This window comes from Hippopotamus amphibius, chromosome 3, assembly GCF_030028045.1.
Source record: "Hippopotamus amphibius kiboko isolate mHipAmp2 chromosome 3, mHipAmp2.hap2, whole genome shotgun sequence".
NCBI classification, from domain to species: Eukaryota; Metazoa; Chordata; class Mammalia; order Artiodactyla; family Hippopotamidae; genus Hippopotamus; species Hippopotamus amphibius.
In genome coordinates, this window is record NC_080188.1 from 38,580,569 (window position 1) to 39,157,284 (window position 576,716).

General features: G+C 34.2%; 1 protein-coding gene and 1 pseudogene across 5 annotated transcripts; both read right to left on the reverse strand.

Annotated features, from left to right (window-relative positions):
- Positions 1 to 649: 649 nt before the first annotated feature.
- LOC130848431 (elongation factor-like GTPase 1) lies at positions 650 to 58,123 on the reverse strand (annotated as a pseudogene).
- Positions 58,124 to 141,908: 83,785 nt separating this feature from the next.
- Positions 141,909 to 462,637, reverse strand: EPHA5 (EPH receptor A5). Of its 5 annotated transcripts, none has more exons than XM_057728861.1 (18): positions 462,457 to 462,637; positions 436,793 to 436,857; positions 400,085 to 400,748; positions 309,204 to 309,359; positions 304,922 to 305,257; positions 233,027 to 233,151; positions 226,442 to 226,601; positions 217,241 to 217,343; positions 192,016 to 192,081; positions 182,603 to 182,670; positions 181,225 to 181,350; positions 180,351 to 180,536; positions 167,706 to 167,767; positions 165,331 to 165,540; positions 162,946 to 163,095; positions 153,420 to 153,613; positions 149,802 to 149,957; positions 141,909 to 142,014 (listed from the first exon to the last, which is right to left on the reverse strand). In XM_057728861.1, exons 1-18 carry the CDS (start codon positions 462,635 to 462,637, stop codon positions 141,909 to 141,911), a joined length of 3,114 nt encoding a protein of 1,037 aa, XP_057584844.1. The 5 variants fall into 5 exon arrangements, with proteins under 5 accessions (XP_057584844.1, XP_057584843.1, XP_057584842.1 ...); XM_057728860.1 differs by having other exon boundaries at positions 217,241 to 217,346; XM_057728859.1 differs by having other exon boundaries at positions 180,339 to 180,536; positions 217,241 to 217,346.
- Positions 462,638 to 576,716: the final 114,079 nt, after the last annotated feature.

A 576,716-nucleotide genomic window follows, 5' to 3' on the forward strand; every position in this document is an offset into this window, starting at 1 on the left:
TTTGATTACCTCAAATGCAAATGATTTGGCACCTTAATTACAGCTGCAAAATCCTTTTACCTTCTGACATAATTTTATCACAGGTCTGAATCACATTCACAAGTCCTGCTTACATTCAACACAAGGGAATTATACAGGGGGAGCTGAGTGATAGATCTCCCTCAGAATTCTGCCTACCACAGTTAGCTGCCTACAGCCGGACATCTTGGTCCTTTCCTTTCTGTATATCTGGCAAGGTTGTACTCTATACAGAATTCTAGTCATTCAATATCCTGGTCAATAAGTGGTATTATCAGTCTTTTTGAATTTTATCTTTTCTTTTGAATGCATACTGTTACCCTATTATTGTTATAGATGTATTTCCCACCTGAAATGGTGTTCATAGTCTTCCAAGTAAAGGCAAGTAGATTTTTTTGCTCTTCCTGGAGTGTCAGCCGTGTCCAGAAAAGCATTATCCGTGTCCAGGATGATATCTAGAACAAATGTTGGAAATGGAAGCAATCTGTTCAGTCACTGTTGTGATGTCAAGCATTGTGGGAACAACTGTAGCCTCTTTTGGTTAAACCCTGCTGATCTACAATAAGGCTCCAAGTAGAATATCTACCAGTGGAAACTAGGTTTGGCCCATGAGCGGTATTGCAGATATCAGTTACTTATTTTGGCTGAGGGTTCTCTGGTTTTTCATGTGTTGCACAATCTTTTCCAGACAAAGACCTTTCTACTTTATCACCATGTTCATGTACTTCCAGGTCTGGTTCTCTGAATCAGCTTTTTCCCCAAAGTGCAAATACTTTTCCTCAGTGGTTGGCACCCAGGACATGTTGCTGGAAATGATTTCCCAATGGCTGAATACCAGTTGTGAGCTGGCCTCTTTCTGATTTCATCCGTGAAGAAAGCCCTTGGCCATGGGCAGCAGAGCCTTAATGGTAAATAAGTCTGTCTAATTTTTCCTTTTTCTAGAAGCTCTCAAACTTTTCTCTTTGATAAGACTTAATAAGCTAAGAACGTTACTTCTGGAAGTGATACCACATATATAAATGCCAGCAGGCACCGAGGTTTCACTTCTAGCACATTGCAACACTCTTCTTTCATGGTGGCAATTAGCTGTCCTGAGAGGAGTCCACAGCAATCAGGCAATAACGCTTCTCCTTTCTGAACAGTCCCCTTCTCAAAAGGCTCAGAGCAGCCATCTTGGTTTTCACCTTGACCAGATTAGGTTTCATCTCCCCCCTGTTCCTCCTTTAATAGACCACTTGGCTCTTGATTCTGCTTATCACTTTCTCCTTGTTGCTCCAAGTTACTTAAGTCCCATATTCTAAGACAAAACAGATGCCCATGAGAGGATCCTCACTCATGGGCCCAGAGGGGGATTGCTATTGGAAGATACAGTGCTATCATCCAGATCTCAGTATTTACTGACTTAGTTGGAAATTTGATCAGTTGGGCCTGGTCATACAAGTTCTGAAAAGCTTTGCTATTATGGACTAATAGGTTGGACCCAAATTTTCTTGGGATAAACAACCAGATTTGGTGAACAGTGGTCCTCCATTTTCTCCCTGTTAAATGATGCTATAGTTTTCCCTTGAATTCCCAGTTCCCTCATAGATCTTCTGATGGGTCATGAATGTTTCTGTCCTGATTCACTGAGGATATCAGTTGCTCCATAGAACAAACCAGATCACTATTTTCTTCCAGAATCTGACCGACTTCTTCACACTGAGCGTGACAAATTTACTGAAAGTTGTTTTGGTGATTAACACATGAGTCAACCTGGATTCCTTCATGGCTTTTGTTTCTTTTGTTTTGTGTATGGCTGTAATTTTTTGTTGATTGGCTATTTATTCATTTACCATATCAATTTTGAAGGTTTTATGATTCTTTCTCTGAATAGAATAGTGGGTTCAGGTACACTGATTTGAATCTTTATAAATTTTTCTTTTATGTTGTCAGGCACTGTTGAAGGTGGATTTCTCTGGCTGTAACTAAAATGTGCCCTCAGCTCAATTTCTTGAATTAAATTCCAAGGGGTCACTTGGTTTAACAGCTTCATTTCTTTGATGAGGTGGGGCATTTCTCTTGGGGGTCTTTATTCAACAGCAACCTTGACAATAAGGGTGGCTACAAAGTTGAATGGAATAAATGGTAGGCAGGATAACAAGCTACACAGTGTTGCATAAATCACCACAAAGTTTTATAGGGATCCTGTTCTTAGAGATGGCCCCTCTAGATTTTCCAGTTCCCAGTTGGATTCCAATCAGAAGATCTGTGTTCCTCAGAATACAAAATGGCATGTGAGGACTTGGGGAAGGACATCTGTTGGAGCTGAGAAACCTAATGGTACCTGTTGCAAAAGCTCAAGCTGACTGTCTTTGGTCCATCTTTATTTTCTTTTATTTCCTCTTCAAGCCATACGCGATAAAATATACTTGATTGTTTTCCTCTTAAAACACAGGTTTAGAGGTCATAATCTCCATCTGTGGCTCATTGCCTCTTGACTCTTTTCGTCTTGGACTTGTTTCACAGGCACTCCCATTTGGGATGGGCTAGAAATACGCCTGCCCCTGAACTGCTGCCAGCTTCTCCATGTGCCTTTGCCTCACAACCTCATGTCAGATTTCTTCTTGGGTGAGAGATCATAGCTTAGTGTGAGGGAAAGCCTTAGCACCAACCACAAATATGTTGGAAACAAAGATTATAACTGGAGGATTATCTTCACTTCTACGTCTCATAAAAGCTGCTTTCAGTGCCTGGGTTTCTTGTGTAAGAGAATCAAACATTTGTCCTCTTGTACGCAGTAATTTCTTCACTCTCTCAGCTATAATATCAAGGAAGCTACGATGTTTCTGACACACTATAGCAAGAACAGTTTGGGATATGGTGGCCACTGAAAGTAAATGGCATTTTTCTGACCTTTAGTATCCAAATGACTTGCCTTCTGGGCTCCAATATTTTATCCTAAAAAACTTACTATTTTTTAAATTTTTTCTTTGTTCTTTTTCAAGACAGCATCATATAAACTACATATATTTTCCAAGATCAACTTTATAAATAGAAATTTCTTTCCTTTTACCTGATCAGTCCTCCTAATTTTCTTATTCTTTATAGTCATGTAATAATCTCCTCATATGTTTTCAAAAGAACTTCCTTTTGATGCCATTCTTTTGACTAGATTTTGTCAAGGAGCTCAATTCCAAAGTCTCGCCCATCACTGGTAACCACATTTCTTTAATCTGGGAGAAGTAACGTGAGAATTGTCCATATCCTCTAAGACAGTGCTTCAGTCAGAGTCTTGCCTTCCTTGTTCAAAATTTGGATTCACTTACAAGTTAGTCTCTGTCTCTGCTCTTCCGTCTAGGACGTTAGAAGTAAAGAGTCCCTGTGAGTGCATTAATCTCTTCTAAAAGATGTCAGATGAGAATAGGCCTCTTGCAGGGTGAATTTCAGTTCCACCCTCAAGTAATCTTGCTTACTAATCGCTAAAACTAGATGAATATTTTTCATCCAGGCTTGTCACAGAACTTCTTATATCTGTAGACAGACTCTATCACATTTACCACAGTGATGTGCCCATCACAAATGCAACCAGCTGTTTATACTTCAGAGGCAAACTCCATATGTCCTGGAGAGTGTATTAGATTAACCAGGTACTCCTCATTATTCAGGTAGATGAGGGGCAGGTGTGGACTTCCCTCAAGCTGGTCAGCGACCTCCACCTGCATGTAAGCTTGGACAGCCTGACTCTTGCATAATGTAGTAAGATGGAAGTGGATTTCATAGTGATCCCTGCTCATTTTCTCTACAGTCCACGTACCTTTACCCTTCCTCAGATATGTCCTGATGATTATTGGCCCTTTGTTCTTCTACATGAATTTTAGAATCAGCATATCAAGTTCCTGCTTGCCAGGCAACTGCCATTACTAGATATAAGACAGGGCGACAGGAGCCAAAACACAGATATGCCTGATGTTGGCAGTATTTCTCTGGAGCTGAATCACCTTATCCAAACTATTGAATCCTGTGGCTGCTTTATTTACTGTGACGACCTCAGCCCCTAACTCAGCTCCAGCTCTCGGCACCCAGCACACCGCATGAGAATGACATATGAGGGCCTCCAGGAGTTTTGTTGTTTGTTTATTTTTGTCATTGTGAGACTGTGATTGACAGAACTTTCTGCTACCCAAACTTGCTTTCTTTCAAAGTCCTCAGGAAATGAATCAAATATCTCTGAGGCTTGCAGCTTATTGGGCTAACAGACTAAGTGGCTACTTGATACTCTCCCTGCCAAATGGCTCTTGGGATTTGAAACAGACCTCTGAGCAGTCTCTTTAAAGGAGGGAGGGCTAAGCTGACCTAACAGCCAGCCACTCACTCAGGGCTAGCAGAATTGTGGCCTGTCATCACAATTAGAAAGAAATAGTATCCACCCTTGTACAGGCCAGATAATTTTTTTTCCAAATATTCACAGGCAGAGTGGAGTATGTCCCTTAATGACCAACAACTGTCCTAAAAAATGAATGGAGACATAAAACTAAAAAGAAAAAAAGAAAAAAAAAGTGAACGGAGACATAAAACCATAGTACCATAAAGGTACAGTTTTGAGATGGGGCTTACTGGGAAAATCTTAGAAGCAGAGAAAAAATAGTGTCCAAAATCTCTTATCTTATCTCACGGCCTCCACTTGGCATAAATGGACTGCATGCACACTGGCCAACATTTGAGGAGCAAGGAAGACAGCCTTAGTAATGCTCTACTTAGTTACAAGTGCAGGGGAGCAGGTAAAATACATGGGACCATGTAAGAGTAGAAGCTTCTTGGTTTGGTAAGTGACTTTTTTAAAAGGGTGATAATATGAAACCCTTTGGCTAATATCAAACTCTTCTGCCATTGAGTTAACTCAGATCTACTGAGCTAAGTATGTTTCAAACAACCAGAGGGGGAAGGAAATGAGCTACCACCACCTTCCAAATCTGTCTTTCTTTAGTGATGTTTAAAAATCTATACATGAAAGTATTCTTCTTTATTACTTCCCAGAAGTGTTTTTATTTACATCTCCCATATATCCATCCTGCATTGCTTTTGTGTATACAGTATAAAATAGAAGTTGATATGTGTGGATGTATGTGTGTGTAAAATATACATATTTTCCCATACGGATATCTAATTAACACAAAACAACTTATTGAAAAGACTATATCTCCTGAGTACACTGACATTGCAGTGGCATATTTGTAAAGTAACAATATGTGTAGGTTTGCTTCTTGATTCTCTCTTGGTTTATTTAGCTGTTCTTCTGCCAATAACAGACTATTTTATTCAATGTTACTCTGTAATAACTCTTGATATTGTTGGAAGACAATTCTCCAGGTGTCTCTCAGATTCCTGCATGTTTTGCAAGCATACGAACTGATTACCATTGTTCTAGTTTAACTTTTCAAGGGTGTTGGTAAAGCGAAGTCTTAGAAGAGAAGAGATAGGACCTTTTTCCAGAGCAAAGAGAAACTAAGCTTATATTCTCTGAAGGTAGAGATAGTATCTATCTCTGGAGCAAAGAGCAAGAATGTTCACTGTCTAAAAGATTCAGGTTCTGTAAGTTTAGAATCTCTCCTATAATGTAATATTTTGCATATGCTGGTGTCATCTGGACCTCTTTGCAACCTCTTTTAGGAATTAAGGCTTAGAGAACTGAGACAAATATACTGTTGCTGTTCTGACTCAAGGATAGATGCTCATATGATTTTGTTATGTGAGTGATGCTGGCCTAAACTGGTAGCTTCCTTCCTTCAGTAGACTAGATCATAATGTGAGGCCAAAAGGCAAAGGTTAAGACTGCAAAAACATGCTGATTTTCAGAGAAGTGCATAGAAGCAAACCATAAAGAACCACCAAAATGAATAAGCAAGTGAGATATCATTCTGTCTACAAACACAATATTAATCCATGTTTTGAGTATATGATTACATGCTATGTCCAAAATATATAAATTCTATGGTGTCATTTTAAGTAAATTGAAGCAAGTCTATCACAGATTTCACATTTTTTTTCATTGATTCTTTTTTCTTAAATCAATGCAATGATTATCACAATAGTATTAAAGAATAATATCTAAGCATTTCATTTTTAAATCAAGAAGTAACTCTGGTACACTTTTATGGAATTATAAGGGATTAGATAAATGAGATTTAGATTTGTTAAACCTACCCAACATTAACACTATGAAGTTCTTTTTGATTAATTTCATTGTACTTCTTTTTCTATAATTAAAGGATGTCCTATCCATCTTATCTAGATAAAATATGCCCACAGATTCTAAAAGCTAAAGAACGCCAAGAATCAGTATTAAATTTAAAGACAAAGTGTTTCAAAGCAATTAATTAAAGTTGGCCGCACATCAGATAAAAGTACCACATAATAAATTCCTTAGAAACAGATGTAAAAAAATCTAAGAGTTAAAGTTTCAGACCTACTCTCCTATTGATTTGATTTGTAGGGAGACAAAGGGTTAGTAGTCCCCAACCCTGTCCCCACACACTGCTAAACCAAAGTGTTCTTGCATTTTTCATTTCATACCAGATCCTGACATCCTTTTGAATTTATTTTACATACTTGGGGAACATGAATACAACTTCATGCTTTCATCCTTTTATAAGACATTCATTATGTGCATTAACTGACAGCTGTGAAATTATCTGCCACTTGTCTTAAATAAAAGCAAGAAAATTCAAAATAGATGTGCATTCTGTACTTAGGCAAATTTCACAGAATCTTCTTTAATTCAAATTTCTTCAGACACTTCTTTTAATATAGGCTTTAAGTACAGTGAATATGTTCAGTCATTACTACATATTGAGTGTCTGATGGTTTTTGAAAGCTCAGGAGGCAGTCTACATTTTTCTCACTTGTTTTTAGTGTAACTAGGTTTGGCAGCTCTATGTGGGTTTTTGCATCTTAAAAATTTCCATCTCTATTGCATTTTATTGTATATTAATGCTGTTCTTTAAATTGTTTTAATATTCATTTTGCCATTTAAGGCAACGTTGTCCAAAAAGAAATGACTCGTGAGCACAACATTTTCAGCCATTGAAGCTGGTGCCACTTTTTAAAGATCCTTTTTGGTGACAAATATGAAAAAATAGCTAGTGGGAAAAGTATGTTTCCCTTAGAGAAGAGTGTCTGGGAAAATAGTAATGGTCATTTCTAGATATAAGCCTTTGTTCTGCTTTTCAGAAAGATGAAGAAGATCTGATCAGATGAGAAGACAAGGACAACAAAACTGTATAAAATGAGTAAGAGTGAAAAGCCCTTTCCTGGAAATTCAGCTGTGGAGACTCCCATCATCTTTTCACTATTATTTAGGTTTTATGGCAGTAAACTGCAGTAAACAAAGTAATAGCTGCTTTATGGAGTAAAAGATTATCCAACCCTTAGTTTCAATTGCTTGGGCAAAGCTTCCTTTGGAACATGTTCACATACTTTACAAAATTAATGTGTACTTTTGTATTTAAAATATAGATATTAGACAGAGTGATAGATGGATAGATACGTAATAGATGTTCTCTTAATAATTGAATCAGCATACAGCCATAATGGCACATTACTGCTTTTTAATTTGACTTCTTTTGTTTTGATTGGTAGCTTTATATTTACCAAAATAAAACTGCAGGTTACTAGGCAGTTATAATATTTAATACCTTGTGCTTCTAAGATTTTCTTTGGGATGTATAGGTCTGCCTTAGGTAATATGTCTGCTAAGATAAAAACTTAAATCACTACAGTATACTATTTCACATCAGGATTTACCTCAGTTTGTGTGTTTATGTTTGTTGACTAAGTGTGAGTAGTTATGTTATTCTTGTAGTTATTTTACTACGAGGATGATGATTATTACTACTGCTATTATCATTAATGAGAAGACATGGACAAATAACTTCAGCTACAAATATGAAAATGTAATCATATTAAGTGCAGCAAAGCAGAGGTATAATTCAGTGAGATGGTATAAGGGGATATAATACTTGTGGAGAAGTCGTGGATTGTTTTCAAGTGGAAGAATCTATTTAAATGACATACGAAAGATGATTAGGTGTTAATTAGGTTAAGTATTTGCAATTCCAATAAAAACTCTATCAGTATTATTCATGAGGTTTGACAAGCTGCTTCTATATTTTACTTGGAAAAACAAAGTATAAGAAGAGCCATGTTAAGTTTGAAAAATGATAGGAACAAATTGAAGAAGCTTGCCCCATCAGATATCAAAATATAATAATTAAAAATATGGTATTAACCAATGAAGATGTAATTAGAAGAGTAGAACTAAATAAAGAACACAGAAAGAAGCCTCTGCTTATTAGGAAATGAAGTATGATATAGGGGCCATTGCAGATCAATGTGAAAAGGTGGACTAGATATTAAATGCTTCCTGCACAATTATCTGTATGGGAAAAAATTAATCCATATCTGACATCATATATATTGAAAAACTTTAATTTTAATTTTAAATTTAGAAAGAAAATATAATATACTCTCTTCATAAAATTGGAAATTTCTTAAATAAGGCATATAAAACACAAACTTTAAAGAAAAATATTGATAAATTTGATTACATTATAATTTACAACAATTTATATTCATGAAAATACATCAGAAAGATAAAATACAGTCTTAGGTGAGGAGATATTTCCCATAATATATTTTTAAAAATTAAAAATTAAGGAGAAAAGGTAAACCCAATAGACTAACAAACAATATTAAGTCGAACAATTCATAGAAGAGACTAATAAACAAAATGGACTCAAATTTTCTACTGTCAGGAGAATGCAACTAAAAAACCTAGTAAGATAGAATTTCACAGTAAGTGGTAACAAAGATGCAGAGAAATGACATCTCTTTTATTCTGCTAAGGAAATATGAACTGGTACAATCATTTTAGTCAGCAGTATGATAATTCCTAGAAAAATCGGAGATGCACATACAATGAATGCTACCTAACCATATATATGCACACAAAAGAAATACACTAGCTTGTTCATACCAACATTTTTTTTATCGATCAAGAAAAGAAAGGGTAATGGAAAGAAAGGAGGGGAAAAGGGATGGAGGGAGGAAGGATGGAAAGAAAGAGGAAAATTTAAAACCCTAAATGTAATCTTTAGAAGAATGGATGAGCAAGTGATGCTGTATTCCTACATTAGATGTCAAACAACAATAAAAAGGGATAAACTAGTTCTGTATGTATAAATATGGATGAACTTTTCAAGTAATATTGGGTGTAAAAAAGTTAAAAAGTAAATTGCATATGAATATATACTGTGATATTCAATGGTATCTACTATGATCCCGTGTATATAAAGTTTTAAAGCATGTAAAACAGTGATTCATTGCTTAAGAGTACATATATATGTAGTACAAACTATTTGTTAAATGTGTGGAATTGATAAACCTTCAAATTAGAATACTGATTATCAGGAATTGAGAATGGGAGAGGAAGTATATATGCTTGGAGTGACAGGGATTCAACTCTACTGGCAATGTGTTATTTCTTATGTTGAGTGATGTAAACATGATTGTTGGTTATATTCCTTTTTTTTTTTTTTTTTTGTATGTCTAACAGGAGGTAAGGACTTTCCAGTTAGAGGAATTGGTGTACACATAGGCCCAGAGGAAGGAAGAGGCATGAGACTAAAAGAAAGCCAGTGCGCTCAGGTGGAGCCCATCAGGGCCAGAGTATTTGAGATGAGACCATACAAGTTAGGTAGGTAGGAAGATCATGCTGACAGAGTCTTGCTAGCTGTGCTAAGAGAGCTTTGCTCTCCAAGTTACGGGGAAATTTTGAAAGAATTTGAGTAGAAAAGTGATGTAATCATATTTTTTCTTGTAAAACAATATAGTCCCAATTTTATTGTTTAATAATGTTTTCCTTCTGTCTGATTTTATGGATATAATCTAAATTTAACCATAGATATTTGAGATAAAAATATAATCAAAATTTGTACTATCTTTTGCATAAGTAGGAGACCTACAGAAACATAGGACATGGTTGCTTTTTCACTAGGGATTTTACAGGACATTAGATTTTCCTAGAAGCTAATAGATTACACACACAAGACTATTCATGTCCCTGGCACAAAATCAGTGTACTGAATATTTTCCCATAAAGCTACACATGGAGCGAAATTATTGTCTCCCTGGTCTCATTTAAGTATTAGTGCTAATTTTGATTCCAGAATATTAGAAAGGGTAGTATTTGGATCAACTCTTAAAACAGGATTTTTCACACATGGTTAATTTTTGTAATTTAAATAAACACAACTTTTTAAATTAGATTGAATGCTTTTCAGGTTTTTTGTATCTTTTTTCATCAAATACAAACTTTTACGGTGTTCCACATAAATAAGTAGGTGCTAAAGATGTTGCACATTGACCAGAGTTCCTTATACTTAATAGAAATATGTCAGTCCTCAAGTCAGTGGTGCAATACTTTGAGGAAATGACACTGCCTCATTCGCTTCATAGAACAGGTTTCATAACTTCTGCTTTAGCTTCCTCTTCCGGGAAATAAATGTACTATAAGACTTCTTAATGACTAACAGATTCTTCCTATGGAGCTGAAGCTGCTGTGTTTTCTGCCTCATTCTTCTTCAGCAAGTGAACAACTCTGAGGAATACAACAAAACTTAACATTCATGATAACTTATCCCATCCATCATTAGAACTGTCACACTGCTGTAGTGCTGAGGTAATAGATCTTTGGTGCAAAGGCACCATCATGATACATTACTCAAAAGGTAGGTTCTTCTGAACAGTGGATTCAGCATAATAAGAATCTTGGCAATTGTTTGGAAACATAAGTTTTCAAAATGACATCTTATGCCAGACCCAATGCCACCTTCCACTCGATAAACAAACTACCTGTTACATAAAAGGAGTGAAACATGCTTTGGAATGCTACATACAAATATATCAATGAACAATTGTATGATTTTAGAAATTAAATTTAATAAATCTATGTATCTAATGAAATTTAAATTTAGAAGTAGATATTTTAAAGCTTGTAAGCTATCTTAAATTCTTTTATGTCTTTTTCTCCTACAGTAATTACTTACACATATACACAGTATCTCAGTGTAACTAAGTAATAGAGCAAAATAATTTTTAAAATATAATATTACAAAAAATCATACTGCAATGTTTTCAGTATATACTATTTACTTTTTTGTCTTTTGAATATCAGATCCATTGTATCGAATTCATTGTTTGATCTTATTAAAAATAAATATTGGATGCATTGGGAATGCACGGAAGGACGCAGTAATTCTCACAGAGAACCAGCTGAACACCAGCAGACGGCCTTGGACACCGGATGGGACTGCGGGGAGCTCGACATAGCCGGTAGGGAGGCATCTACGAGGGCTCAAAGAGGGTGAAGCGGTGGAGCTGTGGCAGACTGGAGGGAGTGAGAAACATTCGGAGGGTCCGCAGCGCAGCTCAGCGTTCCCAGACCAAGACATCGATCCGCAGCTGAACGGAGGGTCCAGGAGCGGGAGTGTGGGAGCAGGAGAGCTGGTTCAGTGTGGGAAACATTGTTGCCGGTAGGGTGACGGACCAAGAGGACAGGAGGGAGGAGGCCCGCGGAGAGGAGTGCCCGTTCCTGAGAGCTGCCCGGCCATGATGGCGGCTGGAGGCTGCAGGCTCACTGGCGGCTGGGAGGAGCCACGCACATAGCCTCTCTCTCTCTTTCTGGGCCTCTGCAACAGGCAGTGGAGAGATGCCCTGCGGGCCACCTAAGGCGCTCAGGGATAACAAGTACCCTCAGGCACTCGGGTGGGGCTAGATTAAAACCCCTTGCAACGCCAGCAGCAGGGAGGCTGCCGAGAGAAAAAAAAAAAAAAAAAGAAAAGAAAAAAGCCCAACTCTAAGACTTTCTGTTTACGCCTGAGCCACCGGCGCCCTCTGCAACAGGCACCTCCAAGCCTGACTGAGACATCAGTGCGCCACTGCTCACTCCCTCCCAGGAGAAGGAGCCACTGTTGTACCCTCTCCCTCCCCACACACCGACGCTTACAGACGAACAATAAAGGAACCTCTGCTGGTTACAGAATAACGCAAAAAAACCCAAGGACAAGCAACCCCAAAAGTTTGGACAACCATGAGGAAACAAAGAAACACCATGCAGGCAAAGGAGCGAGAAAAAAACCCACAAGACCAAATAAATGAGGAGGAAATAGGAAAAATGCCTGAAAAGGAATTTAGAGTAATGATAGTAAAAATGATACAAAATCTCGATAACAAAATAGAGAAAGTACAAGAAACAGTTCATAAGAACTCAGAAAAACAAACAGCAATGGATAACAAAATAACTGAAATTAAAAATACTCTAGATGCTATAACCAGCAGAATGACTGAGGCAGAAGAACGAATAAGTGAGTTGGAAGATAGAATGGGGGAAATAACTGCCACAAAGCAGGAAAAAGAAAAAATAATAAAAAGATTAGAAGACAGTCTCAGAGACCTCACTGATAACATTAAGCGTACCAACATTCGAATTATAGGCATCCCAGAAGAAGAAGAAAACAAGAAAGGGTCTGAGAACATATTTGAAGAGGTTATAGTGGGAAACTTCCCCAACATGGGAAAGGAAATAATTCACCAAGTCCAAGAAGCACAGAGAGTCCCATACAGAATAAACCCAAGGAGAAATACACCGAGACACATATTAATCAAACTAATGACAACTAAACACAAAGAAAAAATATTAAAAGCAGCAAGAGAAGAGCAACAAATAATATATAAGGGAAAACCCATCAGGATAACAGCTGACCTTTCCACAGAAACTCTGCAGGCCAGAAGGGAATGGCAGGATATACTGAAAGTCCTGAAAGAGAGAAACCTACAGCCAAGAATACTCTACCCAGCAAGAATCTCATTCAGATTTGAGGGAGAAATCAAAAGCTTTCCAGACAAGCAAAAGTGAAGAGAATTCAGCACCACCAAACCAGCCTTACAACAAGTGCTAAAGGAACTTCTCTAAGTAGGAAACACAAGAAAAGGAAAACACCTACAAATACAAACTCAAAACAATTAAGAAAATGGTAATTGGAACACACATGTCAATACTCACCTTAAATGTAAATGGATTAAATGCTCCAACCAAAAGACACAGACTGGCTGAATGGATACAAAAACAAGACCCTTCTATATGCTGCCTACAAGAAACCCACTTCAGACCAAGGGATACATATAGACTGAAAGTGAAGGGATGGAAAAAGATATTCCATGCAAATGGAAGTCAAAAGAAAGCTGGAGTAGCAATACTCATATCAGACAAATTAGACTTGAAAGTAAAGACTATTAAAAGAGACAAGGAAGGACACTACATAATGATCAAGGGATCCATCCAAGAAGAACATATCACAATGGTAAATATCTATGCCCCCAATATAGGAGCACCTCAATACATAAGGCAAATGCTAACAGCTATAAAAGGGGACATCGACAGGAACACAATAATAGTGGGAGACTTGAACACCCCACTTACATCAATGGACAGATCATCCAAACAGAAAATAAATAAAGACACACAAGCTTTAAATGACACATTAGACCATCTCGACTTCATTGATATTTATAGGACATTCCATCCAAAAACGACAGACTACACTTTCTTCTCAAGTGCACACGGAACATTTTCCAGGATAGATCACATCTTGGGTCACAAATCAAACCTCAGCAAATTCAAGAAAATTGAAATCATATCAAGCATCTTCTCAGACCACAACGCCATGAGACTAGATATCAATTACAGGAAAAAAACTGCAAAAAAGACAAACACATGGAGGCTAAACAATTCACTCCTAAACAACCAAGGAATCACTAAAGAAATCAAAGAGGAAATCAAAAAAAATCTAGAAACAAATGACAACAAAAACACAACAACCCAAAACCTATGGGATGCAGCAAAAGCAGTTCTAAGGGGGAAGTTTATAGCAATACAGTCCTACCTTAAGAAACAAGAAAATGATCGAATAAACAACCTAACCTTACACCTCAAACAACTAGAGAAAGAAGAACAAAGAAACCCCAAAGTGAGCAGAAGGAAAGAAATCATAAAGATCAGAGCAGAAATAAATGAAAAAGAAAGGAAAGAAACCATAAGAAAAATAAATGAAACTAAAAGCTGGTTCTTTGAGAAGATTAACAAAATGGATAAACCATTAGCCAGACTCATCAAGAAAAAAAGGGAGAAGATGCAAATCAACAGAATTAGAAATGAAAAAGGAGAAGTAACAACGGACACCTCAGAAATACAAAAGATCATGAGAGACTACTACAAGCAACTATATGCCAATAAATTGGATAACCTGGAAGAAATGGATACATTCTTAGAAAAATACAATCTTCCAAGACTGAACCAGGAAGAAATAGAAACCATGAACAGACCAATCACAAGTATGGAAATTGAGACAGTGATTAAAAATCTCCCAACACACAAAAGCCCAGGACCAGATGGGTTCACAGGCGAATTCTATCAAACATTTTGAGAAGAGTTAACACCTATCCTTCTCAAACTCTTCCAAAATATTGCAGAAGGCGGAGCACTCCCAAACTCATTCTACGAGGCTACCATCACCCTGATACCAAAACCAGGCAAAGATGTCACAAAAAAAGAAAACTATAGACCAATATCACTGATGAATATAGATGCAAAAATCCTCAACAAAATACTAGCTAACAGACTGCAACAGCGCATTAAAAAAATCATACACCATGATCAAATGGGGTTTATCCCTGGGATGCAAGGATTCTTCAATATACGCAAATCAATCAATGTGATACATCATATCAACAAATTGAAGGATAAAAACCATATGATCATTTCAATAGATGCAGAAAAAGCTTTTGACAAAGTTCAACATCCATTTATGATAAAAGCTCTCCAGAAAATGGGCATAGAAGGAAATTACCTCAACATAATAAAAGCCATATATGACAAACCAAAAGCCAACATTGTTCTCAATGGAGAAAAACTGGAAGAATTCCCTCTAAGAACAGGAACAAGACAAGGGTGTCCACTCTCACCACTATTATTCAACATAGTTTTGGAAGTTTTAGCCACAGCAATCAGAGAAGAAAAAGAAATAAAAGGAATCCAAATTGGAAAAGAAGAAGTAAAATTGTCACTCTTTGCAGATGACATGATATTATATATAGAAAACCCTAAAGACTCTACCAGAAAACTGCTAGCACTAATTGATGAGTTTAGTAAAGTAGCAGGATACAAAATTAATGCTCAGAAATCTCTTGCATTCCTATATACTAACAACGGAAGAGCAGAAAGAGTAATTAAGGAAACTCTCCCACTCACCATTGCAACCAAAAGAATAGAATACCTAGGAATAAACCTGCCTAAGGAGGCAAAAGATCTGTATGCAGAAAACTTTAAGACATTGCTGAAAGAAATCAAAGACGACACAAACAGATGGAGGGACATACCATGTTCCTGGATTGGAAGAATCAACATCGTGAAAATGTCTGTACTACCCAAAGCCATTTACAGATTCAATGCAATCCCAATCAAATTACCAATGGCATTTTTCACAGAACTAGAGCAAGAAATCTTACGATTTGTATGGAAACGCAAAAGACCCCGAATAGCCAAAGCAATCTTGAGAAGGAAAAATGGAGTTGGTGGAATCAGGCTTCCTGACTTCAAACTATACTACAAGGCCATAGTGATCAAGACAGTATGGTACTGGCACAAAAATAGAAAGGAAGATCAATGGAATAGAATAGAGAACTCAGAAGTAAGCCCAAACACATATGGGCACCTTATCTTTGACAAAGGAGGCAAGAATATACAATGGAAAAAAGACAGCCTCTTCCATAAGTGGTGCTGGGAGAACTGGGCAGCAACATGCAAAAGAATGAAATTAGAACACTTCCTAACACCATACACAAAAGTAAACTCCAAATGGATTAAAGACCTACATGTAAGGCCAGACACTATAAAACTCCTTGAGGAAAACATAGGCAGAACACTATATGACATCCATCAAAGCGCCATCCTTTTTGACCCACCTCCTAGAATCATGGAAATAAAATCAAGAATAAATGAATGGGACCTCATGAAACTTAAAAGCTTTTGCACAGCAAAAGAAACCATAAACAAGACTAAAAGGCAACCCTCAGAGTGGGAAAAAATACTTGCCAATGAAACAACGGACAAAGGATTAACCTCCAAAATATACAAGCAGCTCATGAAGCTTAATACCAAAAAAGCAAACAACCCAATCCACAAATGGGCAGAAGACCTAAATAGACATTTCTCCAAAGAAGACATACAGATGGCCAACAAACACATGAAAAGATGCTCCACATCACTAATCATCAGAGAAATGCAAGTCAAAGCCACAATGAGGTATCACCTCACACCAGTCAGAATGGCCATCATCACAAAGTCTGGAAACAACAAATGTTGGAGAGGGTGTGGAGAAAAAGGAACTCTCCTGCACTGTTGGTGGGACTGTAAATTGGTACAGCCACTATGGAAAACAATTTGGAGGTTCCTTAAAAAACTACAAATAGAACTACCATATGATCCAGTAATCCCACTACTGGGCATATACCCAAAGAAAACCATAATCCCAAAAGAAACTTGTACCATAATGTTTATTGCAGCACTATTTACAATAGCCAGGACATGGAAGCAACCTAAATGCCCATCAACAAATGAATGGATACAGAAGATGTGGCATATATATACAATGGAATATTACTCAGCTATAAAAAGGGATGAGATGGAGCTATATGTAATGAGGTGGATAGAACTACAGTCTGTCATACAGAGTGAAGTAAGTCAGAAAGAGAAGGACAAATATTGTATGCTAACTCACATATACGGAATCTAAAAATGGTGCTGTTGGACTCAGTGACAAGAACAAGGATGCAGATACAGAGAATGGACTGGAGAACTCGAGGTATGGGAGGGGGCGGGGGGTGAAGGGGAAACTGAGACGAAGCGAGAGAGTAACACAGACATATATAAACTACCAACTGTAAAATAGTCAGTGGGAAGTTGTTGTATAACAAAGGGAGTCCAACTCGAGGATGGAAGATGCCTTTGAGGACTGGGGCGGGGAGGGTGGGGGGGGCGTCAAGGAAGGGAGGGAAGATGGGGATATGTGTATAAAAACGGATGATTGAACCTGGTGTACCCCCCCCCAAAAATAAATAAATAAATAAATAAATAAATAAATAAATAAATAAATAAAATAAATAAATATTGATTCTTCTTGGAATTTTCATTGATTCTTCAATGTTATATATAGTTTATTTTACCAGACAGGTTACACTAAACAAACTGAAATCATCCACAGTATACATGAATGATTATCATTCTTACCCATAAATAAAGGTATTTTGGGAATATAGTCAATCTTTCTAGTAGGTGTTATGAATTTATTAAGAAATAGGTTCTACTGAAAATAAATTACCATTTTTCCTGTAAACTCAATATTCTTTTTACTATAAATGGATTTTTAATTAGGTCCAAGCTACTTCCTTTACCTTTATTTAATTATTAGCTATAAATTAAAGTTATTCCAATACCAAGAGTATTGGTTTTGTGTGTGTTCAATTGTGCTATCTCCTTCAGTATATCAGATTTATGTTGAACACTTTTATTAATAAAAGATTCAAAATATCAAAGACCGGTCAATACACATCACACTTGCATAAAGGATCAGAAAGCCCCATGATGGTAAAAATAATTATCCCAACAAATTCCCTGTGGCTAAATCACTGCCCAATGGCAAGGTAGTCTGGGACAGAAAACTAAGCATGCCCCTCAATATAAGAAACAACAGCTCTTCAAAAAATAGCACTTCCAAAGATATATTAAGGAAAAGAAGGAAAAGATCCAGAATGTTAGCCATATCTATCTATATTTAAATCTATATATGTATATATATGTCTAATTTATTCTCTCTCTCCCCTCTCTCAAATAACATCAGATTTCTTAAGGCCCTACCTAATTCTAATTTCTTTTATACTTTAACATTTGACATGTATTAATCTACCTGAGTGACTCATAACTTCCAAAAACACAGTAATTTAATAAATCTGTTTAAAAGGATGATAGATAACAAGGCTAAACAATCTTTTTCTTCCTTGAGGATTTTTAAATGCCCATTCTCCTTTTAAAAAGATAATAAATGATTATAAAAGTAAAAAAAGATTTTACTGTTAAATTTTAATAATTTCATCCAGAGAATTTTTTTTCTCTCAGATCAATGCTTTCCTTGTGTGTCTTTTAATAAATGGCATTGTATCCTTTGGACAATGTCCCAACATTTTATGTACTTATGTAATCACAGACTACAAAAATATTGGCTTTTATGTATGTCTATTTTTGCAAACTTCCCATAATCACAAACAGAACTTGGGTCTACTTGTTCTAATCATATAATACCACTAGTAATATACAAAATTTAAAAAGCAGTGTTAAGAAAAAACAAAGACTAAATATTAAAATGAAACAGATTTTAAGCCCTGAAAAGAGAAAACTCTACACAAGTGTAAACCTCATTCAAAATTTAACTACATCATTATCAAGTATCACAGATTGTGTAGAATAAATTCACACCTGATGTAGAAATTTGGTAGCACAAGAAAAAGTCTTCTGTGGGTCCTCATAAAATAATGAAAAATTCGCTCATAAATTTCTTACCAACATTTCTACAAAAACTGTAATATCGTTTTTAATTTTTTTCTTATACTTTTCCTCAATGAAACCTAATGAAGAACGATCTGGAAAATGGATATTTGTTAATATTCTCTGCTACTTTTCATATTTTCAGGCATCAAATATCCCTTTATTTCCTTCTTTTCACACATAGAAAATACTCTGAAATTCCTCAAAAGAAATAATCCAACTTCCTGTCCAGGCCCTCCAGCTCAGAGCCAAATTCTCTGGATAATGAATTTTATGCCATGTTTGGGTTTAGTTCCTTTTGGTCCACTGACCTATAAACACAAAAGATAAGTTATTTGCCCACACACTTCACACACACTTACACACTCACATGCATGCATGCGCACACCATGCAAAATGGTGGAAGAGTGATAATTAATGTTCCTTATTTAAAATGAGGGGAACAAAGGGAAGAAAACCCAGGAATTCATTTTATTCAAGTCAAAACCGCAGAGATATATCTATACATCTAGAGATAGATCTCATTTTCAAAATATTTCCTTGTCTCCACCCTAGAATAATGATGTGTGAAATCTTTACATGCTTTTCTTAATACATTAAAGATGTTTAAAAACAATAAAAAGACACTTTTTTTTCTGTTTGAAGAAAAATAAAATGTTTGGCAATATGTTTTTCTACCAATTTCTTCATATATATTATGTGGCAACCTATGATCTTTTTTCTTAACATTATGTCATGAATTTTCTTCCAAATCAGTGCAAATAGATCTGAATAATTTTTTAAACAGCTACAAAATACTTCCTACTATGTATGTGCTGTATGTATGGGCTAGGATTTACTCCATCATTCTCTTATTTATAGGTTTTCAGGGATTGTTTTTCTCAATTATTTCCTCACAACAATCACACATGCAAGCGTGCACGCACTCACACACTACGCATTTATTTTTGTGGGATATAATCTCAAAAGTAGCTTTTGAATCAAATTTTAATTATTTTATTTTACAAATTGTAAGATTTCAAACTTGGACTAGTGTACCACATCTTCAACAGCAATAGATATGATTCATTTTTATAATTTTTATCAATTTAACTGAAATTTTGCATTGTCTTTGAATTTCATTTCCCTGTTTCCTAGAGAGGCATTTCATAGGTTTGAAGGTTTTTATATTCACAGTTTACATTTCCATCATTTTCTTATTTTTGCATTTTTGCCCTTTTATTCTTTTATTTTATAGATATAAATTTATTTTCTTCCAGTTTGAGGTATAATTTTCATACAACCCTGAATTAGTTTAAGGTCTACAGCCTAATTATTTCACTTACATACATCATGAAATGATTGCCATTTAAATTTAGTGAACATCCATTAACTCATATAGATTCCAAATAAAAGGAAAAAAATATTTTTTTTCTTGTGGTGAGAACTCTTAGGATTTACTCTCAACCATTTTCTTACATAATATACACAAGTGTTAATTATATTAATCATGGTTTATATTACATTTCAAGTACTTATTTATCTTATAACTGGAAGTTTGTACCTTTCAACTGCCTTCAGCCAATTCTCTGTCCCCCACCCCCACATCCTATAGCCATAAATCTATCTTTTTTCTATAAGTTTCTGTGTTTGTCTGTTTTTTGACGTATAACTGACCTACAACATTATGTTAGTTCCTGGTGCACAAGGCAGTGATTTGATATTTCTAAATATTACAAAACGATCACCATGAAAATCTAGTTATCATTGTCACCATACAATGATATTCCGTTATTATTTGGTATATTCCCAAGCAGTATATTTCATCCCTCTGACAGTTATTTTGTAACTGAAGGTGTGTACCTGTTAATCTCCCTCACTGTTTCACTCATCCCTGCCCCCACCCCCACCCCGGCAACCAGCTTTTTGTTCTCTGTATCTATGGCTCTCTTTCTGTTTTGTTATGTTTGTTCATTTGTTTTGTTTTATAGATTCCACATATAAGTGAAACCGTATGATGTTTGTCTCTCTCTGTAGGACTTATTCACTTAACATGATACTCTCTCAGTCCATCCACATTGTCACAGATGGCAGGATTTCATTCTTTTTTATGACTGAGTAATATTACATTGTATACACACCACAATTTCTTTATCCATTCATCTGTCATTGGGCACTTAGGTTGCTTCCGTGTCTTGGCTATTGTGAAAAATGTCAAAATGAACATAGGAGTGCATGTATCCTATAATATTAGTATTTTTGTTTTCGTTGAAAAAATACTCAGAAATGGAATTGCTGGCTAGTATGATAGTTCTATTTTTAATTTTTTGAGGAGACTCCATGCTGTTTTCCATAGTGACTACACCAATTTACATTCCCACCAACAGTGCACAAGGGTAGCCTTTTCTCCACATCCTCTCCAACACTTTTTGATAATGGCCATTCTGACAGGTGTAAAGTTTTGATTGGCATTTTCCCTGATGATTAGTGATGTTGAGCATCTTTTTAGGTGTTTTTTGGCCATCTGTATGTCTTCTTTGGAAAAATGTCTATTTAGGTTCTCTGCCCATAATTGGGCTGTTTGATTTTTTGATGTTGAGTTGTCTGAGTTCTTTGTATATTTTTGGTATTAATCCCTTACCAAATATGCCATTTGCAAATATCCTCTCCCATTCAGCAGGTGGCCTTTTCATTTTGTTGATAATTTCTTTTGCTGTGCAAAAGCTTTTTAGTTTGATATAGTCCCATTTGTTTATTTTTGCTTTTGTTGCCCTTGCTTGAGGAGACAGATCCAAAAATATAAATGCTAAGACCAGTGTCAAAGAGATTATTGCCTATGTTTTCTTCAAGGAGTTTCAGGTCTTACATTTGTCTTTAATCTACAGCTTTTTGTTTGTTTGTTTTTCATTTTTTGTTTTTGTTTTTATTTTTATTTTTTTGTATATCATGTGAGAAAGTAGTCCAGTTTGATTCTTTTGTACGTAGCTATTCAGTTTTCCCTCCACTAGTTATTGAAGAGGCTGTCTTTTCCTCATTGTATATTTTTGCCACCTTTGTCATAGGTTAATTGACCATATGAATACATGTTCATTTTTGAGTTCTCTATTCTGTTTCATGGATCTATATGTCTATTTTTGTGCCAATACCATACTGTTTGATGACTGTGGTTTTGTAGTATAGTTTGAAATCAGGGAACCTGATAACTCTAGTTTTGTTCTTTCTCAAGACTGTTTTGGCTGTTAAGGATCTTTTGAATTTCCATACAAAGTTTAGAATTATTTTTCTAGTTCTGGAGAAATCTCATTGGTATTTTGGTAGGGATTGCCATGGATAGTATGGTCCTTTTAACAATATTAATTCTTCCAAATCATGAGCGCAATATATCCTTCCATTTGTGTATATTGCCTTCAAATTCTTTTAACAGTTTCTCATAGTTTCCTAAGTATAGGTCTTTTAGTGCTTAGATTTATTTCTAGGTATTTTATTGTTTTTGATGTCAATGTAAGTGGGATTGTTTTCTGTACTTCTCTTTGTTATAGTTTATTGTTAGTATAGAAATGTAGCATGTTTCTGTATATTAACTTTTTATCCTGTAATTTTATTGAATCCACGTATTAATTCTAACAGTTTTTTTGGTGGCATCTTTAAGAATTTCTGTATGTCATATTACGTCTGCTGTAAAAGTAACAATTTTACTTTTTCCTTTCCAATTGAGAGGGCTTTTATTTCTTTTTCTTGTCTGAAATATGTGGTTAGGACTTCCAATACTATGTTGGATAAAAGTGGCAAGAATAGATCCTTGTCTTGTTTTTGATCTTAGAGAAAATGCTTTCAGCTTTTCACCACTGAGCATGATGTTGGCTGTAGGTTTGTCATATATGGCCTTTATTATGTTGAGGAATGTTCCCTCTATATGCATTTTACTGAGAGTTTTTATCGTCAGTGGAGTTTAATTTTGTTGAAAACTTTTTCTACATCTATTTAGATGATCATGTGATTTTTATTCTTTGATTTAATGGATGTGATATATCACACAATGACTGATTTATGTGTATTGAACCATCCTTGCATCCCTGAGATAAACCCCACTTGTTTATTGTGTATGATCCTTTTAATGTATTGTTGAATTCTGTTTGCTAATATTTTGTTGACGATTTTGCATCTATGTTCATCAGGGATATTGGCCTATAATCTTTTTTTGTGGTGTCTTTGTCTGGTTTTGGTGTCAGTGTGATGCTGGCCTCATAGAATGAGTTCAATAGTGTTCCTTCCTGTGCAATAATTTGGAACAGTTTTAGAAGGATAAGCACTAACTCTTCTTTAAATGTTTGGTATAATTCACTTGTGAAGCATTGAGTTCTGAATTTCTGTTTGTTGGGATTTTTTTTTAATTCCTGATTCAGTTTTATGGCAGGTAACTTATCTCTTCATATTTTGTATTTCTCCCTTATTCAATCTTGGGAGATTGTACATTTCTAGGAAAATATCTATTTCTTCTAGGTTGTCTATTTTATTATTATGTAGTTGTTCTTTTAAATAATTTTTTTCCAAATTTTTGGGAGGTATACTGTGCTGCAAATATTGCTTTGAGACTATTTTTTTCTTTATGTCTTTTAAAAATAGAATCTTTTATCTTAATCAAAAAATGTATAATCAAATATATTTTCTTTTTAATTCTGGATTCTGAGTTTCCTTTCTAACTTTAAAAAATTTCCCCAGCCTAAAGCTTATGTATCTTCCTATTATTTCTAATATTCTATTATTTCAATTTCTATACTTATATTTTAAACCAGGCTTATAATCTATCTAGTGCTCATTTTGTAAATTTTGAGGTGCATATTCTAATTGTTTTCTATCAAAGTACAATAAAAAATTTCCGCAGCATTTATACAATAAAATGTGATTTTTCTCAATAAAAAGTTTATTGTAACCACATTTTAACACTCCTATATGAATATTCTGCGTATAGATTACTACACTTTTATGTTCATTTGCCTCTTCAGTTGCTAATTTTAAAAAATGTTGTGAGCATTATTATCTATAGTGGAAGTATTTTTTCTTCTCCTCATTTATTAGTTTTAAAATTATATGAGAAGTCTTGTTACAATCATTCTTTCAAATAAACCATAATTTTTTTCAGTTCCAAGAAAACAATCTAATTGAAATTTACATCAAAATTTCATTATTATCAAATACATTGAAATGCATGTGCATTTTTTGTATCTCCATTTAGTCAGTTTATGAATATTGTTGCATAAGGTAATTATTGGTTACCTTTTTCTGTGTTTTTATGGGGTTTTTCTTCAATTATTTTCAGTATCTCCTTCTATATACTAAGAAGTAGTTTTACATTAAGCAGTTAGAGATTCCACTTTTTGCATAATTTTGATAATAAAATTTCATTAATTTCCATATAATTTTAAATTTATTTTAAATTCTCTACTCTACTCTCTCTCTATATATATACACACACACTTATGTTTTAAATTCTGTGGAAGTGGAATTAAGAAATGAGATATTTTGTGTGGGGAAAGCAAAGTAATAAAATAACAATGGTTTTCATTGGTCAAAAAAAGACAGAAATCCAGTGCTTTTTCAAATGTGGGGGTTTAATGAAGACTCTAACTTAAATTTATCTTCATACCATTTCTTCCCAGTGGTGAACTGAGAATGTACCTAATAGAGATCTAAATTATTCTCAGATAATTCCTGGGATTCTGCTGCTCCCTTACCTGAAAGAAAGTGGAGGAGTAGCAGGAGGACAAAGAAGAAGAGAAAGAGGAGGAGGAGAATTCTTAATATAATTATCCAGCTCTCACATGGTAGAATATAAAAATCTGAATATTTTAGCCCAAAGTCATAATCACCCACTTCAGCTATAAAATTTAACAGGGAATATAGAAATAGAATCAATCAGAGAAATGCACCCATAACATCACTTATTTTGACAAGTGTTTCTTTCAAGGGAACCAATTAGTATAAATTAGCTTTAAAATAAACCTGTTACCAACTATATGTTTTGAATCATTATATAATTGTGAAAATAAGTCAATTTAATTTGAGAGTACTTGTGCCAAAAAAATAAATAAATTTAGTTCTAGAAAAATTAATCTATCAATCTCTATAAGTGTTTAGTTATCATGAAAGTATCTACTGTACTAACATCTGCCTATAAAATCATGACATTAGTTAGTGGCCTACAATTATGATTTTGTTCAGAGTAAGTGAGAGGCATACATCCAAATTGTGGAAGATAATTTCAAATCAAACAGAAAATGTTAGAATGAAATAAGCCAAATCATAACCTATTTTACACTAATCAAAATTTTTATTTAATTGGGATATTGTGCATTCTAAAAAATTATAAGCTCCATCTCAGTTATTTTTACCCTTTTGGAGATTGTAATTATTTTCATGGAACCCATACCTTTTTAATAATGGTTGATTGTCCTAAATATATGGCATTATTGATATATATATAGATATACATAGATATATAATATTAATTGTTGTAGCAACTTACCAATATCACTTGTGTTCATTGTAAATAGCTTGGGTTCAGAAGACAAAAGGAATGGATAATACTTTGCTATATTCATGGTGATAATGGATGACAAGTGATAGTTTTTAGGAATTTTACATATCATTATGAGTTGTACATCATTTTACTATCTTCTGAAAAATATTTCCAGTATTTTAACAGTAGAAAAGTCAACTTTCTTATCGTCATATCTTGGATACCAACACCCTGTTCCCTCATTATACTGTCAAATTATAGAACAATTCACTGAAGTAATTAAAAAACTTTGAGGTCAAATTTATTCAATATGAGCTTTAAGTTACACAACATAACACACAGTGAAAATTAGGTGCAGCTTTAGGACTAACACAAGTTGTTTTGGGTGAATCTGTTATTTTGAAAAATATAAATAATGTTTTACTTAATGTACTTAATTAAGATTTACAGTTAGAGGAGAACAATATTATAATGAAATGTCAAACAGTTAAATGATGTGTGCAATGGAATCAAGATGACTTGTGTTGTAATTTCCCTGATAAGCATATATTTGCTTAATGAATATTATGCGTTTCCAAGTTCTTCCATATATTGACTCAGTTAATTCTTACCACAGACTTATAAAGTAGCTACAATAGTATTAAGCTAATTTTGTAGATGAAGAAACTGAGACACCTAGTTTAAGTAACTTGTCCAAGGTTAAACAAATAGTAAACTCATTTGGAAAGAATTAAATTCAGGCATGTGGTTATGGAGACCATGCAGTCTATGCAAGAATTATTCTCATCATTATTGATTCAGAGTACAAATTTTAGGCTCTGATGGCATGTACCCTAGAAAGACAACTGTCATCTCAGAAAGAAAGAAATTAATTATGCTTAGAAAGAAATGGATAATTATTCTAATTCATTACAAAAGAAAGGGTTAGAGCTCGAAAGATAATAGTTCTTTCTGGAAACCTTTGTGATAAGAGAAACTTAAATATCATTGTGAATAGAAAAATGTACTGTGTAAATTACAATCACATTATGAGACACACACTTTCTACCCTGATGTGGAAAGTGATAATATGCATCTTTGGAGTAGGAGGAGAATTAATGAACTTAATCAACTGAGAAGAAACATGTATTAGTGTTTAATTGTGTAAGACCTTAATATTTAAAAGTCTTAATTGACTTCACTATTTTTATTCATTCATTCAACATATACATATGCAGCATTTATAATGTGTCAGATGCTATTCTAAGTATCATTGTTATAATGACGAAGCACAGATTTTTTTCCTCTCATGGTGTTTACATTATTTTGGTGTGTGAGGTATGGGAATAAACAAGTTAATACAAAATCACAAAATGAACTAGGTGATTCTGAGATAAGTCCTATGAAGAAATGAACTAAAGAGAAGAGGATTAATTTAGACTGGGTAGCCAGAGGCTTTATTGAGAAAGTGATATGTTATCAGAAACAGAAACGAGAAAATAAAAAAGATTCAGCCATGCAGAGTTTTGGGGCCAGAGGGTTTCAGGCAAAGAAAGCAAAGATTAAGAATCAGAAATGAGTTTGGAAAGCTTTAGACTCTGGCAGAAGATTGAATGGATGGAGAGAAAGGCAGAGAGAGAGATAGGCAATGAGTCAGAGAGGTTGAATAGAGCCAGGTAGTGTAAGGCCCTCTAGGTCAGGATGAGTTTATTTTCTGATTGTGATATAGACTCATTGAAGGGTTTGTGTAAGTGAGTAAAGCAGAGAATTTCCATTTTGAAACAATCACCAATTTTTTTTTGTAGAGAACAGATCTTAGAGCTGTGAGAACAGGATTATGGAGGCTAGTTAGTAGGCTATTGCAATAGCAAAGATAATTGTTTAAGTAGGATATCAGTATCCTATCGCTGCTATAAAAAAATTACCACAAATTGAGAAGCTTAAAACAATAGAAATTTATTATCACATAGTTCTTGAGGTCAGTATCCTGAAATAGGCATGACTGGGCTAAAATCAAAGTGTTAACAGAGTATTTTCCTCCTGGAGGCTCTAAGGAAAAGTCTCTTCCCTGCCTTTTCCAGTTTTAGGGGCCATCTACATTTTTTGGCTCATGGCCCTTGCCTCCATCTTCAGAGCCAGCAATGTCTTTCTCATACTGCCATCTTCCTTGGTTCTCCCTCCACTACCTCTCTCTTTCATGTATGAGGACCCTTGCAATGACAGTGAGCACACCCAGATAATCCAGAATAACCTCCCCCATCAAGATCTACTGACTAGCAATCTTAACTCGATCCACAACTTTAATTATTCTTTGCCACTCAACCTAATGTATTCGCAGATTCCAGGGATTAGGACATGGACATCTGTGGTAGTCTGTTGTTCTGCCTATCACTGATAGCAACATTATCAATGGTAAGAAGTGGTCAGACTCAGAATATAGTTTAACAATAGAACTAACAGGATTTATGGATGCACTGGGTGTGGAGCAGAAGGCAGAAAAGAATATGGGAAGATTTCTCAAATTTTTGGTCTGAGTGAATGGTGGTATTATTTTTTGAGAGTGGGCAGTTCATTATAAGAGGCTTTGTTTCAGGGGAGGGATTAAAGCTGGAGATATACAATTGGAGAATTCAGGCTTAAGTTTTTTTTTTTTTCTTAAATATGTTTCATTCAGCCTTCTACTTTGCATGCTGTAATACTAGTAAATGAATTACTCTTCACTCCTTTTCATTTACTTGATTTCATAATAGTTGCTTTATGTGTGTCTTCTTATGTAAATTTTAATTATTTGGTGCTAAACAAAAGAGTAATTCAATTTAGAAAAGAGACATTCATTGCCATCCATCACTCATGTGTTTTGACAGTGTAATAAGAAATCTCTTACTTGATTTGCTATCTCACTCTTTAATAATACAGAGCACTCAGCACAATCCTGCTAGAAGGCTTGCATTAAACCAAGGAACAGATATTACTCCTCTTACTTTTAAAGGAAAATCTTAATTTGCTCCATTAAAAAATGAATTTAATTTTAGTAAATGAAGACTGTAGATCTTCTAAGACTGAAATTGTCTGTAGAAAGAGGTCACTGGTCTGAGATTTTTTTGAATAGTTCACACAATATGTAAAGTCTAGTATTATAGACATTAACATTAGGTGAGCAATTTATATGTATATAAATTTTATCCTTAATTTGGTTGAAGAAGCACATGTAATAAAGTGGAAAGACATTTTATAACTTTTCAAAACATAGAGGAGATGAAAAGGCAGATATAGGTACAAATAAGCAGTTTCGTGTGTCCAAAATTCACCAACTGACTTGACAGAACAGATTGAATAGCAATAGGAGTAGGTGTAGTAGCTCCATAAAGGATAGTGGCACCAATCATGGACTCCCAGAGGGCTTGAGGGACCATGAATCTGGGTCTCTCAAGGATTGTGAATGGCAGTAGATTGGGAAAGGGGAACAAGCAGTATAATACCTTTGTAATTTAAGAAAATATTTTTTAATTGACTTAGTTATGCAGAGCCTTCAGTATGGAGGGTTGCTATGCTTACCTGTATGAAAATTTAACCACCAACATTGCCATGGATATTGGCCATGTCCATAGCTTTAAAGTCATTTGGCTCCTTTGATTAACACTTTTTTCTTAAAAGGCAATAATATTTTGTTTATATAGGCTTGGCTGTAAGTGATTTATCTTCATAAACTCAACTATTTTCAAAGTACATGCTATTAATTTTATTTAAATTTTTTTTCATTTTATAAGTAAAGTCAATTAAGAAAAATTAATGGTAACTCCAATTTGGACAGTTTTGTGAGGAAAATATACTTTAAATCAATTATCTCAGTAACAATCTATTTACTCCACCTAAGTCACTAGAGAAAGGGCAGTGTGTAAATTCTTAACAAACTCTGCCTTTATCACTTACATTTGACCACAAAACAGAATTTTTCTATTAAATATTAGCATACTTTACACACACATGTATACACACGCACACATAAACAGCTTTACTAACATTGTAAACATTTCTGGCTATCATTTACTAAGTGCATTAATCAGATTCTCAGTGACTCAGCAAGTACCAGTGTTATTTTGTCTCTCACACAGTTGTGCTGCTATGATACCTCTTCAGGTCAGCCCCCTTCAAGTGGTGACTTGGGGATCCTGGCTGCTTCCTTCCTGTGACTCTACTGTCTCACCAAAGAGCCTATATGGTCACCACAACAGAAGAGAGGCTGACGATGGAACAAGAACATTAGCTCTTTAATTCCTCAGCCTGGAAGTAATACTTCATTTCCTTGCATAAATTTAGTTCCTTTCACCTACTTGCAAAGGAGCTTGGGAAATATACTTTTCCTGTGGCTCAGAAAGAGAAAAATCAAGAGATGGTGCTCACATAACTCATTCTATGTCATACTGACTGCTATGCGAGACAATGTGCTAAGTGCTTTCCAAACATTATTTCATTTACTTTTTCCCCAAACACTAAGAGGTAGGCACATATTTATTTACACTCTTCAGGTAAAATAACAAGGCACAAAAATCCTCAGAAATCAGCTGCTCTTCTATTAAGTGGAGAAGCTTTTATTTAAATCTAAATCTATCTGAATTTTAATACTAAATTTTAATGTATGATTTAATGTTTCAGAATATAAACCTTATTTTTCAGAATATAAACCTTAACAAACAAGTGATATGACTTGTGTAGCTAACAACTCTGCCCTGTATACATTGGATTTTGAATACCTATTCCTTATTGGAAGCATTTTCTTTAATACACAAATTTTGATCTGATTACAAATTATAAACTTGATATCCTAACAGTTATTTTATAAACTTGAGCAACATTTGTGTAATTGTATGATTATTTAGGTTGCATAGATGAGCAATTGGTCAATTATGTTAAAGTTCAATTTTAATTATATAATAGGAATATTCCATTGTAGGAAAATTTGTTAAAAATATGCATTTAAAATATCTCAAAAAATGTAGAAGGGTTTTAAAATATTTTAATGGATCACAATAAAGAATCAAAATAATCTTGCAAGCTGACTACAGAAATATCAAATTATTCACCTTATACCAGAAAGACCAAATTAAAAACAGCAGCAACAAAACTCTATAAATTGCCCCAGTAGAACATAAACAAAATGTTTTAGTTGCTAGAGTTTCTATAGGCTTCTGTAGCTCCTAAACACTTGGTGTGATAGACTAAGTATTAAGGAAAGTGATGGACTCTGTAAAATGTTCAATCAAAAATGTGTCATAGAATCAATGAGTGATAATTCCACAAATAGTTAAATTTAGCAACTGATCTACAAGTTTGGCCTCTTACGTGGAATTTACTAAAAATATATTATTTTAATACCTAACTTTATATTAAGCATATATCCAAGAAAGAACTTTAATCATATCTTTCAAAAATATTGTATGCTAACTCATATATAAGGAATCTAAAAATGGTACTGATGAACTCAGTGGCAAGACAAGAATAAGGACACAGATGCAGAGAATGGACTGGAGAACTCGAGGTTTGGGGGGGTGGGGGGTGAAGGGGAAGCTGAGACGAAGTGAAAGAGTAGCATAGACATATATATACTACCAACCGTAAAATAGATAGCCAGTGGGAAGTTGCTGTATAACAAAGGGAGATCAACTTGATGATGGATGATGCCTTAGAGGACTGGGAAGGGGAGGGTGGGGGGGAGTTGAGGGAGGGAGGGAATACAGGGATATGTGTATAAATACAGATGATTGACCTTGGTGTGCCTCAGAAACTGGTAGAAGAGTGTAAAGCAATTATATTCCAATATAAAAATGCCAAAACAAGTTAGAAAACTTTTAAAAAACAATCATTGTGCTGTTGCTTATTAGGTTGGTTGATTAATGAAGAAAAATACATATTCTTCTGAACTTTTAAAAATTTTAACTAAAGTCAATTACTTGTATAATATATTTATTCATATTTATTTGTATATAAATATCTTTACCTAAATTCCTGAAATAACATAGTATACAAAATAGTTAATGGCTGAAGTTAAAATTTGACATAGATAACATTTAATGATTTAATTTTCAGTGTCATTTTAATAAAGCATACTTCTTGATCACAGGATAGAACAATATATTTTACAGTATGAAATTAATAAATGTAGTTGTTATTGATTAAATTAACAAAGATGATAGTGATGTTTCCATTAAAATAATTGTATTATGTAAATTCATAGTTAGGAATGCACGTAGAGAAGAATCAGCAACTTTTTAGATCATTTGGAAAAGTTGTTGGTAAAATGATTGTGTACTCATAGGTCAGGATTTGTTTTTATTATGATAGCCAGGGCTGCTGTGTGTAAAATTATGCTTTCTGGTCGCAAATGATTTTTCAAAGAATTTTTCAGTAACCCCAGCCTTCATGTTATATAGAGTTGGCTTTCTAGGAACTGAGGAGAAATCAAGCAAACCTCAGAAGAATCTCTAAATGTTAGCCTCAGCCTAGCCTCCTCCCACTGTAATGCCAGGAAACTTGAATAGAGCACTTTCTCTAACCTTTTTTAATACAGTACGCATTGCCAACTGTCTCAGGCACAGCACCTCTTAAAGCTCTTTCCATTATAAAAATATATCTTGTGTGAATTAAAGACATAGGGCCAGATTCTTATCCTTTGTAACTTCAAGGGAATACCTACCCATCAGACCTACTTATACTGTATTTCCCTAGAGTTAAGAGAATGAGGTGGCCTGTAGTAGTTTATTCTCTTGCCTTGGAGTGCTTTAACTTTTTCTGTGACCTCATAATTTGAAAATCTTATTGTCCCAATTTTCTCTTCTTCTAACATATTTCTGCTAAAGTCTGTGTCTTATTGCTTTATTTGCCTTATTTTTTATTCCTGACTTTTTGGCATTAAATTTTTTCTGAAATATTACTGATACTCTGAGATAAAGTGTTTTTTCCTATTTTGTCCATATGCTGAGATGATCAGGAGTAACAAATAAAAGAAAATGCTAGACTTTTTTTCTTCAGTAAACATAGATTGCTGATAGTTTTCTGTTTTTTTAGAGAAAGAAATTTAGTCAGAAATCTTCCCTTCTTTCCTACTACAAACACTTAGTCTTCAGATAAAAAATAATCTTTTATTTACTTAAAATAAATGTATATGTGAAGCACATAGTAGGAATTCTATTGTTATTCAATAGATAATTGAAATGAAAAGAAAAAATATGACCATGCATTGAAAAATGTGTCGATCTTGTCTATCTTTTTAACATATCTTTAAATTAGAGAATTATCATTAACTGATTGATCTATCCAATTGCCCTGTGTGTCAAAAATACTGTTATGACATATAAACAGATTCTTAATTTTTGTTTGCTTTTTAATTTGAATCTCTTGGCCTCAGAATGTGTCATTACCTTTATGCAGTCACTTCTTTTTATAGATCAATTAATAGGTTATTAACTCAATCTATTAAGTCACTTCTATGTGACTGGTGCTGGATTGTTCTAATCAATTGAGATGTATCAGTAAAACAGAAAAGATACTCCATGGAGCTTACATGAGAGAAGAGATGTGATTAAAACACACACACACACACACACACACACACACACACAAATGATAAAATAACATAAAAGGCACTAGTTAAGAAATACAATGGACAAACAACAACAACAACAAAATAAAGCAGAGTAAAAAGAAAAAGTGCAATTTTAAATAGGAAAAGCAGAATTAGATTTATTGGGAAACTGATACTTGAGTGGTGACTTAAATCAGTGAGGAAGTGATGTCGTATAGATATGTGGGGGGAAAAACATTCTAGGCAGAATAAAAAGCCAGTGTAAGTGTCCCAAGGGAGGAGCATTCTCAGCATGTATTAAATATGCGTACATCAAGGAAAAGAGTGTAGTGACAAAGAATAAACCAGATGGGAGAATTAGAATATAAAGTTGTTGAGAAAGGCAGGTAAAGATCACATTGGACCTTGGAGGCACTTTATGTACTTAGACATTTTATTTGAGTAAAATGAAGATCAATCATAGGGTTTTGAACAGTGAAATGACATGATCTAACTTAGCATGTCACTTTAAAAAATTCACTGTGGCTGTTGTTTTGAGAATAGACTATAAGATGCAAGGATTTCATCCATGTGGCCAGTTAGGATGATTACAGTAATCCCAGCAAGAGATAATGGTAACTTGGTACAGGGCTCTAGCAGTGAGGGTGGAGAGAGTGGTCAGATTCTGATAATGTTTTGAAGATAGAGACAACAAGATATGGTGTGAGATGTGTGAAAGAAAGAAGGTGTCAAAGATTCTACATTTTTTTAACTAAAAAAAATAGAATAGAATTGTCATTAACTGAGTTAAAAAAGGCAGTGAGGGACTTCCTAGGTGGCACAGTGGTTAAGAATCTGCCTGCCAATGCAGAGGACACGGGTTCAATCCCTGCTCCAGGAAGATGCCACATGCTGCAGAGCAACTATGCCCATGAGCCACAACTAATAAGCCTGCGCTCTAGAACCCGTAAGCCACAACTATTGAGCCCACGTGCCGCAACTACTGAAGCCCACATACCTAGAGCCCATGCTCCACAACAAGTGAAGCCTCTGCAATGAGGAACATGCACACCACAATGAAGCATAGCCCCCACTTGCTGCAACTATGAGAAAGCCTGTGTGCAGCAACGAAGACCCAACGCAGCCAAGAAAAAAAGAAAGAGAAGAAAAAGGCAGTAAGGTGGGCGATGGCTCAGAGGAAGTATAGAAATTAAATTTTTGATATACTGAGTTTGAAATATTTATTAGACATCACAGCAAAGAAGATAAGTAGGCATTTGCAAATACAAGTGGATATATGAAAGGGAAGCCTGAGGCAGGTTAGAAATGTGCACATTGTTTGTTTATTGATGGTATTTAAAGCCAGAGGTATAGATGATTTCACCAATGCAGTGTGTGCAGAGAGACAGAAGCTCTAAAAGTTGAGCTTTAGATTCTTCCTACATTAAAATATTAGGAGAAGAGGAGATACTAGCTAAAGTTCTAAGATGAGTGAGCAATGATACAGTAGGAAAACCAGGAGAGTATGTCATCATGGAAGCAAAGTGAAGAAAGTGTTACACAGAACAGAATGGGATGAACTTCATCAAATGCTGCTAACAGGTCAATTAAAAAAGAGATGAGAATTGACCACTAGGGACTTCCCTGGTGGCACAGTAGTTAAGAATCTGCCTGCCAATGCAGGGGACATGGTTTTGGGCCCTGGGCCAGGAAAATTCCACATGCCACTGAGCAACTAAGCCCGTGCTCCACAACTACTGAGCCTGCACTCTGCAGCCAGCAAGCCACAACTACTGAGCCTGTGTGCCACAATTACTGAAGCCCGTGCTCCACAGCAAGAGAAGCCACTGCAATGAGAAGCCCACGAACCGCAATGAAGAGTAGCCTTCACTCGCCACAACTAGAGAAAGCCCGTGTGAAGCAATGAAGACGCAATGAAGACAATAATTTAATTAATTAGTTAATTATTTTTAAAAAAGAGAATTGCCACTGGACTTAGCTATGTAGGGCCATCAGTGACTTTGTCCAGAACAGTTTAATGCAGAGATACAGACAATATCTTGATTGGAATGAGTTGAAATGTGTCCACCTAAAAGATGTTAATGTTCTAACCCTCAGGGTCTGTGAATGTGATTTTATTTGGAAATAAGAGTCTTTGCAGGTGATCAAATTAAGATGAGGTCAATAGGGTGGACCCTTTTACAATATGACTATGTTCTTACAAAAAGGGGAAATTTGGACACAGAGGTAGACATGCGTAGAGGGAAGATGAAGTCACAGGGAGAATCCCATCTACAAGTCAGGGAACACATGAAGTTACCAGAAGCTAGCAGCAAGTATGGAACAGATGCACCCTCACCACCCTCAGAAACAACCCGTTCTGCCACACCTTGATTTTGGAATTCTAGCCTCTAGAGCTGTGAGATAACAAATTTCCAGTGGTGGGCCACCCAGTTTATGGTACTTTGCTATGGCAGCTCCAGGAAGCTAATACAGAATTCATGTAAGAATGTTTGGGAGAAGAGAAACTGAAAACAGATTACAGTCCATATGTGATAACTATCGCTATGGTAACAGAAGATGGTACTCACATGGTCTCTATGCCCTTTAGTGCAAGCACATTCACTCAATTAATTCCCAAACAAGTGTTTTTTGAATGACCACTACATGCATTCAACTTTAATAAACACTACTGTGGAGATTGGGAATTACAGGACATGTTATCAGGCTTTCAGGAACCTATGAACTTTCCCTACATTTCCCTATTTACAACTCATTCTAAAAATAAGGCTCTGCTTGATGTCACTACCCCTACCCCTAGATCCCAGCTCTGACTCCATCTTCTGCCTCTCCTCCCCTCACTTATTCTGTTTCCACATTCCTAATCACCTCAGGCTTTTTGCCCTTGAAGCATTCTCTGCCTAGAATGTTCTCACTCCAGGTTCCATGGGACTTCCTCCCTCCCTTCCCTCAGGCCTTTACTCAAAGGGCATCTTCTCAGTGAGCCCTTTCCTGGCCTGAACTTTCCTAAAGTTATTACTGTCCTTCTCCTTCCCACCATGGAAATATAACTAGGTAGAAATAGCAGAAATAGAAACAAATCAGCAGTAGAAGACTCTTCGTACAAGACAGAACAAATGTACAGATAAAAGTGAAATATATAAATAGCACAGTGAGTAGCTAGATATAATAAATAAATTTTATATATACATACAAACCCAGATGTATAAATAGACAAATAGATGATAAATAATGTAATCAAAATCTTTATACTGAAATCAGAGATTAGACTCTTTTCAAATTCTTACAGTGCATTTATAAAGTTCTTCTATGAATTAGACCAGTGAATTCATCTCTGCCTGCCAGATTCCATGCACCAAAGACACTGTAGAGGAGTGCATACCAAGTACTGGGAATGAAACCAGGCAGGCAGCACCTTGGGAACCACAACTACAGCAGCTCCCTTGTTACTGCAGTTTGAGAAGAGAACAAGCACTGACCAGGCTGCTGTGTGTTTTTCCTGCAGCTCCGTATCCCCCAATCACCCACACAGGCAAATCAAGGGCCTCAGCAGTGGAAAGGAAGGCTTCATTAAAGTATTAAAAAATTTTTTTTAATAAAAAGACTATTAATTAGTGCTAAATGCCAGAAAGTAATTGTTTTTCATTTCCTATTTTTTGCTGCTCCAGACTTGAAGGTCTGAGTTAGACATGCTAACAAAACAGAAATTCTTAGAAATTTAGTTAATAACCACTGCCTTGTGATTTCAGGTGATTTCCCTTTAGCCAGCTTTGGTGGGACAACATTACTGACAGAATTCTACCTCTCCCTTCTTCCATAGTACCCTTCAGAAACCTGATCTATTGCCTTGATGACTTTCAAAAGGAAAATAAGCAGATTAGTAAAGAAACATTTTCATCAAGCCTGGGCATTTACAAATGTGCAACCCATACACCACCAGAGAGAGAAATTTGTCATAATTAGCATTGTCACTCATTGAACACAGGGCAAGTTGTGGAAAATTTGATTATCTGGAAGGAAAAAAAATCCTAAATTCCATTACCATATATAGCTTTTGTTGAAAACACTAAGCTTCCCTTAAAGCTGCTATTTATAGGCATAGTAGTGGCTCAGGAAATGATGAAATTGTTTTATTCCCACAATAGTATATAATTTGTATATAAAGATAATAGTTTTTAAGACCTTCATATATTTTTTGTACTGAAGACTTGATTCTTTCCATTACTAAAGAGACCATGTGATGAGCAGGCTGTACACATTTTAAGGCCATATTACTGAATGGTGGCCAGATTTTTTCCCCCTTAAGTCTTTCTGTGTGATTTTGGTCCTTTATCCCTTCATCAATTCTAGCCAGCATTTTCTCATCCTTCTCCCTAGGTATTAAGCTAACCAGAGAATAGGCATTTTAAACAAGGATCAAATTTAGATGGAACTAAAATCACATCTGCCACTATTATCTAATCCATAATGGTCTAGGTTAACCACAAAGAGAGTTGTGATTCAGCTTTTGGAATTTGTCCATTTAATTTTTTTGAAATAATATAGAAAGTTAATTGTTATTGTATTTATTGGCCTGATCATAAAATTTTGCTTGTCTATTAATGGTTTTTAGTGTATTTTGGTAAGGAAAGAATGCAATATTTTTTCTTTCCTAAGAATATGTACTGTTCACCTAAATTTGTATAGAGAAATATGGATAAGGTGAAGGAAACTGTTTGGATAATAATCTCCCATTGAGTGACAATTCTCAGGTAGAATTGAGCTTATGTCTGTGAGTTTTAAATCAATGAAACCAGTGAGCTTTTCTCATTTAAGGAAACACAACTGTTGTACTGAATTCATACTTTATAAAAATTCAAATTCTTATTATATCAAAAATGAGTATATGTTAGCTCCTTAAACACCATTTATGTGCCAGGCATTGTTTTAGGTACTAGAGATTAGAGAAGTACAATAGAATTCCTGTTCTCATAGGGCTTATATTCAAATGGCAGAAACAGAAAGCAAATATGCAAGAAAATAAATATATAAGAAATATTATTTAAAATTACTATGAAAAAGATTAAATAAGATTTGGCAGAGGGTGACTGGGGCGTGGTCATTCAGAGAACCGATTTGAGCTAGGCTGAGGGCAGAGGACCTAACAAAGAGAATTATATTTGAATTCACACCTCAATGATGGGAAAGAAGAAAGAAAATATCTATAAAAAGTGTACTTCAAACAAAGAGTAGCGGAAAAGTAAAACTACTTAATTAGTGTAAATTTACAGCAATTCAAGTCAGGACTCAAGCAATGACTGTAGCCTAATTGAAGTGGAACACTGAAGTGGAACACTGAAGTGGAACACTGAAACCACAAGCTGGAGACATTTATCTATTTAACTCTTAAATAAATATCACTAAATATCTGGCACGTATTTTTTTATGCCACAGGCATTAGACCTAGGCTTTAGACCTATAAGAGTCTATGGTTTCTAAGCGGAAAAAGATAAAGTATACCCTGAGGAGCTATAGAAGGAATGAAACCAACAGGCCCCAAAATAGAGTAAATATAGAACTGAGTTTAACAAAATTTATAATACCTAGGAAAGTTAAAAAATAAAAAAGGAAAAGAAAAGTAAATAAGAGCTAGGATTTAGAGCCAGGGAATGGATAAGATAGATGTGATATACATTTTCAAGAGTCAAGCAATTATAACAAAATTTGAGAGATTCCCTGGGGATCAAAAAGAGCTAAGCCTAGAGAATAATAACCTTTATCTTTGCAGATCCAATTCAGGTTGGAGGTTATTTTCCATCAAACAGTAAATAAAATATTATCATTTGGGATTTTGAAACTCCTTACTTTATGAGAAATCTGTATCACTAGTCTAGGTTTCTTGCTTTGAAAGAGATCAGGATAATTGCTGCACAATAAAGAAATAAAAATAATCAAGACAAAAGATTACATAAGTAGTAATGAAAACTGGAAATGAGAACTCAGCTAAGTAGACAAGTAGACTAAAAATACGAGTAGTTAAAATTGTTGCTTCCAATTTTGAAGCCCAAGGGGGAAAAGAAAGATTACAATATAGTCTGTTTCCTTTTTAATTCTTGTCAAAATTGTTAAATGGAGCATCTTGTCATGTGTTTTGGATATTCTTGTTTTCTCTTCTATGAAATGCCTATCCCTGATATTTGCTGTTTTCTGTTGGTGATTTGTCTTTTTCCTAAGGATTTTTAATAGTTTTGTGTGAGTTTTTAAAATATGTGCTAGTTAATTATCCTTTGTCAGTTAGATGTACTGCAAATTTTCTTCCTCTAGTTGGTTGCTTTGCTTTTCATTCTCATTATCTTGTCTTTTAAACTAACAGATATTCCTAATTTCCTTCTTATAAGGAATTTACCTTTATGGATTATTTTTTCCTTCTTATTTTGAAGCTATGTTATTAGGTGCAGATAAATTTAGACTCATGGTGGAATATTTATATGATTCATCTTATGATATTCTATTTTATATTGTTCTTCTTATAATGTGTTTTGATGACAACCAAGAACATAATATAAAAATACAACATGTGTTCACAGTTTCTTGAAAAAAAAAAAAAAACTAAGCATGCACTTACCTTATGACCCAACAGTCTAACCCCTGGGCATCTATCATAGAGAAATGAAAACTTATTCGCACACAAAAACCTATATGTGATTTTTCATAGCAACTTTTGTAATCATCCAAAACTGGAATCAGCCAAGATGTTCTACTATATGTGAGTGATTAAACAAACTGTGCTACATCCATACTATGGAATCCCACTCAGCAATAGAAAGGAACAAACTGTTGACACACACACAACAATTTGGATGAATCTCAAGAACACCATGCTGAGTGAAAAAGGCAATCTCAAAAGGCCACAGACTGTATGATTCCATTTATGTAACATTCTCAATATGACAAAAGTATAGAGACAGCAAATTAGTGATTGCCAACGGTTAGGGCTGGTGTGGATAGAACTATAAGGGAATAGCATGAGGGAAATCTTTGTGGTGATGGAACAGTTCTGTATCTTGATTGTGGTTCCTTCAATCAATCATTATTTCAAAATAAAAAGTACTTATTTTTTAAGGACTTTTATTGAGATATATTTGACATACAATAAACTGCATATATCTAAAAAAATAAATAAAATAAAATAAAAATACAACATGTGAAAGGTATTTTTTAAGCTAAAATGTCATACCTGATAACATTTGGCTTTCTAATTATCAGGCTTTATTCAAGAATAGTGCAAAGAGTATAAAGATTGCATGTCTTTCAGAAATTTTTCCTAAATTCCTTTCTTAGCTGGGCTTTTGATATGAATTTGAGAGAAATTACTTCATTTTCTTTAAAAAGGACCTCAATTGCTAACATTTTTAGGTGAAGGGTGAAGTTGCAAACAAAGCTACATAAACATTATATAAATGTATAATAAAATAGACATTCTTTTGTGAAAAGTTAAGAACCTAAGCAAAATCCCCAGTTATTGATTTTAGATTAGTCAGTTTTGTTTATATTTATTGTTAATGGCTTCTTTCTTTCTATATTTAAATCGGTAAACATCAGGAATTTATTTGGATGCATGATATAAGGTGGACTTTTAATATAAAGCATTTGGTATCTCCACTTATGACAAAATGATGATGAGCAAGGTATATCTTTATGCTCTTAAATCAGGTGTTTCTAATGCTAATCTATTTAACAGTCATAGATTGTACCAATTTCTGAGGTATCCAAACTTTGCCTTCTTTTAAAATTGTTCTTTCCTGTTGTTATTTTTCTGTTTTACGTGGTATATCAGTGTAAATTCAGCCACATCTTTTGTAGAGTTGTCTTATTTGAAAGCAGCTATTGGTCTTAGTTTTATGTAAGTGATTTTTTCCTTTGACATCATGGAAACTTTCTGTCACTGCTCTCTGAATACAGAAAGCAAAAGCTGGTATGGGCACTCTGAGAGAAAGGTCCAAGGATGATACAGAATACTAGGGAAATACATCTGAGCTCAATAAGGGAAACGATGGGCAGGTATCAAAGGAGACAGCCTTAAAAGGGTAACAAAAACAATGGCAGCCAAAAAATAATCAAAATGTGTCAAAAGTGAAGAAGACAGCTAACATACCATATAAACAAATGCAGCGGTAACTTCTATGGATCCTTTTTGGAAGTCAGAAAATGTAGCAGATTCTTTTCCAAGTCTTGGGTAGTCTTTCTAAAAGGACTTTGCATTGGATATTTTACAAAAGAAAATTGTGAAAAATATGCTAAATTGAACAAAGTTAAATAGATTACTCTATAGCAACATAGTTCAGTCTCTAAAATGCCAATACACTGTTGAAATCTCCAACAGGAGAAATATGAAATGTGGCTTTTCCTAAATGGAATACTTCTTTCTCATGTGACACCCATTAATCTCACACAACTTTGTTTCTGGAATTGTTTCATGGAATAAGGTTTGGGGAACTTTGCTTTAAAATATCAATTATCTTTCTGCTGGCTTTCTCTAGTATGTCAATGAGTTGCTGTTAGTAATTCCCAGAGTCCAGAGAGGTTTTCCATTCAGCTGTTTGTCATTCAGTTGGCTGAATAAAGAAATTGAGTTCTTTTTTGTGTGTATAAAGGCTTGCATGAATATCAGAGAGCAGTCTGAAATGTATCAAGAGACGAAATGAAAATAACCTCTTTCCTGATTTCTGATTCAGCATCCACTACACACAAAAGACTACCCTTTTCTTGTCTTTGAATGATAATAGTGATCTCTTTCCCGCCCTGGGCTTTTTAGTTTGCTGTAGCTTATACTATATGATTCACTTGTTTCATGCATTAATAACAAATATCTAATTTGTGTCATATTTAGACTACAATAGCAATTATTTTGGTGAAAGTTATATTGGTAATTTCAAGAGCCACAGTTTTATTCTATTGTTCCAAAACTTGATTTTTAACTGCACCTCCTATTTTCCATCTTTCTAATTCAATAGAATGTTTGTTGCATAATGGGTGAGCCCCAATTTGTTGAAATAGCTGCACATTGTTTTACATATTTGACTACTTCTACATTACAATATTTTTCTTATCAATATTGTAATTGATCAATATTGAAATGTGATTAATTTGTTTCATTGAGTTAGTAAAGCTGTTTAAAATTTATCCTTTAATTTAAGTCATCCTGCATCCATAAGTAACCATTTTCTCCCATGTGACATTTTACCAAATTTGTGCATATTTATATCTTCTCTATTTTGTGCTATTTTAAATGAATATATCCTGATGAACCAAAACAATAATGAAAAGTATTGATAACTGGATGTTCCTTGGATTTTTTTTTCTCCAGCTACTTAAAGATTTACATAAATCAATATTTTCTCTAGAATTCTAAACTGAAAATCTTTTATATTCAGAGTAAAAGGCATGCAGCCACTTCCACCTCTAATTGACACTTCTCCAATGAATGGGTTGATTCATTAATACATATGCTTTTCAGGAAGTATAATTGTATTTCAACCAAGTTCTTCTGAGATATTTCACAAAGTCCTTGTGAGAACACAAGTCTTTCTAAAACAGAACATATGTTCCATTTTATAGCCTGTCTCACTTTCTTGGTGATTGTGTAGATTTATTTCCTTCCAAGTTAGCTAAGATGTTTTCCAAATCGTTTCATAGATGTATAGAATGTTTCAATAGTTATATAGTAAAAGGTATTACAAATGTGTGTGTATATGGATGGATTATGTATGTTTAAAAGATCTTTTAAAAAATATGGTGTTCTCTGAAAGTGGGGCAGAATCTCATTTCAGATATTGGTTAGTATCCAAACACACTTGAAACAAGTATTTTTCTCACTTGAAGCCATAGCTTGAAATGGTAGAATACTGGAATTTAAAAGAACTGGTTCTCAGGGGTAGTAAGGGAGCATAAATAGTCAGTGAACAGGTCAAATCAATTAGCTTAAGAGCAATGAGCATCTTAAGTCAGAGATATACTTCATTTTGGATTACCCTTGTAACCTAGTTCAGTACTAAATGCTTATTGAGTAAATGATTAAATAAATGAATAGATGAATACATCAAGAATATGTATTTGAACTGTTCAGGTCCACTTATATGGGGATTTTTTTCCAGTAAATATACACCCTGCCCTCTGTATCTGAGGGTTCTGATTCCACAGACTGAACAAACCTCAGATCCTGTCCTATGCTTATGTCCCTGGTTGGTTGAACATGCAGATGTGGAATCCTAAGATATGGAGGGCTAACCATGGGACTTCAGCACCCACAGATTTTGGTATCTGTGGTGGGGCCAGGAACCAATCCCCCTCAGAAACTGAGGGGTGACTGACTGCATAGTGAGAGAGAGAGAAAGAACCTCACATCATTGAAGAGGACACGATCAAAAGTATCAACATGAAAAACAATCCAGATTTATCCACTTATTCAGAAATATTTATTAAAAAATAATACTGAAACTCTATCCCATGTATGACATGTATACAAATAGGTTTAGTGCATACCAAGTTGTACAAGATGAATATCTTTGTCCCTACTATATTTCAAATCTACTTTTATAGATCTCAAAAGAAACACACACACACACACTCCTATTTTCTTGTATGAAAATGTCTCTTCAAGAAGTATATATTGATAGGAAGTGTAAACATCAATTCTGTCCTTAGGATAAATAAGCTAATGATTTTGATAACTTCAAAATATAAAATGGTTAAAAACAATTTCCATCTCAACCAATGTTTATATGAAACCTATCAGGGTCCTTGTGATGCTTAAAAGTGTATGTGTAGCCAAGCATTATCCTGCCACTTAGGAAGTGAGCAAAATTTGTGATTACTGCTTCTCTCTGCAGAATATAAATCCAGACTAGACTCCCATTGACAGAACGTATCTAAAGCAACACAGGAGATTCATTAAATTCCCAAAACCCATCCCCCTGCCTCTTGACTTTCTCAAAAAATCTTTTTGGGAACTTCTGAGGTTAGTTTCTATTCAAGTTCACCTTAGAGATTTTGATACTTTTATCAGAATTACTGCTAGATATTGCATTGAAATTCCTTATGATTGATTTTTATCAGAAAATAATGCCATTTTCATGAATTTTATGAAATTTAGATAATATTTATTGCCTCTTAATAGTGTTTTCAATGGAAGTGCTGAAGGCACCATGACACCTTGGTTAAAGGGTTAATAGAAAAAAGGTCACATGATGACCAGTGTCTCTGACAGTCCTTAAAATTTTAACAGCAGTAACTGTCTAATGGTCAGGCTGATCTGTGACAGCTGCTATGATGAGAAAGGCCAGACTGTGGAAACAGATGTATAACTTCTCTCCATTGACCTTCAGGCATAATAGCTGCACATAGTCTTATTTGAAAACTTCTAATGGACAATTTAGATGTAATTTATATACTCAAGAGTGTTGGATTTTAAATGTTGATAGTTTCTATAAGGCAATAGCTGCATTTTCCTCAGCTTCCAAAATACAATTATTTCATACTTTAATAACAAAAGACTTCATGTAAGCATTAGGTACATGTATGTTTGTACACTTGTATTAATTTATCTTAACTATAAATAATAGAAGTGAAATTTCTGGGATAAATTAAAAAGTACATTTAACATTTTAATAAATGATTACATATTTCCCTCTTAATTGACAAACTTACAAGTTCACAAGAATATGCAAAAGGTATTTTTTCACATACCTTTGCCAAAAGGCAAACTTTTGAAATATTTTCCAAGATACTAGATGAAAAAAAAAATGCTATATGTTTTTAAATGTTTACCTAAAGATGAGTAAGAATTTTTTTCATACTTTACTGAGCTTTTATAATTATTTTTCTATTAACTACCTTTTAATGCCATTTGGATCATTTTGATTTGATTACTAATATTTTGTAACAGCTAAAAAACTAGAATCTGCTCAGCCTACCTTCTTTATATGAATGTTACCTGCTGAAGAGACAAAAAATAAAATCATCGATAAAAACACATACATACACATGCATACACAGAGAATTCTACCAACTTCTCTTGAGATGGAAACTAAGGAGGGCAGTGGTTTGAAATTCAAACCTTAGAAGTAAACTGCTTTCAAGAGAATAAACAGAATGCTTGTGCAGTATTAAGATATGCTGGTAGTTTTACTTATTTTTTTGTTAATGAACTCTGTCAGTAAGAGTTTTGGGTTTTGTTTGTTTGGGGGTTTTGTTTGTTTTTTCTTTTTCTGAGAAGTTCAAGTATTTTTTATTCAAAGTTGAAAAATATACACACAGCATTTTTGCAAAAATTCACTGGTATAAAACACCTCACAGCTGCTGAGAAAACAATAAAAAGTTGATTTTAAAACTCATTACTATAAATTATTCTTACAGTACTTTGCAAATTCAGAATTTCAAACTGCATCTTCTTTTTCTAAATTGCCTACAATACTCGAGGTTCCTGAAGCTAAGAGGATTAGGCATGGAAAGGTGTAGATAAACTTTTCACTCCAGCAGAACTGCACAGAATGTATAATTACTATAATCTAGGGATCTTAGTGTATACTGTACCCTGTTCTCTATCTACAAGTCTGAAAAATTAGAATATTTAATGAATATTCTATAAGACCAGTCAAGGGAAGTTAATATAATCTGTCTGTTGGCAAATAATGACGCATGATAAACATCTTTAAATGGACATTTGAAAAAACACTCATATGAACACACAAAAAACTATGGAACAGAATTTTGAGCATTAGAGTAAAACAACTGTATCTATGTTCTCAGTATATTCCCCTAGCAGTGTGAAAAGCAGTGAGAGAAGCACTATGGAAAAACCTCCTAGGAGAGTTATTACAGTAGCTCAGGCAAAAAAAATATGGCAAAGATTCTGAGGTATTAAATGTAAACATGGAAAAATGAGGGCATATTAAATGTTTCAAGATAGAGTTAAAAATATTTGGTATTTGAAGGGCTATTGAGTGATGGTACTTAGGGGAGAGGGAAATATCATTGAAGACATTCATGACCTTCTGGGATGAATTATTAGGTGGTTTTTGATACTGGAATGAGACAGGTTTTTGTGGAAAAGGAAAGTGACTTGTGTTGTTCTGAGGTCAGGGAGAAATTATGAAATCAATTTTGGACAAAATTTCGAGTTTCCTGTGAGACATCAAGGTGAGTATGTTAAGTCAAATTCTTGGAAATCAGAAGAGGTCTCTAAACTGGTGCTATACATTTCTGAATAATATTCATATTGATGTTATGAGACTAGATATGATCACTCAAGAAGACAGTGTAATGTAAGAATAAGAAGGGTCAAGGATTGAGCCCTTTAGAGAAATAATGAAATTTTGAATGCAGACAGAAAGAAAGATCCAAAAACAGACCTAGAAAAAGTTGGAAAATCATCTATGAAACAAGAGAAAAACCAGGAGATTGTGGTGCCACACAGGCCAAGTAAAGGGAATTTTCAAAGGACGGGATTGTCAACTGAAAAAAATAAAATGCTTCTGAAATTTAATTAGGATAACTGAAAGGATTCTTTTTATGGAACATTATGTAGTCATTCTTAAGTTAGTAAAAACACGACTCAAAATTCTTATCCCTATATGCCTCAAGGCGGTGGAATAATTTCTAATTAACTTTGATAACAATTATGCAGAAAAACATGTTTAAATATAGCTGTTTTGTTCTATAATTTCAAAAGCAATTGAAAATATTTTAGATATGCAAAGAAATTGAAAATATAGTATCCATATAATGTTGTTGAAAATCACTGCAATACTGGTGCAAGAATCAACAGAAAGGTCAATGGAAAAATTTACATAGACCTGAAACAGTTTCTAATATAGTTAAGATTTCAATATATGATTAAAAGAAGGAGTCAGTAATGAAAGAAAAATCACACATTCCTTAAAAAATATTGATGTAATGTTTGGCTCTCTGAAGAAAAGATCATTTTACCATGTTGCAAAATAAATTTCAGGAGGATTAAATATTTATTTGTAAAATTACCATAATTTGATTAAATAAATTTAAGTAATTATGAAAATTAAAATCATTACTAGAAATAGAATAAATTTCCCCACTTACTTCATAAAATTACTATTGTATTTGCAAGCTGGATAAAGAAAACTCAAGAAAATTATGTTTATATCACTTGGAGATAAATATTAGCTTAAAAATCACAACAGTGTATTTAAAAGTAATATTTCATGATCAAATACCTCATCTCAGAAATGCAAAGATCACTCAACATGTTATACATACATGGTCTAGGTCAATAGACTAAACAGAAAAAAACATATTATTACATCAATAGATATATATTAAAAAACTTCTGATAAAGTTAATTTCCTATTTAAGAAAAATACTTCTAGTGAACTAGGCAATGAGATGATTGGAGTAAACTCCAAATCAAAAATTATAAAGCAGAAAATTGGTGAATAGGACCATAGCAAAATTAAGAATCTTGATCTTTAATAAAGATTACAAAATACAAACAAAAAGAATATAAATTAGGTAAGATATTCTCAATGTTTGTAACTAACAGAGGGGTTAAAGGAACTTCTGAAAATTCACACAACATGGAGCTGGACAAGAAAAACCTCAAAGGACTACTGGGCAAAAATATGAACAGAAATCCACAGAGAGGGACAACCAAAATGTAAATAACCATATATAGAGATGGTCCATCTCATTAAAATAGAGAAATGCAAATAGAAGCAGCAATGGAATATAACTTTCCTCCCAGAAATTTGGCAAAAATAAAAAAACTGATAACATAAGCCAGGGCAGGTAAGTGGGCATTCAGGAATCTTCAAACACTAAAGGTGTAAATGCTAATTGATATATATACCCACTCTAGGGAGTAATTCACCAATATTTAGTCAAATTAGATAAACATGAACCCTTTGTTTCAGATTTCCTTGTCCTGGTTATATATGCCAAGGAACTTCCTACACAAATCTGTAGAGAAAAATCCAGTGATGTCATGCACACTGTTTGAGGTAGTGGAGTTTTGAAGGCAATCTGGGAGACCCTCTTGGGGAAATGGATAAGTAAATATGTTGGATGCAAGTTAAAGAATACTATAGAGAAGTTATATAAGATATATAAACTGTATATAATTTTATGTATATATATATTTCACAAGAATGCATAGAAATAAAAAAGAATATACATTTTAAAAATTAGAATGATTCCCTAAGTAGAACTGAAAAATGGAAAAGACTGAGAATATATTCATAAAGCCATGTTGCATAATGTTGCTATATTGTCAAGAACTCTGAAGTATTAAACTCAATTCTCTATACCTGAAATTTTCTCTCTCTTTATATAGCTTACTATGGTTTACAGCATTCTCTAAATATAAATTAATGAGAGAATTTCTAAAGAATATCTGTTATTTTTGATATATTTGACTGCATAAAGATTTCTAAACTACCAGAAAAAAACAGACAAATGACAAACTGAAAACAATCTTTGCAATAAATATAGCAGATGTAGATTTAACTGCATTGATATGTAAGTTTTTAAATATCAGTAAATAAATACAAAGTTTGTCTCAAATGTGTATGACATCAATAGCCTAGCCACATACAATAAATATAAATGCCAGTAAACAGATTAACAATATCCAATCTCATTCAAAGCCATGCAAATTAAAAAGCAGTATGGTATTTTTTTCACTCAGCAATGAAAAAATATAAAATTTCTATGATACTCAGTGCTTGCTAGAGGGTAGTAAAACAGAAGTTAACTAATAAACCGTCTGCAAGTTGTGGAATGGCTTATATCAAACATAAATGTTTAAAAGATCCCATGATGAGCGAAAATGAAGGAGATCAAGAGTTGTGGCGTGAAGTTTCATCAAATGGAAACCAGAAAAAAAGAAAACAAAAGAGTCCTCATCTCTCTGTAAATAAACAAAGAGCTTTGTTGAATAAACATTTTAAAATTGAAGAGTCTGAAGATTTCTAAAATGAGGAGTCTCCAGTTATTCCTCATGTCCGTTCACATGTTAACGGAGGAAGTTTTCGGGAGCTAAGTACTACAAAAAAAAAAAAAAAGGCTGATATGGAGAGCACAAAGCCTCTGCAAAAAAGCTTACAGATAAAGAGATGTCCAACCTGTAAAGGGCTCATATAATCAAATATTAAAAATTTGAGGAATACCTGATGAATTGGAGAAATGACAATACATGAATTTAAAATATAAGCATTAAAATAAAAATGAAACAAAACACCATTTCATTATTTTCCTAGTTATTTTCTTGTGTACTCATACCAAATATTAATAGTCATTATCTCTGAGTGGTAGGCTGATATGCAATTTTTATTTGAGTCTTTGCTAATTTCTTTAGCTTGAAAGTTTTCAACCGTGCAAATATATTTAGGAAAACGTTTTAAGAAAAGTCTGCTCTCAATAGCCCATGAAATGAAGAACACAGTCAAATTTGAGCACTGTTAGTTGACTTGTGTTTTAAATTTGGAGCATCCAGTTCCCATTGGTAGTGAAGAGAAGGTGGCCTGGGAAGGACCTATGGAACCCAGAAATTTGTGAAATGAAGATTGGTCTTGGGGAACAAAGGCAATATTTATGTTTATAAACCATCTGAGAACAGCTTTTTATATTAAAAAAAAAACTTGGAAAGCTGTTCTTTACAAAAAAAATTATCAATGTATTTCTTTTTAATTTGTGGTTTTAAAATGTTATAAAAGAGGACTATAGTATCTTGGGACATTAAAAGTAAGAGATGCAGTGAAGTTTGCTAATAAGACACAGGAGTAGTGAGTGACAGGCAATTTCAAAACCAGAATGATTACATCTTTTCACATAGTTCTCATAGCTTCACCACCAGGGAAACTGTCACATTTTCAGAGAAGCCCCTAATTTTTAAAGAGTTCCTGCCAGCTTCCTTCACTTTGTTTTATTTCACCTGACAAAACTAGTATTTACCTGATGTGTTAGGAACAGTTTCACAGTAGAAATTAAGAAAATGTAATGAACAGAGGTTGGTGACAAAACACTTTATTACCGATTTTTGGTCATGTCTTTTTCTTTGCATATTCAGCTTATAAACTTAGAATATTATTGGCCTTTATGAATTGAATAGGATCTCTAATAAAAATTATAATACTTAGTGATATCTCATAAACAAAATTCATTATATTTTCAATGAAACACATTCCTTAATTGTGAAAATCCCAAACCTGAATTCAGTACTTTAAATATCAAGTAGTAATATTTTCTTTTAAGTCATTGCCCTGCTTTCATCAAGTTAACTTCAAGCTCTTGTTACCTGTTATTTCACCTTCATTTCTCTCTTTCTCTCTCTACTCCTATGTATATAGGTATACATGTATATGTGTGTGTGTGTGTGTGTATATATATATATATCACAGTCTATATTTCCATAAGAACACTGCCAATAATCAGAAATAAGGAAAATGAGAATATATGGTAAATGGTTAGCTAAACTGAAACCATCAGCTGTGGAGGAGATATATACTGAAAGATACCTTATACTATATCATAATGGAAAACCTGAATTTAGTAAAAACCACAGAAATCATAATACATTTTATCCGAGTACTTTTTCAAACCAAATTGCATTTTGGAAGATCGCTCAGACAAAAAGCATACTATTTAACTGTGTTAGATGGGGATATCTCAACGTTTGTTGTAAAATGAGTTTGTGGGATATTACAGGTTAACTGCTACAGGCTAAAAATGTTTCATGGATGAAGATATCTGGAAATGCTTGTTTAAATAATTTGATCATTACTGACTGAAGAACTTGTCAGAATATTTTCAAGAACTGTGAAGTTTTGGGCGTTTTACCTTACTTGCAAGGTAGCAAGTTAGCCTGCTACAGTTTCATGGATGCTGGCAGAAGTCATAAGATTCCTGGGTCAGAGACAAATGACTTTGTTACTTCTGGCACAGCAGGCAGCATGAACATCAGCACATTTGCTTCAGTTCCCCTTGCCCTTATGTCCCTTACAGACAGTGAGAATGGGCCCAGAAAAAGCCAGCGCATGCAGTGGGTTGTATTACAACAGAGGAACCCTGAGTTTAGGAAACTCAAATTTATTATACTGGGCAGTGAGCATTCTTTTCTTTTCCTCCTATCTTCCAAGTCTTGAAAAGACAGTCCAGATTAAAAGACATCCTATGCCTCCTCCTGCAAAACATTCAGACAAGCCATATCCCATAGAGAATTGCTTCCTAAGAATCCTTTAAAATGCTTATTTGCACTGTGAATTTTAAGGATGTACTAGGATTTTCCAAATCCAATTTGAATATGAAAATTGTGCATCTGTGTGTGTGTAAAACCTCTCTTAATTAGAAAAGACATAGAAATCAAGAAAAAATTGAAATAAATCTTTTTCCATCTCATATGCTAGTTAAGATTTACAGTCAACTTGACATTCTCTTACTATTGCATTCTTAACTATTTTAAGGTATAACAGGAAATAGAACTCTTTTGTGAAGTGTAATTAAAATATTTACTTAAGTATAATGGCCTATGCTTGAATCCTAGCTCTAACACTTACTGTTTACATGTAGGGGGAAATGAAAGGAAAAAATTCTTAGAACTTCAGGGTTTTATCTGCAAAAATTTACCTTGTGAGTTCATTTATTTGATTAAATTAAAGAATGCATGTAAATAACAATGTTTTACCTCATATATAGATATTTTATATTATTATATTAAAGTATATTCTATAATATATGCACTGTATTGGTTTATAAAATATTAAAATTGTAAATAACTATAAAATAATTCTAAAATTACATTAATATAGAAGTGTAAAATAAGGGTCAAGTGAAAACTGACAGTGTGTACACAGAGGCACATGCACACGCACACATAAAACAACATCATTGGAAAATGACAAATACCAAAGACCAAGCAAATTTTAATTTCCAACAAACATCAAACACCAGATAAAAACATCAGAAATAAGGATGAAAAAAATAATTTAATTTTAAATATTTCACATTTATTTTTGTTATCTATTGAGGTGTGATCAGAAAGCAAAGTTGTTCATCATACTTACAGCCTGGAAGCAAAAATAGAGATATTAATATTCCTCTTGAAAGATGTAAGGATAACCTCTACAGAATGAAATTGATGACATTTCCTTCCAGATCTAAATAGTTGCATCATAAGCACAAAGCGCTGATCCTTTCTCCCTGTTAACTTATATTCTCAAGAGTGTATGAAAATAATGCCAACAGTCAAGTTTATATCTTTTTTATTTAGTAAGAATTAATATTGTAGTTCATAGGAGCCACAATCATGTTAAACATTAATTGTTTAAAAATGAGTTGAAATAATTTATAATTAGAAAAAATACTTTCCCTTTATTAAAATCTAAACAAACAGAACAAAACATTTCAACCAAATTCCTTTTAAGATACATGGGGCTTAGATTAAAACTGACTTTAATGGGATCACAAGGAGGGCATCCAAGAATAAAATTCAGACTTCATGTGCTTGTGTAGTTGTGTTGTATGAAATCATTTTACGGTAACTTTCTATTTGTGTATAGTAGTTAATACAAAATAAAAAAAGTTTTTTTCAATTTTTACTTATTCTAATAAATTGGCCAGGGTTAGATATATTTTAATGATGCTTTTAAAAAAAATTGGTATAGAAGTTGTGAACTGTTTAAACTACCAAAGAGCAAAAATACCTTGGCAGTGTTGCCTTTGCTAATGAACTTGGCATAAAGATTCTCCAGATGAGGTATTAAACTAAGGTGTTTTCAGTAAAGTCAAATATTCTTTCTTGCACTTTTTCCAGATGGCCTTCTGCAGGCCATCATTTTTCAGCTGTCCATGAAACAAATGCTAGGCCATCTATTTTGGGGGGGAATTACTTTGCCAGAATCATTAAACCCATGTTGAGGGTTAGCAATGTGAGAATTCCATAAAAAGTTTGAAGATATTAATAAAATATTTGACTAGGTAAAATGGCTTAAAATGGAGAGTATCTGTGAATACAGGAAAGCAATTTCTCAAACAAGGCTTATTTGCCTGATACATGGCATTTGTTTAGTTAGATGCAACCTCTGTTAATTTTCTACAGGGTCTTGAATATTTTTTAATAAAGAAAAATAACCATATAATTTTCTGTCAAAATTATCATGTATAGAGCACTTTTTGTGTACTTTGAAACCATATCATAACCAAAACAAGAATAATTAAATTATTTTCAAACATAAAACAGTGAGAAAAATCTGAAAAAAATGATTGCAGTTCTAAGGATGTGTGTATTTGGCTATTACAAAACAAAAAAGTTTTTTTACTAAATACGAATAATAGATCTATTACTCCTAAAAAGCAATTAATTTTTTAACAAGCACATGGCTTTTGTCTCTAGAGATAAGGTAGTCAGGTAGTTACACAATTGGAGACTAAGAATTTCTGAAACATGATGTGGTTTCTATTTTCTTAAATATCTTTTAGACTATGTAACTCTCTCATCTATCTCTTTGTGCTTGTGAGTACAGTATATGTTCAACTGCTGCATTCATCCTTTATTTCAACTTCATTTTCTTAGAAGCTGAGTTAATAAAAGGCTCTGAAATAATTATTTATGTTAAATATCATGAGAGTCTTAATTTTGGCTCTGTGCAGTTATTAAAAAAATTAATATGGCAATATTAATCTAGACATGGTTGTGTACCATATCCAAATATGTAAAATAAGTCAGGCTCTTTATTATGAAACCATTTCCTTAATCATCTCCATTTTCTAAATAACCTGGTTGAAGCGAAAAGCCAAGTATAGTTGAATACTCTTACACAAGAATAGTATCTGTGTTTTTCACCATCAGTTGATATTAACTATTACTAGTCAAAAGCAAAAATATGAGAATCTAGAACAAGGGCCTACCTGGTGTAAATAAATAGAGTACAAAAATTAGCTCTAGGCATAAACTATCAAATCAGAACATAAATCAAGTTGGTACAAATATACACATTGATTTGTGTAAAATGGAGACTATACGGTGCATAAGTTAGGACCCTGAAATTTCTCACATGTGACTATGTGTATTCTTCATTCATTCATTCATTCATTCATTTATTGAAAAAAAAATCCATTGGATAGGAACTATGTTAGGCATTAGTGATACAATGGTGAGCAAAACACTAAACAAACAAATAGGGTCCCTGTTTTTATGGAGATACTAGTAGAAAAATAGAGAAACAAACAAAAGTTCGACCAAAAAAGTAGATGGTTTTATTAAACCATAAGGCTGAAGAACTTGGTGATGTCTTCCTTGAAAAACTGACAAATAAGTTGAGATCTTAAAGATGACTAGGAGGAACCAGACAAAGGAAAAGGAAAGCAATCCATGAGGGAGGAAAATGTCCCTTCTCTGTAGTAGGAAGCATCATGGTGCATATGAGAAAGTGAAGAAGTCCATTGTGACCGAAATGGAAGTTGGAGACAGCAGTGGATACGAGGAAAGAAAGGTGGGTGAGGGGCTCACCGTGAAGCAGCTTGCACACTGTGTTAAGGATTTTGGTTTTCTGTCATAAAAGCAAGTAGAAAGTCATCAAAAGCTTTCATCAGGAACTCAAGTTGTGACATAATCATATCAATCATATTTTCTTCTGAAAAAGATACCTATAGTTACATTCCAGAGGCCATATTGGAGTGAGGAGATTGAGCAAATCAAAGTTTTGAACAAGTGAGAGAACTCCTGCAGCAATCCAGGTATGAACTATGTGGTTATGATAGATGTGGAGAAACAAAAAAATTTTAAACATATTTAGTGGGTAAAAAGAGAAGATTTGTAGATGGATTGAATAAGAGAATCATGGGATGGGGTGAGGGTTGACTTCTAAGTTTCTGGTTTTTACAGTTAACTGGATGGTGGTGCTAATCACTGAGATAGAAAACTCTGAGCTGGAATGGTTGGGTGGTAATGGGAGAAGATGATGAGTTTTATCCTGGAAGAACTGAATTTGAAGTATCTTTCAAATATCCAAGAGGAACGATCAGAGAGTTAGGCAGACACACAGGTGCAGTGTCCAGAGGTAGAGTCTTGATGCATATTTAAGTTTGGAAGTTATCTGCATATAGTTGATAATTAAAGCTATGAGTAAAATGATTAGATTCCCAGGAGAGAAAGTATGTGGAAAAATGGTGTAGGACTCATTTGAAGAACTCAGACATTGAGAGGAAGAAACAAACTGGGAAAAGAGATGAATGGATATGACCTAAGAGGTAGAAGAAAATCAACATAAGAGAGTATTGCAGGGACTTCCCTGGTGGTCCAGTGGTTAAGAATCTGCTTCCAATGCAGGGGACGCAGGTTTGATCCTTATTGGGGGGACTAAGATCCCACATGCCGCAGGGCAACTAGGCCCATGAGCCACAATCAGAGAGAAGCCTGCATGCTGCAACAAAAGATCCTTCATGTGCCAACTGAGACCTGATTCAGCCAAAAACAAATAAATAAATAAATATTAAAAAAAAAAAAAAAGTATTGCAGAAAGCGGGTAAGTTGGTGAATGTAGTCAGTGTTGTTTGGAGTTAGAATATAATAAGGCATAAGAAATATCCTTAGAATTTTATGATATAAAAGTCATAGTTAACTTAGTGATTCTGAAATAGTAGAGAAGTAGAGATGAAAATTAGATACACCAAAGTGGTAGACTGGATATGTTAATATAAACATTAGGTTCAGAGAATTAATGCATTTACTATATAATATGAAATAAAATGCAAAGTGGGAAATTTTTCCATCTCATCAGCCAAAAAAGGGTTCTTGGAATGTGTTTACTATTTAAAATGGACAATTCTTAAATTAAGTATTCTAGGCACATAGTTTTACATGGGAAACTGTAGAATGTTAATAAGAACCTTGGCACTGAAGTTATAACACATTGAGTCGAAGAGAAATTTCATGTGGCTAGAAGTATGCATCTTTTGTGAACCTCAGTATCTTCCTGAATAGCAGGTTTAATGGTAATAACTCAGGATTGTTTTGGAGATTCAGAAAGGAAAAGAGACAGAAAATATGTAGGATATAACCTATAAAATTGTATTGAATAAATTAGATTCATCTGATTGTGTGTAATAGTATCCTAAATGGCGTCTCTACCTCTGATCTTGCTACCCTCTATTCTGCCCTCTAACTGCCACCTGGTATTACCCCCACTATATCCTCCCCTCTGAACTTTTAGTGCTTAATAAAATGTCTATGTCTTACATATCTTTGTGTCTCCCTACAGTGCCCAAGGTAATACTTTTCACATAGTATAGGTCAAAGATGTGTTATTTAAATCTCAAAAAAAATTGTTTGTTGCATGTTCAGACATACCTACAGGGGTTCTACTTCACTACTGTTATGTCTTATTGTGTTTGCACAATAATTATTTTTTCCACTGGCATTTAGGAAGTGTAATTAATTAAAGTAAACAGTTACAAAGCAAAACAGTCAGTATTGACAGTTGCATTTTTAAAAGCCTTTTGAATCAGTGTCATCTCCACATTTATCGGAAGTCAAAATGCCGACAAACTGTTATTAAATAAATACACTTACGTGTTCTAACTCCTTTTAAAATACAATTGTATTTTCTCATCTTTTCTAGCTGCTTTGTTTTCTCTTACTGCCTCTACCTTGAATCAGTTAAGGATGGCCATGTTTCACTCAGTGCTAAAGGATATACACAGATTTAGCTTAATAAACACGAAGTTGAAACCTGACAGGAATCATCTGTGCCCCTCTCCAGATTGATGGGCCCTTTCCAGGAAGCTTTAATGTGCACACAAAATGTCAACTCTCTGAAATAATTTGCAGAAGATTAGTTCTGTGGTGATTCAATTTGATAAGAATGGGTATTAAGAACTACCTCAGTGGACTTATTTGTACCAGTCGGGCTTATTGGTCATTTCCATAAAGATCACTGAAGTGTAGATGATAAACTAGCAGGAGGAATAGCTCTCAAACCACCAGCCCCCAACCATCCTGACCTGCCAGCCTTCTGGTTGCTGAATGTTTTCAGTTTGCTTCATATATATCTCTGCTACATTTATGACCCAGGATTCAAATGTGCAGCTATCACTGCCGGCCTTTGGGCCTCGAATTACAGCACCTGACTTCCACTTGTCTTCATCATATTTTATTTGTTTTTAAATGAGAAACCTGTACTATTATTTGTCATCTTTAAATTTATAAGCTGGAGGGAAATGTCAAAGTGGAAAACGCTTTTGCCTGTGAATGGTGGAATCCTGGATAGTGTTTCTGTTTTGTTTCATTACTCTGTTAAATTTTCTTTACTTTTCAAATTCATTGGTCATCAGGAAAAAAGTATAAAGTGAAACATATTTAAAATGATGAATGAATACTAATATATCAGCCGAGCAGTTCATTTAAAATACCCAGAAACAGTAAAACCAGGAATTCTTTCTAACCTAGGAAAGATCCACTGTCATTTTAGTTGAGACTATGAGTGTCATCAAACTATCAAACTTAATATATGAGCTAAAGTATTAAGCAAGCAGACACATAAAGAAGGTTTACACATAAAGACGTAAAGAATATTTATCATAGTGTAGTAGCTTTTACGTAGAAGATTCAAGGATCAAAGAGTAGCTTTTCAAATACCACTTGATTATTTTGTGAAGTTTTTGTTAACTACTTGTTTTCACCTTCTAAATTCTTTGGAAAGAGGCTCACATTCATCCATTTTGCTCTCTTTCACCTCCTTATTTCTTCCCTTTGTGCTTAAAAAGACTATAGTTCATATTCTTAAGACATTTCCTTTTTTTGCAACATTATTCTCTTCCAATGTTTTCTTACTTAAACGTTAAGGAATACATTGAAATAGATTCTAAACTGAACTACAAAACGAGGCTGTTAATATGTCAGTATCCAGTACTTGCGAGAAAACACTAAAATAAGTTAGAATTGATTTTTAATACTAAACTGAAAAAGGGATATGATTAAATGTTTACACAAACCTGATGGGAATGAGTACTGTGGCGATGATCTTAGGTGAAAATACCACGTACGCGTATATGCACATACCTGTGCAGCTGAAAGCTGCCTAAGGGGAGGAAACCTGTTTTTAATCCATGTTTACTCATTATCTCCCTCCAGGTATACACAGTACAGTTAGTGCCCCAGTGTTTTGGGTTTCTCTACTAAATGTCTTACAAGAGGGGTCAAAATCCAGCCTCTTCCAATGGTATTTACACCACAGCCTTAATACTTCCCCTGACCCTCTGACCACCCTCACGCCTGCAGGGAAGAGCCGTTCTTGTTTCGTGCTGCACGGTCCGCCTCTGGGCACGGCTGCTGCTGCTGCCACTCCTGGTGCAATGCCATCTCTCTCTCAGTACCACCAGCACTTCAACTAGCTGCACGCATGCCCTTCCACAGCACTCCACACCTCAGCGTACTAGACACGTATCTGGTACATTGAAGCCAGAAGCTAATGATTATTTATCTTTTCTTTTATACGTTGATAAATGTGCTTTTACCTCTCACCCCAATTCTACCAAATTTTTGGTAAAACCACTGTTATAGATTTAAGTTACAGAGTATTTTTTCCCCTAGTAACTATGCATGAGTTCATGAGGTGGGCTGATGAAAGACTGGAGTGACAAACCACATAGCACTAAAATCATTTCCACTCTCCAAACCTAACTCTCTATGAAGTCAAGTTTGATCCCACCAAATTCATCTTTACTTAAAACATTAATAAAACACCTAATTTGTGCCAAACATTATTCTAAATATTTTATTAACATTAACCCATTTAATTCTTACTCCAAATCTAAGAATTAGGTACTCTTATTAGCCTCCTTTCACAGATAGGGAAACTGCGACAAAGAAAGGTTAACTTGTTCATAGTCACACAACTAATAAAAGAAAGATTAAAGCTTCAAATCTAGGAATGTGGGCTCCAACTCTGGTCTTAACTGCTCCATTTTGAAGCAGGCTGCCTCTTTCCTCACGGAAAGCAACTCAGTGTCTCATGTAAATTTACATCCAGTAAACCTGATCTACATTCCGGGTTAGTCTGAAACTGCAGCCCCTACAGAAACATCACGCCCTTGAATTGGCTCAGTCTTACAAAATTGACCACATATATTCATCAGTCCTTATCTTTTTGTTTCAAAACTTAGGCAATTGCTCAGATGCATATTATCATCTTTTTCCTTTTATTTCTGAATATTCCTCTTCTAATCATATTGTCTTGTTTTTGTACACTGCTAGGCAGGTAGCATAGAATTTAAGGATATAGATTTTGCAGTCAGACTATCTGAGTCCGAATCCAGACTGCCACTTTTTGTGTGACTGTAGGCAACTTACTTACCCTTTTTGTGACTCAGTTTTCCCATATGTAAAATACGGATAATAATAGAACTTACTTTGTAGGGTTGTTACGTTAAATTATTTTAAAGTGTGTAAAACACCTAAACTGTGCCTAGCATGTGGTAAGCATTATGTCAGTGTATACGCTGTATAAAATTTGTATAGTCTGCTACCATTTTTAATGTTGTTAGTTTGAACTTTGCTAATTATTGAACAATTATTATTCATACTTTTTTGTAATTCTAAAGGTGCACAGCTTATTCCCTAAGTCTCATAATTATAGTAAAACAATAACAACAACAAACTACTTATTAAACCCATTTACTCATACATTGTTGAGAAGAAACCAGTTAAAAGGTAAAGATTTAAAAATTGGAATGTAACACAATTTTTTCCGGGTTGCTGATAGCTCTAATTCTGTGTAATTCCACCCAGACTTTAGATGTCTTTCTAATTATATGGGAAGCACACCTGTTGAATTACACATATTTCTGAGAGTAAAATACCAATGAGATGTCGGAAATTTTGATGGACTTTTTTAACCTTTTGTCTAAGCACACGTAGACCAAGAGTCGAACATATTTAAATACTTCAAACAAAATAGTTCACGGCCCATATTTCCATGCACTTTAGCCACTTAACATGTAATAGGTTGACTTTTGAAACAACAGGCCAAATAATTTATATTTTTCATAGCATATGTAAACATTAGTATAGAACATTTAATTTCTCATGGAGACATTATTGAGTGGTATTTTAAAACTCTGATAAAGTAATACGATTTGATCACATTATTACTAATATGCTCACAAACTAAGGTCAAATGTAAGATGATTAGTCAATTTATATCTAATATTGTTATAATCCTGTGCTATTTAGAAATGTCAACTGAGCAGTAACTTAAAAAAATTGACACTCCATTTTCTTATCTTTCTTCTAAATGTCATACCAAAGAGCAAAATAGATGTGGGCCAGAGGGTATTTTGAGTTGTTTTCAGACTACAGTTTTCATATACTGAAGTCAGTATGTATTTTGGCCTCATTTATGTGATAACATATCACCTTATTTCAATGAAACCTAGAAAGGAAACAAGTTGAAACAGAGCATAAGAGAGAAAGATCTAAAGATGCTGACAGAGAAAGAGATGAGAGAGCTTAGTGCCTCCTGTTCTGGTTCCTAGGGCACTCAAACTCCTATGTCAATTCTCCAATGTACATTCAACTGGATAGACTGGTAGAAGCCATTGCCTTTTGGTATGTCCTTTATTTTTTCATATTATTCAACACTTTCAGATTCAGATTCTGGCTCTGGGAGCTCCTGATATACATTTACCAAATTTCCATGAGTAATGGAACTCCCTTTATTCATGCGACATGTATTTATTGAAATTTTGGTAACTGACAGTCTCTGTGCTGGGTTCTGAGATAGTCCCTGCTATAGAAATGCTTACAGATCATTGAGCAAAATATACAAGTTCACAGTCACAGTCCCTGTAAAACTTCATATCAGAAATATACACAAGATATGATGGAAGTTCATGGGAGTGGTTCCCAATTCAGAGGGGGGCACTTAGAAAAGGAATCTGGAGGGAGGAGAAACAACCCATCTGAGGTTTGGAGTATTGGCAAGAGTTGAGAATCTGAAGAGTGTAATATCAACAAACACATGCTTTGGAGTAATTGAATCTCAGTTTTACCAACAATAGGTTATGTAAACTTGGCAGGGAAACCATACATAATTGTGCAAGGTGTCCATTATACCATGTTCTCAGATCAAGGGAACAAGTCATGATAAAAACCAACCAAAGCTCTAGTGACTAACCCACAGGCCATGGAAAGACCTGGGACTGCTTAGAGAGGACGTATTTTCTAATTCATAGACACAGTAGGGGCTAAAGACAGATCTGATGTTGGTTTAGCGACTTAACATCATTAGCCCTCAGTTATCTAAAATGTAGGTTATAATAGTAACTATTAGATTACACAATGTTATGAGGATTATATGAAATAATTCCTATAATTTTCTTTGTAACCAGGAACAGCACAATAAATGGTATTGTCATCACTAGAAAAGATGATAAACATGGATAAAAGTGGTTTCCAATACCAATATCCTTCCACAACACGAAAAAGAAAAAAGATAAAATATTCTGAGATACGGGGCAATCGCAAGCATGAATTGTATCTGCACCCTGAATTTAGAATAAGTTATTTTACACTAGATGAACATTTTTCTTTACTTCTGTATTTCTTCTTTTTATCTTCTATCCACATTTTATTTCTTCTACTCACTTTCTATTTCTCCTCCTTTTCCCTTTACATCCAGTATATAACAACGACCTATCAGTCTTGTTCATGAATGTTGCTAGCAGCAACTAAAAAGCGTCGAAGCCCCAAAATATTCGCATGGCTAGCCACTGAACTTGTTTTATATACATGGCCTTGAATCTGCTAATGGATAAATGCATTAACTTTCATTTTAATTTTTCAAAACAAGGTAGAGAGAACGATATTTTAAATATCATACACTTTGCCTCTGCTGATTATGCTTCTTCTTCCTGAGCTACTCAGACCCATACCAGTGCCAAGGAAATGACTCTTTTTGATTAGAAAATAAATGGAAATTGAAGATCTGTCACAATGTATCCAGTAGAATTGCACAAAGCAAAATAATTGTTCAACTCTGGGATGAAAGGATGAGCTCCCTCTGTGATCATCACTTCCTAGGATTGAAGAGTTCATGGTTGTGTGGTTTGAAATTAAACTGAGTTCAAAAGTGTGAAAGAATTTTTTTTTTTTTTTGCTGTTTATCTCTCAGAGAGAAAAAAAACCTGAAAGTACCATACCAGTGGGATATTCGTATTACTATGCATCATAACTCACTAGTAATAGATTAAGTAAGCAAATAACAGCAGTTATTAACAATATCTCATATGTTACTCAGAAGTCCATAAAAATAAAGCAGAAATTGTCGTGATTTTAGTCTATATATTTTGATCTTCAGTTTTCTGTTTCATCATTATTATATACATGCTCTTGAGTGTATATGAATACTTCCTAACTATACTATTAGAGACCATGACAAATGGCTAGTTTGTATAGAATGTTAAATAAAAATAACAGGGAACTTGGAAACATCTTCATAGTAAATTAAATGGTGAGTGGGGAAAAAAACGTATATCTTTTAGGGAACTTCTAAAACTTTATTCTAAGATAGAAAACCAAAGTACTATTCATCAAAAACATAACATGTTGTGAAAGATTACATATATCTCCCGTAAGTTTCTGCAACAGAAAATACGAACTGGTAAAAAACATATATTAGCAGCATGGAAATTCAGGTAGTAAATTTCATCTTTTTATTTTACAACAGTGAAAATTTCTCGTCAAATTAAAAACTAAACTAGAAATTATCAAAAATAGAACACAAGTTGATTTTTGGCATATAACCTTATTACTCACCTTCAATCATTCAGTGTTTCAGTCATGATCTTTTAAGGCTATATTTCAAATCAGCATTTATCCAAAAATAATGGTCATGCCAATTATTTTACCTTTGTTTCTCAACTCCAATACTTTTTCTTTCCTTCCTGTATTTCCCTTACTAATTTATATAAGGATTATTGGTTAATTTTACATTGCTGCCTTTAGGTTGTATGATATTCAGGTGGAATTGTGACTGAACAAGAAGAGGAAGAATATGGATACTATAACTGGGATCAAGAGATGAAAATCATGATCTTTGGGAATTTACATCTACCCTTTTTTGGGGAAAGGGTGAAAGAGACTTAATTTGTACCAAGGAGAGTTACATTTTGTTAGATGGAAGCATATTGTTTGTATTTGTCATAACATATTTATAGGATGATGTATTTCAATGATGAGTAATCAAAAGAATGTACTGGTTATTTGCCAATTTTCTCTTGGCTCCAAATAGAAGATAATAGAAGAAGATTGGAATGAGAAGAAGAGAAGGATGTACTTCCAACTCTGCTTAATAGTATTGCCCAGCAGTAGCTGTTTCTTCCAACAGCTGCAGGTGATTCTCCTCCAGCTTGTTTTGGCACTTTTAGAATGAATCTCATCTTTCTTCCTTAGTAGGACTAGCCACACACAAATTACATTTTGTTCTCCAGGATCTAAGTTCTAGATCATTGGTGCCCTTGCTCATAGATTCTTGATCTGACAATCTAACCTCTTCCTTTTGTTCTCCCAGTCCTTTTTTTTTTTTTTGAAGTTGTTATCTCTGGGTTATTTCTGTGCTCTCTTTGTCCTCAGACGGCCTTCCAGCTGCTTTATAAAAAATTCTCTATATCAAATATCCTTTGTTGGGACTTCCCTGATGGTGCAATGGTTAGGAATCTGCCTGCCAATGCAGGGAACACAGCTTCGAGCCCTGTTCCAGGAAGATCCCACATGCTGCAGAGCAACTAAGCCCGTGTGCCACAACTACTTAGCCTGAGTGACACAACTACTAAAGTCTGTTTGCCTAGAGCCTGTGCTCACAACAAGAGAAGCAACCACAATGAGAAGTCCACACACCACAACAAAGAGTAGCCTCCGTTCTCCGCAACTAGAGAAACCCCGTGCACAGCAAGGAAGACCCAATGCAGACAAAAAAAATAATAATAAATTAAAAAATAAATTAAAAAAAAACTTTTGTTGAAATACCTGGTGTGGTTTCTGTTTTCCGGTTGGATCCAAATCAATAGAAATAGCAAAACCAATAGGATAAATTAGGAATTTGGGATTAACAGATACACACTACTATATATAAAATATATAAACAACAAAGACCTACTGTATGGCACAGGGAACTCTATTCAATATATATATTCTTTTTCAGATTCATTTCCATTATAGGTTATTGCATGATAATGGAATTACTTTGCTGTACACCTGAAATATTGTAAATCAACTATACTTCAATTTTAAAAAAATTAAAAAAATTTTAAAGTGGTATGTACATATTTATGTTAGCCCCATTACAATACAATTTGTTTTCCTACCCTTTATTTTTCTATCTGACTCTACTTTGATTCATACATTTGTACATTTAATTATGCAACTCACATTAAATCTTTTGGGGGGAATAATTTAATATATAAATACATACATGAATAGCATCCTCAGTATCTCAAAAGAACTAATGAAGTCAGTCCATTCATATCAAAAGAAGGTGGAGGTCATGCACAGGCTGTTATGCTCGTCACTAGTGAGAATACTCATTATGCCTCATTAAAATTGCAGCTCTTCTGGCCTTCTAGTGGTCAGATAAATAAACTCTTACCAGCTCCTGAAACTGAAATAGCTCTGTAACTGAATTCATTACCCTCTTCTTCCCTAAGTCACCCTTATCTTACACCATCCATAATGGGTTTTCTCTACTAAACAATATAACTCCATTATTCTCAAACAATTTTAATTGCTTAATTTGTTTTTCTGTTATCCACCCTTTTCTTCAAATACTGTACCCAATACCTCACCCTTGTGTATTTCTATTTTTATATCTGTTTGTATTTATTTTAATTTAACAAAGAACTATATGCAATCTCAGCACCTCATGCCTTAAATAATTTTTTAAATACCAATTTTCTTCTGTTTTAAAACTTTTACTGTTTTAAATTACAGTCTTAAAAAAAAAAGTCTTCCCATGGTTGCCCAATATGTATATACACTGCTACAAGATTAATTCTTTAAATTAAAAACAAAAAATGTCTTTTCTATTTTTAAACTTTTGATGTTTCAGTTTTATCTATTATTTAATACCTGACACTCTCAGCCCCCTTCTAAAGTTTTCCAAAATCAGACCTGGCTCTAAGAAGGCAACAATAACTGCTTTTCCTAAGCCAAACCTACTTCTCCAGCCTAACCTTTCTTATCTCTTAGTCCTCACTCCTAACAAAAAAGAATATGCTCCCCAGGTTTGGAGACTCTTTCTTCTCCCACTATCTATAATAAAGCAGCACATTTTCTCAAAGACAATCTAAATTCTCACTTTCTCTAGCATCCTTTATCAAAATTCATCAGTCACCATAATGATTCTATAGGATTTATTTTCTTTATTATGCATTTGATTAATTATATGTGGCTTTATCATTTTTCCATTTAACTTTATCTTCAGTTTCTCATCTCTCTATGTTGGTGGAAGGACCTAGATGGAATTTTTGGAAGTAATTATTTTTTACATTTACATATCCTCTCAGTGATTAGTAAAACATAAATTGTTCCTAGTAAATATTATTTGCAAGCACTGTACTTATATGTTTCTAATGTATTTACTCCTGACAACATTTGACAACAACGTAATTCATTTTGTTCAGGTATTCTTTAATTGTACTTATTTAGAATGGACAGTTGAATATTTGGAAATAATTTTTTTAAAAAATCAAAATTGTCCAATGAAAATTCATAGTAAGTGGTCTTCCAAATGTGCTTTTGGGAAAAAAATAATTACCATATGGTTCTAACAACAACAAAATCCAATTCCAGAAAATTTTGTGTGCCTAGCAGATTGCAGTTTTATCACAAATATGTTGGTTAGCTAATGAATTCATTTGAGTGTGATTAACTTCTGGATTGTAGCAAACCTGTTTATGTATGAAATTATGGTTTGGAATGATCATCACTCATTGGCTTGTGAATCAAACAATTTGGTTTGTACATGCAAAATTCAACATGCATACGGTATGAATGCCACTTGTAAAAATATAATTCATAGGAAATGGATAGTGTGAATTTATGGTGACTTTGTAAATTGGCTGACAACTTATTTTGTGACATATGCCCAGAAGGAATGCTTTATGTAGCCCATAAAAGAGGATTTTAAATCCTAAATCTTATTTTCTCCATAGATTGCAGTCTAAAGGAGATGAAATGATCTTGTTTGATTTCTTTACAATTAGCTGAAAGTATAAAGGCGAAGGAATGAAAGATTTCTCAAGAAAAATTCTTTATATTAATAATTTCAAATAACTGTGAAGAATCCTTTTGAAACAGTTTTTGATTAATCTATGTTTTTATATGTAGAATATTTGTAATGTCTGCATTACATGGCTTTTAGGAAGTAATATTGAAATTAAGAAAAATCTTTAGTGCATTGAAATCTGTGAATAATTAGGTAAGACAAGGAAGGCTTTGAACTAAATATTTACCGAGACTTTTTTCTTTTAGCAACAATTTTCTTTAGTTTCACCCATAAATACCATTTTGGTTAGTTAATTAGAAACGACATATTTGTAAAGACTTCAATATCTGGGAATATAAAAGAAAAACAATCCTGATGAGCCTCCTAGATAGCTTCCTCCACAAAAGGGTAAACAGCAGTATCAAGCAGTATCAGCAGTATTTCGTCTTGTGGAACTGGAAACCACAGCCACAGAAAGATAGAGAAAATGAAAAAGCAGAGGACTTTGTACCAGATGAAGGGACAGGATAAAACCCCAGAAAAACAACTAAATGAAGAGGAGATAGGCACCCTTACAGAAAATGAATTCAGAATAATGATGGTGAAGATGATCCAGGACTTTGAAAAAAGACTGGATGCAAAGATCGAAAAGTTTACCAAAGACCTAGAAGAATTAAAGAGCAAACAAACAGAGATATGCAACACAATAACTGAAATGAAAAATACACTAGAAGGAACCAATAGCAGGTTAACTGAGGCAGAAGGGCGAATAAGTGACCTGGAAGCAGAATGGTGAAAGTCACTGAAGCGGAAAAGAAGAAGGAAAAAAGAATGAAAGGAACTGAAGACAGCCTAAGATACCTCTGGGACAATGTTAAACGTGCCAACATTCGCATTATAGGGGTCCCAGAAGGAGACGAGAGAGAGAAAGGACCTGAGAAAATACTGGAAGAGATTATAGTTGAAAACTTCCCTAACATGGGAAAGGAAATAGCTCCCCAAGTCCAGGAAGCGCAGAGAGTCCCAGGCAGGATAAACCCAAGGAGAAACACGCCAAGACATATAGTAGTCAAATTGACAAAAATTAAAGACAGAGAAGTTATTAAAAGCAACAAGGGGAAAACGACAAATAACATACAAGGGAACTCCCACAAGGTTAACAGCTGATTTCTCAGCAGAAACTCTGCAAGCCAGAAGGGAGTGGCATGATATATTTCAAGTGATGAAAGGAAAGAACCTACAACCAAGAATACTCTACCCAGCAAGGATCTCATTCAAATTCGTTGGAGAAATCAAAAGCTTTACAGACAAGCAACAGCTAAGAGAATTCAGCACCATTAAACCAGCCCTACAACAAATGCTAAAGGAACTTCTCTAAGTGGGAAACATAAGAGAAGAAAAGGACCTATAAAAACAAAAACAAAACAATTAAGAAAATGGTACTAGAAACATACATATCAATAATGACCTTGAATGTAAATGGACTAAATGCACCAACCAAAAGACACAGACTGGCTGAATGGATACAAAAACAAGACCCATATATATGCTGTCTCCTAGAGACCCACTTCAGACCTAGGGACACATCCAGATGGAAAGTGAGGGGATGGAAAAAGGTATTCCATGCAAATGACAATCAAAAGAAAGCTGGAGTAGCAATAGTCATATCAGATAAAATAGACTTTAAAATAAAAAATGTTACAAGAGACAAGAAAGGACATCAAGGGATCCATCCAAGAAGGGGAGATAACAATTTTAACTATATATGCACCCAATATAGGAGCACCTAAATACATAAGGCAAGTGCTAACAACTATGAAAGAAGAAATGCAAGGCAGAAATAGAGACACAGATGTAGCGAACAAACACATGGACACCAAGTGGGGAAAGTGGGGAGGGTTGGGGGGGATGAAGTGGGAGATTGGGATACCAAATTGTACACGCTAAATATATGCTGTTAATTGTCTCTTAACTGTATCTCAATAAAAGTTCTAAAAAAAAGAAAAAAAATCCTAAAAAAATTCCCCTGACAGAACACATTTTAAAATATTTGACTTGATATTTAGCTTTTAAACTAATTATAATAAGTCAATAATAAACATAGTACAGAATTACTGAATTTTGTAACACAGGAACTATGCTTCACTTTAAAACTACATGTGTTGTCCACCAGCCACTATATAGTTTGAACATAATCTTTCTTCCCCTGTGCTCTGGTTTCTTTTCTATTACTATTGAAAGTGAAGTGATTCTATTGCAGTATCCAAGATACCACACATTTTTGTAAGAAAGATGTGACAAAGCAAAAGTACTTCAACCCATTTTCATATAAAAGAATGAAATAAATTCCAATGCTTTGTCCTTACCCCCTCCCCCTAAACCCTGCCAACCAGCAAGACCAGGAAGAGCTAGAGGTAAATAATTTGGCAAATGGTAATTGAGTGCTTATCATGTGCCAAAAAAACTCCTAAATTTTGAAATGGAAAAGTATAGGGAATGTCTACTTACATAGTAATAAATAATGTTGCCTCTTCTCTGTTGACATCTTTCCTGATATGTTCCCAATAGTGTTAACTACTAAAAAGGACTGCACTCCATACCTGGTGCTAAGTCAGAGAAGTGCACAATGACTATGGCAAAAATACATTGCCTGTTATCTTGGAGTGAGTTATAATATTTTTGAAATAATTTAATTTTAAATATTAAATATAATTAGTCTATCACTTCCATTTCTTATTCCGCTTATTGAGTACCATTTAAATTGGTGGATTCAGAATTTTGTTCTGACTTGGAAATTTTGGATAAAGGACATGTGAGCATACTCAGAAATAATACCAATATATGACAGGAAAAACAGAAAGAAGTTCATTCATCTGAAAGATTATGAGAAAGATTGTACCTTTAAAAAGAAGAATTTTTTTATTTCAATTTTTTGGAGCAATTTTATCTTCACAGAAAAATTAAGAGGAAGGTACAGAGATTTTCTATAGACCCCCATGCCCCCACATATGCATAGTTTCCCCCATTATAAACATCTCCCAACAGAGGGGTACATGTGTTAAAATTGATGAACCTACATTGACACATCTTTGTTACTCAGATGCATAGTGTACTTTAGGGTTCACTCTTAGCGTCATACAGTCTATGGGTCTGTACAAATATACAGCTACACATATCCATCATTATAGTACCATACCAAGTATTTTTACTGCCCTTCACTCCTCTGTGTCTCATCTATTTGTCCCTCCCACCTCCTCGCCCCAACCCTGGCAACCACTGCTCTTTTTATTGTCTCCATAGTTTTGCCTTTTCTAGAATGTCATATAGTTGGAATCATACAGTATGTAGCCTTTACATGTTGGCTTCTTTCACTTAGTAATATGCATTTAAGCTTCCTCCATCTCTTTTAGTATTTGTTATTTAATATGCAATATTCAAGGGAGGGCAACTTTTTCACTGAAAATTTGAAAAGAACAAAACAACAATCTACACAAGTATTCATAAATTCTGATGGTGCAAAGTTGATCATGGTGATGGGAAAATTATGCTAAACTTAATATTGTTCTTTGAGTCATAGGCTCTCCTTTGTTCTGGGTGTGTATAGGCATGCTCCATGAACAGGAGGGAATTCTCCAGCAGATTGCCTTCAGACTTCACCTGCACTATCAGCTCTTCTAGGTCTCCAGGCTTCTGGCCTTTGACTGGAGCTGCAACATCAGCTCTCCTGAGTCTGCAGTTTGGACTAGTCAGCCTCCATAATCACATGAGTAAATTCCTAAATATACACACATCCTATTAGTTTCATTCTCTGAACAACCCTAATGCACCTACCTTCTCATTAATACACATTCCAAACCTGAGGTCTATCTATCTATCTATCTATCTATCATCTATGTGTGTGTGCATATATGAATATGTGTGTGTGTGTGTGTGTGTGAGAGAGAGATAAGAGATGGAGCTAGAGATATTGATACAGATACAGCCAGGATTCTTTGAACAACCCTGCCTCTAGTGGTCTGGGGGATTTCAGGCCTATTCCGTGTGACAATGCTTTGTCATCTACGAATATTTGGAATTGGTAAGTTGTCACAAAGAAAACCTGATAGAACCAGGCTTAAGCCATTCCATTCCCTTGAGGCAATTTAAGTCAGTTATAACAAGGAAATGGAATGAAAGCACACAGTGTTCCTTTGTCTTTGTTTCCCACATTATGCCATGAGAAATTCTTTCATGCCTGCCATGTTGTGATATCTCTGATGGTGAATAGAGAAGCTAGTCCCTTAGTAATGCAAATGAGAATGGAAAAGTTGTAATTAGATGTCATCACAGTCAATCATTTTAGGCATAAAGGAGGGAGGGAGGTTATCTAAAGGGGGAGAAGCAGTGTGTCCAGATTGTGTCCATGGAAACACAACCTCTTTGTCTACCCTCCTCAAACATAGGGTTTGGAATCTAGGGTCACTAACCAAAAAGGTCAAGGAAATAGACTTCAACATTAGAGGACAAGGAAACAAGGGTCAGTTGTTGTATTTATTATCCCATGTTGGTTTTGGTAGGGGAAAAGAAAACACTTTGGTAAAAAATATTGCCTCTGACTGATCTGCCTCTCAGCTTTCCAATGTCTCAGAGTTACAGTTACAGCAAAAGAAACCAATTTTTAGTAGAAACCTTGACAAGTTAAAAGATGAATTCCCTAATATAGGCCAAAATTCTCTTAAAACAATCAGCTTATCCTAATTTTAAAAATAAAATTTATGACTTTAAGGGATTAAATAACTTACCCAAGGTCACCCAGCATCCCAGGGGCCATACGTTAATTTCTGGAGTCTGATTCCAAATCCCAGGCCTTCTGACTGGAGTATACTTATCATTCAACCACTCTCTGTTTCTCCTGCTGGAATGTAAGTGCCATGGGGTAGAGAGTGTTATGTGTTTTGCTCACTGCCACATTTCCAGCACCTAGGATAGTACTTGACACATAACAGGCACTCAGTAAAGATCTGTTAGGAGGATATATATTCAGTCCAATTTGAAATGGCTCACAAATATTTTTCATTGTGTGTGTACATATGTCTATACACATATACACATATATAAGAACATATATGAGAAATACTATTCAAGCTAATAAACAGAATATCCTCTGTATCTTTTTTTTTCAGCTCTTTATTGGAGTATAATTGCTTTTCACTGTTGTGCCATTTTCTGCTGTACAACAAAGTGAATCAGCTGTATTTATATGTATATCCCCATATCCCCTCCCTCCCCCGACTCCTTCCCACCCTCCCTATCCCATCCCTCTAAGTCATCACCAATCATTGAGCTGATCTCCTGTGTTATGCAGCAGCTTCCCACTAGCTAGCTATTTTACATTTGGTAGTGTATATATGTCAATGCTACTCTCTCACTTGGTCCCAGCCTCCGCTTTTCCGCCCTCTTCCGCCCCCACCCCCAAGTCCATTTTCTACATCTTCATCTTTATTCTTGCCCTGCCACTGGGTTCATCAATATCATTTTTTTAGATTCCATATATGTGTTAGCATACAGTATTTGTTCTCTTTCTGGTTGGTTTTCTAATCTATCTCATTCATATTTTTCACTGGTAAATTGATTAAGCAAGCAAGCAAAATTATTTGTTGTTTTAAACAAAATGATATATTTTGTAAAGTTCATGGTGAATTCAGGACTTGAATTTATCCTCTGATACCAGTCTTGGCCACAGGCCACTGAGCAGATCAAACCTGAAAAGAATGTCATTTACTTTGGTCAACATTTACTACTTAAGTACGTAAATATTTCAGGTGAGACTTTATTGATATTACAAAACTTGAGATAGCTTCTTCTTGGTGCTCCAAATGAAGTCAATAACCTGTAATAGTCACTGCTAGAAAGATAAAAATAAAATTAATTAATTAAAATAATGATAATTTGAAACCCTACAATATTTTTCTAATCCACTAGTAGAAATATTTTTCGGTAAGTAGATTCAGTTATAGAAGGCCTCTTTATTCCAATATTAAAGCATTTTGTCCCTGCAAAAGAACCACATTTTGGTTTAAGAACATTATTAAACTTTGGGTCTATGTTTAAATGTCAACTTTGAAATGTACTGCATTTCAAAAAAATCAATAAGTTTTCAATTTCCTTTTGGTAAATATATCTTTCATTGGAAGGTAAGAAACTCTCAGAGGATCTAATCTCTTGTGGTCACTAACATACTATTTCTTCTAATTTACGTAGAGTCTTATAAAAAGAACACTTCTGTTGGTCGCTGTCATTGTTTTGGATTTGTGTATGTGTGTTTCCAAATTCCTGAAAATCGAACAATTGCAGTCTGTTTTTATTTAATGTTTAGAGTATAAATCCATTGTCTATTTATTCATTTTTATTATTTATTTTACTTAGATCACACAAAATCTGATATTCTAAACCAAAATGATGTATCACCTACATTTATGAAAGTTTATTTTCTAATTATGTTATCATTTGGAAAAATATGACATTGTTTTCCTTTCTTTGTTTGTGTAGTATGTGGGGTGGGGTAAGGGGAGGCACCCAGGAAGATTTCTTTTTCTCTTTTCAGTTAAACAAACTGTTGCATGACTTCAGTCTTTTCCAAAAGCAAAGAAATGTCAGCCTATGGCTCAGGAGAGATAGAGTTCAGGGAACTGTTTCTTCTGATAAACCCGCAGTTGACTCTCATGGTCTATTTCGAAGAAATGGGTCAGATTGGTGAAATGTCATTTTTGTTATTTGTCTTTTGCAGTTTGTAATCTTGGAATGCTGCAAAAGTTTAACAGCCAAGAGCAGTGCTGGCATGATCATAAGGTCATTGGTACCTTAACACATGCCAGAAACAGGATGGTGGGTCTCAAAACACATATGTTCAGAAAAAAAGGTATCAGAAAATTCGTGTGCCAAGTTTTTAATGGCAATAATTATGTGAAATTATTCTACTAATCTAAATCGTGTTCATTTGATGCTGCACTTCTATAGTTCCTGAGATCATCTCAAAATATGGAGCAGCTGTTTAAATAGCAGAGGTTTGCTACGTATTAACTATACATTAAAAATTGTCAACAGTTGTTCTCACTGGAGAGCACTGAGTGCTACTAAGGATTTGGAAATCAAGCAGACTGCCCCAAACACAAACAGTCACCATTTTAACTATTTTATTTTCTGAGATATGGCCATAACATTTTATTAGGAACATTATTAAACTGCCTTATATTAATTTTTTGGAGCTTGTGATTCTCCAGCAAGTCTGTTTAACTACTACCACCACTGTCATCATGACTGATTATTCTATTTCCTGGGACTTTTCCAAGGTCTTTAGCCATCATGTATTCTTTAATCTTTACCATAACCCTATGAAGTAGGTACTATAATTATTCTCATTTTACAGGGGAGAAAATGGAAGCATAGAGCAGCTAAGTCCCTTGCTCAAGATCCAACAGCTAAGTGTAAAAGCAAGACTTGACCTTAGGAATTCTAGCTCTAGACTTGATCTCAAGAATTCTGGCTCCAGTGACAAACCGGGTTCTAATTATGAAAGTAAGTATACGTTAATTGAAAAGCGTATTAGTCTTTTTGGGCTGCCACAAAAAAATAACACAAACTTGATAGTTTAAACAACAGATAATTATTTTCTCACAGTTCTAGAGGCTGGAAGTCTAAGCTCAGGGAACCTTCATGATCTGATTGGTTTCTGGTGAGCCTCTCTTCTCAACTGGCAAATGGCACCTTCTCTTAGCATCCTCTCTGGGCACATAGAGAGAGGTCTCTCAAGTCTCTTCCTCTTCTTATAAGGACACTAGCTCTATCAGATTAAGGACCCATGCTTATAACTTTTTTAATCCTAATTACCTCCATAAAGGCCTTATCTCCAAATACCATCACCTTGAATTCAACATATGAATTTTGGAGGGACAAAATTTGCAGTTTAATCCATGACAAAAAGTATACAAACAATATTCAATATTCAATACTATCTAAAAATGGCTCTAGAAATCTAAATATTACTTTACTTTGTTTTGAATTATTTCCACCAGATTAAAAAGATCTTATGTCTCCATTAAGATAGAATCTAAAAAAAAAAAACAAAAACGAAAATCCCCCAAAAAAAAGCAAAATTAAAAAAAAAAAATCTTAACTGTGGTGACATTTCTAACCTGAAAAGAGGTCTATAGCCTTCTTGAATAGGCAATGCCTAGACTCTACTTTAAAATGTAAACAGTTCATGAACTAGGTTTTAAAGTATAAACATAAGAGTGGGTATGCAAGAAGGCAGAGGAAGGACTAAGAAGATGAGACATTTTCTAGTCTCATCCTTTTCAATATATTTCACTTATCAATAATTATACCTGATTATAAAAATTTTGGAGGTAAGATCTGCTGCCAGCTGAATAGGTTCTGATACAGAATAGCCACATTAGGAACTCCTTCTTCATTTTTGACATTGTAAGAAGTGAAAAATATGCACCATTGGAGAAAAGGTAAAACAAATTGTAATATTGGTTTCTCTAAGAATTCCAAAATGATGAAAAATATGGACCAAATGTGGCTTCAGCTGAAAGCCATGTACAGGAAATAGAATTTGAGATGGAATCTTTCTTCTCAAAGTGTGGTCCAGCATCAACCACCAGGGATGAGCAGCATCGACATCACCAGGATGCTGGAGGCTCAGTACCTCAGGCCCAACTCCAGGCCTTCTGAATCAGAATCTCAAGATCCTCTGGTGAACTGCATGAACATTACAGTATAAAAAGCACTAATATAAGGAATGTGTTCATATGGGATGAAAACGTTTGGTAGATAGGCACAATTCTTGGATTTGTATCTGATTATAATTACTATAATTTTTAGAGATAATATCAGAATTATGTAATGCTTATATTTATTTTTGTTAGGATGATCAAAGGGGATCATAAGGAAAATTGCTAAGAAAAGTTAAATGAACTATAAAAGGATGCATTATAATTATCTTTACATAGACTCATTGCTTTCATTTCAACTTGAAATTTTATTTTAAATAATTAATAATAGCACATCTAATTCAGAGACAAATTAATCAACAAGATGAAGTAAATATTGAGAAAATCTTAAAAAAAGATTCTTAGTCCATTAATTAATAATTCTAAAACTGTTCTACAAATGAAAGTGGACTAGTGTAGAAGTCAGAAAGAACAGATTGATATATGTATGGAGTATTTGATCAAAATTGATATAAAAGTGGATTGTGGTAAACTCTAAGTTCCTTGAAGGCAAGATTCTCCAGAATTTCTTTTTTTTTTTTTTAATTCCCATTGCTTTCCACAGTTCCTGGCTCATAAATGGTGAAAATAACATTTGACAAAATAATTAATACACTTTTGATAGAAAGTTTTCTAAAATGAAAATTTCAAAAATGAAGTTTTCTGGCTTTTTGAATAGAGATCTCCAAGTCACCTTGCTACCTTGTCATTTGGGATAAAGTGCTTTTCAGTTAAAGCAATGGGGTTTAGGCAGTGTATTAATTCCCTATTGCTGCTGTAGCAAATTACAAAAATTTGGTACCTTAAAAACAAATTTATTTTCTTATAGTTCTGGAGGTCAGGAGTCTGAAATGGGTTTCAAATGAGTGAAAAGCAAGGTGTTGGTGAGACTAAATTAATTTCTGGAGGCTTTAGGTAAGAATTTACTTTCTTATGTTTTCCTGATTTTAAGTGTGGCCTGCATTCCTTGGTTTGTAGTCCTTTTCCGTCTCCAAAGCCGGCAGCAGTTAGTGGAGTATTTTTCATACCATGTCACTATGACACTAACTCTTATGCCTCCCTCTTCCACACTTATCAATCCTTGTGACTACACTGGGCCTTCCCAGATAATCCATGATATTCTCCCCATTTTAAGGTCCACTGATTCATTAGCAACTCTAATTCCATCTGCTACCTTAATTCCCCGCGGCCAAGTAACATAACATATTCACAGACTTCAAGGTCTAGAACATAGACCTCTTTGGGAAGCCATTATTCTACCTACCACAGACAGAAATCACAATGGGAAAGGAAAGATAGTTGACCTTATGAGTAAAGCCTTTTGGACCAGTTTAATGTACTACTATTACTTTCTTTATACCTGAATGTATAGTAGGAATTGCTGAGTTTTATGCATAGATATCCCCATCTTGCACTTTTCAGAGGATGTTCTCCCAACTGGGGAATACTACATGTGGAGAAGTGCCAGTACCTTTGCAGTCCCACAACCCTAAAGAATATTTTGAACTACAAATCCTTGTGACTGATGATGGCATAACAAGAAATATATATTTGATCTTTGTCTCTGGGTCATGATGAAGAGCTCATAAGACCCTTGAGTGATGGGAGTGATAGCAGCATCTTTTGTTTCTGACACAGAACTCCTAAATCCCTTGGAATTTCCAGGGAGATAGGAGCCTCTTTTGTGCTAATGAGGTGACTCTTGGTGGGACCCTAGAAAATCCAAGATACGGGCTGGTCACCAGGAAAACTAAGTTTTGATTAGAAGCCTGGAAGTTTTAGCTCCACTCTCCCCAGCCTCTGAGGAGGAAAACAGGTCTGGAGATTAAATTAATAGTCTATTATGCCTATGTGATGAAATATTCATAAAAACTCTTAAATGTTAAAGTCAGAAAAGCTTTTGAGTTGGTGAATGCATCCATGTGCTAGGAGAGTGGCATACCCTAACTCCATGGGACAGAAGCTCCTGTGCTTAGGGCTCTTCTGGACTTCACCCTATGTGCCTCTTCATCTGGCTGTTCATCTGTATCCTTTATAATATGCTTTATAATAAACATATAGATTTAAGTGAAGTGCTTTGCCTAAATTCTGTGAGCCACTTTTAGCAAATTACCAAACCTGTTGGGGGGCGGGGAGGGTACGGAAATCCCCTAAATTTGTAGCTGGTCAGTCAGAAGTCCTAGAAGGTGGGAACTTGCATCTAGCATATGCAGTCTTGTAGGACTGGACCTTTAATCTGTAGGATCTGGTACTAATTCCAGGAAGTTAGTTTCAGAAATTAAATTGTAGGATAACCAGTTGGTGTCCAGAGACCTGGAAAATAGTTTGTTAGCATGAAGGAAAACCTCAAAAATTTGGGGCAGAAGGATTTTGAGTAAAAGTGGTTAGTGTTGGTTATTTCACCAAAAGAAACTGGGAAATGGAGGAATCCTCCACCGTGGAGTATTTGTAAGGCCTTGGGCTAGTTACCGCCCTGTTACAGCTGCCAGAAACATCTCCTTTGAAAAGTAGCTGTTATTTTGCTACCGGGCCCTGATAGAAACTGAACCATGAAAGTCTTACATACCCATTTTGAGGTATTTGGACAGTTGATCCACCTAATCTGGTCTAGACATCTATTAGACTCAGCAGAGGATGGGCCCATTTCATGTATCTTCCATGCAAAATATCTGCCAGAACCTCTGGATGTCTGCCCTACTCCCATTCCTGTAGCTGTTATTCAGTCATTCCAAGGATGAACAAACAACATCCAGTCAGTGACTGGACAGCAAGACAGGCTGTACTGATGGCCTTTAGGCAGCTTTTCCATAAGCATGCACTAAATGTAATTATCCTAACTGAATTGGGAACTCTAAGGTTTACCAGCCAGCCAGAGGCCATGTTGAAGGTGCCATCAACTTGCATTCCCTGAGTGACGTAGGTCAGATCTGCAGATCACGAAGAGCTGTCAACAATTTCCCTCCAGGAGTGTCACATACATTCCTAGAACTGTACTTTTTGAGGAAAGCCAGGAATTAACTTGCCTCTGAGAAACACAGTGATTGTAGCGTGGTGGTGGTTAAGGGAGATTTTCAATTATTTAAGGCAATACCACAGTCAATCGTGTGGTTCTCAAATGACTAGAAATATCTCAAAAATGAAACTATGCTTCACTACTTATTATATTTAGCAGAATGGTGGCCTTCAAAATGTATATCCACATCCTAATCCTCAGAACCTGTGAATGTTACTCTACTTGGAAAAAAGATGCAATTTAGATAAGACTCTTTGGATGATGAGTTTATGCTGGATTACAAGGTGGGCCTTAAATCCAGTGACAAGTGTCCTTATAAGACAAAGGCAGATGGGCACTTGACAGACAGAAGAATTAAAGGCAATGTGACCACAGAGGCGGAGATTACGATGATTTAGCCATAAGCAAAGTCAAGTCTGGAGCCACCAAAATTGGAAGAGGCAAGGAACAGATCTTCCCTAGAGCCTGCAGAGGAAGTGCTGCCTTGCCAACACATTGATTTTGGACTTCTGGACTCTAGAACTGTAAAAGAATACATTTCTGGTATTTCCAGTGACCAAATTTGTGGTAATTTGTTACAGGAGCCATAGAAAACTAATTCATTCAAAAAAGCTTCCCAGAGGGATAAATGGCTCATTCATTTTGTGTTTCTTAGAGACAGTTAACCCAAGGAGGGAGTCATTTAATTAGAAAAGATCATATGAAATTTGTACCTGGCTTTAATCAATGTGATCAATGACACAGCTCTGGCCTTTGGAGGCAGTCCGGTCACCCTCAAGTCACTGGTCAGGGTTGTTATGAATGATCGATTTGTTCTAACTTCCTCCCTATGAACCAAAGCAGTGTATATATACTTGCTAATATGTTCTGCTGCACCTAAAGTAATACCTTCTGCTAAAAGGAAAGTTCAATTCATAAACCTAAGGAGAAAGCCACTTGGCTTTCTAAGATAGACACTGATGGTTTGGCTTATGTGTTTGTTCTCCAGATTAGAGCCAGGACACTTGAGCATGAGGTTAAGGTCAATATGGCATGCTGGCCTCATTACACTGCTTGGAATCTTGTTGATAATAGTTTTAATGAAATACTAACAGGAGAAATTGAACAAATTCAGTGACAGTCTCTGTTGCTCAGATTCATCAGCTTGGCGAGAAAATGGTGTACCCCTAGGAAAATTCACTGGAAGCCAAGCTGTAGAAACAGGAAGTAGATATTGGTGGGAAACAATTCTCTGTGGGTTTCTTATGTCTCTGAACATCTCACAAGCAGAGGCACTGTCTTTTTCCTGACAATCTTTTCAAGAGTCTTTATAGAACAAATAGTCTTAGAAGATGGAGATAATATTTCTCCCCAGAATAGGGGGCAGGTTTATTTACTATCCAGGATAATAAAGATATAGTCTCCCTGGGAAAGGCCTTCTCCCACTATAAAATATTCAGGTTTCCTAAACTGTGGAGTCCTCTCCTGTAATGTACCTTCCTGCTTGTGCACGTATCATCTAGCCCTGTTTATATTGTGGCCTGGGGTCCGTAGCTCAGAAAACTGGAGCAAATGCTACTGTTATGAGTAATAAAGTCTTTTGTTCCTTATCCCAGAATCTCTTCTGCCACGAAACTGTGGCAGGCTAACTTGTCAGTTTGCAAGCAGAGTAAAACTTCAGACTTCAAACCCTTCATTGTTCTCACTATTCTACAACAAGCAAAAATAGATGAACTTAATTGTATAGGTATTATACTTCATTAAAAAATAATTAACAGAGTGAGTGTAAACTGTTTTCAATCTTTTTTGTTTTGCTTTTTTTTTAAAATATAAACGTGGTTCCATTTTTCATAAAATACAAATTACATCTGTTAGTTTATTTTGATTAATTTTAATATAATTAAGTTTAGTCCTATATTATGTATGTATATTATTTTATCTTCAATAAGTTTACTTTATTGTACACGGTACAGATACATTTTGTTAAATTCCATATAGGGTGTTATGGCAGAAGTATAGAATAGGGTGCTTGCTCTAGAATTACATACACAGAATACTATCACTGATGGATATATATATATGCGTGGGGGGTGGGAAGTAGAGGGAAGGTGTAAATCAGGGAAGGCTTCCTGACTGTCATGACAATCATTTTGGAAATTGTGACACCAGAACTTCTGGAAATCTATAGAATCAAATCAGCAGTCATTTTAAAGTATATAAAAATTATGAGAATATTAAAATAATTCATCATAAACTAGAATAATAAATATATTAGTTGAATCCAATCAGGAAGTATAGCTATAGGAAGTTTTAGTGTTAGATAGACTGCAACTCGAATTATGGGGGTATTGACTACAAAACTACTCTTTTTTGGACTGGGAGTCTCCTCTTGTTGTAAACATGGTAGATGAGGGTTCACTGTAGCAGTTTGGATGTGGGAAAACTGTACCAGGTATTTGTTGCTTCAGTTTTCAAAACCCTATTTAAATTTCTTGCAAATATGCAAATACTCTGAGATGCTATCTTCAAAATTTGCTTGACACTTGTCTTAGTTTTATGTTGCTTATGAAACATTATCACAAACTTAATGGCTTAATTAGTACACATTTATTATCTTATAATTCTGTAGGTTAGGACTCCCACACAGGTCTCACCAGGCTCAAGTCAAAGTATTAACAAGGTTTCATTTCCTTCTGAAGACTTTCAAGGAGAATCAGTTTCCTTGCTCATTTAGCTTGTTGGCAGAATTCTATTTTGGGAGATTTTCATTTTAGTTGTCTGCTGAGGTACATTCCCATCTCCTGGAGGCTACCCACAGTCTTTGGCTCCTGTCTCCCCTCCACTATCCTCAGAGTCAGCAGGAGTGAATTGAATCCTTCTCATGTCGCATCTCTCTGCCTTTCTTCTGTTGTCACATCTATCTCTGGCCAGACCAGGAAAGGTTCTTTCTTTTAAGGATTTGTGTGATTATATTAGGCTAGAGCAGAAAATCCAGGAAGTCCTCTCCATCTCCAGGTCCATATCTTAATCAATCTGCAAAGTCACTTTTGCCACATAAGCTAAATATTTATAGTTTCCAGAGATTGGGGTGTAGACCTCTTGGGGAGGGGTGTTATGATGCCTGACAGAGGGTGACATAATTTTTCCTTGGTGGGTTAGTATATTTTACCCACAGGAAGATTTAGAGTTTGGTGTAGAAATAACAAAATAAATTCAACACGTTAAAAACTGCTTTTATGTTAAGGAATATTCTGTGCATATTTAGTGTTATTCACATGTATAATGCTTCAGAGAACTTGGCTTAATTGAGTAACAGTTCTTCCCAAAGTACTTTATGATATTATAATATGTGTAATTATTATTATAAATTGAAATTTTACTCAGGTTATGCACTTTACTGGAACACTTAAAGGAACTTAATAGTAAAGATATTTATAAGTATAATTTATCAGATTCACAAGTATTATTTAAGTACTTGAGAAGATCTATTGGAGTACTTAATAAGAAAACCAAATGTATTAAATATGTAAATGCAGTTTAAAATTTTAGCAAATGTATCTGTTTATATATTAGAATGGATATTAATCAAAAGACCACTTAAAGTAATGGTTAAAATGTGCTAGTTTTATAAATAGAAGAGTAATATTTATAAGGTGGAAATAAACATTTAAGAAAAATGTGGAGTTTTGAGCTTAATAATTTGAATTAATAGAAGAAAATTTCATTTTAAATAAAAAGAAAAATGCCTCAGTATTATTTTTTGTGCATGGGATATACAAACACATACTACACTGTTAACAAGTTAACATATATACCGTATGTCTTAGATGGGTACTAAAAAACATGTATGAATTAGCCAATCATAGATAGGAAAGAGAAGGAAAGAGAATGGCCAAGCAGTAATTTAAGTGGCAGGAAAAGGGGAAGTTTGTTTCAAGTCAACAGAACAGACAACAGTGTTGATATATAAAGACATCAAAATATAAGAGCGTGGAGCATACTTTACCCTAAGCTACTGGGATTTCTTGTTGCTTAGCTCTTTCAAACAATTATAGTGAGAAATTGTAAACATGCATTCATTAAACTTAATTATACATTAATAATACATTAAACATGCATCAAACTGATACCTAGCAGGGCCCTGTGGGGCTTCTGGGCACAAAGCCTTTCTGTGTCCCCCATTTCTTTGATTATAGGAAGTAGGCTTCATTCAGCCTCCATGACCTTCCCTGAGTTCCAAAAGGCAGATTCAAGCAGCTGTGAATTATGGAACAGAGGGGATGCGAGACCAGAGAGAAACAAACTTTCAAGAGAAACAATAGTGCAGCCTTGGGGCAAGGTCCTTGTTCCCCATCAGCTGATTCACACAATATTGTTGAGCTGTTTTGCAGATACCAAAACCCTCACCAGATGGGAGAAGTTAACGGTTAGTGAAGGTATGTTGCCCACAAGCACATAGATCCCAGACCAGCTGGAACCCAAAGGTTGATGATGCTGACTCATACTTACCTCACCACCGACCAATCCAAAGAACGTCCATGAGCTGATCATGGCCTCTTTGAACCATTACTATAAAACTTCTCACTACCCTCTTCAAGTTGGGAAACACAGTTTTGAGGGCATTAGCCCACTATGGCCCCCTTTGCCTGGCAAAGCAATATAGCTACTCTTTTCTATTTCACCCAAAACTCTGTCTCTGAGATTTAATTCAGTGTCAGGGTACAGAGGCTGAATTCGGCTTCCAAACTTCAAATATATGCAAATACATTTATTCTAGACTTTCTTAGAGTATGGGGACCATGAACTATAATTCCATGTAATTTTTTTAAAATAAAATCATACCCAGAATTCATGATCTGCACTCTGCAATTTTCTTTTTGTTTAGAATGGAGTTGGAATGTAAAGACATTTGTAAAGCAATATGGGCTCAGATTTTCCCCTGTATTTTGTAGTTATCAATTTCACTTAATTTATTAATTCAGTTTCATTACATCTTTTCTAAAACATTCAACTTAGTTTTCAGGGAAATAATGGGTTTTTCCTCTTCATGATTCATTGGTTTACTCAATAGTTAATCAAACCATGAAAACAGTAACATCCATAACTGCATAAAAAGATTTAGAAACAAATATACTTCTGGTGGACTTTTCTGGTAGTGCAGTGGTTGAGAATCTGCCTGCCAACGCAGGGGACACAGGTTCAAGCCCTTGTCCAGGAAGATCCCACATGCGACAGGGCAACTAAGCCCATGCACCACAACTACTGAGCCTGTGCTCTAGAGCCTGCAAGCCACAACTATTGAGCCTGTGTGCCACAACTACTGAAGCCCGTGAAGCTAGAGCCCATGTTCCACAACCAGAGAAGCCACTGCAATGAGAAGCCTGAGCACCACAATGAAGAGTAGTCCCCGGTTGCTGCAACTAGAAAAAGCTTGTGAGGAGTAATGAAGACCCAATGCAGCTGAAAAACAAATAAATAAATAAAAATAAAATAAATTAAAAAAAAACAAATATACTTCTGGCAAGGTTCAAACTCACTAGATAGGAGAAGTATTGGTTTGTACTAGGAAGAACTGAAATAATAGTGGAGATCTATCAGTATGATTTACGGAGGGAATGAAGAACCTTAGTTAATCCAGAAAAAAGATGAAGTGGAAGTTTGTTATTTAAAAGAATAGAACTCTGTTTTTTTGGGGGGGATTGGCTTGTTTGTTTTTTAAATAAATTCAGCATGGAGTTTGGTAGGTGAAAAGTAATTCCAAAATTGATCAAGAATGAGATAAAAGCCTTATATGCCATCATAAATAGATTTGCCTAAAGGAAATTTCTTAACATTATTTTTCTTATCTTCTATCATCTGGAGTATCTAGCTCAGAGCTTTGTGCACAATATGTACTTAATAAACAGTTGCTGTATTGCATTTAAGTGAGGTACAGTCAAGAAAAGAGGACTTGAACAGAGGACAGATGCCTTTAAGAGACTTAAATTATACTAAGGAAATTTGAGGGCTTAGGAAAGTTAAAAAACAGCACGTGCTATTTGTTATAACTCACTAATTTGTGAACTATTTTTATCCTCTCAGACTCTCATGTTATTAAAATAACTTCTCAAGTGAAAGAAGAAATGGCGTGAAATCCATAAATTCCACAATCCCTAATGCAATTGAAAGAACAGATCCTCTTTAGGAAGTGAACTATCCAAATCCTATCCTCCTCTGTTGTCCTAATTTGATTAAATTCATAGCCCTAAAATTGCACTCAGTCTTTGGCTTACACTGGCACACTACCATATCCAGTTCTCATGCACTAAGTAAGGAGTGAAAAACCTATATGGTGTCTTTCAGAGTCAATGAGGCTGCAGGGGTGTAATGAAAGATATTCCCTAGAAGAACTGGTCCCTCAGGATATAGCTTTCTAAGCAGATATCTGTTTGCAAAAGTTTTCTTTTATATTAAGAGAAAACCTAAATCTTTGTAGCTTAATAACCTGCAGTGCTTTGCATCCCATTCATTTCACATGAAGTCTCACCATTGTACTAACATATATAATATAACCATCACAGTGGAGTTTAAATATGTGAATGTCATGGACAGATTGGAGGGACGAGGGAGGAGGGAACAAAGAGAAATGAGCAAAGTACAAATCTAAATGACTTCAGGCTAGGTGAGGTTTTTAATTTAGCTGAGGTTTTATCTCATTAGCAAGGTGTCTTTATGCCCTGAAGGTGTCTTCATTCTTTTTTTCATTAGAAACAAATTACTCAGCTGGCCCTCTTGTTATGCAGCTGCATCATGCAGTAGACAATCCATAGGTTTCTCACCGATTGTAGCCTGAAGACAGGAGGGTTGAAGGATGGCTCAGATGCACCATGGGTAGTGTCCCATACGGATTAGTGATTGTATGTCGAGGTATGTTGATCCCTCAGTGCACGGTGGAAGTTTTTCTCTTTTCATTTATAATTTTTCATTGAAATAATTTTAAAATATTAAATGTATAGTTCATTTCAAACATGACCTTGGAAGTAAATTACTGCTGATCGTTTAAAGCCATATTTATAGTCGGAAATCTGTCCCTGTGAATATCACTGTTTTGCAGAGTCATACAATAATGAATAGAATATTTGTGAGGGAATATTTGTTGTAAGAGAATAGCATATTTGCTCTGTTCATGCTCTACTAGTTTTGCTATTTTTAATTGTATATAAGGTTTCAGATATATATAACTAGCGCCACAATGTTTTAAATTTTTCTAGTATTAGAATAGGCAGAGAACTTTGCTTTCTGATATCACACAGATTCTTTGTATACAGCCCCACAGAATGTTGATCTCCAATTAAATGCCATAAAAGCTCTTGGCTGGGAGCATTGCAGATTGCCAAAAACTCCCCCCTGAACTTGCAGCTGGTTGTGCCACATGACACACAAAACATCCAATTCCACAGAACTTTAAAAAATGGTTTTATATCAGAGATTGCCCTCTATTTTCTTTCCAAATAATAGCATTTCTCAGACTCCACTTCTCCGTACATTCTAGGCATAATTTATATGCAAATAGCCTTCTTATTATAAACCTCGATCCTTCTCAGATGAAGCTTACAGAAGATTCTAAGTGGACTTTTGGCTTGCTGACAATAAACATATTTAGGAAAGAAAGACTGCAACTCACAAAAGCGTCCTTACAAAAGCTAAACTGATTTCAAGGCCTCTGAACTAATCAGATAGAATTAGCAGGGAGGATTGGAAGATGATGAGGGAGGAATGTGTTAAGTGTTAAGAATATCCTGGTGGTTTGCTTCCTCTCCTAGCCTGACAGCCTTGATCAGCTAATTAGGAAACCTTTACCCAAACTATTGTCAATTTGTTATTTAACCCCATGGGAAATTTTCACAGCTATAAGTCACTTGTGTGAGAACATTTAGTTTGAAAACAAAGAGAATCTCAAAAAGATAGGAGAAGATAAAGGGAGGACAGTCTTTACAAATTATCTTTTTTTGGTTATTTTATGCCATATTAACGATGATCTTCAGAATGAGAAGAGACATTCCTGTGCCGTGTGTCAACTTTTGATCATTTGACATATAATGTGAATCATATGGCTGATTAAATCCATCTCGTATGCTAAGCATGAAGCTTAATTATATCAAAATCGCCAAAGCCTCACTGGCTGTTTGGGTCTGACTGACAGGAACAGCATTTACTGTCAGATTCCATCTAAGCCTGGCCCTTTCACATCTTAGAGCTTTCATTTCTCAGACAGTGTGAATGTTAGACCGTCTCTTGGGATGGGATTTCTCAAATAATAATAGTGAAGCACTCTGTCTACTGATGTACTTATAGCTTGAAAGTGAACTACAATGGGTATACCAGCACAGGAATAAGAGCAGTAGCCTAACTGGAAGCTTGATCTTTGATTATTTCATTGAGAACCACAACTTTTAAGGTGGTGCTAATTCTCTAAATTTCAATTTTTTTTTAACTTCTAGTAAAAAAAAAGGACTTTCACAAAATCTAAATATTTAGAGAACTCCAGCATATTAAATAGTTACAGCAATAAAATATTAGATTCAAATATATTTAAATCTTGCAGATTTCCCTTAAATTTAAAAGGAAAATCTTTAGACAAAAACATTAAAAAGTTCTTTTTTAATCTTTCAAAATACTGAAGATGAATTTAAGATAACTTGAAGAATTCTAGGTTAGAATAATGAAAAGGAACAAAGTTAATTCATATTGCTTACTTATTACACACTAAGTGAAGGAAACCAGAATATGTCCCCAAAATATGCCTTTTTGCTGTAAAAATCATTTTTAGCTGAAGGCAGTCAAGGAGTAAACACAGAAAAAGCTCCCCCTTTTCTGCCTACAAGCAAGAAATAAATTTTCCCTTTACTGGAGACATCTCTCATCAGCCAGAGATGGCACCAGAGGAATCTGCAAACAAATCTTGTTAAACTACTCTTTTACGTAGGACTATGAGGACTACCTAGCCCTAATCCCACTATACCTAGCCCAAACCCCTTTGTCTTGTCAATTCTTTGCAAGTTTATTGTTTCTTTGTCTCAAAGGTATAAAAGCCTCCTCTAGTCACTTCCTAGGGTCTTCATTCTCTTGTGAAGGCTCCCATGTACATGTAAAAACTCAATAAAATGTGTATGCTTTTCTCCTGTTAATGTCTGTCAGTTTAATTTTCAGAACCAGCCAGGATCCCTTCAGAGAGCTGAAAGAAACCTTTTCCTCCCCTACACAGGCATTGTTCTAAGCACTTTATATGTATTAAATCATTTATTCCTCACAAGAACCAAGTGAAGTAAGTTTGTTACTATCTACATTATACAAATTAGAAAATAAAAGCTCAGGAATTTTAAATAACTTGCCCAAAGTCATAGGCAAGTAGGTGTTAGAAATTCATTTCAAGTTTTCAGGCTTTAAAACGCCTCCAAGGTGGTATAATAGACATTGTATGTAATTTTCATGATCATTCTTCCATGTGTTCGTTGTATTTCCAAAGCTCCTTGAACCCACTTACAAGCAATTTATGGAGTTCTTTCAATTACTGTTCTAAGCATGGAACATGTCAAAAAATAATTTTAGCAGACACTCTACTGTTGAACACCTTAGCCTTCATCCTACAGCCTGAGGCCATTAGTGGCTAAGGGATCTATTTTAGTAGCGCTTGGCATTTCCTTTAGCCTCTGCTTGCTTGGAATGAACTTCTGAATCTAGGTGAGTACTCATTTTCTGATTAGGCAAGTCTGATATTACCATATATCAAAAAATTGGTAGCCTGAGAAAACCTTAAAGAAATTTTTGCTAAAACATTCTTAATTCAGACTTTGAATTCACAGGTCTTTCTCAAATTAAAAAAAAATCCTTTTGTTATCAGTGTAAGAATTAGAAAGCAAAGAAGATATGCTGGCTAATTAACAGGTTTAAATGAATAAAGATGAACTTTAAACACATGAAGATTTAAAAAAATTTTTAATTACTAATTTAGGTCAGTTATTCTTTTCATTTTGTAACAAGGAAGAGCTAAATCCAATTCCGCATTGATTTGTTTCTTTGACTTTAACCTTTGCTTTTTGTTGCTTTTGTTATTATAATCCATAATGACCTGACTCAGGAAACCCTGCCCACCTATGAATGGCTGCAGAAAAGAAGAAATTAACACATCCCCTTTCAGAGGCTAGTCACTCCAGGAGATGTTTTGCAAGACTGATAGTCCTTTTTACTTTACTCCCCAGTGCCTCTCCCTCCCTATTCTGCCTTCTAACTTTACTCCCTCACCGCCTCTCCTTCTCTGATTCTATAAAAGAAACTGGCATCCAGACCCTGATAAGATGGATTTTGGACACACTAGTCTGCCGTCTTCTTGGTCTGGCAGCATAAAGTCGTATTCCTTGCCTCAACACCTCGTCTCCAATTCATTGGCCTGTCGTGCCTTAAGTAGAGCCAGCTTGGGCTCAGTAACAATTTGACAAGCAGTTGTTGAACCTATTATGTCAGGGTACCCTGTTGGGCTGCAAGGAACAGACTTGCAAGACCTGTCCTTACATAGCCTCAAGCCTGAAGAAAGAGCCTGAAGTCAGCAACAGAGACATGAATAGTTTAATGGATGGGGGTAGATCTTACATGTCTGAAGCAAGGCCCTGCAGTGACATCCCACCTTGTGCAGCAGACAGTGGGCAGGACAAGGTGGCAGTCTTTGCTCCCAGGGGAAGGAAGGGGAAAATTGCCAGTTATAAGAATAATTGACATTGGATTGGCTTATCAGTTACCAAGGAAACCAGCAGAGGGGCATACCCTCCACAGCCCCTTTGATAAGCAGAATGGAGAGTTCTGATCTAAAGCTAGAACAGCCATTAGCTGGGGCCTGGGGCAAGTATGTAGGAAGGTCAATCACATGAATAGGGTGTAGGTAAAGCAGGCACTGGTAGAGCAGGGGATGTACAGAGAGCAAGAGAACAACCATTTTGAGTGGCCCGACTATACAGTGCCCCCTCACCCAAATGGAGCTTTCATTCTAAAGGATGAAAGGGCTAATGAGCAAATAAAGAAGTAAATACAGAAATTGTCAAATGATTACAAGGACAAAAAAAAAAAGTCAAATCAGGAGACTAGAAGGGGTTGTTGGGAAAGGGAAGTTGGCTATTTTATCTAGAGTGGTTGGGGAATGATTCACTATACCTGTGGTGACCTAAATGGAAGGAAAACCGAAAAAAGAGGGGATATATGTATATGTATAGCCAATTCACTTTGCTGTACAGCAGAAACTAACACAATAATGTAAAGCAACTATACTCCAATAAAAATTAATTGAAAAAAAAAGTGACATAACCCAAACCCCAGAGAATATTCCCCGTGAGTAGAAGGGAGGTGACCTACTAGGCAGAGAGGAGACTAAGTACAAATTCCCTGAGGACAGATCATGTTTGAGGAGATCAGGGAGGTTCAAGGAAGTCAGCAGGGCTAAAGCAAGGATGAGTGAGAAGGCAGTGGATATAGATGGTTGTAGGAAACAAGCAGAGGGCCAATTCATGCAAGTTCTTGTAATAGCTTTGAAATTTACTCTCAGTGAGATTGGAAGGATAGGGAGTGACATGATATGAACAACATTCTGAAAAGACCAACCTTTATGTTGGGTGAAAAATAGACAAAAGGGGACAAGGTTGAGAAGAGAAAGACCAGTTAGGAATCTTTTAATTAAGGGAAACTAACTTTGAGAAAGGAATGGCATAAGTAGTAAAAAGTGGCTGGAGTCTGGGTATATTTTGAACATAGATTTCAAAGATTTCTATTAGTTTTATCAATAGAAAATACCAACAGAGTGAATACGTGGAGTGAGAGAAAGGGGTCAAGGATGACCCCAGGGGCTTGTCCTGAATGGGAAGAGTGACTTGCAATTAATTGAGATTAAGAAGAGTGTATGAGGAACAGATTTAGGGGATGAATTAAAAGCTCTGACTTGAACATATTTATATTTAAGGTGCCTATTAGGCTTCAAGTTTAGATATCTAATAATTGATTCAACAGCAAGCCTTCAGGCGAGGGCAAAGGTCTCAGCTGAAGGAATAAATTCATAATCACCTGCATATAGATCACCATTAAGATTATGAGGCTGGATGAAATTCCTAGGGGAAGACAAGAAGTCTGAGGAATGATCCCTAGGGCACTACAAAAGGGAGAGCTTCAAAAAACAAAATGAAAACAAACAAACAAAAAACACCCCACACAATTAAATAATTTAGTTAAAATCTGTGATAGGCCAGTAAAAAGAAAACTAAAAACAGAAACCGTGGATTTAGCGGTGAAGAGGCACTGTTGTTCTTAACAAGAGGTATTTTGGCATGGGGGGGCAGAAATGCCCAAATGAACTGGGTTCAAGAGGGAAAAAGATGAAAGAATTAAGAAAAAGTGAATAATGTAAAACTATCTTGATGTTTTACTGTAAAATAGAACAAAGAAAGTGATAATGAAACCAAGTTCCCCTGAAATCAAGTTCATCTGCTGAGTTTATGATTAACCTCTATCGAAAATGTTATTCCCTTTCTTGTCCATTACCTGTTCCTTTAAGATTGAGAAGTATCAAAGAAATGTGGGTGTTGAAATCAAGCAGGACCCTGTGGGGCCCTCCCAGTACAAAAGCCTTTCGGTGTCCCCTGTTTCTTTTTTTTTTTTTTTAAGAACTTTTATTGAGATACAATTAACATACAATAAACTGCATATATTTAGAGTGTACTATTTGGTATCCCAGTCTCCCAATTCATTCCCCTGTTTCTTGTTTGTAGGAAAAAGGCTTCATCCTCCTAGACCTTCCCTGAGTTCCAAAGGGCAGATTCAGGCAGTTACTAATTAGGGGAGGAGGTAATGTAGAAACAAAGGAGGAGCAGTCAAGAAACAATAGTGCAAAGATGAACTAGGTCCTGGTTCCTCCTTGAGGCATATACATAACCATCTGATGCATATCTCTGAGTTCTTCTACAGGAATGAAGGCCCCCCTGCAGGTGGAGAAAGATAACTTTAGGCTGAGCACAAGCACTGGACCCCAGAGAGATAAGAACCAGAAGGCTGCTGATTGAGACTCCTAGAATACCACCCTATTACCTCATCACCAACCAATTAGAAGAAAGTCACACAACCTGCAGCCTCCTCTGCGCCTCCCCCACCCCCACCAAATTTGCCTTTAAAATCTCTTCCCTGAAACCCACTGGGGAGTCCCAGTCTTTTGAGCACAGTCCACTTCTTGCTTGATTCTTGAAATAAACCTTTCTTTGCTCCAAACCAATGTTTTGGTTTGTTTGGCCTCACCATGCATCAGGTGCATGAACTTGGGTTCAACAAGAGTAACAGCCAGACTTGCTCAAGGAAAACTTCTGCTTTTTATGGAAGATTCTGTAACATATTTTTATGCTTTGGAGAATGATCCAGCCAATTTTGAAATAAATAAACGGTGCAAGAGAGAGCCAAGGCCAATCGTTGAAGTACTGTCTTTGAAAAGGAAAAGGGGCATGAAATTCATTTTGCAGGTTTGGGCTTTGAAAGGAGCGTGACCTGTGTCTATGATGGTTCTCAAAGCCATCAGGCCCACTATATCTGTTTGTATCAAGTATTTGGTAACTTGCCCTTTACTACGCAAAAGTTATATTCCTATGAAAGTTGAGGCCTTTACATTTAATTTCAAAAACATTAATATTATATCCTCATTATAATCAAAATGAGAAGTAAAATAATTGATAACAAAATAATAATTCTTCAGTTTAATTTCTAGAACATAATTGTACTGGAAAACCTGATGAAATAGTTAAATGGCTGCACTGACAAGGAGAATCTATGTTAATATAACAAGCACAGAGATGGACTGACACATGTTTTATGTTTAGATCCAATTACCTCAAATATAATGAGCTATGTTGTTTGGTTGACTTTTTCAAAAATGGTGAGCAGCTATTGGTAAATTTCTGAACAAATTAAGGTACAATTTTCCCTCAAAAATATGTGCTTAATGAAACTCACTATAAATTCAGTGTGCATTAAAGACAGGTAAATTTTTCTTTATGCTTACTTTCCAAGTAGAATTATGTTCTACACATGAGTAATTATAAAGAGATATTTACATACATGAATGCACAGCAAGACATTTAAAAGTCACAAGGCACATTGGAAAACATATTTTTGAGGGTATTATAATCATATTTGCTGCAGTTTTTGTAGGATTACTGGTCTCTGCCATCCAAAAGCTAGTATCACCCTCACCCCAATCATTTCATGAATGAAAATAAACCCAGAAATCTTTATGAGGCAGTGTGTGATTGAGGAGGAGAATCACTGATTTATAGTAACAAGAATAAAGGTAGAAGAAATGAGTAAAATGCAGGTTGCCTGGCTAAGGTGGAGGTGTGAGGCACGGTTAATTCTATTTATTAAATGTGAGAATGGGGGCGGATGTATTGGAGATAGAGAAGGGGAAAAATCTATGAGTAAGAGTGATAATATACTAAGGAAAACATAGTAAGATTTTTGGAAAGAGTTCTGGGCTCAAATACTGCTGGTGATCCCCAAATGATGATCAGGCGTCATGACTGTAACTTTTTCCTTGCCAAGCTAGCTGCACCAGTTGGACTTATCCAGACTTTGGTTTTTTCCCAAGTAAGAACTGATGGAGGGGGAGCATTGTAGATAATATAGCAACAAGGTGGAGTATAAAGTGGTTTATTTCTGTGGTATAACCTTAAATCTGAACTATTAGGATGGAGGGACATCCTAAAAGTGACCACAGATACCAAGCCTGCTAGCATACATGTCTGATAAACTTCCACTGCTTTATGAGGTAGCGGCATCCTCAAAGGAGAACCTACTTTTAGTTGATGTAAGATAGTTCAGAAGGAATATTTCAGAAGATGAGGGAATAGGGATTTTACTGAGATCAAGCTGTAGGGAAAAGCAGAGGAGAGTGACGTAAGGGACTGTAAGGGAGAATGACGTCAAATATCCTTTCTTCCCCAACCCTGAAGGGACAAGGGGAGGGACCCAGAGGGAACTGCATGAAAAGACGACTTGACAGAAGCTAAAATCTTTTGTTTAGAAAATGCCAACCCATAGAGACCCCATAGAGGGTGGAGCCTGAGGGATAAGTACACCAACTCATTCTTCCGCCTCAATCGATCATCTGTGATTGCCATTGGCTGGATCCAATCAGTAGCCAAATACAAGAAAAACTTTGATTGTAGCCCATGTTGGTCAGCACTCTGGAGCACAGAGCTGAGTGGAGAAATCTGGAGAGTGAATCTGATGGGGTGGGAGGTAGGGTCAGGTTACGGAAAGCACAGACCTCTAACTGGATGAGAGGCTAGGTTGTGAGGGATGACCCAAGAGTCCTGGGACTTTGTGTGGCTTTCAGGAAGAAGGGAAAGGGTAAGCTTAAATTAGCCCTAATGGTCTCCTTGGTAAGCTGTGATGGGGTAGCTGTGAGTACTGGAGTGGAGGGAGAATAGAGATAGAAGACACTTGAAGGATCATGTGGAGCTCTCTGGCCCACTCGTCAATTTGTTATGCTTTAGATAATACTTTACACATATTTAGCTTCACAAAATTTTTGATAAATTCCAAATGCAAAATTGCATTTAATACTTAACAAAGAACAACTTAATAATAAAAAGAAAATTTGGACCCAGCATTTTTTTGTGTGTGAGTTGGGCTGTGTTCCATGTACATCATGTGAATTAATTCTTTGATATCCTATATAAAGCTCTATGAAGTATGTAATGCTATTACTTCCATTTTCTAACTGAAGAAACTGATGCAAAAAGAAATTACATAACCTGCCATGCTTAAACAGGCAATTAATGATTGAGCCAGAATCCAAACCCACCTTGTATTCATTGTAACAAACCTAACAGAAATGCAAGAAAATATAATACAATCACATTAATTCTCAAATATGAGAGGGCCAATACTAGTAAAGAAAAAATTCTGAATTGAAAACCATTTTAAAATTAAAACATTAGTAATCTGAACCATTAATAGCTCTATTTAATTTAAAGGGTAAAATTCATTACAACTTTTTAACTCTACATGTAAAAGGAATAGAGTAAGGTGCTGATGTGTGCAACAACCAAAAGTGGATTCTCTGCATTTAAGTCCAAACTCTGCTGCTGAAGCCTTAGATAAGCTCTCTAAGTTTCTAAACTCTCATCTATGAAATGGAAAAACCATTATTGTCAAACACTTGGTATTGCTATGGAGGCAGAAAGGATATATGTGATGCTCTTAAGAGACTGTCTGGCCCATGCTCCAAACATGCTGAGAAAATGACGAGTCAGAAGTTCATATCTTCAAGGACTGTGGGGAAATCCTAATAATAATGTTAAAGAACAAAATTCAGTGAGTAAAAAGTAAAGGTCTATTTGGCTTTATTCAACAATTCATGAACTGGGCTGCATCCCATCTAGCAAACAGGAAGGTGTCTGAGGAGCTATACAAAATGGAACACTTTTATAGGCAGAAGGAGGCAGGGCAAGGAAGTTATTCTAGCAAAGAGTGGATTGTTTCAGGCAAGGTCACTTTCCTGTGGGGAAAGGCAGTGGTCAATCAGGCAGATTACTTCAGTAGTGCTGCTCAGGTAATTCCAGATTGACTTGTTAAAGGTAATGTTGCTATGAGAGGCTGGAACTGAAGTTAGGTTAGGTATTAACTCTTGGTTTACTGAAGTGGAGCTTAGCATAGGTGAATCCATTTGGGGCTTGTTGTTTTTTAAATAATAATAATACCATAAATATACTCATACATTAATAATTATTTACTAGACCAACCACTTTGAACATAGAATTACTGTTCAAGAAAAACAAGATTTTAATAGATTTGAAGCATATTGTTATCTGAATAATTGAGGTCTATGTTAGTGAAACTTGTGTAATCGCTTTAAGTTGTGAAATATAACTGAATTAAATCATGATCTTTTTTTGGGGGGGTGGAGTTATAAAATAATTGTCAAAGAAGATTATCATCACAGTGACTAGGAGAAGAAAACAATTTTTCATTTAAAAATTAGCTTAGCTCCACTTACTAAAATTTTAGATATATGTATATTTTTATATATATGTATATATATGTATATATGTATATTTCCCAAACCTAGAGCCTTAGCCAGAAAAAAGTAAAACAATATTCTGTAACAATAAAATTGCCAAGAAGTTGTTAAAGATTGAAGTTCTCAGAGAATGTTAATTTTATTAAAACTACTACTTAATAAAAAAATCACATGAAATTTTCAGTTTCTATATTTACTGAACTCTTTATTGTATGCTTCCAACTTATTCCTGACATATATGGACCATTTAACTCAATAATGTCACTTGGCATCACATGTTTATGACCCATCCGTTTTCAGTGACTTCTAGATCACAGGCTTTGTGCCCAGTGGGTCCTCTAACTTCATCTCTCCCGTGCTAAAGATTGGCAAGGCCTGAGCATCCCTGCTCCCTGATGTTTCAAGCACTTGATAACTTTTTATTTTAATTGCAATTTGAGTCTACTTCCAAATGTACAGAATGAATAATCAAAAGAACTCAAGGTACTAGGATAATGTCTTTTGTTCCAGGAGCCTCTCTTATTAACAGTTTGCCTATTGTATTAACATTTGATTTTGCATTGCCCTCTCAGTTCCCATTTTTATGTAGATAATGGCTGACCTCTGGCACCCCATGTGTTATTAAAAATGCACACTCGGAAGCACATGTATTTACTAATTAGAACGACTCAGAGGCTTTGTGGGAACAGTAAAGAACAGCAAAGAACAGCATTCAAGATGGTTAAGTTTTCCCACTTCTTGCTATTGCTTAACTTTAAAATGTTATTCTTTGTTCAATTGAACTCTATCCACTTTTTAAAATAATATTTTAAAAAACAGGAAGAAAGATACTTGGCAAGTAACTTAATGAAATGTTACTCAGTGAAGCTGAAAAATTCTGAGAGCTCAACAAATCTAGTATAAATTTGAAATTTGACATTTTGCTTCTAGGTTTATGTGTGGGAGAACTAAGACATTTTTGTTATTGTGTGCAAGGCTTAAATTTCATATTTTTCAATTACATCAATACAAGTTCATCTACAAAATAGATCTCAAAAAGTCATTCTTTAGAACATTCCAATTCCAATTAATTTTAAATAACTTTCTCCTTTAAAAAAAATTTTAAAATCTAGTTTACATTAACTTTGAGCCCCCCATAGAAAAATTATATTGTTAATCTATTTACTTTTGTACTTGAACAGTTTAAGTATTAACACATTGGAATTTCATTACTATTTGTAGACCATGGCTTGTGTTATTGAGAAAAAACATGTCTTAGGACATCTTATTATTGATGGTTTGGTAGAGTGAACTACTTTTAAAATTGATAATGTAATATTAATAACCATTATGAGTTTTTAAAATAGATGCTTTAAACATTTAGTTTTCTTTTTCTTTCATCTGATCAGATAAACAGAGCAAACATGGACAGATAGTTTCAGTTCATTTCAGGCACTCTTACATTTGGACATTTGTGTGTGTGTGTGTGTGTGTGTGTGTTTTAAAAATATAAAAATTACTTGTTTTCTAATAAAAATGCAACGTTCTCATGTTAAAAAAAAAAAAAACAGAAAACAGGGATCAAAAATTTTAAGCTGAAGTTGCCTACAAACTAATCACCCCAAAATAATTACTTTTAATAATTTGTTACATAATTTCCCAGACTTACTTCCTATATAGGTATGGATGTGGGATACCCTCTCCTCTCCCTCCACCCAAATGTGCTCAAATTTCATAAATATCTTAAATTTGGTTAAGTTAACATATGTTGAATATTTCATGGGTTAATAAAGAATTGTTATTGCCCTTATAATGGTTAACTAGCTTTATATTATGTTGAGGTATCATAATTTATTTAAACAAACCCTTTCCAATTGACATTTTAGTTAATGTTGCTATTTTGACATCATAAATAATACTGTGAAAAATATTTTTGTACATCTTTGTACATTTCCAATTATTTTTCTTTGCATAAATCACCAGAGGTGAAAGTGCTAGGTCAAAGTGTATGCACATTTTTAATTTTTATGCATATTGCCTTCTAGAAAGGTCGAAAAAATTTCCACACTGGTCAGTAGGATATGATGGTGATTATTTCCACATACCCTCATCAATTAAAGTGGGTTAAAATGTTAATCAGGAGAAATGGTATCTATTTAACTGGCCTGTTTGTTTTTTTTATTACTGATAATTGAAAGAATCTTTACATATATACAATGTAGCTTTACAAGACTTTAAAAAATAATGTTTATTTGCCATATATGTGGCAAATTTTCCCTAGTTATTTCCTTCTCAGTACTTTTTTAGAGTGATAGTTGTTATTGTTTGAGTGAAATCTTACATTTTTATGAAATACTAGTTAAATTAACTAAGTTTTGAAGTACAAATGAATGTGTTGACCATTACTTCCACAGGGTGAATTTTTTCTTATATTTATTGCTTTAGCTTATATTCAAAATTCAAGAGGTCTTTCTTCTCAAAACAATGTAGCCTTGTATTTTCAGACACTACTCTCTAAAGCCAAGGAGCATATGCTCATCTGTCTGTAAACCAATTGCAGTAAAAATTATGCAATTTAGCTTCTCCACTATTTGCTCCCTAGGGCAAGGAATCTCTTTTACCACTCCGACTGTCCTTGTTCTCATCTTCCATTCCCAAGATTTGTATATGTGTGCTGATTGGGTATAGGTAGCTCCAGCCCATGTATTTTCACAGATATATATTCAGTATTTGTTGTGACAGAACATTTTCTTGAGAAATACTGTGCCAATATCTACTGGGAAGTTATTGAGTCTTTGTTTCTAAGAATATTTATGATAGTCTGTCAAAATTTTTTCTTAAATAAAAGAAAATTGAAGCAATCATAATATTATTATTGTATGTATATCAAGCTTTAAATGATTTACATGGAATAACAGACAAGGCAAAAAAATCTTACTAAATGTAAATTTTAAAAGGAACTTTATCAAGAAGCAGGGATATTTTCCAAGAAAGTGAAATTACTGATTTTATATGAATAATGCTGAAGAAAGTATGAAATAAGAAAACCATATAGTTGTGATCAATAATATTCATGTAATTTAATTGGAATCACATAATACTTATATTTCTGATTTCTTTATTATGCAAATGAGAGAAGCTCTTTTGATTGAATCAGGCACAATAAAACCTGATACATACATACATACAGATTGTCAATCAAATGTGAGCACAGAATAAAAATTTTTTTAGACATTCCAAGACTCAAAACAATTATCTCGCATGTACTCTTCCTTAAAAACCTTGTAGCAAAAGTATTTCTGGGAATAAAGAAGTAAACCAGTTAAGAGAAAAACATGGAGTATGAAACAAAAGAACCAACAGGGGAAAATGGTAAAGGGAAGTCCTAAAATGATGGAAGTGATGTGAACCTAGAGAGCAGCCAGGTTGAATGGAATAGGAGGAAGGGGGATTACAAGAGGGACAAAATGGAAATTGACAGATTAGCCGATAGATTTCACCCTTTGAAAAACATATGTATCTGAGGGACCATGTGGAAAAAAGTACAGTAATGCAAAAATATGGATGATTAAGCTTTTTTTTTTACATTCTCCATGTATATATATATATATATATATATACACACACACACACACTTTTTTTTTTTGGAAGAGGCATTTTTTTTTATTGGAGTATAATTACTTTGCAATGTTGTGTTAGTTTCTGCTGTACAATGAAGTGAATCATCTCTATTGGATGGCTGAACATTTGAAGAAAATAAAACAAGCACTAACTTCTAGAAAATACAGATATATAAGAAAGGAAATCTAATTATGTATAGTACATTACTTGGTTCTTCAGTGAACATTTTTTACAGATAATAATAAGAAAACCCTAACTGCTGACTTAAGTTAAATGGCGTTGTAATTGTATCAGAAGGATGAGAAAGGGGAAAAGAGTATAGGTGTGGCCTATATAAGAGGTGCGTTCTCACCCATCATAACTGTTAAATAGAAAACTCTACAATTGGCAAAACAAAAATAGCAGTGGAACACAATAATGAGGAACTGAAATAGCAAAAGAAACATCTGGAAAGATGGACAATATTTGCCTATGAGGAGCAGAAGTTGCAAAGAAATGGGGCAGAGCATGACTCTTGCTCTTATGAAGCTTGCTGTAGTACATAGTTTTTAAAAATATATGTACATGCTTTATGCTGACAAAAATAATTAACTTAAAATAGTTTTGTCAAAGAAAAAATTTCAAACATTACCCCAATACATGAAATATCATAAGTTTGCTGTTGCTCAAACAAAGTTTATCCCTATCATTAAGTGGCAGTACCTCTTCTCAGAAAAAGATTACTTTAGAATTATTTTAAGGGTAAATGCAAGTATTTGTAAGAAAACATTCCACTGACATGAAAAATTGGTTAACATGTATTATTTTTATGTAGAACGTTAATATTTTCTTAACTTTTTTTTCTCTTAGCCTTTAAACTCCAGTTCTCATACTGGCAGTTTGTTAGTTCATTTTTCCTTCCCCCATTATTTTAATCTTAAGGCAGTTTTGAAGATAATGCAATTTTAATTCTCTAGAAAAACTAATTATGGAAAAGATGGCACGGCTGCAAAAAGATTTTGCACAGCACCCACATCACCAAAGCAGCTTTGTTTTCTTTGGCACCAGCAGCTACTATTATCCTTTTTTTTTTTTCCTTTTTAAACTGCATTTATCAATGTCAAGGTACTCTCGCTTGCTCTATTAAGCCTTATGATAAGACATTTAAGAATAACAATTCTTTACAATCCAAGGAAGCACATCAGTCAAGGAGTTGTGTTCAGAAAGGGAAAATGATGTAATAGGACTTTAAATCCATTACCTCTACTGTTGAAAAATTAAAAGTAGGTCATCTTATTTTCTCTCTATTTGTACTTTGTTTAAGTATGTTAATATATTAAGAAACAGCAGTTTTATCTTATGAGGTAACATTAAATCACATCTTGAAAAAATTGACGAAACAGACGAAATTAGTGACATCCTTTGTAAAAAGAAACAAACAAAAGAAACCAAAGTGGTTTTTCTTGTCTGTGAAATATATTACAGCTTTGCTGATGACAGTTGGAAATCAAAACATTCAAACTTTTAACATAGTAAAATAGCTGTGTTTGTGATGGTTTTTATAAAGTTTTCTAAACCAATAAGAGAAAAATTGAAAACTACTGAATATAATGCAAATTAAACATCATCTGAAAATAGGAGTCAGTGTGTTAAAAAAAAAATTAGGAGGTTGGTTAGATATAAAGGAGGTCATTTTAAATTTCTAATACTGTTACAGTATATACAGCACAGCTGAGGTAGGGTGATGGACAATATGACCTCTTGAAGCCCTTCACAATCTTAAGATTCCAAGACAGTTGAACAGACAGTTGAGCTGATGCAACAGCTGCATATAATGAGCCACTGGCTTTTATGATTACTGAACTTAATATTTTTCCTATATAAATAAGATTTATTGATTGATGCATCAAAGCGTAGAACTACAACTGCTTTAGACAAAACTAAATTATGCAATATTCACTGTAGAAAATGGAGTCCTCTAAATCTACTTATGTTGGCAATATTAAGCTCAATCTAATCATTAATCATTAATCTTACCAGCAATCACACCCAATACTAACTTTCTGATTGTCTCCAGGAATATTTAGGATTACTTTCTTTACAGACATCAAAGTACAAATTTCTCCCAATGTGAGTCTCAACTTTAACAATTTTAAAACAATTGTGACTTCAAGCATCACTTTGTTATTTTGAGCTAATGGAAATTAAATATTTTATTAAAAGAACATGTAGCTATTCAAGGATTTTTAAAATAAGTATAGATTCAATTCTGACTTCTGTGTGATTAATCAACTTGCATTTTGATTCTTGGTCCAAATGTTTACTAAATATTTTGATACATAATGACCTTACCAAACTTATCATAATTACTTTTGGATATAGCCTTTCTGTTCTCTATCCTGATTTTTAATACTACTCTAGAAACTATTCACCTATTCGTTAAGTACTTCAAGTGTCCTTGCCTTCAAAATTTCCATGTTATCTATTCTGCTGACCACCACTCTAATTATCTTATTAAAGAACAGCTCTGATTACTTCACCTGTGGTGGTAAGTTTTATGCATGGACATGACTGGGCCAAAAATCTGTGGCCCAGATAGTTGGTCAAACATTATTCTGGATGTTTCTGTAAAGGTTTGTTTTGTTTTGGATGATATTAACATTTAAATCACTGGACTTTGAATAAAGCAGATTATCCTCCATAATGTAGATGGGCCCCATCCTATTGTTTGAAGGACTTAATGGAATAGACAGGCCAGCAAAGAAATTCTTGCCAGTTGATGCATTTGGATTTGAACTTCAACTCTTTCCTGAGTCTCCAGGCTGCTGTGCAAGCTGCTCTGCCACTTGGGCCATTATAATGAAACCAATCTAATGGTTCTTGAAATGTTAGTGATAGTTAGGGATGCTGTTCAGTGATGCTCTCTAGGTGAAGCACAGTGCAGGCCCTTAGGATTTTGGAGCAAAGCCCTGCCGTCCTCCATGGATATCTACTGTTCTTTTGAGAAGCAGCTTTGACAAGCTACTGGGCCTTAGTGGAGACTGAACACTTAATCACAGGCCACAAAGTTATCATGTGATCTGAGCTGCCCATCAAGCACTGGGTATTATCTGACCCACCAAACCATGAAGTTGGGTGTGTAGAGCAGTACTCTATCATCAAATAGAAGTGGTATATATGATATCCAGCCTAAGAGGACTTGAGGGTACAAGAAAATTACATGAAGAAGTGGTTCAATAGCCCATGGTCTCCACTCCTGCTACTGACCTTCTCTCTCCCAGCCCACACCTCTGGCCTTGTGAGGAGTTCCTCATGATCAGTTGATTAAGGAAAAGAAGACTCATATCAGGTTTACAGATGGTTCTGCCAGTACTATCTGAAAATGGAGAGCTGCAGAACTACAGCTTCTTTCTAGGACAAAGTACAAATAAGATTGCTCAAGGGTGGATTAGTTATAGTTAATTTTATGTGTCAATTTGGCTGCCCACAGTGCCCAGATATTTGTATTTGGTCAAATATTATTCTGGATGTTTCTGTAAAGTTGTTTTTTGGTTGAGATTAACATTTAAATCATTTTATATATGTATAGATACACATACACACACACACATATACACAGGTGTGTATATATATATATATATAATATATACGTATATATAATACATGTATATGAAAGATATTTTGACATCATTATCTGAATATATTTTGTGCTTCTATCTTTCGTGCATTGCTAAAGGAAGATCCTCTAACTGAATTTTGCCCCTCCCCACTCCATCCTAGAATATAAAACACAAGTCTGTTTTTCAAGGGCAAACTAAAATGCTACAGACTTCTAGTTTTATGATAGAGTCTTAAAAAACTGTGTGCTTGAAACTGTACTTCTAGTTTAAACATGCAGCACCAAGCATCCCCAAGAAAGCCTACAGAAAACATCGAGGGGTTTTACTAACATGTAATTTAATTCAAAACAGAACTCAAAACAAGAAAGGGTACTGTCTGTGAATCAAAAGCAGGTTTAGAAAAAGAAGCAGACAAGCAACTGTAGTGTTTGCTACCCCTGAAAACCTCAGCTGTTATCCCCAACTGCCCCAAACTAGATGCGTTGCCACTGATGTTACAGCCCAGGAACCAACATAATCAGGCCTGGAAGCCTTACAAACACAGTCCAAGGAGAAGATGGGATAATTGTGGTGAAGAGCAGGACCCACAACTTGGAAGAAACAGACCTCAAAAAATAAACACAAAAAAATTAACAAAGATAAAAATGTAACTCAAGAAAATTATTAATAGAGAAATCAGATAATAGCTTCAAAATTAAAATGTGTGGGAGTCTCAAAAATAATGAAGGGACTTGCATTCGAGGGGTGGGGAAGCAAGAAGAGACTATGACAAATACATGTTATTTTTAAACCTAGGAAAAGAAAAATACTGCACAAAGAACAAATGAGGACACTGGAAGATCCATCTGAAGAATTATTCTATTTAAAAATAAATGTTACCACAATTAAATTATCCCACTTGGAAATTTTTAGGAAAAAAGATTGAGAGATGAAAAACAGCTTGAGAAGTTCTGGGATTCATTTAATATGAAATTTAGTCAAAATAAATAGAGAAAAGCAATGGTGAAAATAACAGCTGTTACTTTGTCAGAACTGCAGAAGAAAAGTAACCCTCAAATTCACAACTTAGAACCATGCTTATATTAGGTCTACAGAGATAGATGAGCCAGATTCCATCAAGCATCGTGCCTTTAGTTGGGGAGGGATGCATGTGAAAGTCAGACCTGCGTGGAATATTAATTCTGCATATTGTCATATACTAACAACCTCCTTCTCCAGGTTCTGTTCACACTTTTACTATGTGTATGTAAAATCTATACTCTAGATCCAACCCACTTTCCTTTGCTTATCTCATTATTATCCTCATGCTAAAAAATCTATTTCTTATAGAGTTCTCAATAATTGTTTGTATTCAATCAATAAATAACAAATGCATGAATAACTACCAGACAAGGAGTAAATATAGCACCTTGTGAGTCTATTAAAGGAAATAGAAGTCATTGTAGATATAAAGTAAATATATGGGCTGAAGAGAAGACTCAAGGGTTCCAAGAAACAGTAGAAATCCCACTGGTTCCTCTCACATCCTAAATTATACATACAGGTTCCACATTGAACCAATAATAATGTAACTAGATATAGACAATTGTAATAATGTAATTTGTCATGAACTATTGAAAATTACATTTATTCAGATGTTCCAAAATATTTCTAGGATATTATAGAAATAAATGAGTTTGTGCAGTTAGCATTAATCTCTTTTTTGTTCTCTATACTTATTTTATGTTTATGCAAAGCAACTAGCTTATCTAAATTTCATTACATAATACCAAGGTTGAAAGAGTCCTTCAAAGGATTTTAACCATGCATTCTTTTACACTTTTCAGGAAGTAGACTTGGATTATCCCTTTGTTAACTGTATTGCTTATGAAGGCAATGGTTATTTTGTGAATAACAGAAAAACCAGCAGTCAGGTAGTGCTACATAGTCTATCATGATAGACTTCCAAATTCTTGTACAGATAAGAGATGGGTGATATCAACCAGATGCATCTTTTTTTTCTCTCTTCTTATGTTTTTTTAAGGCTCTAAGAGTAGGAAAGCAGACATAGTTTATTCAAGGTAATATTTAGATTATCAATGGGGTAAATATTACACATGAACTTCTAATTGTCATGACATGCTATTCTAAGACTAAACATGAATACAAAAAACTGGAAGTCGTTTGAAATACTCTTTTATTCTTTCATGAATTCTTTCACATATTAAAGTTTCCTATGTCTATGGCATAGGGATATAAAGAGGAAGGAAATAACTCTCCTGTCTTTATGGCTACAGTGTGAATCAGATTTGAACATACAAGTGTACATTAATATGTATATTGGAGTTTCTAAGGGGGATCTCACAGAAATATAAATAAAATGTTATAGCAAGGAGAGTTTGAAGTTAGTCAGGCTTCACAGTGCATACACTTGATAGACGGTTCATCAGATGGAAAAAGAGGGGCAGAGGTGGATATTGCATTCCAGCCAGAAAAATGTGTATGTAAACAATGCAGAGGCAAGAAAGGTAATAGGAGTTCCAAAAATTGCAAACATTTACTATGTCTAGAGAACAAAATTTATATGAGATTGTGACATGTTTGGGCTGTGCCGAGGTCATTATAGGCCTTTGCCAGGGGGTGGATTTTATTTTAGAGACAGTGGAAACTATTACACATAGTCAAGCAGCAAGACCATCTAGTGTATCTTTTGTAAAATCAATATGGTTGCAGTATTGAGCCACAGCTTTCAATTATTTTTTGTTTGAGAATTTTTTTCATATTAGAATAGATTGTGATAATGTTGCAGTGTCAGCATTGAGAACTCATTTTGTGAAGGATGGGTTGAAGTCACGCAAGGCAGAAGGCATGAATCCATTTAAAGCAGTGATTCTCAAACTTTAACATGCATGTGGATCACCTGGGCATCTTGTTAAATGCAAATCATGATTATTTAGATGTGGGAAAGAGTCAGAGATTCTGCAGTTCTCACAATCCTTAGCAGAAAGTACTGAGCAAGAGTATATTGCTCTCTGTACAACCCAAGTTAAAAAGTCCAATCCCTGTTTGTAATCACTTTTCTCCAATTCTGGAGAGAATTTTTGGTATTTCTCAGGCTAAGAGCATAGTAAATATCCTGTACACTATAAAGAAAAAAGCCAAAGCCTGAATCCCATAGAATAGCATCTAACACTGCTACCAATTTTATGTAAATCTCAGAATTTTCAAGTAATTTGTGCCTGAACTTTTTTCAGAGTGATGACCCAGAATTCAAACACATTAAGTGTGCACTCCTGAGAGAAATTTTCAGTGGTTTTAGAATTCAAAATGCTTAGAATGTTTTTTTTAATCTGTATGCATTTTACTTTCACACCTGTATTGTATAGCTTTAATGAGAATTTCAGGATAATCTTTCTAAATCCCTAGTATCTTTCTTACTTTTATCTCTCAAGACGAGCCAAAAGGAACATCTAACTATTGCTATTTACATTGATATGTAAATTTGGTCATACATATTTTATAGAGACATGTAAATGACTCAGCTGAAGCAGATTCACCTGTTTCTCCCTTGGATCAATGTGTGTACCCCTCTTAGCAGCACAACAATTGCAGACACCTGCTTAGCATAAGCAGCTTATTAAAATGCAGTAAGAAGGAGAATGCCTTTGTGAGCAATTTTCTTATAGTATTAATAATCCTGATGGAAAAACAATACAACACAGATATGGACCTTTTCGATGGTGAACCACCTAGACTTTTTCAGTGTGAATTAATACAAAGGTCTTAATGGTTTCAGGGAGGTTAATGCCCAATGAAAGGGCTCACGTTACTAAAAGAGGCAAAAAGGGAAGTAGAATGAAAGATTTCTCTTTAACTTGAAAGGAAAATCCATGGAAAACAATATCAAATTCTCAGTTGGGAACTACTTGAATACTGCCAATGAATTATATAATTTTTGAAAAACTGAAATAAATCTTTATCTTTTTTATTGTAAGACTTTCAGATTATCTCATTGGATTCTAATCAGAAAAGAATTAGAACTAAATAAAAACTGATTTCTAAATGAAGTTAGATCTTACTTTCTGTACTGACAGTTTGTGACTTAAATTAGTGTTTTCAAAATTGAGGACAAGCATGATCATGGATTTTTATATATCCTTAAATAATGTTTGCTTAAGAAATGTAGTATTGATGTTTATTTTACATTAAAAATTAGTAACACTGACCACTAAAATTGAGTTTTGTTAGTTATATTTTAATTATAATATCAATTAGTAATGTACATTTCTGTTAGCATGTATATAAATAGAAGTAGAAGGAGGGATCATCAAAGAAAGTTCCAGTCCAGAAGTCTGCTTCAGTTTATAGCAAATTTAGTGTAGATCAGATGTTTTATTTTGATAACTGTATGTCTACTTGGGTATTAAAGTTCAGGAAACATCAGACTTGATTTCCTTGTCATCTTCCATAGTAAGTCTCTATAGGCTGCCTCCTTTGTGGAAATATTTGTATCAGAAAAAAAAAAATGTGAAAGGCTTTGAATTGAGTAAATGATTACTGGGTGTCTTCTCCATGGAATGCTAGGTGATGCTAGTGGACATTTGGGGTAATCTGGTTCTATGGGGGTGCATGCTTTTCATTGTCTTTACTGGTCTGTTATACAACTCTGTACAGATGGAAGTTAACTTGGAAGGTTCCTGGTGATGCAAGTCGTTCCTGTTCACACAGATGATAATTAATTACATCTGGTTGGGATGCAATTGATTTCCATCCCAACCCCCCAGGATGGAAGAGATAATTCCACATATCACCTTTTAATTTCTTTTTGATATTGAGCAGCTTTGCATATATTAGCAAATTTATTTTAGTATTCCCAATTTCCCATATTCATGTCTATTCTTAGAAATCTTTTGAACCAGTTTTAGCATCTTACTGTTTCCTTATCAATTACTGAGTAACATAAGATCTTTGACAAGTGGTTATTTTGTATTTATATGTCATGCTTTTACTTTATCACTTGATATAAAGATTGACCCTCTTATCCTTAGACATGGTTTGTCCTTCAGATATTTAGAACATGGAGGTCTGGATGGGAATACATTACACATTATTTCCTCCTTGTAAATTTTCAAGTTCATATGAGAATTTCACTCAAGTGAAGAAAATTATTTTCTTAGGAAAATTATTGAATTATTAAGTAAAATAGTTCTTAAGGTATATAGGAAAATCAACTTGGCAAATTGCAATGATCTCATTTTTTCACACCACCCACCAAAGCTACATCTATTCTTCTTATGATCAGAAAATTCTATGTCAACATTTACCTTTTAATCATATGCCAGTATTTTGTAATTTACCATGCCACATAATTTTTCACTTATTCTGTGTGATAATAACCCCCTCCAATTTTAAAATATGCTATATGTCTCTTCAGTTTTCTTTTCAATTAACAGAAATCATCATGTGCTTCATTGATATAAACGAAAGCATTTAGATAATTTAATACATGATTGAGGAAGCCTAGAATCAAAAACCAGACTAGATGCAGAGCTTTGCAACCCATGTGCCAGAAATGGGTTGTATTTTTCACGCTGATGTAATGATTCAGTAAAGAGGGAGAAACTTATGATTCAGACAAGAAAGGGAATAACTTTGATGCAAGGACCTTGACAAAGTAAAAAAGAATGGGCTCCAGGGTACGGAAAGGGGTGGGATTTGTATAGGAACTCAAATACCATATTTAATGATCCAAATAGAATAAAGAAAATATAGACTGGTTAATATGATAGCAGTTAGTCCTTAAACAATTGCATCTATTTTCTTTCTGCAGTATGAGGTAAGGGCATCCAGTGAGATTGAGGCCTTGTTACTTCAGTTTTAGAAATGAGATGATACTCACAAGCAAAGGAAATGCTATGGACAGGTGGAAATACATACAAAATGGAACAAAAGGCTGTCAAGTATGACTAAATAGCTAAAAACATGTATTAGAAGTGTGAAGAAAGAGGAAAGAACAGTGACCTAGAGTCAAATGGCAAGGGTCTTGAATGATATTTCTTGATTAGGAATTTATTTGTAGGTGATGAAGGATTGTTAAACTTTCTGACATCATGAGAACAATATTTAAGGATTTATTCAGTGGCTGAATGAAAGGCATTGGAAATAGAAGAGATTAGAGGCAACTACTTTGGTTAAGAAGCTTTTATAATAGTGCATGTTCCAGGCTATGAGAGCTGAATTAAAGTACTGTCAGTAAAAAAAAAGGGGTGGGGGAAGGAAAAAAAAAAATCACAGAAAATTGAGGGTGGTTTTTTAAGATCCTCTAAAGAAAGATAAAACCTCAGCATGGCAGTTTATTCAAAGAAAAATATACCACCTGGTAAATTATAATTCACAGTATACTAAATGAAAGATGTTTCTACACTTTCTTACTATAGGTCTATGGGTAGGATAGAATTTCACCAATCTTACCTTCATCATCTTATCACAATGTTTCCAATATATTCCATAAACATATGCTTAAATTATGAAGGGATATCTAGAAAAAAATAGATATTACACTTTGAGCAAGAATGAGTTTATTCTAAATATATGATAAATTAAACATGCATAATACAAAGGTAAAATCTGCTGCTCTGTATTCTACACAAATCACAAAACTTTATATTTTCTAGCTGGTAAGAACCTTAGCAACAATCATCTCTTATTTTGTATATAGGGAAAACGAAAAAAAGATATTAAAAGTTAAACTAAATAAACAAAAACAACTTGGCAAGGCTATTTATAGTGAGTGATAAAGTTGTCTTTGTTTTTGTCTTATAAAGTCTTCTTTGTTTATCACTTAGAGGATTCTGAGATTCACAGTTTAAAAAATATCACTTGAGTCAGGATTTGTGGTTTGCTCTCAAGGACTGATTTGCTGTACTGATGTATAAAAAACAAACAAAAAGTATTTCTCTTTAAATGTATAGATACTTCCCTGGAGTTATTTTATTAAAGCAGTTGTGATATGCCTTCTTATATACCTCAGTTCAAGTGTTCTAAGATCAATTCTCTGGAAAGATTTTGAAGTGTCCTTGCTTTTATATCCCTGAGGTCTCTTTTTACTGGCCTTGTGACAGTCCTGTAAGAGGCCACATTTGCGAGAGGATGTGTGAGGCATATATGTGACTGCCACTTACTCACCAGACAGAAATTTGAAGACATTCAAAATAGAATCTATAAGTGGAGAATTAACTAACCAGGTTTATTTGAGAATCGTGTTTATAACTAGCTTAAACATTTAAGATTTAGGCTCAGTAAGGTGTGTGGTATTCACATTATTCATTTCTTGTAAGAGTGTGTTTCTAGGACTCTTTTTCATCTCTCAGGATGTGTCAGAAAAATAAAGTCATGTTAGAGATAGATATAAATAAGAATTAGACTATATCTTTGTAAGTATTTGAAGTAAAAAATATTGTGGAGAAGATCTATATAGACAACAAAAACAAAATGCCAATTAATTTATTTTATGCATTAACAAGAGTAATACCAAGAACCAAGTTTAAGAGATGGTGCTAGCAATGTCCAAGGGAACAGAAGGGTGGGGTTCAGTGGGTAGATTCTGCATGGAGGCTGGGGCACCTGTTCACTAGCTCCTGCCCTCCATTCCTTGAGGGGTGTCCCTGGGGGAATTAACTCTTCTTTTTACTATTACACATTGTTCCCTAGTTTGCTAAGTAAGAGCAAGGCCTTTAGAATATTTATTTCCATATGGGGATATGTGTATAAAAACAGATGATTGAACTTGGTGTATCCCCAAAAAATAATAAATAAATTTTAAAAAAAAGAATATTTATTTCCTTCTTCTTTTGTAAAAACTTAACAATGTGAATGGAGCAACAAGTTTCTCTTCCTTCAAGTGTATGCATGGTCAGACTTCTATTTCCCCAAATAATTAATATCCTTAGTCCTTTATATCTTTTACATTTATTTGAAAACCCTTTTCTTCACTTGCTCCAAAATGTTTTATGTTTTAGAGTAAGTTTTCAAAGTTGTGTGGTAGCTGGAGAAATTGCAACACAGTCTGACTCATTATGCTGCAAAGAGCATAGATCTACCCGTTATCAAGAAGAGAACTTTAACTTCCTTAGTTTCAATAATTCACCATTGTGAAAACTAAATATATTCCTTGGTACTACATTAAAAAATAATGAAGAAAAATGAGGATAGTTTTAAAAGCTTTTTTAATCTAGTTTCCATGCTTATTCTATTATTGCGTTCCAGTAAGTAGACTTGAATATCTCATCTTCTTTGGCTATGTTTTTTTTTTTTCTTTAATATGGAAACAGAAAAACAGATTTTATTATGGATTACCCTCCAGAGAATATTCCTTTTATTGAGTTTTCTGTTTTTGGTATTCTTAGACAAAAGGATGATAGCAATTAAGGAATGTGGGCTAATCTAACTAAAATATATATATTTTAAATCATATCAGCTCTGTATGTTTTACTCTTATCTATGATAGAAAATCTTAATATAATAGCTGAAGTACCAGGGCATTTTGACTGCGTCATTCTTGAGTTGTAACCATGAGTTTGATTGAAAAATTCACTTTTTAAAACATATGTGACGACATTAGGCCATATTATCCAGAAGCTGCCCAGAAATCATATGTTTCTGGACATCTTATTAAATTGTTATATGAGGTTGTACAAAGTTAAGAAGAAATAACATATTTTTGTCTTGCTCTATCAATTCTTAAAAGAAATCTGAGGGTACAGGGAAGACAATAGAAAGAATATTTACTATTGACCCAAATGCATGCATTGTCTTACTGGGGCCCCTGAAAGCCCAAAGTAACTACTCCATTAAATAAGAACAGACCTTAAGATCATCATGGCTAATACATCAAAGAAAATCTGGCAAATGTGCTCTTTGTTATTAAAAACAAACAAAAACAAGAGTTATAGCAAGAAACTGTGATAAAACAAAACTATTGGGCTAATATATACTTCTACAGAATATTTTGGAGAGATCGGTGTGTGGAGACAAACAAAGAAAGTTCCTGTGGTTAATACCTTTTGACCTTAGATTAACAATCTAGCACAAATGGGACTGCTACCTATGTTATTTGTAAATATGAATTGCAAAATACATACACTTCCTCTGAGTGATAGTCTTGTTAACATCCTATTTTTGGTCATTTTAACAATCTACTCATTCCTAGGTAAGTAAAAAATTAACTTCTTCTAGGAAGCTTACCTATGGAATGTTAAATATTAGTTGTGGTAAAATAAAAATTATAGGAATTTAAATTGATCCTACATGCTGTACTACCTAACGTAAATTGTGATTGCCTTTATGTTGGCATTTAGTTTTCGGGGCTGGGTAGCTCAGGTAAATTTGGGCCAAAAACTAGGCTAGTCATCTAGGATACAACAGAGTGCAAGCCTAAGATACAATATTGTGCTGTTACTAAGGTACAACTAGGATAGGCATCTAAGTTAAGATTCTATGCTCATGGAATAAGAATCTTGCAGGAAAGCTAGCTATTAACCTAATAAGATCACACTAATAAATAGATACTTTTAAACTCAGAAGAGTACTCAAATGCAACTTTTTTGAAATTGCAATGTACACATAAATCACCACGAAGTTCATTAAACATGCAAATTCGGTGTCAGTAGGGTCTAAGTGGAGCCCAAGATTCATTTTTATCAAAGTTTTCAATGATGCTGGTGCTTCTAGTTCATGGACAATATATGAGTATCATTTTAGTCAACGTTCTAGTCAGAGATTCAAAATTAACGGGATAGATAGATAGATGATAGATACATAGATACATAGATCATAGACAGACGTTAGAATTTATGAAATTGGTTCATGCACTTTTGGGGGCTCTCAAGTCTGAAATTAATAGGTTAGACTGAAAATTCCAGAAGAAGTCAATGTTACAGTCTGGAGTCCAAAGGCAGTCTGGAGGGAGAATTTCTTCCTCTTTAGAGGATCTTTTCTCTTATGTCCTTCAACTGATTGGATGAGACCCATTCAGACTACAGAGGCTTTACTTAAAGTCTACTGATTTAAATGTTAATCACATCTAAAAAATAACTTCACAGCAGCATCTACATTTGTGCTTGACCAAACAAACAGGTACCACATGGCTAAATGGACACATAAAATTAACCATCATACATATGAAGGCTCTAAAGCAGAAATGGGCAAACTGTGGCCTTTAGGCCAAATTTGGAAAGCCTCTGGTCTCCTTCTGTGTATCTGACAAACCAAGTACAGTTTTTACATTTTTAAAATGGTTGAAAGGGACTTTCCTTTTGGCACAGTGGTTGATAATCCACCTGCCAAGGCAGGGGGACACGGGAAAATCCCATATGCCAAGGAGCAACTGAGCCCATGTGCCACAACTACTGAGCCTGCGCTCTAGAGCCTGCAAGGCACAACCAGAGAAGCCACCACAACGAGAAGCCTGCACACCGCAACAAAGAGTAACCCTCACTTGCTGCAACTAGAGAAAGCCTGCACACAGCAACAAAAACCTAACACAGCCAAAAATTAAAATTAAAATTAAAAAAATAATAAATAAATAAAATGGTTGAAAAAAACAAAGAATAGTATTTCATGCCACATGAAATAATGTGAAACTCAAATTTCAGTGTAGCTAAAGTTATATTCAAACACAGCCATATGCATTCATTTACATATTGCAAACACAGAGTTGACCAGTTGTGATAGAGATGGTATGAGAGACAAAACATAAAAGATATCTTATCTTTTGCAGAAAAAAATTGTTGACTCCTACCATAAAGAACATGGTTTTATGTGAGTAGATTTGAGATGAGAATACAGAGGAGAGACACTAATGCAGAAGAGTAGTTCTCAAGCTTTAGTGTGTGTTAGATAATTTGGATCACTTGTTAAAATACAGATTTCTGGCCTCCACTCTGAGTTTGTCATGCAGCATGTCTGGGATGGGACCCCAGAATTTATCTGATGAGTTCTAAGTTGATGCTGCTGCTGCTGCTGTTTGGAGACCATACTTTGAAATCGCTGAGATCTAGAATAGAGTTAAGAAATTTCAACAATTCTTAGCTGGATAGAAGAGAAAGAATCTGTAAAGAGTCAGAAAAATAACTGAAATAATTAGGAGAAAACCAACATCATACGAAAGTTACTCTTTCAAGACGGAGGAAGTATTCCAATGTGTTAATGGTGCTAAACAACCAATAAACTGATGACTAAATATAGCCTTTGGATTTAAGGAAAAGACATCTCTGCTGGTCCCTGTTAGTGAGGTTTGCCCTGGTGTACTCCTGGTATATCATGGGAATACAGCATCTCTATATCTTATTACTGGAAGTTGAATGCAAGAAAGTTTAAATTAATAAATGATACATACTAAATTATAATTATGTCATTCGGTAACTTTGCTATATTTGAGTTGGATATATGTTATTCCATTACATGACAAAGTAAGTATATGATATTGGAAGAGGTAAAACAACTTATTTGATAAATGTTAGTTACTATTATAAACAGTGAGAGCTTTGTAAAATTGGGCCAAAATAAACAGAACTTATGTTAAATCTGACCTAAACTTTTGGTGTTTTCTACCATTAACATATGGCATTTCAATTATCTTTGAAAAAAATAGACAAAAAACCAAGTAACGAAATTTTTATAGAGCCATATTTAAAGCTTAAATAAAAATGGTGTGCTTCTGAGATCCTCATAAATGGATTACTCCCAAGAAAATAATTTATTGAATTGTTATTCTTTCCCTAATGGTGTGTTTGAAAGAAAAAAATATATATATATTTTCAACTATCCAAGAGAAAAGGTAGGTTTCCCTTTTCAGATCTTGGTTCCTTTGATTTCTTTAGCCATGTAAAATAAATTGAAAGTCCCATTATAAGAATACATGGTCAACTTTGCTTTGTGAATACATTTTGTTTATAAAATATGAAAGAGATGGCAGTCTTTATTGAAACATAAAATTGTCATAGTTTTACTGAAATGTTTAACAATTTTTACCTCTTTCAACACTATCTCAAAGTGACAAAATTCCCTAAATCACAACCTAAACTTTATCCCTTGAATGCACTAGAAGTCATATCTGGAAAAACATCTTGTATGTGGTTTTATTTCTTTTCTGCTTGGAAATTTCCCATGAGTTTAGAGATTGAAAGGCCAGACAAACATGCAAGTCCACTGGAAAAGTATGCCACTGAAGTGAAAGACCACCTCTCCCCAAAGATTATGAATATCTTTTATATATGTATATATATATATAAAATATATTTCTCTATGTGGTTGCTTGGATAGATAGCTGTGTGTACCAAGAATTGTTAAATTCTTACAAACCATGCCTGGATTCTATTGGAATCATTTGCTATTTGGTCAACTAAAAAGAATCATTGAAGATAGGGCACCAGAGTAAATTTTACTTTTTCAAATTTTTAATGAGTTTTCCTTCTTCAAATTTAAAAACCATAAAGATCTTAAAAATAAGAATAACATTAACTTCTTAGGCATGAATATAATTATGATCTATGAGTAATAATATAAACTTTGCCATTTGGGAAGTTTTTTTTTTTCCCCACCATTAAGACAGTATATTAAATTGAGTAATTATTGCATAACTTTATAGTATCTGTGAAAGTTTTGAAGAAATATTTGATTCTATGTGATATAATTAAAATGCCCAAAATGTTTTCTAAAAAAAGAGAAAAATCACAAGGAAAACTAAAGGAAAATAAATGGGAGGATACAAAAGACAGCAGCTGTGAGCCTGTCTCTCCCTCCTGCTCCAGCTCATTTGTATAATCATTCAGTTCTTTAGCGAAACTTAACCAAGTAAAGGGAGATGTTATAGGAAGAAAAAAGTCTCCATTTAAGAAAATAAAATAATTTGGGGATAAAAAGTAAAATAAGAGCAAGCAGAATTGGACCGTATAAGCAGTGGATAAAAAGATGGTTTGGGAACCAGACCAATGAGATTCAGATACCAGCCCAACACTATGTGATCTTGGGCAAATTATTTAACTTCTTTGTGCTTTTTTTCATAAATACTGTAACTGATGTATGAAGCTGATTCAAACAGCTGTTATGAAATTAATATAAGCACCTAATAATCACCACAATATATTTTATTTTTATTATTATTACTCTCTAGTGATTTAAAAAGCAGAATTAATAATAAAAAATGACTGTCTATCATATGTCCATCTTAAGCATATCTTAGTTTGTATCAGTAACTCTAAAACTTACAATAATAATGGCATTTCCTTAGAAAGTTTTATAATTAGAATTAGAATAATATCAATATTTGGCTGTCTGGAAGAAACCCCTCCAAACACTCCTACCTGAAATTCATTTGTTTCCCGTTGAAACAAAAAAAGTATAAATAGATGTAACTACAAGCTATAGAAATCGATTATAGTTTAAATATCCAAAGTCCTAAACAATTTATTCAATTCTACACCCAAAAATTGAGCTGCATATGCTGTAAGGAAGAGATAACTGTATTTGTCATTGAGCCATGCAGACAAATTTCCTAGTACTAAGTCCTTTGCCTTTCCTCTGCTCTTTATATCTCATCCTCACTTAATTTCTCTGACTTGCATTTCATGTTATTATCACCCAACATCTTGGTTTCTTCCATGTATAACAGGAAGAAACAAGAACTATTTTGAAAACGTAATTATAAGAAAGCTTTTCATTATAGCAACATTACCATTCCAGATTTATATTATAAAATTTGTTATAAATGTTATAAGGTAAACTCTGTGTGTAGGGAGAGGAAGATGTAAGGAATTCGCTAATTTTTGTTTTCAGTTTGGGCCCTTGGTATATTATGGCAATATAAAATTGACTAGAATTGTATTCTTTAAAAAAATGTAAAACTTAGACTACTTCTATTTTTTAAAATATAAAGACATCACTTAAATAGTTATTTACCTTTTACTACAAATAGTGTTTCTTTCCAAAAATATTTCTTTCTTTATAAAAGTACAGAATGATGAAAAACACTATGTTCTTGGGTTTGTATTATTAAGGTCAAGTTTTCTATCAATAAAGGAATAGTTTCTAGGCTAGCAAAGTCAGGTTTAACAAACTTCGTATAAGCAATTATTTTCCAGCGGAAAATAAAAGCCAGAAGATATTTTATTATTAAAAAGTGTTTCCTAGATGAAATACACTTACAGCATAGCAAATTTTCCAAAGTAATATATAAAGGACAACAACTTTCAAATAATAAAACAATTTCAAGGCAAAGGCAATAACCTTCTGATAAAATATTAACCATGTTGTAATACTGAACACATTCAAACTATTAACAGTTCTGAACTACTATAAAAAGTAATCAGATAGAAAAACAAGAAAAATATAGTATAGTACACAAAATTTTATCAGACAATTATCTGTGCTCCAAGTATGCTAGTTTTAATATTTAAGTGATTGCAACTTGAACAATGCCTTTAGTTTTTTGCTGATTTTTACAAATACTATTATTTAACCCAATATATTTTTATGGTTACTTGTTTTTAACAACACCAATTAAAAAACCCCACAAACATCATGCTATTAAATAAATCCTTTTCCAGTCAATATTACCTGTTAATAATTACTTGGTAGGGAATAGCATTCTTGTAGAAGAGAAAAAGGAGACAAGAGGGAGAAAGGGAGAGAAAGAAACAAGGTGCAGAGCAGAGGGGTGAAGTGAAAGAGAAATGGAAGAGAAGATACAAACAGCTAAAACTGAGAGAAAAAGAAAATGAAGAAACGATGTGAATGTTAAATATTCTGTTGCAAACCCAAGGACCTACAGAATAAATTATTAAAAGGTATTGCTTCATTTGACTATTCACTGACAGCCAAAATGACAGATTTTCCTGGATTTTAGTCAGGTCTACAGGAGCATTAGAGAGTGGGGGACATGATTATTTGGGTAGATGAAGGTCAGAAAAATAAAGTTGTTTCAGATCTCTGTATTCTGTAAATATCTGTCTCTCCTTTTTTTATCCTCCCATTCTCTTTCTTCCTATAGTGGACATGTGAATGCACTCTTAATTTCAAACTTCTGACTGAATTTCTGGAAACCCTTATTTCTAATAGGAAAATTCTGTTTCATTTGCTCATAGACATAAACATCCAAAAGAACACAGATCAATTTTTATTGCTGCGCTAATCATGTACTTGAAGTATTGAGTAATGGAGAGAGCATTTATCTCAGTACATCAGTGGATGTTTATGAAACAGACTCTAGCCTTTTGTCCATTATCATTTCTGCTACTATAAAAGTATTTAAAAGTATGTTGAGAGCATTTATCAGATTAAGGTGAAGTTTTTTACACCCACCACCTCATTCAGTTTTTTCTTATTTCTTGCAAATAATTTCATCATCATCATAGTGATAGTTTACGGGAAATGACGTGACTTTCCCCAAACAAGAAATTCACTTCTCCAGAAGCATTTATTTTCCTCAGACAAAATAAATGCTCTAAAGAAGATGACTGTGTAAACTATACTGACTTATTTCCCTGTGTTTATCCTAATGACTATCCTTACCTCTTAAACTGGTTGAGTCCAGGACCTTGTATTAAGCCATTCATTGAACAAGTTTTTATAGAGCAGCTGGTTTTTCCTTTAGGCACAGTGTTCTGTAACTGAGGCACAATGTTAAGCACAAACATCATTTGGTGCCCTCTGGACTCTGCAGTTCAGCCAGATAGGTAGATATTTAAGTACATGATTACAGTAAAGTTTGGCAAATGTGGTAAATACTGTCATTCCTCTTACCGAATTGCCCCCTCATTCTTTAACAAAAATTCAATGTTTCCTCTTTGTATATAGTTCAAGACTATCTAAATCATCCTTCTCCTTCCCAAATGATGTCTTATTAATCAATGTGTTCTCTCGTTGAACACGTGTGTCAGGTATTTACGTAGATATTGAGATAATAGCAATAAACAAAGCAGATACAACCTTTGTTCCCTAGTAGTTGAAACAGACAATAGACACAAAAATACACACAAACATGAATTGGAGTGGTAATGAATTCTGTGACAGTAAATAAAGTAGGGTAAAAAATAAATAGTCAAATAGTCATGTGGAGTTGGGGGAGGGAATGTTTGAGCAGAAACCTGAGGAGAATCCTGGAAACACCTGTGGGGGAGAGTAGTCCAAGCCAAGAGAGCAGAAAGCCATGAAAGGAACTTGGGATATGTGAGATACTGCAGTAAGCTCAGGCCAATGTGACTAGGATTCAGTGAAGGAGATTCAAAGCCGCACACAAATTTAGGAGATAGAAACAGAGAATCATTTAAAATACACTCTAATGAGAGTTCTGTCACACATTTAAAAGTTGGGTTTTGAAACAGGGAACTATTGTAGAGTTTGAGCAGTAGGCTAACATGATACAATTTTATTTTTTAAAAGACTATTATGATCACTTTAAGAGTTTACTTAGGGGAATAAGAACAGAAGCAAGAAAATCAGTTAGCTGGTATATGTATCTTATGTAGTAGAAATGGAGGTGATGAAAAATGGTCAAATTTGGAATGTATTTTGTATGTGGAGAAAGAAGAGAGAAAAGAAACAGGATTTGGAGCTCAGGGATGAAAAGTTCTGTGTTAAACCTTTCAAAATTATGATGCCCTTTAGACATCCGAATGGAGATATCAGAAAGACGGTTGAGTACATATGCCTGGAATTAAGAGTGTAGTTCTGAAGGCAAGTGTTTTGGAGATGGCATTGGTGATACAGAAATTATTTACAGTGATGAACCAGAGTATGGATTGAGTGTAGGTTGGGCATGAATAAAGAAGAGTACAAAAGAAACCCTGCATATTTCAAGAACTATGAGTCTGCTCTAAAGGCTAAGGGAATAGTGTTTGAGGAAGATTTTGATATCTCAGAGGTTGAGTAACAGGAGGACTAAAACTGACCACTGTATTTGTCAATATGGAGGTCAATAAATACTATTAATGAACTTGGTAGAATTAGCATAATTGGAGTGGGTGAAAGAGAGTGTGTGAGTTGGGGAAATGGATCAGTTATTGCAGAAAACCACTTTAAATTTTTTTGCTACATAAAGATATAGAGACATGGAGCAATAATTGGAGAGCATTGAGGGATCAATGGTCATTTATGGAGGATATTACTGCATGTTTGTAACTGTATGAAAATGACATAATAGAGTGATAGCACTGATGATGTTGTAGAGACAAGAGCTATTTCTGGGGGGAAAAAATCCTTAAATAGGTAAGGGCAAGAGAGTGAGTAAACTGGACAAATGCAATAAGATTGCTAGGCAATGCTATGCGCCCACTTGAACTTTGTGATACTGAATGTAAAGTGCACTATTCCATCAACAGTGGCGTGATTTTCCCTGCTCATGTTCTACACATAATTAGGAGACATATGGTAAAATTTAGTGGGTTGCAGTTTGCCCATTGAGGAAGACGGAGTTGGGGCACACTTTTGAAGGATATCTATAAAGGTGATTACATGATTATAGTGATGGATTATGGCATCTAAGTTGGAAAAGGAAATTTTGAGATGGTGATTAGAAGTGAAAATGGGACCATTAAAGAATTGGAAGTTGGAAAGTTATGATAATGGGTAGGGTAAGTGAGCTGGAAATATATTAAAAATGGTGGTCAGAGAAAGGGGCTGATTTTGCTAACATTCTGGAGGTTATACTGTTGCATATAATAGGAGTAATGGTATGAGTCTGGGAGTTGGTAGTAGAGGTAAGGTGACGGGAAAGTCATTGACGATTATGAAAATAAAAAATTTAAAAGAAAACAGAATTGGGAAATCACTTGCTTGGGATAATCTGGTACCAAGGGTTTGTCAGGCTGAACTCTAGTCCAGGCTCTACTTCTAACCCTGGGCTCTGGACAGAGGCTGGTCTCAGGCTGAAGGAAGAACCTCCTTCTTAAATTGATCTGCCTGAAGGGAGTGCCTCTATTGAAGTTTATACACAGAGAAGAGGTCTTTTAATATAATTTGAACAAAAATACTCTGTGCTGCCGATCCCTGGTTTGAAATCACCAAAAGTGTAGTAAGGAGTAAGGGTATTACAATTGTCAAAGACTGACAGGAAGGCTTGCACAGGACCACAACTAAAAAGGGGAGTAGACAGTAAGCTCTGCTGGCATCGGCTACAAACAGATTGAGAGTTTAGCTTAAAGAGATGGGGAAAAGCAATGGTCTGTAAGAGCTATGAGAAGCAAAGATGCCTCTCTGCTTACAGGTCCTATGGGTATAAAATCATCTACCATTTGATAGGGCTGCAAGGTAAGCCATGCCCTGAAGTAACAGCATATTTCAATTAGATTAAGGAGATGAAGAAAAAGTTTCAGAGAACAGTTTTGTGGCTTTACCAGTTAATGTGTGTTGTTTCCTAGTTACTTCAATTCTTTGTGCTTCAGTTTTTCATCTGTAATGTAAGAATGATATAAATTGTCAAATTACTGTGGGGGTTTCGAAAGATAATATACACAAAGCACATAAAAGTTTTCCTAACAGATAGCAAACACAAATATGATTTTTCTTTTTTTAGAAAATAGGAATTTTTTGGATAAAGAAGATGTGACACATATATACAATGGAATATTACTCAGCCATAAAAAGGAATGAAATTGAGTTATTTGTAGTGAGGTGGATGGACCTAGAGTCTGTCATACAGAGTGAAGTAAGCCAGAAAAACAAATATCGTGTGCTAACTCATATATACGGAATCTAAAAAAATGGTATTGATGAACCCAGTGACAGGGCAAGAATAAAGATGCAGATGTAGAGAACCGACTTGAGGACACAGGGTGAGAGGCAAAGGGGAAGCTGGGACGAAGTGAGAGAGTAGCATTGACATATACACATTACCAAATGTAAAATAGATAGCTAGTGGGAAGCTGTTGCATAACACAGGGAGATCAACTCGATGATGAGTGATGACCTAAAGGGGTGGGGTAGGGAGGGTGGGAAGAAGTCAAGAGAGGGAGGGGATATGGGGACATATGTATAAATACAGCTGATTCACTTTGTTGTACAACAAAAACTGGCACAACAGTGTAAAGCAATTATATTCCAATAAAGAGCTTTAAAAAAAAAAGAAAATAGGGTTTTTTCATAATTGCACAACCATTCCTACCTAAATCATAAAATATTTGACAATATCCTTGATAAGAGTTATTCAGAATTTATATGAAGAGATAGCAGAAGACTGTGACTATGATGGAGTAATAACCATTCAGCAAGAATTCTCACCTTATTCAACATAAGGGATTTCATGCTGAAGAGAACCCCTAAAATGAAATGAAATTTGAAAATTAATTATTAAGGTTTTATAAGGGGAACATAGACTTTTCCTATATAGGAGAATTAGATGTTATAAATGTGCTTATTCTTATCGATTACAATTTATTCATACATAATTCTTATTAAAACACAGAGCTGTTTTTTCTTAACATCAATAGCTGACTCTAAAGTTAACTAGATGAATAAATAGACATGGATAACTGATAAGAAATTTTGAGTGGTCGGGAGGACTCCTACAATATATAATAAAGCTATAATCATTAAAACTGAAAGCAAATTAATAAAACAGAATAGGTAGTGTGTTAGTTTGCTTGAGCTTCCATAACAAGGTACTGCAGACAGGCTGGGTTAAACCACAGAAACTTATTTTCTCACAGTTCTGGAGACTAGAAGTCCAAGATCGTGACATTGGCAGGGTTGGTTTCTTCTCAGGGCTTTCTTTCTGTCTTCATGTGGTCTTCCCTCTGTACCTGTTTGTGTCCTAATCTCTTTTTCTTATAATGAGATCAGTTATGTTGGATTAGGTCTAACCATATGACCTCATTTAACCTTAATGAGCTCTTTAAAGGTTCTATCTCCAAATACAGTCATATGTGAGTACTGGGAGCTTAGGACTTTATCATATGAATTTGGGAAGAGGAAGCAGATACAATTCAGCCCATAATAGAAACAGATTCTAGCTTATTAAAATGTTATAATACTGTGAAATTCAGGGCCAGGTTACTAAGTTTATTAAAAAATTGTTTCAGTTAGTCTTTCAGTTATCTATGATAAAAAGGATAAAACTATTTTCATTTATGAGACTTGTGGGAAATAGATTATTACAAAAACTGCACAATGCCTTAAAATAGAAAAGTACCAAATGATCATTGTTTTTGTCTGCTCCGCTTGTCATAACAAAATACCATAGACTGGGTGGCTTAACAGATATTAGTTTCTCATAGTTCTAGAGGCTAGGAAGTCCAAGATTAAGGTGCCAGCAGATTTGGTTTCTAGTGAGGACCCACTTCCTGCCTTGCAGATGACCACCTTCTCATTGTGTTCTCACATGGCAGACGGAGCAAGCTATGGTCTCTTCCTCTTTTTATAAGGGCACTAGCCCTATTGGTTTATGGCCCCACCTTTATGATATCTTTTAACTTTTATAACTTTCTCACAGGCCCCACCTCCAACTGAAGTCACATAGGGTTAGAGCTTCAACATATGAATTTTAGAGGGACACAAACATTCTATGAAAACCATGACGCTATCACTTTCTAATTACTGTCTTCCCCCTTTCCACCATTAAGAAAGAACAACTTTAGCCTGCCTGCCCAAGTTTGTGAAAGGGCTTCTGGACAGAGAACTGGAACCAAGGAACTAATTACCAGTAATATTTTATTGGAATCTGTGTCACCACACAGAGCTTTAAAAGAGCTAAAAGAGGGACTTCCCTGGCCATCGAGTGATTGAGATTCTATGCTTCCAATGCAGGGGACGTGGGTTCAATCCCTGGTCTGGGACCTAGGATCCTGTATGCCACATACTGTGGCAAAAAAAAAAAAAAAAAAGAGAGAGCTAAAAGAAAAGTGATGAATTATTCAATAGATTCCATTTGGAAAATTGGTATATAATATTTAGAAAAATAATCCCTTTAAATTTTCACTGTATACTTCTAAAACCTTCCAGATGGATTATAGAGTTAAATATTTTAAAATGAAACAAGAAAATTTTAAATGAAACAAGAAAATATAGATGAATGTGTATTTGTTTATGGATAAACAAGGCCTTTCTTAGTTTAAGAAAAATATGACTTATTCTTTATTAAATAGCTCTGAGAGTGTTGTTGTTTTTGTTATGTGTACATGAGAGAGAGAGAGAGCAGATGAGGGTGGGTTTGATGTGAGGTAGGGCATGGATAGCGATAGTCTTACCATGAGAACTCTTAGCTGGGGAGGTTCTTATGAGGGTAGATTACTGATCATTTTTCTATCCTTCAAGCGTAAAATCCCTCCTGCTTTACAAATGCGTAATTCAAATATAATATTCATTATCCAACAAATTTTTCAGCCACAACTCTTTAATTTTTGAACAAATTTGGAAGATTTTTACCTGATTCCATTTTCTTCTTACTCGTTTGTTTTTTGTCCTGACTTGACTGGTGTGGAATGGTGGCTTAGCAAAACCTGGCTTCTTCATTCCCTGGCCTTTCATTCCTGAAATTCTTGACTTTCAAAAATCGCTAAATCAAATAGGTCCACTTCTGATAATATTTATGTAGGGTGGCTTGGGGTATATATGGAGATTAGAGAGGATGCTAACTTCTCTATTTCACTATCACTTGGGAATGAAATCTGGGAGACTGGGAAGAATAGCAGATTATTTTAATGACCAATGTCACATATCCTGGACTGATCTCTTATTTAATCACAGGGTTGGACAGTTCCATCTTACTCTGGTGGTTTCTAGCAGTTTCTCTTCACTCTTCTGTAACAGAGGGGTGCTAGATGGGGAAGGGGAGAGGGCAGGAATCACTCCCTGATTTGTAGCATTTGCTGATTTCCCTGGTGTAAATATTCTCACCATGGGCAATTTCAAGCTCCAGCATGATGTACTGAATGCATTTCTGGGAAGAGACGTGTAGTAGCACTCCATTATATTAGTATTCCACCATACAGATAATAGACAAATAATCACAAGAGGGTAGATAATAGAAAATAATTAGGACAAGATGGATTTTGAGTATTACTTACTTCATTTTTCATATAATTTATTTAATTATAAATTTATGGAATTTAATTTTTAATGATGGCTGTGTTTTCAACAAGCTCTCACAATTCCTGGAAGATTTCTCACAGGACCATCTCTAAGGCCATGGCCTTCTTTAGAGCCATAACGGACTGCCTATTTGTACAACAGAGCAGCCTAAGAGAATGAAGGAGTTAACACCCCTGGAGGCAACCCTCAGTAAATATGGATGTGAGTTACTAAACAGGTACCCCAATACCTCATGCCTCAAACAATTTTTGACACTTCTCGGTGATTACAACCGAAACCTCAAAAATGCACCCACCCTGATGTTTAGTCCTCTTTTCCTGTCTTGCTTTCCCTGCTCACCAGCCCCTGATTTCTAGGAGTCTCATAAATAAATGACCTGCAACCATGACCTTCACCCAGGCTATGCTTTGGAGAAATCCCCCCAACCTAAGAAACTAAAACCAGAGCATTTCTCGTGAGCAACAATTCAGAATGAGATTCTGGAACTAGGTCACTGTAAGATAAAGTTATCTTAAACGTGAACTATTTATCTGCCTTACCTATGGGGATGTCTGAAAGTCTGATACTGACTCTAGGCCAAGATAAGGAGGAGATAGGCTAGCTAATTCATAATTACCTATTTAATGTTAGAAACTCTCCCAGCAGCCAGAGCTACCTTTTTTATGTTATTTAGGGATGTGTAGATTGATGACTTACATCTGGTGAAACCAATTAGCAGCTGGCTTGTATACATGTCCATTGAAGCATAAAAGACCCTCCTGGAAATGTTTTGCCCTAGCTCTCCTGAAACCAGGACTCATATATGTCTTGGTAGATCACAACGCAGAGTTAAAGAGTATCCTGTGTGACTGAAAAGGTTTTTGGAGAGCTGTGCCTAGAACTTTCTTGGGCCCCATATGCTTACCCCCATTTTATTTCTACTGCTCTGCACAAAAGCTTTCAGTTTCATTAAAGCCTTACATACGTATGATCTGTGGAGTTCAGCGAGTCCTTTCAATTATCTGACCCAGGTAACCATTACGGTCTCTCATCATTGGAATGTAACAAAGATCCCATTGCTAGTGGTAAATGGCCTGCTGCAACAGCATAATTAATAAGATTCTCATCTGAGCTGATTTGGGGTAAGGTACAGGCAAAGTGGGAACACTGGGTTATGCAGTCATTCTAGTATTTGATTGGTGTGATATACTACCGGGCAGTAGCAGAAACTGATGATAAGTGACTTCATGACTTAATAGAGCTTCCTGGTGTGATCAGTTCTGTTAATTTATTAGGTCCATTGGGTGTAGCAGCAATCTATCATACAATAGAAAAGGTGCATCTCAGATCAAGTACCAGCATATCCAGAGGACCTAAGTCAGTTTCATAAAGAGGTGGCACAGTGCCCCCATGTTAGCCCACTTGGGGTGCACTAATATCTCTCCGCTCACACTTCAGACTCAAGGAGTTGGAACCCCATGACTAGCTGGTAACAGAGGAGAATTGGGGGTCTGTTTCACAAATTGTTTAGCTTGCTGTGTTGGCGTTAGCTAAAATTGGACTACTACTGCATCAACTATAGCTGTACTACTACTATATTGTGAGATGTGAACTTGCCTGCATGCTTGGAAAGAGGGAGAAGTGGCCTGGTAGCAATATACATAGAGTCTAGTTAGTGGTGAATAACTTGGTAGGTCAGCTTAGGGGCCTAGAAGGGCAAATTGGAAAGTTAGAGGCAAGGACATCTAAAGAAGTGACATGCTGATTTGGTGGTATATAAGGATGAACACATAATGAGAGAGTTTTTGTGTTTTACACTAATACCCACCACAGAGCATCCAATGTAGAAGAGACACTCAAAACCCAGGTGCATATGATGACGTACCTGGTAGAATTCGGCTAGCTCTATCTGTGGCTTCTCCAGTGCTCATATGATGGGCTCATGAGTGGAGTAGTCATGGTAAAGGGCCCAACAGCACTGACCCCTTTACGAGGCCAGCTGAGCTGCTGCTTTCCTGGCAGTTAGTGCTTGATATCAGACCAACCACTTGGTAACAAACTAATGCCTTCAGACACATTTTCCCCTTTCACATCTACTCCAGATATCGGTTCATCTACCGCGATTACAGTGCCTCTGCCAGAGCCATTAGGGGAGTGTTGATAGTATGTCTGACTCCCTCACATTGAATGCCACATCACAGAACCTCAAACCAAGGATGCATTTTATAGTGAAGAATTTGTGACTGTGAGTGTATGATCACAGATCCACTGATCCCACCATATACCCATCACTCTGAAGTAGTCAGCCTGAAAGAACCGTAGAATGCCCTCACCTAAGGCACCAGTAGGAAATGAAACACTGCGAAGTTATGGTACTGTCTTCTAAGATGCAATATTTATGATCATTCAAGAACTAATGCATGCTGCTTTATCAATAATAACTAGAATATCAGGGTCCAGGAACCAGAGGTTGAAAGTAAGGTTTATCATCAGACTCAGCAACTGTTATGGGCTGAGTTGTTGCCATTTCTTCCACCCTCAGACTCATGTGTCAAAGTCCTAGAATGTGACTGTATTTGGAGATAAGGTCTTTAAAGAGGTAGGTAAGTTAAAAATGAGTCATTAGGGTGGGCCGAATCCAATATGAACCAATGTCCTTATAAGAAGAGGAGATTAGGACACACACGGAGGGATGACCGTGTGGAGACAAAGAGAAGAGAAGACGATCACCTACAAGCCAGGGAGAGAGGCCTCAGAAGAAACCACTATTGCAGACACCTTGATCTTGGACCTCTAGCCTCCAGAATCATGAAAACATAAATCTCTATTGCTTAAGTCACCCAGTCTACGGTACTTCGTTAAGGCAGCCTTAGCAAACTTATACAGCGACTGACTTACAGAATTTACACTTTCTGTTTGCTTCTTCGGCTCTGCTGTATAGAACGTGCTGGTTTGTGACTGGAAGGAAATGCCTCCTCTACTGAATCTGAGCTTTGATTACTGAACTCACAGACAAGTGAATTGTTATATTGACAGGCATAACTGACCCTCATTATCATGAGGAGCTGGGATTGTCCTTCCATAATGGGGACAAAGAGAAATATGTCAAATTTGAAGAAGTGACTAGGGATTTTCCCCAGGCTTCTGTCTTTTGCATAGGCAATTGTAGTGACTAGAGTGTGAAGAGACCAAGGCAATGAAGGACTCACACCACTCAGGGTTGACCATGGGTCCCCTAGTCAGGTAAGCAGACTTGACTGGCTGCAGAGCTGGTGGAGAGTGGGTGGTGGAGGAGGGTGAAAACGGGCTTCAGGTATAGTTGCAACAGTTTGTTTCTTCTGTTTTATATGTATTATATCCTTTTTAAGAGATTATGGTTTGTTGCTTCCAGTAACAGGGCTGGCTACATGATTTGTGGGGTCCAATGTTAAATGAAAATGTGAAGCTCCTTGTTCAAAAACAGGGGAAAAAATGCTGTTAGAGATACTAAAATATTGTTTAAAAAACTGTTTCCTTTCTTCCTTCTAGTTTCTTTCCTGACAAGTCAGGGTGTTTTCAATTTGCTATTAAATGTCATGTTCCCTCCAGTAAGGAGATCTCCCCAGGGAGAGTATAAATCTTCACAGGTGCCCAGGGTGTCTCTTCAACTCAGCATATGCACAAGTGGCCTTTAGGTTGTCAGGCTGGCCCTCTTTCAGTGGCAGGACCAACATACCATGCAGGGCAGGTTGAGAAGGTGGGTGGGGGAGTCCACTTCCCTTTTCCAGGTGCTCACAGCCCCAACCCATGATGGATGGGTGACCCTCAAGAGATTGCAACCTCCACGTTGGGAAGCACTAGATGTTTGGGTTACAAGTGGTCTGGAGGCTTGCGCCTGCCTAGCTGCCTGCCATGATGCTGCTGGCCGGGATCAGAACTGCAATGGTCAAGATCAACTCCAAGAGTCTATGGGACAGGCAGCCCAATACCAACCCTCCCTGCATCTGTGCCCAGGCTGTGCTGTGGGGGTCAAATGGGGATGTAGAATGTAGGCCTCCCCCTCACTGATGTGACCTTGTTGCTATGGGAAAGGGAGGGCCGGCAGCAGTGGTCTATGGCCAGAGTGGGTCTGGGAAGCTAGGCAGTTGTGGTGCCACTGAAAATGGAGCAGGGAGCATAGCATCCTCCCCAGGAGAATATTGAGAGTTTGGGGAATGCAGGAGCCGAGGATACAAGTACGCTCCTCCCCACTAACCCACCCTCACACACATACACACACACACACTTTATTGTTCCATCAGATTTCACTTACAAAAGAGAAGAAGCATTAATATGAAGCCTGAGTATATCTGAGCAGTGTAAGAGTTGGACTTCAGCAAACACTCATGGTGTCCTAGGTCACACTCCTCAGCGTGACTCTGATTTTATCTACAGCTGAAGTAAATAGTACTGATTTGTGGTAAAAAAACAAAAACAAAAACAAAAACAAAAAAACCCTACCCGGACTGTGTGTTGAATAGTTCTACTTTCCTGCTTCAGGAACTCACAAAGCCTGTGCACAAGTGCGGCATGAAAGCATATGGATGTCAAAGCACCTGAAGGAGACTTTCAATCCTTGTGGACAAATGAACAGCCTTTCCTCTAGAGACTCATTTTTAAGAGGCATTCTCAAAACTTCCCAGAGATCCTGGTGGAAATGGAGTCCTTGGTTTCTACAACATTATCATTTTGGCTTTTCCTCCTTTCCCCTTCCTCACTCTTGCTTTCCAGAGCCATCTCCCAAAGGAATCTCATATACCCAAGACATTGCCTCAGGCGCTCCTTTCAGGAAATGTATATTAAGATGGGGGTAGGGGATGAGCAGCTAGTACCACTACTGTACCCTTCAATCATTCTCCAGTGCTTTAGCAATAATTCCTAGTAATTCGATTATGTGAATTGCAGAGTCTTGAATGAAACTCTCAAGACATTGATGGGATTTCTAGAAGCTGGGGAAATTTCACAGCAGTGCTTTCCTCTCGTTCAAAAAGTGGAGATGATAACTCCTCTATTCCCCTGTCTTTTTTTGAAAATATATATTTTTCTCCTTTATTCTGGTGTTCTGAGAGAGTCTTAAGAATTACCTCTTTAATTCCAGAGGTACATAGGAAACAAACCAAGTGTGAGATGAAATCTTTGAGGTAACTGTGAAGTTTTAAACTTCTAAGCCCAGTATTCTTTTGCTAATATAGATTGATGTCCATGCCTTTTTGAGTCAGCACTTTGTCAATAAAAATTGTGTTGCTCTTTTCCAGGGGAATGGTTCTTTTCCAAATAGAGATTGTAACTGCACTGCATGGCATGCTGATGTTTGTTTGTGCAGACATGAGTGTTTTCATATTTGAACAGTCACTGAGACCAGAGCTAAGACCCAGGGGCCTCAGACAAGAAGTGAAAGCTTGGTCTCTGTTTTTGGTCTGAGAAATAACCAGGAAAAGAACTAGGCTAGATTTGTTGAAGCTCACCCTGATCCACAGGATAAAACATTCTACATTTATTCTAATCACGGGAAGTGGCCATTTAGCCACCTACGCCAGAAACTTTGACTCGGTCTTTTTTTTCCTAAACAAATGACATCAATCCATCCATGTGTCCTATTAATTCTACCTCTTTAATTAAAAAAAAAATTCCTTCCTTTCTATTAGCACCCCCCGCCCACTACTATGTCCTTGGTTTCAGCATTTCTCATCTACTTCACTTACTATAGCTCTACCCTAATTGGTTTTCTTGACTTCCTATTCTTGCCCTCTCTAAGTCATCCCCCACCACAGAATAACATGTGAGACTGTCAGTTCTCCAGATCAGTGTTGCTGAATAGAACTTTCTGCAGTGATGGGCATGTTCCATATCTACAGTATCTCTTAGGATGACTACCAGCCACATGTGAGCACTTGAAATATGGCTAGTGAGATTGAAGAATTATTTAATTTTTATTAGTTCAAATTTAAAATTAAATAGCCACATTTGGCTGGGGCCACCCTATTGGACAATACATCTCTAGCATGTAAACTCCATGAAGAGGCCTTTCCTTAGCCATCAGAGATTGAATATTCTTTCTTTCTTGTTCCTAAAACCCTATGTGCACATGATGCTTTACTCTTACTTAATTTCTTTACTGCTATGTCCTACCTGATAAGATGTAGCTTCTTGAGGTCATAGATCTTATCCTGGGAATTACAATAAAAATAACAGTAACCTCAATAGCAATAATTTGAGACATTACCACTTACCTCCTCTCCCTATGTTCCTGCTTTTGTCTCCCCAAAGATTCCACAAATAATTCAATTTTCTTGGAAAAGTCATTGAAAGAAGGCCCTTTGCTCTTATTCCTTGCTCTTCACAATTGGGGGAAGATTATGGAACCTATGGAACCTACATCATGTGTACTAACATAAGGATCATTTTGCCTCAAAACTTGATAAGAAAGAAACACATCTTGACCAGGCTTTGGGGCAACCTCCTAGAGGAGGGGTTAATGACTCAGACGCTGTACCTATGCTGCTCCAAGAACTATGCTGGGTGATAGGGATACAACAGTCAGCAAGAGAGACTTGATTTCTACTTTTATTGAGCTTATATTCCAGAGGGAAAGAAAAATAATAAACAAGCAATGAAATAAGCAATATGTTGCAAAAATCAATATATATTTGCAAGATTCTTCAAAAAAAGAGAGGGCATGGTGTGATACTTTTAGACAAGCTGAATAACCCAGCAGACATTTGCTCAGAGACCTTAAGAATAAGAATAATGAACCTTACAAAGTTCTGGAGGAGTATTCCTGGTGTAGGAAATAGCACATGCAATGATCCCGAAGTAGACTGTCACTTACAGATCTATGTGATAAGAACATAGAGAGTATGAGGTGAGTATTGTCCATATTTATTGCATATGAAGAGGCTGAGGAATAGATATATACACTAGCTTTCCCAGGGTCACACAGCTAGTAAGTGACAGAGCCAGATTCTCTGCTATAAGACCCCACAGCCCACCATCTGGATCTTGACTGTCTAACATAAAAGGTGCTTAAATGAATGAGAAGATGAATGAATAAGCTTTGGAAAAGGGATCTATATAGACCATTAAAGCTCATCTGAGCAGTCAAAATATCAATACTAGTCTAATAATAGGAATGTTACTTAAGGTAAAAGCCATGTAAATGATAGCTACTACAGTAATACAGGCATGTAATGCCAGCAGCTGGGGATAAACTTTGAGTTTGTGTTTAAGACAATAAATTGTGCTAAAAAATCCTATTGTGAAAGCAAGCCTATTAGATTTCACATCTATATAATTTCATAGTTAGATGACTCACTATTTTTTTAACGTTCTCTATGATAACACCATTGTTTTAGTTACATAGTAGAATTTGTCTAGTGCTTCGAATAGTATTTTATTTAGTTCATAAAAAAAGAAATCAGATGAAGTTATCTCTAGATTCCACTATATTATGAAGCTATTACCATCAATATATTTTATCCACTGGCCATGAGTTACAAGAAGTTAATCTCCTAAAAGTAATAACTCAGAACTACTCCCTAAGACTTAACCTTTGGAAAAATAAGTGAAAATGGTAGGAAAGTCCTATTATAGATTGTTTGCTTGCAAATACAAGATGTCACCAACTAGAGGATATTCAATGATTACTTTAAGTCATGATTTTAAATATTTTATGGTAGGTAGCCCTTTGAGAATTTAATGAAGATCACAAGTCCTTTCCTCCCAAAATTCCAAATTTTGCAATTTTCCCCAGTTCCCCAAGGCTATCATCCCTAGGCATTAAGTAATGTTAAAAAAGGTTAATAACACTTGTTTTAGGACCTTTGGTTCTGTGACATTTCTTCAGAAATATCTATGTAAAAATTCCCGTATCTATTTCCTTTATTTCATTTATTCTTTTTTTCTGAGTCTTATATATATGTACTTCTCTTTTTATACATTTCTCTTTTTTTCACATAACACATAACATTCTTAATTTAAAGTTTAGCAAAATGTGTGTGTGTGTGTGTGTGTGTGTGTCCAGGTGTGTGTGTACACACACACATGCATGTGAATGTTTTCTTGATTTTCAGTCACTTCCAGGTCCTGGCCTTTTTTCCTCAGTGCCTTAGGGTTGATGTATTGTGCTGATGTACTCATTTCTAATAAGACGCTCACTCCATCAACAATTGCTTGTTACATGTTTCTTTATTCTCAGAAAATCTCTGTTCCCCCAGTCTGCTGCCTTCCTTGGCTAAGAATAATTGAAGAATTCTATAACTTTCAATATCAAATGACATTCACCAGGGTAATAATTTTTGTTTTAATGTTTTATTCAGTAACCTCTTATTTTAGGGCCAAATCTTAAGTAACAGAAAATAATGAAATATAATACATATTTCAAAGAGAGTGAATTTGAGTAATTCATTTTTATATGTCTTAGAAACCACCCAACTCCATGCAGCTGCATCATAACTGTGCTATTGCATTGGTCTCCAGGAAAAGTAAGCATGAGTACAGATGGATCATTATTCAGCTACAATGCACTAGTACAGATACAACCCAGAGTGGATATCATCTTGTCATTGCTTCCCCACAGTAACATTGGTTGAGAAAATACAGCATTCTTAAGGTTAACTTGCGAAGTTGTCACACAGATGACAATTCACTCTTAGAATTACCATGTGGTAGTAGTAATAGTTGCTACCAGCTAAATGGGTTCCATGGTCACACCTTTGGGGACTCACTGAACTAAGTTTAGTTGAGGCTTTGTATTTCTAGAATGTTTTGTGAAACTCTAATAGAGGATAATGCAAGCAAAGTTTTCAAAACCTATTTGATCTTGACCTTTGGACCACTTTTTTTTTTTTTTTTAAGGACAAGGACCATTTATTTGTTGGAAACTTTTTTTCTATATTATGGACAATCAGGACCATGTGCTTTGACAGAACATGAAGGGGCAGCTCATGAATAAACAAGGGGAACATTCAGCAAATTTTGAGAAACACCTGTGCTTCACCATGAAAATTAGATCATAATTTCTTGCCCCTTCTTCAGCATTAACAAAGCAAAGGACTCAGAAGTCTGCAAAATACCTGCCCTGAAAACATACTCAGGCTGCACCTTTCTGAAACACTTTCTTCGTTATTAATACTCATTATAGTTGTATTTCATGAGTTCGTAGAAAAACAAAAAAAAGGATGATTGAAAAACTTCGTTGTTTGGTCTGACTTCCATACCTGATATGGTTAGAGCTGTTACTCCAAGGAACATGCAGTAAATCATTTTACTTTATCCTTATATCTGAGTGGAAACATTTCAAGGCTTATTCTTTCACGTGACTGTGACTAAATTTTTATTTTCTTTAAAAAATATTTTTTGAGCATAATTCAAGTCAATTTGTTTGCTGACATGGTTCAGAACACCTTCTCTATGAGCTATATCTATTTATTTGTACAAAAGGTCAATTTGATGCTTTCTGATTTTTTCTTTCGTAATCCAAAGTTACACTATTTTATAAAATTTTGGATAAAATGTGCTGTATAATGTTTATAATTGTTTGCTTAGTGGTGTAAGATTCCTTTTAAATTCCCATCATAAAAATGCATAAGATACGATATTAAGGAAGAGTGTCTCTTTAGTTCTGGGTGATATATTTAATTTTCTAATTTTCTAGGCTGTTATTTCCTACTCAGTGTTATCTTTGACTTTTTCTTATTTTTTCTACATTTGCTGGTGATGTATCTGAGAGACATATTTGATAGGAAACTAATACAATAAGTTTTAGATGGAGCTGAGGGTACAGAAAATTTAAAATGTAAATTTTAGATATCTACTTTGTTAACTATATATAAGGTAGTATCTTCTGGGAGTGTGGAATAAGACACACATTGTGTTGAAGGTAAGGAAGTCAGTTTGGGATATGCTGATTTTAAAATGCATACATTAAAGCCAATTGGAGAGCTTTAGTAAAAATTTATACACATGGAGCTATATTTTGGGAGAAAGATGGGCGCTGGAGATTCAGTGTGGAATGCCATTCCTATATATGTTAATATTGAAGACTTGTGAGTTGATGAAACTTTCAAGGGAAAGCATATAGCATGGGATGGGAAGAGTACCCACAATTTCAGTATTTAAAAGGAAGATAGAATAATAAAGGATAGTGGAAAAGATTGAAAATAAATGTCTCGAAATGTAGGCAAAGCAAGAAAGATTGAGTTCTTGGATGCCAAGAAAGGAGGGATATTTAAGGTGGACATAAAATTAAAAGCGCCTTCTTAATGTTGTTAACACATTAGTCAAGATGAAAATAGAGGGAATGAGGAAAGAAGATCAATAAAATATGCCAGCAGGCCCAAGGGCCACGGGGGGACATTTGAACATTTGATCTCTTCTAAAGACAGAAAAAAATAACACCTATACACTGTCCTGCTTTATCTATATAAACTCTATCTCAGAAGAAATAAATAGTTAATGAAGGGAAATTAGTCTTCATAAATGATGAAAATCACCACCTTGAAATTATAAATGAATAATTACTCGGCAATGATCAATTGCCGTTAACATAGCAGAAAGATATAGCTTGACTTTAAGTGTGTACTGATGCAACTACACAAAACTACCTATGATGTGTTCTTTAAAAAATCAAACTGAATCAGACTCACTTGAATCTACAAATCCAACTCCCAATTTACAGGAAATAAAGGGAACGTTTGGAATAATAATTTAAGGGAACTGTAAAAAAAGGTGTGATAAAACAGGGGAATACTGATTGGATGTTTGAAAATATTTTAAAAATTATGAAATTTTAGGTAGTGTAATGGTATTATGGTTATATTTTTAAAATAATCCCTGTATTTTGGAGATGCACCCTGAAATATTTATTTAAGAAATGATATAATATCTGGGCTTTTTTTTTATCTAGGAAAGGAGATAGTGGAGTTATGTACAAAACAAGATTGGCATTGAGTCAAAAATTGTTGAAGCTGGCTACAAGTACAAGTGAATTTATTAAAATTTTATCAAATTTTATATATTTGAAAATTTTTGATAATATTAAAATAAATATAAAATGAATGATTGCAGTGAAATCAAAGAGAGGTAGTCAGGTAATTCTTTTATATATTTTGATAGTGAAGAGGTGGTAGAGTAGGATATATAAAGATACATAATATTTACTGAGGAATTTCTATGTGGTGGACACTACTTTCACTCTCTATGTTGATATTCTTGGGCTACTATATTAGGCACATTATTTCCTGATTTAATAGATGAGGTACCTAAAGGCAGAGAGGTTAGATGGCTTGTCTGAGTTCACACAATTGTTAAGTGACAGATCAAGATGTGACATGCTGGCTCCCGCAACCACAGTGCTATGTATTCCCTCACACAATATAGAGGATGAGGTAAAGGGAGCCAGGGAGACTGACAGCTGAGAATGTTCAAGAGCAATGGATGGAACTGATTCCAAAGCATGTGGGAGAGCATCATCTGGAACTCAGGGGCAGAAGGGTTAACTTTAAAAGGGAGAAGGGATATATTAATAAGTTATGTGATCTGGATGAAAATCACTTAACCTTGCATAGGCTTCATTTCTATCTTTGTTCAAGAGAAAAACAGAATGTGTCTCACTTAAAGAACTCTTGTGAGGATTGAAGATTTCCAGAAACTTAGGGTCACTAAGAAACTTCAAAATGAAATTAATAATCCCAACATATTTGTTTTTTATAGCTAACTATTAAAAAATTAGAGGGATGATTTCAGAACTAATAACACTTGCTGTGAAAAAATTCATCTATACTTTCTCATTTTTGCCAGCTTCCTTCCAATTTATTATTTTTTACCTACTGAATTCAAGTAAAATACACTTGATATTTTATATAAAGCTCTGCTTAATTTGAATGGCTACTGTGGATTTTCAGAAACATCAACTCATTTTACTTTTGGTAATAATAATTTGGTAGTAAATCATTTGTAGACTTCAAAGTTTCATAGGGGAAGTTAGGCTATCATGGATGGAATTAAGTAATATACATTTATTACAATTTCCTAAGCTTGTAGGTGAGAAAACTATGACACATACTAGGAAAATACACTGAATTAGATTGTGCTGCTACTCACAAAGAATCACAAATAAGAGAAACTTTTTTTGACTCCCAAAGTTTGCTTATTCTGAAAGCTGAATATGTTTGAAATATAATCAGTCAGACCCTGGTTCCCACCCAAGGTTTATACTTTGCTTTGGGAAAGTGTGCACATCATTTTTTCTCTCTAACCTTTAGTTCCCACATCAGTTAAATTAGCAGGTTGGCTTAAATTAATCCATTACCTAGACAGCACATGTGGAATCAGAATACTGTGGTAGAAAGTACATGGGTTTGGTCTCAAATAAATGGGGGTTTCATCCTACTTTTGAAGAGAAGTCAGAACTTGTGCAATTTGTTAACAGCTTTGAATCATTGTTTCCTTATCAGTAAAACAGAGACAATAAAACGAATCTCAAAGGTAAGTGTAAAAAAATTCTAATACAAAATACTGTTCTTATTAAATGTTAATTAACTTTTTTACCACCACCCCATCACTCCTAGTTGGTCAAGTGTGCTTATAGGATTGGGGGAAAATTCCTTTTATCACAGGATCTTTACCTCTGTAGCAAAGCAAGGGTAAGAATAGTCTACTTGCTGAGCAAGAACTCATGAAAGTAAAGCCAACAGCAGATGATATCCCTTGTAATAGTGATATTTTGTACAAAGGGCTTATGGATAATTTCCATAGGCATGGTGATGTCATCTTTCATGAATGAAGTGCAAACAAAATACAAATTATGATTCATTTCCTCGAATACAGCAGATTGTTTGCTATGCTCTTTACAAAAGGAGACCAATATGATACAATACACAAAGAAGAGGGCACGTTTGTACTTAATAACACCCCCTCTTGTAAGAATGCAACTCCTCCACGCTCTGCCACAAGCAGATGCTTGTTGATGAGATAGTCATCAGAAGGTCTCTTTTTGCAAAGGGTACACACAGTTTCCTGTTTTTTTTTTTTTTTTAAGTAATGTTGGATAACACTGTCACAAACAAACTTCTAATTAGGTTTCACATAGTTATGCTCATGTCCGACAATCTCAGTGTCAAACTCTAGTTGCAAAAAATATTTTGAATGCAAAGATTCATGAATATGTCTTTGAAGAAAATGAATGCTGATTGCATTTTAAATATTTAGCATAAGAAATTCCAACATGTTTCTTAGGAGGAACTGAAATCATTATAAAAAAAACTGTAAGTTTAAAGTCTTTTGGGGGAGGGTTAAGCATGACAATTGGAATTAACTGTATTCAAATGTTTTTTTTATTTTATGAAAAAATATAAAATTTCATATCTTACACTACAAAAACATGTACACAAACCAAATGCACAGAGCTTCAAACGGGGAAAAAATACAGAAATGCAAATTTTTCCTTGAATTAAAGCTGAGGCAGGGACTTGAGATATCCCAAAGCCTAACACAGAATAAAATAACGCTTTAGAGCTGCTTCTGAGCTGCCTGAAACTAAAACATTCTAATAAACATATTAACAAATGACTGAGTCTAAGTTTTCTTCTCAGACTATTATAAATGAAATTTACACACTTTTAAATAATTAATTGTAAAACTATTAGCATCTAAAGATGCACAAACATGTTGACCACTGAAACTTCTACTGTTAAGATAGCCCAGCCTGAATAAGCCTGACATATTTTTCCACCTTCAATTTTTTTTCATGTACGTTTAGAAGAAACAACATTTGATTCTGATTATTATAGACTCTTTTTTTTAAAAAAAGAATTAGCGTCTTCTCCTAAGCGATAATTATGTGGTCATTCTGAACAAGAACATTCAATCATTTATGTGTAAAAGACTTTTTCATAAATCAACAAGAAATGAAAAGAAAGTTTTAAACTATTTCTTCTTTGATACATTACTATATAATTAACAGCAAAATAGAGAAAAATATTCAATGTAACCAGCTGTGCTACAGAGTTGAAAAAATGATGACTTATTCTAGTTATTAATTTCAGATAAAACTAGCACTTTGTTTATCCACCACCATCATCATCATCTTATTGTACCTACTTTTTATTTATTTTGAGGTTAAACATCTGGCAGGACATAAGCAAAGACAGTTTACTATCATACTTAGCTTTCCTTTTTCTTATTTTTAAAGGACAAAATGAGGAAAGGATCTTATTCTACTATGCAACATCATACATCTAGTAAATTTCTAACATCTGACTCAAATTGCATTCGCCATCCAATGCACAATTACAGCCAAAAAATGTCCCCCACAGGTAAATATCTCTGCTTGTGCTTCTGAGAGCCCACTTTAAAATGGGAGAAAGAATGATGTTAAAAAAAAAAATCTTTAACTTTCATATGGGGATTAAATAGCAGACATGCAAACACATTAAGTGCTTAACTGATATTAATTTTCCATTTTAAACTTGAGATAGGAAATTATTTCTTCACCATTGTGCACTGGTTAAAACTCTTACAAACTGAGTTAAAGATGTTCTGTATTGTTTTGGCAACTCTGAAACTAATAATGCTGACCACACTTGAGCTTAGATAGACTATTGGAATATAATTTTTATAGTAATCCTACAACTTTAGAACACTGACTTGGTGATTAAAATACAAGAAATAAAAGACCATGCACATTAATTTTTTTTAAATGGGAAAATCAAAATTTTTACATTTTTACATACAATTCATACATTTCAACAGCCAAGAAGAATAACCAATAATATGTCATTTTTACATGTGAGCAAATGGCAAGATTAGAAACCAAATTATGATTGATAAAAGTAGAATTAAGTGACTTCAACAGATATCAGTAAGTTGAAAATTACTCCCTGCTTGTACCTCGTTTTCAAAGTTAAATGCTGAGAAAGACTTAATGCTCTAAAGGTATTGCTACTGATGGTTAAAATAAAATTATGTTTAATTTGACAAATCTATCTTATGTACTAAAATCACTGAATCTATATTTTAATTTTGGTTGTCTGGTGGATGATAATATGAACCAAAAGGGTAAGAAATCACACAATCAAGATTTGTCAAACCTTGCCCTGGGTTACTGCCTCACTGCATTTCACAAAAGCTGCCTCTCTCCTTGTTCCACTTCTCACATTTATAGATGAGATTGGCACTTCCCAATTGGTGACATATCCAGTGGTGAGCAAATATTTTAGAAAGGAATTCTTTCTTCTATTTTGGGGGTGGGGGAGTACACCTTCTAAAATTATATTGACATTCCTTAGAAAAATCTCAACCGAAGTGAGATATGGATGAAAGCTATGTGTCTATTTAATTTTCATCTCAATTTACTTTCCAAAATATACATCAAGTTTGCAAAAGAAGCAAATAAATTTGAACAGAAGTAATTTATGATGTTCTTTTGTGAAAAAGAAAAAAATCTGCACTGTAACTTCAAATTCCAATCACTTAGGTATACTCCATCCTGACCTCCCAATCATCTTTGATCACATGAAGCTGGAAAACAACATATTCGATATATTTATTATGTATAAGTAACTGTGGCTAGTCCATAAGCTCTAAAATTTATGGTAGTTTCTCTTTTAAATCGATAAATTTATTCTTACTTTGAAGTTTCTCAATTGTTACTTTATCACTTAGATTTGTTGGTTTTACAAAATTCAATAAATGCAACACAATCTCCAATTATTTTGTACAAAAGTAATTAGTTTAGTTACTTTTTTGTTTCCTGAAATGAATAAATGCATCTTTCATAATGGTGATGCCTGATTACTTGTGATTTTACCAAGACAAAGTTTAATCCATCTCTCTCTATTTTCTCTGGAAATTTCACTTATAGAGTATACTTAAGCACAGTTTGCATGGACCTATGGTACAGTACAGACCCAGTAAAGAATTATAACTCTAATTGGACAGGACTCAATACATCATTTGAAGTTGCTTAAAACTTCCCCTTTTTCCCTATATTCTTTAGCAAAGAGCTACTTAAGTAAAAGGTGGGCAGGGTAGAAAGAAGTTACTTCCCAAAAGTTTATTCTTGTATATGCTAACATTTGAATGAAACAGGTGCTTGGGAAAGAGAAAGGGAGTACCAATGATATGCAGGTATATTCCCTATAGATGTCACTAATCCAGGATACTCCAATATACTACTGCCATTGACAATCAGAAGTAAGGTGTATTTTGTTTAAATGTTGTGCTCCTTGAACAATTACATGTCAGTCTATGATTTATAAAGCATAATAATACAAAAAACTTGGTTATTTCACCAAGGAGCTCAGTTTTGTTTGTTATAAGCGGTTCAAATGCTAGTCTTCACCAAGTGTGGTATATAGAATGTACAGAGGACATCTTTTATATTTCTTAATAAGGGCAATTAAATAACACTTTAGGTTGGCTTATGAAAATAAATTCATCTGTGTAACTGAATACAAGATGAAATTACCAAATGAATAAACTGCCATCAACGCATAAAACTGGTCAAGTCTTGCCATAGAGAAAATTCTAAAGAGAAAAAAATATATATGTATTTGTCATCATTCCATTGCTGCTTTAGTATCAAAATTTCTTAGAGCTGAGCCACAAGGGAAATGGTTACAAAGGATTAACACTTAGGGGTAATGCTTGGTGCTATGTGCTGGATTTAACAACATTAACAGAAGTCTGCACAGTTAAATCCTTCTACATCCTGCTGAAAATGTGCCCTTCGGTGTCAACTTTGCTTGACAAGATATTTTCTGGGACTCAGAAAGGTGAAATTTCTTACAGGGATGCAAGATTAATGGCTAGAAGAACTGCATTGTCACAGATATCACAAAGTGTTTTTTAAACGCCAAAGGGCATTTAGTCTTATAGATGTTTCCTGTTGGTGAATAAAGAGATTTAGTAGCTTTTGGATACATGAGAGGAAAAAAGATACAAGCTTGTGTTAAATTTTGTTTTACTGCTTCTGTATTTCTCCTATTCCTGTCACACTCTGGAACACTTGTTCCTGAATGTTGCTAAAATTAAAACACTATTAACAATGCAAGCAGAATGGTAATATACACATGTGCAAGCCACACACAGAAAGCTCCAACTTAAATTGATTCCTGGGTATATAGCAAATTATACAGTATATACACATTTATTACCTAGTAATTTCTAGAAGAGCAACTAAAAGTAAATTTTATAACACAGAAAAATAAATATACACCCTGTATTGTACTTGTCCTTGATCAAGCAACATGTTTATACACTAGTTTCTATAACTTAACGCTGTGTAACAGCATTTAAAATTACAAAAGAAGATATCTATTTAGAAATTATCTAACCATATTGCTCTTCAATACACTTATGTAGACAATTAAGACTTGAAGTAAACTTCAATAAATTGCAGCTTTTGTTAGCCCCCAAACGGCTATAAAACTTTTCCTTTCAAGTAGAGTCGTGGAAGTTTTGAAAGGGGCTGCCTTCATTCAGTCTATAAAGGTGCTATATATAGTTATATATTTCATGTATAAAATTTTGTAGAAGTAGTGAGAAGAATTTTGTTGTTGTAATATAAGAGAACGTTAACCTCATGTTCTTATTCCATGCAGGTTTTATTTGCTTGGAGATATTGAGAGGAAGATAAAGAGATTTTAGTAAAACACTGATCACAAATTCTGTGGCTGAAACAAATGCTCTCTTAAGGTTTAGAAATCACTGAGTTTTCCCTTTTCCCCCTTTTTTGTTAAAATAAATCTCAGGGCTTGTTTACAAAGTGCAGAATCATTCCCTTGATGAAGTGACAATAAACTGAAGTTACAATGGCACCATCCCGTTGACCAGCTGCACCTTCATTTCTTGAAGGCTGTTCATAATCTTCTTCTGGTGACCAACAAGAGTCACTCCAAGCCGTCGCAAATCCCTGCATGAAGAAAGCACACATTGGATGTATGTATTGATTCAATTTGTAGCACACCTCAATATTTCACGCTGGCAAAGAGGCAAATGTTTTGCAGAAACTAATTAGATTACAGTCCCAATTTAGACATACAGGGTCCAATTTTCAAAAGGAGGCTCTAAAATTGTACCCGAAAATCTGTTTGCAGTCAAAGAAACATTTAAAACAAGGAGTGCTATATATTTGCCCCCCTTTTTGGACATGATTATTTTGGTGGCACAGAGCAATGATAAAACCTATTTGTACATGCTTACCAATAAATATTTAAATTAAAGGGTACAATTTCATTGAATGGTTTTGAAAATGTGGACCTACAATATGAACAAGCACTTTTTTTTTTTGCTAAAAGAAGTACGCATAAAATATACTTTAAAAAATATCATAGCTAAGCAGTTGAAGACCAAACTTTTCAAATGACTCAGCACAATTATTTTATATAATGGATATCTTTATGGGATAATCATCACTACATTGCTCTTATAACACTTACAAATATTTTATTTTTCACTTGGAACCCAGAGTAGCAGAGCTTTCTTCCTTTATCAAATACATCTATGTTCTATTGGCATTTAGAGCATTCTGAAGATTACACGCTATCAAGAGGTGTTTTCAACCAAGATGCTTTCATATTGTTTCTTTTAAACAAGCGTATTATTCAAAGGGAAATTACAAATGTTTAGATTCCTGAACTACTAGCATATTACAGAGCTCAAGACCAGTCCTCATGGTTTTTAAATGTGAATTCATAGGATATTCAGGAATTCTATTTTCACAAAATATGCATCTGGCAAATATAATAATTCAGGTATGTTTGGCAAATAATAACATTAATTATAAAAAATGAGCATTAACGGTTCAAGATTTTTAAATGACAAGGGATGCTTGCTATGTTAGATTTAATTATTCTAACACATTGTGCTAAAAGTAGAATATTTTTGCATTCAGTAAGTGTATCTAATTTTGGATTGTCTTAGAATTCTTTAGAATTAGATACAATGACACTAGAATTATTATATGTAAAACTGGATAATTTTGGAAGCTCAAAGAAATCTCAATTATTAGAGGATAGAAATTGAATAAATGGGTACTTAAGCTCCATGTGTATTAGTACTGGAAATAATTAATAATAATATCTTGTGTCTTTTTCTGTTTATGTTTTCTTGATTACTTATGAGAGTTTTAGCAAATTGCAAATAGCTAAAAAAAAAAGCAATGATACTTATGGTGGAAACATATTTCCTAGAATGTAAATATTAAACATTAAATTTAGAAATTACTATAGCTATGGGACACAACAGTACAAAATAAAAATAATAATAATGAGGTACAGAAGACAATCATCAACAAAACTTAAAAACCAGTAAAATTTCAGGTTGAAATAAAATCACTATTGTTGGTTATGAATAGCCTATAAAATAGCTAATTACAGACTAACACAGGAATAAAAGAGACAGGTTTAATCTTGTCTCTTTCTCAACTAAATCAGAGTTTCTGAGCCTTGTTCCTGTTAACATTACAGGCTAGATAATTCTTCATTGTAGGGGCTACCTGTACTTTGTAGGACTTGTAGTAGCATCCCTGACCTCTTCCCACTAAATACCAGAAGCGCTGAATAGCCACTGGCTCTTTATTATGACAAGGAAAAATTCCTCCAGACATTGCAAAATGTCTCCTGAGTGGAAAAATCTCCCCTGGTTAAGAACCATGGCAATTAAAAAAAAAAAAAGTGACATTTAAGATGTCTTCTTCCTATCTGCTAGGAAAATATATAAGCAAAATGATATAGATTTTTGTTAATGTCCTTTTATGGATGAGGAAACAAGGTCTTAGGGAATTTAAATTGCTTGGCTAGATAACACAGCCAGTTCTAGCACAGCCGGGACTAAAACCAGGAATCTAACACCAAAGTCTATACTCTTAATTTCTCATTTCTCTGAGATATAATTTTGAGCAAAGAACTTTAAATTACATGCAATTATTTATTCATCTCTAAAATGAGAATTCTGTGTATATGATATCAAATACCAAAATTCTAAAAGAAAGATGATATCTAATGAAAGAAACCAGACACATACTTCTTTGACAGAAGCCATGGTAATACAATCCATACTTCATGGCAACTACAGTTATGGGCTAACTAATACTCTCATGATTCCATGTGTAACTTATGCATCATGAATTGCGAAGACAGGAGAATTCATGGGTGCTCACTACCAAACTTTGGACGTAAGTCGGGAGAAATAAAATTCCTTAACCTGAAAGCAACCCATCTCCACTAGAGAATGTAAATAATTAGTACTTGAAATAAAGTTTAAAACATATGTTTTATTATCTGCTTTATAGACATACTGGTGATTCTGACAAATTGAGATTTGAAAGTACTGATTTAATATATACATATTTAAACTGCAATATTCATATGGCCAACCCAATTATTAGGAATGAGTTTTTGAAAATAGCTATTATTGTTTATTCTGAAAGACCTGAAAAAATTTTACAAGTTTTTCTGCTCACACAGGATGGACTTTGCATATACAATACCAAAACCTTAACCTGAAGTGTGTGTGTATTGGGGGGTGGGGGGCAGTGCATGGGTGTGTGTGTGTATGTATTCCATATGCCAACTCTTGGTTGTTTTGTCTAACTTTTATTAAATCACTAGTTTGACTTATTTTTGTTTCCACTGTTTAACCTGTTATTATATGATATGTAGATATAATTTCATTCTCTGCAAATAACCACAAGAAAGACTCTGGTTCAGTGCTTTGGGAATTTAAATTTTTTGTGAGATGTATATCGTGCTAAAGAATGAATGTTTTAAGGAATTGTATTTGATTAAAACGGTTATAGAGTTTGTGTTTATAGGCAAACAAAAACTGTCCTAACATTTCATATATCTAGATTTTAAATTAAATCTGTTTAAATTTTCCCAAGCATAAAATTTTATTTAGGGTCATCTAATGGTCTGATTATCCCTTAAGATTCATATGGAGGGTCAGACCAATGAAATTCTCTCTCTCCGTCTCCCTCTCTCTTCCTCCATCTTACCTCCCACCTCTACCCCTCTTTCCATGGGATAAGTGGAATTATGAAAACATAGCATTTTTTACGTACTACCATAGATTGTGTGTCTTTAATGGAATGCTGTTGTTTTTAAAATCTGACCTGTCATTTCAAAAGCTGTCCAATTAATATGCAGAGATTTAGAAAGAAGCATGATTATAATGCATGCAATACACATTTACCTTTATACAATGTGATTTTCAGTGAAAAGGTGGGGAGAAAGGAGATTATTTATGCAATTAAACTTGTTCTCATCAGCAAAGTAGTTTCTTTAAAAATTCCATTTAATATTTTTCTAATAAAACTACAAATGAGAATTAAAAAGGAATTAGAAAAATGTTTCTAATAAAGGTTAAATAACTTTATTCCAATATTGGTAAGTACAATATTTTCTTTCATGAATTTTTTTCTCACACTTTTGTGATTTCCAACATTTCCATGTTACTCCTTAAAGTACATATTAGATGGTCAATTTAACAATAATAATGTGAGAGAAATCTGATAAAAATTGAAGTATTTTACAGTTCATGATGAAGGTGCTGCTCTATTTACAATGATTTTGGGAAAAAAACTTGAAAATGGTTTAAGATGTGTTATTTTACTCATTTCATTTTTCTATATAGGAATTTTTGTAGCAAGGCAAAAAAATTGTCTCCCCTTTACAAATATTACACTAATTTTATCATGACCACGTGTAATCTTAAGTAATACCCCAAGCCAATTCTAATGATGATAAACTATATTTCAGCATAGGCTTATGAATCTAAACATGATGAGAATAGTATTGTTACAGAAAAAATGGTCTGGATTTTGTCAACAAAGCATGATTTGTTTCAGAAAAGCTGCAAATATAATCAATTGCCATTGTTGTGATGACATTCCAATCTTTTTTTCAAATGTTATTCCATAATATTAAATAATGGAAAACTGATATTATGGTGCTAAAATGGCAGAATGAAAAGTAGAGAATAACAAGAGGTGTTTAGTTGATGTTGGAGCCAACTCTTGATTATTTAGGATGTAGTTCATCCACTTGTGGAGGAAACATTCCCTTACATTCTTCTCCCTTCTGCTTTACACACCTTTTAGCCATATCGTTGTTACTTAGCCCCACCAACACTGGCTGGATAGGAGAAGGGAGAAGAGAGGTTAATGAATACTCACTAAATTTCAGTGTTTATTCTTTCTGTCATAGTTTTATAATGCAGCTGTATGTTTGGACTTTTTTAGTTCACTTAGAAGAATCCTAATAATCATTATATACACCCTGTACAAGATAAGTATATATATATTTGGCAAGAGAGAACTTAATCATGACCGGGTAATGATTTTTTTTTAACGGATGAGACCTTGTGAGAGTTACACTAGACATTTTAGCTTACTTATGTAGAACACAGAGGACAGTAAGTACTCCTATGTGTATTTTAGGTGTATAATAAATTATGCATAATGACTTTATTGATAAGTTGTTTATTTGAATTAGTGTGCACAAATCTTGGCTCTAGATTTGTGACACTTTCATTTTAATATTTTAAGACCTCATTTTAATAAGTGATACTAATAGGAATCTCTTCAGCTTACACACCATTGATATAATATTTAAGTTCATTGGACTTTGCTCATTTTCTGAATAATCAAAAGTTGACAGTACTGGTCTGACAAGAAGTTTAGAAAACAGCTGTAATACTGTCCTTAATTCAAATCTTTGGATTCAATTTGCAACTCACCTCAAGCTCACAATTCCCCCTGTTGACCATAACTCACTGCACTTAAACACCATAGTACAGATTAGGTCATTACTGCTACAACAATTGTTCTAACACGAGTACTATACACAGAACAGCAAAGTCTAGGCACAGAGAACAGCAGATAGAAACATCTAAGGTTGAAAGCCACTTTCGTTGAACATATTTTAACTCTAAAATTTTGAAATATTTCATTTCTATTCCACATCAAGCCATGCATGTATATGCTGGCAAAAACAACAACAACAACAACAAAAAAACCCCAAAACAAAACCTATAAAAAAAAATTAAACCCTTATGAAGGAAATTTTCACCAAAGTATGTGGTTCTGAGAAACTGTAATTTTTTTACTTTTCCTTATTCTAAACCCACTGTGAGAACAAATTTGATGGCAAAATTATAACATATTTTTCTTATGTAAGTATATGGCAGTTTGATCTTTTGGTTTATATTAATTAATTTTAGGGTTTGCTTCTAAGCATTTATTACAGGTATGAATATTTCTTCCAGTTGTCAGTTTCTATTATACTCTGGCAATAATACTGGCACTAATATTTTATTTTATTATAGTATTATACAAGCTATGTGAAATTACTATTTAGATATGGGCAAAAACCATGTATAAGTAAATCATCATCTAAGTATTTAAGAGTTTGTCTTTGTCTTTACTGATATCCCAGTTCCTTTGGCATAGTCCTTAGTAATGACTGACTTTTTCTGGTGAAGGGCAAGCAAAATGCACAGATACTTATTTTCTTATATTCCTGACCAAACAAGTAACTGATTACCCACTCTTTTGTGAGTAATTTAACGTAATATTTTGATATATATGTTCTTACCAATAGGAAAAAAAATATGGTCAAAAACACAATAAACAAGAGGATGTATTTAAAAGGTGTTGGATTCTCCAGTAAATCAGCTTTACTGAAGTTAAGCTTGGCTGGCTCAGCTCCTAGTAAGGAATGTATTATTGTGTTCCCAGGAAACTGAAGCAATTGACACATGGAAACCAACATTCCCTGAACAGGAACATGTTGGTAAGTCTCTTAATTTCACCTTACTCTTGTGGTCAGAGTAAAAAAATTCAAACATAAAATATCTGAAAGGAGGCAATAGGCAACAAGCTATCAAAGTAAGAGAGAGAGAAGAAATTGAGCCAGGTAGAGAAGAATTGACCAGACAAAAATATTGGAAAATAGAATGAGTTGCAGACCATCATAAAATGATAGAAGAAGCTATTTGGGCTTGAAAGAAAACATATGAAATGAGAGAATTTGGAGATAGAAGGGAAAATAAGAAAGTATAGAGAAAGTAATTAAAAGACATAAGAAAAAGTGAAACCCACAATTCTAAAACATTCAACATATTTATAGTATTTGGGGGCCCCAAAGAAAGTAAAACAGAGGTAGTTAATGCAAAAGCCATTATTGGTGATTATAACTATTTTGTGAAGGGAGAAGGAAAAAAAGTAGTGGATATAAATATATACACATATATGTGCTATTTTAATAAAAAAAGAGACATCATTTAATGCAAATGATTTTATTATATATTTACAAGTAATCTGACATTGGGTAGAAGAAATACCTACAGTATCATTTTAATATAAAATGACAAATGACTTTAATAAATTAAAATGACCATTTTTACTGAAAAATTAAATAGCAATCATGTAAAAATAATTTTAAATTATCAGTAAAATTTTCTGTTTACTATTTTAAGTATAGCACAGATGAGTTTTTTGAGTGTCCAAAGAAATAATGGGCAAAGTATATATGTCATCAAGTAGATGGGAATTAGTGGTGATGGTGAGAATGATATCCAATAAATTAAGATAGCCAGCTGAGTGGTGATTTTAGGTTCTTTCAGTTATAGTTATAGAGAAGAGAAATGCTGAGAATGTGACATTAATTGGTGATAAATGATGGTACCCTGTTACCTTTTTTGTGGATGGGCAGTGAATTCAATGAACCAGAGAATGCCAGAATAGAAATGGTGAGAACCAAGCGCTCAGTGTTCATATTATGTAAAGTAATGGAAGAATGTCTGTGGTTTAGTGCTTTAGAAGGTTCTATCATGTTTCAAACCTTACAACAATATTTTAACCTTTGAATTTGTAGGTAATTTGAACTAAGTTATCATTATATTCACAGGTTAAAACATCATTCATGTTAATGTAATCTAGATGTAACCACCATAACAACAGTTAATTTTCACAAATAACAAATATTAGGCTAAAATAATTACACATACAGAGTATATAATAAAATACAAACAACTTACAGCCTTAAAGAATTCAATATTTAACTCTAGTGATTTTTGTTTAATAAGATTTGATAAATTTTATCTTAAACGTGCAAACAGAAAAGGGCACAATTGGTTCCACTGAGATTGTACCAAATAACAAATCAGAGGCAGGATCTAATATATCCTTGGATTGCAAGAATATAAGATGCACCGCTTGGAGAGTAGATGAGTTTCCTGCCTAGGACACTTTGTTTAAGCTGTTGTTACCTGGGTATTCATCAGAGCCAAAATTTGAGTATGTTTTATTGTTATGTTAGGGCTAGCCACACCAATTGTGCTTACAGTTTGTTTTGTTTTGTATTTACATTCATATAACATAGGTATCAATATAAAAACTTTGCCAAGAAAACATCTTTTCCACAACACAAAGTACCAGTATTTTGTCAAGGAGATGTTATTCCAATTATTCAAATACGCAAGTGCTATTTGTTTGAAGTAAAGAAGGAAAGATACTGGCCACAAGTAGCATTAACCATGCAGTTGTTAACAATACAGGCTAAAAATGAAGAGGCTTCTTTTAAAGCTGCCACACATGGACAAAGGTTAACTGATTTCCCTTGACCCCATCCAGATTGGTTTCTGAAAAATTTTTCTCACCCCAGCAATTATGTAAAAATTATCAGAAAAATTACTCACTCCAAGGTCACCTGAGCCACAGCGTCCATTGAACTGTATCCATTTTCCATGAAAATCTCTGTATATCGGCCCATTTTGATTGCTTCTAGCCATTCACCTACTGATCTGTAGGCCCCAGATCCCAGTGAGCCATGTTCTGCCAATAAGGTAGATACTCTAAAACACATGAAAAACAAATATTAAAAATAACATTTTAATTCTTTTGTAACAAACTGTATTGTAATATTAGATCAATGGATCTTTGAGTCTCTAAGTATATTTACAAGTGAAAAATATACAAATCCTAACAAGGAAGAATTCAAAATACAGAACACAAAATCAGTCTATTCAGATTTTTTCCATCCACTGTTAATGATGACTTATATTGGCTCCATAAGTAAATTTTCTCTAATACAAAACATTAGATAAAAATTCCATGTAGTAATTTAGATGTATTTACTTCCTACTGAGGTTTTGTTTGTTAAAATAATATAGAAAATGCTACCAAATAGAGATACGCAGGATAATTTGTGTAAAATCAATTGCTTCCAGACTTTGCTAGAGAAACTCATGCTTACTTAAACTAATTTCCCAGGAGACCAGAAGTTAGTTATCCTTTATCTTATGCTTTTACATATACAGGGGTGCTTGTTAATTCACCTAGGAATAGTGGAACTGGAAAGCAAAATGTATCCCCCAATACATATGAAAATTGAATAGAATTAATCAAACCATGTGATGCTTTTAACTATACTAAATTTATACACTTTGGCCAATAATATATGAGATGATGATGATAAGGAGGAGGAGGAGGATAATGATTTCTGGAAATGTATCCTAAGGAAATAATCAGCAAAAAGGCAAAAAGTACATGTGCACTTTTCCACTACTGAAAGTAAACATCAAAAGCAATTTAAAAGTCCATCAGTGAGCGTTTACTTAAGCGCATTTCAACCGTAAGATGTAAGACAAATGCCTTTCTTTCTACTCATGTTCTCTGTACTTTCTCACATCCCATTTACACTTCAACCTACTTTAGTGTAGTTTCTTCCAAACCAATTTTATAAAAATTGCTCTGGTTAAGGTGAGCAATGACCTTGATTTTGTCAAAATCTGTGAAGATTTTCCAATATGTAAGATGACTGACCTTTCAGAAACATTCAACAATCACCACTACCACCTGCCTCTTGAAATCTTACCTTATCTCAACCTTTTCTGAATCACTATTCTCTCTTTTGTGGCTACCATAACATTGTATGCTTTTCTTCAATCTCTCCTTTGCTTGCTTCTTTGTCTGACTAAAATTTGGAAGTAGCCAGGACATGTCTCTATATCTTGTCTACTCAGGCTATTACTTTAGGCAGTTTTACCCACTTTCATGCTTCAGATAGTATCTATTTTTCTCCAGTGTTCATCTCCTGGCTAAGTCTCTCATATTTTCATATGCTTACTTCATGCCTCCATAGTTCATGGGATTCTCATCCCAACATGTCCAAAGCCACAGTACTCATCTTCTCCACATCTAATTCTTCCTGAAGTGCTCTTCTTTATACTCTGTGATACAGGTCAGCTCCTTCCTTGTTTTCAGCTCCCTCACACCTTAATTCAAGACATCATCATGTCTTACCCGCACAAGCACTCTAGCTCATAGTTACTCTGCTAAATTCTACTCTCACACACCAAAACTAAAGTTTTCTTTTTCAGTGTTTTTATTTTGTTTCATCTCTCTCTCTCCCCCAATAATGTGTTGCTCAGTGTTGTATATTCAGCACCTAGCCCACAGCATGACACAGAGTAGACACATGGATATTTATTGGATGAATAAGTAGATATTTTGTAGTAATACATAGACATTAAACAGTAAAGTCAACGATTTGTTGAAGATAGAATGGAGAATAGAATCTTGAAGTTGGGATTATAGAAGAGTTGCAATTTTTGGTAATTGCAAAGTCTAGAATATGACTATAAAAAAAGAGTCCAAAGTGGGCTAGAGACCAAAATCATTGAAGAGAAAATTTCAAGGTATTGAGAGATAGCTAAATATCAGCTACATGGTTACTTGAATCACCTAGTTTTGTGACATGAGTAGGGATAAAGAGAAAGAGACAGTGAATCAGGAACTAACACCTTCTAGAACCAGGAATTGTAGATGACTGAATAAAGATAGGGTAGTGAGGATACAGTCCTCCCCAAGTATCTACGGGGATTAGTTCCAGGACCCTGCTCTCCACCCCATGGATACCCAAAATCCATGGACGCTCAAGTCCCTTATATAAAATGGTGTAGTGCAGTCGGCTCCCTGCATCCACACATACAGAGGACCAACTGTACTGTCTTAAGCTTAATTAGTTTAAATGAAACCTAGCAAGCTGAATTCTACAAAATGCATACAAGGAAATATGAAAATTCTTTGGATATTTTTAAACTGCTCTCAAGCTATAATGATGATGCTGATATAAATTAATACAATTTAGAACATAAAAATATCTTTTTATGATTTTCTTTCCTTATGTCCATTTGTGACAACGTAACATAATTCAAACAAGTAGATGACAGAAACACAATATTTCAGATGACAATAAACAAATTTAAAAGCAGTTATTTTGGGAACAACATAAGGAATGATCTCTAAAATGCATTCTCCAGTTGCTACCACAGGAAGTTAATGATGCCTGAACAGAGTTTGAAGCTTCATTCCTCATTTGTATTTAAAAATGACTTTTTGCCTAGTAAACAAATGTTATACCAGCAACATAGAACTTGTGTAACTTTATCAACAAATTGTTTCTCATTTAGTTCATACTATGGGCATCCAATTCAGTTACCAGCAGGATACCTTTTCTTGTAAAGATAGACAACTGCCTTAAATATAGTGAAAATAACACTCTGATAAATTTTCTAGGACAGAATCAAACTGATTTATTTCTTGAGAGGATAATTTTGTAATTTTTCAGGTAAAAGAAGTAAGAATGTTTTATATACTGTAATATAATTTAAATGCATTCACACGCATTCATAAAAGTTTAAAAAATGCTCATTTGCTCAGAAACATTTTTTTCCACAAGATTATTCATTTATTAGTTTTAAGTCCTGTTCATACTACACAGTAAATGATTATCCAAATATCTATACTCAACTGGATAAAAGAAAAGGGTCCCTAAAGGAGTTGTCAATGTTCATAAAATATGAAAGGTGGTGAAATCTATTCTAAAGAAATCAAAGAGTAATTGTTATATATCTCTGGTTTAAAATTATATCAGTGCTTAATTGGCTCTTTCCCATGATCTTATAATTTTATTTCCCCCCATGCAAGCCTATGTGGGGTCCAAAGCACCTGAAAGTACACACATTTGGAGATTTTTAAAAAATGCTACCTGAATCTGGCTATAGTTAACATTTATCTGCAGCTGGTAGATTACACTATTAGATTAGGTATAGGAGTGTTTAAGTATAATTTAATCATTTATATTTCATTCACTGTAAAAGAATAACATTATGCAAAGACCATATTCAAATAAATTAGTATAATATAGGTTCATAGGCTAGCATGGGTACACAAATAATTTCATTAACTTGATATCTGTGGCATCAATCTGAATTAGCAATATTCAGAAAAACCTCTCCGGTCTGGCCTTGTACCTGCTCGATGCATTAACCAGCGTCTTCAAGCTACTCGGGTTACGGATCAGCTTGTCCAACATATTGACGATTTCATCAAACTTGGGCCTGCTATTCCGGTCTTTCTGCCAGCAATCCAGCATTAATTGGTAGAGAGCAGCAGGACAGTCCATGGGGCTTGGCAGACGGTAGCCTTCCTCTACGGCTTTAATCACCTGTGTAAAGTGAAAGAGAACCGGTCCCCCAATACCACAAATTTAGTACAGAACAGCTTGAGAAATTTTCCACTGTTCAGCTTGTATCCTTTCTTACTCTTACTCTTGCAATTACAACCAGCATCACTGTCTCTAACATCCTTGATTATTCCATTTGCTGCAAAATGCAACAACGTAAAGAAATAATATGCTATCACACAATATGAAGAAGATAAGCTTTCCTCACATACGATAAAGAAAATAAGTGGCAATCATCTTTACCTAAAATCTTGATGAAGGGTGATTTGTAAAATTAATTGACATAAAAATAAAGAGTTCATGTTTTATTTATCCTCGCATTCTGGAATCAAATAGAGATTAACTTTTCTAGTGATTTGTCTGAAAACTTAATGTCTAATGAAAAATTATGTGTAGAACCACATTTTTTAAAGTAACAGAGCTGCAATTTTACTTCTAAAGAGAATTTTGGATGGCAAATGATGGATAAGTCAAAGCCTAATTAGCATAAATGTCTCATGCATCATTTAGTAATGTCAGGGTCTTGCTGTTTATTACCATCTACTGATTTCTGTCAGGTATTTGAATGACTGTTTAGTAGTGCAGGCATTAAAAACATCACTGATTTTAAATGCAACCACACATATGAGTATCAGTCTAATTGTGAGACTGTTTTATCAAAAACATTCTTAATGTTGCTGCTGCTATCAAAATGTCTTAACTCCAGAAGAGATTTGTTTATGCTACTGAGCATAATAATACAAGTTTTATTCAATTATTAAAATTCTAATATTTAAATGATACCAAAAACCAATAATAATAAGCATATTTCTCAAAATCCTATTTGAATAATTTCTTAATGATTAAACTTAATTATATTTTTCAACAAACACTTTAGCTTCGATCTGACAAATGGAAAAAAATATGATGATTAAAATAGAAATTTTTCAAAGACAATTTTGAAATATTGGAGAGAAACCAGTCTCTCAATGATAAAGGAAATGTCATCTGAACAAAAGCAGTGGCAGACGGAGAGACTTCAGAGACATTTATAACATACGGGTAGAGGGGAGAGTAGAGAAAGTATTTGAGCGAAAGCAAGTTCAAGCCTTTCACATTGGATGGTTGATACTGTTATTTTTAGCACATTTATTGGGGTGGGAAATATTGACAGGTATAATCTGGGGCTTGTTTTATTTGAGGTGAGGAGGGAACTGCAGATGGCAATTTGCAGGAATCTGGCTAGAGTACAGGAGATATTTGGGCTGATAAATGTGAGGGTCATCAACACTTGGTCACAGCTTGAAGTCGGGTGTAGTTTATATCTCTCTGGAAAGGGCACAAAATAAAGGTTCCTGAGAAGCACCAATAGTTAAGTTCGGGCAGAGAAATAAAAAAATATTCAAGGACTCTAAAAATAAATGGTCAGATAAATAACTGAATAACTATGAGCAAAATATCTGAGAGTCATCTACCGCTTTAGTTAACTCAAAAACAACACAAAAAGTTAAAAGGCAAACAATAGTAGAAAATATTATAAAAACTATAACATATGGTTAACATAACTACTGTATTAAAATCTCATGCATACTGAGAAATAAAATAATAAAACAATAAATAAATAAGAAATAGGTACTAATCAAAAATTTACAAAAGAAAAAAATGCTAAATCAATTTTGAGAAAGTATCACTAGAAATCAAATAAATGAATAGTAAAAATTAAAAATACCATTTGCACTCATATATTAATGGAAGTTCATTTATTTATTAATTTTCTTGTTATAAGACTCCCCATTGTTGATAAGGACAATGGTTATTTCCTTTAATAACATATATGTACCAAAATTAAATGTCTTAATATAGTTTATATCATGAAATATTTTACTATGCAGTGAAAACAGTCATTCTTATTTACTTAAAACTTGACATATTTTATAATGTGCTTTTCCCAAAAGCTGATACCAATTATGTCTATTTTTTTTTCTTTAGCACCTATTTTTTAAAAATATTGTCTTTCCCTCACTGAGCAGCTAGTCTTGTATGTGATTATGAAATGAATAATTAAACCAATTCCTTAGTTTTAAAGGAATCAACAAGATATTTGATCTGAGAAATTATTTCCAGAATATTACTTAACTTTATTTTCAGCTAAATTTTTATATATAAATATAATACTCTGTCTCTAAGTTAACTCAGAACTTGGCCCAGTAATTAGGTCATTGAATTTAATTCTAAATTCATCTTTAGAATTTATATTTAAAATAGATTTAGAGCTATAACTTTAGATTTCACATTTGGAAATTTTGAAGTGATTTTTTTGTTTCATTTTTATCTATTGTTCCTTTCATGGCTTGGTGGAGAAATGAATGGCGTTAGTACTTTGGTGGTTTGTGAGATGCTGAAAATCTACCAAAGTGTAATTTAGGCTGTTCATTTTACCATATAATTTATAATGTATGGCCAATGAATCATAATCTCAATTGACTTTGTTATTATGATTACATTTGTTAATCTAGGTGGTTGAGATGAATGAAAGAAAAGAGAAAAATAAAAAGACAACCGGAATTTTTACAGAAAATCTGGCACCATTTCAGATTTCTATATCTGAAGTATTATCATAAGCTATGCATTTTCTTGGCATTGACATGTAAATCAACAGTCTGAACACAATTTAAAGAATGCTGCCTCTCCTTCCACTATATCAAACCCAACACCGAGCACCTAATAAGGCACTATTTGCTTGGTGGTGACTCTATTGGGCCCTTTCCATTATGCAAGGATCAGTGGGTTCATCTTTCAGATACACATACCCATTCTGGTTTGCTTTTACCCACAGAGCCCCAGCTAGCATTGTTAAGACTGCAATGCTTGATTCACAAACATGGACGCCCACCCAGCATATCACCTAACTAGAATATCCACTTCATAGTGAAGGATGCGTGAGCTTATCACATTCTTAGTTATGTGCTCATAAATATTTAACGACTGGTTCTTCTTGTGGGGAAAACAGATTTATAACATTTTCTCACTTATCTGATATAAACACTTGCTCCACATCAGCTGGAAGCCACCAACATAATCTCATTCAGGTAGAAATGTTCTGAAAATTTACCAGCTGGTATGTGCTGGTTCCAGCAACCACTATACATAGTTCATCATCCAGAAGCAACTAGCCTCACATAATGCTGGAATGCCTCTTAAAGGCACAGCTGAAGCACCAATTTGGAGGCAACACTTTGATAGGAGTAAGTGTCATTATTCAGGGTGCAATTTATGTATTAAATCAGAAACTTCTATATTGTGCTTCATTCCCAGTAACTCTTGCCAGGTGACAAACAGTTATAGCTGTCACCAGACACTTTGCACTGCTTGTGCCCAGGTACAAGCACAAGAGAAGGGGAGTCACCATGATGGCCAAGGTTATTGATAGTGAATAGCAGGAGGCATCTGAGCTGTTTTCATACAGTTGAGGCAGGGAGAAATTTGCGTGGAATCCAGGTGATACTCTTAAGGGGCTCTCGTTGCTCCTTTATAACAACTGTGGCCAGAAAATGCTTACCCCCACAAATGAAGAATTGATTCAGTCTACCAGTTAATCCACCACCATGATCTGCCAGATTGTTGGTAATGGGAAGTCAGAATGGATAGTGAAGGAGGGAGAGGCTAAGGACAAGATGAGGTCCCGAGCTCAGCTGAAGCTACAGCGGCTACAGTTCAGTCCATAAGCGGCCTCTGCTGAATTTCCCTTCAGAAAGAAAAGCCCACAGGACCATGGAACAGATGCTTCCTGAACCTGTTTGGAAAAGTTGCTCTGTGCTTCAAAAGGAGTGGAGCATAGCAACCCTGAAAATCTGTCTGTCATATCTTTACCTGCAGGGATGATAATTGACCTACAGTCCTTAACCCTAAAACCTCTAAAATCCATCATCACATTTACACCAAGGCCATGCTTTACATAGGTTACTCCCAGCCAGTTACTGAATATGGTAGTGATAAGTAGGCACATTCCTATGAGACATCTATGACAGGCAAAGCTGAGTTGAGGACTCTTTGGTGGCCTTGGCAACCTCTCTCACAAGTGCACTTCAGTCTCAGATGTTTGCCTCCAATCATCCTTCCTTCGATGTCTACTCTACCTGGGGTCAGATTTGTATCACAGTCTGACATTTCTCCCAGCTTCCTCTCATCCTTCCATGTTTTTCCTCACAAGCAATTCCCTTTAATAATACTAATGTGTACGTAATTCCCTCTTGGCATAGGCTTCTTAGAGGATCTAAACTAGCCCAGGATCATTGATATCATAGGTACCAAGATACAAATTGTATATTATCTACATTCATTTTTAACACACATATGCAAAATAGAAATTATTATACACATTTTACAGGTGAAACACGTGACATTCCAGAAGGTTAACTATTGCCCATGTTCACATGAGTAGCCAGTGGCAGTGGAAAGATTCGCATTTAAGTCTCTCTGGCATGCAAATATGTGGTCTTTCTATCCTGGTGCTGTCACACTATTGAAATGAGAAATATTTACCTCTCAAGAAAATAATTTGTGATAGGTATGGATATTACCCACATGGAATCAGATTTCTTGCACCATAAGAAAAAATTAATATCCAGAATTAAAATGAGCTATTTTGGAGGTCGTGCATTGTTTATCACAGGAGGTGTGAAAGTGTAGGCTGGATAAGTGAGTGGCAAGAAATTTGTAGGGAAACTTTGAGCATCAGCTGTGTTTTGATGAATTAGGTTCTAGATAGAGTGTGAGAGCCTGTGTTGCTTGGTATTTACTCAAAATTTCGTAGATGAGTTCTTTAGTTACTATAAGATATGAAGCTCCCCCAAAGTGACTAGAGTTTAATAATATATTCCTGGAAATTATCTCAAATGCCATAGGAATAGTTCCAGATAGATCATTTTTTCCCCTAGGATTTCTTTCCTGTTTCCAATAGCTATTAAAAATGTATTGAGTATGCATTTTTTTTGTACATCAATCTTAGTTCAATAGAATTCCAGAGATTAAAGAGATCTTAGAAATCTTCTGTTCAAGTCCATTCCCTTTATAATCATTGAAATTGACCGAGAGTTACAGGATCAAAGATGATTCTATTCTTTCAATTTAAGATTTTTGTTTTAGTTGTTTTTAAATAGCAAGGTATAGGAATTTTAGACTGCAGTATTGATATTTCTTTATGTCTCACTTTTTCCAAAGAGGTAAGAATTTCCATGAGGTTATCTACTGGTCCCTGAACTAATTACTTGAATCCAAGGGTAGCATTATCCTTAGAAGACCAATATTATCTTAGATGAGCAATAATCATTTGTCCAGTAGAATCATTTTAGACATCAGTACACCGAGAAAAAGAATAATTTGCTCACTGTCAAATCTTGGTAATTTGCAGTATCTAGATGAGAACGTAAATTCCTCATACTTTAGTTAATTACATCATGCTGTGTGTTACCATAAATATTCTTTTTTTGTTTTCCCATGAACAATTCCATCAATATTATATACATATACACATATACACATCATTCTGTCCCATCAGAAACTGAAACAAAAAATTGTTAAGAAGAAGAGAGGCACACCTAGTACAAAGTGAGTTCATATCCTTTTGGAGTCAAAGTTTTTGCTGCCTTAAAGGTAAGATTTAGGCCAACAGAAATGGTACTAGAAACCTGAATGCCTAAAAAAATTTAAAACCATATTACTTAAAATATTTTGAGTTTTTAAAACATTTTGTAAATTATGTGCTTAATATACACTATGTATTCATACATTTCTGAATAAATACAAGAGAAAGGCATTGTCACTAAATATAAAAATGCAGTACAATGACATCATTTTATTTTGGTTTTTATTTTAAGTTCTGAAAAATGTTACATTTAAAATGTTTGCTATAAATAAAGAAGCGTCTACTGACTACAGGATATTATCTTAGCTTCCCAAGCTCGAATCAGAGTTCATGGTCTGATATTTGCCAAAAATCATCTCAGTCATTTTATTTTATTTTTATTATGTGTTGTTATGGCTTTTCTCTGTGATGACAGAGGCAAACCTAAATCAAAAGAAACCTACTGCAGCACTCTGTTCCCCTGATACAGTGGAAGGTCTCCTCTGAGAGATTTAGATTATTCTGCATGTCTTGGTAATGTAACATTTTCATGGTGGCAAAGCCTTTTTAAGAAGCAGACAGTATCTGGAATGTAGAGATGATGGGATACATCATTCAAAACTGCCAACCAATACTACTCTTTTGCTTTCTGAGAGTCTTTTTTTCAAAAGAAGTATTCAGTGATAGTGATTTTCAAATACAGTAGATCTTCTCGTGTTTCTTGGATACAAATTTTGATAGAAATTGAGGCATATCAAACTTAATCCCATATCTAGAAACTAAATGCCACTAACGATAGTAAACTTGCTGAGAAAATGCGAAGTATGTATAGGACCTTCTATTAAAGGCAGACATTTTAGAAAGATCTTTAATTGTATAATATTTTTCTGTAAACCTCATTTAGATTCTTGGAAAACCCAGCCAATGCCAAAATATGAGTTTTTATTTTTATTATGTCCTAAAAATATTATATTAGCACTTCCTTGTGTTTTTCTAAATAGTTTGAAATAAAATTATCTGAAAAAGTATAAGGCTCTCAAATGGCTGAGATCAGGAAAACTATCTGTTCCCAATCCTTCATACCTCTTTGTTTCTATGTCCTTTTCCATGTAATTTTACACCGTCCATTCACAATGAGCAGTGTGACTGGACTGATCCTCTGATGATGGGATTGGACAATGGAATGTTGCAGGCTGGGCTTATTCTCACCCTTCAGCCATGGGGCAAAGGAGCTCATATCTAGGCTAGCCTGCTGGTCTCTGAAAGAAGCTAAGGGCCTTGTGGAGCAGAGCCAAGCTTTACCAGCGTAGATCAGCCAGTCCCCAGCAGCATGAGCAAGCCCAGTCCAGATCAGCAGGAACACTCATGAGCATTCACCTAGCATTATGTTCTACTTTGAGCTATCGTTTTCTTTGTGACAGATACAGCTATATCAGGCATAGTTGCCAATAATGTGAATAATAATGTTACACATATTATGCACATAGTTGGGAAAGACTAATAATTCTGAGTGACAGAATCAGAATTCAAAATACCACAAGTGAGAAGGAGTTTTAACACTAGGCAAATAAGGGATAAATGTTTTCCTGGAGTGAAGGGAGCAGGCTTGCTGGTATTACAAAATAAAATACTTTCACAAAAACTAAAGGAAAAAAATGGCATTGAAATGAGCCTTGAGAGAAGTCAGAAGCCAAACCACACATCTCAAGTCAGCATTTGGCAGTTCTCTGGAGAGCAGCAAGTAGCAAATAGGTCTGGTCTTTGTCTAGACTAGATTAATCCATAGTAATCATTATATATTGAATTGAATATTTTATATTCAATTAGAAGACTGATCTAGGATCACTGGTTGGACATGAAAGGGAATGTGTAAACATCGATTCAACTGGAAACAGTGTGGAGGTTAGGTATTAAAATTTTGGAGAACAAGGTTGAAATTTCTGGTATAACTTTTATTATTTTTGTGATCTTAGGAAAGTCATTTAATCTCAACGCTCAGTTTATTAATTGCAAAACAGGAATAATATCTCTCTGATAGGTTGTTAAGTGTATAACAGGAGTTCAATACTTTGGCCATAGTCCTGCCCCTAAAATAATAAAGTTGAAGACAACAGATAACTTATGTTGTCTCAAATTTAGAGAAACATAGGTCAGCATCCCTCACTAAGTCAAATGAACAGGGCAAAAGAAAACTAGTTGTAGCAATTTTAGATGACTAAAAGAAAGGGAGACTCACTGCCTTGCAGTATGCTTGTTGAGAGGCAGGAATCCATCAGCCTAATTTACTATTGCTATCCGAGAAGAATGCTGTGAAATATTTCTTGGGAAAGCCAGAGGGTGACTTCTCATCTGGGGAAATGTGAAGAAGGCAGGCTGGCTGCGGCAGCCTGCAATAGTATCTAAAAGAGGGAAAATTGGTAGAACATCGAACAAAAATGTGCTTTCCGCAGGTGAAGCAGACATGTGTAAAGTACCATAAGAGGCTGTGAGGTGGGAAGCAGGCGGCAAGTGCGAGGAACGCTGGGACAACTCAGTTGGAGTACATTCTCCTCTCTAAGGACCTTGCAGAGAGGAAAGCAAAAATCTGACAATTCTTCCTTCGCAATCTTGCTACCTACGGTCAGGCTGGCCCTGTAGCTGTGGAAAACACTTTGAAATGGATGTAGGATTGACTCTGATTTAGACTGGACTTGGAGTTTTATATTTGAAAGTGAGTCAATTACTGGCATGGTACTGTTGATTCGCCAAAATGCAGCTGGGGAGCTGAAGTACCTGTCTAATAAACCCTGAAGGCATAGGAGAGGGAGATTTTACTGAGCATGGATAAGAGAAATAATTGGAGAAAAAAAGAAACATTTTAAATCATCTTGGTACTGAGTTAAGACTGTTCATTATACTGGTTTTTATATAAAGAAGTAATGAGCTATTAGTTGCTAAATCATTTAAAACAGTGTATGGCATACAGTAAGGGGTCAATAAATGTTAGCTTTTATAATTATTTATCTAAAGAAAAAATACCAAATTTCACTATGATCCAAAATAGAAAGGGTTGTATTGAATAGTAACAATGGAAAATTACAAAGGCAAAGATCTAAGAGCCATGTAGTCAGGCATCATTCTGAACTTGAATGGATTCTTTCATGGTTTCTTTAATTCCAGGATTCTATTATTCTAAGCCTGAATTATTTCTCCAATTAAATGGACACTATTACTCTTCCTACCTTTTTTTTAATGTAAAGAAACAGATTATTTTTATCCTCTAAGAGCAACCATGATTAAATCAATATTTACCCTTTTGGTTTGGAGTTTTTGCTCCCTTTATCAAGTGCATGTCATAAAAACTTACCTGTCAATATTCATTCTTTGATGGCTCTTTCTTCATTTTTGAAAATTATAGTGACATAAAATGAGTGAAACATCATTACAGTACAGCTAGAACTGTCTGGCAAGGGACTTAGCATTTATGTAACAGTAACTTGCTTTCCTTTGTACTAACTTACTTGGGCTTCTGCATAAAGGATTTTAATAACAACAAAATGGATTACAGGTTAAGCAAAGAGTATTTCATTTTTTCAAGCAACTGTCATTTTCAGATATATATATATATAAAACTATGTATATATATATATAAAATATATAGTCTCCAAAAACAGTCTCCTGAATCAGAGAACTGTTTCATTTCAAACTTTAGGGGGAGGAGTTCTATACTTACATCTTGGTTGGTCATCTCCCAGTAGGGTCTCTCTCCATAAGACACAACCTCCCACATTACGATTCCGTAGCTCCAGACATCACTGGCAGAGGTAAACTTTCGGAAAGCTATAGCTTCTGGGGCGGTCCATCTGATTGGAATTTTGCCTCCCTACAATTGAAAAAGAATAAAAAAAAGATTCCCACATACTTCAAATGTATCTAGGGATACTGCTGCCTCACTGAAAAGATCTAGAAAGAGATGTAGCATTTTTAAGTGAATCTGTTTGACAGCATGCAGTCTCTTTTCACGTATCTCAGCCCATAAGCACTTGTAGGCTGACTACTAATTGGCTGTCCAGAAGGTTTCTAGTTTAAATTCTGTTTGACTACTGGAACACGTACAGGACCCACATCTCAATTACAGTATCAGGATGGCAGCTCTAAGTGGGGAAAGCAGGCAGTCAGGCAAATCAATAAGACATACGTTCATGACTTCCTAACATTTTTAAAAGGAGAAAAATGCATGCAACCAAACATTTCATCTATAAGCAAATATATATTGAGAGAGAGAGAGAGGCGGGCTTTGAATATTTTCTTCTAAAAAGACTAATATATACCTTCCTGTTTTGCAGGAAGGAAATAATTTAATTCACATACTAGAAAAAATGGGACTGAAACTTCTCTTTATGAATCAAAGTTTCAAGATATGTGAAGAAAGAACAGTTTCATGTAATGCTTAAAATGCTTAAAATTGTTCTGTGTGAGCTGATGTTAATTTGAATTACTCAAACTAAGTTTGAATTGTTTGCTCCTTAAAAATATGGACTTCTGAAAGTCTTAAGAAGAGTCTCCTGAAACATATTTTTGTTAATTAAATATTCATAGGCAAGATCACATCATTAGGCCTGGGTATGTGGCACTGGGGTAGTCCGTAATATATTATTACTATTCCTCTTGAAACTGTGATTTGTTGATTACTTTAAACTTCAGCCTAGACATTTTCTCCTGGTCCTCTGACCATCATATTGGACATAAATATTATCTGAAATTCCCTTATTGGCTCATCTCTTAGTGTATGGATTTCCCACAAAGTGCTACCACATCCCACTTCACAGGAGTACGTCACCGAGGGTCTCAGGATCTCTGGCTCCTCTCCCCCTCCCCCTCCACCAGCATGACACATTCACACAGATCTTGACAAATTTACTTTATGCATTTAACTGCCACCAACCAATCATACTGGGAGTGGATTTTTCTATAACCTCAATCTTGCTTGGGCCAAGTTTATTAAGTATCACTCTAATCCCAGGAGAATTCCTAATTGAGGTTTCATTTAACTCAAATAATGACAATAATAGTTATGTCTAGAAGGAGAGGGACATCCCACCACTTAAGTTATTGATTTATTAAGCTGACCATTTGAAGGCTTTGTTTGCTTAGATAAGTTACTCTTGATCTTTGCATAGTATAATCCTTAACTATCGATAAGTCACAACACAACAATGAAGGAAAAACAGCCTTATAATCTAAAATTTGTTGTTAGATTATGAGTAGAAGTAATTTTAAAATGTTGAATTAAATAAGAAAATGTGTTAACATCTATCATAAGAGTAAGAGATGACAAAGTATTGTGTATTGAAACAAAAGTTAGCTACATTGTGCAGTGAAAAAGATATAATCATAAATTCCTGTCTTCATAAGAAGTTTAAACATGGAGGATATCTTGATGATCTTCAAAAGATTTAGAATTAAACTAATGTAGTTTATTATAAGGGATTAAAACTCAAGAAGTGCAATACATAGACGGTCCAGAAAATTCTGTTGCATCAATACCCACAGTTTACCACAGAAAGAATTGTCAATTATAAAACAACAATTCAGGAAGCAATTAATTTGCTGGAAAAGGGTATTGATTTATGCTTATTATGACAATGTGAATTAGTGACCAATTTTCAATAGATGTGGGCTTAACAGTTTACATAGTATAAAAGAAAAGTAATAAGGCATTAAAATACCTCCAGTAATGTTAATATATGTATATATAATATATTTCTTGCTTTTAATGTAGGAGAGTCTTTAACTTTTTCTTTTATATTTAATACTCTACATGATTTTTATGAATTCAAACTTTTTATTTTCAGTATCTGTAAGGAAAAAATGAACTATTAAGACTCATAAGGTGAATACTTGGCTTACCTGAGTTTAATATTTGAATTTTCTGATAGCTAACAAGGAAAGTTATCTGAATTTTTTTAATCTACCCTCCCCTTTTTCTTTCTCTTTCTTCTCATATTGGAGGAATTTCTTTCTTTTTTTTTTCTTCTTTTTGCTATTTCCTTTAAAATCTTTAAATATTAAATGTGTCTAGTCTAGTATTTCAGAAATGCATTCTGTTAGATCTTACCCTCGTGGTGTAGGCTGCCTCAGGATCATCTTCCAGTACCCTGGAAAGCCCGAAGTCAGACACTTTGCACACAAGATTACTATTGATTAAGATGTTTCTGGCAGCAAGGTCTCTATGCACGTAGCCCATGTCGGAAAGGTACTTCATTCCTGCAGCGATGCCTCTCAGCATACCAACCAGCTGGATCACAGTGAACTGCCCGTCATTTTTCTGTAAAGATTATACAGAAATATTAGTCTGGCAACACCAGTCGCTGGGGGAAAATATGAAAGGATCTTCCTTCAATCCCCAAATTAATACATGCTACTATCAAATTCATATGCAATTTCTGCCTGAAGAAGAATGGGAAAAATTAAGCAACAGATACTTAACTTGATCATGTGTATCAGTCCTCTGCTCAGTCAAAGCAGATAAAGGCTTTGAAAGCCCTTGATCAAAATCTCAAAGTTGCTTTTTTCTGCATTGTAATTCCTTTATTCTCAGTCATCGGAGGAGTGTTTTCATCACTTCAACCTAGTGCCTGCCTTGGGTTAACACTGCACATTTCTGAAGGCATTTAAAAGAAGCTGGTTGGATAGGTATATTGGGGTAAAGAAGAAGGGGCCAGAGGAAGTAAGGGAGGCTCTGCAGTGGCAGATGGGGGAGAGAGGGACTGAACAATGACCAGGAGAATGTTAGCATTTCTTGGAAGCTGTCTTTGTCAAGGGCACTGGACTTAGTGCAGACACACAGAATAAGGCTCAACTGATGCTTATTTTGAAATAAAGGAATGACGTGACCTTAAAAGACGGAAGAAAAATGTATGTGTAAGAAATTTGGTAGCAGAGTCTGGAGGCTGGAAGTTTGCCTTGTCAGTGGACCCCTGTCATATTCAATGCACAGTCCCTTCTAATAATCATTATTAATGCCCCTGTCCCATCACGTTTCTAATCAATAGCAATAGTTGCTATATTGAAGGTGAAAGGCTGCCAGACTACAGGTTTAAGAAGGCCTGCAAACATGTTACATTATCTAGCCCATGCAATTTACTAATAAAATAAGTTGCCAATGTTTAAAATTTGAAGACTTGTATATTAAAAAAAAAATCTTTTCCCAAAACCCAGAAGATCTGACAGCATTGGCTTCTGTCTATTATCACGTGATGACTCTGCTGGTACAAGTAGTGATGCCGTCAAATGAGTTATGAATCTATTTGACGCTTTCATTAATATAAATGATTTTCATGGACTGCTTAGACATTTTTCTTATTCTGCCTGATACTATATACTTTGAGAGAGTTAAGTACTTATTTTTTTTTCTTTTTAAAAAACTTTTTTTTTATTGGTTTATAGTTGATTTACAATGTTGTGTTAGTTTCAGGTGTATAGCAAGGTGAATCAGTTATACATATACATAAGTCCACTCTCTTTCAGGTTCTTTTCCCATATAGGCCATTACAGAGTATTGAGTAGAGTTCCCTGTGCTACACAGTAGGTCCTTATTAGTTATCTATTTTATATATAGTATTGTGCATATGTCAGTCCCAAACTCCCAATTTATCCCTCCTCCTCCCTTTTACCCCTGGTGACCGTAAGTTTGTTTTCTACATCTGTGACTCTATTTCTGTTTTGTGAATAAGTTCGTTTGTACCATTTTTTTAGATTCCACATATAAGCAATATTGTTTGTCTTTCTCTGTGTGACTTACTTCAGAGAGAGTTAAGTAATTATAAAAGCTTCTCTTTTTTCTCCTTTCCTTACTTCCTTTCCTTCTTCTTTCCTTCCCTCTTTTTTTTTTTTTTGGGAGGGGGACACATTAACATACACTTAACTCTGTAGAGATGTAATTTGGATTTGTATGTTTTCTTTTTTTTAATTAATTAATTAATTAATTAATTGGTTGTGTTGGGTCTTCGTTGCTGCACATGGGTTTTCTCTAGTTGTGGCAAGTGGGGGCAACTCTTCATTGTGGTGCACGAGCTCCTCATTGCAGTGGCTTCTCTTGTTGCGTAGCACAGGCTCTAGGGGGATGGGCTTCAGCAGTTGCAGCACATGGGCTCAATAATTGTGGCTCACAGGCTCTAAAGCGTAGGCTCAAGTTGTGGCACACAGGCTTAGTTGCTCCATGGTATGTGGGATCTTCCTGGAGCAGGGATTGAACCTGTGTCCCCTGCATTGGACAGGTGGATTCTTAACCACTGTGCCACCAAGAAAATCCCTGTATAACTTTTCTGAAGTGAACAATTTTCAAACCAAAGTTAATTTTTGTAGTATATTTATCCTGATTCCAGATATTTCTATTTAAAATTTAGCTTTAAGGTAGTTGGATTTCAACTTCAACATCATAGTCAGTACATGAATAACACTTTGATTAGTTACATTTGTCGCAAATCTTACCTTTAAAAATGTATCTAAAGAGCCATTTTCCATATACTCTGTCACTATCATCACTGGTTTACCTGAAAAGAACACAGTGGTATAAACTGCTGCTTTTAGATTTTGCACTCTTATCTAGGAAAAGTTTACCTGGAAGTTTTTACTGTTGCTCAAATTATATACATTCATTAAAAAAATAGTACTCTTTGAGTAGCAAGTAAATTCCTGACATGATGGTATCTTAGTATATACTAGATGGAGTCAGTGAGAAGAAAGTATCATAAGAATGATAAAGATTGACATTTAAGATACTAAAAACCATAATTTTCAATATCAAAATCAATTTATGTAGAAAATGAGTTTAAGGATGAATTTTATTTTAACAGAGGTAATGATATAAAGTGCCAAGTAGTAAAATCCAGCAAAGCACTGCAAACATATTCATCTTTCTCGAAGTTCTAAATAAAAACTCCTGTCCAGCCTAACTGCCCTGTTTATGATCCCTGGAATATATGTTGTATTTTCTGAACTTTATTTCTATGTTCTTACAATTCCTTTACTTATGGCTACCTCCCCTTTCCCTCTCTGCCATACACTTACGATCTCTATCAATCTAAATTTTCTCATTCTTCAAAACCCTGTTCTAATTCCTCTTGCTGCCTGAAAACTTCTCTTGCAATCATCATTCTGATGGATGAGGTCCTCCTCTTTTTATGTCTGATATACAACTGCAGCTGGACAGACTCTGTAGTCATACTGCTTGGCTTTGCATCCCAGATCAATTGCTTACTAGCATGTGATCTTGGGCAAATCAGCTCATCTCTGTACCTCAGTTTTCTCATCTGTAAAATGGGGATATTAATGGCACCTGCCTCATAGAGTTATTGTGAGTATCCACCAAGTCATATTGTTATCCAGGTCACTTAGAATAGTGCCTATCACTTAGAATTTGCTATGTATTATTATTTTACAAACTTTATCAACTTTGTATATCTGTGGGTTAACTTCATTGCTAGCTATGTCAACTAAGAGAATAGATCATATTTTATCCCCATAAAATTATGGCATTTTGTGTGTAAAATGTCTGATACAAGATGAAAAATATAAGATCAAAAATCTTTGCTATATGAAAAAATATCTAAACACAGTTGTTAGTTTTTATCACTCTATGTTAACCTCACTGTATTTTAAAACCTGCCCTTTTACTATTTAATAAAAGGATACTGCATACAATTTTAGTGTTAATTTAAACTATTTTGAGGTGAGTAAAAAATTCCTCATGACAGTAAAATTCTATCATATATCTATTAATTAAATTTTTATATTATAAAGGGAAACAGGGCCTATTCAATTGTGAAATGTACTATAATTAACTTAATGGAATTCTCCAGAAGTGTATCTGTATTTTACTTGAGAAGTGATTCATTCAGGTCATAGAATTAGAACTTTTATATTTATTCATACAACTTTATCCTGAAGTGTAAACAAAGATAAGAAAGACAATTACATACGAAAAAGAAATAACTAGGAAGAAAAAGTTGTCATTCCAAAATCACTTAAAATTCACTATTTAGTATAATAAGGTAGGTCAGTCTAATTTCTCTTTTAAAACACTTTAGAAGCATTATTCTTTGAATGGAATGTGACAAGTAAATGCTACAAAGGCAGATGCATTTCTCTTCTCCTCTTGAAAGTTTATAAAAGTTATAAAAAAAAGCTTGTCCAAAATAATCCATTTGTCATATACTTGTACTAATGTTTAGGTAAAACATTCCATGTGCAGAGAATATGCATTGGAAATGTCATTTGATTTGAACTTGGAAGGCTGAAAGGGTCATCGGTGTAGTAAAAGGTGACAGATACTCCAGGAAGAAGAGGCAGCATGTGCCAAGGTATCTTGTCATGAAAGAGCTCATCAAGTTCAAACATGGCTAGCGGGCTGGATTTTGCTTTGCAATTTGGGAAGTAACAGGAGATGAGCTGGGGAATACTGATTTTAAAACAGACTGGAAATACAACACATTAGTTAGAAAAAAAAAAAAGAATGACTCATGCTGTATTTGTAAATGGCCATGACAATACAACAGAAAAAAATATTATAATGCTTTTTCTCCTTAGTATGATTGTAATCTAAGTTCACGAATTGAGATATACTTCCAATTTAACTTCATTTTTGTGATATTGCCACATCCATTTTAATAGACCTTACACAAACTCTAAATACATAAAATTCTGCTTTGGGCCCTTTTGATCCCATTCTGAAATCCTAGAGCCTATTTCCAGCTTTTATTAATATTGAAGCCCCCTTTCCTTTCAAAGTCCAGAATTAATATGCTTCCCCAAGGGTGACAGCCAAAATATCTGATAACTACTTTGGCACAGGAACCTACATGTCTGAAGTTCCATCAGCCATGATGCTAGAATATCAGAACATCCTGCTGTACCGGCCATTACCCCTTCATCTGCCTGATTTCAGGAATTCAGAAGTACCCAGAGGTGAAGCTGAGTAGGCATATAAAAGGGACATGTGGGTTCAGCTTTTTATCAAACAGCATGGAAGTATTTCAGTAAATTTATAGCGAATAGAGCCAAAACAAGTATGTACTTGCTGAACACCAATCCTAATCAAACTAGGAAAAGGCCTACATTTTCTAGAATCAGCCTGTGTTTCTAGGAATCTGTCCTGTGTAGCTCTTTGACTCTGACTCTCACTTACAGAAATCCATTGAGGGAGCTGTCATAGTTTAATTGGAATTGGGAGAACTGAATTCCAGCAGATATCCAGGGAATATAGTCTTAGCTTTCCCTCATTGGCACCTCTCAGCTCCTACCACATGAGCAGATGCCTTATCCATCAAAGTGAAGGCCTAATCGATGTCTACCATTAGCTACTCTACCCCAAGTCTTTTATGATTATGCCACCTCCCCTACATTACTACTTCAAAACCTTCAGTTTCCTTCCATTCTCTTTTTCTAGAATTCCTTCTTTCTGTCTATCCTCTAATTTTTTAGACCCTCTTCTTATAGTCAAGAGTTAGTGATAAGTATTTACTACTGCTCACCCAAGGTCTCCTGAGCAGGAGTTGGATAAATCCTTATGTAAAAATACCTCTTTCTTGGATAAATTTGTTCCTTAAATTCAATCCAGATTCACTGAGCTGAGACAAAAGAATTCATACTCTAAAGGGAACGAACTAATCAGAAAACTTATTGATATTGAATAATATGTATTTGGAAAGAAAAAAATGATTGCTTTTTAGGGAGATGGGCACCTGGTACTCCTCCCATAAAACTTTTTTTAGTGTTCATCGCCTAGTTTTAAAAGTCAGATTCATTATTTATGACAGTGTATGTTGTAATGCCAATAATAAAAACGTTATTTGAAAAACATGATAGGGACCTAAAACACCTCTCATATTTCAGAAAATGGGGAAAAGCAATTAAAATGCATGTTTGCAAACAAGCATGATCTTCTTTTGTTGACAAGAATAAAACAATCCAGGACCCATTTGATTATTTCTCATGCTTGAGCCATTTTAATGATTATTATATTTAGTTTGGCATATGTTTTGTCTCAGTTCCTGCTAGCCTGCAAAAATGACATAGCAATAATTAATGTGGCTTACTCTAACCATTGTAAATTCAATAAAATGGTATAAATCATTTTCCATTATCCAGCTTGAAGTACAAAGAGTAGATCTGCCAATAATTTTGAAAGTGTATTATCAAAAATCAATATAAAAAGAGTTCATAAAGCATGTCAAAACATGATTTTAATCAGTAGAGTTTTTATATTACTGAGTATTATTTACTGAGGACCCAGTTCAGGCAGAATCTAAGCAATAACAGAAACACACTATTTGTGGAATTCACCAACCTCATATTTCAGCATTTGGTATTGATAACCATAAGAAAGCTACAGTTTATTGATTTATTGAGTGCCCACTTCTTACAAGGCATGATACTATTTTTAATTGTCATAAAAATTCTATAATAGTGATATTACAAAAGACTCTTTTCAGTGAGGCTTAAAAAGATTCATTATTATTACCTGAGTTGATTAGTGCAGGTCGTATAAGAAACAAAATTGGAAATTAAATTCACGTCCGCCTGACTATAAAAGCTGTTTTCCTTCCCTCCATACTATGATGCCTATAATTTCCAAATATTTATTTTAAATTTTAAATTTCATTTTAAAATCTCACGAATATTTAGTCTTTTGGGATAATATAAGTTTGATAATCATGACTAGGCCATACAAATTGTCTGCGCATTAGTAGCAGATCTGGTAGGAATTCAGCTGCTGTCAGTAAATAATATATTCTTACATATGATCATTAGTTACACATGCTCCAAGCATTCTAAAGTGTTCAATAATGAAGTGGATAGGTCTTGGAGTCTACTTATAGAAGTATCTAAAGTAGTCAAACCCATAGAAACAGAAAGTAGAATGGCAGTTACGAGTGGCTGGGAGAGGGGAAAAGGATAAATTTCTGTTTAATAAGTGTAAAGTCTCAGTTATGGAAGATAAAAAGTTTCTAGAGATCAGCCGTACAACATTGTGCTTACAATGAACAAATCTGTACTGTGTAATATACACTTAAAAATTTAATAGGGTAGATATTATGATATGTGGGTTTTTCTTACCACAATAAAACAAAACTGTGTTTGTTTCCTTAGTAAGTGATTTTTATTTTGGGTGCTAATGCCCAAACAAAAGCCAAGAAAGGAGAGAACATGCCACTTCTGGTAAAGCAGTCTTTTTTCATAAGATATCTCAATGTTAGATGAGACAGACTCAGGGGAATGTTGATTTAGTCCATGCTTTTCAGAGCATGGCCCTTGACAAGTGATATAGCTATCACCTGAAAGCTTGTTAGAAATGCAAAATCTCAGTGCCCAATCTAATCTATCAAAACAGATTCTGCATTTTAGCAGTATCCTCTGGGGCACATTATATTTTGAGAAACACTTAACTAGGCCAGATCGCAAGAGCTGCAGCTAAATCTGGGCTTATTATTTTATTTGCATTGATACCACCTGCTTTATTTGAAACCATGAGTGCAAACACATGTGGTACCACTTAAGGGTATAGGGAGCATTTGATTTAGAAACATTATAATTTACTGGAAAACAACTGTCACTGGGTTTCTCTTACAAACATTTTACAAGATTTGTAAATACTTAAAGGTAAGCCTGTGCTTATACTCATATACCTATAGTTTTATTTCACTATGCCATTCTATTTGGGTTGTATTCAGTTTAGTACATTAACACTTGTAGCTGTTTAAAATTACTTTTATTTTTACTCCAAGGGAAGCTTGGATTAACAAATATGATTCAATTATTAATGGTTAATGGTCAACCAGAAAATGGGATTTTGTGCTTCTAGTAGGAATAGATAATGCTTATTAAGCAGGGAAGTGGAAAGTAGAACAAAGTATGGGGTAATCAGAACTTAGAAAGATACTCAGATATTTTAATTCTATTATGGTTCTTATTTATTTGTTAACACTTTAGGGAAAACTACTTATAAAATTATATAATTTTAATTTTGGGTAAGACTGTAAAATCAAAAGCCTCTATACCTTACCTGAGACATGAGCATGGAAATGCCAAATATTTCTATTAAGTAGAAATTCCAAACTTTCCATAATATCCTATTTTATTTGATTGTTTACATTCATATAAACTCTTCCATTAGCTGCTCATTTCTCAAATTAAAAATGAATTAGAATTGCTCTGACATAAGTGAAGGTGGATAATTACTTGTGGAGTCAGAAATTATCAACTTTGCAGAGGAGCTGAGGAATCTAAGAATTAACAACGTGACAGCTTTGTTTTATTAATAATGAAAATATTAACCTTCTTTAAAAACAGAAGGTTTAATTTACTAATAGTCAATTTTTGAGCCAGTAAATCTGTTTCCATAGATATATATCTTTCAGGTGAGTAGAATTTAGATTTTATCAGAAAAAGCACTTGTAAATATCTAATAAATATTTTGTTTATTATACCTCTCTATGCCCTAATAATGAAAAACAAGTATCAAATTAATAAGTGGGCTTCCATTTCTACTTCAGTGTTAAATTTGTTTATTTCCATCCTGGTTTATCACTAATAATGGCTCATAGGATTGTTTCTCTTTGTGAAAGGGAAGATATAATATTCAAGCATATTCATACTGCAAACATTTCCATTTATACTTCTCAGAATCCAATCTTATACACAACATCTGCAATTGGGTGCTTATAAGCCTCTCAAAAGTAACTTGTCCACAATGGAAGTACTGATTACCAACCACAGTCTTGCTCCTCCTGAACTTTTCCCCATAAATGGCAATTCTTTTCTTCAAGGTACTCAGGACAAACAATTTATAATTATCATTGACTCTTTTCTTTTTCTTACATTCCACATCTAATCCACAAGAAGCCTTACTGCGACTACCATCAAAATATCTACAGAATTCAACTACTACCCGCCACCTTGTTAGATTAGTACCCTGATCTAACCCATAATGCAGTGTGAATAATGACAGTAGTCTCCTCACTGTCTCTGCATTTCAACACTGGCTTCTACCATTTTTATTCAACACAGCATCCTGACTGATCCTATTAATGTAGAAATAAGATTCTATCACATCTTATCTCCAAGGGTCAGATTAAGAGGTGGTCTTTGGAGGGACCAAAGTGTTCACATAGGATCTATTCTCCTGTTACATGTTCAAGTTAAGCTCTTATCAGATGCCTCTCATTTGTTCCATTGAAGCAACATGGGCCTTGTTTTTTTCTTGAACATTCTATGCAAGTTTCATTTGATCCTTGCTGGTCCTTCTTTCTACAACACACTGCCCCCAGCTATCTGTAAGGCCCACACCTTCACTTTAATCAAGACTTATCAGAGAGGCCTCTCTCTAAATAAAATAGAAAGAATCAACCCTCAATAGAAAAACAATCCATAATCTCCTAACTTAGCTTTACTATTTTCATTTAATATATTATAAATGATTAATAGGGATAGACAGGTATTAGGTGATCAATAGCTAATACATGTATTAGGTGATTAATACCTTTTGAATAAATAAACATTTCTTGTCAAGTGTATACCAAATAATAAACATGAGGTTAGTAATACACTGTTTAAGAGCTTGGGTTTTGGAGTCATACAGAACTTTTTTTTAAATCTGGTATTATCCTATGCTAGTTTTATGATATTGGATAAGGTATTTAACCTCCTTAAGGTTAATTTTTCCCATCTGTAAAATGAGAACAAATACTAATGTCTACAGGATACCATTATTGTGCAGATTCAAGGAGATAATACATAAAGATCGTTAACTTAGCACATCCTTAATGTTAATGATCCGTAGTAGTTATAACTGTTATATGTATATGCAAGATCCTGTGAAAAGATCCTTGTACAATTTTCTTCATATGCATTTTAATTATTTTTCCTAAAATACCCATGGTTTTATAGAACAAAGTTGTTTAAATTAAAATATAAATTTTATTACTCTAACTCATTTAAAATGTTTAGGTAACTGCAATTTAGCCATTGATTCATTTACTATCATTCATGGCTTTTAAAAAAGTTTTGAAATTACCTAATATGTCTGGCCCTCTGACAGACACCAGGAGTGCTGTAAACATATCAATTTCAAGAAGCTCATCATGTAGTAAGGACAAAGCATGTAGAGAGATAACTATGATATAATGGACAACATGACAAAGTGCAGAGGCATGCAGCTAGAATTTGTCTCTGGCTGAGAATTCATTCATTCAACAAATACATGAAATGCTACACGTGCCGAGCACTGATCTAGGAACACATAGGTGAGCAAAATAAAACAAATGTAGAAATGGGGTATTTTCCTTTACTCAGCTATTCAACATTCTTGTGTGGCCTACTCTATGCCAGGCAGACACTGAGGATAGCAGGAAAAATGAAGATAAATGATACTGATCTCACAGAGAAGGTCACATTTGAATTTAACTCGAAGGTCAGGTAGAGCTGAGGAAAGTGGAGAGGACATATTACGGTGGGATGAAGTATCTCCAAGGGCAGAACAAGAACTTGGTAGAGTTTTCTGGAAAGGAAATAGTATAATATGGAGATTTGGTCAAATTATATCAAGTTAAGTATCAGAGTATATACATTTTGCTTGATTTGTTTGCTCCTGGTGATGAGCAAGAGAGGAAAGTGATTTAGTAAAATGTCTGGAATGGACGAATGTCCATTGGAAAATACCAAAATGGGAAGACTAGTTTGAAGGTTGTTGGAATAGCCCTGGGTAATATATAACAAGGGCCTGTAAAATAAAATGGACTTTACAGGGTAGAATGAAATACTATATTTGAAAGATAATTACAAAATTATATGATAAGTCAGAATTATCTGACAATTTAAATAACCAATTGCCATTGAATGTGTTATCTCCTCAGACATGGAAAGAAAAGCAGGGAGACATTTCTTTAATCTTTCTCTAATATTTTGTTTAAATTTATTAATTTTCCAGGAGAACTGAGTTTAATTTGTAAATGATCCTAGATTAAGAAATATAACTATGAGTAATTCTAAGACTCAATAGAAATATTACTTTGATCAATTTTGATAATACTTTCATGGGTGGAAAAAATAAATCAAAGAACTAAGGCTGCTGCGATGGAAAAATTATAATTTTCCCCTTTGAAAGTTTATTCCTGAATCTATTTAGATAGTAAAAGCATCTTGCATTGCGAATGAGTCAATTAAGTCAGGACCTGTGGGTTTTTTACATCATTTGTCATAAAGCCTCTCTAGAATATATATCTATTGACGATGTGTCCTGTTTAACAACAAATCACAGGAGGAATTTGAATGAGGGCCCATGTTTCTGGCACGTAAGGCAGTGATACAGGAAAGAGGAAGGTTCATGATGGCACCACCCAGAGGAGTGCGACTTCAGACTCCCCACCTCAGCTTCAATCAGAAAAATCACAAGATTTAGTTGCACTTATGTCTCATTATCTGTGTGCTGCAGGTTGAGAATAATTGCTGAATAAATTAGCATCAGATCAGAGAGCATGAAATTAAGGACAAATAAAGTGAGTTGCAACATGGTAAATTAAAAACAAGTTGAAGACTTCCTAGGTTGAACATCAAGAGCTACATTTATTAAGGGGAAATACAGTTTCAATTCAAATAGAAAAAAAATAAGGCAAAGAAATATTTTAAATATTTACATTTTGCTTTACATATATGTGTAGCTTCATGGCAGCAACATCAAATAGAATATTTGATTAGAAGACTGGAAATTTAAAGTCTGTATTTTCAACCACAGTCCTGTTTTTTAGACTAGACTTTACAGAATTTAAATAAGATTTGTTGATAATGACATTTGCTTCTAAAAATAAAGGTCTCAAGTGCATATAAAATGGTATCTGACAAATTTAGTTGTCTTACTGTGAGAAGTTTAGTTGTCTTATGTTGTCTCTGTCAGGACCCATTTACATAAAACAAGTTCTGTCATAAATTAGGCATCTGTAAAAGCAGGTAACTGTTAGCTTTAATAATTTTGGGATCTTGTCTACTAATATCTGATGATATTTGATGAATTCACTTAAACAGATTAAAATAAATACTTGCTACTATAATTACCTGCAATTTTGTTCACACACACACAAATATATCTTAATTTAATCTGCATAAAATGTTTATAAGGTAGGTATGATTTTTTTCTTTTTATGTGACACTGAGGCTCAAAGTATTTAACCGAAGTGATCATAGATTGGTTTTAGGTTTAAGTGTAATGGGTTTACATAAATATTTAGGATATTATCTGTTTCTTCAAGGAGCAGACATTTTTTATTTTTTTTATTTTTTTGGGGGTACACCAAGTTCAATCATCTGTTTTTATACACATATCCCCGTATTCCCTCCCTTCCTTGACTCCCCCTGCCTCGAGTCCCCCCCACCCTCCCCGCCCCAGTCCTCTAAGGCATCTTCCATCCTCGAGTTGGACTCCCTTTTTCATACAACAACTTCCCACTGACTATCTATTTTACAGTTGGTAGTATATATATGTCTGTGCTACTCTCTCGCTTCATCTCAGTTTCCCCTTCACCCCCCACCCCCTCCCATACCTCGAGTTCTCCAGTCCATTCTCTGTATCAAGGAGCAGACATTTTTAGCTAGGGAGCTAAAAATATAGGCAAAGGAGACAAATTAAATGAAAAATTTGAATAAGAGTTTTGGACAAAGGAAGGAACATTACAGACAGTTGCAAAAATCCTTATATGGGTACTGTGTTTGAAAGAAGGAACGATTATTTCAGGGTTAGGTGATAAGGAATTATTTCGTGGAGCTGATGGAATTTACATACAGTTTGGAAGGAACTGAAAAGGTAGTTAAGTTTCAGAGAAAGAGGCAATGTAGGCAGGGCAACATATCAATTAAAGTGGATTAGGAATGAATGGATACGGAGGAGTTCAGAGCACAGGAAGAGAAATAAATGGAAAAGTAATAACCATGTATTTATTAATTACCTACTCTGCATCATGACCATTTAAACTTTGCCTGTATTAACTCATGCCATCTTCACAAAATCACTATGAGCCATTCTTAGCCCATGTCCTTAGTGAGGAAACTAAGGTTCTGAATGTATAACTAACTTGTGTAAAGTCAGATAGTAGTTGATGGCAGAAGCAAAATTAAAATTGATGGCTAGATCCACAGCTCATGCTCTTGACTGTTATGCAGTACTGTTTTCCACAATCATAATAGTGATTTGTCACTCTTCTACACATTACAGCTTAACTCATTACAGGGTAGACTGGCTGCCTGCATACAGGCATTAGTTTTACACATACCCTGGGTAAGAGGCAGTCATGGTCAGAGTTTATTTGAGGAAGTGAAATACAGAAGTCATATTAAGGATGAAAAGAAGACATGAAATATAGCAAATATTTTGCATACTATTAGTACTGTGACTGTCATTAAGAAGTATGCTTTATACTAGATAATACCTTTCCTGCATAGGAAATAATTGTACTCAATCACTCTTGTTATAATTCTGTTCCCACAGTATCTAGCCCAGCACACTCTATCACTAACGTCCTTTCAAAGTCCTTCCCCTCAGATAGAATATAGTCCCATTCAAATTCTGATTTCATTTTATTGTATCTGTGACCATCTCCCTCACATCATATTCTTACTTAAAATATTCCTCCCCATTCATCACAAGGCATGATTTTTGTAAAATATTTTAATTTATTTTATTCCTTCAAAAAATATTTATTTTCCTTGTCTCTGTGTCCCTGCCTCTTACCTTTTTTAGGCATGTACTCAACTGGGGGACAGAAACACATCTAAGTTTGAAGAAACCCACGTCTGCAGGTAATTTTATTCCTACGTTACATTCCTCTATGGGCATTCTTACTAGAGATGTGTATCTCTTTTGAGACATGGAGAAAAACAATCTGCCAGCAATACAGGCTGATTCAAAAGCTCTGCCAGTCACCAAGAGGATACTTTTACCTAAGGTCTTTTTCTTTTGTGTTTTCAACTGTGACCTCCTGTGAATGAATCATGTTTTGGGAATTAACTGGTAGTAAACCAGGTAAATTTTTTGTTGTTTTTTCTTTTGTTTCTCTTTATTGTGAAAAAGTTGTTTGTATTGTTGCTTTTGGTTTTTGTTTTGTTTTCCATATTTAAAAGCTAACTGGCATAAATGGATATCCAATCAATTGAAATTACTTGTAGGTTGAGAACATTTATTAAACATACATTGTTGCTATGCATATTTGGTATATATAATTTAAAACTTGATTAACTGCGGATGGACATTGAACCAATGCTTGAAAAAAGTCTAAAGAGAATTCCTTGCCAAATGTTTCAGATGATTTTACAAAGTGGTACATAGGGTATAAGGGATAAAGGAAGGACAGAGGATGTATAGGAACGGCAAAGAAAAAAAATGGATTAAAAGAAAATAAAGGCCTCAGCTATATGTCACATAAATACTTTATTGGGTGACTGAAAAATTATTTGAAATCCTTATATTCGGAAGCTCAACACATAACCACATTTACAAGACACTAACAAGAATTTGAGAGACGTGAAATTCTAGATATTTCTGAGTAAAAACAGGATTTGCTTTAACAAAATAATATCTCAAGGAGCTTTCCCAGTCTTCTGAGGCTACTGCTTTCCTTAAAACTATTAAAATATCTCAATGAAAAAAATGAATAAAAGAAATACATCTGGCTATAAAGAGCCACTTAAAAGGTGGCAGGCACCTATGGTTACAGTAATCCTATTAAATGTTAAACTTCAGTGCCTCAATCAAAACTTTGAAGTTAATATTTCATTAGGATTTAGTGAAAGAGCCAAGAGGAAAAAAAAATGATACTTTTACTGCCTCTTTTATCTGGATACATTTTCTCTGGTGCTGAATTCATAGTAAGTAAGTTAATACAAATATTTCAAATAATAGAAATTCAGGTTCATGGAAGATCAGCTTTGACAAGAATGTACTAAAATATAGGACAAATACTATTAATATTAGGGAAATTGTTAGTCACATTATTATGGCCAGTTTTCTCTCTATCCTGAATTGATAATAACCTAATAAAATAAATTCAAATATTTACGATTACTCACACATGCATAATTTGCCACTGTACTTACTCTTGGTCACAACACCTTCTAAGTGAATGATGTTAGGATGGTCAAACTGCCCCATGATACTTGCTTCACCCAGGAAATCTCTGCGTTGCTTTTCAGTATAGCCTACTTTAAGGGTTTTAATTGCCACAGGTAATTCTCTTTTTCCTGGAAGTTTCAAACGTCCACTACAAACTTCACCAAATTCACCTTGTGATAAAGATGTAGAAAACACACAAATTCATTACAAATCTTTACTCCATCAGTACTCTAAAGTTCTCTTAGAGTAGTGAGGTTTAGATAAAACAGAGTTAAAGGGGAGTCCAAACTTCCTTATCAATGTTACAAGAGATTAATGGTGCATTGGGACAAATCATCTATAGGTTATCATAAGACACATTGGAGGTTATTAGTTTCATCTGTCTCCCCCGTGGAAACCTTAATGGAAACATTAGAAAGAAACTAAAAGCAACTGACTGAAAATCACTTCTTCCTTCCTTGCTTTCTACTCTAGCAGTGACACTAATGAGAAGAGAAAAAAAGAAAAAGTCATAGTGGGACAAAAAGGAAGCAGTCTTAAGGAAGAGATGATTCATAGATAGAATAATTGGGTGCTTGAATTTTGTAAATACTTTGGGGTATTACAAATTATATAAACATGTGAAATATAATAAACAGTAGATGGTGAAACACTATGTTTGAATATACATTTTTGCTGGTTTATTTTTTTTCATAAGCCAAACATTTGTTGGTTTAAGTATGAGCCAGGCAGAAGATAGTATTAAAATACAATCTTTACAAAAGATTAAAAACATTCTGAGTTAGATCAGGACATTGATACACTACATTCTATAATACAAACACAAGTTAAAAGTCCGAGTTAAACACACTGTCTTACCCGCTCCAATAACTCTTTCAATGGTGATGCATGAAGCTTCTATCTCCTTGGCAAATTCATGGACAGCTTGATTGGGATCCTCATAGGTATGTGGATCAATATAAGTTCTTACTCCTGGCAGTTTAACTGTAAAAATAAATGGGCATTAAAATAGAAGTGCTTGTGATGGATGAGTGAAATGATAAACATTATTAATGTGCAACTATGGCTTAAATCCCTAATTCCTAGAAGTGGCAGAGCTGCTATCTCACTTTTATAGTTTTAGGAATCTGGATTGTTGGCATGCACAAGAAGCGTATATGTGACTACATATTTGAGTAAGTACATCTTTCAACAGTAATATTCAGGAATCAGTCTCTGAGGCAAACTAAGACACTTTTGTTTACTAAACTAGACAATGAAATGCTATTGGTTTAGTGGTTGGTTTGTTCTCTTGTACTTTACTTAAAATCTCATCACAGATGATTTTAGGTTTTATACAAATAATTTAAAATAACTTTTCTGGTGCTTTGGTCCTATAAGGCTGACATAGACATCAAGAGAAAGAGAAATTCACTCTACTGTTACTGTATGGCAGTATACAAGTCTCTTATGTTCTGTGAGCCTCAGTTTCATCACATTTTAAAGGCTACTAATATTACCCACACAGTATTTTTTGATGATAAATAACAAAATAAGATAGGACCGTGAAAACAGAATTTAAAAAGCTTTGCAGCATGTATTATCATTTCATGATTTTGACTTTCATGGTCATGGCAGAGTGACAAAAACAAACAAAAAAAAACCCTCTTTTTGTCATTTACTTGGCAAATCAACTCACAGTGTACTATTTATTTAAAAAAATGTACATATTAAAATAATAATGAAATTAGAACTCAGGCTAATTTTTAAAGCTTACTATTAAAACTACATTTCTTAAAAGTGTAGTCTCTTTCAAGTCACTTGAACCCAGTTTGCTGCTACAGGATCTGCTCAGGGAAATTCCTACCAAAATGCTAAAAAAAGAAAAAATTCATTCATTTAATCTGGTAGTGTTATTTAATGACATATTTCTACTGACTGTTGCTAGGAATTAGAATTGGCCTGGAAATTTGGTTTGAAATATAATAGCTCTCTTTACTAAGCAGAAAGTTTTTATTTTAATGATTGTAATGAAAGTATGCTTTAAAGAATTGAAGAAACCACCCAGCTGTTACCTAGGGTCAGCTGGCAACACCACAAGACCACATATATGCTTTAGAAGAATGTACCAAACCACACTTTTTAACACAATATTTTGGTCAGTTATTACAAATCTCTAGCCTGAAAAGAAGCCAAAACAACAGTAAAGTCTCCCCTACTTTGTTTTAGTTTGATTTTTTTTTTACAGTTTGCTTACTGTGCCCATTATGAAAATGCATCTTTTCCTCTTCTGGATCTTGTTTTGCTTTGCTGTAACCACACCGCCTGGAACAGAGTAAGCTACGATTAGCCACATCTCCCAGTGGTTAATCACATCAAGCCCAGAAGCATGCAACACAATTGAAATGACTGCAACCTTATGTGTTTTTCACACCAGCAGTATGAAATAACACCAACACTCTTTTGGATAAATTGTATTTCAGCAGCTAGTATCCCTCACTCTTGCCCAGATTTCACTGAGAAGTCTGAAGCTCTCCAAACCTATTTTTAAACATTTCTTCATCATATACCATACACCAGACATTTCTCTGTTCCCTTTCTCTTTCACCTTTTTTTTTTTTTTGCCACCTCACAGGCCCCTGCCTTTTTTCAGGATGAACTGCCCCAAATATGTCTCTGATTCAAAAGTCTCCTCCTTTCAGCACCTTACTCTATTATTTTATTTATTTCTCTTGTTTTGGAGTCGTTGGTGTCTCCACTGGCTCTTTCCCACTCACATCCACTCAGAGATCACTATCAAGTTCACCAAGATTTGCAACCCCTCTCAGCTCCACTCCCCAACTTAGTCTCTGCTGTTTTTCTCTGCTTACTGATTTGCAAGTCCTTTTAACCCGCTCTTATTACTTACAGAAAATCTGTCCCTCTAATGTTCACTGATGACATAGTCATCTCTAAATCTAATGACTTTTTCTTAATTTTTAATCATTATGATGGATTGAAATTCCTAACTACTCCTCTTCTGATGCTTCTTGCTCCTCTTTTCATTTATATGGACATTTTCATATGTCCTCTGCCCAAACTTCTCTGGTTCTCTCCTGTCAATCTATCCATTTCCATCCATTTAATTAATACCTCTATCCTTCTGGTTTTTTTCTTTTGAGAATTATATTCTTATTCCGCATAGATTTAGAAGGATATTTCACTGGCATTCAAACTCAGTAGATCTGAAAGAGAAATAGTCTCTTTCCCTTTACTTTCAATTTTTTTTTCTGTTAACATCTTTTTGTTTTTGTTTTTCTTCAGATCTCTATTGGAGTATACTTGCTTTACAATGTTGTGCCTGTTTCTGCTGTACAACAAAGTGAATCAGCTGTATTTATACATATATCCCCATATGCTCTCCTTCTTGAGCCTCCCTCCCATCCTCCCTCTCCCACCCCTAGTTTCAATCTTGATCTGCTGCCTTCTTTTCCTAGTAACACGTCCATGGTTTGGGTACCTTAAGATCAAAGCCCTATTCTTGTGTACCTCACAAATTAGTTGCCAAATCCCAAGAATTATATAACATAAAAGTCTTATGATCCACTTCTTCCACTTCACTAGCTCTACTTCTTCTTCAATTAAGGCCTTGCTATTTCTCATTTGGATTACTATCAGTGCCTCTGAACTGATGCCCCTGTATTCTGTAACTGCTTTCCTAAACTACACTAGACATGGCTGTAGCCAAATTCCCATATATAAGGCAATTTTCTATTATGTTAGCTCTCTCCTGCAACATCTTCAATAAAATAATAAGGTAAGGTTTCCTAAATGTAGCCCCAATGCACATTTCCTACATCATCTCTGAGATATTTCTGCATGTTTCCATATGTTCCTACATACTGGTTCCTACACTTAGGATGCTCTTCCTAACAATTTCCAGTTTTCAAAGTCCAATTCAATTGTTGCCTTCTTCATGTTTTTTTTTCCCCCCTAATATCCTGGCTTAATGCAATCTTGCCCCCTCCAAACCCAGTTGCTTTCTGTATCCCTTTCATGGTGTGACTCCCATTCTACAATGCAACATAGTCATCTGAGAATGTTTTTTGGTTCTCTTGTTATCATTGTTAGTTTCTTAAATGGCAGCAACTACCATTCATCTATCAATTTCTGAAGTGACCTAGCGCCTGGCTCAGAGTTAGCGCCAGAAATATTTGTCACATTGATGAATGAATAAATGAATGAGTGGATGATATTCTGATTGAATCTATACAATGACACGTGTTTGGAGAGAGAATATGCTGATGAATACTAAAGTACGTGAATAACCATATAACATGAAAACCACTGACCAAAAGAAAAATATTTAAATTACTTTTAGTGAAACTCTAAGGAAGTGAATTTATTATTCATAAGCTCTTATAACAAAATTGAGTTTATTAAAAAAAATTCATTTACTTCTGCATAAAGAAAATACAGCCCAAATGTCAGATTGACAAAATATTTTCATTACAAAGTTGACTGAAAACTACCATATGATGTAAATGAAGTAGCCAATTGACATGCACTGAAGACTGTTCCTTGGTTTCATATTCTAAAATGTTTATTAAATATGTGTATATTTTGATATAAAAATGAAAACTATTTTATTCTCTATATTTCCTTGTGTATAAATTATATATATTATACAAAATAGATAACAAAACCTGTTTGTGTGCCATTTTTGAAAAGATTACAGCTATATTAATTTTATCATGTTAAATAAAGAACTGGCAATTTGCAGCTAGTAAAATTTGAGTAAGCTTGAAGTAATATACTTAATACATATAGTGCTCTTAGGTGAGGAAAATTACACAATGAGGAACTGGTGGCTTTTCAAATTTTATTCATATCACATAGATGGATTTGTCTTAAGAGCCCTTAAGACATCTTGAATCACCTCACCACAGTGAAATGGAGAGAAAAAAACAGATATATGATATCATCCTGAAATAACAGTTGTTCTATTCAAGCTGACACAAGTTATTTTAATACATTGTTCATATTTTTTAGATATTACATTATTCTTTCAATCTTTAATGTATGTGCCTTTAGAGAGAAGTTATTGATACTGTTTATTTTTACCATTGTTCTAAATATAGTTGTGTGAAATAATCCTGAGATTTAAGCTATTTAAATAATACTGACAAAAAAACTTTGTTAGAGGAATTTTTAAGAGACCTAAAAGCATACAAATGCTTGCAGTTTACATTAGAAAACAAACATCCTTTCCACCTTCAACTCTCCTACCTTCAAAAAAAATTAAGCTTTGAAACTTGTATCCTCCAATAGTCTTTATCTTTAAATAAGCTTCATGGATATGTAAATTGCATGCAAATGCATCATATGAAAATGGAAATAAAACTTTGGATTTCTTCTAAAGAATGTTTTGGGAATGCCTTGGTGAGGAGCAGTTAATGTTTTAATACCTAGGGTGAGAGTCAGGAGGGCAATAGGAAGGAGTTATTTTTGACTATGGGCATCTCTGGAGTTCTATAACGTATATGGCTGCATGTCACATTAACATAAAATTAAGTTCTGGAACCCCCCAAAGCATCATTAAAATAAACCTCAACAAGATACAGCAAGTAAAAGTGCAGCTGGCAGAGACCGGCACTCAAGCAGTGGTTCAGCCTCGCTAACAAAGCATTGCAGGAAGCCTGTTCGTTCAGTATCATCTTCTGTATCTTGTCCAGATGCATCATTGTAACCCATCAGACACTAGAGTCAATAAATATTGCATTCTGTACATAAATTACAATTCTTATCTTCTGGAACCCATTCCATACACCCCCCAACAGAAAAGAAACAATTTCTTCATTTTGCTACAATCACAATTTTAATGAACTTTGATATTGTACTAAAAATATCTGTGGTGCAATGAGGAATCATCTAGCCATTTATACTTACTTTCTTCTAGAAAACAATGTTATTTTATCTGTTAGTAGTAGAGGTGGATGTGAGAAATCATATTAAATGTAAGCATAAATCGTATTCATAAATGAATATTTATTAAAAGTTATGAGAGTGATGCTTCCTATATAATATATAAATGACTTCATGGGTAATTTAGAAGTCAATCTATTTTCCCCCATTCCTATCCTAAAGATTTGAATAACACAGCCTTGATGATATTAATGCTGATCTTAAAAACTTGGCCCAAGCCATGACATCTAAATTTGCATATCTGAAATTTCCACAAGACATGAAATAGTAAACAATCGTCTTTATGAGTGGATGAGGTACCAATGAGTAATTTAGTTCTTGGATATAAATTAAGGATTTGATAATAAATTAGAGGTATGAATGTTGAGCCCTCCAGAGTACCAAGTGAAGCACAGAATCAGAACTTCACTATACGACACCATTATGGACAATGAGGAAAGATGAGTGAATGAAAAAGCAAAAGGAGACTGTAGATCCTTACTCCACAATAACCTCCACAAAATCTGATTTTTCCATTGCTTTAGCCTACAGAAAAAAACACTGAATAAGCACTTTTTTTCACCTTAATTCTAAATAAGGTGGGGAGAGGGGGATGGTGAAAGAAGGAATGGTTTTGCATTTTGGTCTCTGAAAGAGTGAGCATATGTACTCCCTGGCTCAGAAATGGACATGCCTATAACTATTCCTCTATTGTCCAGATGGATTAAGAAATGCTTTACCGTACTTTAAAGCAAAAATATTCAAAAGGGAATATTGCAGCAAACAGAGTCAGTATGTTTTGCTTATGAAAAAGTTCCTTGTATTATAACCTGTTTTAAAAACACATTTCTCCATATATGCACACTCTCTTGTTATGACATAATAATGACCTCAACCATCATATAGTGTTGTGTTTAAGAATTTTATTGTTGGATCTTGAAAAAAATAAGTTACAGTTTTTTGGGGGGGAAATAGTTTCACTTTGAGTCTCTCCAATGGTAAAGTCGTTTTAATAAAAGCTTAGCTAACACAGCCCCCATAAAATAAAGGAGCATATGAACATTAGCTTATTAATATATCTAATAAACACTGAAAATAGATTGTTTTATTTTACAGGACCACATTCTTCAATAAGAATGTGAGTGCAAATGCAGTAAAATGGGACATTGGATGCATCGGCTGTGTTGCTAGCATTTTTATACTAGGGTACTGGATTTTGAGTTCCTTACAGACACATGTAAGTTACATTAAAAAATGCAATTGATTTATTATTATTTACTGAAAATTCTCAGACATACTTCTCAAAGAAAATGTACACATTTTGGAAAACATGCTTTCCTTGGATAGGGGAATGGAGTGATGACTATACTACACAAAATGAGGTCATAGCTTGCTACGTTTCCATCTCACATTCTTCCAAGGACACTAACCACCCTATGATTAATGGCAATGTGAGAAGTTAACTTATTTCTTATTTTATGCCTTATATATCATTTTTAATTTCTATATTCTAAAAGACAACAAAGAAAACTTAGAAATAACTCTTCCAATATAATGTAGTACATATGAACTTGTAATTTTTTTTCATTAATAAACTCTTCAAATCCTTTTAGAATTAGCAATAAGAAAGACGTGAATAATTGGAAATACTTCAAAAAACTCAAAGATGAATTATAGACTCTTCATTATTGAGCTAAATTTTAATTACCATAGAATTTTGACATAAAAACACATTTCATAAAGTATGACATGTAAGTATTGTGTCTCCTTGTTTTCAACAAATTTTGTTCTAATGCGAGAGTAGGTAATTTCCTACTAATTTTTAAACTAGTTCATGGATGTGACCATTGGATTTCTCAATTAGAGTAGTCCCACTTAATATCTCCCATGGTCTGATATTCCACAGGCATTATAAAAAGGGATTTGGGAGCAGTTCATGGCAAGCCCTCAACTGGAATATATTATATTATCTCTCTATACTGTGGGCAAACCTCACATCTGCCTGCCATGAGCACTTTAAATGGCTGTCTAGAACTATAAGGATTATTTTATTTTCTATGTCTTTTCTCCTAACTCTATAAAGTGGAATAGTACTTCCAGATACCTCCTGGGCAGAAATCTGTTGAAGATGAATGAAATAATCTGTTAAGTGTATGTAAAAATAAAACTTTACTTACTTCAGATTTCAAGAAACTTTCAGTTAATACATTAACTTTCAGTTAGCTCATTGAAAAATCAAGATAATAATTGTTTCAATGTAATTCAGTCATTTTGGTCAGAGAAATATGTTTTGTTTTTGTTTTATTCCCTGAATTATGAGAAGTTAGAGTTTATTCCTTGTGTTTCTGATTTTAAATAGTATTAAAAATAAACAATAATTTCTAAAAAATGAGGTTGATTTCCTAAAATCACACAGTAGGTAAATGAACAAAACAAGAATTTAATATCTCTATTTTCAGAATAGTGAACTCCATTTCACTTGCCACATGAATCCCTCAGAAGATGTAGTAAGTGATATAAAAACACTGGAAAGCTTGAAACTAATGAATGAAGAAAATAGTCTAACATAGGTTTGAATTTAAGAAATGCAAGAAAAAGCTACTTTGAGACTATGGGAAATTTCAGAAGAACTTATAACAAACATTATGTTATAAATATATATTGGTTTCTGTAAGCATAAACAAAAATGAATATCAAGGGGTAAATAATAATATTATTTTAGAAACTGCACATATTAATATCTTATTTACATTGAAGAAAATCAAGTCAACACTGGATACTTGTAAAACCAGATGGGGTGGGGGTGGTAGGAAAGAAACAATGACTAGAGCCTCAAGCCAGCTGTGGTATGAAGTCAAAGCTCTCTGATAAAAAATACCTCTGCTAAAAATGTAGGCAGTCTTGGGGAAGGGCTGCCTAAAATCTAGGCGTCTGGTTTTCATTAAGACATATTACAGAAATATCTTCCATTACTGGGTGGTTCTCCATCAAAGCAGAAAGAATATTTTAAAAATTAACATTATGCATATGTGTACAGATTTCACAACAAAGTAGGCAACCAGAGTGATGAAAAATAATTTGAGGTCAAGGACAGTAACATGTAATTACCAATTTCATCTTATAAATGGCACACCAGCCATTTGAAAAATAATGGGGCTTGGTTTCCCAATGGGAACTACGAGAGTAAAACTCAGAACTCCACAGCCCTGCAGAAGATTTAATATAGCTGAATTGCAGAACTAAGGATCTACAGCAATGGTTTTGAAATTATGTTTTTCAGACCCTGAGATGTCCACAAGGTATATTAAGATACTTCTAAAAGCCAGTATATTTACAGTGGGCAACTTTAATATATATGCATTGTATTATATTAAGGTCAAAATCAATTACACATATTCATGAGTGGTTTTTCAAGCAATGAACGAGATACCAAAATCTCAAAATGTCTAACCTCTGCTCTGTAACTGTAAATATGTGTGTTTAAAAATGATGACAGAATGTTGCTTGGAAATTATTTATGTGATAAGTGATAATGCTGATATGATTATACATACAAAATTAGGTGACAAGATCTTAGGTCAAGATTTCTTAATATTTTACTGATTCTAGTAGGAAAATTCTTCTCAGCCCTTAATTTCCAATGATTTAATCTAAACAAATTGCATCTTTAACTGAAACCTCATAGTGACTAGAAATTATAAAATGGAAATTGAGAAAGCAGAGGAATAAAGACATATTTAGCTTCTAGTCTTCCTAATTAATAATTTTGAACAACTTTCTTGCTGTCTAATTTATGTAAGCGCAATTAAAGTTTGTTTCTTTTGTTTTATTTTGTTTTATTTTACTAAGAATGCATTAAAAAATTCTGGCTCTTCCATGAATCTTTGCACACAAATTGTTAGCATTTTACTGGGTACCTAAGCACATTTGTGGCTAAATAATTTCTGTTTTTTGTGCACACATGCACACACAAATACACATGCACACACACAAACACACTCATTGAATGAATAATTACTGATATTATTTGAAGAAAGATGTTGGGGAAAAAATTGTTTTCTTAGGTTTCCTGGTGTGTTATTTGTGAAGGAAGTGTTCCACCTTCCCACTTTTCCTCTTTTATTTGTTCATTTTATAAACTCCCTGAAGTCAACTACACAGTAGAAAAAGATTCTAATTTTTAAAAAATGAAGCAATCTAAATCCAGCTAAAGTTAGTTTTCACCAATACTTTCTAAGTCATGGCTTCATAAATGTTCATACACCCATTAAGATATCTTTGAGGCTTAGTTCAAGGTACATCTGGATGTCATTTTTCTTTTTTTCCCAAGATGTAGATTCTGGTTATTCTGCTTCAGTGATGATTTATCTCTTATAAAAACCATATTTGAAAGTCAAGTAGAATGAGCAATTCAGTGACCATTTTTAGGATTTTTTACAGAGCAGTAAAAAAAAAATAAAACCACAGTTTCAAGCCATTTATATTATACTTCAGTCATTGCCAGGTTTTCAAGCCTTTTTTTGGTTTTACTCTGTCACTGAAGCCCCAGGCTCATATAAGAATTTTTCTAAGTTAGATAATTAGGAACAAATCTGTACTTTTGTATTAACTTCAAAAATTTTTTTCAAATATAAAAATTTCAAAAGATTGAGAAAAAGATCAATGAATCTTATAAATCTGTGTTTGTTCATGCACGCTTGTTCTCAGAAGATCACTGGTATCCATTCTCACATCTATGCATGTGTGCACACTCATTTACACCACAGTTTTTGGAAGCAACAAAAGTTAATTTACACCTAGAGAATACAAGTAACAATTTTAAATGACTCAAGGCAATCCTATAATTCTCTAAAATGCATTTCAGTTCTCTTCTTGGCAAATTTTCTGCTATAAATAATAGCTTAATATAGTAGTGGAGGGATTTAGACTCCTTAATCTAGACAGAAATTATCTGGAATATTTCACTTTTTACAAGGTAGTTCACTATTGTGTAGGAGTTCCTCTAAATCTCTGAAGAGATTTCTCTGGTCTTATATTCTAGCCTATTGTTTTAGAGCTATAGCCCAGATATATTTAGTATTTGTATTTGTAAATAATTAAGACTATCCCATTTGGACACTGATCCCCAAAATGTTTTTACTTAACTGGTATCAAATTAGGAATACCATTTCTAATATATGAAATAATTCATGCTTAAAACTATTAAGTAAACCATTTAAAATTACATGTGGTTCTATTCTCCAATGCCACATATATCTGTAATTATTATGAAAATAGGAGATCCCACTTATGTTATGGTCATTTCATGGTTCTGGGAGACAGAAAATGTAACTTCACCTTGACAGAAGTAGTTTTCTACTTCCACATATGATATGGTTTTACTCTTGATGGAGCAACAAAAACAATGACATGTTAAGTGTAAAACAGACGTTACGATCTTACAACTTCCTAGTTTAAATCTGGACCACAAGTAAAAGCCTTGGAAGAAAAGTATGAATGCTTGACAAAAGGGTGATATGCTATAGGCATATTTTATTTGGAAGTATCCATTGTGAAATCACTTAAGATTCTTTTCTGGGACTCAGTTTCATTCTTATTCTTCTGTTAGCGTGTAACTTGCGTACTAACTATTAAAATGTACACAAATGGGAAAAAAAAAGGAATGCTGACGATAATACATATAGGTGGGACAGCACATGGGAGTGAAAGCAGGAGGGGAACACTAACCATATTAGGCTTGGATGGGCAACAGCGCACAGGGAAGAAGCCCTTCCACAGCCACAATCGCAGCAACTGAAAAGCAAACAAGAGAGCCCAAGATAAGGAAGAGATCCCACTCCCTCGATATAGCATAAAGACACTACGAATTTAGACAGGTGTCTGCTTTGCTTTTCAAAAGCAAAAATTCCTAAATGCATATAATTAATTTTTCCACAATGCCTTTCAAGTTAAGAAGCATTTTATGGATTTAAGAAACAGAGCTGTATTAAATATTTTTATTTTACTTAAAAAGCTTATTTGGTAGGAAATATAATGAGCCAATGTATTTGATTATCTGATTAAAAAGAGACATACAAATAAAAATGTAAGCCCATTTGAATATATCTTTCCTCAGAAATTTTTGCAAAATTTATATTCCGAAGACATGGTAAATAGCCCTGTAAATAAATGTTTTGCATAGAGGTTACAAATTTAGGATGGAGAATAATGCCTCACTCATATGACCCACTGATTTCTTATGCATCATTTATGCAGTGGCATCATTTATCACAGATTATTGAAAATGTTATGACTTCTCCAATCATTTATGGAAAGCTACCAATTTAAATTTACATTTCCAGATTTTAAAAATGTATATCCATAATATATTTGCAGAGCTATTGCTACATTAAAAAAAAACCTATATATAATACATGCACTTTTCTGGATATTGCAAGATTCAATATTATTTTAAATTTTCCACATATTCATAGCAAAAAAATCCAGAAAATACCAAGTAAATTGTTTAATATAATGTACTTTATTGCTAGAAACCAAATAAACTAATGGCAGAATATAACATACAAGTCATTTAGTGCGTCAATGCATTCACTTTCCAGTATAGTTTATAAATTGCACTTAGAGTGATTTCAGGACAACTGTGGGATGATCTCAGTAATGATACCACACACCAGCAGGCCTAGACTTTTATCTAAACTCTATTTTGAACTTTAATTACTTAAAATGTATCTACTCTATTTTACATCAAATAAGAAGAAAATACAATATAAACATCCATATATTTGGGAATGCTAACAAAGGTGGACAAGTTTTTCCAAATTAAATTTCAATGGATCTTTTTCAAAGGAAAAATAGGCAATGTTCCATATATTTTCTTTGAAACATTGACAATACTTTAATTTTCCCACTACTAAGTATCTGAGAATTTGGCTGTTGCTAAAATGGCAACTGTGACATTTATTTCCAGATTGACTATTTGTTTTTCAAAAAATATGCCAAATAATTATTTTCACTGTAAAGATATTGAAAGTCAAAGTTACAGTATATCAAATTGCTAAAATACTTATAAGAGTAGTAATGCATCTGTAAACTACTTTGGCAAATCTGGATATATTTCCTTATCATTACATTTATTTCATTAATGTCTTTACTGATATCTTAGATATGTTAACTTTCCTATTGCTTCCATTTGTTTCAGCACTCAGATCTGGGGTTGGTAAACTATGGCCCATGGGCAAAAACTAGAACACCACTTATTTTTGAAAGTACAGTGCTATTGGAACATGGCCACACTCATTATTTATTGTATATGGAGTCTTTTGTGTTGTTATGGCGGACTTAGGTAGCTGTAACAGAGAACGTATGGCCTGCAAAGCCTAAAACATTTACTATTTGGCACTGTAAAGAAAGTTTGCCTTCCTCTTTTTTTTAGACTATTAGTTTTGTGAGATGAGGATGATTCCTTGACCTTGTTTTTCCTTCACATCTTAAACATAATTAATGACAAATAAGTAGTTTCACTGTAATTGGTATTACCTAATGGTACAATTATCTCAATTTACTGATAGCTATTAATATGGAAAGTTTGTATATATGTGTTTATTTTGAATAGCACAGTTCCAACTCAATAAATAATAGATTGTTGACAAATGTATACGATCATTTTTTAGCAGTTAAAAAAAGATGATGTCACCTCCTAATAAAGTACAGACATCCTTCTAGTTGAGTGTGCACAGGTTATAAAGTCATATAGAGTTGCGCTTAGGAAAGCAAGACCTTCACTGTGATAGGCTATTACCTATAAGAGTTTGTTTAATGCTTGATCAGTGTTCTAAGACTCAGAAAATACACTAATGATTCCAAAAATAATAATATTTTATCCAGTCCTCTTCATTTGAAAAAATATAAGGCTTTTGTCTTACAAATTAATACATATACATGCACATACCCACACACAATTTACTATAACACCAAATTTACAAATTTTAGTCCTGAAGAATTTAAATCAACTTACTTATCATTAGATTTCAAATTTATAGTTTTTAAAAAGCTTAGTCCAAAAATCTCAAATCATGTAAAATCAAACACTTATACTTCTATTTTTTGAGTCATTTTAGATTTGGTACTGATACTTTCTTTGACTTGTTTTAAGATGGCATAAATAAATACCCTGGGTAACTTAGTTAACTTCCTTGTGTTTCAGTTGACAGCTATAAAATAGGGATAAAAATGGATTCTATCTCATAGGTTTTGTGAAAATAAAGTGAGAGAATATATGTATTCACTTAGATAAGTATCTGGCACATCATATGCTTGGGAGAAAAGTGATAGCTATCACTCTTAGTAATATCATAATCAAAGTGATAGAATAGAGTCTCATTATGTCAGAGAAATTTATTTTTTCATGATCAGTTTAATATTACCATACTAAGTATTTCCATTTATAATATAACTAAATATCTAGTTACATTCAGACTAATTCACATAAATACAGATGGCCAGTATAATTTAAAAAAAATCGCTTCCACAAAATACATTTTCTAATGGTTTAGTGATCAGAGCATACTGTGCATTAATTGTCATTAAGAAAATTAAAACTGAAGCTCCTTTTCTATGAATATCTGAAGTGGAATAGTAATCCCCCAAATTACTCTTTTTAAATAAACTCCGAGGATGCTGTCACAGTAGCACTTCGGCACCAGATGGTATAAAAAACATGTTCTTTCCTTAATCAATAAATACTCAAAGTACAGGTTGAAAATGCTTACAAGCCTCAGAGATAATTTAGAAATAGAAACCAAAATGTGCTAGAAATAGCAGCCAATCTAATTTGTGTGAGCTATCGTTCAACAAAGTCCATCTGCATTTCCATCTGATTTTAGCACCTGGAAATCTGTAAGTAACTGGATGCAGCTAACAAGATCATTATTATCCAAGTTTAAAATAGTTTAGCCCTTCCGGACTTAATATCAAAACTGCAGATCTTTGTTTTAACAAGATATTTTGATTTGTCCTTCCGAAGATTAAAATGTGATAACAGAAGCTTTCCAGATCCAAAGAAGGTTCAAATGAAATTACTTTAGCCAGGTCTTACACAGAGTTGATCAATATATGCACCAAGTGTGTCAATGTAAGTAAGATAACCTCCCTTCTACCCAAGAAAGGTGATTATAACTTTAGGGAAGAAATTCTCAAAGATACTAGATCAGAGAAACAAGACTACGCTGGGATAAATGATGACAAATTCGTAAACAGAGATCATACAAGTGGATAAGAAAAACACTAAGATCTCAAAAGATAAATGAGACAGGCAGAAAGAGTAATTCCACAAAAGAAGTACTTTAATTAAATGGAGAGTATTTTCAGTTTACTGGTTAAAAAAATAGGAAGAAAATGAAAAGGTGGCATAATTTACCCATTTTATTTTATTTTTTTCATCTTTATTGGAGTATAATTACTTTACAGTACTGTGTTAGTTTCTGCTCTACAACAAAGTGAATCAGCTATATGTACCCATATGTCCCCATATCCCCTCGCTCTTGAGCCTCCCTCCACCCTCCCTATCCCACCCCTTTAGGTCTTCACAAAACATTGGGCTGATCTCCCTGTACTATGCAGCAGCTTCCCACTAACCATCTATTTTACATTTGGTAGTGTGTGTATGTCAATGCTAGTCTCTCACTACATCCCAGCTTCCTCTTCCCCCAACCCCCACCGTGTCCTCAAGTCTGTTCTCTAATCTGCATCACTATTCCTGCCTCACCACTAGGTTCATCACTACCATTTTTCTAGATTCCATGTATATGCATTAGCATATGGTATTTGGTTTTCTCTTCCTGATTTACTTCACTCTGTATGACAGATTCTAGGTTCATCCACCTCACTACAAATAACTCAGTTTCCTTTCTTTTTATGGCTGAGTAATATTCCATTGAATATATGTGTTACATTTTCTTTATCCATTCATCTGTTGATAGACATTTAGATTACTTCCATGTCCTGGCTATTGTAAATAATGCTGCAATGAACACTGTGGTACATGTATCTTTTTGAATTATGGTTTTCTCCATTTTAAATAAAACAGTGACAACAACAAAAATGATGGTACTTAGTGCTGGAGAAAAGACTGTAGGCCACAGTGAAAAGTACCACCCACCTGTACTTCAGAAAACAATCCTCCAAAACTTATTAAGAGTGATAAAAATGCCCTTAGCTTTTGACACCACTGGCTAGCAAAACCGTTAAGATCATGGAGTTTGTAGCCAAATTAGGAGCAGTCCTGGATATATACACTACTAAATGTATAACTTTTGGTAAACTAGTCATTGATGTAAATGAGATAAGCAATAGAAACTATACCACATAGGGTTGCTTTAAAGAATGAGTTTGATTATACATGTAAAGCTTTCTGCACTGGCCTGGGCTCACAGTCAGCACTTAAAAAGTTCTTAACTGGTATTATTATAATAACATGGACTTATGGCAAAAAGTAAGGTGTTGATAATATGCATAAGGCTGGCTACAGACTTTAAAGGAACCAATGCCCAACAAATATTTTGCAGTTAACAAAATCTATTTGTGGAGTCTATGGTGCAATAAAATTAATATAGTATAATATTAAATTTTTTAAGCATTGGGTAAAAATTAGTGTGCAGACAAACAAAATGATGGCAAAAAAGTATATAAAATCTTTAAGAACTACCGTGTTGGAGTGTTTCATGAATTTGCATTTTTATGGGACAATTTTAGTTGTCCATGATTTCAAATTTTTTTGTGGTTATTTCACTTTGTAATTCTAAGAAAAAAAAAGAACTCAAATAATTCCAGTTATGATGCTGATCACAATATACTGTCATCTACACCGTATCAGTTTTAAAATGCTAAAAATAATTTAAACATATAACAAATATTTACAACAAAAGAAGCTTTGGATATTGTTCAGTGGTAATTAGCACTGACAATGCTGTTTTATACATTTCTTAACATATCTCATAATGCAATACCTTTTGCATCTGTGTCAATTTATTGTCACTCTTCTTAGATTTATTATTGATTTTCTGATGAAGCTAGGCTAAAACTGAAAACATCCTTTGTAAAAACTGGGAAGGAGATAAAAAGCATAATTATAACACATATGGTTCCCAAACTCTAAACCTCAGTCTCCATACTTCTGACAAAAAGGCATAAAACTATTCTACAAGAGGAGGTAATGCAAAATGGTTGGAAAGAGGTTTTGTTTTTTTTTTTTGTTTGTATTTTTTTTAAGTGTGTTTTTGAGTAACTCTGAAGGGAATGCCACATCTACAACACATGCATAAATTTACATGTGCAATCCAATCACTATTCCCAAGTCGCAGTCTAGGCAAATTGGAATAGGATATAGTTATACACAGTAATTTTTTAAATCTTTTCCAGTTGTCTGCTTCCTTCCTACTAAAGAGCTTCTTATCACTCACCAATGATCATAGCTGTCTCCCTATTAATCCCTAGGATCCCCTATCAAAAACTATCCTATCTGAGCACTAGTCCCTGGTAGGTGAGTTTTGAAACATCAATGGGTCTTGGTCTTACCTAATCAAGTTCCAGTGCTGGCACTTTCATATCTTGCTGTGAAATAATAAGAAATATATATATTGGTCTCTGCTCCCAGTCCCTGACTCAGAACTCCTAAAACCCTTGTTAAATAGGGGCACTAGGAGAATCTTTTGTTCTAACTTCCAGTTCCTGATGCAGAGCTCCTAAAATGCTTGTAATTTCCTAAGTTATAAGAGCACTAGGAGCATCTCTTGTTCTAATATTTAGTCTTTGACTCTGGATCCTGACACAAAGCTCCTAAATCTCTTGCAATTTCCTGGGTGAGAGGAGTGTCTTTTGTTCTAATTAGGTGATGCTTGGTGGATTGGTTGCCAGGAAGACCAAGTCATGATTAGAAACTTGAAATTTTGAGCCTTACCTCTCATTCTCCAGAGAGGGGAGAAGGGCAGGAAATGGAGTTAATGATTCACTACGCCTACATGATGAAGGCTCCATAAACATCCCTAAAGTACAACCATGTACTGGAAGGGTGGTACACCTCAACTCCATAGGATAAAAGCTCATGCACTTGGGACCCATATAGACCTTGTCCTAAGTATCTCATCATCTGTCTGTCTATCTGTATCCTTTATCAAATCTTTTATTGTATAATCAATGGGTAAACGTAAGTCGGTGTTTCCCAGAGTTCTGTGAGTTGTTTGAGCAAATAATCAAATCCAAGGAGGGGGATCATGAGAACCTTTGATTTGTAGTCTAGTCAGAGAGAAGCTGTGGGTAGCTTGTGACTTGCATCTGAAGTAAGGGACAGTCTTGCACTGAGTCCTTAACCTGTGGGGTCTGTGCTAACTCTGTTTAGTGTCAAATTGAACTGAATTACAGGACACCCAGGTGATTTCACAGGGAATTGTTGATGTGGAAAATATAACCCCAGATATCTAGTATCAGAAGTCTTGTGATTGTGGTGGTAGTGTGAAAGTAAAGGAGAAACACACAACAGGTCTTTGTCTTTCCAACACACTTGCTTTCTCCTGTTTCCTGTTTCAAGCCTGAAAAGTGCTGTTGTAATATTCATCCTAAAAGTAAGAACCCTGGGACTCAAAGACAGGGAATCACTTTCCCAAGATGGCACTCATAACAAGTTGTGGAAGTAAGATGTGGGCACCAGTTACTGCATCATAGTGTATGCAGTAATTTCCATATCTTCCAGCTCCTTTCATTTCTACCCCTCCCCCATGTTGAGCTCTGCCTCCCTCTGTTGAAAATTTAAATACATTTGCATGGGGAACCTTGTTATGAATGCTTCTTTCTTCCTTCACGAATAGCCAGTTACCAGGTTTAAAAAATCTGATAAATTTATTCTCAGTAAATTACATACAACAACTAAATTGCCCTTATCTGAGTCTAGCCCTTACTGTAGCAAAAAATACCACATTTTGTTTTAAAGTATTAAAAGATGAATGCCTTAAAAATACTCAGTGATCCAAATGCCACTCCATTATTCAAATGCATATATAAAATAAAGTAAATCATGTAAGTGACTGAGGTAAACCTTAAATAAATCATATATATTTGTGGATTTCTAAAATAAAAACAAACCCCCCAATTCTACAAATCTAAGTGTTCCATGTGCAGCCATCCTTTTGTCTTAAGGATGTCACAAAAATAAACAAATTCACCTCAACTTACTCTGATGACAACTATTAGGACCTAGGAATATCAAACTATATGAAAGTGATACCAAGCAGGACCTGTGGGGCTCCTGGCACAAATGCCTTTCTGTGTCCCCATTTCTTGATTATAGGAAATAATCTTCATTCAGCCTCCATGACCTTCCCTGAGTTCCAACGGGCAGGTTCAAATATTGATAGATGCTAATTACAGAAGGAAGGGGATGCAGAGACAAGGGAGGAACAGTCAAGAAACAGTAGTGCAGCCTTGGGCAAAGTCCTGGTTCCCCCTCAACGTATATATACATATACATTCCCCCTCAATGTGTATATATATGCATATATATATACACATATGTATATACAAACACACATATATATGTAACAATATCTTTGAGCTGTTTTGCAAATACTAAAACCCCCACCAGGTGGGAGAAGTTAACTGTATGTTGCCCACAACCACATAGACCCCAGACCAGTTGGAACCAGAAGGTTGATGAAGCTGACTCCCACTTACCTCACCACCAACCAATCAGAAGAATGTCCACCAGCTGATCACACCCTCTTTGAACCATTACTATAATACTCCTCACTACCCCCTCAAGGTCAGGACACACAGTTTTGAGGGTATTCGCCTGCTGTGGCCCCCTTTGCCTGCTATTCTTTTCTACTTCACCCCAAACTTTTTCTACGACATTTAATTTGGTGTTGCGGTACAGAGGCCAGATTTGGCTTCAAAAGCAGGAAGAAAACTTGAGGCAAGTTATCTTTAGACTACACTTCAATTGGTTTATTTCCCAAGCTATACTTTAATGATGATTCACTGTACTTCTTTTAACCATTCTAATGGGCCAGAGAGATCATTATAAAACAAGCTCTTCTTCCATAAATACCACAGGTAAAAGGACTGATGCAACTAGCAAATGTTATTGAACATGTTAGATTCAGTTTACTTATTTCAGTATATATTTGGGGACTCAAAATGAATTTCACCAAATACTAACCACATTTGGAAACTTTTTGCTACAGTGAACACAATCATTCTCATTATCTGCAAACATTTACTGAGAATCGATGTGCTGTGTTTTAAGAATAAGAAATTATATACAAAAATACTTTCTACTCACATTATATAATGATTCTAAACCTGGCTACAGATTAGAGTCAACTGGGGAGTTTCGGAAAAAAACAAAGTGAAACCCAATGCCCAGGCCTCACCCCAGAAAAATAAAATTAGAATACCTTGACTGTGGGGCAGAAACATTATTATTTTTCAAAAGCTGTTAGTTGAGTTTCTCCAGGTTGACAACCACTGATCCAATAGGTACTCAGTAAACACTTGTTGTATTCAATGATATGTCTTATAATAGTCTTAGGGGAATTTACTTAATGAATACAAAGGAAAGGCTTGGAATTAGCATATTAATGGTCTGCATGCTAATAAAAACTTCTAAAGTGCCAGAAGGTGCTTTAAAACAATTTGTTGTCTGGTAAGTACTTTAAATAATTCTCCTGCAATTTGTTTACAGTGTTAATTTATATTATCTACAAACGAAGACTGGTTTAGTAACTGTAAATTTCATCCTATCCTCTATCTTTTTAAATCACAAGTTTTTTTTCTCCAAAACATTTAACTTTACAGGTTTCTCTCAACTGCATGTTCAATGATTATAAACCAGAACTATGAATACATATCTTTAATTATATATATGTATTATATATATTTATTTATTATATTTATATATGAGGACTCATGCCATTAATGAGGCAGGCAGGAAGGAAGATGACACTGGGGAAGGTCTCAGGCAGAGTTTGTGGAAGGCCTTGTAGACTGGCCTGAAGAGTGACAGGAACCTGGACATGTCAGGCGCATTCATGTTTACATGCCTTCCCCATCACACACACTCTCTTGTAAAATTTCTCCTCATCCTCCAGGTCCCACTCAAATTTACAATTTCTGTAACAATACTTCTGTACCCCTTAAGGTAAAATAATAATATCCTCCATTCTATTATTGCATCAATTAGTTAAAAATACAACACTAATTGTGTTATGTTGAAATTATCTGATTGCATGACTATCTCACCATTAGACTATTCATGCTATGAAAGCAGGAAGCACATCAAAGAATTAAATTTTATCAAAAGAGCAAATTCTACAGGTCATCAAGGTCAGAAAAACCTAGTGAGCCCATAACAAAAGAGGTAAAATGATCCATCCAGTACTTATGTTAAAGTCTGCCCAGTGTGATATTTCGAATGAGAAAATCAAATTGTTTCAACTTTTCACGCATTTCATCATTTAATTTTTAAAATCTTATTCAAATTTACAAAACAATGTCAGTACTACGAGGGTGAATCAAAAATTATCCTCACTCTGGCTGAAGAATTTAATTAACTTTTAGCAAAGACAAATACATCATTTTTTGGCTTAATCGCCTTGCTTTTCAATACACTTTGTCCATCTGTCAACAAGCTTTCATATTCCCTCATTAAAAAATGTTTTAGGCTGAGCTGTGAGCCAGGAATGCACCGCTGTCTTCACTTCTATTTAGAAGTGAATTTTTGTCCTCGTAGGTCTGCTTTCAGGGGACCAAACAGGTGAAAGTCCAATGAAGCAAAATCAGGACTACAGAGAGGATGCTTTAACATCTCAAAACGAAGTTTTTGCAGTGTCATGTGGGCAGAAGTGTGCGCACGTGCACACCCTCAGGCCACAAAAATGAATCACTGCATGCTGCTGTTCTTTCGTGCAAATCACTAGTGAGGTATCTATTTTTCTTGCACTGCAGTTACAAATGAACTGATGTAACATGTTCAGAGCTGCACAGCAGTGACTGAGGAGACAGTAGCCTTGAAAGGAAGGCGCTGATAAGACTGAAGCCAAAACAAGTTTTAATATAAATGGAGTGCGGATAAATTTTGACTCACCCTCATATATTACTATACACATGTGTACCTATGTATATTTGTACGTAGATAGTCATATATACATGTACATATGTAAATACAAACATATGTAAGCGCACTTTAGATATGGCCAATAAAACACTAATGCTTTTAAAAAATACTTGGTCTATGTACTCTTGTCAAGTATACATGATGTTTTACATTAAACCTTCTGAAAACTCAACTCTCTCTTAAAGTAGCAAATAGGAAATGACATTGTAGGTTTTATATAGGTAAGACAGATTACAAATTTTCAAGCTGATATCTAACTCAAAAACTGGCAAACATGCAGGTAAAAGAATAAGCTTAAGAACCACTAAAAATGCAAAAAAATATTTTTTTCAACTTCATCTCAACCTCACTCGCCTACCCTCTTTTGCTTTTTCCTTACCTCTCCCTTTCCTTCTCTGGCATTGTAATGACATATTGTTTCTTAAGTTATTTGATAAATCAAAATCCTTCTTAAACAATTTCAATCTTCTAACTTCAAAATTATATTGTTTCTTTAATAAACCAATGAGAGTCAAGGTGATGCTGATTTGAACTAGTTAATTATATGATCACTTAGTAAAAGGAATTCACTGTATACTCATGTCTATAATCCTTACATTTTTTTCTCCTCTTTAGTTTTTTAAAAAATATTGAACATTAAGCTTATAAAAAGACTTGCACTGCTATTTAGTGAAATGTATGAAATAAGAGACTGAATATACGAGTGGACAATGATCAGACCAAATAGAAAAATAGAACTCTGACCCCGAATCTGTAGCAACCTGTCCAGGAAGCCAAACTACAACCTCTGTAGTAATTGACCCAAATGGTCAGAACTTTATCAATAAATGCCAGTTTCCCTAAATTTTGTCCCTACTTCTAACATGGAACCAACTAGAGGAAGCCCAACCAGTCACACAGGATGCCCCACTTCTGGTTAACCCACCTCCAGCTGCCCCAGGCCAATAACCTCCAATCAGGGCATACCTGAAGCCTTCCTGCTTTTCATTATAAAGCTTTTACACTCCACTGTCTGCCTTTGGGTCTCTGCCAAATTCAGGGGATGGTGGCTGATTTTCTTGCTATAGCAAGCTCTTAATAAATAGCCTTTGCTTGTTCTCATTTGGGTGTTTTTTTATGTCCACAGAAGAGATAATCTTTACTAGTTCCATAAAGGAAAATTACATAGATTCATCTTTGCAATCAACCACTATCTTTGTTCTGTTGCAGCACAATAATAGTGTTGATATACAAAATACTGAATTGTGTTTCTCCTGCAGGATGACACCTCCACTGAGCAGACATCAATTACCTCCATTTCTAGAAGCCAAAAGTTACTACAAGCTCCTTCCACTGAACTTCTCCTTCCCAGTCATTTCACAGCTGAATCTGGTCTATGTGCAAGCCTTCTCTGAGAGGAGCACACGACTGTCATGACTAACTTGATTGTGCTTATCTATTTTAGGTTTTAATTCATTTTGAGAGAAGTAGAGATGAAAAAGCAGGAGAAAATAAAGCTGCAAAAAAAGTGATGCTAATTTTGTCAGGTTAAAAAAATAGAATATTTTAAGCACAGCCTGATAGTAACATTTGTTTTTAACATTCCTTTGTCCTAATGAAGGTGTAATATTAATTAAAAATATGAGTGGGTCAAAAAATGGGAAGAGAATAGTCAAAGAAATAAGCCAAATATATAAGTTCTGATTTATTTAGCTCCCTCCATTGTGGCTGCTAAATAATTTTCCAAAGTTGAATCACATCTATCAGCATTAAACTTATAAGGCAGAGAAATCAGGACTAATGTTTCATTTAATTACATCACTCACAAATAATTAAAGTAACCAGGGAAGTATGCTGAAATTATTAAAACACAAGGAATGTGTGTGTTTTGTGATGAAAAAGTTATGAGAATTGAATTAATTATGAGAATGGTTTAAAAGAAAGCTAGAGGTTCATTTTCATATTGAACTATTCAAATTCCATGTAAATATATTTTGTTTTCTATTAGTTTTGGCCAGTAGTATCAAAATCATGTATTATGTTAATTGTGTTTAAAATTAAATACAATGGTGATAAATGTTAACTATTTTAATATATTATACACATATTAATATATAACAACAGTGGTTAATTATAATTACAATTGCCTTATATACACGCAATGGTGTATACATGTATGTGTGTGTGTATATATATACATGCAAAAGTACTTAAGTCAAATGTTTATAATCGTGACCATATGTGATTTCCCAATATGAATTTGTCTGAACAAACATTGAAAAATATTGTTAAATTATAGTATTTAAACTATTATGATCCTGGTATAAACTAGAAGAATAGGTTTGATAGCCCAGAGGCAGTATAGATAAAAGAATATCTACATAGACACTTATTTAGTATATGCTGCATGTAGAGACCTATAGCAGTATCAGGAGAGGGTGATAGACAGTGCTGGTACTTATATAAGTCTACAGAAAATATCGATTTAGAGCCCCAACCACATAATATTAACATTTTTTGTATCTAACGCAAAATAAACATTATTAAAAAAGCAAACAAATCTTGCCACTTCTAATGATATAGTTTCATTATATGAAAAGCTAAGATCCCACTAGCCTACATGGGTAGAGAGCATGTACACATAATTTACAAAATAGGTAATAAAATAGCTACTTCCTATACTCATTGGAAATATATTAATGATCCTATTAATTCTCAAAAATATAAAGTATGCAATTAAAAACACAGAACTATTTTTCTCCTATTAAATTAGCAGAGACTGACTAGTTTGTGAACCACCAGGCAATTTCATGCACTGCTGGGGGGAATGGTAATTGTACAATGATTTAGGAGGACCATTTGTCAATATGTATCAACAGTCATTAAAACATTCATATTCATTGACCCTTACTTTGAATTATCTAAATGTGTTCTAGAATATTTGAGATAAAAAAATAGCAACTCTCTTCCCCTAAACCAACACAACAAAAGAAAACAAACAAAACAAAAGGAAAAGCATATAGGAAAGGTGAGATAATTAGAATATCAAAGAGGAAATAATTTTTTGCTTTTAAAATATTTTCACCACACAGGAAATTTTTATATTATAATGTTAATCAAAGAAACAGGAAAAAAAACTATAAATTTTGAACTCAAATATGTATATAAAATATCTTAAATTTATACGGCAAAATATTAATATTGATTACCTCTGGTAGATATTTATGATTGATTTTCTTTCTACATTTTGTCGTTAATGTTCTATATAATGTTTTTGAGAAAATTTAAATATGCATACATAAATGAAATAGCAGCTAGGAAGAAATTGGGACAATAATTGTAACTGTGCCACTAGGTAATATGTAATGTAAAAAATCAACCAAAATGTATAGGATAGGCAGACAGCAAGAGGGCTTGATAATGTCAAAAAATCAGGATGTTCATCTCAGGAAATGGCCATTATTCTAACCTCTGGAGATATTTTAGGCTATAGCTGAAATAGTTCAGCAAGTTGAATATTTGAGGTCTAATGAAACAAAATACAGTAGGTGGGAAGATTAGAAGCAGGATTGATTGTGAGTTTCATTTCAGGACATATGATGTACTGAGATAACCTCCGCTAGACTTCCAGGCTGGATTATTTAGGAGTCCTTTTAGAGTGAGGGGGGTTTCAAAGAGTCAGAGACACAAGAGCAGGATCCAGTCACCCTGGCTTTGAGGAAATTATAAGAACCAATAGGCCAAGCCAAACAGGCACCAACCAGATATTTGAGATGTACAGAAAGACTTCCTATTTCAACTTCTTGGATGAAGATTTAGAAGCCTCAGGGCTTGGGTAGAAAGATACTGGGTGGTAAAATAGACATCAACTTGGAATTCAAAATAGCTATTTCCCTTTGGGGCTGGTGAGCGACAGTATACACTAGCACAGGTTTGGAATGATTAATTATAAATCTTTAGGACTTCAGGTAAGGTCCAGTTTGTCCTGTCCCTTTACATTCCAAATGACTAGAGAAGAGGTGAACCTAGCAGACCACTGTAAGTATATTTGAAACAGCTAGAATAGCAGGAGATCAGAGAAAGTCAGATATCAATATCAAAATATTTCAAGACGTCCTTATGTATTAGAAAACATATAAAGTCATGCTAATATAGAGTTCTTATTTATCATATACTTGTCTCATTAAACTGTGTATATAAACAATGCTCAATAGCACTTGGGACATAACTATTGAATTCGTGCTGACTTGATAATAACAGATTTTACGTCCTCTTTGGCATGATGAGATAGAAGTTAGTCATTTGGGTGGCCAAATTTCATCTTAAAGTTTTCTGAGGAAGATTGGATCTATAGATTGGCATTTTCCTGATAATTTTACTTGCAGCAAGTAAAGAAAATCAGAATAATTCTACAAATTTAGTATGTATTGACTAAATACTTATGCTGAATTTGGTATCCTTAAAAATGCAGCGTTGTGTTACTGGCACATATAGAGATCTCACAAACAACTTTAGCAGTGAGGATTGGTGGTAAATTCCAGTATATCTAGGAAAAATTAACACAGAATGTACTTCACTTAATCTTACATTCATACACGTTTTAAAGATGTTTGTTCAACTCTTTGCTGTGTGATTGTATGTTACGATTATCTTGTACATTCTTATGTGTACTATGTCCCCATATTTTGAAAAAGACGTATCTTTGTATTAAACAGGGAAAGCATTAAACACTCAATGTATTAACAAGTTAAAGTATTAAACAATCGAAGTTTTATGACCTGAATTGAACCCCACATATATAGATTTTTTAAAAAATGTTGGCAAGGTGTGTACCTAATCAATGAACAGAATCAGTTCAAACCAATGTCTATTAAATTTGCTTCAGGAAAATCAAATGAAATAGGTATAGGAATGTGAAAGTGGCACTAGGATTTCTCAATGTCAGGAGCATGAGAGCTCTTGGAGGTGGAGAAACGGTGTTTGTGAGATATATGGGAATATTTGAACCCTATGGAATATTTAGTCTGGTGGGACCCTGAAGAGGAATTATATATTTGGTCTAAGAATGGCCTAAGAAAACCTAAGAAACAAAGAGTTTCCTCCACTAATCACCCCACTGAGGTCTCAATTTGCCAACTTGAAGATATTTTGCCATTCGGGATGAAAGTGGTGATGTGGAGAGGAAGCAAAAACAAAAACAACTACAATAAGCCCCCATCCATCTGTCTTGCCTTTCAATCAACCCTTACTCAAGAGAACTCATGACCATCATGGGGATGTGCATCCCAGTGCCAGACCTCAGAACAGGACGATAAGTCTTTATAAACAATAATTAAAAACATATAAACATAAAATAATAACTAAAACTTACTAACATTGTTACCTACAATACTGATGGCTCAAGAGAGTGGACAATGCCTGTAGACTATTGACAGCAAATGTGTGCCAAAGATCTGATACAGAAAAGTATGTCATTTTTCTGTGAGATTAGCAAGTCATGGGCGTAAGAAATAAGAAATAAGAAAGAAGTAAGGGGTGAGAGATAGTAAAAGAATTTGGTAAGCAAGATAACTGGGATATAGTATATTTTGTAGCACTCTGTCACAGCCATCAGACAGCACTCAGGTCAGTACTTCCACATGGCATCATAAAGAGTTCAGCTGTTTGAGTCTGAGTTGCTAAGCCATTAGAAACATTTATTTCTTTCCAGGTTCATGCAAGTTAAAAAAAAAAAAAAAGCACAGGTCTTGAACAAATGTGGCTTTTACCTGGTGTTTAAAATGGTTTGGAACACTTTATTGTTCATTTACTTCATTTCTCAGCACTAAGTACATTCCTAGACATGGCTCAGGAAATTAACTGATTTTTTTGTTGGTCCACCCTTTAGCATAGGGAGTGCTATTGATTTTCTCTGTAGAGCTGGCTATCAGGCTCCTGTGAAAACCTGTGCAATTGTGGGCTCTGAGAGATGTGGTAAGATTCCCAGAAACCTAGCAGAGTTTTCTGCCAAAGCCCAGTGTCTACTGGCATGCCAGCATACTCTCTTTCAGATGGGGATCACGTTCTTAGAGAAATGGAGCTTCAGGCAAATGGAGCTTCAGATAAAAAGCGTATTCAGCTCTTGTGGTCAGGCTTTTGACCTGCCCTGTGTTTCATAGTACTTGAAATCTGAAAGTCTCCTGATAATTTGCTAAAATAATTTTCATCTTTGCAAATCAATGACATTAACTTGCCTCCAGTACCATAAATAGAGTTTTTCCTTTCAAATGTTTGCCTCAATATAACTTCCTAAGAATTGCAGTGATGTTTCACATGTTTGATCTACGAGAAGTCGCAGGTGGAATATTCAATAATGTTGAGCAATTGAGCCAGTAACCCTCTTGGGTTCAGTTTCCTAGGACGATTTACTTCCCACAGTGGGCAATTAGTTGTTGCTATGCTCCTAGTCTTTCTGGCACTACTCTGCCCTGATCCCCATTTGTCTGTTATTAATAAATTATGATCTGTTCTCTAATTATCTTTGATTCAGAGTCTTTGAAGAAAAAAGCATGTAATCATGAGAAAATAGAAGGGATAACAACTCTCAGATATTAAATCAATACACATGCCTGGATTTATTACAGTTTTATAAAGTCACATCTATTGCTAATTCATAAACCACTGAGATTTGTTTTTAATGAGCTCTCTTCTAAAATCAGTGATTGCATGTGTGATTATAAATATTTGTCTATTTATCATTATTTTAAAATAAAATAGTATCTGATTAAAATATTTTATGTAATACTTATTCTTATCAAAATATATCATGTCTGAAAGTACATAATCCTAGTTGTTAAAGGTGCCAAATATATCTACATATCCACGATGCCCATAACTTGAAGAGATTGAGAGAGGAATAGAGTTATGTTGATGTACATTGTCATTTATAAAAGTGAATACTGCTTGATATCACCAGGTGCATCACCACACTGGCATTAGCATGTCCAGATGTCAAATAAATAATATAAGCTAGTGGGGATTTCTTAACTCCTATGCAGTACCTCTTTGATATCATTGCATTTATTTTGTTGATGGCACCAAAAGTTTCATTATTCAGGAAGAAAGAACCTTTACGGGTTAGGTATTTTATTGTGCTTATGTCAGAGTTACTAACATGTTTCATTTTCCCAACTATCAATATTAATAGGGAAAAATGAGACAAAGCACTTCAAATAGAGATTGATGCCCAGTTTATCTTTAATTCAATAATTTATGAGGTATTCATTCAATTAGGTTATGTGGGGGAGCCACAAAAGTCTTTATCCTCTAAATACTTACTGGCGGGCAGAAGAGAAAATGTATTTAGTATAATTTGTAGTTGAAAGTGTTACATTCCATGAAAAATACTGGTATATTGCTCTGAGACTTAAGTGGAAGGAGAGAAAACTTCAGCTAAAGGAATTGAGAATGGTTTTACAATAGAAAAAAGAACAGTGGATGTGAGTCAACATGTGGGTGAGATTTAAATATTGAGAGATGAAATGGAGGATATGAGAAATGAAACTGCGTGAGATCCTCTTTCTTCACCTTTAGTTCATGTGCTTTGTCTGAGAGCCACCCTACTTCAGGTTCAGACATAAGCTCTAACTTTACTGCCATGCAGTATACCTTCCCCATACTCTTCTTAGTTAAGGTCTCAGTGCTATTGATTGATTCATTCTGTGGGACTGTGTTAGGTTTCTATTAGAACCTGTGCCACCTGTGAGAGGGAGCGTCAAGAGCTCTAAAGTAGCGGCTGGATTCAAGATGGTGACCAGCATGGCTTCAGGAATCCAACAATTGCCTGGTCTCCTGTTACTTCATGGATCACTCCTTTTCAGTCTCCTTTGGCTGAATCTTCCTCCTTCACTCTGTCTCTCAATACATATCAGAGCCCCCAGTCTCTACCCAAATAACCTCATTTTGATCAGTGCCTTTAAATAGCATACTTGTGCCAGAGCATTCTTGAATCATGTGTCTCCAATTGCAGAGCAGAGAATGTTTTACCATTTGGATCTGTAAGTGCCTGTATTCTGGATTTTTAAAAAATCTCTGGAACTTTTCATCTATGTGATCTACAATTATTTTTTGGATAAAGCCACTTTGAATTTGGCTTCTGTCATGCAAGCAAAGGAATCCAGGTCAAAAGCACGAAGTGCTTATGCTGGAAAGCTAGTTTGAAGCACATTTTCAAGAGTCTCCAACTTCAGCTTCACTCCTCCAGTCATCCAGTCATTGGACAGTTACTGAGAGCCTACACTAGAATCTGTGTTCAACATGAACACGTCTGTCAGGGGAGACACGTATAAAACGATGAACTAAAATTATTTCAACTGGAAAAAAGTTTTAAGGGAAAACGAAAGTGAAATTAACTAGCTTTCACAAAATCAGGAATGGTCATGGGGTTGGTGACATTTGATATGTGTGATTCTAGAATAGATCTAGTTTACCAGGTATAATTTTCATGTGTAGAATGGAGGGAAAATTCACTATAACCCAATGTATTCCTTAATTTACTTTAGTGTCAACATATCATTGACATTAATTTCTGAGTTATTTTATTCATATCAGTTTGGAAAGTTTTTAAATGTTAATACTACTATTTTTAGCAGTAGATATTCAGTGGCTTTACATATAAGAGATCAAAGTTTCACCAAAATCATATAGTTGAATGATATAAGTCATGGAGAAGTAATAGAGTGAACAGCAAGGGTCTTAGAGTTAGAGCTGTACTCAAGACCCAGGTCCTCACTTACTAACTGTATAATATAATTGATGTTCTAGACATTGTCCTAAGGGGTGGGAACCCACAAATAAAAATCCCTAACATTTTAGAGCTTATATTCTAGTATGGGAGATAGACAAAAAAAGCAATAGAAGAAATATATATATATATATATTAATATATATATATTATGATGGCAATGAATGTTATAAGAGACAAACCAGGGTAAGGGATATCTAATGTGCAGAGGAAGGAATCATGGGTCATCATTTTAATCAGCTCAATTGAGAGAATTAGATTGAGCAAAGAAAGAAGGAGGAAGCCATGTTGTTCTCTGCAGCAAAAGGGTTTTGTTTTGTTTTGTTTTCTTTCTTTTTCTCTTTCTCTTTTTTTCTCTAGAATGCAGATGTCACTTGCTTTGTGGCAAAAGAGTTTTAGACAGGAAGAAGAGCCAGTGCAAAAACCTTACAGCTGGACTATTTTTACAATATTCAACAAACATCAAGAAGATAACTTCCATGAAGTATAAATTGGAGATAGAGCTAATACTGAGACATAGTGTTGTAAGACATTACATGTGAAGTCCTTGGAACAGTGCCTAGTAGTAGGTAGCATATAATTCGTGCTAGACAATATTAACCTTATTATTTTCAATATTATTACTGTGTTACTTCCATTAGACAAAGATGCTTCTCCGATGGTTTTAGAATGTTTCATAGCCTTTAAAAATCACTCACTTCAGAAGCTATTATTCTTTGATAACAAATGTAGGCAAAGCTCTGGCACTTGTCTGTATTAAATAATTCCATTCAAGATGGAATGTACAATTATTTTATTTGGCTCCAACTGAGCTTGAAGAAAGATTTCTAAGTCCAGCATATTTTACCATCAAGTCATTGTTTTTCCTGACATAAGAACTGTGGCAGGCATTTAATAAGAAGCCAAATATTTCTTGACTTAATGAAACATACCATCATTTTGGTTCAAAGGAAAAATGTTACCATGAAGGAAGTGATTCTAATTTAAATTCTTTTATTTAACCCTAGCTGTTGTAATTCTGTTGATGAAATTCTGTCCATTTATCAGACTACTTATTTAAAGTTGAAACACTTTGAAAAAAGGACTTTGCCTTTTTATTCTAAATGCCTGGGCATATTCTTGGTGTTTGATGTGCAATAGATGCTCAATACCTGTTTATAATGGATGATTGGGAAGAGTGTGCCATTTTAAACCTGGTATACTTTAAGAGATTTGAAAAAAGTTATAAAAGGCTAAATTTTAATATTCTTTTTAAGTAACAAAAACCCCTAAAGCAGTGTTTTTATAAATCTACTTTTTTCTGTAAATTTCTGACATGGTCTTATTAACTTAAAATTTGTACCTAGCCTTCAAGTAAAGTATCAACTGATTTCTGAAGAATTTTTACCTCAGGAAATTATAAGACATTTCAAATGGATTGAGTTTCAATTGTTTAATGAAAGACACAAGGAAACACTATTAAGTATGTCCAGCCACAGTATTTGAACATGACCAGAACAAGCAAGGGAAGATTTTTCACCTGGAAAAGAATCCTTTTTACAGGCATTAAGTCACCCCTTAGACCAAGTTTATCATATTGGGAACATCACAGAAATAAAGTCACATATTAATAGTCTTAGAATCATATCCAAGGCGAAGCATCTTGAAGGATTCATTCCGTCTCTTCAGGAGCTGTATGTTTGTTTTGGTTTTGTTTTCCAATTTAAAAATTGGCAAACAGCTTTACCTTTTTTGGGTTTATATGAAAGATAAGTGCATGTAAGTGTAGGCATGCATGTGTTTACCATGTGTGTGTCTTTAACCTCTGAGTGTATGTGTAGAGTTAATTGAAATAAAAAAGCGAAGCTCTGAAATTTTCTTAAGAATCAATTAAGTTCACAAATAAGTAATCAAAAGACAAAGTATGAAAAAATATGCTTTTATCCCAGGGTGTCTATAACAAGTTGCAAAGAAGAAATAGTTCCTGTACACTGAAAGATGTTTTCCTTTGTGTTTCCTATACAACTAAATCCAACTTAATTTAAGCTTTAGATCAGATTAAGAAAGTATCCAGTAGTCAATTTTCAGAATGAGGCCCCAAGTTTAAAACAGGGACACAGAGAAAAAAAGTCAATTTAATAATGTCAATGGTCACCTTCAAGGAAAGAAAAAGAGTGGAAGGTCAAAGTAGAAGACTTTCTCAAACATGTAACTAGAAGAGTGTGGAGATGACAATCATTACTTGAAAGATTGATTACTTAATTTATATCTATAAAATCATATATATAAGAGACAACCTCACAAAATTAGGGTTTAATAAGAAAGTTATCAATGTGCAATGTCATTACTGATAAAAGAGAAAGATTAAAAAACAATTACAACATGCTGTGCATATTAGGAGGTTTAATTTATATTCAGTCCAGGGTAATTAGCTCGTAGTTTGCATAGAACAATTCAACTGTTTCGAAGTCCCATGAAAACACCATTTAAAAGTAACAGAAAAGAAAGCAAAAAGGATAGTTTGAAACCTGCAGAAAATGCTCTATGGAATATTTAGCACCTTTAAATAAGATGATTACATGATTTCTAAAACTGATAGAATCCCAAGATGTTACAATTCTTTGTCATTTTTTAAATAAAAATTTTTCCCTTCAGAATCGATACTTGTCTATATTATTTTAACTGAATTTAGATAAGAAGACTCTAAGAGGTTTCTGCATAATCAATTTTAGCCTAAAAAGATTAGTCTCTATATTTAATTTATTTTTCATTTTCAATGTGTTTTTAGAATAAAAAGTTTATTTTCTTTGAAATAGATTATTCTCATAGTATTCAATGTGTTATATTCCCGATTTTTTTTCCTTTGGTCTGAATAAAAATTCTAATTGTCTGTGAATATGTACCTTCAAGACATAGCTTCTCCTGTGCCCGAATGATGATATAAATTGTCAGTAAATATTACATGCAGATGATAGTAATATATTTGCAAAATATCAAAATTGTCTATATCAGCACTGAGGAGTTAAATTATTTATAATTAAAAGACATTTTACCTAGAAGCAAATATCTGGTTTATGATATATTCAAGAAGTTAAAAGGTGATAAAAGAGAGTAAGTTCAAAAGGAGAGTGGAGTCTGTTATTATATTTTTGTGTGTTTATCAACCATATTTTAGCATAGTGAAGAGGGAGAGATATATATAATTCAATGTCCTTATAGTATTCCTAGAGCAAGCTTTTTGCAATTATTTGTTACTGCTTAAAGGTAGCTCCCCAAAGTTGTGTTAGGTTTTGTCCACACTTCTTCATTTAGCTTTTCTCCTATTTGACAAAACTTTACTGAGTTAATTCAGTATACTGTAAGTATATGAGGTAAGTACTACGTAAGCACTACGACGTAGGTTAGATTTTCTTAGTCCCAAGAAAAATTGCGAAGTTCATTGCCTTGAATGAGATAGGAAAAGCCCCTCTAGAATTATATCATTATCTTTTGAATAAGTATATTTACATAATACAAACATAGAATAACCTGTTCATGAAAAGTAAAATAAAATGGCCAAAGATATTTCTATCATAAGACAAATGCCCCCTGAAATTAAAAAATGTACATTTGACAAAATGAAGTAAAAGTTTCATGCAAAAAATTTGCTGATAAAAAAATATAAATCTCAGATTGATTTTTTAGTAAAGTGTGTTTTCCTTTAAAATGCAAATTCCTAGTCTCAGCATCACAGTCTGTGTAATTAAGAAAAAATTAATGTGAATAAACAATGCACAAATTTATAAAGTATTGCTATTTTTAAAAAGTAATATACTTCTGTAAGACAGTAGATCCAAAATTATCAAGTCTTGGGTTCAGTTATGCTGAAAATTAAGCTTTGCCTCTTGGGTGTAGATGTCATTTTTATTTAAGTGAGAACTACACTAAATATTTCTATATACTAAAATTTAGTTCTTCTTGTATGGTAATTTCAGATACATATGGAATTAATGTGTGTGTGTGTGCGCGCGCACACACTAAAGCTATACTATCCTTCAGTTACCAGATAGTAGGTAGACTGAACCTTCTTTCACTTTGTCTTAATCTACAGATGTGACAAAGTGAATTGCTTTTAAGTCAATTCTGTATATATTAGGGAAAAAATTGGGGAGGGGGAACAGGGGCTGATTCATATACAGGATAGTTAAGTGAGAATCCTTAGCTGAATGTAGTCAGTAAATTCATATAAACAATACTTAGGTTAAACAGATAAAGTGTGCTAAGTCTACAATAAAATACTTCCTATATTTTATTTGTTTTTTAATAAACCTTCAAACACAAAAATTTATTGGCCTCTAGACCTTAGCTCTTTCGTCCATTTTTATTCAATGGACCCAACAAATAATATCTTCTTATGATCCCCATGTCCCTAATATAACTAATGCTTCTGGATTTATTGGAAAGGAAGAGGTCAACCCATATCTCAGTAGGAAGTAAATCAATTATGTTACAAACCAGCTCTGCAAATGTATCATAGTTATCCACCCGTTTGGGGTAGAAAAGACACATTATCTCATGGTAGTTTTCTTAATAGTTACAATTCACTCAATTCAATTATATTACTTGATCAAAATCTGAGCAAAGCTTTTATGACGAGACTGGTGGAATTGGCTTATCTTCCAGAAAGCAGGGACAATGGTAGAGCATTGTTCTAAGGTGACTTTAGAGAGAAGAGATCAGTGGGGCATGAGCTAGCCAGCCTCTGACTGGGAGGGCTGGCTGTCCTCAACAGGACACAAACTGCTTCCCAGCTAGCAATTCTAAAAATGTATCACTGCGATTCTAACATTAAAAGTAAGCAATGATTTCTTAGGAAAATTTTTAATACTCTTAAGTGAACATGAACTAGAAGAAAGGGAATTTTCAGAAAAGAGAAAGGATGTTCAAAGGAAGTAACTGTGTTTTATGAACATAAAGTCACTATTGTAATTTAGGGATGTAGCATAAATCTTTTCAGAATACAATATGCAATATATTGAAAATGCCTAATTCTATATATTTATGGTTGAATAGGTGCTGAAGAATCAAAAGTAAATGAGTAAAACAGTACAAAATCAATATGAATATTGATCTCATGACTTTGTTTGGTCCTTATAGTATATTTTCACATATTTGTGCAGGTTTAAATATTTTCATGAAGATTTTCATCAGTTTTTCCATAATAATCTTACATCAAAATATTTTTAAATGGACAGCTCTCATTACTGAATATCCCTTCTAACAGCGGCCTGGATGAAAAATGAAAATACATTTGTTGCAGAAGTAGAACACACTCATGCTTTTATTTGTTTATTTTTTTAGGAAGGTCGATTACACTCAGCTCAATGTCAGGAAATACCTTCTACATAAGCTCTTGTTGGGACTCTACCTCTTTTATTTTTGTTAAAAATGAAAAATGTAGATATGTAATACACATATTAATGTATCTATTGTTATAACATTCGATAAAATTCACTTTATATCAGTATACACTACGATTGATGTATTCAGGTTGAAATCATTCAGAAGCTGAAAATAAATGCAGTCATAAAAAAGGGGTGGTTATTTCTCAAAATGCTTGTTCGCCGTAGTGTCTGCTCTGTATCCATCATCCTGTTAGGATAGAACTCTGACTAACTAGAATTATTAGTCTTATTCTTCTATAATATCAGGCACAGACACAGGCCTTTCCCAAACACTAAAATTGGAGCTTTTGAGAGGATACTGCAATACTTTTGAGAGGAAAAATAAAATTCAGGTTAAAATAAACTTTCAGAGAAATATATGGTTATATTAATGACATAATAAATAATAAGTTAATACTATTCTTGTGTATAGGGTATACCTGGAAAAGATAAACTGTGTGCTTAAAAGTTAGCGCTAACATGGACAAGGTAAGGCTTAAGAAATACATCCTACATAGAGGTTATCTACTGATGTATGGCTCTCCTGCTTTGTTTCGGGATGTGCTTAACAGCCAAATGGTCAGATCAAGGTAAGGAAGAGATCAGCTGCACAGCTTCCTGTCTTACCTTCCACTGAGGAGGAAGCCAATAACCACTGCCAACAAAATGACTCCCACTGTCACAGACACGGCAATTATAGGAATCTGGCTTTGATCGCTGGATGCTGCAACTGCTGAGAGGAGACAGAGAAAATGGAGCTTGTGGTTAAAGGGATCATATGCATTCAAATAAGAGCTGCTTATAATTGGTAATCAGTGCACGGTTTAAGCAATTCACTCACACTTGGCTGTGATTTCCTCCTAATATCTCTTCTCAATGATGTGTAATTGAAAAGACATCTTCAGGAGAAAATATTTTCTAAATGGAAATCTGGAAGAACCACTAAGTCACTGATTATTTCCTTGTCATCATAAAAAATGAATGTCATTGTTTGTATAGTATTAATTTAGCAAACTTAGGTTTGCAAGACAAAATGGAGCTTACTTTTTGATTTCAAACACCTCCTAAATAGGAGGTGCTAAGTATATGAGATTTGACATTTTCAGAGTTTGCATGTGGCTGTTCTCTAGGAAAAAATGTCTCATTATCTTAGGTAGGACTTTTTCTTATAGACATAGGTTGAAATGTCCAAAATGTCCCAAATGATGTGGCTATGACCTCTTATGATATCACTATTTTGAATATAATTAAAAATATATAATTTCAAGCAGAATATAATCACTAAATATACTTTGTTAGTACGAACACTTTTTCAAAAATACCAAGGCATACATTTAGAACTTGATATCTACAGTAAGATTAGATGTATTTACTTTATCTTTTTTAAATACATGAATTTAGATGAAATATTTTATATTTTAATAACACAATTACCAGCATGAGAGGAATATGGACATAAGTAGATAGTTGTACCTGAAAAAGCAAGGGAATTTTTCTTTGGTGCTGATAACTAAGTTGATTACAATAAGAAACTTATAGAGCAAAATAAATTTTATTAATATTCTCAAGAAACCCTCAACAGGATACCTTAGCCTGCTTATTTTTAATGACATTATCATTTTAATAAATTCAGAGGGGCATTAGTTCACCTCCATGATAACAAATTTTAACTCACCAAAACTAATAACCATACCTCCCATGTTTTGTTTTTTACAATCTCTTACCTAATCATGGCCCTGTCAGTAGTTTTGGACATTCAAATGCTTCCCTTTCTAGTCTTGTCACCTCTTCATTGATTCTTTTAACCAAAATTGATTGACTCTCTGATAACCTTCTTACACTGATTTACATTTTCAACCCTTTCAGATCAGTCTTCAAGAGCCAAATATGGGCAATAACTGGTTCATGTGTGAGAAAAACTACCACTTACAATCTAAATCTATACTCTTCCCCTCCCTCTTCTTGGATAATAATAGTTGCAATACAATGTCCCTTTACCCAGCTTTTTCCTACTCTCTAATGCTGAGGTCTGTGGTAGAGAATTTATTACTGGTGAGCAGTATAAATGCAGTAGGGCAAAGCTAGCCCACTATCCCTAGTAGTAGTCTTCCACAAGATTTGCTTTATTAATTTCTAAATTCAAATTACTTATGTTCTCAGTTAATTTTCTTTTTGGCAGGTGGCACTCTTTCTAGAGAAAACTATCCAAATTTGGTCCAAAAAAGTTCAATGTTATTTTATTTGGGCTCCAAAGCTTTTGATTCTCTCTTTTAATTTTCTTATAAAGTCATCTCCACAATGAGTCTTCTTCATTTTCTCAGCAGACTAATCCATTTCAACTTCCCATATCTTAGAATGTTAAACTTTATAGATAAAAGAGAGTGATCAAGTTTGAACTCCATGGTTAAATATAACTCTATACCCTTCTTTTGCTTTGCCTAACTCCACTGCTAGAATCTTTCTTGTCTCTTCCAAGACATTGATCTTTAAAGATCTCCCTCTGGGAGAGATTTTCATTTCCTTACAGGCTGCTTCTGCTACTTACAAGCCTAAACAGATAATTTCTCTTGGAGAGAACAAATTCTTATACCTAAAACTTACTGATATTATTAGTTTAAATTGAATTTGAAAACAGGTCCAACATTTACTATACATATGGGTTAAGGCAAATTATTTAACCTTGTAAAGTCTCATTTCATTAATCTTCAGATAGGGATAATTTCCCTGGATCATTATATTTCTGTTTAGAGATAACACTTAGTATAGTGCTTCAATTACTGCCAGCCTTATTTAAATAGAATATATTACATATACATATTATCTCCAGTTTTATTTGTCACTCTTATTCTCTCCTATTTTTCAGCATCTTGACGAGTCATCTAAACCAGCCCTCCTATTCTGAGAACCAACATTATTAAATTTTCTCTGAAACATCTCTTCTTCTGCCTTTGAGTTCTGTGCATGATATAATATTTGCCAAATGCAATGAGTACTTCTCCATTTACCTTACCATACACTATAATGAGGTATTTGACCTTGTGGAACATACACTCAATACACTCCATCTTTTAAACGCTTCTCTTCTTGGTTTCTATATATCAGATGAGCTATTTTCTCTTTTTCTCACTCTGAAGCACTGTTTTGTCAGTTCTGTTGGCTCTGAATTCTCTTCCCACATTTTATGTGTGAGCAATTCCTGATGAATGCTGGTTCTTAATCCTTTCCACTTCTTTCCTTCTCTCTTTCTCTTTCCATCTTTCTCCCTCTTTTTCTCCCTACCTCTTTTTCTCTCTACCTCTCATAGATATTTCTTTGCTCATGGCATCAGTTAAGTATAAGCTGAGGAGTCCCACATTTATATCTCCAACTATTATATATCTTCAAAGGATCATTCTACTAAAAAAAAAGACTCTTTTCTCTTTATTTGGACTTTATTTTCACATAAAAATAAACATGTTTAAAATCGACCCTTATATCACATCCACCCCAACAGCATTTAAAAAAAAATCAATAAGTGAACATACCATAAGTCAAACCAACAAACCAGACTAATTTTATCTTTCTGGTTTCTTTTAAGCAGCACTGAATTTTTCTTAACCCCTACTTACTCTTAATTACCAAATATTTTTGTGTTTATGTTTCTCCCCATGCATTACTTTTTTTTTTTTCCATCCAACACTCACCTATTTGATTCAAATCTGGTTCTATGTTTTTAAATGTTCCCTTTGATTTCTATGTACTCACATGAAATATCTAAAAATATCACTTTGATCATGTTTCTCTGAACAAAAGGTTAATAGATATCTACTGCCTATAGAAAAAATTCCCAAATTCTCCATCTAGCATTCAAAAACCCTTCTAATCTGACTCTAACAAATCTTTCTGATCTCAGTGTGCCAGTTCAGGACTCTGACAGACATGGTTTTGGAGGAAGCAGGCATGACTAATCAGAAGTAGGGATCAAAACAGGGCAATTTCAGACTAACCAAAGTATTAATTTTGAGAAAAAAAAGTGGGTGTTTAGAAGTATGAAATGCTTCATTTTTTAGTAATTGCCAAGATCTCTAACTTAACAATGTGCTAAAATATGCACCTAGGTACAGGATAATATCTTGCATTAAAACAATTGTTAATGGCATGTTTAAATTAATACACTTTTTGAAAATACTTTGTAAGTAATGTCAAAAATGTTTAAATTAATACACTTTTTGAAAATACTTTGTAAGTAATGTCAAATCAAAATCTTTCATACATACATGTTTTTATCTGCTGTCCACTGAAATCAGATCTTTTTGTATAATAAGCAATCAAATAAAAGGGTTATGAGGAAGAATTTTAAAAATATATTTTCATTTATTTTTGAAAATTTGCAGCATTTTTTAAGTCCCTTGATGGGTTTTAATCATTGACTATTTCATTTATACTGATTAAATTTGTGAGATATTTCTAATAAGAAATAATTCATCAAGATTTTTTACTATTTATTCCTTTGCTTGCCCTGACAGCATCAATAATATCCCCAACTACATCAACTAAATTGAAAATATACAGAATTTACAGGATACTGTCAATGCCTTCACACTTGTTAGTTCTTTAGCAGTGGTTAAAAAAAAAAAAAAGTAAGCCCAGTATGATTCATGATTATCCTTTTATGTTGTTAAAAATTTTAATATTTAAAGAAATGAACCTCTAGTCACTCATATTGCCTATTTTCTATATGTGTTTATTAAGAATTAATCAATTTATAATGTAGTTTTGGAAGAATAGCTGAGGAATGTTTTGGGAATGATTAAAAACAAATTTTGGAGCATTGAAACATACTATTAAAAGGAATTTAATTGTGAAAATTAATATTCTTTAGTAAATAATATGTTTCCTTTTGTCAACTGTTATATATTTACATCACCCTTGGAAACTTTAAGATAGTATCTGTTGAGAAATCATATTGTTTTCCCTTATTTTGTTTCCCCCACTCCTGGTTGCACATTCATATTACATAAATATTCTCTAGATATTTGCTACATATTTGATTCATTGAGTTAATCACTGAGACTAAAGAGGTTTGTCAGAGACAGATTATAAGGGTTTTCTAAGGCCAGGCTGAGAATTTAGGATCTTTCTCCCACAGCAGTAAGTATCAATTAACTTTCATGATCAGGATAATCTGATCAAAGTTATAATTTTTGATTCCTAATATGAGTACACAGGAGTTGAGAAACTTAAAACAGTATGTCAGGCAAATAAACACATGAAAAAATATTGAACATCATTGGCTATTACAGATTTCGATTAAAACCACAAGATATCACTACTCACCTGTCCAAAATGACAAAATAAAATAGTGACAACACCAAATGCTGATAATCATGTGGGGAAACTGATCACTCATACATGGCTGGTGGGAATGTAAAATGGTACAGCCACTCTGGAAAACAGTTTGGTGGTTTCTTACAAAATTAAACATGCAATTACCATTTGACCCCAGCAATTGTATTCTTGGATAGTTATCCCAGGAAGTAAAAACTTAGATTGACACAAAAATATATACATGAATGTTCATAGTATTTTTATTGATAATAGCAAAAACTGGTATCAGCCCAGATATCTTTCAACAGGTGAATGGTTAAACAAACTATGGTACATATATCTCATGGAATACTACTCAACAGCATAAAGAAACAGACTTGATATCCAGACAACTTGGATGAATCTACAGGGAATTATGCTGAGTGAGAAAAAATTCCAAACTAAAAGGTCATGTACTGTATGATTCCATTTACAAGACATTTTTAAAATGTCAAGATTTTAGAAAAGGATGTTTAGAAATTAGTGGTGGCTAGAGATTATTTATGGAACATGAGTAGTTCCTGAAGGCAGCAGGTGTGGTTATAATACGGCAACAAGAGAGATCCTTGTGAGGTTGACACTATTCAGTATTTTAACTGTGATAGTAGATACATAAACCCTCATAAGTGATCAGATTGTGTAGAACTTAAGACACACGTCTGCACACACACATACAAAGGGGTACAAGGAAATGTAAGATTGGTGGATTGAATCAATGCCAATATCCTAGTTTTGATGTTATACTATAGTTTTGCACAAGGTTACCATTGGGGGATACTGAGCAAAGTGTTCAAGAGCTCTCTCTGTATTGTTGCATGTGAATCTACAATTATCTACAAAAAATTTTAATTTAAAAAACAGAATAGCATTATTCCAGCAGTTGGGTTATACAGAGTTCTGAATCAAAGAGGTAAGAATTGGATGACAGAAAGTGCACTGAGGGAAAAAAAATCATAAAAGAAACAAAAGGGACTTCCCTGGTGGCACAGTGGTTAAGAATCCGGCTGCCAAGGCAGGGGAAATGGATTCGAGCCCTGGTCTGGGAAGATCCCACATGCTGCAGAGTAACTAAGCCCATGTACCACAACTACTGAGCATGTGCTCTGGAGCCCAAGAGCCACAACTATTGAGCCCATGTGCCACAACTACTGAAGCCTGCATGCCTAGAGCCCGTGCTCTGAAACAAGAGAAGCCTCTGCAATGAGAAGCCCACATACTGCAACGAAGAGTAGCCCCCACTCGTCGCAACTAGAGAAAGCCCACATGCAGCAACGAAGATCCAATGCAGTCAATAAATAAAATAAATAAAAATAAATTTATTTAAAAAAAAGAAACACAAATGTGTTTGATAAATCTTGGGCAAGCAGAGATTAAGAAAGATTTATTGATGTTTTCAAAGTTTCAAGACAATTTATGTTAAGGAAAAAAAAACAGAAGAAGAGCTAACTAGGTTGGCTGGATGGTTTCATTCATGCTAGGTTTATTTGTTGGCATGTTTTTATCATTGCTGTTGGGAATAGGGATAATAAAAGGGGGTCAACTTCAAATGTTATTTGTATGCACAACAAAATTAAAGTGGGTTATAGTCAGCTATAAAACATGAACTAAACCTTGACAGAAAAAAAGCTGGAGATTTTTCCACCCAAATCCACATGGTAAATAGCTTTTCTAAAATAAATATTGTGCATTCTTGTTTTTATTATTTGCATTTGGTTTAAAGGCTATATTTTTAACATAGGAGACAAGATAGATGAAAACAAGAAAGCTCTCATAACAACTTTGTGACTGAAGTATAATATAAATTAATAATTAAGTTTTAAAAATTAATCAGTGATGACATGTCAATACATCATCTCATGCAATTAAGAACTGAATAACCAATCAGAAAATTCTTTGTAGTCTGTTTTCAAAGTAATGGTTTTCAGATAATTTTCTGTCCTAATATACCTGAATGATAAGGTAGAATTTCCTTAGTAATGGAGACTCATTAAAGCCAGGTTAACTGTCCCCCACCAAATGAAAATTGCCAATAGCTTTAACAGAAAAAAATGTGAATATGTTTAAGATACCATAATTCTTGCACTCTAGTATTTGTAGACTGTGTTTTTGAAATCATACATGTATGTGAAGAATTAAATTGTAACATTAATTAAATAATTGCTCAATAATATAACGTGATTTCACAAAATACTACACAAATAGTTGTCAAATGAATGGCATAAAACACAAATGCTACATAAGTCGAAATGAAGTGTTATTTTAATCATAAATGTGTATCTTCTTTAACTCCCCATTAGACTATAATCCTTGAGAAGGGAGGGATTATGCCTTAAAGTTATTTGAGTCACTCACAGTACCTAGCGTGAAAAATCTTTTGATGTGTAGAGAGTTAAAAACAAATTTAAAAATAATGAACAAAACTATTATCCTAAAATTGTTCTTGACACAAACATTGTAATCTTCAGAATTAAACAGACTCTATTCTTATTTTCTGGAGAGAAGTTTCCATGTGTTACTCATGTTGATTTCTCCAGAGTCTAGCAAAGCCAAGCACATAATAGGGGCTCAACTTCTTGCTGAATTGTACGCAGAAGGTTTCTACATGAAGGTTAAAGGGGGTTGATATGCAACAGATACTTGGTACAAAGAAAAATTCATTCTTAAAATACTTGCAAATACATGTACACATAGGTAAGTAAAAATAAAATTCCACACTAAAGTTAAGAGGCAGTACGTCCCTAAAATATTTTCATTATCTATTAATAATAATACTAAAATGTGATTTTTTAATAAAAATATTTGTGTGCTATTTCTTTTCTTCTAGAAGTTATGTAGGAAAAAATTTAAAAGAAGACATTTTCAGGTGAGACTTTGTAAAAGTATATGGAAAATGACCTCATATTAGTTCTCGCAATGATTGGATTGATGGGTATTGGCATATCTGGAAACTACTATTTAAAAAAAAAATTAAGGGCAAGAATGTCAAATAGTGTGAAGAGAAACTAGCTGCTGAACATACCAACATCCTAAAACTAAGTATAATTTTGTAATCTTTTAAAGTGAGATTTTTCATTCGTATAGTTATCCAAGCACTTGAGCATATTGTGAGATATTACTTACTCTATGGCTTTGTTCCCAGAGTTGATAAACCACATAAGTATAAGTAGAAACAAGCCCTATTAGGGTGGCCAGCTTATATAACACATACTTTGTCATAAATCCAGATCAGGGTCCAAAGTATGAGAGTAAATAACCCATTGCCAATATTATGGAAATTTTCTAATTACATCAATTCATATCAAATCTATTTTAAAAAGTTTTCTAAATAGCATTAAATGTTTAAATTTCAATATATCAATTACACTTCAGACATGGGACTTTTCTTGAATGGAAAGAAAATAATTTATCATGTTTCACAATGGCACCCTAATCTGTATAAAGTCAAGTGAAGTCATACTTAGAAAGCTATTTTTAAAGTAATAAAAATTATTTTCTATATACTTCAGTTAAACATGCTTTAAAAAGAAATATTTCTTCATTTTTCTAAAGAGCTGTATTATATAGGTTTATGAAAATTTTAATTTAATAATTCTCCTAACCATTACAAAGTGAATCTGGTAAGTAAGCTCTCATTTTGTTGGTTTTCAAAGGGAGGAAATAAGCATTTTATTTTCTTCATTTTAGAATCACTAATTCTTACAAAACTTGACTTTAAAAGTATATCTATATGTATTATATATGTACAAACATATACATTTACACATATTTGACATTTCACACTACTGTGTGTTCTTTTCTTCATAACAAGACTTTAATGGTGGCAGTTCTTTCATCTATAAGCAAGGCAAGTTATTGCCTTCTTCTAATCCTGCTTTTAATGTGTGTTTTAGTACAAGTAAATAATCTAAATATTTTGTTTGACATTAAAGAAGAAAAAGTTTTATGTTATTTTTACTATTTTTATGAAAAAAAGTACAAGAAGGGTTTCCCAGAAATACTTCCAGACCCTCCACTCAGAGTTGCTTCCAGAAATTCTGATTTTTTAAAAAACAATCAGATTGGTTCCTGAGAGCACCATTTTCTTGCCAAACTCAATTACTAATGAAAGTTCCCTGAGGAATTTTCATAGAAAGACTATAAGCCTAGTAGCATAGTTGAATAAAAAAAGTAAATGGCAATAATTCAATAAAGTATGGCAGCAGTAGAAAGAAAGTCTTTAAAAGCAAGGTTTAAACAGTTCTTAAGGCTCTCCTGATGTCTCATCTCCCTGTAGACTAAATGCTATGAGGAGCGGGGACTGATGTGTTAACCTGCTAACCTACCATAATAGCATGACAGATGCTTCCTACCTGAAGGGGTCATGCCTGGGAGAGACAGAAGAAGCAGAAGACTGACAGAATGCCCAGGGAGAATATTGATCCACTGACTCTTTTCTGGTAACCATTACAGAGACATGAGTTGGCAGTAATTAAAATGACTTACACACTGGGATGGTTTCAAACTCAAATCTTCGACTGAAGACACCATAGCCTGCTGCTGTGCGTGCTCGAATTTGGAAGACATACACTGAAGCTGGTTTCAAGCCCTCTGCAGTTATAGTTGTCTCTTTAGACTTGATAATTGTATAGCTGGTCTCTTGGTCCTTGGATTCCACATGTACATACAATAAAAAGAAGTCAACATATGAATTATTAATGACAGCAAAACTTAGAATCAAAGATCAGAAACAAATCAGAAACTAATAGATTTGCTATTAGTACAAATATGATATTTCAGGGGAAAAAAACCTACATGTCCTAGTTGTGTTAGATAGAAACTTAAAGTGTTTTCCATAACTCAAAATGGTAGATATGTTCTCCACCCATCCACTACACTTGCCTTGGGCAGAAATAGATATGACAAACTTTAAAAATGCAATTTCTAGGAGATACACTATTTTACAGACTCTATTTTAGTATTGCTAATTGTGTGTTTGTTTTTCTCATAAATTATTTATTGGAGTGCATCTAACATGCTGCTTGTTTATAGCGAAAGGTGACAATGTCTGATACACTGCCAGGTAAGACATGCCTGTTATCTTTAGTGAATTTGATTTCTAATCATATTTAGGGATTGGGAGAAGGAATGAGTACTTCACAGGAGAACTTTAATTTTAACTTACTAAGTTGAAACAGGGAGTTTTAAAGAAAAAATGCAAATAAGCAAAATATTTTTTTCCTTTTTAAAAACTTTCTATTTTTTCACTTTTACGAAGGGGAAAAATCACTGGAAAGATAGTTTTGGAAAGTGAAACAAAGAGGAACTATTTCTATTTTGACTGCTCACAAAAGTCTAGACAAACCATCTATAACTCCTCATTATCTCTAAAGTCACCATGGTGAATGTAAAATCTTAGATCTATAAAGATTTAAAACACAGTCCCTGTTTTGAACTTTCTCTTCCCTTATATTTTTCGGTGTGAATTCTTGGCTAAATCTGTTTCTTCCTTACGATCTTTCAACATGTATTACATTTCTGATAGATATTACAGGATGAATTGAAGATAGGTTATGGTTAGAGATTTCTTGCCCTCTTTTTAAGAATAGGTCTTTACTTACAATAACTTATCAATGACTGTAAATCATTGTTTTCTAAATATTTCAGGGAATTTCGTCTTTACAATAAAAAAAATTGCACTTTTTTTTTTAAGATCCAAGGGGAACAATATGTGAAAGATTTATTTTTCCTAAAAAAAAAAAATTGAAAACAAGAATATAACATTTACACTCTAATAGAGAATAATAAGGTTATTAATTTAATGTTCATAATGCTATTAAAACGTAAAACAAATGCAAACCACACTCCTTGTCCCTTGAATTTTACAGCATGCCGTGCTGTGCCTTTACTGTGGACACTGAAATCACATGCTAAAATACAGCAAACACATTTTTACTTTTATCTTCAGTTTCCTTATCTGTAAAACTGGGGTAGAAATTAGTGCCTGGATAGCCTCACAGAGATGTTGTAAGAGTGAAACAGGTAATGCATTTGAAAACACATATTAAACTGTAGAGTATGTGTTTTAATTGTCATTATTATTTTAATTTTTTTCTAATTTGACACATCAAAGTCAACTTCTAACCATATTTTATGCTATCACCAATACAATCTAAAATATACAATGTGTAAATATGCTTTTCTTAAAGCAGTTTACCATTCCTCATTTAATATGTTAAAACATAAAATTTTCTTAGGGTTAAGTATATCCAAATTTCTCTCTAGACAGATATGGTTTAAATACTAATCCAAATAGGCTTTTCTGATTCACTCATAAACAATTGATCTTTATTTGTTAACATACAGGTTAAGTGCCTAGTTTTTAAAGTGTTTAGGAACTTTTGTTAGAGTTTTGCAAAGAATTTAAAATAAATAATTAAATTCTACAAAACTTTACCTAGTAATGTCAGCCATTTTCTTTACTCACAAATATCTATTGATCTTCTCTTATCTACTCTATTACCTCGTCTATGTGCTAGAGGTAGAGCAGTAAAAAAGCAGACAATTTCTTGATGTGTTCCTTTTAAAAGGGGTAAATAGCTTCTATAAACTATTGTAGGTACTGATGTTCTGATCACACTCAAGTTTATGACTGAATGTGTAAGACTGTTTTTTATTTATTTATTTATTTAGGCTGTGTTGGGTCTTTGTTGCTGTGCACGGGGCTTTCTCTAGTTGAGGCGAGTGGGGGCTACTCTTCATTGCAGTGTGTGGGCTTCTCACCGCAGTGATTCTCTTGTTGTGGAGCACAGGCTCTAGGCACACGGGCTTAAGCAGCTGCAGCTCACAGACTCAGTAGTTGTGGCACATGGGCTTAGTTGCTCCCTGTCATGTGGGATCTTCCTGGACCAGGGATCAAACCCACGCCCTCTGCATTGGCAGACGAATTCTTAACCACTTCGCCACCTCGGAAGTCCCAAGACTTTCTCAGTAATATTATATTCAGTTTGGCTGTGATTGAATCAGTAATTTTCAATAAAAAATGATGAAATATATGTTCACTACTATTTGCATTTTGTTTAAAGGGAATTTGAGTTTGTGAAAAAAATCTAGACAAAGCTAAAGTTAAGATTCTGGTATATTCGATATAATTAGGATTTTTTCATGAAGTATTAACATTTACATATAAAGTAAGACTTTTTCTTTATGTAAAAGAAATAGGAATATCAGGGTTAGAATTTCAGCCATGTTATTAATTAAGTATGTGTGGAAATGTGGGTATGCAACTCAACCTAAGTTTTTTTCTTCTTTAAAATAGGATGAAATTATTCATTGAGAGCTTCATGAGAACACAGAGACAGAGATGATACACACAGCACCCAGCACAATGTTCTGAGCATCAGAGCTTCTAGGTAAATTTGATTTGACCCTATAGCATGATGGCACATTTTTCTACCAAAAGAAAAAAAATAATTTAAAGCTTACATGATTGTAACTCCTAACTATTGAAAAAGTAGAAATTGATAATTTTGTCAAAAATAAAAAAAAAAAAATGCAAGGAAACTGGAATGCTGTTCCTTGAAATAATGTATAATCTAACAGCAGTTGACTATACAAAGTTGTACAACATTCTGTCTGATTTATCTATTAACATTATGTATGTCTCAGTGATTGCTTAACGTGGGTCTAATGGTACGTTGTCTCTCCGAGTTAGTTGAATACTATATTATTGAAGAGACTTAACAAATATATCTAAGCATTCAAAACCCATAAATACACATTTTGAATCCTCTAAGTATCTTCTAAAATTTGCTTCTGATCCACTCCTTCAAATCATCCTCATAATTTCCTCCATATCACCAACCTATATACACATCTTGAACACCCACAACCAAATGTTGCCAAGTCCTTGGTCAGGGTAGTGACTTTTGCTGCCTTCATGCCCAGCTGAGCAAATGAGCTACATTCCCCAGCTGCTTAGCAAACACTGTTCACAGGCAGCAAGGGGAGGGCCTCAGCAGAAGGAGCCAGCTGGCAAACACCCTGCCAAAAGGCAGCTTCCCTTTGCCTCTGTCTTTAATTAAGAGATGGCAATGGGCCCATTACCATGCAGGAGCAGAGAGGCCCAATGACCTCTATTAGAGCAGGGCAATCACAGGCAGAAGTGCCAGCTGGCAAATGTGTGAGCCCTGGAAAGCTCTGCCACCTGTGTCTGGCCAAGAGCCATCCAATAAAATGGTGGTATCATTCTGAAGGTTCAAAATGAGCTCTGGAAATCTATCAGGACCCCAACCTCAATATATGGTATAAAAGCTCATTATCCTTTTTTTTATTTTCCCCTTATGAAAGTGTTCAAAAAAAAAGAACCTTTCTGTGTATTTATTGGTATGCTCAATAATTTTGCTTGGCAAAAGTCTGGGAATCTTCTCTGTAAACAGGAAAACATTGACCAAAAGAAGTTAATAACTTCCCTGAAATAACTTATAAGAGTTTTGCTGCTTTTAAAGCATGTAGATAGGCAACTTGTTATTCATTTATTGAGAATATGAATAGAAATTTCCCCCCATGTTATTTTTTCTTACTTTCAGTTATGCAGATAATAGAATGTATTAACACAACATTAAACATAAAATATTAAACATAAAACCTAATCTTACTGAAATAAATATAATATAAAAATGAACTCTAAAGAAAATATTTCCACAACTTGGATAACATTAATTAGAATGAATATTAATAGAAAAGGATTCTGCCTCACCACTTGCTGAGTAACTCTTTAACAAAAGCAGCAGCTTAAAGGGAAAAAAAAGATAAATCTTTGCTCCTAATGAATATTATGTACATGAGACTCATGCACATACTGGGAAGTAAGAGTAAAAACAATTGAAGGTTACTCATAAGGGGAAAAAATCAGGACGAGTTCCTTAAAGAAAAAAAATAAACATAAAAAACAAACTCTTTGGTCCAGTTAGTTGCTTCAGGTAAAGAAAAACTCTGCAGAAAAATAACTACTTGATAAACTTTTAGTCTTCCTGCTGCTGAACTTTATTTCATCTAAGATATGTATATTCAAATATATAGTTTTTGGTGTATAGTTATTTTAAAATGCCATTATGCACCTAAACTTCTTTTAAAATCAATTTTAATTACCATAAAAATCTGGAAACTTAAAATGTTTACAAAAGAATTCATAAATACATATATTTGCCTAGCTTTGCATTAGTATGCAGTAATAAAGTTCACAAAAACTTGAAAAGGGAACGTAAACCTCAATTTAACAAATTATTTTTGGATATAACATGTGTTTAAATTGTAGACTTCTAGCATTGGCAATTCAGTTTGGATCACTACTTCCAGAGAAACAGGAATCAGTGAGGGATATTAATATCACAACATTTTATTTGATTTACCCTATTTTTTTTCTTCAGTAAAGACTGTAAACCTTATCCCAACATAGCTTTGTCCCAGAGGAATTTTCTTAGACCATTTTTGGTGAATAATGTATTTGATAATATATTTTTTCTGAAATATCTTATAAGTATCTTCATTTATGTTCCCTAATAATCCACTAGGTATGTGTAATGCCACCAGCAAGTCATTCCTAGAAAGACAACTATTTCAAACATAATAATTGGGTTTTTATTTATTTATTTATAGAATCAATATATGAATATTGTACAGACGTCCAAAACCTAGAAAGGATATGTAGATAACCTCACTCTCCCCCACTAAACTCTACTGTTTTGTCCTCTGTTGTATCTTTACACGGGTAATTGTTGAATCAATGATGAAAGAAGAAATTAAAAAATGCTATGAATTACTTCAATGTATTTCAATGTTTTATCTATAATCTTTTATCTATGCATATACATGGAATGTTAAATTTTTAAGTAACTTTCATAAATAGGATATCAGTATTTCTCATGATACTTTTGCATTAGTATAACGGGAACCATTCATCCCCCCTCTTGTTTTCAATGTCCTAGCCTGGACAATTTCTTAGGTATTGCAAAGTAAGTTTGAACTTCCACCCTCTTCATTCTTCCCTAAAAGAGAAGGAGTGATGTCTCTGGGAGTTTGGGAGAAGCAATTGGTAAGTGTGGCTGAGCCCTTCCTTCCCTTCTCTTTTGGGATCTGCTTCTCTGCATTATGTCAGCAATCTTTTCTACGCCTACTTCCATAGGACACATATTTCTGGGCCAGGGTCTCCTATCCACCTCTTAGAGACTGATTTGGACACTCCTATCTTTATATGGTTCTATCAGAACTCAAGTTGTTCTAAGTAGCGTATATACAGATCTAGTCTGTACAAAAATCACCATAAAATGGGGTGGGGGTTGTTGCTTCCAACATGGAAGCAACATGATGGCTACATGTCTAAGCCAAATACTCCAGTCCAGCTTTAGAAAGTATAAGGTCATCTTTAGTTTCCACCTGTTTATTCCTTGATCAATAGCTTGCTTGGCTGTGGATTCACAAAGGAGTTGGAAGGATGATTATTGTCTTTAGATTTCAACAACTATTGTGGCAAAACATGTGAGAGTGAAACTAGGAGCCAACTCAGGGAAGAAAAAACTACAGGAAATGTGAAGCATACACTTCCAATTTTATGCCTTCAAATTTTTAAAATAAATTTTATGCTACAGTGTTAGATTTTGTTATAGATTTTTTAAAATTATAAGGTACATATACACCTTACCTGCCCATACTTCCTTAATAGTACAGGCATTATGCAGGGTTACTGGCCATAAGAATGTGTTTTTCCCTGCAGTACACTGCAGTTGCTACTGAAGGTTAACAACTTTAGTGTTTGGGACACTTTGAAAATGTCCTATGACTTCATCTTTTAATGCTGTGAATCCTATTTAACCTAATGTTAGACTATACGGCAGTATTCCGGCAGCGCAAACTATTTGGCAGCAGCAGAAGATGAATAAAGTGCTCCCTGTACACTTCTAGCCTCCATAATCAAAACTGCAAATCAATTGTCATTGACTTACACGTAAAATTGCAACATGCTTTTCTATAAATTGGATAATTGCAGTTGCTAAAATTAAAAAAAAAAAAAGGACATTATTCTGTTAGTCCCACCTTTTCAAAATATTTGATTTCATACTCCAGGATGATTCCATTGGGGCGATCTGGCTCTTGCCAAGACAAGGAGATGCTGTTTTTTGCAATTTTCCCCTTTTTCACATTGGTGACTGGAGAGGGAGCTGCAAAATAAAGAGCAGCATGATTAACAGAGCCTTGAAATTACACCTGTCTATAATGTATATTGGGCATACTTGAAATGTATAATAAAAATCCCAAACAATTAAATTTTACCTAGAAACGATTATACTTTATATACAAGTTTTTACAGATTTTGAAGTGTTTTAAAATATAAATCAACCAATATCCTGAGAATTTTTATAATAAATTTTCTATAATAAAATTGTAGAATCTTAACTATATTTTCTCTATAAAAGTTTAGATACATAAACTATCTTACTTTTTATAAAGATGATCTTACATATAGTCTATGTTTCTAAAATTTGTAGACTCTGTATAATATATCCTATTAGACTAATAATACATAATTCTGTATATTACCACATTTTCACAGCACTGACTCATGATTTCTTATTTTTGAAATTATATGGGTCCTATAATCACTGAAAATTCATACATTAAATATTGTGGAGGTTTTTCTTTAAAAATATGCTATTAAATATGTGTAATATATTGAAAACAATAGCAAATAAAAGAGACATTTTCCTTCATTTCCATTTCCCCCAAATATTTCATTAGAAATCATAATCGCTTACGGTATTCATTGCTATTTGCCAGTGTCTATTAAATGACTATTTTTCCAATGCAAATAGAAAAGAGATATGCTATTTTAGATATTTGTGAATATTCTGAATTCATACACATATGAATATTTGATTCAACATACATTTTTATCAGTCTGCTGAGACTTGTATAGACTCTGAGTTTGACACCATAAAGAGGTGTCGACTAACACTTTTCTTGATGTAGATGACCTCTATTTTTGTAGCTTTCAGCTTTTATGGAAGACAAAGGAGGAAAACCACCATGGACTAATGAACGGTATATATATATAAAATATATATATATATAGAGAAATAATATATAATATGTGTATATATATATATATAAAATGTATAGATATAATAAGATGGAAAAGATGTCAGTCATAGTGCATAGTGACTAGTACATAACCACAGGCTTAGCCTTGTGTGAACAGTATTAGACATCTGGTGAGATTAAAATTTATACACGTTATATATATATATATATATATACACATACATATGTATAGTATTTCTAACTATTTTAATTTCTAGCAGTGTTCAGACAAAGAAATACACTGGAATTTGTCATGTTTAATTAATTTTTTCACTCTTCAGGAAATGTAATCAAAACAGAGGCCCCACTTTGAGCAACAGACAGCAAGAACAAAGTTTAGAACTATTTGGTGGGCCCCATACTAGTATGAAAAGGGGGTGGTGAAGAGGCTCATCATTTAACAAACAGAAGTGAGATCATGTCACTCCTCTGTGCCTGTCTCACTGCAGTGAAACCTAAATGTGGAAATGCATACAAGAATCAATACCTTCTGGCTCTCTGCATCTTCTCTGACCTCATCATGTCCTGCTACTGTCCTTCAGCAGCTCTTGCCAGGCTGGCTGTCCTCAGGCACTTTTGACACACTACTGCCTAAGGATCTTTGTATTTGCATCCTATTTTTCAGAGGTGCTTCTCACCCTGACTTCCCCAGGGCTCTCTCCCTCCTCCGGGTTTCTCACTGAGACCTTTCCTGTCTGCTCTCTCCCGCAGCCCCCCTCACTTCACCATGTCCTCTGTTTCTTCAATGTTTTATTTTTCTCCCTAGTTCTTGCATTTTGACCATCTGATATTCTGATCTCAATTCTATATTTGCTCTTCTCAGTCCTTTCAAGTGGAGTGCAATTTTTATGAGGGCAGAGGTATTGTTTATTTCATTCACTGCTGAATCCCTAGATCTAACACAGTGCCTGGGCAGAGGAAGGTTCAATAAATATGTTTGGAATAAATGACCGGTGGTAAAAAATCAAATGTAAAGAAAACCTTTGTTTTTTAATTATGTATTATGTCAACAAACTCATCTATGAAACAAGGGTGAAGTGTCTTTCAATAAAATTAAAATAGAGACAGATATACTCTGTAAGAGCAAAATTTGTTACCTGTGTTTTCTAGTATTTCATGTAGCCATAATGGGGTGATAATGACTTTGGTACCATAATATGTACTTTTATTCTTTTAATCATAGAGCTTTGTGGTATTCAGTTTCAGAGGATGCGTAATTTCAGCTTTATCTTCTTTTCTTAAACATGTCCAGCTCCACAAATTTCTGGACTACTACAGAACACATAGTGTGCATACAAAGCCAAAATTGTCTAAAAGTAGTTTTGAAATTGCAGTTTATTTACTTCCATGGAAACTTTACTTTACAGGTGGTTTTCATAGTCACATTTTGGCAAAAGTTTAAAAGTCCCTATTGATTCCCTCATGAACGAAAAGTCATGTCATATTCAGTACTGTGGACAAAGCATACAGAAGACATAGAAATAAGAACGAGGAAGCTATAGCTTCCCTACTTCATCACAGTGTTTGCAGCAAAACAGCAAATTTTCTGACACAGAAACAGAAGCAGAGAATTAGGGAAGACAGAAGATTATTTTTTTAATGTACTTTGTTCAGTAGTGAATATCCTTATGAACTATCTTAAATCATAAACTACACTCACTTTCCTATTACTACTATATATTTTTTGCATTATACTTTTTAATAAAGATCCAGACAAAGGCAGTCTTTGAAGTTCTTCATTCATTTTACTACATTGCAAATATTCTCATTTTGATTGATGTATTTCTTATACATAGCTATAAGTTTTCACTTAAAAAGTTGATGGTGTTGCCAATTTTCTATTCATAATTGCATTTAACATGTATGCTCCATGAAGGCAGGGATTAATTTGGTTTAGTTCACTGCTATATTCCCAGCACCAGAAAATTACTTGGCATATAGATATTTCATTAATTTTTATTGAATGGATACATGCATGAATGAATGAATGGGAAATACATGCATCATCATATATCATTCAAGACTGAGTTTGTCTCATCTTACATGCATATACTGGGATCTTATTATTTGGGAATTCATGCTTTATTTTGAAACAATCAATTCTTTAATAAAATAATCAACCATTTCAACATGAAGCTATCAAATAAGTATCAACATAGGCATAACCAGCCTAAAGTGGAATTCTTTGTTATTTACTTACATCCTTTAAAGTTAAGCATAAATTGTATGGCTTTTGAAAGCTGTTTAATAAACACCATTGTTTTCCAAATGTGGTTTTCTCAGAGGCTAAATAATACCCTTTAAATCATGGTTCAGAATGGAGGGAGAAGAGGAGACCACTTCTCAGCTCAGCGTAGTTCAAGAATAATTTGCTCTGTGATGAGACCATCTCTGCATCATCTGGGTAAAGCTGATCAAGGTGGGGACTTGATGATGTGCAAATTGTAAATGCCAGCACTCTTCCCCTACTGCAAAGTATTTTACAGATAATATGTACATTAAAATAACTGTAACCAGATTTGTCAGCATCAGGACAAGTTTAAGTTATCTCATTCATCTCCCTCACTAATACCTTTTGCTCAATCTTTATCCACTCAACCATTTATTAAGTAAGCCTGGAACAAAATGAGAATGATGACACAGAGCACTGCTGCCTGTAAAACTGTGCTGGATGATGTTAAATCATAAAACTATTACCATCCTAGGGTCAGAAGAACAAAAATACTAGGGAAATCAAGTTGTGAATAGAACAAAATAATTTACGTAGCTTCTAAGTTCCCTCTTATGGCTATGTGGAAACATTGCAAATTGTTTCTGTACTGTAGCTCCTATATTGGGGGTGAACTTTGAATACCAGTATAATCAAGCAAGATATTTATCCTTTAGACTAGTAACATTTCCCATTATGGGCTAATTTGTCTAACTGAATTAAAAAAAAACGAGTGGTTTTTATTTATAGAAAGATTATTAAGGTAGTACAGAGAGATTCCATGTATTCTACACCTAATATCTCCTATTAGAAACATCTTTAAAAGAGTGAATATATGTATATATATAACAGATTTACTTTGTTGTACTGCAGAAACTAACACAACATTGTAAATCAATGATACTCCAATAAAAACTTTTTAAAAAGAAACATAACAGTACATCTATCACAATTAATGAACCAATACTGATACATTCTTGTTAAAGTTCATTTTTATTCAGATTTCCTTATTTTTACTTATTACCCTTTTTCTACCTCAGGAACCCACTCAGCATACCACATTACATTTAGTCATCATGTCTCCTTAGGCTCCTCTTGGCTGTAAGTTTCTCAAACTTTGCTTGATTTGATGACTTTAACAGTTTTGAGTCATACATGTCAGCTATTTTGTAAACCACCTCTCAGTTGGGATTAATTTGATATTTTTCTCATGATTAGACTTGAGATATAAGTTTTTTGAAGGAAGGCTACAGAAGTAAAGTGCCATTTTCATGACATCATACCAAGGGTACAGACATAACTCGTCACTGTTATAACTTTGATCTCCTGACTGAGGTAGCATTGATCAGATTTCTCCACTGTGAAAGTGACTATGTGTCGCCCACATTTCAGGAAGGAAGAGCTACAGTCTACCTCCTTGAGGTAGAGCCCAAATTATTGTCTATTCAATCTATTTATCTATTTGTTTGTTTGTTTAATCATTTATTTACATTCATGTGGCCTATGGACACATGGATTTTTTTATACTTTAGCTTATAATCTCATACTTTATTTTTTACTCAAATTGTTAAAGCTTTGGCCATTGATTATTCTTTGAGTTAGCTCCTATGTCTCTTTGACACACCTCCATCCTGGTTTTCTCTGCCTGTGTTTTTGTTTGTTTTCTATATCACTTTCTTCCCCCTCAACACTGCAAGACCAGATGCTCCAGGCCCATCTTGTTTACTTACTGTCCTCAATCCCATAATAAGTCACTTCTCCTAGGAACACTGGTTTCTTTTCTTGGAGAATTGTTCTGGACACCAAGGTCTGGATAAGTGTGCTCCTTGCAACTGGGGTGCTGCTTCCTGGCCCTCTCAGCTGACAAAGCCAGGAAATAAATGTGTGTATGTTAACCTGTGTATATCTATAAACATTTTAAAATATAACTATAGTTATATGTGTATATATATGTATATTAAGCTAAACATGAGTATAATCTGATGTCATCAACTCTAATCAGTTATCATACAGATTATTCTAGCCTCTTCACCCTGACTTATCTGTAAACTCCTACTTCAACAGTGGTTCCCACCATCCGCCAACCATTTATTTAATTGTTTAATTTCAGTATAAATGTCTTGTGGTTAAAGAACTGCCAATCTGTATCTGTCTGACTTATTGATAACTACGTAATGTAGAAATCTCTAACATCTCAATGGCGTGAGCAATGATATACAAAAATCTGCTGTTATATAAAACAGCATGTTATCCTAACTTTTCAAGTGTAGAACCTAGTTTAGGGCACAGTGTCCTCAGATGGGAAAAGATGCCATGGCACAGACAGCTTTGAAGTCGAGCAGTATTGGCTTCAAATCCTTTGGCAACCAGCCATCTCCTAGCTATGTGACCCTGTTTAAGTTTCTTAGCCACTATGAATGTAAATTCTATCTTTAAAATAGGAACAATGATACAAACTTTTTATAAGATTGCAATCTGATTCTGTATTACAATATCAAGTATAAGGTGGGTACCAGTTAAGTATTGTTTGCTGTAATAGTTGTAAAATATTAGATAACTGTTTAAGAAGACTCCAATAATAGATTCTAACTCCTTAATCCTTTCAGCCTTTCATCAATCAAAATTATATGTAGAACTTGGCACTGTTCTACATGTTGAGTGGGTGAGATCAAAAGGCAAAGTACCTATAAAGATAAAAATATTTTATTTTTAACAGCCAGTGAATTTCAAAATTCTACATACATAAATAGTTATAGGTAAACTTCCTTCATCATCACAGCTTTTTAAAGACCTAAAAGTGTTTAATTTTTAATTGCTAATTAAATGACTAATAATTTGCCTAACATAGACTTATGTCAGCTTTATTATTCAAAAGAAAGTTATGATGAAAACATGAAACTTAATTGTGTTAAATGGAATAAAAAAATACCATTCATTAGTCCCTGTATCCAACGCTATTTATGTAGACAGAAATAAACTATAGATACACTCAAGTATTGGTTATTTATATTTAAAAAAACAAATGATACATCTCTATGCATCAATATTTGACCTATCCACATAAAATCTGAATCTTAAAGTATTGAGAATGATAAGTTAATATTGAAAACTTTTCAGTCTGTAATAGTCCACGAATGTGTTAAAATTCCTTCAGATGTCATATCTTTTACTGTCTTCCAAAAGTCCCTCCACATGAATAATGTATTAGTTTATTTATATACAAGCTTTAAAAATATCTTGTATTTAATTCCATAGGCCAAAATCTGGACAAGTCGATTGTCAATATCTGCCAGCTGGAAGCTACCACTCATCTCTGCCATGCACAGTTCATCTTATTTAGGTGTTTCTTGTAATCCAGATGGATCTTGGCCACTGTTTTTAAAAAATACAAATTATTAGGCTTCATTCCAGGAAATTCTGGCTCAGGAGGTCTGACTGGGGCTAAGGATTTTGCGTTTTTTAAAGTCCTGGATCATCTTCACCATCATTATTCTGAATCCTTTTTCCAGAAGAGTGCCTATCTCCTCTTCATTTAGTTGTTTTTCTGGTCTTTTATCTTGTCCCTTCCTCTGGTACAAAGTCTTTTGCCTTTTCATTTTCTCTGTCTTTCTGTGGCTGTGATTTTCAGTTCCACAAGATGACTGCTGATACTGCTTGATTCTGCTGTCTGCCCTCTTGTGGAGGAAGCTGTCTAGGAGGCTCGTGGGTGCTTCCCTCCAACACCAGCAGGTAGGTCTGGTTCAGTCTCCTATGGGGTCACTGCTCCTTCCCCCTGGGTCCTGGTAAGCACACTGTTTTGTGTGCCCTCCAAGAGTGGAGTCTCCGTTTCCCCCAGTCCGGTGGAGGTCCTGCAATCAAATCCCGCTGGCTTTCAAAGTCTGATTCTCTGGGGATTCCTCCTCCTGTTGCTGGACCATCAGCTTAGGAAGACTGATGTGGGGCTCAGAACCCTCAGGACTTCTGAGGTATAACTGTTCTCCAGCTTGTGAGTCAGCCACCCAACATTTATGGGATTTGATTTTAACGCGATTGCGCCCCTCCTACCATCTCATTGAGGCTTCTCCTTTGTCTCTGGATGTGGGGTGGGTTTTTTGGTGAGTTCCAGTGTCTTTCTGTCGATGGTTGCTCAGCTGTTAGTTGTAATTCCGGTGCTCTTGCAAGAAGGAGTGAGCACACGTCCTCCTATTCCGCCATCTTGATTCAAGTCCAGCAATTTTGTGTTTTTTAATACTCTCTAGCTGAATCATTTTTTCAGTAATTTTGGGAAGTACTGAAGGTAATCATACTGGAATCAGTTCTTTGAACAAAATTATATAAACCTGGAAACCAGAGGCTAGAAACTGGATAGGTGTTATTTTGTGAACTGTTGCCTTCTTAAACCTTTGGCTCACTCTAACTGCCTTGTTATTTTGATGTCTGATACCGTATTCTCCTTTCTTCATTTGGGGGTTGTTTCTTCTTATATTTTCCTGACCCATTTGTACTTTTGTTGTAAACTGACTTGTTTATTCATTCAAACATAACCTGTTTTAGTCCAACCAGACTATAATCTCTACAAAGTTAGAAAACTCTTGTGCTTTTTTCACTATTGTATGCTTAATTTTTAGAAGAGTTTCTGGATGATACTAGGTTCATACAAATTTTGATAAATAAAGAGGTGAATAAACAATTATCTGCATTCTATTGCAATAGATTTGTTTTCATTTTCTAGAGTTTAACATAAATGAAATCATACAGTAAGTATTCTTTTTGGTTGAATTAATAAGGGACATGAGTAAACTTGGGAGAAATAGATATGATCACTGCCTTATTTGTAGTGATGTTTCACAGGTATGTAGATATACTAAAACATCAAATTGTTTTAGCTTTCTGTGCAGCTTACTGTATATCAATCATACACCAATAAAGACACTAAAGTCTATGTGCATGTGTGTGTTTGAAATGAAAAATATATGTGCCCAATGCCCCCCCAGACTATTTATCAAAATGCGAATTAGAAAAGTGTAATAAAACAATTTTGACAGTTTTAATTTTGCAAAAAATTTGAATCTATTTTTATAGGCTAGTTATAATTCAAATTTAGTGACAAATAAAAATTCTACATGGATAATTCTTTGTTGCTTAGGCAGACTGAAATAAATATTATAAAAATTAATGACTACAATCTCTCATTATAGACTTGATATTTTTGTCATTGTATTGTACCATACTCTGATGATATAATATAAATGAAAGTTGTAAATGAATAGCAACCTATAAAAGACTCTTAACTTAAAATAAATTTTAAGGAAAATAAATGGAAATGTTTAAATCAATTCATGAGAAATGACATGAAGGTAAAATAAAATAGAAAGAAGTATGACCAAAATTATGTAGCCTCGGTGTCTGATGTGAACTGACACTATATCATCGTCTATCCTTATACTATGAACAAGCATTTTGAATACTGTTTACTGGAATTTTCCCTGTAAGTACACTTTCACTTATTTTCTTTCTAAAAGAAAGCACCTTCCAGCCTCACTATTGGCAAAACTTCCACATTTTTTAAAAGGGTAGAATCATCTAAATATTTTACATTATCTGATTTTACATTATCATAGCACTTTTGTTTCTTTATATAATTTCAGACCATCTTTGGAAAAATTTCTCCCCAAAGTAAAAAGCAAAACATGACCTATAAAATGTATTTTAGTTATATGGTAGTGTGCTTAGTGAGGGCAGGGACAATTCCTTAATTGTATGGTTTCCTTCCTAGTCCAAGGTGGGGCTAAAGTGGACTGAACTGACATGGCAGCCATTACCAAAGGAATGGTTAAGAATGTCTATATATAAAAGATATTGTCTTCTATACAGACATATAAAAGACTGTCTATTGGGCTCAATTCATCCTGGAAGATTTTTTAAAGTCTGTGTTTTTTTTTTTTTTAAATGAAGTTATTTAAAAATTTGATCCTGATCTTGCATTGGCACCACCTGTTGGACAGTAATTTCCCCATGGTTGGTCAGTTTGTGCCATTTCTGTTTTCATTAATAGGTGGGGAAACCATAAACATATTTAGAGCTCCTGCCAAATCTCAGTTTTAGCTAATGTTACTATTATTGTCATTATTAAAAATATGATCTATGGAGAGTAATTTGCCAGCAATTGCCTTATATATTAAGCCAAAGTTTGGACAGAATTTTACCTGTGTGTACATGTACATGTGTGTATGTGTGTGGGTTTATGTAGTTAAATGAAATGCAGATGTAGATACATCCTTATTTCATTATATTTTATTTATGTATATATAAAATGTATATATATATATATACACATGTCTATATCTGTATCTGTATCTATAACACTCTACACATACATATACATATATACATAAATAGAGAGAGAGTAATGTGCATCTTTTGTATAGCTGGTTTAATGAAACTATACATAATGATTACTCTGCTGTATTTGCTTTCAAGTACATATCTATCATTTGAACCTAAGAAAACAAGCAACTAGATTTCCTAGAGTAAATGAGAAATGCAGTTGCTGAATTAAAGAATAAACATATCTGAAATTGTCAAAATGGAAAAGTGTGGCAGATATTTTAAAATAAATACATGTTCATCGAGTATTATGTTATATGGTATATTTTATGTCTCATACATAACATATAAATTACATATATACGTATACACTTATTCTATACATAATATATATTTATAACTATGTGGTCATTTGATACCACCAGACCAAGAGAAATAACTATGTGCATCCTCACCACACCTGGCATCCATGGTCTCTTGTAAAGAAAAAAAGGCATTTTTGAGGTTTCCTTCTCAAATAAAAATTCAATCTGCTCATTCAGACAAAACCTACAATCACTCCATCTTAAAAGCATGCAACTGGATCTTTTGAGATATGATCTCAGTGAGGTTTCAAAAAGACCATTCCAAAAAACCTGGCTTTAAATGTCAGTAGTTCTAGAGAGATGACATCCTTTTTAATAAAAAGAACCTATGAACTGAAATGTCCCATTAGGTATAGTTTGTTGCTTTTTTTTTTTTCAGAGTTGAAAATCATAAGATACTGAAAATGAAATGTTTTCAGTAGGAAATAAAAGCAACTTAATTGCAAAGAAGTAATTTCGATGTGATCAGAGTTAATAGTATTAACCATATGTTTCAAATACCGTTTTGAAGCCATATGCACAATGATGCTAATTAGAAAAGAAAATGGCAATAATAAAAACAGAGAACTATATCACTGGCATTTATAGTCAATGTTTTTCTGAAACAATCATGAAAATTACAAAACAAATATTAAATGTAGTAATGTGTAAAATGACACATACCTCTTTATAAATTAATCCCACACTAAATAAACTATCTTAGAATTTGTTTTACATTTATTACTTTTTATTACCCTATAATAGAATTTTTAGTACACGAAGTGGCCTTACTATCAATGACTATTTAATCTTAACCACAATACCCATTTTATGAGAAACAGAATTTAAATAATTTTTACAGTATCCTTTTGAAATAAAGTGGGGTTATATGTAGCAAGTAACATGGCACAGTTGGAAAACTTTAATCAGCACAGTATTCTTCATAAACATTATCTTCAAGGGAATATAGTCCTATATATAATTTTCAATATCATTTATCAATATTAAACCTTAATGATAGGATATGGCAAGTAGTCTTATAGGTGGATAAATAGTAATTAGGTCAATAAACACACTCTCATAACTCATGTTTTTTCATAAGAGAAAAATTAATATCTTCTAAATCCACATTATGTAAAGTCGTGTTAACCACAGAATAAGTCACAAACAATAACAAAACCATTAACTGGTAACTTCAATTATTAATTCACTTTAAGACTTTCATAATATAAACTAATCTGATCTAGCATTTTAAAAAGCAAAATAAACACATCAGAAATATAAATAACCTATTTTTTCCTTTATCACTTCCTATTGGTCTCAATCTTATATAGCTATATAAACAGTAGGGATTATTTAATTCAACAAAGATCATGATAATAAGTTATCATCTATCTATTGACTGTTCAAAGAACCAGTTAGATTTCTGTTGCACCATTTAAGTTCAAGGCCATCACATCTTCTTTCCCTAAATATAGTCTTTCTGAGGCCATCTGACAAGATTCCTTTAAAATCTGAGGTTTTGCTGATAGAAACAAGGAATTAAACTTTATGGCGACAAAACAACCAGGAAGACCTGGTAGTGCTTATCAGCTGACCTCCTAAACATCCCAATTATAATATCTTGAAATAGTATAATTCCTAGCAGCAATATGACAGGCCATAAGTAAATGCAAGATTAATGATTACAGCTAGTCAACCTTTTAAAGTCCAGAAAAAAAGCCAAATCAAGATATTCTGTCCCAAGTTAGTAATGTTATCAGATATTCAGTTCTTCGACTCTTACCATGGGACCAATTTTAGCGAATCCAACCACATATTCTCCAAGTGGTGGGAGATCTCAGCTAAAATTGAAAGTTGCACGTGAGGCCATTTTCTTTTGAGAGCGACCACACAGAGAAATTTCTGAAGCCAACAAAATATGGCACTATATATTTTTCATCAGAAGTTCAAATGCATGAGGTTTGTATGTTTTGTTCTACTGGAGCAGCAGTTTGTTCTCATATTTTCCAGAAAAGAAAAGTAAGAGCACAAAGTTCTAGTTGTAAAATGCCCAAGGTGATGCATTTTGTAAAATTTCAGTTGTTACTCAGAAAGGACTAAGTCCACATTTTACTTTGAGAAATGCTTAACAAATGTTGGGGGAAAAAAAAGCAAGTACACTCATAGACAAATAGATGGATAAAGGAGTTATTGTAATTACCTGACAATACATTGCATGTATAGCAAACATTACATGCCCAATACTTTGTAGTCTAAGTACTTTATACACATTAACTCATTAAATACTTCTAACAACCCTAGAAGTCCAGACTATTATCACCCTCTTCTGAAGCACAGAAGAGTTAAGTAATTTGTTCAATCAACCGACCAGGAATTGGTAGACCTAACTAGTCTTGCTTCAGAGTTTGTATTCTTAAGCATTACACCACAGAATGATAAAAGAATCCCTCAATAATAGAGGTGTTACATTTTGTACTTAATTGAACACCTGATTATGCTAAAGATTACTCAGATTACCTAATGTTTCCTTTATATAGCTTAACCTCTTTATTTTTGTTCAACTTCTTAGTGTCTTCCAAAGCTTATGCCAGAAAACAAAATACAAACAATAATCTCAGATAAAAGATTAGGCAACTCTTTACTACCATATAAACTGTATGCATTTTGTGATGTATAATTGTATCTATTCTGAGTTGTATTACCTAAAGCAATGGTTTTATAACCATTTTATCTACCATAACATACTTAAAAGACAGCATTCAAAGATGTGAGATCTCCCTAAATATACTCCTGTACTGATGAAACCTGAAAACTGTCTTGTGGAAATAAAGTCCCAAGGTAAATCACAATGTTCACAACCATTCAGTACACAAGTAATGACTGCTCTCCATGTGCTGCACCAGAAATAAGATGAACTATGGATTCTGAATAATTTTCTGCATGCTAGATGTAATTCAGTCTTCTCTACTACTCAGAAATGCATATGTAAAGTCTTTGAGGCAAATATACAGATAGCCATGAATATCCTCTAATTTACATATATTTAAAACAAATATTTGTAGATATGTATTTTAAACATGTTTTTAAAAATTTTCAAATATATGTAGATCAGAAAGAGAAAAACAAATATATATATACACATACATGTGGAATTTAGAAAAATGGTACAGATGAACCTATTTGCAAAGCAGAAATAGAGACACAGACAGAGAGAACAAACATGTGGACACCAAGGGAGTGGTGGGGGGATGGACTGGAAGATTGCGATTGATGTATGTAGACTACAATGTATGAAGTGGATGGCTGGTGAGTGCCTACTGTATAGCACAGGGGAAAAACAAAGAAGATACAATCTACCTGCAGGACATATATTAAGTTAACCTTAAAAATGCATTCCAATATACAGTAGGTACAAACAAATACTGTTTGATTCCACTCATACAAGGTACCTAGAAGAGACAAATTCACAGAGTCACAAAATACACTGGTAGCTGCTAGGGGCAGGGGGTGGGGGGGGGTGGGAGGAGGAGTGGAGAGTTAGTGTTTAATGGGGACAGAGTTTCAGTTTCGGAAAGTGAAAAACTCGAGAGGTGGATGATGGTGAGAGTTGCACAACAACGTGAATGTACTTAGTGCCACTGAACCGTACAGTTAAATATGGTTAAAATAGTATGTTTTATATTATGTGACTTTTACCATAATAAAAAAAATTAAAAATATATATTTCACAAACTTTGAAACTTTGTAGTTAATAAATAATAACTTGCAAGGAGTTAAAACAATAGAACATGCAGCATCTGCACTGTGGAGTAACATGGCAGAGATATGGAAGACTCCTGTACATCTCTCCTTCAATTGTCACAGCACAATCTTTTCCCAAAAACTCAAACTACTTCTTGATCTGCATCTCAAAGGCTTTTAAGGGGTTCCCAGAGGGAAAAAGAGTAGTATCAGAAACCCTCCTTTTCCTTTGCCTCCTTTCCTAATATTACTTAAAAACTATTATATCAGAGACTAGTGACTTGGCTGTTGTATGCAACAACTCCACATGCCATGGTGAGCGATCATAAAACTGAAAATATTAAAAATAATTTGTTTGGGAAAACATAAGATACCACAGATGTGGAAAGTTAGACCATTCTTCTGAGAATCTATTCACCTGCCTCCTAGACTATATAACTGTTGAGTACAGTTAGTGGCCTCATTTGTCTTTGGATCCTTTGTAACTAGAAAAAGAACACACACATGATGGGTGCTCAATAAAAAAATGATCCAGTCAATCAAGAAGCCAATGAAACAAGAAACTGCTACAAGATATTTTTGCCAAGTAGTGAAGATGTAATATCATCATTAAAAATATAATGGAAACTTGGTTTTTCAAATCTATTAGTAAAACTTATAAGTGCTACTTTAAATACTTGAATGTAAGCTTTTATTTAAAAGCCATAAGGGAGTAAACTTGAAAAGAGCCTTCATGACATTATATTACAAATTTGATTCTATCATATGGATAAAAATGAAATAAAAATAACCAATTTTTGTGAATACAAAGATAATTTGGGGCAGGTGAAAATTACTAAGTGTTGCAATAAATATAATTTTAATGCACTTTTCAAAGACATGGTTATACATAGTTGACTGTTATAAAATCATGTCTGTAAATGCAGAAAATTACCAGAGATACAGAAGTAAAACATGTCAGAGCAATGTGTGCTCCAACAAAATCATTTAAAATTACTGAAAGCAAGGTTTATTTGCACTCTTTATAATGAATGGCTATAGTTAATTTGTGGAAGTAAAAGTCCGAATATCTCATATACCCTAGTTGAGAATCATCGTAACTACCCATAGATTGCTGTGGGGAGCAGTTGTTTCAATTAAACTCTTCATCATTTTCCTTTACTCATTTGCCATTTGTCCATTATTTATCACTTCCTACAAGTGCTATTATATCTACCTGGAATGGATTGTATCTTATTTTTGAGAAAGTAGGTAAAAATACTAAACAAATTCATGAACTTATATATGATAAATACATTTATAATGTATAAATACTTATGTAAATATATTTAGTGCCTTTATGTTTTAAGTACTAATAGCTCATAAGTAATGGAGTTTGAATTAAAACCCAGATATATATGAGTCTAAAGATATATCATCTGCTGCTTCTATATATGAAGAGGTGTTTAGTAAAATTAATTTTTAAAATGTAATATAATGTGTAGACACATAAACATGTCTGTATATAATAATTTTTACCCACTAATTTCAAAGCATCATAAAAAGGTTATTAAGTGTCTAACCTAGAGCAAAATAAAGAATATTAAGTACAACTTAGGACTGAAAGAGTTTCTTCTTAGTTCATTAAAAACACTACATAGTATTATTTATTTTTAACATTGTTTTCATATTTTGGAGACTTTAAAATTGTCTTCAGTAATTTAAACGTGTCCCTTAATCTGTAAAAATAGAGTCCAAATGTTTTTAGTTTGATGTTCTCCCCTTTGTTTATTTTTGCTCTTGTTTCCCTTGCCTGAATAGACAGATCCAAGGAAATATTGCTAAGACCAATATCAAAGAGCATACTGCTTATGTTTTCTTCTAGGAGTTTTAAGATTTCAATTCTTACACTTAAGACTTTAATCCATTTTGAGTTTATTTTGTATGTCGGGTGAAAAAGTGGTTTAGTTTCATCCTTTTGCATGTTGCTGTTCAGTTTTCCCAACACCATTTACTGAAGAGACTGCCTTTTCCCCATTGTATATTCTTGCCTCTTTTGTTATAGATTAATTGAACATATAGGAAAAGGTTTATTTCTGGGCTATCTATTCTGTTACATTGATTTATGTGTCTGTTTTTATGCCAGAACCATACAGTTTTGATTACTATAGCTTTGTAGTATAGTTTAAAGTCAGAGTGTGTGATACTTCCAGGTTTGTTCCTTCTTAAGATTGCTATGGCTATGCAGGGTTTTTTTGCAGTCAGTAGGCACATGAAAAGATGTTTAACATCATTAATCAGGGAAATGCAAATCAAAACCACAGTGAGATTTCACCTCACATCTGTCAGAATGGCTATTATCAAAAGACAAGAAATAACAAGTGTGGGTGAGACTATGGAAAAAAAGGAATCCTTGTGCACTCTTCGTGGGAATGTAAATCGGTAAAGCCGTATGAAAACCAATATGAAGTCCCCTCAAACAATTAAAAGTAGAACTACCACATGATCCAGCAATTTTGCTTCTGGGTATTTACCTGAAAAGAACAAAGACCCTAATTCAAAATGACATATGCACCCCAATGTTCACTGCAGCATTATTTACAGTAGCCAAGATATGGACACAACATAAGTGGTCATCAGTAAATAAATGGATAAAGAAACTGTGAGATATATCTGTACACATATGTATCTCACCTTCACAAGATTGTTGCCCCACATAATGTTGCAACCCCTCTCACTAACAAATTACAATTCTGAAATCAAAATGCTGACTATTTTTTATCTGACCACAAAGTACTCAATCCAGGGCATGCTCTTTGGGAAGAATTTATGTGACTTCCCCAGCTTGTTCCAGAAAATGCTCCAATCAGACACAATATTTTGTTAAGATACAGGGATTAAAATAAAGCACACAAATGAGACAAACACACAAAATATAGATTCCTATATTTTATCCATTGCCTTCCTTGTGTGAAAATTGTGGTATATATAGGCAAAGAAATTTACCACTAACAGTCAATATTACATATAATTAGCACATAAAAGAAAGAGCAAATCACTTACAATATCCAAATTCTAACACTTGGTCATAAGCTAAATATACACCCTGGGCAAGTTTATGAATGTTTTATTAGCACACATTAAAACCCAACTTATTGTCATTGAGAATCTGAGAATTTAAGATTTGTGTAATAGGTGTGGGAGGTCAGTATATGATATGTATCCCCTGTTACAGGTTTCTGGGCCCAGAGTGGAAGCAGTTGCATTGATTAGACCACACTGATACGGACCAAGGATAATATTTGCAGCATTCAGATGAAGAAGTAGGCTTAAAGCCATAATAAATAATCATAACATTTATTTGGGCTTTTTCATCTTCAAAAGATTATTTTTTAAAGTGTAGGATAAATTAAGAAATCAAAATATTACAGACCTTGATGCTAACTCATGGGGCCATAAGGAGAGATCTCCTAGAGATCTCTAAGATCTCTAAGGTATCTAATTAGATTGACAGAGGTTAGAATTACTCTCAAGAAATTAAAGGTTTATAAACAAATAATTTTTCTAGATGTGGGTTGTTGCACTACTCATTCTCTGAAAAGTTCTCGTGGTTGCTGGAAATCTCAGATCTGGGAACAAGGAAAGCTTTTGCTCTAGCTCTGCCACTATCCTTTTAGCATTAGGGACAAGTCATGGAGCCTTTTTATGTGTAAAATTAGGGTGCTGGAGCAGACTGTTTCTATTATTCCTTCTGACACAAAAAATATTCTATAAGCATAGAAATGAAGCACGGGGAGGAAAAAAAGTCCATCTTGAATTCAGCAGAGAAGCCCTGACACATGGTCATGTGTCTTGTGTATCAGTCCAATTAAATGCCTGCATTAGTAAAAATTACCTCTTCTGTAAATTTTAAATGATTTTTTCAATTTTGGGGTTGTAAAAATTCATTATAATGTTAGAATTGAATTCAAATCTTTTCCTTACTTGACGGTGGACATTATAATATTCTCAATGGGCAAAGATAACAACAGTTAATGTTGAAATAACTGTATATAATAAGTTCAAGTTATGTTTGTTGAGAACTAAACTGTTTAAGATAAGAATTGCTTAATCCCACCTTTTTCTATAGGAGGTGGGTCATTGGGGCCAGCTTCATCTTTTGAGGCAGAATTGTTCTGATGAAATTGAACATAGGAAATCCGAAACTCTACATAAATAATTTTAACTAAATGATCTGTATTCTTCAGTATTTAATTGCTTTGGCGAAATGTTTCTATGTTTTCTGACCAACGACTTTGAGGTCTATTAGTGTTACAAACAAGCACCAAAAAGTGTAATCAATCATTAGTGATACAGTTTCTTGGGGGCACTTTCATTTAAATCTTGATCCTTTCCCTTCTATTTTATTTTTTATTTTTTTTATTTTTTTGGGGGGGTACATCAGATTCAATCATCTGTTTTTATACACATATCCCCGTATTCCCTCCCTACCTTGACTCCCCCCCCCTCAAGTCCCCCCCACCCTCCCTGCCCCAGTCCTCTAAGGCATCTTCCATCCTCAAGTTGGACTCCCTTTGTTATACAACAACTTCCCACTGACTATTTTACAGTTGGTAGTATATATATGTCTGTGTCCCTTCTATTTTAAAACTTCCCTTTACTTATTAGAGGATCCAATGATTATACCTCCTTATGACTAAATCATCCTCAAATAAGATAACGGAGATACTGATGGAACAATCCAAAGAGTCTGGTAAAACAAATAATTTGACACTGCATGTGTATTAAATGTTGACTAATTTGAGTCTCAATTTTTTTTCCATTTCTGAATATGGATAGAATTCCATGAGAAATTCTTAGATTTAGATATACAGTACATATTTAAAATGTATATATTTTAAACAGTGAAATCAGCATGAGACTACACTAATGTAAGAATTACTACAACCATAATTAACTGGCAATTTAGACATGAGATTATCTATCCATAACTAAGTCGCACCTACTGGGACTTGGAAAGTTTAACGACTTTGTGATCAATTACATAATGCCAAAGGTTGTTCTCCCCCCATAATTTAGTACTCATTTCTTTTCTTTTTATCCTCTCATGAATAAATGGCACCAGGCTTTTGATCTGTATATTTCCATCACAATAACATGGTAGGGGAGGAAAGGAAACTCTTTTTACAGTGTTCACTGCCAGGAATTTATGAATGATATGCTAATTTTTGTAAATGTGCTTAAATATAGTGAAAGGGGCATTTCATGAATGTGTAAACAAGATAAAACATAAAAAGCAATGTTTTCTAATAGGAAAAACTAAATAGTACCACTGTTATAATTTATTTTACTTTCACTTTCTCTCTTAATCCATGCAGTACTGAGACGTTTTTCTCAAACTTATCCCACAATTTCAGCTCATAATATTGTTGCAAAGAAGGCAAACGGAGCTCTCACATTGGGCTTACAGGTCCTCAAAAAGAACCTGTGGCTTTCTGACAATCAGAGTCTTTTTCTTGTACTCAGTGGCCATCCTTCTTAAGTTATGGGAAAACTTTCCAATGGGTCTTAAGAGTGTCATCAAACATTACCATTAGGCATTTATTGCTTCTATTTATTAAAGATACATCAGATTTTGGGCAATCCATAAACAGTATTATAAGTCTATTCATTTTTATTGAATATTAAAATGAAATTGATTGCATTTTATACGAAGTTCCAAGTAAGAATATAATTTTTTGAAATCCATAATAATTAGGAAATGGTCCGAATTTCTGATACAAAAGCAAAATTACAAATCCCACTAACTACAAAGTCATTCATAGGATTTCAAACCTGTTGTTTTCAATTATAAAATGTGATTTCAAATTTTGGATTCTAGAGTTAATCTGGAATTCAGCTCAAGTTCTTTCAAAATGTAGTAAGTCAGAAATCCTACCAATGCCTCAGTATATTCATTTATAAAATTGGGATTTTATCTCTCTCCCACCTAACTCACAAAAGTCACAGGGAGTGGATGCCATATTAAATGTAATAGTAAAATAATAAAATCTCTCTATCAAAAAAATCCTGAATTTACAGAGTTAAAATTTAAGCATCCATTTCCTTTTTCTCTCCTGTGGTGTCTTATCAAACCTCAAAGACATCACACTGTGTTTTTAAAAAATGTGTCAGAAATGAAGTCCTCTGGTTTCAGAATTGAAAACAGTATTTATCTGTTCATAAAACACCATAGTAGGATCATTCTTCCATTTAATTAAATACTTGCAGAGAGACTACTATGTGGCAGGTACTATTTTAATTGCTGGGGAAATAGCAGTGAACAACATAAGCAAGTCCATTCCTTCTTGAAGCTTACACTTAAAATGCTATAAATTTATCTATAAACTTGTTTATTTAATGAACAAGAAGTACAAAGAATAATCATCGCAATACCTCAAAATATTCCACTGAACTCAGATTCTCACATCCATCTTTTCCATCTATATTTTCCTATGTGAACTCCCTGCATCAGTTAAATTAGTCAGTTAAGCCCATTTACTTCTTGGAATTATATATATATGTATATATACACACACACATATATATATATATGAATAGTAATGTAAATGTAAATGTGAATATATATACATATATGCATATATTTTAATATTTTTATCTTGTTTGGAATGCCTTCCCACATCTGTGTTCTAAAATATGAGGTGAAAGCTATGGAAAGAAAAAGAAGACAGTAAATAACCATGTGGAGTTGAAGAACATTATGAAAGGATTAAATAAAGAAATACATGGTCTAAATTTTGAAATGAAAAATTTTCTATTGGACAAAAACAAAAAGCACCATTTGGGCTGAACGAATATAGTATAAAGACTAAGAGATTAAAAAAAAAGTTATATCATTCTCAGTGATGTTTGATGTTATAAAGGATATGTGTGGTGGTGAAAGCAGAAAAAAGTTGGAATAAGTGTTGAAAACCAGATGAATGCTGTATCATTGATTTTATAATTAGGATACTTTGCATTGTCGTTATCATTATTAATATTTTATATTTGGTGTAAATTCAGTGTCTTCAAATAGATTTTGAGCTCTTGAAGACAGTGACCAGTGACCAGTCATCTGCAACTTTTCACCCCCAATCTCAATGCAATGGGAATCACTCCACAAATGTTTGTGATTGCTATTGCTAACACTGCTATTGTTGGTGCTGGCAGTGCATGGTAAATGTAATACTGTTTAATATCAGTGAGAAAATCTACAGGAACCATAGAAACAGAGATCACAATGGCCTGACAGATAATAGATTTTAGCTGGGACTTGAATGATAGGCTATGAATGGATAGGAAATAGGAGAGAAAGGAAATTTTACCAAAGAAAATGTCCAAAGGCTCAAATATGCAAAACAAAAAAAGGCACTAAACTATGGGGATATTAAAGAGACTGTCCTCTCTGGATTAAAAGGCTTTCACTAACAAGTGTTTAGATAATAATCTTAAATACTTATGCTAGGAACAAAGTACCAAGTACTTTATAAGTCAGACTGACATTCAGTTGTATTGGAGGCAGAGGAACCACCATCATGAAAGTGGACAGTAGGAAGATATCTCTGCCAAAGTATGCAGGTTGTCTGGGATGGGAAGAAGGCGGGAGGATCATATGAGATGGGTTTTCAAAGGAAAAAAAAAAAAAGAAAACAAAATGGGTGAATGATCATTTTGCCATCTCTTAAATAAGTTGTTTTCTTTTTCCAAGAGAATTACAATGCTATAACTGTTCAAACTCAAACCCTACAACCACCACCCTGTGCTATCCCTCCTTTATGTTAGGAAAAATGAACATCTACCCTGTTGAAAACCTTAAGGATATCATACTCCCTATATGGACACATTAAATTGATTACAAATTAAATTAGTTGCAAATTGTATTAATAATTAATCATAAATGTCCACTGATTCATTTCTATTATATTTTTAAACTTTCCCTCATTTCTGTTACAATGCCACCATAGATCAGGATTTTACAATCTTGCTCGACAATTTCAACAGCCTCTAAATGAAGTGCTATCATTACCTGAAAAGTACAAGCCCTTTAGTCTACACACAAAGATCTTGAACTTTCCCCGGCCTGTGCTTCTGGTCTCACATTCTTTCACTACCCTATCAGATGCATTTCATGCCAGCCATCAACATTTTCCTGTGCAATACTGACTGGGAGCAACAGTATTGCACAGGCCAATGGTAGAGACATTCCACAGAGATGTAAAGCAGGCTGGGAACTGGAAACTAACTTTTGGAGTTACCTACAAGATGGCTAGTGGTTTTATTAAAAAAAAAAAAGACCCAAGAATATCAGTTCAAAATGAGTAAAAAATAAAAAGAAGAAAGTTAAAGGTAAGCTGTAATTAAAAGAGATTATAGTACTATGTAATTATGAAAAAAAGAGTGAGAATTCAGAATTCTAGTTGAGGAGGAAAAAAAATAAAAAAGAAGGGTTGAGATGGCTTATATTTGAATATAGCTGCAATGGATAACACTGATATACAGTGGTCCCTCGATATCCACAGAGGACAGGTTCCAGGAACCGCACTGGGATATGAAAATCCATGGATGCTCAAGTCCCTTATATGAAATGCTGTAGTATTTGCATGTAACCCACACACATCATCCCGTATACTTTAAATCATCTCTAGGCTACTTGTAATCTAACACAATGTAAATGCTATGTAAATATTTGTCAGTGCATGGCAAATTTAAGTTTTGCTCTTTGGAACTTTTCTCGATTTATTTTCCACCTACGGTTGCTTGAATCAGTTGGTGCGGAAACCCACGGATATGGAGGGCTGACTGTATAGCTTGTATAACTCCATACACTGAACTCATTGAAATATACTAAACAGTTACATATACTAACTGTTATAAATCTCGTAACAACACTGTGATGTAGATACTGTCACCATTTCTATTTTATAGATAGGAATATTGAAGCAGAGAGAGGCTACAAATACTGTTGGGAGTTCGTCAAATCCAAGGAATCTGGGTTCAGAGTCCACTTGCTCAACCATTGAGAGTACTATACTATGAGTATATTACAACAGTTGTGTCCTAGAAGAGGCAGGAAAACTTGAAATACCTTAATATTAGGTTGGCCAAAGAGTTCTTTTGGGTTTTTCCAAAAGATGTTATGGATGAACCCAAAAGAACTTTTTGGCCAGCCCAATACATTCAGGTATGTAAAAACTACTTTACATTTTTAAGGGAAATTGAGATATTTAGCACTGTTGTATTGCTTGGATTTCCTGTATAACAAAATTTAGGTTAGTCAATGAATGTCGTATTTTTGCCTAATTTCTAAGATAAATGGTGCACAATCTTTGTTCAACGTAGAAAAGTTTTTTTGCTATGAGACAATCACTGTTTAAAATTCTTGATAGTCTGAGAGTTCTTATCTTGCAGGTGCTGGTGAAAATTCCTTCCTAAATCTAGGCAGAATTACAAGATGCTGACATTAAGTGACATAAAAGCATTTGAGTTAGAAAGAAAATGTATACGAATCAATGATTAAGTAACCATAAAGTCAGATAACAGGGTATTTTAACTTGTCGTCTTAGCAGTTTGAACTGATGATTCATGATCTTTTTATAAAACTCTTTTGATTTACTTTAGCAATTCCAGTAGCATGGTTTATTCTGTATACAACATAGCTAAATTTAGTCTATTTTCTTTTATGTTTGCATTTACCACAAGGAAAGCCAAATGGTTGGGATTATCTGTATTTAATTGATTCAGATAAAATGATGCCCTTGATGTTTGTAAGAAGTAGGAAATATGCTCACATTATGAGAGTTTTTTCATGTGTGTAACTATGGTATTAATTATACTTTATTTCTTATATCTTTTTCAATGCTTGTAGATTGTACTAGTTGCTTATTTCCCTAGTTATCAAAAAATAAATATTTCTTTTTGGAAATACCACTAGTATGAGATGTTCTGTCATGGAGTCCTTGTGAATGAATATTTATTTATACAGATATTTAACAGCAAGTAGAATTCTTTGTTTCTTAATAATTCTTTAAATTATTATCTGAACATATTATTTCTAATTTCAGAAATGTTACCATTAACCTCGTGAAGTATTTGCACATAATCAATATGAATATTACTAAAAATTTTGCGTAGATGTTATCAAACAAAACAAAGGTATTCCCTGGTTCTTATTAATTCATTAAAAAGTTTCTTTAATAAATATATAAGTAAAACACTAAGAGGGGAATCTTGCAAAAAAAAAGAGGTGGTTCCAGAGGAGACCCTGAGACCTAGATAAATATTGAATTTTAGTATCATGTCTGTCTACAGAATTTCAGTAATATTTATGCAAAAAAATATTATGGAAAATATAAATTTACTGTTTTTATACAATTTGCTAAAATTTTTCCTAAATCTTCACAAAGAAAAACAAACACAGTGTAGAATTCTCTGTTCTTGTCAGACAAGATATGAATTTATTTTCCATTACTTTATAATATAAAATATACTTCAACTTTTTTCTGAGGTATTTCAATATACATATGTCCAATATTATTTTTTTGAGATTCATTAATGTTAATGTCCAAACCTGCCCAATGCTACGCCTGCAGATCCCTTCCTATTAAAGCTACTGGATGTCAAAACAAAAAACACCAAATCTAGTAATTATAATTCAAAGGCTTATTACTCACTCAGACATATGCAAAGTGAGGGATGTCTTTGGGGGAGGAAAGGGTACCACCAGGGGGAGGATTCTCATGTCTGGAAGGAGAAAAAGGGGGAGAGGAAGAAGAAAAGGTAAAGCCTGGTCTCAGGAGCGATTTCTGGTTGCCCATCTCTCTGTGGGTGTGTTTGGAGGGGGTGGTAGTTTGGGAAGGACGATCAGAAGTATCACATGGGTAGCTTTGTGTATGGCTTATCAAGCATAGTAGAATTAAGTAGGGCTGGGGCATCTGTCTGTCCTTATCTGCCCAGGCCTCTGTTAACTGTTAAACCAAATGTCATTTTGCCATGAGTGACTTATTGCTTCCAAACTTATTTCTCCACAATTTATCAGAAATATATTCACTCTATGATACACAAAAAGTTAATAACCTTGAAATTAATAAATGCTTGTCAATATACCTGTTTATTGATTTTCTAATAACTTCAATTTACCATATTATATAATACCATTAGGACATTTAACACTATATTATAAAAAGAAATGATATAGAGTAATTAATTGAAGAAAAATGCAAATTACCAATAAATGTGGAAAAAAGTGCTTAGTTTCATTAAATTTAAGCAACATTCATTCAGTTGGCAAAATTAAAAATAATATAAACACATCTTATAGTATTAAGAGTGTGAGAAAACTAATGCTTCCATGATTTACTTATAAAGCCATGAGTTTTTGAAAAGTAAGTTTACAGAATATCTTGAATTTAGAATGTACATACCTAGAGAAATTTATCTTTACCACTAGGTAAACATATGTATAAAGTAATGCTTACTCTAGCATTATTTATAAGAGGAAAAAAATAAAGAGGTACGAGGGAAGAAAGGTAAAAAGCAAGGGATAAAAGGAAGAAAGGAAAAAGGAAGGGACAGAGGGAGGAGGAGAAAAAGCAATTTGCATGACGTAGAAGAGTAATTAAGGTATATCCATTTTATGGAATACACTACAACTGTTAAGAAGAACAATGTAAATTATATATAAACACTGCCTGGGAAGGTTCTGCAAAAGATATTAAGAAAAATTAGCAGCTTGGAACATTTGGAAGATCAAGCTGCCAGAGTGGAAAAACTCTCTCCAATTCAGAAATATTATCTAAGCCAAATAAAGTAACTATCAAGAAAACCCACTGATTAGCCAACTCAGTTGAAATTATTGGTTACATCTTTTTGTAGTGTAACTTCAGACATATTATCTTTTTATTCTAACACAGATAGAGCTTTCACTGTTATGTCATTACTCTTCTAGGCATTACCTTATTTAATCTCCCATATAATCACATGAGTTAGATACTATATATTATCTCATATAACAGATAGGTATATAGGTTAAGTAAAATTCCTAAGTAAAATGTCTAATGTCATTCAGCTTGTAAAAATTTCCATGTAGTCTGACTATAGAGATGACTACACAAATTAAATTAAATTAAATTAAATTAGCATTGCCCTGTGTACCAGTCAGTGTATGTGTATGTGTATATGTGTGTAGGAACTGGGCATATCATATGTACACATACTCATACATTCAAATAATGATAGTTATTATATACTACATATTAAGATGCTACATTTTTTAAAAAATTTGAATTTCTAGAAGCAATAAAGCAGATTAAAATTAAATATGCCTACCACAATCATATTTTTTTAGAGACAGCAACAAGAAATTTTAGAGTCACCTTGTATTGCCTAGAAAATCATTATTTGGCAATGCCCTGTGGGGTGAGAAGAACTGAGGTGCAGAGGAGGGTAAGTGACTTGTCTGTAGTCACACAGTCACTGCCTAACACTAGGGATGACAACTCTCAAGTCTCAGATCTTTACTGAGTTCACTAGATCACGAACGTTTATACAGTGCACTTCAGAAGTTAGAAATGCTTTAAAGTTCCTATTGAACAAACTATATTTTCCAACAGTTCCTTTCAAAGAACAATGCTAGAAACTTCAAACACCTCAGTGACTTGCTTTTTATAAGAGTAAATCTGATATATCAGGTGTAGTGGATGAGAAGGTTCTGCTGCAGTATCCTGGGGTTTGCCCTAGTTATTTTCAACTTGTCTAGACTGAAATGTTGTACTTCATAGTTGTGTCTGCTTTTCATTAGCTTTTTTTTTTTTTTTTTTAATTCTTTCTTCTGGCTGCAGACTAAGGTCCTCTATGTGATAGAAAACATGGCCTCGGAGCATCCCAGTTTTCTACAGAGCATGGGCCTCAAGTCAGGTGGGTTTTTTTTTTAAATTAATTAATTTATTTAATTGGCTGTGTTGGGTGTTTTTTTTTGCTGTGCACGGGCTTTCTTTAGTTGCCGTGAGCGGGCGTTACTCTTTGTTGTGGTGCGCAGGCTCCTCAATGCCATGGTCTCTCTTGTTGCAGAGCACGGGCTCCAGGCACTTGGGCTTCAGTAGTTGTAGCACATGGGCTCAATAGCTGTGGCTCACGGGCCCTAAAGCACAGGCTCAATAGTTGTGGCACACAGGCTTAGTTGCTCCGTGGCATGTGGGATCTTCCTGGAGCAGGGATCGAACCTGTGTCCCCTGCATTGGCAGGCGGATTCTTAACCACTGCGCTACCTAGGAAGCCCTCACTAGCTTTTTAAAGTATATCCATGTACAAATCTTTCTATCTGAATTCCATAAAGCTGATCAAGTTTTTCTAAAATGTAAACGAATGTTATCTGCACAAACTATTATATCAATAATTGTATTAGGTGGAGTCCAATTAGAAAAATAGAAACCATACTAGATATTTCAACAGAGGGAATTTAACTTAGGGAGTTGTTTATACTGGTGTTGTAATAGTGAAATAGATAAAAGGAAATATTGAGGTATTCCACTTGTAAGTGCTACAAAAGCAGCTATCATCCTTACATCAAAGAGAGAGAAATATCTCTGTTGGTGATATCAGAACCAAGAAGCCTGGCTGCTGCTAGTATCTCAATGGTTTGGAGAAAAGCCTCTGAAGGGGTATGATGAGGCTGGTTCTGGAATGCCCACAGAAATTAGGGGCTGAAGCCAACTGCTGTTGTGGAGACAAAGCACTAGTGGAGCAATTCCTGAAACAAGGAAATAAGAAAGATAATTTCCCATCTTCCAACCTCCCTCTATTGCCTTTAGTTGGTAGACTCTGACAGGAAGCCATCTTGCAAAATCAAAACTTTTTTTTTTTTTTGCTGGGTCTCAGCACTAGGATGACAAAACTATAACATAGTGGAATTCCATTTGAAAGACGAAAATTTAATAGCCTATTTCCCCTAACATCACTTTATGTTTCTAGGCTTTTCATGTGTGTGTTGGGGGAGGGGGGCAGGGAGGGGCTTTGGGACAGTGAGGAATACATATGCATGTGTACAGGCTTTCTGTTGCTCTGGCTTATACCGTAACAGTAAACATCACTTAGTAACTGGTTGTTGACTCTTACTTGAAGCCTTTCATGGTTGACTTGTATGCTTAAGTAATGATTTACTAATGTTGCCACCAAGTAATGAGGCTGTATATCACAGTGAAAAGAGTTTTAGTTTTGGAATAGCACAAACAAGCTTAAATTTCAGTTCTGCCACTTTCTAGCTGAGTAATTTAGGGAAAATTACTTACCCATTCTGAGCCTCTTCTCATCTCTATAAAATCAACATAACATCTGTCTTTAAGTTGTTACAAAGATTAAGGATATCATATTTATCTAATCTAGCCAATGTCTATTACATAGTAGTGCCCAATATAATACTATTACTGTAGATACTGGGAACTTCTCTTTGAATAATCTTATTTAGTCTTCATAAAAGAGGAAATCAAAGCTCTGTGAATGCTTACTATGCACAGCACACTAACTGAAAACTTATAGAGATGATCTCTTTTACAGCCATGAAATAAACATATTGTCTTGGTTTTCTAAATGAGAGGTATTCATTTTAGACAGGTGAAGTGACAGCTCAGTTTTGCACAGATAGCATTCAAAGCCAGTGTGTTTTTGTTGTTGTTGTCATCATTGTGTTTTTGCTTGTTTTCTATCACAGGTCTAGAAATACAATAGACAGTTTAATTCTCATGAGTTTAGCTACAATGGTTAGTGCACAGACAGCAGATATATTTTCTCATTCTGGATCAGGAACACATTTAATCAGTTTGTTTTTCTTGCCACTGTAGCCAGTATTTACCTTCTTTCTTGGTAGTTCTGCTATATTACTTCATTGGCCACCTCGCCACTATTTACTGAATATGAAAATAGCCACTCCAAATACTGATACATTTTGCTTGGGTACTTTTAGGAGTATTTGTATTGTTTTTCTCGAAAGCTTCAAATTCTTCCATCCTTAGACATTTCTTTTGCCCACCAATAACTATAAAATAGACCTTTAGTCTAATTTTTGTTTGAATTAGCCATTTTACACATTTTATTTTGTTGAACCAATACAGAAAAACAAGCAAACAAATAGCTATGGGTTTTAGAAAAGCTGTATATGGCTGTAAATTTCACTGTTTTAGCATTTATCCTATACTTCTAATAAATAAAATACTTCCTTTGGATTCTCTTCCTACTTCACAAATGTTTCCTATTTTCTTTGTCCATATTTTGGATATATATGTTTATAGAATATCAATAAGCCAAAGATGTAGTAATTTCAAATCAGTCTTTTTTTTTAACACTTTGGAGTTTAGTGTTTGGATTGATGATTTAAATTGTGGTATATATACATTTTAAATGTATATACTAATTGTTCAAAATGGTTTAGATTTTCTTCTTTTAATGTAGTTGTTCAATGTAATTGTTCAATGTTTTAATGTAATTGTTCAAGATAGTTTAGATTTTATTCTATAGCACTATGTGGCTATAGAGTTCATAACTGAAAGAACAAAAATATTAACATTTTAAAACAGGAAATATTATCTAAGCAATTTTACTTATCAATGCAGAAAAGTGTTGATAATCACAGATGGTAGAATCAAGAGCAAGAGGCCTTCAAATATTGCTGCTTTATAAGAAAATTTAAACGATCACACAGCTTCCTGGGTAGTGAAGATGCCAACAAGATTGTGAATATTCTCAAGTAAATTTATTATCAAGAAAGCTAACTACATCTGAAACTGCTGCTTTGCAGACCAAAATTTTTGCTATTCCATAGAGAATTAGCCATAAAAATAAAACATTAACGCATGATAAGTAGAGTTTCATCATTTTTTATTACAAGCAGTTTTCATTTCACCTTTTGCCTTAACTTGCAAGTTTAAAAGAAGTTAGTTGTGCCATCTAAAATTCTAGCATTTTTTCTTATAGATTGGCAGGTGATTCACATACTCAGTGACCTTCTCCTTGCCAGACTCTACTCACTGCATTCATCACTCAAACTAACAAAAGGATTAATGTTCTTGCACAAAAATATTAATCTTAGTTCAAACAGTTGCGCTTCAAATTCACTACTTCAAATCTACGGATGGGTAACAGCCACAGGAAAGCGACTGGCAATTTCTTCCATCCATTCCTCTAGTAGCTCAAGGAATAAAAATGCTTCAATCTTCTATTAAATACTAAGTCCATTTTAAAATGTAACATTCAAAACAAGCCACCTCTTTTGCTACCACTATCATCTAGTCCAAACAACATCTCCTTCTGGATCCTGTAGTAACGGGATCTTCCCATAATAACTGGAAGAACGTTGACCCTTCTTCGATGCTGGCCACATACCTATTAACTACTAAGCTGTCAAAGGGATCTCTGTAAAACAAAACTCAGATCACATCACCCCTCTGTTGAACATACTCAAGTTACTTTCAATAAAAGAGAAAAGTTCTCAACATGGCTTACAAGGCCTTTGATGAATATATTTGCTTAAATATTCAAGTTGTACCAGTTGTTTATTACTTTTTAAATATATTACTATTATCAACTTTATTGTCTTAATATGAATTATTTTATACAGAATTTAAAACTATAAGGCAAAAAATGTCTATTAGGCTAAGAATGTTATAATAATCAGTACAAAAACTTGTTCATTCATTCATTCATTCATTCACTTACTTATTTAATAAATAAATGCATTTCCCTATATCATACTAGGAATTTTGATGAGTACTAGGACACTGCAGCAATACACAAGAAGACACAATGGTTGATGTCACTGAGTTTAGACTGTAGTGAGGGATACAGGAAAGTAAAAGAGGCTACAATGTAGCACTGTGGGAAGTAACTACACTGGTAGAATAGTGTATCTTGGGAAAACATTAGTAGAGTACCTCTTCCTGACTTGGAAAGTCAAGGGAGTTTTACCAAAGAAAATAACTTGTAAATCAAAATATGAATAATGTTCAGAAATTAGCCATTTAAAGTAGTATAAGGAAGAATGTTATAGACAAAAAGAACAGTCTGTGTGTGTGTGTGTTTATGAGCACGTGATGTTTCGATATGGCTGCAACACAAATTGTAAATTTGGAGAACGAGACATGAGGCCAGTGAGATAACCAGGGGCAAATGATATAGAACCAGTAAACTATATTAAGGAGTTTGAATTTATCTGAGACCAACTGGGGATATTTAATAGATACAAATAGTGATATTGCCAAGCCTGCATTTTTAAAAGCTTACTTTGTTGCAAATGATGGATTAAAAGTGTATGTGGGGGGGGGAGAAAAAATGGCGGCAAAGTAGAGGGACGTGGAATGCATCCCTCTCCACAGATGCACTGGGAATGCACCAAAGGACGCAATAATTCCCCCAGAGAACCAGCTGAACACCAGCAGACAGCCTTGGACACCAGAAAGGACCGCAAGGAGCCCGACATAACTGGTAGGGAGGCATCTACAACGGCTCAAAGAGGGTGAAGCGGTGGAGCTGTGGCAGACGGGAGGGAGTGAGAAACATACGGAGGGTCCGCAGCGCAGCTTAGCCTTCCCTGACCGAGACGTCGATTCACAGCTAAACAGAGGGTCTGGGAGCGGGAGCGTGGGAACCAGAGAGCTGGTTCAGGGTGAGAAACATTGTTGCCAGTAAGGTGACAGACCGAGAGGACAAGAGGGAAGAGGTCCGCGGCGAGGAGTGCCTGCCCCTGAGAGCTGCCCGGCCATGATGGCAGCTGGAGGCTGCAGGCTCACGGGCGGTGTGGGGGGGGAGGAGGAGCCGCGGGCATGGCCTCTCTCTCTCTTTTGGCGCCTCTGCAACAGGCAGTGGAGAGACGTCCGTGGGCCACCTAAGGTGCTCAGGGATAACAAGCACCCTCAGGCACTCGGGCAGGGCTAGATTAAAACCCCTTGGAATGCTGGCAGCAGGGAGGCTGCTGAGAAGAAAAACAACAACAAAAAAAACCCAAGAGAGGCCCAACTCTGACTTTCTGTTTACACCTGAGCCACTGGCGTCCCTCTGCAACAGGCACCTCCAAGCCTGACTGAAACAACAGTGCGCCACTGCTCACTCACTCCCAGGGGAAGGAGCCACTATTGTATCCTCTCCCTCCCCACACACCGACGCTTACAGACGAACAATAAAGGAAGCTCTGCTGGTCACAGAATACTGCAAAAAAACCCAAGGCGAGTAGAAGGACACTTACAGCTGAGACTCTAAGGAAAGAGAAATATTAGTATCGATCTTAGTGAACTGGTCCATTCTAGGATCAGTTCTGGATTTTTTTTTTCCTCTCTTTTTTTTTTTTTTTTCTTTATTAATTACGATCTTAGTCCTAAGGGATCTACAATTTTATAACATAATCTTTTTAATGATATTTTTATTCTATTTTTATTTTTTTGCCTTTTCATATACGTCTATATCTAGCTAAGTTTTTGGTAGTACAGACAATATATCTCTCATACTTTCCATTCATCCCTATCTTTTATACATTTCTATTCCTTTCTTTTTATTTCCGTATTTCCAATCACACTATGCTCTTCTGTTCCCGTTTCTTCCAGCCATTTTAAGTTTATTTTTTCTTAACATACTTATAAGCAACACTATCGATCTGCTCAGACTCCTTGCTCTATTCTCCAGATGACACACCACCTTGGTAATTAATATTACGTTTTTGTCTTTATCTTAGTTCTTAGTACGACTGTCTAATTTCATTCTGAGAATCTCCATTCTGTCTGGTGGTACTCTAGCTCTTCTCTATATTTGATCCTAGCTTACAAAATCTACCTGGATTAGTGTTTGTATGTGTAAGGTGTTATTTCTTTGTTTGTTTGCTTTTGCTTCTGTCTCTGATTTGTTCTGTTTCAGTTGTCAATTTCTGCTGGGTTTCTCTTTGAATATCTGATAGCATACTGGGGTTCCATCAGGTCTTTCCAGAGCCTGATGTCCTAATGGATTCAGTAATTGTGTGTCTTATACATGTATGTGTTTCCTAGACTTCGTATTTGTTTAATCCAACACTTGGACATTAGTCTGAGGCTTGGACAGTCTTATATAAACACCTCTATTGCCAGGACAAGCAACCCCAAAAGTTTGGACAACCATGAGGAAACAAAGAAACACCATGCAGGCAAAGGAGCAGGAAAAAAATCCCACAAGACCAAATAAATGAGGAGGAAATAGGAAAAATGCCTGAAAAAGAATTTAGAATAATGATAGTAAAAATGATACAAAATCTCGATAACAAAATAGAGAAAGTACAAGAAACAGTTCATAAGAACTCACAAAAACAAACAGCAATGGATAACAAAATAACTGAAATTAAAAATACTCTAGATGCTATAACCAGCAGAATGACTGAGGCAGAAGAACAAATAAGTGAGTTGGAAGATAGAATGGGGGAAATAACTGCCACAGAGCAGGAAAAAGAAAAAAGAATAAAAAGATTAGAAGACAGTCTCAGAGACCTCAGAGATAACATTAAGTGTACCAACATTCTAATTATAGGCATCCCAGAAGAAGAAGAAAACAAGAAAGGGTCTGAGAAAATATTTGAAGAGGTTCTAGTGGAAAACTTCCCCAACATGGGAAAGGAAATCATTAACCAAGTCCAAGAAGCACAGAGAGTCCCATACAGAATAAACCCAAGGAGAAATACACCAAGGCACATATTAATCAAACTAACGACAATTAAACACAAAGAAATAATATTAAAAGCAGCAAGAGAAAAGCAACAAATAACATATAAAGGAAAACCCATCAGGATAACAGCTGACCTTTCTATGGAAACTCTGCAGGCCAGAAGGGAATGGCAGGATATACTGAAAGTCCTGAAAGAGAGAAACCTACAGCCAAGAATACTCTACTCAGCAAAAATCTCATTCAGATTTGAGGGAGAAATCAAAAGCTTTCCAGACAAGCAAAAGTTAAGAGAATTCAGCACCACCAAACCAGCCTTACAACAAGTGCTAAAGGAACTTCTCTAAGTAGGACACACAAGAAAAGGAAAACACCTACAAATACAAACCCAAAACAATTAAGAAAATGGTAACTGGAACATGCATGTCAATAATCACTTTAAATGTAAATGGATTAAATGCTCCAACCAAAAGACACAGACTGGCTGAATGGATACAAAAACAAGACCCTTCTATATGATGCCTACAAGAAACCCACTTCAGACCAAGGGATACATATAGACTGAAAGTAAAGGGATGGAAAAAGATATTCCATGCAAATGGAAGTCAAAAGAACGCTGGAGTAGCAATACTCATATCAGACAAATTAGACTTGAAAGTAAAGACTATTACAAGAGACAAGGAAGGACACTACATAATGATCAAGGGATCCATTCAAGAAGAACATATCACAATGGTAAATATCTATGCCCCCAACATAGGAGCACCTCAATACATAAGGCAAATGCTAACAGCTATAAAAGGGGACATTGACAGTAACACAATAATAGTGGGAGACTTGAACACCCCACTGACAACAATGGACAGATCATCCAAACAGAAAATAAATAAAGACACACAAGCTTTAAATGACACATTAGACCATCTCGACTTAATTGATATTTATAGGACATTCCATCAAAAAACGACAGAATACACTTTCTTCTCAAGTACACATGGAACATTTTCCAGGATAGATCACATCTTGGGTCACTAATCAAACCTCGGCAAATTCAAGAAAATTGAAATCATATCAAGCATCTTCTCAGACCACAACACCATGAGACTAGATATCAAGTACAGGAAAAAAAACTGCAAAAAATACAAACACATGGAGGCTAAACAATTCACTTTTAAACAACCAAGAACTCACTAAAGAAATCAAAGAGAAAATCAAAAAATATCTAGAAACAAATGACAACGAAAACACAACAACCTAAAACCTAAGGGACGCAGCAAAAGCAGTTCTAAGAGGGAAGTTTAGAGCAATACAGTCCTACCTTAAGAAACAAGAAAAATATCAAATAAACAACCTAACCTTACACCTAAAACAATTAGAGAAAGAAGAACAAAGAAACCCCAAAGTGAGCAGAAGGAAAGAAATCATAAAGAACAGAGCAGAAATAAATGAAAAAGAAGGGAAGGAAGCCATAGCAAAAATTAATAAAACTAAAAGCTGGTTCTTTGAGAAGATTAACAAAATTGATAAACCGTTAGCCAGAGTCATCAATAAAAAAAGGGAGAAGATGGAAATCAACAGAATTAGAAATGAAAAAGGAGAAGAAACAACGGACACCTCAGAAATACAAAAGATCATGAGAGACTACTACAAGCAACTATATGCCAATAAATTGGATAACCAGGAAGAAATGGATAAATTCTTAGAAAAGTACAATCTTCCAAGACTGAACCAGGAAGAAATAGAAACCATGAACAGACCAATCACAAGTACGGAAATTGAGACAGTGATTAAAAATCTCCCAACACACAAAAGCCCAGGACCAGATGGGTTCACAGGTGAATTCTATCAAACATTTAGAGAAGAGCTAACACCTATCCTTCTCAAACTCTTCCAAAATATAGCAGAAGGTGGAACACTCCCAAACTCATTCTACGAGGCTACCATCACCCTGATACCAAAACCAGGCAAAGATGTCACAAAAAAAGAAAACTACAGACCAATATCACTGATGAATAGAGATGCAAAAATCCTCAACAAAATACTAGCTAACAGACTCCAACAGCACATTAAAAACATCATACACCATGATCAAGTGGGGTTTATCCCTGGGATGCAAGGATTCTTCAATATATGCAAATCAATCAACGTGATACATCATATCAACAAATTGAAGGATAAAAACCATATGATATTCTCAATAGATGCAGAAAAAGCTTTTGACAAAATTCAACATCCATTTATGATAAAAGTTCTTCAGAAAATGGGCACAGAAGGAAATTACCTCAACATAATAAAAGCCATATATGAGAAACCAAAAGCCAACATCGTTCTCAATGGGGAAAAACTGGAAGAATTCCCTCTAAGAACAGGAACAAGACAAGGGTGTCCACTCTCACCATTATTATTCAACATAGTTTTGGAAGTTTTAGCCACAGCAATCAGAGAAGAAAAAGAAATAAAATAATACAAATTGGAAAAGAAGAAGTCAAATTGTCACTCTTTGCAGATGACATGATATTATATATAGAAAACCCTAAAGACTCTACCAGAAAACTGCTAGCACTAATTGATGAGTTTAGTAAAGTAGCAGGATACAAAATTAATGCACAGAAATCTCTTGCATTCCTATACACGAACAACGGAAGAGCAGAAAGAGAAATTCAGGAAACTCTCCCATTCACCATTGCAACCAAAAGAATCAAATACCTAGGAATAAACCTGCCTAAGGAGGCAAAAGATCTGTATGCAGAAAACTTTAAGACATTGATGAAAGAAATCAAAGACGACACAAACAGATGGAGGGACATACCATGTTCCTGGATTGGAAGAATCAACATCGTGAAAATGTCTGTACTACCCAAAGCCATTTACAGATTCAGTGCAACCCCAATCAAATTACCAATGGCATTTTTCACAGAACTAGAGCAAGAAATCTTACAATTTGTATGGAAATGAAAAAGACCCCGAATAGCCAAAGCAATCTTGAGAAGGAAAAATGGAGTGGGTGGAATCAGGCTTCCTGACTTCAAACTATACTACAAGGCCATAGTGATCAAGACAGTATGGTACTGGCACAAAAATAGAAAGGAAGATCAATGGAATAGAATAGAGAACTCAGAAGTAAGCCCAAACACATATGGGCACCTTATCTTTGACAAAGGAGGCACAAATATACAATGGAAAAAAGACAGCCTCTTCAATAAGTGGTGCTGGGAAAATTGGACAGCAACATGTAAAAGAATGAAATTAGAACACTTCCTAACACCATACACAAAAATAAACTCCAAATGGATTAAAGACCTACATGTAAGGCCAGACACTATCAAACTCCTAGAGGAAAACATAGGCAGAACACTCTATGACATCCATCAAAGCAAGATCCTTTTTGACCCACCTCCTAGAATCATGGAAATAAAATCAAGAATAAACAAATGGGACCTCATGAAACTTAAAAGCTTTTGCACAGCGAAAGAAACCATAAACAAGACTAACAGGCAACCCTCAGAATGGGAAAAATTAGTTGCCTATGAAACAACAGACAAAGGATTAACCTCCAAAATATACAAGCAACTCATGCAGCTTAATATCAAAAAAGCAAATAACCCGATCCACAAATGGGCGGAAGACCTAAATAGACACTTCTCCAAAGAAGACATCCAGATGACCAACAAACACATGAAAAGATGCTCAACATCACTAATCATCAGAGAAATGCAAGTGAAAGCCACAATGAGGTATCACCTCACACTCATCAGAATGGCCATCATCACAAAATCTGGAAACCACAAGTGTTGGAGAGGGTGTGGAGAAAAGGGACCTCTCCTGCACTGTTGGTGGGAATGTAAGTTGGTACAGCCACTATGGAAAACAGTTTGGAGGTTCCTTAAAAAACTACAAATAGAGCTACCATATGATCCAGTAATCCCACTCCTGGGCATATACCCAGAGAAAACCATAATCCCAATAGAAACATGTACCATAATGTTTATTGCAGCACTATTTACAATAGCCAGGACATGGAAGCAACCTAAATGCCCATCAACAAATGAATGGATAAAGAAGATGTGGCATATATATACAATGGAATATTACTCAGCTATAAAAAGGGATCAGATGGATCTATATGTAATGAGGTGGATAGACCTAGAGTCTGTCATACAGAGTGAAGTAAGTCAGAAAGAGAAAGACAAATATTGTATGCTAACTCACATATACGGAATCTAAAAATGACAGTGATGAACTCAATGAGAAGAACAAGGACGCAGGTGCAGAGAATGGACTGGAGAACTCGAGGTTTGGGAGGGGGCGGGGGTAGAAAGGGAAGCTGAGACGAAGTGAGAGAGTAGCACAGACATATATACTACCAACTGTAAAATAGATAGCCAGTGGGAAGTTGTTGTGTAACAAAGGGAGTTCAACTCGAGGATGGAAGATGCCTTAGAGGACTGGGACGGGGTGGGTCGGGGGGACTCGAGGGAGGGTGGGGGGGAGTCAAGGGAGGGAGGGAATATGGGGATATGTGTATAAATACAGATGATTGAACTCGGTGTACCCCCCCAAAAATAAAAAAATTAAAAAAAAAAAAGCGTATGTGGGAGTAACATATCATTTAGGATGTGAAAGTAGCGGCCAATCAGATATATGCTGTTTGCTGGAGATCATATTCACTTAGATATTCCAAATACTTCTGCAAATAAATAAATGCTAGTGAATTCAAATTCTGCAGCCACCATTATGGTCGATGTCAAAGAAATGTATTATTCCTTTTGTCCCAGTGGTTTCTCTGAAAATGTAGTTCTGGAGGAGATATCTATGACATAGACTGATGATAGATAGATAGATAGATAGATAGATAGATAGATAGATAGAGAGACATGATAGATAGACAGGAAAAAAGAAAGAAAGAAAAAATACATATGGTCAAATTCTGAAGGCTGGAATCGAGATTGACAAAATTTTGTTGGTTTCTCTTCAAGCAAAAATTGACAAAAGTTAGAAGACTGCTGAATGTTACTAAATATTATTTTTACTAACACAATCTTAAATCAAAAATTTGCCTTCATAACCCATTCTTGCCAAAATAAACAGTTGCAAATGTTGAATTCTTTGCTACAGAGGATTCCATTGACTTGCAAAAAGCAAGATTGTACAGAAGTGATCTAAAAAGTTGTTAGGAATTTCTGGTATACCTTGAATAAATTTTTCCTTGTCTGGCAAAGAAATGGCAAAGAGAACTCTAGAAGATACATCTGAGGAAATTACAGCAAAAACACAAATATTAAAAAATACCATGTAAGAAAAAAGAGACATGGGTATTTGAGAAAAATGAGAATTTTCTAAAAGAAGTTTCAAAAGAAGAAAGCAGAAAGAGCCGGATGACAAGAGTTGAAGACACAATGATGACCAATTTCCAAAATAGATGACTATCATATTTCTTCAACAACTGTGTTCTAAGAACTATTAAATAAAATAATCTCAACATCAATTTCTTGTCATTTGGAAACTTTAAAAATCACAATGATAAAAATTTAAGAGACTTTAAAGAAAAAGGAGAATCTACAGATAAACTACAATGTACACTGATAACAGGTTATTCTAAAGAAGACCAAAAGTATACCAACAGAAATTTAAAAAATTATTTTCAACCTATTACAAAAGCAGAGAAAAGCTACAATCACCTCCCCACCCCAACCACCGAAAACAGAAAGAGGCTACAGATATTATGTATATATTACAAACTGTTAATTATTCCATTGTAATTATAAATAAAAGAAACATAATGAAGAGTTTAGGAAAAGAGCCATGTATATATGAGCGCATTATATATTACAGAGTTATTATTAAAAGCCCATAAAAATTATAAACTTTTTTACAAATGACATGAGAAAACAAGCCATTTGTATTAAGATGACCCCAGAATCATAATATATCAGAAAGCAAATTATAGATGAACTAAATTATGTGAAAATCCAAATACAAATTTTGAGATGAAAACATATGAGAATATTTTTGCAGCACACATCAGGAAAGAGTTTTAAAAAAACTGACACAGAAATACAAACCATGCAGAAATGACCGACAATTCTGAACACATTAAAGTAAAAAAAATAATGCGTAACAAAATTTAAAAACAGACTACAGGTTAGTAAAAGATATATTCATTGGTTAAAACCAATAAAATTACTATGCAGTGAATGTCAGTTTTTAAAAGGAATATTCCAATATAATAAATGGGTTTAAAATTACTAGGCCATTCATAGAATAAACCTAAATGCCCAAAATTGTATAAAAAATTTTAGTGCTTTTTCAAAAACCCAGAAAAATGCAATGAAAACAAAGAGGGATACACTTAACATCTAAAATTTTAAAATATGATAAAACCAACATTAGTGGGAGTGTGGGGAAAAAGTCCTTTGCATTGACTTACATTTTTCAAAGTGTATACATTGGCACATTTTAAAATTTAAGAACAGGAGAAAGTTTAAAACACAAGAATTTTAATTCTGTTTCTCTGACGCAACAAAACGCTAGGCAGAAGAGATATGTATGACAATTATTTATAAGAGAAAAAGAAGCTGAAAAAATCAAACTATCCTTCCATGAAGGAACAGATATACTGTGGTATAATCATATAGCAATTATATTCAGCAAAGTTCATATGTAGGCATTGTTATAGCTTCGAGTATGTCCTTCCAAAAATGTTGAATTCCTAAAACCCAGTACCTGTGAATGTTACCTTCTCTGGAAATATGGTCATTAGTACTGACCCTAATCCAAAATGACTATGTCCTTATAAAAAGGAGAAATATGGACACATTAACACACATAGGGAGAATCGCTTATGAACACTGGGGTCATATTGCCCCAATTTAAAAATCTACCAGAATCTAGGAAGTCTAGAACAGATCCTTCCTTAGTGCCTTCAGAGGGAGCATGGCCCTGTCAACACCTTGATCTTGAAATCTTAGTCTTCATAACCATGAGACAATAAATTTCTTTTGTTTAGCCACTCAGTTTGTGGTACTTTCTTAGGTTAGCTCTAGCAAATGAATGCAGGTATCAACATAGATAAGTCTCTAAAGCACTAAAAAAGCAAGATGTTAGAATGTACAACATCAAGAGTGAACTCTAAGGTAAACTATGGACTTTGGCTAATTATTACATATCACTGTTGGTTCATCAGTTATAACAAAAGTACCATGATAGCAAGGAATGCTGAGAGTAGGGGCAGCTGCACATGTGTGGGAGCAGAGGGTATATGGAAGATGGCTATACATTCCTCTCAATTTTGCTGTGAACCTAAAACTGCTCTAAAAGTATTTAAATAAAAAGCATGACTCAAAAAAGTCATGGTATATCACATTTTAAGGTATGTATTTTTATATTAATGCCTACATTTGCAGTAAAACTACAAAAAACATAGAAACAATATACACACATACTTCACTATCATGGTTTCTTCTGGGAAGAGGGTGAGGGAGAAGAAACAGGAATCAGAGTTGAACTATAGAAATGTTTGTGTCTTCTTCTGAAAGTGAAAGAGAATTTAAGCTAACAAGAGGAAAAATTTCTCTGTTTCAGCCTACTAGCATCTTCTGTCATTTTATGTATATGCTGTGTTTCTCTGAATTGTTTCACCATTACAAAGTAGAACACAGAGCACTTATGTTACTCCACGTTTTAATATCCAGTATCCCAGAATCATATGCAGTATTCCACATGCAAAGCAATTAGGATCATTACTTGGAAGGACAGACATTTAGACCAATGTAAAACCTGATACTCACCTGTTTCACTTGCATATTCAAGGCAAAATGGAAAATGTGTGATCATGTGAGATATTAGAAATAACACCTTTTCTCTTTCTAATTATGAATTATATCAAATCATTAAAATTGGAGACAACAATTAAAATACTGGGCCAATGCATGGATTGAAAAATGAAAATGACATACTAACAAATCAGTCCATTTTTCTTGACAGAATGAAGTTACCTACATATTGATTTCCCCATTAAGTTCCCAAATAATTTGTTCACTTTCTAAACTCAGAGCAGAGTGTAATACTCCTTAAGAACCTCAAAATAATTGTGGCAAAGAAATCGTCACTACAAATCCTACACTGCTTTTTTCTCCTCTGTCCTCTCTTAAAATTCAAATAAGAGTAGTGCTTTGCCTCTTTAAGTATACCTTTATACATTCTCAAAAGGGTATTCATGCATGAGACCATTTTGACTAATGCCTGGAGCATGAACAGTGAAACCTTATTCCTCACCACAGTCCTTCTAATGATACTTCAAAGACTTACAAAGCACCCTAGAGGCTGTTCAGAAGTGCCCATCCTTCCACGATAAAGTCTGGCTAATAGAACAGGTGGCTTCAATTACTTCTGAATGAGAAATAGCTTCTTTCTGAGAGATATTTTGCATCACATATACTGACTATCCAAAAGGCAACAGCAGTTTAAAAATTTTTTAAACAATAATTGAAGAAAAAATGGAAAACCATATTTGTTTTTATAGTATAATCCCAAGTATCTTCAAATCACCATCTTTTTTTTTTCTATAAAGGAAAATAAACAATTTTGAACAAAATTCTGAAAAAATACCATTCTATTTTAATCTCACTTACAACACTTTGCAATCCCAAATATCTACCAAAGCAAACATTTTCATTTTTACTAGCCATTAATTATAGCATATTCTGGATATATTAAGTCAAAGTTATACAAAAAGCATATTTAAAAAAACATAGTTATGATACCTAAATATGACATTCAAAGGCCAGAATGGCCCTTTTATAACTGAAATCATAGTTAAGAAAAAATTAAACAACAATATAAAATAAAAATCAAATAAAATCCATTCTTGAGCATGGCAAAACTATTTTATCAAAAGTATTATTAAAATTATGGCAACTTTTCGTAACTACATTCGAGTGCTCTTAACATTAGATTTTATTTCCCCCCATCTAAGAGTATCAACCTAGCAAGATCCTGGAGTAATCAAAGTGGGCCTGACATTGTGGTCAGGTGCATATAAATCAGCTATGTGAAGATGTTTACGACTGATTGTGTTTTGTTGCCATTTATGAGGATGGATTCCTAAATGTGAGCAGGAATGGGAGGAGTTGTAGGAGGAAGCAGACACTGTCTATTGCAACAAAGATTTTTTTCTTCTAGTTTAATTATTATCATTTTCTCCTGTAAATTTCCAAGTCATTTTATTTTTTCAATTTAATGATATTTTCTCAGCTTTACTGAAGTATGATTGACAAATAAAAATTGTATATATTCAAAGTGTGATGTTTTGATATATGTATACTTTGTGAAATGGTCACCACAATCAAGCTAATTAACACATCTATCCCAAAGTTAAAGTATATTTTCTTTTGATAGTTAAAGCTCATGTTTCTTTTCTTTACAATTATTTTACAGGTAAGATGAGGTTTGAGTAGGTGGATAAATCTATCCAGTGAAGTATTCTAGAATCATTAGAAGAATGGGCTATGTAGAGAAAAAATAAATTCTATTGAAAAGTTTCATGTACTTTCAGCTTTTAGTCAAAATGCTGCTGATCCTGTTTATGTATATTTTACTGGTAAGTTTTTTAACCACTTCAGTGCTTGCTACTTACTGTGGCAGGAGTTAAAATTCATAATCTATTCTGTATAATTATTTAAACAAAGACACATTATACATATTTCTTTCCATGTGAAATATTTAACTTTTGTAATAATAAATATCAAATAAATTAACATGCCCATTCTTAAAGTTAGTAAGAATGTAATTCATAAAAAAAAATTAAAATGCTAAGGTATGTCAGAAAACTTATCTGCAGTATTCTTCATTAATTTACACATACACACACACACACACACTTACACAAGGGAGGGAAGGGGGTAACTATTCCAAGTAAACTTGTGACAGAGACAGACCATTGCTTAAAACAAAGTACATTATCTTGCTCAACTAAAATACAAAACAGAAGAAATTAATACTGCATGGCTGTGAGAGCTCATAAATTAAAATCAAACAGTAAAGTTTTAATGTTTACAAATTCATTTAAAACAGTTTTTAAAGTGTCCTTTTCCGTGAATGCAAGCAAAGAAACTAAAATGAGTAATGTTTGTCCTTAAATTTGAAAGTAGAGCAGAAACAAGGAGGAAATTAGAGTGTTCAAACGATTCATAACTAAAAACAGCTGTTGTACTGTATTAATTCTGTGTTCTAGTTAACATTTATATATTTTTAGTAAAATAACAAGTATTTTTAAATAAGAAGAAGGAAAAATTCCCTTCAAAAAAGGAGAAAGTTTTGTGGGGCTGGTCATCCTTATTTTTCCTTCCTCTTTTCCATTTTCACTGAGTAACGGTTTTTAGGAATTTATTTCCTCAGTCCTTAGGCATATAAACAATGGTTCTAGTCATTTAGAAAAATTTAAAGGAAAAAGTTTGTGGTAATAACTGAGCATAATCTTTTGAACTGTAATGGAAAAGAAATTATTTTCCTTTCAAATGCCTTGCTTTCCGTGCAACTATTGTTAAGTTAAATGAACGCAGATTTGCAAAATTGTGTTTCATTGTTAATCATTTCTTAATACTCATAATGTAAGCCATTTTTCTCTCTAATTTTACTGTATCAGCACACATGAAAATTATACTTACTTAAAAATCCTAATTAAATTGTGGAGAATGATTCTTAAGTGGTTTTATGGGTAAAAAACTATAATGTATGATTAACAGAGTAAAATTCTACATGTCACTGAATATCCCACTAAGGATGAGATTTTTAAACCTGTTTGTACAATCTGTTATCTACATTTCTCTCCAAAATATGTGAAAATGAATAGCGTTAAGATTTTTAATTCTCCATCAACTCTTTAAATCAATTAAAACTGCCCTGAAAAGGCATAGAATTCTTTAAAAATAACCAGCTATTCAAGAAAAAATATTAAATTTATAGAATAATAATACCTAAATTCAGATTACTGTGAACAGCATTCTTACATCACAAAAACAGCATGGTTTTTCCATCAAATCCTAAAACACTCTAGAGTCTAGATTTTTTAAGCAGATAAGCATAGATACATTATGTTTTAAAGCAAAACTTTAAAGACCAAAATGACTTTGAGAGCAAAATGACTCAAAATGTTTTTGATAAATGAGAAAAATTTTAACTGAAGTTTACATGTAGAGGAAGAGAAAAAGAGAATAAGAGAGGGGTAGAGCATAATGATTTGATCAGCTATTAGTTAATCAACTAATTGCTTTTTCTGTCCACCTAGTTTTGGTCATGTAATTGTGACAACTTGATGTGAACAAAAAGCTAAGTTCTCATAGCAATAGCAGTTGTGGGCAATCACTTAAGTAAAAGTCATTGGGTTGCTAATTGTTGTGCATGTTTCCTGGGCATTTGCTTAATTATAATATATGTCAAGAACATTTTACTCTCTTATATTTGATTGCAAAAGAAATGGCAGCAATAGAAGTGTTGCAGAGAAAGATACACAACTTTTACAGAAAAAAGATGAAAAAATGATGACGAAAAAGGAAAATATTATATATTCATATGTATTGAAATAATTGGATACTGGATAGCAAGAAAATTCTGAAGGACAAAGAACACATCCTGCATCATGAAAAGTGTTGGTCCTATGCAACATCAACAGACCCTCAGCAAACATGGAAGAAAGGAAATTCATCAAACGTAAAATCTTTCCAGTGTGTGTTTAGAAGCTCAGGTCAATGTCAGATGCCCATTAGACAAATGTTAATGCAAGAAAAAGCTAGGACTTGTTCTATTTAAAGGCCACATATGGTAAAACATCTACACATCTTTATTTTATCAACTAAATTTCCAAAGACTATTTTCCCTCTTCTTCAAGGAAAGATCAGATTTCATGGCCATTCATAAGGGCATTATTTTTCCTACTCAACTGGATAGTAAAGGCTGCCAAAGGAAAGTTGGGAAGAGAAAGAATCTTGTTAAAAAGAAAACCATGAATCAGTATGAATAACTACTATGCAAATTTGCTTGAAAATAGGAACAATGAAGAGTGAATGCCTGAACAGTGCTCTGCCAGTCTGGCACTGAAAGAAAGGAGACTCTCAGAAGACTGCAAAGGGAGTTTCTGTACCAGAGGCTGATCTTTACTGCCTGTGCCGCCTTTGGCAGATTTGAGGGCATTAATTTTTCTGGTTCTGTTTCTGAGCACTGCTTTCTCCTGCTCTTCAATTTTCTTTCCCTTCATGGGAATGGGAAAGGAGGGAATAGTAGCATAAAATACTCCATGATTCTAAGCATGTTGTGGTAGCTGTTCTGTTTTCTCCAGTTTGTTAAAGACCAGTAAAAAGTAAAAACACGTACTTTTTTCAGAATCACTGATGAAATGTTAATGCTGATTTGTGTGTCACAAGAAGACTGTATTTTTAGCTAATCACATATGCTGCTTAATTTCTGATGGGAGAGCCTGAAGAGAGCCAAGTAATTAATGGGTCTTAGAAACATTTAATTAAAATTTTAATCAACATAAAAGGTGCATAAAACCACAATTATTTTAGTCAAATATGATTCCATTGAAGTATATCAGCTATGAGAGGAAAAAAACATGTAAAATAAACACACACATTATGAGTTGATTTATAATATGTTACCTACCTACATTCTCAAACTTGATTAGTAATAAATGAAAATTTTCTTTCCATTTTAAGCTATGGAAGCACATTGATATACACGAAATCATTACTTTCTTCCTTTCAATCTGATTAAACTGCTTAGTATATGAAAATGCATAACCCCAAGAGTTTATCTGCCATCTTACTGTAGCAATAAATATCATTCACATTATAAATTCCATTATTTTATTAGGGTATAATGTAAATCAGTGTAACCAACATTATAGATAGAAATGATAATCTTAGAACTGATCTCCAGAATACACTAATACTATTATTATACTTAGAGGTAGGAAAACAGACATTTTAATAAGTTACATGTACTTTCATTTGTGAACTGAAATAAACATACCATATTCATTTCTTCTGTAGCAATGGAAGAGGGAGGAGCACATTGGAGAAACTGCATCATGCTTTGGATAATGGAATGGAGTCTGGTATCAGCCTGCCTGGCTTGTGTACTGGATTTAGCACTGTGACTTAGGCAAGTTCTCTAAACTCAGTGTCCTCATCTGTTAAATGAAGAAAACATTATGCCTACAAATAGAGTTGTTATAAGGATCGAGTGGTTTAATTTGTGAAAACAATATAGTAAGCATTTTATAATTTATATATTAAATAAATGATATTTCCCTTCCATTTCTTCTTCTGTTAAAATAGATTTCTCTTTAATTTGAGACTATATTCTATATGTGAACTAATATTTACTAATAATCACTTTTAAATGTATATCCCAGAACTCATAATTTCAAGACAATATGTTTTTCTACAACACATTACTGTTTTTCTTTTCAATGAGGAGTCTCATGGCCTAAAACAGTGGATTTACTAAGTATAGCTCAGTACCTACCATATCAGAATTTGTAGGTACAATTACTAAAAATATAGTTACTTTGACTTATGCTATATCTATTGCATTGGGGGCCTCAATTTTTTGAGGTGCCAATGTAGCATACAAATGTATGCTATTTAGATTCATTGCTGGGAAGGTTGTTTAAGAACAATCTTCCTGAAGGAGGTCCCTATAATGTGGTAAATGACATATATAAACTCCCATTGTAATGAATTTTTTTACATTTAAAAACTTTATTTTCAATTATTTTATCTTAAAAAAATTTGAAGCAATGAAGCTAATTTCACACAAAGAAACGTTAATGGCTCATCAATGCACAGAAAATTAAATCTTTTTACTCTGGTATTAAAGCTTTCCAAAATCTTGCCCCAGCATACCTTCCCAAACTTATAGTCCCACTGTTCCACATACAGCACAATCAAACTGGACCATCTGAAGTTCTTCACGTGCTTCTTTGACAATATTTTCTGCTTTTACTCAATATATTTCTCCACAGCCCAGAATGTTCTTGTCAGTCTTAACATGTTCAAATTCTACCTACATTTCATGACCTTATTCAAACAGTATTTCCTTCATGAAATAAGATTTTTGATTCTCTTACCTGGAAATAATTACTATTTCTTCTGAAAATCCATGCTGATTGATTAATCCTCTTAATAGACCTACTTTTAACTTTATCTTATAGTTACTTGTATAGACACATAATTTCTCACATTAAACTTTATGCTCACTGAAGACAGGAATTATGATTTATTTCTCTATTTTGAATATGGTCTAGAATAGTGTTTTTCTAATAATAAGTGTTAAAATTATTATACACTAAATTCATTAATAGAAACAAGGCTAATGTAAATATCACATATACATGAATTTGTTCAATCAGTTATTTAATTAGCCATTCATTGGTAAGATTTATTTATGTCTGCTTTGCTCTATTTAGCATATGAGATTAATATCACCATCAGTGAGTTAATATATTTATTAATATGAATTTGAATATAATTTATTCTTCTAAATATCAAAGTCTCTTTCATTAATTTTAAGTGTCCATGACATACAATGAAAATACATGTGAATTTTCACATCTGGTTTTTCAAGAGACTAGGAATCAGTTACATTTTCACATTCTAATGCCTGCAAACAAGTTAAGTGATGAACATAATCAGAAATCTGAAGTATTGTGGTTCTTGCCTCTGGAGTTTAAACAGGGGCCAGCTATGCACTACGCATATCCAAGGAGTATAATAATCATGTTCAACACTGTATTTCCTAATTCAAATTGGATCTAGGAAAAAATTAAGAGAAATAATACATCTTACCGATGGGCTTCAATTCAAATTTTGTGATCTAACACTTGTAAATTATCATATCCCATCACTACAATGAAAACTTAAGGAAAGCAAAACAGCAGTTAAAAAATTAACTCTGGTTTATGGAAAACTACTTTCCCAATTTTCCTCGGTTATCATATATAATGCAAAAATCACTGCTCTCTGGGCATTTTCATATTTCTTATAATATTTATAAACATTTCCATTTCATCAATTGCACAATGAAAGTGTGAATGATTAGCTGGAGATAAGGTTTTTACTTGTAATATAGTATCAAGTCAGTGATTTTAACTAGTCATGTATGGGAGATTTACTTCTAAGGCATTATTATCTACAAATCTTTTCGTAACTTCTCACATGCAGGATATTATAAGAGGAAAATATACAACATAATAATGTATATAGTTTATTAAGGTTATTTACCACTATAAAATTTTCAAAAAACAGGAAAAATAAAATAAAACCCCAAATGTATCTGCCTATGCATTTTTAGTCTCTTCTGTTAGAACGAGGATGAAAAAAACAGTAAAGCCACTAGAACCAATACCGAGGACTTTGTAATTTTATAAAAGAAATCTAAGGAAGTAGTATTTCAAAATAGAAGAACCAATTAAAACATGTATTTGTTAATTCTAAAATCCAATCCAACATAAATCACTTGGTTGGTAACTAAAGATAAAAGAGCTTTGTATCAAGAGTTAATGTTGTCAATAGAAAACCCTACCCAAAGCCTATTTTGAAATAATCTACCCTCTGTATGGAATTATCTTTTTTAAAAATTTTATTTATTTATTTATTTATTATTTTTGGGGGGTACACCAAGTTCAATCATCTGTTTTTATACACATATCCCCATATTCCTTCCCTCCCTTGACTCCCGCCCCCGTATGGAATTATCTTTATCTTTGAACTTCAGCCTGAGAAATTTGAAAATAATATATTTTTGACCTTTCCAGTTTTATTGTTTGTTGTAATGTTAGTCTTAAAAATAAACATTCTTTACTTTTTAAAATAATATATATACAGATATGTATACTGATTCTGGTGATAAAAATAAATTTAGGAAAATTTAAATATATATGGGTACAGAATTATATTTATCTATGTAGAATTTCAATACTATACAGTCTTAACATAATATTTTCTAATATGTTTCTATTTCCAAATATGAATTTAACTATGTGGCTGGAGATAGTCAGACATAATTTGAATCTCAGTGCCATCAGTAACTATAATACTGAATAATTCTTAGTTTCCATGTGCCTCAGTTTTCTTAGCTTCCATGTAGGATCCTGGAGAATTAAATGAAAACTGAATGTAAACTATTTAGCCTTGTTCCTGGAATATACTAAATAACTGTTATAATAATAACTTTTCAAAGTCAACAACCAGGTAGAGGAACTATAAGATAAAAGCTAATGAGGATATATTTTCATAAAAGAGTCTGAGGCCAGGTCTACAGAAGAACAGTGACAGAATATAGTTGATAACGAATAACTATGCAGTTAACCAAGTAGAGCATGCCTGCCACAGGAGGGATGAAGCACACGCACACTTAAATTGATAGAGAGATAGGAGGACAGACTGATAGGCGAATAAATAAACAGCACAATTCATACATATTCATACATAAAATAAGGCTACTGGAGAAGTTTTGGTCTTTTGTATTTTAAGATTAAATCATCTATGTTGAATTTCTGAATTATCTTTTGAGAATGAATATAGTGATTTCTGTAAGGAAACAGCCCCCAAATTTGGCGACTTAGATCAACAATGATTTACTATTTCTCACAATTCTAGGCATTGGCTGGGTGATTCTTCTGCAGGTCGTCTGGATTTATTCACATGGCTGCATTCATCTCCCAGAAGGCCTGGGCACTAGGGCTTGTCCCAGACATCCTCATCCCAAGTGTAAGGCTTCCTATAGGAAGGGCGGAGCCCTCTCTCTTCAGGTGCTCTTTCATCTTTCTAAAGGCTAGACCAGGCTTCCTCAGAAAATTATGATTTCAGGGTTCCAAGAGGCAGGGGATGGAGCTACCGATCTTTAGAGGTCTGGGCTAAAGAATTTACACCTCAGTTCTGCTGCATTCTATTACTCAAGGAACATCACAAGCCAGCCCAGACTGAAGAGTTGGAGAACAGACTTCATCTCTTGATGGAAGGAGCTTTAAGCGTTTTTATACCCTACATATATTATTTTTATCCCAGGGCCTGAAAGCTTAAACAAAAATCTCTATGTTTGCATATAGAAAGAATGAAACAAACTCTTGAGCCAGGTCTCTAAAAAAATTTATGATAATAAATGCAATCTTGAGAATATAAAACTATACTTAATAGCCAAGGCCTATAAATAAACAATATGTTCCCGGGAGGTCAGTGTATAGTACACAGAAGTATCGGTCTGTATTTATATTGTTAAAGTTGTAACTAACTTTTTATCTAGTACCTGACAAAGGAGTCATATTATGAATGCAAACATAGGCATATAATTTATATTTGCAACAAAGTAAAGAGTATTGGTAACAGTTTTTTTTTTTAATGAAGATATGATTTCTCTGCCACTTACAATAAGTGTGTTCTCATGGGATGCACGTTGGTTCATTCTGTATCCCAGGCAGCTTTTTATTTGTAAAGCCATTCAGGACAGATGACTCTTAACTTGGGCATTTAGTAATGACATTCACAAGATGAAACCTTATGAAGTCTAGCTCTTACAATCTTTTATCAGGCATGGAATTTGTAGTTTTAGTGATACCAGTGAGGAAAATCCTTTTATTGAAACTGGATTTAGTTATTTAATATGTCACAGTCATGAGTTTGAAATGATTCTACAAAAGTTGTTAGAAATATCACTGCTATTAATAAAGAATCTTTGAAGTAATAGGAAGCTCTTTACATCAGTGTTTGCACTAATAGAAAGGAATAAAATCAAAGAATCCACAACATTAAGTGTGAAGAGCACTGGATAGGGATTGTAGGTATCTGTATTACAATCTTCCAGCATAAAATCTTCCAATGATTAAGCAGCCTTTGATAATTACTTCATTTTCTACTGTCCTCATTTAAAACACTCAGTTAAACATAAATCCATTCAGATGTTGTCAAAAAGTTATTGTCTACAATGTAAATCATATGCAAGTCTTTATAGAATTTTTCCTTTGTGATTATATGTTTGGGATTAATATTAATATTGAGGCTTACATGTACAGAGATCCTAAGAAAGAATTAAAAGCTATAGTCACAACTCTTAAATGTAAACATCAAAGATGGTTTAGCAAATAAGTGAAAAATTTTTCCTGACTCTTAAATTTAAAATCTGTCTATAAATTTCTTTCTCACTAATTAAGGTTTAGCAAATTATTTATTATTCTATGTTTTCTTACACAAAAAACTCCACATCCATTTGGACTATAACAATATGAAATGTAATTTTACTTAGAGAACTCATAAAACTTTGCCTTTCATCTATTCTAAGAAGAACAAAATTGTAGTTGCAGAGTATCATGAAAAATATGAAACTCCAGGCATATGCTAAATAAAGTAATAACTTCTTATAAATTTACAGTGTAGGAGTTCTGTAAATGTGCATTGGTTGGGACTCAATTTTGTTTACTTTAAATAACTAAGTTTCAAAGCTCATCAGTCTTCCCATTTGTAGATTATTTTCTACATTTTTTTTCTATTCAGAACCAATTTAAAATGACTGGCATGCCTAGAAATTAAAAAAAAAAAAAAAGAACAAAAAAGAACAATGGAAGAGAGAAGATACATGAAATTTTCCTCCAGGAACAGAGTAAAGCAACATGAAGGACAACAAGGCACTTTATTTTAAGACATTCAATTAACTGAACCTAAATAGATAATAATTTACAAAATTGTACAAAAAACTGAAAAACCAAAATGCAGGTGCACTTCTTGGCAAGAAGCAATAGTAACATTCTCACACTTGATGGAACTTATGTTCTCAGGGTGAAACAAAAAAGATACACAAGCTAAGTAAATTATATAGTGCTATAAAGTGCTATGTTCTGTGGAAAAAAAATAAAACTGGTAAGTGGGATAAGAAAGGCCAGGATGAGGGCCGTGTATGTGGGCGCAGGTGCACTAGCATAAGCACACAATTATAAACAGGATGGTTAGGAAACACTTCTGAAAAGATACTTAGGCAAAAGGCACTTATTATGGCAAGATAGGAGACTTACGGAAATTTGGAAGAAGATGGTTCTAGGAAGAAGTAACAGCAAGTAGAAAAGTCCTGAGACTGGTACCTCTCTGGAAAGTTCAATGATTAGCAAGGAGGCAAGTATGTCTGGTAAAGTGAGTAAATGAGAAAGTACTGGGAGATGAGGTCAGCCAAAGAAGTGGTAAAGGTCCAGATCCTGTAGGTCTGTGTCATTTACTCTGAGCGAGATGGGGAGTCATGAAAAAGTTTTGAGTAAGGAAGTGATATCATCTGATGTATTTGAAAGAGATTCCTGCGGCTGCTTTGTGGGAAATAAACTGTGGAAATCCGAAGGGTAAACAAAGGGATTCATTAGGAGACTATTATAATAATTTAATTATGAAATAGTGATTTGGATCAAAGTGTTAGCAATGGAATGGGTGGGAAACAACTGAATTTTAGATTTGTTTAGTTGTAGAATAGTTAGGATTTAGTGACGGTTGGATGTAGGATGTGAGGGTGGAAAAGTATCAGAAAGGACTCCAAGATTATGTCAACTCTCAAACATTACCCGGTAATATCTGATTGTAAACACAGACTCTTTGTCCAGGTTGCCTCTTTTTTTTTTCCCCTCTTAAAAAGAATTTTATTGAGATATAATAGACATACAATAAACTGCATATATTTAAAGTGTACAGTTTGATATTTTTGTCTTATTAGTCATTTATTTTATGCACATTGATGTTTATATGGCAATCCCAATCTTCCAATTCATCCCACCCAACCATTCCCCTGCCTCCCCCTCCCCGCTTTTCCCCCTTGGTGTCCATATGTTTGTTCTCTACATCTGTGTCTCTGTTTCTACCTTACAAACCAGTTAATCTGTACCATTTTCCTAGATTCCGCGTATATGCGTTAATATACAATATTTCCAGGTTGCTTCTTTTCCTTAATACTTTATGGGCCAACAATCTCATTAAAGCCAGATACTTAAGATGGAGGCATCCTTTCTTAAACACTTCCCTTTCCTTCTAGGCAAGTCACCTCAGTGGATTTGAGCCTATAACTGTCCACATGAATTCCCCATATTTTTACTGCATCTGAGAACAGAAGGCAGAAATGAGACACACAAAATTGATAGCCCCTTAATCATCAAAGGGATAAACAAGATAGTAAAAATAGACATAAAAGAGATGGCAACACAGATGAATGAAATTTAACTCTCCCATTTGTTTCCAATGGAACATACCCATAACAAACCAAAACACAAAGAGATTATTAATTTACTTCTACCCAATGGGGTGAGCAAGGGAAAGATGGAACGATGCCAGCTAGTGAGAACAACATACGAAGGTCAGAAAGCAAAAGAGAGTTTGCATGCTTAGAGAAGAAATCATGATGACTGCAGAGTCTTTCTGACTGGACTCGTCTTTTGCCTTGTTTCAGCCAGTAGAAAGCAATAAATATGACGATGTATACTTTTTCTTGGAAACCTGACTTCAACAAAGAGACAAACTGCAGTTTGAAAAACCAATGGAGAAAAGCCCAGTTAGCTCAACCAAGGCCTTTCTAAATAAGCCAGTCCGCTGATCTTCAGATGTATAACACAGCTCAGCCAAAACCAACAGAGTCATTGTGGTAGGCAGGATAACAGTCCTTCAAAGATATCCATGTCCTAATCCCCAGAACTTCTGAATATGTCACATTACATGGCAAAGGAAAACTAGGTTGCAGATGGAATTAAGGTTGCTAATCAGCAAATAAGGAGATTATCCTGGGTTATCTAATGTAATCACAAGGTTACATGAAAGTGAAGAGGGAGGGAGAAGAGGAAGTCAGAGTAAGGTAATAGAAGAGGAACTTGAGCCACCATTGCTGTATTTGAAGCTGGAGAGAGGCGCTCACAAGCCAAAGAATGCAGGCAGCCTCTAGAAGCTGGGAAGACAAGGAACTCAATTCTTTCCTAGAGCCCCCAAAGAAAACACAGTCTTGCAGACACCTTGACTTTAGCCTAATGAGGCCTTTGTTGAACTCTGATATAATGGATAATTGTCAGAGATAATTATATCAAATGATAATAAATTTGTGTTGTTTAAGCCACTAAGTTTGCTTTAACTTGCTACAATAGCCATAGAAAACTAATACAGTTACCTATCCAACATCCAGCTGACTACATGTGGATGCATAAGCAAGCTGGGGCAAGAAGGAACACCTAGCAGATAAAAAGACTCTTGAGCAAAAATAAACGATTATTATTTTAGGTTACTGAGTTCTAGAGTGGTCTGCCACATAGCACATAACCAAGCATGCTTGTGGAATAAAATGTCACAACTTTTTTTTTTTTTTTTAAGTAAGAAGAGAAAAAGCTTCTTTGGAGAAATGTCTATTTAGGTCTTCTGCCCATTTGTGGATTGGGTTATTTGCTTTTTTGGTATTAAGCTTCATGAGCTGCTTGTATATTTTGGAGGTTAATCCTTTGTCTGTTGTTTCATAGGCAATTATTTTTTCCCACTCTGAGGGTTGCCTTTTAGTCTTGTTTATGGTTTCTTTCGCTGTGCAAAAGCTTTTGAGTTTCATGAGGTCCCATTCGTTTATTCTTGATTTTATTTCCCTGATTCTAGGAGGTGGGTCAAAAAGGATGTTGCTTTGATGTATGTCATAGAGTGTTCTGCCTATGTTTTCCTCTAGAAGTTTTATAGTGTCTGGCCTTACATGTAGGTCTTTAATCCATTTGGAGTTTATTTTTGTGTATGGTGTTAGGAAGTGTTCTAATTTCATTCTTTTACATGTTGCTGTCCAATTTTCCCAGCACCACTTATTGAAGAGGCTGTCTTTTTTCCATTGTATACTTGTGCCTCCTTTGTCAAAGATAAGGTGCCCATATGTGTTTGGGCTTACTTGTGAGTTCTCTATTCTATTCCATTGATCTTCCTTTCTATTTTTGTGCCAGTACCATACTGTCTTGATCACTATGGCCTTGTAGTATAGTTTGAAGTCAGGAAGCCTGATTCCACCAACTCCATTTTTCCTTCTCAAGATTGCTTTGGCTATTCGGGGTCTTTTGTGTTTCCATACAAATCATAAGATTTCTTGCTCTAGTTCTGTGAAAAATGCCATTGGTAATTTGATCAGGATTGCATTGAATGTGTAAATTGCTTTGGGTAGTACAGACATTTTCACGATGTTGATTCTTCCAATCCAGGAACATGGTACGTCCCTCCATCTGTTTGTGTCGTCTTTGATTTCTTTCATCAATGTCTTAAAGTTTTCTGCATACAGATCTTTTGCCTCCTTAGGCAGGTTTATTTCTAGGTATTTGATTCTTTTGGTTGCAATGGTGAATGGGAGAGTTTCCTTAATTTCTCTTTCTGCTCTTCTGTTGTTAGTGTATAGGAATGCAAGAGATTTCTGTGCATTAATTTTGTATCCTGCTACTTTACTAAACTCTTCAATTAGTGCTAGCAGTTTTCTGGTAGAGTCTTTAGGGTTTTCTATATATAATATCATGTCATCTGCAAAGAGTGACAATTTTACTTCTTCTTTTCCAATTTGGATTCCTTTTATTTCGTTTTCTTCTCTGATTGCTGTGGCTAAAACTTCCAAAACTATGTTGAATAATAGTGGTGAGAGTGGACACCCTTGTCTTGTTCCTATCCTTAGAGGGAATTCTTCCAGTTTGTCCCCATTGAGAACGATGTTGGCTTTTGGTTTTTCATATATGGCTTTGATTATGTTGAGGTAATTTCCTTCTATGCCCATTTTCTGGAGAGCTTTTATCATAAATGGATGTTGAACTTTGTCAAAAGCTTTTTCTGCATCTATTGAAATGATCATATGGTTTTTATCCTTCAAGTTGTTGATATGATGTATCACGTTGATTGATTTGCGTATTTCTCCAAAGAAGACATACAGATGGCCAACAAACACATGAAAAGATGCTCAACATCACTAATCATCAGAGAAATGCAAGTCAAAGCCACAATGAGGTATCACCTCACACCAATCAGAATGGCCATCATCACAAAGTCTGGAAACCACAAATGTTGGAGAGGGTGTGGAGAAAAGGGAACTCTCCTGCGCTGTTGGTGGGAATGTAAGTTGGTACAGCCACTATGGAAAACTATTTGGAGGTTCCTTAAAAAACTACAAATAGAACTACCATATGATCCCGTAATCCCACTCCTGGGCATATACCCAAAGAAAACCATAATCCCAAAAGAAACACGTACCATAATGTTTATTGCAGCACTATTTACAATAGCCAGGACATGGAAGCAACCTAAATGCCCATCAACAAATGAATGGATAAAGAAGATGTGGCATATATATACAATGGGATATTACTCAGCTATAAAAAGGGACGTGATGGAGCTATATGTAATGAGGTGGATAGAACTACAATCTGTCATACATAGTGAAGTAAGTCAGAAAGAGAAGGACAAATATTGTATGCTAAGTCACATATATGGAATCTAAAAATGGTACTGATGAACTCAGTGACAAGAATAAGGATGCAGATACAGAGAATGGACTGGAGAACTCGAGGTATGGGAGGGGGCGGGGGGTGAAGGGGAAGCTGAGACGAAGCGAGAGAGTAGCACAGACATATATATACTACCAACTGTAAAATAATCAGTGGGAAGTTGTTGTATAACAAAGGGAGTCCAACTCGAGGATGGAAGATGCCTTAGAGGACTGGGGCAGGGAGGGTGGGGGGGACTCGAGGGGGGGAAGTCAAGGAAGGGAGCGAATACGGGGATATGTGTATAAAAACAGATGATTGAACCTGATGTACCCCCACCAAAAAAATTAAAATTAAAAAAATATATATATATTAAAGTTAGTGAGGCAAAAAAAAAAAAAAAAAAAGAAGAGAAAAAGCTCACAAAGGGCAGAACTTTGAGGAATAAAAATGTATAAATTGATGGGATGAATAAAATAACTTGCAAAATAAATTGCAAAAATTCCAAAGAAGATATTTTTTAAAGGAGGGTTGGGTATTCCAAGAGCAAAAGGATTTTACTCATGAAGACACCTGAAATACTAACAAACAACCTTTCACAAAGCATTTATCGATTAGAACAAAGAACACTGCACATGGCCAACAAAACAGAGTTTTAACCCTCAAATCCATCTATCTACCCTTTTTGGTGCCACAGTTTTAGAGTTTTGATGGGATTGATCCTACATCTGGGTCTGTGATTAGGACCCTAGGGAATGAGCCAACTGGTCTATTCCCAACCCATCATCACAGTGACGGGTTCCATACTATCCCTCTCTCTTAATCTGGCCCTTGTGCTTGAAGTCTAGGACTTTTAGTCGATAAACTGAGGAAGAGAGGTTTTTTTTTTTCCTTCTGGTATGATGTTCTGTAAATATATGAGGTCTGGAATTGCTATAGCCATCTGCAACCATGAGAGAATTCCATAAAACAGACCCAGAAGAGGGTTAAATTCTTAAAATCTCAGAGAAATGAAGCCAGATCCATGATCAAACTGTTTCCGAAACTGGTACTTTTCAATGATAAAATATGTTCCCTGCATTGCGTAAGTACATTCTAGTTGAATTTATCTTATTTGCAGCATTTTGGCTGCTATAGAGCCATACAACTATGAATTTAAATATGTAATCTATTAAAATAGGTAACACTGTATAAAATAGGGATACAACTTGCATACTTTAAAAGAGCTGATGTGAGGGGTAAATAAGATAATGGGTGATACCTTTGGATGTTTGTATTTTAGAAAATATTACGTCAGAAAAAATAACCCTTGTATACGATAATTAAAACACCAAAGCCATGGTTGGATTAGATAAAATCTGAAATACCTTGAGTTTCTTAAAACAAAAGGCTGGGGTTGGATGAAGGTGAGGAATGTAAGGGTTATTTAATAGCTATTTGGGAAAGAGGACCAGATTCAGGGATAAAAAGCAAACTGTCTCTATTTCCAGTTTCACCAAAAATATTTTAGCTATTTTGCTAAGAAATTTAGTTACTATATCTCTATAAAATGAGAAGTTAGCACATGGTGATATATGTTTTTCTATAATCATCATTATTATTGTCAGCATCTTTAAAATAAGCTTAAGGAGCATTTAATATAGAATTTAAAATAAATTCTGATTAAATATGAAAAAAACTATTCATATTACTAAGACAAATAAGAAAATTAAGCGATGGTAGATTGTTGTTAAACCAGAATCTAGTTGCGCCATTGATGTGCCTTTCTAACAAAATAAACAATAGTTGTTTTTCAAGACAATATGTCTAGTCATTTTAAAAGTTCATACATTTGAGCTGAAGAACCTCATCTCATGTGGAAGTAACCGAAGAAGGCTGCGAGGGATTTTCTAAACACTTAATTGTAGAACATTTATTTTATCTGCTGACTTGTAATAACCAAGTTTGCGAATACTGTCTCCACCAAAAGCAGCGCAGTGATATATAGTGTTAAATTTTTTTCTGTAAAGAAGAAGTAATGGTGGGACGAGAAATAATGACAGTGCATTAGAAAGTAGAGAAAAAATGTCAGACTACATGACATTAAAATCCTCTGCCAATTATGTAATTGTGTGATTTCACAGTTTCAGGAGGCAAGCCACTAATATTTCTAGTCCAAATCCCTAGAAAAATAGACTTAAGTCCCATGAAAAACTGAATATTTAGCTCCCTCTGAGAGTACCAATATTAGCATCTTATTGGAAAAAGTTTAAAATGATTCATTTAATGTTTGAGTCCTTTCACCCTCATACATAAATTTTAATTGTATAAAGTGTATAAAAACAAATAGAGTAGTCCCCCAACCTTATCCACAATTTCACTTTTCATGGGTTCAGATACCTCCAGTCAAAGTCCATCCAAAAGTATTAATTGGAAAGTTCCAGAAATAAACAATTCATAAGTTTTAAATTGCCTACTGTCCTGAGTAATGTGATAAAATCTCACAGCGACCCACTCCATTTCACCTAGGATCCCCAGCCATCAACATCTTCTGCTCCTGACATCCAAAAACCTGCATCTTCATGACTCGGTGATCCAGGACCACCTGAAACAGGTGATCTTCCTTCTGACAGACCATCAGAAGGTTAATAGCAACCTAACACTACGTCACAATGCTGAGGTCATTCATTTTATCTCATCAAATAGGCATTTTATCATCTCACATCATTACATGAAGAAGAAAGGTGAGTACAGTACAAGAAGAAAAAAGGTAAGTACAGTACAATAAGATATTAGAGAGACAGAGAGACCACATTGACATAACTTTTATTATAGTATATTGTTATAATTGTTCTATTTTATTATTTGTTATTTTTGTTAATCTCTTACTGTGCCTAATGTATAAATTAAATTTTATCATAGGTATGTATATATAGGAAAGAACATAGTATATATGTATAAGGTTCCATACTATCCAAGGTTTCAGGCGTCCACTGGGGATCTTGGAATATAACACCTGCAGATAAGGGGGGAATACTGTAAACCACTAAACTACTACCGCCATTCCCATTACTACCAATAATAACTTAAAAACAGTACTAATTTACTCTCTACAAAAGGTTTTTTCTGAAATAGAACTATTTCTTTCTATATCTATAGAGTATAAAGGGTTAATTAAGTATAAGTAATAACAGTTCAAGTGTTATTAATATGAGTAGACTGTTGGTGGCTGAAATTATAACCTGAAAGATTAGTAATTTATAGCATAATGAAAGTTTTCACCTTCAAATGTCATTTACTGTTTTATTAGGGAGAAATAAATATTGCTTAAAAATAGACAGACATCCTCTAAATTCATATAGTTTAAATACACAGATGTAATTAAAGCAGAGAAACTGCACTGTTTGGAATAATGTTGCATTTGTATTTGGTTCATACCACAAGCCTAAGGGAAATCATTGCCTGAACTGCAGTTTAAGCATTGGTTTGCAATACAGGTCATATCCTCAGGCCTTTTAGGCTTGAAGATTCAATAAACTAGCCTCTTTTCTTACTAATGAAAGATAATTTGTAAAAAGTGAGATCAAAAAGCCAGCACTCAAAGTGTATTTTGTTTAATGGGAAACATTTCACATCTTCAAACACATTCCTCAAGCTAGATGCTTGTTTTGATAAAGAAGATATTGGTGTTTTTGTGCCAAGCTACAAATAAGTAATTTGCTCTGACTGAATTCCAATAATGTATTAAAAGGACTGTCAAATATTAATAAAATTAGATATAACAGAATAAATTAAAATTATCCCAATAGTCAAATGATCTTAAGATATTCTCTCTCACTTCATTTTGTGTTAATATATCAATCAATAATAGGTCATTATCAGCAAAGACTGATTATGCTGGTATTGATGTTCACCAAACAAGGCATGACTACTGAAACAGACGTAAGAGCAGTTACAAAATGGTGTATCATCTATTTTTAATAAATACAACTGAATATCCTATTCGGATTTGAATACATGCCTCTACAGAGATGTATATGTGATAAAGGAAGCAGAATACAGAGAAAAATAATGTGAAGTCAAGTCAATCCATATCATCATCCAAAGATAATGAATCTGATGCTATTTCTGCTGAGCTTAATACTCAAACTGTCATTAGTTCTCTTCTGTTTTATTTCATTAGACTCTATTCTTCAATTCTTTAGTGGGAAAATAAAAACTTCTAAGGCTGGAGTAGGATGGAGTATGCCTTCAACTGCTTTTATATGTTTCAGGATGCTCAGTAGAGTGTAATAAATGCAGGAGGTGCTGAATAAATACTTGATGTTTGAATAAATGGCAGTCAATTTCAGGAAAATCACATGAACAGGTAATTTCAACATGCTGTGCAAAAAAAGTTTCAGTATTCTAAGTAAACTTCGTTTTAGGACCTAATAGAGGACTCACGCATATGCTTGATTTAAACATGATTTAACATCTGTGTTATGCAACATCTAAAGAGCACACTAAGAAGAGTTACATGATGCCAGGTCACTGGGAATGCTTTCAGAACTTTGTTCTCAAGGACTAGAGAGCAACAGCACTTCAAAGTGAGGTTTTAAACAAATTGATATTCTATGCATATCAATTTACAATAGATGTCTTTACACAAGTAAGTTCATAGCATACATGCCAACGAGATCAATGATTGGATAGTTCAGATGCTGAGTTGCTCTGATTTCTGAACTGAACCACATGATGGTTCACACTTGAAATGGATTTTTGACCATGTTTCTGTTAAATAAGGAGTGAATTTGCAACCAGAATTACACAAAAGAGCAGAATTTAAAACAAGCTTCCAGATGAGCAGTAGGTAGAATAGAGTACCCACATTAGAGAAAAAGAGAATAGTATTAACAAAATCATTGCTGGTGTAAAAACAGAATTGTCAGCAGGTATTTTGTAAAGAGCTTTTGAGAAAAGCAACATCAATCAAAACTGATTAAAGGCTGTCACCATTTCCCTAGAGAGGAGGGACAGGAAACAAATATCATAACCTCATACAAGTGTAATTTTTCTCAAAATGTAGGCTAAACACACCCTGCAGCAGAATCACTGACTCTCTGTGTGTGTGTATATGTTTGTGTTTCTGTATGTGTTAAAATATGCAGATTCTTGGGCCCTCCCTTGGATATGATGAATCATAAATTCAGGGTGTATGGTTCATGAGTAACTAATTCATAAACACACTATAGATTGAAAATACCATGCATTGCTCTTAAATAGCACAGTAATCATTATACAAAATTCCTCTCTGGAATGAGTTCAGTCCTGTGCAGTGAATCCTTTTGTCAAGATTAGAGTGTCTAAAGAAAGAGCAATTAGGAAAGTAGGAAGGCTAGCTAAGCAGTAGACCTTAAATAATAATGCCTTATTTCAGAGTTCTGGAAAACCTAAACCTATGAATTACAATAAGGGTTCTGTGTCTGGGTCCTTAATTTAAAAGAGAGGGGGTGAAGAAAGGCACTCAACATAAGTAACAAAAATTTAGCATATAATTATTTGAAGGATTCCAAAATTTTTAAAAACACATTAAACATCACCCCAGTATCTGAAATTATAACATTAACTAAAATAATAAACAATTGAACTCATTATTTGTGAAATATTTTAAGACACACAGGTTCTAGGCATTATTGTGATCCCCAGAGGAATATGCCAGAAAAACAGATAAGAGAGCAAATAGTTACACTGCTTGCACTCCAGGTTATGTCAGAGGGGCAAGCCCTAACTGGAGAGCAGCGCAAACTATCTTAAGAAAGCAGTGACTTAAGTAGATCTGAAGACTAAGCTATCTAGGTTAATGAGGTAAGAAACAGGCTTCAGGCAGAGGAAGTAGCAATATTTACTAGTGGTTCAGAGCACAAGAGCTCTAGAGTAAGAATTTCTTGGTTTAAATTCCTATTCCCTCACTTACTAGATTTGTGACCTTGGGCAAATCACTTCACATCTTTAAACTTCAGTTTCTTCATCCTAAAAATGGGAATAATAATAATATTATGTCATGAAGATATTGCTAGAATCAAATAAGAAAATGCAAATAAAGTTCTTTGCATAGCAATGTGCACACAGTAAGTGCTGAAACATGCCAGCCATCATAGTCTCTGTCATCGTTACCACAATAGGTAGAAGGGAGAAAAAGAAGGAACAGAAGTCCCTGAAGTGTCTTTTAGAAACCAGAGAAGTCTCTAGAAAGATGCTTGTCAGTGAATCAAACAAGTATCTTGATGATTTCTAAAAATATTCCACCCCATCTGCTAATCCTTATTAAATAAACCAGAGATAAATTATGGACAGATTCATCAGATTAGTATCTCATTTCTGAACTATGTTTTCAAAACTGAAAACAGGCATAGGAAAAGCTCAGAACTTGTGCCTCACTTAAGCCAAGTTTTGATGTGGACGGGCAACTTCAGTTGGCAAAATTAAAAGACTTTTGTTGGTAGCCATAAACAGAACACTAATCTGGTCACCCAAGCATCAGTATGAGGCCAATGCAGAGATATTCATGATATGTAATTAAACAAAACATTTGTCTCTGAATATTTTTCCTTAGGAACTTCAATAATTGACAAACTAATATTCATCCATAAACAAAAATGATGTAGCTAACAAAATTTGTATTTTTCCAAATATATTTTGATGAAAATGAAAATTATGTGACTATTTTCTATAAACACAGTATTTCCCCCCTTTTTGCTCTTACTTTGATGCTGTTATTCTCTTATTGTTTCTGTATGTTATTGCTGTGGATATTTTACTGAATTAGAAAAAAGTTCAATGCCAATACAAAACTCAGTGTTTTAAGAAATCATCGATAATAGAGTCACCATTGGAAAATGAAATTTCATGGTTTACTACTCTAAGCTTGAAGCAGCTGCTTTTGTTACCTGTAGCATTACTGGTTCTATATATTATTTTTCACTTTTGAATATTCTTTCTCTTTATATTTTATTTCACCAATGAGTTTGTCTATATAATACTCATAAAATCCAGAAGCTATTTATCTCATAGTTTCTTCTATGAACTCACACTATTTGTAATACTGCTGAAAAGTTTCTTAAATACTACTATAGTAACATTTATCAATACCTTATGTGCTAAGCATTACTCTGTTTTATAGATATTAATTCATTTCATTCTCACAACCATCCATTGTTATAGATACTATTATTTTTTTCCATTTTACAGGTGGATAAACTGAGATTCTGGGAGGTTTAAGTAACTTACCATGTTACACAGCTAGTAAGTGGCAGAGACAGTATAGAAAACAGAAAGTCTGGCTCCACAGTCTAGATCTTTAACCAACACACTAACTTGCTGCTCTGTGTAACAGATTAAACACACACACACATACACACACACAAACACAGTTTCTACTCTGTGCATTTTATTTTGAAGACAATAAAATTATACTAGGTACATTGTGTAGGGAAATGGGAAAAGAACTGAAAATGTGATCTACTAGTTTTATTGAGTTCTTTTTCTTTTCCTTTTTTTATAAGATAAAATTTGGGTATACTCAATAAAAATCACTATATTAGGGCTTTAAATTGAATAAGAATGCCCACAAATTGGGTAGTCGGAGGATCTGGGTCTCTGTCCCTGGGTGAATTAGTGTGTAAAGTACAGTGGACATATGCCAGTCATAAGCAGCATATTAGATGGCCAAAAAGCAACATAAGTGGATCTATAAAATATTTTGATTATGGTGAAAAAAAAATCAGTAGTCGGAATGAGATATTTAATGTAACTATTATATGAAATCAAAAACACATGCACCCAATTCTAAATAAACTTTTAATAAGAACACCTATGAATAGAAATAGGCAACTCATCCATGAAAAGGCTGCTGGTAAGGAAAATGGCAAATGGAGTTTGGTTAAAAGCAGTACATAAGAAAATATATAAGCCAGGTGAGAATCTTGAATAGTTCAAAGATTGTAATGTGCCATGAGTTAAGGCATATTATTAACTCAACCCTGATCATCTGAAATAGAAAGAAAATATAGAATGAAGGCAAGAAAGAACAAAGGAAGGAAAGAATGAAGAAAGGAAAGAAAGAGGGAAGGAAGGGAGGAAGAAAAAGAGAGATAGGATGAACAGACCTTAATTACTTGAAAAAACAGATCTTTTTTTCAAAATAATGGAGATAACTAGCTTAATGATTATATGTAGAAATTTCCATTCAAATTTGAACAAATTCGTTGGATATCATAGTTTGAATACGGTGGCAAATCTGAAGATTTTTTCAGTAGCTTCAAGTTTGAGATTCTGAAGTGGCAATGGTAGTAACGGCAGCAGCAATTGCAGTAAAGTCAAGTGCCTGCCATTTATTGCTTGACAGCTGCAGTGGCAATGTTTCGCTTCATCAGGCCAGATATGTGGGAGAGTATTGGGCATTTCTCCTGAAACTTAGCCTGTAATCTTTGAATCTATTTTTCTCAATGATTGTATAAGCCACTTAATACCCTTTATTAAAGGGCTTTTCTGTTTAAACCAGTCAGAGTAAATTTTGTTTGCGACTAAGAACATAGACATTAAAACCAAAAAATGTTCCCAAAAGAGAAGTGTCGCAGGCAACAGTCTTCTAAAGGAATAGGAATTTGGACCAGTGGTTTGACTGTTTGAATTTCAGTGCAGCAAGAACCTATGAAGTGTTAAAGGATGGTAATCTAACAACACCAGGCATACAGTGGCTATGTCTTAACACCTCTGGTCACCTCAAATAAAATGATTCTTGAAGATAATATTTTTGGTGACCAAATTCCATCTGTTTTAGTACTATAAAAGCATGAGATATACAATAAATATAGGAAGGATAGCCTATATCTAACGGCACTGCAGAATTTAAAGAAATAAAATTAGCTTCTCAAAGTTTAAATTCGCTGCTCAAGTTGTATTGAGATGATCAGAAAGTCTCCATGCCGTATGTAACTCACATCCTCTTAACAGTGAAACAGATGATAGAACTACACATCAAAAATCAAGTTGTAACCCACAGAATTCCTGAGCTGCTAAAATGACTGACTTTATTGCCTTGCCTTATGAGAAAATGAGGCCACTGATCAGGAAAAAAAGAGTGAAATCCTGAGCATTGGGATGTGCTCAGGATTTGTAGGAGAATACAGATGATTCAAAATATTCTCAACTTCTAAATCTTATGGAGTCTCTCTTGCTACCATGAAGCTGTCCCACACCTGGCTGAGGAAGCTGTTCCTTCATATCTTCCAATACCTTATTTAAGATCATTAACTGATAGAAGAAAGTACTTATCTTTCTGCTCAAACTTATTATTCCATCTAAACTCAAGATCCCAACATGCTCTTGGGAGCCAATTACCTAGTCACCACTGGGGACAAGAAACTTCTTGAATATGAGTTTCACAAGATTCTATAACTTAAATCTGCAAAAGCGTAGGGAATACATGTGAAATGGATTTTATGTGTTCCTTACAGAAAAGCGAGAAACAATTTAATTCAAGCTGGTATAAATTCATGATTAGAGATTCAGGATTCAATAAGCTGCTCCAGGCTAGCACAAGTGCTAAATGCTTCTTCAATTAGTTGACCAAAACCTGGACTGAAAGGTGGACTAAGTTTTTAAATAAAGTTCAGATACTGGCAATTCCTGTTTTAATGTAGAAGAAGGGATTAAATGACTTACTGAAATAGGAATGTTAAAGTGGATTTTTTTCCCCAAGACCTATGAAACTATCCACTAATTACATCTTCAGAAAGGACCCAGAAGACACTTTCTTTACCATAATGACAAGAAGTAAACTGATGAGGACAGTGCCACCTTTATAAACAAAATCTCTAAAATTTCTATTCTCTATACTTGGGAACACAAAGGCGGAAGATGCAGTGAAATGATTTCTTGATTTCTTTAGGTTTCAGGTATGGCAGAGGCCAAGTAGCAGCACTTTACCACTAGAAGGAAAGTGGGCACAGATTTCATAATAGGCAGTCGATGTGACCAGTAAAAGTCTAGTACCATGGCATTTAGTGACTGAAATAATGGGCCATTTCATCTGTACCACTAATGATACCAAGACCTGAGAAATACAAATAAAAATTTACTGACCTAGTTAGTCATTGTCTCTCACCAATTCCCAGACCTGAGTTAGTTTACTTATCCTAAAACCCCTAAATAAGAAGAGAAAGTTGACTGTCCTTAAGAAGGACTGTGTAATAGTAACATATGTTAATATTGTACATCTTCCTTTTCAGCTTATCTGAAAGGAATCTCTGGCTATTTCTATATAAGTGTGGGGATGTGTTACTGCCCAGATTATAAAATTTAGATTTCTAGATCTAAATTTAGATGTAGAAACTAGGATATAGATTTCACAGACTACAGAATACTGCCTCTGAGCTGACACTAATCCCTGTGGATCTGGAATACCACTAAGAAATCCTGATCTGAGTGGAGGCCATGATGGTAATGTGATGAATGAGATTTTGTCCTGAGCCCTTATTACAATTGTCACAGCAATGCCTCCATTCAATTCTCTGATTATTTCACCAGGTCATTGGTATATATTTGGAAGATTTCCTCTTCAACTGGAAGAAATCTCTCTGTCTGGCCCATGCAGTAAAAGCTGTAACACTGCAGTAATGACCAAACTAAAGCATCTCCCTCCTACAAAAAGAGTAACACATACCTTTAGTGGATCCATGGGGAATGCAGCAATTAGTGCCACCACACACACACAAAATAAATAAATAAATATAAAAGAATAAAGAGTGGGGATTACCAACATGCAGATTTAAATTACCTGTCAGGTTTAGTCTGTATAGAAGACAAACTAATCCTGGCAAACAACAATACATTTAATCAAGTGGTGATTACAAATACAGGCAATATGTTCTCTACACTGAAGAAAATCAACAAAGACTCTCAGAATGATTATAGTAACGATCTAGCAAGTGACAATGAACTTTTATTTTTAACATCTCAATAAAGAGACCAAGAGAAAACGTTTGTTGCCCTCTTCTCAGGAACAACTATGTACTTTTACCATCTCGATTCAGCATTCTCTAAAATTTCCAACTCTGTATCATAATTTAGTCTCAAGAATCCTGATCATCTCCACATCCTATAAGACATCATGCTGGACAACTACATGAATGGCATCAAACTGAAAGTACCTGATGAAATGGGGTTATCATGTTCCCCAGACAGCTTTGGAAGAACCAAGAAATAAAACCCTTCAAAATACAGGAATCATCTGTCTTAGTGATATTTCTGATAGTCTGGGACAGGTTGGGACATTCCCTCCAAAGTGTTTGTTGCACTTTGCAACTCATATCATGTTAATCTAGCCCTCTGAGGAAAAAGTCCAAGAGTCTAAGACTAATTCAAAACAATTAACATTTTGTCTATTTCAGCTCAGAATTAAGAGTCTGTATCTTTGCATATTAAAGTATTAATACTTTTGGTTTTTCAGTTAGAATGAGCTTATTCTTTCTGGGGATAAAATGTATATTTGCATATATTAAAAGAGCTTTATGATTTGGTACTTGATAAAGTATACCTAGTGCAAAATTATTTTAAAGTAAAAACTTAAAAATATGTTTATAGAAGAACATCATAAATGTACTCTCTTTTCTGAGCAGATAATGAAATATTTAAAGTAACTGCTTTCAATGGAATTTTTAATTTTCATACTACGTTGACGTATTACTATCCATCTATCTATCCATCTACCTAGCAGATATATTTTTAGACGTCCTAAAATAATAAAACAGAAGAACAAGAGGAGTGAACAACGGAAGCATTGTCATGTAAATAATCTAAATGCTTTTTTTTTTGTAAAGAAAAATTGCTATACGTAGGTCAAATTTTTAAAAGAATGCATTGCATAGGAAAGACAAAAATCACTAGAAAACTGGAGGAGCTCAATGAATTTTATTTATTTTCTAAGTTTTTGAGTTTAATAAAGCACGGTTTATATATCCATTATTTTATCCACTTTGTATATGCATTATTTTATCCACTTTGACTATCAGAGTTCTTTTTATGTAATTAATGTATTCACATTTCCATAAGATGTTATGAAAAAACCTGAATGAACCTTGTGGTCAACCCTATATTTTCCTATCATTTTCCCCGTCTCACACACAGTGTTCCTTTACCTTTTTGCAAATTACTTTTTTTCTCAATTTCGCCCTTCATATGTGTTTATATTTCTTGACCATGATAATCCCCACAACAACTTTGCAATTCTTTCCTTGTCAACTTAAGTACTATTCGCTGTATTTTACAAGGCCCATAAATTTCAACTAATTGTAGTATTTAGCTTTTCTTAAAACTTCATCTTTTGACTTGACTATTAAATTACATGCAAAAAAGTATCATTTGAATTCAGACAACTTGCAAAAGCAAGATGCTAGACTCCGTAATGATTTAATAGTGGGAAAAAGGTCTTAAATGCTGTACAAACATCCATAAATTAATCATTTAATCACTATCCTCAGCACGAAATCATTATTTCCTTTTATAGACTGATCAGCCAGGGTAACCTAATCAGTTTTAGTTCCTAGCTTAATACAAGAATCTTATTTTGAAAAAATTACTATTTTTTTTCTTCTTATACGTGCTGAATATAATTTTGAATATGGACAGTTCATATATCACACTGACGCCACAAATATAAATCAATCAGAAAATGACAAGACAAATTATAAAGTTGAGACAAATCAATTAAGAAACAAATGCATTTCTCAAAAAACACTCCTTGGAGGATATTGAAACTAAAGTTGAAATCTGCTGGAAGAAGTTTTATATAAAACCACATATGGTACAGATAACTTTCTTCAATTTAATGCTGAAAAATTTTTCAGACATTAAAACCAACTAACTATAGCCCACTTTCCATAATGATGGTACATGATAAATGTCCAGGATGGTGGCATTAAATCCAAGAGTTTCTAGGATCTACTTGAAATTAATAATTTTTGTGGAAATTGAGACATAATTGGTCTGAAATGTCAGATACTGAGAAAATCTTCTAATTTTGACTTTTTCAGGGGGGAAGTTTTGTAAGGATTTTACAGTATGTGTACTCTGAGAACTTGGGGAAAAGAAGCAGCAATCAAAAGTTTCTTCTCTGAATACAAATGTTTGTTTTACATGATAGCCATGCCTTGAACAGAGAGATGAAAATTATTCTTTCTTGATATTTAAGTTATTTATAGTTCGAAAAACACACTTTGCAGTCCTAACAGACCAGCAAGTCAAAGACAGCTAGAGCAAATATTTTTTAATCACATCATTAAAAAAATAGTCATTTCTTACATCTAGTTCATCAGAAAAATATCTTTCAAAGAAAGTTACGCAAGCTTAGAAAATGTCCTCCCAAAGGGATACAACTCTTAATGATTGTTCAGTATGCTTTCAATATGTTAATGGAAGATTCACACATAAAACCAAGCAAGCTTGAAAGATGTTCCATATGAAGCCTGGAATCAAACTTTAATGCCAATATTTTTCTAATGTGGGAAGATGGTTCAAATTCAGAGCACTTGTGGCATCTAGATAAATGCAATGGAAAATCAACATATACCAGTATTGCCAGAAGCTGAATTTATACTGAAGGAAAACCTAATTTTCACTATTTTTGTCTAGCTCTTTTTAGCACTGTTATTATTAACCTTAGGTTAAGGAGTAAATGGAGAAAAATATAAATGATTCACTGGGGACAGTGGTATATATGTGTTCAATGTTTGTTCTCATAGAGTAAAAAAATGCTATCGGCATGTATTCAACATGGATGAGAACATTTAGAGTGCTTAGAATGATTCTTAGTGAATTACTCAAACACCTTTATATCCTCTGGGCCACTTTCAAATGTCTTCTTCAGTTTTATCAGTCAAAAATAACTATGAACTCAATGGCATGCATTTTCTTTTTCTTATTCTCAAGAGATAACCACCTCATTTACCTGACACATCCAATAATTCAAATTATTTTGGCCAAGACTTGATTACCAACAGCGTTCTCTTGTCAACCAGATCATTCCACCACCTACAAACTTATACTAACATTATATGAATTAAGTCTGATTCGATTTAGTCAAATACATCTTATTGCATTGTGAGCTCTATTGGCAAAGATGTCCTCATCCACAAAAGCCCACTTGAGATACTTACAAGGTAACCTTATGCCCTTGGACTGAGAGTTTTGGCCAAAAAATAGAAGGAAAGTTACATTTCATGCCTCCTCTCACCCATGTACCTATTGTTGACAAAAATAAGTTATAAGTTACACATAGGCTTTGAATGATTCTAGCCACATAATGAGTTATTAACTCAGCCATAGTTTATCTTTGGTTTTAATTTTACCAGAAAAGAATGCTTCCATATCAATTTACTTAAAATTAAATATTTGAGGGGAAAATTTAGGGGAATTAGTAGTTCAAGTAGAACTATTTTCCCTACTCCTTAATAATCACTCCTTAATATTTCCAAGATCTTCATATGGAATATATATGTATTTTCTTATGTATGGTGGTTGTACGATAGTTCATAGTTATTTTAATTTTGATAAGTGGATTTATCATAGAAAAAATTATCTAATGCATTTTTATTATATTGATAATAGAAATAATAAGAAAACCCTATTTCAATCTGTAAAGAAAATTCAGATGTGATGCCAAACAAATAAACCTGCCTGATTACATCTAAATGACTGAATTAAGCAAAGAAACTTGAAATAAACAAAAAACCAAAGATGTAGATCTGAGCTGTAATAATTGCACTGTGTGAAATTATGAGATAAAAAATTTTGCCACCAATGGATTTGAGCCAGAAATGTATTTTTTAATGAAAAAATTCAATTAAAACCTATGGTTTTTCTTTCTGTCCATGGATGTGTCTGATAAGAAAGCCTTAGGTTTTTATTTGCTTAAAACTAAAAAAGAAAAAAAAGCATTTCCAGATGTATTCTACTTTAAGTCCTAACCCTCTGGATAATGGGAAGTTGTCTCTCATGTCTTAGGCAACTTAGCCCTGAGCTGTGGAGATAACGGACAGAGCTCGGCCTAAGGTACATGATTTGGTTGGACTTACCTGCTTGATTTGTGGTTACATTTACAGACACATACTGCCGGGCTCCTGGGCTCAAGTCGGACACTCCATTCACTGCCTCAATCTCAAAGGTATAGTTTGTGTGAGCGAGCAGATCCACCATCATGACAGAGGTGTTTTTCAGGCCGATTTGCTGGGGGAGGTACCTGACATGACCGCCACACTCGTCACACACACCTGCATGTGAGTTGCACTTCTTGCATGCAATATAATATGACACATCTTTCCTTCCACCAGTGTCAGCAGGAGGAATCCATTCCAGAAAGACACTAGTTTCATTAACATTTGAGATGGCATTCCGAGGAGCTGAGGGGGGTCCTGGTTTGCAAAGTAAAGTGAAAAAAACAAATTTTGAGATGATAAAATTAGGCATTGTTTACTACACAAATCTCTGCTCTGAAGGAAAAAATTAGATTTGCAATCAATCTTTTAAGCAGGGAGAATGCAAGAGTCATCAATTTGCAATAATCTTTGAAAAGTCCTGTTATAGTTTTGCATATGGGGTTTATATCCTATAGAAATGACTTATCTTGGCAATGTTACAAGTTTAAATAAAGAAGATGTTTTGTTTAGTGTATATGTAAGGAATTATGGAGTAAAAATATGTATGCAAAAAATGTTAGATAAAATTACGTATTCAAATAGCAGCAAGTTCTTTGGCAAGTCCAAGGAAAAATTCTCCTTGGGGAATGAACTGATTACTTCCTCAATGATACTTGTCCCTGAAACCTACAAAGTAAATATGAAGGATTTACTAAGCAATGAGCACAGATAGAAACAGGACTTATTAATGTGGCCCTTGACTGCAAATTCTACATAAAGTAAAAAAAAGCCTTAGTTTATCTCAAAATAAACTAAATTTCTACTGACAAACCACCATCAGAATTTGGAACCTCTCTCATACATCAAGAAAGAAACAGAATTTAAGTAGTTGATCAATATTACAATCTGTAATAAAATTTTGCTTACTTTGATATTGCTTTAATATTGTGGCTCTGCAAAATTGTGAGTTTTACTTAATTGGAAATCTAAAATTTATTTTAAAAATAACTCTCAAAAACCCAATAAGAGGAAGAATGAACATGTTCAAACCCTGAAAGATCAGCAGAATAAATTTATATATAAATAACATAATATTTACTTATATATTACTTTCTGTCTGAAATAATAGCAGACTAAAAAGAACTAAACTTGTTTACACATGAATTGTAACAAGTGTATTACTCTGGTGGGGGATGTTGATAATGGGACAAGCTATGAATGTGTGCAGACAGGAGATAAATGGGAAATCTCTATACCTTCCTCTCAATTTTGTTGTGAACCTAAAACTGCTCTAAAAGATAGTGTTTAAAAGAATTAATTGCATAATGTCTGACTCTATACTAGATTTTTAGATACTCAGAGTTACAACTTCAGTCAGCTGTTAATATTATATGATCAGATGTTCTCAGTGAGAAAATACATTTATATTTGTTTCAGACTTAGTAAAGACTTCCCAGCAGGGAATAAAATGGACTGTGATGGTAGCCGAATGGTTCGTTAGCATAAATTAAGCTACTTATGATGACGTAGGTTAGTTATCTTAATACGGGCCGTGTGTTTTAAATATAGAAATTAATATTGATTTCTACCTAACATTTATTAAGCCATGACTGCTGAGGACTAAATTTAAAAGTAATAAGAAAGCTGCCTCATATTAATAAAAATGTCACTTAAAATTAAAGAACCTCAATGTAAAAGCTGCCAGTTTTGACAAAACAAACACCCCTTGGCTATATTTGTTGTTGAACCCTGTGAATTTTTCCACACAACCTCACAGACTTTAATATAAAACAGTCATTTTTAAGTTGAAACAAATACTTAAGTTGAAAATACAAGTTTTTTTTTTTGTTTACTATTATCTTTAGCTTATTTTATAGTGGAAAGTTATGGAGAAAATGTAATTTGAAATCAAAATGTTACAGATTTACTTGTGAGAAAAAAAGTAAAATATACTTGAAATATGTCTGCTTCAGAAAGATATCAAATTTCTGAGATGCTTTTTCTGCCAATTGAAATATACCCTTCAGTTACCACCTTTCCTCTGAATCTGTAAAACTGCATCAGAGTTTGACCCTTCCTTTTCTTCTGACTCTGCTACTAACAGCCCCTCAGCATGTGGGTGGTGGCACATATGCCCCTCAAAGTCAAAATAAAACTCACATTCAAGGGAAGCCCTAAAGTAGAGGTAACCAGTGGAGACTCAGACTGATATGCACCTAAAAATAATGTAATGAAATTCCACTGTCCTGCTAACAGATGTGATGTATGAACCACAGTAGAGCTGTGAGGAGGACCCTCAATTTGAACAGATTCATTAGAATCTGAATTTTGTTTGATTTTCTTTTCATATAGGTTTATAACTTTTTGTTGTCCAGAGTACCAGAAAAAATATTAACAGTAGTTGAAACCATCAATTTAATTCCAAAGAACAAAAGAGACATGGATCAAGCCATCTCATCTGTTCAAGGGTATCATCATATGTAGTATTTGTGGTATTATGAATGCAGCTAAGAACAGAACACACACACACAGATTATATATTAGAAAGATCTTCTACGGGACTCCCAACAGTCTTTTTTGAGAAATGCATACAAGTTAGTGTTCTTTTGAGACACAGCATTAGAAATTCACACATCTAGAGATAGAGAAACTATAAAGCTTCAGGTTCTAAAAGAGAGCTAAGCAGTCCTTGCCATCAGAGCAGGGGTCTCCCCCATTCCCAAACCTAGTAGATATACAGAAAGGGAGGCTCACATTTATGCTGAGAAAGAGAGCGATCATGGCTCGACTATTTAAAGAAAAGAATACTTACAAAATTAATAAAATTTAAGTAAGTCTCAAGATATGGTTTTCTCTCCCTATTTTACCAAACTACAGTCTAGCCAACACTCCCTCCCACTATTTGCAATTTCTTTTGCTGTGAATAATTGAAGCAATTTCCACTGCAACCAAGATGCATTACATTCAATCATAGTTCATATCTCCTCCATGTATCCTCTCAAAAAACGTATATAATAATGTCATTTACTTATTTGAAGAGGATTGTCTATAATTAGTAACCATATAACCCATAAAATTATCAGAATGTGATAATCTTTAGCAATGTAAAGATAATATCAATGATTTCAGAAATTATGAAAATATGTTTCACTGACATTATGAAATTCAGACACTGAAATTCAGATAAAATTTCAGTTTGTGATTGTTTAAATAAAGAAATTGTATGTCTTTATATATGATACCCATGAATAAATACTAAATTTCAAAAAAAATTGTCTTCATCTTTGAAAGCAACTACAACTTACTGGAATTTAAAAACAGTAAAACACGGGACATGATGGAAATTGAATGTTATGGGCTTCACTATTCTTCCCTTTCATTTTCTGTTTTTGTTTGATCTGCTATAGAAGCTATGGTAGAAAAACTAAAGAAGTATTGTCATGAAGCAAACTAACACATAAATTTGCTTCCTTCCCAGAAATATGTGGAACACTAGAAAAACAAAAGCACCAGAGCATTGATAGATGCAGATGCACCCACTGCAAATGTTGGAATTGAATGTTTAATATTCATCTACTCTAAGATTACCTGATTATATAATTAATAATAGTTATAAGGACACTCACTGTTAATAAACATAACAAATACTTGCAAATTCTAGTTGACAACTGATTTTATATTTGAACTTTTGACCTTGAACTGGTTTGCCAATCCCCAGTTCTCCATGTTTGTTAGTGTTTTCTGTCTTTTTTATAAATGACCTTCTCATTGGTCTTTGTAGCTTAGTGGGGCAGGTTAGAACAAGAAGGAAAAAGTGCCATGTACTGCATGATTTTGTGATCAAAAAGCTGCCTTGTAAGAGTAAGAGGAAGAAAAATAACAAACATTTACCAGAAACAAGGAAATGGATTTGTCAAAGTCATGCCTGGCTATCATGAACACTAAAATAAATCACAAAATAAAAGGAAAGATTCCATATTTGTGGCTCAGATGTTGAATTTGAAATTAGGGAAAATGGATGCTTCTCACAGTAAGTAATAAACAAGACTCAAGTTTCTCAGTGCTTACTCAAGAAGGTTGGAATCTGGTGAAATACTCTATTGGAAGATTAAACATTATGCCTGTTTTAGGGGAAATGGTAATAGAATGTAACAGGCTCCATCATGCTCTTTCTTCAAACTGGTGAAAGCTAACATCACCAAATATTCATGGGTTTCCTTACTTGTGCATGCCATTGTGGGTGGATCAGACTCCCTCCTGAAATAATCCTTTTCACAGACACAAGAGGTTGAAGCTTCCTCATGGGTATAACTGTGAGGTGGACATTTGCTGCAGCTCTGGCTGTGAGGTGAGGCTTTGAAGAACCCAGGTCTGCACACTGTCAAAAGAAATAAGAGACTAAGCTTTTCCCTGGAACAGACGCAGTGTTTGTTTTGTGAATAATGTCATTATTTTGACTAGTATACACAGATTACATATAACACCATCTTTTCATTAATTTCAAAAATTTTTCATAAGTTTCTGAATCATGAATAACAGGCTATTCATTCAGATAATTAAATATTTAAGTATTTAAATTAAACACACTTGGAATAGATATATTTTTAATGATTTTTATGCTACAGGAGCTTATAAGAAATGATATTATAAAAGGTAAATACTCATATGTATTTAAAACTAAAGAAGTGCTTTGAATGTAATTTTCATTTATGCTATTGTTAATACAACTTATGTTGAAGAAATACAAAATTTCCACTATACTCAGAGAATGGCATGGTACACAGTAGTTACTCAAAATTTTGTTGTTGAATTAATAAATAATTAGTAGGTGCTAAAACCTTCACAAAATTCTGTTAGAATGCAGAGAGTGCATGATTGAGCTGGTATATCATTCACATTATTATTAATTCACATTATTATTATTATTATATTGATTTCAGGAGGAGTCAAATTTTAGGCATTTGTTTTACATTTTACTCCATTTTAGAACTTTTCATTGAGATGCTTACTGATTCAACATGCATCTATTCTAATATCAGTCATGTTTATACTATAAAAATGTTAATGCTTTACAAAGGGAAAAAATGTGCCTTATTCAATTTTGCATTCACAATACTTATCACAGTGTTTGACCACAGAATGTGTTCACATATTGTTACATAATGCACATATGAGTGAATGGCATGACACGAAAATGCAACTGAACTACTTAGAATCACATGAAGAAAATGTTCTTTGATATCTTTCTTAAGTTGGTGGTCGGGTAAGTAAATGCTAACAAAGTAAGCCTCTTTATTCTGTAGATTCCCTAAACTTTTGTATCTTTCTTTTGTATCTTTTCTTTTATGGGTAATAAGGCCAAACTTCAATATTCCAATTGCCCACCATGGACCAAGTGAAGGCCATTAAACTGAAGGTTTGATTACTTTTCAGAGCCTACTTAACATAAAGCTAATCAACCATCTACGTTTTTGCATATTTTGAAAACTCACTATATATATTTAGGAGCATTTAGTCAAGCATCAATGAACATTTGCTAAAGCTTAAAGGTAAACCTGTATTTCAATGTAATTTTTTGATAGACATAATGAATTGGGGCTAATTTTCATGGGCTATAAATGATCCGGCGTTTTAGTAATCCATGCTAAGGCTTTCTGCCATCACCATGAATAATCAGGAATTGACAAAAATGAGAAGGTACTTTTTTCAGTAGATCTAATTATAGCAATAGTAAAGCCTTAATGCTCTTATAAATTCAGAGTGAATGTGAAGGTATTTGAAAGATAAGAAGAGCTTTTTGATAGTATTAGGGACATTCTTGTAGTTAAATGATTAGGAGAAGATTTAAAATATTACTTTTCTTATAATAAGATTGCTGTAGCAGCCAGTACCATTCTTAGCTAAGTTATCCAATTTTTCTTCTTTTATCCTTTTCAGTAAAACCATTCTCACTCCAAACACGATTTGCTTTCAAAGACATGAACTGTCAATCCACACATTCTGCATATTTGGAACTCATTTATCACTCATGAAACAAAAGTCATTTGTTTTTAATGAATGCCTTTTAATTTAAAAACTGTATATCATATATAACACTGTTTTTTAACCCTCCCTGGGAACTTCGGAAATAGGAAGCAATATAAATGTAGGTAAAAAGTAGATAAATGTATCTTTCTGTTCAGTAGTGGAAAAAAATGCTTTCAGCAGGTGGTGGGCCAGAAAGTTTGCTTGCTACTGGGTTGTGGAGGTAAAAAAGACAGACATGGCCTTGCCTTTATGAGTCTTAAAGCTACTGCAGGAATAATTATAATTATGATTATTCTAGGAAAAAGAAAGAGCATGGGAGTGAATATGGACACCCAATTTAGACCAGAATGTCAAAGAAGAATTCCCTCAGGAAGCTGAGCCTCTTCTGAGAAGTAAAGATTAGGAAAATTATCCAATTTGAGGAGGAGTATTGCAGTGCCTTAGAAGGTAAAATCTTTCCAAAGGACCAAAAGAGGAGAACAAATAGGGATATGGAAAACACTAAAAACTGACCAGGGAGACAGTAGGAATAAAGAGGCAGAGATGAAGTTAGGGAAGAAATTAGCTGGTCAGAAACACCTTACGGTCTCTATTATTTGGGACTTTTAATTAACGGGTAAAAACAGGTCATTATAATGTTTTAAGCAGAAAAATAATACTGTCAAAGTAGTTTTTAAGAGATCATTTCACTGTAGCATGGGCAATGGATTGGAAAGGAGAATGGATGGAGGCATTTGGATCTTTTGTTTCTGTTGCATTGGTCTGGAAATTGACGAGTGGTTCCAACAGTGATAGAAATGAATATGAGGTAAAATCAGCAAGATTTCATGATACATTTAATAGATCAGATGCATGAGTGAGAAATACTAAGAATGACTCTAAGGTGTTTGGCTTAAACGGCACAGCTACCATTTTCTCAGATAGAGGACATTAGATATGAAGTGCATTGGGGGAAGATAATGATTATGTTCAAAACATTATTTAATTTGAGGTTGCTAAAGAAATCCAAATACAGGTATAGAGAGGAAAACTGTAGGGTTTAATGTTGCTCAAGAAAAATATCACAAAATCGTAATTATCCATTGTCTTCAAATCATGGCCCTAAACCCAAATGGGACACGCAAAGCTGCTATACAATCTTGGTATTATTTCCTTAGTTAACTTCAGTTCCCAGGATCAAAATGATTATTTTTTAGCTTTCTCCTCTTTCTTCTAACTCTTTACAAGCTTTGTTCTTTTGTGACTTTCATGGTATGTTTGTGTGTGTGCTGAGAACACAGAAGTCATCAGAGAGGAACTTTCTTATTTTCCTACCACCAAATCTCCAAACTTTTATGCACCTTTCTTCCTGCTAAAATGGAAATGTGTCTTTGTTCTTATCAAATAAAAATATCTTTATTTGAATTAGGAACCCCATCTGTAACTCTCTGAGAGTAATCTTCAAAGTGCCTACCCTCCCTTTTACATACTCAGGGGCACTCTCAATCTCTCCCTCTCTCTCTCTCTCCCCCTCTCTCCATCCTTCCTGCCCTCCCTCCTGCAGTCATTAACAGGAGCCTGATACAATTTCCAGACCTCCTCAATGGAAACCAAGTGAAGCAAAACAAAAACACACACAACAACAAAACTATCAATCTTGCTTGACCCCATCTCTCCCCATAGCTACCAGTTTGGTTTCCATGCAGAACACAATTTCTGAAATTATTTTTCCATACTTGCATATCCAGTTCCTCATTTTAAGTCACATGTTGACATACTCTACTCCACTGCCAATGCTTTTGTTAAGAATGTAGCCCTCTTGTTGCCATATTTCTCCACAGCATTTGATCACGTCCTCTTTTTGGAAACTCCAGTTAATTTTACTACAAAATGCTAGCATAGCCTACAAGTTTCCACACTATATTTAAGAAACCCTTGGGGGTTTCCCTTGGCATTCCAGGACAGAAGACAAGAAGTGTAAATGGGAGGTGGGGTTGGGGGAGGGAGCTTACAGTCCATGATAAACTTGCATTTAATCTGAACACATATAGAAGACTCTGTGTGTATTATTTATTTTTTGAGGGCACTCTTTCTGTCAAGCACTGTGGCAGGGAAAATTTCTACTGTAGTGAGAAAATAAAAATTCTATTCTATACCCTGAAGCTACAATATATTTGGGAAACAGAAAATAAATAATTGTCAAAAAAATTTTACTTTTTACATTTTAATCATGACAATATTCAACAAAAATTATTTAGATAAGCAGTAAAATTTCTCTAAATTCCAACTTGTTATATTTTATTCAAAATAAAGGAAGTTTCTGGAGCAAAGTTGCTGCATAGGGCACTTGTAAGTTACCTAAATATCTGAAAATACTATTCAAGTCCACTCAAGTTGGACAAGGAACAGGAGACCAAAAATACTTCCTATGTTAACATGTTTCATAAGACTACCTTAGTAGTCCTCTGGAGAGACAAACTATTTTTAATAATTCCTATTCTGTCCACACTTCGAGGCTCATTTTAAGTGCTACCTTTTCTATGATGCTTGAGCTAAATCCATGATTACATATTCTTTCCTTACACATCCTTTTTACCTTTGAATCATTTGCTTATCATCTCTTTTATGGAAGATAGAAAATACTTTGTCAAAATTTTATGTGTATGAATTCTCATCTACTCCCAACTCGTATAAACATTCTGGAGAACGTAAACTGTTCATTTGATTTTCATCATATAAAGCATAGTTCTTTGTACTAAGTACATATTCATCAGTATTTATTGGTATAAATAGTATATTTGTGTCTTTTTTAAGGGTCTAAATGGTATGGCAGGAGCTTAAAAAAGCTGATTAATCAGAACTGTTTAAATATTAAGTTCTGGCAAGTAAAAAGTAGCATTACATCTTTATTTACTACTTTAGAAGCTTTGTACAAACTAGCAACACTAACTCATATATACCACTTTAAAAACAAAGACGTTACAGTCATCATTTAAAATACAGTTTTTAGGACTTCCTAGGTGGCGCAGTGGGTAAGAATCCGCCTGCCAATGCAGGGGACACGAGTTCGATCCCTGCCCCAGGATGATCCCACATGCTGCAGAGCAACTAAGCCTGTGCGCCACAACTATTGAGCCCATGTGCTGCAACTGCTGAAGCCCACGTGCCTAGAGCCTGTGCTCTGCAACAAGAGAGGCCACCGCAATGAGAAGCCTGCGCACCACAATGAAGAGTAGCCCCCGCTGGCTGCAACTAGAGGAAGCGTGTGTGCAGCAATGAAGATACAATGCAGCCAATAAATAAATAAATAAATAAATAAATTAATTAATTAATTAAAAAAATAAATTCTATTTGAGTTTAAAAAGAATAAAATACAGTTTTTAAATTTAAACATAAAATGCATGTCATCAATATTCAAATGAATGAACACTATCATTTGTTAAAATTGTGAAAAGATGCTGCCTACTCTGATTAGAAAAGGGAAAAGGAGAAAAGGGAACTCTCCTGCACAAAATCCGGAAACAACAAATGTTGGTGAGGGTATGGAGAAAAGGGACCTCTCCTGCACTGTTGGTGGGAATGTAAGTTGGTACAGCCACTATGGAAAACAATTTGGAGGTTCCTTAAAAAACTACAAATAGAACTACCATATGATCCAGTAATCCCACTACTGGGCATATACCCAAAGAAAACCATAACTCCAAAAGAAACATGTACCATAATGTTTATTGCAGCACTCTTTACAATAGCCAGGACATGGAAGCAACCTAAATGCCTATCAACAATGAATGGATAAAGAAGATGTGGCATATATATACAATGGAATATTACTCAGCTATAAAAAGGAACAAGATGGAGCTATATGTAATGAGGTGGATAGACCTAGAGTCTGTCATACAGAGTGAAGTAAGTCAGAAAGAGAAAGACAAATATTGTATGCTAACTCATATATACGGAATCTAAAAATGGTACTGATGAACTCAGTGACAAGACAAGAACAAGGATGCAGATGCACAGAATGGACTGGAGAACTCGAGGTTTGGGGGCGCAGGGGGTGAAGGGGAAGCTGAGACGAAGTGAGAGAGTAGCATAGACATATGTATACTACCAACTGTAAAATAGATAGCCGGCGGGAAGTTGCTGTATAACAAAGGGAGTTCAACTCGAGGATGGATGATGCCTTAGAGGACTGGGATGGGGAGGGTGGGGGGGAGTCGAGGGAGGGAGGGAATATGGGGATATGTGTATAAATACAGATGATTGAACTTGGTGTACCTCAAAAAATTTTTTCTCAAAATTATCAAAACTGGACAGTTGACACGGTAGAATTTTTTCAACTATTTCTTGTCAATTAAATTACTTTTAATGTTTCCAAAATACTTCAGTGTTAAAAGTCCATCACTTTTGAGATACTTAAGTGAATCTATTTTATAATTCAAAGCCAATACTCCAGAAGCAGGGTTACCGAGGAAAAAAAATTTAAGTAATGTAAAAAATACTGTTTTAGTAACATATAATATTATAATTCTCCCCATTAGAATTAAAATACGCAGATCATTTAAATATACATATATATAAATATATATATGTATAAAAGGAAATGGGAATAAAAATGCACAGACTGTTATTGTCTATAGAGTTCAAGATATAATTAACCTTCAAAAAAGCTTTTGGATTTATCCAACTATACTTTATTAAAAATGACAGAAAATCACTATGAACAAGATTTTTACCATCGTTCTATCATATGTGAATTGTCAGAGGATATAAGCTATGTCAAATTTGCTTTTTTAAATAGATTTTTCAAAATAAGCTGCCCACAAGATAGTTCAGCTGAAATTTAGTTGTGTTAAGAAAAGCAGCATAACACAACATGCTAGAAGGAAATTATGACTCAAAATACATCCAATAAGATTTATACCAAAATTTTAACAATAATAGCAGATTTATCCTTACATTTAAAATATACGCTCAGTATAAAATATAGGTATTATGTTAAAACACTGATGCATTAAAACAGATTTTAAACTATGTAACAGTTCTTGAATGCTTGCAAACAGAAACGTGAGAACGATCCTATTTTAGCATCTAGAATAGGCTAATCAGAATGTAAGTTTAAATGACTGAACACAATAAGACTAATTTGAATATTAGAAAAAAAATCAGAAAAGAACAAGAATGCCATTGATAAATACTTTAAATCTCTCTCTCTCTATATATATATATGTATATATAAATCAGGCTCACCAAACATTTACAGAAGCTCAAAGGAATTCTATAATATTTATAAATAAAAAGTAAAATTAATTGCTACATATCTTGTACATAGTCACTCATTCAATATATATAGTAAGCCAAGCCTGTGTATCATAAGATGTACTGGACATATAAATATAAGTAAGTACTACTCATTGCCATTATACCATTAAATAACTCAGTCATGTGGTTATTGTTTATATGTTGTCTGGCACATGTTTAGGCATTCATTACCTGTTTCATGTTGTTTAGTATTAACACACACATTTTTAAAAGACACTCAAAATGACTATTTAAAAATAGTATTCTGTGTGTGTGTGTCTGTATGTATGTGGAGACAAAAAATTTCTGTCTCTCAGTAAAAGATACACACATATATTCTAAATTATAATATAATTATATATAAAATTATAACATTTATATATTTATAAAAATATACTTTATATTATAAATTATAAATAAAGTATAGATGTGTGACTTTACAAATTCCTCAGGATTGTATTACATTCAGATTTTTATGTTTCTAAATCTATGTCATTTATAGAAGTGCTGTATCATGTAGGATCAATGATCAATTCTACTAAACTGAACTCCCTCTCATAGTCTAGGGAAAGATACCTCCCCTCTAGGTCACAAATGAGCAGAATATCCTTGAATTTAGAAAAAAATGTACTATGTACCAATATTATGTACCCCCTACTTTATTTCTAAGATTAGAACTTATATACGTTGTAACTAATAGCTAGCAACATTAGAAAATACTTAAAATTTGAAATATACTGAAAAAGTATGTATAGATAAAATCTATATACTAAATAAGGTGGGGTGGAATGTTTGTCATGCTCAAGTAATGCATGTTGATTGAATTATTACTTAGTTAAAATTATTATTTGATGATGATATGGTTTTCTAAGATAAAGCAATTAGCTAAACTAATTTAAGTTTCACAAGTTTAAATACCAAGAGTCCTGTGGAGATTCATGAAAAGACATTATGCAGTGATATGGTGATATGTCTCTCCACTTTAGCAACATGGATGTGCTTGAGATATAATAACTAACCCATGAAGCCCTTTGTGGTTTAGAATGGACTGACACATGGCCTCTAAACTGTATACAGTTATAAATCACAATATTACCATTGTATATTTATCTAACTGAATCTCCACTGAAATAAAAACCACAGAATTTCAGCAAAGACTTTCATAACCAATCTACATAAGGATCAACATTTACTAAAAACAATAGAATCCATGGTATGTCTCAGAGCAGAGGTCATAATTTCCCTTTGATTTTTGATTAATTGGATTCCTCTCCAATAACAAATTGCTATAGATAATTTTAAAGTTGCATTTTAAGTGTTAATTTACTGGACACTTTTCATATCATTGTAATTTCAATAGATACAACAAACAAAACTTTAGTAATAGTGTGTATAGGATATACATGAAAGTGTGAGTGTGCAAAACACTTGGTATTTGATTATATATTTTCCACTACATTAAAAAGATTAATTAGATAAAATTAATTTAAAATTTTAATCAGATAAATGATTTGGGAGTTAAAAAGAAGTATTTATGTTGTTAAAATGAACAGAATCAAATACAACATTTGTTTTGAAAGTATATGCAAGGTCTGGCCCAGGGTCTTGACTTTGACAGCTATGATAAAAATAGTGCTTTCTGTTATGAACATTTTACCTTGGACCACTGGGCATTACATCTCAGTTCACTAACTCAGATATCATACCACCTGTGTAACAAAATTATATCTCCTTTGATATGATGAAAAAGTACAGATTGAGTATCTACTGTTTTGAAATAAAGAATAAGCCATTCTATGCAGTATAAATGAATTAGTGGTAATTTTCTCCTTAAAAATGAAGTAACAACTACAACAAACGAAAACTTACTCCTCAGTCTAGTCAGAGAATTACTCCCCAGATTGGTTATAATTTAAGTTTAACTAAAATGTTAACAATGCAGTTCTTTAAAAAGCATAGATGTAGAGAGATTAACTGTAATAAGTATTTGAAAACTATAATTTGCATTAAACAAAGGAACTATTTAAAAACTGCCCTCATTATTTGCCAGAAAGTGTGCCTCAATACAGAATGTAGCTGGTTTATATGAACATAAATACAATGAAGGCAGTATAGAGGATACCTAAGACATGCAGTTGTTCTAAATTTTCTCCAGATTGCACACAGAGAATTAAACTGAATCAAGCCATTTTGCAAATGTTCAATCCATATCTATGAAATGTTGTCCTTTTAAATTGAAAGTCTGTGAATTAGCAAAAGCAACTGGCTAGTGCAGTTAATTTGGCAAAACCAGCCATCTATTTGCCCCTAATTTTCTGTGTCCAAGTGTCCTACTGGGTCTCAAATTAAACAATTTCAGATGTCAACATTAGGGGCAGAATGCTTTATTCACAGAATGGAAAATTCATACACAAAATAACTTGTTAAAGACTGTCCTTTAATAATATGCCTTATTTCTAGAAACTTCAAGCAGGCAAAATCTGAAATATATTTCATAGCATTACATATTACATTATCTTTATTTGTCTATGTTTAGCTCACATACTTTTTCTTCTTAGTTTAATGTGATCAGTGCTATAGAATTTCTCAATCATTCCCAGAGTTTATTTTTATGTTTTAGCTATCTGGTGATCTCAATTTCAAAACCAGAAACGGGCTTGGCTTTTTTTCAGAAGTCAGAGCAGGAAGAAAAAGGAAGCCAGAAAAACAATAAATAAATGGCTGATCTCAAGGATGATTACAAAGCAGGGTGTTACTTTATAATATGGAAATTTAAAGTTTAAGATTATAATCTTAATCCAAATTAGATTATGTTTTAAATCACATTCCTTTCCACTGTCACTTTATGATTACCATCATGCCAGCATTTCACCAAACATTCTCTTTTATAATTATATAACACAGAAACAAGAATTATACTAGCCATACTAATAAAACAAAATGACATATATTCATCATGTCCACTAGTGCCAGTCTGTAAGTGGAACTCTACACACATCCACATCATTTAATTAGAACAATAATAATATGAAGTCAGGGCTATTAATAATTTCATTTTATAGGTATAAGACTAAGCAATATGTTTAAATTCTTACAACCAGTCAGTAAGTAAAGAATCTGGAAGTTCAGCAGGGTGTGTCACGGTGTTAAGCTTTCTCACCATTATTCTGGTGAGAGCAGGCCTTGAGGCACCATCTTTCTTGTTCCAGGATAATAGTCAATCTCTACCTAATTCACCATTCTCTGGGGTTGAGGATTGTGGAAAATATTTCCAGTGTATTCTATGCAATCTCAGGTAACCCAGACTGCTATTAGCAGGACCTTATTCACTACTTGTTTCTCATTTTGTGTTCTCCACAGTGCCTGTTTTTCACTCTTTCAGTCCATGTGGCCACATAATATCTCCTCTTTGATTAAAGAGCTTGGATTTAGGAGGTTAGGTAGACTTGAGTTCAAATCTTAGCAATTTCACATTGTATCCTTGAGATGATACTTCACAATCTTGAACCTAAATTTCAATACCTGTAAAACAGTAGCTCCTTTATGGATATTTGTAAGGGTTTAATTGGAACATACACATACATAGGTATAGATACAAATATAGATATAGTATAGAAATACACGATGTGTAACACACACACACACCCATGTATGTGTAGCACAGCACTTGGCAGAGAACAAATACTCAATAAATGATAGCTCTTTACCAATATGAAGAATACTGTGATTAATATGCCAATGGTCACCAAGTCTTGAGTTACCTCTGTGACTAACCACTTCAACTCAGAATAGATTTATATCTCATAATCACAAGACTATAGCACTGAGAATGACCTTACACGTGGCTGTCACATGCCAGACACAAGCCATGCACATACCAGACTTGTATATAATGAGCTGCAGTAATTTCTCTCACTTCCCTTTGTTTTTCCACTGAAGGAACCATACTAACACTTGAGTGAGACTAAAAGACAAGGCTTCATTAAAACTAACCTAAAATCTAAATTAAGAAAGACATTTCAGGACTTTTAACTATTTAACAGTGACACAAAAAGACTAAAATAGCCTGCCTAAAATCACACAGAAATTTGGACTAAAACTTTGCTGCTGATTCCCATGTTATACTTTTTCAAGTACATTATTAAACTACTGTCAGAAGGATAAAAACATGCCATGGAAAGCATCTGCTGTCGTGGTGGTGATGGTGTTAGACTTTACCTCTTCCACTTGATTCTGTTACCTTGAATATCTCACAACTGCTTGACTAACATCATCCACTCCAGACTTAGATGGTCACCACACTATGGCAGGTCTGAAAATAGTCTTGAATTGGAAAAAACAAATTCAAAATGTTCACTTCGTTAGAATTTAAAGCTTTAAGAGACTGCCGGCATTTATAAGGTTTATCTTTTTTAATACAATCAGGAGCAAACTTTTATAAGGCTCAAATTTGACCCATGATGATTTCTCCTTCTTTAAACAACAATCTCAGAAGTTAGAAGATGTTTGTCTTTGTGAGCTTCTAGAGATGTGGGGTATATTACTTTTCTTACATTTCTGTAGAATAATATTACAATTTTAGGGAAACACTTTCTTCTATGAAACTACAATCTCAACAGTGTGAATGACTAACCTAAAAGTTACAGATGATAGAGGCTGATGAAAGCATGTGCAGTGCATTATAGAACCTCAAGTTTTATGTTTCTTTTCTTTTTTTCTTTCCTTTTTTTTTTTTTTTACATCATGAGCATGTCACATTGACATATTTTTTCAGCATGAAACCTACAAAATTGATATTGAAAGGACAGCAGTTGTTACGGACTAAATGTTGTTTGTGCTTTCAAAATTCATATGCTGAAGCCCTAACTTCTAATGTGATGGTAGGAGGAGGTGGGGCCTGTGGAAGGTAACTAAGTAGATGAGATCATAAGGGTGAGGTCTTCACAATGGAATTAGTGGCCTTAAAAGAAGAGGGTGAGTGGCTGGAGCAGAGTTAGTAAAAGCAAGTGTATGAGGGGATGTGCAAATGGGTAGTGGGCAACAGATCACAAAGGGCTTTGAAGGTTGTTGTAAAAACTTTCACTTTTACTCAGAGAAATGACATAGTACAATTTTAAAGGATCACTGTGGCTTCTGTCTTGAGAGCGGACTTTAACAGAGAAAGAGGGAAATCAAAGAGAACAGTTAAGAGGCTACTACTATAAGCACCAGAAGGATGATGCTGGTTTGGTCCAGGGTGGTAGTGGAAATGACGTGAAACCACTGGATGCTACATATAGTTGAAGGTAGAGAAAACAGCATTTGCTCATTGGCCGGATGTGAGATATAAGATAAAGAGAGAAGTAAAGCATGATTTGAGGAACTAAAAGGGTGAAACTGTCCTTATCTGATATAGAGAAGTTTGCAGATGGTGCAGGTTTTCAGGGGAAGATGGGTAATTCAGTTTGGGACATATTACATTTAAGAAGTATGAGACATTCAAGTGGAGATGGAAACCATACAGCTGGATAGATGAGTCTGGAGTTTGAGAGATAACTCTGGGCTGAAGTTAAGAGTATTTAAGGCCATGGGATTCAATAAAATCTCCATGGGGAAAAAAAGATGGTCCTCCACACTCAGCATCCAACACACAAAATTCCAGACACTGTTGGTTGTCTTTGTCTGGGTGCTAAGGATACAAAGATACTACCAAGAGACTCAAAGCATAGCTTTCAGCTATTTATTTACTGATTATTGTGTCTTCAAAGTTCCGGGCAATTTACTAAGACATATTTTAACTTCATTTCCTCAGTTAAAACTCAAGAAATCCATGAGATAAAATAATATCATCTCCATTTCACACTTAAGCAAACTGTACCCCTGAGATATACCCAAAAACAAAGCTTAGATTCAGACCCTGTTATGTTCTGTTCACTGACAAGTCTGTCCCCCAAACTCCTACTATCTTTATCTTTGAAGGGATTCTGGATCTTTATTCTTGAAAGGATTCTGGCTCTGTCTGCCTTCTTTCCCAAGAAGAAATTAAGCCCCAGTTTCTCTCTCCAGCTTTCCTTTTGGTTTCTGAAGGAAAACCCATACCTGGTTGCACTAGGTGCCACCTGGCTTTGTACCTTCCCACTTTTTATTCAAAGATGGCCAAAATTAAGAAATATATTGTCTGGAGGAACATTTTCATTTTTTTCTAAGATGTAAATTTCCTTCTAGCTCATGATGGCATTTTTATCAAAAATGATGGTAAAAATCAACAGGAACAAAATTAAAAATCATCTTTCAGAAAGTAATCATTACATTGTGATACTTAAAGCTTCTTATTGAAAGTGAACTAAATCCATCATTAACAGCAGTTACTGTTAGGAACATTTTACATATCAGTAACCATGGGATTGCCAGTGGTAGGTGAACACACAGAGAAAGGGGTGGGATAGGGAGAGTGGGATAGGGAGGGTGGGAGGGAGGCTCAAGAGGGAGGGGATATGGGGATATATGTATAAATGCAGCTGATTCGCTTTGTTTTACAGTGGAAACTGGCAGAAGAGTGTAAAGCTATTATACTCCAATAAAGATGGAAAAAAAAAGAGTCATGAACTATGTTAATTTTAATAAATTTTTAAAAGATTTAAATATAAAAACTGTAGTATTTTACATAGATTTTACAATGAATCATTTAAACATCAACTGATATATAATAAACATGAAACATAAATAATACACTTAACTTTTTCAAAATCTATCCTGTATGCACAACTTAAAAGTTAACCTAGTGGTGAAATTTGTGGGGAGAAGCCCTGACATTTTAAAAGCCAGATGTGCACTGGTTTACTAGAACTGAGTCTGCAGTCCTGTGATCAAGCCTGCCATGCAGATTTGGTACTGAGCCTTCAGAAAAAGAGGGATTCTCAAATTATGATGTGGTTTAAACAATTGGAGTAACTTGTGGTTAGGAAATATGACATTTGGGAGAACTTATTTTGATGATTTATATCATGTGCGTTTGCTCTACCCACATTTTAGGGCTCTAGTCTAAAGTAATAAGAAATTACAAATGTTCTTAAGGAGCAACTAAATATTCTTGATAGATTTTCATTTCTGTAAGGACACAAATAGTAGGGAAGTCTCTTTTTGATAAACTCTTCCCCAGACATATTAAGTATTTAAATTAAAGTTGAAATGGAATCATTCCTGGTTCTGAAAAATCATATTTTTTAGTGGAGTACTTCACATGAAGATTTCTAAGCACTTTCAAATATTTCACATATTTTGTGTATTTGTTTCCTTTAAGATATTTGAAACTACGCCTAGAAACAAGGTATTGACCAAATCAACTATTACATCATTTAAAAATTTTGGAAAGGTATCTCAGTAATTAATCTTTGTCTAGTCTTTTAAATCATTTTAACACTTATGATTTTTGTCATTAGAATAAAAAAAAAAAAACCTCAGTGGGAACTTTCTATTCTTATCCATATAATAAAAGTCAAGACTTGATGCTTACTGAGTGCCTGCTATATGCCAGATCTTGTCATAAGTGCTTTACATATATTATCATAGTTTACCTACCATCTTATCCCTTACCTCATGAATCTTCTCTACACAACTCTGTATATCCCCTCTTCTATTGATCCCATCTCCCTCACTTCTCTAACACCTGAAAACCTATTACTGTGATTCTTAGTCTATTTTAAATTATCAGCAAAATCTGCAGCATTCTCAATCTTTTTTTCATATTCCTTTTACTTTTTAGCTCTAGCAAACACACGGTTCTCTCCCTAAGACAGTAACTGCCCAGGGCTAATGGTTATCTTAATGCCCTCCTACCAGTGGGCTTCTAAATGGGGCAGCGTCCCTCTTGCTCTATATTACACTTTTCAGACCATCCTCCCTATAGCAGATTTTATTTTTCACAGTGGCTGCCACAAGGTCTCCCACGGTATCTTTTTTTTAAACATAAATTTATTTTTTTTATTTATTGCCTATGTTGGGTGTTCTTTGTGCACATGGACTTTCTCTAGTTGCAGCGAGCTGGGACTACTCTTCGTTGTGGTGCGTGGGTTTCTCATCGTGGTGGCTTCTCTTGATGCTGAGCACTGGCTCTAGGCATGTGGGCTTCAGGAGTTGTGGCACATGGGCTCAGTAGTTGTGGTACATGGGCTCAGTAGTTGTGGTGCACGGGCCTAGTTGCTCCTTGGCATGCGGGATCATCCCGGCCAGGGCCCGAACCCATGTCCCCTGCATTAGCAGGCGGATTCCTAACCACTGCACCACCAGGGAAGCCCTCGCATGGTATCTTTTTAAATTTATTTTTGGTGAGAACATTTAAGTTCTATTCTCCTAGCAAATTTCGATCATACAATTTAGTGTTATCCACTCTAGTCATCTTATCTGTGTGAGTAAAAGCAAAAGGTGAAACCTGAAATGTGTAAGTTTTTGTTTCATATCCTAGAGCCCACTATGTGTTTTCCAACATTTACATTTTTTTTTTATGTCTAAGTTTCTACCAAAATTAAAGAAAGCTGAGCTTGTGAAGTAAGCTTTATAGAAACGCCAAACCTAAACTGTTTTGGTCCTAATCATCTGAGAGTAACTGTTGCTTGCATAGGTTTGCCCAAAAGGGAAACAAAAGTAAACATTTCTCTTCCTCTTCTTTATGTAATCCACCTACCATTCCCACCCTGACAAATCCATTTCCCATTGCCTGCCATAAACATGTTATAAAGTACTAGCCTGCAGCAAGTTCAGCAGCAGCTCTTAGCCCACTGTCTGTGCTGCTCAGATTTAGAGCTGCCAGAGCTTGATTTGTGAAGCTCTGATTCTGAAAATCATTATGTAACTTAACTTTTCCCTTCATTTTAAATTTCATAGTCCATCTGAAAATTCTTTTTATTTAACAAATAGCTATAACTCTCAAAACACCTGTCTTTGGAACTAAAACCAATAGAAAAAATCTAAGATCTCACTAACTGATTTATATTTCCTAGGAGTGCTGAAAAATCTGAGGTCTGTCCTGGCACTGCCTCTAATGTGTTCTGAATCTTCCAAGGAGGCTCTGGTTCTTTTGTGTCTCAATTCTTTGAGAATATTGCAGGATAGGGATTTTCTGCTTCCTCTCTGGTCTGCTGGGCTTTTCTAAGTAATTGATAATACAGATGAACTATGTAAATACACAAATTTTCAATAATTGCACTTGACTTACTCAAAGTCAACACCCTCTTTACTTTCCTCATCAATTTCATCTGTCTTTCTTACTGGTAAGCAAAAGACTTATATGTATTTAAATATAATTAAAAGAGCAACCCTGACCCTTCTCCAAATCATCTCTGCCACTAAAATAAGTATTCCAGAGTATGAAGACTTTTAAACAACATATGACCTGAGCTCTGTGGTTAGTGGAGAACAGATTTAAAGTGTCATCCAGTTCATCCAATATTTACATTACAGAAACCTCTGTGCTTCCTTAATGTAAATGTACGAATGATATAAGACTTTGAGTTAGTGTAACGGAAACAGCAGAGGCCCTATTTATTTCAAGATCAACTTATAGCTGTTCATATCACACCACTGTCCTCTACCAACAATGCTTTCCTTCCACAGTGTGCAATCGGTCCTTCTTTAATTCTGCATTTCTATTTTTTTATTCTTACAATTCACTGCAGTTGAAATGATTCATTATAAATTATACAACAATCTGAATAAGGTGGTCTCACATCACACATTTTATTTTAAATCACTTACTATAAGCGATACCCTGGGAATTGAGAATATATTAAGGGAGTCTAAAAAGCATGATTAACAGAAAGAGGCAAAGGATATAAAAGAAAAGCATTACCAGGTGGCTGCTAATTTAGGATCAGTTACTGTATTTAATTTTTTTCATACTCTATCTTCTCCATTCTTAATATTTAATCACAGAGTATCAGTAGTTATACTGACACAAAATATATAACTGAAATGTATATTTAATGTGATACATAATATTAGAGGGTTATATTAAAACTTTCGTTGGCCACACTGTCTTATCAGTGCTTTCTGTTCAAAGCTACTGTCTCCCCAGTCACTGCTGTGCAGCTGTGAACATGTTACATCAGTTCATTTGTAACTGCGGTGTGAGCAAAAATGGATGCCCACTTGTGATTTGTAGGAAAGAAGACCAGCATTCAGTGATTCATTTTTTGTGGTCTGAGGGTGTACCTGGTGCCGTTATTTACCGAAGACCTTGTGCGCAGTATGGAGAAAGTGTTTTGTCGCAAAGAAGTGTGTATGAATGGATAGAGAAGTTCAAGGAAGGACACCCAAGTGTTAGCCTTCAAGAAAGAGCCGAACACCTATCCACAAGACGATGTGAAGACTACAGCGCATTCGTGGCTCACAGCTCAGCCTAAAACATTATTTAATGAGGGAATACGAAAGCTTGTTGACAGATGGACAAAGTGTATTGAAAAGCAAGTAGGGTATGTCAAAAAATGATGTATTTGTCTTTTCTAAAAGTTAATTAAATTCTACAGGCAGAGTGTGGATGATTTTTGACTCACCCTTGTAGTATGTAATATAATATTTAATATAACCTAAGAGACATTATATTATATAATATGTATTATATACTACTAGGATCCCACAAAAGTAATAAATATGCATAAAACAACTATGAATATTTTTCCTTTGTCCCATGGTTCTTCATGTTAAATAAGTTGGAATCATACATTGTCACAGTGACCTGGTAGTTAAGCTTTGAAGCAACAAAGTATGAAAACAGATATTAGGGGTACATTTTCAGTTGGCCTGATATTTCATTTCTCTTTGCTATTATAAATAGAGAGGACTGGCTAATTTTCCTAAAGTATGTGACAAGATGTCCAGCTGGCTTCTATAAAAGACACATTTTAAGAGAAACAAAGTTGTTTTGCTACATGAAAACAATATTGTATAACTGAAAGTGCAAAGAGAAAAAGAGTTTTAAATTGAGCTTACAAATCTGATGCTGTACGATATTTTCCTTTATGAAACAGTTTGGATATCAAAGACCAGGAGCCATCAATGTGGAACCGAGGCTTTACAGAGATAATAAAAAGGACGTTCCAAATAGCTTTGGTGAATTTTCAGATTCCTCTTGATTTTTTTAGTTGCTTCTAGCTCCTCCTGAGAAAAAGAAAACTACTGAGTAAGAGGTTTAATACACAGGATGCCTGGAGGCAAGTTTTCAAGTTCAAAGGTGTCTTTTTCCTAACCTAGAACAAAGAAGGGGAGAAACGGTGGATGCTTTACTTCCATATCACAATAACTAAGGTGATTAGGCCAGCATCACAAAAACTCTTCTGAAAACTTCAGTGTGAATATCAAACTATGAAATGCCTAGAAATATTGATAATTTACAATGATTGACTAGAAAAACAACTTGGTCCTCCTTTCCAAGCAAAATTGGAAACATATGTAAAAAAAATTTACTGCTATGTTGCTTTCACTGTAGTTTTTCCTTTACTATATTTTTGATGGGCCACAGTACTCAAGGAATTCTATTAAACAATTAGCTTGGTATTGTCACAGAGAATTTAGAGTAGTGAAATTCAAATAGGTACGTATAAAAATTTTAAAAAGATAAAATATTTTGAAGTGACTCTGTCAAGGAAAAATTAGTCTAGAGACAAAGTCTAGAGAGCAAAACAGATACTGTGCTGTACTTCGTCTACTGAGCCAAAGATGACTAGGTAGACAAAGATGTGATTCTTTCAAATGTTAACACGTCATATCCTTTATTGTTACCTTATATTTTCACATCAAACAGACATGTATTTGTATGCTATTTGTGGTGTGAACATGTACATACCACTTGTCACATTGTTTTTTTGTTTGTTTTTTAGAGTGTACAATTTGGTATTTTTTTTTCTAATTAGTACTGTATATATATGGCAATCCCAATCTCCCAATTCATTCCCCCTAACCCTCCCTGCTTTCCCCACTTGGTGTCCATATATTTGTTCTCTACATCTGGGTCTCTATTTCTGCCTTGCAAACTGGTTGATTTGTACCATTTTTCTATATGCCACATATATGTGTTAATATACGATATTTGTTTTTCTCTTTCTGACTCACTTCACTCTGTATGACAGTCTCTAGGTCCATCCATGTCTACACATGTCCCAGTTTCATTCGTTTTTACAGCTGAGTAATATTCCATTGTATACATATACCACATTTTTTTTATCCATTCATCTACTGATGGACATTTAGGTTGTTTCCATGTCCTGGCTACTGTAAGTAGTGCTGCAATGAACATTGGGGTGCATGTGTTTTTTTGAATTATGGTTTTCTCTGGGTATATGCCCAGTAGTGGGACTGCTGGGTCATATGGTAACTCTATTTGTAGTTTTGCAAGGAACCTCCATACTGTTCTCCATAGTTGGCTGTATCAATTTACATTCCCACCAACAGTGCAAGAGGGTTCCCTTTTCTCCACACCCTCTCCAGCATTTACTGTTTGTAGATTTCCTGATGATGCCCATTCTAACCAGTGTGAGGTGACACACTGTAGTTTTTTTTTTTTAAATAAATTTATTTTTTTATTTATTTTATTGGATGTGTTGGGTCTTTTTTGCTGTGCACAGGCTTTCTTTTTAGTTGCGGTGAGTGTGGGCTACTCTTTGTTGTGGTGCGCGGGCTCCTCAGTGCCATGGCTTCTCTTGTTGAGGAGCACGGGCTCTAGGCACGTGGGCTTCACTAGTTGCAACACATTGGCTCAACAGTTGTGACTCATGGGCTCTAAAGCGCAGGCTCAATAGTTGTGGCACATGGACTTTGTTGCTCTGCAGCATGTGGGATCTTCCTGGGGCAGGGATCGAACCTGTGTCCCCTGCATTGGCAGGTGGATTCTCAACCACTGCACTACCTAGGAAGCCCCTCATTGTAGTTTTGGTTTGCATTTCTCTAATAATTAGTGAAACTGAGCAGCTTTTCATGTGCCTCTTGGCCATGCGTATGTCTTCTTTGGAGAAATGCCTATTTAGGTCTTCTGCCCATTTTTTGATTGGGTTGTTTGTTTTTTTGATACTGAGTTGGATGAACTATTTATATATTTTGGAGATTAATCCTTTGTCTGTTGATTCGTTTGCAAATATTTTCTCCCATTCTGAGGGTTGTCTTTTCGTCTAGCTTATCGTTTCCTTTGCTGTGCAGAAGCTTTGAAGTTTCATTATGTCCCACTTATTTTTGTTTTTATTTCCGTTACTCTAGGGGGTGGATCAAAAAAGATCTCACTGTGATTTATGTTGAGGAGTGTTATTCCTATGTTTTCCTCTAGGAGTTTTATAGTGTCTGGCCTTACATTTAGGTCTTTATTCCATTTTGAGTTTATTTTTTGTGTATGGTGTTAGGGAGTGTTCTAATTTCATTCTTTTACATGTAGCTGTCCAGTGTCACATTGTTTTTTTGTAATTATATCTGTATTTTTGCTCCAAAACTATAAGTTCCTAGATGATCAAAGTTGTGCTGTATATATCTCAGCATACCTGTTTTGAGCCAATCAAACTCTATTTGGATTAGCCAAATGGAGGATCAGAAAATGACCTCTAAAGAAAGTAAGTTAAATATTTGCAGATGCATATAGCAAATATAAATTGTGCATATAGCACATTTTATATAGCTGTGCAATTTCAACGCATTTAATTCTGGAAAAAAATCCTGGTAATTTTCTATATCAATAAAGAAGTTTTTCAAGTACTCACACCAATATTTTCCCAAGGAAAAGAACAGACTGTATGGCAGCTAAAACACTGAGGACATAAGAAAATATAACAGGTCTCCTAGCTACTCCTACAAAGCAAAGAAGGGGCACCTGAATTTTGTGTTTAGAAGTATCTAATCCTTCCAACAAAGATCTATTCTGTTCCACAATGATACACATCATATAAATGTCACATCTTTTTATGAGGCATTGTCTGTAACTTTTTCTTTTCTTAAAAATATCTGCTATACCATGTTATCTCCTAAGTTCCATGTAGAGTCCTGCAGTATGTATCCTGTGCCTTAGGAGCCTGTATTTGATGGAGAAAAGACAACCTCTTCAATAAGTGGTGCTGAAAAAAAATAAATTCAAAGTGCATTAAAGACTTAAATAGAAGGCCAGACACTATAAAACTCTTAGAGGAAAACATAGGCGGAACACTCTATGACATAAATCACAGCAAGATCCCTTTTGACCCACCCCCTAGAGTAATGGAAATGAAAACAAAACTAAACAATTAGGACCTAATGAAACAAAAGCTTTTGCACAGCAAAGGAAACCATAAACAAGACGAAAAGACAACCCTCAGAATGGGAGAAAATATTTGCAAAGTAACTGACAAAGGGTTAATCTCCAAAATATAGAAGCAGCTCATGCAGCTCAATATCAAAAAAAAAAAAAAAAAAAAAAAAAAAACCAAACAACTCAATCCAAAAATGGGCAGAAAGTCTAAATAGACATCTCTTCAAAGAGGACATACAGATGGCCAAGAGGCACATGAAAAGATGCTCAGCATCACTAATTATGAGAGAAATGCAAATCAAAACCACAATAAGGTATCACCTCACACCAGTCAGAATGGCCATCATCAAAATATCTAGAAACAATAAATGCTGGAGAGACTCTGCAGAAAAGGGAACCCTCCTGCACTGTTGGTGAGAATGTAAATAGATACAGCCACTATAGAAAACAGTATGGAGGTTCCTTAAAAAACTAAAAATAGAACTACTGTATGACCCATCAATCCCACTGCTGGGCATATACCCAGAGAACACCATAATTCAAAAAGACACGTGCACTCCAATGTTCATTGCAGCACTATTTACAATAGCCAGGACATGGAAGCAACCTAAATGTCCATCAACAGATGAATGGATAAAGATGTGGCACATATATACAGTGGAATACTACTCGGCCATGAAAAGGAATGGAATTGAGTTATTTGTAATGAGGTGGATGGACCTACCGTCTGTCATACAGAGTGAAGTCAGAAAGAGAAAAACAAATACCATAGGCTAACGCATACATATGGAATACAGAAAAATGGTACTGATGAACTAGTGACAGTGCAGGAATAAAGATGCAGAAGTAGAGAATGGACTTGAGGACACAGTGGGGGAAGGGGAGGCTGTGACATAGCAAGAGAGCAGCATTGACACATATACACTACCAAATGTAAAATAGATGGCTAGTGGGAAACTGCTGCATAGCCCAGGGAGATCAACTTGATGCCTGGTGATGACCTAGAGGGTGAATGGGGTGAATGGGGAGGGTAGGAGGGAGGCCTAAGATGGAGAGGATACAGGGATATATGTATAAATATAGCTGAATCACTTTACTGTACAGCAGAAACTAACACAACACTGTAAAGCAATTATACTCCAATAAATATGTATATAAAAAAAAGAGCCTGTATTTCAAGGTAGTAGATTTTTAAAGCTTACAATTATGCCATTTTCCATCTACTAAAAGACTATTAACTAGATATGTCTTGGAACTGCTGTATTAATGGAGTGGCATTTGGCAGGTAATGCTGTGATTTATTTTAAAAGTCTCCTTTATGACTGTGTCTAAGAAAGAGAAATAATATAATTTCATTCATTCATTCACTCACAAGTTTTTGATTATTTTGTCCCAGGGCTATGAAATGATAATGATAAAACTTAAAAAGATAGATTTAAAATTTATCATGAATCTAATATACAGCTTTTCATATTTTAAGACAGAACATTTTTATACAGTGTTTTCTTTCTCCTGTCTAGAGCAGTTATCAATTTGTTTGCTACAAGTCTCCTTCTGCTCTTAAACTGTACAGATACACATTTGTGACTCATTCAAGTAACCTACTACACCCTTTGGAACCACTGAAAAGCTATTTACTATACTCTAAAGAGCAGGGATCTGCCTTAAAGTGTTCACATTTAAAAGTACAGAGTTCCTCAAATGAAAAACATAAAGAAATAAAAACACAATGACTTTACTAAAACACACAGACTCATCATTTTCTCAAAGAGGAGCCCCCTGGCATGAATAAACCATGAATGTACCATTGAAGGAATAGTAGAAGAATAATCAAAGTTATAGCATATCAAATGTCTTTATTTCTTTGCTTCAAACAAGTACCATGGGATTTTTCTGAATCTGTTCTTCTATATCTTTCTCTCAGGCACCAAAGATGTTTTGAAAATCTCTTGGTAGCTGGCTACTATCTTAAGCACTGAGGTTATAGAGATGAGTAACACTTCCTTTAACTTGATTTTGCCAGTTATTGGACAAATTACCCTCTCTGAATTTGTTTCCTCATATAAAATATAGTATACTACTACTATCTACCTCATTGTATTATTGTTATGAACCACCAATATTTATTTAGCCCAATACCTGCCATTTAGTATTTGATTGGTGATAGGTATTATTATTTTTCATTTATCAAAACTTACTGTTAATCCGATAAATTGTCAGGACTGGGACAACTGTGAGAGTGGAAAAAGCACAAATAAAAAAGGAGAGAACTATAACTGTCTCAGACACACCAGGACTCAGTCACAGTACATGACTGTTCTAAGCTCCAGGACCACAGAGAACAACAGGACAGATATCCACTCTCAAGTAGTTTAGGGTTTGGTTTCCCTTTTTACTGGCTACAATTAAGTGGCAAGAGGGGAAAGAATGTTAAAGCAACCTAGCTATTGTAATTCTAATTTAATTTCATAAAATTATAATGCTCTCAGAATAATTTTATTCCTGTTTTATTAGAGATATATACCTTATAAAGATTTACGTCTTATAAAGTCTAAAAAAGGACAAGTTAATTCTGAAGCAATTCTCTCTTTAGTGAGTTTCCATTGTTTGTTAGAAAACAATATCTACAATAGTACAAAGCAGTTAGGAAAATAAAGTTAGCATGATCTCTGATATCAATTTAAGGAAACCAAAATGCCAAGAAAGCCATACCACACATACTTGTAGATCGTATCACCTAAATGCCAACTGCATGAAATTAAAGTTCTGCCTCACTTCCACTTTCTTAGAAAAAAGCAGGATCTCTCTCATTTTCTTTCTTTTTATCTTATTATTTATCTTCAATAAGATAAAGGTAATAGATTCAGATAATAAGTTTCCAAGATATGTTAACAGGAATTTCAGAGAAGTAAAAACCTCTACTGCCACCAAATATACATTAAAAAAAAAAGTTCATACTTACCCCTGCTTGGGAAAGTATAAATTTAGCTACTGACTCATAGATATAAGACTGAAACCATTTAAAATATTGATGTTGTGTCTGGCCTTACATTTAGCCCTTTAATTCATTTTGAGTTTATTTTTGTGTATAGTGTTAGGAAGTGTTCTAATTTCATTCTTTTATATATAGCTGTCCAATTTTTTCAGCACCACTTATTGAAGAGACTGCCTTTTTTTCCATTGTATATTCTTGCCTCCTTTGTCAAAGATAAGGCCATCATCAAAAAAAACTAGAAACAATAAATGCCGGAGAGGGTGCAGAGAAAAGGGAACCCTCCTACACTGCTGGTGGGAATGTAAATTGGTACAACCACTATGGAAAACAGTATGGAGGTTCCTTGCAAAACTAAAAATAGAACTACCATGTAACCCAGCAATCCCACTACTGGACATATACCCTGAGAAAACCATAATCCAAAAAGAAACATGTACCTCAATGTTCATTGCAGCACTATTTACAATAGCCAAGACATGGAAGCAACCTAAATGCCCATCAGCAGATGAATGGATAAAGAAGATGTGGCATATATATATATAATGGAATATTACTCAGTCATAAGAGGGAATGACATTGAGTTATTTGTAGTAAGGTGGATGGACCTAGAGTCTGTCATACAGAGCAAAGTAAGCCAGAAGGAGAAAAACAAATACCATATGCTAACACATATATATACATGGAATCTAAGGAAATAGTATTGATGAACCCAGTGACAGGGCAAAAATAAAGATGCAGATGTAGAGAATGGACTTGAGGACATGGGTTGGGGGTGGGGGGGTTGCAAAGGGGAAGCTGAGACTAAGTGAGAGAGTAGCATTGACATATACACTACCAAATGTAAAATAGCTAGCTAGTGGGAAGCTGCTGCATAGCACCGGGAAATCAACTTGATGATGGGTGATGACTTAGAGGGCTGGGATAAGGAAGGTGGGAGGGAATCGCAGGAGGAAGGGGATATGGGGATATATGTATAAATATAGCTGATTCATTTTGTTTTACAGCAAAAACTGGCACAACAGTATAAGGCAATTATATTCCAATAAAGAGCTTAAAATATTCATATTACTGATAGTTGGTGAGTAAGTGGTAAAAATAAAATTTGTATATAGTGCTAAGGACAAGCATGCTTTGGAGAGAAATTTGGCAGTATCTGCCTAAATTCCACCTCTATGTATGTCTTAGAGAAACACTCACAAATGTGCCAAGAGCCTCTTATTAAGATATTTATTGTGCTATTGCTTGCAATAGTGAAAAAACGAGACACAATTTATAGTAGAATACCATACTGCAATGAAATTAAATAAAAAAGGTCTTTATTCATCAATGGCATAAAATATGAAAAAACTATATTGGAAGGAAAAATAATTGTAAAATTATACATAAAATATTTTCCAATTACCCAAATTTTGTAAAACTAAGAAAACATAATTATGTACTGAATTGGAGATACACACACAGACCCACAGACCCACAAACATAGAAACCCACACACATTAAGTACAAAAAGATGTAACTAGAGGATAGCGTTTACCTTTGGAAAGGGTTATGACTCAGGAGAAGGAGTGGAGCCTCAACTTTATTTTTTTAATGAAATAGTAATTTAAAAAGAAACCATTTCTTTTTAAAATCAGACCTATATTTTTCAACCAATAACCCCATGGGATTTGGTATGAAAATCTAAGAGTGGTAACTCTGCTAGGACTAGGATGTGCTGGGAATTAAAATTCTGGGAATCCTTATTTTTAAACATTCTAGTTAGTTAAATAAATGTTCAAGGGTTTAGTATTATCTGCTCATCTATTGCATTATGTTGGCGGAACTTTAAGCTATGGTCAGCTTGAAAAAAAAAAGTCATTTGACCAGTAAATGGCACAACCAAAATGTTTCCTAAGCCATTTCTTACATGCTGTGGATGTTTGCAAATATAAAAGGGGGACACAGTTAAGCATTGCACATTGACAAAATATTAGGTGCTATGAGCCAAAACACCACAGAAGAAATAAGCAGCTTACAGATTTAGCCTAATTAATCCAAAATTGGATAAAGAAAAAAATATATAATGTGCTTTAAGGTTGGCACTAACTTTTGCTAGGGTTAAAAAAATTATTTCTTAGCTTAAAGAGTCTAATTATCCTCCTCAAGCACATTTTGTGCACTCTTAAGAAATGTGGCTAAGTCACTTCCTCCTCTATCCTCCTTTTATCCTTAAGAAGTAAAAAGCATTCGGTTTTCCCCATTGCTTAAAAAAATCTGTAGAAAATTCAATCTGTATAGACATTCATTCATTAAAATCCATCTCTTAATGTTTAATTCAAGAATCCCAAGAGGGAAATAACTAGTTCAGGATACCCAGTGATTTACATACTACATCCTTGTCAACAAATATGCAGGGCAAGAATTAATTTAATTTCCTTTTGTTTCACACTTTTTTTTCCATCTTAGGTTGCATCTGAATTTTAATTCTGTTCACATTCTGCTATTTGTAGGAAAGTGGCCTGAAGCGAACAGCAAAAGAAGCACTAAATCGAGCATGTAAATCACTTCTTCCCCAGTTCCATAGCTGATTTAAAGAACATCCTGGCACGAATGCTTGGGAATAATATACTGTCGAACCTGACACAGTAGAGGGACTCTACTTCAAATTATAGGATAGTCCAGGTAACTGTGCAATTACAATTAACCTCTTGCTCACAATGTCAGTGATAAACAGTCCAGCAAGTGATGGGTCTAAGAAAGTAATCAGGTAACTGTAAAAGCGATTTCTGAAGTCTTAGTATTTAAAAAAGTTTTAATTAAAACATCTCACAACTTCAAAATGGTTTCCTGGTGAATGTAATAGCTTTCTTTCTCATTAAAGCGGCTATATCATATGACATAATAAAAGTGACTAGAAGAATATTTGACACATCATAGGTGCTCAGGAAATGTTTATGAAAACATTTGCAGGATGTTAATAAGCACATCTGCAGAAACTCACAACCTTTCTAATCCTCAAGCACTGATTCAATGTTTGAAATAGTTTTTCAAAGCATACTTTTTCCCAATCAGGTTTATATGAAATAATAACTATACTGATATATTGACATCAATTACACATGAATGTAATGCATGCATATACACACAGATATAGCGTATCAGGTTATATATACTCTTCAAACAGAGAACCAGAGAACAAGAGAGACAGAGAAATATTGTTTAAGTATACCTGATCTATTCACTATAGATATTAATAATATTCATTGTGCATATACCACATACACACATAATGAATGTATGTAACAACTTATTAATAGATGTCATGGTTTAACAAATCTCTGTTGAGGCAAGAATTTTCCAAGCTTTGAGTCATACAAGTGTGTTTGCATATGTAAAACTGGAACTATGATGTAGACATACATTACCCTTACTCTACTAAAATATACTTAGTTCAAACTCAATATAATAAATTAATATAGTGATGGTAATTACCATAAATATTTTCCAAGGAATGCAGGGATCAATACTTACAAAGTTCTGGTAGGTATTATTAACGAACTAAATTCTACCATTAGAAAGCAATCTTTTCTAATTCAAAATGACATTATAACCATACAAATTTAGAAACATTGATACTCAAGGTTAACACATATATTTAAATAAGATAAGAAAGCAATTAAATTATAAACAATTAAGAATAATACTATGTATTCTTTATTGTGACAGACAGCAGGTGAAACAGAAATAGTATAATAAAATATCTTTAGTTTCATATTTCTTACATTCTAGCTAGGGGAAAAAGTCTATCACAGAATTTTTAAAAAGAGAATTAATATAATTAGTAGAAACTGTTGCAAGGACAAAACCCAAGAATAATTTAAGCAGTTAGAGAAAATTTATGGAGCTGTTAGGATTAGAGCTATGCCTAGTAACAGAAAAAAGCATTATCTTAAAAGAGGTAAAAGAAACAGAATAATAGATCACAGATTTAGTGGTTGTTACTGTAAGGAGTTGATTCTAAATATGATCATAAAGGGCTCTGAAAACAATACAAATTTAAAATTCAATTGGTGGGAAATATGGAGCCACGTTTATGCGTGTGTAAACAAATTTATTTGTACGCATGTGTGTGTTTGTATATGTGAGCAAAGAAATAGTGTGCTTAACATAGAACTAAAGATTCTTTTAATGGATGTTCAGTTGGAAATGCAGCATATGATGTAGAAATTATTGAACATATTGTAGACGTCCAGCATAAATTGAGAGACTATATTAGGATAACGGCTTATCTCAATAGAGTTGAAGGCAAATTTTAAATGACAGATATCCAGTGATTTTCTTCAATGTCTGACATTATATAAATAGCCTAACCTCTAAGCCTCAGCCTCCTAAAGCTTATTCTTAATGGCAATGAGTAATAACAGTATGGTTCACTAAACATTCTCTCCTTTTATCATGGGAACAGAATCCATACATTAGGTGTGACAGTGTGCCCAGCTATAAAGCCACATGTATCAGCTGTTCTTATAGAATCAAGGTGAGGGGAATTCAATAGATAAAAGCAGAAATTGTGTGTTGATTTCAAGAAACTGCTTTAAAGAGCACTGACTTAACTGGAAGGCATGCTTTCCTTTTTGTCAGCCCTTTCCTCCGTCTTCCTGCCTTAAATGTGGGGTCTGATGGCTGATAATCCAGAGGTCTTAGAAGATTAGACCAGGAGGTTCTTTAAGAATGAAAGCTCAATACCAAAAAAGCAAACAACCCAATCAAAAATGGGCAGAAGATCTAAATAGACATTTCTCCAAAGAAGACATAAAGATGGCCAAAAAGCATGTGAAAGGATGGTCAATATCACTAATTTTTAGAGAAATGTAAATCAAAACTACAATGAGGTATTATCTCACACTGGTTAGAATGGCCATCATCAAAAAGACTACAAACAATAAATGCTGGAGAGGGTGTAGAGAAAAGGGAACCCTCCTACACTACTGGTGGGAATGTAAGTTGGTACAACCATTATGGAGAATAGTATGGAGGTTCCATGAAAAAGCAAATATAGAACTTCTGTATGATCCAGCAATCCCACTCCTGGGCACATATCTGCAAAAACCATAATTTGAAAAGATACATGCACCCCAATGTTCACTGCAGCACTATTTACAATAGCCAAGACATGGAAGCAACCTAAATGTCTAACGACAGAAGAGTGGAAAAAGAAGATGTGGTACATATATACAATGGAATATTACTCAGCCTAAAAAAGAACAAAATAATGCCATTTGCAATAACCTGCAAATAGACCTAGAGATTGTCATACTGAGTGAAGTAAATCAGACAGAGCAAGACAAATATCATATGATAGTGCTCATATGTGAAATCTAAAAAAAAAATGGTAGAAATGAACTTATTCACAAAACTGAAACAGAGTCACAGATGTAGAAAACAAACATGGTTACCAAGGGGGGAGAGGGAGGAGGGATAAATTGGGAGATTGGGATTGACATATACACACTACTATATATAAAATAGGTAACTAATAAGGACCTACTGTATAGTACAAGGAACTCTAGTCAATACTCTGTAATGACCTATATGGGAAAAGAGTCTAAAAAAGAGTGGATATATGCATATGTATAACAGATTCACTTGTACACCTGAAACTAACACAACATTGTAAATCAACTATACATTAAATTTTTTGTAAAAAAGAATGAAAGCAATACCTTCAGGATGGCTTTGTGGAATGACAAGGATCTTTGTACCTGATGATATAGAGGTATGACATCAGTCCTGGGCAAAATTTCCCCAGGTTTCTTTTGCGGGAGAGAAAAACAATTTCACTTATTTAAGCAATGAAACTTGTTTAGGACTTTGAAATTTCACCTATATTCAGTAAAAGCTAAATCTAATGAATACTTAAGCCTGTACCATAGGATTATTGTCTTAAATGACATCAAGTCTATACAGGGCTCTATATAGGGCAAATCAATCTGTTTCATATTTGAGGTCTGACCTTAAATACAATCTCTTCAATGAGGCCTTCTTTGGTGGCTCAGTGTGAAATAATTCCTCCTGTTTTCCTTTTCCTTCCTAGCACTTATCACAACTCACAAATGCATATGTATTTTGTTTACTCTTCTAGTCTTTCTCCTCACTGTACTCTATGAAACAGGAAAAAAGTAAATAAACTTGAGTAATTGACACAAAGTAGTGATTAATAAACATATGTTGGATAAACAAATGAATGTCATTAAATAAAGCTACTGCTTTTCTCTTAAAAATTCTGCATAAATTAAATAACATTTTCTATAGAGACTACATTTTAAAAAGTTGAAAAGCTTTCACTTATTTTCAATTGATTAATTAGCAATGGATCTTAATGTGATTTTTTAATCGCCCATGAATTGATGAAAGCTTCTCAAAGACACTTAAACTATCATCATTCTCTATAGAAAGAAACATTTACATATTTTCTTAATGATATTTTAGTAATATTATCATCTCCAATTCAGTTAGGTAAAATTCATTGCCATCTTTTCTTAAATGCGAAATTTTCAATATTATAGACCAATCTTAAGTAGCTTTACACCATTTTGAAGGTTTATACTTTGCATTAACTCCATCATTTTGAAATTCCTTTCTCTTTCTTGTCTCTTGCATTTTGGGTTTACCCGTCAAGATCATCAATAAATTCTAATATCTCTTTTCCCTTTATACCTCCTATTTTTCTTTGAATCTGTCACTGGCCTTATATCCTTCTGTCTCTTATACCCCTACCTAATAATTGCATAGCTAATAAAACATGTGTAGCCTCTACACACATAATTACAAATTCATACTTCAGATCTGAGCTCTTTTCCAGTTACAGGCATACTTTCGGAATGGATTAAGAATCACTTTTATTTCCTTCACTGCCATCATCTAAATAGCCATTTGACAGATATAGTTCATTCTTTCCAATTCTCAATTGTTTTGTTCTTTTGTCTACCTCGTTTTGGTTAATAGTGCAACCACGCTACCATCCCCCTAAGCTAAAAAAAAAAGTACATTTTGACTTTTCCTTACTTTATTTCATATACCCAATCAAGTTCCCCTTCAATACTTCTTGTGTAACATCATCCTCTTTCCACTTCAATCTCAATTATCCTAATTCAGATCCTCATTCTAAACACCAAATCAATACTGAGACAAATGATTCTGTAAAAGTAACTAAGATCAAACAGTTCCTGAGCTCTTTATCCTTGGCAAATTTACTGTCTGAGCCTTAACAAATGGTAATGTCAATTTATTTATGATATTGCTTTTCCATATGGAAGATGCTTTGCATTAGTTTTTCTCATACACGAAATTTTAAAATTTATAAGACTGCTTCATTTTATCATAACTAAATAAGGTAGGCAGGATGAATATTATCATCCTTATTTTAAAATTTGGAAACTCTGGGTTGGCATGATTAAACGCATTGCTCCAAGTGACACAGGAGAAGTAGAATTATAACTCAGATTTTTGTCATTTCTCTACTACTATCTGATAAGGTAGCAGTGTATTATCTAGTATTTTCTCTTATTATTTGATGAGGGGCAGAGTGTTACACCTAAAACTGTGGCTATCACCTCTGTAACTGAGCTATCAGAGAGTTTTTCCACCAAGCAACAGAGAGGAGTTCAGCTAAAAAAGAATGAGTGCTTCTCATCTGACATTTTGCTTTACTGCGTTTTAAAGGTGTCTCTAGAAAGATCAGTAATGAAATTAAGATAACTCGCACAAAGTGTCCGTGCCCAAATATGCTTAATTTACTCAGTAATTCATAAATGGCTCAAGCACTCGACTAGGTATCATACTTCCCATTAAACTATTCTGTGAAAGTTAAAGAAATGAATAAGCTCTCTATGACATTCTATGGAAGTAACTGCAAAGTTTGGATGAATTTTATTTTCTTTTTTATTTACATTTATGAACATTTATGTATTATTTATATTTTTAAAAAGCAAAGTAAAATCTCAATAACATAATAATCACATTGATACTGTCCATATGCCTGAGATTTGTAAACTAATTTGTTTACACAAATAAATTTAGGACATTTGGTAAAATTGGTTACATAAAGTTAATTTATAAAATCTTCTTTTTTCATTTAATCTGCAACAATATACTGCTAAAACAAAATGACACCTCTTTTTTTCTCAGCTTTATTAAGATATAATTGACAAAGTGGCAATATATTTACTATGTGATGATTTGATATATGTATACATTGTGAAGGATTCTAACACAAGTTAATTAACACATCACATATCACTTCACATCACTTCACATAGTTATACCCTTTTGGGGGAAGGGAGTGAGAACTTTTTTAAGATCTGCTCTTTTAGCACATTTCAATTACACAACACAGTGTTATCACTTATATAGATACTTAGCATGCTATACATTAGATCCTCTATTCATAATTGAAAGTTTATACCCTTTTACCAACTTTTCCCTATTTCCTTCATCCTCTGGCAACCACCATCCTACTGTCTCTATGAGTTTAACTCTTTTTTTTTTTTTTTTGATTCCACATATAAGTGACATCATGCAATATTTACCTTCATCTTATTTCACTTAGTGGAATGCCCTCCTGATTCATCCATGTTGTTGCAAATGTCCTAATTTCATTCTTTTTTAAGGCTGAATAATATTCCATTGTGTGTATATGTGTGTGTGTGTGTGTATACATACCACATTCTTTATCCATTCATCCATTCATAAACAATTAGGTTTTCTTACCTTGGTTATCATTGACAGTGCTGCAATGAACGTGGGAATAAAATACATTATCGAGATAGTGATTTCATTTCCTTTGGGTATATACTGAAAAGCGGGATTGTTGGATCATATGGTAACTCTATTTTTCATTTCTTGAGGAACCTCCATACCGTTATCCATAATGGCTGTACCAGTTTACATTCCCACCAGCAGTGCACAAGCGTTCTAAAGGGATATTATTTTACCTCTGTGAAATACTTTTAAATTTTAAAAAGAAAACAAAATGAAACCTCACACTTATGAAGTCTTTCCCCTCTGCTACTTTCAGATTGTTCACACATCCTACAGTAATCAAGCAGATGAAGATGTCATTCAAAGAAGAAATATCGATGTTATTCCAAGTACAAACATATGATTTACTTTTTTTTAAAGAACTTTTATTGAGATACAATTGACATACAATAAACTGCATATATTTAAAGTGTACAATTTCGTATTTTTTATTAGTAATGTATGTATGGCAATATCAATCTGCCAATTCATCCCACCAAACATATGATTTACTTTTGAATAATTTTCTGCCAAGGATCTGAAACATGATCTCAGATAAATCACTCAGGTTGACTCAGACTCTGAGAGAGGTTTCTGCTCTACTGCAATATTCATATCTTTGAAGAGAGATTATTCTAGATGAGAGATATACCACATTGATTAAAATAAAACTTGCTTTAAATAAATTTATTATGTTCCCTGGAAAAGTGGCCATTATAGGTGACAATATGCTCATGTGGATTCTAATGTTTATAACAAAGTTTGTCCTTAGTTTTAGTTTTTATTTCAGTGGAAATGGCCACCAAACCCAGTCTGTAATTATATTTCTTATGATATATTTTTAAAATTTTCAAAATTCTGAATTTATTCACTTATGTTCTTTTGTTCAATGCCAGGAAATAGCTTGCCCTTGCTGTCAGGCAAAGCTCGAATGCTACAAAGAGTTTCATGGTAAATCACACCATTAAACATGAATTTGGGAGGGAAATGTTAAAATGGTGATATTTTTTTAAAAAATAAAAGCTCATTGATCTTTTTAAAAAGATAAACATGAATTTCTATGTGTGAACTGAAATCAATGGATTTGTTTAACTCTTTTTTTCCTTATTCTACTAATATTTAATTGTTAATGAGACCAGTGTAATCTTGGATAATTTGCTCTGCTCTCCTTGTTATGATTAAAGATATTCAGCGTCCATCTATGAGGGATAATGACAGGAGAGAAAATACTAAGTTGCAGGACACAGAGGATGCAGTAACAAGGTGAAAGGCATATATAGAATAGAAGGGGGGCCATTTTTCCCACAGTTGAACAATTTTGAGGACAAGTATGTGGCAGAATAAATATCTTCAGGTAAATGCAATTTCTGAATGCTGAGAAACAGATGAATTCATTTATTGACTTTGTCTATTTAGAATATAGATGTTTGTCCAATTTCTCAGCTCATCAAAGCCAGTATTGTAAGTTTCTTAGACCAGAAATTTATTATTCTTAATTATTGCATAATGTGTTCAAACTATTATAATTTTCTATTTTTAAGTTGTAGAAAAATGCAGTGCAGGTAAAGTACTGAAAGTAAAGGATTCCATTGTTTAATACTGAGTTGAGAGTATTAAATAATACCACAGTATTAAACTATGTGTTATATATTAGATAGCAGGAATCATAGGTCCAGTGAAAGGAAAAAGGTATGACTAATTTAGGAAAAATGTCAACAAAACTTGGTTTATAGCAAAAGAGTCAGAAGATAGCAGATAGAATTTTGACCAGAAAAGTCAATCTAACTGAACTGATTGGTGGGATTTTACTTTAAGTATCTACATAATAAAATAGCGAGTACGGAAAATTATTAAAAATATGAAAATGCCCAGACAAGAAGTACAAACCAAATATGACAAAGATTATGTTAGCCACAAAGCAAATCATCATTTTTAGTAATTTATCAAAAATAAATGTTGAACATGTCTTTAAAATCTGTGATACACTGCACACTCTGTCCTAAGATTAGTCATAGTTTTAAATAGCTAAGTTTATATTCTCACCCTTGTGCTCACATTACCTTTTAGATATGTATTTATATACCATGGTAAATAGGCTCTTTTTCATATACCTTATAGAAGAAAAATATTAAAAATTTCTAATTTTCAAAATCTTTATAAGACAAAACTAAGAGAATTCTAAATTCACTGCTTCCATCATCAATAAGTACAAAAATAAGCTTTTGAAAAATCAAAAGACAATTTTGAAATTACAGTTTTTGAAATATGTGTAATCAACCAGTTGATCTCATGAGTTGAAAGGGGAGACCTAACTTTTGCAGGTGATTTCACATGGATACAATTTAATTAGTAATAACTCTAACTAATATTCTATAATTATTACTTATCTGGTGGTTAAAGGAACCCATTTAGGTATTGCGGTTTCACAATTATATGTTTTTTAAAGCAAAATCTCTTTTGTCTTTGCAAGTCTTTAAATGTATATTGAAGGTTTGTAGAGAAACACACCTTATAAGAACTTTTAAAAATACTAATCAATATTATTTGTAATACCAATAAAATATCAAACCACTTCATGGACTTATACTTTATATTTAACCAATACATTAATATATGAATTATTATTTGCATTTTTTGCCCCTGTTGCATAACATAGTATACTTTTACTTAGAAAGGGTAAATCTATATCTGTCCCACAGTGCTTCAGGGCTAAAATTGCCTTCTCCTAATTTCTTTTGAAGCAAACAGACAACAGTATCACTGTGATTTGACTTCTTTCAGTGCATTTAACTTCTTTGAAGTATGACAGTCATCAAAATCTCTTGTAATTGACTCCTTACTGACTATTGGCATGGAAATCACTGCATCTGACAAGACCTTCAAGGAAAACAAATTTCCAATTCTGTAATGGAGACGTTCCATTCCTAGTGAGCTATTATATGAGGGAAAGGATATATATTTTACTAATTGTCTGAGATTAAGTGCAGTTTTCTCACACATAACAGAAAGATTAATCCAGCAGCTTTCTGAGCAGTCGATTTTACTGTACTTTTTGAGACAAATTTTACTTAAATCTTTGCAAGGTTTCTGAATTCTATATATATTTTTTAAATGTTGGTGAAATAAATTAAAGTTGGCTTTGAATCAAATTACAAACAATTCTGAAGTGTATAAACTTAATTCAACAATTTCATCCCCACAAAAATGAGACATTTGTATCTTGCAATTTGAATAAAAGGAAATCTAAAATACAGAAGATTTAAATCCATTGTTCATATAGCAGAAGTTCTGGAAGGAGAAATCTATACAAATCTTTACATTTATATCCCAGGTTAACAGCAATGCATGACACGAAAAGGAAAATAAAAACTGAAATTAATTGTTTGGTTTCAAGTATTCTATATTTGATTTATCATGATATAAAAATCGGTGCCTATCTTAGAATGATGTTTCTGTGATGACAACCCAGTTTTACATCCTTTAAATGGTAAGTGAATTAATCATTTTCATATTCTAATTGGGTCAGACTATGACTTAAAGGGACACATTTTTCCATAAAACCCCTGGGATTCAAAAATTAGAGCATATTTCCCACATGAGAGACAGAGTGAATATCTATATTCTCCCTGTGGTGGAAATAAAGGAAGGTAGTGAACCAAAATTTATTTTCAGTTATAAGAAACTGGGATATGGACCACTTATTTTCCAACTGATTCTTCGTAACTCAACTGAGCATATGCTTATATCTAAATTGGAACATTATCATCTTAAATTTAAGAAATAAAACTAATGCGCATCGTTAAGTCTTATAGTTATTACATAACTGTATGATAAGTAGGAGATATTTAGTGAAAATATATGACATAGAAAAATCCCAGTTTTTCAGAGAGCACAATTAAGTTGTACCTTGCTACGTGGCACTAGCTCCCTGAAACTTAGTAATGCCTGCCTGAGAATGTTTACCTACCTTATAGGATACATTTCCAAATTTTAAAAATGCCCAGAAATAAATATCTCCCAAATAGATTCAGGCTCACAGTCTTCATGTGGGCTCAATTCTTCTTTTAGTTTAGAACCAATTCTTACCTGTATCGTGTTAAACATGGACTTTTCTACATATTTGGTGTTCCTCAGGACCCAAAAGTGAATTTGTCTCAAAGTTCTAAGTAAGGATAATAGTATCTTTCTCCTAGGATGTGATAAGGTTAAAGATTTAATAAGATTGGAAAACAAATGCAGAGGGAAATAGAATAGGGCCTGCCAAGCAGTGGGTACACAAAAGATGTTAGCAGTTACTATAATTGGCAAGAAAGTGAAGTTTCATAAACACCTGCTGCTGGGGCTCCCTGTCCCCCACTGTCCCTAAGGCCAGGTCCCTCCATTTTGGCTTGAACTCTAGTGACTCAAAGCTACATCCTATATCCCCTTTCACTCTAGTAAGAATATGGCATTCTGTTCTTTGCAAACACAAGACAGAAAAATTGAGGCAAATTCTGCTTCTAAATAACCTACTTTTACAGTAATTCAGACCTCATAGAGATCTTTATCCCAAGAGATGATACAGACTAAATGTATAGACAGTAATTTTTCAAAAGTTTACATCAATGTGTTAATGAGAGACAGTTCTATTAAGGGCAACTTTAGGAATGTGACATAAGAATAACCTATCTTATGCTGCTGAACAAATGGCATGAAGTATACAAATGACTTCCCCAAAGAGCATTTCTTGTCACTTCTACTAGATGCTTAGGGCTTGGCTGAAGTGTCCCTGGGTCTAGAGAAAGATTAAAAACATTCTCCAAAAAAACAAACAAAAAAAACTTATTTTCCTTTCTTAGGAGCATGAATAAGACTACAGCTTTGATAGGTATTAATTATGCATAATCTTACTTGGTTCCTTCTTTTCTCTCATTATTCTCTCCAGAAATGGGTCAAAGATGTTATTCTAGAAGAAGTTTCTTTAAAATATAATTAAAATTTTTAAAAGCTGAACAGAAAAGCAGAAAAAGAAGTAGGAAATAGAGAAGGAGAAAGAAGAAAGACAGAGAAAAGCATTTGTTCAAATATAAGTGATTAAGCAAATGAAGACAGGCCTTTTATGTGTCAGTTAGCATAAAAGAAGACAGAAATAATATCTGAATATGACAAAAATGACCCTTCATTAATTATTTTTAGGCAGATGTGAAAAAAACATAGTCATAATTCCACTTGCTTCCATAATCATGTTCAATAGCAGTTTGTTAAAATTGTACAGCAAGCAGATGAAGGGAATTGTATGCCCTGACAGCTGCTCCAAGAGGTTAAAAAGGCTGCAATTTGATAAGCAGAGATATTACAATCTCACTGAAAAAAAAATTTCAAATTAAATGATATCACAGAGAAAGAGTTTTGGAAGAAACAAGGAGGCTTTAAATTAGGCTTTTCAACTTTTCAAGAAAGTTTCTTGAAAGCATACTGTTTTCAAAATCTGACTCACTTTGCTGATGTTTCACTCTGCCATTGTTGTTGTCATGAATCATGTTAGTGACGATCGCACATTTTATTCCATTTTACAATCATATAATAAGCCAAATAATAAGCTAAATGTCACTGTGCCTTAGTATACAATAAAATTCACATTTGACTACTGCATTTTTTTCCAGAAAGTGCTTTTGAGAAACTATACTCTTCTGAGAGCATTCCTGAAATTTAAAATTCACAAAAGATAGGCAATTATGTAATGTGATTGTTCTATAAGGGTGTTCCTCTGACAGGAAGAAGATACTGACAAAGTCAGCACCATGCATGAAGTTAATCACAGTGAAACAAATGTCAGGAACATACAGACACTTATCGTGAATGTCATAAATGAATGAGTAGCAACAAGACATGTTAACACATTGTATAGACCAATGGGTATACTCTTAAAGCCTGAGGAGTATTCTTTTTTTTTTAAAGCTCTTTATTGGAATATAATTGCTTTACCCTGTTGTGCCAATTTTTGAGGTATACCAAAGTGAATCAGCTGTATTTATACATATATTCCCAAATTCCCTCCCTCCCGTGACTCCCTCCCACCCTCCCTGTCCTGGCCCTCTAAGTCATCACCCATCATGGAGTTTATCTCCCTGTGTTATGCAGGAACTTCCCACTAGCTATCTATTTTACATTTGGTAGTGTATATGTGTCAGTGCTACTCTGTCACGTAGTCCCAGCTTCCCCTTTGCCCCCCCCCCCGTCCCCCGTGTCTGAGGAGTATTCTTAAAAGTTTTATTTTCCAAGTGGAAGAAATATGACCATGAAAAGTTATTTCTTCTCAAAAGAATCAAGTGGTCTCTTGTCTTGCACAATTCACTTGAATAAATGGGATCTGAAACCAGTCTTTGTCATTGACAATTCCATATTCCAATAAGCAATCAATTTTTTTCCTCTCCAAACTGCTTAGTCTTCCTTCAGTTTGGTGCCCAGAGCATGTCTTTCCAGTGCGTGTTTAAAAATAATTTATATGTTAATAATCTGAAAAATTATAGTAAAACCAGAAAGCAGGACAACAGGTTCATTTTTTTTAAGAAGAGGAACATTGCAAAAGATTCCTGCAAACATGAATTTAAGTTGTCAGGGTCCTCTTACACCACTAATCATACAATAATTAAAACAGTGCAAAAATTTATTTAACACCAGGTTGGTTTCACCTAGGCTCTTAGATTGCCACACTGCAAGACAGAGAGTCAAGGGTGCTTAACCCAGTTAGCCCTCTTGCATGCCTTTTTTCTCCTCATTCTTTTTCTTTGTAATGGCTTGAGTTTCTGAGCCTCAACCCCACCCCATCCCCATCCCAGAATCAGACAGCAGTCACTTGTAGTGAAAAATCCTTTCCTTGTGGCTCTGACTTACATTTCTCTAATGATTAGTGATGTTGAGCATCTTTTCATACGTTTGTTGGCCATCTGTATGTCTTCTTTGGAGAAATGTCTATTTAGGTCTTCTGTCCATTTGTGGATTGGGTTATTTGCTTTTTTGGTATTAAGCTGCATGAGCTGCTTGTATATTTTGGAGATTAATCCTTTGTCCGTTGCTTCGTTGGCAAGTATTTTCTCCCATTCTGAGGGTTGCCTTCTTGTCTTGTTTATGGTTTCTTTTGCTGTGCAAAAGCTTTTAAGTTTCCTTAGGTCCCATTTGTTTATTCTTGATTTTATTTCCATTCTTCTAGGAGGTGGGTCAAAAAGGATCTTGCTTTCATGTATGTCATAGAGTGTTCTGCCTATGTTTTCCTGTAGGAGTTTTATAGTGTCTGACCTTACATTTAGGTCTTTAATCCATTTGGAGTTTATTTTTGTGTATGGTGTTAGGAAGTGTTCTCATTTCATTCTTTTACATGTAGTTGTCCAATTTTCCCAGCACCACTTATTGAAGAGGCTTTTTTCCATTGTATATTCGTGCCTCCTTTGTCAAAGATAAGGTGCCCATATGTGCTTGGGTTTACCTCTGAGTGCTCTATTCTGTTCCATTGATCTTCCTTTCTATTTTTGTGCCAGTACCATACTCTCTTGATCACTGTGACCTTGTAGTATAGTTTGAAGTCAGGAAGCCTAATTCCACCAACTCCATCTTTCCTTCTCAAGATTGCTGTGGCTATTCGGGGTCTTTTGCATTTCCATGCAAATCGTAAGATTTCTTGTTCTAGTTCTGTGAAAAATGTCGTTGGTAATTTGATAGGGATTGCATTTAATCTGTAAATTGCTTTGGGTAGTACAGATATCACCTCACGCCAGTCAGAATGGCCATCATCACAAAATCTAGAAACAATAAATGTTGGAGAAGGTGTGGAGAAAAAGGAACTCTCCTGCACTGTTGGTGGGAATGTAAATTGATACAGCCACTATGGAAAACAGTTTGGAGGTTCCTTAAAAAACTAAAAATGGAACTACCATAGGATCCAGTAATCCCACTCCTGGGCATATACCCAGAGAAAACCATAATCCAAAAAGAAACATGTACCGTAATGTTCACTACAGCACTATTTACAATAGCCAGGACATGGAAGCAACCTAAATGCCTATCAACAAATGAATGGATAAAGAAGATGTGGCATATATATACAATGGAATATTACTCAGCCATAAAAAGGAATTAAATGGAGCTATATGTAATGAGGTGGACAGACCTAGAGTCTGTCAAACAGAGTGAAGTAAGCCAGAAAGAGAAAAACAACTATTGTATGCTGACTTATATATATGGAATCTAAAAAAAAATGGTACTGATGAACCCAGTGACAGGACAAGAATAAGGATGCAGATGCAGAGAATGGACTGGAGGACATGGGGTTGGCGGTGAGGGGGGCGAAGGGGAAGCTGGGATGAAGTGAGAGAGTAGCATAGACATATATACTATCAACTGTAAAATAGATAGCTAGTGGGAAGTTGCTGTATAACAAAGGGAGATCAACTCAATGATGGGCGATGCCTTGGAGGGCCGGGATGGGCAGTGTGGGGAGGAGTTGCGGGAGGGCGGGGATATGGGGATATGTGTATAAATACAGCTGATTCACTTTGGTGTACCTCATAAGCTGGTACAAGAGTGTAAGCAATTATATTCCAATAAAGAGCTTAGAAAAATTTAAAAAAAAATTAAAAAAAAAAAAAGTCCTGCAAGTGTTAGTCACTAACACGCTGAAGTGTTAGGTCTGGTTGCTGATTTCTGTTCAATGGAGGAAAAGGAACACTTTTCAACAAAGCAAAAACTTTGAAAATGACTTGAGCCTGAGACAACAATGACAGTACAACTACATGCGTCTCTCTCTCTCTCTCTAGCCCCATCCCTCCCTCCTCCCCTCTCCCTTTTCTCAATTTCCTTTCTTCCTGCCCCCCATCCCCCATCTTCCCCTCCTTTTATCCTTTCTTCCTATCTTTATTTTTTTTTTTCTACTTTTAAGAAACATACCATTCAGGTGTTTTTTTTTTTTTTTCTCTCTCAGTCTCCAATCTGTCTTTTCCTGTAAACTATGTTTAAATCAACAAAGATAGAAAATTCAGTCATGATGGAAAAACTACTTTGTAGTCATAAAACTATGCAGATGCTATTGTTCTCATTGATGTATTTGTCATCAAAGAAGCACAGTTTTATCCAGGATCATTTTTTTCTGTCTTAGTAATGTTGGTATTTCTAATTTGAAAGAAATACAATGTCAAAGAATTAGGCATCTGTGATTCTCTAGTAAGTGTATTCCTGCTACTTTCTCTTCATTTAATTTGCCTCATTTCCCTTCTCCCTGCTTATACAGCTTGGATGGATTTTCAAATGGGATCACTTATGGAAGGCAGTACCCATGTATGTGGTAGCTCCCAAACAGATGGGATCTCCAGTTTTCCAAAGTAACCATTACTCCTGGTTGGATAACTGTGAAGATCACTGTCTTGACTAATATATGTTAAAGCAGAAAGATGGGATCAATATATGATGCCAAGGCTTGAATAATGCTTATCAACAATAAAACAAATTGCTATTAGTCATTTCTTAGACCTGCATGTCCAGAAAAGAGATGAGGCTTAGAGCTTAACTAGCAGCACAACAATTTGACATAATGGGATATGAATAAGCTAGAAAACACAAAACAAGGAATTCTGGCAGCTCAGACTGAGTGATTGTTGATAGAGAAGAAGGTGAAAAAGGAAAGAACAAAATATTTTTAACACTAGGTGATTTTCCATTTGACAAAAGACATTACATTGCAGCATATATAAGCGACCACTCTTTATAGATCCAACAGAAGCTTGCATGTGAGGTCAGTGATTTTATTTGCTAGGACCAACTCACATGTCTGGAACAAAAAACGTTGCCAACAATAAAACAGTGGTCTAATGATAGAAGTTACAACTCGACATGTCTACTGTAGAAGTCAATTAATCGTAGAGCAGCACTGGAATGACAGAATGCCACATTCACCATATTCAGTGGTGCTCTAATGCAGGGGTCTGTGAGGACAGACATAGTAAATATCCACAGTTTCATGAGCCATAAGGCTTCCGTCACAACCACTCAACTCTTGAGTTCTAGTTTGAAATTAGGAATTGACAATATGTAAATTATAAATAAATGAGCTCTGGATGGGATTTGACCCATGTGCCTGCATTTGAAGGACCCCATCCCAAAGAATCACATTTGAGTAAACATTTTAAATTATTTTACTACTTTTTAATCTCTATAAGTAAATGGAGAGGCAGTGAAAGTTTGGAAGCGCTGGGATGCTTACTTCTGACTGCCATGTATCATAGACAGCATTCATGCGAAACGCACTTAGAGAATTTAATAACTAATCAAGTTGCAGCTATACTGGACACTAGACAAATATCTATGTGTCCCACCATTAATATCTTCTTTTATTCTGGGCATAATAAAAGGCATCAAGAACAGCTATGTGGAAAATTGAGAGAGCTGAGGCTGAAAGGGGAACGTGCTTGGTATTATTTTTAAAGCAATGCAGCTCTTTGCACATTTGCATATAATTTTTTCCCTGAATTTAAGTAAACAATCTATTTTTATAATGGTTCTTATTTGTTTTTGAACAAATACATTGCACTTACTCATTTTCTCTGTAGTGCAATATCTCCTGACTCAAATATACTTGCAGATATTTCAGCAACTGTCCACTGATTTTGCAAAAGTGATTTATAATGCCAGGTTTCTGATTCTGTTCAAAGTTAGAAAGCAAAACTCTAACTCTATGACACTAAATTACCCAGGAAGCAGTGACTTTCTTAATCTCATCTGGATATTAAGAAGAAATTAAAATATCTAAGAACTTCAAGATCCCTAAAGTCTAACTGTACAAAAAACAGGTGTCAGCATTATTATTAAAAGCAATCATTAAGCTTCTACCAATCACCAAAAGGAATGTCATTTTTAGGAGGTAGAACTTTTAAAATTTTTTACTAATTCAAATCAACTTTGCCCAACTTACAAAGTAACCTGTCTGCATAATGCATTTGTTGAAAAATTTCAACCTCTTCCCTAACAGAATAATCATTCATAAGTCCCCACGTGACTGAAAGCAACAGTTCTGTAATGGAAATGTCACTGCAACCTTAAATATAGTGTTCGCCACCATGAAAACTGTAATAACAGATGCTCACAAGTGCCTGGTGTGATGAATCAATGCAGAGAAAGAAGGAGAGAAAGAAGTCTGTGTAGGTGTTTGTGTGGAGTGGGGGAGAAGAGTGCCTTAAACACAGGAGTAAACAGATGGCAGTGACAGAGGCATTCTGGGGTAAATTTGACTGCTTACACCCTGGGACTTCTCTGCTACCTGCAGTTACCTATACATCAATTGGACAAAATAATGAAGATTCAAAGGCAAGTGAAGAAAAAAGAAAGAACAAGAGTGACTTTATTGCTTTCACTTTGTTGATGAGAACAAAGGAAAGAGGTAATAAAAAGAGCAAATGAGACAGGCAGGCTGTTTTGAAAAAGGTCAGTCAACATACATTGGCTGGGCTCTCTGACATATTTCATGGTCTAAAATAGTTCTTAACTACTGTATTAAATACAATGTTCTGGATAAGAGAGCAGATTTAAAAAATATTCTTGGACTTCCTCTTCTTATTATGATGAAATAGGTAATTCAGGCTAATTTTCCCTCTTAGAAAAGGTTTAAAAAGCAGAACAAAATACTTGGGAACACTGTCCCTAGCAGTATTTTTGATATCCAAACTGAAAGGTTAAGTGGTCTTTTGACAGCCACATAGGTTTAGGGAAAGAGAGATTGGAAGCTAAGGCCACCCAGAGACAGGGGTTGAGGGATCCCTGGTAATTGCATTGGAAAAGGGTTCTGAAAGCCTTCAGTCTAGGTAAAACCAGAGCCACTCTCATACAGGATTCTGCTCAGCTTCAGATTATCTCAGTTCCTGAAAATGGATTGAGAAGACCTCGGATTATGAGTACCACAAATCCTGGGTCAAAAGCAAAGGTTCTCTGTCGAGGAAAATATTATCATCCTTTAAATCAAATAATCACACAGTTTTGCCAATAAAATATGCAAGATTTATCAAAAATAACCAGCACCACAAGGTAAGGCAATATGAATAAAAACCACCCAGCCTCAAACAACAAGCAATATCAACTGATTCAAGGCGAGTACAGTATTAATATTAGCAAATGTAGACATTAAGTAACTATACTTTTAGGTAGTTATTTAAAATAACATATGTTCAATAATAAAAATACAAGAATAAGATTTTTTGTAGAAATTTGGAAATTTTATTTTAAAATGGTAAAGCATAATATAATTAGGAACTTAATGGATGGGGTAACAGCAAATTAGGCAAAATAAAAGAAAGAGTTAGTAGACCAGAACATAAGGAACAGGAAAAAAATCCATAGTGAAATAAAGGGAGAAGAATGGAAAATGTAGAAGACAGGTATGAGACAAAGATGATACCCTGGGAAATACTAACATACCTCTAATTGGAATCAGAGGAAGAGAGGAGAAATAAGATGAGTCAGAAGTAATGTTTAATAAAGTAAGGACTAAGAAATATGCAAACATGATGAAAGATGTGAAACCACAACCCCAAGAAACTTTATTACTTCCAAGCAAGAAAATATAAAGTAATACATTTGGGGAGATTTTTGTCTATGCTAAGTGTTTCTGTATGTCCTACAAGCAGAGGCACTGACTGGCTTTGTTTAAGACTGATCTTTGCATAGATGCTTGTATAGCAAACATTCTTGGATAATCGAATAAGTGCCTCACTCTAGAGCAAAGAGAGGTTTTTCTGTATGCTCCAGTGTAACAAAGGTACAGCTATAAAATTTCATGTTCCCTCAACACAATGCCTCTCACCTGAAATGCAACCGAGTGTGCAGGTATCACCTGGCACTTTGCTTCTCTACCTGGGAATTAAGGCTCAGGGAACTGGCACGATGCTAATAGTCTAGTGAGTGGTAAGGAAGTGAATAATAAAGTCCTTTGTCTCTGACCTGGGAGTATCCTGTCTTCTACCAAAATGCATGAAACTCTGGCAAGATAATTGTATTAGCTTGAAAATGAATTAAAAATAGCAGATCTTTCACAGTTCTTGACATATATACCAAGTAAAAACGCAGAAGCCAAGACAGAAATAAATCTGAATATCAGCCAAAGAAAACTGTCAGGCTACTTTCAAATGAGAAAAAGTACACTAACAACTGAATTTTCAATAGAAATCATGGAAGCAAGAAGATAACAGAATAACACCAGCAAGTCTGGAAGAAAATTCTGGCAACCTAGAATTTATAATAAGCAAAAACATCTTCAATATTTAAGGTGATTTTCAGACAAGCAAAGTGAAAAAATTATTATCAGAAGACCTAAGTCTTAAGAAATTCTAAAAGGTATTCTTCTGGCAGCAGGAATATGATTAAAAATGGAAAGACTTAGATGCAAGAATGATGATAAATAGCAAAATATGTACATATACGGAAATTTTAAATTAATACTTATATAACCGTAATAGTGTGTGTTGTTTGAAATATAGAGCCAATTAAAATAAAAGACAGCAATGGCTTCAATTTGGAAAACAGTGGTGGTACTAAGTGTTCTAAGGTGATCTTTTTTTCTGGAAAGAAGGTTAAAGTAACAAATATGTTTCTTTAATATGAAAGAGATGCATGCTGTAATCTCTGGAACAACTCTCCGATTCTAAAGAAAATAGAAAAAAATCAAAAAATTGAATTAAACTTCTTATTTAAAGTATCCCTTTCTGTAGAAGAGATTAACAGACCAAGTAGATCAAGGTTACAGTATATTTTCTATTTGTACACAAAAAGATTAACGTTAAAGTTTAAAAAATCATGTGTGTGCCCAAATTTTGATATATAGGAATATTTCCCTTGGACACACAAAAATTAAAATAAGTCCCTGTCTTGTAAGGGTTACTAATAATCCCCTAAGGTGCCCTTAAACTACGCTGCCCAAAAGTCCCAAGAGCACACTTTACATTTACTTATAACACTAAGTATACTACAGCATTTAAGACTGTGTATATGACTACATAGTGATGTTGTTATATGTAAAAGTCATAAATTTAAAACATTTTACATTTAAAACAAATACACAAAAATTCTTAGAAATTTTTCTCAAAACAAAAATGAATATTTCAAAAATAATGATAATCAGTTATGTTTTTGTTTGCTTTACTGAACTGAATAAAGCATAAGAAAAGAGCAATAATAAAAAGAAGTAAAAATTATTTCTAGACACAAGTTGCTAATTCTTCAAAAGTTTTGTTTGAGGGCTGGTGGGGCAGTGGTGCTCCTATTTCCCTTCATTTCAGTCATTACAGCGATGTGAAAATATGCTGAAGCATAAGAAATTGCTGATATGTATCTATTTTGACATGTGAAAATGGATATTTCACTTGATTAATATTTTAGTAACATTTCAAAATGTTTGAGGCCCTGAGTAGATGTTCTGTGAGCTATAATGATGGAAATAGATATTATCAATATTTTCTGACACTCACACCAGTCATTTTTAAGTTCCTATTAAAAGAAACGACTACTAAAAACTCTCCTGAGTGCAATATGGATAAATCAATACAAAAGTATCAGCTGTTAAAAAAAAAAAAAAGCCAAGATGTGAAGATTCCTACTAAATTACAGAACACATTATATTTACTCTTAGAAAAGGCAACTGCTATTTATGTGTGAATTCTACATAGACAGGTGTGGAGTGAGCATATAATTTACTATCCAAACCAACTCCCTTTTAAGAGTAAAAGAAATCACTTTTCATAAGTACCCTGAGGCAACAGTGTAAACCAGAACAGTTCTGGGAAAATAGGATGTATGTTTACCCTATATAAATAGCAATCAATTTTCCTTAATCGAAGAATATGGTAGGAAAAAGAACAAGATAAGCAACATATTCATTTTCTCAATGATTTACTGTTTATGGGAGTCTATACTGAATTATCACTGCTTTTCTTAACTTCTAAGTGTGTGCATGTTCTACACAGCACTTACATTTTTATTTTAGTATGTCCATCATGTGTTATGGCATATTGCATAAATAGCATTCTAATATAAGTTTAACAATTTTGTGATATCTTTATTGCACAAACAATAGTCAATAGTCAATACTAAACAACCAAAGAAGTCTTTCTCATTTTTACTCATACTGATTATACTACTTAGTAATCTGTATAATGAGTATTGTTGATTGATTCTGATTGTAATTTCAGAGTCTGAAGAATGTAGATATTTCCATGCAGATAATACAATTATTCTGAACATCAGAAGCTAGTGGTTAATAAATTACATGTTAAAAATTGTAGTAAAATATTTATCAAGTCTGTACTTGCAAGGATATTTTGGCAATTTTCTTTTCCTCCTACAAACTGGTAGAACTGCAGTACAAAACACTGTAAATGATGTTCATCTTAAACAAGCTGAGCAATGATTTCGGCCTCGGTACATTTCTACCTGTCTCCTTAGTGATGCTATGTTTTCATTCAGAGCAGGGGGAATAAAAACACCCATATCACTAATGAAGCTGTTGGGCCCTGTGGCCTGATGTCGGAACAGCAGACGCTGACTTCATCAGTATTTAAATTACAGGAGCAAAGAATGTTTTCTAGTTCAGCATTGTTCCAATTCTTTGAACTGACTGCCATGGATTCCTGGAGCTTGACCACATTACAATTTTCACACTTAGCAACTGTAAAATTGTTAAAGCGATATCTTTCCACACGGTTTATCCGTTATTACTGCTAAGTTTGGCATACCACCTTAGTTACGGACTTTAAATGCCACTTTCATCACTTCCCAGGGTAACCTTGGCCATGAAATCGGAAAATCAGATCATTTTCTGGTCCGTTTTCTTCTTTTTCTTTGGATGAGATTAGATTTTGCTACGCTTGACTGACAAATCCCATTTAGGATTCAAGGAGAGGCCTGTGCCCCGACCTCTTTAAGAAGTGGGAGGTGAGATGTCTTAGGCAGTGATGAGGAAGAAGGACCAATTTCAACTCATCACACAAAGGCAATTAGTGATTAATTCACACTGTGAGACAAAAAAACTCATAAAAGTATAAAGAGTCTTTTAGTGTCAGATCACAATGGTATTTAAGATTCTTTAAAAATACCAATCATGTCCAAGGGTTTTTCTGCATGTTTTTTCTTTCAAGTTATATTCCTAGGTCTGTTATAGAGTAAGCACAAGCCAAAATTATTTTTACCGGATTAAACACGTTCCACAATTAATAGGAAAATTATATTTTAAGAAATAACCAACATCAACCCACAATAGATACATTTTTCATGGTATATTAACATAAGGTAACCACTTTATTATTCAGGGATATAATGCTTAGTTGCTTAGCTGTACAGTTCCAGATATTACCTGTTTTGAGCACATTTATCCATAGCTGATGTGATGAAAAAGTGTGGCTGACAAAGGTTGAAAATAATAATTGGTAAATGCCTCAGATTAATATTATGTGTTCTGGATTTTGTTTTCTGAGTATATGTAGTAGGCTTAAAATCTCAATAACAAGTTTAGGGGTGAGCTGACATTTCAAAATCTATGTCCTACTACACCACAAATTTAAATTGATTGAAACAACAACAACAAAAATCAGATACATTGTCATGAGAATGTGAATGAGTAAATGGATCAATGTGATGTCTAAGCCATCTTCTTGCCTTTAGAGACCTGTTCAACATTGAAAGGCCATTTGATTTAAACAGGCAAACTTGGAAGAATGGGATCTTTAAGGATCAATCGGCTAAAAATGATTGTTACTTTATGTTGACTTCTATGCCAACTGTCCTGATTCTTTCTAAACTTCTTTTTCTCAATAACTGCATTTCCAGGAATTATTATTGTTTATTACATTTTACATCACTGAAGTTCTAGTTACTTCAAAAAGAATCTTAAGTAGTCCTCAATTTTGCTTGAGATACATTTAGTTTCTGATTGGTGTCCAGTCAATTTGGGGCTCTAGCCAAATACCTGGTAAAAAAAATAAGTTGAAATTCATTTCTAAACATTATGTGGGAAGCAATGTGGATCACAGTACCTTGCATAAAGTACTAAATAAATATTTGTGAAAGACCAGGCCATCTCCCTTAATCTCTCTGGCTGTATAAATATTGCAGTGCATGAATCAAGTGTTCAGATGTAGAAACTCAAATGTTTTGAAATCAATTACAAAAAGAGATTCACAGCTGCCTAAAAATTTAAATAACTTGTTTTCCCCCAAATGGAAAATCTTTCAGTAATATGGAAATATGCACCATTCTAACAGAAAACTCTAGTGAAATTTTATTTTATATATTAGGTATATTTTTGAGAAGCTGTGCAAAGCAAACATATACATAAAAAAGAAAAAATTCTCAGTGAATTATACTTTTAGTAAGAATATCTCTTGGCAAAAGATGTTGTCTTTGGTACAAGAGAAAAATTATGTACCTATGAATTTCAATGTTCATCTCAAAAAGTATTCCTCTTTAATCCCTGTGCTTTTAATATTATACACCCTTTGAAGATGCCAGGCAAATAAGGGAAAATAAAATCTCTGAAATCTGCACTTCTGCAAATCTCAAAGATACACACTTTCACTTGAAATCTCATATATGTATGTATATTAATATATAACATGGGTATGATTTCCAGTTTACTATTTTCATTAATTTCATTAGATTTCATTACTTAGTTGGCTGTCATTTTGGCTATACTTGTGATATCAACAACATTCAGCTCTATTTTATTCACCAAATAATGATTATTTATTAATTTTTATTAAAAGTTAATAACTTACTTTAGGAGATATAGGTGAGAAATAAAATAATCTTTGAACAAAATCTGATAGTTGGGCAAGGAAAAGGGGGTAAGACAGATATGTAGATAATTATAATTAAAACTATACTATAGACTTCATTTCTTCTTAAGCTCTATATTAGTTTTTTTCAGGTAATGCTAGTACTTAGTCTACATTTAATTAACAAACTATTCCCCTATGTATGGTCAATAGATTACTCAATCACTTAATATATTTCCATGTTGAATTTTGTTTTTACTTGATAAAAAGTTCTATCATTCTAAAGACAACTATATGAATTATCTGATTATTTTTCATAAAATCAATATTTAGTGAGAATTTACCTTATGTCAACAACTGTTTTAAGGCTTGGTTATGTAACTGAGTGGTAGGTATCCTGGGTCTCTGGACTCTTAGTATTAATAAATTTTAAGGAAATTTATTTTAATTCAATAAAATTTATCTGTGCTTCTACACAGTGATAACATTTCAGAGATAGGAAAAATTCACCTTTAGGTATAAAATGTCAGTATTTTCCCTCTTTACAACAAAGAAGAGATTTTTTACATTGCTTTTATCCAATTCAGGGAATTATATTTACTATACAGATTGTTTTTATGCTTTGTCTGTTTATGTCTCAGCATGAATTCACTCCCATTAACACAAAGGTGTCTTTTTTTCTCAGTGTCCTTCTGTGTCCTTCTAAACTAGTGAACATACTCTGTGACTCAACCATTTTATTCCTGGGTGCATCTTCAACAGCAGTGGCTACATGTTTTCAGGTTTTATGGGCTTGGAATGAATAAGGAAAGGCTATGGCAGCTTGAAATCCACTGGGAAGAAATGTCCGAAGGCTATATTTGAATACATCACCATGATTCAAAACATTGATTTGAAAATAGTGTTTTAAATATATACCATTGTTCCCAGATCCTAAATTTACTCTTTAAAAAATGCCCAACTATCTGTCTGTGGCTATCAACTCAAAACAAAAAGTTAAGTGAAACTCAATCAACTGTTTTTTCAAAGAAAACAAGATTTGCTTTATTTTAAATTTCACACAGTACACTACGCTGACACACTGTTCAAAGCTGGGCTACTTCATCGAGTTCTTAAGAGATCATTCAAATATTCTGACAACTGGCAGTAATTGATTATTTAGTGTGTATTTTTTTCACTCAAAACCACGAGGCCAGATTAATGCTACCAAAGAGATATATGCTGTATTCAGACTGTCAAATAGGAATGCTAGGATAACATCTGGGGGATAATGTTTTTAATTTGACATTTTTCAAGCTGTATTTATTTAGAATCTCTTTTTATTTTTCACAAAACTGTTATCAAATAATCTAAAAAAAATGGAAAAGATATAACAACTTTCCAAAATTTCAGGATTTTGTTTTTCAAATGACTATTTTTCTTAATCCAATTCCAACTACGGTTTTTAAAAGTGGAACTAAAAGAACACCCTGATGATAATGAATGTGTGCAGACTTTACCAAATCCTTTTGATATTTTATAATGTCAGAAAGACCTGAACCCTAGATAAGATATCAGTAGCCATTTCTTGTACGGAAAACACATCTTTCTACTGACATATCAGTTTTGAAAAAGCATAAAGCCAATTTGATGGCAAGTGTGGATGTGTGTTATTTCACCACTAGTCAGATTAAATGCAGCAGCCTCAAGAGATCCTGCAAGAACTATTATGATGTCAATAAGACGTTCCGTGAGTGGCAGGGCTAAGCCAGGGACAATTCACCCTCTCACGAGTGGAAGTCTAGCTGCATGCTGAGAACACTCAGAGGAGTACTTGGCAGAATTAGAAATAGCCTCAGCATGACCAATATAATTTCTCCTCTCCACAAAAATAAACACCTAACAAGTGTGGGCCAAAGAGAAATATCATATTAGAAGGATTAAGCTATGTTTCTACCATCGGCAATATATTTGTGTTTGGTAGAAATAATTTATCCAACAATTGTATACATATGTGCAATTATGTACGTGGCTCTCCAAGTCACATGGGGAACAATTTTCTACGATTTAGAGGAGTCTAAGGACTTTCAGTGTTAATACAATAATATAAATTGATATTGGTTTTACCTCTAATTCTAATTTCTAATTTTATTTTCAGAATATGGGTAAAATTTAGCAAATAAACTTTTATTAGCTTCAACACTTTTAACACTCAATTTTAACAACCAACAAATGCCCTATGGTACATTATAGCCCATTTTTGCTCCTTTGCATTGGCTAAGACCTGAATAAATATTTATTAAGAACTATCGTGCAACTATATGTCAATAAAATGGACAACCTGGAAGAAATGGACAAATTCTTAGAAAGGTACAACCTTGCAAGACTGAACCAGGAAGAAATAGAAAATGTGAACAGATCAATCACAAGTAATCAAATTGAAACTCTGATTAAAAATCTTCCAACAAATAAAAGTCCAGGATTAGATGGTTTCACAGGCAAATTCCATCAAATATTTAGAGAAGAGCTAACACTTATCCTCTCAAACTCTTCCAAAAAATTCCAGAGGGAGGAATACTCTCAAGCTCATTCTATGAGGCCACCATCACCCTGATACAAAAACCAGAGAAAGATACCACAAAAAAAAGAAAATTACAGACCAATATCATTGATGAACATAAACACAAAAGACTAGCAAACAGAATCCAACAACACATTAAAAATGATCATACACCATGATCAAGTGGGATTTATCCCAGGGATGCAAGGATTCTTCAATATATGCAAATCAATCAGTGTGATACACCTCATTAACAAACTGAAGAACAAAAAACATATGATCATCTCAATAGATGCAGAAAAAGCTTTTGACAAAATTCAACATCCATTTAAGATAAAAACTCCAGAAAGTGGGCATAGAGGGAACCTACCTCAACATAATAAAGGCCATATATGATAAACCCACAGAAGACATTCTCAATTGTGAAAAACTGAAAGGACTTCCTCTAAGATCAGGAACAAGATGAGGATGTCTGCTCTTGCCACTATTATTCAACAAAGATTTGGAAGTCCTAGTCACAGCAATCAGAGAATAAAAAGAAATAAAAGGAATCCAAACTGGAAAAAAAGAAGTAAAACTGTCACTGTTTCCAGATAACATGATACTATATACATGGAAATCCTAAAGATGCTACCAGAAAACTACTAGAGATAATAAATGAATTTGGTAAAGTTGCAGGCTACAAAAATCAATGAGCAGAAATGTCTTGCATTCCTATACACTAACAAAGAAAGATCAGAAGGAGAAATTAAGGAAACAATCCTACTTACCATTGCAGCAAAAAGGAATAAAATACCTAGGAATAAATCTACCTAAAGAGGCAAAAGACCTGTACTCAGAAAACTAAAAGATACTGATGAAAGAAATCAAAGACAATACAAACAGATGGAGAGATATACCATGTTCTTGGATTGGAAGAATCAACATTCTGAAAATGACTATACTACCCAAAGCAATCTACAGACTCAGTGCAATCCCTATCAAATTACCAATGGCATTTATCACAGAATTAGAACAAAAAATTTTGCAACTTGTATGGAAACACAAAAGAACCTGAGTAGCCAAAACTATATTGAAAATGAAAAATGCAGCTGGAGAAATCAGGCTCCCTGACTTCAGACTATACTGCAAAGCTACAGTAATCAAGATAGTATGGTACTGGCATATAAACAGAAATATAGATCAATGGAATAGGATAGAAAGCCCAGAGATAAAGCCACGCACCTATGTTCACCTAATCTTTGAGAAAGGAGCCAAGAATATACAATGGAGAAAAGACAGTTCCTTCAACAAGTGGTGCTGAGAAAACTGGACAGCTACATGTAAAAGAATGAAATTACAACATTCCCTAACACCATACACAAAAATAAACTCAAAATGGATTAAAGACCTGAATGTAAGGCCAGACACTATAAAGCTCTTAGAGGAAAACACAAGCAGAACACTGACATAAATCTCAGCAAGATCTTTTTTGAACCACTTCCTAGAGTAATGAAAATAAAAGCAAAAATAAACAAATGGGAACTAATGAAAATTAAAAGCTTTTACACAGCAAAGGAAACCATAAATAATATGAAAAGACAACCCTCAGAATGGGAGAAAATATTTGCAAATAAAGCAACTGACAAGGGATTAATCTCCAAAATATACAAACAGCTCGTGCAGCTCAATATCAAAAAAGCCAAAAACACCTAAAAAAAACCCAAACAACCCAATTAAAAAATGGTCAGAGGACCTAAATAGACATTTCTCCAAAGGAGACATACAAATGGCCAACAAACATGTGAAAGGATGCTCAACATCACTGATTATTAGACAAATGCAAATCAAAACTACAATAAGATACCACTGCATACCGTTCAGAATAGCCATCATCAAAATATCTACAAGCAATAAATACTGGAGAGGGTGTGGAGAAAAGGGAACCCTCCTGCACTGTTGGTGGGAATGTAAATTGATACAGCCACTATGGAAAACAGTATGGAGGTTCCTTAAAAACTAAAAATAGAACTACCATGTGACTCAGCAGTCCCACTACTGCGCATATACACAGAGATAAACATAATTCAAAAAGATATGTGCACCTCAATATTCACTGCAGCACTATTTACAATAGCCAGTTCACAGAAGCAATCTAAATGTTGATGACAACAGAGAAATGGATAAAGAAGATGTGATAATATATACAATAGAATATTACTCAGCCATAAAAAGGAACAAAATTGTGCCATTTGCAGAGATGTGGACGGACCTAGCGACTGACGTACAGAGTGAAGTTAAGTGAGAAAAAGAAGAACAAATATCGTATATTAACACATATGTACAATCTAGGAAAAAAATGGTATAGATGAACTTATTTGCAGAGCAGAAATAGAGACACAGATGTAGAGAACAAACATATGGATACCAAGGCAGGAAGGAAGGGCTGGGATGGATTGAGAAATATACAATATTATGTATAAAATAGATAACTAACGAGAACAGACTGTATAGCACTCTACTCAATGCTCTGTGGTGACCTAAATGCGAAAGAAACCCAAGGAAGAGGGGATATATGTATATGTGTCACTGATTCACTTTGCTGTACAGCAGAAACTAACACAACATTGTAAAGCAACTACAATCCAATTAAAAAAAAAAAAACTATTGCAACTACTAAGGTTAGTAATAATAGAGCATTTTGTCATCTGAAAAACATTTAATTCTGTGTTCCAATTCCATATGGAGTTTTCCTTCATTTTCTCTACCAAAAAGCTTGAGTAATAGAAATTCTGTTTGTTTTCTTTATTAGGACAACTGCAGGTCTCATTTTCTGTAGCTTCTTCTTGTGTGAGCTGTGATAAAGCTTAGAAATAGATTTTGAAAAGAGGACTGATGTATAAACACATTAAAATTTACATGGAATATTCCAGGCTTGACTATTTGGGGTTTAAAGTGAAAATAGACTTGGGAAAGGGTCATGGTAATAGTGATTTTGGCAGAATATATCTCAAAGATCATATATACTGGGGTATATATGTTTTCTCTCATTTTGTAATTATACACCCCAATCTCATAAATTTTGTTATGAATGTTTGAAGACTGATATATTGGGGATCATTATGAAGCAAAAATGATGATCTATAACTAATATCACTGAAAAATTAAAACTAGCTAAATACCTTGATCAACTCTGACCCATAATTATTTAATAAATATTAAATTTATAATTATTATTGTGACCATTCATTCAGCAAATATTGTAGAGTATTTATGATATGCTACCCTTTGATCTAGGCACCTAGGCCACTACAGTAAAGAGGACAGAAAAAAAAATCACAAAACGAATCATGAATTATATATAGATTATTTCATAAGTCATTAACCCAAGAGACCAGACAGAGAGAGAGAGAAGTGTGTGTGTTAGACACAGGCCAAAAACCAGGGATAACGTAATGAACAAGACGGTTTGATTAGGAGGTGAAAGGCAGAGACAGTCAAGCAGATTTCAAGGAGGAAGAAGGTAATGATGCAACAGCCTTCTAACAATCATCTGGGGCTTCCAAGGGGAGTAAAGAGGGAAGGAGCTGTAAAGGGCTGGCTAATGTGAGTTAAAAAAACAAAAACATAGCAATGTTCTCACATCGTTGATTGATTACTGAAATGATTCTAAAAATTCCAAGCAAAAATTCTTCTTAAGCTGCACCACTCAGAAAATCTATTTCCATCTTTCTCCATCAGTTGTGTGTAAGCGTAGTTATATGTGCATTTGTTGATAATGATAACGGATCACACTTGCATCAAGTTACATTTGATGTGTATTTAAATTTCCCACAATTGATTGGTAAAAATAAAAAGTAAAATGCTCTTTTCTAAACTATGGGAATAGTTTAGTAAAAGCAGAAAGTGAGAGCAGCAGCATCTTTAGGGCACTAGAATTAAGACATATTGTATTGATTTAAATTGTTTCAATGCCTCAACTCATCATCAAGTCTATGCACCTCCATTATGTTAAAAGCCAAATACACGTATTGATCTGTGGTATATTTCTTGGAAACCATAGGGTAGAATGAATCAGAAAAGGTTGAGGGAAAAAACCATTCTAGGAAATAATTTTTAAGCAAGATTGATATACTAGCAAATTGGAGACAAACACAAGGGCCTAGAAATAATTGCTCTGCTGCTCTCAATACAGTAATATTTCTCTTGACTCCCACTGGAGTGTAATACCGTAAGACCATCCAGTTTGACAATACTCATAATTAACAAGATCAATATCTGTAATCTAGTTAACTGTGGTTATCAGAAAGTCAGCACCTTCAACTGAATACAACAGACGTCTTGATTCTTTTGAGTATTTGGAATTTTGAGTCAAGTCTGAAGGTCATTGGTCATCATTCCCTAAATGAACCAGAAATGTTAGGCATGGAAATTATGCTTACAGACACAGTAGAATGGTATTTCTCAATTGTGATCCAAGTAAGCTTGGAGGTCCATAATTTCAATGGAACATTTTTTTGTGATTTTATTTCAATGATAATTTAGAGAAATAAACATAACATTTCTAAATTTTCTACTACTACTCAGTACTGCCATTTTTGGGTTTATGTTTTGGATTATATTGGCACTAAGTGACCAGAGTTTATATTGTAACTTTTAAAGCCATGTTTCTCAATTGTTTTTCTTATGCACTTTGGAGACCTTTAGGGTTCTCCAATATAACCTTGAATGTTTGTGAATGTTTGTGGACCTTCAGAGAATACCTTAATTTCCTCAAGTATAAGGGAGAAAGATGCAATTAGCTCTCCTTAAAACTAGATTTCTTATTAACATAAGAAAAAAAAACTAGATATTTTGGGTTGTTTTCATAGCCATTAAGCTATTTTGGGAAAAGAGCACTTTAAATTTGGTGTCTAATATATTCAACCCAATTTCACTTCAATAACTTTATTCTTAAAGTATTTAAGTTCTAAACTTGTACTCTTGCATAGGAAAAAGGCCCATGAACTTATAATTATGTGTTCCAGAAAAATTTAATAAGGGATTTCTAATATGGCCTTTTGTAAGTTTCACTTCACTCTGACTAAAATTTACCTTATTCTACCTCAATATATTTTGGTCAATTTCCATTTCTAAAAATGTGGGAATCTATTAGTTATGTTATTTTCATAACTAATACTGTAAATAACATTCCACTTTCACCAAATTTAGAAAACTTACATATGTATAAGGCAAAAGAAATATTATAGCAGAAAACAATAACTTTTAAAAGAACAAGATAACCTTTAGAGTTAAGAGAATTCTAAACCATAGTTAATGCAGATATACAGCAAATGTATATTTGACAGTGAAAATACAACCAAAAAATTCTAAAAAGACTGATATATAATAGAAATAAGAACTGAATACAAGTAAAATATTAATTTTAATTAAGAATAGTCTGTGAGTTCATAATTTGGAAGAAATTAAGAAAAATTCTTATTTCCCATTGTACTTTGGAGACAATAACTAGAAGGCTATTTTTGTTTCTTTTTTTTTTTTTTTTTGACCTAATGATCTTTACTTCAAATTTGATTATATCAGGAATGCTGATGTTTAATTCAGGCAATTCTTAGGTTATAACCTTGATTTCTCCACTTCCTTCAAAATATCCTTTCAAACTTGTCTTTCATAATTTTTCTGTCCTTTGCATTACAAAGAGACCTCTGTGGGGGCCCTACTTTTACAACAGGGAAATATGGTAATTAAGAGCGTTCTGCCCCTATTTTCTCATGGCTGAGTAACATGGAAAACAATGGGATCTCCTCTTTCTGTTTAGCAATTCCATTCATGTAACAAAGATATTCAATGTACATGTCATAATATAATAACAGTCTAAATGGATTAAATTGCAGTGTGTATTAAACACACAATTCTCTCTGGCAGATGTATACAGATACTACACAGAGCACCACTTAACACTCTTCATATCCAGTTGCAATGCACAAAGTAACACTTCACAGGGTTCCACAAAAACCCACTCCAGGAAACTGAAGGCTCCTCTGAAACACCTTTTCCTAACTTTTTTAGTAATTAAGGCTGCCAAGTAAATGGTGAACCATTTCCTAAATCAATTTCATGCCCTCTTTTCAACTCCACCAACCCACCTTCTTTTTTCTTTTTTTGGTCATTCCTTTCTTTTTTTTTTTTTTTTTAATGGAAATCCAGAGAGGCAGAATAGTGCTACTCCAATTTAATTCACAGTAGCAGCACTGAGTGTATGAGCCCTAAAGCTCTGAGGTGGCTAGAAACATCTGCCAGTTATCAAGTCCTATTCCTGTCATTTGCAGGGCTTGTCTGTATTACACCATTCATATCTTTAATGCGAGTAAAATGCAATTGACAGCTTACTAATTATTATAAAAATCATTTTTCCTACCAAATCATTAACACACCTAGAGACCACTTAAAATATACAGAGGTGGTTTAGGAAAGCAGACTCTTTAAAGATTTCTTTATTTGCGAGTAATTCCTTTATTTATTTATTTATTTATAATGTAGATTCATTTTTTAATGGGAATTTCAGGAATGCACACTTATGCATGGTCATCCTCTTATAGGTCTAACATATTTAATATAAAAGAATCACACACTGACTACAACCACTCACCCACCCACCCACACTCACTCCACATTTCTATTTGTATATTCATCAAACTCTGGTAATTAACAAAAGCTTGAAAATATTTATTTCTAATGTGCTATGAAAGCAAAAGAGAAAAATTTTTATAGATAATTATAAAAGAAGACGTTTGCATTCTTGAAAAGTTTTGGTTCTTAAAATATTTCATTATATGAGGCATAAATGGATGAACCTGGTAGAATATTCACCACCAAAAGTGAAGTTCTTAGTAATCCCCTGCTTCCATTAGTCAACGAGTTTGCATAAGAACACTTACGTTCTTTTTGAAGTTTTAATACTTGGTCTTGAAATGGCCATAAGTCAAACTGACACTTCTCATCGTAGAAAAAACATACATTTTAAACAGCTGACATATTGCCACATGTAAGCTAATATCAATAACATCAGAGTTTAGGTTCTCTGAGTATTTAACCTACTTAGAAAAAAGATTAAGAAAAGGGCTCTGACCGGAAGTAAATGTTCAGGTACAAATTGATGAGACCCAAACTCTTGTCAGTGTATGACATTCTGTAACCGAAAACTTAATGAAATAAAACTGCAACGTGCTTTAAAATGAAGCATACAAAAATGTGTATGTCTAAAAGCATATTTTGCAAGAAGCACTAAATATAGACTATGGCTGTGCCTATTAACCAAAGAGCTTGAGGAGTACACTCTACTTATCTGTAGTGAAATGCAAAATATGGATCAGTTAAAGTTTTTATGTTGGAGTGGATAGGGGACTCTCTTATAATTTATGTTCTTATCACTGACACTGTCCTGTTCTTTCATATTCACATTCATATTTTGTTCTGACCCTCCTGTTTTAGATTCTGCCCACTGATAAATTAGTCCTCCTCTTTGATAGTTTTTTACAGGTGTCATGAAGCACTGGCCAGTTTTCATACTCAAAGTCTTGGCACAGAAACAATGGAAATCTACTTACAGTTATGAATAAGCAACATTGAAAATATATTTCTATTTTTATTCAAAAATATATTTTATTTCAAGAAAAGACTCTCTCCTTCATCATGGCAAAAATTTATGGTCCTAACTCAACAATCTTTTTATCTGCTCTAGAGAAAGTGTGACTTTTTACTTCAAGTGACAAGTGTCTTTTTCAAACAACTTTCAAATTTTGCTAGAGGTAGATCTTATTGGAAAAGTAAAGCACCCTTTAAGATGTGATTCAAACAACAGTTGTTAAAAGAGAAGCATGAAAACTTATTTTATAGATTTATTTTGCTTGAATAATAAGTACGAGAATTAAACACATAGCACTTTTGGGACACCTAACACAAAATATCTACCAAAATACCGTTGCATTTGATTTAATAATCTGCAAAGATGGAAAATTCTGTCTTGTGTTATGAAAAATTATACTTACTCATGATTTATCATAAAATATCAAATCATCACATGTTATATTTGGACCACAATAATATTTTAAGTACCAGCTAAGTACCAAATGTGCAACAGGAAAGTAAATATTTTATTAATTATTAACACTAAATCTGTCTATTTTTATTTAATACCCAATCTTCATGCTTCAATACTGTTTTATTCCACTGCGAGGAAAATACCTTGCAGAGAAGTTTTGAAATGACTATCATTCAATTTACAGAGAAAAAATTATTTCAGGAAAGTACTTGTTTTGAAAAGCAGAAATATCATACCAACAGGAATAATATCCTAAAAATATATTTCTTAAAGAAATCACTGTTTCTTATAAATAATGAAAGAAAAGAAATCTATCATGAATGAATTTTTCAATTTTATGAATATTATATTACATTTAAGATCATGATAAGTGTTTCTCTAGTGATCTTCAGCTTTAATCTACTGTTTTAATCATTAAGGTTCAACACTAAATATGACTAATTATTTTCCTTTATCATCATGCACATTCAAAAAATTTTTGCTTAATTTTTCTAAGCATAAAAAAGAGCTATAATGTTTAAAGATTTGAAAAGCAACATTCAACTAACTCACCAATTTTTTTCAGAGAATAATGTAAATACTTATTTATGCAAACATGAAACTGTCATAAATGCACATCACAAACATATACTTTGAAGAAAGATTAGTAGTCAGTGAAGCTACTGCAATATTATCACAATAGTAAAGAAAATGAAACACAAATATTCAAATTAGGCTCATTATATTCAAATAAGTACTTTAAAAAAGTTTTTGAACTCCCCACAAAATATTAATAAAGCCAAAAGCAGTAAATATTTTGTAAAGGAGAAATTAATTGGTTTTCTATCATGAATTTAAACACCTATTTTTGTTTTATAGGAATTAGCTCAACTATTTTCCAAGTGTCCTTTTAACAGAATGATTTAAAATGAGGAGGGAAAAATGTACCTTTGTAAGTTAGGTAGGGCAATTAAGGATCATAAAAGAGAAAAATCAATGTGTTAATAGAATAAAACTCACAGAAACTTTTCCTCCTCCTAAGTTATTAAACAATGTTGTATTTGAGGTTTCAAATTGAATTCCTTAGAGAAAATGAATATTTCTGGGACAACTTTAACTGGGACCAGGTAAATTCAGGTAAATGAAAAGCAATTAACACAGGATGGTTTTGCTAATTAAAGATATATACTATTCTTTTATTCAAAATATGCATGAAAAATGGGAATACAGTACACACATGAAAGAAAAACTAAATGTGACCTTAAATCATTCACTTGTTATGGGAATATTCAACTAAATTTTTAAAAATGTCTCTATATTTAATATGCATAGAAGTTTTACCATTTTCAACTCAAAATTGACTATGTGGAAGTTAATTTAGTACACAGTGCCTAATACAATAATTTCCAATCCATGTTTGGCACACCCTCATCTTCTAGTCCTAGAGATAAAATAGCTTACAGTTTATTTTAGTAGTTTAATTTTTTATAAATTAAAAAAAATTAAGTATAGGGTTTAATCTAACATTTGGCAAAATTTCAAAATATTCCTTGCCATAGAAGATTCCTTTTCTAACTAACAAAAATATATACAGCCCCAAATGTCTGGGTCAGCAACAAAATATTTACTAAATGAATATATGCGTGTGTGTGTGTGTGTGTGTGTGTGTGTGTGTGTGAGTGTGTGTGGTGTGTGTGTGTGAAATCTTCATTCAGTATGGGGGTAGGCCTACAAGTATATATTACAGACAAGAAAGGAAGCCAGACCATTGGGCAACAGTGTAGCTTAAATGTTTCCTTAGTTCAGAGTTCCTCCCCACTCCCAAGATATGCTTCCTTCCCTAACAGAGGGTGGTTTAAGACTGAACCTCCACCTATATCCTTAATTTCAAACTACATCAGGGTCAGTGCCTTAGGCAATTCATAAAGTAATAAGATCCAGAAAGCTTTAAAATCAGGAATATCAGGCTATTTTATTCAACCTCAGAGCAGCACTAATGAATCACGGAATTATTGCAAGTCAAGAGGTAGCACCTAGCTTTCTGAATCTAGTCATACAGTCTTAGATTTGCTATGTTTGGCTGCAGCTCTCCACGGTGATGGCCTTTGGCTTTGTAGGCCATGTCCCTCCTGTCTACCCTTGTACACATAGACACATGAATGTTCTTTTGATCCCACTTTCCTGAGCCATGAAATAGACTAATATCTTAGTCAGCTTTCCTTTTCAGAATAACCCTTATCAATCATCTATAAGTTTCACTGCTCTAAGATAAAAAGGTCCTTGTTTAAGGATGAAGATCAGCTAAAGAATAGACATCCTATCACCTTCTCAGGTGAAAGACATAGCTAATTATGAGTATTCTGTAATATTCTATCTCTGAAAAAAAATCATAGTATTCCTAGGCAGCGTTTAGTTGTCTATGTATATTTTAAACCACTGTATGAATTTTACTTTCAATATGTTACTATACCATAGTTTCTTCAGTTAAAACCAATAAAAAGAAAATTCCTAACATTCAGTTAATTTACCATATTTTAATAATAATTTTAAGTTATGATACACATTTAGGAGAAGGCAGTGGAAATGAAAGAAACAAGCCGTGATAGAATGTCATGGTTTCTGGAAAGACTGTGTGTGATACAACCAGGAGAAACAAGAAAGACTATAACCTTCATTGGTTTCATTCTCTCCTCCCATCCCCCTCCTCTCCCCTCTTACCCCTTTTCCTTCCCCCTTTCCTTCACCTTTCTCTTTCCTCCCTACCCTACTCTTCCTCTTAACTTAGTAAAGGGAGAATTTCTTTCTAAAACCATTTCTTCACGAGAGAAAGCGATAAGGGAGGAGCAGAAAGAAATAGGAAGATTTACTGGAGTAGTGGAATGGGAAAAAATGTGAGTAGGAACTTTATCTTAAAGTATCTTAAAAATGATTCCTTAGTGATTAAGGTGCACAATGTGGCCCACTTGCAAGTAATATGTCCCACTTAACAAGTAAATGCAAAGTATGGCTCACTTACAAGTAAAAATTCAAGAAATTTATATTCCCTAAATGCTCTAAATCAATAGGTTTAAAATAGATTTAATGAGGTATTATACAATTTGAAGAAGACTATTATAGTATTGTTTTGAATATTTCTCATGAAACTGCCAGCTTGAGATGGTGAATGAAACTGTCAATACATCAATTCTTTAACTTTTTATTATTAAGCACCAAGGCTTAAATAGGACTAAAAAAATGAATAATTTCAAGGGATTTAAAGAGAGAGGTCTGTGTCCCCAAAAGCATTTTTACCATTTGTTTTCATGTTTTCCATTTTTTGCTTCCTTGTTTTAAATTGTAGCACTCACAAGAACTTACTTGTTAACTTAAGTTGATTTTTGAGGTCTTAAGTATATTTTGTTTTACAATACAAATGTGTATTTTAGTCACAAGGAGTTTGTCTTAGCATTTTGTTTTGCTTCTTTTTTGCTTTTGTTTTTCTTTTGATTTTGTTTCTCTATGTAGTCAGAATTCTGGTTTTACAGTTACATAATACTATTTCAGTATCTGTGTCCAAAATCAGATTACATTTCCCAATATTATTTCTATATTGTAAAATCAACAAATTAGAACAAGCATTCCAAAATCATGTTATATATTCTCCATGTTAGAAATGTAACTCTCCAAAGTAATTAATATGCGTTCTGCTTTTTACATCAACTTCGTTCCTCTTTGAAGTAATTTTTGAATGAATAAAAACATTGCAATTGAAGCACACATTGATATGATAGGATTAGGATATGTTTATTTCTCTGTTCTTTTTTCTGGTCCTGTTGCTGAACTAATCTTTAGAAATAACTTGTGATCCTAGTGAAGATTTTAGTGAATTCTATAGTACAATACAACAATATAAAGTGTGAATCATTTTTCATGAGTCAAATATGACCCCTTTGTAGAACTCTAAAGAAAATAAGTTTTTAAGGAGTGCAGGAAGAAAGTAACTTAATTATTCAATAAGGGTAACTATGAAATGTAGTTCTGTTCCTTGAAGTATGTTTCCTGTTTGATTTTTACTGACTGGTGATGAATTTCTCATGTTCCTCTTTAAATCTCATCGCTAAATAATGATATTGCATTTAAGCTGAAACTAAGAGTACAAAGAATTGCTTTCATCTTCAGAAGATTTTTCTCCTCAAACCATTCTGCAATTAGTTTTCAAGTATATACTTACAGATATAATAATTTTATTATTTATGATGTCATGATACTTACTTTAGTTATTTTATCACTTTAATATATCACTCAACCTCCATAGCAGGCATTCTAGAGGTAAACATATGAACTAGAAAGAGAATTGTCTTGATATTTAAACTTGAGTCCTAACATCTAATAGCTTCTAAGCATGAATCATCCCAGTAATATGTGAAATAAAGGGAAAAATTTAGACAGCGCAAAAGTCATGCATATCAATTTCTATCACTTTAATAATAATGTGATATATACTAGCTAAAAGTTTATATAACTATTGTGGCTCTAAACCTAGTTCTTTGGCAGAGTTTCTCTTAGCTTATGCACATGGAGTATGACAAGCGTGTAAGAAAATAGAAATAAAGAAAAGTAAAATAAAGAGAGGGTGTCCTTCACTCTCACTTATTATTTGTGTAATAATTATCACAATTCTGTAAGATGAATTAGAATATATTTCAAAGGCTTTGAAAATACCCAGATACATTCATAAATCTTAAAGCTCTAAATTAAAAGAATAATTAGCAATACAGTTAAATATTTGTTTAAATAGAAATTTATTGAAATGTTATTTCAAATAGAAGAGAAAGCAATCTAAATGTCCAGGAATAGGGAAATTGTTAAATAAACTACTAGGATATACATATTTTGGAATATTATGTAGCCATTAAAAATCATTTTCTCAGAAAGTACTGAATGCCATGGCAAAATGCTTCAGTAATGCTCCAGAGATACTGAGCGTTTCTGTGAAAGTCCATCCTGACTGATATTTCCTATAAATCCCCTGAAACTTCAGATGGATTCTCTAGCATCTCACCTTCGAGTTCAAGATCAGAGTTAAGGAAATTCTGATACTTAAAATTCCTGGTTTTACTGGACAGTGTTTCCTTTCTAGAGACAAGGAGAAGAGGCTGGTACAGGGGCATAATTTGGATAAACACTCTTCCACAAAAAGTAAGATCTGTGAAAAGGCCATTGCTAGCCATAGAAAGGGATAAATCCAGGAAGACAATATAAAGAACTGAGCATTTTTAGGAGAGAGCAATCAACATAAAGCACATACAAACTAGAACAACTGAGCAGATCAGACAAAGCTCAACATGAATCACCGCAAGATTAATTCTTTCCCAGTGAAGCTGAGCAGGCCATATTTTACAGCATCTCTACTGCTCAACACCTTGGAGGGTCAGCAATCTAAATGTCTGCTCTCCTACCAAGCTGTGTAGCCATTCACGTACCTCCTTCTCTTGCTGCCCAAACCTCAACCCTTAGCAATTTTATGACAGAAAAATTAACTAGTCTCTCCACCTACTACTTCCACAACTCAACATGGAGATGTTAGTTTATCTGAATATTCTACTACACAGTGAAACCATCTATTCGAAAATGTCTCTTCAGGGTCTCAAAGTTTTTCCCCTAACATTCTCTGCCAAAGGGTGGCCTCATTATGTTTAGTATTATAATGGTCTATTTCCTCACATTAATTATGCCACTTCTCCTTCTCCTCACCCTATAAAGGAAAAGGATCAAGTATATAAGCACATTTAGTTCTAAATATATGATCCTATTAAAAACTCAATAGCAATCTCACCACCACTATCCTAAGATAATGAGAACTCTATTAGAAATAACTATGTAAAATTAATCAAGGGCATGACATTTTCCAATTTTGGTCTAAACTTTTTCTAGACACATCCATGTGGAAAAAATGGCAAAGTATAATAGGACAAGTACGAAGTATGTCGTATGTGGAATGTGTGATTATCATTCACCTGAAGATGCTAGTGTCTCTACAGTCATCTCTCTCAACTTTGATTCATCCAATATTAAGTGCCATCCCTAAATTATACACATATTTGAGTGCGAAACATAAAAATGAGGAGCTAAAATGTCCTGTTGCTCACCACAGACTTTGACATATTTTCTACTATGAATTGTTACTTACTGGATAACTCTATTCACTTGGGAGATCACTCACCCTAGACACACACGAAAAGTTCGTGAAGTTAGGACAGGCAGGCATTTGGAGTGGCACCACTGGGAGTTCAGGCTTTGACTTCATACTTGATGCAAATGTTCAGTCCCTTGCCACCTCGCTCCAAGTCCATCAATTTGAATGACATTCTCTCTCCACACCGAGAGAGATAAATTTTACACACCACAGAAATAGGAACATAAATCTTATTTTCTTGAACACATACAAATCTTTCTAACAAGTATTGCTAATAGAATGTTTGCATGTGCATTTTATTTCCAATCAAAGAAACATTTGCTAAAAATCATATCTGAAGGTAGGGTTTATTTTTTTTAATTATTATTATTTTATTGGCTGAACACAGACAGGTTTATTTTTTTGATATCATAATAATTTTAATCATTTACTTAAGAGTAAATTTTTTATTTACTGAATATATATTGTTTTTCAAAATTTATTAGAATTCCTGTTTTTAAATGACCAGTTTTAACTACTGGACCTCAGTATTTGCAAGGTATGTTCTTTAATACTTTAAGCTATGTTCATTCATGAGATAGGCAGTTCACTTCAAAGACTTTTATAAACCAGTGACAATTACATCATTTTTATAATACTGAAAAAGTCTGCTATATCATGTGTATATGACAGCAGCACATGAAGTAAGTTACTATGCATCTTGAGGTTCATGAGGGATTGATGTGGTGTTTAGAGACGAGGGCAGGAAAAGTCTTTTCACAGTCAATTTACGTTATTATAATTGAAGCCTAATTTATTTATTATTCCTCTGCTTGAAAGTTTTAAGCAAATTTTGCATATATACACTTATTTATATTTTAATTTGAAATAGACTAGATTATTTACAAAATAGGCTTCATTTTAGACAGGAAACATTACATTATACATGAAGAAATATAACTACTTAGACCTTAAAATATCAGTAGAAATCCAGCCACAATTTCTTTTTTTTAAAGAACAAAGATCAAAGGGAAAATGAGTACTTAGTGTCAGAACTGAAGTGTACATTTACAAAATCCTATCATATTTCTCTCACACCAGACTGGTATGTTACCAATTATACTAGAAGTAATCTCCACAGATTTAGGAACCTTTTGTTCTTTGTTCACCTTGTGTCTCTTGTAGTAGACTATCTAGTACTTAATTGCCCTCAATTAATATTCATTCAATAATTAAATACACGGTAATTATAAGTGTAATATACAAAAATAGGTTACTTCTTGAGATATATATATCAACATACCTATACATATATCTAATTTTAACTCTATCTGTGTCTAATCTCCATACTCAATCCCAAATGTGTAAATCTTTTGGGATTACCTATGAGTTTCTCCTATAAAAGTATTCCTAACATAACTCCACCCCAACCCCCAGCTATTTTTTGTAATATATACATACCTCGTATAACAAGCAGACTTGTTACTTCCAAACTTTTACACTCAGAAAAGTGACAGCTGTGGTTTTTTCCTCCTCCCTGTCTCCCATGGAAGCGTCAGTAACAGACACCACTGGTGAGGAGACTGGAAAGACACAGGTAAACCAGGGACTCAGTGCTCAGCCCCTCACTGCCATCATCAGGGGCAGGAGCCAGGGACAGTGGCAGTTCACCTTTAAGGAACTGGGGTATGATGGACCTGGACAGTGCCCTTAAGCAGAGGGAGCAGACATGCAGGTCAGAGGACTGCCCTACCCACATATGCTCTGCATGATCTGAGCCATGAATATAGGTTCAGGGCAGAATGTTGACAGCAATTAATGTAGTGCAAACTTGTAAAGGCTTCCGCTATGTAAAGAATGTATGTAAATTAAAGTTTTACCTAGGTAAAGATTTTACTATTTGCAATGAAAAGTGTGTATGTTGTTTGAATTTTTTCATAAAAGAGGAAGCAAAAAGGATACATTAGAAAAACAGATCTCCAAGGTTTACCAACAAATACATGGCCAGTATTTAGTATCAAGATTTAGGCAATAATTTGGCAAAAAACTAAAGAAAATATGAGAAAAGCACTACACAAATTCCCCTAATGCTGGCTTTTACTCATTCTAGCATTAGTCCTGAGCCTATAATCATAGCCTTCTTATGTAGAGAATTCCATATTGGTTTGAAATGCTAAAGCTTACTATTAAGACCAGTAAGAGTATATTTTTGGAAATAATCAAATACTATACTAACTTGATCCTCAGTTAGACCTTAAACTAGAAAATGCAGCTGAATGTGGTAAACAAGTATTTTATTTGCTGTTTAAAATGTTAACCTAAGATAGAAATTGCTATATATGGCATACTTTTATAGTTGGCAGGTATGGTACTTGCAAAAAAATTTTTCAAAGATCATTAAAAAATTCTTATGGGAATTCCTTTTTCTTTAACTACAAAATAACTAAATAACCAGTTTAGCATGAGAATGGAATTTCTATTGTTTCATCTCCTTAGTAATGTTGTCAGTGTTTCTCTTCCCAGGTACGGACTGAATAACTAGAAGACAGAAAAGAAGTATTTGCATGCAGAACTGTAGGTAATGGGGTGGTGGATAGATATATAGAGCCATTTCACACAGGCACTTCAGGGTTGTGGCAGTGTAGCCTAAGTAAAATTTCAATGTGAGATATATGGATATTGGAACAAATGAGTGTAATTACATTTAGAATGTTTTACTATATGTTACTCATGCTTCATAACATTTTCAAAATATTTCCTAATTATAAAATTAGGAATATAATTCCTCTTACTACTCATTGAATTTGTTTTCCCTATCTTTGATTAAGCATCTTCAGCTCTGTTGGATCAAACATACCAGTAACCTAATAGTTTCAGTCAGTGTGATTCAAATTTGGCCTAATCCATTTTTTCAAGATTGATTTCCAACCAACATGTGTCAATTAAGAAAACTGAAATGATAAATTTTGATTTTTCTAAGCATAGTAATTTCAAACCAACAAGAATAGGACTTATTATTGAGTTAGCCTATCAACGAAGACACACACACTAAAAATAATGCTTCAGTGATTCTCATATAAAGAGCAAGTAACATAGGCAAGTGCAAATATTGAATTGTATGACAAAGATTAGAAGATTCCTTCATTCATTTAAAAATTTAATCCACTCCATTAATATTTGAAAAAAATTCTAAAGAGTATATATAGTTGATGATAAATGTATATAAGCTAAAATACTAAGCCTGAAAATAATCCAATGATTGCATTTTCAAGAAGAGACAGCTCATTTTAGCAGAGTTCTAAAACTTGAATAATGCTCCCCAAAATTCAATCTCTCAGTATTTATTTAATTTTTAAAAAATTTCTATAACTCCTTTATATATACAAATATAAAGTGAAAAATAAAATCATTAGCTTATAGTTGTTATACATATAAAATCAAAATAATTTTAAAGTTAATACAAACAAAACTATAGAACCAATAAAATTCAAATTAACAATACTATTAATGTCACAGATTATGATATTTAGCTGCAAGTAAAATATTATGTTTGACCACGCTTTCTGTCATTACACGGGGAACTTTTAAGTTCAACACAAAGTGATGATTCAATCCTCTCAAAACTCTTCTATATTTAAAACACTATGAAACTTCTATTGATACAATGAACATTATTTTCATTTGGATTTGCTTTGTCATGCAACAAATTACTTGGCTCCATTCTTTTACCTTTACTCTGAATAATTAATATTTAAGTAAGTTAAATCTGCATAAAGATTTGGAAAAAGTGCATAAGCAGACCTGGAGAAAATGCATATTCTGCTAGTATTCAGATTTAGAACATACTTATATTACTTTTTGCTACAGTCTGAATGTTTACACTCCCTCCCCAATTCATATATTGAAATCTTAAGGCTCAGAGATGATGGTATTTGTAGGTGGGGCCTTTGGGAGGTGCTTACATCATAAGGGTGGAGTTCTCATTAATGAGATTAATGCCTTATAAAAAAGAGGTTCCTGAGGGATTTCCAGTCCTTTCCATGTCCTGTGACCAGGACAGAGAGAAATCAGCAGTCTACACCTGGAAGAGGGCTTTCATCAGACCCCAAATCTGCCAGCGTCGTCATCCTGGACTTCCCAGACTCCAGAGCTGTGAGAAATAAATGCCTGTTGTTTATAAGCCACCCAGTCCCTGATCTTTTCTTACAGCGGTCCAAAGGGGCTAAGATACTTTTTTAAGATTTTTGTGGTGATTAAAACATAAAGTATAAGCATCCTAATAAAAATATTTAAGGTCCAGAAGGATAAGTGCACAAAACCCATTCTGAAAAGCACCATAACTAAGCCAATCTGTCCCTTCAAAAAATGAACTACCAAGCTCTAGCAAGTAAGGTGACTGACTCAGAGTCATCTGTTTCTGTCACAGAAGGTTTTTGAAACACCATTAACTATTCTTGCCTTCATTCATCAATCTGGGATCTTTGAAACTTAATCTGAAACTTTCATTTTGTGAGTTTATATAGATTATGTAAACTAAAGGTAATGAGTTTTAAAATATATCAGCCATAGGGACATTTTAAATTCTTGCTTATTTAACTGCAGTAGGGTAAAATTCTACACAGGATCTTGAGTGAAAAAATGCCTTCAATGGATTTTACTTCCTTAAATGAAATATAAGCTAGAAATAGTTAATTTATTGACATAATAACTATTTCAAACCAATTTAATAGAAGGCTTCTAAATGGGCTTTGTATTAAATGCTAAAGACAATAGATAAATGTTCAACAGTTTTAACAATGTTTTGTTTGTAATTCTTTACGCTTAGACATTTAAAATTCTAACAAAATCATCTAAGAACAAAGTTTAGCTTAAATGTTGGCAAATACTCACGTTAATGATTATGTGGGAGTGTATATGGGTGTGAATATGTGAGTATATGGATGTGAGTATATGACTATATTTAAAAAACCATGACCTGACTTGCAGTAAACATTTCCAAATTCATTTAGGAAAAATAAATATGAAAAGAAATCCTGGATGTATTCTGAAAGAAAGAATAATTTAATAGGTTGAAACCAACAGTGTTAATGTGGTAAGTTAGGTATGTATAGAAATTTCTGTGAGACAAAAAAATTTATAGCTAATTTTCCAGATGCTACAATTCTATTCTTAGGCTAAAGCAGGGTAGTAGGTATTTTTAACTACACCTTGTATAACTTTCCATTTTAAATTTTAGAAGCAAACTAAATTAGATGGAAAACTATGCATTAGATAAGCAAAATTGGGTATTCCATACTCATAAAACATCTTATCTTATTTTTCTCTTCCTCTGGAGGACAAAGACTAAATGATTCTTGTTTGAATATCAGAAATGGCTGGCAATTGGAAAAAGAAAAGAAAAGAATCTCAAAGATTTTCCTCAGCATAACCTATGGGGAAAACAGAGAATTTGTTTTTGGACAAATTATGAAAAAGCAATAAACTGAAGTGCCTTGCTTCAGTTGAAATTTTCTGATAACTTGTCTATAGACAAGTGAAGGTTACAAAGATATTTATGAAAGTAACCTGTGTAGTCCCTGGGGAAAGAGGAAAAGTTAAAATTGCATTCCAACATCTCTTGCAATTGGCTTGCGGCTGTGCTGTTTGTGGGTAATCTTAAGCACCTGATTTCTGAAAAAATGAAAAAATGGAGAAATTTAACAATTTACCTATATTTACCAAAGATTCAGTCTGCAGTGGTGTAGAATGAAAAGAAATGACAATCGATACTAGATGACTTTCTGTTAATTCTACAACTTTGAATTACATAATAGATCATCATTTCTATGTCACCTTTCCACTACCTCTATTCTCCCTTCCTTCTACCCTTGTCTCCTTTATATAAGAGGAGGGGAAACACAGGAACTAGAATTGAGATAAGGTGTTCTTTCCTCATTTTTAATTCTACAATAAAAGTTCTACTAAACTATTAGGTTTACAGACATATTCTTATTTCCAAATGTACATACAATTTCATTAAATTCATTTAAAAATATGTTTTAAGGTAAAAGCCAATCATCGTTCTATGTGCTACTGTTATACAGGGAGTTTATATTCTGCTGAAATAATTAATTAATCAATTTTACAATTATAAGAGGAAACTGTATTTTAAAGATCAATATTTAATGAGAAACTATTGCCACTAAACGTGATATCATTAAAACTTTCTCTATAGGTTACAGAAAAAATGAATTAAAAGTAAAAAAAAAAAACCAACCTACAATAAGCAACAATAATTTATGTTCCCTGTCTTCAAAGTTTATGTCCTCCAACAAAAGAGGACATTAGTCTTTAATCTTTCTACTTTTTTTTTTAGATGGGAATGACATCTTCAGAATATTTAAAGTACACGAACTAATGTACGTATCACCAATATAATTCAGTGAAATTAAATATGACAATAGTTTATCAAGGTTTTGTTATAAGAAGAACAACAATTTGCAGACGATAAGGACCCAGCAGAATAAAAGCCTGATTGCAGTGATGAATAATGCATTTTGCCTATGGTACTAATTAACCTTGTACTCCAGTAAGATATTATAGAACAATAAGGCTAATTTGAATGTGGTCCAGCACTTTTCCTATGGCTTGTGGTTATCACCCTTCAGAACATGTAAAATTTTATTTTGTAAAATGAGAAAGATATATCTGTAATTTTTTCATAAAATAGTAAAAAATGAAATTATATTTTAATATCATGAATTTTCCAAAAAGGTAGGTTAAATATATATAATATAATGTACAAGATATATAGTACACTAAGTAAAATTAAATATGCTAAGTAAAAATAAACATACACTGTTTAGTTATAAATAACACAGAATATTAACAATACATATTAATTTGGCAAAATATTTAGCTAAAATATCAATGTATGATCAAGCCAACAGGACTCAGTAATTCCCTATAATTTATATCTAATCCTTTGATTAGTGTAACTAAGAATTTTCTCCTTCCTCTTAAAATTATAAAATGAATTAAATGGACAAGGTATAACTAAAATCCATAATGGGAATATTTTCTCCAAAAATAAACTCCTATGAATTTATTCAAAATATAATACTTTATTCTTTGCGATTAAGTCACTGTTGGATGGACAATCATAGTGAAGCCTGAGAAGAGATAAATGATCTTCAACTGAAACTGCCAATCTTTAATGTTTTAATCACATTATTTAAGTTATAATTAAGGTATACTTTAAAATGAAAATTGTAATGTTTCAAACCCCTATTTCAAAAAAATCTCCTGCAAAAGTCTGATGATAGAGAAGAGATCTTTTTAGATTTTTAGGTGGCATGACAGAGCTTCCCTACCTCTCTCCAAAAAATGTTCAAAAAAAAAAAAAGACAAAGCATACCTATACACATGAGCCTTTTCTCTACTGCATGTTTAAAAGTAGGATGAAAATAAGAAAAACTGAATGTGAGCTGAAACTGAATATCTAGTAGAAAACGTTTCTACTACCTTTTATATAAATATACTTCTGAATGAAAATATTGCTCTCTTAGTTGATAACAGAATATGTTTATTTTTAGACAGAGTCTGCATATATGTGAATGTCATTCTTGATGGAAATCCTTTGTATATGAACTATTTTGTTTTGAGAGAAAAGTATCAAGTGTTTAAGTGTTCCTGATATTTTTAATCAAAAGAACACCCTATGAGAATATCGTTAGGAAGTCTATTTAAATATTTATCACTCACATAATGATTACATACATGATCTTTTCTCTTTTGAACTAGTTATCTCTTGATGGGAAGAATCTAAGAAAATTTTGGAAAAAGGACAAAATCGATACTTGTAAAATACAGTGTGCTAGTCTTTCCACTACCAGCGTGGTATAGAAGTTAAAAGCAGAGACTGAAACAAGTGGCCTGGGCTTTCATCCAACTCCACTACTTACTGACTGTTACCCTTGTTATGTAAACTCTCTGTGCCTGCTTGTTTTTCTGTAAAACTTAAAAACCATACGTGATTCATAGAGTGTGTGTGTGTGCACATGTGAGCCGGGATCAAATTATACAATAAATAAGCAGTGTTCAGCAGAGCGTATGCCACATAGATCTTGCCTTAGAAGTGTTGGGCATGTTATCATTATTTTAATATCATCATCAACAGGCTTATCACCACCTCTAATGACAGAACAAAAAGGATGGATTTATGGTTCAGAAAAATTCCTACACACACTTAACAAATTTTTATTTCAGGCCATGTCTTTACAGATCACAATAATACCCTTCTCTGTCCTTTGGTTCTAAGTTAACAGAGCCAAACATCCTCTTTTGGGAGAAAGAGGCAAAAGAAATAACAAAGCCAAAATAGCTTTCTCTTAATGAACTAACATAAGGTTTTTCTCAAAGAGTAAAGGTATTTAAATGAAGGAAATAAATTTATAATAGGAGGAGAAAAAAAGGATATCAGGAAAGGATATAAGTAGAATTAATCATAAGTAGAAGCAATCAAAATAATACAAGAGAAGCAGCTTGTATTAGAAAAAAATAACTAAGAATTGGAGGGAAAAAAAAACATCCTACTTTTAAATCTTGTCTGAGAGTTGGGCCTCAGAGTTTTTCAAGGTCAAATACCACATCAGTGAGGAAAAGTATGTGCCAAGTGCATTTTAATTAACAGTAAAAGCTGAAGTAGTCAGTCCCTTTCTGAGTTTAAACAGGATATATTCACTTTAGTAGTAGAGAAGCTGAAATGATGGAATACAAATACCAAGATACATCTTTCTGTTTCCAGGACCAAAGTAAGTAAAACCTCTTCGGAAAGAACAGAGATATGTAAGGATTACTGGAGACCACAGTTACATTTAGTTGTGCATCTGACCTTTCTATATAGAAAATATAAAACATATGTTGTAATTAACAGTTATAAGTCAACAAGCTCTAAGAAGCATTTAAAAACTACATTATAAACAAAAACCAACTGAAAAAATAGAGAAAAAGAACATATTACTTTCAACAGAAGCTAGGGGCTTATACCCTCTCCTTTTTGGGTCTTATTATGTAAAACTAGTAATATTTATCATACCAAAACTGAAAAAAATCCTTCTAGTATTATTTTTTTCACTTGAAATACATTGAAAAACCTGAAAATTGTCATCTTTCAAATGATGGAAATAGTGTCTCCCAAATAAAGAAGAAAAAAAAAAAAAACAGAGAAGAAAGAGAAGGAATAAGAATGAAGGAGAGACAGTGAAAGGGTATTCTTAGGGAATTTGAGTTTGTAGCCATATTTTCCCCAATTCCTCAGTTATTTTCCTGACATAAACAATGATGAGGTATCACTGACTATTAATAGTGTTTGACTGCACATATATTGCTTTACATCATATGAAACTACTATCTTTTGTATTTCCAAAGTGGTCGTGTACTAGCAATTTCTTATAATTGCACCCAATTTAATAACTATTTTTCCTACTAAAAGTCAGATATTTAAGTTATATAATAATTATACAATCTTGATTTTGGTCGTGATTCTTTCAGCATTACTGACTACATATATATCTAAACAGAATTAGTTCTTTTTATACCTTTTCCTATAATTATTATCATATATTGCTCTTTGAATTTGATTTTTTAAAACAAGTAGCAGTTATTATTTTTCTTTATGTCAGTGCTATGATCCTTTCCATGCTTGTCCTCTGGCTGTACATTTCTCCCCCATACAACTCTAACAATTGAGTTTAGCGATTTTTTAATTTAAAACATAAAACGTGGTGCCTTCTGGGATTGTAGAATCGTCAGTATGTTTTTTTTTTCTCAAAGTGTATATACATTGAACTCAAACAAAACTGTATTAGAAGCTAACTCAGCGTTCTTGGAAATCATACTTAATCTACTTCAACTTCAATTTCCTCAATTATAAAATGGAAACAACAGTATATCTGTCTGAGTTAAACTATTTCTATGTACCTGACATATATAGCTGGGTCTAAAAATGCATGAATATGTACTATTTTTTTCCTAGACAGTTCTGTTTTACCCATTAGAACATGACATTTGCCTTTATTATCAGGCTTTTTAATTTAGATGAATCCACAGAGAAGTAACTATTTTTTTTTTTTGCATCGAAATTAGCCTATCATTTTTTATTCCGACCTATTTAAAGGGGATCCTTGTGACAGGAGATTTTGCAAATTCTTCTCTGGGTGCCTGCAGTCAGGATGGAGTCCGTCTCAGAAAGACAGTGCCTCGAGCTCTTCTGCTCGGCCAAAACTCTCCCCTGACTGTCATGGTGAGCACTGCTGCTAAGTGGGACTTGTAGCCTCTAACAATTATTTTAATTGTACTATTTTGTTTATGAAAATGTGTTTGCTTATTTTTAAATTTTTATATTGTATCTGTTGTTTCATATTCCACTTCTTTTCAACTTCCCACAATCAAGAATGACGTGAAAATACTTCAAAATAGAAGTCTCCAGTAAGAAACCTTGTACCTGAAAACTGTAATATCAGAATTGGTGGGGAAGTGAAGAATCATTTAATTTCTTTTTTGTGGATATGGAAATTCAAAAGTCACATCAGGTCCATGAGATGCAGAGGCTTTTCCCAAGTCAGAATCCTTATAAAATCTCCTCACTCACATTATAGAGTCCAGTTTCTTCTTTTTTTTTTCTTCCCTACCCCACCCCCAAAAGAAACAAAAGCAACAAAACAAACAAAACTTGAATAAAATCACACTTCAATACTCCGAAAGCTAAAATATTAAAAAGAAAAAGTTTTCCTGTACTACTTATGGGAGCAGACAAATAAGGCAAAGTAATTTATGTGCCCAAGAACGCAAAAAGCAAAAAAGTCAGAAACGGATTGAGAGTTCTTAACCTACAACCCAATCTCTCTCTCTCTCTCTCTTTCTCTCTCTCTCTCTCAGAATGCATATTGGGTTTATTCCAAAAGTTTTTTCTTCCTCCTATTTGAATATTCACATAGAAAACCTGTAATCAGTTCTACTTTGGTTCCTGATTATAGGGCCGCTATTGTCCAGGGTAAGAGCTTCGTGCTGTTACAAGTTTCTCTCACTCACACTTTGCTTTGCTCACTCAGTCTTGCTTTGCTTTATTTGCTCCATTCCCCTGTCACTACATAATCCTTCTACCTTATAATGCCTTTCCACGTCTTCAGTTTGAGGTCTGAATATGGGGACAAGAATCTCCTCTAGGCGACTCTGGTGACTCTTAGGTCTCTCCAGGGTGCCTCTGCCTCTGATGTACAGTGCAGTGCTGCTCACATAGATGTTAGATTAGCCCACAGGGGATCTGATTCAGGGTGACAAAATTAAGTGGCACTCAAATGCATTTTAATGGAGAATATGTGATATAGTGGGAAAATACAGATTTGAAACAAACATACCTAGGTTAAATTGTCAGTTTGTCACTTTACAGTTTTAGTTAAAATTAACCTCTCTGAGCTTCAGTTATCCCAGAAACTGTGGCTCACAGGATGCTGTCAAGCTTAAAAGAGAGAATGTCAATAAAACATTTAACAGTACTGGCACACAGCAGGTCTTTGCACACGTGTCAACTCTTCTTGCCTTACCACCCCATTTAAGATACCCTGACAATTTTGATAATACCCAGAATTGTCATTTATTGCCAATTTTGTCATTTGTCATTTATTGGCCTTATTTCTTGGAATCTCTATTATTTCTTGTATATTATTGCTTTTTACACTGACTTGAAAGTCAAACTACTCCCCTTGGCCTGCTTTTTTATTTTCTAAGAACAAGAGTTTTTTTTCTCCTCAGCTTTCATTCCATTCTTTTCTAACTTCAGATGAAAATAATTTAAGTTCTCCTGAGATCTGATCACAGGAACATTCTGGCCAGTCTTCCCCTTGATGATGCAGGTTGCCCTTGGTTAAGACTCACCTTCATCCGATTTTTCTAAAACTCAGATTTTTTTGCCTAACTCTATGCCTCCTGAATGATTAATTTCTCCTTCCTTCAGTCCCTGGTCAGAGTTTGTTATAAATGGACTCTCCATTCCTGTAACATACATTTAATTCCTTGCAACATGCCTGGTTGCCCCAGTTTATTTCCTTTTTAAATTGAAATTAAAATTTTCACAATTACACTCACACACACACACTCAGAAACCTCCTTAGTCTTTAAAGGCCCTGACCTGAGGAGCTGACCCAGTGAAGACTGGACTGGACAGAGTGCTCCTACCTCCCAGGGTTCCACATGTCCTAGGAGGATAGGTCGCCATCCTAGGGTGGTAAAAGCAACACAAGCAAACGTTAGTTCAAAAAGCAAAAAACAAACAAACAAGCAAAACCCCAGCACTTTGCCTAGGGTTATTTTTCATTGAAACTGCTTTCAACTTTTAAAGCTAACTAGCTTGTACTGACGATTCGTTCTGTGCCAAGTACTAAGCTTTGCGACCCTCCAATCTTTAAAATCTAATCCAGGTTTCAAAATCATAAACAACACTTTTATTGTTGGAAAAGTTTTTTTCCTATGGATTAGTTTCTAATGTTATGTACTGAGAGCAATAACATCTCAGTGCCTGGCAATAAAGCATGGAAGAAATCAAACCATAAAAATAAAGTGCTATCCTTGAGTATTATTTTGAGGCAACTACTAACAGATGTTTTCCCCTTGTCTATGGTGGGACAAAAGTTCCTATTTTGGATTTAAATTCATTTTCACCTGAATGAAGAGTGAAGTTCCCCCCAGTTTAAGGGCATTATCTGTTGCTGCTTGTCTGTGTGGGCCTGAAGAGGAAGGCCTGACTTAAGTTGACTCTATTATTACTGTGTAAATGCTCTCACCACCCCCTCTCTCCAACCACTGACTATGTCAAAAAAAAAAAAAGCTACTGCTGTCACAAAACAAGGGGTCCTCACTGTTGTGACATTTCATTTATCTGGGCAGCAACATGCTTGAAAGGAGACTGCCTCGTTCTGAGTAAAGTATGGAAGACAATCAAACCCAGTTAAGCAAACCAGTGTTGACATATTAAATCATGCTTGAACCAAGAGAGCAAAAACAGACGACACACAAAACCTTCTAAAGAGAGTTTAAAATAAATAAATAATACAGGTCAGTCTGGTTCTAAAAAAAGAAGCTTTTAGCGTTGGATAATACTGGAACTAGGTGAATATGGGGAAATCACTCACAGGAGCCAGTGATTATGTTGCTCTGATTGTGAGGTGCAAAACTAGAGTTAGTGTGGGAAAGAGAAGCACGAGGAAACACTGGGAAACTTTGGGGAAATCACATCACCTTACTTTCCAATCCATAAAATGGAAAATAAAATTTTGATAGTCCCATTCTTTATTTAAGAAGTGTCCTAATAGAATCCTTCCCAAGCGCTTCGGATTCATCAGAGGCAAAGCCTTTATGCATATGCGATAGCGTGTTATTAGTCTCCTGCACAATCACACAGCAGGAACTTTGGAGCATTCATTCTCTAACTCTGATTCCTGCTAACAATTCCATCAAAGAAATGGAGTTATCCATCAGTCAAATTATCATTTGCTCTAATTGTTACTTCCCCCAAACTGTGGCTCTTCTTTCTTTCCTTTCCTTTTTTTTTCTTTTTTTTTTAACTATACCTTAACAGCACTCAAATGAACAAGATATCTTCAAGCTTAGAAAAGATCAAAGAATATCAACAAATCACTGGCGTTCTTAAGGACGAACCCTACTGGTCAGCCATAAATGCAGACAAAGCATTTAAACAACACAGAGAATCAAATGCTAGAAGATAAGATGTGATCCACATCTGTAACCAGAAAAAATAAAGGATACAAAAGCATTTTCATGTAATGACAGCCAGTTAAGAGATCATGAATAGCTTAGAATTAATAGTTTTACTGTTACAGCTAATGAATGACACATTTTCTAGAAAAACCTATGAACTAGTGGCTCCATGCCTTCCTGCTTTATAATGATTGGCATGTCCTTCTGGACTAATGTACAAACTAAATTTAAAGGCAATAAATTATACTGTTTAGGTAAACAGCATACTTAACCTTTTTTCCTGTGAGTAGTATAAACTGGATATATAAATAAATCAGATAGATTGATACCTACAAATTAAGCTAAGTTTCTTATTAGTTGCTCAGATAGTTAGCTTTCTGTGCAACTCTCCGAAGTGGTTAAGTAGATTTTTCAAGTCTAATCTGTACAGGAGGTGTACTACATAAATCCAACATGTCGAGCAGAAAACATTTAACATGTTAAGTATATAGAAATACGGTCCTAAGAAGAATCTGTGCTTTTTATTCAGGATTATCATGGATGCTATATGTGATTACAAACTACAAATCAATTTGTGATTCAGTGTGTTTATATACTTTTCAAAGTACAACAGTAGAATGGAGAATCTGAAGTTAAAAACAGGATTCTAATGCCAAGTCTAAAACGTGGTGGCTGTGTGACACTGGGCAGGTTAATCTTCTCCCTACTTCCAACCCTTGGACCCCAATTTATCTGTTTACTAATGATCATAAAATGTACAACTAACATGTTAAATCCTGATTAGCTAAAATCACAGAGAGCTTATGAAATACATGAAGATTTCCATCTGTATCATTTCTCCATTTTTAGTACTGTGAAAAATATGATTATTTTTATTTCAATAAAGTGTATGAACATAGTACCTCTACACGCCTGTTTTCTTTTATTCAGGATGAAATTATTTATTATAAGTACCAAGTTGGCTAATGACATGAAATTAAATTCTGTGGTATCATTTAGTATCCTTTATGCTAAAATTGTTTCAGACAAAACAGTATGACTACTAGTTTGTGTTTCCAAGTTTCATAAATGTTTCTTTTATACCCCCTTCTCAAAGCCAGGATGTCCTTTTCCCTAAATTAATTTTTTCAAATTTTTTTTTTGAAGAAGTTTGAGATTTTGATAAAAGAATGTGGAAAGAATGTAAGGAAATGGAGGAATTTTTTCCCTATGTTCTGTAAGTCATTTTTTTAAAGAACTTTTATTGAGATACAACTGACATACAATAAACTGCATATATTTAAAGTGTACAATTTGATTTTTTTTATTAGTAATGTATATATGGCGGTTCATCCCACCCCACCCCACCCCCCTTTCCTCACTTGGTGTCCATGTTTGTTCTCTACATCTGTGTCTCTGTTTCTGCCTTGCAAACCAGTTGATCTGTACCATTTTTCTATATTCCGCATATATGCGTTAACGTACGATATTTGTTTTTCCCTTTCTGACTCACGTCACTCTGTATGACAGTCTTTAGGTCCATCCATGTTGTAAGTCGTTTTAATTCTAATGCTACTTGCAGAAGAAGAAAAGTAAAAGGTACCTTTTTCTCCATTCATTTCAGTGTTAAAATGTCAATTCTCATTTTAAAGTTACTTTCCTTGACAAAAATTTCAGTTTAATTTTTTCAGCTATTAACTCTTTAGTAAACATAAAATGTGTTGACTAAAACATAAACGAAACATATTTTTCAAAAAATGAACTACTTTTTATTTCTGATAAAATTAATACCAATGAATTTTGCATTTGACGGATGGAGAGTATTTCAGACAGGGGTGTATATATCTTTCACTAATTTTAGCTTCCTATAGGTCAGCAATATTTTTTCAAAATTAAGTTTTATATTTGGGCACTGTATACTTAGGGAACTATAGTCTGAAGTTTAGAGTTCACCCAAGTCTTCCGGTTCCAACAACATGAAGGGCTAAGAAAACCTGGAAATGCTCCAAGTACAAATACCTAGAAATACTAAATTAAACAGAACAAAGTTTGAGGCTGATAAATTTGTATATTAGGACTCACAACATGGAGGCCATCCCAGTGGCCCAGCACATGTCACAAATCTAAACCGAAATCACCCTGCACTTATGAGAAACCTAATATACACTAATCAGTATCCTCCAACTCAGCTTTAGTTAGCCCATCTTACCTTGGAAAGTGGGACCTGCTAGCCTTGTAAGGCAATCCGGACCTCCTGGCCAATCACTCCCTGTTTCCATGTTGCCTCTTCTAATGCTTTAAAAAGCTCACTCTTACCCAGAATCCCTTGAGAAGAGTGTCCCACTATACTCTCCCACTCCATGGATTATTTTCTCTTGAATAAATGATATTAAACTTGTTACTAAATTGTTTCAGTTTTATCATTTGACAGGGCTCATTTTACTATCTTTTGTTTTAATGCAGGGACATTTTAAGACAGTAATAAATTTTGTAAATCTGGGAAGGGAAACCTACGGGGGTAGAAAAAAAGAGGGAGCCAAAGCATGGAGTGCTGCCTTTCAGAGCTGATCCTATTCTGCTTCTCTGCAGGACAGGAGGGCTGAGGATGGGTGTGGAAAACAGGAAGACTTGGATTTTAATGCCCCAGGTCCAGGAGAAATGGCCACAGCCTTGTGTCAAATGGGGAACCCTTCAGAGAGTCTGAAACCTTGAAGAACTGGCTGCACCCTCAAGAAGGTACTGGGTAGTAAGAGGAGGAGGAGAGGAGAATTTGCAGAGTTAGTTGAATAAGACAAAACATTAGTATGCTTATTATTTCTGTGTTGTTTATACAGGTTCAGTGTATTTGGGTATAAATCAGAGGGTTGGCAAGTTACAACCTTTAGGCCAGATCCTGTCTGTTACCTGTTTATGTAAATAAAGTTTTACTGGAATACAAAAAAAAAAAAAAAAAAAAGATGGCACGGGGTAAAATGTTGCCCATGTACACAAGGAGAGCCAAAGAGGCTTATGTGTTGGGGGAGACCTCTTCATGGGGGGGAAGAAATCAGTCTTCAAGAATCAAAATCTGTGGCCTTCTCTGGATGAGATTTTGAGGTGTAAATTTTCACAAGACACTGAAAGCCACCAAACTTTAATCCTAACTATCATAAGACTCCTTAATCTGTATTTCAGTTCCCTAATCTGTAAATTAAAGGAAAAAGGACGATTCACTCCAAGAGTCCTTTATATTAATGCTTCTCAAGCTTGGATGCGCATAAAAAACACCCAGGGATCTTGCTAAAATGTAGATTCAGATTCAGTTTTTCTGTGATGGAGTTTAAGATTCTGCAGTTCAGAAGTTCTCAGGTCATGCTGAAGTGGCTAGTCCATGCCCTACTCTTGAAGTAGGCAGATTTTAGATGCCTTTACAGGCTGTCTCTGCAGGTGCATGTTGTATTATTTAAGATGTCACATATGAGGAAAGTTGGGCTCAATCTGATTTTGTATTTGGCCACCAAACGGAAAAGCGTGATTTGAACTGAGAGCTACATCACCTTAAAGCCCCAAACCCTCTATTTACTGCATACAAAAATCTCCTGGTGACTTCAGACCGATTTTGAGGTTTTAAGTCTACTTAATAATTTTATGCCACTTTGTTTCTTATCATTTGCATTCATTTTGTTTTAACTTTTTGCTCTTAAGACTCTAAGAACACTGAGATGTTTGCTGAATCATACTAGGTGAGTTTTCAAAATTAAATTTTCCTGTACATACAACTTTTCCCTTGAGAGCTAACCTGATTTATGTTATATGCTGTTATTTTTAACGAGAGATCTAACATATAGCTAATGTTTATTGAATAAGTACTGTTTTCTAGGCACTATTCTAAATAATTCTCATATAATATCTCCTAGGATTGCTATGAAGTAGTTAGAGACGAGGAAAGCAAGGAATAAAGAGATTCAATAACTTGGACAGGGATGTAGAGCTGATAAATGGCAGAGGAAGGATTTGAATCCAGGTATTCTGTCTCAGAATCTGCATGCTTAAAACACTAGAGTATGCTGCCTCTCATCAGCAGCATATGTCCTGATATCGTATATCCCCATATCTCTATATCCAAGTTAAAATAGGCACATTTCAAAATGTATATGCATTTTAAGAAATGTATACTTCTTCTGTTCTGCAGAAAAATGTTCACTTTTGCAAAGGTAACCAGTCTATAAATATATTTAGCTTTTAGCAGCACATCTGCTCACGTAGGCAGAGAGAGTATATTTCAATTAGTGGTTCTCTACTAAGAGAGATTTTGCCACCAGGGCACATTTGGCAATATATGGAGGCATTTTTGACTATCAAAAATCAGGAGTCGGGTATACTACTGAATCTAGTGGGTTAGAGGCCCAGGGAGCTGCTAAATAACCTACAGTGAATAAGACCACCTCTCCCCCCAAGCAGCTAGTATCTGGCCCAAAATATCAATAGTATTAGTGTTGAAAAACTTTGATTTAGGGGAAAAAAAAAAAAGCAAAAACAACAAAAAAATGTAGAGTATGCTCTAACATTTTAATAGAACTAATCCAAAATTATTCAAGGGAGGAGTTAAAAAGAAAAAATCTATTTTATTATTCTCATGTGTAATACCTGCAAATAGATGAAATGACTTAACTACTTGATTGTCTTAGTGGTAGGACACATATACACACACATATACTCACATACCATTGACACTCTGTACTTTCATAATCGCCATCTTTGGTTAAAATTCTTAAATTAAAATTAGTTTCTTTTTGTTGCATAAAATAGCATACCAAATAGGACCAAAAGTTCAACCCCTTTGATGTTTTCTGGTCATGTGCCTAATTAAAAATAACTAGGCTCTCCAATGCATAATTACATGAATACCTAATACTCTAAATTTCCAGCCAATTTTGTTTCAGACATAAATATGCACCAGAAGTTTGAATGATCAACATACTACTCCCTGCAGTATCTGTACTGTTTCTGAACCAAGGCTCTTTCTTGAGCTCAGTATTTTCACTACATTTCCTTGCTGTGCAATCATCTCCCAGTTGGACAATTAATAAGTGCTTTTTCTCCACAGCCCTTGGCATGTAACACCCCTTACCCTGTGTTTGAGCACGCACTATATACCTTCCTCACTCTGACTGGTTTTGGCAGTGACCCACAATCTAAATCTCTTTCCTCCATTTGATATAAGTGAAACTATAATTATCTAGGGGTAATTTCAAATTACTACTTCATTCCACTAGCAACTGATGAAGATTAGTGGTCTTGCCTTGCATCTGAGTAAGTCAGCAACATAATCACAAGAGAACTCAGCAGGCAGCATTTGATTCATGTGAACTCAATTACTTCTGTCAAACACATTCACTTCAACAAAAAGCAGAAACTTCCAAAATGGGTTTTTGCTAACAATTTTGTACTCAAAAAAATTTCACTTGACTCTTAAGAGAAAAAATAGCATGAATTTCATCAGAAATAATAATAAATAACAAATATGGAAACATACTTGTATAAATGGATTTAATACATTATTAGTTCATGAAAATAAGGAATATTTCAAAGAAATAAATTTGTATACTTAAGGCAGCTTATTATAGAAAATTCAGGAATATTAGTAAGCTTTAGAAAAATAAATTCACTCTATATTTTAAGTTAATACAATAGACACTGGAGTATTTGGTTACCTTGTTAAAATCAGATTATTATGGAAAAGGTAGTCAAATTCTCTTAAAGGAAGTTAAATATGAACTGCTTTCTGAATCACTTCTTGATTGTCTTCTGGATTGAAGCTATATGTTAATGAGCTGCCTAGCATTCTGATCCCTCAAGATTTAGTTGCTAAAAGCCTTTGGGTCAAGTCCATCATGCCCTGTATGCATATCAGGTCACATGAACATGATCTGACAGCAACTACCTGGTAACCTCCTAGTACAGACTCTGTAAGTCTTAACATATGACAATCATTACAACAGGTTTACTCCAATGCCAGCCTCTTATTATAGTTATAGCCTAAATTAAATCCCAACATATTTTGATTATCAAAGAAACTGAGTAATTAAATGTAAATATGTAATATGCCATATTATAAACACATTTCAGCATGTGATGTTTGAGGTCTACAAAAATCACTTAGATGACCTCTATAATAGTTAATACATCATATACCAATCATATATGATTTAATACCTGAAACTTGAAAATTTGGCCTGAGATTATTTGGACTAAGTAAAGATTAATTTAAAAGACACATTTGTCAATTTTATGACCAAGGATGTTTTCTACGGTTAAGTACAAAGGTAAAATAAACATAATTATTTATTTAAAATAAATAATTTCAAAGCACAGTATTCTTTTATGACTGCTTATTCTACTTCCTCTTTTGAATTCATTTTCCTCATCTCTTGCCTTTTGATTTCTTTCTCCCTAAGATAACGTCTACCACTGCTGTCATCAAGGAGTATACAGTCTAATCAAATAATAAGTTAACAAATATGTGCAAAATAATAACTCTAAACGGTTTTATGAAGGAAAATATGTGAGTAAATAATAGAGGGCCCTGACCTAGTCTTCAGGGGTCAGGGATAGCTCTTGAGCAGGAGATGCTGGAACACAGGTCTGAAGGATTCATATGAGTTAATTAGGCATAAGGGAGGTAAAATAATGTTTCAGGGAAAGGGAACAGAATCGTAGAAGAACAAGTAATGAAAGTGAGCAAACTGTCTTTGAGAAACTAAAAGTGAGCCAACGTGGCTAGTGCATACAAAAGAGGAGGAAGCATAGTTTAAGATGTGTCTAGAGAGCTAACAGGAGCAAAGTCATGCAAGATCTTAGGCTACTTTAAAAACTTTAAAGGAAACCACTGAAGTGTCTAAAGTAAGTGTGTTGGAAGTAGGCAGGGACTAAGGAGGATGAGTGTGTGTAATTACCAGGTTTGCATTTTTGTAGACATGGTACACTCACATGGCTCAAAAACCAAAACTATATAAAAAGTCATTCATTATATTTAAAAATAAAGTTCCAAAAAGATATGCTTATAGGTTAGAGGAAAAAGGGAACAGAGAAAAGTGGATCATTTTATGAGATAATTGAGTGGTAATTTCTATAAATACTTTGTGATGGATTGAAACTGGGAGGTGAGTAGGAAGGAGATGTCAAGAATGATTCCTAGATTTCTGGTCTATCAAGGATAGTTCCAAAACATCATCATCCCTACTTAAAGGTTTGGGGACAGTATATTAAAATCAGAATGAGTTAGTATTATGGAGGAATTGTACATGATACACACATACACACACATACATACGTTTACATTTGCATGTACATATTATGTATAAGTTTAAATGCATATATTTATTTATATGGGACTATATGTGATGCCTTAATTCTCCAAAACAAATCTTCAACATTTATTTATTCATTCAACAAGACATGTTATTTATAGAATAAACATTTGAAATTCCTCCTAGAGCCACCACATATCATTTGTACATGGGAAAACATCAAGAGGCACTATTCATGTAGAGTACACTGTGTAGAACAACTTCTGGGGCTGTGTAGTCTGCAGCCTTCATGACCGCACAGCCTTTGTTCCTCCAACCAGAGTAGGATAATAAGCACATTAAGACAGAATCCAGTTTAGTGAAGTTTCCTACAAGGTAGCCTCTCCAGTCCACCCCTCTTTCTCTCATGTCTCTACTCCTCAATTAGTAAGCGTACTAGAAGAGAAAGTTGCAGTAAATGCATGCACTAAAAAGCATCCTGTCAGAACACTACCTCCCCAAAATATTTTCATAATAAGCACCTGCAGAATATTTCAGTCCCAGCAACAATCAAAAAGTATCCTGCAAACGCAGACGTCCTCTACACCTTGTATCAGTCTGGATGAAGACAGTGTTCTGCACTAAAGCTACCACATATCATTTGCTAAAATGATAAAAACAAGTAATCAAATTGAGCATGCTGCTTTATAATACTAGTAAACAAATTCTTAGAAATAATAAGATGCATATTCTAAATATTTTAGGGAAAAGAATACAATGTATTTAATGAATTATATTTAACTCCCACTTCTGATTCTACAATTACATATATCTTCACCTTATACCAAGAAGTCTGCTCAAAAAGAAAAGTGAACGTAATGGTATTTAGAACTTTCCTTTAAATCCAGTCGTAAATAAAATCTGATTCATTTCTTTGACAAACTTAAAAACATATCTGACATAATTTTGATTTAATAAAACTTTATATGTGCATATAAAGGGATAGACAGTTGTACATTGGAGAAACAATCATACACTTAATTGCAGATAGTATACAAATATGAGGTGATGCTGAAAAAGGAAGTTTAAATATGATACAGTGTGTTTCTAGAGAGACGTAATTAAGCAAAATCAGTATACTTTACAGGAAATTTCCCTAGTTTTGTTTCCCTGGATCTATGGTCAATCTACAGTCAGTCCTGAACAAACCTGAGACAGTTTGACCCACATTATATACTGGATTTAGAAAAAAAAAAAATGCACCTGAAGCTACCAGTGGGATTGAGGGACTTCTCAGCATTTGGTTTTCTCCCCAGTTAATACATATTATTTGACATGTACACATCACAGTGAAAACAAGTTCAGGTTCATAAGGATGAATTTTTCTTCATTTAAGGAAAATGTGTTTTCTTCTTCATAAGCTGTTCTTCACTTTGACATAAAGTACTATTCTGTTCCAAAAAGTCACTGATAAAGATCCAAGTTTAAAACGGCAACTCACCATACTGGGCAAAATGAGGGTATTTTCAAATGAAGAAGGAAGCATGCATGATCAAGTTTCAATTTAAAAGAAAAATCAAAACAGAAAAAAATCTCCAAGTATAAATTGCTTTGAAATGACCTTTCTGTATTGGCTCTACCTCCAAATAGTTATTTTCTTGGGCAGTATTTATTATGCATTTAAAATTGACCTGTAAATTCTTAAAAGCAAGCATGTAATAGCTATTATATGTAAATAACACAGTAAACTAAGTCCTGTCACACATATTTTCCAATGAAGTTCATGCAGCTGAACTTGTATCTGAAGAATTTTGAAAAGGCAGTTAAAAGCATGCCAAAACAAGTCTCACTGAACGTTTACATTTGAATTTCATATAATGAGTAAAGTGCACTATTTTTCTCTTCATGGAGATAAAGTAGCAATAGAGTAGCAGACAATAATCATATAAAGAAAGTTATATACAAAGAAAGAATCCCTTGATCTGAGTTATTCAAAAATAAAACTTCTGAAAGCAAATGAATATGAAATATTTCGCTGCAAGTAAGACATTCTGAGTATTAATTATGTATATCCAATAAAATATTACATTAAATCTTTCATCACTGCCAGAAGTTTTAAAATTCTAAGAGAGAAATCAAACTTGAAGGGAAATAATCTCCATAAATTAGCAAAGTAAAAGGTCATTTGCTCATAATCAGTGGAAGAAATACATATACATGATCCAACTGAAGCAGGCAGCCCCTGCACATCCACAGGCAAACTCTTACCTTGACAGGTGCCGTTCTTCTCTTCATATCCTGCCTTGCACATGCATTTCCCGATGGGCACCAGCCACTCCCCTTCAGCACTGCAGTGCATTTTGGGTGGTTCATCTGTCACAGAATGGTTGACACAGGAGCCCGACACTTCAAGCAACTGCGAAGAATCAGCTCCAGTGATTGTGTCAGGGAAGATAGCCAAGTGTCGTACCACAGAAGGGCATTTTTTATAGTACACACGCACAGAAACGAGAGCAATGCAAGCACCCACATCCTGAAAAGCGAGATAAAATCCCTTTTTGCTTAGAGGTCCTACATCTCTGACTTCTGTATTCAGCTTCATGACACGGTCACCAAGATCAAGTTCTGTAAAGCTTTCATCGGCAGCAATGGTATCAATTTTGATGTACTGGTTTTCCTTGATGTTTCTCCCATTCTCATCATCTGACTCAAAGTAATACATGTTAAAAGTTTCCTTACAGGTCCCCAGTCCCCCAGGAAGACTGTTGCAGTCCCTCAGAGTAAACTTGAGTTCTATGAAGATTCTGGAAGCACCTTCGTTGGAGATCCAACTGGTCAAAAGCCAGTTATTCTGATTCTGTTCCATAACTTTGCATACTTGGTATGTGTGGATAGGGGCATAATTTTCATCAACTTCACCAATTTCTTCCCACTGTGTAATATAAAATAGAAAGACAAAAAATTAAGACAATTAGAAAATAACCAGCAAAAATAGTCAAAGAAAACTAATTCAGGCATAAAATTTCTGCAGCCTCAATATACAGTATTGAGAGAAGAAGCTATATAGTGAAGATTTTTAAAAATCATTTCCCTTTTTTAATTAAGTAAATTCACAAAGTATTAGTCATTGTCTCCGATGTAACTCAAGCGTGAAGACATGTGAATGATATTCCCCAGACAAAATCGTGTATTTCACAGCAAAAATAAAAGAAAATTCAACATGGATGTGTTTAACAAGAAGCAGTGAAAGGAAAGTATGTATATTTGGAAGAAAGTCTGACAGAAAAAAGGAAGTACAATTTTTTTAAAATGACAATGAGAAAAAGAAAGCAGTAAATGTGGAAAAGAAGGGAGAAAAATGTTACAATTGAATCCACATTTGTTTAACTCTGGCATGTTATAAATAACAAAACTGTAATAAAACTTGAAAGAAAATTCACTAGTTTAATAATAGATGTTTATTTCATTGAACCAATCTGGTTAGGACTCTTTTACAAATTGGATAACTAAGTGTTTATTCATACATTTAGTCACAAATATAAACCTAGAGATAGAGAGAAAATAGAGATAAAAATTATAGATTAGTAATATGGAGAGCCTTGTCATTTTATATACTAATTTTTTGTTATACATATCCTAGGAATGCATTAATTCTTTCTTACCAATGCATTATTTTATGCACAATGACCTTGGAAGTTCTAAATATATACAGGATGTAGAAAAATTTAGTATGATTTATATAGCTTCCAAAATACTTCCAATATTCAGCCAAAGAGAGATCTAAACCTATCTCTTTCCTAGTAAAATACTACAGTTTTGAGAATGTCAAAGTACCATACCACTTTCTAAACAGTCTAAAATCAGATTTTTATTCTTTATAAAGATGTTATTATAACAAGAAATTTTTTAAACCTGTTTACAATCTGGGTGGATAAAACTACATATAATTTTAAGTCTTTAAAAACTGTCCTGAAACATACAGAGCAATGAAACCATACATACTGACTTTCAATAAATCCAGAATGTGATTTTGGACATTAAGTATTATAGACAATAAACTTCACAGAACCTCATTTCTTTAGACATGAAATTAAATGGAGCATTAGTTTTTGATTCTGTTCAACTGACAAAGACGTGAAAAATGTGCCATCACAAGGGATGCACATAAATCGTATACCTCAGATGGCCCCTCTCAGAATCCTAGCTGCCATCAGACAGATAGAAGTAAAAGGTGTTAATGAGGGAAAACTGCTGAGCTCCTTAAATTCACAAGAGAGAGACATCAAGATTGTATCTTACTTAACAACTTTCACATTAGGGTGTTACATGAAACCTTAGTTCATTCCTTTAATCTTACTTTTGTCCTCTCCCAAAATGTATATAAATTGTACTCAGCCTCTAATTTCCTAAATCAGCTTTCCTTCTCATTAAACTACTTACAGTTTCTTCCTGAAGCCATCCAGGTATCAACATATTTATTATCAATGGTTAATGAATGTCATGATTAATATTTCACGAGAAAAGCACCTCAGCTAACCAAATGAAAACAACAGAAACAATCAAGTTATTGTAAGATTAATTAAATGTATTTTCTTTGAATTAATAAATTGGAAAAGAGAATAAAAAAAGCTCTTCTCTGAAAAAGGAAAACCAAAATGCTATGTTATCTCTGTTTCAGATTCTCTTATTTTTTAATAGTCCTCCAATGCAAACCACAAACGTATTTCAAATCCTAGGCCTTAAATCATTTATAGAAGACTTATTTCTGCATCATATATTCCAATAGGACCCTGCTAGCAAGTCATAGGAACTGGACAAGTAAAAGGAAACGGGATTGGCAGCATCTTCCAAGATTATAAGGCAAGCAATTCACAGCCTTTGTCTGTACAAAGTCCAAGGTACCACAAACATTATTAAAAATGCAAGCCAAGCAGCACTTGACAAGACAGTTTAATAGTTACTGCTTCGGGTGATAATTTCAAAGTATGTGCATAAGCACGTTCCTTCTCTGAATATTCTCAATTAAGAAGAGAAAAACTGTAATTTTCTTTGATATTAGAATTTATCATGGTGGCATTTTATTTATTTTTCTTTTCAAGTGTCCAAAATATAAATGAAGGCTCACATTTTCTATTTCTAATGAATGAATAGGAAGACTAATTTCAATAATTATGGCCATAAGCCATTCAGAGAATAAAAAAGGTAATATAGACACATTTCCAATAAATATCTGCTCCTATTTAGACAAATACACTAAGAAACAAACAAAAATATTTCATTTATTTTAGATTGACTAGCTGAAATAAAATGCTTAATTCTTCAAAGTTTTCTTCCCTTTTTAAAAAAGACATCCTGCTGTCCTCTGCAAATATCTTATTTATGAAGAAGAAATACGGGGATGAAGAGAAAGTAACACTCATCAAGAACTTACGATCATAGCAGTTATATTCCTAGATGCTTTTGCAGATGTCATGTTAACAAGATTACCATAATTTAATGAAGGGCACAGACAGAAAACACAGTATTTTCAGTTTAATTTTGTTGGAATTCCTATGATTCCCATGGTTTAATAAAAGTATTTGCTCACTACTACAAGTGAGGTGCCTAGGCATTTTGGACGTGTGGTCACTGAACGTAATATGGTGAGTGTAGCTCTGCTCTTCAGGTGCAACTACTCCTCAAGACCCACTCTCTGAGCCCAGGCTTTTTCTCCATGTTTGCTTTCTCCTCATTCCTATTTCTTTGCCTTAATATTAAAGAACTGGTTACACACTGAGCTTGGGCTGGCTTGATTTCTGTCCCAAATGCTTAGGTTTGATCCTTTTCCCACTGGCCACTGAGAACTCCAAGTCAGTTGCATTCTAATCCCATGCCTGGCTAGGCATCGCAAGTCAGCCACATTCATCAGAGAAGTGGAAAAGAAAAAAGACTTATTTTCATACCCATGTGTGTATCATGGAGTTACCAACTTATCCTACCCAAGCTATTAAGAACTATTTTCTCCCTGCCTGCCTCTCATTGCCCTATTAGGTTTCTTGCCCAAAGCTCCTATTGTCTCTTATTGCGTTAGCATTGATTTTATTTCCAATCCCACAGCCTATACATCACTTCTTTTGCCTTCATAACTTAAAACACTGATTCAGGACACACAACCTTGACTAAAATCTCCCCTTACATTATGTCCCAAAATACACACAAAGAATCATCAAGTTAACAGAGTAGATTTTGACCTTTCAAGTTATGGGAGTGCCTATTATCTAGTTCTGTTTTCATTATTGTGTGTCTATATTTGTTTCTACACAGAGAATAATTTATTGAGGCTAAAGTACAGTGGTCAGAAACTTTGTAGTAGAGGCCTGCATATAAATACTTGACTGGTCTTGTACAGAGGACAGATTCTCAGCCTGAAGCCCTAGAATTATTTCCAGCTCTTACAGTATCTAGATGTATAAAGCAAGACTTCACCACTGGCATACTGGTTACACAATCTAAAGTGAAAATTGAAACTCTCTATCCCAATCATCTAATATCCAGTATAAAACATCAGAAGTGGCCTTAAAAGACCTGGTCCTATTGTTCGTTTTAGAAATGAGAAAACTGAAGACCAGATTTTCCCAAGCTCACAAAATACCATCCTGACCTTCTGAGCATTCCCTATGCCTGTCTGTACCTCTGCCTTCTTATTAGCATGTCTCTGTCCTTGATGTCTGTGTTTGTGTGTGGGATTCCTTGGTTCACTGCATTGATTGCTACTATACTCTGCTGATACTAAATTCACTTTTTTATCAGACGGTATAACCATAAATAATTTTTTTTTCTCTCTTCCTTCCTTCCTTTCTTTTCTTCCTTTCTCTTTCTTTCTCTCTCTCTTGTCTTTCTCTATTTGTATCTAATACTCTGAAACACAGATATGAAGGTAAAGACAATTTTCTTTTTCTCTACTATATCTCAGAATCCAGCACCACAGGACACAAGAGTAGGGTACTCAGTAAATATTTTATAATGAATGAGTTAATATCAAACATACACATATCCTTCCTAAGTCCAGAGTCTTCAGTAAAAACCCCTAGGAATTTATTTTAAGACATTTTCTTATTACAATCATATAATTATTTTTAGTTGAGTTTTGCATATGAACCTATAGAACTATTTTTCTTTAGCATTACATTTTCCCAATTATAATTTACAGCTTAGTTTAGATATGTTAGATATTTTTTAGCATGAAATGTTTTAATGTATTCAGTTTTTATTTTTCACTCACAGCCTTCTTCACCATTCTATACAGGATGTGGCATGTCACTAGTGCAATTAGTGACACTATACCTTCTTTCCTATTTCAGTCAAACAGTATTAAGACCATCCTCATGATATTCTTTGGCAGAGTGATGTTAAAATACAGCTAGAAATCAACTGCTTCTAGCTGTACTCTGAAGTGTCCAAAGCATAAATTTGTTAACAAGACCTTGTTTACACACAAATGCTTCTTTGAATATAGGGATAACTGTCCATTATCCTTTAATATCACAATATTTTTTACACAATGCATTTTGAAAAGCTCCAAAAGAAACTAATTCTAAGCTTTTCGCTTTATTCAAAATATTGTTAGATATTATTTACTTTTTATTTTCTTTGTGTGTGTGTAGTATGTTTGCTAACTTCACTGAAGATATCCTGACCTCAGATTACTATTTAACTGTTGTTTTTAAAAGAGTAGTACCTCTCCATGATCTTAGAAAGTACCTGGGAAAGAGTTTGACTACGTGCTCAAATTCAGAAGTCAGGCATTTTACCCCTTTTAACTAGTGAGCAACACGTTCCAATTGCTACTGCATCACATGTTTACCTAAAGTCTAGAATTTCTGGAAGCTTCCCACTCTTGTAAAAATCAGAAGAGATACAATATAAAAAATCAGAAACTTCAAATGCACCAGATCTTTTGTTTTGCTATTAATGTCTAGTTTTTCACAGTAATTTATATTTTTAATATCAGATTTTTAGTTTCATTATTTCATTTTTTTCAATTTTGCTATACTGATTAAAATTGGGTATAATATACTCAAATAAGAACCTAAATGAATTATTTTCTCATTTTTCCCAGGTGCATGATAAACTATTACTAATTCTTTCCCATAACATTTTATGACTTGCTATGCTTACATAAAATCATTACATTTTTCCTCCCTGTTGAATATACAATTGAGCTCATTTGTCTGTGTGTGTGTGCAGAAGTTCGCTGTTACCTAATACATTCAATCCAGGACATTTCCTCTGAGAGAAAATGGGCCAGAAAAATACTCAAAGAATAAGTGACTCAGAAACATGATTAATGGCAGAAAAAGAGAGGAATCCTATTATTGTTGGCACAGACTTTTTGTCTGTTCTTACCATCTTTGATTTGTTACTGTCCACTAGAGGCCATTCCTCATTAGAAAGAAACACTCTACTATTAAGACCAGTGCATTTTGGACACAGATATGAGTTCCTAGTCCTCCCGCCTGTCCAGCAGCTGCCGAAATGCTTAAACAGTGAGAGTCAAGTGGAAGAACAAACTTTATCTTGGGTCATAATGTTTTGAAAGAAATTTTATTGTAATTCAAAGGTAATAATGGAATGTGTAAAAACCTCAAAGCTATAATACAATACAGGAAGAACAGGTCAGAGATACAGTTAGTCAACCTACATTTGAGAAGACTAATTTTCTCATTACACACTATATATGTGACATAATCACACAGAACACAGCCACAGCATTTTGCAGAGGAGTAAACTGAGATCCAGAGAGACTGATACACTAATTAGTGCCACATCAACGTCTAAGATCAGAAGTCTCTGATATTAATTCCTGTTTTCTCCTATGAAAGGGTTAAAATTTTAATGCATAAAATACAGGGGCACATGAGGTCATTTTAACCAACAAAAGAGAAAATTTTTCATTACCTAATGAACTAGGTATTTATGTTTTCAAAAGATAAAATTGTGGGCCTTTACTGTAGACGTCTAGCACCCATCCTTCCTTGGTCAGTTTACTGACTTTTTGATCAAGACCACAGAAGTCCATGGAGCAAGAGAAGTAGCTCGGTTTTTATGCACAAACATAAGGACAAAATAGTTTAAAAGGAAGAAATATGTAGTATTAGTTTCTGTTTCAAAAGTTCAATCTCTTTAATAGGTATGGTTCTTTAGTAAAAGAAATATGACAAATGTATCAACTTTCAGCAAAAATAATTTGAATCAATAATCTTGCTACGTTTCCTCAATAATATGTTAGTGGAAAAAAGAATCTCATCAAATACGTGTTTGAGTTGTTTAAAACATCTTTAAAATTCATGAGTAGGATATAGCAATATTGCTAGAAATGAGTCAATTAATTTTCTATGTATGAAATAAAGGTGAAGTCAATTACTTTATTGCCCATAGAATAGTAGAAATATTTATGGGCGCCATTCACTTTGTGAAACAAAATCACTTGAGAAAGACAGCGATGAAAACTTTCAAGTTCATATGAATATTTTCACAGGGAAATTTATAGACAATTGAGCAACTGTCTACAACACTAAATATGAATGGTAAAAAGGAGATTTTTTTCACCTGCAGAAACAATTCATATTTTTTTCTTTAATGTTGCAGTCAGTAATTATTTTTTTTAAAAAAGGAAAGAAAGAAAAAATATGGATTCTCTCTACATTTATTCTTTAAAAGACATCCAAGCGCACAAGAAATAACTTAGAGACTGGAAAAAATCAAAAGCACAACATCAAATAAAACACTGACAGAGAAGTTTATGATTTAAACAAAAAGATGTTTCTTAGAAAAATATTGTAACGAACATAATCCAAAAACAGAAAAGAAAATGTACATATCATGACCACTTATATATTTGTTGTTATTCCACTTTAAAGAAGGTATATATTAAACAGTTTCACATTATATAAAATGTTAAAATATATCATGAATACTTCAAGGTTTTAACTGGCTTTTTTCTTGAAAATTTACTTAGGAAAGCAAAATCAAACATCAACTTAATAGCAATTTTAAAAGGCAGAATGAACTAAGTGAATAGGGATGCCTGAAATTAACAAGTTAATAAACTTATTTAAAGTTTTAAACGATCTCATCAGTGTTATATTAAAAAGCAGTTCCATTAAATGTGACATGTTGTCTAGTTTGTCAGTAATTTTGTGCCTTGAGTTAAAATTTTAAAAGAAGCAGCTAAAAATAGATTTATAAACCACTAATCTATTTTAGTTCCATTTTACACAATATATTGAGACACCTCCATTTTTATGCAATAGGGTCTTATCACAGTATTTTTTGTATCCTATTATATATACCAAGAGATAGTCCAACATTTGATAATTTGTAAAACTGTGGTAATATAAAGAATCTTTTGCGTACTATTACAAAAGTTCACAGTCTGTGAGTTTATATCTTTCTAAAGAGATGATTGTGATCTGTAACATACTTGCATAAGTAAAAGTACGCATTTACCACAGAGATTTTAAGATCTAAGGAATCATATGTTTCTCTTATGTTTCAGGGTTTCACAGTGGACACACACACACAGACACACACAGACACTCACAATGAAGAATTCCTTCATGACAGTCATTATGAGGTGTTAGAGATGGTCCTCCAGGTGTTATTTAAATATACGTTTTCAATAACACTTAAAAGTTTAGAGTGACATTACTACTCTCTTTAATATAAATACTGTTCTATTATAGATAGCTAAGATAGCTAAGAACTCTGTGGAGAAGGCTTCTTTTCAAAGCAGTATAAAAGTTTCAGTAAGTGAAGAAAAAAACTATTTCACTTGGGATTCAATTTAATGAAAATAAAGTAGATTAACCTCTGGTGAACTTAATGTTTCAGGCAAAATAGATACAATTATATATTTGCTATTCTGGCAAAAAAAAAAAAAAAAAGATTTCAGTAAACCATTTGCAACTCTGGATTATTTATCCAGCCTATAAAATATACCAGAAAACATGCCATTGTCTGTGGTCTCTGGTCTTTATGTGGCCCTCATTTTTCAATAGATGATGTTACATTTCTGGTGTAGGCCTTCATGACAGCCCCCATAATCAATTCCATATCTCATGTTAATCATGTTCTTGTAATCAGTGGCTATTCAACACAAATTCCGTCTCAGTTTTGTTGGGAAACAGCCATATTAAGGCTTTGAGTTTATTCAAGTTTAAGTGATTATATTGCCATCATATGAATGAAAGTTCACAGCATCCACTTGCCTCAGCTGTACTAACAGCACTGTAGAAATAGAGGGCCTCTACAGTTACTGTGTTGTCTAGTCAGAAGCTGGAACTTCCATACAGAACAGGTTTATTTCTCAGAACCCCATTCTATCTTTGGGGTGGAAGTAAAAGAAGGAATAGTCAGGGATCCATTGCAATTTCCCCCTTTTTCATTTGAGCCTCTTCTGGCCAAAAAACTGCTCTCAACAAAAATAGCTCCTTAAGTGGAAGTACACATTTTTACCAAAAACTGTATATGAAAATTTTAAATGTTCAGTGATAGTTCTAAAGTGGCAATGCCAAATTTTTAGCATTCATTTTTGTGTTTTTGATCATTAGTTTAATGCAAATTTAATTTTGACCTACATTAAACTGTGGAGTTTTAAAACAGAGCAAGCTAGTTGAAGACAGTGATTGACTAATACTTACAGAAAATTTCTATCAACTCAATCTAAATATTTGAATGTATTTTATTAAGGAATTTTTTTATTTGAGAATTATTGTGAAAATAGATTTTTTTCTGAGAATGCTAAGAATCCTAGGTAAATATAAAACCTTTACAGCATTAGTGAAATTACAGCAGTTGGGAAGAGAAATCTTACATTTGTTCTTCCTACTTGGATCTTCTGCCTATACATTTTCCATATCTTCCTAGATTGTCCCTTAATCATCTTGAGGCCCTTTTATCCTTAAGTTAGTAACCACAAGTGGGAATAGTGAAATTAATTTTGCATTGGGATTTAAATCTTCAAACTGAAACAAGTTTTTAACTGCCTTTTTCTCTGCTTATCAACATAATCCCTTTCACCAATATATTCTAGTAATAGGAAACATAAATGGAGCAAATGTAGATAACAGGTAAGTCTAGTTATGGTACAGAAATATAGAATTTTTTAGCCTAAATAATCTTAGATAATATTTGATATTTCTATATCCATTAGTAGATAAGCAAACAGGACTCTGTATATGATAAAAGATATATCCATAATTACAGGAAGTAACAGTCACTGACTTCCATTTATTGTTCTGTTTGCTATACAACTAATAGTTAATAACTAACAGTCCTTACTCCTGGAAATTTCAAGCTCTTAGATAATATTTCTCCATTCCATTTTTGGCTGGTTATACTGAACACAGGATAATTTTTGTAATTTAAATGTGTGTTTATTAGGGAAGATGTAGGCAGATATGGAATCAAGTTTTAGAACGGCTACAGGAAACAGGAACTCTTCCATGCTGTTGATGGGAGAATATATTTGTAGCCAAATTCAGGGAGCTATTTGGCAATATATGATAAATGTAACACTTTTTAAACTAGAAATTTCACATGTGACTAGGGATAGATATGCCAAGATGATACCTACAACGTTATAATGGCCAAATACTTGAAACCACTTCCATCAACAGGAATGAATAAAATATGTTATACTCATACTATACATCATTATGCAAAAGTTAACATTAATTCATTTATATAAAGATCTCAAATATATAATGATGAGGGGAAATGCAAATTTTAAATATGATAAAACACTTATATATACTTTAAATACAAATAAAACTACTATAAGTTATGTTTTATAACATCCATATAATTATATGGTGATGAAAGTATAAGAGAACAGGAAAAATACACTAAATTCATGAGACTAGATCAATAAAAAGGACCCAATCTGAAGAATACAGAGAAAGAGTGAATAAAAAGTAGACAGAGCCTGAGAGACCTCTAGAACTAAGTAAAGCATATCCACATATGTATAGCAAGAATACAAAAGAAGAAGAGAGAAAAAAATGACAGGCACAATATTTTAGCCTGGCCATAGCAATTAGAGAATAAAAAGAAATGAAAGGAATCCATATTGGAAATAAAGAAGTAAAATTGTCACTGTTTACAGACGACATGATACTATGCATAGAAAATCCTAAAGATGGTACCAGGAAACTACTAGAGCTCATCAACGAATTTCCGTAAAGTTGCAGGCTACAAAATTAATACACAGAAATCTTGCATTTGTATACACTAATAACAAAAAGTCAGAAAGAGAAATTAAAGAAACAATCCCATTTACAATTGCATCAAAAAGAATAAGATACCTAGCAATATACCTACCTAAGGAGACAAAAGACCTGTACTCTGAAAATAATAAGACATTGATGAAAGAAATCGAAGAAGACACAAAAAGATGGAGGGACATACCATGTTCTTGGATTGGAATAATCAATATTGTCAAAATAACTATACTACCCAAGGCAATCTACAAATTCAATGCAATCCCTATCAAATTACCAAAGGCATTTTTCACAGAACTAGAACAAAAAATGTTAAAATTTGTATGGAGACAGAAAAGACCCAAAATAGCCAAAGAAATCTTGAGAAAGAAACACAGAGCTAAAGGAATCAGGCTCCCTGACTTCAGACTATATTACATAGCTACAGTCTTCAAAACAGTATGGTGCTGGCACAAAAACAGAAATATAGATCAGGATAGAAAGCCCAGAAATAAATCCATCCACCTATGGTCACCTAATAATGACAAAGGAGGCAAGAATATACAACAGAGAAAAGACAGTCTCTTCAACAAGTGGTGCTGGGAAAACTGGACAGCTACAGGTAGAAGAATGAAATTAGAATATTCTTTAACACCATACACAAAAATAAACTCAAAATGGATTAAAGACTTAAATATAAGACCAGATACTATAACACTCTTAGAGAAAAACATAGGCTTTGACATAAACTGCAGCAATATCTTTTTCCATCCACCTCTCAGAGTAATGGAAATAAAAACAAAAACAAACCAATGGGATCTAATTAAACTCAAAAGCTTTGCATAGCAAAGGAAACCATAAACAAAACAAAAAGTCAATATTTTAATAAATATCAAAATTTTCCAAACTTTGATGAAAAACATTGATATATAAATCTGAAAGGCCCACTGAATCCAAGTAGTGTACACACAAAAATTCAGGCCTAGACACATTACAGTAGCACTGCTGAATTCCAAGACATTAAAAAAGTTTTGAAAGCAGCAGGAGGAAAACCACTCATCAACTAAAGAACAAGAATTAATAATTAACTGATTCATCAGCAAAAGCAATGCAGGCTAGTAGCAAGTGGAATGACATAGTCAAATTGCTGAAAGAAAAAAAATCTGTCAACCAAGAATTCCATATCAATCAAAACTAACTCAAAAATGAAGATTACTCAAAACTCACCAGCAAAAAATAAATAATGTAATTAGAAAATTGACAAAAGATATAAACAGACATCTTAAGGATACACAGATCACAGGTAAACATATGAAAAAAATACTGAATGTCATTAGCCATCAGAAAAATTCACATAAAAATCACAATGATATATATATATATATATCTCCACTCTTTTTTGATTCTTTTCCCATATAGGCCATTACAGAGTATTGAGTAACATTCTCTGTGCTATAGAGTAGGTCCTGATTAGTTATCTATTTTATATATAGTATTGTATATATGTATATGTATAACTGATTCACTTTGCTATACACGTGAAACTAACACAGCATTATAAACCAACTATACTCCAATAATTTTTTTTTTAAAAATAACGAGATATTACTATGCACCTATCTGAAATTAAGTTTTCGAAGAGTGACTGCATCAAATGATGATGAGTATGTGGAGAAACTGGATTGCTTATACACTGCTGGTGAAATGTAAAATGGTACAGTACTCTAGAAAACTAGCAGTTTCTTACGAAACTAAACATGCAATTACTATACAATGTAGCAATTTTAATTGACATTAATCCCAGGCTGAATAAAAAGTTATGTTCACACAAATATCTGTACATGCATATTCATAGCAGTTTTTTTTTTTTTATTAGCCCTGAAACTATAATCAGCCCATATCACGTTCAAAGGGTGAATGATTGAACAAACTCTGGTACAAATGTACCATAGAACAGTACTCAGCGGTACAAATCAATAAGCTACTGATACAAGCAAATCCATAAGGAATTATGTTGAAGGAGAAAAATCATTCTCAAAATGTTAAATGTTGTATGAGTCCATTAATATAATATTTGTGAAATAACACAATTTTGGAAGTGGAGTAAGGCTTGGTGGTTGCCAGACTTTAGAGAGAGGAGTACGGGGAAGCACGAGAGATTTGAGCATGGTCATAAAAGGGCAATATGAGAGATCCTTGTGCTATTGTCCCTGGTATTGAAGAGGTGATGAATACACAAACCTCCACAGGTGATGAATCTGCAAAGAACTAAATACACACGTACACACACACCCACACACACACAGAGAAGAGAAAAGGAGAGGAGAAAATTGAGAGAAATGAGAATTAAAGACCAGAAGAAACTGCTGCACAATTAATGAACACAAATCAACAGAAACTGGAATTCAGATGTATCTGACTTCAAAGCTCAAGTTTTAATTCACGATACCATGATGCCTGCCAGAGCAAGATACCATGATGCCTGCCAGAACAATATACCGTGATGCCTGCCAGAGTAAGAGAAGAAGAGTTCATTGGAAACAAGTCATTTGCAGGCAAACTAGGGAATGAAGTAAAGGAAGTCACTCTCTCGTAGTCTTTCCAAAGCACAGCCATAGTTTTTATTTTCCAAATTTTATTCTGTACTTTATTTTTGTTTAACTTTGAATGAAAGCTTAAGAATTTATTAATGTCTCTCAAAGTACTTTCTATGCAACTAGAATCCCACCAAATACTTCACTGAAAACAAGTGTTCTTTAGCAAAATAACCATGAACCTCTTCCTAGTGCATCTCTTTTTAAGATACGAATATTTAAAGCTTTGAGAACTCTACACACATGTGTAAAGTAAGTCTGTATAATATGCACATCAGTATAGTAAAGCTATGCATTAAATTATTCTATTTAGTTTTATATATTATACTATTTTCCATGCTTGTATAGCCAGAGAACTCTTTTATTCATAAAGCATGTGAGCATTCTGCTAAACATTTCACAGAACATATTTTGGGAAATTCTAAGTTATGGTGTTGACTGATTATTGAGTCTATGTGTTGGCATACCATATAATATCTTAAATTTTGACTACTCCCCTCTGATGCATTTTTCGTTATGCCTAATTTTTACTCCATTGTCAGTTTACATATCTGTATCAGCCAATGGATTCATTCTAAGACAGCGAAACCTGTGTCCAATTGTGTATCCCCAATGTTTAGAATTATGCATGGAAAACTATACAAACAATACATGTTGATTGTTTATATGTAAGAATGAAAAAATGAATGAATGAATGAGTGAATGAATGAACGAAAGAAAATACCAAAAGCCATTTGATTATCTTACTGCTTTACTCAGTGGTATGCTGGGATCTACAGCAATGGAACAGAAAGAATTTTTGAATGAGTTATTCCTCCCTCCTTTTTCTAGATGCAGTTTAGTCAAAGAACACTTGGCATGTCAACCCTGAAATGTTGCCAGCCTTTTGCTCTGGCCACTATTTTTTTTCCTCTCAATAGTAACTCCCACCAGAAGAATGGCAAGGAAAGAAAGAAAAGGTTAAACTCAATTCTGTCAAATGTTGTTAAGACTTGGCAGCTCCAGGAAAGGTTTTATAGTAAAGAGAATTGAATCTAGTGAAATAAGGGGCTAACGGAATCATTGTGAATTTCATTTATCTGTGTATCTCTGTTCCTAATTATCAGAGAAGTGACAGTTGACAAGCCCACGGAAGCCTCAGAAGATTGTAAAACTGTATTTAATGGCTGAAGCATAACATTTAAAAACTTCAGTGATTCATGTAAATAAAAGCACGTTATTTCAGGTGATGTTGAGATTTGCTCTAATCAGTTTCTTTTCACATAAAACAGGATGTTAAAGTTTTATAATGGTATGGTATCTGAAATTTCTGCCTTGACAAGATCTAATTAGTTGGGCTAAATGTAAAGTTTTAACACTGGGACATAGATTATCTTTCACTTACCTCCCCCCAAAAAAGTATATGAGCCATAATGACTCCAGTTCATATACTCCAGCTCACTTGGCGCAAATGAGAAAAGTAAATTACAAGACTAAATGGAAAAGTTTCTTTAATACATAATGAATAAGAAGTAGAGTCTCAATAATTTTTTGATCACATTTAATTATAATTCTCACAAAAAGTACTCCATATCAAAAGAAAAATACTAGAAATGTAATTGTTACAAAATGTAACAAAGCAATACATACTGGAAATTTTTAAAAAGCAAAGAAAAAAGTTTTATAGAGCTCAATATTCATAATTAAATTTTTTGTTTTGGTTGAAAATCTCAGTGTACTTTTAATTTTCACAAGAATTTAAAGCTGACCACCTCGTAGCATCATTAAAGCAGAAACACTTTCTTGATGATCTTTCTCTAAGTATTTATTTTATGGTTTCATACAGCCTTACTGCTGACACAGCTCATTTCTGCAACAACAATTAGAGAGCAATTGATATGCCCCCAATTTGACAGTCTATGTTTTTCTCACATTGAGCAGCAAAGTATACACTTATATTCATGAGAAGACGAATTTGTTCCCATTTTGAGATATTCCACTCATAACAAAGTAGAGCTAATAAATGAGTCAAAAATATACTTGTCCTAGTCACAGAAGTCTGACACAAAGGAGCCATGAAAAAAAAACTGATCACATTGACAACCTGCCAGCTGTCTGCATATGTACACAATATCTAACTTAAGAGGCATTTGCACTAATTTATTATAAACAGTTTAATGTTTTGTACATAACTGAAAAACAATGTCTGACTGTGACTACAAGTTATATTTGTTTTTTTCTTTAAGAACTTTTATTGAGATACCATTGACATACAATAAACTGCATATATTTAAAGTGTACAATTTGATATTTTTTTTCTTATTAGTAATATATGTTTGGCAATCCCAATCTCCCAATTCATTCTCCCCCAACTCTCCTGCTTTCCCAACTTGGTGTCCATGTTTGTTCTCTACATCTGTGTCTCTATTTCTGCCTTGCAAACCAGTTGATTTATACCATTTTTCTGTATTCTGCATATACAAGTTATATTTGAAAGGTTAAGATTCTTCTGACTTTCATAAATTAATATTAAATAAACATACATCTATACATATATTTAAGCATATTTCAAAAATCTGGACTATCTTCATTAGAGGAAAGACATTAAAAGAGGCGCCCTGGTATCCACAATAGAATATACAATTATATCTAAGTAGAATCAGTAACCATAAAGAATATATAATTATAAAAACTTGATATTAAATAACTGAACTTGATATATGTAGCCTGGTTTTGAAAATGTACCACTAAATGAAAACTGAATAATGGCTGAGGTCATTTTTTTCTAGTTAAACCCCTTAGCTCATTTTTTCCCTCCTCAGCTAAAATACCTTAAAGCTTACAGAATTAAACATTCAGCAATAGATGTACTGAGTCTCATTTTTATATATATATATATGTACACACATATATAAACCTGGCCTATATATATATATATATATATATATATAGGCCAAATTTTCCTTGGTAAGTATCTATGTGCAGAGAATTCCCATTCAACTTAATGGGGTCATGCTTACATAAATAATGTGCCTTAGTTTAATATTTTTACAGGTAAAGCCTACCTAATTTTTATTTTTTCTTTTCATTTCCTTCTGAACTATTTATTCATATAGTATCTCTTCATTCTTCCTGTTTTAACTGAAAATATTATTGTAAAGTTGCTACTTTCTTTTATTGTCTCAATTTGAATGACCTACAACAGAAGTTTCCAAATGGTGGTTTATTCATCAATTGCATCATTACCACCTCTGATGGTTTATTAAAAATGCCACCTCTTGGGTAGTACACACAACCTACAGAATCCTGGAACCCAGGAATATGTATTTTAATAATATATGATAATATTTGTTAAAATTTGTTAAGAATTAAAAACATGCCTAGAACTTTCCTAAATATTTCACGTTTTAATACAGGTTATACTAACCACAATCCAATAAGGAGGTTATTATTATTTAGATGGTAAAACTAGAAAGTTAATGAATTGTGGAGATATGATTCTGGCAACATCACTTCAAAGTCCTTGCTCTTAACCTCTCACCACATACAAGGCCTCTCCTGGGTGAGTCTAACTTCTAGCCAGATTTCTATAAAAATATCCAATAAGTGTAGATGACTATAGTACACTGAATCATATTTATAGTGTGCCTGTTTCTCAAACTAAACAAAAAGTTCCTTGAGAGAAGGATACTATATATTCATATTTTGGATGCTTCAGCAAAATACTTGACTTCTCTGTACATATTTGTTGAACTGATCTTCTATTCAAATTCTTCAAGTAGAAATTCACCAAAATTATCTGCACTAAGAAAACTTATACAGCAAACCTTCCTTTCATGACGCACCTTATTTTTCTAACATCTGACTGAAATACTTTCTTCTGTATCCCAAGCCGGCTTTTTAAGAGTCTTAACTCAGTTTTTATTAGGAATAACTCTTATCATCATTAGCTATACTATATTTTTTTACTTCAGGATTTTGAACATATTTAAATTCCAAAATTTCCTATTTGAGATTACCCCAGGCTGATATTCTAGAAAAAATAAATAAAATGTTAAAAACTATATCTTATCCTAGTATAAGACCCAAATGAGGCCCAGGTTTCAGGTTTAGAAATACAAAGAAAAGAAAATTTCAGTTGGATTAAAAAAATTGTTTCCTTTCGCTCAATTATAATCTAAATGTACACAGTTCTTTTAAATATATTAAAAATCAAAATAATGTGAAGTTCCTTCACATTACTTGAATCTTATTCTTTCTTTTTCTGTGAGCAAACTACTACCATTTTAGAAGAGATACAATTTACACTTTAATTTTTTTAAGTTTTTTTATTTACTTTTTTTTACATTTTTTCTATGACAGTTACAAAGAATGAATGATCATTCAAAATCTCCTATCTGCTGGTCTATATAACCCCTTTTTTTTTTAAATAAAAATGAAAGCCAAAATAGTATTTCAGTTCTTAAATGGTTGTACATATGTTGCTGTAAAATGAAAGCAGCCCACGGTATTGGCTGGATTTTGTTTGGCTAAAGATATGCGAAAACAGAAAAGAAATTAAGATTTTCAGCAATAAAGAAAAATTTAAAGAAATGTACTCAGAAAATGACCCAGGAAACTTGAGGAATCAGATAATGGGTTGTATAAATTTATAAAGGCCTCAATGCCTTCACCATATGTGGCAACAAACTAGAAAAACACAAGGTGATATTGTCTTTCCTCCTTACAGAGAGGCAGGAGAAAGAGCAGGGAGTAGCACACTTCAGTACTTAACATGGGTATCACTATGAACTGAGTCTCCATTTTTTTCATGATATATTGAAACTCATTAGGAAAAGCAATAGAGTAATTGCTAACCTCAGACACCGGTCTTAGAAAAATGATTCTTCCCTTAATCAGGACATAACCCAGTTTGAATAATGAACACTGCCATCATGTTTAATGAAGTTAAACAAGAAAAGATGAAATAAAACCACTGGGGAACATCACTTGTTTACATAAACCACCTCCTTCTTCACTTAAGCTGGCTATGACAATATGCACCAACCTGGAAGACATCTAGACCCAAGAGTGGCAAATACTACTGTAGCCAGAAGTAGGATGGAACAAACAGGTGTGTTAAAATCTGGGTTTTAAAGCGGAGATAAGATATCCATATTTGATTCTGCAATGCCAAATACAGTCACTGGCACCTAGTAAGTGACTGATAATGCTTATGAATTAATAGTTACAGACTTTTCTCCATTAGACTAAGGGCAGCACAGAGTTTGTCTTTCATTTCTCCATTTACAATGTATACAGTACTAGTGCAAAACAGATTTACAGTAAGTGTTATTTTGTTGAATAAATGAAAGAGGGCACCAAAAAGTGAGAAGGGTTCAGAAATCATAATCCAGGAAAAATTTAAGATTCAGAACCAGAAATAAAGTCAGGTGCCCAGGGATAAGAATAAGAGTTCAAATATTGGGTTAATTCCAGAAAACACTTCCACAGGGTTCTAGCACGTGATGTTTTTATTAGGACTCCTAGCACATAGACATATTTAGTCCTGGACACCTTCTGAGTGTGTTTTTCTGTATCTAGTACTGGGTTGTGTGTGCCTGTGTGTTTGTACATGGATGTGTTTCTGAGCATGTTAGAGATTTGGGAAAACAAAGGGAGAGTGCACTGGGCATGAACATTACTATCAGTACTCTGAGTTCAAAGGAGAGGCTACAGTCCATTAAGTTATCAGATTAAAGTTTCACTTAGATTCCATTTTGCTGAAGCCTAAAGAGTATGATTAAACCTTGGATGGAAGTCTTAAGGTTAAAATTATTTAGTCGGGACCAACTTGCTCTAGGCATCCTCATATCAGTCCTATGTAATTGTATTGGTTTCAGATTGCTTTATTCACTTTTTTGCTTAGAATCAATTCTAAACAGTATTTTATTTCGTATACTCTTCAAAGATGAACTGTATACTTAGTGCAGTTTTTTATTAAATCTACCAACTAGGGTCTGGGTGCATACACTGAGAAACAATGGTAAACACCTGAGCAATGTAAAGGTTTTCTAGAAAAATACTTATACTTTAATTGAGTGTAAAAATACAAGAGAGAGGAAACATGGCAGATTTTTAAAAATCCTGGACAAGAAGTTAAATTGTTTCAGTCCGTAAATGAAGATACAAATTTTACATCATTTCCAAATGTTAGCCAATGGGACTGTGACAAAATCTTCACTAATTCTTAAAGAAATGAGAAAAATGTAGTAGGTATTTCAAAAAACCCAATTTGTTCAATTTAATGGATTATTCTTTATTTGGGGATTATATGTTTATTATTTTTAGTATTAGAATTCCCTCTTTTAATGAAACAATAGTGATAATAGAGGATAGTTCATGAGTTTTGATTTAGAGGGTGCTTTGAATTTAATTTTTAAATCAGTGGTTGATGAGTAGTGTAACTATTCTATAATTCTAGGAAATGCCTTTTGGGTTTTGTCTATGAAAAAGAAGGAATGAATGGTGTCTCCTAGAATGGATTTGGCCTGGCTTCTGAAGTAAACTGTGCACAGTATTTGGACTTCATGCAATTTCAATTATTAATAAGAGCAGAATGGCTCGTGTGTCATGTAGAAACTCAGCAAGGCTGCGAACAGTCAAACAACATATTAATATTTACTTTTAAGGGCATATAGTCATTATATGGCAATTTATTATCAACTGATTTGGATACCATGGGTTTAGGCAGTTTAGCTTATGAAAAGGCACCACTCCCACATTACTTGTAACTAACCTATCTGAATCTTGGAAATCATATCCTATAATAAAAAGTTTTCATTAGAAGAAGTTGGGTTCCTAGGCCATAAGTCTCACAAAAAGCTATCAACATATGTAATATATAATTAATATGTACGATATTGTTTCTATGAGAAGTGCATTTAAGTTATAACTGAGGAGGTTTGGTGTTCATAGCTCTTTTCTGACAATCCCAAGGATCGGAATCCATATTCTTATGAATGAGGAAATGCTTCTCTTCCTACCACACATTCATTTATTGTCATTCGTTCAACAATTACATTGATCTGGAGACTCAACAGTGAACCATAAAGACAGTAACATGTTTCTTAAAGTATACCTGTATTTAACATGCTATCATAGGAGGCATAGAATCATAAATTAATATAATATAATATGATATAATATAATAAACATAATATAATATCAGGTTTGTAATAAGTGCTAGAAAGGAAACATTAACTCTCTCTTATAGCCTTCCAAGATAGCTATATGAGGCAGCAGGCTCTAAGATTTTGGAAGTCAACATCTAGAATATTGACTTCTGTATATTCAGAATAGCCACTCCATGGAGACTAAAGCATAAAAACTCTGAGGTCAGTAAAATAAATAAATGGACCTTAATCACACTTAAAACCTTTTGCACAGCAAAACAAACCATCAACAAAATGAAAAGACAACCTATGGAATGGGAGAAAATATTTGCAAGCAATGTGACAAACAAGAAGTTAATATCCAAAATGTACAAACAGCTCATACAACTCAATAGCAAAAAAGCAAACAACCCAATCAAAAAATGGCCAGAAGACCTAAATAGGTATTTTTCCAAAGACACACAGATGGCCAAAAGGCAAATGAAAAGATGCTCAACATCACTAATTATTAGAGAAATGCAAATCAAAACCACAATGAGGTATCACCTCACACCAGTCATAATGGCTATCATCAAAAAGTCTACAAATTATAAATTCTGGAGAGGGTATAGAGAAAAGGGAACCCTCCTACACTGTTCTTGGGAATGTAAATTGGTGCAGCCACCATGGAAAACAGTTCCTCAAAAAGCTAAACAGAGAACTACCATATGATGCAGCAACCCCACTCCTGGGTATTGACCCAGAAAAAAGTGAAAACTCTAATTCAAAAAGATACATGTACCTCAGTGTTCACAGCAGCACTATCTATAATAGCCAAGACATAGAAACAACCCAAGTGCCCAACAACAGTCGACTGGCTTAAGAAAATGGAATACACACACACACACACACTCAATGGGACTACTACTTGGCCATAAAAAAGAAGAAAATATTGCCAGGCACAACAACAGGGATGGACCTACATGATATTATTCTGAGTGAAGTAAGTCAGAGAAAGACAAATAGTATATGATATCACATGATATCACTTATATGTAGAATCTAAAAATAATACAAATGAAACTATATACAAAACAGAAAAAGACTCACAGACATAGAAAACAAACTTATGGTTACCAAAAGGGAGAATGAGAGAGGGAAAAATTAGGAGTATGGGATTAACAGAAACAAACTAATATACATAAAATAGATAAAGCAACAAGGATTTACTGTATAGCACAGGGAATTATATTCAATATATTGTAATAACCTATAATGGAATACAGTCTAAAAAAATCACTTTGCTGTGTAACTGAAACTAACAATATTGTAAATCAACTATACTTCAGTTAAAAGAAAGACTTAGAGGTCAGTGGCTTCATAACTGCCTGATAGGTATATTTCTGCCTTATCACATAATAGATCAGAGTATCTTGCTCTTAGAAACAAATGAACTATGTGTTTTAACAACCACGTGCTCTGATAGCACTATGGCAACTATTATAACTAGCAATAAAATTTAAAGTTTTATTTGACAAAATTGCTAAATTCCAAATAAAACATATATTTGCACCATTGGCAACTAACGACTAATGGACAAAAAAATTAAAATAAAATCTATGATCTAGAAGCTAACCTCACATTTCACTATTACCAATTATGATCAGCAACTAGAACAACAGAATTTGGCCAAATAACCTGTAGAGATTTACGAAAATAGAGGTAAAAGTAAAGTGGAAATAATTGCTGCACTTCAGGAAAAGTTAAATAGGAAGAGAGAAAGTAATTATAAGATAAAAATTTTTATTGAATTATTTTCAAATACAAAAATAATTTTGGTGACATTCCAAAACTGAAAACTGAATGTTTTTTATATTTACGTGTCATTATACACTGCCTTTCAGATTAGTGATTCACAAATCCACTGCAGAGAGTGGTTGGCACCCATTGATAGATGTTTGACTTGCTGACTGTAGACGGGGGCAAGAACTTTCATTTACTGTAACAGTGCATTTCATTTTAAAATCATAACAAAATCAAGCCCATTGTTACCTCTCTCATAATATTCTAATAAATTTGCAGATAGATGTCTTTAAGGACACAAATTATTTAAAATAATTTCGTCTGTAAAGGAATAAATTTAATAGACAAACAGACATTTAAAAGCAACTGCTGTAAAAAAAGCCAACATGGTTCAAAAGGATTCATGCACCCCAATGTTCACTGCAGCACTGTTTACAATAGCCAAGATATGCAAGCAACCTAAATGTCCATCAACAGATGAATGGATAAAGATGTGGTACATATATACAATGGAATAGTACTCAGCCATTAAAAAGAATGAAATAATGCCATTTGCAGCAACATGGGTGGACTTGGAGATTATCATACTAAGTGAAATGTCAGACAGAGAAAGACAAATATCATCTGATATTGCTTATATGCAGAATCTAAAAATTAATGATATAAATGAACTTATTTACAAAACAGAAACAGACTCACAGAGAATGAACTTACGGTCACCAAGGGTAAGGCGGGAAGGGACAGAATGGGAGTTTTGGGTTGACATATACAAACTGCTACATATAAAATAGATAACCAACAAGGACCTACTGTAAAAAAAAATTTTTAATTTAAAAAAATCAACTGCTGTAAAAAATAGTCATTGACATAGATGAAATGACCACCTTGGAGTTCAATATTTATTGCACGATTATTTTTATTAACTATAGCATTAAAGATATTTCAGATTTAGATAAATAAAAAAAGATTTTCCCTTATGATATTAAGCTCTAGAATATGTGATCTCCTACATAAATTAATGAATGTAAAAGAAAGATGCAGAGCTGTGTTATAGAGGGAAATCTACTAAATGTAATAATAGACTGAGATAACCGAAGAAAAAACCATGTAAAGAGAATTACTGTCCCTGTGGATCTATTTTTTTCTGAAGTTGCCAATTTATCATACACAATATACAAGATGATTAATTACCTTTTTACATGAGTGTATAGAAAGCACACATCTATGAAGAATTTTCATGTGTTCCATATGCACCTCCTGTCATGTGCAGAGGCAATCATATAGTATATAACACAAGAGGTAAACTAATCTCTCCAGTCACCAAGTGATACCAGCTATGACATTCAGAAATATTAAGATATTAAGCATTTAAACAGTGCTTATATTTCTCTCTCAGTTCTCCAAGGAGGTATGTCAATATTCTTATCTCTGGAAAGACTTAGTAATTGACCTACTTGACCTAATTCATAAAAGGAGGCCATTGCAAAAATGAAATAAATTTACAAATTTATCTCGTCTCTGTGGTTGTAGCTTCATGATAAGAAATTGTCCGCAATATAATAACTGATTCAATTTATAGTTAAAAATAAGTAAATCCGATTTTGGTATCACCAATTGACATAGACAACATCCAGAATCCAGTACGTGGGTTTGTCAGCAGGTATTTTAATATTTATTTAAAGAAAGTATTTCAATAAATGTTAACTGACTATCACATATATCTAAGTCACACTTTGAGTGACAATTTACATTTTGAAAAGAGGCATTATGTAAAACGGCTTGGCATTTAAATTTGTCACTGACAATGGAGAAATAAAACATGAATTTACTGCAATAATGAAAAATATTTTTGAAGTTTCTGAGGTTTTCTAAGTATCACAGTAGAAGCCTAACATATCATCAAATATACAAATTGCTTACCAGAGTCCACAGAAAAGTCACTACTAGCTATATCATTATTTTGATAGGACATTTGAGTGTTACACATCTGAATTTGGAGTTCAAATTTCACTGTTAAAAAGTACTACAAGACTTGAATTTCTTTATATATTTAATTGTATAATGATATCATCTCCAGCCCTAGCACTTTTTTTTAAGTCAACGAATAACTTGCATCTTTGTATGCTGAGTGGCTAGTATAATTCCAAGCACGTAGTTTGATGGATAAATATTTGTTGGATGAAATGATGAACAAATAAACTATTCAAGAAATTAAGTTTAAAAGCATGATTTCAAAGTTAAATGCAAACTCATAATTTCAAATCAGAGTGTTATTTAGAAAATCCACTTGTGCATGTGTGATGCTCAGATTTAGGGAAAAGTTACACCATTTTTTTTAAGAAGACATTCATTCAACATAACTTTCTGTGGGATTTTATGTTGCTTCATTCTCTATCCTACCATGTAGCAACAGATGATATTATATAGATGTATAATTAGAGCATGAGCTACATAAATTGTTTTGTTTCTCACTTATGTAAATGAAAAGGGAATGTCTCTCACTGATCCTTGGAAATAGTAGATCTGAAATCCTCTCCAGTCATAGCTTGCATGTCTAGGTCACCTAGTCTCTGCAATAAGAATGTATAATAAGCCTAAGATGGCCCATCCAACATATAAAACTATGTACAGGCCATAATTTCCAGTGACAGACTAGCTAGTTGTTATTATGGTGCCTTAGACAAAATTTCCAGGCACGTGTAAGAAAGTGATTCTTAGACACTGTTCCGTATGTCATTATGACAAAGGGAAAACATGTATTTCTTTATTCTCGTTTCTCTGTTATCACTGCATCCAGATATGTTTTAAAAAGATAAAAAGGTATTTGAAAAAAACACTTTCTAAGCTACGTTCCACTGAACATTCTTCATGAAGATGTTCATACATATAGTGGGTAAAATGTTTCTTGATCAAATTATTTGGGAGACCTGCATGGTCATTAATCTACAAAGGCTTAATATAATGCAATAAGTAGAGAAATATGCTTAATTCCTCTTCACGTAATATTTTTAAAATTTACTTGAGTACAGAACTCCATTGGCATGAATTTTCTGTTTCAGACAATCTATTAAATCTACTAATCTACTAAAGTAAAACATCAATTTGGCAAATAATGAGCATCAGTTCAGGAGTCTTAGCCCTCCTTAAGTTATCTGTATCCTAAAAGTCTGTCTTGTTTACTAACTACATATTTATTTTATAAGATGTGTAGTTTGAGGAGGAAAGAGAGAGCTCCCATATTCAAACTGCCTTTTCTATGTCTGACCACATTATACCTTATTACTCCTTTAGAAAAATAGAAATTGGCACCTGTCTTAGCTCAGCCTGCTTTAAACAAATACCAGAGACTAGGTGATTTAAACAACAAATATTTATGTCTCACAGTTCTGGAGGCTGGGGAAGACAAGATCAAGGCAGACCTACTGTCTGATGAGATTCTGCTTCCTGGCTTATAGATGGACACTTTTTTGCTGTATCCTCATATGACTGAGAGAGAAAGAGAGAGGAAGCAAACTTCTCCTGCCTCCTACAAGGGCACTCATCCCATATGGAGGGTTCTACTCTCTTGACTTAAGCTCCTGAGGGTTCCATCTCTTAATACCATTGCATCAGGATTTCAAGATATGAATTTGAGGAAGATACAAACATTGCAAAGATGGTGCATGAGAGATTTTTTTTAAGATTTATTTTATTATTTATTTATTTTTGGCTGCATTGGGTCTTCGTTGCTGCACACATGCTTTCTCTAGTTGTGGCAAGCAGGGGCTACTCCTTGTTGTGGAGAGCGGGTCTCTCATTATGGAGGCTTCTCTTGTTGCGAAGCATGGGCTCTAGGCGCTTGAGCTGCAGTAGTTGCTGCACATGGGCTCAGCAGTTGTGGTGCACGGGCTTAGTTGCTCTGCGGCATGTGGGACCCTCCTGGCCCAGGGATCAAACCCGTGTCCCCTGTATTGGCAGGCGGATTCCCAACCACTACACCACTAGCGAAACCCAAGAGAATCTTAACTGCAATATTTTACTGACTGTGTATATGATACTGTAAATTCATGCTCATTTCTACTTTAAAAGAGCAACACAATATATACTATATGTAGATGTCAGGAGTAAATTTCAGTGCATGAAAGGAATAAAGCTACCATGAAAATTACTGGTGATTGGCTAGCTAGAAAACACTATCAACATCTGATGACATTATAGCTACCTTTCACCTTCCAAATTAATGACATTCTAATATTACTTTTTGGAACCATTTTAATTTTCCTGCCATTAGCATTGAAATTATATGCTATTTTTACTATAATAACCTCAATCTATATATTTTACAAATGTAAAAGAATTCCAAAATTATAAGGTGATATAAATACAATATACTATCACTGTTAAATTACCTTTAAAAATCCCATTATTCAATCTGATATCAAAATAAAGCAAACAGTAAACCAGAGAAGCTTATTTAATGAAATGACTTTATCTGTCAGGATTATACTCATCATTATGCCTTTAACTGTGCAGACTGGAACTATTTGTGACACAAAGTGAATAATCCTCCATTATTTAAATAATTTGTAATCACAGCACAGCCTGTGATTCTTCAGCTTATTACATATTTGCATGTTATAATCAACTAAAAGTCCATGCATGCCCAACTCTACAAAACTCTGTTTAAAATGAAACCCCCAACAGCTTTGGCAGCTGTCCTGTCCGGATGTATGTAATGGGGAGTGGAATCCAGAAGGATTCATGAAGCATATGCACACCATTTCCATCATATATGTTCTAGATCAAATGTTAAGAAATAAAGCTGAACTAGGAGGTATTTTCTGAATAAGTTCAGATTCACAACCTATGGTATTAAATAGTCACAATAAAATTTTGGAAGTGCTGAAATCACTTAAGGCAAGCTCACATATGAAAAGCATTAATTGATGTTAAAGACTGTAAAAACTATTACTCAATAGCAAAGACTGCCTTCCTCTTTTGTTCCTATATTTTTTACCTACAATTTGCTTCTAAGCAAGAGACTTGGCTTCCAATGTAGCGTGGGGACTTTCAGAACCAGGTCAGCAAACACAAGGGGAATTTTCTTGGCCTCTAAGGAAACAATGAGCTAATAGGATGCTATTAGTCTTCTCACTCATAATAACTAGATGTACATTGGAATACACAAAGTAGCACAGAAGTACAGAGATATTTGTGTTGCAGAACAGAATGATGATAACCAAAAGATGTAGAATCACTGACTACAATGAAGTCTAAAATATAAGAATAGTGGGACATATAACAGTAAGATTTTAAATAAGTCAAATAGGCTAATTAAACATGATCATCAAATAGATTTTAAATAAATCAAATAGACCACTCAAATAAGATTACTGAATGCTGGGTAAAATTCATATGCATTGTAGAAATCAGGGTTTAGAAACATGATGGAAATTATGTATTGAAACAACTAATTTCACTAAAAATTTCTGGAATAAAACATTTCATATTAGTAATTATTTTTACAACTAAATAAACTTTATATGAGAAAACAACTTTATACTTTGGGAAATGCTTCTTTATCAGAATACCCCAGAGATACTAACTGAGATGACGTCACCTTTTTTTTTTTTAAGCTGCTCTCTTTGTAGCAGAGATAGTCACTAACAGCTACAGCTATACTTATACTATACAATTTTACCCTCCTTCCTCAATCCAGCTGGATATATTTGAATCAGTGATGGCCAGCAGAACCAAGTGGAAATCTTTCTTTGTGGAATTTGGAACATCCCCAGTCAGTCTGAGCTGGTCTTTTAAATATAGGCATCAAATTTGGAATCAGGTGAAAGCCATGTGAAAGTGAAACAAAGCAATCTTATTTGCTGAGAGAACAACAAAGAAATGACTAGTCAAAAGTAGGGACCGGAGAAAGAGGGCAACCACTAGCTCATGAAAGCTTGCCCAATCCCTTGGCTTCAATTTTTTTTTCAAGAATTCAATTGATCTTGGGTTCTTTGAGTTAAACAGGCATTGTACTAAACATTGCACTATTATCTTATTTTAATCATCATAAGAACATTGTGCAGTAGGTAGTATTATATATAATTTATGGAGGAAGCAGAGACAGAGTGATTAACTTGCTACACATTAGGTAGTAAGGTGTGGAGTCAGATTCTGAATCTAGATTAGCTGATTTCAAAATCTCCATGTTAACCATAATGCCTTTAAGGAGGCAAATATGTATACAAATTAGTAATTTGGATTGAACTCAATAGAGAAGGCGCTCCAGAGTTGTGTATGTGTTTGTGCAGGCTATATATTTCACAACCCTAGGGGACATCATTCAGACTTATCTATTTGACTAGTTGAGGAGAGGAAATGAGTCCTGTATATCAATATAATCTCACTATTTGGCACATAATAGTCTTTCGGTAAAATTAGTTGTATAATAAAAATAAAGGATTCTTGGTTTGAGCTTGCATGACTCCAAATAAATAAGAACCCCTAGATCCAAACTTTGGTATCTCTTTTTACTATTCTATTTTTAGCCAAAAATGTATACCCTTTTGAGTCTAAACAATCACCACTTCCTACAGATTCAGATGCCTAGTTATGTATCAATCAGTGGCAGATGCAGCTGATGTGAATTATATTTGGGGCATAGAGCAACATGCTAGAGATAATAACATAAAGGTATTTACACTATAGAAGCTTATAGTAGTCACACACAAACACTGGTAACATTATAAATATCTAATTTTTAGTGTGTTCAATACACAGAAAGTGCTGGATTTTGATTCAGCCTAGGAAGTGGTCACCCTTCCAGGCGGGAATGGAAAGTTTCATGTTGTATAACTTAAACTGGGCTTTGGAAAAAAATGATTAGCATTGAGATGGATTAACACTAGAGGTAGAATTTTATATGAATCTTTTGGGGAGTTAAGAAGAGAGAAGTCGGTTCATTTGAGGGGAAGTGTGGTGGGATATAAGATCACAAAGATAGCAGCCCCAGGCTCCAGATGACCGAGATTCCAGGCTGAGCAGTTTGGACAGTCATTTTCTGCATTAGTGCAAGCAGCGAATGGCATAAAAGAAAAAAGAGAGAGAGAGAGAATAAGGCAATGAATAGCAAAAGCCTCAAAAAACTTCAAATGCAAGAGGAGTCTTGAGCATTCTCTCTCCCCCTGCTGCCTTTAATGGAAATAATCAACAGGAATGCTGGATGATTACAGTATATTTTTTCTCTGTGGGAGAGGGAGATTATGTACTCAGAACCATAAAGCATTTTGCTTGCAAAATTAATTCAAATTGACTTGCATGGGAGCACTGTCACAGGAACTGAAAACAGTGGAAGAATGGTTAGGGGAAAGAAAGAGCATGATAAACAGCAATCAAACCACTCGGAAAATACCTGGTGTTTGGCCCCTGGGGACCTCTGCAAAGCCGTTTTATTTAACATCTTCATCAATGAATGGGAAGATGAGAGTAAAAAAAATTCATTTAGTCACATATGGAAACTGGAGCAAATATCAATGAGAGCAGAGAATTTTTTTCAGAAGAAAAAGGATTTTAGGTCCAGATTTTACGTAGAGTATAACATTTCACAGAGAAACTTCTAGACAGAGACCCAAAAATCTCCACATACATAATGAAGAAAAGGAAAATATGAGGACCCAATATGAAACAGGTGGGAATAATACTGGCTTCAAAAATGGCTGTTTCAAGTAAGTGTCTGACATCATATATATATATATAACTTATATATAACTCTTTAGAAATAACCTGAAACTGTTTACATGTATGCTCCCAGCTTGTTATGCAGACCAACAGAAAATATCATCCAGAAAGAATGAATCAGGAGAATTAAGTGTTTGGGTAGAAAGCCAGTCAAAGTGATGAGTGTGGATAACATAGCTGTACACACTGTGATCTGCAGAAAAAATAGATAGGGATTGGGATGGAGGGAAAAAGGATTTCACAGCATGATCTGCTAATGGGAGAACAGTTAGTCTCTGAACCATACTTTCCTGAGGAAGTAAGACTTAAACTGCAGTTTGAAGGATAAGGTCTTTAGCTAGCCTGTTGCAGTTAGAGTAAGAAGAAAGGATTAACAAGAGGATATCATGAATAAAGGCCATTTTCCACTTCATATCTGTGAGTTTCCCTATAATGTGGGAGTGTTTTGAGAGACTGCAAAGAAGAATATATAGGCACTGTTTTATAGCGACTAAATATATAGAGTGATACCGAGTAAGCAAACAATATATGCAATGTCTCAATCCTACCTTGCAGGAATACACTGTGACTGTTGCTAATACTTTCAATACAATTGTATATATCAAAGACGAAATACAACACTTGTCTCATATGCCAAAGCAGAGCTGCACATTTTAAAAAAACTTTCTTCATAACTGCTCAGTTTCCATGTGGGAAATCTAAATGTGAAATTGTGCTTCATCTAAACTTCAGTGTATGCTTAATGACTATCTTGAATTCCTTAAATTATTTATCTTAATTACCTTACGGGCTGGGTGTGCTTTTTTTTCTAAAAAATAATGAATACAAAGCTACTCTGGAACAGGATTGTTCTTCATTATACTGGCATTTGCATCATATAGCATAATATCCATTCCCTTTAGAATTATTTTCTATCACTGTCCAAATAGAGAGCTTTTCTGTATCCACTAAGGTGCTCTTTCCCCCACTGCAACATTGCTGTAATCTTTATTAGCCTCTCCGTGCTCACTGCGGGCCTCGATGCTTGCCATTCTCTCTCTTCGCCTTTGGTAGAAAGCAAAGCCAAAACAAGGTTCTGGCAAAACTCACCCTGATCATAACCAAAATATATGAGATTAGCAGGGTTCAAATACTTCTCCTCATTTTTTGCCTTTAAGTTTGGGGAGGAGGGAATCGCACAGGAAACCCTCACATACATTTTTATGGAAATCTGAGTATTGGAATAGAAAATCCAGTTTAAGCTTCTCTTGATTCAAGAGAATCCACATAAAACACTAATGATGGATTCATAGTCCATTATTTAAACTTGAGTTATTTTCAACTTCAAAAGTAAATACACAGGTTCTCTGTCTCAAAGAAATCAGAAAACAGAACAAACTAACATTAAAGCAAGAAAAGCCATAAACTCCTTTTTTGAAGTGACTTTGCGTAGGACTATTGCTTGTTCTTTCTCCCCTAGGCAGAGAGCACGTTACTCTGTCTTCCTTTTAGCACAAATATGATTTAAGTCAATATTCTGGAATCTCTCTCAAATGAATACATTATTGTGGATGATCCTAATAGCCCCTAAAATCAGCATAAAAAAAGATTGCAAAAATAATGTTTCTCCTCTTTGAATAGAAGAAGAAAAGAGAGCAAAAATAAAAGCAGAATTTGCAATACGATTCAGAGGTGACACCCAGGGGAATGTGATGGCTTGCCCATTGTGTGTACAGGAAGTACAGAGAACTCAGTGGGGAAAAGGCTTTCCACCAAAGCAAAGGAGGCAGGTGTATCTTGTGATCTTCTGTAACAACAACAAATGGAAAAAAAGCAATAGTGGAATTTCTAAGACGTAAGAGCATAATTTTCTCTAAACAAACACGATAGCCATTCATTTTATTCTTATAAGTTTTGAAAACACTTGCTCAGAATTTCCAGGAAACAATGCTATTTACATGCATGCTTAGGCTATATAGATTAATCAATATTAAATGTTCCAGAAGGTGAATGAAATAACTCTAATGTAATCAGAAGGATGCATAGTACATCTTCAGGGTGAATAGGACAGTGAATGTTCTGTATGACACTGCAATGATAAACACATGTTATTATGTATTTGTTAAAACCCAGAGAATGTACAGCAGAAAGAGTGCAGTTTAATATAAACTAGGCCTTTACCTAATAAAAATGCATCAATATTAGCTGGTCTACTGTAACAAATGTACCAGACTAATGTAACATGCTAATAGTGGAAAAAGGGTGAGGAGGATATTGAAGTTGTATATAGGAACTCTGCATACCTTCTGCTCATTTTTATGCAAACCTGAAACTTCTCTAAAAAATAAAGTATATTAATTTTAAAAATAAGGCGAATGGTAATAAAAAAGTAGCAAGTATTTTAAGACAAAATCTTATGAAAATATAAAAAAATAGAGGGATGACAATAGAGTCAATCATGAAATAAATTAACTCTCAGCACCTCTTTATTATTCCTTAGTCCCAATCTTATGAATTACTATTACTGTTAGAATTACGTCCTGATGAGTTGAGGCTGAAAAAAGTTTGAGAACCTCAATGTAAAATACTAACAAAAGGTGCTCTGGAGGAAAAAAAATATTTACTTAAATAAGCAGTGAAATTTAGAATTGAGGGTAACTATGCATATTTTACATCATTTAAGCCAGAAGTCAGTCTGGGTTTTGCTTGTTTATTTTTATTTCTGTCTACAATTAAAGGCCAGTTCTGGGAGAAAAAAAAAAGTTTCCAAACCCTCCCCTTAATTTTATTCAAATGAAATTAGAGTACTGAGTCCCACATTTGGGAGTTGAGGCATAAAAACTCTTTAAGTGTTTTGCGCTTCACTGAACAAATGTCAAACAGATAGCTAAGTGGTTATTGCTTTTAACCACCAAAATGTTGTGTTCTGCTCATGTTTGAAAACAGTGATACAAAAGTAGCTTTTTAACAACCATCATCTTTTCTATTTCTTTAGTGGTTAAGGGAGGAGGTGGTGCATTCAAATATATTATCTTACTTTATCCTAAAACAACACTGCAAGACAGATAATACAATAGCCACCCATCTCTGCTTAACACATAGGAAAGCTGAGATTCACACAGGTCCCAAAAATAATAGAGTGAATTACAGATATAGCTGGGAGTCAAGTTAGTTCATCCTTTTCATTACCTATCTACCTTTTATATAATTATTTAATTATACATATTACGTATACACAATATAACAAACACAACTTATATACTTGAGTACCTATATGCTATATATTTTTTCAAATATGTATTATGATCTAGCAATTAGTAGCATGTGACCCACTTCAGCTCATTTAAAACTTTCTTTGAGATGAATTTTCTCTTTGGCATCAATTCTTCTCTTATATAAACTAGAAGTCTGAGAACCATCCAGAACCTACTCACGTCTCTGGAGACCTAAATGTTTGGAGGAGTTCACCTCCGGTTTAAAATAATCAGTATCCTGGAAGACCTGGGTTTAAAATGGCCTCAATCTCTTACCAACTGCATAACCTTTGGCAAGTCACTCACCCTTACTGAGTCTCATTTTCTTCATCTACAGAAAAATACTTTTTACATTGTCATTGTTAGTAGTAAATGAATTTATGTACTAAATGAAAGAGTATTTTTTTTCATGGCAAGACAATGCGAAACAATGATATGACAGCACATGTGCCAAATGCAATACACGTGCTCCTCCAAGCTGTGTCACAAGCTGCTTTAATGACCTTGAGAGAATACTGTCACCTCTCTACCACTTTCATATAAGAACAGAAAGAAAAGAAAAGAATGCATTTCATTTATCACATTGCTCTAACACTCTGATAACTCATTCTCAAAACAATAATGCTGCCCCAAGCTCAAGGGTGTCAGGGACTTTTGCTTGTTTTCTTCACTACTATCTTCACTACCATAACCCTGGTTATAGTAGGCACTGATTCTTCTTCAATACTATAACCAACTAACCAAAAATAGTAACTACTATAACTAACTACCAAAACTAGGCACAAACTAAGTAAGGCACACTTAGTTTGTGCCTAGAATAGTTCTAGCCATAAACTAAGTGCCCATTCATTCATTCTGTTGGATGAATAAATGCAGCAAATTTGCATAAAAGCAAACTGTGCCGTAACATAGTATTCTCAGATATATATAGGAAAAAAAAAAAGGAAAGGAGACCTCAAGTTACTACCATGAGGCAGAAGACACACACACACATACACCCACTGTCTATCTCATACACTGTGGCTACAAAGCACATGCTGAAGCCCAAATCCAAATGATGTGCCCTAACTTAGGTGACATATTCAAACAAAAACTAGGAAGAAACTGTCTCAGCATATAGCAAAAAGAGAAGTTTTTTAAAGTCCCTCCTGAAACAGAAGAAAAACAGATGCTTATGCAATATTAAAAAATGACTACATGATAATGCCAACATACCAGACCAGCAACTTACATGACTGAAGAGTAGCAGGTGGAAATTGAGTCAAACAGGAGAATTTGCTTACTCTCTTCCAACAGCAGCCTTTACTCAGCCTTGGGCTGTTGAGGTCACAGAAAGCTGCTAGTTCTGGCTTTCTGAAACTTCCAACTAAACAGAGAAGCTGGAAATTCAGATTTTACATGAAATCTCCCAGTCTTTACATGCTAACAATGAATTCATACAGATATACCTATAGTCAAAAAACAAAGAAACACAAAAACCTGATGGACTGATGGATCTCTCAACATGAGGAGAATAGAAGTCCGACAGAAGGTCAAAGAAAGGATGTTTGCTGGGTGCCAACACTGTGTCCAGTTCTACTCTCAGTCCCACTTATTCAATCTTCGTGCAAAACTACATCTCAGTAATGTATGCCCCATTTCATAAACTAAAACATAAAAGAAGTTATCCTTCTAATAAATATTTATTGAAATTCTATTATATGCCAGGAACTGATCCAAGTTTTAGAAACACTGTACAGTGGTAAATATGAGATCCCCATAAGAAATCTAAAAGCTTAAAAGCAAAGAAAAAGTCTGACAAATGCAATGATTGTTTCTAAGAAGTATATGGAATGGGTGCCTGACTACAAGGGGTAAACAGTGTTTCTCCTAAGTTACTTGCTCAATTCTCAGGCCTAGATTTAAGGTACTATTTTTATCCGTCTAAGAAATAAAATAATAAAATATTCATTCTTAAGGCCTGAAATTCAGGAAAATGTTCTGAGAAAAAAAAGAATATTCTTCTTTACTTAGTACAGTAAAGGCTTTCGGACTGGGGGAGCTCTAAGTCAGACAAGTCAAGACACCCTTACGAGAGCATTCTTTCATGGAGTTATCAGATTGTATGTAATGACAATTCTCTGAGATCAAGTCGTTGAAGAGTCTCCTACCTGACTCTGCCCACTCTAATGCCTGCCAGACTGCTGGTTTTCACCCTGACAGCAGATTTCTGGTTTTTTTCAAGGCTATTTTAAAGAGCTGGAGAGGCAGGAAAGGACACAGGGCACCTTAAAATGCCACAAACTTGTGGTTCTAATAAGATTTAGTCCTTTTTCTTGGCTAAATGTTCCCTGGATTGCTCCAAGATTTTGGTTAATTTCCAGAGTTCTGAAAAGTTGATTCTTATAATATTTTCCAGTTTTTCATGGCTTTTGTGGAAGAGAAAATTTTCAGATGCTCTTACTCCAAAATTTTTTGTGACATCATGCTAATGATCTGTATTTCACTTAGAGTTAGGCTGCTTATCTAATCATAAATGACTGAGCCTAATAACAATATATAAAAAGTATATATGTGTGTGTGTGTATATATATATACACATACATACCTTTTATTGGGACTACTTGTACTTTGCTTATTTTCTTTAAAATATAATTTTAAACATTTCTTCATTTTGCATTTGGGAGACATAACACAAAGTATAACACCTGGATTCCACATGCATTCCTCATACTTGGATAAGTGGACATTCACTAAATTTCTCTAATGTAACTTCTTTTTTCTTCAGCATTAACATCAGGCCTTAGCTATGCCAAAAGAAACATCACTCAAAAAATTACACGAGTTTTGAAAAAATACCTGTTTAAAAATCTGAACAAAACTAACACTATACTAACAATTACAATAGAAAGAAAAAGAAAGGATGAAGCTGTTATAATGACTGGAAATAGCCTATTCCTGATACAAAAGATTATGTTTTTATAAAGGAGTCAATTGTGCTTTATACAGAAATCACATACAAAATTGAGTAACTTCCCTAAAAACATCTGGTTGCAAGAACTACAACACATAGATTCAAAGAGGAAAATAATATATTCGTTGTTCAGTCATTGAGATCTCTCCCTCAATCTGCCTGCTTTTCCCATTCAGAGCTAATTTGAAGTTCCCTCATTCCTCTTCATGCACACCCCTGTTTTCTTAACAACAAATATGTTCAGAGAATTTACAGCTATATTACATTTAAGATGATGTCTATTCAAGTAGTTTAAGTTGTAGGGAAAATTTCATAAAGGCTTACCCCATTTTTTGGAAAAGCAATCCATCCCAAGTCCCCCATGACAGTCCGTGAATCCAACAAATTCACTAAAAGAGAAAGAACACAAAACTGAGTCAAATATACAAAAATACATCACTATTTTCATAGTATTATTAAAAGCACGTATTGCTTCCATAACTGAAAGCAGATTAAGCATTCATTATGACGAACACAAGAGTTACAATTTAAAGAAAACATTATTAGGATGCAAGAGAACTAGTGATTTTGAATAACTATTCGGAGAACAATTACAGCAAAAGTATATAAACAAGTCATTACCCTAAGTGCCTTTTTTTTTTGATCAAACAAGAATAAAGGAAAATAATTAATAAGAAAAAGAAAAAAAATGAAAGGTCTACAGAAAACCAGGAGGACAATGTCCTTTTTTTAAAGACTCTAGGTCTTGGGATTAAGCTGCAGCCATAAAATTACAGCTAAATATACTCTATTTTCTTCTGGAAAGCTGTTATGAAACAACAAATAATTTACATTAAACAGCAATAAACTATTCCCAAGCTTGTAACATTTTTTTGTGATTTAACCAAAATCTGTAATCCAAATTGCAAATTTAATTAAGAAATAAATCTACACACCCTTAACCAAGCCTAAGAATTTGAAGCTGCTCTTAAGGTTGTTTGCTATAGTTAAGTGCCCACTGCATTCCCAAAGATACTTTCTACTTATATAATAGTCCAAAATGTGTTTTTTACAAAACTATTAGCTACATTTTTGAAAGGCAGACCTCAATTAGATCTGGGTATCCTAAAATATTTCTAACTCCCGAGATGGAAGTCCAAACATCATCACTGCAAAAGGAAGCAATGGAAGAGTAGGTACACGCACATGCTCTCACACTTGCACATTCACACACTCACACATACTCACAACACACATACATAGACACTCACAGAGTTTATATTTCAACAGGTCCATCTACTGTCCTTCCAAAATTAGTTTAAAGGGTGCTATGTAGTCAAAATGCTTTAGACCTAGATCACAGATCATTATCTTTCAAACAAATTATACCTAAACCAAATGGATCTACTTGACATGCTGTGCAGCTGAACCACTTTGAATGAGCATGGTATTTGGACCCAAAAGGGAAACAACTGGGTTAACCCTCATCAGAGCTACTGAAGCTTCCTCACACTGCATTCAAGAGCCAGTATCTTAAAATGCCTGCAATTCTAAAAAGATGGTTCAACCTGCAAGTATAAGCCTAGGGTACTAAATGTTTAACCGCTGATAGGCTGAGAAATGTGTTATAAAACTTCTGCAAAAGAACATACTATAGGGACTTCCCTGGTGGCGCAGTGGTTAAGAATCTGCCTGCTAATGCAGGGGACACAGGTTCAAGCCCTGGTCCGTGAAGATCCCACATGCCTGGGAGCAACCTATGTGCCACAACTACTGAGCCTGCACTCTAGAGCCTAGGAGCCACAGCTATTGAGCCCACGTGCCACAGCTACTGAAGCTTGAGCACCTAGAGCCCACGCTCCGAAACAAGAGAAGTCACCACAATGAAAAGCCCACAAATCCAAACGAGGAGTAGCCCCTGCTCACCACAACTAGAGAAACCCCGTGTACAGCAAGGAAGACCCAACGCAGCCAATAAATAAACAAATAAATTTAAAAAAAGAGAGACAACATACTATAAAATTATTTTGACCAAGGAAATCAAGATCACAACTGAAATAGAAATTTTCAACATGCTATGGAAATTGTGTGCAGTTAATCCTTATAATCCATCATTTTATTTCATATCACATATATAAACATACATATCTTACACACTAAGGTAACAGTCTATATTAAAATTATTAATATGAAAATAATTTAAAAAGTTTAAAATCTTAAAAAACACACACATATACTCAATATTGTAACATACACATAAACTTGTCTATTTTCCTCATCAAGTTCTGAGCTCTTTAACTATAAAAATGCAATCCAATAGAATGTTTGTATCAACTTTAGCCTACATACACTATATTGACTTTAGGGAACTCCACAAATAATTTGTGGAATTATTATTTTTTATTTTTTTAGAGGAAATTTAGAGGAAACTGAAAAACTACAATTTTAAAACAGCAAAAACAAAAAACAAACAAACAAAAACTGTTTCACTACCCACTAACCTTGCAAATCCTCCAGTCACCCCACTAAATCTAATTTTTCAGGTAGATCCCACACTTTTGTTTTTACTCTACTGCTGGCTCTTCTGGTTTCTATGGGAATAAGGCTACATTAAACTTAAATGTCCTTGTCCTCATTTTAGTTTTTTCTGGGGCACTAGGGCTGTGTCTAGACATGACTAAATATCAGGGGAGTGCGGAACCTAAATCGTTCTGTTTATTCATCTTTATGATTCATTTTATTCACCTTTGATACTGAGCAGCAGCATATCTGTGTCGACTAGATAAAGTAGAGCAAATGAGCAAACTAAAGGCCTTCCACTATGACGGCAGTCTAATTGAACTTAATCCTGTGGTGGCAAAGTGATGTGCAAAGGAATTCTAGGAACTCATAACTAGCCTGCCATGAGGAAACACAGTGTTCCTTGTAGACTTCTTAATAATATGTGCATCTTGAAATTTTCATTATTATCACAGAATTCCAGATGTCTTTCTAAAATTTACTAACCCTCATTTGAATTAACACTAATTAAAATTACTATTTTTACTCTTTTTTGGCTTTGAAAATACATATGTGTGAAAGTAAATGAATGACCTCAAAATACTAGCTTTGCTGTTATTACAATTTATTGGGAGTTTTCAATATCAGAATACATTTCTGAACACATGGAAATAACTACAATAGGAATGTATTTTATCTTCCTTTTGATGATCTTGTCAAAAGGTGCTCTTCAGATAAACAGATTAGGTGTTTTATAGGAAATATATGCATGTCACTTTTCAGTACTGCCTAAAATTGCTTTCCTCATAGAAGCAGATGATTTCATAAAATTCACAATGCAAAGCAGATATCTGCATACACCATTACTGAATTGGAAATTGAGGGAAAAAAAGAAAAATTAGATGTTTTAGGTAATTACCTGCAGACTACTATATTATAATTTTGTCCATATAATGCAGAGTAAATTGGGATTTGATGCCTCAGGAAAAATAACTATCTAAAATTAGATCTCTATAAAATTAGATAGACAGATAGATACAGATAAGAGTAAGAGAGCTTTCTTACACCTCTAAGTTTTGCACATGCTGCTTTAGCTATCTCAAATACCCTTTTCCCTTTGTGAACTGCTAACTTTTCATTTGTACTTCAAGATATATTTCAGAAACTATCTTCCCCAGGAAACCATCTCTGATTCTCCTTTTCCTAAATGTGGGTAAGGTAATATTACTGAGTATTTTATTAACACCCAATTCTAATATCCAAGACATGGAATACACAGAATTGTATTTTTCCCCTAAAAGAACACTATGACTCATGCCTATGAACCTAGCCTGCACTCAAAACAGCTGAATAGCTCTTTGTCGTATGAATGAAACATCTTGTCAGTAGACAGATCAGGAGGGTGTGGCTGAATCAACACACACCAGTAGTTCTAACATGGGCATCTGATAATGTCTGGAGACATTTTTGATTGTCAAAACTGGGAAGTAGGCGAGTATTTGCTACTGGCATCTCATGGGAAGAAGCCAGGCAGGCAACTGACTAAACATCCTTCAATGCACAACAAGACTTCTTCCACAACCCAGGAAAGAATTACATGGCTCAAAATTCACCAGTGCCAAAGCTGAGAAACCCTGGTATATACCTATGATGCTTCTAGACAATCTCTACTTCCACAATTCCTTGCACACTATGTCAGTAGCATGATCTTCATTAATAAAAGTTAACACATTTGGAAGCATTCCTTACAAATGATAATACTATTCCTATTTAAGGAAATGAAAGTAATAAAAACTGACATCTTATTTAGAGAAAACAGAGTATCCTGAATACCCAACACCTCTACATCATTTTCAGTAACCAATTGTAACTATTATTACAAGTGAAATTGTTTATGCGCTAATAATTTCTCAACATTCATGATGGTATACCTGTAAAACCTTCAAGCTACTGATATTATCAATGCCTCCATTCCCCCCATTACCTAAGCTACTAACATAAAAACCGGTTTAGATATAGCGTATATATAAATGTGAATTTTCAGAACTTCCTTTCCCAATTTCATTACTAAATTTATTAAAAGAGGGTTTGGCAGTAATGGAGCACAGTCACTAAGTATCTTCTGTGCTACAATTACAGTAATTAAATTGTTCTGAACAGTATATATGCTTGCTGTAAATTGCAATGAATACACAATGACTATTGATCTTCATTGTACAACTTAATTAAAACTTGTCCGGGAGAAGCCACTAATGAATATAATTAGAGGAAATGTTTGATACCACAGTTACTCTGAAAGACATTAATTAGATATCAGAAATTTTATGCAAAAATGTTTTTATTCTATTATTTATATTTTAAAATAAAGCCACGCCATTAAACTGAGAGACAGCCTTCAAGGTCATTTTCTATCAGCCATTCTACAATTAAAATGAGGATGGGCATATTGGTTGGTAATCTAATCAGTAATTAAGAAGACTGATTTTCCAGGAGAAATAACTCCACAGAGGTCAATGAGTATTTAGTCTATCGCAAATTCCTAAAGTTAACATAAGAAAAACAACTTACAAATTCCTGAAGTTAACAGAAGAAAAACAACTTACAAATACAAGAACCTTTTAATACGTAAAAATCAGTTAACTGACTAACCAAATAACATATTGGAACAGAAACTAACTCAAACTAATCTTAAGTATATCTTAATTTTATTACTAAACACTAATAATTTCAATGCTTTCTTGAACAAACAGAGAAAAGCTTTTAAAAAATTTACTTTCGGAAAAGAGAGTTGCTAACTCATTATTTTTGTTGGGATTCAAGAAGGACAAAGGGAGGGCAGAACAAGTAAAGTGGAATATGCAGAAAAAGACTGCTAAGGCTTCAACTTCACACATTCTAAATATTAAAGAGTAACTGGAGTTAATTATTCAAATATGCTCTTTAATGGGTATAACTTTCAAATATTCATAACATGCTGTGTATCACTCTGACTCCATTGCTTCCTCCTTAACATCTTGCTAATATTAGCCAAAAAAAAAAAAAAAAAAAAAACGTTATTGGATTTTCTAGGAAAATGATGTATTGGGATAAAAGTGTGTTGAGACTTTGAAGAGTCAAACGACAGCTCAAGGACACTTGGTCCCACAACCATCAGTGGGGAATGCGTTGAAAGAATGTGTGATTCTTGATGAAACGAAGGTAAAGGAGAGCCAAAAGGCATATTCTTAATCTTTTACTGTTTCTGTTTTTCCTATCATCTCCACATTAACAAACACACACAATTATAATGGTAGTCGAACCTCGATCACAGTGTGAAGAGAATACTTTGGATCATTAGCAGATAAGATGACATTCCCTTTCTCTAAAGACATTGAACCAAAGTCCCACTGAATACAGTTGAGTTTTGATGTCTGCCTGCTTATTGATTTCCATTTGACAGTATCAGAAAAGCTACTGGATTCTCTTACAGCACACGTTTAACTAATCTGCGGGAATAAACCCCAGATATACAGCTGTCCAGCCTCTCTCCATGGTCCCATTCAGCACAGATGTGATTTCTTGCTTCTGGGCTAAATTTTATAATTTTACAACTGCTGCAGGGAGCAAAAAACAGTTGGCAAAAGGAATGCAGAGAAAGAGCACATGTGTTTCCCTTTGGAAAACTAAATTTTAAAATTTGGTAAGAATTATATTTTAGGTTTAGGGGTGTTACATAGATTTCTATCATCTTTGCTTGAAAAAAAAATCTATAACCAATTGTATTTCCACAATGACTGGGAGAGTACTCATTTCTTTAGTAATTCTGAGCAACATAATTGTACAGCCTATTTCTAGGGGAAAAAAAAGGAAGAATATGGGGAAAGGAATTTATTCAGTGTTTACTATGTGTCAGGTATTCTACAGGCAATTTATATACATTCTTTCATTTAATGATCTCAACAAACCTAGAGGGTAAACAGAACACTGACAGTCTGCAGTATCATTCAGAGCCCCAGTTAGGGAAACCAAGGAAGGAAGAAAACATGAGGCAATACCTGAGGCCTTCATAACAGACCACAAGCCTTGCTTATGGCTTTTCCTATAATCAAGTCCCTTACTTAGGGCCTAGAAATCATCAAATACCTTGATTACATCTCCAGGACATCCAAAGGCCAATGAAGTAAACCCTGGTCATGAACAAATCTATTTTATTTGTACATGAACCGTGGCTGTCAAACACTGCTTGTGAAAAATCTCACCAATCTAGAAGACTAGTTCTAAAAATTGTGATAATCATGTAGCTCTGAGTTTCTAATTTTCCTTATGTTTTGGTAGCATATGGTCACCCCATGGACCTTCTCTCTCACGTTTCATCTTCAGTGACAATTATTTCTGTGGTTCTCTTTTACCTCTCTGGCTTTGTGTTTCCATTATAAGCTAATCTTCCTCTACCAACCCCTCACACCTTGGCTTTGGTCATACTCTATTTTTGTAGACTGTCTTCACTTATCACTTTATACCAACAATTCTTGACTAGGACTTAAAATGGAAATAAGAAAAAGAACCTTCTGGAAAAACAAATGTCCTAGCACTAGTCCATACATACTGAATCAGACTATTTAGGATGGAGAGTGGCTAGGATATTTAATTTTTGTTGGTTGATTTGTTGGTTTTAGAGGTGATATTAGCACAAATCCCTATGTAAGGACCCCTGAAGAGAAACTCATGAACTTCCAAGTCTTCACTTGTAATGTAAAAGTTAATACCCCCCAAATCCATATGTTCTATCCATCTCTCTCTCCTGAAATTCCAATCAACTAGTTATTAACACATTCATGACTTGCAGTCATTTCAAATTCAGCCTGTCCCAAAATGAACAAAGTATCTTCCCTGTACGGAAAAAAAAGTGTTCCCTATTTCAGTGAATGCAATGCCATAGAACCAGTTGTTCCATCCAGAAATCTGTGAGTCACCTTTGTCTTCCTTCAACTTTACCCCCACAATGAACCAGTAACCAAATCCCACCAATTCTAACTTCATTCTGCCTGTAACTCTCTGCACTGCCTGCTCTGTTTCATTCCATAGCAGAACCAGTCCAGTCAATCCTTGCCATAATTTTTAACTTGAAAAATCTCCTAACTGGTCTCTCAGTAGACAAGCATGGTCCCTGAAAATTTCTACAAAACACTGCATCCAGAAAGACCTTTCTAAGCCACCAACGTGGTCACGTCACTACCCTACTTCAAACCTTGTAGTTGTGTCTTATTGTTTTTAATGTAAATTCTCCCAGAATAATTGGTCTCTATTTTCTTCTCCAGTTTCATTCAGGCTTTTCCCTCCTTCTCTTTTCACCATTAGCAATGCTGAACTTATTTCAGTTCCAATTATGTGGTCTTACTATTGATTCATTTTTGTCCAGTGAGCTGGGAAGATGATTTGAAAAGGAAAGGAGTTTTTATGATGAAAACATTAGAAAAGCAAACTCCTGGATGCCTTGAAAGTTGCTGGGAATGAGTGTATTTCCTGAAACTGATGCAGCCACCTAGAGCAAATAAGGAGAATCAGCAGGAGAGCAAAGCTTACAGATTAGGGTTGGCAGAGTGAAGGGATGAGAAGTATCTGGTTCCAAATTACACCACAGAGTTGCTAATCCATCCAAATTTGAAATTTGCCTCTCTTAGGACTTTCTGTTTTATGGGAAATAATCAGATTTGTTGCTTAATCCAATGGGAAATGATCTGCTGTTATTTGCAGAGGAAGACATGCTAACAGATACAGCTGCTAAGCGGCAGAATTTGAAGGCAAACTTTAGTCTCTCTTATGCAGAAGTCTGGTCGTCTTCTATCATGTCTCAATATTTCTGATTTAAAGATATTTGACTTAAAGAATTCCAGTGACGTTTCAAACTGAGTTACTTAAACCAACGTATTATTTATGTTTCACGGATAGATGGTTTTTGTTGTCTCTCTCAATCTTATTACTCTTATTGTTGACTATGAACAACAACTATTGCCTTTGTTTCAAAATACATTCACCTCTGCTCATTTTGCTCTTTTTGTCTCTTTTTGTTCATTTCATTACAAAATACTTTTGTAACACAATATTTTAAATCATCATAAACAAGTTTTAGCCACTACTCTTTGAAAAGTAAGCCGTAGCATAGTTATGCTATGAAGCATACAACTCTGAAGGAAGCAAAAAGCAATCAAAGACATATGTTAAAGATTTTGAATTGTTAATAGACTAAAATGGTAAATTCAGGGAGGTGGCAAAGAAAGATTGAGAATGTGTATCTACTAATTATTCCATACAGAGTGTTTAGGTAAAGGTAACTGAAATCCACAGACAGCGAAATTATGGCTAATGAGCAGTACACTCCATTCACCGGACACACTGCATGAAAAGAGCAAAACCCTATGGTTTTCAGTGGCCACCTTGTCAGCTATGGTAACCAAACTTGTCTAATTTTACATACTGTTTTTATTCTAAAAATAAAAGTGAAAATTAGATGACATACTGGGCTTGAAAATTGTCATATTACAGAATATGCTCACTTAATTCCTGTTCAGTGCCGCTCTACAATGTATGTAGATAATATATGAAGCTCTTCCTTACAAAATAGTGCAAATCCTCAGCATATGAAATAAATTTGCAAATTCACGATTCACTCTGAGAATGGTTCACTGCACAGAGAATATTCACTGGTCCTATCGTTCTGGTTTGCTGTGTGAGCTTGCGGAAGTGATTTTACTTTAAGGGTCTCAATTCTCATGTTTGTAACATCAGTGATTAAGACTAATAAAATTATATGTATCTGTAACTAATGAATATTATATCACTTAATCCTAACAATGATCCTTTGGTATGTTATTTTTCCCACTTTATGAATAAGGAAACTGAAGTTAAGAAAAGCTAAACAGGGCAGCAGTTTAAGGTCATGGAGCTAATAAGCACATAACCAGAATCTAAATTCAAGTCTCTCTAACTCCAAAGCTCTTTCTTTTGCTTCTATATCACACTTGCCGCAATATCAGACTTATTGAATCCAAAGCTTCCCTCCTTTGAAACTCAATTTCTATATATCGAGTTTTACTAAATCAATGAATTTTGAATAACGTTACAGAAGCCAGCATCTCCCATAATGCTCTAGTAGTACTGTATATAAGATGAAAAGCCTCAGATCTATTAAACAGAGCAGATACTAGTTTTCCTGGAGAAATCATAATTTAGTATCAAATTCCCAACACTAAGTTACAAGATCTCAGAAAGCAAAAGGGTGATGATGAACACTCTTGTTAATTTTTTATTCTATTATTCACTATGCTTTAAGCATACTAAGCAGGGCAAAAGCGGGTATACATTTGTCGAAATATACTTCATCCTTATATGTCACACATGAGAATAGAATGGGAAATGTATACAAAGCTCATTCTTCATTTGCAACGAATCCTGACCCCAGTCCCTAATTACCCCTAATGTTTGACTGAAATATACTAAACTGCAAAACAATCTATATAATAATTAGCTTTCCAGCCTTCAGGGTAGGATAAATGATGATTAGATCTGAACATGCACTAAAACAGACAGAAACTTGCACAAATTCACAGTCTGTATTTTAAGGTGATGGCATTTCCAAAAAAGCGCAAACAATTGTATGGCCCAGCAGCCCTTACTGTGAAACGAGAACTGACCCAAATTTTTGCTGACAACTTGTGTCATTATCCTCATGTCAGTCTTGTGGCTTAATTAAAATTGAATTTTGGTATAAACCCTACAGAATGGCTTTGTTATCTAAAATGGAAAAAATATACATTACAAGAAATCCTTGGATAACAATTTGTCATCAAAAACTGGTCAAAATATAAAGCAATACAGACTGAAGTACAAACAAATATTGTGCCCAATAATTTTAGGTGGCTAAACATAAACATTTTAGTACCTAGCTCTAATTATCCATTTCAAAATAGCTAGCAAGATTCATGACAGCAGGAAAGTAATTTTTAAGTCATTTTTTAGAAATACAATAAATTATGTATCTTTACAAGGTATAAGATTGATGATCCAGGAGCTATCATTTTTGCCCAGTTAATCTGGTACCTAAAATATATTTTTGGTCAAAATATAATGCCAATAATTGGCTACTTCTCCTTTTAAAATGTGTATAAAGGAAAAGAAAAAGAAGGAAATAAAGTAAAATGAAATAAAAAAATTTTCTGTTTAGTGGTATTGTATCAGATGCTATTTTATGCCCATTAATTACTAACATCCTTTCTCCTTCCTTGATATCAAAATCTCACTTGTGTTTGGAGGCACAACGTGTGCAACACCAGACAATAGGTTACTACTGGCCTCACCAAGTAACAGTCATCATGTTTCTACAATCTTAGCCTCTGCTGAATTGGGGGGGCCTTGTCACATGGGTCTGAAATCTCCTTGTCAGTTTCTAGGAAAGTTTTGTTGTCCTAGCTGAAGGAATAGTGCAGCTGACATGATTCTTGGTTCTTCTCTTTCCTTTCTTCTTGTTCTGAACTGGATGTGACGCTTGGAGATGCATCAGCCTTCTTGCAACCATGAGGCAATAAGCTTGAGAGTAAGGCCAAAAAAGTCACATTGATTCCTGTCCTGACATCATTAAGCCACTAAACCCAAACCAACAGACATCCATCCCAAAACCTCTTTCTCAAGCACTTTTTTAACCCCTCTACCTTTTTAAGTCACTGTTGGACAGTTTTTCTATTATCTTCAACCTAACAAATTATATGTAATACAAATAATATATAAATAGGAGAAAGTCTAGCTCATTGCTTTAACTTCTATTAAAGTTCTATGGATACTTTCAATGAATGAGCATTCATTCATTCAATAAATATTTATTAAGCATCTACTTAAGTACCAAGAATTGTTCTAGGTCTTGGGGATACATCAGTGCATAAAATAGGAAGTATCCTGCTGATTTTTTGTTCAACCTTCCAATTGCTTGGCCCTGAGAGTAGACACTTGCTTGAAGTTACCTATGAAATAATCCTTCTGTATCCCCCAAGTCAGACTCTCTTAGGATATAATTATCTGAATTAACGTTCAACACTCAGGGATCTATATGAACACATTCAAAATGAAGGTAATATTATTTAGGAACGTAAAGTGGAAATTTTAATCAAAGCATACACTTTGATTCAATGGTTCTACCACTGACTACATATCAAACCACAGTTAGAATAATTTTGGACTTTGTTTTTACAATTCTTTAACGTTTCATATGTCCTTATAGTATGTAATATTATCTGATAATGATATACATTACCTTTAGCCTTAGCACATTTTCATATTCTCCTTTTTGAGATTAATAACAAAAAACATTTATATAGCATTTTATGAGATACACACACACACACACACACACACATATACTAAAAGTACAGATTCCCAGGTGCTAAACTTACAGATTTTCACAGGACTTGCTTTAATGAATTTTGATTCAGTGAGTATAGCAAGCTCCAGACATGGTATATTTAACCGTGTTTTGAGGTCGGCTCTGATGAGCGCCTCTGGGTTAGGAATCAATGGTTCAAAGTAAACTTTACCAGATATTATAATTTATATTTTAGCTAGATTGTTAGAAAGCTACAAGTCAGAATCATAGCACGCTGATCTGCTACACAACATTCCTTTTACATTTTAACACAGTAGTTTTCACACTGAGCCCACAATGGCACCTGTGGTTCTAAAAAGATATCTCAAAGGCACAAGCAGGTGAAGGAGCAAGGAGGTAAAAACAGAGCCAGGAAACCCAATAACTCTGTTGTTATCTGCTTCATGTATTGGGCTTCCACAATGATTTCTTTTGAATGAGAGGTTCTGTAGCTTAAAAAAAAAGGAATTTGAAAATCACTTTTAATATTTTGTCCTTGGCTTTCAGCAGTGACTTACATAAGAACCTATTAGATGAAAATCAGTTATGCATATTTTGAAAATTGGTAAGAATTATTATTTATGGCATTGTTCAATACCTCAAACACAACACTGTGACCAGATCCTCTCAAACCCCAGAGTCAGGGGGAAAAAATGCTTTTTCTGGATGAACTGACAGGTTTTCTGCCAGGAAATGAGAACTGTGCAACTCAAAGCTTATACTTAAGTTTTGTACTCAATTTCTTTAGCATAGGTAGTGAGATTTTCTTGATATATTTTCCATTTCCCCACATGCTTTGCTTATATTATTCTTATATTAATTGATTTTCTTAAAAATCATGTGGTTTTGTGGTAAAACGTGATTCCTGCCTTGAACAATGGTGTACATAAATAAAATACAATTCACAATACTTAAGTACATTTAAATAAATATAATCTCTAGATAGTGGGTGCAACCAAGAGCTTCTGCATCAAACAAACATGGTTCCTATCCTATCGATTTATTTGTCATGTGACCCAATGCAATTCACTTAATTTCTCCCCAATCCAATCTCCCACTAGTAAACTGAAATAATATCCAGCTCATGGGGTTGTTGTGAGAATTATAGGAGATTATTTGGTAATAGTTTTCAGAACAGTTATCATTACTATCCCACCCATCTAGAAGAAAGATTCAGTTCAAAGAATTCTTAGCTCAATAGAATAAAATATTAACCCACTGACACTTCTGATATATTTGTTAATATCTTTAGAGTAAATATAAATATGTTGAAGGGGGATAGTTAATTAAATATACTAACCAGACACTGGTTAGAATTAAACACACTAACCAGACGTTAACCAAGCTATACTTAAAAAGCCATTCATCATTACATTTTAAACTTTATTCTTTATAAATCTATTTTTTAATGTTATTTTGTTTACATAGTTGATGGTATCCATTTCCCTGCTCCTTTCCCTGCAATATTAAGAATTCCTACCAAGTTGTAAATCTAAAGTGCTTCATAAAGTAAGTGACAGTCTAAATTATCCAGGAAATCTAGAACAACTGAAAGAGTAAATTCATTCCCTCCCCAGAAATTTAACCCATGAAGAAACAGATGTTTTATATTAATTTTCTAGATGTAAAACTAAGCCATAATTAAAGCAGAAAAAATTATTTTATGGTGGCTGATTGTGGCTAAAGTCATATGAATTTTAAGAACTTATCATAAGAAAGAGGGGGAAAAACAGTAGTTGATTAAATAATAAAGAGATAGTGACCACAGGGTATAATCTATTTATTTCCTAATGGTTTGCAAATCCCAGTAGAACTTTCCTCTCATTGATAATTTTGGTAAATCTAAAAAGTATCTTACTGCCAAATTTCTTGGTATTAATTTGTTTTGGTTGGCAAATCATATGCACTTAGTTGGCAAAATCTCAGTTTAGAAGAGACTCTATAATACTAGAAATTCTAAATTCTATTATGAATTTAGGAAAAAAGCTACATTGGCTCTACCAGGAAAAACAGTAACGTGGTGAGATTGGGTGTGTTTAAAAGCAGTGTCTTTAAAGAAACAAAACAAGTTACTTAATACCATTTTTCCTGAAATGTAAATTTACAGGGCATAACATAATTCAATGATACATACAGAGTATCAAGCATTGGGGTTACAGACAGGCAAAGCTTTCTTCATACTGATGCATTTGGTAAATGCAAAAACAAAAAACCTGCCAGTTTTCTTGGAATCAACTTGCTTTAGTTGGCAAATCATACTAAATATCTCTGCTAGCAGGGATGTCTCAGTTCAGAAGAGAGCATTTTCTCGGGTTAACCTTTACTTTTTATAGCGATTTCTACTGATATCTAATCATATCTAACATCAGAAATGTATAAGCAAAGGAAAAACTTGATTCCAGCTCAGCATGACATACTACACATGGAAAAAGAATGGGCACAGAATACTGGGGAAATTGGGTAGGGGTCTTACCCTGTATAACTAGGCATAAAGATCAAGGTTATCTAGGTGCAGGAAGGAGCTGAGTGTTTCCTATTGAGCACCCAGAATCCAACTGCACTGAGAGCAGGGCCCCCATAGGAGCCTGGAGTGCAGGGACCTGGAGGGAAGTGGCAGGAGAGGTGGGCCAGGAGTAAATCACTGAGAGCTTTGTACTCAGGCTCAAGGAGTTTAGATTTTATCCTGAGGGCACTGGAGAGCAGTTGAAGGGTTTACCCAGGGAGTAAACAAGGGCTGCTTGAGCAACTGAACTGAAGTCAAGTGCTTTTCTTGTGGTATTTCCGTTTACAATAAATATTAGACAGTACTCACTAACTCATGTAGAAAATTAGACCCTGCTAAATGTCAGAGTGCCAACCCATGCTACTTTTTAGCACAGGAACTACTGAACACTTACATAATGCTTCCTGTGTACCAGAACTTTCACAAAATTCTTTATTGATATGAACCTAATCTTTACAACTTTGAACTGTATGAATATTCCCATTTTACAGAAAAGAATGCATAGACACAGGAGGTTTCCTAGCTTTCTAGGTTTTCAGGTCACACAACTCTATGTGGTCCAGTCAGACTCCAGAGCCTGTGCTCTTACCGCTCTGCCCCACTGCCTCCTCAAGGGGAAGGCTGATTCCACAGTAATGAGACTTTGGCTTTGAAACCAGTTTTGATTTTTCACTAGATCAAATTTTCTTCTTTCAGTTCCTTTGTTTACAGCAATGATTTGTCTAATCTATCCCACAGAGTTTTTTTATTAGATTCTCATGGAATAAGGTAGGTTAGCACATTTTGTAAACTATAAAGCATTTTAATAACATAAACTACATAAAAGTGATTATAAAATATTTAATATTGCTGTGTACATAAAGAGATAAAAAAGCACCCAAGAAGCTGCCTTGGATAGGAGACTAAAGGTGAATACATTTTCCACTCAACCCACTGAACATTTCAGTGCCCTCACTTGTTACAAAAAGTAGTATTGCCTAAAAATTACAATGTCATGAGTTAAGGCAAAACTTTACCTCAAAACTTCCCTCTCTTCCCAATCGAGCAAGCTGTAGCAATCAGCAGCAGACAGCACTTTGCAGGGAGAGTTTCTGAATGGGATTACAGGTATAAAACAGCTAGGTCGAGAGAGTAGCCTGGGCTAGCGATTGAGAACTGGGTTGCTTATACATGGAAGTACCAGAAAACAACTTAAAAACTAAAAAATACTTGGCCTAAAATTAAAAAGACATAATGTGGAGGAAAAGATCTTGCCTTGTGCTAGTGGGCAATGACGAGGGGAGATGTCAACATGGGGGTCAATCAGTGTATAAGAGCCCAATGACAAGAAGCAGATCAGGTATTTAGTGAGAAGGAAAAAAAAATTAGAGGTACGAGTGAACATGAGAACAAATATCTTCAGGACTCCACTTTTACTATACTTGCCACTGTCTGTGGAATGAGCCATTATTTGGATGATGAGGGCAAGAGTGACTGTGGACATCTGAAGGACTTTAGTCAACAGTCTCTCCTTGTACAGAAGAGTTGAAAAGAGCAGTGCTGGAGTCAGACTGCCTGGGTCTGAATGCAGATTTCTACCACTTTTGGATGTGTAATCTTGGGCAAGTTATTAAACTGTTCCCTGCCTCATTTTCCTCATGTAAAATAGGAATAATAATAATAATAATACATATTTCCTAGGCTTGTTTTGAGGAAAATGAATCAGTATACATGTAAACCAATTAAAAATGTTTGGCACATGGTATATCAATAATAAATGTTAGCTATAATTATTGTATACAGGTAGGTGTACTTATGGACACAGGTACACATGTACATTTCACAAGCAAATCTGAATACAATGCATTCTAAACTCCCTTATGCCTGTTTATGGTACCTACATAAAAAGATAAGCCTTTATAGAACTGTTTTAAAACCTTTCTGAAAATATAAAAGCTCAATTATATTTCCAAGTGATATTTTAAAACATGAATATAACTGAACAGATCAGAAAACTGTATATTTTAAACTAAAACAGAGGTGTCGAACTATAGTGTCAGACATGTTTCAGGAAGCTTCTAAACATTTATTTCTCCCAATTATTCACTTTCATAGCATCATAAAAGTCATTTAAAATATATATTATATTAAATACATATATATATATATAACTTAGTATGCCAGTACTAAATATCCAAAACATTTGAAGATATCTCTTGATATGTTTTGTGGCTAATGAGAAACTTCTGCCCTCTCCTTGGGGCATAATGAGGTAAAAGGCAACATTACAACCCATCAACCTTGTACTGATGATTTTCCCTTTATTTCCTATTCAAATCCCAGTATTCAATATTAAATAATTAGGAAACCAGCTGAAAATAGGACAACATCATGCGGTTGATTTTTGTCTTTGATAGCTCTATGGAAAATTTGCATATGCAATTCTTTTTCTTAGATTGTTTTCCTCACCCAGATTCCCTTTAATCATCCAATGCAAGGAAGACAATAACCTGTGATTCTGAAAGCTTATCTCAAATACCCCATATTTGGTAGCGGGGAAACCACAGGAACTAACATTTGTTGTATACCTGTTTTGCTCTAGGAATTTTGCTAAGCAACACACATACTCTGCACATTATTTTATTTTCACAACAACCCTATGAGAGTGTGTTAACACTTAATTTTAACTGTGTGGAATCTGAGGTGGATGGTTGAAGAACACTCATACATGGCAGGGCTCGTTTCATGGTCTTCACATGCTCCCATTATGCACTACCCAGTGAGAGGCAGTTATGGTGAAGTTAATTAAAATTAAGCTACAGGGCCCTCAATGACATGGGTCACTTCTATGCCACTGAGGCACCAGCAAAGTGTTCATTAAGTCCAGAATTCTGCTACACTTGCAAAACTAAAATATTTTTGCACTCCTTTCCTTAAGGACAATTCCTCACAAAGTTATACACTTAAATACACAAAACTGCTGCTCCAGACGCTTCCTTGCATCCTAGTCGGGACCTGGCAAGAGAAGCATTAACATACATGGACTCTTCAGAGCTCTAACCAGCCACACTCCCACAACTTACATATGTGTGCTGCTCACCAATTAGAAAATTATCTCATTTTGTTTGCTCTGCACAACAATTATGTGAAGTACTACTATACTACAGATACATGAACTGAGGCTAAAAAAAAAAACAGAAAAATGAGTGTCCACATAATTCAGAGCAAAAAAGAAGGAAAACAAAACAAACAAACAAACAAAAAAAACCCCACAAAATACAAAACACAAAAACCTAAAAGAAAACAAGACCAGTTTCTTTCTGAATTTCAAAGCCAGAAGTTTTGTTTTGTTTTTTTTATTTTCTCTTATTTTTCTGTAATTCCATAGCATTTAATCCTTTCCCTGCTTCATTTTCCAGTCTTGAATCAAAAAAACAGTGACTCCTAATCTGCAAGATTAAATGGTTCTGTTGTTGTTGTTGCTCCCACCCCCACTTTCAGGAAAATCAAATATGATGGTTTGAAACTAGACATGGTTAAAATCCTTCAGACACAGCAGTTCCCAAGTATTTTCTACTTTTCTCAGAAGGCTGGTTGTACCCCTTTTAGGAGACTCGTGACAGCATCACTACACTGCCTAGAGTGCAGGGAGAAGAGGGACCACTGTCATCTTCCACAAAATGGGGCAGTCTCCTCACCTGTCCAGCTAGCACACAGGCCAGGGCTCTGGGTGAAAGCTACAACTTGGCTCACAGAGAGAGCACCTGCTGAGGACTGCTGGGCTGAACTGGTGCCAGCCGGATCTACCTGCTGAGTTTGTCTTTCCACAGAAAAGACATTAACAAGCATCCTGGAACAGGAAGGGACAGCCAGTGCAAAGTAAATAAGTGAGCTATCTTACAAGAAATGTAAAAGGGACAAAGATGCCTTGAACTCTTGTACTTCTGACTTAAGAATCAAGTAAAAAAGTACAGAACTTGGTTTGCTACAATCTACTCTTTACCGTTAAGGACTGGGTCCCATGATTTAAGTAACAGAAGACTATATTTTCTGATCACTCCAACACTTCCTTGGGGGTGTTGGAACTCACAGGCATGAAAGAGCTCTTACAGTCTTATCTTGCTTTGACTTTGTATAAATGGAGTATCTGATAAGAGATGGGGGAGGAAGAAAGGAGGGAGAGAGAGAAGAAATGGAGGGAAAGAGAGAGAAAAGGAGGGGTAAAGGGGAAAAGGAGATGTGACATGAAAATAAGAGTGCGAATTATCATAAGAGAAAAAAGACACTACCCATCTCTGAGTAGAAGAACAGACTGTATTTTCTCTAAATCTTCCAATACTTAGCCGGAAACATGTTTCCAAGTAGGAACAATTTCTCACAAAGCATATGCAAAATATTTCAACCCTCCAGTTTTGGCTCTTTGATTTTTTTTTTTTTTTTTTTTTACCAGATCATTTACTTAACAGCGTTACAAGCCCAGTTTTGTTAGAACTGAAGATGTGTGTGATGGATGGAGAAGATAGCCTGGGCAATAGTCCAGCACCTATAAAAGAATTACACTCATCACAGACACTTTAATCCCAATTATTTAATCTGCAGGGTTTCTAACACCACAAGTATTTGGCATGACTCAACAAAACTGTAAAACTTACAGAGAAACAAAAGAAAAAAGAACTAAATGGATGAAATAAAATGAACTAAAGAGTTATTTTCTTTCATTAGGCTGGGATTTGTATCTTCAGAGTTTGTAAAACAAATATAAAATTAGAATATGTGTGTGTGTGCGTGCGTGCATGCGCACAGGCATGGCATTTTTTAATAACATAAAAAATAAAACCCAAGCACTTATTAATATCAAGTTCACAGTGACACCATCTTGATAACCCTCTCTACCTCTTTCTTCCAGCTTCACCACAATCTTAACACACACCCTAAAACGTGTCCATGTGCACAAACACAATCCTCAGGCCAAGTTCTTGCAGTCTGCTTACTAAATGCACAGCAATTAAAGCCATGAATACTGAATCACTGGAAGATACAGAGGAAAGAATGTATGACCCAGGGTCAACTTCTGATCAACAAAGTTTTGTATATTCTCTAATAGTTTAAGAAATAGTTTTAATTATATTAATAAAGTATCACAAAAACTGATCAGAGACAAAAGGCTGTGGAACCTACAGGGAAAAAAAAAAGAGCTAAAATAAAGCTTTAAGAATAGAGTTTACTAGGTTTTCTTTAACTGAATACATTGTCAACGAGATTCTAAACACAAAACACACACATTTTTTTAGAGGATTTTCGGGCATTCTTTAAATGGTGGAAATTATGCCTTATGGTTTCTTTAAATTGCTAAAGATTAAAAACAATCATTAAAAATTATACCAACATACAACAGCAGCTAGTAAGAAAAGTCATCATGCTAAACCACAGTTTTCAAAAACTCCATGTGGTGCAGCTGCTAAATTACAGTTTTATTTTATAACTTTGTAACACCTAGAATATTCATTAGAAATACTAGATGACAAATCTGAACTTCTAGAAAGAAAAAAAAAAGCAAGACCACACACTTCACCAGACACAATTTAAATTCTTATGTACTTTAGTGTTATCTTTTCTTTTTATTTATTTTTTTGCTTTACACTAACATTATGTAGGCTAAGAAATTTTTAAGATGGTAATGAAATAAAAGATAATTTAAAAATCTCTACTCATAAGATTTGTTGATTAGAATTACATTTTAAATCACTCAATTGTTTTCTATTGTTGTTTTAATATGAATTTTAAATTAGAGCCATCTCAATTTATGTGATGAGAGTGAGTTAAATGAATAAATCCTATACATGTGAAATCCTGGCGTCAGAAGAAAAATAGAAATTCCAATCATATTTTAATACTCAAGAATAACTGTACGATTATCTATTTGTAATTTGATTTATAAATAGCTATTTCCTAATACCATTTATGGCATCAGTACTCCTACTGTTTTTGAGGAGGTTCTTTATTACAACACTTTGCATATATTACTGAATGTATTATAAAACATGAGCTATTGTCCAAAATTTGGATTTAAAATTCTTAAACATTTTTTCTTGTTCAAACATTTTAAAATCTATTTCATTAACTCTGAATAAACAAATGTCTAGAGGAGTAGACAGTCAGTAACTAAATAGGAAAAGTAAATTTATGATAAAGGGAGACTCCCTTTACACTCTTGCAAATTGTTATGGAAGTTAAAAACTAAATACTTAAAAATGGATCATTTACATTTTGGTTTAAACATTTTCAATGGAACCAATAATTCAGACAAGACTTTCACAGTGAATAACTATCCAATCTTCCAGTTTTCTAACTGCTATATAATAACAATATAATGTTTTGAAAAATGTTATGAATAGATCAGAGAATCTCCAGTTATCCATTTCCTATATCAAATATATCTTACTGAAAAACCTATTTTTGTTTATTATTTCAAAGTTATGTATTGTTAAGCTTTTTGTAAAAAACATGCACTACTTAAATCTGTGCTTACAAAGCCTTTAGAACTCATTTTATTTTTTAGCGACCTTTGCATACATTCATAGAACCATAAGTGTACCATTTAGTCTGTGATAGAACATATGATGTTTTTTAATGTCAATTAAAAACACCATTAGGCATGTTTATGTATACAATAGACTAGGTAGGATAACTCCTTTGAAGAAATCACTACCTAACCAACTGATTACATACATTTTGATAAAATAACTAAATATGTATTTACCCAGTAGAGCATACCAGTAGGAACTATTCTGCTCTATAGATAAACACATACTCACCAGAGATATCAGAACAGATAGAATCATCGAGTGTCTAACGTAACAATTTACATTTTTAGCTCTCATATTGCTTTTATAGTTAAAAGTCACTGTTTCTGGAAAGAAAACAAAAGGACAAATGCTGCAATCAATTTTTAATGATTTATAAGCAAGGCTGAATATTCAAACTTCAGTTAATTTTAATGCCTTATAAAAACTATTGTAAAAGTATTTTAAGATTGTTAAAAATGCCATAATCATCTCTGAATAATCAGATACCTCTGCTAACTTAAGATCAAGTTATTCATTAGTAAAATGAAATATATCTGCTAATTTAAATTGAAAAAATAAGGGATAAAGAATTATTAATACTTTTTACAGTAATTTCTTCAAGATATTAGTAGCACGTTTTCTTTTTAAAAAGAACATTGACTCATAAAAGAAAAAATAACTATAGACAGTTAATATAATCATTATACCCTATTTTTACAGTCAAAGGTAAAAAGATTTCTTCCAAATGAAAGAGAAATAAACTGGTCACTCCTTGCAAATACATAAAAAGGCACACCAAACAAAGGAAATTCAAGTGGTCAAGTCAATCAACGAAAATGTAGTGAAAATAACTAAAGTATAGTCATTCTTCTCAGCAGTAGCAACACTGAATAAAGTAATATTTAATTAAATAGTTTAGGGCTGTTTTGTCTGTAAACAGCTATATCATCTCATTTTGACATTTCATGTAGAAATACTCTAAATGGTTACATTTTGTAGAGTACTAATAATACAAATAATGTCAAGTAATACATGTCTAAGCATAAAAAATAAATCCTTTTCCCATATCAATTATATCCTATGTGGACTTACATAAAGAATTAATAATATTTACAAGTGACAATATTATACTATGAATATTTTCAATCAAAGGAGAAATACCCATTAAAATTGCAGAAATTATTCAGCCTCTTCCCTGCCTTAAATGAGGAAATGAAATCCTCTTACATGTCACCTTGACACGCAAGAAGATCTCTGTCTACCTCAAAAAAAAAAAAGGCTTAAAATTTGAAGACCCAACCCTCTGCTCCCCATTCATGGTTTATAAAGCAAAAAGCCAAAACTCCTCAGGATGTCTTCCTAGTTCCAACAATCTATGATTCAAATAGGGGTAATGGCTCTCTTTTTTTCTTCAGTAGCATCCTGGTGAGGGAATAATTTTACTGTCCTTTTTCTGTGGGGTCCTGCCTCTTTATCTAAAAGGAAATGAATTACAACCGGATGACAAGGCCACAAAACAAAGCCATTTGGTTTTACAAACCTATTATGTCATCCAGTCGTTTTATGGGCCTGGTCCTATTATAAACCAAGAAAGACCCTAAAACAAACTTTCTTCCTTCTCTTTCTTTCCATTGAAAACATTTACAATTTTATGATTGTTTTTCAAACAGTTTAGCCCCCCAGTTTTTCCTCTCTTGTGGTGTTCTTTTCTCCCTCAGAGTCCCTCCACCGCACTTTCTCAAACATACAAAACATTCAGAGACAAGTAACTGGACTTTTCAAATACAAACTGCTGACAACTGTCAGAAGCACTTTGCTGGGACATTACTGACTGTAGCTTCAATGAATTAAGCTTGATTCACTGCGGGTGAAATCATTTTCAATGCAGAGCTGTTCAGCAGTAATTGGCCAAGAATCCCTGCTGCGAAAAGCACTTGTCAAATAATGCTTGTTTACAAATATATCTCCAGACAGCAAAAAGTGGCAGTTACTGAATAAGTTCAGGGCCACCTCCAATATTCATAACAGTGGACATGTTCCCTTTATTTATTAAAATCTATTAAAATTTTCACTTGTTGATACACTTGCTAATATTTCCTCTGCCTGATCAGCCTTAGGTAATTTTTTTCCCTTATATATGCCTCTGAATTATTATACAATAAAAGTTTTGTATATTATACTGTAGTTCAAAGGTTCCTTCCACGTTATTTACGTCAAATGTGTGTAATAAGACAACTAAAGATATATTTACCTTATCCTAGAATTCAGGCTAAAGAGTAAATTTTCCTCTTACTGTCTATTATGCAATGTATTCTAAAATTCATTTCATGTCAGTCCAAGATTCTAGATACATATATGACTTTTTCTGTTCAATTCTGCTATTTATGTCTACCAAACTTAATTTTAAACATGATTGGAATACCAGTTATAAATGTAAACTCACATTTATTTCTATCTGCCTTAAAATTTTTTTCTCACATAATAGGAGAATTCATATCATACAAATATATAATGTATATATATATATATACTATAGTCTGAGAAATCACGAACCATCTATAGGTTGCAGAAAGAAAAGCATAGCAGTGCAAGTTATTAATGGAGTCAGTGTATACATAAAATCTTTCTACCCCTGATATTCCAAAGTTCCTCCAAAAACAAACTTAAAAACTCCAATCCAAAACTTTAAATAAACTGACTGTTGTTATAAATATCTTATATTCTTGTTCTTTGACTTATAATAGTGGTATCATGGTGAAACCAGAAAAAAATAAATATTAAAGGTCTGGGATGAGACTAAATGAAAAGATGGAAACTGGTGGGCAGACAGGTTGAATGAGATTGTGTGTGTATGTATATATACACATACATATATATGTTTCTGTATATATACACATATGTATATATATAATTTCTCGTTATGTAAAATAGTGAAGTTACAAAATATGCCCCAAACAACAGACACGCTTTTACTTTTAGTGTTTTCAGAACACTGGCTGGTAAAGTACCATTCATTGCTGGTTAGACCTCTGCAATCCTCGTCTCACTGAAGCCCAAGTTTTGCTGTGTGTTCCACTCGCTGGGGTAAGGACAACACAATCTGTGTTAAGTCTGTAATATCAGCCCGTCTACCTTCCGCAAGACTCCAGCTCTGCTTACAACACCTTAGGAGACCTATGTTATTTTCTTGCTTCCCTCCATTTCCTTTTGCCTCTTCCTCCCCGCACAGTCTGGACCCTTGTTCCCATTTAGCGCCACCTTCCCTGAGACTTCATTTCTTCCCATTCTCTAACCAAGACCTACTACTCCCTTACACCTCTACCTACGTAAGCCCCTTCCCCCATCACACCTTGAAGAAAAAAAATGAAATAACGGGAACACACGAAAGGATTATATTAGCACTGATGTTACTCTTTAAATCCAAACCAGGATGCCCCTTTCGGTGGAATAAGACAGTTAATAAAAGGACTCCTAACCTTATCACCTTCATCCGGACTTCCAACACAATGAATCCAACAGGAGATGTTAATTAAAGGACTACGACTAAGGAAAACACTTTTGCAACTTTGTCGGGAAGGTCTAAAATGCAGACTGCTTGTGTTAAGCATGGGAGATTTTAGGTAGGTAAATAGGTACGTGGATAGATCGATCGATATAATCCTTAAATCAGATTTTTAAAAATAATTTAGGGGTTAAAGAGAGAAGTTCACGGGGGTGGGGTGAGGAGTCTCGATCTGCTCCGCTTTTCACACGGCTCTTAGGGAGCTGGCAGCACTCCGAAACCAGCTCAGCGCCTTCTCCTACAGCCAAGACAACCGGTGCAAGTCACGAGCACACACACGACTCCGCCGCTGCTGCTGCATCTTTCCGGTCCCGAGTCCCCTGCCCCACGAGTGGAAGGAAATTTTTCAGGTTCTGTGCCTCACTCGAGGATCCGGAGCCCCAAATCGAAACCCCAGACTTCCAGCCAGGGGGGTAGGGTTTTTGATGTTTTCGTAGTGGAGCGACCGCCTCTCGTAGCCCTGATCCGGATCTGAGATGCTGCCCCCACCCTAGAGGGCTGCACCCTTGAGCGCGGTCCCGGCGTGCCAGGAGCAAGCGCGGCGGAGCTGACCCGGAGGCCGAGGGCGGCCGGCCGGCCGAAGGGCTGAGCAGAGCTCGGGGAGCCGCGAGCGCGGCGCAGGTGCTGCTGCTGCGCCCGCCCTACTCTCCCGGTGCAAGGCGGGGACAGTCTTCTGGGTCCGGAGCGCAGGATTGGGGGTGGGGAGGAGAGCTGGGGACTCTAGGATCTGGAGCGGGGCTTTTCCTTCATGGAAACATGGGAAGACCTGACCCGGTGGGTTCCAGCAGCACCTTCCTGGAGACAACACTCCCCTCCCCCGAACCCTCCGCCTCCCACCGCAACCCACCTTTCCCGCCTTCTTCCAATTTCGCTTCCGTGTGATTGTGAGACCCCCAAGGTGAGGGGCACCCCCACAGTGTGGGGCTCCTTCCATCCTTCGACATCCCCCTCCCTCGAGAAAAACCTCCTACCACCCACTCCAGAAGAGCAGCTGGTGATGCCCTAAATAACAGCTCCCAGAAGACACTTTCCCCCAAATAAAAGCATCCAGCCACCCCACAGCGTTTCCAATCCCCGGCCCCAAATAACGGTTTCTAAAAGCCCCACCGCTCCTGAGATCCCAGGCAGTGAGCTTCAAACAGTTCCCACTCTTTCAAGCCCTTAATGTCACTTCCCCAGGCGCTTCAAGTGAGACCCAGCCGCACCAAGCCTCCCGGCGCGGGTCTCGGAGCCCTCTTTCCTCCGGGTTTCCAACTTCCCACCCCCCAAGCAGCCTCCGTCCACAGGCAGGTTCCGCGCCCAGCACTCCGCAGCTAATATCAAACAATGCAAGCGGGAGACAGCGGGAGGCGAGCGAAAAGGCTAGCGAAAGCGGACGACAAACGTTAGTTCGAGAGGAGAGGCGCGATTTCGTCCGCCGCAGCCGCGTCCAGCGCGCCCGAACCCGCGCGCCCAGGCCCCGCCTCGCCCCTCCGCCCCGGGTCGCCGCGGTCCCCACCCCCACCGCTCTACCTTCGTTGCTGGGGCTGGCCAGGAGGGTCCGGAGCGCGGCGCACAGGAGAAGGCACGTCCAGAGGGGGGCCCTGCGAGGTGCGGAGTAGCAGCCGGCCAGAGACGCAGGGGTGCTGGGGGGGCCGCCGCCGCCGCCCGGGGGCCGCCGGCGTCCCGCGCCCCGGGGCCCGGAGCCCCGCATCTTCTCCTCGCCGCCTCCGCCGCCGCTGTCCCGCGCCGCTCAGTCCACGGCTCCCGCCTCGCGGAGGGGGCGAGAGAGGCTCGCGGTTCCTCCTCGTCCCTCGTGGGCTCCTTGGCCTCTGGCACGCGGCTCGTCCGAATGCGGGAACCACGGGTGCCCTGAGACGGCTGAAGTTTGCTCCCGGCTCCCCACTCCCTCCTCGCCACTGGGGTTAAATGAAATACTAGTTATGGTTGGTAGTGCCGTTCGGGACTGGACTCAAGGGTGTCGAGGAGGTCCCGCGTCCTGTTCTTTGCCTCTTTAGACTTTTAAGGATGGAGGTCTTTGAAATGCCACTGAGGGGGAAGATAAAGGCTCCTTTTCAGTCTTCAGGGCTGAAGTGGACGAAGGTAAGGAAGACAAGGCATCTTTAGAAGAAATCCTCAATAAAAAGCAGGGTGGCTAAGGAGAAAGGAAAGAGGAGTTGGTAAAATATAGGGTGGGGAAAATACGAGAGAGGGGAGCCGAAGAAAATCTCCTGAGAGTTCAAAGAGGCCGGCAGAAGAAAATAGCTGCGGGCTGAGCGCCGACGAGGGAGGGACTGACGGCGGCTAGCCGGCAAGAGCGCGGAGCCCGGCGGCGGCGGCTGCCCGGAGCCGTGACGGCTCCCGCTGCTCGGGGAAGAGGCGGCGTGTGCGCGGCTGGGCAGGCGAGCTCGGAACTGCACCGCCACGGCACGCTCCTGCTGAGTCTGGAGCTCCGTGGTCTCCTCTGCCTCCCCGCTCTGCGCCTCCCACCCTGCTCTCTCCCCCCTCCCCCTCTTCCCGGCTCCCCCGCCCTCTGCAGCTCGCAGCCTCGCCAGTGAGAATCTACTGTAAGTGTGAGTTGCTTAGACGAAGTCACACACCCACGGAGGGACGTAATCTGGAGCCTGCCGTGGTGAGTGTTGCCTAGCGGTCTCTGGGAAAGGCGCGTCTTTCTCCGCGGATAATTAGGTCGAATAATTCTCCTGACGACGCCTGCGAAGACCGGGACTCCTGGGAGGCTGAAGGGAAATCAGACCTAGTTCAGCGGGGAGCCCTTAGAGGAGCGGGTCCCTTGGTTTGGCATATTGCCTGCTGCCCATCACAGGCTTGTAGCATCAACCTTGTCGTCACATAGCCAAGCATTCTCAGGCTGTGCTAGTCCGTGGCTAGTTTCTTAAACACCCTATGGCTCACTGCTACTGACCCTTTCTATTCTTCCAATACTTTGCTGGCTGGAATGATATAATTAGTCAACATTTTCTTCAAAGTAAATGGTAGAATTTCTAAATATAGAAACGGTAGCTATGATTGAAATTTCAAGGAGTCAAAGAATTTGGCAATTGAGAATTGCGGTGTGCCAGTCAGTTACTTTAAGATGTGATGATTTAATTCATTAATTTCATTGATGGAACGTTATATATTTTAGAAATTATATGATATGCAGATATATGAAATTAATTCCAGTAAAATTAATTTCAGGATATTTTTAATTAAAATTGTTTTAATTTCTTGTGTTCTGCTGCATTGAGAGATGCAAATAATTAAGAAAAACGGTTTAAAACAATGAACTTTCCATGTCTTGCCCCTCATGTCTTCCCTTGCTTTATTATTTTTTCTTCAATTTTCTCAATCATTTTTTTCAAAGAGATACATCTGAAGGGCAAATTTCAGTATACTGGCATTAAAAAAGACTACAAAATAAAAGTGTGATTCTTCAATATCTCATTTAATTTGGTGTATAGTATCTACTGTGAAGATTGGGTTTACACTAACAACTAATAAAGGTGGGTCTGTTCACCAATTTTAATATCTAGAGCCCTGTTTGTCTTCAAAATAAATTTGTCGTCATCTTTAGCTGATGACATTTGTTTTTTGTTTAAATATTTGCAATAAAGATGAAAGAATAAAGCGGCAGTGATGCAATTTCATGAAGAGGTGGAAGCTCATCTTTGATTTTTTTTTTCCCTGAAATGTTTTGGCACCAGAAATCTAAAAGCGGCTTCTTTCTATTATAATGTGCTCCAAATGCATGAAGCAAATTTAGAGGAATGGCAGTGAATCAGTCTTTCATTTTGGCAAAAAGCCTCACAGTGAGATGCAAAGTTAAAATTTATGTTTCTATTTGAAGACCATTCAGAATGTAAGCTCCTCCCCCCAATTTATAGTTGCGTTACTTAAAAATATCTAAACAGGATATCAAGGAAGTTATCTAAAGCCTATGAACATATAATAATGCTACGTATGAAACATAGGCAGTTTAATGGGACTTTGAGCTTCTCGTTTTATTTCTTTAGGCCTCAGTATCCTCATCAGTAAAATGAGGGATTTGGAGATGATGGTCAAGTTCCCTTCTCTTCCATTGCATTTCTGTTACTACTTGTTCATCTGTCTCTAATTATTTACCTTTGACCACAAAATTACCAAATTTCTTCAGCCTGTCTTTGAAAGCGTTCTACTACAAAGAGCTTAAACTAATTTTCTATTTTATTTTACACTAAAATTTTGTTCCCTAAATTGTCTCATACCTCTCTGCTTTTACATCTGGCACTCCACTCTACACAAATTCTACCCCCTAAAAATACTTAACACTTCCCCCACCCCATCTCCTAACACACATCTCTGTCATCTAAAACCCTACTCAGTGTCCAAGGAGAGTCAAGCACTCAAGACTGATGTTTTCTTTTCCAAGAAAGAAGTGATTTGATTCTCTTTATCCATAGCTTATGATTTATGTCAATCTACCCAATGACACAATTTCCTGAATGAAAAATGGGAACAAATTATCTAACTATAAGTATATATACTGGGATAAAGAGATAGAATTTAAACTAGGTATGTCAAAAGAATTTAAACTAGGTATGTCAAAGAAAACTTGGGACGCTGTTCCCAATGGTGGGAATTATGCTATCTTCTCATTAAGGGACTGAGAGTACAGAATGCAAAATCCTTTGTATTCTCCACCTTACAAAATCCTACGTATTCTCCACCTTGGTAATCTCCATCTTTCTCATGGTTGTTTAATAATATTATATATCTTTGAAAGAATGAGTAGCTGTAAAATGAAGCCCCAGTGACAGCAACAAAAGTCATTTTTTTGGTGTGATGAAGGTTAATCAGAGAAGACAATGAGGGTGATTTGGCTTGGGCCTCAAAGGAAATCTTATATTTGATCTTGTCTTGATTTCTTGGCACAGAAACACTCAGCATACTTACATTGGATGATGGCTTTTCATGAAAACTGGATTTGTCTTTTTCCTTTATATTTCAGCTTTGCACAGGAAAGGCTACTACTATGTTTGCATTTTTCATTTGGGATAACTGCTATGACCTCAAAAGTGGCTGGTGTCTCCCTAGATCTCTGCTTGGATCTGGCTTTTGTACTAAGCTTTCATGAAGAAAATATATTCAAAATCACCTTGATATGACACGTTGAATGGTTACTACCCTATAAAAGGTATTATAGTTAAATTCAATGTATTGATAAACCTGAATATCTTCACTGCATTCAAAGTAGAACAGAAACAATTTTAATAAGCAGACTTGCTAGTATTTACTGATGATTTGCTATGTATGAAGCATCACGTGATGTTTTACATCAATTATTTTACTTAATGCTGACACTCCAACTATCCAGTCTGTGTAATTATTAGCCCCATGTTGATGATGAGAAGACTGAGGAAATGAGGTAGGCACCCTGAATAGTTCAACAGCTGGTAAGATGTGGAAATTTTAACCCATGGCACTGACTCTATGTGAGAAAATTATAATGTAACAGAAGGAAAGAATAAATTTGATAACCAGTTGTTCAGGAAAAAAGAGCACTACCCAAGAATTCTGCATTAATGGGAACAATTAATGGAAAAAATATTCCAATTTTCAGGTTTATTTAAACCTAAAAGGAATTAGCCAAATAATACAGTACAGGTCAGATAAATGAACAGGAAAAAACAAGAAAGGAAGGATCCTAAATGAGCATTACATGGAGAAAAAGACTGTCTCATGTACACAAAAACATGTACATAATTTTTTTGTGTACAATGGAGACAATGGACCAAATCAAGAAAATAGCAAAATTGAGGTGTGTACACAGATAATGTTAGCACAGACAGATGGCAGAAAGCTCATGTAAACCATGGAAGAAAACACAAGCAACAGTCTTTATAAAAATTATCTAAATAAAACTCTATAAACCAAAGAATATATTTCCTAAAATATTATGTAATCTTAGCACTTTTTTACATAATTGTTTTAAATGTTTTGTCACTGAGCTACATTCTTTCTTTGGGAGAACTTGGGGAAAACAAAACCAAAAACAAAGCAAAATTTAACCCATGGTAGATTTTAAATATGAAATTATAAGATACCCTAATGAAAATAAAAGATACTCTAATGAAGTTACTTTTTCAGATCCATGATTTCCTGAAAAGGATACATGTATAGTGACGTCAGTTATTTTGATCCTAAAGGTAAAGACTGATTAAAATATATTTAAGCAATCAACAGTAGTTTATGAAGTTCACAATCAAATTAATGCTAATATATTCATTATTTTAAATGTTACATTTTAATTTAATTAACATTAAAACAAAAATTTTTTCATTTTATTTTTTAAGAATTTTTTTAAGTCCTTGAGTCCCTTTTGTCTAAGACTCAAATTTTTATCTAACAAAATTAGATTCAATTTTTTTAATCTACTTGATCATCAGGTATTTAATTTTAAAAATAATGAATTAATAGCATTTTAATACATTAATAAAGGTTTAAATATATAAATTATTAGAATAAATGTAATGTTCATTACATTAACAATACATTAAAGCATTACTCATCAGAAACATCACTTATTAAACAGGTTCATATCATAATCAGCACTCATTTTTCTCTCCTTTCTATGAATATTGAGACTAGAATAAAATCTTCCAATATTTGTAAGCATTAATACAGAGTTTTATAGCAAAGAATAAGGAACAAAATATTCAAATAAATTATAGTGATCTGAAGAGCTACTGATTTTTATTATTGTTGGTGGTGGTTGGTTTATTCTGTAATGGTCCCTATGTCAATGGGCTATGAGTTCCCACATTGCAGTGTATTAGGAGGCCAGGGCTGCTGAAGTTGAGGAGGAGCCACACTGATTTGCCCAGAAGTTCGTTGGTTGCTCTTTGCCTCCAGCATCTTGGACAACAGGCATCACATGAAGACGTAGACACTGAAATAACAAGGACTCTTGGGGCTGAAGAAGTAGGAAAAGTGTGCTCAGAAGTGATACATTGTGAGAGTGACTCACTTAAAATTCCACCTTTCTAACCATCTTCTAGACTCCAGAAGTCTTTCCTGATATGTGAAAAATAAGCTGTATTATTTTTCATATTCAGAGAAAGGTTTTTATTAAATTTAATGCATATACTGACTTGAAATTCATAAATAATCCAGTCATATGAGAACATATAACTAGCTATAGCTTGCTGGGGGAAAACTGATACATTTGCTCAATGGCATAAGTAAATAAGGGGTACATTTACAACCATGCTTTTAATACTACCGTTGACTGTCTATGGAACAGGCTTCTAGGTAGAAGCTGGCAGTGATAATCTCATACTCTATGGGTGAGAATTGAATCCGGAACATATTTTGTAGGGTGGTTTCACAATATTATTGTGCCTTTAAAATGCGGGTAACTTTACACTCAACAATTACACTTATTAAAATTTAAGGAAATTAATTAAAATGGACTAAAAGATTAAACATAATGGTATTTTTAGTGGATAAAAATCAGAAATACTCTAATATTCAATTAGAAGTGCTAAATACATCCATATAATAAGCACCACGGAAACTTTTAAATGCTTGGAAGAATAACTATGTACATAAAAAACATAGTTCTACAAAATCAAATTATAAAGGCATATACAAAGCAATTTTTTAATATGGAAAGGTATCTGCCATTAATGACATTTGTGTATGACTGGTGAGATATTTCTACCTTTTGTTTTTGTATTTTCTACCACTAGCATTTATTATTTGTATAACAATACAAATGTTTTTTTGTAGAAAAATCAAAGTAAAAAAATTCCAGAAGAAAATGTGTATTTACTTACACACACACACACACAACACAGAGAGAGAGAGAGAGAGAGAGAGAGAAAGCAAAAATAAAGGAGAAACAGAAGAATAGAAGAGAGTTGAAAGACAGTGACAATGAATGACCTTATACAACCATAAATTTGTAAAATAAAATTATTTCAGTTGGCCTCTGCCCCTATTCTAAAAAGTTAGGGGTGATCATTCGTTCGATTTAATCATTTGTGGCATGTCCACAATATTTCCAAGTATTCTGATAATTCTGGGAGGTATAATTTCCATTCTGTACCTCATGTTTCAGTGCATTTCCTGCTGGAATCTTCAGTGCCCCCACTTGGTTGATAGCACTTCTGTTCCTGTTTTCTTTTCACAGTGGCTTACATCATAATGGGCAACATGCCTCTAACTTTGCTACACAATGTGTAGACTTTGAATAACTAATTTTCATAAAATACATGAAAAAGGAGGATTTTTTTCACAGAATCAGTGAAAAATGATATTTGACTTCAATGTCCTAAAATTTTATGGTCTGAAATATCACAGAGAATTTCTCTGGAGCAATATGTTTCATCAGATGCTTTCTGAGTGTCTATTTTTCTGACTTCCTTCTTTCTACTCTTCTTCATCTTTCCCTTTTCCAAGCACCTAAATTTCCATTTTTTTCAACTAAGTAGAAAATTCCCAAAGTCATTTTCTTCAGTAAATCTTATGCTACTGGTTCTCAACAGTCATAACTAAAAAATCCATGAAGAGCTTTCCCTAGTCCTGTTGGCTCAAAATGGAGCCAACTTCTGAAATAACACTTTTTCTTTCATGTTTCCTCCATATTACTTTTATAAAAACATGCTTTTTCTCCATGTTACTCTTATAAAAACATGAAAGCTATGTGGATAGGACAAATACATATTATAAACTATTTAAATGTGATAAAAGAACATAAGGTAAATATGGAAATGTTAGTGACAGTTTGTAGTAAAACTAGTTGATTCCACTAAAACCACTATCAGACACCATGATCAAGAGAGATTTGTCCCAGGGATGCAAGGATTCTTCAATATATGCAAATAAATCAGTGTGATACACCATGTTAAGAAATTGAAGAATAAAAACCATATGATCACCTCAATAGATGCAGAAAATGCTTTTGACAAATTTCAACATCCATTTATGATAAAAAAAAAAAAAAACTCTCCAGAAAGTGGGCATAGAGAGAACCTACCTCAATATAATAAAGGCCATATATGACAAACCCACAGCATACATTATTCTCAATGGTGAAAAACTGAGAGCATTTCCTCTAAGATCAGGAACAAGACAAGGATGTCCACTCTCACTACTATTATTCAACATAGGTTTGGAAGTCCTAGCCATGGCAGAGAAGAAAGAGAAATAAAAGGAATCTAAATTGGAAAAGAAGAAATAAAACTGTCACTGTTTGCAGATGACATGATACTATACTATAGAAAATCCTAAAGATGCTACTAGAAAACTACTAGAGCTCATCAATGAATTTGGTAAAGTCGCAGGCTACAAAATTAATACACAGAAATCTCTTGCATTCCTATACACTAACAACAAAAGATCAAAAGAGAAATCAAGGAAACAATCCCATTTACCATCACAACAAAAAGAATAAAATACCTAGGAATAAACCTAAGGAGGCAAAGGACCTGTACTCAGAAAACTATAAGATACTGATTAAAGAAATCAAAGACAACACAAAAAGATGGAGAGATATACCATGTTCTTGGAATGGAAGAATTAATATTGTGAAAATAATTATATTACCTGAGGCAATCTACAGATTCAGTGCAATCCCTATCAAATCACCAATGGCATTTTTCACAGAATTAGAACAAAAAATTTTACAATTTGTATGGAAACACAAAAGACCCCTAATCATCAAAACAATCGTAAGAAAGAAAAACAAAGCTGGAGGAATCAGGCTCTCTGATTTCAGAGTATACTGCAAAGCTACAAAAATGAAGACAGTATATGGCATTGGCAAAAAAAGCAGAAATATAGATCAATGGAACAGGATAGAAAGCCCAGAGATAAACCCACACATCTATGGTCACCTAATCTATGACAAAGGAGGCAAGAATATACAATGGAGAAAAGACAGTCTCTTTAACAAGTGGTGCTGGGAAAGCTGGAGAACTACATGTAAAAGAATGAAATTAGAATACTCCCTAACACCATCCACAGAAATAAACTCAAAATGGATTAAAGAGCTAAATGTAAAACCAGATACTATAAAACTCTTAGAGGAGAAACATAAGCAGAACACTCTTTGATATCAATTGAAGCAAGATCTTTTTTGATCCACCTCCTAGAGTAGTGAGAATAAAAACAAAAATAAACAAACAGGACCTAATTAAACTGAAAAGCTTTTGCACAGCAAAGGAAACCATAAACAAGCTGAAAAGATAACCCTCAGAATGGGAGAAAATATTTGCAAATGAAGCAACCGACAAGGGATTAATCTCCAAATTATACAAATAGGTCATGCAGCTCAATATCAAAAAAATAAATAAGTAAATAACCCAGTCAAAAAATGGGTGGAAGACCTAAATAGACATTTCTCAGAAGAAGACATACAAATGGCCAACAAACACGTGAAAAGATGCTCAACATCACTAATTATTAGGGAAATGCAAATCAGAACTACAGTGAGATATCACCTCACACTGATCTGAATGGCCATCATCACAAAATCTACAAACAATAAATGATGGAGAGGGTGTGGAGAAAAGGGGACCCTCCTGCACTGTTGGTAGGAATGTAAATTGATACAGCCTCTAAGGAGAACAGTATGTTGGATCCTTGCAAAACTAAAAATAGAACTACCATCTGACCCAGCAATCCCACTCCTGGGCATATACCCAGAGAAAACCATAATTCCAAAAGACACATGAACCTTAATGTTCATTGCAGCACTATTTATAATAGTAAAGACATGGAAGCAACCTAAATGTCCACTGATGGAGGAATGAATAAAGAAGATGTGGTACACATACACAATACAATGGAATGTTAGCCATAAAAAAATCAAAATAATGCCATTTGCAGCAACATGGACGGACCCAGACATTGTGATATTGAGTGAAGTAAATCAGACACAGATAGACAAATATCATATGTATCATATGATATGGCTTATATGTGGAATAAAATAAAAAGGTGCAAATGAACTTGTTTGCAAAACAGAAGTAGAGTCACCGATGGAACTTATGGTTACCAGGGGGCAAAATGGGGGGATGGATAAATTGAGAGACTGGGATTGACATATACACACAAATATGTATAAAATAGATAACTGATAAGAACCTGCTGTGTGGCACAGGGAACTCTGTAATGGCCTATGGAGAAAGAATCTGAAAAAAAGAAAAAGAAAAAAAGAAATGTATTCACTTTGCTGACACCTGAAACTAACATAACATTGTAAATCAATCATACTCCAATAGAATTTTTTTTAAAAAAAGATACTATCAGGCCATTTTGGCTGTAATTGAACTGTCAGTACCAATCGCCTCTGACGAAGAACATGATCCACCAAAAGGACTGAGCATGAACATGCATCACAAATCAAAACCATGGTTTAGAATTCACCAATAATTTTTATTGTTAGGACTGAATTTGTTTATTAAATATAAATTACTAAAAATGTGAAAATGGGTGTATTTCTTAAATATATTATTTTAAATACTAAACAAATAATTTTTCCAGAAAACAAATGTCTGGGGGAAAAAAATCTTCCTTTTCTTTACTTTCATAAAATATATTCCCAGCATTATTGTGTCATAGAAGCAAATTCCTTTCCATATTTAGAATAATAAAAAAAAAGAATAATAAAAGATGTCCCAAAAGGCAGAATGGAAATGCCCCCTTTGGTATTTAAAAAAATACCATGGCTTGTATTTAAAAAATGCTCATGGCTTGTGTATGAAGCCTCTCTTTAGACTTACACAGTGGACTAGTCTGAGGATAAAGGTTTTTGCAGGCCCACCAATGGGAAATGAATAGTAGAGAACAGTAGTACCTTGAAAATGTGACAGGGTCCCAGAACACAAACTTCTAAAACACTGCATTTTTTATTAAGGTTTTCCTTGTCAAAACTATTTTACTACAAGTGGGATTTTGTAGACATTTCATTTTGAAATAACTATAGGTTCATAAGTCATTGCAAAGAAATATACAAAAAAGTCACATTATCCTTCACTAAATCCCTAAATCTCCCCTAATTTTTTAAAGCTCTTTATTGGAATATAATTGCTTTACATTGTTGTGCCAGTTTTTGCTGTACAACAAAGTGAATCAGCTGTATTTATACATATGTCCCCATATCCCCTCCCTCCTGCAACTCCTTCCCACCCTCCCTATCCCAGCCCTCTAAGGCATCACCCATCGTCGAGTTGATCTCCCTGTGTTATATAGCAGCTTCCCACTAGCTATCCATTTTACATTTGGTAGTGTGTATGTCAATGCTACTCTCTCACTTCATCCCGGCTTCCCCTTTGCAACCCCCACCACCCCCATCCTGTGTCCTCAAGTCCATTCTCTACATCTGCATCTTTATTCTTGCCCTGTCACTGGGTTTATCAGTACCATTTTTTTAGATTCCATATATATGAGTTAGCATATGGTATTTGTTTTGCTTTTTCTGGCTTACTTCGCTCTGTATGACAGACTCTAGTTCCATCCATCTCACTACAAATAACTCAATTTCATTCTTTTTTATGTCTGAGTAATATTCCATTGTATATATGTGCCACTTCTTCTTTACTCAGTCACCTGTTGATGGGCATTTAGGTTGCTTCCATGTCCTGGCTATTGTAAATAGTGCTGCAGTGAACACTGTGGTACATATTTCTTTTTGGATTATGGTTTTCTCAGGGAAAATGCCCAGTAGTTCCCCTAATGTTAACATGACACATTTATAGTACAAAACCAATACCAAGAAATTGCATTGGTACAATTTACAGAGTTTATTCACATTTCAACAGTTATACTTTCACGTGTGTGTGTGTGTGTGTGTGTGTGTGTATGAGTGTGCATGTCTATGCAATTTTACTTCATTTATATGTAGCCTTGTATACCCTCCAGGAAAATCAGGATACTCATACCATCACTAAAATATTCCCTCATGTTACCTTTTATATCCACATATGTCCCTCTACCCTTTCCCCTGAAACCACTAATAAATCCTCCATTTACATTATGCTATTTTACAATGTTACATAAGTAGAATGATGTAGTATGTACCCTTTTGAGACTGACATTATTCATTCAGCATAGTTTCCTTGAGATTCATCCAAGTTGTTGGTATATCAATAGCTCGTTCCCTTTGATTCCTGAGTACTATTCCATGCTATGGATGTACCACAGTTTAACTGTTCACTCATTGAAGGACAGCTGAGTATCTTCCAGCTTTGGGCTACTATAAATAAAGCTGCTATAAACATTTGTGTACAAATTCCTGTGTGGAAATAAGTTTCACACCTTTGGAGTAAGTGCTCTTGAGTGCAATTGTTAAGCTATATGTTATACCATTTTCATCATTAATTTTTAAAGATATGTAGTTTACAGCCACTCCAATTGCTCCTCCAACTTATTCAACAAGAACAGGATAAAACAGATTCAACTGCATAATAAATCTCTGTAAAAAGAAGATATTGAGACACACAAAGATATTCAACATGTATGCAATACAGCAAGTGAAAGATTCAATTAAATATTAAATAAATAAAAGCAAATATTTGAAGGAAAAATTTTAGAAAATTAAATGAATATCTTGACATACAAATTCCACAATAACATTTCTATATTTAAACTTTAAGCATCATAGGAATAGATAATTAATCATCTTAATGAAATAATAGTCACACAAACTTTTACTTCCTTGATTTATTCAAAACATACTCTTCAATCTCATTCTTTCTCCTTAAAAATTTTTAGACTCTTAACACATATTTCAGTACCTGAATGAATAGCTCATATCACTTCGTCCCAAACTGACATTTCAAAAGATGAGTTCAAATACATTTGCAGAGATATTTTTGAGTTCATTCAAGCTGAGCAGTACTTCTTATCTTTTCAAATGTCAGGTGGCTGGTCTGAGGAAAATGGAAACAGATCTCTTTTTTAAACATTATCATACATGTGGGCATAGGATTATGACTTGGTTTCTCCAAGCACACTGTGGAAAAAATTTCATATTTATTTGTGTGCAAAGGTTTTCTTTTCCAGAAAAAAAAAAAAAGTGAAAGCAGTAGAAAAGCAAAGATCAACTATCTTAATTACTTTGTATTGGAAATTTTACTTGAATTCCATTTTTATATCTTCCCACTTTGGAATTTCTAATTGTTTTAAGTGGGTTAAAATTTTCATTATCATATAGTAATATATTACTATGAAAATTCAAGAACTCTATTATGTAGACCAAATATCTTAATAGGATTTTTAAAACCTAAATTTGACATTAAAATATTTTTAAAAATTGCAAGCAACTACATAAAATATTCATGTAGCCTTAATTCCACATGAATTCCACATGAATAAGTTTTATAGCTCCCAGATTTGCCCAAAGTCATTAAAAATACTGATGAATTTGTGTGTTGTATAAAGATAGGCAATAGAACGTATGCATGTTTTAGGTTACTTCTAAAACTCTACTAAAGTTACTAACAAAGAGATTTAAAAAAACAAACACAGAATCATAATGAGCAAGAGAGCAGGAAAGGAGATAACAGAAAACTATGTTGGAAGATAAGATTGCAAATGGCTGAGTGATAAACAATCTTAGAGGCCCAAGAAAGTTGATTCCTAAATCAAGAGGTGGAAAAACTAATTAGCTACCTGATGTTTATAATTTCCAACAAGAAAGATTTCTTTCAGAAGATAAAATTGATAGAGTGTCTGATGCATTTTAATACAAGGAGAAGAGTAATATAATTAGCAATTTTTTTGGAGATATTTTACTGATAGGTAGAAAGAACAAGACAGTTATTCAGGGAAAACATAGGTTTAAGGAAAAGACAATTAATCATATGACAGCTCTTGAATGACCTGTTGATAGAAATCACATAGTAAGAACAATGCAAATGGTAAATGTAGATCTAATAAAATTTTTGATAAATAGAAGTGATGTAATGGTTATAGAGGGGAATTATTTTTTTTATTTTTATATATTTTTAATATTCATTTTCTTTTTATTGAGGTATAGTTGATGTACAATATAAGTTTTAGGTATATAACATAGAGATTCACAATTTTTAAAGGTTATAATCCATTCATAGTTACTATAAAATATTGGTTGTATTCCCTGTGTTGTACAATATATTCTTGTAGCTTATTTATTTTATACCCAATTGTTTGAAACTCTTAATCCCCTACCCCTATCTTGCCCCTCCCCACTTCCCTCTCGCCTTTGGTAACTGCTGCACCAATTTACATTCCCACCAACAATGTATGAGGGTTCCCTTTCTCCACATCCTTGCCAGCATCTGTTATTTGTGTTCTTTTTGGTGATAGTCATCCTGACAGGTGTGGTTTTGATTTGTATTTCCTTGATGATTAGCGATGCTGAGTGTCTTCTCATGTGCTTGTTGGCCCTCTGCATGTCTTCTTTCGAAAAATGTCTATTCAGTTCTTCTGCCCATTTTTTTTAAATTTTGATATACAGTTAACATACAATAAACTGTATATATTTAGAGTGTACAATTTGTTTTTTTTTTATTAGTACTGTTTATATGGCAATCCCAATCTCCCAATTCATTCCCCCCCAACCCTCCCCGCTTTCCCCACTTGGTGTCCATATGTTTGTTCTCTACATCTGTGTCTCTATTTCTGCGATGCAAACCAGTTGATTTGCACCATTTTTCTATAGTCCATATATATGTGTTAATATACAATATTTGTTTTTCTCTTTCTGACTCACTTCACTCTGTATGACAGTCTCCAGGTCCATCCATGTCTCTACAAATGTCCCAGTTTCATTCGTTTTTACAGCTGAGTAATATTCCATTGTATATGTGTATCACATCTTCTTTATCCATTCATCTGTTGATGGACATTTAAGTTGCTTCCATGTCCCGGCCATTGTAAATAGTGCTGCAATGAACATTGGAATGCATGTGTCTTTTAGAATTATGGTGTTCTCTGGGTATATGCCCAGCAGTGGGATTGCTGGGTCATATGGTAGTTCTATTTTTAGTTTTTCAAGGAACCTCCATACTGTTCTCCATAGTGGCTGTATCAATTTACATTCCCACCAACAGTGCAAGAGCGTTCCCTTTTCTCCACAACCTCTCCAGCATTTACTGTTTGTAGGTTTTCTGATGATGCCCATTCTCACTGGTGTGAGGTGATACCTCATTGTAGTTTTGATTTGCTTTTCTCTAATAATTAGTGATGTTGAGCAGCTTTTCATGTGCCCCTAGGCCATCCGTATGTCTTCTTTGGAGAAATGCCTATTTAGGTCTTCTGCCCATTTTTTGATTGGGTTATTTGTTTTTTTGAATTGAGCTGCATGAACTGTTTATATATTTTGGAGATTAATCCTTTGTCTGTTGATTCATTTGCAAATATTTACTCCCATTCTGAGGGTTGTCTTGTCTTGTTTAATAATTTCCTGAGAGGAATTATTAAAGAGAACAAAATCCTTATCTGTATTATTATAAAATCTATAGATAATATATAAACCTTAAATAGATTGAGATGCTGAGGTATGTATATGTTATTTAGACAGATAGTTTCATATACAAAAATAATCAGTTAAAAAGGTCAAAATTGTTGATTTTGATGATAAAGATGTTAGGAGCAGAGATATGGAACCACTGTTTTATCAATAAACTTTATAACTGTGAATCTTTACATTATATATGTATAACATTTATTAAAATAAAACTGAATTGAAATAATATAGTTTATGTGGTTTTAAATATTTCAAAAATATTTGACATATTATATGTAGTATTCTTCAATTTGTATTTGTAATGTCAGAATTATATTTTCAACTCCTATACATGTCAATAAATATACATCTCTTTCAGAAAGTTATCCATTTTTTAGTTATCCATTTTTTCTACTGTTGGCTATTTAATAAAGATTCTTGCACATGCTTGTAAGAGTTTAAATTTACGTACTTAGAAATGGAAATGAAGGATTGTAAGATTAAAATTTTAATTACCTAGATATTGCAAACTTGTTCTGTATAATGTTTGTAAAATTTTTTAATTGAAAAATTCCAAATTTGGCAAGGGATGAATATTGTTACTGCTCCCCTCTCCAAAGAGGGGAAGTAGTTCTCCTTTGACAACTGATTTCTGAGAAAACTATTTATTGGTAAATTCTATAGTGACTTTATTGCTATATTTGTATAGTGACTTTCTTCTAAGGAGTTCATGGGGTTTCTTTTTTTTTTTTTTTTTTTTCATTTTTGTTTATGCAACAATAAATGCAGGCGAAAGTTTAACAGAAAAACAATTCTAATTCAGAACTGTTTTGTCCTGCAAAGACATTGTTTCTGTGTGAAGGAAACCTTCAGAGCCCTATATAGCTTCAAAAAAATAATACTCAAATATATTTTCTTCAAAAAATTTCTGGAAGAATTTTTCCATATCACCAAGAGTTGAGCAAAATGTGAACTAAGGAATGGCTGTGAACATTCAACAGCTAAAAACCAAGATAAATGTGTAAAGATACTAAAGTCTATTGGAAAGCATAGGGTTTAATGCATTTAAATAACTACTGTAATTATATCTCCAAAATAGAATGCTTAAGTATAAAAAAATCTTAAAAGGTAAGTTTATTTTTTAAATATGTTGCTTGTGACCTCAAGATAAATTAAATATGAACTGAGGAAAATGCTAGGGAAGAAATTTAAGGAAAATGAAAAAGAGAGACTAAAAATAAAGTTTAATTTTAATAATCCTATAATCCAAGTTTTTTTTTAAACAAGTCACAATCTTTAAGTAGTTGAATTGAAATTAGTACCCTAATTTTTAAATCACTGCAGAAAGAAATGTCAATAAAACAAAAAGTGGAACAAAAAGGAACCTCAAAAAGCATAAAATAAAATCATACATTGGACTGAATATAATGTTAAGTAAATATGAGCAGATTAAATTATTTAACTAAAATTTTACATACTCAAACTGAATATAAGGAAAAACTATTTAACATTGTTGCTTTGTGGATGGTCTCTTGCAGAAAATTACCTTTCAAACAAAACCTGACGGATAAGAAAGTTTGAAAATTATTTAGATAATATTTGAAGTGGTGGAGATACAAGAGGAAATGAGAAAATACAAGAATTCGGCAATGGGATGGAATGTAATATCCTTATGACTTCGCTGCCTGTGAAATTTCTTTTTATTCTATAATGATCTGCTCAAATGTCACTTATTCAAGTATTTACCAATAGGCCACAACGTTAAAGAATGAATGACGTTCTCTTTGCATTTTTGTATTACTTCCAAGGTAGCATTCAGATTTGGTGATACTTACGACTCCTGTAACATATAAAGTCTTTAGTGGTAGGAAACATGCACTAGTAATTTTTGTTGTCAATGTCTGCAATAATCTGAGGTGCATATATATTCAAACCATGTTTATGAGTTGAGTTAAATTGGTTTCTAAAATGTTCTCTGCCTCCTGACTCATAAATAAGAACTTTTAATACTTTGTGATTTTGTGATAACTACTCTCTGTTAGAATTATGTCTAATTCATATATCTCTGGATGTGTTAGGAATGTTTTCAAACTCTAAGATCATGGTATATTTACTTGCAAAATGCTGAACATAATGCTTATTTTAAGTATCTTTGCATTTAGAAGATCCACAGATTTACAGTCTGGCAACACAAAAATACATTAAAATAATATAGATTTTATAAATAAATATACGATGTATTTTCCCTCTATACTTTCTCCCATCTTCTTACTAAACAATCTTTAATGAGCTATATTTTGGAATAGTAGCAAAACTGAGAAAGACACGATTTGAGGCAAACTGCTTTAAATCTTTTTGGCTTAACCTTAGTGAAATCACAAAAATGACTGTGATATCAAGGATTAAATATACATTAGTACTTGTACCTGGGTTTATGTTTGTCTGTTTTTAGTGGAATATATTTTTCCTTTTAGCTTATTGAAAAATGTTTAATGGTATCCTGAGTATCAATTTTAAGTAGAAGTCTAAATCAAAAAGCAGAAGAAAAAAAAAAACCTTGTTTTGTTTATGAGTAACTGAAATCATCTCACTATTTTATTTAAGCAAAAAGCAGTTAACTTTTAGTTAATAACATATTTTAGAAAGGTATGCATTACATTCTAATGAAGCTGTGCATGTGTATAATTACTATTCAAATTTGCACACAACTACTGGTAAAATTGCTGTAATTGTGTTTGCAGGTATGGCTGAAAAAACTCAATGACTAATGAAAATCCACTTCCACAATTTTTACAATTCTTTCCTATAACCATTTCTAGAACTGAATTTTTCATTGTTTTCAATCAATTTCAGCCTCAACTTATAGTCCAGTCTGTTCACATATGCCCTAGCTTGGGAATTGCTCTTTGGTGAGGACAAATTCATTTATTCATTCTTTTTCTTTTTTCAGGTATTTAGGTGTTCTAAGTTGATAGAATTTTACTTTGAGTTGTAAAGCACTTTCTTTGTGTTCTTTCTGTCTGATTGCAGATCTGAAATAAGGAACTCAATTAAGAGCCATTTTAGGTAGCCATCGATTATATTAAAGCACAGTGGTATTTCAGGTCATGCATCTTCCAGAAATGAAGATTCTATAATTTGGTCAGCAGTGCAATGAAAATACTAATTGCTTCATGTTTGTTAACCTGAAGCATATAAATTAATGATAATGTTATCCCCAAATTGAACACCTGCCCAGAGCTATAGGACACAGACATAAAATATCTTAAATGCAAACTCTGTATCTGTGAAAGAATTGATGAATATAGCTAAGGCCAACTTGTAAAACTGGTGAAGATTTGTTTGTTTCTGCAGAGGCCTCTGCTCCTCTGTGGAATGCCAGCTTAAGACAAAGGTGTATTCAGCTCATGACTCAAATATTTTGGAAGTTCTGTTGGAATTTACATTGACTAAGAATGTTGTGGGGAAATGACTCACCCTAAAAGAAAATTGTGTCTAATTATGTACCTTCTCCCAACTTTTATATTCTATTGTTCAAAAAAAATCATTGTCGTTATGTATGAATTACCTGAATATCATAATCTTATTTATACAATTTATGCTAGTAGAGTAGCATAATTATGTTATCATAAGCATTATTGGTTACAGACTGCCCCCAAATCTCACTGTTTCTTCTATATTTGCCATTTAGTGCAAGATACACAGAGGAAATAATGCTGACAAAATTTCTAAATAGGCAGGTGCTGAGCTGTTCTTTCTGTCATATATAAACGTGTGCCCAGAGCTTTCTCTAGACAACTGGTCCCCAAAGTTTTTTTGATAATATAACACACCATTAAGATATTTTTGGACAAATATCCCCAAATATGTTTATTTATTTATAAATTGTTTATACATACTTCTTTACTGATGCAATATGTACTACATTGTAAATCATCACAAAATACAGAGATGTTATAAATGATTAAAGATTTTACTAATTGCAGGTGTACATTTATACTTCAAATTATCTTTTTGATGACTTAGGAGTTTTTGCAAACCTCTTGTCATATCATTTAGACCATCACTGTTTTTGTGTGGCAGAGTGGCTGACCAGAAGTTTGAACTTGATTTATAAGTATCAGTTCTGCCATTTTCTGATATTTGCTCATGTTTGGATTATTAATTGTATGTCATCTTCAACATATGTTTATCTGGCAGAAATCTTTGTATGCCACTCATCCACTTTGTGAGTGTTGTATTAATTAAACCTATAAAATATTTAGTGTGTGAGTCCATTCAACTGTGCACATGCAAACTTCAATAAGTCAGAAAATGCTCAAGAAATAGAAGTGTGACTCTGTCAATCTCTCCAGGATGTGGAACTTCTACTCTTTACACAGGACATGTTGCATGCCATCTGTGATATGTGACAGGAAAAAAAATGGACTAAGCAAGGAACCAGTGTTAGTCTGAATATTCAAACTCTCCAAGGGATTGTCCCCCCAGCCTCCTTAGGGTCTTCCAATTGGGGTACATGTAGCCTGCGGTTGCAAGATAGAACAAGCTCAGATGGTTTTAAGGATATTCATTTCCTGATCCTCACTTCCATATGGATTCTTTCCTAAGACTGAAAATGTTCCTGAGTCAAGCAGCTTCTTTCCTACATCTCCTTTCTCTAGTATATTTATCTACACCTTATATAAAAAGTATATGTTTGAATAAAGTTCTGTGGAGGCATTGGTACTGAACATGATCTAAATAAGTAAAGACCACAGAGTATTACACTTGTTCATGCATTTCTTTTTAATTAGTAATGTTGTGTTTCAAATCATTATTATATTTAGATCTCTTTGGGTGTTATTAAAAGACTGACATAACCTGTCCATTTTAAAATGGCAATATTTAATGAACAAAATTTCAAAAGTTTTAGCTATCTAAACTGTTAGAATTTAATTGTCAACCTAAAAAGTTTCTTGAAAATACTTGTTTTATTCTAAATTATTGTAGGGGATATACGAGGGAAAAATACCTTTAAAAGACACTGCTTTAGCTGGACACTATCATTTTAGCATCAGCCTATACTGGAAGTTAGTATTTTTTAAGCTCTTTATTGGAATATAATTGCTTTACACTGTTGTGACAGGACAAGAATAAAGATGCAGATGTAGAGAATGGATTTGAGGACACGGGGGTGGGGACAAAAGGGAAGCTGGGACGAAATGAGAAAGTAGCACTGACGTATGTACACTACCAAATGTAAAACAGATAACTAGTGGGAAACTGCTGCATAACACAGCAAATTAGTATTTTTGAATGATAAGATCCAGTCAGATTTTAGCCACCAGATAATAGTGTCCTGGTAGGAGAAAGAGGGAGGGATGGAGAGAGAAAGAGAGAAAAAAAGAGAGAGAGAATAAATATGAGAGAAAGACAGGAGGCTTTTAAAGCTGATGTAAAACTGATAGTTATTTATAGGTTTAATTACTGACATGCCTGAATACAATCAACAATAATTCTGTGTAGCGTCTCCTGCAGCTTGCTAATGGGTCATGTGTTTGAGGATAGTCTTCTATGTCAAAGTGATTTTTAATGTAATTGTTTTATTATAATAATTATTATTACTACTACTATTACTGTTACTACATGGATGTTTAGGGCATAGGACAATTGACCAATTTTTCTTGGGTCATTATATGCTGCAGTCCATAAGTCAAATTTGTAAGGCTGTATGTGATTTTTGCATTCATTCTGGATATGTTAAAACTATTGCATTATCTTTATAGAATATTATTTTTTATTGTAAAATCTTGCTTTTATCACTGATGCTTCCAAATAGTTCCAGATAGCAAGTTGCTATTTTCATAACACCTCTGACTTAAAGTAAGAGGAATACCTCATTTTAAGCTCTCATTGTTTCTAATTAGTAAGGAAAAGAAAGTTTTTCAATAAATAAAAATCACACAGATGCATACACATATTGCACTTTAGGACATGATGAACCAGCATTATTCATTTAGGGAACATGGAAAAAATAAATGATTAAAAATAATCCCATTATCCAAATGCCATGGTCTGCATTGCTGTACTCTGTGAATGGGCAGGAAATCAGAAAATATAAAATTCAGTTCAAAAGGTAATATTTTAATAAAACATAGAACATTTTGTTATGAAGACTTTGCCCTGATGAGGTTTACTGAAAAGGTTTTTGATAATGATGACAATTTTTATATTTTTAATAGAGATATTGAAATAAGAACAAGCATTGATGACATTGGATGTTTCATGTTTTCTTTGTTCCATTTAATTTATATATGTTATTATTCTTTCCAATATGTATATTCTTTTGACTAAATTTCCTTTGTACTGCCTACTTGTATCTAATGTGCAATATATCTCTGACTATATTTTCTCTGTTTTGTTTTTCGTTTCATACAACCGGACTATATTTTCCATGCTCCTTTTCAGTGATGTGTAGCCACTTGACTTAGGTTCAAGTAATTGAATAGGAAGTAATCAGCTTTCCTTTCTGGAATAGACAATAAACATATTCACCTTCTTAATGCCCAGGCTATGCTCTTGCCATCAGTTGACTGAACAGACAGGAATTCAAGGATTTAAAGGCAAGCAAGACCAGGACCTGGAAGGATCCTGGGAGTCCAGATGACTGTGTAGAGCAGGATACCCATGAGGATCTGTCCCCTCTGTGATGTAAGTGAGAGATAAACTAATTGTGTAAAATCAGTGAGATTTAGTGGTTTGTTAAATCAGTTGGCATACTCTGGCTAAAACATCATGTTGTGGGTGCCTTTGACCCATAGGTTAATTAATACAACCTTACCTTAGCTGCTAGTCATATCAAGCCATCCTTCTCATTTCCAAGATACATTTTATATCAAACAGCTGTTGAATAGCATTGGTTCACTATCCTATTATACTTCCCATTATGATCCTATTTCCTTCAATATTTTGATGTTTGTTTTACTCACTTTTTTCTTCATGTTTCACATGTCTTGGAGTTCCTGCCTTTTCTTCTCCTACACAAATCTCAACTTTCCATCCAGATTCTGATAAAGTTCTGCACCCTCTCTAAGCCTTTCCCGACTATTTCTGTCCTTTTTTCACATGAGGCCCTCCTCCACAAAACCCCATTCTCATCTCCTATCATACTGACCTTCACTCACATGTTCCCTACCCCGCTCCTTTTCTGATATGACAAGCTTATTTTCTCTGATGCTTCTGCATTTATTTACCTATATTCCTGAAACTCTAACCCTAAACACCCTCATATTTTTCATCCTTATTTCATTCAGACCTCTTACTATGTGACATCTCTCAGAACAGAGTTCCCTGATTACCCTGTTTAAATTAGTTCTCCCAAAGGCTATCCTTCTGCATCTTCTTATTTTGCTATATTTTTTTCTGGTGTTTACAATCTTATCTGATATGTGATATATCTGTTTATTTGTTCATTTTCTGTCCCCTTCCCTAGAATGTAAGCTTGCCCAGAGTAGGGTATTGGTCTATTTTATGCTCTATACCTAGCCCCTAGAACAGTGCCTGACATATAATTGGGGCTCAATAAGCATCTGCTCAATAAAGAGATGAATGAATCAATGAAGCACCCTTCTGGAATTTTATATTAATGGTGGATGAAACCAAAACCACTTTTGGTATCTTTCTGATGCATTGCCTCATTAGAGCCTCTCTCTCTCCACCCCCCATTTATCTTTCACATATTTTATTATTTAGAGATGAACAACAAAACTCAAAATTACCCTGTTATGAAACTGCAGAGGTAGAATCCATGACTTTTGGCTTTGGACCCTGAATGATTACCATGACATACACACATCATTAGACAGTATGCAGATTCAGTCTTAAATGTAAGACCTAATTATTACTTCTTTAGTATTTGCCCATTATGTTAATATGCTTTGCTTCTTTATAACTACATTTTAACCCTATCGAAAGAAAAGATCATATCTTAATATTATGATAAGAGGTTGCATTTGCTCAAATATTGCCAATTGATTTACTCACTTATTAATTTATTTGTTGAGAAAATACATTCCTTATAGCTTAACATAGTATTACTTAAAACTTTTGCTTTAAATATAACATTATTCCTTGATTACATACAATATATGTTCTACACTTTAAGAGCTATTTTCTAGCCATTGTTTAATTAAAATACACACATAATAAAACAATGGCAGTGTTTTATGTTCAGTGGACAGCAATAAAAACTGAAAGCTCCTACTTGTTCTCTGGCATATTTACTTAGTCTGCAGTGAATACTGTTTAAATAAATTCACTGAATAAATACATGACTAAATGGAATTTTGTCATGCCTTTTCTTTCTTTGAGCGACACAACATGTGCTACAAAATGCTGCTACCTTTCACACATTGGGTGGCCTTCATTTATATTTGGACATATTTTCTCTCATACAAAATGTTCTCAAATAGTTGTAAAGCAGTAAGAGGAATAATTTAACATCATGGTAATAATTTATGCTGCACTTCTTAAACAAAGAAAGCGCACTTTTCTCCATTAAGTCATGTAAGCTATGTATGGGGTTTGCATCAAAATATAATGCTTGCATTGAAGCACAATAGAAAGCTCTCCTGGGGACTGGCCTCTTTAAGATTTCTTACATACTTTTACATTCTGCTATTGGATTGCAGAATCATGTGTTTTTTGATTCTTAGGGATGGTTTCTCTAACTAGCTTTTGCCATGCAGCGCTAAAACTTTAACCATTCAAGATGTTTTCTAAACACCTTTTTAAAAAGGTAAAAGTAACTATATATTTCCTTAATCTTTGATTTCAATTATGAATTGTACTTGAGATACACTTTTCCACTCAATCAGAAACTTATTCCCAGATCAATTTTTCTAAAGTAATATTTTCTGCAATTTTTATCCCCACATCCTCCTTTATTTCCCTTCATAGCACTTATGCCACTTGGTATATATTAACTGTTTTATTTTCTTATTCTCTGCCTTCCTCTTCTAATGATGTGCTGCATGAAACCAGGCACTCGTCTCACTGCTTTTTCAAAAAATTATTTTATCTCTATGCCCCCGCAAATAGTATGATCCATCAACATTTCTTGAATGAATGGAAGCATAGATGAATTCAAGTTTCATTTCTAATTCATTATGTTTCAGAAAAAGTATCTGGCATGGCAAATCAGCTATGTTGAATCTACCAAGTTTCAAAAAGATTCATCACACTTTATGCTATTTCAATTCAAAATGAAAGCTAATTTTTTATATTTTTAAAAAATATGATAAAAGGACGATAAACCTGTCCTACAGTTATTTAATTGTATAATATTAAAATTTAAATATAAATAAATTGATTAGCTCATTTTTTAATACTCTTTAAAGTCACATGTCATAGCTTATTCCTGTTCTATCACATACATTTCTGGCAAAGATGATTTGAGTTCTCATTTAGAAACACTGACAACTTATTTTAAAATAGCCTATTTGTTCTTCTCTAGTTAGATGTGCGAGACACAGAAATAGAACATTGTGTGATGGAACAGATGCTGTAGCAATGGTGAGTTTATATGAGGATGCGGATGACAGATGCCACCTTACAGCATTAACCAATAAAAAGCATGGGTATTACACTACTTACAATTACTCATATGAGCTGGGCTGTGGGCAATCCCAACTGCACAATCTCACTCTCACATGCTGTAAGTGATCTTGTATTATGGATATAATAAATATCCAAAACTAATTTAAAAGGAAATAATGAAAAATGCATTTTAAGGCAGGTAGCATGAATCACCTCATGTTTTTTCTTAGGGAAGACCTTTATTCTCTATGGCAAGAAGAAACTAAAATCAAAATTTACTTAAAACAGAATTCACTGGAGATAGTTAAGTAACTTTGAAGATCAAACCAAGGACACATTTTTCAATAGAGAAGATATTAGTTATACTAGTCAGAAGTATATTTACTAGGATTATTTTCCCTCTTTTTGAACTACTTACAAATATGAACAGTTGAAATCCTATTAAAATTAATTGGAGAGAATCTCCAATTATTGTATTAGCGAGGAAGTATGTTTTATTCTACATCACTAAAAATAAATGTGCATTTCACTTAAAGTAGTTTTAATTAGATAGTTTGAATATAGTGACTCAAGGACACTTTTGAACCTGCATATGTAAAATAATTAAATTGAAAATCAGTCAATATATTTTGGTCATTCTACTGTCCTGTCAGAATTCCATTTCACCAGGTTTTCTATTTCTATTATTGATTATTTCAGCAACAGAGGTAACTCAAAGGAACAAATTATATTTACCTTGTTGCATTATGTTAAGTTTGGATGGCACTAAATACAAATTCACAGACAAAAATTGCACACAAGGAATGTATGTGAGAGAGGATCCAGGAAGCACAAGTAAGAAAGTGTGAGGCAGGGAAGAGAAGCTGGGTTAATGATGCTACTACTGTAGGCTATGGGCACTTACCCCTCTAAGGACCTTCTGGAAAACTATATGGAACAGGCTTCTGAATCATCCCTCCAGAAAAGGGAAATCTTATTAGTATTCATTGACCACTCCATTTCCCATTGTTTCAAACCCAAGCAAGTTGTTAGGTACCAATAAGGTCTTTAACAATACTGTATTGCATTCTTAAAATTTACCAACAGGGTAGATCTTATGTTAAATGTTCTTACCATCATGCACATTCAAAATCAGCATCATCATCATCTAGGGCATGGGAGGGAACTCTGGGAAGTAATGGATCTGTCTATGACATTGATAGTGGTCAATGATGATTTCATGGGTATATACTTATCCCTAAACTCAAGGAGTTGTATACATTAAATAGGTACAACTTTTTACATGTCAATCATACCTCAATCAAGTGATTAAAAAAAAGTCCTCACAAGACAAAAGGAAAGAAGGTCTTAAATGAAAAGCCAAAGGTAGTCTGGAAACTGTCAATTAAAACTGCTGGTGAACTCAGTCAGGGTGAAAATATATGGGATGGGGAATGAATGGCATCTACTGCACAGGTTTTTATCTTTTTGTGTCATGCACCAAGATTAATGACTGTGTGTGTGTATGTGAATGCATGTGTTATGATATCTGTATATTTGTGTATAATTTAATTTTGCTTTAATACCAATATTTGTTGAAGACTTAAATATCATTGCTAGTAAGTTTCCAGAAATTAATGAGTTTAACACAAATGACAGCATACGAGACTAGCTCTTGATATGTTAATTTTGCTACTATCAACATTTTCTTCTTATTACAGATGTATAATACTTGTACAGAAAGGTCTCTTAAAAATTGTTAGCAGAAACATCATCACCGAATATAAAGGTGGTTTTCATTTTAATTGCGTTTGTCCTGGTGTTCTTTAAATTTTTCTCTAAAATTCCCCATGAAGAACTTCCTCTTTATAAAATGAACAGGATTAAATTCAAATTAACTTAATTGCCTTGTAGCTTATTATAAAAAACTAGATTTTTATCTACCAATATAGATTTAGAATATATTTTTAGTGTCCTATATTTACCTTGAGACAGTTAATTTTTTTTCCTTTTTTATTTGCTCTTGTTGGTTTGTTTTGTTTTGTTTTGTTGCTTTTTGTGGGTCTTTTTGTTTGTTTGTTTTTTGGTTGGTTTTTTTTTTTTTTTTTTTTTTTTTGGTTTTGTCAGTGGTCAGGGAGAAAAGAAAAATACAACTTGCTAATTTCTTTGGAGCAAAAAAAGAATCAGTATAGCTTGAACTGTGTCCACATCTTTCTGCCATCTCTGGAATACTTGCAGTCTAAGCTCATATAAATGCCACCTAGTGAAGGGAAAAGGTCAGGAGTAAGCTCAGGGCTGCCCCTTTGTTCAACTTTCAGTCATGCTAATCTGTATACAGGCCTATCCCTTGAGGCCTCCGCTCTTCCTTGAAATTCTCTGCTTCAGTTTCATTCATTTTTAGAGGAAGAATATTTTCTGTAACTCTAGGATATATTGAAGGTCAGAGGCAAAGCCAAACAGGTAATGCCATCAGGTCCTTTCCAGTAATAGATACAAATTTCCTATAAGCCATAGTACTTTCTTCATATTTCTTTTTTCTTTTAATACCAAAAATATAAAGAAGTAAGTAACTATATTCTATGTTCCTCACAATCAACAAGATAATCACTTTTTCTGAACAGTACCAAAACTTTCAATCAAATGACTGAAACTTATAGAATTTTTTAAAAAATTATCAGTAGTTTCTGAAAACACGTTAGAGGTATGAGCTTCTGTTACAGATATTGTGTGCATGTCAAGGTGATCCCTTTCCTATTGTTGCCAGTCCACATGGAGTGTTATGTTATTTTTAAAACAAATCTTGCATCTAAAGCGTATATGCAAAGGATTGAAAGAGATTCAAATATAATGTCAGCCAAGTAATCTGCAACTCAAAATTAAATCTTAAAGAGTTAAAACAATTCTACTTAAAACGAGTAACAGCTAAAGCGCTGAGTCTGAGCCATGGTCTGAGGGTTAGGGTTACAGAATTAAAGTACAAATACAAAATTGTCCAAACAGTAGTACAAGGATACAATTAAGAAATAATCGGAATAAGTCAAGATTAAATGAAGGACCACAGGCAAGAAAGGACATCAGGTTTACCACTTGCTTTTTTCAGTTATTGAACTTGCTGATGCATTGTCTTAAAATAACAGAAAATTTTGGAAGATTCTAAACAATTCATGAGAGTTTGAGATAATTTAGAAACCCAATGAATGAACTGAAATAACGATTTGACTTATAGTCAGGGTATCTCTATCTCTGGGTGACTATACTTTCCCTACTTTTGTGGAAGCCTAAATTGGCCTTCCTAGAAGCTCATCTCTTAAAGACATGGACTGGAAATGACGTGTTTTTCTATGGAGAATAGGGTTTAGTCAAGAATTTTTCTGAAGTACAGTGTCACTTTTACTCACATGGAAGAATACAATCTCTACTCATAGCTTTTACTGTAAAATTGTTTTAAGCACTAACAGTGGGTGCCAAAAGATGGTCAATAAGGACACTTTTAAGTTAAAACTTGAAGCCATTAACCTATGTTCGTTATAGCTGCTATAGCTTCCAGTTAAAAAGACAACATATCGTACGTAATAAATACTACACATATCATTTGGAATGGGCAAATAGAAACAGTTAAATGAATTAATAAACAACACAACCAAAATATTAATGAACTTAAATGTAAAGATATATTCCAATTTTTAAAAAAACAGTTAAAATCATTGGAGAAGTCAAATATGTGAAGCATGGCACTATTACATGTATAAATAAGATACTACATCCACTGCATATCACTGTTATGGCTAATTTTATGACTCAATTTGGCTAGGCTATGGTGCACAGATGTTAGATCAAACACCAGTCTAGACATTTCTGTGAAGGTATTTTATAATGTGATTAACATTTAAATTAGCAGGCTTTGAGTAAAGCAGATTATCCTCCATAATGTGGGTGGGCTTCATCCAATCAGTTGAAGGCCTTAAGAGAAAAAGATGAGGTCCTCTGAAGAAGAAGAAATTTTGTCTCCAGACTCCTTAGGACTGGATTTTGTCTCCTTAGGACTCAAGACTGCAACATCAACTCTTTCCAGGGTCTCTAGCCTCCTGGCTGGCCCTGCAGATTTCAGACTTGCCAGTCACCACATTTGCCTGAGACAATTCTTTAAAAATTGATCTCTCTCTTTCTATCTCTCTACCTATCCATCTATCTATAAACACGCACACATACACATGCATTGATTCAGTATCTCTGGAGAATTCCAACTAATATGATCATTATTAAGTATCATAACAGTAAAATAAAGGTGAATAGAACTTCAGAGAGGCACTGTGAGGTAGGGAAAGAGCCAGCAGATCTGAGTTTAAATTCTGCTTATCTTTTACTAATTAAATGTTTTTGAGCGGTTTATTAGGCCTTTCAGAGTATGGTAGATACTCTGAGTAAAACGAGATGGTAGGTAATGGGTGGAGAACAAATGCTGCAAGAGATAGTAATAATATGCTTTGAGGATTGACTGGGAAAAACATATCAGAATTCTTTAGAACACTGATATTATACAATAGATAATGAGATGCTTCCTTTTCTCTATGGTAGAGAAGAATCATAAATACTTACATTTGTTAAAATTATTAATTTTAGTCTCATGAGATGTAAACATCTTAGAATCATAAAGGTGTTCTTTGATTACTGATAACAATAACTGTAGTGGCAAATAGTGGAAACTGTTGTACGCAGTAAATGAATATGCTATTTGGATTGTAGCAGATTGAATTAAAAATCCATGAATTGATAATAAAGGTAAATACACATGTATATGATGAAAGCAAGCTCTTTGCAGAAGAACGAGACCTAATATATGATATAATTTGTAAATCACCATTTTTACAACAGTTTATATTATAATCCATTCAATAATGTATAATCAGTGGACACCAAAACCATTACATGAAAATGTATTAGAAAACAAGATATGAATGGGGTGCCCACTATCACTCCACATATTAATTGCAAATTGTACATTTAAAAAATAAACCTTCTAAAGTAATCAAATTCAAGATCATTCATAGAATTGCATCCTCACACCATGTTATTTCCGGTTAGTGCAATATAATGTACCCAAAATCACCCATGAAAAATGCATCCTCAGAATGTTTAATCTGAATCTATTCTAACCTCAAGGTCTAATGTTCACTTACTGGGAATAAAAGAATGAGGCTAACATCACCATCAAGCAACATATTCAGAATGTGGGATATTTTCCAAAATAACTGGCCTGAAACAGTCAATGTCATTAAAAAAAATGAGAAGTTTTTTACCTATTGGAACAAGACTGTAAAGGTAAAAGAGTATATGTTATCTTACACAATAGACAAGATTTTATATTATTAATAACTGTATCATTTAAAATTTTGGAGCAGAGAATTAACATAATCAATTGTGCTTTTTCAGAAATATCATTCTTACAGCAATATGGAAAAATGATAGATTCTATTTCAGTAGTGCTGTAAGAGAAGAGGACTTAAGTCTAAGTCAGGAACAATTAAGATGTGAGATACTAGATTTGGTGCTTGATTTAATGTGATTTTTGAAGAAATGGTGAGTTAAACATCCTAGAATTGTGCCAGTCACTAAAACAATAATGCAGAGGGTGGCACAAGTCACAGTGAAAGACAATTTCCATTTGGGACTTTTGTGCTAAAGTTGCCTGTGTGAAATCAAGGTGTAGATGCCTCACCCTACAGACAGAATCTGGGCATCAAATGCTTACAGATGATGGCTACAAATTCAGGTAAGGATGGAATCTTCTAGGGGTATATAGAGCCAAAAGAGGGCTAAAACCAAAACTTTGTAGCACATTGCATTAGTTTACTTGTTGCTGCTATAAACTTTGTAGCACATTGTATTTGTTTACTTGCTGCTGCTATAACAAACTGTCACCAATCTAGTGGCTTGAAACAGCACAAGTTTATTCTCTTAGGGTTCTGGAGGTCAGATGTCTGAAGTACGTTTTATAGGATTAAAGTCAAGTTGCCTGCAGTGCTGGTTCCTTCTGGAGGTTCCAAGGAAGAATCTCTTTGCCTCTTTCAGCTTCTAGGGGACACTTACATTCTTTGGCTTATGGCTATATCACCCCAATCTCTGCTTCCCTCATCACATTATGTGTCTTTCTCTGACACTCCTCTTTTGTAGTCAAATTTCCCTCTGCCTCCTTATGTGGAGCCTTGTAATTACATTTAGCCTACCCAGATAATCCAAAATAATAGCCACATATCAAAATCCTTAACTTTAATCATATCTGCAAATTTCCTTTTACTATGTAAGGTAACATATTCATGGGTTCTGGGGATTCAGATGTTGACATCTTGGGGAGATTCAGCCTGCAACACACACCCCTACAAAACATATCAATATGCAAATTCATGGATTAAGATATTTTATTTATGAAGACTGATAAATAGAAGCCATAGAAAAAGAAAAAATAAAAAAATAAAAACAAACAAGAGACCCTTTTGCCATATTAACCAAAGTTGTTACCTTACAATAGAGCACTTTCCATACAACTGGTATTAGACATCGTACATATGCTTCCTGATAATACTGATCACACTTCTCTGCAAAATTCTTGGCAGATCTGAATCTAGTTAACTGAAGTTTTCTCTCATTTTCACAAACATTTCTAAGTAGAATTTATATACTCTTGAGATGCAGATTATGGAACAGATTCCAGGATTTACTAGACTACTCGAGTACAGGCACTGGCATTCCAATGAGACCACATGCATCCACATATGTTACTATGGGTAGCATTTTATTTAATCATTTTACTAATGACTGCTGAATAGCAAGTAAGTGCCAAGAATGCCAGAGGCATAACGTTCACTCTCATTAAAAAGTTTACATTCTACAGGACTTGACCAAAAACCATGGGACAGACACACACACACACACACTCATGTATTCAATTCTAAGATGGTACTGATTGTAAAACATAGAATTATTTTATATAACAGTAGAAAATTAAAGCTTATCTAACTATGCCACAATGCTAAAACACCACTCCATTTATATTAAGATAAATCTCCAATTCCAGAGATATTGTGGGAATTAATGTGTCCTGAAATGGATAAAATGTTGTGATTCAATATACTCTGTATTGCTGTGCTTATACTAATTAAAGTAAGGAGATTAGTGAAGTTTAACAGGAAAGGATATTGTCCAGCTCTACAAAGGGAAAGAAGTTATCAGACCATGACCAAAAAGGTTGTTTTTGTTTGTTTGGCTGTTAATCTGTTTTGTTCTCTTCGCTATAGATTCAAAGAGATATTACACCAAAGAGAAGAGAGTTAAAAAATTTAGATTTATATTTGATTCAGATCTAATCTTCAGAATTTAGATTTAGAGAATGAGAGAGATGTAGCAATATACAACTGGACAAATGGGGACACTGAAGAATCAATATTACTTTCTATACTTGGCTTGCTTAGATTCTCTGGGCTCTGAATTGACTCTCACGTAGGTTGAGTTGGCTAGACAACACTGAGTGAACAGCACTGGCTTGAAGGGTGAGAAAGCAGAAGACCAAACTCAGAGAAAACCATTCACAAATGCATGGAAGCATGAAAGAAAAGGCCTTTCTGGAAAATTTAAAGTGTTTGGTATTGTTGATACACACACTGTGCCAGGCCCTGTGGAGGTGCTCAATATTAACGACGCTACTGATCATGGCAAGTGCATACTGATGATTTGCAGCCTTTGAAATGTCGTATATTTGAAATCTATATGTGTTTGTATTCAAAATATAAAATCACATTTTTTTCCAATAAGCTTTGGAAAATGTAAAATAAAAGCTGAATAGTCTCACTGCAGTCAGTGTTATTGATCATATAGAAAACACCAAATTTATTTATTTATTTTGAACTTATTTTTAGTAATTTACAATTTCAGAAGGCAATATGATAATATATTTACAGATAGTAGCAGAGGAGCTGGGAGCAAAACCTAAGTTTCATTGATTTCCAATCCCTAAGCCCTTAAAACTATGACTTCTCAGGTCTAAATTCTAGAATCTTCAATTTCAAGTCAACTCTGGTTAGGAAAAAAGAGCAAAAAAGAAACCCAATTAAAGAGGGTAATAAAAGACCCAAAGTTATTTCTATTAGAGAATTTATTAATCTAACGAGTAATTAATTAGATTTGATGATCTCTGTTTCACAGAGAAGTGAAAGAAATAGGATTAGTTCCTGTGAAAAGAGTGTTCTCTCTGTGGATCTCACTATCATTAGCATCATCACATCTGTGAGTACCTATCAGGAAACATTACACAGTGAACAATAAGGAGATAATTTAATTTTATATGTCTGGTAAGCTTCTCTGGGAGATATGCTGGAACTATACAGGAAGACAGGCAGGTAAAACAAAGACAATGTTTAGATTAGTAGTAAAGGTGCTAATCCATTGTCGGAAAGGTCATGTTCACAGTCAATAACTGTTCGAATAGAAGCTTTAAAGCAAGGCTCAGCTAACTTTTCTGTAAAGAGCCAGACAAAAATATTTCCAGCTTTGTGGTCTATATGGTGTGCACTGAAACCACTCAAGTCTCCCACTGTAGCATGAAAACAGCCATAGGCCATATGTGAATAAATGGGTGTGGCTGCGCTCCAAAAATCTTTATTTATAAAAAAAAAAGGGGGGACAGTTAGATTTAGACTTCATACCTTAGTTTGACTATTTTTGCTTTAAATGATTTAAATGACTGTGAGCTATATCCAGAATAGAAGGAGCCAGAAAGGTGAGCAAGCCATTGCAGTAAATAGTCAAATTGCCTCGGCAGCATTGATTCTCAGAATTAGATAGATCTTAATTCTGGGTGAACTATCAGGTTTGACCAGGGAGGTTTTCTGAATCCCAGATGAAAAAGATAGGCTAAAATTTAGGATTAGACTCTAACCCCAGTTGGGGACAAAATCATCTAAATAAAAAGTCCATGTCAAGGACAGTTAAAGAAGACAGTGAGCTCACTAGAACACACTGAGCACAGTGGTTCATAGTGAGAAGAGAGGTACGCTATGATAATTGCACTAAGTTTATTTCAGATCCCATCTTCTGCTTGCGCCATATAGTAATCAAACATGTCTGTTCAGACATTGGTTCAATGGAATTCCCTGGTAGTCCATTGTTCGATACCTGGTTGGGGAACTAAGATCCCACAAGCCGTGCGGCACAACCAAAAAAAGAAAAAAGAAAGAAATTGGTTCAAGAACTAGGTGGAACTGAGCCTTTGTAATTTAAAGACAACACATCATTGTTTGCTGTCAAATTCTGAGAATACATATGAGTGCCTGGCACATGATAGGCATTGAATGACTATTTGTTGAGTGCCTAACACCTGACAGCTATTAAAGATCTTTCCAGTAGAAGTTAGTAAGTTAATGCCATGTTTTTCTTAACATTTACTCTCTTTATATCATACATAAAATTTTTCTGATAGACATCTTGCAGTTACTGTTGTACCCTTTGTCAGTTTAACTCCAAAGCATATTACATTTCCTATTTTATATATATTTAAAAATTTAATTCTGAGTAAAGACTATAGTGGTAAAAAATATCCTAGATGATGAAGGATATGGAGCAGTTGGTCTGCTGATTGACAATATAAAACAGTGGTGAGCACTGGAATTCAATTTTCCATCTACTACTCCTATCACTCCCTTTAAGATATTTTAGTGTCACTGTCCAAAGAAGTACCAAATTGATTAAGTTCTACTTTAAATAAGCCTTGACTCAGAGTGGAAGACAGCCTTGTTGGAGGAATTCCTAAGCAGGAAAGAAAAATCCCAGGACATTAGAGAGCAATTGAGTATTTAACGAATCATCCAAAGAAGAATCCTCAGTACACATCAGAGTAAGCAATTTTACTTATATTAAAAAAATGAAGAGCTGAGTCGACTTAGGCAGGAATTGAACATGTCATTTTACAGTCTCAATATAACAAAAATGAAACATGTGTCACTAATCCACCTTGCCAGCTTATACAGCTTTTTGAGAGTGAAAGGTTCTCAGTAATAACATTAATTATTATTAAATGTTACTAGCTTAGTGTTGTAGAGAATATAAACAACAATACTTATGGCCTCTTGGTAAAATGTGCTTTAATTTTTTTTAGGACATTGTAGAGTTGGCTACCAATTTCCAACACGACATATTGTACAATTGCCATTTAATAATTTTTAGAACTAGTGCAAGCCATTCTCTCTCAAGTGGCACATGTTTCGTTTTCTGTCCTTTCCTCATCTTTACCACCTGCTAGCAGTGTTTTAGGCAACAAAACAGCAGTCTTCTCAGCAGAAAGAAGAGCCTCCTCCAAAATGGTAGCAATTCAAATGGTTCACAATAAGACAAAACCTTTAAGACTATGATAAATGATTTTTATTTCTTTATTTTCTTTCGTCTTTTCCCCTTTACTGTTCAAACAGTGGATTGTAAAGGTGAGTCAGAACTCTATTTGAGGTGTACATGCGAACATACAGGCATATAATTTTAAAAAATCAGATAAAATATATAATTAAATATCTCTTAGTCTATACACATATTTGTTGATTCAGTTCTCTGACATCCCAACATTAACTTTCCTTCTTTGGCATTATTTTATGGTTCCTGATTTTGTAATTATTTTTTCCTCCTGTGAACAAATGTTCTTTTTTTCCCCAGGTGGAAAGTGTTCAGGCTGCTCTAACTAAATACCATACACTGGGTGGCTTACAAAAACAGACTATTTATTACTCACAGTTCTTGAGGCTGAGAATTCCAAGATAAGGTGCCAGCAGTTTCACTGTCTAGTGAGGACCCTCTTCTTGGCTGACAGAGAGCTGTCTTTTCACTGTGTCTTCACATCACATTAGTGGCAAGGGATTCCTTTGGGGCTCTTTTATTAAGGCACTAATATCCATGAGGGCTCTGCTCTCATGACCTAATCAACTCTCAGAGGTGGTACCTCCTAATACCATCATACTGGGGGTTAAGATTTCAAAATTTGAAATTTGGGGAATACAAATTTTCAGTTTATAGCAGAAAGTGTATTAATTATGTTCTTTTTCTTTAAATGAAAATCTTTTATCAGTTATAAGAAAATTTGATAATATGTAAACATTTTGAAAGGACTAACAGCAACTAATATTGAATAATGACTCAATTTAACAATTATTTTGAATACTGAATGAGTCTGTTTAAACAACACATTTAGAATGAATTGTTGGTAGAAAAATATATTCACGACTTTCTAAATTATTGATGTCATATACTGTTTATTCTGCATTTCAAAGGAAGATAAAACTCCTGATTAATTTTAAGAAAGAGCAGAAGGCAATGTTTTAATCAATATATAAAATAAGATCAAATATTTTAATTGATCTGAATAAGTGAAATTAAGAAATAAGTGAAATTAATGGTCACACACTTTTAAACTTCTAAACAGTTATAAATGACCATTTTTCTTTAAGGAAATAAACATGACTACAGATTGGTCCAAGTAGGATGATATTCATTTGCAAATTTAAAAATAAAACTGCATGGGTATGTTTCATTATTTTATTTGAATTCTACTAGAATGACGTAAAGACTTGAATGAACTAAGAATGTAAAAAATCACATTATACTGCTTCAGTATTTTGAGATGAACAGTCAAAAGAAACATATTTATAAGGGCAACTCTGAAAGTGTCCAAATATTCAGTTTTTCCCACTGACCTAAAAAATATAAGGAGAAATTATAAAACAGATGATATTATTCTACATACTAAAACTTCAGTTTAATTTTTTTTAATAAATTTATTTATTTATTGGTGGCATTGGGTCTTCGTTGCTGCACATGGGCCTTCTCTAGTTGTGGAGAACTACTCCATATTGTGGTGGCATCTCTTGTTGTAAAGCACAGGCTCTAGGCACGTGGGCTTCAGTAGTTGTGGCTCACAGGCTTTAGATCACAGGCTCAATAGTTGTGGGGCACGGGTTTAGTTGCTCCATGGCATGTGGGATCTTCCTGGAGCAGGGATCGAACTTGTGTCCCCTGTATTGGCAGGTGGATTTTTAACCACTTTGCCACCTAGGAAGTCCCTCAATTTAATTAAATAAATTTATTTAAGCATCTACTTTTCAAAAATAATGTGCTAAGTGATGGGAATTTAGAAATAAATGACTCAATGCCTGACCTACAGGAATTCAGTCTATTAGAAAGACAGACAAGTTAAACCAACCAATACATTATAGTGTGATAAATTCCTAAAGGAAGGGAGGAAATAGCCTAAAAGTCCATAAAAGAAGTGCCCCAGATTCAACTTTTGATAGAAGTGGGAGAGTTTGGGAAAATATTGCCTGAAAAAGTCAACTGAAAAAAGTGTTAAAGTATAAATGACACTCATTCAAGCAGACAGGTGGAGCAAAAAGTTTCCATCCCATGTTGAAAAATGTTTCCCAATTAAAGGCCCATATATTTATATGGATCTATAAAATCATGTACATGGTGTGTAATTTTTTTCAAGGAAAAGGTTGACAGGCAGGTACATTTTCTTTCAGTTGATTTTGGAAATGTTTTATGATAAACAGCACTGATTTGGGTCCTTGCAAAATGAGAGGTACTCAACAGATTTGGGAGAAAAGGGAAGATTGTAAGAGATTAATTACAAATTAGGATATTTTCTTATTGCTTATTTTTACCCAGATTACTTTACAAAATTATGTGGAGCTGTTTATATGCAAATAAATATTTTTAGAGGTAATGGAGTTCATGTTTTTGCAGTTTAGTTCTCCTAACCCTCCTGCAGATAGAAATACAAGATAGAAAGAAAAACATCTATTTGAAGGTAATGTTTAATCATAAAATCTAGCAAAAACTGGAGGAGAGTCTGTCCTTAAGCAGAAAATGGAACAAATAAGGTTTTCAAATTTGCAGGTTTTGCCTGAAGGAATCTTCCAATTGAATACTGCTCCTGTAGTGGAAAACCATGACCTTACTAGTTTAAGGTGTCAGAGGACAGAGTTTGGGGTTGGGAAAGCACTTGGAAACTTATGGAAGAAACTCTGGAAAGGAGTTGGATAGGAGATGGAAACAAAAAGCATTTAAAAACTGTACAAATCCTAATAATACAATAAATTTTTAATGCACGAAAGAGAATGCAGAGCACCCCCCAAAATGTAGTAGTTCAAAACTAAAAGATCTGGGTGGCTGCTTCAATTGCTGCCCATGCAAGGGAGACATAATTTGAGTCAGCCAAGTGAAATATTTGCTTGAAAAACAAAATCAACCCTCTGAAGAAAATTATAACAAAAGGTAGAGCCTCTACAATGACATAAATATAAATATAAATGTAATATCCAGTCATAAATCATGAGAATGCAAATAAATGTTAAAATATATCATTTGTACAGGAAAAAAAATGTAGTCAATAGAAAACTTTTCTGAAATGATCAGGATATTGCAATTAGCAATCTAAGAGTCTAAAGAAGATATTAAAATAGGCTCAATGAGTTAAAGAAAAATATACTCATATGGATAATCAGATGAGAAATCAACAAAGAACTAGAACCATAAAAAAGAACCAAATCAATACAGTGAGGCTAAGAAATACAGCTGAAATAAAGATTTTATTGCATGAAATTGTTAAAAAAAAAAAAGGGGAGGCTGCAAAAGAAAACACAGTGAACTTGAAGATAGATCAGTTGAAAATATCCAATCTGAAAAATAGAAATATTAAGCATTCTAAAATATATGTAATTGAAGTCTTATAGGAAAGGACAGAGGGAATGGTGCAGAAAATTACTTGAAAATATATTATAGCCCAAAATTCATAAATTCAGAGAAAAAGCATCAAACTACGGATAAAAGTACTTCAAAAAATCACATCACTGTACAACTGTGGATATAAAAAGATAAAGATAAATAACTAAAAGTGGCCAGAGGTAAATGACACATCACAAATACAGGAACAGGAATTAAAATAACTGATGGCTTATTAGGAAAAAAATGGGGTTTAGACTACAACAGAACAACATGTTTAATGTGCTGAACAAAAGATACTGTCAATGGGAATGCTATATCTAGAAAAATAGGCCCTCAAAAATGGAGAAAGAAAAAGACATTTTATTGTAAACCCAAACTGAGAGAATTCATTGCATTCAAACTTGCATACAAAAATGCTAAGGAAGTAATTCAGAATGAAGGAAAATAACACCAGATGATAACCTGAATATACATGAAAATGTTCAGATGTTAAATGTGAGTAAATAAAAAACCAATTATGTTTCCAGCCAAAATGGAGCAAAAGGGACCAGATTTACCTTCCCACCCAAAACAACAAAAAATCCACATAAAATAAATGAAAAAATGAATCACATCCAGCAACGTAAAAGTGATCCCTGAGAGATGGGAAATGAGATGTGCTGTATAAATGCCTCAGCTTATTGTCTGGAGAACATAAAGTCAGGCAGAAGTCAACTATCTCTCAGTAGAAAAGATGGGTCTGGAAGTTCAGGAGTCTAAGGCAGGCAAAGTTCATAGTGCAGAGTACAAGAGAGGAGAAGAGAGAGAGAGAAAGAGATTCAGATTTCTGTAGCGTCTGCATAATACTAATTGGTGAGTACATATACGGAAAATACCTGAGTTCAGAAAAAGAACCACCAAAAATGATTAGAAATAACAATCTGCAAAGCTCAGAGTGAAGAATATTGCTTGTTCTTAAAAACCAGTGTGGAGAACCTCATAATTCATGAAATAATATAGAATACTAAAGAGATCTTACTTAATGGTTTGTAAAAATAACACTAAACACTTATCTGCTTCCACCTAATAAAGTTTAAAGACAATATGCACAAAGATCAAATGGTTGTGAGTAACTTAACTGTGCCCTGGAAGAAAGCTCAATATTTATAGGAATACAAAAAAAAACCAAAAAACTATCATCCAACAAGGACAAACACACAATGTCTATCATCTTATCAAAAATTATCATGTACCCCAGAAGCAGAACAATCTGCCCATAGCAAAAAAAAAAAAAAACTATCAAAATAATCCTAGGTATGACACAGATGATAGTAGATAAAGATATTGAATACATAGTGACAGAAAATATACAAACATGAAATACAGAATAAAGCGTCATTATGTGCAACAGCCAAAAACTTGAAACAACTCTAATGCCTATCAAAAATTCAATGGTTAAACATACAACAGAATGCTACTCAGTGTCACATAAGAATGAAAATATAAAACTGATATATGGAACAATGTGGATGAACATTAAAATAACCGTTTCAGTGAGAAGCCAAACAATATAGTAAATTCTGTATCAGTTTATTATACAATTTTTTTTTAAATGTATACTTATCTATAGTGTCAGAAAGCAGATCAAAAGTTGCCTGTTTGGGGATGGCAGCAAATGTGGGGGCAGAATTGCTAAGGGGCAGAAGGAAACATGGAAGTGTTGGATATGTTTATTGTCTTGATGGTGTAAATGGTTTAATGAGTACATACATATGTCAAAGCTTATGAGATTGTATACTTTAAACATGTGCAGTTTATTGTATGTTAATTATGCATCAATAAATGTGGTGAAACCAAACCAAACCAAAGACCAAGAATATATTTTAAAAATTTTATTTAAAACATATGTTCTGATATAATGTTATCAGTCATAATTCTAGTTATTATCCTAAAATGTTATGTCACAGAAATATCCAAGTTTCCTGCTAATTTTATTGTACTCAAATCTTTAACAATGCTATTTTAAGTTTTGTTTTTTTTTTACAGACAATCATTATTTTACACTAATGCTTTTACAAAATGAAGATTTTCAAGAAGACTCATAAAAATAACTTTTTTTTTCTTTTTTTAACAAATGTAAGTTTCTGATAGCCTTTAGGTAATACCACTGGACTGGGAAACAAATGACAAAACTCTAATGGAAAATCTGATTACTTCATTTAGATCAACAGGAATTAATTACATGGGACCGAAGGAACTGATGGGTATAGTTTATAACTTTATGACTTTTTGGAAAATATACTAGCTTTAACCTTTGTTTTCCAGAAAAAAACCTTTTCTCTTATACTATGACCTAAAACAAGTTGATAAAGTATAACTTTGTAAAGAAAGATGAAACATTTATCTTTTTCTCTCTACCTGATCCTGCCAGAATTTGGCTTCTCCAGCTGGCTGTCCTATGGACTTGATGGTTTATTGCAACTGTATTACAACTAGTTATACTAACCATTGTTTTAATTTGTTCTTTGTTTCAAAATTATTTATGATTTGAGTCTTCCTGCTGCACTATGACTTTGTCAATGTTACTAACTACATTACTTACATCCTATTTTATAAGATTGTTGTCTCTCAATGTGTAACCAGGCCTCCAACAAAACTGATGGCCAAACATCTTGAGGAAATGGATCATATTTATAACTCCATAGAATAACTGTAATAGTGTGATTCTAGGTATGGGAAGAAGCAATAAGGGAAAATATCTCCTGGATCATAAAAGACTAGTAAGACAGAGGATCCAGAGAATCTTTAATTATCAACAGGACTAATCCAGAAATTAGCATCTGGAGTGGCATATCAACAAGAATTTTCGCCTGAGCTGGGATGAGCCACCCAGTGCCATGGGACAAAAATTGGTCATGAAATGTCTTCCCAAATATTGGTTGAATTTCAGACCAAGAAGAGGATCTGAGAAATGGAATATTTCCTGCCATATCAGTAAACAAAGGATGTCACAGGCATCAGAAATTACAGCCATAGCCTATGGTGAGCTGGTGAGCCCTGAAGGAACTCAGGCTGCCATCTAGCAGCCATCAGACTGCAGCCACTCCCTACGGTGAGCCCTGAGGAAACTCAGGATATGAAAACAGAAGATACTGTCCCCAGATAGCTGAGGTGCATATCAAAGGAATGATTTCAGCGAGCCCAGACTCCTGTATCTTCCATACATAGAAAAGCACTGAATTCCTTAACTTGACATATCTGGTTTTCTTTAACAGTAATCTTTTGATGTTCCCAACTACCTTCATTGCAAAACTCCTTTGTTGCAAAACTCCTATATATCCTAGCTCCCCCTTGCCTCCTGGGAGCAGTTCTCTCTGGGTTACTTGAGATGCTACTTCCTGGGCTTGAAGTCCTAAAAATTTCTGCTGAATAAAACATAACTCTCAAAAAAAATGAGTATTTAAAGTAAAAATTAATTATTTAAAAAGTAGCACTACCTTGGGATTCACAACATAAGTGGATATCATATATATAATGAAAATCACACAGTAGACAGTGCACAAGAAACATACTGCTGCAAGGTTCCTGTATTTCAACAGAGTAATGTAATTTTAACTTTAAATGTGTATTGTGTTATATAGAAGGTGTATAATATAATCCCTACAATAAGTAGTAAAAAATTACGCAAAGAGGTTCAGTGAAAAAGCCAAAAAGAAAGTGTGATTTTTATTTTAAAAACAGACTTTAAAGCCAATGATAGTGATTTGAAAAACCAGAAATAACACCAACACTTTTATGGGACTTTTTAACAAGTGGTGCTGGACTCACTGGATATACTCTTTTGGGAACAAAATCAACTATAACTCCTATCTTATACAATACACATAAATTAATTCAAGATGGATATTAGGCTTAATTGTAAAGACTAAAATGATAAAGTTTTTAAAATAAAAAACAATAATATTTTCATGACCTTACATCATTAGTCATCAGGAAAATACTACAAATTAAAATTACAATGAGATACTGCTAGATATCCACCAAAGAGGCTAAATTGATAAAGGCTAACAATAGTCAAATGTCAGTGATGATGTGGAGCTACCAGAACTCTCTTATCCACTGCTGATGGGAATGTAAATGGTATAATCACTTTGGAAATAAAGCTTTGGAAATACTTAAAAAGTAAATATTTAATCCAGCAATCCCATTTCCAGATAGATAACCAATAAAACAAAACAAAACAAAAACCAGAATACAGTTGTCTACAGAAAGATTTTTGCCCAAATGTTTATAGAAGCTTCATTAATAACAGCCAAAAAACTATACATGACCTTAATACCAATCATCAAATGGACAAATGATATGTGGTATATTCATATCATGCATCAATATTGTACTAAAAAACCTAACAACACCAACCCAAACTCAAATTATTGATACACACAACCACATAGATGAAACTCACTGACATTATGGTGAGACAAAGAATCTGGACAGAAAATAGTGCATACGTGTGACTCCATAAATATGAAGTTCTAGAAAGGGCAAAATTAATATATGGTTAAAAAATCAGAACTGTGGTTATCTCTGGAGTTGAGAGCAATTGACTGGCAGGAACATGAGGAAATATCTGGACTGATGGGAATATTCTATATCTTTATAGGAAATGTGGACTATATGGGTATCCATGGTCAAAATTATATATTTAACACTTGTGAATTTTAATTTATGTAAATTTCATCTGAAAAATTGAATGAGAGAGTGAGGAGTGGTTGGAAGCACAGATTAAGCAAGAATGTTGATCACAAATATTGATATTTTTGGAACTGGGTGATGAATGCATCATGATTCATTATACTCTATTTGAAATTTTCCAATGTTAAAATGTTAAATAGATTAAAGCCTATGAGTTCCACTAGGAAGAGAAAGTGGGTGTTTTTGGGGAACTGGGTGGCCATGATAATTACTGCAGAAAATCAAGGCTAAAAAAGGGATCTTTATGGAGAATAAAAATGGAAACCTTAAGAAAAAAGACCATACAAATCATTACCTCTTCTTTAATACAACATTCTAATCAGGAGGAGCACTGATGTGTGAGTAAGAAGGCAGAGAAATTTACGTATTAGAGAGACTCAAGTTTACATTTTTGTTCTTCTTTATTAGCTTTGTTTCTTTGTGCAAAGCAATTAACCTTTCTGAGTTTCAGTGTATTCAACTCTAAAATGAGATTAATTTTCTCTAACTCAAAAGGTGGCAATGAGAATTTGGCAATCAATATATTGTAAGCATTTACTACATTGCATGAAATTGACTGTATGTTAAAGGAAATTTTGTTTTTCTTATTCCACAGCCTACCTTTCATTACAATCCCTGGCCTTGAACAACTCTGCTTTGTATATATTTGGCACTAAACAAACTGAAGCTACATTTATTAATAGCATCAAATAAGTGTTATAGAAAAGCTTATTTTGTGATCCATCCAAAGTCTACAATAGAAGTGAAGTTTCAAAGACTAGTCTGTGCGAAGAACTTTCAATTGAGAATTTGAACTTTAGAGTTTTGTGAGACCCAAAGGTATATATTTGTAATTTTGATTTGAAGGAGGTTCCCTCACAAATATGTAGGGCAAAATATCCAGTTCTTAAGGCATTAAATCTGTGGACTTTGAATAATTTTGCAAGTATAGTGGCTCACATAATTCAACTACAGCTGAAGCTGCAAAGCTACCTGTAATTTAAGAAGATTTATATGATCACACATATTTAGCAAAACTGTAGTCCAAGAGTGAAGAAATCTGTTTAATGCTGAAGACTGTAATTCTGAAGAGTTGAGCAATGTTATAAACGCAGCAGCACATTAAAAACAATGGCTTTTGAGCTATCATTTTGGATAAAGTCGGGAAGAAGTCTTAAATTTGTGAGAAGAATATTATTGTAGCATGTGTCATTTGTTGATACATCTTGCAACATCTTAAATAATGAAGCTCATTTTTATCTTTTATAATAAATATACAGTAGTACCAGATTTCTGATTTAGCCATAACTTTTAGGACTGAACAAAAATTCTAATGTCTGAAACATTTTTGCCTTATCCAATCTTAAAAATATATTAGAGTATTTACTTTTCATAACATGAGAAATAAATATCATAGCAGAAAGTTATAATGAATCAAGTGACCTATACTAAATTTCTTTGGGGATTTGTGTTAGATATCTAGTGAAAATAAGGCTCCATAAAATAATGGATAAATAAAGAATTAGTAAATATAAGAATACCACAGTTAGGAAACAGAAACCTTACATGAAGTATCTTGTAATGTGGAAGAGAATCTCTGGGTTTTATTTCTCTTCACTGTCATAAGAAAAAGAGACAATATAACTCACATGCAAACCTTACGTTTAGGTGCACACACACCACATATGACACAATATGAACAATAATACACAAAACTTAACAAATGCATTTTTATTTCTAGTTGCACATTATCAGAAGTAGAAGTGAATCGGGGTGATGTAAGAGTTATTTTCTGTAAGTTTTAATTCAATTAAAATCAGCTCCTTAATAATTGTCTTTAATGTCATTTCAGATACTTGTTACTCTTAGCTCTATTGTTGCTGGTTTATTCACTGTCCTCTACATTGAACTTTTTTTAAAGGCCCTGATTCTTTTTGCTAATGTTTCTGTTAATAAAGGTATGATATTAGGTAATTTGGAAAATTTAAATATAAAAAGATACAGCCTGTAAGCTCAAATTATTTGCAATTTATGACGATGTTAAAAATATTCCCACAAGTATAAAACCCCAGGCCCAGATGGCTTCACTGGTGAATTCTATCAACCATTTAAGGAAGAAATAAAACTAGTCCTTTATAAACTATTGAGAAAGAGGGAATACTTTGTAATTCATTCTGTAAGGCCAGTTTTATCCTAACAAGAAAGCCAGACAGATGAAAAAAGGAAAGAAAAAAAAGAAAGGAAGGAAGGGAGGAAGGGAGGGAGGAAGGGAGGGAGGGAGAGAGAGGAAGGAAGGAAGGAAGAGAGAGAAAGAAAAGCAGGCCAAGGTTTTCCCTGAATACAGATGTAAAAATTTTTAATAGCAAATCAAATTTAGTTATATGTAAAAATTATTAACCACTACCAAATGGAATTTAAGAATGTAAGGTTGTTTTAATTTTTGAATATCATTTACTATAATACACCATGCTATTTCCTCAATAGATTCAAGAAAATCATTTGACAAAATCCAACATCCATTCATAATAATTCAAAATATGAATAGAAAGGAATTTCATCAACATCATAAAGAGTGTCTATGTAAAACTTACAGTTAATGTCACACTAAATGGTGAAAAACTGCTTTCCTTACAAGGCCAGGAAAAAGAATACAATGTCTCTTTTTTTTTTTTTTTTTTTTTATTATTATTATTATTTTATTTTTTTTGGGGTACACCAGGTTCAATCAACTGTTTTTATACACATATCCCCATATTCCCTCCCTTCCTTGATGCCCCCCCCCTCGATTCCCCCCCACCCTCCCTGCCCCAGTCCTCTAAGGCATCTTCCATCCTCGAGTTGGACTCCCTTTGTTATATAACAACTTCCCACTGACTATTTTACAGTTGGTAGTATATATATGTCTGTGCTACTCTCTCGCTTCTTCTCAGTTTCCCCTTCACCCCCTGCCCCAATGTCTCTTTTTGATACTTTTCAACATTGTACAGGAGTTCCTATAATCATTGAATTGTACACATATCCAGTCAAATTATGGCATATGAATAATACCTCAAAATTATTAAAATGTTTGACAAAGAATGAAATTAATTATCCTTCCTCTTTTACTTTCTGTAAATCTCCTACAGATTTAAAAAAATACAGAGAATTTTTTTTCTAGTATTTGCTATGTTGGATCATGAGATGATTAAAAATCCAGGAACTTAAACTTCATACAGAATTCAAAAAAACAGAGGTTGAAATTGTCTTACTCAGATGCTATAGATTTAAGGGTGTTAATTGGTTGCTATTATGAATACTCATTAAAGTTCACTCTGTTTTTTGATCAAAATTATTTTTATCTTCCACAGGAGATAAGCTTATATCAATGTCAATCCACTTAATTGCATACTAAATTAATTTCTTACATATAATGAAAGAATTTTCATTTTTAAATGCCATGTTAAACATCTAGATAAGTAAAAAATAATCATATTCTGATTAAGTTGATTTTAAACTACAGTTATACATTTCAGCATCATCCATTATATACATTTTATGTAGCTAACTATATATTTATCATTTTTATTAGAATAATATCTGTAAACTATTATTTTTAAAAGACATAAAAATGACATTTACAATCCAGAAATGCAAAATAAAGCATACGAATAGTTCACTGTCCACCATCCTTTAAAATATAACTATAATTTACATACATTAGTATTATTCATTATTCCAGTCTTTGGGTGGGAAGAGATAATGGGAAGTTTTTTTGTTGGTGGTGGTGTTTTCTTATTTCAATTGATAATCTTTCAGTATCAAATCAACAAGGAATACAAACATTTACTCCAAGAAGAGAGCAAAAAGAAAAAAGGTGGTGAATATAGTAATAAGTGCTATCAAATGCATATGGGACCTTCTTTTACCCAAGCTGAAAAAGTCTAACTTGCATCTTTTGCAAATCCCACCTAATAACATACCTCATAAATGAAACTCTAAATTCACTGATTAATAATATAATCTACCTGAAGGCAGGCTGTGATTCTTATACTATTTTATACTAACAACTCATATCCTGGCATACTGAGGGATTTCAATGGATATTATTAGTGGGCTAGAATGTGTTCCAAATGTACATTGAAAGAATGCATATAATTAAATTCTCAAAAGTACAGTATCATTTGAAAACTCTTATTTTTAGCAAATCTTTGCCAAAAATTTTCTATTAAACATTCAATCTCTGAAACCTCTTTGTTAATTGTAGCTTCCAATAGCTCATTAACAAGCTAATCAGAAACGCAGCTGTAAGTGGAATTCTGAAAAGAAACACAGACATACACATACAAAGATTTTGTGTTTATAGGGTAGCATACAATTAAATACTGCTGCCTTGTGAATTACCTTTTAACAGTGTAAGTATTAGAAGAGACATCTGAAAGTTTGTCTATTGGTTAATGAGTGTCAGCAGTTTTGTTACTAACTATGGCCAAAAAAACAATGTGGAACTCTGGTAAAACAATTCAATTTCTCTGGATCATATGCAAGTTTAAGGTAAGATAGTGGAAAATAACATTAGTCACATGTTTTCCAAATGTGACTTAAAAGATGAGGATTTTAAGATACTTTAAAATCTTTGGAAAAAATGATACAATAAAATTATGTATTTCTATTGTAATAAAATAAAAATTAAAGAAGAGACTATGATCTCATTCAACAGAGACATTTTTAGGTTTGTGTATTATCTGATAAGAGTTGATATAGTTATCTCAAGAAATAATGTGGCAAGAATGCAAAGGATAGGTTAGGACTTAAAGAATGAATTTAAATCCTACGTCCACTATAGAGTCAGTATAAAATGAAGTAAAACACTTCATTTCTTTGGATCTCAGTGCCTTCTTTAGCCCTACAACTTATGACTTCAAAACTATGAGTGCTAAAGGATTTTTAAAAATTATTTTTAGAGTTTTTAAGCCATAAAAAATCAGAAAATTTGGTTTCCACTAGAATGTGAAAGATACCATGCTGTTATAGACATTATTGGGTTGTTTGTGTCATTCATAATGAAGCAGCCCTTTTGGGAAACTCATCCCCCTTCCATGGGGTTACATGTGTCTGCCCCAGCATCTTCTTTGGCAAATGACACAAATGATGCTATTCCCTGACCAAGAATAATTGGATCCAGAGTATCTACCTGAATCAAGTTAATGATCAGATTTTCTTGTGAATTTATTGGGCCTGAGAAGCCTCCTTTGTGCAGATGGAGCTATAACATGTAAGCCAAGGGAAATCCTGGATCACTGTATGCTACTATGTTGGCTAAAGAGCAGAGATGGACAGAGGGAAAGAGAGAGAGCAGTAAGAGAGAGAGGCAGGGAGAGAGAGAGGGAGGGAGAGAAAGAGGAAGAGAAAGGGAGAGACAGAGAGAGAGAAAGGAGAAAGAGAAGAAGGAAGGAGGGAGTTGAAGAGAAAGACGAATGTGGTAAACAAATAGGGACATAAGAGGAAGAGGCAAGACAATAGGTACTGCCTGGGATCTCTTACCTTTACATTTTTACTTCCTTTTCCCAAGGACTGGCTGAATTCTTTTCTTTGTATTCAATGTTATATCCTTGTGTCCTTATAATATATTCACTTTGTTTTCTTTTCTTTGTTTGGTTGGCTTTTGTGTGTTGGTTTGTTTGTTGATGTTGTTGTTATTGTTTTAAAAAATTATATGGAAGGAAAGAGGGCAATGACAGTGAGACTACGACTAGGAAGTAAGGAGATTTATTTGAGAAATATTTTAAGGTAGAACTGACAAAATTAAACCTACTGAGAATACATAAATGTTCCTAAACCTTCCAGCAGAAAGAGACTACAAAGAGGTATACAGCTTATTTATCCGGCTAGTGCTACAACTAAGCTAACAAATATGAATTTTTTTAACCTGAGTTTCGAGGTTACCCAGTGCTAGAAATGTTAAAACCAGCCTTAATGGATAAAGAAAAATTAGGTTGTTATAAATTATATTATTACTATATATTTTTAAATTTTTATAAAATCATAGCCTTTTAAATTTGGTAAGGAACTTTGAGACCCTACATTTTGAAATGTTCACCTTAGTTTTGAAGAATCCAGATTAATGTATATCTTCTTTGTATATTATTGTATACTTCTATGATTGAGTTTCCTTTGAGAACTGAAGAAATTAATATGGTAAAAACTTCAAATAGATCATATTATTTTGATAATAGAAAATTTAAATATTAATATTTGAATTTTGTTGTTATTTCTGTACATATAATGATTGGTCTAGGGAAATATTGCAAGGGTAAATTTTATTTCCTCTTTGAAAATGAGAAAAGGTAGAGAAGTACATAATGTTTCAAAAATTGGAATATTATTTTATTTTATAATTAATTAAAATTGCATTTAGGACAAATACACACAATCTTCTTTGAAGTTATTCAGTAACATGGTTTTCTTTCTGAATTTTAATTTTTTCAAGCGTGTCCAATGGATTAGATTTCAGAAAGCCACTGGGACATTTTTATGTGGTGACATTGTGTTTCCACTGGCATTTATTCCACAACTATTATGTGCCTGTTATTTTCCAATAGTATCAAATTATTTGACCTCCTCCTATATACAAAATGGAGATTTCATTTTGTTGTATTTTACATTGTCTATTTATTAAAACTTTGCCAATAAATTAATACAAGCACTGCTAACCTCAATTAACATTATTGTGCACTTACAATGTTCTAGCTTCTTTGTTAAGGACTTCACATATATTTTCACATTTGATGCTCACAACTCTCTAGGGTAGTACTTACCTTAGTGCTGTAAGTTAAGAAGTAGAGACTAAGGGCTTTCAATAATTTGCTCAGTGTCTCAAGGTAGCAAGTGACTCAGGCCACCATCAAAACCTAGCTCTACTGGATGACAGATGCATGATGCTATTGCTACTCTAAGCTCCTTCAAAGCAAATTAAAAATGAATATATAACACATTTCTCAATTTTTATATGAGAAACATCATAAATTCATCTTACAAATCACAAAGAATATAGCATTTTTGGAAATTCACATTTTCTAGGAGGAGAGGTCAAAAGTGAGAGCTGGAATTGACTTCCTATTAAACTGCTTTTCTACTTGTTTTCTTCCTGATCTGTACTAGTTTTGTGAGGGAGAAGTAAAGAAAAATTTAGTTGATACCAATAGTTCGTTTGCCACAAATTTCACATGACAACATGTATTTTATCCATTGACCTCTAAAGGGTAATTATTAACTTGAAGTAGCAAGTTCTCTCAGTGCAAGTAACTGAAATATGTTTAATGAGATAACAATGACTAATAAATGCTTGATGTGCATTATGTATTATTCTAAGGACTTCACAAATATCTATTTATGTAACCCTAACAACAATCCTGAGAGATAGGTACCATTATCTGTCTTTATTTTTCAGATGAGGAAACTGAGCCACAGAATGGCAAACTAACTTGCTCAAGGCCACCTAGAACTAAGCAGCGATATTTTCACAAGGGCTATCCGATTCCAGAGTTGTGATCTTAACCATTATTCTTTAATCTCAAATAAAAAGACAGATCTCTCAATGACTTCTCAGACCAACCCCATTGCCTACAGCTTTCTCAGGCACCATACAATATTGATCATCCCTTTTGTTTTCTTTGCCACTTTCTCCAATTTACTAGATCCTTCCTTAATGGCACTTAGACATGCTCAAGTTTCCCAAATCTTAACAATATAATTGGCTTCATCTCAATTACTCTTATAACTAACTGTCACATTCTTTTCATTCTCTTTAAAGCCAAACTTCTTAAGAGTATTGTCTATACTAATCAACCCTACTCCCTTGGACTTGTGTATTCTTCAAACACACTCAAATCTGTAAAATGTAGCTACAACTCCTGAAGAAGACTTTACTTCTAAGTTAACTATTGCCCTTTTTTCACTGAACATGATGAGATTTTAAAAATCCTTTCTATCTTGACATCTCAGTAGTTTTGAATACAGTAAAGTGTTTTGTTCTCTTGGCTAAACTGGTTTTCTTGTCTACTTTTTAAAACTACTTTTTTGCCACCTTTGCTGGCGTATGACTCTAAAATGAGTTTGTAAATTGTAAAGTTATGTGCATTTTTGGCTTTACATTTGCTAAGATTAATTGCCATTTTAAAATATTTTTTCAAGTGACACTGGTTTGGCAATAAAACAAATTGGACATTGTGAATGCAGAAATGCATGGGGATAGCAATGTGGCATCAATGTGAAAGTGCAGCAAGGGTAAATCAATGAAGGAATCACTACATCTCCACACTTTCTTGCAAAGCAGCAATGACTTTTTTTATGGTACCTGAAAAAGAGATCCCAACAATAGATGAAGATGAGTTAAATTTTGTTACTGAATTCTGTGCACAAAGATTGCCTTTCACATGTTAAGTTGGAAATTACTGGCACCAAAATTGCAGAATGGAGTTCAGTGGCTTGAATGAAAACTTGGGAAGCAAATATAGGATTCATTTGTAAGAAATCCTATACAATTAACATTCCTGATAACACAAAGAATGACTGTGTGTGTGTGTGTGTATGTGTGTGCGTGTGTGTGTGTGAGTGTGTGTGAGAGATGACATCAATACCAATCAATAAAGCGGGGGTTGATTGTGAATAGAAAACATTTTTAGGAAAGCATTATCCAGTTGATTTCACATGTATGCACTTTACCACATGTGACCAAGAGTAAAATATGATGAAACCTGTCTAAAAAACTTTAAAAATATTAAATATAAAAATCTAGGTGAAAAAAAGTACTGCACCATAGTTGAATTACCACTTGTTCTTGTTGCTTGCTTTGTTAGTGAAAATATCAAATCCTATAATTGATGGCATTTCAGATTTGATGAAATATAATACCGTACATGTAATATGTGTGATTATTTGATTACTCTTCATCTTCTCCTCTAGATTATAGATCCATGAGGAGGATATGGACTCTGTTGTTTATCATTCTATCCCAGGGTCTGCAACAATGCTTGACACATAAAATGGATGAACTTTCTATTATTAGCAAATAAAAACAAAGATGGGTTTCCCTTATTATTTTAATGCTTAACTCCAAATCTCTTTGGGGTTAGAAAACACTTCCCCACCAAGGCAGTGATTCCATCTTCTAGAGCCAGCTGGTGTCTTGAGGTTCCTATTGACCAGAGGTCCATGGCTTTGGCATAGTACAGAGCTTACGCTATTGTTATCTATAGACATTGCAAGTCCTATGTAGAGTGACATCAAAGGAGACTTCCTAAATTTAAGAAATGGGAGCTCTTGTGGCCCACATTCCTGGCCTGAAGTCATGTCATCAGCCAATTCTTCTGATATTATTTACTCTTACAATCTTTCAAGCACTACTAAGTTTGCATATAACTCTCTTCTTAATTATCCAGTTGGGTTTTGCATTATTTCTGGTTTTCTTCAGATATCTAAAATGTCTTCCTACCTACCTCTAGAGAACCATTAATGTCACCTCATTGGGATTCTTATACATCTGTGAATTCTGTTCTACCTCTTTGATTTTTTTTTTTTTGGCAGAATTCTGTCCTCTATTATATATATATATATATATATATATATATAATCATATATATATATGATTTTTTTTTCTTTCCAATATGTCAGCTTCGCAAGTATTACATACATTAAAATTACATCTGATTGGATTCTGGATGGCTTTTATAAGATGGGTTTATCTGGCTCAACAATTGTAACTCTGAAATCTTGCTAATGATATATTACACAGCACAAACTTGTTAACATTAAAATCAGAAGTTGTAATCATCAATGCACAAGAATCAGTTAACTTCTAAATATTACAGAATTGTTATACATAAACCAACAATGTTACACTAATTCTACCGTTACCTTGTCTCTCTAAGTTTCACCAGCCTGTGAGCAGATATGGAATCTCACTGGCAAATTACCCCTAGAGCAGATGGGAGAATTTTATGCTCAACAAAGGTCCCTATTTGGTATTTTAAAGAATGTCTCACATTTTCTTGCAAACAAGTCTGCTCCCACCAACTGCAACCGCCACTACTGCTGCCTCCCTCTGGGAATTGGCCCTGACCTACTCATCTTAGAAGTTCATTTGGGCTTCTATGAAATGTATTGTTGCTTTTACTAGTTACTACGATCCCTTGCCATGAGCTACTGTCACTCTGCCAAATACCTCTGATTATGTACAAAAGTCTTACTGCCCAATGAATGAACAAGGTGGTTTGGAGGGATCTGAGTGAACACTGTGTGATTCTCTGAGTTACATGGTGTCAGAGCGGAGAGGAAGCCCTGCTATAAATCTTTAAGTTAAATACCTTTGCCCTTTTTACTTATTAACCATGTCTTCATAGAACTCTTAGGCACTGGAATGGAGGACAGATCAGAGGGTTAACATTACAGTATCATCGGCTCCTTAATGACAAAGCTGATTGTGTTTAAGTGGGTCTAACTCACTGTGCCTGGCTCCTTTTTTGCTAAGGATGGGCTCTCCCAGGTGGCTTCTCTAGACCTGCCTCAACTGTTGCTAGAATCTCTTTACTGCTTTGACTCAAGCTTGACTCCTGCTCAGAACTTAAAATTATAACACGGAAAATGCCCAATGCTGGCTGACTGGGTGATACAAAAAGCATATTTACCTCTATTTTTGCGGCTTAATTCTAATTGGACTAAATTCTCTGAAGATCAGTTCTGAAGGATTTTTAAAATGTCATCTTTGTACATCATTTATACTTCCTTTTTATCAGGAAATGTGGTTTTCCTTTGGCTTGCATGCTGATATTAGGCTAGAAATTCCTTTAGTTACAAGTGCTTTTTATAGTTAATAGCACAGTGATTAAGACTGACACAGGTACTGACAGAGGCTCCTGTTTGGGGCACAGGCTTGTCTGCAAATGCTCTCAAATTCTGACAGTCGGATGCACGTTCCTCATGTGGCCTTCGACCATTCAGTCTCCCTTTCTGTACTGAACTTTACCTATAAAACTGGGCTAATAGGGCTCACAAGGTTTCTGAGAATTAATTATTTACTTTTCACATGAGGTTCAAAAGCAGTACAGAAGAATGGATGTGTTCAATGTTATAATCTCCTTGTTCTGTAAAATGGTAGGGTTTTAGGGTTAAAACAAACAAAGCCAAGCTTGACCAGGAAAGAAACCTCCCCTACTGATTTTGCCTACGATAGCTTTGGCACTTCTGTGCTAAGGAAATTCATGTAACTAGGCACACAGTCAGCCAGCTGGAGCCAGTTATCACCCCACCTGCTCTCCCTCATTATATTCTCATGGCTTGCTCTCTCATTTCATTTGGGTCAGAATTCCTCTGACCATACTACTTTAATTCCCCCTCACTTTTCAACACTCTCTATAGCCTTGCCTGGTTATATTTTCTACATTATAACACATCACTGTCTAACATTATATATATGTATACATAATATATATAATAAACATTATATATATATGTAACTTATATATGTATATGTTTAAACTTTTTTTGGTATCTGCAGGATCAGACCAGGACCTGGCACAGAGTAAATTTCAGTAAGTGCATGCTGAGGCACCAAATGAATGACTAATCACTTAGCTATAGCTCTAAGAAGTTAGCCTAGGTTACAGAAAAATTACTGTTGTTTATTAATGATGGATTTAATGAAAAATAAAAAATAGATTTAAATTTGGCCTTCTCTATATAAAAATGTGTTATTTCACAATGCTGGATCTGAAAGTCCATTAATTTTCATCACATAACAATAATTTAAACAACAACAGAAAAAAAATAGCAAAGATATTTGAGTGATTTCTTTGGACCAGGCCTTAGAAGAAATGGCTTCTCTCTGTCTCTGTCTGTGTCTCTTTCTTTCTCTCTCTCAATATTTTTTTCTAATTGAATGTACCCAACATTCCTATGTGTACTTTTATATAGATGAGAAAACTGTGGGTAAAAGTGAAAATTTCCAAAGTCTATGAATGGTAAATGATTGAATGATAACCTGACCCAAGAGTCTGAGCTATGACAGTAATCGAAGGCAATGATTCATTTTGCCCATACTTGAAGTGGTTTCTAATTATTATGCAAATTTGTTCTGTTTATATCTTAGGGGAGGAACTCTTTAATTTTCTAGTTACACGAAGCAATGAGAGAAAGAGAGAGAGAGAGGTAGGGAGAGAGAGGGAATTTGATAGATTTTCAAAGTTAAAAAAATACTCTACTCATCATAGTCCAAAGAGTATGTTTAATTATTTTCTTTAAAGAAGATATATTGTGGTTAGGTTAAATCACTTGTAGAACCCAACTAATAGCTGCTCTGTATTAAAATCAAGTCTAGTAATTTTGTAATTAAACTCCCTTTGATTGGGTCTAAAATGAACCCTGCTTATTTCAAAATTCCAGATTTCTAATATGATACAATCTTGTGTCATAACTCCTCTGAAATTTGTATCATAATTTCTCTGAAATAATTGTGATGAAAAGAATTTCTTTGATTTTAATTTTCCATCTTTATGGCAGAAGATTCAGTTCTTCTCTAGATGGATGGCTTTCCTGTAAAGAATTTCAGCAAAGATGTTACTACCCTGTTGCAAACCTGCCTATATATTGATGCGTTTCCTATAGGCAGAAATAAAATATTTTAATGATATACCTGTCTCCTATACTTTATGACAGATATTCTATGATGACTCAAACTGTAGAAATGTCATCCTTTATTTGGGGGGTGACTTCCTCCTAACATCTTGTATTATTCTCCTATAGGGCAAATGTAACAGAAGGTTAATTTTTGATATTGTTTTGCACATTAACTTTTAAAACTGTTTTCATAATTAATGTACTTAGAATTTACCTGTTCCTTTAGGAATTTTATTTTCCCCTCAATAAAAGCTTATCATTTTGTTATTAGAGAGTAGCAGATAATGGCTTTCTTGGGAAACAAATATTTGCATGAGAGCTTGGGAGAACAAAACCACTATACCTGAAAATAATTTAACTTTGAGGCTTTTATGCAAGTATATTAGTACTATTTTCTCTACTTTTATGAGAGAAAAACACAGATTAAAATATTGCAGGCTTTGGACTTCTATTTCAAACTTATTTATTCGAATATTATTTAGTTGATAAAATTTGCAACATAAACCATGGGTTCTTGTGATGAGTTTCATGGTATTAATTTCTTCTGTATTCAGACTGAATGATGTTTAATTGCTAACTGATCAATTTAGTTGAGAAAATATACTTTTTTGCTATCTACAATGTGTAAGACACAGACAGAAAAATAAAATTGGAAAAGATTATTCTTTCTATAACAGAGGTTTATATTATGATGAAGAAAACTAAAACATACCAATAGGAGACCTTGGTCAGTATAGTAAATTGCAATGAGTTAGAGTCAACTCTAAACAATCAGAATCTCAATCCTCATCTGGACATAGGTGCTATTTCCAAAAAGACACAACTCTCATGGGATTGACACTCTGTTCAAAAAATAATAGTTTCGCCTTAGTGGGACGCCAGCACAATCAAACAAAGTAGCCCCCACAAAATGCCCATACAACCCAAGGTCTGTGGTACTCTCATGAAATTAATAACTGCTGAGGATGAACTCATTACTTAAAATTACAAAACAACAGAAGAAGAAAAAAAAAACATGTCAGAAAGAGTTTATGGCTACAATAAAACAGAGAATTGACCTTAAAAAATCTGTTAAACTAAAAAATGAATCAAACAAAAAGTAAGATGGTCTGGGGAAAAAAACGGATTTGAAAGAAAAATATATCAAATTAAAATTCTGGAAATGGAAAACATGATTATTAAAACAACAGATAAAAAAGTGAACTATCTTTACAGAAAAAAAAGACTTAGCTCTCATAAAAATTTCCTCAGGGAAATTACCAGAATATAACATATGAATATTAGGGATATATTAAGACACAATCCAACTTGTATTTTATAGGAGTTACAGAAAGGGAAAAAATGGAAAAGAGCCATATTTGAAAAATATACTGACTGAAATCATTTTATAATCGAGAAAAGACATAAACTCTCAGACTGGAAAATCACTTCTAATCCTAATCAAGGGAAATGAAATCAAACACATGGCTGAATAAATAGCAGTAAATCTTCAGAATATCAAAGCTAAATATAATTTTTTTCAATCATATGGAAGAAACAGAATCCCTAAAATGAAGAGTTTCTGACTGGCTTCAGACTTATCATGAGCAATAGAGGCCAGAGGTGTCTGAAGATACTAGTCGATCCAGAATTCTATTATGAATTAAGCTTTTATTGAAAAGAAAAGTGAGTTTTCAGATTTACAAAGACTAATAAAATTTACAACTCTCAGATCCTCCTTGAATAAACCACTAAAGGATATCTGTCAGCAAGAAGAGAATCAAAGACAAAAAGAAGGACTGGTACACAAAAGCACGGGTAAACAAATAAGTAAAATATCTGGTAAATCTAATTTTCACTATAATTTTTAGTAATGGTATCACTATTACAAATATTTTAGAACAAAAGTAAGTAGATCTAAATTAATAATCAACAATGCCTTGGAGAATATAGGAATGTTTGCAATATTATTATTGTTCAAGGAAAGAATAGAAATATTAGCTAATTTTGTATATTATTCAGTTAATTATGCATACTAAAATTTTTATATTCAATCAAATAAATAGAATAAAAGGCATGTAACTTTGAAACCAATGAAAGGCACATACACTGAAGTACACACAGAAAAGGAAATCGAAATAGAAGGTAAGAATTCTGAAAATTAATGCAAAGGAAATTTTGGTAAGTAGAAGTTACAAAGTAAAATTAAATAAAAGTGTATCTTTAGTAGAAATTGATATAAATGGATTAATACACCTCCATATATTAAAACCTACTTTGATTTCTACACAACATACCAAGGACTAAGGACGGGAAATCAATATGGAATGACTTCTAGGAGGTGGGATTTTATCTTAGCTTTGAAAGAAAGGGAAGAATTTATCTGGGTCATATTTGGGATGTGTATGTGAAATGGATATTCTAGCCAGTATGAAATAATGTAGCAACATGCTAGAGGGGCAAAGTGCAAAACATATTTGTTGAATTGTGGGAGAGATACTAATCACATTAGTGTATGTGAAGCAAACTGCATATGATGGAGAGAGAAACAGGATTCTCTTACTGGAAGAATTTGCATTAGAAGACGAGAATTAGTAGTGGCAACAATTTGGAACCTGTAACAAAGTCGACCTAAGTTTGCGCACTGAATAAATGCAGAACTTTTTATAAATTACTGAAATGACCTAATCTACAACCCATTCATATGGAATATGAAGAAAATAATATAGATTTCATATATGTATTTTGAGTATTAAGTTAGATAATTTCTGTTAAGAGCTCAGTTTATCGTCTGGCAAATGTTAGAATCATGGAAAATGTTAACACATTATTTTTATAATGTACTTTCTTCTGTAATGTAGTGGTTGACGTGTTCTACTTTTTTTTCTTCGGAAAGGAGTGGAATGGTGTTTTCTGGTGACAGATAGAAAGGCTAAGTTAGAATGAGATCAAGAGCTATGTCTTTGGAATGAACTCTAGACACTTTGTGATCAACTGAACCACTGGCCTGAGTGCTCCGTGAGGGAACCTAGTTCATTTGTGTGTCTTCCATTCACTATAATGCCATCTTACAGTAAGTGACTAATGATTAATTTTTACTATAAATAAGCATATAGAAGAGTCGAAAGAGAGGAAAGCCTCTAAGATACAATAGTTGCCCTCAAAATGTTTAACATTAAACTGCAGCATTATGATAATGAGTAAATCATATTAAATGAATGTTACTCCAAAGAATTCACCAGTGGTAAGCACAGAAACACATTCATACACATGTTGAAAAATCACAAAGTCTTTCTAAGATTGTTATATAAAAGAGAGAAACCTATATCATGTAAATTTATAACTATTCAGTCTTCCAGAACCTCTAATTTTGAAGGCAGAGAGGGTAAAGAAATATGTGCTGTTATAGCAGTGGTCTTCAAACTGACACAAACCTCTGGTTTTCCAGGAAGTACATGGGCATGAATAATTTAAAGAGAATAATCATCCAGAATCTCAACTTTTATATGTACCCTTTCCTAATATTAACCTACTTCTGGTCCTCATTTTCCTTTCCAAACTCTCCTTTCACAATAACCCATTTTCCCTTTTATAATAAAAAGGAATACCTTTCATCCATCAATGAGGCATTGCCATAGAGGAGAAAAAAAATATTTCTAAAGAAGCAAGCATAGAGATGATTGGTAAAAGCCTGAGCCACCGAGGAGAGCCCTATGATCTTAAAGTCCCTGTAAGATATACTAAAGTGAGCACATTATGACAATATGCTCTACAGTGAAAATTTTCACATGATTACAAACCTGTACATTATGTATGTATGCGTGTGTGTATATATGTGTGTATGCACGTATGTATTTATCTTTATAATCTATTACTTATCTTGATACTCAGAAATTAGTGTAATAAACAAGTATATGAATGTACTTATTGGAATTGATTAGGGAAGAGAGATTTTTCTGATGGAATTTTTTTGACTTGCAGATTATTTTAATAATGAGCAATTCATTTCTCCAAAGAAGACATATGGATGGCCAAAAGGCACATGAAAAGATGCTCAACATCACTAATTATTAGAGAAATCAAAACTACAATGAAGTATCACCTCACTCCAGTCAGAATGGCCATCATCAAAAAATCTAGAAACAATAAATGCTGGAGAGGATGTGGAGAAAAAGGAACTCTCCTACACTGTTGATGGGAACGTAAATTGGTACAGCCACTATGGAGAACAGTATGGAGGTTCCTTAAAAAACCAAAAATAGAGTTACCATATGATCCAGCAACCCCGCTCCTGGTCATATATCTAGAGAAAAACCATAACTCAAAAAGATAGATGAACCCCAACATTCACTGTAGCACTATTTATGATAGCCGGGACATGGAAACAACCTAAATGTCCATCGACAGAGGAATGGATAAAGAAGATGTGGCACATAAATATAATGGAACACTACTCAGCCCTAAAAGAGAATGAAATAATGCCATTTGCAGCGACATGGATGGACCTAGAGATTGTCATACGGAGTGAAGTCAGTCAGACAGAGGACAAATATCATATGATATTGCTTATATGTGGAATCTTAAAAAAATGGTACAAATGAACTTATTTACAGAACAGAAATAGAGTCAGATGTAGAAAACAATCTTATTGGTTACCGGGGAGAAGGGCGGCAGGGATAAATGGGAGATTGGGATCAACATATACACACTACTATATATAAAATAGGTAACTAATAAGGACCTACTGTATACACAGCACACGAAACTCTACTCAATATTCTGTAATGACCTATATGGGAAAAGAATCTAAAAAAGAGTGCATATATGTATATGTATAACTGATTTACTTTACAGCAAAAAGTAACACAACATTGTAAATTAACTAAACTCCAATAAAAATTAAAAAAAAAAAATGAGCACTTGCTTTATCATTGTCAAATTGTGCATGTATTCATATATTAGAAGACCTAGACTTGCAGCTCAAAATACTTTCACGAAAATACATGTAAAGCATACTTTATATTAAGGCAGAAATACATACTTGGCAAATATTAAACTTAGACATTTTAAATCTAGAATATATTTGGTCAAGAAAACAGAAACCACTCCATATACTTTAAGCAGAAATAAAGTTAAATGGCAATTTAGGTGCTTACAAAACCAGTGAAAGAGATGGATGATGAAACAGTCAGGAAAATCTCCATCAGTTTCCGATTCACTCATAGATTTTGGGGAATTAAGAAACTGCAAGAATCTCAGAAAACTACACCAATTATTAAAGCTTCCTAGAGCATTAAGAAAGTTGATTTGCCAGGAAATGTCTTAAGCTTACCGAAAAACCTGTGACTACTGCAGCCTCAATCTTTACTAGCAAAATAATAATATAGCTTCTGTCCTTCCTATGCTTTCTAAGCCTCCTGCAAATGTATCTCACTGGCAGAATGTACCTCAGGACTCTGCTGCCAATTACTTTAAAAAAAAATGTAGTTTCAAGGTTTCCAGCCTCTCTGATGGAGCAAACAGAATAGAAGTGAAAAACAATGGTGCTTAAATTGCCAATAGGCAGTCTGGCACAAATGTTAAATTTTAAAATGTACTTCTTTTCAAAAAACACTTTAAGGATTAAGCAAGCAAGAACTTTGAAAGCTAGTGTTCTGGAATGCTGTAATCAGCTCTTGCTGTCATAATAAAGTATCACAGACTGCATGACTTAAACAACAGACATTTATTCCTCACAGTTCCAGAGGCTGAGGAGTCCAAGGTCAAGGTGCCGGCAGATTTGGTCCCCAACGAAAACCTTCCTGGCTTGCAGATGGTCACCTTCTCACTGTGGGTTCACCTGCAGGAGAAAGAAAGCTCTGGTCTCTCTTCCTCTTCCTGTAAGGGCACTAATCCCATCATGGGGGTGCTACTCATAACTTCATCTAAACCTAATTACCTCCTAAAGGCCCTACCTTCAAATACTATCATGTTGGGAGTTAGGGCTTCAACATATGTATTCTGGAGGGACGTGGATATTCAGTCCATAACATAAGAGTATTCTCTTTTTTCAGCCTCTGGCACATTTCTGGTTTCTGTTATGTCCTCTCAGCCACTCCTTCAAGTGGCCATTTTCCTTTTATTTTTATTTCTGGCTCCTTGATATGACCTCCTACTAAATCTTCTAACAGCTATAAAGTTGTCTCAAAATTCACACCTATTAAAGTTTTGTGCTTGATTCTGAGTTTGTTGAATTACTACTGCTTGTCAAGGTACAATTTCTTGCTATACATGTCCCCCAAAGAGCTACCAATCACACATCCTAATTTTTTAAAAATTTAAGTTTATTTTTAAAATAAAATAACAATTTAAAATCAACTTTTGTGGTGTACATTCTAAGATTTTTAATTGAGGTAAAATATACGTAACATAAAATTAACCATTTTAGTGTACAATTCAGTGGTATTCAGTACATTCCAAATGTTGTGCAGCCATTCAGTCTCTACTTTCAAATCATGTCATCACCCCAAAAGGAAACCCCACACCCATTGAGTAGTCACTCCCCATTCTTCTTCCTTCCAGCCCCTGTCAACCCCTAATCTGCTTTCTTTCTTTATGGATTTATCTATCCTGGATAGTCAATGTAAACAGAATTATATAATATGTGATATTTTATGCCTGGTTTCTTTCACTTAGCGTAATATTTTCAAGTTTCAACCACATTGATCCACAATGTATCAATACTTCATTACTTTTCATGTCTGAATATTTCCTTGTATAGCTATACACATTTTGTTAATTCATTCTGTTGTTGGACATCTGAGTCATTCCAACCTTTTGGCTAGGGGAATAGTGCTGCTATGAACATTTGTGTATCTGATATGTTTTTATATTGAGAGAACTATCTGCTATGTCTGAACTCTTTATAATTTTTCACTGGATGCAGAAGCTGCTGAGAAGGCCATGTTTTATAGATTTCAAAAATAAAATTTTTATAGAGTTGAACCTGATAGATAATATTAGCTAACGTTTTGTACCAGATCTCTTGAAACTATGAATAAATTGTCTTAAGAATAGCATTTTGTACCAAAACTTTTACTAAGTTAGTAAATAAGTAATAACAGTGGTCAAAATAACACTAATGGAATGCTTAATATACCCAGTAAATTCAATATAACCAAATATCCAATATAACCAGTAAAACATTAGTTATTTTGAGGTACCTATTCTTTACAATAAACTGTTATTATACTAACTCTATAGATGAGGTCACTGAGTTAGAATAAGCTACCCAAGCTGTGAGTGCTGAATTCAGAGGATGATTCCAGAAAACATTGTCCCAGAGACCAACATCGCACTATTTTTTTCCACTGAAGGCCTAAATCTCTCTCCTCTCATTTAATCATGTTTTAAAGCAGTGCTGATTTGATCTCACTTGGTCATTAGTTTTTATCTCTTCCACAGAGTTTAGTCTCCTTATTTCACTAACATCAAATTCCAAATTCTCTACAGTGGCCTAAGTGCTCCTTTATGATGAAGCACCATTCACTCTTTCCCTCACATATTCTGCTCCTTAATCCTTTGCATTTTCTGTTTTCTCTGCCTAGATGAAATTTAATTTAAGCACTGTTCAACTGTCACTTCTTCACAAAGGCATTCCAAGTCAACCTTACCCTAATCACCAATCACTAATCTACCCTCTCACCCTGCTTTATATTTCTTTTTTAGAAATTATTACCACCTGTATATTATACATATATATATGAGGGTGAGTCAAAAATTATCCACCCTCTGGCTGTAGAATTTATTTTAATTAACTTTTAGAAAAGACAAATACATCATTTTTTTGACATAAACTCCTTGCTTTTGAATGTTTTAAGCTGCGCTGCAAGCCATGACTGCACCACTGTCTTCACTTCTTCATCAGAAATGAATCTTCTACTATGGCACCTGGCAAATGTATGATATGCAGCAAAGATCTGATGAACAAAAAACTTCACTGAGTGAATTCCATGGGAGCTCCTCGGGATATTATCTGATTCCAGAATATACTGAATGTAGGACCAGCAGAGCTTACGTTCAAGTTAAGATTCTGCTTGGTCAAGCTGAGGTAGACCCAGAAAAGTTGATTTTGATTTTTTTTTACACCTTTTGTAAAATTTCCTTTGAAGTTGCTTCAGAAGATTTGTAATTTGCTGGTCTGGTTTACTCAGAACTGGCTTCAAGGAAAGTACATAATCTGCTTCCTGGCTTTGAATTGGGATCAGTGGGTGCATTGGTCAGGTGCATACACTTGTTTCTCCTTGCCACTAATCAGCTTCCTGTTTTAATTATATGAATTTTTCTTTCATTTGTTTTGTTTGTTTTTCCTCTCTCTCTGTTTATATATATTTTGATTCCTTTGTGGGAAGGAGACACAGATGGCCATTTTCCTCTGTGTTACTTCTCTGTGTAACTTTTCTCCTTATCCTGTAAGGTGAATATGATGAAAATCCTACCGAGTTTAACCTGTCTTGCTTGAGGTGACCTAACAAAGACTCTATTCCTATTTCTTTTAATCAACAGAAGGAAAATCTAAGTTGAATATTAATATCTAATTTCATTTTTACCTATTCAAATAGTTTTCATGAAGATATCTTATCAGTGACAGATATTTTTTCAAAGTTGGATCTGTGGATTCATTGCACTGGAATAACTAGTGGTTCTTATTGCTGAGCTCCATTACAGACTGAGTGAATCACTAACTCTGGATAACAGGTCCAGAAATTTAAGAAAGTTCCTAGGTGTTTCTCTGTCACACTAAACTTGGGAATTATTGATCCACAGATATATTACTATGAAAAGACTTTTAACATATTTGGTTTTTTGAGGGCATCTTACACATTTGCAACATGGTTTCTAAACACTCCATTACTTCCACTTGAAATTATTTAAAAAATGTATTTGAAGAGCTCTACATACCAAAATGCAAATTGTTTTTTTTTTAATTGTACTTGTTTGGTTTTGAACTCAAAAATGTTCTATTTTCTAGTTGGTTTATTAGATTGAAACTGCATAGATTCCATGATATTTAACATTTCTCATCAAACTGTTGCTATTTTCCTATTTGCTATATGAGAATATGGAATATATTTTTGGCACTGTGTTGTATTGTTTTTGGCTACCAAACATACCTCCTGTGGAACAATAAATTGGTAGGCATCAATCACTATTCATTGTAGGAAATTCAATACATCAATCAAGAGGATGATGTCCTTGTTCAGATGGTATAGACAGATTCCAAGAATAATCTTCCCTCATTTATCATCTTGAGAAAAATATTACAAACCCATATCTCTTATCCCATCTATAATATGTAGCAGCATGTAAAATATATCTTCAATTTATTTGGATGCCTATACATGTCAAATGTTTTGATATATTGAACTAAAATCCTCTTTTCTATTCATAAACCTATGGTTTGGGGGATTTTTGTAAATAGATTTGATTGTTTTATTGAATGAATTTTCATTCAGCCTCTCTTAAAATGAAGCCAGCTAGCATTGCTGGAACTCTCCCTCATTTTTAACATTCATTGATATTAATATTAAAATTGGCAAATGATGGACATAAAATTATAACAGCAAAAGCTAATTTCTGAGATTGTAATGCTGATCCAAACATATTTAGCATTTTAAGTAATATTAGTGGTCATTGGGTTATAGCTTACTAGATATATTAGGAATACACTTGTTAATTTGGCTTCAGACAACGCGTGACTTGACAACCGAATTCACTTAGAACTAATGTAGTATTATTTGGGCTCAGTAACTTGGGAGAGTATTGGGTATATCATGGCCTAGGAATGCCAGACAGACAAAAACTGTAGGAATATTTTTTAAACTACCTGTGAAGTATAGCAGAAACTAGGTTTTCTACCTAAAAATCAAGCAGTTCTTTTTTCTTCTTAACAGTTATAAAAATTGAGCACAAGCTACCCCAAGCTATCCAGCTGTTATTCTCCCTTCCTTTCATAGATTCAGAGAGGTTCATCACCTCCCTGAGCTGCCAGGGAGAGATTTAATGGTTTCATGGTGTACTCTGTGACATCCCTAGAATACCTGCTTTCTGTGTGGTGAAAAGCTTTTCGTTCCCAGCTGCAGGAATATTATTCTTCAAATAGTTTCAGTTATTACATACTATTACTAAATTACATTATGTTGCATTATATTTGTTATATGATATTATTTTAAGTTGCCATTGGTTTTTTAATAGAAGTTTGATATATGAAAGAGAGTCCTATGTTAAGAGAGACTCTGATGCTAATTCTATCTCTTTAGGAAAATATTTTAGCGTCTCTGAATACCTACCCTGTCTATATTTCATGATTTTTGTGAGTTTCAAAATAGAGTGTGTATTTTATAGAGCTATAGAGAATTTTAAAATTAGATAATTTATAATAATAATATTATGCTATATTTTACTAAACACTTGCCTATTTTAGGTTTCTTTTCTTTTTTTTGTATATTTTAGGTTTCTTTTCATTTCTTCCATAGTGTTGAAACATCTTGCATTCTCAGGAGAACAAGCTAGAACTGCGTTTGGTTATCATGGACAGACATAGCACAGACACAGTTAGAGTTTGAATCCTTATAGATTTAACAGTCCACTGATGTTTTATGAACTGAGTTTCCATGTATATTTATGATTCAATCATTTTCAAGGATTCTAAAAGTGCTTTTGTAATTTTACATGAAGCATTTCATACTGACCCTTGAGTAAGACACACAATTTAAGAGCGCTAGCTCACATGAATAAAATGTAGTCTATAAAGAACCATCTCTGGAATAAATTTCCTGTCTCCTTTATGCTAATCAGCCTACATAGGAAAAAAAATAGGTGCTCCCACATCATAGTAAAATATTGGAAAAATATTGAAATATTGAAAAATATTGAATATTGAAGTATGACAACTATTTAAAAATGAGTCTTCAGGCTATGACAATATAAGCAGCATTTACTATGTTAATTGTAACTATGTTTGAAATTATGTGAATAAAAGGATATTTCTAAGGTTTGTTTTCTATTGTGGTACATGGAATAAAATGATTAATTCATTATTGTGATTTTGAAATACAAAGGAAAGAAAGAAGTTTTCATATGCTGGACATCAAAGTTATGTAGTTTGGTGTTAAAGCAAGCAGAAGCAGATATGGAAAGCCCTGGAGAACACAAACAAATAAGCTGAGATAGCCTTTGGCTTCCTCTCTGTCTCAGGTCTGTCTCACAGCCTGTACCTGTTCCTTGAGTTTGTCATTTTTCCCCAGATCATCAATGGACTACCCAACATGATAAATGTTTTGTCCCATGACTTGGCTCAGCATCAGTATCAGTGTCCCACATTAGGTACTGGGTGTAGACTGGAGTATCTTGGCTTTCATTCCTGCAAGTGAATGTGGCTCTATATGGGCCTTCAAAGATGGGTGTAGATGGCTGATCTCATTTCCAACTTCCTAAGAATTTGCTGTACTCCCTCTATAGATTTCCAGTGTCCCATATGCCCAGGGAGATTGTCCTCATTGAGCCAAGCCTCCCTGTAGGACAGAGTAATCCAACTGATAAGGGAACGAGCATCTTAAACCACCCAAGTACCATGCAGGAGCTACCAGAATGCAGGATATGTGGTGATGTTGCTCATTTTCCCTGCCTCCTGCCCAGTCAGGGAAATGCCGTTGTTTCCTGTATCCTATAGCTGCACATGTCATGCCTGGATACTTTCCCTGGCCTTCTGTTGGAACTTGGCAGCTTTATCAATAAGCTCAGTAGGCATACATTCTCTCATTATGAATGTTTCTTGAATTGGGGACTACTCTGTTTGCTGGGGTTGTTGTTGCTGTGCTTTTGCTTTTCCTTGTGTTAGGGGTCAGATGGCACCAGATGTTTCATCTGTTTTACTGTCAATCACAACATTCTCCTCTTCTTTCTCGTCACTTTCCCAGGGATTCCACCTCTTAGCGTTTCAATCAGTCTTTGTCACAAGCACTCGGATCTTAATGCACAGTGGTTGTGCTCTCTTAGCTTTACCAAAAAGCATACATGCTAAGGTTTCCAACTTATTACTCTGTTCTTGCATCTTGAGTGCCAAGAGAGTAGTGGACACCTTAACGTCCTTCTCTAACCTTGACTCTTCTAACTTTCTAACTCCAGCTTTAGCCTGTAGTTGGGCATCAGTGGCCAGCTGAACGGTCCACAGTAGAGGCCTGTGCCCTGGCCAGCCATCTGTTTTTCTTTTTTGCTGGAGTACGCTATGTGCAATTTCTCAGGCAAATGCATTAAACCTCCTGTTATGCAGAGGTTCACAAACATCTGACATATGGGCCACTTCTCCCTACATAGAGATGGATGGTCAACCTGAGATTTCCCCCAAAGATGCCTCTTTCCCAAGACCCATTTCTTCAATCTCCTGACTGGCTCACCAACTGTCGTTTGAAACCTTGGGAGTTCAGGTGAAATTCAAAATTGGCCCCCATAAAGGGAGAGCATGGAGAGATGAAGAAAGAAGCAGATCATTCCAGATTGATAGGTGGCAGGTTTAATAAGCAAAGAAGTCACACAGGAGGCTTATTTTGGGCAACTGTAAGATGAGTAGATCTCTGCACCCATCCACCAGAATTTTAAGAGTTTATATAAAGGCCTTAATGGGATTTAGTCATTTATACAGTCCGGATGGTCTCAGTAACACATTACTCTCTCAAAGCTGCATCCTTGAAATGGCTCCCAGTATGGGAATGGTGGGTAGAATGAACATTTCAAGGACAGAGGAGGGGATAAGGAGCCTCTGACTACCTCAGGTCAGCTCATGGGTCGACCAGTTGTTACATTCCCTCAATGACTTCTTCCAACAGAAGTATAACCAAATGTAAACAAAGTTGGATTAAGAGGAACAGATTGTTTTATTAAATTCTCTCCTTTTTGTTCCTGATTTTGCCCTGTGTGATACAGTGTTGAGTTCTTTACTAAGTACTTAATAAATATTAGCTAACTGGGTGAATTTATAAATATAACAGTTAAAAGAAATAGATATCTGGAGAAAATAGTATTTTCAATGTGACAATTATGCAGAGTTGCTGATCTGAGCACAAACTCAACACTTCCCAAGTACTTGTCCATAATAACTTCCTACTAAGCATTCTCTACCTCATTGGGGATGACCTCATATGTCACTGACGATAGAGATTCATCCATTTAATTATTCATTGTAGAATGAATCACTCTGATCCCTACTGAACTCCTTAGAGGTGATACGGTGAATGACAATGTCAAATACCTTTCGCTTATTTTCTTTTTCAGTTTGAAAAATCACTTAATTATAGAAAACTCCCTTGAATAAATATGCATATATAAAAAGGACACGTGTTGTCTTAAGAATCATTACCTTGTAGAAATGGTGAATTCAGACACTTAGTAATTATTTTTTGTTCACTTTGTTCCTAATTTTTCGACTTGCCAGTGAGATATATAGGGCCTTTGCAGAAGCAGACTCAAACTAACAAAATTTTTACCTAATAAGAACTACTTTTAATAGAGGAATGATATATGGAACTAATCATTTTTTTTCCATTCTATTCGTAGAAAACTAGGTTTTCTGTATAACATTCTAAATGATTTCTGAGGGCTTTCGTTGATTCAAAAATAAAAACTACATATAATTTGATCATCTTGATCCCTTATAAAATTTCCTAAGACCAATTTATCTGTTTCCCACTGGATATGAGGGTCTTTCTTGAAAAACAATGAGAAGAGTGTTAAATATTCTGGTTTTACATTTTAATTATTATTTATCATAGGTTTTATTAATAGTAAATATTTTATGCTTTGCAGGTAATTGAGTCTCTGTTACAACTACTAAATTTTGTCACTGGAGCAAAAGAGTAGTCATAGACAAAATGTAAATGCTTGAGCATGGCTGTGTTCCAATAAAACTGTATTTACAAAAACAGGTGGAGGGCTGGATTTGGCTTGTGAGCTGTAACACTGGTTTCTGATATGTAGAGCATTTAAGTATATAATATGAAGACAGTTGTTTTTCTATCTGTTAATTTTAAATTTGTAAAAGAGTTATTTGAGCCTTAGAATTATTGTCCATTTGTTAGATTGTTTTTTCCACTAGACTATGAATTCCTTGAGAGTAAGGACTCTGTCATTAAATTCAACTCATTCAACTGAATGTGAATCTATATTTCACTGAAAAACACTTTTCATTTAGAAGTTTTGAATCTATTTTCTCTTTTCACATGCATCTCAAAGATTCTTAACTTGCATAATGAAGCATGGGCTATAAAGCTATATACTGAGGAAGTTGTAATCTTTTCTTATCATTTAAAGTAAATATTATTACTAACCTTTTCTACAAGATGTATTAAGCTTTATCTGGACCCATACTTTAATTTATTTCTCTCACCATAGTTGGGGTCATTTTATCTTCTTAGACTCAAGACTTCCAGATCCTGCCACATAACATATAAGCTGTAGGCTCCACATATTGTTTTGCTGCTGGTCTAGTCTTGTGTATCATTTGTGATATTAGGAATAGAAGAATGAGGTATTTCCATGAGCTCTAATACTTATGAATTTTTCTATTTAAATTTTTTTTCTGCTGAATGGCTATCCTCAACCTGAACCACTACAACTTCCATTTATGAATTATTCTCCAACAGTACTGAGAATGTATTTTTCCTTTATCCATATTGTAAAATAGGACTTTACTATCCTTTTATAGGATACCCAATTTTTGAAACTTGAGTTTCCCTTTCAAGATGAGTTAATGCTGAGTTATATGCATAGGTTGGCGTTTTTGCTATTTTATCTGACATTTCTTATTACCAATTTATTTGTTCCTATATTATCTGAAGATCCTTTGTTATTGATCATATTTTCTCACATTTCAAACATCAGGAGCCAGTTCAGCTGTGAAGTATTTGTTTGATTTCATTGGATCAATCTAGCAATAAGTTTTGACCTCTTGCTAAAATCTTCATTTATAATTTGGTAGTATTTCTCTGTGTGTCTCAAGGTATATATAACAATTTGGTATTATAAGAAATAGAATTCTATATTATTTTAATTTCCTACAACTTTATGGTTCAACTATTTTTTCCTAGATAAGGAAAGTTTGAACCATTGACATTTAAAATTAATGAACCAGATTTTTCTTAAATTTTAAAAATTAATTTTGATTATCTTGTATACCACTAAATACCAATGAGCAACATTTCACCACTTATCAAAGGCATTAATATACATTAAAACTAAAGATAAAAAGACATGCATTATTTGTGATATGAGAAAAAAATAGCACCAATAATTCATCATTACTTCCTATTCCCGTGTTCAAGAGTATTTTTGCCACTATGGAAAACAGTATGGAAGTTCCTCAAAAAACTAAAAATAAAGTTGTCATATGATCCAGAAATCCTACTCCTGGGCATATATTCCTATAAAACTATAATCCCAAAAGATACATGCACCCTTATGTTCATAGCAGCACTATTTATAATAGCCAACACACGGAAACAACCTAAACATCCATCAACAGATGAACGTACCCTTATTGATACACACATATAACATTTCTATTTGTATGTTATATAATAAATTAGCTGTGTGAATTAGAGCTCATTTAGTTAAGAAATGTATCTCAGAGAAACTGTTTGAATCCACAATCCTCAGAGCCAACATAAAAACAGTGGCTCAAACAACATTTGTCTTCATTTCCTTTATCTACCTTCTTATGTCTCATCTGTCTAATTATTTTACGGTAAAAAGACAAAGGGAAATTGCAACTCAAATATGCCCAAATGCATACAACTTGCAAATTTACTATGTATTTCAAATTCAATTCATATAGTAAGTCACTTAAAAACACAGTATGTATGTATTTCTGTGTGTGTGTGTGTCTGTGTATAGAGAGAGTAAGAGAGAGAGAGAGAGAGAGAGAAAGGAGAGAGTTGACTCCACTACTCTACTCTCCGCCACATACTATCCTATTTATTTATCTGTTTCTCTTTAGAGCAAAACATCTTACAATAGAAATCTGTTTTTCTATAATTATTATTCTTTTATTCTTTTTCAGATTTTTTTCATAATTTCTATCAAGTTTTTATGGCCAGTATCCTACCAAAATCACTGTTATTAAGGACATGAATAGCCTCCACTTTGATAAATGCAACAGTTAATTCCAGTCCTCATTTTACTTCAATAATCAATGAAAATTCAAAGTGTCAACACAGAAGTAACAAAACATATGAAAACAAATGGCTACCAAGTATTTAAATAAATATTTTGATTCACAAAGAATAAAAAAGAGCAAGTATAAACACCAATAGGCATTTTAAAATTTTTTATATTAGCAAATTTTTATTATTTTCAATGACAATTCCATTTTCACAGAGGTACATAATGGGTGTGCAATAAATATCATTGCCTGACAGGATAAATGAGTGAATTAATGTATTTAATGGCAATGTATACTAAAGGTAGGCATACACATTTTAGAGTCCTTATTAAAAGTAATTAAAATGTAGAAATGAGGAATCTTAAAATTATTTAGAATTTGGAATTTGAACTTGAGAAACTTGCAGAAATGTAGAAATTACTATGTACAAATAATGTTCATTGAAACATTTTAAAAAGCAAGGGAAAAATAAAATCAAATTTCTAACATGCTCAGTTAAGGGTAGTATTAGGAAAAAATTATACCAATAAAAGAAGAGCAATTCTCAGGTGGGAATAAACTTACTATGTTTCAGAAATTAAACGAAGGCCAGAGCAGCTGGGAAATAGCATTCAATGGGAAGAGTGTTATAAAATGAGAGCAATCATGCAGGGTTTATAATCCATTTTAAAGCACTGGAATTTATCCAAAGAGCAATGAGAGGCCATTGAAGAATTTTTAAGCTGGGGATTATGAAATAAAACTTTCTTCTTTCAAGTATTATTCTGGTTCCTGTGAAGAGAATAGATCATAGAAGGGGGAAGGGAGGCTACAAGGAGATCAGCAATAAGGTGATGCAGTTTTTCAGGTGTGTATGCATCATTTTTGTTCACCTATTTTCCCTCTGTTGTTCCCATACATTGAAGACTGTAATTCTCAAACTCTTATAACTATTTCTGGACCATATATAGGTGCATCTGTCCCTTCTAGGCAGATGAATTTGATTTCTAGTTTGAAATCTAGTAATCTTTTTCTTAGCATAGTGATTGAAGAAGACTGCATTAGAGTTCCCTAGAGAAACAGAACCAACAGGACATATAGAGAGTATACAGAAAGAAATTTATTATGAGGGATTGACTCATATAATTGTGGAGCCTGAGAAGTCTCATGATCTGCCTTCTGCAAAGTGGAGCCCCAGGAAAAATGGGGGGTGTATTTTAATCCAATCCTGAAGGTACGAAAAACAGCAAAGCCAAGTATGTTAAGTCCCTAGTCTCGAAGGCCTGAGAACTAGGAGCTCTGATGTTCAAGGGCAAGAAATCAGATGGATGTCCTAACTCAAGCAGAGAGAGCAAATTTGTACTTCCTCTGCCTTTTTGTTCTATTTGCGCTCTCAAAGGATTAGATGATGTCTACCCATAGTGATAAAGGAGATCTTCTTTACTAAGTCTACCTATTCACAGATATATCCAGGAATGTTTTACCAGCTATCTAGGCATCCCTCAGCCCAGTGAAGTTGACACATAAAGGATCACAAAATCCACTTGTTAAGGTGGTGCAGCCACGAGACTGGAGCATTCTGAATGAGTAATTTGTGGCATGGGGCAGTTGCCTGGCAGAGTATCTGAAGCCAGAGCCTATTTTACAGGAGCAAGAAAGAAATCTTTGCTGTGTCAAGCCACTGAGCTTTGGGTGTTGTTTGATAATTTAGCCTCCCTTAACCACTATATCAGGTGGGAGAAGATGGTTTCAATTTGCGTAGAAACAGAAAATCATGGGAGTAGATGTTACAGTTTAAGGAGAAAGTTTAGAAGAAGAAGAGAGACCCTGGGAGAGGCCCCAAGAAATTCCTGTGAGGGGCTGCAGAGGTGAATGCCACGGATGCCAGGTAGACAATGTGAATAAATGAATTTGCAACATGAAGCATACACTGACAAAAACTGGAAATCAAGATACTCATCTAAATTTGATACTTATTCAATATGTTCACAGTTTTGCTTTATAAAACAATGGGCAATGGGACCAAGTTTGACTTTTTACAAGGACTCTGATTTTTTTAAGGAAAAGTAAAAATACAGATTTTTAAATTTGAACTTTTAGTTTATTTAGACCTGTGAGTTAATTTTATAAAAAAGTAATTTGAGAATGTGGATCTTCTATTTTGGAAAAATTGTCAGCAGTTTTCAATTTGAATCTTGCTTCTTCTCCATTCCCCCTATTCTTTCTTTCTGGAAAACTTACTCAGTTTTGTTGAGCTCCTCATTCTATTCTTTATGCATCTTAACTTCTTTCATGTGAATTCCTTTTTATCTGTCTATACTGGACCAGCAGCTTCCTTCTGTTTTGTTGTGTACTATTTCAGTCCTCTACTCGACCATAGACATAGAAGCATCTAAACTAACTGCTGAAAATTTTGTATTTCAGTAACAATTTATTTTTATCTCAATCATTTTTAACAATTAAAGATATTGTCAAAAAATATGTATCTTGAGAATTAGATTCTGTCTCTTAATTTGCCTCTGATTGCCTTACATAGAATACACTGAAATGACTGTGCTCATGATGGAGCAGTTACATGCACACACATGTACACAAAGTATGAGCAATCTGAACACACAAGCTACTTTAAGCAGGTAAGTTATATTCACATAACAATTTCAGAGTTCAGGTTATTGCATCTCTAATGTTGAGAAATTACCACCATTGACATCCAGTCCCCTGATTCTCTATCTTGCTGGGTAGGCTGTGTAAAAGAACAGCAGATTCTTCAAGAAATTAGTTCTTTCTGACCATTTGTTCATAAACAATGCCTGCTTTGATTTTCTCTCTCTCTCTTTCATCCTCTCTACTTTCCCTCCTTTTTTTTTTTTTGTTAACTTATATAAAAGAATTGACTAGGCTTAAGTCAGAAAAAATATAATGTGTGTGTGTGTTTGAGGAAAATAAAATTTGACTATATTTAGAAAATAAGATGATGTGAACCAGTGGTCCAGAGTCTTTATTTAACCAGGCCACCAGGTCTGTCTGACACAGTATACTGACGTTTTGTTATCTTTACTTTTTTATAAAATTAACTCACAGGTCTAAATAACTAAAAGTTCAAATTAAAAAATCTTTATTTTTACTTTTCCTTAAAAAATTACTTTGGCACTTTTTCAACAGCGTGCTTGGTATTGAGATAAACCACAGTTTCCACTCCAGAAAGGCTAACATAGAGTGTGGAAGATGGTAGATTTTTCACATAGTCACAATATAGTTTCACCTCTATGCAAAAAGAATATCTTTTCTTGCCTGGCATGGACATTTGCATGGGTTTCATGGCCCAGTGGTGTCTGTGCTTCCTCCTGGCAGGATTTGTGAGCCATGGGGCAATCTCACTAAGCTGTGACTCAGCCTCCTTCTCTCTTAGTTATTGGGTATCCCTGCTTTTCATCCTTCTCTTCTACTATGCTCTAGTTCATAAGATGAGAAGTAAAATGTCACACTTTTACATATTTTTCAATACTGTTTTTAGTACAATATGTCTAACAGATTTTCCTGGTTTACATCACAGACGCAGTTTTATCCTAATTTTATAACATCTATTTTCACAAAAATGTAGGAATTAGGAGAAATGCTGCTATCTTCCTTGAAAGTTCTGCCAATATCTAATTTTAATATTCCCATAGTATGTGAGGTTTTTCTGATGATCAAGGTTGGAAGAAAATTTAACTATAAATTCTAAGACTACTGGGACTCTGGGATTATAACACTACAGTGCTTCTAAAATACTTTCATCAAAGTAGTTCTTATAATAGGAGAGAAGGAATGCTTACTTTGAGTCATCTTGAAGGCAAGTCCTAAACATCCCTAGCGAGCAAAACACTTTTTTTGAAATTATAAGGTTTATCATAGAAAGCATGAAACTATTTCCAAACAGATGCTGTATCAATGTAGTTTTAATATAAAAATATTTCAAAATTGCCACTGACCAAACTTGATGCTTGAAAAATGAACACTGAGAACAGATATACTACTCTGTTATGGACCACCAGTTAACTCTCTTCTAGAAGGTGCTATACATTAGTTTGAAAAGGCCAGTTCTATGACAGTCATTAAATATAAAATGTACATTTACAGTAGTGTCGAATAAGTTTTTCTGAATTGACAATAATAAAAATAATCTCAATTTTATGGAAAGACATGACAGTCAATTCAGAAAATCTTTGAAGTTGCAATTACTATCAAGTCCACATTAATTTAATATAATTTTTATTTGTCATGTATCACTACTTACAGGATAGGATAAGAATCTAATGGTAAAATATATCCAAGTACCTGGGCTTTACTGACAATTACAGTAACAACAAAATCAATGGATTCTATCAGTTGTATATCAGTTATTGTTTTCAGAGTAGGTTTCTTAATTTATTAATAATGCAAAATAATACCAGCACAAACTATATACAAAGATAATACATGATAATTAAATCCCCATAGATCAATTCACAATTGTGTAAACTTCAGAGTATTGACACAAAACAATTGGCAAGGTGTGAAAAATGGGATTGTCTAATGCCATTTTCCAAGGTAGATGAGAAATATTTTTTCCAATGGAACCTACTTTATGTGTCCTTTATTCTTAATTTTTATTTAGTAACAGCATTTGGAAGTATACCATCCATTTTCATGATTTATTCACACGGGATGTAAAAACAAATCCTTAAATAATGTGTTTTTTAATTTGTAAGCAATTTATTGAACATTTTACATGGTCTCTCTTTACATTCTTCTCTTTAATCTGTCTTTTGTTTTGAAATCAGACTTATTTCTGAAAAACAAAACAATGCAGTCACCTCAAAGTTCTAACTTTGTTCTGCCACTTTTTTTTTTATTTTGGTCAGTGATCCACATACAGTTTGGAGTTTTGAAAGAGAGCAGAGGTCTAGAAATTTAATTTATGTTATTGAAAATTATTAAATTTGAGACACAGCAGTGTGAAAAAAGATATGAGCGAACTAGAGCTCTCATAAATTCTATCACTAACTGTATAATTTTACAAAATCATATGACCTAAATTCTAACACTTATAATGTGATTAGAGATAAGCTTTGTTTCTCTTTTAGAACTAAAATTTTATTTGTTGATACAGTCACACTCTGTGGCATTGACAAATTCTCAGCAGCTTGATGACTTACAGTATATTGTTTCAAGAAACGTAAATCATCAAAAGAATTTCACAAAACCAATTTTTTTTGGCACTTTTTACTACTTATTGGAAATTTCTTGAAAATTGAATTCATCAAAAGCGACAACTAACAATTAATTGTATTTTTCCTCACTATAGATTTGAAGAAAAATACTAACTACAACTAGCATTTAAGACCCCAGGAAACATCATTGTTTTTTCTTCAGAAAACACAGAATGGGGATTTGCCAAAGTAGCGTGGGTTAATATCTTAATATGCACACTTAAAGGAATACGTGAAGATCTAGAGTCAATCCACACAATAAGAAAGAGTTAAATACATGCTGCACAGTTGAACTCTTCAACAATACTTTGAATCACTTTTTTTTAATAGAATGTAATAGTATGAGAAAACTTAAGGCTATTCAGTATTATTACAACCTTATTTCATTTACTGTCCTTCGACAGACAATTTGGAAATTTTAAGAAAACTTTTTTTTAAACTTTAAAATATAAATAATAATTTTTCACAGTACATGATGATAGCACATCATTAGAATCTAAATTTGGATTAGAATGCAGTGATTTGACTTTGCTGATATAGGCTGATCTAGCATGCTGAACTCGGTGTTCTCTTTGTGAAGGTTATTATTGAAAAAACTAAAGATTTCAGATATTTGTTGTCAGGGTGGGCTGCAGGCATTTTATAGAGCCATATGTATAGAAACTGAAATTTCTGCTGTTATGGAAGATTAGTACTATTGAATTTTACTTTGATTTAAAGGCTAGTTTTAAAGACAAAGGGAAATTTGGAAATGATGCTACAAGTAAATTTTTACACAGTTCATCGTAGCAAAACGATAGCAATAATATGATCTTATGAAATCTAATAGCATTAACATCATTGTCAGCTGTTGCGGTCTATGGATTGGAGTGCAGAATGACAGATAATGATAACAAAAGAAATCTAGTTAAACCAAGTGTTAATTCATGTGTCCTAGGTGGTTTCCTTCTTGTGACCTATAATTGTATTGAAAGGCAGTGATTTGTAAATGTAAAACTCCATTGTTTTCAAAACTCCTTGAGACAATGTCTTAATTTGTTTTGTCTTCTTTATCCCTCTCCTCTCTTCACAAGCACACACACATGCACATTCACTCGCTCACTCACACACACACATATGAACACACAGAATCTTACAAACCAGCAGGGGTGTAACCAACATATCCACCTCAACACAAATCCTTCATTTCTGCCCTTGTATGAGAAACAAAGTTGACTAAGAACAGATGAGAAAATTCAGATAAAAAAAAGAGAGACAAAACAACAAACAACAAATATAAAGATTAAAAATATTAAAGGTGGTTCAGCAAAATATATTTCTCTGTTTATCCCCTTTTCAAACTCTTACTTTTTGCTGTTACTGTTTTTACTGCTCTAAACAAAGATTCTATTATATGCCAATTACATCTCAATAAAGCTGGAATAAAAAGAAATAAACATTCAAGTTTCCCATGCTCTCTTTCAAAAGTTTGAAAACTGCAGCTTTTTGGAAGTTATTTTTAGTAACTTCATTTCTCAGTAGCACTTAGAGAGAAGATCCAGTTTTCTATTTTTTTTGTTTTATTTCTTATATATAATTCTAAAATTACAAAAGATGTCACAAAAGAAAGCAATAGATAATTCAAATATATCTCTGGGGGTAAATCTATTGTTATAATTTGGTGAATATCATTACAGATATTTCTTTATGCATCTGTACACAGATAATGATGTCTATCTCCATGCAGGCCTGCATGGATAGATGGATGGATAGTTGCAGAACAAACAGTCAGACTGATAGATATATTTCAAAATAAGATCATAACTTTAAAGATATTTACAGTAAGAATCATTAAATGGAAGCACATAATCTTTCTTAGCATGAAAGTATTTGGGCAGAGTGTTTTTTTCTACACAGATTTCTTTGATCTATGCCATATACCCCTAACACATGGGTTGGCAAATGAAAGAGCTTGGTTTGTATGTAGCTCCTGAAAATTCCAGAGGAATATACACACTATGTTCTACAAAACTATACCCCTGCTATACCCCTGCCTGCCTATCTGTGTTATTTCTTTCTAGAGATTCTTAAATCTATATAAAATACATATATCATAATATATATAATATACACATCATATATATTATATATATATATTCATTCAGTCAGGGCTTATTTCAGTCTCATGAGTTTCTGCTCACATTCACAATTTCTAAACAAGCCTGAAAAATGACATAATCAGAAGCCATTCATTCTGGCACTTTCTCTGGTACCATGAGTATGCAGTACTGTCTATGCTTAATGTTTCTGCCACAGCAGTCTACTCATAACTCACCCACCTCCAACCCAATCAACTCTGAGATAGAAAGGCATTGATAAGAATTCTTAGGATTAATTTCATTCACCTTCTTCTTTCAGTGCTGTTTGGCTGGAGGAGGCCAAGTAGTCCTGATCTAAAATCTTTTGTTCCTTTCTTTTATAGCTATATGTTCCTCCCTTAACAGTTCATTTATTTTTATCTTGTTTATTGATATTGGTACATGAAGTAAATTTTATTTTAATATTTTTATTTCATTATGTGTTGGAAAAGGAAGCATCTATAGCTCTGTTTATTATGTCTCACCCACTTCAAGTCCAGGTTTTAACATCATATTACGTTTGCATGCATGCAAGTATGTGCAGATACACACAGAAACACATGAACATACAGCAGTAGAAGATATATGCAGGTTAGGGATGTAAAGTACACTACTTGCCAAATCTTATTTCAGACATTCTTTATATTAAATTTTCATTTTTCCAAAAGGAAAAATGCCTACCAAATTATAATTTATGCTTCCTCACCATTTTATGTACTTGTGTCATACATTATTTCAGCCAGGTGTTGGCAAGTTAATCATAATTTCGGCATGCTTCACTAACTTTAACATTATTTCTTAAGTATTGTAAATTCTTTCCCTAATCCAGATTGTCTATTTCAGCTCCAACAATAACATATAGCAAATCTTCAAGCATTCATTAACTAAATGTTATTCAATGAGCTATTTTCAAACCTACAGTTTATTACTGTAAACAATTGCTAGATTCACCAAGTAAACAGAGAACAATAAAAGTCTATAAAACATAATATTAAAATTAAATAAAAATTCCATAATGAGTGACAGCTGAAGGATAATAGTAGATTATATTACACAGGTGGGCAGTAGTCAAGGAGATCATTTTTCAGCTTTAATATTCAAATGACATAGCAAGAGGTACATGTGCCTTATACCTATAACTTTTTTATACTGACACCATTAATCCACATCAAACATTTTGATATTATAAAATTCTTTATCATATAAAATGTTACTGTCACTTGATTGAATAGATTTTTATTTTTGTCCTTCTTCTTCATCTTTTTCTCCCCCAAAATGTATTGGTCAAATACTTGTCCAATGTATGTGATATTTTATTATCTAAGCTCTTTACATCAAAATACTATTATTCCTCTAATGTTAAGCATGTAAAACATTAACACATGTTCTACCACTAGTTAACTAGGTTGGGGAGACACTGCCTGTTGAAAGCAATGCTTGAATATTAACAACTGTCATTAGCATATTAAAAAGTTAGAGTAGGCTTACATTAAAGAAAAATAAACGTTTAACTTTGTTAAATCTGGTAGTTACCAAATATTTTCGACTAGCTGATTTTGCAAATTGTAGAGCTAATCAGGAATGCATACTTTGTTGTTTTAAAGAGGTGGTCATAGAGGGATTCTCTGAGGATATCTAAGGTGAAGGATAAAGAGCAATTAGCTAAAGTAACACAGGCTGAGATAGATGGCGGAGTAGGAGGACATGCGCTCACTCCCTCTTGCAAGAGCACTGGAATTAAAACTAACTGATGCAGATGATTGAACCTGATGTACCCCCCCCCAAAAAAAAATAAAATAAAATAAAATAAAAAAACAAAAAAAAAAACAAAAAAAAACCTAACTGATGAAAAATCATCGACAGAAAGACATTGGAACTCACCAAAAAACACACCCCACATTCAGAGACAAAGGAGAAGCTGCAATGAGATGGTAGGAGGGGTGCAATCGCGTTAAAATCAAATCCCATAAATGCTGGGTGGGTGACTCACAAACTGGAGAACAGTTATACTGCAGAAGTCCACCCACTAAAGTGAGGGTTCTGAGCCCCACATCAGGCTTCCCAACCTAGGAGTCCAGCAACGGGAGGAGGAATCCCCAGAGAATCAGACTCTGAAAGCCAGCGGAATTTGATTGCAGGACCTCCACGGGACTGGTGGAAACAGAGACTCCACTCTTAGAGGGCACACAAAAAAATGTGCTCACCAGGACCCAGGGGGAAGGAGCAGCGACCACATAGGAGACTGAACCAGACCTACCTGCTGGTGTTGGAGGGTGGCCTGCAGAAGTGGGGGGAGGCTGAGGGGACAGGGACATTGGTGGCAGGTGTTCTGGGAAGTGCTCATTGACATGAAACTTCCCAGAGTCTGCCATTAGCCCCACCAAAGAGCCTGTAAGCTCCAGTACTGGGTAGCCGCAGGCCAAACAAGCAACAAGGTGGGAACACAGCCCCACACACTGGCAGAAAAGCAGATTAAAGTTTTACTGAGCTCCACCTACCCAGCCCTACCCACCATCAGTCCCTCCCATCAGGAAGCACCCACGAGCCTCCTAGGTAACTTCCTCCACAAGAGGGCAGAGAGCAGTATCAAGCAGTATCAAAAGTATTTTGTTCTGTGGAACTGGAAACCAAAGCCACAGAAACATACAGAAAATGAAAAGGCAGAGAACTTTGTACCAGATGAAGGGACAAGATAAAAACCCAGAAAAACAACTAAATGAAGAGGAGACAGGCACCCTTCAAGAAAAAGAATTCAGAATAATGATGGAGAAGATGATCCAGGACTTTGAAGAAAGACTGGATTCAAAGATCGAAAAGTTGCAAGAAAAGTTTACCAAAGACCTAGAAGAATTAAAGAACAAACAAACAAAGATATGGAACACAATAACTGAAATGAAAAATACACTAGAAGGAACCAATAGCAGATTAACTGAGGCAGAAGGGCAAATAAGTGATCTGGAAGACAGAATGGTGAAAATCACTGATGTGGAAAAGAATAAAGAAAAAAGAATGAAAAGAACTGAAGACAGTCTAAGAGACATCTGGCTTAAATGCACAATGTTAAATGCACCAACATTTGCATTAAAGGGGCCCCAGAAGGAGAAGAGAGAGAGAAAGGACCCGAAAAAATACTGGAAGAGATTACAGTTGAAAACTTCCCTAACATGGGAAAGGAAATAGCCACCCAAGTCCAGGAAGAGCAGAGAGTCCCAGGCAGGATAAACCCAAGGAGAAACACGCCAAGACACACAGTAGTCAAACTGACAAAAATTAAAGACAAAGAAAAGTTATTAAAAGCAACAAGGGAAAAATGACAAATAACATACAAGGGAACTCCCATAAGGTTAACAGCTGATTTCTCAGCAGAAACTCTGCAAGCCAGAAGGGAGTGGCAGGATATATTTCAAGTGATGACAGGGAAGAACCTATAACCAAGAATACTCTACCCAGCAAGGATCTCATTCAGATTCGATGGAGAAATCAAAAGCTTTACAGACAAGCAACAGCTAAGAGAATTCAGCACCACCAAACCAGCCCTACAACAAATGCTAAAGGAACTTCTCTAAGTGGGAAACATAAGAGAAGAAAAGGACCTACAAAAACAAAAAACAAAACAAAACAATTAAGAAAATGGTGCTAGGAACATACATATCCATAATTACCTTGAATGTAAATGGACTAAATGCACCAACCAAAAGACACAGACTGGCTGAATGGATACAAAAACAAGACCCATATATATGCTGTCTACAAGAGACCCACTTCAGACCTAGGGACACATACAGACTGAAAGTGAGGGGATGGAAAAAGATATCCCATGCAAATGGAAATCAAAAGAAAGCTGGAATAGTGATACACATATCAGATAAAATAGACTTTAAAATAAAAAATGTTACAAGAGACAAGAAGGCACATTACATAAAGATCAAGGGATCAATCCAAGAAGAGGAGATAACAATTGTAAATATATATGCACCCAATATAGGAGCACCTCAATACATAAGGCAAATGCTAACAACTATGAAAGAGGAAATCGACAGAAACACAATCATAGTGGGGGACTTTAACACCCCACTTACACCAATGGGCAGATCATCCACACAGAAAATTAATAAGGAAACACAGCTTTAAATGACACAATAAACCAGGTTGATTTAATAGATATCTATAGGACATTACATACAAAAGCATCAGATTGCACATTCTTCTCGAGTACACATGGAACATTCTCCAGGATAGATCACATTTTGGGTCACAAATCAAGCCTTGGTAAATTTAAGAAAATAGAAATTGTATCAAGCAGCTTTTCCTACCACAATGCTATGAGATTGGAAATCAATTACAGGAAAAAAACTGTAAAAAACACAAATACATGGAGGATAAACAATACACTACTAAAGAACCAAGAGATCACTGAAGAAATCAAAGAGGAAATAAAAAAATATCTAGAGGCAAATGACAATGAAAACACAACGATCCAAAACCTATCAGATGCAGCAAAGGCAGTTCTAAAAGGGAAGTTTATAGCAACACAATCCTACCTCAAGAAACAAGAAAAATCCCAAATAAACAATCTAACCTTACACCTAAAGAAACCAGAGAAAGAAGGGCAAACAAAACCCAAAGTTAGTAGATGGAGAGAAATCATAAATATCAGAGCAGAAATAAGTGAAATAGAAACAAAGAAAACAATAGCAAAAATCAATAAAACTAAAAGTCGGTTCTTTGAGGAGATAAATAAAATTGATAAACCTCTAGCAAGACTCATCAAGAAAAAGAGGGAGAGGACTCAAATCAATAAAATTAGAAAGGAAACAGGAGAAGTTACAACGGACACTTCAGAAAAAAAAAGCACCATAAGAGATTACTACAAGAAACTATATGCCAATAAAATGGACAACCTGGATGAAACGGACAGATTCTTAGAAAGGTATAACCTTCCAAGACTGAATCAAGAAGAAAATATGAACAGACCAATCACAAGTAATGAAATTGAAACTGTGATTAAAAATCTTCCAAGAAACAAAAGCCCAGGACCAGAAGAATTCACAGGTGAATTTTATCAAACATTGAGAGAAGAGCTAACACCCATCCTTCTTGAACTCTTCCAAAAAACTGCAGAGGAAGGAACACTCCCAAACTTGTTTTATGAGGCCACCATCACCTGATACCAAAACCAGACAAAGATACTACAAAAAAGAAAATTACAGACCAATATCACTGATGAATTTAGATGCAAAAATCCTCAACAAAATACTAGCCAACAGAATCCAACAACACATTAAAAGGATCATACACCATGATCAAGTGGGGTTTATCCCTGGAATGCAAGGATTCTTCAATATATGCAAATCAATCAAAGTGATATACCATATTAACAAAATGAAGGATAAAAACCACATGATCATCTCAATAGATGCAGAAAAAGCTTTTGACAAAATTCAACACTCATTTATGATAAAAACTCTCCACAAGGTAGGCATAGAGGGAACCTACCTCAACATAATAAAGGCCATATATGACAAACCCACAGCAAACATCATTCTCAATGGTGAAAAACTGGAAGCATTCCCTCTAAGATCAGGAACAAGACAAAGATGTCCACTTTCTCTGCTACAATTCAACATACTTTTGGCAGTCCTTGCCACAGCAGTCAGAGAAGAAAAAGAAATATAAGGAATCCAAATTGGAAAAGAAGACATAAAACTGTCACTGTTTGCAGATGACATGATATTTATTACACATAGAAAATCCTAAAGATGCCACCAGAAAACTACTTGAGTTAATCAAGTGTGACTGGAAATATGAAAATAAAAAGAAAGAAATAGAAATGTAGAAAAGATAGAGATGAAAAGAAGGTAGGAGAGATACAGTCAATACTACAAAAAACTTAGCTAGAAACAGAAATATATAAAAAGGCTAAAAATAAAAATAGAATAAAAAACAGAATAAAAAATATTTTATAAACCCTGTAGATCCCTTAGGATGGAGCTCATAATTAAGAAAAAAAAAACAGACAAACAATAAAAAAAAAACTAGAACTGACCCCAGAATGGACCAGTTCAATAGAATCAATACTAATATTTCTTTTCATCTCTACCTTTTATACTTTTCTATTTCTTTCTTTTTATTTTCATATTTCCAGTCACACTACAGTCTTCTGTTGCCCTGTCTTCTATCCTTCTTTAGTTTATTTTATCTTAATATACTTATAAGCAATATTATCGATCTGCTCGGTCTCCTTGCTTTATTCTCCAGATTACACACTGCTTTGGTATTTATTATTAGGTTTTTGTCTTTATCTTAGTTCTAAGTATAATTGTCTGATTTCATTCTGAGAAGCTTCAGGCTGTCTGGTGGTACTCTAGCTCTTTATTATATTTGATCCTAGCTTTCACTATCTCCCTGGATTTGTGTTTGTGTGTGTGTGGTGTTATTTGTTTCTGTGTTTGTTGTTGCTTTCGTTTCTGTTTTCTTCTGTTTTGGTTTTCAATTCCTGTTTGTTTTCTCTTTGAATGTCTGATAGCATACCAGGGTTCCTCTGTCAGGTCTTTCTAGTGCCTTATGTTCTATTGGATTTAGTATTTGTGTGTTTTATATGTGTATGTGCTTCCTTGACTTAGTATTTGTTTGACTCAACAATCTGTCATTGGTCTGGGGCTTGTACAGTCTTCTTGAAACCCCTTTATTGCTGGGACAAGCAATCTCTGAAGTTTGGACAACCATGAGAAAACAAAGAAACACCATGCAGGCAAAGGAGCAGGAAAAAAATGCACAAGACTAAATAAATGAAGAGGAATTAGGAAAAATGCCTGAAAAAGAATTCAGAGTAATGATAGTAAAAATGATACAAAATCTTGATAACAAAATACAGAAAATACAAGAAATAGTTAATAAGGACTCAGAAGAACTAAAGAACAAAAAAACAGCAATGGACAACAAAGTAACTGAAGTTAAAAATACTCTAGATTGTATAAACAGCAGAATAACTGAGGCAGAAGAACAAATAAGTGAGTTGGAAGATAGAATGGGGGAAGAAACTGCCACAGAGCAGGAAAAAGTAAAAAGATAAAAAAAATGGAAGACAGTCTCAGAGACCTTGGTGATACTATTAACCACAACAACATTCGAATCATAGGCATCCCAAAAGAAGAAGAAAAAAAGAAAGGGTCTGAGAAAATATTCAAAGAGGTTATAGTGGAGAACTTTCCCAACATGGGAAAGGAAATAATTAACCAATTCCAAGAAGCACGGAGAGTCCCATACAGAATAAACCCAAGGAGAAATACACTGAGGCACATATTAATCAAACTAACAAAAATTAAACACAAAGAAATAATTCTAAAAGCAGCAAGAGAAAAGCAACAAATAACATATAAGGGAAAACCCATAAGGATAACAGCTGACCTTTCTGCAGAAATGCTGCAGGCCAGAAGGGAATGGCAGGATATACTGAAAGTCCTGAAAGAGAAAAACCTACAGCCAGGAATACTCTACCCAGCAAGAATCTCATCCAGATTCAATGGAGAAAGCAAAAGCTTTTCAGACAAGCAACAGCTAAGAGAATTCAGCACCACCAAACCAGCCTTACAACAATTGCTTAAGGAACTTTTCTAAATAGGAAACACAAGAGAAGGAAAAGACTTACAAAAACAAACCGAAAACAATTAAGAAAATGGTAATAGGAACACACATGTCAATAATCACCTTAAATGTAAATGGATTAAATGCTCCAACCAAAAGACACATACTGGCTGAATGGATACAAAAACAAGACCTTTCTATATGCTGCCTACAAGGAACCCACTTCAGACCAAGAGATACATACAGACTGAAAGTAAAGGGATGGAAAAAGATATTCTATGAAAATACAAGTCAAAAGAAAGCTGGAATAGCAATACTCATATCAGACAAATTAGACTTTAAAGTAAAGACTATTGTAAGAGACAAGGAAGGTCACTACATAATGATCAAGGGATCAATCCAAGAAGGACATATAACAATTGTGAATATCTAAGCACCCAACATAGGAGCACCTCAATACATAAGGCAAATGCTAACAGCCATAAAAGGGGAAATCAACAGGAACACAATAATAGTAGACTTGAACACCCCACTTACATAAATGGACAGATCATCCAAACAGAAAATAAATAAGGACACACAAGCTTTAAATGACACATTAGATCATCTTGACTTAAGTGATATTTATAGGACATTCCATCTACAAACTACAGACTACACTTTCTTCTCAAGTGCACATGGAACATTTTCCAGGATAGCTCATATCTTGGGTCACAAATCAAGCCTCAGTAAATTCAAGAAAACTGAAATCATATCAAGCATCTTCTCAGACCACAACGCCATGACACTAGATATCAAGTACAGGAAAAAAACTGCAAAAAATACAAACACATGGAGGCTAAACAATATGCTATTAAACAACCAAGAAATCATTACAGAAATCAAAGAGGAAATCAAAAAATATCTAGAAACAAGTGACAATGAAAACACAACAACCCAAAACCTATGGGACGCAGCAAAAGCAGTTCTTAGAGGGAAGTTTATCACAATACAGACCTACCTTAAGAAACAAGAAAAATATCGAATAAACAACCTAACCTTACACCTCAAACAATTAGAAAAAGAAGAACAAAGAAACCCCAAAGTGAGCAAAAGGAAAGAAATCATAAAGATCAGAGTAGAAATAAATGAAAAAGAAAGGAAGGAAACAATAGCAAAAATTAATGAAACTAAAAGCTGGTTCTTTGAGAAAATAAACAAAATTGATAAATTATTAGCCAGACTCATCAGGAAAAAAAGGGAGAAGACACAAATCAACAGAATTAGAAATGAAAAAGGAGAAGTAACAACTGACCTTGCAGAGATGCAAAAGATCATGAGAGACTACTACAAGGAACTATATGCCAATCAATTGGATAACCTGGAAGAAATGGATACATTCTTAGAAAAATACAATCTTCCAAGGCTGAACCAGGAAGAAATAGAAACTATGAACAGACCAATCACAAGTATGCAAATTGAGGCAGTGATTAAAAATCTCCCAACAAACAAAAGCCCAGGGCCAGGTGGGTTCACGTGTGAATTCTATCAAACATTTAGAGAAGAGCTAATACCTATGCTTCTCAAACTCTTCCAAAATATAGCAGAAGGAGGAACACTCCCAAACTCATTCTACAAGGCCACCATCATCCTGATACCAAAACCAGGCAAAGAGGTCACAAAAAAAGAAAATTACAGGCCAATATCACTGATGAATATAGATGCAAAATTCCTCAACAAAATACTAGCTAACAGAATCCAACAGCACATTAAAAACATCATACATCATGATCAAGTGGGGTTTATCCCTGGGATGCAAGGATTCTTCAATATATGCAAATCAATCAATATGATCCATCATATCAGCAAATTGAAGGATAAAAACCATATAATATTCTGAATAGATGCAAAAAAAGCTTTTGACAAAATTCAACATCCATTTATGGTAAAAACTCTCCAGGAAATGGGCACAGAAGGAAATTACCTCAACAGAATAAAAGCCATATATGACAAACCAAAAGCCAAAATCATTCTAAGTGGTGAAAAACTGAAAGAATTTCCTCTAAGAACAGGAACAAGACAAGGGTGTCCACTCTCACCATTATTATTCAATATAGTTTTGGAAGCATTAGCCACAGCAATCAGAGAAGAAAATGAAATAAAAGGAATCCAAATTGGAAAAGAAGAAGTAAAATTGTCACTCTTTGCAGATGACATGATATTATACGTAGAAAACCCAAAGATGCTACCAGAAAACTGCTAGCACTAATCGATGAATTTAGTAAAGTAGCAGGATACAAAATTAATGCGCAGAAATCTCTTGCATTCCTATACACTAACAATGAAAGAGCAGAAAGAGAAATTAAGGAAACTCTCCCATTTACCATTGCAACAAAAAGAATCAAATACCTAGGAATAAACTTGCCTAAGGAGGCAAAGACCTGTATGCAGAAAAGTACAAGACACTGATGAAAGAAATGAAAGATGACACAAACAGATGGAGCAACATACCATGTTCTTGGACTGGAAGAATCAACATTGTGAAAATGACCGTACTACCCAAAGCAATTTACAGATTCAATGCAATCCCTATCAAATTACCAATGGCATTTTGCACAGAAGTAGAACAAGAAATCTTACGATTTGTATGGAAACACAAAAGACCCCGAATAGCCAAAGCAATCTTGAGAAGGTAAGATGGAGTTGGTGAAATTAGGCTTCCTGACTTCAAACTATACTACAAGGCTACAGTGATCAAGACAGTATGCTACCAGCACAAAAACAGAAAGGAATATCAATGGAACAGAATAGAGCACTCAGAGGTAAACCCAAGCACATATGGGCAGCTTATCTTTGACAAAGTAGGCAAGAATATACAATGGAAAAAAGACAGCCTCCTCAATAAGTGGTGCTGGGAAAATTGGACAGCAACATGTAAAAGAATGAAATGAGAACACTTCCTAACACCATACACAAAAGTAAACTCCAAGTGGATTAAAGACCTAAATGTAAGGCCAGACACTATAAAATTCCTAGAGGAAAACATAGGTAGAACACATTATGACATACATCAAAGCAAGTTCCTTTTTGACCCACCTCCTAGAATCATGGAAATCAAATCAAGAATAAACAAATGGGACCTCATGAAACTTAAAAGCTTTTGCACAGTGAAAGAAACCATACTCAAGACAAGAAGGCAACCCTCAGAATGGGAGAAAATACTTGCCAATGAAGCAAGGGACAAAGGATTAATCTCCAAAATATATAAGCAGCTCATGCAGCTTAAATACCAAAAAAGCAAATAGCCCAATCCAGAAATGGGCAGAAGACCTAAACAGCCATTTCTCCAAAGAAGACATACAGATGGCCAACAAACACATGAAAAGATCCTCAACATCACTAATCATCAGAGAAATGCAAGTCAAAGCCACAATGAGGTATCACCTCACACCAGTCAGAATGGCCATCATTAACAAGTCTAGAAACAACAAATGTTGGAGAGGGTGTGGAGAAAAAGGAACTCTCTTACACTGTTGGTGGGAATGTAAGTTGGTACAGCCACTATGGGAAACAGTTTGGAGGTTCCTTAAAAAACTAAAATTAGAACTACCATATGATCCAGTAATCCCACTACTGGGCATATACCCAGTGAAAACCGTAATCCAAAAAGCAACATGTACCATAATGTTCATTGCAGCACTATTTACAATAGCCAGGACATGGAAGCAACCTAAATGCCCATCAACAAATGAATGGATCAAGATGATGTGGCATATATATACAATGGAATATTACTCAGCTATAAAAAGGAATGAAATGGAGCTATATGTAATGAGGTGGATAGACCTAGAATCTGTCATACAGCATGAAGTAAGCCAGAAAGAGAAGAACAAATATTGTAGCTAACTGATATATACAGAATAAAAAAAAAAAAAAAAAGTACTGATGAACCCAGTGATAAGACAAGAATAAAGATGCAGATGCAGAGAATGGACTGGAGGACACAAGGTTGGAAGGGTGGGGGGCGAAAGGGAAGCTGGGACAAAGTGAGAGAGTAGCATAGACATATAAACACTACCAACTGTAAAATAGATAGCCAGTGGGAAGCTGCTGTATAACAAAGGGAGATCAACTCGATGATGGGTGATGCCTTAGAGGGCCGGGACAGGGAGGTTGGGTGAGAGTCGCGGGAGGGACGGAATATGGGGATATGTGTATAAATACAGCTGATTGACCTTGGTGTACCTCAAAAGCTGGTACAAGAGTGTAAAGCAATTATATTCCAATAAAGAGCCTAAAAAAAAAAAAATAGACACGTGCACTCCAATATTCACTGCAGCACTATTTACAACAGCCATGACATGGAAGCAACCTAAATGTCTATCAACAGATGAATGGATAAAAAAATGTGGTACATGTATTCAATGGAATATTACTCAGCTGTAAGAAGGAATGAAACAGGGACATTTGTAGAGAGATGGATGTACCTAGAGACTGTCATACAGAGTGAAGTGAGTTAGAAAAACAAATATTGTATATTAACACATATGTGGAATATAGAAAAATGGTACAAATCAACTGGTTTGCAAGGCAGAAATAGAGACACAGATGTAGAGAACAAACATATGGACACCAAGTGAGGAAAGCGGGGAAGGTTGGTGGGGAATGAATTGGGAGATTGGGATTGCCATATATACAACACTAATAAGAAAATAAAATACCAAATTGTACACTCTAAAAAAAAAAAGAACTGCATCTTAATTCCTCATAATATCTGACCCAGAATTATCTCTCACAAGGGATGACAGCTCTGTGTTATTTATTTATAGATCAACTTCTTGGGGTCATTGATTGAGAACTATCTCAGGGGAAAATAGTGGTGTTAATTCACTGGTAAAGTTCTTGTCTCCTGTGAGTACAGGCATATCCCCTTCCCAGTGATCTGTAAACAAAATAAGTGCTCAGATCCAGAAATCCAGAAACTAACATGAAAGGTCATAGGCATATGGCTGGCCAGTGACAGCTTCTATTTTTTAGAGCTACTAGTTGGGCTGCCCTAACCTAAGTCTCAGTGGAAGAGATAGACAATGGAGCTTCTTTAATCAAATTACCTAAAAGAAATGTGGTGTAACCTAGCATGGCATTGGTATGAATGCAGAAGACCAGCATTCAACAGCAATATCATATTAACAGTAGATTGGTGGGCCATGAAGTGTGTTCTCTCCACTTGAGTATGATGGTTGAATGAAAATTGACACGATGGTCCTGGAATGTTTAATAATTCTAGGTGAGTGAGACACCCAAAGTATCTTACCCACTTAATCTGGAATGCATTTACCTAAACTAAATTTATTTTGAGGTGAAAAATAAAGGCGAAAAACTTCATGATCCAGAATCTTGAAATAACACTTAAAAACCAATGATAAAAAGACAGCCCACTATAAAAATGGATAGAACCTGGATATGTTCTCCTCAAAGAAGATAACTCAATGATTAAAAGTCATTAGTATGTGGCTAGTATGTAGAGGAATGCAAACTAAAATCACAATGAGGTATAACTACTTCAACCACTTAAGGGGTTAACATTAAAATTAATTACAATATTAAGTCTTCTGAGAAACTTCCATGCACTGGGTGACAAGAACATCTTGGATATGTCTAATAAAATCTTGGCTTTAGCCAATTTCCCCAGCATGCTTTTTAAAAGAACTACTTTTTTAGTTTTCAAAGTACCTTATTGTGGACAATAAATTATGTGAATAAATTATCTGCCCTGTTGGATGCAGTGGAAATTGGTACAACTATGTTTAAAAAGTTTTGCATTTTCTACCACATTGGAAATGCATAGCCTATACTCCTTTTTTTTCCCTTTCCTTTTCCTTTCTTTTCTTGAAAATTTCTTTCCAAAAGCCTTTAAGTGAGGCCAAGGAATCTGCTGCAGATGAGAGAACTCTGTGGCCTAGAGTGAGATGTAAGAGCCCAAGCAGGGAGAGCGGGAGCACCTGGATTGGAGAGTGCTCTGCCTTGGGGTGCTGAAGCCTGAAGAGTGTAAGAAGGTTTCCATTTGTGGACTGCACTAGTGTGGGAGTGTTGGAATCTGAGTGGGGTGATGAAGGCATCTGGATAGGCGGAGAGTGCTACTAGTGGTAGTAGGTTGGCTATAACAGAGAGGTGCAATCACAATAGGTTATTTTTTTATTGCAGTACAATTGCTTAATAGTTAGGTTATTAAGGATAATTGGAGCAAGATTTCTCACCATCAGAGAAGGGAGTTAAAATATGCAAAGGGAAGAATACTAGAATAAACCCTGGGAACTGGATTAGAATTGGAGTGAGCTCATGGTTTTTAAATCTGAAAGAATTTAAATGTCCATCAACTGTAGAATGGATAAATTCTGTTATAGGATGGAATATTAAACTGCAATAAAAATAACTAATTTTCAGCTACAAACAAAAATATCACTGAATCTCATAAATATCTTTGAACAAATTATGCCAGACACAAAAGAATATATACAATATGATTTTATTTATGCCTCGTTAAAAGCCAGGCAAAAATAGTGTTTAAGGATGCATATTCTGCTGGTAAAAATATTTTTAAAACTCAGAAAGTATTAAAATCAAGTTCAAATAGCAGCTACCTTCACTGGGATGAGGTAGTGACTGGAGAAAGGGGCATAAAAGGGATTTCTGAATTTCTGACCATTTCCTCACCTAGGTGAAGGCTACACGGGTGTTTGTGTTCTGGTGAATTACTGAATTGTACAATTTTGTTTTGGGTGCTAGTTTTAAATATGGTGTATTTTACAACCAAAATAAAGGTAGTATGACTGTGAAATGGAGAAAATGTTTATATTAAAAAATATGTAATCTTATGTCTGACTAAGATTTTACAGTTTTCATAGATTCTAACCCATTTATGATCTAAATCAATCTTCATAATGAACTTATAATTAGATATTATTATTCCTATTGTACAGATGAAAACAAGAACTCTCAGAAAGATGAAATTGTCCATGATTTTTCATCTAGGAGTAGCAGAGCTGGATATAAAAACTTAGTTGTAAGACCCAAATTCAATATTCTTCTTATAATAATATGATGCCTTAGTGCAGTGTCTGATATATAGTGAGCATTCAATGAGAACTGCTGAGTTAAAATACAAGATATGGATGTTTTTCTTCTTCTGGGCTCCAGCAGTGCTCTATTTATTCATCTATTTCTATAACTGTAGCACTGTATTATAAATGAGTATTGATGTCTACTTTCCCTACTGCACCGAATTCTTTGGGGGCAAGGACAACACCTTATTCATCTTTACATTATTGTGGCCTAGCATGACTGCCATAAAATGAGAGTCCAATGAATAGTAGCTGAATTTATAAATAATCTACTTGGAAAGCCAACGGAGAAAAAGCAAGAGGAAGTAATTGCTTAGCTTCATGGCGCTTACTTTCAGTGTATAAGTATATGGGCACTCTACAAAGTATTCCATTCTCCTTAGAAACATTTCTCATTTAGTTCCCTGCTCAAGGCTTGGTATAGAGATTTGAGATTTAAACTTTATAAAGATGGTGATGCTATATGCTAGTTATGTGCCAATAAATCCTCTTCCAACAATTAAAATCCTATATTTGCTTAGTTTCTTAAATTCTGCAATTAAAAATCCAATTTTTCCCCATTTGAAAAATGGAATGAAAGTGAATGTAGAATTAAATTTTAAAATAAATAATTTTTTTTGCAAATGTGCTTGGATTTTTACTTCAACTTTGTATTTGTATACAATAGTATACAAATGCCTAACTGTATTAAAATAAACTTTACAATATACCTTTGGTATCATGTTTATCAAATGACTATTTTACTTTTCCTAGACAAGTCTTCTTTCCCTTTGTTCTTCATCTTTATACAGAATCTACCTGAAATGAATATTAGGGGGAAAATCAAAGCAAGGAGATACCCTCTACACAATTTAGGTCAATATTATTTAACAGCAAAAAAACTTGACTGTTCCCAAATAGTGAGAGGTATTATAATTGATTTAAATTTTCCTTCTGGCCCTCAAAGAATCAATAAGAAAATCTTAAAACATAATTATAAGTGTATTAAGACCAGTGACAGTGTTGATAAATATGACATTTATATTGTATTATCTATTAGCACAAAATAACTGCAAGTTATAATAACAAGCCTATCACTAAATAGTAACAAAATGCATTTGCCTTAGAGATATAGCTTGAAAGTGTCTTAAAATTATTATTTCACCGAATTAACAATGTACAATGGCTTCATTTATATAAACAGAGACAAAATTTTCAATGTGAAAATGCTCATTGCAATGAACATAATCTTTTCACATTCAAAATTTTATCTCTTTTTACATATAAATGAGGACTTATAAGTTTATACCAGAAGTTTCCAAAGCATTAATTTGATATTTCTGGTTCTGATCACATTGGATATGAAATGTAACCCTCTGCTGCAAACAATTATAAAACTGGACAAAATCTATTTTTTTTCTGGCATTGGACAACGCTGGACAGCACAGGACTGTGGTCCTTGGCAAAAGGGAAACAGATAAGGTGACTTCTACATTTATTCAGGCTTTTTGCATGGGGGCACATTTGAAACCACAGTACGGGATAGTGAAGCTTTGAGAGCAGTGGTCTTGCTGGGTAGAGGAATCAGATTGGAGTTCACTGCAGCTGAAGCTGACGTAACTTATAAGAGTGGCTAACAGAGAGGGGAAATCTGCATAGAAAATGAGCCACATATATTTTCACAGAGGCTCCTTTGAGTCTTTGGCTAAATACTGAGCTTCACATACCCAACATAAGATTCTGCTAATCCTTGTAGAAGGCAAGTACTTGGGAACTACAAGCTGAATGGAGATTCTGGAAGTCACGTGTTATTGGAAGATGTTAGATTTCTGGCCTATCAGAATTGAGAAAACAGAAAGGAAACTGCAAGAATTCCATTAAAGCCTCGGGAAATCCACTCCTAGGGAATAGGGCTATTTATTCTGAGAGTATGAATTACTATAAACTCATCCAGTCAAAGCTTAAAAACCATGCTTTGTCAGGACCAATATGAACCATCATATGTTAACTGCTTTCCAGAAATAAAATTTATAATTACTAGTAGAAAACAACAAAATTCCTATTCTCAAAACACAGCAACTACAATATCCAGCAAACAGCAAAATATTCCTAGATGTGAAGAGGCAGGTAAATGTGACTCATAACCAGGAGACAAAAAGAAGAGAATATATGCAGAACCAGCAAGAAAATATCAGTAATCCTGGAGAGAGGTCGATAGGAAACATGCAAACTGAAGCACAGAATATTCAAAAATACCTTAAAAAACATGAATTGAGCCTCAGTGTCAGGTTGAACAATATCCACAGTCTAACAAATGCAATCTGAGGCTCAAAGCAGAGAAAAGAAATGGGAGCACAAAAAAATATTTGAAGAAATAATGGCTTTTCCCCAAATCTGATGAAAATGTCAACAGAGATTCCCGAAGAACAATGACTCCCAAGCCAGAAATGCATAAAGATAACTACAGGTAAGCAGATCACAATAAAATTTCCACAATAAAGATTTTAAAAAATTGAAGGCAACTAGAAGAAAAAAATTATACATAGGATGGTAACAAAATTTGCTGACTTCTTTTCAGAAAAATGTAAGCAAGAAGGCAATGAATGACATTTTAAATGGCTTAAAATAAAATGAATCAATCTAGAATCCTATGCCCAATGAAAATACCTTTCAAAAATAAAAATGGAATTAAGTATTTTCAGATTAAAAAAAAAAAATCTCAGGAATTTGTCATCAGTAAAACTGCCTTACAAGAAATAATAGTATAAGTTAATCACGCTAATGGGAAATAGTATCATAAAAAAATCTGAATCTATTTGAGTGGTGAGTACTGAATCAGGTAAATATAAGGAAATATAACAATTTTCCCCCCTCATTTCTTAATTTCTTCAAAATACAATTGATTGTTTGGAGTAAAAATATGAGTGAGGTATGGGGCTGAGCTGGGGATAGAGAGCTGAACTGGTGTGCATACAAAATGAGGGAATCTGAATTTTGTTTTCTTTGGGTGGGTAATGGCAAGAAACTCAAGAGTTGGGGGGGGAGGGGGGTGCTGGGAACTGGGAAGAAGTAGGAGCTGGATAAGGAGTCCAGCAACCTAGATAAAGAAACTCTCCCTTACCCAAATACTGCTTTACACACACATATTTGCCTAGTTTTAGTTTTAGTGTTTCATTCTCGTGCTTGTTGAAGTGTTTAATTTTAATCATGGAAATAGAATTGAGGTCCATATCTTAACTTTGGAAACAAAGAAAAAAGACAGGCATAAAAAGCGCTGAGTGGAAGAAGGAATTGGGTCCTTGGCAAGAGCAGGAACTCAGAATCAAAAGTAGCTGTATTAACCAGAGGCCTTTACAAATGCATGGAAATGTTGAGAAGGTCATTGTACTTCCCACAGAAAGAAGGTAGATGGATATATCCAATTTTGTTTAAATTTCCAAGAACAGAGTAACTTTGGCTAACACTGATTCATTCAATGTATGTCAGGAATCAATTTGACCCATCACTGTTAATTTCCTTTAATTTAAGAGACATTTAAATTTATTAAATATCTTCTAATCTTTTGTTCATTTAGTAATTTAACATTTTTTTAAGAGACTAATATGGGTAAATGTTATGGGGCAAAGATAATTTAATCAGAATGCTAACAATGAAGAAACATTATAGAGAATTTCCCATAATCTTATCAAATGATAATATAAGGCAAAAAGAGTTAAGGAGCATGAAAAGGGATAAATAAAGTGTTATGGGTGTTCAGAGGAGAGGGAGATTTCTTCCATTTGTAAAGAAAAGGAGATATTGATAGAAAAAATGAAATTTGCACTGGGCCCTGGATGATAGGAAGGATTTGATCACATTGTGATAGGATATACATTCTATTCAGAGTGAAGAGGTAGAGAAGAATGGATATAGGAAGGTGTATGTGGAATATGGAGAACACCAAGCTTTTACATGTTGTAGTCCATGAAGAAGAGAAAAAGGTGATGAATTATAGACTAGAAGAGACTCAGATTTCAGAAACCATGACTGTCATTCCTAGGAGCTGTGTTCTTGGTCAAGAGACATTCTTTCCAGGGTTTGTTTTTGTTTTTGTTTTGGGGGGGCAGGCAGTGAGGGGGACTTCTGGAACTGTACTTTTGTAATGTAAATCCTTTAATTGTGTCTTGAATATTTTACATAAACTCTTATTTGGGAAACCATTGCTAAAGTCCTTGAAGAACTCACTTGAATTAAGGAGACTGCTAAGAAATGGCTTGTGGTGTAGGCACATGTCTGAAAGATTTCAGAAACAGAATGTATAGAATTAAGCAATACCCAGTTTCTCCCTCTGTTAATGTCATCAACGTCTCATAATTATTGAAAGTGAATCACAGGAGTCATCCCAGATATCACCCTTTTTTTTCCCCATATAATTAATAACATAATACATGCTTAATCTCTCTACCATTTTCCATCTCCAGCAAATACCACCTGGCCTCCTTGCTGTCTTCCCTGATTCCACTATTGCTCCCTCCTGCTCACCTCCACTAACCAGCCAGAGAGAACTTTTAAAGAATGTAATTCAAATCTTATAATTCTCCAGTGTAAATACAACAATGACTTGACATAATACTAACAATAAAGTTCTAATCTCTTACTATGGTGTGCAAAGTCCAACGTGATCTGGTCCATGTAATTTTATAACATTATACTCTATCCATACTTGCTTTTTAAATGCTCTGGAATATTCCAAGCCTTTTCCCACTTCTAGAACCTTGCATTTGTTGTCTTTCTGGCCCAAATGCAACTTTTTTAGCTTTGTTGCATGGCAGGCTCTGGCTCATCCTTTAGTAGCCATCAAATGTCATCTCTTTAGCGTCACCATCCCTGATGATTCTACATAAAGTACCCACACCACCCTCAGTATTTTATTTTCTATCATATCAACTTAAAAATTCTTTATGGCAATCATCACAATTGTCTCTTCCATATCACTATTTTTTCTTCTTAGTAATATAGCAATCTAAAATTGCATTGTTCCTGTGTTTTTTTTAAGGTTTTTTTATTCTTCTAGGATCTAGCTCCCATGTTTTGTCCTTATGTGTATGCAAGGACCCAGAAAATTACCTGGCATATAGAAATTATTCACTAAGCATTTTAAAAATCAGTGGAGGGCTTCCTAGGTGGCGCAGTGGTTAAGAATCCGCCTGCCAATGCAGGGGACACAGGTTCGATCCCTGCTCCAGGAAGATCCCACATGCCATGGAGCAACTAAGCCTGTGTGCCACAACTATTGAGCCTGCGCATTAGAGCCAGTGAGCCACAATTATTGAGCCCATGTGCTGCAACTACTGAAGCCCATGCGCCTAGAGCCCATGGTCTGCAACAAGAGAAGCCACGGCAATGAGAAGCCCACGCATCACAACAAAGAGTAGGCCCCACTCACCGCAACTAAAAGAAAGCCTGCGCACAGCAAAAAAGACCCAACACAGCCAATAAAATAAATAAATAAATAAATACATAAATAAATTTATTTAAAAAATCAGTGGATAAATGATTGCAACCAAAGAGGGAAATTTATTAAAAAAACTACTCTAAAATGTCCTGTTTCAGTGACTAGGAAAATGGTGTTTCTTTAATTGAATTGCAGAGTTGGCAATGGAAAGGCTATTATAAAGGGAGAATAGCAAGCTAACTGTGAGATGCACAGGTTAACACATCTGATTTTAGCACATAAATTTTAGAGGTACAAAGCACTGTGGGGATATAAAGTAAATAAAGCATGTTTCTGTTCTAGAGTTTCCCATTTAGTAGCTTATACCTCTGTGTATGTAGGTAACTGTGGAAAGGCAATAAAGTAGATATCCTCAATCACAGTTTTAGTTCCTCTGACCCTCTGGCCCTGGTTCCCAGAGTGCCTAAAACAAGAGTGGTCTCATGGCCTATAAGACTGTATATCTCAGGGGCAATGTAAGGCACCATAGAAAGTGTGGGCACGGTCAATGAAAATCAATACAGGATGGTTAAGCACAGTGGGAACTTGCTTCCATGCATAGGCATGTAGGAATAACAGGAGAGAGCAGCTGTCTGGATGCAGTTAACCTGATTTTCAGTAGAGAGGATGCTAACAGAATAAAAACCTTCACTTCATTCCTCTACTGTCCATAATAAACTGATGATACTGCTCATTGGCTAACCCAACCAGAAGCCAGATGTTGAGAGAATCTCTTGTTTTATTCTATAAAATTCCACCTCCTAAGGGGCAGAGAATTAAGTGGCATGAAGTTCCAATATTTTGTCTTTATCTATATCCACTGAATCTAGAAAAATGCCTGGCACTTAGTAATTCCTCATTATTTTAAAAATGAGCAGATAAATGACTATAAATAGGATGTCATGAAAGTTATTTAGAGCTGCTACAAGATATTCTGTCATGGTGACTAAGAAATAATGATATCTGAGAGTATCTGAGAGGCAAATGGAAATTATCCAGCACAATTTCTCTTCTATCAGCTGTAACTAATTCAAATAATGTATTTCTATAGGTATCAACGAGTGACCGCTATGTACAAAGCATTATTCTAAATCCTTTGCAACTCAGTAAGACAAGAAGCTGAGGAACCACAAAAGTAGTTGTCTGTTCTAGGTTGCACAAATACCAAGTGTTTGACCTGAGACCTGAACTCATGCTTCTCTAATTCCAAAGTCAGGCACTTTCACAAAGGAATATTGCATACCAAACATCTCTTTCTCCCTATGGTCATTAATTTCCCAAATTATTTTATCACTCTCATTCTTTTCTTTTATAAAATGAAAAATTTAGATAGGATGAACTCCATGATTCATGCCAATTCTGGGATTCTGTTTATCTGGATAGGTTATAATTATTTGTGTAATACTATACTATTAGAAAATGAATAAAAATTTGGAGGCAAAACATGCAAAGCACTAAGGGAACACAAAATTAGTAATAATTACTCTTCTATATAACTTGGATTCCTAAAGAAATACTCAGGAAGGAAATGCCAAAGGATAAGTCAATAACACCTTTACTTCAGTGGAAATGATTACATTACAGTGTGGATAATGTGTTCTTTATGAGTTGAAACTACTTCTTTACTGGGTGATTTATCACATATGCAATGAAGCTATCTAATGAATAATTTAATAGATATTAGCAAGTTTGACTCTCACTGAAGCCTGTTCTTTAATTATATTGGTTTTCTGAGGTTGGTGTCATGTGATATCAGAGGGTCTATCTAAGAGACTCATGGACCAAACAATATTTGAGAGTGAGTTACTAAAAAAATAGGAATGTTTCCACATGTTCTCATGAACATTAAAAATTTCATAAATGGATCAAAAGTAAGAGAGGCCTGTGTTTAGAGGCAAGCTCTGCACTTTCTAGCCCAGTAATGCAGAACACTTTACTTAACCCTGTAAGCATACTGTATAAAGTTTTTCTGAGTATAAGATTATATAAAGTGCTTAGCATTGTGTTTGATCTATAGAAGGCATTTAATAACTAGTGGCTACAATTATTAATATTAATATATGACAGAAAAATATCACAATCATCATAATATATAAATCCCTTCTTATCATTTAGCAGAAATTCTTACAATTTGAGTCAATTTCCCATGAATCAACTCAGTTAAGCAGCTGAGTGACATCATAAGTTTAAGGACTATCATTTGCTTAAATACAATTAAATCATCACTTTAATGCTCTTCTTTTGATCTGCTTTTACCAGCCTCTTCTTTCATAGGATTAAAACAAACAAGAAAACCTCACTTCCTTTAGAGTTCTCAGAATCTCTAAGTAACTCCATTTTAATTAATTTTTTTCTGTTAATTTTTATTTTATATTGGAGTATCATTAATTAACAATGTGGTGTTAGTTTCACATGTACAGCAAAATGATTCTGTTATACAGTTACATGTAGCTATTCTTTTTCAGATTCTTTCCCATTTAGGTTATTACAGAATACTGGGCAGAGTTCCCTGTGTTATACAGTAGGTCCTTGTTGGTTCAAGATATGTAGGGATAGAGGCTAAAATGAGATAATAAAAGTTCTGCATAGTTTCAAAAGTTGAAGATTTATCTCAGAAGAGAATGGGGTAAAAATAGTAGCAGCAAGGTAAATATACCATACTCATACTTAGAGAGAGAAAGCATTAGATGAAGAGAGTAAGAAACTGAAGACTGTAAGATATGATCTAACAAATATTGATGTATAATATACATGAAATATGAGTCATTTTATTATAAAATAACATGCTCACTGAAAATATTCAAGTAATTCTTAAATATATAAAGCAAAAGGTGAAAGTGAGTGCCCATTTCCCCGAATCTCATTTGTCCACATATCATATATTTAAAGTTCAGTCTTGCTTTAGATTCTCCCTTTCAAATAATTCTAAGAATCCCAGGATAGTTTTAATGTGTCATCTGATATAATCTAGACCTCTCTAGATTGTAGCAGAGAAGGTAATTTGCTTGCTGTGAGTCCCAGTGGTGGTTGTATAGGTATGTTTGTGTAGGGCTAGTGATGCCATCTCCAACATATAATTAAAACACCTGCCTGTAGATTCTGTCCTCTTTATGCTGTGTTGAACACTGTTGATGTCACTCCTTGTTGTGGACAAGGTAAACTTGTTGTGAAAGGTGAACTCCAGTGAGTCATGTCCTGTATAATCTCCATCCCCTGTGTGTTAATGAACATATGACCTGCTTCTAGCCAAGAGAAAATGACAAAGGTGATAGTTACTGCCATCATGATTATGTCAACTTTTTTAAGACTCCATCTTAGCAGACTTGAGGGGGAGATTCTTCTCTGGGCTTTGAAAAAGTAAGCTGCTATGATATGAAAAGACTTATTGGAGGTCATATGGTAGAACCTACATTGGTCCTTTAGAAGCTGAGAGGGGCTATACCTGATAGCCAGCAAGAAAGGTCACCTCAATCTCATAGCTGAAAGAAACTGAATTCTGCCAACAGCCACATGTGCTTGAAAGGAGAACCTGAACTCCAGAAAAGAATGGATGCTGGCCAATACCTTGATTGATTGAAGTCTTTTGCTGTGAGATAGTAAATAAATATCATTTTAGGCTGTTGTGGCGTGAATTCTACTGATGATCTCCAAAGGCTGGTAGTCTCTGGATACATATCTTCTAATTTTCATCAGTGTATTCCACAGCATAGTGGTACTTTTCTGTCCTCCTCCATGTAGACGCTCACATGTGGTGATTGTGGAAATAGTGGGAATAAAGGACAGAAAATTCAAGTTGGCCACATACTGCACCTAGAACCAATTCAAAGACCAAACTCTGCAGTTTAATTCCACCAAATTCCTGTATAGAGGGTGACTTTCTCTCAGAGGCCCAAATGAATGCACTTCCTGATTTTGTTTGAGGCTCTCCAATGAATCATATAGGTTGATGTAAATCTGATCCAATTGGAAAATACATCAACTTCTTTCTCAAAGAACTTTTTACAGATCAGGATATTGGATTATTCATTTTATTTTAAATTTGTAATTAGAACTTATTATTAGAAATTAAGTTCATATTATGAATTATATGAATTAAGATGTGAGATTTGTCACTTTTATAATCTATGGTTCTCATTCTTCCTAATATTTCTAAATGCTCTGCTAAAACTTTATTATACATATACGCACAATCAAATACGTATTTCTTATATAAAAATGGCAATGTTATGCACTTTTGCCAGCTACAAATACATTATAGCATTTTTCTAGGTTAGTACAATATATACTGTATTCTTGACTGCATTGTAATTCATTGCAAGCACTTACACACATATGCACATACACACACTTGGGTGTGTATATATTATATATATATTACCTAATTTAGTTTATTTTTATGGCTTATTTTTCCCTCTGAAATACATAGTTCTTAAAAATGGGATTAATTATGTATTTTTTAAATACAAAAATAATGTATGCTTCCAAAATTCAAATAATATACAAAAATATGGAGTAAAGAGACTCTCTCAAAAGAGAAATAACATGAGTAAGACAGTGTATACACTCTTAGTTAAATACCATTTGGTCAAGAAGTTGTTAGCTTTTCATTTAATAGACAATACTTTGAAATAATAATTATTTCTTTGTGCAGACCTTCTTGTACATATTAAATTTATTCTCTTCTTTTCACTATGCACTATTTATCTTACCTCATTTTTGAAATATTATGTAAGAGACTTTTGGTAAATTACTTTACACCAACTGCTGGCAATATCTGAATAGCAATATCTGCCTGAAGTTGTCTATATATTGACTTTAAGGAGGTATATAATTCTAGCTTCAGTCACAACCCGTTGTCTATTAGAGACAGTTCTCAGGGATTATCCAATATTTAAATTACAACAAGAGAGTATGATATATTAATTGTCTTGTATTTGTAGAATACATTTATGTATCATTCTGGCACATTTCTAGGATGATAATAAAAGGCCCACATTGCTTCTCAGGTTATCTTGGATGAGAAGCATAAATTCTGGCACCACTAGCTAAAAATTTCTCGTGGGAAGTCATTTCTCTTTCCATGCATGGTGAAGGAGTTTACCAGTATCAGAAAGAAACCTAATCTCCAGACCCTCTCCAAAATTTCAATTCTAATCAATTACTTAAGTCAACAACTGTATGAAAAGCTGCTGAGAGGTCTTGGAAAATCAGAACAGAAATCAATCTCAGAGTAGTGCTAGTAGAGAAACTAATTTGTGTGTTGTAGTTGATTGTAGAATGTGCACTGAGAATTGGGATGGCTTTGCAATGTGTCAACCAAGCCAGGCTGCTGCAATGTGTCAACCAAGGTAGGCTGCTGCAATGTGTCAACCAAGGTAGGCTGAACTACATTTCCCAGAACTTCCTTTATTGTATATTTCTATTAGGGTGAGCAACAAAGGAGATTTGGGGGACATTTGAAAGCCAGAATGCAAGCAGCACTTATTTTGTAGCTCACACACTTACTGTGGATCTGCTGACTCACCCCACTGGTGTGAAGCATCATCTGGGCCTGTAATTGCTCTTTCTTGAAATTCTTCTTCAGCTTTTCTGACTAGCTGTGTAAATTTAGTTTTGTGACAAAGGCTTCAGTTTCTCCAAGTTATCCTTGTCACCAAGGATATGATTATAACAAAAGAGAGTTTTTAATTCTGTTTCTACATTTCTGTTCACACAAGAGAAGGAAAGCTGGTGATGCATAAGAGAAAGAATATAACCGATATAATCAATATCAAAAAGAGAAAAGGCAAAGAGTACAGGCACAGATTCAAATGGGTTAGTAGTTATCTTGTTCTTTTCCAGCCTTACTGAGGTATAATGACAAATAAAATTGTATGTATATAAAGAGTACAAAGTGATGATTTGATATATATAGTCATTGTAAAATGATTATTTAACACATCTATTACCTAATTACCCCTTTCTTCCTGTGGCAAGAAGCTTAAGATTTACTCTCTTTGCAAATTTCAAGTATACAATAAAGTATATTTAACTGTAATCATTATGTTGGATGTTAGATTCCCAGAACTTTTACATCTTATAACTGAAAGTGTGTGCCCTTTGACCAACATCTCCCCATTTTCCCATCCCTCATACCCTGGCAACCATATCTGACTCTTTCTACATTCTACTATTTTTTTCTAGATTCTACATGTATGAGAGATCATATAGTACTTGTCTTTCTGTGTCTGGTTTATTTCACTTAGCATAATGTTCTCCATGTTCATCCATGCTGTTGCAGGACTTCTTCTTTTATGGCAGAATGATATTCCACGTCACTTTGGTTATATATAATAAAAGTTTAAACATATTGCTATATGTTAATATTATATTAGTATACATTATGCATATAACAAAAGTAAATGTATATGTACATATAATTATAGGCATAATCAACAGTTATATATACATCTATAATAATATATGTGTTTATGTGTGTGTCTATTGTATTTTGCTGTTCATAAGATAATTTACAACCATTAATTATGACTATAATCTTTGGCAGTAGGTATTATTTTTTATCATACAGAAAAAAAATGAGTTATCAAATTTAAATAAGCCCAATAAATATTAAAGCAAGAGCTCAAACTCAGACATTTTAACTGTTATTGCTTAGAAAATAGTAGTGTTCAGCTTTTAAAAAGCAATGTCTAAAAATAACAAAAACCAAACCAAACAAAAAACTAGTGTCTCTGACACTATTATGTGACTGAACAAGTGACCATCTTTTTTTTTTTTTTTAAACTACAGGCTATTTCTTTTTCTTACATAGGTCAATAGTGACTTCTTATTTGGTATAATTGTCAATTATATTAAGCAGTCTGCTAAAGGATCATGATGTCTTAATCATCATCACCATCATTTTTTTAAGCTCTTTATTGGAATATAATTGCTTTACACTCTTGTACCAGCTTTTGAGGTACACCAAAGTGAATCAGCTGTATTTATACACATATCCCCCTATCCCCTCCCTCCTGTGACTCCCTCCCACCCTCCCTGTCCTGGCCCTCTAAGGCATCACCCATTATCAAGTTGATTTCCCTGTGTTATACAGCAACGTCCCACTAGCTATCTGTTTTACAGTTGGTAGTGTATATATGTCTATGTTACTCTCTTACTTTGTCCCAGCTTCCTCTTCGCGCCCCCTCCCCACCCCATGTCCTCCAGTCCATTCTCTGCATCTGCATCTTTATTCTTGCCCTGTCACTGGGTTCAGCAGTCTACCATCATTTTTTATCAAAAGTTTTTATCCAAAAACTATTTAAAGTACTAGACTCTATCAAACTTAAAAGAATTGAGATTAAATGGAATCTTTATGTTAAAGGAATTTGGTTTTCTTCCATCTCTTGTTATTGGTTCCTCAGGCTTACATAAACATAGCCATTCTAAGAAATTGTTTCTAACAATGTGAGGTTGAATGCGTTAGGTAGAAGAAAAAAGTTCTACGAGGGACTCTAGCAAAGAACCGCCCCATTCCATTTGAGTAAATAAACTACTTTTTATGATAGAAATAATACCTTGTAATGTTAACTAATACTTTATTTATGCACCTGAACAAAAGTCTATTGGCTAATTTAAATGTAGATAAAATCGTTAAAACAGAAGAGTTAATCAGAATATTGTTTTATAATTTTAGTTTCTATAAAAGACTCATAAATGAACAGGTCATCTGATTATCAACACCCTCCCTACCACGCCCCCTTTGAAACTGACAAGAGAATTAAAATTATCCTTCTTCTACTGGAATTTAGTAAGGAAAATAAAATTATAGGCATAACCAATAGTTATCTACTATACAAATATGAAAGGATGATAGATTCAGGCATTGACTGATTGTTTTTTAATTTATTGATGCATATTGAATTATGAAACAGGGTCCTTGAAAATCACTTACTAACTTATTTTCAAGCTCTGACTCTTTCAACATTCTGTAACATTTTACCCAATCTAGAATAAACAAATCTGACATTTTAATTAAAAGAAAAACTAGAATAATATATTTTTTCTACTTAAGAGTTGAGTCAATTAAATACCTAGAAGTGTTGTCTAACTGCCTCAGAAGATCCACGGATGGTCTATAAAAATACAAAGTGATGACCTGAGCATTAATTGACTGAACATGCTGTTTACTTATCAAGCTAAACTGCAGAATCCTTGATAAATACCATTTTGTTTTTTAAACCTATTCTATTCTTTTTTTTAAACCTATATTCTATCCTTTACATTTAACTGCCTCTGAAATATATTTCCCTGATATTTTATCAAAAAAGGAATACAGAACCAGTGTGATGCTGCACTACAGACCTCCTGGTTGAACAGGTATAATAATTTCTGTCCCTATCTATCATTGTCAAATATCCACAGATCCATTATTAAGTCTGCTTAAGGAGACTCCCTCTGAAATGGAGTATGTGCCATAAATATCCTATAAAGCAATCTTAATATCAAAATGAGTAATAAATATAAATCTTATTATAACAATTTGTACTTACCTATTATGTTCCTTATTTAATTCAATGAGAATGCTGAATAGCAAATAACCACAAAGTCTCAGTGGCACACGACGAAAAACATTGATTTAGCACACACATCTGTATAGTGCATCTGGTTTAGCTGGGCTGACTTATGAATCTACAGCCATCTGCTGAAGGTCTTGTAGGTAGCTCTGTAGATCCTGGCTTACACACAAGCCTGGGCTGTAGCTGGCTGAATGCTGATAAGGATGGTCTCAGCAGGGATGGCTTGGGGTACTTGGATCAGTCATTCCTTTCTCCCTAGCTTTAGCATGCAAGCCTGGGCATGTTCTCACATTAATTGCAGGGCAGGAGGAACAAAAGGACAAACTCAATCACTCAAGTGCTTTCCAATGAATGCTTCTGTCAGATTTACTAACATTTAATGCCAAATCACAAGGCTGAGCCACATCCACATCACATGGCTGGACCAAATCATATCACATGGCCATCTATCTGAATGTGAAGTGACTTTGAGTAGTGAATGGTTTTATGTACTACTCAGATTCCCCTTCAGGAATGCAGGACAAGCTGTCTCAGTTGATGTGAACATTACTGGAAGGCATTCCTCAAATTTTAGCTCAGTTTAGGAATTGCCTTGACTGAAGAGAACCACCTCACCAAAGATCACGCCTCCTTCCTGGGGCAGCTCTAGTCAGTGATTGGTTGACACTGGGAGTGTTAAAACCTGGCCCTTTTACCCCAGCCGTAAAGTGTTCTGAATAGTAATTCCATTTTCCCATCTCCATAGGGACTGCACTGCAGTTCAACTTCTCCTTCTGTTCAATCCTGCTTCCTTCCATTCCATTCCACCAGTATTGAGCCCAAGGTCATTCCCTAATTCACTTACTGCCACTAATCTCCACTCAGAATCTATATTCTAGGGAATCCAACTTTCGACACATTTCAAAACTACATGAGAAAGGGCACCGCTCCAGGAAAAGGTAAACTGAAGTTATGAACATCATCAACTTGGCAAAACTTTTTACTATAACAATCTAACAATGTAAAATTTGATTATCCTTAAAATAGTAATCACAGAAAAGACATTTTTCTCCTAATTATTTCTTTTTCCCAATTCTCTTTTAGTACTAATATTCTTGTAACCCAGTATAATAGCTAACTGTGTCCACGTTTTCTTGCTTTTTCTTCTTAGTCATATTACTGTGTTAATACGCCTTGTTTATGCCAATTTGCCTGTCAAAGTTTAACTCATTCAAATTTGAATTCAAATCTTACTTTCGACTTGGTACCTCTCCTGATTATTCCCAGTAAGAACAAATCTGAGTCCTCCCAGCATATTATATCTCACTTTTTGAACTTACCATGTCATACTTCATAATTTACATGTATGTCTCACTTTCTGTTGAGATCCTCAAGGGTAATAATTCTGTCATGGTCACTTTTTTCCCCTTAGGTCGTCTAGCAAGGTGACTTAGCACAGTTTCTTTTTTAATGTAAAAATCCGAATGATAAAGGAAAAGCCATGTGTTACCCACTGTCTTCCATTAAACTTTCTCATATGAAAATATGTCAACAAACATCAAATTTAACAACTCTTTCTACAAAGAGAATGCATGATTTTTCATAGGACAAACATATCAAATGCAAACAATAAGGAAAACTTCAGCAGCACTCAGGATATACAGAGTGAACAGATATTCTGATCTCTTGTTCATTGGCATGTAGAGTTATATATAAATCACAACACACACTACACACACACACACACACACACACACACACATGCATACACAATTTTAAGGGTACCCAGGTTATGTTTTAATCAGATATAGTACGACATGCAGATATAGAAATGACTATCATGAAATAAAAACTTTTCACTCACAGTTTCCTAGAAATAGGAAGCACTGCATGCCACTCAAAGCCACAAAGAGAAGGAGCAGGGTGGGTCAAGAGCCAGAGGGAGTGAGAGGAAAACATGGGCAAGGGCCTTCATTATGTTTTCTTTGGGTAGAACTGGATGAAGCAGGGGAAACAGCCTAAAAGGACTGGTTACTTTGATAATTTTAGTGGGCTTGGGGGTATATGGTCTGTCCATACTTGACCCTAGAATGATCAGGGCAGGGGAATTGTGATTCAGAGGGTAGAAACCCAATAAAGGAGGTGTTTGGGGGCATGAGCTCTGGATTGGTTGGCTTACATATAGGCATCCTCCCAGGTCAGTTGTTTACTATTCTCAGCAAAACCCCCAAATGCCAAAGCATCAAAAAAAGAAAGAAAGAAAGAAAGGAAAGAAAGAAAGAAAGAAAGTAAAAAGTAAGTTGTGAATACATACAGAAATATGCACATATGCAATTTTTTCTGTATTCTTCTTTTCTGGACCACATGGGCCATATTTTTACAACTCCACATTGTGTTAATGCATAGTCTGTTCTCAAGAAATATTTTCATTAATATTATTTACGCAAACTAATGCAAAAAAATCTATGCATGCTGTTTATACAATCTATCTTCCCCCCCAGAAATCATTCTAGTCTAATCAAGAAGCTCTTCTCCTCATTAATAGATAATATACATAAACTTGTTGCCCTTTGGCTTATTTTGTTGATTTATTTTATAATCAATTACAGCCCACAAAATAACTTACAAGTCAATAGTTATATAACAGTTTTTTCCTTCACTACCCACATCTCACAAGCTCTTCACACTTTTAACACAAGAGCAAACAAATTTATTTTGCTTCTTTTAAACTCCAAAGTATATTTCATTATTTCAGTTACTCATCTGTCTTCAATTCCTCAAGAGTTTCATCATATAAACAAATCAATATTTCACCATTTCTTTTTATTGAAAAACAATATTATCATTGGGATTTAGCAACTATAAATCCTAACTATTTGTGATCTTATATGCAATGGTTTAGAGTGGAAAGCATATGGTTTTTAGGGACGCTATATGCCAAACTCATCTTGGGGCATTTGATATCATAGGCACCTTAAAAATCATTAACACTAAAAGTAAAATATTACATTTCTGTATGCAGAGGACATCAGTGAGATGGTATAGTAAAAGCCTCCAAAAATTATCTCCTCCATAAAAGCAAGGAGAACTCTTGCAAAAATCATCAGAATCAACATTTTTAGAACTCTTAAAATTATTCTAAGCCTTATAGCAATCTGGAGAGCATTAATGCAACAAAAACAGCTGAACCTCAGCAAAAAATATGAATTTTATGGCACTCTAACTTGTTTTATTCCCATCCCCCACCACCTTCTCAATAGCCTTGAAAACCAACATACCACAACCAAGGTAAAAATCAAGCTTTGCAGTCACTGGGGAAGGCAACATGAAGTAGAAGCTCCCCCAAAGCCCTATTCCTGAAGAACTGCTACTATTTGACTTGTCCCTCTTGCTTCCTTGGAAGATTCCACTTGCAAGAGTATCTTTATTTGACCTGACACTGAGTTCATACAATATGAATAGCCTTTGTACCCAGGCTGTCAAAAACAAATAGAGGCAATTGCTTAAATTCACAGCTGCCAAGTTAGTGGGTGATAGTTGTGGCAAACAATATTTAAACCACAAAGCTTAAAAAGAAAAACTGGAGAATGAGATAAACTCTGACACATTCCTGGGAACCTAGAAAGCCACACACATGGATAAGGCAGTACACATGTCACAAGCTTTACTGAGTTCACCTCTGGATGACCTTGAGACTCTATATATTGAAAGAAATAAAGATTAAAGCAGCAGTTTCAACTGCCTGGCTGAGAACTGAAGTTATGCCTTAACTCAAACTCAGAAACTCTCCCAGAAGACTGGGAGACTTACTGGTTCCAAATATTTATGGAAATCTCTATTCAATCATTAGAGAACCATTACCTTATTGGTTTAATAGTTTAAATAACTGAACAGAGATTTAAGTGGTTACATATTTAAAAAGAATACAGACTTTATAGAATTGGTTCACAAACGTCTCTAACAAAAAAAGAATAATAAGAAACCCTGCAGAGGTGACATAATTGGATATTTAAAGTTGATACATTATATTACTCACTGTGCTCAGTTTTCAAAAAACATATTAGAGGATATGCAAAGGAACAAAAATGTGTGGGAAACTAAGGGAAGAAAATCAGCAAACCAACATGTTGAGAAAGTCAACATGTTGAACTTACTAGACAAAGAATTTCAACAGAATTTAAATATTTGAAATTAGTTAAAAGAACTAAAGGAAATGATGAATAAAAAAGAATGGAAGGTATGGGAAAAATGTGTCAGCAAATACAGAATATCAATAAACATACATAAATTATAAAAAAGAATCACATATAATTATGCAGTTGAAAATTACCATATGTGAGGTGAAAAAATCATTATGGGGCTCACCAGATGTTTTGAGCAAGCAGAATTAAGTATATGCAAATTTAAAAATAGGTCAATTGACACTACATAATGATCAAGGGATCAATCCAAGAAGATGACATAACAATTATAAATATTTATGCACTCTACATAAGAGCACCTCAATACATAAGACAAATCCTAACAGCCATAAAAGGGGAAATTGACTGTAACACAATAATAGTAGGGAACTTTAACACTCCACTTACACCAATGGATAGATTAACCAGATAGAAAATTAATAAGAAAACACAAGCCTTAAATGACACATTAGACCAGATAGACTTGATTGATATTTATAAGACATTCCATCCAAAAGTGGCAGAATACACTTTCTTCTCAAGTGTACACAGAACATTCTCCAGGATAGATCACATTTTGGGTCACAAATCAAGCCTTGATAAATTTAAGAAAACTGAAATCATATCAGGCATATTTTCTGACCACAATGCTATGAAATTAGAAATAAATTACAGGAAATAAACTGTAAAGAAACATGAATACGTGGAGACTAAACAACATGCTACTAAATAACCAAGAGATCACTGAAGAAATTAAACAGGAAATCAAAAAACATATAGAAACAAATGACAACAGAAACCCAAAACCCAAAACCTATGGGATGCAGCAAAAGCAGTTCTAAGAGGGAAATATATAGCAATACAATTCTACCTCAAGAAATAAGAAAAATCTCAAGTTAACAACCTAACCTAACATCTAAAGCAACTAGAGAAAGAACAACAAACAAAGCCCAAAGTTAGTAGAAGGAAAGAAATCATAAAAATCAGAGCAGAAACAAATGAAATAGAAACAAACAAACAAACTATAGCAAAGATCAATAAAACTAAAAGCTGGTTCTCTGAGAAATAAAATCAATAAACCTTTAGCCAGACTCACACACAAAAAAAAAAAAAAAAAAAAAAAAAAAGGGAGAGGACTCAAATCAATAAAATTAGAAATAAAAAAGGAAAAGTTATAACTGACACTGCAGAAATACAAAGGATCGTAAAAGACTACTAGAAGCAACGATATGCTAATGAAATGGACAACCTGGAAGAAATGGACAAAGTCTTAGAAAAGTACATCTTCAAAGACTGAACCAGGAAGAAATAGAAAATATGAACAGACCAATCACAAGTAAGGAAATTGAAACTGTGATTAAAAATACTCCAACAAATAAAAGCCCAGGACCAGAGGGCTTCACAGGTGAATTCTATCAAACATTTAGAAAGGAGCTAACACCTATCCTTCTCAAACCCTTCCAAAAAATTGCAAAGTGAGAAACACGCCCAAACTCATTCTATGAGGCCTCCATCACTCTGATACCAAAATCAGACAAACACATCACAAAAAATAAATTACAGGCCAATATCACTGATGAACATAGATGCAAAAATCCTCAACAAAATACTAGCCAACAGAATCCAACAACATATTAAAAGGATAATACACCATGATCAAGAGGTATTTATCCCAGGAGTGCACAGATTCTTCAACACAGGCAAATCAATCAATGTGATACACTATATTAACAAATTGAAAAATAAAAAGCATATGATCATCTCAATACATGCAGAAAATGCTTTTGATAAAATTCAACATGCATTTATGATAAAAACTCTCCAGAAAGTGGACACAGAAGGAACCTACCGCAACATAATAAGGCCATACATGACAAACTCAGAGCAAACACTATTCTCAATGCAAACACCATTTTAAGATCAGGAACAAGACAAAGATGTCCACTCTCACCACTATTATTCAAAATAGTTTTGGAATTCCTAGCCACAGCAATTAGAAAATAAAAAGAAATAAAATGAATCCAAATTGGTAAAGCAGAATCAAAACTCTCACTGTTTGAAGATGACATGATACTATACATAGAAAATCCTGAAGATGCCACCAGAAAACTACTAGAGTTAATCAGTGAATTTAGTAAAGTTACAGAATACAAAATTAATACACAGAAAATTCTTGCATTCTTATACACTAAAAATGAAAGATCAGAAAGAGAAATTAAGGATACAATCCCATTTACCACTGCAACAAAAAGAATAAAATACTTGGAATAAACCTACCTAAGAAGGCAAAAGAGCTGTA

Bases quoted from the DNA above. Each gene is read 5' to 3' on its own strand.
- EPHA5 (XM_057728859.1), bottom strand. From the start codon at position 462,637: ATGCGGGGCTCCGGGCCCCGGGGCGCGGGACGCCGGCGGCCCCCGGGC. The intron at 400,749-436,792 runs GTAAGCCTTTAT...TATATTACACAG, and splicing joins TTGCTTTTCCAAAAAATGGG to TGGGAAGAAATTGGTGAAGT. The intron at 309,360-400,084 runs GTAAGAGTTTGC...TTCTTTTGACAG, and splicing joins GAAGAACGGCACCTGTCAAG to TGTGCAGACCTGGGTTCTTC.